Here is a 532,257-nt window from a genome sequence, read left to right as displayed (position 1 = left end):
CTGTGTAAGTTAATTCCCCAATGCTGCATAATCTGACCCAGAGAGAGTATGTAAACTAGGAACAAGATACTGTACTGGGCCCCAATACTGACCCCTGGGGGACACGGCAGGTCACTGGCTTGCTGATCTCTCGTCTTTGATCTTGTTTCTCCAGCAGAGACAAAATGTTGGCTGTTGGAAATATAGAAGGAAAACCATTTCAAAGCTGTGCCTTGCATTCTAGCATAGTCCTTCAATCTGCGCCAAACAATATCATGGCCAACTGTGTCTAAGTTTGCAAAGAGATCAGGTAGAACAAGAATGAGCAGAGACCCAGAGTCAGAGGTCATTTGTAGATTGTTAGAAACTCAAGTAATATATCCTCTTTCTGGGCCTGGAGGTGGCAAAGGTGTTGGTGGGAACTACACTACAGTGTTGTGCCAGGGTGCATCCAAACCTGTTCTGCGGGCATCAGTTTTTCCAGGGCCTGCAACATAGAGTCTCTGAGGGCATACACTTTCTTTGGACCTGATGGGGAAAAAGGCATTATCACAGGTAATGCATGGCTATGAAGAGAGATATAAGATGTGAAGAAGGGGTTAACTGATTCCTTTCTGCACAAGGACTGGACCTCTTGTGACACAACACATTTCAGGCTTAGAGTTCTGGCAGAAAAAGGGGATAACTGATAAGGATTCCAGATACCAGCTAGATTCCCCCAAGGAAGGAAACCTAAAACCTCCATTAAGAGTGGTCAAGTCTGGGAACTGTCCGGGCACCGTGACCTCTCTCCATTACCATGAAAGCAGCTGAAAAGTACTATATAAACTGGAAGTTTTATGCCTGTATTTCGAACAATACTTTGGTCTTATTGTTCCTTGCATGCAATAAAACTCAGTTGTTTAAACTTCTTCTCGGAATCCAGAACTTATTTGTCTGTTACAACAACTTTTGGCGTCACGAACAGGATTCTCCAGGAGGCGCAGGACTTCCCATCAGCAGGAGAGATGGTCAGCGCGCATACTACAAAGAACTCCTCTTTAATTAAAAGTCCCGACTCTCTTGTCTGACCGATTGGGAAGTTTTTTGCTCTCTGCGAGAATCGCCCGAGATGATGGACTAAATGCGAGTTTCTGGTTTCCTCTGGCCCGGGGAAGACGCCAGTGTATGTAATGGGTGGTTGGCTGTAAGCCCAGAATATAGTCTGGTGTACGAAACTGGTGTATGCGTTAATTGCGTGTGGAGTTTTTGAACGGATTTGGGCATTTATTGCGGAGCTCAGAACTGGTTTTGTGCCTTGATTGCGCACTGGGTCCTGAGCTGAGTTGTGTCTTGATTGTGCACGGTGTGGCGTGTTCTTTTTTTTTTAAAGGGAACAGGGAGGGAAGTAGATAATATATGTATATTTGTTAAGTGTTTTCCTTGTTTGTGAACATACACATATGCACAACACGCTAACATAAACACACCTCATAATAAAAGATTAAAGCAATCAGTAGCAGGATTTAAAGGATGTTGAGATCCGATAATAGCTCTGACTATGTGTGCGTAAGTCCACCTTGGGGCAAAAGCAGCGATGCTGCTTAGTAAGGTGAATTACTGATCCAAGAAGAGGGTTGATCGTGTTCTCGTTCCTTACCTGTGAACAGTGCGGTGTAAGTCCTGTCTAACAGAGAGGTAACAGACGCCCTTAGTTGCATAAGTGCAGCAATGCACAGGATTTCCAAGTAAAAGCATCCACCTATGAGCTGTTACCTCACACATGACACAGTAAAGCTTCAGAAACCAAACATGTGTGCTAACTGGGTGTTTGAGAAAGTGGTGGAGGTGTCTAATTATGTACCAGACATGTGTAAGTTGAAAGAAAAGGAGAAAAAATATAGGAAGAAGCTGAGTTTATCAGAGGGAGTTTGGGGCCAAGATGCCTGTAAGAAAGCATATGAGAAACAGAGTCTGAAGGAAGAATTAGTTCCTGGGCGCACTGCACTTGTTAATGTGTTGCAGCCGTTCACTAAATTATATCCTGCTCTCCCACAGGGGAACCAACAGGCAGGTAACGACAATGATTGGGATCAATTCCCACATTGGTCGTATGGAGACAGGGGGTCTGATTGGGATGAGTGTGATAAAGATGGATCAGGGTCTCCCCTATGAGAGGGAGGATGTCTGCAGGTCTGTACTCTCACCCGAAGTGGGAAAGGACTTAAGGTAGAAGGAGCCGCTGCTGCTGATGACAGCACTACCCAAATTCGCCCCACACTCTGCCGAGGGGTTCTACTCTCGCACCCTCCTTTCCTAACCCCCATACGATCGAATCCAAAACTGGAAGATATTGACCGGTGGGCTAAAGAAGTACCACACCCAAAATTAGGCATGCAGTGGACATTAAAAGACATTTATGGTATCACTCCCCCGACTGCCGATATGATCCTCTGAAGGACAGGGTAAAAGCGTGTTAGAGAAATTGTGCGAAGATAACGATGGGAGTGGGTTTGGCGATAACCTAAACAACATTACCCACCAAAAACATATTGGAAAAAGATATCTGCTTGTCTGGAGAAAGAAAGCGAGAATGTGACTGATTTCACTGACCGCTTCGTCACAGTCTGTATGGAATGCTCAGGACTTAGTGCCGCAGATGATGTGAATAGCGACGCCTCTGCTGTGATTAAACAGATTTATTTCAGCGGCCTCAAGCCTGATATAGCCAAAGCCCTTCGGTTGAAAGAGGCCGAAATAGGACAAGATACATACAAGCAGTTCAAGGAGATAGTTAAAATGGCATGACAAATCGAAAGGAATATGTAAGCTAAGGTGCGGGCAATACAACCAGGTTGGACAACCCCCATGCAGAAGGATGAAGCTGGCTCTAACACCTGACTTATTCCAAAAGAGGAAATGATTACAGGTCGGTGCCATTATTGTAAAAGTTTTGGACATTTTCAAAAAAATTGCAAAAAAATGAATGGCAGGGATGGAAAACATCGCGATCCCCCATTCAATCCCTCAAATCAAGAGGGACAAAAAAGCCTGCTTTCACGATTACAGGATCTGAGTGAAGCAGATGTAACGACAATATTTGTTAAAAAGACAGAATTAAGCGTTGCTATGCTTTCCTAAAGGCCTAGAGGCCCCATCTCACCGTCCATCTCTGTAGTGCAGCCACAGAGAAAGTATTCATGCAGACTGATTTAAGATGTTTTCTTTTGGGACAGCTCCCAGACGGGGATGCACTTAGCTAAGCCTGGCTATCATGATCAATGGTCAACCCTGGCACCTATCTGTCTAGGGAGTGCCAGAAGGACATCTGGACTGCATTCCTAAGTGTCAGGAGTAAGTGACTCATATCTCACCTTGATCAACCAATCAGGAACTGGTAGGGCATGGTAACACCACGTGGGTCTCCAATGCCCTCCAAACTCTCAACCAATCAGCACACATCTGTGTCTTGGTCAAAAAGGTAGCACACGCTCAAGTCGGGGCTCTCCTTGGCCATTTTTGTGCACCCTCAGAAAAAATCACGTGACAACCGCTGTTGTCTACACTGGGACTTGGACTTTGTTCTAAGCGCGAGACCAAGGATACTGTATATACTCAGAATTCTGCAACGACCAACGTGAATGCTCCGCTTGATCAACGGCAGCCTACAGTTGGATCCTCGTTGTCAACCTGAATAGCATATTCAGAAGCAGCGCTGGACCGGGAACGGACCAGTTTTCTTCCCATGCAAAAGAGTGACCGCGGTCACACTCTGTGCATAGAGACTTTCTACTAGTCAGCCGGTCTACTAGTAGACTCCTGGGAACAACGACTGCCCTGCGGGCCGCAGAAAGTTTCCTCTGCCCGTCCTATTCCGAGCTGCACCTCGAATGGTTGGCCGGTAGCCAGAGGACGCCGGGACAACGCCTATTGGACAACCGCTGGAATAGAGGTTGCAACAGAGCCTATCAGCTGGTTTGGCATTCGTGCCAGGAAATCCGAATCCATACACAGTGGATAAGTAAACCCCATGTTCTACATTGCATCTCGAGAATTTAATTGTTACCTCAACACAAGTTGTTATCAGTTTAATTCATGAGTAATGTATTTACTTCCGAGTCTAGTATAACAGTGGGTAATAACACTGATTAGCGATTTGGTATAGCCTGACGATATATGGAAAATATATTCTCTGTTGTGTATCTCTTTGTGTTTGCATCTCTTCGAGATTATATACCTTGTATATTGATAAAACTCACAGTAAGGTCTGCCGCCTGTATCCAGGCAGACTGGTTTATGTTTGGTGAACAGTTTATGTTTAATAAATGTATCTCGTGTGTTGAATCCGTGTGTGTGCGTTGCTAGTTGTTCTGACAATTGATTTTCTAAAAGCCATAATGAACCACCTCGTGATTACTGCTACAATTAATAATTGTCTCAGTAAAATCACAAAATAGATTAACCTTTCTAACTCTACGTAAGTGAAAAGAATGGATTCTGGAAAGCTGTACTAACTCAGGAACAAGGGGGGACAGTAGGTATCGCCTGGTAGGGTATTACTCGGGACCCTTGGACGAGGTTGCCAGGGGCTGGGGACCATGTCTACATGCCGTTCAGGCCACCTGTCTAGCAGTACTGGCAGTTAATAACATACAGATGCAGCCATTCAAAATGGGTGAGGTATTTCGCGGCATACCCCGGTGGGCGTGTCGCGGAATCACGCGGTATCACGCAGTTCACGTGTGTCACGTGACTAACTATCCGGCGTCGCCTTGTAAAACCGCCAGGGGGAGCTTAACCTCTCATGTACAGCATTTGAGCCTTTAATTTTGAACTGTGTATTACAGCATGTTAATCATCAGTCATTAAAATGTTGGTATATTTTATGAAAGCAAGATTGCTCAGTTGGACAAAAGTACACAACCTACCTTTATCAGAAATATTTATGCATCAAAGCCTTTACTGAAGATATTACTAATAGTATTAATAATGGATGACTTTGGACAAGCTGTATACTCAAAGTATAATTTCTTTAGCACATTTGTACAAGCACTTGGAATCTGTCCAAGCCATACTTTGTCAGGCATTTTGTTTTACTTCAACGGGCATAAAAACTCCCTTGCTTTTAACAGGGCGTTTCATAATTTCTAACTACGAAAATGATTTAAAATGCGACACCTATCATTCAACTAGAGCTTAAAATATCACAAGGAAAAATACACACCGGTATTCCATTTCTCCCTAAACATTGTAAGCTTCGAAGTCTTTAACTAACGTGATACCGGAGTCAACAAGCATAGTTTTAGAATTTGATTAAAAGGGAATATAATATGGAATCGCGTATCTAAAGAATTTAATAACGGTATGATTATATCCGTGTACTGCGACAGGGCTGTGTAGGGCTGTTTCACCTGCCTGTTCATGCGAGCTGTCTTGTAGCCTACTGGTCTAGGTCCGTGACTACCAACTGGCAGGTTGTGTGTTCAAATCCAGCTGGTGCTGGACTTTTCTTTTAACAAACATTTCTTCAAAAAAATAGGTAAGCGATATTATGGACAATCAATTGACTTTTATATTTCAAAATATCGCAACATGATCGATATTTGCGATATTTTGAACATATCTTCCCTTCTGACAGCGGTTCCTGCTTCTATTGTGTGTGTGTGCAACAGTAAATTTTTATAGAGAAATGGAGGCTGGACAGTATGCGTTACAATATAAACATTTATATTGATTTAAATCGCAAACGTGTGTTTAATTATGTGTGTTTTAATCATAATCAGGCTAATGCATTTCTACATTTTCTGTATGAACCAGCTTAGAGGTTCATACAGAAAGACAGCTTGTGTTTAAATTGAGTGTAAGGTAATTTATGCTTCTAAAGTCATGGTCAGTATTATTGTACTGTGCTGTACTGTGTCACATTATTTTATAGCGTTTTTATTGCGTTATTAAATCCGGTGGCGCTGTGTTAGTTTCCTGACTCACATTATTTAAACTGCGACACTGATCATTCATCTCTAAATAAACTTTATTTTATATAGCGTTTTAAGCGAATAGGTAATTAGATTGCTCATAAACCTAATCGCTTTTTCTAAATAAACACAGCGTGATTGCTCTCTGAAAATGCTTTTCCTTTATTTTTAAAGTAGGCTCAGATTTCAACTATAGATCGTATTATTATAAACTTTCTTGGAAGAATGTATTTTATGTAAACCATGTTTGCTATTAATTCATTTAGGGCTAAAATACGTTCATTGTCTTCCAATCGAGTTGAGTTGACATTGGAAGCCTGCCACACCTGGACTGTTAAACCAACGCATTAGCACATCAAAGCCCATTGAGCCAGTATGGGCTTTAGTATTCCCCCCTTCTCCCCTCAATTCAATTCAATTCAAGGTGTTTTATTTGCATGACAGATGGGTACAAGCAGTGTTGGGTATGTATATTGTAACGCTTACGGCAGACAGGCACTGTGTAGGAGCCGACGCACCAGAGCAGCGCACCAAGGGAGCGTCTGCATTTATAACTTAGTTTTTAAAATTAGTCAAGCAATACGAAGCATCTCCTTTTACTTAGTGCCTGAGCATACTGCAACGCGTGTGAAGCCCATAAACGATATTAATTTTGGAACTTAAACATACAGTATATGGCTGGTCTCGGTACTTTAAAGAAAACATACACACCAGTATTCCATTTCTCCCTAAACATTTTAAGCATCGAAAAGGGAATATAATATGGAATCACGTATCTCAAGAATTTAAAGACTAGACAATCGCAAACTCGTTTTCAATAAAATTATTTTATTCATTCAGCAGTTTGTGAGAGGGACATCCAGCAGGGAGAGACACGCACACCAGTTTTCATTGACAAAATAGTTTTTTTTCAATTCCTCTTGTCTAACAGGAATGTTTTGTTTGTGGACAGACTGTTAGACAAGAGGAAAAGACCGCCTCCTCCTACGAAGCATTTCGTTGATCCGATCACGAATTCTTTTCCAGTCGCACGAAGTAAGGGTTGAGAATCTCCGATTCACCATCATACTAATGGTTTCCCGGAGATTGCAAGGCAAGGCACTTTTGCCTCTGGACCCATCGAAATTTATAGACGTGGTTCACCCCCAGTAAATTTCAAAAGTCACAAGATTTCGAAACATGAGGGCGGCGTAGCGGTCGGCTCTTGCTTTCCCGTCTATGCCGATGCACTGCAAGTACAACCCCCCCTCCATCTCCTGGGTGATGGGTAGCAGTTGGACATCTGGGAGAATTATTCGTCCCACTGGCATCTGTGAATTCCGCTGTGCTTCCTGGGGGGAGATAGGCGGCGGGGACAGCATCAACAGATTCCTGGGCGGTGGTGAACTGAGAGGCCAGGATGGAGTGTCCTGAGGCGGTGTGTGCTCTGCGGGGGGCAGAGCTTCCGCCAGGCATTGCAGCCTGTGCGGCGGGGAGAGGCACTTTTCGGGAGACAGCTGCTCAACTGTTTGACTGCTGGAACATACTGTCTCCTTCCTCTGCATTTTCAGGAGTGTCTCTAGCCTCCCAATCCTCCCCAGTAATGCATCGTACTGCTCCCGCTGCTGCCGAAATGTCTCCATACAGGTGCTGCTTCTACAGGTTGGCACCCTGGCCAGTAGCCGAGAGCAGAGACCCACGGCCTGTGGCAAAATAACATAATTCATGTAAGAAATAAAGTCACACAGTAGTATTCATCAGTCGCGGAACAGAAGTCAAAATAAACTTTTCTTTTTTTCCGTCTTACCGCTTTCTTTTTTACTGTCCTGGTGGTAGATCGTTTCGCCCGTGCGGTGTTTTCTTGAAGAACAGGCTACGAAGAAATAATTATAATTGAATTTAAAATTCAAAACGGCAATAATACCTTGTAATATGCACTGTAATCGCGTATTTCAGATGAAGTCTGCTGTATTTGCTTACCCTTCGCTCTTTGGAAGCTGGGGCGGCAGAAGCACCCCATCTCTTCCCGTAAAACGCCTTGGTCTCCATACTGTACTATGGTCGCTGTAGTGCAGGTTCGCAGTTTTTTTTTTGTGATGGGAGCTCACCCAATCCCTTGGTGTCTTTTATGCGTCACACATACTGTATTTCAGCGCCATATATTTAATGGATATTATGGAATATAATGGATGGATATCTTAGTTATCTTTCTAGTTCACAGGTTTGCATGCATAATTTAATTTTGAAAGCCAATGAGACATCAGGTACTACTGTTGTATTTATGAAAAAGAAACAAAACAAAAAACAACTGTGCCATCCTACTCCTTAGTTAATACATTTTATTATTCATAAACAGTTAACATTGTTAGCAAAATATTTTGAATTATATTTAACCCTATTTTTTCTTTAGTTTTGTATTTAACTTATTATATGATAGTCAGACTTAATGTATATTTGAACAATGAAAATATATTTTTACAAGATTTTACATTAAGCACTTAAAATTAATATGGTTAATAATAGTAAACTGTAACATGCTGTAACAAGATCGGTTAAACTGCGAAGAAAATGCTTTCAGAGAAAATGCTTTCAGGTGTGAAGAACATAGATCTCCAATGCAATTTCAACCAAACCTGTTCCCACACACCCTGCCCCCACTACCATTAGAATATACACAAACATTTTAGCGTTTCATTCTGAGCAGAAGACCCTCACACCTGAAGAGTGCTGGGTGTGACAAATTAAACCGGTTTTACAGGTTTCAATCACAGACCATGTGACATGGGACTCGGTAAACTAAAACACAGCGCCACTGGATTTGATAATACCTAACCAAAATCCGCAATATGGAAACAGAACCTGTGTAATTGTTGATAGATGATGTACTCGTAACATTTTTTCAAGATGAACTACAACATTTAAAAAATGACTTGTATGTACTTGATATCTCTAATCAATCCACGGGTTCCAGCACAAAACGAAAGTAAAACGCATACCGTTTCGCGCTTCTTATTATTTGCTCAAAAGTAATTTGACCATATGAAATGCATAATATAAACCTAGAAACATATACGTGAGCAGTACTTAAGCACTGTAGTGTCGGTGTTAAGACATACCTCTCAAATACTGTAAATCAAGTTAAAAATATCTCAAGACCGATTCTGGTCGTAATGAAACCATGTTTCGTGTATGTTTTCTTTTTCATCTTGAAATAATTCATTTCTAAATACCTTTTTCACTGTTAACATCTTGCGGCAACTTTGCGACAAAATATACACTCTGACAGTTCATCCTGCTACCAACATTAAATAAAACAAATCTTAAGATTTCTATATTTATGTCTTTATTTAGTGGTTTCATTCGAAGCTTACAATGTTTAGGGAGAAATGGAATACTGGTGTGTATTTTTTTCTTTAAAGTACCGAGACCAGCCATATACCGTATGTTTATGTTAAGATTTCCCTTCAGTGGTAAACTTAGATATGAATATTCAATACTTAAATGGGAACAGTTAAGACATTAAATATTCATATACATATTGTATACAGTACGGTTTGCATACGGTAATATGTTTATGTTACTCTATTAAAAAATAAATAAATAAAACTGAAAGGTCCAGCACCAGCTGGATTCGAACACACAACCTGCTAGTTGGTAGTCACGCACCTAGACCAGTAGGCTACAAGACAGCTCGCATAAACAGGCAGGCGATTCCATATTATATTCCCTTTTAATCAAATTCTAAAAGTATGCTTGTTGACTCCGGTATCACGTTAGTTAAAGACTTCGAAGCTTACAATGTTTAGGGAGAAATGGAATACTGGTGTGTATTTTTTTCTTTAAAGTACCGAGACCAGCTATATACTGTATGTTTACGTTCCAAAATTAATATCGTTTATGGCCTTCACACGCGTTACAGTATGCTCCTATTCTTTTTATGCTCAGCTACTAAGATTTCCCTTCAGTGGTAAAATTCAATATCTACAACGGGCACAGTAAAGACGTTTACAGTAAGTCTTTCTACGACAGACCAACGGATCACGAGCGCCCCTGTCGGTTAACCAATCACTCACCGCGGTACCCCGTTTCATCTTACCTGCGGTACGTGTCTGTACCGCACACTTTGAATGGCTGCATCTGTAGTGCTAGACCAGCAACTAGTTGTTCGATGCCCACACATGGTACATGCCATCATGTAACCAGGTCAGCCAGGTTAACGCTGTTCGATGGAGCAAGTGGCAGGTCCTTTGAGAGGCTTTGAATATTGGTATTGAACGTGAAGGGGCTCTAAATCCGGCAACTTTGCTACCTTACCCCTCAGAAGCCTATTGTCACGCCCTCTGCAGCCAGAGGGTGCTCCTTCTCTGTCCTGTCCCTAGTTTCCGGTCTGCTGTCCTTCCTGTCCCTCTCTTTCTCTTGGGCTATATATTTCCGGGTCTTGCACTCTGTCCTCGCTCAGCATTGACGTTTGGATGTCCTGAGACCAGCCTAGCACCAGGGCGCCCCACGTCCGCTCCCTGAGGGCATAGGTTTCTATACGGCATTCCTGAACTCTTTGCACTAATGAGCCTGGGCCTTTTTCCCATCTTGCCGCTACGCATATGGGTCTTTTTCCGCTCTCCTACTCCCCACGGTTAGTCCCTTTGGACGTCCGTGAGACCTATCTGTTAGAACACAGCTGTGATGTTTGGACAACGGGAGAGGATGAGGGCATTAAAATAGCCGAGCAACCACTCGGGAATGAAGACCTCATCCCCTTCATCAATGGAACTTCATTTGTAGATTCCAATGGGGAAAGGAAAACGGGTTGGGCAGTCACTACTGAATATGATATCCAATGTGGAGGACGATTTGGGCTCAGCTGATGGTGGAAGTCTGTAAATTGGCAAAAGGCAAGACCACCACTATATACACAGACTCGCGATATGCATTTGGAGTATGCCATGACTTTGGAAGGTTGTGGAGTAATAAGGATTTATTTACTTCTGCTGGCAATCCGGTAAAGAACATTGATTTGGTGTCTGAGCTGCTTGAGGCTCTCCAACTTCCGAAGCAGGTAGCTGTAAGGGCCACAGCAAAGAGAACACTCCTGAAGCCAGGGGCAATAAGTTGGCAGACTGTACAGCACGTCAAGCCATCCTGGGGCAATGGAGGGAGTAGTTAATAGAAAGACCTTTACAAATTGTTTCAGTTGGCATGATGAATATCCAAGCATTCCGTGTGGAACAGCTCAGCGAAAGGACTGAGAAATGGACTTGGATGGAACGCAATGTGGGGCTGCAGAAGGATGGCACCTGGAGATGCCAGCGAACAGGCAGACCTGTCTGTCCCAGGCAATTAATGCCTTATCTGGTACAACAAATACACTCCACAGGTCACCAAGGAATCAGTCAAATGACTTGACACTTTGCTCAGAGCTGGGTGGGGGCAGGTTTCGCATCCTTTGCGGCTGATGTGGTGCAACGCTGTGGAGAATGCCAGAAAGCCTCCGGAGCGCTGTTGGTTCGGGCTCCTAACCTACGACGTCCTGTACCCGAGGGGCCCTTTATGCTCTGGCAAATAGACTATTGTTCAATGCCACCCTGTAAAGGGAAGATAGGCCTCCTGGTGATGGTGGACCAATTTTCTAGATAGGTGGAGGCTGTACGGGTCAAACTAGAGACTGCTCAGACAACTGCAAAATATCTTGTGACTGAAGTAATTCCCTGATGGGGACTCCCGTGCCACATAGACTCAGACAAGGGCACACATTTTACTGGAAAAGTGTGCCAGGTGGTGTGCCAGGTGGTGGCAGACCTACTGGGAATCAAATGGGACCTACATTGCCCTCATCACCCTCAGTCCTTCAGCATGGTGGAATGGGTGAACCAAACTTTGAAAGACAAATTGACAAAGTATCACCTGGGAGGAACCCCCCTGAGTGGATGCATTGCCCGCTGTTCTGTGTAGCATTCGTACGGGGACAACTCAAACCCTTTTGAGGTGATCATGGGGTGCCCCATGAGACTGAGTGACTCCCCAGGACATGACGGAGCAGGTCCTGGAGGCGTGAGCAGGTCCTGGAGGCCCACCTGAAGGAGGGCACGACCTCATCCCAGGAGAGTAGGCGTGGATCCAAAAATTTCCCTTACAGGTTCTCCAGCCAAGGTGGGATGGACCCTACCAGATCCTGTTGACGACCAATTCTGCAGTTCGAGTAGAAGGAAAAGATCGCTTGATCCATGCATCGCACTGTCGACGAGCCTCATCTTAGGCGCCAGACACAGGATGAAATCATTACTGTTGGTGATGTTAATGGGTTCTGTAGCGCTATGTCTTATGAGGATTAATGAACATCATTTCCACAAAGGGGAACATGGGGTTAAACTGCACTACATTGCAATATCTGCGTGAGCAAGGCCTAGAGCCCATGAGCTTCACAGGCTCTTAAGCTCCTTAATATAACAGAAGCCATACACTCCCATATACTGTATTACTCGAAATAATGAACGTGAGGGAAGAATATGTTTTCAGCACATCAATGGCCTGCACTTGGTGGGGTGGAGTCTTTGCGACCTTACGATTGTTGTAGACATCTCAACCTCTACCGTTCAAATTCCAGGATGGAACAGGCACACCCCAAATTTCAGTATAAACATCTTATTTTCAGAGGCATGGGGAGCGCCAAATGGAACATACTTTATTTGTGGAAAGCAAGCCTACCCATGATTACCAGCCCAGTGGTCTGGTTCATGTTATTTAGGATATGTAGTTCCTCATATCCATGTTCAGTTTACAGCCCCTTCGGACCTAACCACAGACCACAAAAGAAATTGGCTGATTGGGAGTATTATTTAAGTATAATATTTCCACAAGTCGACATTAGATTTCTAGGTCGAGAATTAATACAAATTAGCAAATTCTACCTCGTCTAGTCTGAAGGTTGTTAATGACGAGATGGTAGCCTCAAAACAGTAGCCATGCAGAACTGATTAGCCTTAGATTATGTACTGGCTGCCCAAGAAGGAACTTGTGCAGAAATAAGCACTGAATGTTGTACATATATTAATTCTGAGCACATCTCAGATCTGGCCCAGCACATTCACAATGAGGGACAAAAATATCATGACTACTACACCGAACTTGAGAATTGGGTCTTGGTTAAAGTCTGTGTTTGGTGCCTGGGGTGGAACTTTGTTACAATATTTATTTGTAGGGTTAGTATTGCTTATATGTATAATTGTAATCATCACTTGTACTAAGACATTAATCACATCTTGCTGTAGCTGTGGAACTCACAATGTCATGGTAATGCATGCCTATACACCTAAAAAGAAAAGATCTTCCCTGACATTGTTTGTGTAAAAAGAAATAGTACTGACGTATGCCATATTTTATAAGGGGGGAATGAAGAAAGATAAGATGTGAAGAAGGGGTTAACTGATTCCTTTCTGCACAAGGACTGGACTTCTTTTGATACAAGACATTCCAGGCTTAGAGTTATAGCAGGAAAAGGAGATAACTGATAAGGATTCGAAATGCCAGCTAGAAACCCCCGCCCTAAGAAAGGAAACCTATAACTGACCATTAAGAGTTTGGGAACTGTACTGACACCGTGACTCTCCCCATTACCATGGAAACGAACTACGTCAGAAGTGGTCGTTGTTAGTGTTATATAAAATGGAAGTTTCGTACCTGTATTTCGGACAATACTTCGGTCTTATTGTTCCTTGCAATAAAACTCAGTTGTTTAAACTTCATTTTGGGATCCAGAACTTAGCTACATCATAAGATAAATCTTAAAAGTATATAAACTGTAACTGAACAACAAACATATTCAATGAATAACAATGAACAATGAATAATGTAAAAGTTAAAAATTATAACGAACTGACTGACACCTGAAGAAGGTTCCACTGCCGAAACATTGTGTTCTCTTTCTTCTTTTTTTCAGCATGGAATAAACCTATTACTTGTTCCTTTGCAGCCTACGCATGCTGACGCAGCTACCCACCTGAATAACTAATGGGTAACTACATACAGTGCTGGAAACCAGCAATCAGAAGGCATGAGGAACATCAGCAGTTATATATAGAGGAGTAATGTCATATTGCTGGCTCCAGGGATCAGCCTTTTGACCTCCCTGGCGCATCAGCATCCATAGTCTTAAAGTTTTCAAATTAATTTACAGATATTTTAAGATGCTGGCTCCAGGGATTGGCTTTTCACCAGCCTTTCTGGTGCATCAGCATCAGCTTCAAGATGTTTTCCTGTTCATCTTCCTCAAAATTATCTGCATCTGACACACAGTGTAACATTAGCAACTGCCTGAAACTTAAGAAACCTAAGCAACAATCCTCACTTCATTATCATGTTAACATCTAACAATGGATATTCAATTATGGCACTTACTTCATCATCACCCTCCACTACATAATCCACAACAAACAAGTCTCCTGTTCTATTTACACGGACTACCCAGCCTCGCCACCAACATTCAATCCCATATTCACTTCTCACAAACATGTGCTCTATTTTCTTGTCTACAAAGTCCTCTGCACTAACAGGAAGCAATTCTAAATAACTATCCATATAATCTGTCCACAAAGCAAACCACCACATTTTTCTAAATCCATCACATTTTATTTATAAAATATACTCCAGGCCATCTAGTCTCATTTCAACAACTGTGCCTTGTACCTTGTGCCTTGAAGGTACCTTGAACCTTCCTACCTTTCTCATCAAAAGCATGTCTAACTCTCTTTCCTAACAAATGTTCTGGTGTAATTGACATAGAAATTCTAAATCTTCCAAAACCAACCTTTTTTCTACCTAGATCTCTAGCCTTAAAATGCTGCTTAACGGCCTCCTTTAAAATACCCAGTGGGCAGTGATTCATCAAATATACATATCACAGCGAAAATATGGCTATACGTATATATACATTGCCGAGATGTATAATCAACGTTGAATTGCAACCGTAAAATCGATAACATTAATAAACACATATATAGCATCGAAAACACATCTAACACAGTGCCTGAGGCTTTTTATATATCGTGTGTGCTGCAACTAGGAGCATGACGGCAATCTGCATCATGTAAGAAGTAAATTATTTTCGCAGTTATTTATTTACACAGCTTTGCATACAGGGGTTTTGCGGAGGGGGTCGTGCCACCTGCCTGAAAAAGCTTTGAATGCCTATTGATTTTCTATTTTTATTTTTATAGAAAAGTTGATAGCGTTTCCTCGGTACCCCACCCCCCATCAGTGGGTGGTGCCTGGGAAAAAATCTGTTGGGGGGCATCTGAAATTCTGAGGGGGGCAGTGATATTTCGGTTGAAACAGAGCCATACGTTGCAGCTACCCAAATGAAATCTCGCAACTATGCCATTGATTAGTGCTTCATGACAGAAGATAACAACTAGCAATCTGGTATTTGTGATGAAGTTCAGTTTCACATTTTACGGCACTCTCGCGGTTTGTATTGCCTGGAGCGACAAAGTACCACACGTGTTCATTTTCGCAGCTACATCGGCGGTAATGAGGTTCTGAATCGTTAAGAAAAAATAGTTGTGAAACCAACAGAAAGCGCAGACTGCTATAACTAGTCCTAGTTATATAACGATTTTAAGTATAAGGATAAACTACTGCAAGGAATCGGTCCACCTGAGCAAACATGATCGTAATGTTGACACCCAATAACGACACCGATATCTGACGTTCCTAGCCCTCCTGCACATCAAACAGTCTGAGTGACTGTTAGTGTCAATTAGTGTTATCTGATCATTGACAAAGTACAACATTTTTTTAGGGTGCAGGTTAAGTGAGAGAAAGTGTTCAAAAATCCTTTTACCAAGAACTGAGGGGGCGACACTCTTCCCTCCCCCCGTAACGCTAGGCCTGTCCCCATTCTATTCCATAATGTCATTATATATAATATCTTACAACAGGGACCATTTCCTTACTAACTGCATGCATTAAAGTTGCACATCAGCACACAGCAGGGGGCACATTGCCGCGATGTATTATCAATGTTAAACTGCAATTGTAATATCGACAACATTAATAAACGCATATATTATTGACATTGAAAACATATCTAACACAGTAGCTTTTCTGGTTATATACCACTGTAATCATAGCCACTCAGGGACGCCATAAATGTAACGTTGCCATAGCCAAAATGTAAATGTAGTGGCTCTCTGAAGGCACCAGTTCTGTAGGGTTTGGGCATTTACTGAGACAATTATTAATTGTAGAAGTAAATCACAAAGTTGATTCTTTTGATGGCTTTAGAATCCAACCATGCAATATAACTCAAACAACGCACACACACAGATACTAATACACGAGGATACATTTATTAATACATAGAATATGCATATAAACCTAACAGATCTTATCAAGAGGGTTATCAGAATACAAAAGGTATATATTCAATCAGTTACAAAGTGCTACACATATCAAGAGGACATACGTTCAGTATATCATTCATTAAGACCGTTTCATAAATGAACTTGGTTATAACTTCTACAATAGATACTCAAAACAAGTACATAAACCTTAGGAATTAAATTGATATCAACTGGTTGGGATAACAATTGAATTCTCGAGCTGTAATGCAGTTGAATACTCGTCCAATCTCTGGGGATTCAGATCTCCTGCGGGAACAAAGAAACAGTTGCAGGCTGCTGCTGTCCAATCCGCGCTCTCTGGCTCGGTGCCAGGTTGTGCTTTGCGGCTTGCGATGGTGCGCTGCTGATGCTCACTGTTGGCTTTAAGTCAATTGATTGTCCATAATATCGCTATTCTATTTTTTCGAAGAAATGTTTGTTAAAAGAAAAGTCCAGCACCAGCTGGATTCGAACACACAACCTGCTAGTTGGTAGTCACACACCTAGACCAGTAGGCTACAAGACAGCTGGCATGAACAGGCAGGCGAAACAGCCCTGCACAGCCCTGTCGCAGTACACGGATATAATCATACCGTTATTAAATTCTTTAGATACGTGATTCCATATTATATTCCCTTTTAATCAAATTCTAAAAGTGTGCTTCTTGACTCCGGTATCACGTTAGTTAAAGACTTCGAAGCTTAAAATGTTTAGGGAGAAATGGAATACTGGTGTGTATTTTTTTCTTTAAAGTACCAAGACCAGCTATATACTGTATGTTTATGTTCCAAAATTAATATCGTTTATGGCCTTCACACGCGTTACAGTATGCTCCTGTAGGGAAAACCGGTTCAGGGACGCCAAATATGTAATCATAGTGGCTCTCTGAAGGCACCAGTTCTGTAGGGTTTGGGCATTTACTGAGACAATTATTAATTGTAGCAGTAAATCACAAAGTTGATTCTTTTGATGGCTTTAGAATCCAACCATGCGACATAACTCAAACAACGCGCACACACAGGTACTAATACACGAGGATACATTTATTAATACATAGAATATGCATGTAAACCTAACAGATCTTATCGAGAGGGTTATCAGAATACAAAAGGTATATTCGGTCAGTTACAGAGAGTTACACATCAAGAGGACATACGTTCAGTATATCATTCATTAAGACCGTTTCGTAAATGAACTTGGTTACAACTTCTACATTAGATACTCAAACAAGTACATAACTCTTAGGAATTAAATTGATATCAACTGGTTGGATAACAATTGAATTCTCGAGCTGTAATGCATTGAAGTTGAATACTCATCCAATCTCTGGGGATTCAGATCTCCTGCGGGCACAAAGAAACAGTTGCAGGCTGTTGCTGTCCAATCCGCGCTCTCTGGCTCGGTGCCAGGCTGTGCTGTGTGGCTTGTGATGGTGCGCTGCTTATGCTCACTGTTGGCTTTAACTAGCAAAGTTTGTGCACAGGAGAAAAGATGACTGTGGGTCCCAGAAAGTCAGGAAGAGGACCGGTTCGTTCCTGATGAAGAGCTACACTCCTATTCTTTTTATGCTCAGCTACTAAGATTTCCCTTCAGTGGTAAAATTCAATATCTACAACGGGCACAGTAAAGACGTTTACAGTAAGTCTTTCTACGACAGACCAACGGACCACGAGTGCCCCTGTCGGTCAACCAATCACGCACCGCGGTACCCCGTGTCATCTTACGTCATGATACGCGACACCGCAGCCAATTACCTGCGGTACGTGTCTGTACCGCTCACTTTGAATGGCTGCATCTGTATGTAAAACGCTTTATTTTGGCATTAAAAGATAAGCAATATTATACATTATAAACTAAAAATAAGAAAGTATGCCAGAGATGGATCCTATAAATCAGATGTAGGCTGTCAAATTATGACCTCTGTAACCTAGAATACTAGTAGTGAATATTTTCTACACCACAGAGAGAATATAATATCATACCAGCAGCAAGGACTCGCTCGTGTGTACAGAACTCTTCCATTGTGCTCAGCCTCTTGATGTGGAATTGGGAGTCCAACGGTTCTGTACACCTTCCCACACTCCTCAATTCATCTCTGATCTCTATCAGGAGACTCAATACCCGCTTCTGAAACTCTGAAATCATCCACATTTTATATCAGCATTTGAAAGGAATTAGGTCAGGATTTTCTTACACTATTGTTATATTACCATTACTGTAGTGTTGCTTATGTGCTACATGCAATTTATAATCTAAAAAATTTAGAATTCCCACATTTGTAGTTGATTTTGTGTGATCTTCACCTTCACACTATTTTATGTGCCATTTATTGCTTTTTAACATACTATTTTTAATCAAAATAATATTAAGCAAGACCTGTATGTATTCAAATAGTATTATTATTTAGTTCAGGTGAGTAGCTGCGTCAGCATGCGTAGGCTGCAAAGGAACAAGTAATTGGTTTATTCCATGGTGAAAAAAAGAAGAAAGAAAACACTATTATTATTTATACTTACTCGTCAAAAGAGGATTGCTGAGATTTTTGCAGATTTCTTCTTCCTTGAAAAATGTGACAGTATTTAACCAAAATGGCTACTAACGAATATCAGCAATGCATTGTGGTGTAGCGGCGAGGCTTATTAATAAGAAAGAAGTGTTTCTGAGCTTTCCCAAATTAGGCCTCATTTTTCTGTTCATCTCTGTGGTGCAGCCACAGAGAAACTATTCATGCAGGCTGATTTATGGTTCCTTTGATAAGGACAGCTCCCAAAGGGGGATGCACTTAGCTAAGCCTGGCTATCATGGTCATCCATTGGCGCCTATCTGTCTAGGGAGTGCCAGATGGACATCTGGACTGCATTCCTAAATGTCAGGAGTAAGTGACTCATATCTCACCTTGATCAACCAATCAGGGACTGGTAGGGCCAAGTAACCCACGTGGGACTCTAATGCCCATGGAACTTTCAGCCAATCAATGAGCTGAAGCTCCTACAGGTAAAAACAGTCAACACAGAGAGCCTGAGAGATTCAGTAAGATTCAGAAGGGAGGATTCAGGAGAATTCTGTGGACTGTTCTAAAGGGAATTCAAAGGAGAATTCCAGGGCAGGACGGCCCAGGAGCAGAAGGCTCCCAAGGGCAGGACATTCTCGCAGCGCGCCTCCTGACCATCCTGAGACTCAGCCCGGACAACCACGGAATGGCCAGTGTGTCCGAGTGCCAGAACTTTCCTTTGTTCTAAGAGTCTAGAGCGGAGGTTGCCAGAGAGTAACCAGAGGATCCACCCGAGGTTAGCACCAGCACCAAGCCTTGTGAATAGGTGGGAACTGTGGACACCTGAATCACTATTCAGAACTAGCTCTTCATCAGGAACGAACCGGTCCTCTTCCTGACTTGCTGGGACCCACAGTCATCTTTTCTCCTGTGCACAAACTTTGCTACTTAAAGTAGGCTGGGCAAACGATTTTTAAAATTTTTTAAAAAGAAATAAAAAATGAGATATAATGATGTGTTCCGGCTTAACTTAGACATTGCACGACTTTAAAACCTATAAAAACAGGTTTCGAGAGTTAAAAACCACTTTTTATGCGCGAAAAATGGATGATTTTTCTTCCTCGTGATCAGCTCAGAATCTCTGTGTACGCTGTAAGGTTTTTACTTCTTAATTAAACGTTTAAAATACACGAATTTCATAAAGACACCACACGTTTCGAAGAGAAAAAATCCCATTCTTTTCTCTTCCTGTTGTGTGAAACTCATCAGCAGGTCTTTTTTTCCCCAATCAGAGGCTCTGAAAATAGCGTACCGCCCACTGTGCTCCGTCAGAGAGGGGCGCGGCACCGAGAGAGGGAGGAGGCGCGGAGCGCAGCAGCACAGAACGAACGTTCTGCTGCCTGGAGCGCTTATGGCAGCGATCGCGTCTGCATTTATAACTTAGTTTTTAAAATCAATCAAGCAATATGAAGCATCTCCTTTTACTTCTAAGTCCTTTACTTATCATTAAACAAACAGCTTTTCAACAAATTAGACGTATCACTTTATAACCGTTAGCATCTTATTGTACTTCCTAATTATATTACACGTGGAAAATAATACGTTTTTAATAATCTTTAATGATTTATACATTTTGGAAAGGTTTAATCTATACAAAACAGTGTTAGTATAAATTATAAATATAATAATTATCATACATAATATAAGGTATAAATGACAAATATAGCAGTAATAAAACTGTTGGAATTGTTGCACTTTTTTCCATGTCTTGTAAAACGTAATCATTTACAAGACTTTGGTCAAATGTGCATTTGATCTGACAAAATAAAAATATAAACAAATGAAAGTAAACAAAAAAGTAAATTATGAAATAAAATGTGGCACTAGTAAAATAAATCAAACTAAAGTTCTAAAATAATGAGAAATAAAATTTAAAATATACTGAAAAATGCTCCTTTTCCCATCTGCACTGAGATGAAGCCCATCAGCAGCAAAGGCCTGAGCAATGGGCTGCTTATTCTTCAGAAGCACTCTGTTGCTCCTGAGGAACTGCACATGGTCCATCTGAGAAGGGAGCTGTGAAAGAGCCCGGTTAGCTTCTTTCACAGCTCTAGCCGTAAATGAGTCATCACAGAGCCGTGGCAAAATTGAGCAAATGGCGAAATGTACCTTACAAGGAGATGCTCTCCTTACTGCCACAATCAGTTCTTTCATAGCTCTAAGGATGTCATAGGAGGAGTCACCCTGAGCTATGTTATTTGTCCCTATGTGAACGATCAGTAATATATCCTCTGTCAGGGCCTGGAGGTGGTACAGGTGCTGGTGGGCACTGCGCTGCAGTGTTGTGCCAGAGTGCAGCCACACCTGCTCTGCTGGCATCTGTTTTTCCAGGCCCCGCAACATAGAGTCACCGAGGACATACACTTTCTTTGGACCTGATGGGGAAAAGTTATTATCAAAGCTACATCATAAAAATAAATCTTAAAAGTTTATAAACTATAACTGAACAGCAAACATATTCAATAAATAACAATGAACAATGAATAACAATGTAAATGTTAAAAATTATAACCAACGAGTAACCAGCTATCAGAAGGCACGGGGAAGTTACATCAGCAGTTATGTACAGTATAGAGGATTAATTTCACGTTGCTGGCTCCAGGGATCAGCCTTTTGACCTCCCTGGCGCATCAGCATCCATAATCTGCATGTTTTCAAATTAATGTACTCCCTAGGTATCTACAAATACAGATATCTTAAGATGCTGGCTCCAGGGATCAGCTTTTCACCAGCCTCCCTGGCGCATCAGCATCGGCTACAAGATGTTCCTATTCGTATTCCTCAAAATTATCTGCATCTGACACACAGTGTAACATTAGCAATAGCCTGGAACTTAAGAAACCTAAGCAAGAATCCTCACCTCATTATTTATGTAATCATCTAACAATGGATACTCAATTATGCCACTAACTTCATCGTCACCCTCCTCTACATAATCCACAACAAACAAGTCACCTGTTCTATTTACATTTACTACCCTGCCTGGCCACCAACATTCTCTCCCATCTTCACTACTCACAAACATGTGCTCTACTTTCTTGCCTACGAAGTCCTCTGCACTAACAGTAGGCTGGGCAAACGATTTTTAAAATTTTTTAAAAAGAAATAAAAAATGAGATATAATGATGTGTTCCTGCTTAACTTAGACATTGCACGACTTTAAAACCTATAAAAATAGGTTTCGAGAGTTAAAAACCACTTTTTATGCACGAAAAATGGGTGATTTTTCTTCCTCGTGATCAGCTCAGAATCTCTGTGTACGCTGTAAGGTTTTTACTTCTTAATTAAACCTTTAAAATACAGGAATTTCATAAAGACAACACACGTTTCGAAGAGAAAAAACCCCATTCTTCTCTCTTCCTGTTGTGTGAAACTCATCAGCAGGTCTTTTTTTCCCAATCAGAGGCTCTGAAAATAGCGTACCGCCCACTGCGCTCCGTCAGAGAGGGGCGCGGCACCGAGAGAGGGAGGAGGCGTGGAGCGCATCAGTACAGAACGAACGTTCTACTGCCTGGAGCGCTTATGGCGGCGATCGCGTCTGCATTTATAACTTAGTTTTTAAAATTAATCAAGCAATATAAAGCATCTCTTTTTACTTTTAAGTGACTTAATTATCATTAAGCACAGCTTTCTCACCACCTAGACTACTTTTTGATACCATCCTTAGACAAAGCAGAAACTTCTTGTTCTGTCTAATGACATTACAATTTGAAAGATTACAGAATTTAATCGTCTTTAATTTTGTTACATTATACATTTTAGAAACGTTTCATCCATACAAACACCACAAAACTATTCTCGATTGTATTTCTGAATGGTATGTTACACTTAGTTCACTGTTTTAATTACACCTAATTAAGAAAGTTAGGTGTTAGCATAAACTATTAGCACTCAATATTAAATTTAGCACTGTAATAAGTTGTTGCACTTTCCCCCGCATCTTGTAAAAATATATTTTCATTGTTCAAATATACATTAAATATGACTATCATATAATAAGTTAAATACAAAACTAAAGAAGAAATAGGGTTAAATATAATTCAAAATATTTTGCTAACAATGTTAACTGTTTATAAATAATAAATTGTATTAACTAAAGAGTAGGATGGCACAGTTGTTAGTATGCTTTTTGTTTTGTTTCTTTTTCATAAATACAACAGTAGTACCTGATGTCTCAGCGCCTTTCAAAATTAAATTATGCATTCAAACTAGAAAGATAACTAAGGTATTCTTCCATTTATAATGGTGGCAAAGTGGTTAGCATTGCTATCTTGCAGCACTGGGGTCCTAGGTTCAATTCCTGCCATCCTGTGTGTGTGGGGTTTACATGTTCTCTCTGGGTTACATGGTTTTTCTCCATATGTGTGATATGACTCCCTCTCGCACTCCAAAACATACTGGTAAGTTAATTGGTTTATGGGAAAACTGGCCCTGGTGTGTGTGTGTTTGTGTCTGTCTATCCTGTGATGGACTGGCGCTATGTCCAGGGTGTATTCTGCCTTGTGTCCGTTGCTTACTGGGATAGGCTCCAAATCCTCTGTACTGGATAAAGAGATTAGAAATAGATGGAACTATACACAGTGTTAGAAACCCACTATAAAATGGCAGCATCTCACTGAGAATAAAATATTTTATAGTGCTGGCCTTTTCACCTCTCTTGCACATCAGTATCCATACCTAGTTATTTAAACAAATTACCTCTAATTATAAACATCTTAATATGCTGGCTCTGTGGATCCGCATCAGCTATGTTTGCCCATTCCTTCAATTCATGTGCATCCAACACACAGTTCAATACTAGTAACTGCACAAAATCTAAAATACAATCCTCATTTCAGTATCTATGTAAACATACAGTCTGTTAACTTCATCATCTTCATCAAAAGTATGCCTAACCCCATTAGGAAGTGTTCTTGTTATCAGTGTATTCCTTAGCTTTCCCAAAATTATCTTCTTCTTACCAACATCTCTAGTCTTTTATCCTGCAATAACTCAGCCAACACTTAAATCCCCAAAAGCTGCTTGTGTTAATTTCTTGAAATCACAAACATCATGTGTAAATACTGGCCATTTAATACTCTGCATTGTGGGATAATAGTTTATTTTAAAGGGAACTAGAGAAACTAAGAACTAGAGAAATTAAGAAAGGCTTTTTTTTTCCTAGAATTAATAAATGCACATCCTGTTCACTGGGGAAATTAAATCCACACTGAGCAATCTTCAATATGTTCAGACTATGACAGCGAGAATCCTATCAGGGATGCATTACACCTGTTTTCAAGTCCTTGCACTGGTTACCTATCAGGTTTCGAGTCAACTTCAAAATCCTCATCCTCATTCAGTACCTACAGTATATGGCTTATTATCTGTCTACTCCCCCACCTTTGTCCGTCTGACTCTGGTCTTCTAGCTGTCCTCAAGAACATCTACATTCTGTGGGTGACAGGGTCTTCTCCAGCTGCACCCCAGAGCTCTCAATTTGTATTCCCAGTGATATCAGTCACGTACCCTGAGTGCATTTAAATCTAACCTCAGAACCTTTCTTTTCAGAAGACTTAGTGTCTGTATCTGCTTCATTTTCTAATTTTGGTAGCACCTCTAACTGCTTGTCTTTCTTATATGTATTTACTTTGTAATCTGTGGTCCTTTTATCTGTTTTTACATCTACCTTATTGCTTTGAGATGCCACCTTTAATGGTAATATATAAAATAAAGTTTTTTTATTATTGTTATAGGGAAACATGATCAGATTTTCCCTGGTTCAGAAAAAAAGATCTAAAGTATACTAGTTTGTCACTCTTCTCATTCCCTTTGCTAAATGACTTTTCATACTAATCTGATCAATCTAACTGCCAGTTTTCTGTGCTTTCTCTATCCTGCTAGATTTGCAATTATTCTGAAAATTTTCATCTTGAAATAACTCATTTCTAAATACCCTTTTAACTGTTAACATCTTATAGCAACTCTGCGACAAAATATACACTTAGCTCAACCTGACAGTTCATCCTGCTACCAACATTAAATAAAACAAATCTTAAGATTTCTATATTTATGTCTTTATTTAGTGGTTTCATTAGTGACAAAGGCTAAACTTTCTTAGAAAAATGTATTTTATGTGTTGCAGAAAAAACTGACTTGCTTTAACAAAATATGTTTACAAGTCCTTTTACCTGGCAGTTTGCCTAAATGCCCAACTATCTGAGAAGCCCTCCATGAAACCATAGTTGCTATTAATTCATTTAGGGCTCAGACAGAATTGCTGTTCTTTATGCATGCTAATTTCTGATTCCTCACTCTGTTTCATGTTTATAGATAAGACTATTGATCGCGAAGGGAAATTGATGTACATGTTTACATGTTCTTTTGTAACATACACCTTTTTGTGATTTTTTTGTATATCTAAGCAAGTGTTCCTGCATCCCTCTTCTGCACTATAGGCATGGCTTTTATTCTGTTTGCTCCATTTCTAAAACTTTTTGCTCATGTGCATTTTTGTATTTTTTTACACCTTTAGCGTCCTGAATTTTCATTTGCCTTAATTTGTAGAATGAATTTGAGTTTTAGCCTTAAAAATCTTAAGTTTTCACTATCTTTTGTTTCTTGTCCTACAACTGTTATTATTGATCACCACGACTTCATTCAGCCTTTCCTGAACGTCTATGACAGGCAGAGAGTGTGCTGTTTCTGGTGCGATCTTTTGCAGCTGACATTTCACTGTTTTAAACGAACAAGAAATTAGATTGCTCATAAATCACTTATTCTATATAAATACAGCGTAATTGCCCTCCGAAAATCCTCTTTTTCTTGTTCGTTTTAGAGACCTTGATCGAAACTGATTTTAGATGTCAGAAAGGATTTATTTTCTCTGTATTTCCTACATTGCTTTGTCGAGATTTTAACTTTATATTTAGGCTCAGATTTCAACTATAAATCATACACTAATTAATAGCAGTAAATACTGATGTTTTGCTCCCTCTTACCACAAAAATATACATGTTTTGTAGCTGGGATGAACTTTATTTCGTACGCGTAGCTACTGCGATTTGGACACGAAGCGGTTAAAGATGGCGGCAAATCAGGCACCCAGAGAGGGGGGGGGGGGCGTCTTCTCGCCTCCATAACTAAAATGCCAAATAGGAGTGGCTTGAGCGACATACACAGTCGTGTAACTGACAGTTTGAGGTAGCCTATCGTGTAAATTTCGCTTTGTTGCTGATAGGTTAAGCTTTCAAAACTCTGCCCCAAAGTCATGTGACTGATTTATCGCCCTGTTTCGTTGGTTAAACGCAATGATCACAAGCACCACCATGGTTACTGGGATGTGTAGTTTTTAATTCCGTTTGAATTATAACTGTACGTACTGTCTTCATATTTGGCCAGGGCTTTAAAGAGAAGGCGCGCCAAAAAATTTCGGTGCCGTCGTCTCCGCTTTAAAAGTACCCCCGTGCTGGAAGAATTTGACCTTGGAACGTTTGCCCAGTGTACTTTTATATTTCAAAATATTGCAACATGATCGATATTTGCGATATTTTGAACATATCTTCCCTTCTGACAGCGGTTCCTGCTTCTATTGTGTGTGTGTGTGCAACAGAGTAAATTTTTAAAGAGAAATGGAGGCTGGACAGTATGCGTTACAATATAAACATTTATATTGATTTAAATCGTGTTCTGATTTAAATCACAAACGCGTGTTTAATTATGTGTTTTTTAATCATAATCAGGCTAATGCATTTCTACATTTTCTGTATGAACCAGCTTAGAGGTTCATACAGAAAGACAGCTTGTGTTTAAATTGAGTGTAAGGTAATTTATGCTTCTAAAGACATGGTCAGCATTTATTATTGTACTGTGCTGTAAATCTTTTCTGTGCCTAGTCACATTATTTTATAGCGTTTTTATTGCGTTATTAAATCTGGTGGTGCTGTGTGTTAGTTTCCTGACTCCCATGTCACATGGTCTGTGATTGAATCCCATGGATCTATGACTTTGTTTTTTAACAAACATTTCTTTGAAAAAATGAAACGTTTCCCTTGGTCAGAGATTAAATAAAACCTCACTCGCACCAAACAAATTTATATTTCTAAATATCACAAAATACGTTCATTGTCTTCCAATCAAGTCGAGTTGACATTGGAAGCCTGCCACACCCGGACTGTTAAACCAACGCATTAGCACATCAAAGCCCATTGAGGGTATTGAGCCAGTATTGGCTTTAGTATTCCCCCCCCTCTCCCCTCAATTCAATTCAATTCAAGGTGTTTTATTTGCATGACAGATGGGTACAAGCAGTGTTGGGTATTTGTATTGTAATGCTTATGGCAGACAGGCACTGTGTAAGAGCTGGCGCACCAGAGCAGCGCACCGAGGGAGAGTCTGCATTTATAACTTAGTTTTTAAAATTAGTCAAGCAATATGAAGCATCTCCTTTTACTTTTAAGTCCCTTAAATACATTGAGCACAGCTTTCTTACCACTTAAGATTGCTATTGATACCATCCTTACACAAAGCAGAAGGGAGATCTTAGTGCCTGAGCATAAAAAGAATAGGAGCATACTGCAACGGGTGTGAAGTCCATAAACAATATTAATTTTGGAACTTAAAGATACAGTATATGGCTGGTATCGGTACTTTAAAGAAAACATACACACCAGTATTCCATTTCTCCCTAAACATTTAAAGCATCGAAGTCTTTAACTAACGCGATACCGGAGTCAACAAGCATACTTTTAGAATTTGATTAAAAGGGAATATAATATGGAATCGCGTATCTCAAGAAATTACAAGAAATTAACAATATAATTAAATTCATGTTGCAAAAGAACTGCAACAGACATAAAAACTCCCTTGCTTTTAACAGAGCGTTCCATAATTTCTAACTACAAAAATGCCAGGTGAAAGGATTTGTAAACATTTTGTTAAAGCAAGTCAGTTTTTTCCGCAACACATAAAAGACATTTTCCCAAGAAAGTTTAGCCTTTGTCACTAATGAAACCACTAAATAAAGACATAAATATAGAAATCTTAAGATTTGTTTTATTTAATGTTGGTAGCAGGATGAACTATCAGAGTGTATATTTTGTCGCAGAGTTGCTGCAAGATGTTAACAGTGAAAAAGGTATTTAGAAATGAGTTATTTCAAGATTAAAATTTTCAGAATAATTGCAAATCTAGCAGGATAGAGAAAGCACAGAAAACTGGCAGTTAGATTGATCAGATTAGTATGAAAAGTCATTTAGCAAAGGGAATGAGAAGAGTGACAAACTAGTATACTTTAGATCTTTTTTTCTGAACCAGGGAAAATCTGATCATGTTTCCCTATAACAATAATAAAAAACTTTATTTGATATATCACCATTAAAGGTGGCATCTCAAAGCAATACAGTAGATGTAAAAACAGATAAAAGGACCACAGATTACAAAGTAAATGCATATAAGAAAGACAAGCAGTTAGAGGTGCTACCAAAATTAGAAAATGAAGCAGATACAGACACTAAGTCTTCTGCAAAGAAAGGTTCTGAGGTTAGATTTAAACTGGCCCTGGTGTGTGTGTGTTTGTGTCTGTCTGTCCTGTGATGGACTGGCGCTATGTCCAGGGTGTATTCTGCCTTGTGTCCGTCGCTTACTGGGATAGGCTCCAAATCCTCTGTACTGGATAAAGAGATTAGAAATGGATGGAAGTAAAGGCACTGTGTGGATGGAACTATACACAGTGTTAAAAAACCCACTATGAAATGGCAGCATCTCACTGAGAATAAAATATTTTATAGTGCTGGCTTAAGGAAACAGCCTTTCCACCTCTCTTGCACATCAGTATCCATACCTAGTTATTTAAACAAATTACCTCTAATTATAAACATCTTAATATGCTGGCTCTGTGGATCCGCATCAGCTATGTTTGCCCATTCCTTCAATTTATGTGCATCCAACACACAGTTCAACGCTAGCAACTACACAAAATCTAAAATATGAGCTCTACTTGCCACTTACAATACCAACAGTACCAGCTAACTTTAGTAGTGACATATTCATGGATCTTTTTAACAATAAAATTTACAACATCAGACTTCAGACACAATTAAACAGGCCTCAAAAAAGTCTGGTACAAACATTTTCAGCATGGAATAAACCGTTACTTTAATGGTATAAACCTTAAATGGATTCATATTCTCAATAAGATTTGGTGCTCAGTAACATGACTTAGAAAATGACAGAAGACATACGTATCATGCTTATCCTTCTATTTTTCATAATCGTAAACTCCTTAAGGCAGTTACATTTTCTCTGTTCTGACCTGGAGTTACAGAGAAATTTAAATTCTAATAAGAGATTTGTAATGAGGAAAGTCATACCAATCACTCATACAGAACCAGGATTTGCAATTACAATACAAATTCTTTCTGTATGTGTTTATTTTGCAGTTTGAGTCTATGGCATTCCTTTGGGGGTCTATACTCCAAGGCATGACTTTTTTATGGGAACATGACATTTTTTTAAAGTCTTTTAATGCAAGCTTCATATAAACCCTTAGCAGTGGTTAATGTCTGGAGCAGGTACTTGAATGGCACAGATTTATTGAAATGATTCAATTTCTTAATATTCAAAATATTTGGGATAATACATATGCCAGAAATCACAGCCGTTGAATTATCCAGAAATTAATTTCTCTCAGGGTGTATTTAACCCCTCATGGATGGCATTGTATGAAATGAGTTTGTAGTTCCCCATTTGCCTCTATTATGAGATGCTGTGGACACTATTTTATACATTTTAGGAGTGTCCATAGGAAGGTATGTTCTAGAAAGAGTGAACTTCTGTTTTGCCATTATTTTTAATAGGGACGTTACATGTTTACACTTGGTGCTCCTACTAGAGGAGAGGATATGCTTAATCTAGGCTTATCACAGAAACTGAAACACATCTGGTTGGTGAGTCTACTGTGGGTAAAATGTTACTGGTACCGCATGTTGTAAAGCTCGGTATTTTCTCTCTTGGCCTGACTTTTTTTAATGTCTGAGTGTTAGAATCCATGTTGTTGCTGGTAAGGGAACGGTAGGTGCTGTGATTGACACAGTGAAAGCCTTGTACAGAGATACCATTGTAGCTGTTTGACAGTATTTTAGATGCCCTTAGTTAAAAGCATGGGAGGAAGTACTGCCAAGGGGAGGGGGGGGAGCAAGGATTTTTTCTTTGAGTTTGTGAGGTTATTTTTTGTTATATTGTGTTTCAGAAAGCAAGAAAATAAAATGTACTGTATGATAAAAAGAGAAAGAGCTGGAGTAGATCCTCAGATCAGTTTGCTACCAGCAATCAAACAAAAAAAATGGAAAGAATTGTCTCCTCCTGATTGGAACCTTTCTTACTGTCTTATAATTTATCAGGCTACCTTTTAATTTCCACTGAGAGAAGGAAGTCACTTGTCATGCAGCTATTTTATTCTTCATTGCACAATATGCTCTAAGTTAGCAAATGAAACATGAACACTTATTGAAATAAATCAAGAATACGATTAACATGAATTATAAACATCCAAACTATACTTTATCACATTTAATTATTGTTTACATCTTCCGCCTGAGATCAGTCACCCGTTGCTACCCAACGCAGAAACACAGCCACTAACTAGCAAAGAGAGGACATTAGCTAGCCAATATGATAAAGAAATAAATGATTCATCTGAATCCCCAAAGATTGGATGAGTATTCAACTTCAATGCATTACAGCTCGAGAATTCAATTGTTATCCCAACCAGTTGATATCAATTTAATTCCTAAGAGTTATGTACTTGTTTGAGTATCTAATGTAGAAGTTGTAACCAAGTTCACTTTACGAAACGGTCTTAATGAATGATATACTGAACGTATGTCCTCTTGATATGTGTAACACTTTGTAACTGATTGAATATATACCTTTTGTATTCTGATAACCCTCTCGCTAAGATCTGTTAGGTTTATATGCATATTCTATGTATTAATAAATGTATCCTCGTGTATTAGTACCTGTGTGTGCGCGTTGTTTGAGTTATGTCGCATGGTTGGATTCTAAAGCCATCAAAAGAATCAACTTTGTGATTTACTGCTACAATTAATTGTCACAGTAAACGCCCAAACCCTACAGAACTGGTGCCTTCAGAGAGCCACTATGATTACATATTTGGCGTCCCTGAACCGGTTTTTTCTACACCTGGATACCTTTTTATTTAGAACTCACTAACACTGATTTTTAGTGTAGAAGGATTCAAGTAGGGTTTTAGATGAAAGGCAGCGACCTTAATCAAGCCCAAATCATAATTGAACCCATTCAGAGCCTACATTACATTTTAGCGTTTCATTCTGAGCAGAAGACCCTCACACCTGAAGAAGGGGGAGGTGTCTTTCGCTGGAAATCTCGCCTGCTTCTACTTTACAACCGGAGTGCTGGCTGTGACGAATTAAACCGGTTTCACAGGTTTCAATCACAGACCATGTGACATGGGAGTCAGGAAACTAACACACAGCGCCACCGGATTTGATAACGCTATAATGTGACTAGGCACAGAACAAGTTTACAGCACAGTACAATAATAAATGCTGACCATGACTTTAGAAGCATAAATTGCCTTACACTCAATTTAAACACAACCTGTCTTTAGCTCTCTAAGCTGGTTCATACAGAAATGTAGAGATCCAGGCTCAGAACACACAGCTTCATTAGCTAATACATATGCAGGACAACTAGAGAAGACGTTTTACAGAGGATGGATTTTTAGAAACATCCCATCATTGACATCACTGAAGTCAACTCCTAGGTACTGTAACTGTCGTGTGGGTAGTTTCACAAGAATCAGACAAAGGTTTAAGCATCGCTTGTTCTAGATAAAACTGCAAAAAAACAAAACAACAACCCATAATGTACTTCTTTGCGGCTCTGTTTGCCCAAATCATATATTCACAACGTGAAATCTAGAAAATAATATTACGTAACCAAAATCCGCAATTTGGAAACAGAACCTGTGTAATTGTTGATAGATGATCTACTCGTAACATTTTTTCAAGACGAACTACAACATTTAAAAAATGACTTGTATGTAATTGATATCTCTAATCAATACACGGGTCCCAGCACAAAACGCAACTAAAACGCATACCGTTTCACGCTTCTTATTAGTTGCTCAAAAGTAATTTGACCATATGAAATGCATAATATAAACCTAGAAACATATACGTGAGCAGTACTTAAGCACTGTAGTATCGGTGTTAAGACATACCTCTCAAATACTGTAAATCAAGTTCAAAATATCTCAAGACCGATTCTGGTCATAATGAAACCATGTTTCGTGTATGTTTTCTTTAAAGTACCGAGACCAGCCATATGCTGTATGTTTATGTTCCAAAATTAATATCGCTCAGCTACTAAGATTTCCCTTCAGTGGTAAAATTAGATATGAATATTGAATACTTAAACGGGCACAATTAAGACATTAAATATACATATACATACTGTATACAGTACAGTTTTCATATGGTAATATGTTTATGTTTCTAAATCAATCTCTTTTATGAGCATGTGAAAGGCATGGTGAATCGATTCTCAAAAATTACTGTACTTTGCATGATTGGAAACAAATGCGTGATTGCGAAATGCTGTGGTGTTACTTTTACAAAGACGGTCAATGAAAAAAAGAATGTTGACCAGGGCAATACTTTGAGTTTACACTTACAGCTTGTCCAAGGTCATTCATTATTAATACTATTAGTAATATCTTCGTTAAAGACTGATGGCCACAGCTCAAACATGAGAGGTTGAGCGTTATTAGCGCCACCTTGCGGAAATTCCGGATACTATTATTTTGCTTGTCGTATTATAGGAGAATTTACGGTAACTCGCGGTATTTACCGGTAGACTGCGTACAGCGTACCGCAAAATAATGCGGTATCGCCCGCGCATTTTGAATGGCTGCATCTGTAAAGTTCCATGTTCTATAAAGTTACTACAACTTTTGAACTTTGAAATATGGTCACTTTGTATTCTAAGACTTAGCAAATACTGCAGAAAAGTGCAGTTAATATATGAAAATGTGTTCGTTCCATTGAATGATCATGTTTAATGTGTATGTCTGATTAGTTGATTGATGAAGATCCAGTAGTAAAAATAGCTTCTAATATTATTTCTGTAGTGTGCTCTCATGAGGCACCAGTTCTGTAGGGGTTTGGGCATTTACTGGGACAATTATTAATTGTAGCAGCAAGTCACAAAATTGATTCTTTTAATGGCCTTACATGGCCACACAGGTACTAATACATGAGGATACATTTATTAATACATAGAATATGCATGTAAACCTAACAGATCTTATCGAGAGGGTTATCAGAATACAACAGATATATATTCAGTCAGTTACAAAGAGTTACATATATCAAGAGGACATACGTTCGGTATATCATTCATTTAGACCGTTTCGTAAATGAACTTGGTTATTGTTAGGAATCCCTGGTGAGAAGATACACGGATCCTGTGCAGACGCAGGCACGGGTGATAGATGAGGCAGGCGAACAAACCAGAACGAGAGGCAAGGTCGTAGTCAAAAGGCGAAAGGCAAGTCGTTATCCAGGAAGTTCACCGGTAGCAGACAGTCCGAGTCGAGAGGCGAGGAGCAAAGTCGAAAAGGCAGAAGGGGAATCCAAAAACCAGAATAAGCGAGGTACGGGGGAAAAACGCCAGGTAGAGCTCTCAAGGAGTAGACTCAATACCGAGCAGTGGGAAGCAGGTGCAGATGGTTTAAATAACAGTGCGCACCGCAATGAGTGTGCGCAGGTGGTTTAACTCGTGCGGCGGCGTTTGTTGATAATCACCCGCTGCTGGGTCTGATTAGCTCGCTTACGCTTTGTCTTTGACTGCCTGGTTGTCGTGACAGTACCCCCCCCTTCACGGGCGGCTCCCGACGCCCGAGACGGCCGATCGGGATAGTCCCTGTGGAAGTCACCGATTAGCGCAGGGTCCAAAATATCCCTCTCCGGAACCCAGGATCTTTCTTCAGGGCCATAACCCTCCCAGTCAACCAGATACTGAAGGGTACCGCGGTTCCATCTAGAGTCGAGGATCTTGTGGACTGTATATGCCTGGTGCCCCCGAATGCGACGCGGGGGTGGCGGGCGACGTTGGGGAGCCGCCAGAGGTGAGCGGTAGAAGGGTTTCAGGAGGGAGACGTGGAAAGACGGGTGGATTTTAAGGGTGGGGGGAAGTGCAAGACGGAAGGTAACTGGGGTGATCCGGGAGAGTATCCTGAAGGGGCCGATATACCTAGGCCCGAGCTTCTTGGAAGGCAGGTGTAGAGGTAGGTTCCTTGTTGAAAGCCAAACAAACTGGCCTCTGCGAAAACGGGGGGCTGGTCTGCGGTGTCGGTTTGCGAATTTGGCCTGGCGCTGGGATGACTTGGTGAGAGCTGTCCTCGCCATTCTCCAGGTCCTGCGCAGCTTGGAAATATATTGACGCACCGACGGCACCGCCGTGTCCGGAGGGTTGGTAGGAATGAGAGTGGGTTGATAACCTAGAGAGCAGAGGAAGGGAGAGAGACCTGTGGAGGAGGAGGTAAGAGAATTATGGGCATATTCTGCCCAGGGAAGTAGCGATGACCAGTCATCCTGCGAGTTGGAGGTGAAGGCTCTCAAAAAGGTAAGGAGGCTTTGGTTGGTCCGCTCCACCTGACCATTGGCCTCAGGATGATAACCCGAAGTCAGAGATACATGGGTCCCTAAAGCTTGGCAGAACGCTTTCCAAAAGGCCGAGACAAATTGAGGTCCCCTGTCTGAGACCACATCGTTGGGCAACCCATGTATCCGAACAACCTGTTGCACAAACAGTGATGCCATTTCCTGGGCTGTGGGCAATGCTGGGAGGGGGACGAAATGGGCTGCCTTGGAAAAACGATCAGATATCACCAAGATTACTGTATGGCCTTGACTGCAAGGAAGGTCCGTAATGAAGTCCACAGCTATGTGGGACCAAGGGCGGTGTGGGATCGGAAGAGGGTGAAGGAGACCGGTCTTCTTGGCACGCGGAGTCTTGATCCTGGCACAGACCGGGCAAGCTCGGACGTACTCTGCAACATCTGATCGCATGGAAGGCCACCAGAAATCTCTGGTGAGTAGGTCCAGAGTGCGTCTGCACCCGGGATGGCCTGCAAACCGAGAGTCATGCCCCCATTGCAGGACAGCAGAACGCAAGTTGTCCGGTACAAAAAGCTTATCCGGGGGGCAGCACACAGGAACTATAGCTCCCTTGAGGGCACGTCTGATCTGATCTTCAATAGAGCAGTGGATCGCCCCGAGGATTCTGTTAGGTGAAATGATTGGTTCCGGTGTGTAGTCCAGATCCTGGGGATCATGGAGCCGAGAGAGAGCATCAGCCCTCCCATTCTTCGAGCCAGGTGTATAGGTGATCACAAAATTAAATCGAGAAAAGAAAAGAGACCAACGGGCCTGACGGGAATTGAGGCGTTTGGCCGACTGAATGTAGGCCAGGTTCTTATGGTCCGTGATAATGACAAAGGGGTGATGAGCCCCCTCCAACCAGTGTCTCCATTCCTCCAGGGCCAGCTTGATAGCCAAGAGTTCACGATTACCAACATCATAATTAACCTCAGCAGGGGAGAGTTTCCTCGAAAAGAAGGCACAGGGATGTGGAATCTGCTTATCCCCGTGGCGCTGGGAGAGGACCGCCCCAACCCCATAGGCTGAGGCGTCCACCTCCACTATGAATGGCTGAGAGGGATCCGGGTGTCGTAGAAAAGGTGCCGAACTGAAGAGTTGTTTTAAGCGTAAAAATGCCTGGTTAGCCTCCGGGTTCCATTTACCCAAGCCTGGTCGATTGCGGGTTAGAGCGATGATAGGCGCCACGACGGAGCTAAAGTTCCGGATGAAACGTCTATAAAAGTTGGCAAAACCTAGAAAACGTTGAATTTGCTTTAAGTTACGAGGGGCTGGCCAGTCATTGATGGCCGCCACCTTAGCAGAGTCCATTTCTACACCAACTGAGGAAATGATGTAACCCAGGAAGTGAATTTTAGAAGCATGGAAAACGCACTTCTCAAGCTTGGCGTAGAGTTTGTTGTTAATGAGTCTAGTCAGGACCTCCTGGACGTGGTGGACATGATCCCTAGGGTTGGCAGAAAAGATGAGGATATCATCCAGGTAAACCAAAACAAAATTCCCAATAATGTCCCTAAAGATGTCATTCATGAATGACTGGAAGACAGCCGGGGCATTAACAAGACCAAAAGGCATCACCTGATATTCATAATGTCCATGGGTGGTCATAAAGGCCGTCTTCCACTCGTCCCCTTCCCGTATCCTGATTAGGTTGTAAGCCCCCCGTAGATCTAATTTCGAGAAGATGGAGGCTCCCCGTACGGACTCCAAAGCGGCTGGAATTAAAGGCAGGGGGTAACGATGTTTGACCGTAATGGAGTTCAGTCCTCTGTAATCAATACACGGTCGCAAGGAGCCGTCCTTCTTTCCAATAAAGAAAAAGCCCGCACAGGCTGGAGAAGAGGAGGGACGAATGAATCCTGACTCCAAAGCCTCCTTAATATAATCTTGTAAAGCCTGGTTCTCTGCCTGAGTGAGAGGGTAGATCCGTCCTTTGGGTGGAAGGGTTCCCGGAAGCAACTCTATAGCACAGTCACAGGTACGGTGAGGTGGAAGCGAAAGAGCCTTCTGCTTATCAAAGGCCTGTTTCAGATGCCTGTATTGGGGCGGGATGGTAGAGTGCTCCTCCATAAAGGTTACTGCAGCAGCAACCTTAACCGGCTGACGACAACAGTTGACATGACAGGAGTGGCTCCAGGCAATGAGCTCGTTCTTGTCCCAGGAGATGTGGGGATCGTGCTTCTTGAGCCAGGGAAGACCCAGGATTACCGGGTAGGCAGGCGAGTCCAGGAGAAGGAGTGAGATTTCTTCAACATGAGTTGCACCAACTGATAGAGAGAGAGGGACGGTCTGCCATGTAATCCGTCCAGGTGCAATCGGGGATCCATCCAGAGCTTGAATACAGATTGGGGGTGAGACCGGAGCCAGGGGAATATCCCACTTCTTAGCAAAAGTGACATCTATAAAGTTCCCCGCTGCCCCTGAGTCAACAAAAACCAAAAGGGGAAGTTGTGCGTCAGCCCAAGAAATTTCAGCTGGGAATAAAGGGCCTGATGAGGTTTGAGAAAAAACAGCACTACTGACTCTAACAGTAGGCTGTGGAAGGGTTCGAGAGGGATAAGGGGGTCTCAAGGGACAAGCAGAGAGAAGGTGATCAGGTGCAGAGCAATAGAGACACAGTCCCTCCCGACGGCGCCTTTCCTTTTCTTCCGAGGAAAGGGGTGCATGATGCCGAGTGGGCACCGTGGGGGTAGTACTTTCAGGACGGCCAGGACTGCTTCCATCATGACTCTCTGCTCTCCGCAGCCGAATGCGGGTGTCCAGTTCAACCACCTGAGCGATTGCCGATTCGAGAGAGCGGTTGCGAAGTGGCGAGAGCACCAGGTGGTCCTTTAGATCTTCAGAGAGACCCTTACAAAAAAGGCAAATCAGGGCTTCAGGGTTCCAGTCAGACTCCGTGGCGAGGGCTTGGAAGTCAGCCACATAATCATTCAGAGATCCACCACCCTGACGAAGCGAGGCGAGCCGGAGATGAGTCAGGTCCGGGTTGACTGGAGAAAAACGTGCCTGGAGCTGGTCAGCAAAAAGCTGGAAATCAGCAAACTGAAAGTCTCCCCTAGCAAGCAACACAGCTGCCCAGTCCAGAGCCTTGCCAGTGAGCAAGGAAAGGGCGAAACCGATCTGCTCCCGGGGAGAAAAAAAAAACTCAGGATGCAACTGGAAAGTCAAGGAGCATTGCGCAATAAAACCCCTACAGCCCGCGGTGTTGCCGTCATATCTTTCCGGGAGAACAAACGGTGAGGCTACGGGAGAGGTGGGCGGGGTTACAGGGATTGGAGCAGTGGTCTGTGCTGGAGGCGAAGGGACAGGGGAGGGCGGAAGGCTAGCGACGTGATTGGAGAGAATGTGAAGCGAAGATTGAAGCTGGGTGAGAGCTTGGGAATGGCGATTAAAAAGTGAGCCAAAAGCTTGTGCGTCCGCGGGATCCATCTTTTGGCTCGGTATTCTGTTAGGAATCCCTGGTGAGAAGATACACGGATCCTGTGCAGACGCAGGCACGGGTGATAGATGAGGCAGGCGAACAAACCAGAACGAGAGGCAAGGTCGTAGTCAAAAGGCGAAAGGCAAGTCGTTATCCAGGAAGTTCACCGGTAGCAGACAGTCCGAGTCGAGAGGCGAGGAGCAAAGTCGAAAAGGCAGAAGGGGAATCCAAAAACCAGAATAAGCGAGGTACGGGGGAAAAACGCCAGGTAGAGCTCTCAAGGAGTAGACTCAATACCGAGCAGTGGGAAGCAGGTGCAGATGGTTTAAATAACAGTGCGCACCGCAATGAGTGTGCGCAGGTGGTTTAACTCGTGCGGCGGCGTTTGTTGATAATCACCCGCTGCTGGGTCTGATTAGCTCGCTTACGCTTTGTCTTTGACTGCCTGGTTGTCGTGACAGTTATAACTTCTACACTAGATACTCGAAACAAGTACATAACTCTTAGGAATTAAATTGATATCAACTGTTTGGATAACAATTGAATTCTCGAGCTGTAATGCATTGAAGTTGAATACTCATCCAATCTCTGGGGATTCAGATCTCCTGCGGGCACAAAGAAACAGTTGCAGGCTGTTGCTGTCCAATCCGCGCTCTCTGGCTACGTGCCAGGCTGTGCTGTACGGCTTGCGACGGTGCGCTGCTGATGCTCACTGTTGGCTTTAACTAGCAAAGTTTGTGCACAGGAGAAAAGATGACTGTGGGTCCCAGCAAGTCAGGAAGAGGACCGGTTCGTTCCTGATGAAGCGCTAGTTCTGAATAATGATTCAGCTGTCCACAGTTCCGACCTGTTCACGAGGCTTGCCGCTGATGCTAACCTCAGGTGGATCCTCTGGTTACTCTCTGGCAACCTCCACTCTAGACTCTTAGAACAGAGGAAAGTTCTGGCACTCGGACACACTGGCCATTCCGTGGTTGTCCGGGCTGAGTCTCAGGATGGTCAGGAGGCGCGCTGCGAGAATGTGACCGCGGTCACTCTTTTGCATGGGAATAAAACTGGTTCATTCCCGGTCCAGCGCTGCTTCTGAATATGCTATTCAGGTTGACGACAAGGGTCCAACTGTAGGTTGCCGTTGATCAAGCGGAGCATTCACGTTGGTCATTGCAGAATTCTGAGTATATACGGGATCCTCGGCCTAGCGCTTAGAAGAAAGTCCAAGTCCCAGTGCAGACAACAGCGGTTGTCACGTGATTGTCTCTGAGGGTGCACAAAAATGGCCAAGGAGAGCCCCGACCTGAGCGTGTGCTACCTTTTTGACCAAGACACAGATGTGTGCTGATTGGTTGAGAGTTTGGAGGGCATTGGAGAGCCACGTGGTATTACCACACCCTACCAGTTCCTGATTGGTTGATCAAGGTGAGATATGAGTCACTTACTCCTGACCAGATGTCCAGATGTCCTTCTGGCACTCCCTAGACAGATAGGTGCCAGGGATGACCATTGATCATGATAGCCAGGCTTAGCTAAGTGAGTCCTCATTTGGGAGATGTCCCTCATCAAAAGAAACCTTAAATCAGCCTGCATGAATAGCTTCTCTGTGGCTGCACCACAGAGATGAAGAGAGAGATGGGGCCTCATTTGGGAAAGCACAGCAACATTTAATTCTGTCTTATTAACAAGCATTGCCGCTACATTTCTAATATAATATTATTTCCACATAAACCAACTTCGGAGAGTAGGTGGCAGGGATGTCAAAGTGTGTTCACAGTGTTGTCAAGGTATTGCTTATTGATTTTTTAAAATGTTTTTACATTACATTTTTAATTTGATCAAGTTAAAATATCCACAACATTTAACTGATAGATACCTATGTGTTAACCACTGAATTTGCAAGGTGTAAGTACATTCGATCCTAAATATTTGAGTAAATAAACATTGAGTGGAAACTCGCTTGAAAAATGTCTAAGCTCAGTGATAATTTGGTTTTCAGACTTAAGACAAATGAACTGATGGCACAAACCGGAAAGATCAACGACAAAAGAGGGGCCTGCGAGGCACAAATCTTTCTAGAGCAATTAAAGGTACTCTTATTCTATGTTGTACTTTCAAACTTTGGGTACTCTTTAATTAGGACAGACTTTATTGCTCAATTTCTATGATGCAAGCTAAACTTAATAAATTGATTAAGCTTTGTGCTTAGTAAACCTTAGTGGATCTTTTTTTAGATTATATTCAAGAAGAGATTAATCATCATTTATTTGAGTACAAATATTACAAAATTTTCTCCTAGCTGTGGTGCTAAAGTCCCACCCAACGGCAAAAGAAAAAGAAATAAAGGAGCACACAATGCATTATTTGAAGAATGCGTATGCAAGTCAGGGGGCCTGGAAGTCTAGACTCTGAAAATGATACGTTGCTGGTTCTAACTGTTAGGACAATTAGACAGGGCTTTGCAAATGAAGTGTTCATTTTGAAACTTATATTTGAATCAAAATGTGTTTTTGAGTTAAATATTAGCGTGTTCATGTAATTAGTTTGTGTTTGTCTTTATATATATTGCCATGTTACTAGAATTTGTAGCTGAAGTTCACTAGTTGTGTTTTTTTAGGATGATTAGCCATATACTGATTACAATATTGTATATAATGTATAATTTGAACTACATATTTTTCAGGTGTTAATGATTGTAAATTTTCAGAATAAATTTCTAAACCAAATCATTGGCTTGATTTACTAGTTTCTACACCTGTTAAACCTATCTTTGATGCTTAATAGACCATTAACCATATATGTATAATAGTCACCTAAATGTATCCGTATAATAGAACTCCAACCATTTATGTACAATGAACATATAATCATAGATGTATAATTGACGTATAACGATATGCGTATATTAGAATTTCATTCTAGACCAATTACGGACCACATTTATACATCTAAGGTATGCGTTTAATAGACGTATATTCTACATCTTTTTCCCACTGGGTATGTTCTGACAGTGCCATACAATAATCTTTGTCTTCTCTTGATGTATCTGGCACTTCTTCTGGCCTGCTGACAACACTTTTTAAATTTTCAACAGCTGTTCTAGACTAAGCCTTTTCCCCTCCTTTGAAAAACTGAAAACTTCATTTTCATTTTTCATTTCTAGCACAAATCTCCTAAACTTCAACTTTCTATCTTTTTTTCCTTCTTCTCTCTAAGTGTCTGCAACCTGGCATCTCTTATCCTTTGGATAAACTTTGAGCACTCCAATGTAACTGCTGGGGAAGAAAAAGCACATTTTTCAAAACGTGTTTTTCAGCCTAGATAAACACATTTTTGCAAACTTTGAAATCCCCCCAATGTAACTGCTTGGCTCAGAAGAGCACAATGAGTCAGTTCTTAGCCCCACTGTGCAGAAACCTTGCCCGAGCCAAAAACACCCCTCGGACCATCAACCCAATCAGGAACTCCCGCCGTAACAACCGCATTCCTTTGGTGCTTCCCCACCACCCTAACACACTTCCTATCCCCAGGACTATTAACGACAACTTTTCCATCCTACAGGATGATCCCTCCATTGGGGCCCTCTTTTCTGACCGCCCCATCATCTCATATCACCAATCACCTAATCTGCGCAACCTTCTTGTTCACAGCTCCCTTGACCACCCTCAGCAACCATCCAAACCAGGTACTTCCCCTTGCAACAGAGCTTGCTGTATCACCTGCAAGTACACATCCAACAACACACTCATTCAAAGCCCCTCAGGTAATTCCAGATCATCCAGATGGCATCTTGTACCTTCAGCAACCTTATTTACTGTATCTCTTGCAGTAAATGCCCAGTTTCTCTCTACATTGGAGAAACAGGAAGGAGACTTGGAGACCGCTTCGGAGAACACGTCAGGGCTGTGAAGATAAAAGATTAAAGGTTTCTCATTTCACCTCTGATGGCCACGACCACTCTAATCTCTCTGTCTGTGTTCTCAAAGATGGTTTTCCGAACTCATACATCAGAAAGACTACCGAAACCAAACTTATCCTGCAGCTAGGATCACACCTTCCCCATTCTCTTACCGACAGACTACTATTCTACTAAATTTTCTCCATTCATTGGAAGTTTCATTTCACTCCTTTACACACCTATCCCGACTTCACACCTCATGATTGGCCTCTCTTTCTGTCCCCTGCTCCCACGTCTAACCCCTCCTCCCTCCCAGCCTTTGTTCTCCCACTACATTTCCTTTGCCTACTTCCTCGTCTCTCTCACACCTGAAGAAGGCTCCACAGCCGAAACGTTGTGTTTTTTCTCTCTTCTTTTTTTCAGCATGGAATAAACCTATGACTTGTTCCTTTGCAGCCTACACATGCTGACGCAGCTACCCATCTGATCTCTTATCCTAGCCATCCTCTCACAAAACACAGCCCTCTGCTCTTTAATTGATACTCTAGCTTGAGATAAAACTTCTGCCTTCTTTTCAGAATCTAGTTTTTCAAGCCACTGCCAAGAACTGTTCTCCTTAAACATAATCATATCCTCAACAGCTATTGCTGTTGCTCTGGCCTTAACTTTAAGTAAATTGTCAAAGATTCCAAAATCCCTCTCACAGATTACATTTGTCTTAGGTGCTGATTCAAGCTTTCTATACACCTCCTCTGAAACCTCATGATATTTTCCATATTCTAAGTGATCTGCTACCATCCTGCAATACACCTTTACAAAACTAGCAAGGATCAGTTCCTGGCCTGTCTAGTCATGTCCTCAAATTCAAGGCTTCTCTGTTCTGTTAGCTTCTGCAGTAAACAAGCGTACCTCACCTCTAACATTACTCCTATCAGCCTGACATTCTTTCCGTTTGCATGCTACCTCCCTGTATCTTGTATTCATTTCTAAAACATACTCTTTTTTTTCCAGAACTTTCCACAAAGGCTCTGTTACTAATTTAGAAATAATTCCCAGTGCTCTGCATCCTGCAGTAAAGTGACCTACACTCAAATCCTCAAACACTGCTTCTATTAATTTGTTTTCATTACATATATCATGCATTAATTCCAGCAATTCAGCATGCAAAAAATAAACTCCTGCTGCGTTGTGGAACATTGCATTAATTCAGTTTCCTTTAAAGGGACATGATCAGATTTCCCTTGACTCAACAAAAAAGATCTAAACTGTACAGATTTGCCACTTTTCTCACAACCTCTTTCATGGACGGCTTTGCACACTGATCTAATCAATCTAGCTGTACCAGTCTCCCCTACTGTTCTATGCAACACAGAGAGCCTGAGAGATTCAGTGAGATTCTGGAGAGAATTCTGTGGACTTTTCTAAAGGGAATTCAAAGGAGAATTCCAGGGCAGGACGGCCCAGGAGCAGAAGGCTCCCAAGGGCAGGACATTCTCGCAGAGCGCCTCATGACCATCCTGAGACTCAGCCCGGACAACCACGGAACGGCCAGTGTGTCCGAGTGCCAGAACTTTCCTTTGTTCTAAGAGTCTAGAGCGGAGGTTGCCAGAGAGTAACCAGAGGATCCACCCGAGGTAAGCACCAGCAGCAGGCCTCGTGAACAGGTCGGAACTGTGGACAGCTGAATCACTATTCAGAACTAGCTCTTCATCAGGAACGAACCGGTCCTCTTCCTGACTTGCTGGGACCCACAGTCATCTTTTCTCCTGTGCATAAACAGTGCTAGTTAAAGCCAACACTAACTAGCCGGTCAGTGAGCAACAGCAGCGCACCGTCGCAAGCCGCACAGCACAGCCTGGCACCGAGCCAGAGAGCGCGGATTGGACAGCAACAAGCCTGCAACTGTTTCTTTGAGCCCGCAGGAGATCTGAATCCACAGAGATTGGATGAGTATTCAACTTCAATGCATTACAGCTCGAGAATTCAATTGTTATCCCAACCAGTTGATATTGTAGCGGCGAGGCTTAATAATAATGCAGAATTAAGTGTTTCTGAGCTTCCCAAATGAGGCCCCATTTCTCTGTTCATCTCTGTGGTGCAGCCACAGAGAAACCATTCATGCAAGATGTTTTCTTTTGATAAGGACAGCTCCCAAAGGGGGATGCACTTAGCTAAGCCTGGCTATCATGATCAATGGTCATCCATTGGCGCCTATCTGTCTAGGGAGTGCCAGTTGGACATCTGGAGTGCATTACTAAGTGTCAGGACTAAGTGACTCATATCTCACCTTGATCAACCAATCAGGGACTGGTAGGGCCGAGTAACCCACTTGGGACTCTGATGCCCATGGAACTTTCAGCCAATCAATGAGCTGAAGTTCCTCCAGGTAAAAACAGGCAACACAGAGAGCCTGAGAGATTCAACAAGATTCAGATTCAGATTCAACAATTCTAAAGGGAATTCAAAGGAGAATCCCAAGGGCAGGACATTCTCGCAGCGCGCCTCCTGACCATCCTGAGACTCAGCCCGGACAACCACGGAACGGCCAGTGTGTCCGAGTGCCAGAACTTTCCTTTGTTCTAAGAGTCTAGAGTGGAGGTTGCCAGAGAGTAACCAGCAGCAGGCCTCGTGAACAGGTCGGAACTGTGGACAGCTGAATTACTATTCAGAACTAGGTCTTCATCAGGAACGAACCGGTCCTCTTCCTGACTTGCTGGAACCCACAGTCATCTTTTCTCCTGTGCACAAACTTTGCTAGTTAAAGCCAACAGTGAGCATCAGCAGCGCACCGTCGCAAGCCGTACAGCACAGCCTGGCACGTAGCCAGAGAGCGCGGATTGGACAGCAACAGCCTGCAACTGTTTCTTTGTGCCCGCAGGAGATCTGAATCCCCAGAGATTGGATGAGTATTCAACTTCAATGCATTACAGCTCGAGAATTCAATTGTTATCCAAACAGTTGATATCAATTTAATTCCTAAGAGTTATGTACTTGTTTTGAGTATCTAATGTAGAAGTTATAACCAAGTTCATTTACGAAACGGTTTTAATGAATGATATACTGAACGTATGTCCTCTTGATATGTGTAACTCTTTGTAACTGACCGAATATACCTTTTGTATTCTGATAACCCTCTCGATAAGATCTGTTAGGTTTATATGCATATTCTATGTATTAATAAATGTATCCTCGTGTATTAGTACCTGTGTGTGCGCGTTGTTTGAGTTATGTCGCATGGTTGGATTCTAAAGCCACCAAAAGAATCAACTTTGTGATTTACTGCTACAATTAATAATTGTCTCAGTAAATGCCCAAAACCTACAGAACTGGTGCCTTCAGAGAGCCACTATGATTACATATTTGGCGTCCCTGAACCGGTTTTCCCTACAATATCAATTTAATTCCTAAGAGTTATGTACTTGTTTCGAGTATCTAGTGTAGAAGTTATATCCAAGTTTATTTATTAAACGGTCTAAATGAATGATATACTGAACGTATGTCCTCTTGATGTGTAACACTTCGTAACTGACTGAATATATACCTTTTGTATTCTGATAACCCTCTCGATAAGATCTATTAGGTTTATATGCATATTCTATGTATTAATAAATGTATCCTCGTGTATTAGTACCTGTGTGTGTGCGTTGAATTATGTCGCATGGTTGGATTCTAAAGCCATCAAAAGAATCAACTTTGTGATTTACTGCTACAATTAATAATTGTCCCAGTAAATGCCCAAACCCTACAGAACTGGTGCCTTCAGAGAGCACACTACATTACATTTTGGCTATGGCAACGTTACACCTGTCACCATTTAGATTTGTAATTTTACAGAAAATGTCCTTCTCAGAACTGTTGCATCCAAATCCCTGCTTCAACTATTAACAACATCTTGCACCATCTCTCTAACTGTGTCAAATATGCACTGAGCTGAACCTGATGCCTGAGTCCTATATGCATTCCGCTACCATCCTGAAAAGAAATCCCTGCAGTTCCATATTTATGACCATATTTAGTGGTCCCATCTGTGTCAAGGGTTAAATTACTTTCTTGCAACAGTTTTCCTTTCAGATGTTGCAAAGAAAGTTGCCTTGCTTCTAACACAAGATTTTTACAAAAACTTTCCCGTGGCAATCTATCAACCTGAATACCTACCAATTTATCCAAAACTATTCTGACTATCTGAGAAGCCTTTCGTGCACTTACACCCATGTTTGCTACTAAATCCATATAAGCCTCTCTTACAGCATCACTATACTTTCCTTTTTCATAATAATAATAATAATAATAATAATTGCTTACACTTATATAGTGCTTTTCTGGACACTCCACTCAAAGCGCTTTACACGTAATGGGGACTCCCCTCCACCACCACCAATGTGCAGCATCCACCTGGATGATGCGACGGCAGCCATAGTGCGCCAGAACGCTCACCACACATCAGCTATCAGTGGGGAGGAGAGCAGAGTGATGAAGCCAATTCATAGATGGGGATTATTAGGAGGCTATGATTGGTAAGGGCCAATGGGAAATTTGGCCAGGATGCCAGGGTTACACCCCTACTCTTTTCGAGAAACACCCTGGGATTTTTAATGACCACAGAGAGTCAGGACCTCGGTTTTACGTCTCATCCGAAGGACGGCGCCTGTTTACAGTATAGTGTCCCCGTCACTATACTGGGGCATTAGGACCCACATGGACCGCAGGGTGAGCGCCCCCTGTTGGCCCCACTAACATCTCTTCCAGCAGCAACCTTAGTTTTTCCCAGGAGGTCTCCCATCCAGGTTCTGACCAGGCTCACACCTGCTTAGCTTCAGTGGGTTTGAGTCGTGAGTTGCAGGATGATATGGCTGCTGGCTATGTGCTAATATTGTGACTCACTATTCTGTCTATCTCTGTTTTCAAGCCTTCATATTCTTCCTGCCAGAACTGTACCTCCTCATTCAGGTCCCTCACCCTATGTGCTAAATCTGCTTCAGAATCGCATTTCCTTTTGTAATACGCAACCTTCTGCAGTTTCTTTTTTTGTATATCTTTTGTATATTTGCAACTGTTCCTGCATTTCATCAATACTATTCTCTAGATGTGCCTTTTCCTTCTATGGCTCACTTTTGTCCTGTTCATTCAAAATGACTACCTGCTCACACTCCACAACTTTTTGGTTAAGTGTATTCTGTTATCTTGTGACAGGCTGTGGGTCTCTGCTCTCAGCCACTGTCCAGGGTGCCAGTCTGTAAAAAGAGCAAGAGCGCCTGTGTGGATACTTTTCGCCAGCAGCGGGAGCATTACGACTCATTGTTGGGAAGGACTTGGAGGTTGGAGACACTCCTAAAGATGCAGAAGCCGGAGACAACATGTTCCAACAGTCAAACGCTAGGTCAGCTGTCTCCGATCAGACCTTAGTCTCCCGAAAAGTGCCTTTCCCCACCGCATAGGTTGCTGTATCTGGCTGAATGCATATCTCCACACAGCCCTCTGCCCCCAGCAGAGCACACACTTCCTACTTGCACACCGCCTCAGGACACTCCATCCTCTCTGCTCACCACCGCCCAGGAATTGGCTGGTGCTGTCCCCACTGTCTCTGTCATCTCAGGAAGCACCATCTACACAGTCACAACAGAATTCACAGATGCCAATGCTACGTACAGTTCTCCCAGATATCCAACTTTTGCCCATCAGTCAGGAGAAGGAGAAGAGATGGTACATGCAGTGCATCGGCGAAGGCGGGAGAGCCAACTGTTACGCCGCTCTTTTGTTTAGTAAGTTTGTGACTTTTGAAATTTACTAGGGGTGGATCACATCCGTAAATTTTGATGGGTCCAGAGGCAAAAGGATTTGCAACCTTATAAGCATGGTGAATCGGAGATTCTTAAAACTTTCTTTGTATGATTGGAAATGAATACATGATCGGATAAGCGAATGCTTCAAAGAAAGAGATGCTGTTTTCCTCTGGTTTAACAGTCTGTGCAGCAACAAAAGAATCAGATTAAAGAGAGTGTGATGTTACTTTTTGTCAATGAAAAAAATAAAGTCTTCGTGTTGATTTAAGTGTCCTTCTTTAATTTTGATTGCATGATTAGCATGAAAAAACTTGGGGTTATTATTATGATTTCTCTATTATTATCGAATCCCTCAACTCATTCACTTCTGGTTATCTTGGAAACATTTTGACATGTTCGTTTTAACTATGTTGCTGTTTATACTATTGCAATAGACAATGAAACACTCAAAGTTTGTAATGTAGGGCGTTCTGAACGAGTTAAACTTTGATGCAGGACTAATAAATGTATTTCCCACAAGCTATACTGTAGTGGCTTTAAAACTGTACAACATCGCGCTGTATGTCTTTGTTCACGTTTTAAGAAAAAACGGGACATTTGATTGCTGGTTGCCTTATGTTAGAGAGCAATAATGACACCAGAGCATGCTACTGAAAATTCCTTCCCCTCCCCGAGCAGAACTGTCTAATCTACATAAACACAGCGGGGTGTAACGCTTAGCCTTTGTGAGAGGTACAGAGCTGCATTACATAAAGTAGCTGCAATGGAATATACTGTACAGTAGTAGGTAAAAGTTAATTTCAAGTTGAAAAGAAAAGACCCAACGTGTCTCCTCTATAAATCTTCAGTTTACAGACCATCCAATGTAATTTTATTATTAATAATATCTTCCGTATCGCATTAAAATCGGAACGTTTCTTACAAGTGTAAATCCAACTATTTCCTAATCTCTTTATCCAGGAAAGGTAACAGTTTCACTAATACTATTTGGTAACATTTTTTACGATTTTGTCAGACTTCAGAATGCTTCGACTGATGCTTAAAGATGTAACATAATGTGTACTGTGGTAAAAGAGCTATTGAGCAAAGAGCATCTTTCTGCCTGTGAAAAGATTTGCATATGTAGTTTATTCTTATCTGTGTGAAAGCAGGAAACACCAAGGGAGTTTCAGAAAATAAACAGAGGTCTGGAACACCCTGTCTCAAACATAGACATTTAATAAATTGAAGTTTGTGAAAACAGTGACAAATCACCCAGAACAAAATTCAATTTAAGAATAAAAGCAGTTTGAAATTATTAGTTGTTATTAATAAATCACTTAACTTTGAACATGTTGTGATATTTATGTTGTGAAATAGCAACTAATTCAGTATAGTGTTGATAATACTTACTGTTCTAGTTTTTCAAAGAAATGTTTATTTGTTAAAGGAAAACTCATGCCGGGAGCTGAGTTTAAACCACCAACCTCCAACATGCGTGTCACACGTCAAAGCCATTACACCAATGCGCCGCTTGACAAATTAAGTTATAGCTGAAAAGGGTAGGCAAAATGTTTTCAAGTAATCATGGGTGAATGAGTCAAATTGATGCGGATGTTTACAAAGAAAGTGGACTACGGTAATACTTTGAGCTTACAGCCCGTTCAGAGTCATTCATTATTCATAATATTAATAATATCTTCTGTATCGCATTAAAATTGGAACGTTTTTACAAGTGTCAAGTTACAAAGTGTCTCCTCTATAACTCTTCAGTGTACTTTTTAATCAGTTTAAATGATGTAATGTATACCTTGCGTGATGTAATACAAAGCTTAAAATTATTAAAAGTCTAAACAGAATACAACTTAAATTATGTAATTGGCAAAAGACTGTCCCTCAGCATCGATGGGGATTCAAAACTGAGCGTTTCCTGGCGACGGCCTAAATGCTGCACATGAGACGTTAAGCTTTCATACAGATGCACTCATTCAAAGTTCGCGTTACAAACCCATGCCACACGCATCTACTCACAAACCACCGCGGCGTACCGCGGTACGTGGTTGACTGGCCAAAATGAGTGACAGGGACACTCGTGTTGCATTGGTCGGTAGATTTAATAATTTAATCTCTTTACTGTGCACATTTTAATCCACTTAGTATTGAATATTGTAATACCCTTGCCCGGTGGTGAGGAGGAAGCACACCTAGGCGCTCATAGTACCGCAGAGCAGGCTGGGAGTTGTAGCTGGGGAGAGTCTGAGGGTCAGCTCGATGACCAGCAGCATATAGAAATAGTGTCATAGTAGTTTTAGTGTCCTGTGTAGCCTTATAAGTGTATAGCCTGTTGTTAAGCAATTACCACCCTAACGATGTGTACATGTTCTTGCAGTCTCCTCACGAGTGTATATCTTTTGTGTGGTTTCGATAAAGAATAAACAGTCGCTTGGTTAAGTTATCGTGTCTCCACTAGTCCTTTGTCCTGAAAGAACCTGAGTATGTTATAATATTTATATGGAATTTTACCACTAATGGGAAATTGTAGTAGTTGAGCATAAAAAGAATAGGAGCATAACGTAAGGTCATAAACAATATTAATTTAGGAACATAAACATATTATGTAAACTGTTTATTACTGGTATTGGTATTTTAAAGAAAAATACACACCAGTATTCCATTTCTCCCTCAACATTTTAAGCATCAAAGTCTTACATGCGATTATTTTAGAAATGTTTTTACGTGCTCCTTCTGACCATATTACTGTACTTTGTGAAAGTTGATCATTTTAACCTTTTCTGCAAATTCGCTCGTTATCGGATTAAACAAAAGCATAAAGCACAAAGCACTGAAATCTTTAGAGTAGATGATCAGGTGTTTACCGGAGTAAAGTTAGCTTGAAGTTTGAAAATGATTTTGGCACGTCTGTAGCTTTGTCGCGAAATCTTCTAGAGTTACGAAAACACTTGCTATGTGTACAAAGTACATTGTTACTGTTTTCACAGCCTGTTAAATAAACTCAGCCAAAATGAAATGCTTGGAGTTTGTAATGTAGGGCACTCTGAACGAGTTAAACTTTAATGCAGGAAAAATGTATTTCCCAGAACTGATTCTTATGGAAGCCCGATTCCGCCAGGGAGTAAAAAAAAAAAAACACGCTAGGGAGTAAAAAAAAACGCACTATGATATTCTCTACGATGCAGTGCAGTTAAAATATCTCTGATGCTGTTCCTAAATTAATATTGTTAATGACCATCAGACGCTTTATGCTCCTTTTCTTTTTTCTAATGGATTGAACAGGGAGAGGCATTTCATGATGTACTTTTCACTGATGAAACAACAGTGGCTCTGGAACAGTTTTCAACCATGACGTTTTATAAAAAGGGGAGATATGTGAACAAGCAAAACCCAAAACATCCACCGAAGGTTAGCCTCTTCTACTCCGAGAAGAGTAGAGGGGGTCGAATGTGCCCACGGTAATTTATTAGTATTAAAATTCGCACTGATTCCCTTGCGTAGATATGGACATAAGAATATTTGTGTGTGGTAAAAAAATGGCATAAAAACGACAAAGTGAAGGCTGTGCAAACATTCACAATTTACTTTATACACAAAGGAAGTGTTCTCACAACTCTAAGAGGTTTCGTGAAAATGCTACAGGCGTGCCAAAATTGTTTTTGAACTTAAAGCTAACTTTACCCCGGTACCTGTCCGCACACACCCTGCCCTTGTCTTCTCAGTATCTTAATAAACTTTCAGCATAGCTTTCTCCCCATTTAGATTTATTTTTCTTGGGATCTTGGGATCAAACGTGGAAAGATTAGATTGTAATCATTTTTTTTAAATACATTTTAGAAAAGTGTAATCTATACTAAAAAGCTGTATTTATTTAATACCACTTGATAGTAATATTAACAGAGATAAGAATTCAAGTTAATACTGTTTAGACTTTTAATTGTTTTAAATTGTATTACAGCATCATACACATTTAACAAAGCAGTATATTTTATAAAAGCAAGATTGTTCAGTTGGACAGTATAAAGCTAGTATGGTTTTAATGTTTGTAATTACCATTCTCTAACATTCCAAAGTTAATGCAACACTGAAGATGAGATCTAAAGGGATCCACACGGTACAGGTTCATGCTACTGCAGCGATTCAGAGGGAAAGATGGTGATGTCACCGCGTAGGCGAGCAGACACCCTCTAATGTCAGGCGTATGCGTTAAATATATTGTAACGCATATGGCCTCCATTGCTCATGAGAGCTGACCTGGCTTACCAGAGTGGTGATGTCACCACCCTCCCCCTAATAGGGGCCACAGCCGCTGGGATGAGGGGAGATCTCTCTTTAGCTCAACTGGCTGGGTCCCTGTTGAGTGACGCCGGAGACCTGGGTGTGAGTCCCCAACGGTGGGAGGCTGACCTGATGCGGCACTGGCAAAGGGCGCCCACAGGAACCCTGTAGCGTTACAATATTTAGATCTTTGAATTAATATTGTTATTGATTTCTTTAGCCTCACAGCATTGTCCAATAATACTCTTCTTGTGTCTAATTTTTAGTTAAGCAGGATTTGAGCTACAGACCATAAAAAAACAGGATTCACTTTTTTCACATATTGATGATAATGATATCAGTAGCAGTTTAAAATACTGATATCAGTATTAGTTTAATAAATCCATTGTTATTAATAAATGACTTAGATTCAAACATGATTTTTAGAAATAGAAAAAAGTCAATAGAGTGTCAATAATATTGCTATTTTGCTATTGCTATTTGCTATTGCTACTGTCTGAGTCTCTGTGTCTAAATTGTTTGTAGGGTGGCATAGCGGTCGGCTCTGGCTTTCCCATCTATGCCGATGCACTGTTTATGCAATAGTTTGTGAATCAAACTACTGTTTGGGGAGAAATGGAATACTGGTGTGTATTTTTTCTTTAAACTACCAAGACCAGCAATATACAGTTTGCATAATATGTTTATGTTCCTAAATTAATATTGTTTATGACCTTCAGATGTGTTATGGTCCTCTGCTTTTTATGCTCAGCTACTAAAATTTCCCTTTAGTGGTAAACTTCCATATAAATATTCAATACTAAGCGGATTAAAATGTGCACAGTAAAGTGAATAAATGATTAAATCTTTTCACTTAATGACCAATACATCACAAGCCCGAAAGCGCAACATTATTAATAATATCTTCCGTGTCGCATTAACATTGGAATGTTTTTTTTTACAAGTGTAAAAAGAGGAGATAAACAACGTGTCTCCTCTATAACTCTTCAGTTTACAGTGAAATTCCGCCAGAGCCTCACAACATTGTCCAATAATACTCTTCTTGTGTCTAATTTTTAGTTAAGCAGGATTTGAGCTACAGACCATAACAAAAAACAGAATCCATTTTTTTCTCTCTCTTCCTCTGCAATTCAGGTGTTAACAAAATGTGTTTAAAAAGAAAGTGGAATACAGTAATACTACCAGCTAAATAGATACATAGATTTAGATATTTAGATCCTTAAATTAATATCATTATTGATTTCTTTAGATACGTGATTCCATATTATATTTCCGATTATAGAACAGATAATTCCGGTCCTGAAATCTGATTGGCTGACACCCTTCTGAAGCCGTGCCATATTCTCTGGTATACATACACCCCAGGATTTTGACTTTTTTTACTGTTTGATAAAGAATTTTTAAAGACTACTTCTTAGTGTAGATAAAGCGAAGATTCTCAAGTATCTGATACACTTATCTTTTTCTGCTGTCTTTGTTGCGCTCTTGAGGATCTTTGTGATATTTTGAGCTCTCGTTGAATGATAAGTGTCGCATGGTTTAAATCATTTTCGTTGTTAGAAATTATGAAACGCTCTGTTAAAAGCAAGGGAGTTTTTATGTCTGTTACAGTAAAAGAAAATGCCTGACAAACTAGGGATTGGACAGTTTTTCAGTGCTTGTACAATCGATGGAAATGTTCAAATAAATGTGCTAAAGAAATAAACAAAAAAAGTCATTTATTCCTTTATCATATTGGCTAGCTAATGTCCTCTCTTTGCTAGTTACTTGTGGCTGTGTTTCTGCATTGCGTAGTAACGAGGGTCTATATTCTCAGGCAGAGGAATGTAAACAGCTTAATTTTCGTGTTAAATCAATTTTTTAAATTAAAATTCATTCTATACAGCAATCACATATTTGGGGACCGTTTTATAAAACTTTGATGCTTAAAATGTTTAAGGAGAAATGGAAGACTGGTGTGTATTTTTTTCTTTAAACTACTAAGACCAGCCATACACAGTACAATTTACATGCAGTAATGTTTATGTTCCTAAATTAATATAGTTTATGACCAAGTTGTAAAATTCCAAATAAATATTCAATTCTAACCGGATTAAAATGTGCACAGTAAAGACATTAAATGATTAAATCTTTCCAGGACTGACCAACGCACTACGAGTGCCCCTGTAGGTCATTTTGGCCAGCCAATCACTTACTACAGTATGACGTAGTGAGTTGCCTGCGGTACGGGTTTGTATGAATGGCTGCATCTGTAGTTTAAATAATTTTCATTCTTAGAAATTCTGAAATGCTCCTGCGGCGAAAAAGAAAATGCCTGACGAACTTGGGATTGGACAGTTTTTCAGTGCTTGCACGATCAATGGAAATGTTCAAATAAATATGATAAAGAAATAAACAAAAAACAAGTACTTTATTCATTTATCATATTGGCTAACTAATGTCCTGTCCTTGTTAGTTAGTTACTTGTGGCTGTGTTTATGCATTGTGTAGCAACAAGGGACTATATTCGCAGGCGGAGGAATGTAAACAGCTTAATTTTTGTGTTAAATAAATTGTTTAAATTAAAATTCATTCTCTACAGTAATCGCATATTTGGGGACCATTTTACAAAAGCAATAAGGCACTCAAGGCCTGTGCTATATCATGGATATAGTCACAGTTAAAAGGGTTGCCGGCCCTCTGCATCGCTTTGGGCCTAACAACACCTTTAAACTGTGACTATATCTACAATATACAGTAGCATGGCCTCTCGTGCCTTATTGCTTAAATAATTAGATTCTGAAAAGTATGAATTTCTTTTACTGTGATAACGAGCACAAATATTCATGGAAAATGGTAATCACTTAACTCACTTTGAACGTTTTGTGATATTTAGAAAAAACAACAAATTCAATATAGTGTCGATAATATTTAGTCAGTAATAATATCAGTAGCAGCTTGAAATTATTTGTTGTTATTAATAAATGACTTAGCTTCGAACTTGTTGTGATATTTAGAAATATAAAAAATGTCAATATACAGTAGTGTCCGTAATATTTGCTATTTTAGTTTTTCAAAGAAAAAATCAAATATTTCTGCATAATTAAAATGTTTATGATAAAGGTGGTAGGTTGTGTACTTTTGTCCAACTGAGCAATCTTGCTCTCATAAAATATACCAACTTTTTAATGTATAATGATTAACATGCTGTAATACACACTTTAAATTTAAAAGTCTAAAGAGTATGTAACTTAAATTCTTAATTGAATAAAGATTGTCTCTCAGCAGTGATCAGAATTCGAAACCAGGTGTTTTCTGGTGACAGATCAAATGCTGTACAGGAGAGGGTAAGCTTTATTAGCTCCACCTGCCAGTTTTACAAGGTAATTCTGGATACTATTAACATAATCTAATTTGCATACGGTACACGCCCACCACGTTGTACCGCAGCATACCCCGCTTGTTTTGAATGGCTGCATCTGTAGCTCCACCTGGCGGTTTTAAAAGATATTTATCCCTACTTCGTTACATCATGCGGTATCTTGCGGTATCCTACAGTTCTTTGTAGAACGAACACTGCGATTTACTGCAGCATACCTTTCATATTTTGAATGGCTGGATCTGTATATCCATAATTCAAAGAGAAGAATTAATAATGATCCCTGTTTTGAACAGATGGTTATTTACAGGCATGTTATTTGTTGTGTTGTTTGAGTTAAATCCATATATACCTTAAGTCTAGAACAAAGGAGATTAAGAGGTTTTTAGAATCCTTAGATTTTTATTTATATAATTATATATAATTTCACATAAGCTAGAATACAGCAGAATCACTGTGCACCTTTCGAGAATTTCTGTTCAACAGTGTGGTGTCTCCGGGGGAATAGTTTATGTAAACGAAGGTCGTACTTACACCACACTTTACTGTCCTCCGATCCGTGGCGTTTCTTCCAACAACTGTCTTCCTAATACAGTCCGTAATCCGTTCCCTTAGTCCTGATTCGTTCCGAGTTCCAAAAGTTCGTAATAAAGACAATCCGCGATGTATCCTAAATCAGTGTCCGTAATCCAAAATCATAAACCTTTCTCCTTGCAGTCGTTCGTTAGCCCAATCCTTAACATCCACCTCTTTCCATTCTTTTCCTCCAAAACGCATTCACCTTACCGGCTTCCGCGCTGTTCACTGCCTCCGGGCCACTTATATCCCGGTTCCTGATAAGTCTCAGCTGTGTCTCATTGGCTCTTAAGGTAGACCCTTTCCATCTACTGGTCAGCTGATTCTTTTTGTCTGCCATCTCGCTAAGGTCCATCTCTAGCATTTTCAGCGTTTCGTTTCGGAAGTACCTGTTAGAGATGACCCTTCCCCGTGTCCTCTTACAACAGGTATTTATGCAAAATACCTGCATATCACCAAACAAAGCAGAATTCCACAAACTCAAAATAGATCACATGCATCTTGTGTGAGTATTGGATTCAATTCAATATTTATTTGATTAAAGAAAAAACATTTATTTTCTGTTTTCAACTTCATGTCAACTACATGTGCTGTGGTGAAAAATCTATTGACTACAATAGCAACAAGCCTCGAGAGTGGCTCATTCTGCCGGACTCTGCCCCAGGAGTGATATTCAGCACCCCATCATGTATAAAGACCTATTACCTATCTGGTATAAAATAGCAAACTTTAATATATATATATATTATTACATAAACACACATTTTTAAATATGTAGATGTTTTTATTTCTTGTATTTATATCATTGTGTGTTGGATCAAGTATGTATGTGTAGGCTGGTTATTTTTATTGTCACTCTGGGTGCTGGTGGTAACTATATTTGTTGAAGTGTTTTTGGACGGCTGAAGCAATTTGATTAGATAACCAGCCCACAAACACAGCAACATCTAGCTAGATAACAGCTCCAGAGGAGAGGGGACTTGATTTTCTCTGGAAACTTTACATTTCAGTTCAGACAGTCTGAGTCCATTAAGCTGTTTCTTTTTTGCTCAATCCTTCTTTGGAGATTCTACCTCTGCCTCTTTGCATTGTAGCAGCAAGACATATTATTAAACTAAGAACAAAGTATTATTGAAGATTTGCAATAATTATTATCATTTAACAATCAACACCTTAACAGCTTAGGTCTCTTCATAAAGCATTAGAAATACAGCAGAAAGGGCCTCTCTGAAAAGCAGGTTATCCTGCATTTGTGACACAAGCCAGGACATCAATACATTGATACTTTCATTAATAGATCTCTTATTTCAGCATCTCTTAGTCTCCCAGTCTAAATAAGAGAGGCAATGTGGGTTGCAGTCTTGGGTCAGAGGTAAATCACCCAACATGCTGTTGGTGGGTGGGGAAAGACACTACACTTGATGACATCACAATCAATAACCAGCCATGATTACTGGGCTTTTCAATGTATTGTAAAGCTATAAGCTATAACTTTCACTTTCTCTGGTCTGGTCTCTCAATCTAAACCTGGATGAAGAATTAACAATATGACTGCAATCACCATTGTCTAATGTAGTTCAAGATCCCCGGCTGAAAAAAGCTAGTTTGTACAGGTATGTAAACAGAATTCTTCCCAAGATTCTATGTACAGTTTGAGAAATCTTGTATCTAGATAGCCAACTGTTATTTTTCTTGATTACCAGAATTAATATTGATTGCATTTTCAATAATACAGCTGAGTATACTGTACATTGCCAGAGGAACAGAACATATCTGTATTTTTGTACAGGTGGGTCTTAGGAAAATGGAGGCACTAACACAGTCATATAATACCCCATTATGTGGGCCAGTTTTGTGAGGAAAGAGCAAGCTATCCAGGGTTCAATTAGTATATGGCTGTACATGTAGTTCCCCTGAAAAGGGAAATTATTAAATAATCAGTCACTCAACTCGTTGTTTCCTCATCAGTGGCTCCTAATGCGAATGAGGAAAGGGAACAAGATCTCCCTCTCACTGTGTTTCACAGACATTTCTTACCCTTGTCCAACCTATATTCAACCATTAGAAATAAGGTGTAATTAACAGTAAGAACAGTCAAAAAGCACCAATACAAACTCCTCAGTGACGATCTCTTTTGACAAGAGTTCATAACAACCAGGGCTGTGCTGCTTCGAACAGTCCATCTTTCCCTGCCATAGTTTCCTGCGAGTGCTGTGCTGTAACAGTCAAAGAGCACTTGAGTGGACTCGACTGTAGCAACAGTTCATCCACTATACAGTCCATGATTCAAACAATCCATTCTGTTTAAGAGACATAAGAAGACTGGTGTAAATAGTGAGGCACAGGTATCCAAGGGTTAACAGGCAGTGTACAACTGTAGACCAAAGACTGGTACTAGGGCACAAGACTACGCCCTATGCTATCATTTACTGTGTCTGAAAAGCTGATCAACATATTTGTATTCTCTCGAATTGACTACTACAATGCTCTACTCGCTGGGGTATCTAAATCTCCTCTGAACAAACTGTAATATGTCCAAAATTCAGCAGCCAGAATCCTGACCAAGTCTAGTGCAAGCGTTCACATTACTACTATCCTGGAGTCCTTGCACTGGCTTCCGGTCAAATTCTGCGTAGACTTTAAAATCCTCATGCTCACCTATAAGGCTTTACATGGCTTGGCACCTCAATACCTGTCTGAACTTTTATCACCCTACTCCCTACCTTGCAATTGTCATGATATTAGTTCCCCCTCCTTAAGGGTGCTCCAGCCCTTTCACTAAGACTTTATTCTCTGCACCTGTTCCCTTTTCCCAGCCCACCTTAAAAGCCAGGCGCTGACGCTCATCCGGGCTCTGCAACTGATTTCCATATTGTGCAAGTCCGGGACCTGGAAGCGCCTGGTCCCGTTAAGGTTTTAACCTCTGTTCGCGTTCCTGTTCCCCGTCCGCTGGTTCCGACCCGGCCTTCGTGGTTTTAATTCCCTTGTTTTGATGGATCTCATGGTTTTGGACTTACTCATGTGTTTTTGGATACTCTAAGGATTACTCTTTGGGATTGTTCGCCTCGGCCACACCTCCCCCGTGCACCAGCGCACCTTGGACACGCCCCCCTGTCTTCAGCCCCGTATTCCTGCATGACGTTTCCCCAGTGTTTCCCCACTCCGTTGGATTGTGTCATCCGCATAGGGTCCGGAACGAACTGTTCGTTACAGCAACCTAATTCTGCCCTCTTTACTGTCCCCCAAGCCTGTCTACATTGTAAGGGTGACAGGGCCTTCTCCTGCTATGCCCCCAAGCTCTAGAACTCTTTGCCCAAGGATATCAGAGAGTCACCTTCTCTAAACTCCTTCAAATCCAGACTCAAAACCTTCTTCTTCAGAAAAGCCTTTACTTAACTGGTTCCATTCTTCACCCCTCTGCTCTTCTTAGTACCACCTTCCACGGTCTCCTCTATTGTTATTGTTGTATTGTTGTAATTGTAATTGTGTCTTATCTTGTGAAATCTTCTTATTTATTGTTGTAGTCTTCTTATTTATTGGAACAAGTAATAGGTTTATTCCATGCTGAAAAAAAGAAGAAAGAGAACACAACGTTTCAGCCGTGGAGCCTTCTTCAGGTGTGAGAGAGACAGGGCAGTAGGCAAAGGTAAAGTAGCGGGAGAACAAAGGTTGAGAGGGAGGAGGAGTGAGAGGCGGGAGCAGGGGACAGAAAGAGAGGCTAATCAAGAGGTGTGAAGTCAGAATGGGTGCAGAGAGGTGTGAAATGAAACTTCCAATGAATGGAGAAAATTTAAAAGAACAGTAATCTGTCGTTAAGGGAAGGGAGAATGTGTGATCCTAGCTGCAGAATAATTTTAGTTTCGGTGGTCTTTCTGATGTATGAGTTCGGAAAACCGTCTTTGAGAACAGAGATGGAGAGATTAGAGTGGTCGTGGCCGTCAGAGGTGAAATGAGAAACAATGGGCTTGGAGAGATCTTTAATCTTCACAGCCCTGACGTGTTCTCTGAAGCGGTCTCCGAGTCTCCTTCCTGTTTCCCCAATGTAGATGGCTGGGCATTTACTGCAAGAGATACAGTAAATAAGGTTGCTGGAGGTACAAGATGCTGTCTGGGTGATCTGGAATTGTCCTGAGGGGCCTTGAATGAGTGTGGTGGTGGCTGTGTACTTGCAGGTGATACAGCGAGCTCTTTTGCAAGGGAAAGTGCCTGGTGTGGATGGTTGCTGAGGGCGGTCAAGGGAGCTGTGAACAAGGAGGTTACGCAGATTAGGTGGTCGGCGATATGAGATGATAGGGTGATCAGAAAAGAGGGCCCCAATGGAGGGATCATCCTGTAGGATGGAAAAGTTCTGGTTAATGGTCCTGGGGATAGGAAGTGTGTTAGGGTGGTAAGGAAGCACCAAAGGAATGCGGTTGTTAAGGCGGGAGTTCCTGATCGGGTTGATGGTCCGGGGGGTGTTTTTGGCTCGGGCAAGGGCCCTGTCAATCACACTGCTGGGGTATCCTCTGTTGATGAAAAAGGAGTACATTTCGAGGGCTTGGTTTTCGAAGTCGATGTCGTCACTGCATAATCGTCGTAACCTAAGGAACTGTGAAAAAGGAAGAGAGTTTTTAGTGTGGTTGGGGTGAAATGAGCTGTACAGGAGGTAGCTGTGTGAATCCGTGGGTTTGTAATAAACTGAAGTGGACAGTCGGGGGTAGTTGATAGACAAGTGGATGTCTAGAAACGGAAGAGTGGTGGAAGATATGTTAACTGTATATTTGAGGGACGGGTGGAAGTTGGTGAAATGGTGCAGGAAGAATTCAAGCTGATCGTTGGAGCATGTGGCGGCACCGACGCAGTCATCAATATATCGTTTGTAGAGGTCAGGGACATAGCCAGTGTAGGAAGCGAAGAAGCGTTCTTCTACCCAGCCGACAAAAATGTTGGTATAGCTGGGTCCCATTCTGGTGCCCATGGCAACTCCACTGACCTGTTGGTAAAAAAGATTATTTAAAGAGAATGCGTTCAGTGTGAGGACCAATTCTGCAAGGCGTACCAGGGTGTGGGTGGGTGGATCAAGCTTATTTATTGTTATTTTCATCCTGTAAAGTGCTTTGAGAAGCCACCCTTAAAGGCGCTATATAAAATAAAGTTTATTATTATCATTATAGTGAGGTGATACATGCACTCTATAGCATGTAGGATTTCCTAAGTTGTCATAAGTAAAATGCCATGGCGGTCTTTTGATCTCTCATGGGAAACTGCAAATGCCCTTTGTACTGGTATGGCATCTGGTTCACGGGTAGGTACATCTTGCTCGCTGCTCAGTTGGGAACCAGGAACAGGACTGGATTCACACACAGGTAAGTCTGGCTTATCTTTTGAAGAAGGTAAAGCAGCTGGATTTACAGTAGGTCAGACAGAGGGAAGTCTGGAACATTGTTTGGAAAACGTCCTGGTAAGCTTGGTCATTGTGCCTGATCAGGTATCTGTTTTGGAAGAAATACAGGGTCTTTAACATCTTTCAGCTGCTTAGCAGGGCGGTGAGACAGTGACTAGAAGCTATTGTTGTAGTAGTAGTAGAACTCATTTTCACTCTCCGCAGTTGGTTCAATTTCTCTTGATGACTGGTTTCCATTCCTTTTCCTTTTTGAAGGTCACTGTGCTGGATTAGTGATTGGTTCTGTTTCAGTTTCTAAAGGGAGGTATTCAAACTGTAGTAGAACATTACGATGAAGTATTCTGGATCCTCCCTTGCGATTTTTAGGTTTTAATTAATAAATAGTTACATCTTTCCCAACTTGGCATACGACAACATGGATACTATCCTCCCAGTAGTTCTGCAGCTTTCCCGGACCTCCACGTGGAGACAAGTTCTATAACAGTACACGATTTCCAGGTTGTAATTCAGTGTATCTCACTTTGCTGTCATAGTTCCTCTTATTTCTGTCTAAAGTGTTTTTGGCATGATCTTTTGCAATTTTATAAGCCTCTTGCATTCTTTGTTTCCATCTTTCCAGATATTTACTTTGATTGGCAGAATCCATCTCAGTGTTGAGACCAAAGAGTATGTCGATGGGCAGTCTGGGAGACCTGTGAAACAAGAGATAAAAGGGAGAATATTCTGTCACTTCACACCTCATGCAATTGTAAGCATACAGTAGATCAGTTTGTTGAGAGACTCTTTCCAGTTTGATTTCTGCTTTTCTGTCAGTGCTTTCAACAGTGCAGCTGACAATGCAGCAATGTATGATTAAACCTTTCCACCTGCCAATTCCCTTACGGGTGGGTGTCACGGATGTCTGATGGGACAAACCGTGGAATGGCAGAAGAGCGATAAAGACCCTATGCATAGTGGTGAGACGGGGGTTAGCTAGGCTGTTCAGGAAATGCCAAATACAGATGCAGCCATTAAAAATGGGTGGGGTATTTCGCAGTATACCCCGGTGGGCATGTCGCGGTATCATGCAGTATCACGGGGATAATTGCATCATTTGACGTCATGCCGGAAAGTATCCAGCATCACCTTGTAAAACCGCCAGAGGGAGTTTAACCTCTCATGTACAGCATTTGGGCTTTTAAATTTGAACTGTGTATTATAGCATGTTAATCATCAGTCATTAAAATGTTGATATATTTTATGAAAGCAAGATTGCTATGTTGGACAAAAGTACACAACCTACCTTTATCAGAAATATTTATGCATCAAAGCCTTTACCGAAGATATTACTACTAGTATTAATAATGAATGACTTTGGACAAGCTGTATACTCAAAGTATAATTTCTTTAGCACATTTGTACAAGCACTTGGAATCTGTCCAAGCCCTACTTTGTCAGACATTTTCTTTTACTTCAACGGACATAAAAACTCCCTTGCTTTTAACAGGGCGTTTAATAATTTCTAACTATGACAATTATTTAAAATGCGACACTTATCATTCAACTAGAGCTAAAAATATCACAATGATCCTCAAGAGCACAGCAAAGACTGTATTAAAAGATACTTGTATCAGATACATGAGAATCCAAGCTTTTTTATCAACACTTTCCTTTCTGTATACCAGATATTATGGAATCACTTCAGAAGGGTGTCAGCCAGTCAGATTCCAGGAATTGGTACTTTAAAGAAAAAATACACACCGGTATTCCATTTCTCCCTAAACATTTTAAGCATCGAAGTATTTAACTAACATGTGAAATAGCAGGTGAAAAAGTGGTAGTTTTAAGCTTTTCTGCTAATATAATGTGGAATCGCATATCTAAAGAAATTAATAACGATATGATTATATTCTTGTACTGCGACAGGGCTGTGTAGGGCTGTTTCGCCTCTTTCTTCATGCGACTTCCCTTGTAACCCACTGGTCTATGTGCCTGATTACCAACTCACGGGTTGTGTGTTCAAGCCCAGCTGGCGCTGTGACTTTTCTTTTAACAAACATTTCTTCGAAAAAATAGAATAGCAATATTATGGACAATCAATTGACTTTTATATTTCAAAATATCACAACATGATCGAATCTAAGTCATTTTTGATAACAATGAATAGTCACCTTCTTCCCTTCTGACAACGGTCCCTGCTTCTGCTTCCTGCTTCTATTGTGTGTGTGTGTGGTGGGGGATCCCTTCAGATCTCCCTTCAGATTGAAAAGGTTATTAATCATATCTTCGGTGTTGCATCTTACCAGTGCAGCTGATCTAACATTTCTATTATCAACAAATTGTAAATTTGTAATAGAGTACATTTTTATAGAGAAATGGAGACTGGACAGTATGCGTTACAATATAAACATTTATATTGATTTAAATCGTGCAAAGGCGTGTTTAATTATATGTGTTTTTTTAATCATAATCAGACTAATGCAACATAAATTGATACAGTATCTTTGTCTTCTAAGTATCTTAAAAAACTTTCAGCATAGCTTTCTCCCTGTTTAGATTTATTTTTCTTGGGATTTTGGGATCAAACATGGAAGAATTAGATTGTAATCGTTTTTATTTTTCAAATACGTTTTAGAAAAATGTAATCTATACCTGCCCAGACTGTACGCCTTCCTAAACCCCGCCCTGACCACTTTCACTCCTGTCCTGCTCTTCCCCGCGCACCCCAGCTGGGCGCTATTCGGCCTCTGCCCGGGACGAATGTATATTTAGATATTTACACCCGGCGCGGCACCGAGGGAGCGTCTGCATTTATAACTTAGTTTTGAAAATCTCCTTTTACTTTTAAGTCCCTTAAATACATTGAGCACAGCTTTCTCACCACTTAGATTACTTTTTGATACCATCCTTACACAAAGCAGAAACTTCTTGTATTTTCCGATGACGTACAATACAAGTGGAAAGAGTACAGATTTTAATCGTCTTTAATTTTGTTACGTTATACGTTTTAGGAATGTTTCATCTATACAAACACCACAAAACTATTCTCGATTGTATTTCTGAATGTTATGTTACACCTACAGTAGTTCACTGCTTTAAATACATCGAATTAAGAAAGTTAGGTGTAAAACTTTAGATCTTTTTTTCTGAACCAGGGAAAATCTGATCATGTTTCTCTAAAACAATAATAAAAAACTTTATTTTACATATCACCTTTAAAAGTGGCATCTCAAAGCAATACAGTAGATGGAAAAACAGTTAAAAGGGACCAAAGTAAATACCAGACAAACGCAAACACGTTTTTAATAAAATGCTTTTATTCATTCAGCAGAGAGAGAGGGAGACATCCAGCAGAGAGAGCGGGAGACATCCAGCAGAGAGAGACACACACACAGGTTTTCATTGACAAAAAGTAATTGTTGTTTTTACATTCCTCTTGTTTAACAGGAATGTTTTGTTTGTGGACAGACTGTCCACAAACGTGAGACTGTCTTTCTCAGACTCACATTCCCGAATGTCCCCTGCCCCGGTCAACAATCCTAGGAAGAACACGAAACAGCCTGTTAATAAAATTGGTCAGTTCTTCCTCCCAGAATTTATAGATCGCATCGGTCAGTTCCTGCTTTGTGATGGGCTTAGCAGTTTTCCGAACGTAGTCTTTCAACGAATGCCAAACCATCTCTATTGGATTTAGATCTGGGGATTCGGCTGGAGTTTTCACCCAATTCACTCCTTCTGCTACAAGCCTCACCCTTGCTGCTGTGTGTTTCGGATGTCCTGGGCCCTTTTCTAGTTATACCCCCCCAGACGTGAACCTTCAGTGGATGTTTGGGCTTTGGCTTGTCCAAATATCTCCCCTTTTTGCAAAATGACATTGTTGAAAACTGTTCCAGAGCCACTGTTGTTTCATCGGTGAAAAGTACAAATTCTGAAATGCCTCCCCCTGTTCAATCCATTGGAGCGCTTATTTGAGTCTTTCCTCTTTGTTTTTTAGTCTTATCATGGGGCATGTGTTAGTTTTTCTGTATCTCCATTCAAGCCTCCTGCGTACTCTTCTTATCGATGTCGGTCGCACCGAGGTCAGCCCATTGCCGTCTTTGGACTTGCATCGCCAGTAGCTCATCATTTTCATCAGTCAGTTTGTCGATAGCTCGCACAATAGGGTTTGAAAAAAAAGAGATCAACAGTTAGTTTTAAAAATAATGTGCATGGTAGTATTTACATGCAAGAAAGGTATTTTTAGAAATTTATTTACCTTTGAATCGTCCTCAGTTTAGATTCTCTTTGCCTCCTCTCCCCTTTATAATGTTGTCTCACTGTGCTTTCAGAAACGAAGATGTCCATCGAAGCCAAATGCTGTACAATGTCCCGTGTTTACTTCCTGTTTCTTTTCATCTTCATTATTTGGTGTGAGAGAGTCTTCGTGATTTTGGCCATTGTCCGTCTCCTTACCAAAGCGATACAGTGGTGCAGCTTGAATTCTGTACCTATATACTTTATGGTATGGTACAGATAAAACTTACACCATACCGATGAGCTAATACCAGGGAAAGACACTCCTATTTTATTTAAAGCACAATACGCCAGGGAATGTGTCTGATGCATTAGCAAGTTAAAACAATTGCGTCGAAAACCTGGGCGTAACACCATTTCCTTTTTCTGATCACTCGCTTTCTGGATACACGTCTCACCTGTCCTGTTCTTTGTTTTCCTGGTTTGCTGATTATGCCTGCTGCGATCCACTCCTACCCTCACACCTAAAGAAGACTATTTTACATTTCTTGGCGTGGTTCATTGTGCAATTAACCCTTGTATGTGCTGTCCTTAAGGTGATATCACATAAAGGTGATATGTAAAATAATGTTTTTTATTATTGTTATAGAGAAACATGATCAGATTTTCCTCGGTTCAGAAAAAAAAGATCTAAAGTATACTAGTTTGTCACTAGTATACTTTTAATACAGTCTTTGCTGTGCTCTTGGGGATCCTTGTGATATTTCGAGCTCTGGTTGGATGATAAGTGTCGCAGTTTAAATAATTTTCGGTGTTGGAAATTATGAAACACTCTGTTAAAAGCAAGGGAGTTTTTGTGTCCGTTACAGTAAAAGAAAATGCCTGACAGAGTAGGGCTTGGACAGATTCCAAGTGCATTTTTGCAATCAGCCTTATTTATGGGTTGCAATTTAAAAAAAAGTAAAAAACCGTGCTCAAAATGCAATTTAGAGCTTTCTGGCAAGAGCAGACACCCAAATTAACAATGTAACATGCCACTGTTTGTGCATGAACAGGGTTATATTGCTATTCTCTTAGATACCCGATTAAAAAAAATATAAAAAAATGTTTGAATCCCCGACGGAACCGGGCATCCATATGAATCAAGTAACAGGTTTATTCCATGCTGAAAAAAAGAAGAAAAAAAACACATTCCATAAGAATTGACTGAGCTCCGCTCTGTACCACGCAATGATCCCCCCAGAGTCTTTGCCCCGGGTAATTTGTTTTTTTTGACAGAGGGTAAAAAACTCTTTCTCTCGCTTGCCCTCCCCCTTCCTGTGTATTGTCTGTTTTTTTGTGCTGTCCTTTGACAAAACAAGGCTTGCCAGCTAATGTGAATCAAAACCTGTTTTTCTAGCTTTTAAAGTCGTGCGATGTGTAAGCCACAATTAAAATAGAGAAAAAAGAGCTGACTGACAAGATTTAAGATGTGGCTGTCAATGCTGGATTAAAAAAAAAACCACATTGCCCCACGTTTGTTGCATTGCTTGAAAAATAACTTTATTTTGAGAGACTGGATAAGTAATTCAAGTGTTTTTTTTAACTTCCTGAAAAACAACTAATAATTTAACTATATGTGCAAACGTTTTATGATATGTCGCTGTTGTGAATGTCTGTGGACATGTGCTGGCTGGACAGGAGGCTCTACTGTACACAGAGAGGGGCGGGAGGAGGGGACAAGCCGATACATACTCTTAGAGTTTGATTAATAGGGAATATAATACAAAAATATAGTACTAAAAATAAGATACACTCTACAGACATTCACAACGGCGACTGTCAGAAGATAGGACACAGCAGCTCAGGCACCCGCTGAATGGAAAAGGGGTACTTTAATGTTCTCTATGGCTAATACTAAAGCCAATACTTCAATACTTTAATATTCTTTTCTGTATGTTTAACAATAGTGGGCACTGGCCTAATTCGTCCCTGCTCCCGTTCGTCCCTGCTAATGTGTTAATGTGTTGTTAAGTGTGAATTTGTACCTGTTTCCCTGAGGTCTGTCCAGATTGACTGTCAGCGCCCAGGTCTGACAGTGCTGCTTCAGCAGTGCCAGGTTCTGGTGCAGCCTCTGTTCTGTGGGCGACAGCAGGAGCAAGTCGTCTGCAAAGAGCAGGAACTCGATTTCCATAATTAATGCAGATGAGTAAATCAAGGGACAAAACAATTATTGTGCCCGGCTCCTCAATGGGCTTTGACGTGCTAATGCGTTGGTTTAACAGTCCGGGTGTGGCAAGCCTCTAATGTCTCCAGACTTCGGCAAAAGGAACCCGCCTTCCAGTGGAAGACAATGAACACATTATAGCCGTACATGTGAATATAGCATAAATACACCAAGGGATTGGGTGAGCTCCCATCACAAAAAAAAACTGCGAACCTGCACTACAGCGACCACAGTACAGTATGGAGACCAAGACCTTTTACGGGAAGAGACGGGGTGCTTCTTCAGCCCCAGCTTCCAAAGAGCGCAGGGTAAGCAAATACAGCAAACTTCATCTGAAATACGCGATTACAGCGCATATTACAAGGTATTTTTGCTTTAATTTAAATTAAATTATAATTATTTCTTCGTAGCCTGTTCTTCAAGAAAACACCGCACGGGCGAAACGATCTTCGAAATCTACCACCAGGACAGTAAAAAAGAAAGCGGCAAGACGGAAAAAAAGAAAAGTTTATTTTGACGTCTGTTCCGCGACTGATGAATACTACTGTGTGACTTTATTTCTTACATGAATTATGTTATTTTGCCACAGGCCGTGGGTCTCTGCTCTCGGCCACTGGCCAGGGTGCCAACCTGTAGAAGCACCACCTGTGTGGAGACTTTTTGGCAGCAGCGGGAGCAGTACGACGCATTACTGGGGAGGATTGGGAGGCTAGAGACACTCCTGAAAATGCAGAGGAAGGAGACAGTATGTTCCAGCAGTCCAACAGTTGAGCAGCTGTCTCCCAATAAGTGCCTCTCCCCGCCGCGCAGGTTGCAATGCCTGCCGGAAGCTCTGCCCCCCGCAGAGCACACACCGCCTCAGGACACTCCATCCCGGCCTCTCCGCTCACCACCGCGCAGGAATTGGTTGATGCTGTCCCCGCCGTCTATCTCCCCTCAGGAACCACCGTTTACAGAGCGGAATTCACAGACGCCAGTGGGACAAATAATTCTCCCAGATATCCAACTGTTACCCATCACTCAAGAGATGGAGGGGGGGTTGTACTTGCAGTGCATCGGCATAGACGGGAAAGCAAGAGCTGACCGCTACGCCGCCCTCGTGTTTCGAAATCTTGTGACTTTTGAAATTTACTGGGGGTGGACCACGTCTGTAAATTTCGATGGGTCCAGAGGCAAAAGTGCCTTACCTTGCAATCTCCGGGAAACCATTAGTAGCATGGTGAATCGGAGATTCTCAACCCTTACTTCGTGCGACTGGAAAAGAATTTGTGATCGGATCAACGAAATGCTTCGTAGAAGGAGGCGCTCTTTTCCTCTAGTCTAACAGTCTGTCCACAAACAAAACATTCCTGTTTTGGAGGAATGTAAAAAAACAATTACTTTTGTCAATGGAAACCGGTGTGTGTGTCCCTCTCTGCTGGATGTCCCTCTCACTCTCTGCTGAATGAATAAAAGCATTTTTTTGTCTGGTATTTACTTTGGTCCCTTTTAACTGTTTTTCCATCTTCTTTATTGCTTTGAGATGCCACTTTTAAAGGTGATATGTCAAATAATGTTTTTTTTTATTATTGTTATAGAGAAACATGATCAGATTTTCCCTGGTTCAGAAAAAAGACGATTAAAATCTGTAATCTTTCCACTTGTATGTCATTGGAAAATACAAGAAGTTTCTGCTTTGTGTAAGGATGGTATCAAAATGTAATCTAGGTGGTGAGAAAGCTGTGCTCCTCAAAGCCCGTTACAGGATAAAAACAATAACAACAATAGTGGCTGGGCAAATAATTTCTTTTAATAGAAATACAAAATGACATATAATGATGTGTTCCGGCTAAGACATTAACGAGTACAACCCCCCTCTCTGCGGGAGTGCTGGCTGTGACGAATTAAACCGGTTTCACAGGTTTTTTCAAAGTAGAAGGGGGCGAGATTTCCAGCTTAATTATCGTGGTAAATATTTTTTTTCAATTAAAATTCATTCTATACAGCAATTGCATATTTGGGTACTGTTTCATAAAACTTTCATGCTTAAAATATTTAGGGAGAAATGGAAGACTGATAATGGAATGGAATGAATGATAAGTGTCGCAGTTTAAATAATTTTCGTAGTTAGCAATTCTGAAACGCTCTGTTAAAAGCAAGGGAGTTTTTATGTCAATTGCAGTAAAAGAAAATGCCTGACAAAGTAAGGCTTGGACAGATTCCAAGTGCATTTTTGCAATTTACGTTGCATTGTCCATTGTGCTGCTGTAATACAGTTTAAAATAAGTCTAAACTGTATCAGCTTTATTTATGGGTTGCAATTTACAAAAAGTCAAAAACCGCACTCAAAATGCAATTTAAAGCTTTCTGGCAAGAGGAGACACCCAAATTAATAATGTAACATGCCACTGTTTGTGCATGAACAAAGTTATACTGCTATTTTCCTTAGATACGCGGTTAAAAAAACTTTTTTTTGATTCCCCGGCGGAACACATTCCATAAGAATCAGCGCTTTTATATACCGCCTTTAAACACATATATTTAAACACGCATTTACGATTTAAATCAAAACGCGATTCAAATCAATATAAATGTTTATTTTGTAACGGATAGGTGACTATTCATTGTTATTAAAATGACTTAAATTGGATCATGTTGTGATATTTAGAAATATAAATTTGTTTGGTGCGAGTGAGGTTTTATTTAATCTCTGACCAAGGGAAATGTTTCATTTTTTCAAAGAAATGTTGGTAAAAAAAAAAAGTCATGGTTCCAGTGGGATTCGATCACAGACCGTGTGACATGGTGAGTCAGGGACCTAACCCACAGCACCACCTGCAAGGTCACATACAGAGTGCTGAAAAAGCACTACAGAAACATTATCAACAGACAATGTACAGCGTGTACTATTCTTGTGTTGCGGTACATGAATATAATTATATCGTTATTGATTTCTTTAGATACGCGATTCCATATTATATTCCCTTTTAATCAAATTCTAAAAGTATGCTTGTTGACTCCGGTATCTCGTTAGTTAAAGACTTTGATGCTTAAAATGTTAAGGGAGAAATGGAATACTGGTGTGTATTTTTTCTTTAAAGTACCAGGACCAGCCATATACTGTATGTTTATGTTCCAGAATGAATATCGTTTATGGCCTTCACACGCGTTACAGTATGCTCCTATTCTTTTTATGCTCAGCTACTAAGATTTCCCTTCAGTGGTAAAATTCCATATGAATATTCAATACTACAACGGGCACAGTAAAGACGTTTACTGTAAATCTTTCTATGACAGACCAACGGACCAAGAGTGCCCCTGTTGGTCAACCAATCACGTACCGCGGTACCGCGCGTCATTGTGCGTCACAATGCGCGACGCCGTAGCCAATTACCTCCGGTACGTGTCTGTACCGGAGGTAATTGGTAATTTGAATGGCTGCATCTGTAGAAACCTATGCCTTCAGGCCACGGACAGGAGCGACCTGGTGCTAGTTGGGTCTCAGGACATCCGAACATCAATGCTGAGCGAGGAGCAGAGCAGAAACATGAAGTAAATAGGCTACACAACAAGACACACCAGAAAGACATGAATAATCACAGGGAAGTAGGAACAGGACAGAAGTAGAGCGCCCTCTAGGTGTGCTGGGCGTGACAGTGGTAGGGTGTGGTTCTTGATCCTGCAGTGCGGCTATATTTCCTAAGTCGCGTAAAGAGCTGTTTATCAAATTCACCCCCTTGGTCGTGTTGAATTTTAGATGGAAATCCAAACTTCATAGCAAAGTCATTGAGGAGACGGTCAGAGACAGTTTTTCCTGACTTAGAGGTTGTAGCATAAGCCTGAGCAAACCTTGGAAAATGGTCAACAATTACAAGAATGTATTCGTAACCACCCTTGCGTTTGTCTACGTGGAGGAAATCCAAATGGCTGTGATGTTACAAAACTCTTAAGTGGTGCTCTTGTCTCATGGCTCGGCTTCTTTTGTTTAAGATAGCTGCAAGTTCTGAGCATATGGTGTTCAATATCTCTCTGCATATAAGGCCAGAAAAAGTGGTCTTTTATCAGGTTTGCTGTTCTGTCGACACCTTGGTGCCCCACTTTATCATGGAGCTCTTTCAGAACTATGCTCTTAAACTTCTCGGGTAACACCAATTGTGTTCTCTGAGTGTTTTTTCTACAAAGGATACCATCCTCATCTTATCCCGGCTTATCCCATTCCCATTCTCTCAAGAGTCACTTGGTTAAGAGACTTTCTGTCTGTAACTCTTGAAAGAAAGGCTTTGATCCGGAACGGGTGTAGTCAATAACCACATTTATATTCCTGTCTTCTTTCTGAACTTGCATTATCTGATTTTGACAGTGGTGTAATGGATGTTTTCCCCTGAGTGAAATTTTCTGCTGCACACTGGACAGGTACTACCATAGACCAAGGTGTTTCAGAAGTCTGCTGTACTTCAATGGCTTGTACTGTTGTTCCCACAGAATTGGAAGATAACTCTTCTGTGAACTCTCTCATGGCTGTCTCTATGTCCACTGGCATCCTAGATAGGAATCCTAGATAGGATTCCTGACATGGGCGATAGTGGATGGTGAAATTGAAGTCTGCCAATTCAGCAACCCATTGGCATCCAGTGGCATTGAGGTTCGCAGATGACAAAACAGAGGTTAGGGGGTTATTGTCACTGAAGACCGTAAAAGTTGGAGCATAGTAAAGATAAACCCTAATTTTTTCAGTGATCGCCCACTTTAATGCCAGAAATTCCAGTTTTCCACTGTAGAGATGATAATTCTTCTCTGAAGTGGTCAAAGTTCTCAAGCTGTAGGCTATCACTCGCAACTTTCCATTTTGCTTTTGAGAGCTCCTAAACCTTGGTTAGAGGCGTCAGTGTGGAGAATGAATGGCTGAGAGAAATGGGGGAATCCCAGTATAAGTGGCTGAACCAGACAATTCATTAACCCCTCTAGTACTTGTTGATGCTCCTCCGTCCAAGTGATGGGTTAATGAGAGGGCACACTGTCTCTGTTTTTGCATGTTTTCCTTCTGCAATCTCTACTGGGTTGACTTGTCTCACTGTCAGGTGTACGCTTCAACAGGTCATATAGAGGAATGGCAATTTGAGATAAATCTTTAATATACTGCCGATAGTAGCTGAGTAGGCCCATGCTGTTTCTTAACTTGCCAACTGTAACAGATCTTTTCTTTTTCAGAGCAGTTACTGCTACCATGTCTGCCGGGTCAATTAGGCTCACCTTTGCAGATACAATTCTTTCCAAATAGAGAACCTGTACTGTACTTGTTCTCTATCCTGAATCTCTCTATCCTGAAGTTAAGGACAAATCAAATTGGCTGCACCTGTAAACCACCTGTGTGCCAAAGACATGCAGACCGCATGACATATAGGAGCTCTGTAGGCACAATGTCTTTTATCATGTGTAGCTTAGGAGCCATTTTTCTTATGTGAATTTGTTTTGCATAATAGTGTTTACAGGTTGTGTATAGTCTTTTTACAGTTTGTGTATATAGTATGCTGCACATAGTCTGTGTGTTAACCCTTTTGTTTTTATGTTTTCTGACTGAGAAAAACAGTGTAAGTTTCCAATACACTGTTTCTGCAAATTGTAATAAAGGTACTTGAACTTGAAAGAAGACGGTTATTTGGCAAACTGGCCAAACAAGTTCGATGAACTGAAGAGATTTTCAGGCATCATAACATTGGGGTGGTTCATTTGCTGTCTACTCTCCATTATAATATGGATTCCCTGCTACGCTGCCAATCAGAGTGGATCTATTACAGTGATCTCTGTGTAATTGTGCAAAAACACTCTTTAACAACATTAAACAACATTAACAAACATTAAAATAACCTTAAATTATAATTAAAACATTTTAGGAGGTGAATTATCAATAGCTCATTATTGACTTACTGAAAATGAGTTTACATACATACATATATGATTTATTTTGTAGCCCATTCCTTTAAACTATTTAATACAGACTATTGTATTTTTTATTATTTTATGTCAGCAGCAATGTCTTCAAAATGATAAACCAAATCCTAGATATACTTTTAGAAATATCATGGAACTTTGTTTTTTTTAAACTAGCTAACAAAATATTTTAACATTTACAAAAGTTACTGGAAAGGATGTCATTTTGTTATGTTAGACAAAAGTGTTATGGCAGCATTCTAGAATACCAGATTGAGACAGCAATATTGTGAAAAATGTTTTGGCAACGTCTCAGAATTGCACTGTCATAATATTTTAAAATGTTAAATGTTATTTTGTTATTTTTTTAAATTCATGTGTAATCTTGTTACATGTAAAGATAAGGTGAAATAAGAACTTGAAATACTGTAAATCTGAATTATGCTGTTTGCTTTTATGATCTAGTGTGTGCTCTTATACATGGGCAATATTAATTAATAATAATTGCTTACACTTATATAGCGCCTTTCTGGACACTCCACTCAAAGCGCTTTACAGGTTATGGGGACTCCCCTCCACCACCACCAATGTGCAGCATCCACCTGGATGACAATATTGTTAATGCAAACTGCTTACACTTAAAAAAGCAGCCAAAAAAGCAATGTAAATGCATGATTTACATTTGTCTCAGACAACTGAAAAAGAAACTACAGCACAGATGTGAAATTGACAAAACCACAGGGCACTTCCTTAGCCATAAGCTAGACAGCATGCAAAGTTGCATGACAGACAAATATTTTACTCTTTTACTTTAAGTGAACAAAAACACAACAATATAAAATGGTATCCATGCATACTTTATGTAAAACAGAATACTGTACATGAACACCTATAGCAACATACATAATACGAAGGTAAATGTGTATGGAAAACCTTTGTTTCTTTATCATAAGAAGGTCAAGTGTTCCTTTATGTTGAAACATTCTGAAAAAATAACCTTTTTTTAATAGACCATTTTTAAGAGCATGGTTTTATATATTAAACTCTGCAGAAAGAAAACTGAAGTGGTAATATAATTGATAGCAAAGCATTATTGCAGTTTTATAGACTTTTAAACTATTACTTAAACTAATTAGGTAGTAATGTCAGTGGATTAATTTTAATACTTGTTCAAAAGTACTACTTGTAGTAGTGTAAAAATGTACTACTCCTACCACTTCAGTTTGTTGTAAAAGTAAACAAAACCGCTTGTGGCCTATCAATTATAGTGACAGTTACAAAAATAAGCAAAGTTCACAAAAAATAAATTATTGTAATTTAAAATGTTAAAAGTTATTTTTACCAGAAAAACACATTCAATTTGTTGTCTTTAATTTAGGGGGTACATTACATGTTATATGTACGTAAGAGACAATTAAGTATGTATTAAGTAGTTATAAAAGAAAATGATCTTAGCTCTATTAAAAAAAAAACACACACAGTTAATTGTTAATAACAGTCACTTACTACCATGTATTAGAACTATTTAATGTTCATGTTATGCATTATAGGCTATAGGGAATTTAGACATGAACTGCACTTCCTAAACTGGGGATCCAAATACTGGTCCTAAAGGATCACACTTGTTTGTATTCCAGCCATGTTTAATTATTGGAGGTTTAACTGAACTAACAAGGTGTTTGACGGGAATATTTACAGGCATTTTTGCATTTTTGTGCAAATCTTTGAAATTTTATGTTACTTATTAAATACAATTATTAAAAGACAGTCTGTAACATGTTTAAGAGCTTAAACCAATCAAGTAGTTCAATTTAATCCTAATTTTGTAAGTGAGATCTTGGTTGGAACTGAAAGTATTAGAAAGTGTGTGGGCCTCCAGGACCAGGATTGGGAACCTTTTACATTTTCTGAAATGACACAAATAATGACAAAAAGACACAAATACTGAAACCATTAGGTGATGAACACGACTGTTGGAGTCATACTTCTGTATTGTTAAATTTTAAGCATTTAATAGACATTATTACCACTTAACAAATGCAAAGCAAGGAAGTTTAATATTAAAAAAATAAAAAGTCTGTCTCCTCACTGAGAGTCTATCTGCCATTTCTGTTTCCTACTGATATGAAATGGTGCTTTATCATTTTTGTGCTTTAATCGTATCTTTCAGTTTCTATACATAATGCTACCTGTCTACACGAAACATGCAAAAGCCTTTATGGTAAGATGGTTAGCAAAAAAGGTCTGTAACCTCTGCTATAATTCATGGGTGACCATTCTGACACACTAGTGTGCCTGGTCCTTAACCTTTTAGTTGCATTTCTTCTGTTCAGGTTTTCCTTTACCCAGGGGAGAAAATCACTTCACTTCTCCTGGTGTAGTGGCCAGGTAGAGTATGAGAAATGCCTGTTTCATTCTTCTGTCTGGCTTCTTGTATAACATCTGTATGGAACTCTTTCAACTTACTGAAACTTATATAGAGCTTTTAGTAAAGCTTTCTTCTAGTAGCCCCTTTTTCTGTGTCAGAGCCCTAATATATTCGTTCTGTACTACCACAGGGCCTCTTTCATGTAGAAGGCAGTTGCACACTCTTCTATATTGTAGCACTATAGAATGGCAGGGTACACTCCTCTTTTATTGCTCTGACCAGTTTGTGTGATGCTATCAGTATGGTACTCTCAATTCCCATTTATTTTTCATGGCCTTTTACTAGCCACCATTGACCACAACTCTTAGCTCCATTGGCTACAGCATCGCACATTGTGACGCACGATGACGCGCGGTACCACGGTACGTGATTGGTTGACCGACAGGGGCACTCGTGGTCCGTTGGTCTGTCGTAGAAAGATTTACAGTAAACGTCTTTACTGTGCCCGTTGTAGTATTGAATATTCATATGGAATTTTACCACTGAAGGGAAATCTTAGTACCTGAGCATAAAAAGAATAGGAGCATATTGTAATGCGTGTAAAGGCCATAAACGATATTAATTTTGGAACTTAAACATACAGTATACTGTATGGCTGGTCTCGGTACTTTAAAGAAAACATAAACACCAGTATTCCATTTCTCCCTAAACATTTTAAGCATCGAAGTCTTTAACTAAGATACCGGAGTCAACAAGTATACTTTTAGAATTTGATTAAAAGGGAATATAATATGGAATCGCGTATCTAAAGAAATTAATAATGATATAATTATATTCATGTACCGCAACACAAGAATAGTACACGCTGTACATTGTCTGTTGATAATGTTTCTGTAGTGCTTAGTGCACTCTGCATGCAACCTTGCCGGTGGCGCTGTGGGTTAGGTTCCTGACTCCCATGTCACACGGTCTGTGATCGAATCCCACTGGAACCATGACTTTTTTTTAACAAACATTTCAAACAAAATGAAACGTTTCCCTTGGTCAGAGATTAAATAAAACCTCACTCGCACCAAACAAATTTATATTTCTAAATATCACAACATGATCGAATTTAAGTCATTTTAATAACAATGAATAGTCACCTATGCGTTACAAAATAAACATCGCGTTTTGATTTAAATCGTTGTAGTGTGCTCTCTGAAGGCACCAGTTCTGTAGGGTTTGGGCATTTACTGGGACAATTATTAATTGGAGCAGTAAATCACAAAATGATTCTTTTGATGGCTTTAGAATCCAACCATGCGATATAACTCAAACAACGCACACACAGGGACTAATACACGAGGATACATTTATTAATACATAAAATATGCATATAAACCTAACAGATCTTATCGGGAGGGTTATCAGAATACAAAAAGTATATATTCAGTCAGTTACGAAGTGTTACACATATCAAGAGGACATACGTTCAGTATATCATTCATTTAGACCGTTTCATAAATGCACTTGGTTATAACTTCTACATTAGATACTCAAAACAAGTACATAACTCTTAGGAATTAAATTGATATCAACTGGTTGGGATAACAATTGAATTCTCGAGCAGTAATGCAGTGAAGTTGAATACTTATCCAATCTCTGGGGATTCAGATCTCCTGCTGGCACAAAGAAACAGTTTCAGGCTGTTGCTGTCCAATCCGCGCTCTCTGGCTCGGTACCAGGCTGTGCTGTGCAGCTTGCGACGGTTCGCTGCTGATGCTCACTGACAGGCTAGTTAGTGTTGGCTTTAACTAGCAAAGTTTGCGCACAGGAGAAAAGATGACTGTGGGTCCCAGCAAGTCAGGAAGAGGACCGGTTCATTCCTGATGAAGAGCTAGTTCTGAATAGTGATTCAGCTGTCCACAATTCTGACCTGTTCACGAGGCCTGCTGCTGGTGCTAACCTCGGGTGGATCCACTGGCCGTTCCGTGGTTGTCCGGGCTGAGTCTCAGGATGGTCAGGAGGGCAGAATGTCCTGCCCTTGGGAGCCTTTTGCTCCTGGGCCGTCCTGCCCTGGAATTCTCCTTTGAATTCCCTTTAGAAAAGTCCACAGAATTCTCAGAAATCCACTGAATCCTCCTGAATCTCTCAGGCTCTCTGTGTTGCCTGTTTTTACCTGGAGGAACTTCAGCTCGTTGATTGGCTGAAAGTTCCATGGGCATCAGAGTGGGCATATGAGTCACTTACTCCTGACACTTAGGAATGCAGTCCAGATGTCCATCTGGCACTCCCTAGACAGATAGGCGCCAATGGATGACCATGATAGCCAGGCTTAGCTAAGTGCATCCCCCTTTGGGAGCTGTCCCTTATCAAAAGAAAACATCTTTAAATCAGCCTGCATGAATAGTTTCTCTGTGGCTGCACCACAGAGATGAACAGAGAGATGAGGCCTCATTTGGGAAAGCACAGCAACACTTAATTCTGTCTTATTAACAAGCATCGCCGCTACATCGTAAACGCGTGTTTAAATATATGTGTTTAAAGGCGATATATAAAAGCGCTGATTCTTATGGAATGTGTTCAGCCGGGGATTAAAAAAAATAAAATTTTATCGCATATCTAAGGAAAATAGCAGTATAACTTTGTTCATGCACAAACAGTGGCATGTTACATTATAATTTTGGTGTCTCCTCTTGCCAGAAAGCTCTAAATTGCATTTTGAGTGCAGTTTTAGACTTGTAACCCATGAATAAAGCTGATACAGTTTAGACTTACTGTATTTTAGACTGTATTACAGCAGCACATTGGACAATGCAACGTAAATTGCAAAAATGCACTTGGAATCTGTCCAAGCCCTACTTTGTCAGGCATTTTCTTTTACTGCAACGGACATAAAAACTCTCTTGCTTTTAACAGAGCGTTTCATAATTGCCAACTACGAAATTTATTTAAAGTGTTTAGGGAAAAATGGTATGTATGTTTTCTTTAAAGTACCGAGACCAGCCATATACTGTATGTTTAAGTTCCAAAATTAATATTGTTTATGGCCTTCACACGCGTTGCAGTATGCTCCTATTCTTTTTATGCTCAGGCACTAAGATTTTCCTTCAGTGGTAAAATTCCATATAAATATTCAATACTTAAACGGGCACAGTTAAGACATTAAATATACATATACATACTGTATACAGTACAGTTTGCATACGGTAATATGTTTATGTTCCTAAATCAATCTCTTTTATGAGCATGTGAAAGGCATTGTGAATCGATTCTCGAAAATTACTGTACTTTGCATGATTGGAAACCAATGCGTGATTGCGAAATGCTGTGGTGTTACTTTTACAAAGACGGTCAATGAAAAAAAGAATGTGGACCAGGGCAATACTTTGAGTTTACACTTACAGCTTGTCCAAGGTCATTCATTATTAATACTATTAGTAATATCTTCGTTAAAGACTTTGATGGCGACAGCTCAAACATGAGAGGTTGAGCTTTATTAGCTCCACCTTGCGGAAATTCCAGGTACTATTATTTTGCTTGCGGTATTATAGGAGAATTTACGGTAACTAGCGGTATTTACGGGTAACTCGCGGTAGACTGCATACAGCGTACTGGAAAATAATGCGGTATCGCCCGCGCATTTATGGCAGAGTTTCCTGTTGAATTCATACTTCCTTTATTATGCCATCCAAATATAGGGACAAGCCCCAGGATTCCTGATATCAGCCAGCACACTGCAACCCCTAACCAAGACTGTTTCTGTGCAGCAATCCTTCTGTATCTCCAGAAAAACAGCACAATATAAAACCTAAAAAAATCAATGGCTGGAAATATGACAAAGCCATCTTGATCTTGTTTCTATCTTGGTGTCTGAAATATTACATTTCCTTTGTTTCCCACCCTATGATTTTTTTATGCACTGTATTTTAGTAGTAGATGCCAGGAGACACCTCAATGGTTCAGCTCAGAATAATGGCCAAACAATATGGAATTTATTGATTTGTTTCCAAAAATGGTATATAATCTTTCTGATGTAATTTTTGTTATATACATTTACATTATATCATAAATCTGTTTACCTGTAGTTAAACAGAAATGACATATATCTTACCTGAAGGGCATCTTAATGTGCAGATATCTGTCTACTGCAATGGCCAAAAGAGAAAGAATGGAACTTTCAGTCAGTATCATCACAATGCAGCAGATGAAGAGACAACCATGGAAAGAGGTCTCCACTTCAGAATTCACAAAGATGGCTGATGGAATAGCCACAGCTCCAACCAAGAAGTCTGCTACTGCCAAGGAGACAATGAAGCAGAACGTGGGCTCTCTGAGTGAGTGATTGAGTTTTACTGCCCAGATGACTAATGCATTGCCCAAACAGCATGTAAATGCAATCCAAATTTCAAAAGACATATAAATTAAATCCATGTAGTCAGCCATTGCAAGTGGAATCTTGATAGCCTTGGTGACCTTTTTTAATCTGTTGCAGTATAATTTTCAAGTCATTTGATGGAAGAATAATTTCTTCCTGAGAAGCATATTTGCCATTTTTAAATGAAAGATTAGTTGGTTAAGTATATCCAAATTGAGAGAAGCGCAGTCCACAAGCTGGATTTGCTGTCACAGATGACTGAATCATTCTGTCAGAAATACCTTTCATTCATTAGGATAATTTTAGCTTTGCTGGTGTTGATTTTTCTCTGTTCCACGTCTACAACAAATACATTGCACACATATGCATAATCAGATATACTGTATAAGCAATGTCACCACATGGGAGGAGCCTCAGTGTAAAACATCCCTGTTGATTGTTTGATTTATACAGCTTTCACATAACATATTAATAAAATGTTTATTAAATCATAAGGACACATCTTTCATTTTCAGTAACAATGCAATTACTTGAAGTAGTTCAAGTAGGTAGCTGTGTCAGCATGTGTAGGCTGCAAAGGAACAAGTAAAGGTTTATTCCATGTTGAAAAGAGATGTGTGTAAAGAAGCTGAAGAAGGCTCCACAGACAAAATGTTGTGCTTTTATCTTCTGTTTTCAGCATGGAATAAAACTTTACTTGTTCCTATGTAATTACTAGGCAAACTGTAAGCTTTGTAGACTTAAACATTTACTAATTCTGTGGATATTTTTCAAATTTTTAGATGTACTGTATGAATATTTTGTTAGAACCTTTTCATATCTATGAAAGCAAAAATATATATTATTTTATACAGTATATATACTTATAAATATAAGTTCATAAACCTTGAAAAGCATAAGTCTACTCAGTAGTTTTAAACAAAGATATTGTTACTCATAGAACCAGCTCTTAGGTTTCCTACTTGATTAGTAACATTGACCATTTTATAGGTCAGTTTATAAAATGTTTCCTATATATTGCCTGGTAAAGCTTGCACATGAGAATGATTTTAAAATACTGCAGACTCAGAATTCAGAATTACTAAATAATAGAAATAAATACTTATTATTTCTGAATAATACTTATGATAATTTTTTCAATTATATTCAACTCTCTATATTATCATACATAGTACATAATGATGTTATATAAACATTTTGAGCTACTAAAACTGTAAACGTTTCTTAAATGCTATGTATCAGTAGTAAACAGGGTAAAATGTACTTGTCTGTGTTACACGTAGTGTGGCAAGTACTCATCCATTCATCTATCTTTTTCTTCTTCATCCTAAGGATCGTCTCAGTGAGGGAAAGTATTTTTCTCTAAAAATCATATACATTTCCTCATTTTTTAATTATTTTTGTCATTTGTTTTTGTATGCCCTAAATCTTAATATACCAATATAAGTTTGCTATTTAAATCAAGCTCATCTTACCGCACATTCGGAAATATGAGATTGAAATCAACAGGAAATAACACTACTGCCTTGTTGGTCGCCTCTTTTTATGTTCCATTCTGTTGAACCAAGATGCCCCCTTGTGGTATTGCATTAGGACATCAGACACTTCATTATAAATGATTACGACACACTGCTATAAACAAATATTAAACTTTGGTCCCTGAGTTAACAGCAAATCGTATACTAAATATACCTTCAATTATAAACAATAATTTATTTTTATATGCTGTGTTAATTGTGCTAATATACATATGACAAAACCAATACATTTGACCACAATAATGAAATTGACTTGATGAGTACATTTTGGAAATATTTCCATGGTACATTACTTTTTTAAAATTGCATTTATTTTTATATTTTTAGCAAATCTAATGTACTTTGAAGTGAAAGAGCACTCTTGAAATATAGATATATTTATAAAGAGCTAAATGGAATTTGTTCTTGAAATGGCAATTACTTTTAGAAATCACCTATTTGGAAATTATTTACAGCAGAGTCACTATAGTGATTTATATTGAATGTCTTGTTTTTATTGAAAATCTATTGCCCCACTTGGCATGGTAATGCTGAAGATCCAATGGATGTTAACCCTGGTATCCTAGCTTATTTCTACCCTGGGCTTGCACAATATGTTCTCCCAGATGTTTACCCTTAATTCAACAAATAAAGCAATTTTTCTTACTCAAACTGATTTAATTTCTCAAGGACTTGAGGGTCATTAAAAGGTCTAGATTAAGTGTCCCCCCTCTCATGTTTGTGCTCTGGGATTCTTTGGGATAAAAACACCATACGATTGTAAGGAGGTGCTTACTATGTTAAATTTCCAAGCTACTGTTAAGCTAACACTGCTCAGAATGAAAAACAAATTCTGCTTCTTGACAGTCTACTGCCTGTTAAACTTATAGTCATGTTATGATTATGGTTCCTGTTGACTTGCCTTGTCAGTATTTTTTAAATACTTCACAGGAATCTTTACAGTTTTTATTTACTTTCAAACAAATATTTTAAGTGGGTCAAAATGTTATTTCATAAGAAAATTAAAATATAATTATTTGCTACTTTCTACAAATCACAAGATGTTGGCATGCTACAATTTAGTTTCTGATATTAATAATACATACAGTATGTAAATATGTATTAAATGTAATACAATATGTGAAATTTTCTTTTATTTCAATACAAAACGTGAACAAAAAATAGAAATATCACTTAAAAAACAGCTACCAACAAAAGATTTAAAGACCAAAATCTACGTTTCTATTAAATGATTACATTACAAAAATCTTTATAAATACAAAATCCTGTACATTTCTGTACTAACTTGAACTTATCCTCTACTTATAAAGTAGATTTTTGAAAGTTTTTATAATCCTCAGATTTACACAACAGTTTAAAGCCCATCAGCTTTCCTGTGTTTTTGTCTTCCTTTTTTTCTGATTGTTAAGATTGTTAACATTAAGATGCATTTAAATATTAAACTGCAGTATCAAACTAAATTTTCTATGCAATACACAAAATATATCATACAACAAATTATCATAATTTGAACTGAATTGCGATTGATTTTCAAAGCACATTTTCAAATTAAACAAACAAAAGCATTTTACATTGCAAATCAACATTGTGCAAATACTTAGTATTTATGTGTCTGGGTTCCAGTGTTGATTATCATCCAATGGTTCAACACTAACATTCCTCAGTTCTCTTGTTGTTGCTCTGTAACCCTTTCAAGACCCCTTCGTTGAACTGATAGGTGAGCTTCCTCTTAACCTTACAAATCTCCCCCGTGCGAGAATAATTCCTCAAAGCACGAGCCATCTTCTGGTAGGTCATGGTTTTGCGATTCCCTTTTCTTCGGCCCCACATCTCTGCCAGTTTCTCTTTGTTCTGGGAAGAGAACTGAAAGGTCCCACTACCAGACTGTACCCACCATATACAGCTCCGCATTGCAGGGTTCTGCAGCATTTCATACAAAAACTGGAAAAGACGCTCTTTCTTTTTACCTGCAAAAAGGCAAAAGGAAAGATTGGGTTAACTAAATAACTGTGCCCTGACAATCAATTACTTTTTAAAAATTTTTAAATTTTTAAAAATTTTAGACTTGCATATAACAGAATAAAACTAAAGAATCAATGGAATTGTTCACTTTGTAAATTCTGATGAAAATATGAAAACCCAGAAACAATGTGGAATTAGTCATCAAATCTCAATAAATAATCAGTAACTAAACAGGTAACTAGTGCATGTACATATAGGAACACTTTGACTTGACATCTTAAAAATAATGGCAATTTAATGAAGCATACCGACTTGGAAGAAGTACCAAATTAGATATTTCTCTCATTGCTCCATGTCTGTATTCAATATATGTAACCTCTAAAGGGCAGTATTCTACCTGTGGTTGATGTCAGAGGCAAACTGGAGTTCTTCTTTGTTCTTCTCTCCGCAGTTGGTGAAGGGGGAAAGTCATAGGAAACTGAGCCTGTGGATTGTGAGTCTGAGTCACTGCTTGGATTGGTATCACAAAGACACTGGTAGTGCACCTGAAATGCAGGATCTTGTTAGGGGACTTTGGACAGATCCAAGAGCTCTTAAAGAAAAGGTAAAGAAATGACTGAATGTCTTTACATGAAAAACTGAAATATTGCAATTTAATTTAATGTTTTAGCTAGGCAAATGTCTGTATTAGGGAATTTCAGTGCATTATTTGACAAGCTCTTTTTACTGATGGCAAAGGAAGAAGTCCTAACGTATTATACTTCAATCCTCATGAGTGTCAAGTGTTGGTCAGTCCTTGATACCCATTAAGAAATGGTTTAATGGATTTTTATCATTAAATCTGATCTGAAACTGAGCAAGATAATCCGCGTGGCCTCCTTCTGTTGTAACCTTTTCTTATAAAAAGATATGAGTCAATATCATTCAAGAGAACTTCAGAATTCTTTCATGACCTGTTGGTATTCATGTTCATGATGCATCCACAATTGCCCAACATGTGTGATTGGTTTTCTACTTCATATAGCAATATACATTACTACCATTATTACCTTATGTGTCTAAGTTGGAAACTGCATAGTTAAAATATACATGGTAAATTTACCCATTCACTGTTGGAAGATCCAAACCACAGAGGCTGGAGCTGCGGGCAATATTCTGAATCATTTTTTGGTGCTATGTTGTAGTGGTGCCACTGGTAAGGAAACCTTCCAGACCAACTGTTTTCTAGAAAAAAAAAACATCAAAGACATTTCTCACTTCAGGGGTCTCAACTGCATTTGGCACTCACTGCTCACTGTTTTTCTCAGATTCCATTCTTAACTAGGAATAACTATTGAGCAACAAAACAAAACTATAAATATCACAAAGGTACAGAATACTTAAACCTGAAGTGATCCTAATTTACATTCTGTTGTTAAAGGTTTTAATGTGTCCTTTTTTGTCTTTAAGTACTTGACAAGATGTTTTTATGATACATGTATTTTCAATTTGACATCCCTTGTGTTGATTATCTTACATGGCTACTTTCTTCCTCAGTCTGATAGATAACCTGTCAGAAGCTATCATGGTTGCATTGATTTTGTTTTTTTAATCAATCAAGCGAGCATGAGGAAAAAAGCTAAGAGATTGGGGAAATGTGACATTGCATAATTTGAATGTATAGAGGTTGAGTCAAAAAGCAAAGGTTTATAATTTTAGAACAAATACCAGAACTGAGGTAAAACGGAACAGGGTAGAAATAGAATCAGTACAAAATGAATGGCAGCAGTTAAAAGATATTTCCTTGAATCACAGGTTTTCTAAATTGTTCAATATTCTATAGAAAATGCAATGCAGATGTTCTTGTTCATTCAACTGTAGTTGTGGATTCAAACATCATCAAATATGGAATATTTAGATGATAAAAAAGCTGTCAATTAATGTCTTCATAGATGGTTAATTATCTTGGAAGTGCTAGACATTAAAAGTAAACTAATGCTTGCACCTGGATTAAAAATTAGGAAATAGACATGAAACCTAGGATGTAGACAAGATTTAAATGTTTTTTTTTTTAAAGTGGGGTGACATAATTAATATCATACATCAGGATTCTAGATTAAAAACACCTAATCATACCAATTTATATTACTGATCTAGATTTCACAGATGATTAACTAGGTCAATTAAATAATACTCTGTATGAAATAATTTTTAAAAATACAATGATTGAATACCTGGGAGATTTAATTGAATGAATAAACATTTAATTTTGACAAATGCAGGTGATATACACAGGTAGCAAAAAGATAAACTACACATATAAAATGTGAAACTCCAAGCTTGAAGAAGCAACTAAAATTTAGGTGTTTATCTAGGCACATCATTTTCATTTTCCAAAGACAGATGGGAGGCTATAAAAAAGCAAGTAATGATAATTAATGTTAAATTTACTAATAACTAATAAAATAATTAACTAATTAATATGCTAAAATAAAGTAATTAATGGTTAAAAGCATAGAGGTCAAGCAAAGGGATGTTATTTTAACATTGAACAATGTATTTAGTAAGTATGATCTGATTTTGAATACTGTGTATAATTCACATATAAAGATATTAATGCTGCTTGCCTGCAAATAGAGCAGTTAGAAAATGGGTGGATGGATGATGCTGCTCTGGATTCACTTTGATACGAGTAACCAGATAACATTCCAGGTTTAAAGAAAAGTTCTATACTGATTGGCTATGTTCTTATGTTCTTGAGAGTGTTTTGTTTGTGAGTATAGACACTGCTGATTGGAATGGTCTGAGACAAGCTCTGTTGCATTATTGGTTTGTGTTTCTGAATCAAATTAAAGGTCCTGGGTTCTCATCAGTCCATGGAGTTCTATTTAGCTGTATTCTCACAAGCAGCAATAGTGGCACTTCTCCAGCCCATTGAGATGTCACACAAAACAGTACATTAGAGGATAGTCTGGAGATTATCAGCTACTTGATTAGACCATTTATTTGTATTTGGATCTTGCACTTGCAGGTGACATTGGATTCCTTCACTAATGTCAACCAACGGTGTACAATGACTCCAAGGGTACAGGAAATGCTCAATATTCTCTAAAGTCTCCCCATGAATCCTAAATTTAACAGACCTGGACACTTCACCTGGTCTTGTTTGAACTACCATCCTCAAAAAACTGTAGTACAATGCACACCGCATGTGTGTAAAGAACATTTGGAAGAAATAATATCCACCTTTGCCTAGCCAAAAATATGTAAAAATATGTCAAGTTACATAGTTCTATAATTTATCTTAGATTTCTACATAATAGACACTAAATCAATAGAAGCCAACATTTGATCAATATGTGCCTGACCTAAAGCAAAAAGGGATCAGATGCCTCACACACAATAAGTTAACAGTAGTAGCAATCTTAATTGTGGTAGAATTTTCTTGTAGTACAAGAGGTTTCCAGAAATCTGAAAGGGTACTGTAGAAATCACTGACAAATTCTTTTGTAACCTCTGAATTTACTGAATTAATTTCTTATTGGAAAAAAGAAGAAACAGAGAACATAAACTGTATTTTATATTTGGATAATGACAGATGTATTAATTTATCAGAAATAGACTGTAAAGCTGTTAAAATCTCCTTAATGAGTTAATATGTAACACGCTGGGAAACATTGAATCTTAAATGAAACTAATAAAAAAGTTTAGCAGGCTTAACATAGACATCAACAAATCCAGTAAAGTAAATGCAGAAACAAAAGTCAAAAGTGTTTTGATTGTACGCACATGATTGGAATCATGCCATTCAGGAAATTCCCTTACCTATAATACTTGTTTCTTCCTCATTCTTAAACATTTTCCCTGTGTTTTGTTCAACCTCTGCTGAGTGTTCATTTAGATATTCTTCAATTACATCCAGATCCACCTCGGCAGGGTATAAGCTCCAGTCACGGGAACCGCAGTCTTGCAGGAAACGGATCTGAAAATGTACAAAATCCACCTCGAAATGTCATGGAATTGGAAAGACAATTCTACAGGAAATACCTTTTTTTAACGTTAGAGTACAAACAGGTGTCAAGAGAACAAAGTCAAGTATGTGCTTAGATAACAGTGAACCTTTCCAGGGTTTTTCATATCGTAGTAAATTTAGAAAAGGCTTACCATTGATTATCATTTTGGCAACTGCATGAACTAACTTTACTATACAGTACAATCCATAGTTACTTTGTCATAGGCAGTAGTATATACAGTATGTCACTATCCACTAAAGTTTAACATTTTACAGAAAAATAATAAAAAATGACTCACTGTTTCAAGTGTTGCCAACATATTAGATGATGATCTGTAAAAAAAATCAGACACAAAGGCAATAAAATCTATAAGTATCCAGTCTCTTTTGAATAAACTAGCCATTATTGAATTGCTAGCCATTATTTTACCTACAGTTCTATTTATATAGTTACATATATAGAGACCTTCACATTCTCCATATAAACTTAAAAATAATTTCGTTAAAAACTAACATAACACTGAAAGCAAGATTTTTGCTAATTGAAAATAAATACCTTAAGCAGGCACAAGAGGTAGAATCAGGTGTGGAGTCACAAGTACTATTAAAATAGCACAATAGCAGTTATATAAACATGTAACAGCTGTCAGGTGCTAAGCAAAGTGATCCAGAAGAGGGCTGTCTCACCTGTACTGAACTGCCTTTGTCAAGCACTGCCTTTTATATACAACACCCCCTGCTCTAAAATTCCCTCATGGGTTTGCCAATCTTTTAACCATCTTATTCTTATCATGTTATGCAAAGTTTCTCACAATGAAACTGTCACACAGAAGCTGAACAAGCAGAGTAACAGCTTTGCTTATCAGTACTTTTAAAATGTGTAAGGTTTCATTTTTCAAGTCAACTACTTTTCACTTATTATATTGTGTATATACTGCATACAGTATACCATTGGTTCTTATACAAATTGCATTATTCTAGCAAGCTAATTGTGACCATTTCAGTATCATCTTATAAAGCTTTACTGTGTGAAAGGTTTTTAGATGCATTATTAAAGGCTTTTAAAGTTGTTTCTCATTGACAAATACATAAATCCTTCTCTGACACATTTATCCCTTGATGAATAATTTGTCTTCTGTAATAATGTAACTATATTATTATGATGGGACAATTAAATTATGTAATTTAAAAGCTACAGCTAAAGTGATTAAATGAAAGTAGATTTACAACATTTTTACAAGAGGTACTGTTGATTCTGTTCACACACGTGGTCATTGAAAAGACTAAGGACATTTAACATCATGCCCCAACTTGTATGCTGACTGAAACACAAATGCCACTTAAAAAAAAGAATAACGCTGTATAAAGTATAAGGCATATATTCTAAGTTGCATGTTGTGTTTTTGCATAAATGCTGTTTACATTTTTCCTGCAACAGTCAGCTGCTTTTAGGAGCATGGTTTATGTATGTAAATAGACGAAGACTGTATCACAAGCACCCATACCTTAAAATAAAGCACCTCATCACTGTTGCACATTCATGATGTATACAAGAATGGATAAGTAGGTTAAAACATAAAGCAATATGTTTAAATACAACACATCATTTTGTTTCATAAATCTTTTCAAACTTTGCTTCTTGTTATAAACCCTTGTTGACTGAAAGATCTTCTTTTCTTCTTAGGGGATAAACATATTAGTGGAGTTATACAGAACACTAACCTTTTGAGTATAATGTTAATTATTTGTAATGCAGTGGGTTGTACAATAATCCCACAACCCTTCATTCAGAACAGTGTCATATAGTATGTAAATGCACTTCCACAGAATAGGCACTGGCTATTTTCATACCCCAATTTATATAGATTTGATTGGCAGGCTTAAAGCTGAATTTACACTGTTTCTGATGTGTGCAAGGTCTTCCCAAATATATTTTTATTTTTGGAGCTGGTTATCTATCCTGATTACATCTCAAAAGTAAATTCTGATATGGAATAGCATTACAGAAAGAATGTACCCTTGAAAACAAACACAGATTGAATTTATATGTTAAATGTTTAGAAATAAAAACCAAAGCCTACATTTACTGTTGTTTAAACATTTTTGCCTATACCTGACAATAAATATTGAAATGATTACTTTTGATATCATCCACTGCTTCTCTTGAAAATTCTGTTTTGAAAAATACTTTTGTGAGATAATGTTATCTGTTTTCCATCTCTTTTAGGGTTAAACCTGCTAGCTGGGCACAGTTGCTAAATTGCTTGTTAAGAGCAGTAACGTGGGGAAGCATCTCCTAAAGTGGCATCCATTGAATAGGACATGGTGCAGACATAATAATTCACCAAAAAATTCAGTTACATTTAAACTACAGTAAAACAGAAGAAATGAAAGACCAAGAGAGATCCAAAGGTAAAAGCAAAACAAATAGTAAATAAATAAGTAAATAAATCAAGTAAATAATTTCTTATATTGTACCTAAATGCTACTATAGGTATATCAGACATACAGTTACTGTATTTAGAGGTAGAATCTACAAAATTACCAGATGATTATGATGTTATTGGAATCACAGAAACCTGGCTATCTGAAAATAACAGAGATTAATGTAACATAGCAAATACATACTGTACTCGAGTATTGTACTACTACTGTTCTGTACGAGAGAGACAGAAAACAGTGTAAGGGAGGATGTTTCTATATACTGTATGTAAAAAAAGAGTATTCGGGTATAATAATGAAATTAAGAAATTATGTGCAATATAACACATGATTTCAATGTTCACAACATAAACTGGTAAAAGTTAATTTCATTGTTAATTATAGCTTTTAACCAAGTTTTTTAGAGTATCCACAACAGAAAATTGTTGTATTTAATCTTGTCTTTTCAAACAATCAAAACACAGTGATACAAAGGGAGGTGAGAGAACCATTAGGGAACTCTGATCATAATATGATGTATTTGGAAGTTTTAAAATTGTTTAGGTTGAGTGTTGCGTACATGGACTGAGATCCGTGTCAGATCTTGTAGTAGACCCTATGCGATGCGGTCAGAGCTGGAGAAAACAGGAGGCGTGGTAAAAAGGAAACACACAGGGGTTTAATAGTGCACAAAATAATAGTGACAATCCATGAGACAGTGAACAGGGAAGACATAGAACGGCATCCAAATCCAAACGGGTCCAAAGACAGGTCAGGGTACAGTTCGAGAGTCCATCAATGAGAAATCCATCCTGGGACGCAACAAGGTTAAAATCCCCGGGAGGGGGAACACACGGAGAGACAAGACATGGAGGTCCAAGGGTGATGGGACGAGATCATCCAGACCCCGGGCTCAGGAAGCGGGAGGTGTCGGGAATGAGGTCTATGCCCTCACGAGACGGACGTAGGGTTTTCTGGTGCTAGGCGGGCCTTGCGACATCTTTACCCTAATGATGAGCCCCGAGGACTGGAGGAGCTATTTTTTAAATAATACACCTAAGAGGGTACACCTGGGGAGCTTAATCACAAGGACAATAACGGGAGCAGTGGAGCACCCTCTAGGGAGGGATGTCGGGCGTGACATTGAGTTTAAACAAAAGTTTACAATTTCCAGAAAGACATTCTGAAGGAATTAAACGCAGTATAAGATAAATAAAATGGGATAGGACAAACGGAAATCAGTGGAAAATGGCAACAGTTGAAACTAATTTTACTTGAAGAAAAAACAAATGAACTCTAAAAGTGAGTAAATCAAATAATTTAACACATTCTTTAGGAAAACTATAACAGAAAAAATAAGTGCTTTAAGGAATTATATTAAAAAAACAATAGTCCAAATTTGTACAAAGCAACAAAAGTAAAATCTATTGCAAATGCAGGTATAAAAAAGATTATTAGAAAGACCAAAAGAGAAAATGAAAGTAATATCACAGTAGAGGTAGTAATAAATAATAAAAAATGATTTCAATGCTGCAACAGCAAAACAACTATCAAGGACGAAATAAAAGATATCAAATATGAGAAAAAATGGTAATCTTTTAAAAGTATACTGTACTTCTTGAAGCACTTTGCTCGGGCACTCACTAAGGAAGAAGTCAGCAACTTGCCACAAGCAGCAGATAGAAAGTATTAGCACAGAAGAGGGAGAAGTGTTTCAAATACTAGAAGCAGCCAAGATTAACAAATTCCCAGGTCCTGATGAAATCTTACCAATTTTACTCAATAAAGTGAGAAACGTTATTCAGAAGCCATTGACACAACACTCCCAACACTCCCTTAAGACATGGGTTATGCCCATTGACTGGAGAATTGCCAATGCAGTCTCCATCCATAAAAAAGTGTGAGAAAACTGAACCTAGTAATTACAGACAAATAAGTCTTCTGTTACATGTAAGGTAACTAGAGTTGCACTTATATGAAAATAATATCCCTAGAAAGAGTTTAGAATAGATTTAGAAGCTGGAGTTGCAAAACAAACTTGTTAGGGTTTTGTGAACAGTAATGGACACATGTAGGGCATATGATACGGTGGATTTAGATATTCAGAAGGCTTTTGATAACGTTTTACATACTGTAAAAAGACTAATTCTTAAATTGCATGAAGTAGTCATTCAAGGAAATACAAGTGTTTTGATTGAGGATTGGTTATTACATAGAAAACAGAATTTTCAGAATTTACACTACTAATTCCCATACAGTTAATAAACTAATTAAATTTTCAGAATATACCAAATTAGGAGGATTAACACAAATTTTAATAGCAGGAAATGAAATTCAAACAAATTTAAATAAAACTCATGAATGGTCAAACACATGATAGATATGATAGTTAACATTTAATGCAGACAAGTCCAAGGTATTGTTAAAACATTCAAGATGGCTTCATTTAGAATACTTTGTCCAATTTCTGTGTACACCTCATTATAGAAAATATATGGAAGCTTGCAGTCCATCAAGAGAGGAGAAACCAGATCCATTCTCGGGGTCCTATACTGAGAGACTAAAGGAAATTAACAGTTCTAGTCTTGAATAAAGAAGATTATGAAGTGATGTGATACACATATTCAAAAGCCTTGAAGACTCCAACAAAGTCAACCCTGCAGATATCTTCAGAATGAACAGTGAAACAGTAGCAGCAGGGCAGAAGTGGAAGTATGTGGAAATAATTTAAAACCTAGATTATGAGGTACATCTTAATGTAAAGGTTTGTTGTAATATGTAACCAGCCACCCAGCTAATACCCTAGTTTATTTCATGAAATGGCTCAATAAGATCCATGTGTCATGTAACAGTTAACTGCCAAACAGGCTAGATGGGGCTGTTTGGCAGTTAGTAGTTAAAATGGCCTAATTGCACTTCTGTTGTTTGCAACCTTTCCTTTGTTCTTATTTCCTTATATCTGGTCTGAAAAAACACTAACTTTTGTATTTCTACAGGTTTTTGTAACTGTGAGTTGGAGGGAGCAGATGATCAAATACGATGTCAATCACGTCGTTGTAAAAGAGTACATTTAATTAATTTCTGTAGGATTTATTGCACTAAAAGTTGTTAAAAATAAAAAGTAATTTGTTAAATAGTGTTTTGCTCAAAACTAATAATTTCCCTATATATTTAGGATTTTTTTCTGTATGATATTGATTGATATAAAAACACCTGTACAAATCCCAGCACATAAAAAATAATTATGCCATTCCTTTTACAACCAATCAAATGCCCTTCATTCAAAAAACAGATCTGCCTTTTTTATCTGATAATATGATTTACAAAGAATGCATTCAGTTACATTCTACTGATTGTTTTTATTACAGTCTTTATTTTTTATTATATTATCATATTTTGGTCAATTTGCTGAAGTTACATTCCATTTAGCCAGATTGATAACTTCACTATCAAGAAGACAATCACAGAGGTGTTTAAAACTTCTGCAAAAATACTAAACGAGAAGGGGATTTCACTTTGGTGTATTAACCTCAACTTAACTACATTAAGATAAACAGTAGGAAATGTTTAACAGAATATTTTGTCAAAGAAACTAAAGATAAATGCACCTGGAAAATAGTATTTTCACATCCTGTTTCATCCTGACTAGAAACAGAGGGTTCCTGGTCAGAGTTTTTAGCAAATCAGGCCAGTAAACTTCACTAGGTTTCACATCAGTTTTAAAACAAAATTAAGTTTGTTCTTTTTCTCTGATTTTTTTCTTTTAACTGCCTTAGTGATTTATAAAAGACAATAATTTTAATTTTATATCAAAACAGTCAAAAGCAAAACATATACTGTAGCAATTGAGAAAAGGAAACAGTGCTCAATTTCAGAATGCACAGGCATAAATCTAAAAGCCTTTATAAACATGACATTTAAGTAATTATAAATAATAAAATAAAATAATGTGTAGATTTAGCCAGTTATTTGGTGCTGGACTTTATTGCCAAATTACATAGCATTTTACATGAGTTACAGTAACTTCTATTATTGGCATGGAGTATGCTCTTCAGATACAGTACAAATGTTCTAGAATCACATTTTAGGTATGCTCTGTTAGAACCTACATACACCTGTCGCACCAAAGAGAAGCATAGTACAAGGCACGAAGGCAAAGATCTAACTCTAAATCGTGGTTATTATCAGCACCAAGCTGTAGCAACCTGAGCCACCTATCTAGTCTCATTCACATTATTTGTAACCAGTTATTATTCCACTTATCCTGGTATGTTCTGTATATTTTAGGCTATACAAATAAACCCTCAAAATATATCTTGAAACAAATAATAAATTTGCATCAGCAAAATATATTTTTTATACAACTTTTTAGTTGTGTTTCGGTTTTATGATTTGTTTTTCTACTTGCATATCTGCTGTATATATTGTGTGTATTTGTGTCATTATTACTTTCTGTATTAAGTGAAAAAAACTGCATTGTTCCCACTCATATTTCAATTTGTGTGTTGTTTTGTAAACATGAACATTTAAAACCATATTTTCCCCCAAAGTCTTCAAATGCCCTTAGCGTATATTCTACAGTTCTCAAAAATAAAAATAATGAAAGGATTTTCCCTGAAGCGCTGAACTCTGAATAACCTGTTTAACTGCTTGTCACTGGAACCGGGGATGAAGTGACCATATTGCTAAGTATAGTAGTTCTTCACTGAAATTAATATTGGCAATTTAATTTTGTTACCTAACAAATTGACAAATTTTTTCACCAGTATAAAAAAACACATATATCAATATATAAACTTATTTTATTGATCTATTTAATGAATTAATTATTATTTGTAAATCCTGTAATTTTAATTAACAGTTCTTTAATGTTAATTTTTTACATTAATTGTTTACATTAAAACAAATAGTATATTTTAAATTGTAAACTGCCCTCAGGATGAATAAAGTATTTTGAATTGAACTGAAATAAACTCCTAACCCTAACTGGTTACCTCCTTTACGTCTCCCCATGTGTACTCCTAATATAAAGCTGCATCAGAAACCCCATGTAGCAAGGCCTTGACTTGACTTGACAGCAGCAGCAACCTAATCTGCCACCAAGACAGAGCAGAAGAGTGAAGGTTTCCAATGCAGTACCAGAATTGCTTAAGTGCCCAAACAAGTATGTTTTTGGTCAGCTTAGAACAGTCATAATCAAGCAAGAATACCAAGTGAGGTAGAAACCTGTTTCGTAAACCTACTTGGAGATAACAAAATATAAGATTTTAATATATTGAAATCATAGTTGTTCAAAGCGCACAAATACAAAATTAAAGAATACAATGATTAATGTTATGACACCATCCCAATGCGAGATTTGAAATAAAATATCTACTAGATTTTTATTATATCCTTGTGCCAGGCGGTCATCCCCATGTGCTTCAAATTCACCACTATTATACCAGTGCCAAAGATGTCAGCCATGTCCTGCCTCAATGATTATCGCCCCGTGGAACTCACACCAATTATCATGAAGTGTTTCAAGAGACTAGTCATGAGCCACATAAAGTCCAGACTCCCCACCTCTCTGGACCCCCTTCAGTTTGCATACCGCCCCAGCCAATCTATTGATGATGCTATATCTCTTGCCCTTCACCCGGTCCTGTCCCACCTGGATAAGAATGACTCTTATGTAAGAATGATTTTCACTGACTTCAGTTCAACATTCAATACAATCATCCCCCAGAAGCTAACAGAAAAATTAAGCTTGCTGAACCTTAACATCTCACTTTGTAACTGGATTCTGGACTTTCAGACTGAGAGACCTCAGACAGTCCAGATCGGTAATAACATCTCCAGCACCATCACAATGAGCACTGGAACCCCCCAGGGCTGTGTGCACAGCCCACTGCTGTTCACATTGATGACTCATGACTGTACTGCTAAGCAATGTTCAAACTACATCATCAAGTTTGCCGATGACATGACAGTGGTGGGCCTCATTAGCAACAACGATGAGTCACAAACAAAAATCTCTAATGTAAACAAAACAAAAGAGACCATTGACAGTGGAGACAGTTAGAAGCACCAAGTTTCTTGGTGTACACATTACACATGACTTCACTTGGTCCCTCAATACCACCTCCCTAGCCAAGAAAGCACAGCAGCGTCTCTATTTCCTGCGGCGACTGAGGAGGGCAAACCTTCCCCCACCCATTCTTACCACTTTCTACAGAAGCACTACTGGGAGCACCTTGACTAGCTGTATCAATGTTTGTGAATTGCTACACTTCAGACTGCAAGACCCTGCAACGATTTGTGGAAACAGCTGAAAAGATCATTGGAGCCTCCCTCCCTTCCATTTCTGTCACCTATCACAAACACTGCTTACACAGAGCCTCCAGAATAGTGGTTGACCTCTCCCATACACTCTTCGCCCTCCTACCATCTGGGAAAAGATATCGCAGTGTACGGGCTAGCTCCACCAGACTCTGTAACAGCTTCTTTCCGCAGGCTGTCAGGCTCCTCAACACCTTGCACCCACTCCAATTCCAGAAACAGGGTTTAAATCCCCCCAGTGTGTTGTGTATATTTTATTAAGTGTTGCCTTGTAATTTGCACTCTTTGCACTTTGCACTATGTGTATTCTGTCTACAATATGTAAGTCAGTGTCCTGTCTGTATTTGCACCATGGACCAGGAGGAACAATCTTTTGTTCCACTGTATACTTGTACAGTATATGGCTTAAATGACAAATAGATGTAAACTTGAACTTGAACTAATAATGGTGGAAACACATGATTTGCATTAATCAGGGCTCATATTTGAATTAAACTGATGCCTATTATTTGGTTCCAAAGTCAGTTATAACAGGCTGTGAGTTCACACCCCTTGTGTTCTACTGTGGTTATACCCTTAAGCAGGGTATACAATAATACAATACATACAATACAATCAGTATAGTGAGGGGTGCACTAAAAGAGTTATTCACAGTCCAGGACACACAAAGAACAAACTAGAACAGAACAGTACGCAGAAAAATTGTATTGCACATATGAATATAAATCTAGATGTAAATATAGATATACTGTAAATATAAATATAAATGTACTGCACGGGTCCCTGGCATATATTGCACAAAAAATGGTTGTAAACGGGAAAAGAAAAAGAACAGATGTAGCAGTAGATGTGTTCAGTCCAGAAACAGGTCCCTGTCAATGTTGCCTCTGCCCAGATGCAAGGTGGATGCATTGTACAGTCTTATGGCAGAAGGCAAGAATGACCTCCTGTAGCGCTCCCTGTCACACCGTGGATGAATCATTCTATTGCTGAACGTGCTGTTCATTTCTACAAGCCTGTCATAGAGAGGGTGGGAGATATTATCCATGATGGCCTCTAGTTTGGACACCATTCTCCTCTCAGCCACTACCTCCAAGGGGTCCAGGTCAGACCCAGTGACAGAGCTTGCTCTCCTGATGAGCTTGTTCAGCCTTTTAGAATCCAAACTATGCATTTGTATAGTCTGTACATAGATAGAATGGCTCAATGACATCCTTGGGTGATATGAATTAGTCTGGATACAAACAAACAGTATAATTCTATCTATGTATACACAGTTAAAAGGTTCAATTGTGATGGCAATCAAAAACATGACAAAGGACAGTCCCACCTGGTGTAACTACAGAGCAAGAAATACTTGAATAGCATATTAGTAGTAGAAATTGAAGCTAGACAGCTGGATAAAAGCAATCATATCTTAAATATAAAATTAGAGCCACAGCCAGACTTCTTTGGTATAATGGAAAGTGTACTCCCACTCAGCAGAATAAAAGCCTTTTCTGTATTAAGGAAGATCAGAATTGCAAGAAGGCCCAGGATGGAGGCAATAAACGCCCTTTTTGCGAGAACTGAACTCCTGTCTCCTCAGCCAACTCTGTGCTGCCATCCAGCTGAGGTCTGTGCTGCCATCCAGAGTATAGGTCTGTTTGCTGCAATGTATTTAATTAACAACTTCTAAGGCCTAATTACAAGAATGACAAATTAAGAACTTAAGACTGGAAATGTAATGAAATTCAGAGGACACTAAAGCAATCAAACATTTAAAAGTCCACCCTGAGAACTCCAAACTAGTGTTTAACTATGTTGGAGAAACAGTCAGAAACCACAATCTATAACATATAGAGCGCAAACTTGTTGTTCTTACCATAGAACCAAATGTTCTATACCATTATAGACTTATGTGAATAGGGTAGGCAAGGAAGTTATTTTTACATTTTGGGGTATAAAAAATTGGTATTGATGAGTGTATTTCAAACCACAATGAAACTAACAAGTACATGGTAATGTGTAAAACCTACAAATACATAACAAAATAGATTAAATTTCCAGGGTTGCATAGTACCATATTGCTATCATTGTCTGTGTTTCTGAACAAAGCAACAAAACTGGTGATGTGAAGTGGTTCTATTTCAAAGATTAATTACATAAAACTTGTAAAAGAAGTACAAAGAGCTTAACGCCACAAGCAGTCATTCATACAACACTATCACAACAATATTATGGCCTGTATATATAAATAAATATATATATATATAAATTTCATCTGCTTCCGGTGCAGATTGTATAATTTTAATAAAGTATGTGACAGGAATATAATGGAATTGAAATGTAATTGCATTAATTAAAGGGTATAATAGGATTCAAAATGACTAAATACAGGATGTTGTTTAGATATGATTTTTTTTGGTATCTGTGCTATATTGTTTACAAAAAAGATACAATAACAAAGAAGTTAAGGAGCTTGTGTTATTTGCGCATTAGACAACAAATCAGAATACTGTATGCTTTGGAGATGCAATCAATGTATATTGTCAGCTACATTAAAAATGCTACGAGAGTGGAATGCAGACATGCTGAAAGTAGGGTAGCTTTGGCTTATGCCTGGTCATACAGTAAATTAAGATGTGAAAATAGCTACTGCCTACAGTATGCAACCTCTGACTTCACTGCACATTAGTGGTCACATTTTTGGTCACGTAAAACTATATTGATTCATCTTGTTACTGTTCTTCATACATTTGCTTCAGCCAGATGAATTTTAATCAATGTGAAAACACCAAACACATTAAATACCCTACCATACTAAACTATGCAATACCATTCTACACATTGCACAATCAAATGCAAATAAAAAACTAGAAAAATTGAAAGAGGTGAAAAAGTATATACTCTATACTGTACATGTTTTGCTGCATTATATAATGAAATACATGTACTGTATGTGTGTTCACTCTAAAATCAAGATGAAATCATTCAGGCTTTATTTGCTAATCTGGTTGAGATGTTTCTACAGCTGTTCACATGGTATAAAGTTTTATTGCGGGTAATATATGTTTTGATTTATAAATCCCTACAATAAATGGTAAAGCTGTTGGAAATTTGCTGAGAAATATCAACAAGAAAATTAATTATTCTCCTACTGTAATTGTGACTTTTGTCTTCTTCTGTCAGAATAATGTATAATTATGTGCGAATGACACCAATTGCGTCTGCTATTATAATTTAGTGTTTAAAATTAAACAACGTAAATAATTTTCTTTGCCTTCTACTGTAAGTCCCTTAATTATCATTAAGCACAGCTTTCTCACCACTTAGATTATTTTTTATATCATCATTAGACAAAGCAGGAACTTATTGTACTTTCTAATGACATTACACGTGGAAAGATTACAGATTTTAATCGTCTTTAATTTTGTTATACATTTTAGAAAAGTTTAATCTATACAAACACCACAAAACTATTCTTGACTGTATTTCTGAATCACAATTAGTTCATTGTTTTAAATCCATCTAAATAAGAAAGTTGGGTGTTAGCATAAACTTTTAGTAATCAATAATATAATATAAAATTTAGAACTGTAATAAATTGTTGCATTTTTCCCCACATCTCGTAAAAAATATTTTCATTGTTCAAATATACATTAAATCTGACTATCAGAAAATAAGTGGAATACAAAATTAAAGAAAAATTGGGTAAAATATGATTTAAAAAATGTTGCTAACAATGTTAACTGTTTATAAAAATAAAATAATTAACTAAGGATGGCACAGCTGTTAGCATGCTTTTTGTATGTTTTTTCATAAATACAACAGCAGTACCAGATGTGGCTTTCAAAATTAAATTATGCATACAGATCTGTTAACTAGAAAGATAACTAAGCTATCCATTCATGTGTTATGGTGGCAAAGTGGTTAGCATTGCTATCTTGCAGCACTGGGGCCCTAATTTCAATTCCTGCCATCCTGTGTGTGTGGAGTTTGAATGTTCTTTCTGAGTTCTGTGGGTTTTCTCCAAATGATTTCCGGGCCCTGGTGTGTGTGTGTTTGTGTGTATTTGTCTGCCCTGTGATGCACTGGCACTATGTCCAGGGTGTATTCTGCCTTGCATCCGTTACTTGCAGGGATAGGCTCCAAATCCTCTGTACTGGATAAAGAGATTAGAAAATGGATGGAAGTAAAAGTACTGTCTGGATGGAGATGGCAGCATCTCACTGAGGATAAATTATTTTATAGTGCTGGCATAAAGAAACAGCCTTTCCACCTCTCTTACACATCAGTATCCATACCTAGTTAGTTATTTAAACAAATTGCCTCTAAATATAAACATCTTAAGATGCTGGCTCTGTGGATGTCCAATCCTTCAATTCATGTGCAAACAATCCTCATTTCAGTATCTATGTAAACATATAATCTGTTAACTTCATCATCTTCCTCTGCAGTCTATAACATCTCCTGTCCATTTGTCGAAAGTATGCCTAACCCTTTTAGGAAGTGTTCTTGTTATCAGTGTATTCCTCAACTTTCCCAAAATTATCTTTTTCCTACCTACATCTCTAGTCTTGCACCCTGCAATAACTCAGCGTACAGTTAAATCCTCAATAACTGCTTGTGTTAATTTGTTTAAATCACAAATATCATATGTACTGTAAATACCGACCACATACTGTAGTACTCTGCATTGTGGAATATCACACTGATTTAGTTTCTTTTAAAGGGAACTAAAGAAATCAAGAAAGGGTTTTTTTCTAGAATTAATAAATCCACATCCTGTTCACTGGGGTAATTAAATCCACACTGAGCAATATGTTCAGAATTTGACAGCCAGAATCCTGATCGGGTTGCATTACACCTGTCTTCGAGTCTTTGCACTGGCTTCCTATCAGGTTTTGAGTCAACTTCAAAATCCTCATCCTCATTCAGTACCTATCTAGCTTATTATCTTTCTGCTCCCCACTTTGTAACCGTTGTCCTTCTGATTAGGGTCTTCCTCAAGTACATCTACATTCTCTTGGTGACAGGACCTTCTTTAGCTGCACCCCAGAGCTCTGGAGTTGTATCCCCAGTGATATCACAGTCACCTACCCTGAGTGCATTTAAATCTAACCTCAAAACCTTTCTTTTCAGAAGACTTATTTAGTGTCTGTATCAGCTTCATTTTCTAATTTCAATAGCACTTCTAACTGCTTGTCTTTCTTATATGTATTTACTTTGTAATCAGTGTTTTTTTTAACTTTGTAACTTTGTGGTAGGTGGTTACACCTACTGTATTGCTTTGAGATGCTACTTTTAAAGGTGCTATTTAAAATAAAGTTTTTTATTATTGTTATAGAGAAAGTTGATCAGATTTTCCCTGGTTCAGAAAAAAAGATCTAAAGTATACTGGTTCGTCAGTCTTCTCACAACGTCTTTCCTTAATGGCTTTGCATACTAATCTGATCAATCTAACTACCTATTTTCTGTGCTTTCGCTATCCTGCTAGATTTATAATTATTCTGAAAATCTTTTTGAGATGAGTCATCTATAAATACCTGTTTTCACTTTTAACATCTTGCAGCAACTCTGCAACAAAATATACACATAGCTCAATCTGACAGTTCATTATGCTACCAACATTGAATAAAAAATCTTTAGATTTCTATATTTATGTCTTTATTTAGTGATTTCATTAGTGAAAAAGGCTAAATTGCTTTCTTGGAAAAATGTATTTTATGTGTTGCAAAGACTGACTTGATTTAACGAAATATATTTTAAAATTATTTTGCCTTGCAATCTACCTGAATACCCAACTATTTGTGAAGCCCTCCATGAAACCATGTTTGCTATTAATTCATATAAGGCTCTCTGACAGAACTGCTGTTTTTATGTGTGCTAATTTTCTGACTTTCTATCCCATCAAACCTTCATACTCTCCCTGACAGAAATACACCTGATTATTCAAGCCCCTCACTCTCTGCCAAATCTATTTCATGTTTGCATGTTCTTTTGTAACACACACCTTTCTGTGATTTTTTTTGTAAATCTAAGCTTTTGCAAGTGTTCCTGCATCCCTCTTCTGCACTATGCCACAGATGGATATGTAGTGATAACCAGATGTGGAGTGGTGGCTCTGTGGCTCAGGATCTGTGCCTGTGGCTAGAAGGTTGCTGGTTCAAATCCCATGGCTGGCAGACCAGTCCTACTCCCTTGGGCTCCTGAGCAAGGCCCTTAACCTAGATGCTCAAGAGGTGCTGTATAATTGCCAACCCTGTTCTCTAATCCCAAGCTGTGTGTCTCATTAAGAGCAAGCTGGGGTATGTGAAAAGACAGATTCCTAATACAAGAAATGGTATATGGCTAATAAAGTGATCTTATCTTATGTCTAGTCATGGCTTTTTTCTGTTTGCTTATTTCAAAGTAACACCTGCTCCATTTCTATTTGCTCAAGGGCATTTTTGTATTTTTACATTTTTTACATCTTTATCTTTAATGTCCTAAAAAATCTTAAACGTCCTAAATTTTCATTTGCCTTAATTTGTAGACTGAATTTTAGTTTTAGCCTAAAAAAGCTTAAGTTTTCTCTATCATTTGTTCCTACAGACAATTGCTATTAAAGGTCACCGAATTAGTGCACTTGACATGACTTCTTCCATTCACCCTTTCCTGAACATCTATGACAAGCAGAGATAGTGCTGTTTAAATGAATAAGAAATTAGATTGCTCATAAATCTAATCACCTATTCTACATAAATACAACACAATTGCTCTCTGAAAATGTTATTTTTCTTGTTCGTTTTGGAGACCTTGATCAAAACTGATTTGAGATGTCAAAAATGATTTATTTTCTATGTGTATTTCTGTTGCAGAAAAAGTGCACATTTCCTACGTTTCTTTGTTTGTCGAGATTTTAACTTTATATTTAGGCTCAGATTTCTATTAATACTACACTAATTACTAGTAGTAAATACTGATGTTTTGCTCCCCCTTACAACAAAAATACAGTTGTATTGTAGCTGGTATTAACTTTTTTAACTTTCTCTTCCTACTGCTATTTAGACATGGAACAGTTAAAGATGGCGACAAGTCAAGCACCCAGAGGGAAGGGGAGAGGTTGTCTTCCCACCTCCATAACTAAAAAGCCAAACAGGAGTGGTTTAAGCAACATACACAGTCATGTAACTAACAGTTTGAGGTAGCCTATCATGTAAATTTCACTTTGTTGCTGAAAGGATATGTTTTCATATCTGGCCAGGGCTTTAAAGAGAGGTAGCGCCAAAAATTTTCGGTTCATTCGTCTCCGCTTTAAAAGTACCGCCCTTGTTGAAGAATTTGACCTTGAACGTTTGCCTAACGTATGAGATTAAAAAATGTTGTAATCACATCTCATTATCTAATCTATAACACATTCTGTTATATGACAGTTTTTGTTATAATTGTTTGGGGTTGTGAATACATCTGGAGAGTGCTATATGTATCCAAGCATTCAGCTAGTATTTGATAATTATTTCCCCACACTGTATTGATGGGGACTGTTACGGTTGGTTCAATCCAATAGGTATTGAGAGAACCTCGGTGCAAGCGAGAATCCAAAATCTTGTTAACAGTGTATGCGGGTAGTCCATCTATGTCTTTGAGGAGGAGGTCTAGGCTGAGGACATGAAAGAGCTGATCAGTGAAAAGGTTTGATTAAAGAGGTGTGGAAAGTGGGATGGACTCTGAGCATGGGTGGCAGGACCAGGTGGTAAGAGACTATAGTAATTTGATAATTTGTGATACTGAAAGATCTGATATAACGAGGTCCCAGTTTGTGACTGTCTAAGAGGGATGTTACGTGTAGACAGCCAAAAGAGTTGATCTCATCTCAGTTGAGGGAAAGCACGGTGTTGTCTATCTGCAGCTTTCTTCTGTCTGTCGGCAGTGAGTGTGAGAGATCTCCTGGCCTTTTCCCAGATCTTCTGAAGACTAGATATATATTCGTTGACTGCAGGTACAGATGCAGCCATTCAAAATGCGCGGGCGATACCGCATTCGTTTCCGGTGTGCTTTACGCAGTCTACTGCTAGTTACCGGTAAATACCGCTAGTTACCGTAAATTCTCCTATAATACCGCAAGCAAAATAATAGTATCTGGAATATCCGCAAGGTGGAGCTAATAAAGCTCAACCTCTCATGTTTGAGCTGTCGCCATCAAAGTCTTTAACGAAGATATTACTAATAGTATTAATAATGAATGACCTTGGACAAGCTGTAAACTCAAAGTATTGCCCTGGTCCACATTATTTTTTTCATTGACCATCTTTGTAAAAGTAACACCACAGCATTTCGCAATCACGCATTTGTTTCCAATCATGCAAAGTACAGTAATTTTTGAGAATCGATTCACCATGCCTTTCACATGCTGATAAAAGAGATTGATTTAGGAACATAAACATATTACCGTATGCAAACTGTACTGTATACAGTATGTATATGTATATTTAATGTCTTAACTGTGCCCATTTAAGTATTGAATATTTATATGGAATTATACCACTGAAGGAAAATCTTAGTACCTGAGCATAAAAAGAATAAGAGCATACTGTAACGCGTGTGAAGGCCATAAACAATATTAATTTTGGAACTTAAACATACGGTATATGGCTGGTATCGGTACATTAAAGAAAACATACACACCAGTATTCAATTTCTCCCTAAACATTTTAAGCATTGAAGTCTTTAACTAATGTGATACTGGAGTCAACAAGCATACTTTTAGAATTTGATTAAAAGGGAATATAATATGGAATCGCGTATCTAAAGAAATTAATAACGATATAATTATATTCATGTTGCAAAAAAAAATTCTTATGGAATGTGTTCCGCCGGGGATTCAAAAAAATTATTTTTTTTAATCACGTATCTAAGGAAATAGCAGTATAACTTTGATCATGCACAAACAGTGGCATGTTACATTATTCATTTGGGTGTCTCCTCTTGCCAGAAAGCTCTAAATTGCATTTTGAGTGCGGTTTTTGACTTTTTCTAAATTGCAACCCATAAATAAAGCTGATACAGTTTAGACTTATTTTAAACTGTATTACAGCAGCACAATGGACAATGCAACGTAAATTGCAAAAATGCACTTGGAATCTGTCCAAGCCCTACTTTGTCAGCCATTTTCTTTTACTGCAACGGACATAAAAACTCCCTTGCTTTTAACAGAGCGTTCCATAATTTCTGACTAGGCAAATTATTTAAACTGCGACACTTATCATTCAACCAGAGCTCAAAATATCACAAGGATCCTCTAGAGCACAGCAAAGATTGTATTAAAAGAATCGCATATCTAAAGAAATTATTTTATTCGTGTACTGCGACAGGGCTGTGTAGGGCTGTTTCACCTCTCCCTTCATGTGACTCTATTCAAAAGCCATTTAGCAAAGAGGGGATGAGAAGAGTGACAAACTAGTATACAGTACTTTAGATTTTTTTTTCTGAACCGGGGAAAATCCGATCATGTTTCTCTATAACAATAATAAAAAACCACACCCGGACTGTTAAACCAACGCATTAGCACGTCAAAGCCCATTTAGGAGCCGGGCGCAATAACTGTTTTGTCCCTTGATTTACTGATCTGCATTAATTACAGAAATCAAGTTCCTGCTCTTTGCAGACGACCTGGTCCTGCTGTCACCCACGGAACAGAGGCTGCGGCAGAACCTGGCACTGCTGGAGCAGCACTGTCAGACCTGAGCCCTGACAGTCAATCTGGACAAGACCAGAGTTATGGTTTTCCAGAAAAAAAGCCAGACCTCCATTAGTCTTCCTGAAATTGTTGGATTATGAACGAATAAAAGCATCTTATTAAAAACACGTTCGCGTTTGTTTGGGAGCTATATTATGTATTTTTCATATGTAAGATATAATGATGTGTTCCCGGTTACACATCGCACGACTTTAAAAGCTAGAAAAACAGGTTTCGATTCACATTATCTGGTGAGCCTTGTTTTGTCAAAGGACAGCACAAAAAAAACAGACAATACACAGCGGGGGAGGGCAAGCGAGAGGGAGAGTTTTTTACCCTCTGTCCAAAAAAAAACAAATCACCCGGGGCAGAGACTCTGGGGGGATCATTGTGTGGTACAGAACGGAGCTCAGTCAATTCAAACAAGTTCAGCGCTGATTCAGTTTAAAAAAAAACTGCAAAGGACATAAAAACTCCCTTGCTTTTAACAGAGCGTTTCATAATTTCCAACTATGAAATGTATTTAAACTGTGACATTTATCATTCAACCAGAGCTCAAAATATCACAAGGATCCTCTAGAGCACAGCAAAGACTGTATTAAAAGTATACTAGTGACAAACTAGTACTTTAGATCTTTTTTTCTGAACCGGGGAAAATCTGATCATGTTTCTCTATAACAATAATAAAAACATTATTTTACATATCACCTTTATGTGATATCACCTTAAGGACAGCACATACAAGGGTTAATTGCACAATAGAACGCGCAAAGAAATTTAAAATAGTCTTCTTTAGGTGTAAGGGTAAGAGTGGATCGCAGCAGGCATAATCGGCAAATTAGGAAAACAAAGAACAGTACAGGTGAGACGTTTATCCAGTGAGCGAGTGATCAGAAAAAGGAACAGCTGTTATGCCCAGGTTTTACGCTCTCTCTCTGCTGAATGAATAAAAGCATTTTATTAAAAAAAGCGTTTGTGTTTGTCTTTACTTTGTAATCTGTGGTTTACATCTACTGTATTGCTTTGAGATGCCACTTTAAGGTGATATGTAAAATAAAGTTTTTTATTATTGTTATAGAGAAACATGATCAGATTTTTCCTGGTTCAGAAAAAAGACGATTAAAATCTGTCATCTTTCCACTTGTATGTCATCGGAAAATACAAGAAGTTTCTGCTTTGTGTAAGGATGGTATCAAAAAGTAATCTAAGTGGTGAGAAAGCTGTGCTCCTCAAAGCGCTTTACAGGATAAAAACAACAATAATAGTGTTAAGCTGGGCAAACAATTTTTTTATAGAAATACAAAATGAGATATAATGATGTGTTCCGGCTAAGACATTAACGAGTACAACCCCCCTCTCTGCGGGAGTGCTGGCTGTGACGAATTAAACCGGTTTCACAGGTATTTTCAAAGTAGAAGGGGGCGAGATTTCCAGTGAAAGACACCTCCCCTCTCCAAAGCCAAGGAAGTACAGTACTTACTAGTTAAGAAAGCTAGGCTCCTCAATGAAACCGCTTTAACATGCTAATACGTTGGTGTAACAGTCCGGGTGTGGCAAGCTTCTAATGTCAACTCGACTCGATTGGAAGACAATGAACATATTCTAGCCCTAAATGAATTAATAGCAAACATGGTTTACATAAAATACATTTTTCCAAGAACGTTTATAATAATACGATCTATAGTTGAAATCTGAGCCTAAATAAAAAGAAAAAGCATTTTCAGAGAGCAATCATGCTGTGTTTATGTAGAAAAAGTGATTAGGTTTATGAGCAATCTAATTACTTACAGCAAAGAAATCATCTACCTGGTACAGTATGTATAGCAACCCAGCACCTCTTTTTTCTCCAATCAGAGGGGTTAGACGCTCGGTTAAAAGCAAAGGAGATTGTCTGTTATAGTGGACATGAAAACAAGAGTTCGCTAGCATATCCTAGAATACACAAATCGGCGTCAGACCAGGAGAATGCCTGCAGCGTAAAAGAAAATGCCTGATGAACTAGGGATTGGACAGTTTCCAAGTGCTTGTACAATCGATGGAAATGTTCAAATAAATGTGCAAAAGAAATAAAATAATCATTTATTTCTTTATCATATTGGCTAGCTAATGTCCTCTCTTTGCTAGTTAGTGGCTGTGTTTCTGCGTTGGGTAGCAACGGGTGACTGTTCTCAGGTGGAAGATGTAAACAGCTTAATTTTCCTGTTAATTTTTTAAAATTAAAATTCATTCCATACAGCAATCGCATATTTGGGTACCGTTTCATAAAACTTTAATGCTTAAAATGTTTAGGGAGAAATGGAAGACTGATAATGGAATGGAATGAATGCTAAGTGTTGCAGTTTAAATAATTTTCATAGTTAGAAATTATGAAACGCCCTGTTAAAAGCAAGGGAGTTTTTATGTCCGTTGCAGTAAAAGAAAATGCCTGACAAAGTAGGGCTTGGACAGATTCCAAGTGCATTTTTGCAATTTACGTTGCATTGTCCATTGTGCTGCTGTAATACAGTTTAAAATAAGTCTAAACTGTATCAGCTTTATTTATGGGTTGCAATTTAGAAAAAGTAAAAAACCGCACTCAAAATGCAATTTAGATCTTTCTGGCAAGACGAGACACCCAAATTAATAATGTAACATGCCACTGTTTGTGCATGATCAAAGTTATACTGCTATTTCCTTAGATACGCGATTAAAAAATATATTTTTTTTGAATCCCCGGCAGAACACATTCCATAAGAATCAGCATGTTTATATATCGCCTTTAAAGGTGGCTTCTCAAAAAGCTTTACAGGATAAAAACAACAATAACAGCAACACCAACAATATTGTATTTCATTGCACTTTGAAAACCAAGTAATAACTTAACTATATGTGCAAACGTTTTATGATATGTCACTGTTGTGAATGTCTCTGGAGTGTATCTTATTTGCCTGTTTGTCCTGGCTCTCTCGCTCGCCCTCCCCCCCTCTCTCCCTCAAATCAATTCAATTCAAGGTGCTTTATTAGCATGACAGATGGGTACAATCAGTGTTGGATATTTACTTTGCTTTGAGATTCCACTTTTAAAGGTGATATATAAATATATACAAATATATCAATTTATGTTGCATTTGTCTGATTGTGAATCAAAAAACACATATATTTAAACCTGCATTTGCGATTTAAATCAAAACACGATTTAAATCAATATAAATGTTTATATTGTAACGCCTAGGTGACTATTCATTGTTATTAAAATGACTTAAATTCGATCATGTTGTGATATTTAGAAATATAAATTTGTTTGGTGCGAGTGAGGTTTTATTTAATCTCTGACCAAGGGAAACGTGTCATTTTTTCAAAGAAATGTTTGTTAAAAAAGAAAGTCATGGTTCCACAGTGGGATTTGATCACAGACCATGTGCCATGGGAGTCAGGAACCTAACCCACAGCACCACCAGCAAGTCGCATGCAGGGTGCTGAAAAAGCACTACAGAAACATTATCAACAGACAATGTACAGCGTGTACTATTCTTGTGTTGCGGTACATGAATATAATTATATCGTTATTAATTTCTTTAGATACGCGATTCCATATTATATTCCCTTTTAATCAAATTCTAAAAGTATGCTTGTTGACTCCGGTATCTCGTTAGTTAAAGACTTCAATGCTTAAAATGTTTAGGGAGAAATGGAATACTGGTGTGTATGTTTTCTTTAAAGTACCGAGACCAGCCATATACTGTATGTTTATGTTCCAAAATTAATATCGTTTATGGCCTTCACACGCGTTACAGTATGCACCTATTCTTTTTATGCTCAGCTACTAAGACTTCCCTTCAGTTCTAAAATTCCATATAAATATTCAATACTACAACGGGCACAGTAAAGACGTTTACTGTAAATCTTTCTATGACAGACCGACGGACCACGAGTGCCCCTGTCGGTCAACCAATCACGTACCACGGTACTGCGCGGCTGCATCTGTATTGGAGCATCAGGGGGAGAATCTGTAAAGAAAAAGGGTTGAAAACCCAGGGTGCACTGAAAAGGGGATAACCCTGTGGCAGAAGTAATTAAAGAATTATGGGCGTACTCTGCCTAAGGAAGAAGAGAAGCCCAATTGTCTTGAGAGGAGGAAACGTAGGCTCTCAAGAAGATTTGTAGGTCCTGATTTAAGCGCTCAGTTTGTCCATTAGCTTGTGGATGATAGGCCAACGTCAGTGAGATAGAAGCTCCTAGAGATTTACAGAATGCATTCCAGAATGCGTGCTTTTTATTATATGTGTGTGCAATCATGGGTAGTACTTGGTCCAAAAAGTTTGAGAACCACTGCTCTATAAAGTTTTTACTTTGGTCTTTAACCTTTCATTGATGGACTTTCTGGAAGTCAAATGTATTCTAGAAATTTTAATATACTGTATTATGCCATATGTTCATGTGTCCTCTACTGTCCTTGTTGCATGTTCCAAGAATTTTAGTTTGTTAATTAAACAAGATGTTAACTTAAATGCTATTGTTAAAACAATAAGTATTCTGATTTTATTTTATCCAATTACCACTTCCATACCTTTAGTAGTGTAGGGGTATTGTGTATTTACTGGGACAATTATTAATTGTAGCAGTAAGTCACAAAATGATTATTTGATGGCTATTAGAAAACCGACCTTGCGGGATAACTCAGCAACGCACACACACAGATACTAATACACGACAATACATTTATTAATACATAAAATGTGCATATAAACATAACAGATCTTATAGTGAGGGTTAGCAGAATACAATATATATATATATTGTAGCGGCAATGCTTATTAATAAGACTTATTAATAAGTGTTGCTGTGCTTTCCCAAATGAGGCCCCATCTCCCTCTTCATCTCTGTGGTGCAGCCACAGAGAAACTATTCATGCAGGCTGATTTAAAGATGTTTTATTTTGATAACGGACAGCTCCCAAATGGGGATGCACTTAGCTAAGCCTGGCTATCATGATCAATGGTCATCCATTGGCGCCTATCTGTCTATGGAGTGCCAGATGGACATCTGGACTGCATTCCTAGGTGTCAGGAGTAAGTGACTCATATCTCACCTTGATCAACCAACCAGGGACTGGTAGGGCCGAGTAACCCACGTGGGACTCTGATGCCCATGGAACTTTCAGCCAATCAACGAGCTGAAATTCCTACAGGTAAAAACAGGCAACACAGAGGGCCTGAGAGGATTTTTCGGACAATTCTAAAGGGAATTCAAAGGAGAATTCCAGGGCAGGACGGCCGAGGAGCAAAAGGCTCCCAAGGGCAGGACATTCTCGCAGCGCGCCTCCTGACCATCCTGAGACTCAGCCCGGACAACCACCGAACAACCAGTGTGTCCGAGTGCCAGAACTTTCCTTTGTTCTAAGAGTCGTCTAGAGCGGAGGTTGCCAGAGAGTAACCAGAGGATCCACCCAAGGTTAGCATCAGCAGCAAGCCTCGTGAACAGGTTGGAACTGTGGACAGCTGCATCACTATTCAGAACTAGCGCTTCATCAGGAATGAACCAGTCCTCTTCCTGACTTGCTGGGACCCACAGTCATCTTTTCTCCTGAGCACAACTTTGCTAGTTAAAGCCAACACTAACTAGCCGGTCTTCAGTGAGCATCAGCAGTGCACCGTCGCAAGCAGCACAGCACAGCCTGGCACGGAGCCAGAGAGCCAGCAGGAGATCTGAATCCCTATAGATTGGATGAGTATTCAACTTTAATGCATTACAGCTCGAGAATTCAATTGTTATCCCAACCAGTTGATATCAATTTAATTCCTTAGAGTTATGTACTTGTTTTTAGTATCTAATGTAGAAGTTAAAACCAAGTTCATTTACGAAACGGTCTAAATGAATGATATACCTAAATGAATGAAGTATGTCCTCTTGATATGTGTAACACTTTGTAACTGACTGAATATATACCTTTTGTTTTCTGATAACCCTCTCGATAAGATCTGTTAGGCTTACATGCATATTCTATGTATTAATAAATGTATCCTCGTGTATTAGTATCTGTGTGTGTGCGTTGTTTGAGTTATATCGCATGGTTGGATTCTAAAGCCATCAAAAGAATCAATTTTGTGATTTACTGCTATAATTAATAATTGTCCCAGTAAATGCCCAAACTCTACAGAACTGGTGCCTTCAGGGAGCACACTACAATATTAAATCATGAAGAGTTACAAACCAAGAGGGACATTCAGTATACCATTCATTTAGACTGTTTCGTAAATGAACTTAGATTTATTTATTCATATGAGCTTAACATGCAGAGGTTACATAGTTATATTTTCATAGTCAGTTGCATCAGCCAGTCGCAGCTGGCATCATCCAAATAGGTAAAGTTGCCGGGGCATCTGAAGTGAGGGCAGGAGTATAGGATGTGGTCGGCCATGTTCTCCTTGTCATCGCCACATTCGCAAGTTGGGTCATCAGTGAGACCCCACTTGTGTAGGGTGGCCCGGAAACGGCCATGTCCGGCTCATAGTTGGTTCAGCTTGACGCAGGCTTGTCTAGGTAGGTCATTTCCAGCAGGTTTGTTGGATACTTTGTCAATAAATTGTTTCAGTCTGTGGTTGTTATTATTCCATGCGTCCTGCCACTTTTTGTTAGCCCAATTGGTGCCATTGTCATTGATTACTTCTTTCATAAGGAGCCTCATTGTGTTAGAAGGTGAGTGCCGGTTTTCTAGTCGGAGGATCATAGTGTTCCGGTTGCAGATGGCATTGTGCAGCAGGTGGTTGGATTCATCCGAGGCTTTCAGTGCAAAGTTGATGCAACATGCTTCTCTGCGAAGATTAGGTGGAGAGATGCCGCTGAGAATCGGTAGCAATTCAGTGGGCGTAGGTCTAATGTACCCGGTTATAATGCGCATGCTGTTGTTCAGGGCTGTGTCTATGTTCTTCGTGTGGCTGCTGTTGTGCCAGGCAGGAGAGCAGTACTCAGCTACCGAGAAGGCTAGAGAAAGCACAGAGGTGCGTAAGATGGTGAAATTTGCACCCCAGCTAGTGCCAGCTAGTCTTCGCAGGAGGTTGTTCCTTGCTTGGATTTTTGCTGCTGTTTGTTCGAGATCTTGTTTGAAGGTCAGTGAGCGGTCAAGGACAACTCCTAGATATTTCTTGCTTTTCTCAAATGGAATAGTTTTGTCTTCGCACTTGACGTTGATTGTAATTTTAGCAAGGCGATTGGCGAGGTGGATAATGCTGCTCACTGTCTTGGTGATGCTAAGTTATAACCTCCAGTCTTTGAAGTAGCAGTTCAGCTTGTTCAGGTCATCCAATAGTGTAGTTTCTATTGCTTTGATGTCTGTAGAGCAATGCATAATAGCGATGTCATCTGCGTATATGTACTTTTTGGCAGTTGTACATGGGGGTCAAGAAGAGCTACTTCCTCGTAGTGACCTCTGGGGAATGTCTCTGACGGCAAAAAGCTCTTCAAATCGAACTTACCATGTAATGAACTTAGATTACAACTTCTACACTAGATACTCGCAAGCAAGTAAGTCACTCAAAAGACATATATTCAATCACGAAGAGTTACAAATACCCAGAGACACATACATTCAGTATACCATTCATTTATACCATTTCGTTAATGAGCTTTGATTACAACTTCTACCCTAGATACTCAAAAGCAAGTACATCACCCATAGGAATTAAATTGATATCAACTGGGGTTGAGGTAACAATTGAATTCTCGAGCTGCAATGCAGAATGTTGAATACAATCGGCGTCCTCTGGCCCGGTGCCAGGCTGTACTGGTTCGGCTGAGGTGGGAGAGAAGGAGGGAAAGATTTCTGCTGTGGCGTGCTAGCAGTGAGCTCTCTGAAGACTGGCTAGTTAGTTCTAGCTGAAACTAGCAAGAGTTTGTGCTATCTGAGTTTTAAACTATGTTCTGCTAATAACAGACGCCATCTGGGAAATTGCATCAATTATTACCCTTATTCCAGCTTCTGTACAGTAACTAAATTGTTTTTCTTATAAATATAAGATATAAAGGCGAAGAAAGTTTGAGTTTTCATCTTGAAATTAAATGCTTAAACAATAGAAATATTATATTCAATTCCTCAATTGAATATAATAAAGAACAGCCAAAATCTTATCTTCCTTTGTCCTGAGCTTTAGCTTAAGATCAAGAGTCTCCTTTAGGATCATGCAAAAGGCCTTATTAAAGCAAACCTGTTCTTCAAGATTATTATCAAAAGACTTCCCTGAAATGATTAAGAGCCTTTCTGGAACTGTGCACATGTTTTCTCCTTTTTTATTACTGGTAAAGTAATTCCTGCTCTATAAATACCTTTTCTTTATCTGCCAGAAAACATATAGCATAAGAAAAATGAGTAATCTGTAATATTGAAACCAAATCCCTGTTTTACCTAAAACATTTTAACATGTTCTTAATAAATCAGGTGTGTAAGGAATTTTTAAACTATGCTTTTACGCCTGCTACATTTATTACACCATAAAACTGCATGTTACACATTTTACATAAAAAATTAGATATAACCAATTTTTTTATGATGAAAACATTTCCATTTTACTAATGATATACTTTTTAGGCTTTTGGAATTTAAATTTAAAATAACAGATTTTTGCAAAATCACATTGTCTGGAATTAAACTTCTCTCCAACATACATTTTTCATTATGAAGCAAAGACACAAAATCAAAATTCCATTTTATAAACATGCAAGGACAAAGAAAAATTCTAAAATACTAGACACTGTGACCAAAGGGTTTTCCCCTTTTGACAGAGTTTGACAGAGACAGACAAACTTTGACAGAGAGGACCATGCCATTCAATCTGTCTTTAAATGTGATAGTGGAAAGTACCTTCTGCTTGTTTTGCAATTAAGGATTTTAAATTTGGAAGCTCTTGGGTACTCTAAGTTGAAATACAATAAAGAACACCTGTTACAAAGTCACCTGCCCCGACTATTATGAAAACAGTTCATGCTTTGGACTGAACTCTAACAGAGGGAAATCCCAGGAGTGACATTGTTGTTTGGAAAATAAACCCATTTAAGAAAGATTCTGCATCTACCACTCTCAACCATTCAATTTGGCAACTTCGGATGCTTAGGTTTAGAACTCCAAGAGTGAACTGTATTTTGAAGAAAATATTCATGGTGTTAAATGTTGACAATGCAAAATCTAAAAACATTGAAGAAATAATATTTATTGGAAAAACACCAGATATACATTTCTCCCCTTTTCTCCTCAAAAATACTGCACTACTGTATTAAATAAGTAGTATTTGTAGCATTTAATTATCATAATGTAATTGCTATTATTTAATTACTCTCATTGATCAAGCTTTTATCATAATTTCTGTTTCTTACTGGAAAAAAAAACATTTTTTGTATGACACAGGCACTTCTTTGTTAGAATATTTTAGGAAGCAATTCCTTAGCAGGAGACCTGACAAACGTGTTTGGAATTACCCTAAATCCAGCCAGATTCTGACGGTTTGTATTACAATTTAGCTGCACCTGTATGCACAGTATTAATACTGGAAATTGCTTAACAATAAAGCAAAGTACTTTTTACACTTCACAAAAATCCCATTATCTGAGTTAAGACCATTTTTTTTAATATTGCAATTTCCCCATTCTCTTATCTAAATCTAAAATTTCTGGTAAGGATATATTTTAAATCAAAGAAAAGAGATAATAATGAAAAGGTATTATTTCACCTTCAGTGCTCCTTCTGTAAAGAGTTGAATGAAAGTTTTTTTTTACTTAACTGAATTAATTGCAATTTTTCTACTGTATGTTGACTCTATGTTTAAATTGATCACTGCAATGTCTCTTTAGATAACTAATGGTCACAGGTTAACAATATAGCCATAAGCTATCCATAGCCAATTATTTATTAAAATTTACTAAAACAATTGATTAATTTACTTAAATAATTAAAAATATTTATAAAAATAGAACATGTAGTTTATGTGAACAATATTACCTCTCAAAATTCTTAATTAACCATGTTATTGTTATCCACGATACGCATGAAAATAAAATGTTTTATTGTTTATCATTAATATATTCATAAAGATGCAATCAAATCATGCCTTCACTCAGTTATTGTTATAATTTTACAGTTTTAAGAAATTCCCCTGGAGAGACCAAAACCAACCACAGGCAAATCAGATAAATGTTTCAGGAAAGGGGATTTCCCTGTTACCATATGTACAATATAATAATAAATTTACCTGGAGATTATGCCAGAAATAACACAGGTTGACCAATCCAAACCCTAAATTCATGAATACTTCAAAATATTTTATCCCTTATCTAATTTATACTGAAGTAAAAGGTAAAGAGAAACTACTAATAGGAAATTTAACTAAAGAAACACTGAACTTATGGTAAAAAGCATAATCAGTGATATAGCACTTAAAAAACAAAAGTACCTTTCAATACTTAAAAAAAAAAGTTTACTCGGATTTCAGAGTCCACAGTTATAAATTAGAGCTAACAAATTTATTAGCCTATGACCTGATATATTGTAGATATACTGTTGGTTTTGACGTTAATTCTTGGTGAAAATGGGAGTGCTATATATTGTTTTTTTTCTAAAAATTATTATTTCCCTTATTTTAGCAGGATCATGCATGAGTGCTGACTTTCATCACTGTATATGATTTGCTGAGCTTGCTTTGCTTTGACCCTTCCTGTGCTTCAACTTTAATCTCCGCTTTCCTGGAGGAACACTTTTGGGCTTTCGTAATCCACTTCTTTTCTGCCTCTAGTTTTGTTATTTGTGGCGTTTTCCACCATGGTGGTTTTAGGAATGCTTCCTGCATCCAGAACACCATTACTATAAATGTTGTAAGGCCTGGTACAGTTCTCAACACTGGTAGTAACAACAGTGATGACCCAAAATGCACCAACAGAATCAACAGCAATTACTATCACAATTACTATACTAATGCTCATTACACAATTGTAATTACTCAGTAATAATAGGATGTGGAAGACAACAAAGTAAACTGGACTAGAAGACTCAAAACTCATCAAAAGATTTTGATTAAAGGAAATGTTGTACAAGGACAAACGGGCATAAAAAAACTTTCAAATAACCACGTTTTTAGATTCCCATATCTAAATACCAGGAACAAGAAACAAGATAATGTGCTGAAGCAAAAGTATTACAGAGAATCATGATACCTTACATATGTAACCTGGCATACAAGGGGTGATTTAAAATTACTTGATGCACAATGTTCAGAAAGGAGGGGAAAACTCTGGGATAGCAATTTACATTAAAATCACAATAAAAAATATTATTCTTATTCTCAATCTTTTTAGAATTATTGAGCAAACACAAAAATAAAGCTTTGGTAAGATCCTCAGGTGCCAAGACTTCTGACTAAGCTAGCACTTTTGATTTACTTCAAATTATCTCTCTTGGATTCCTAATCATAATACGATTTAGACATAATTAGACAACTACACCATTACTCCAACCTTAAAAATTACATTGTATTGCAGTTGTGTGCAGAGCTCTTAGTAACACCATTAGTTCATAATCAACCAACACTCTAGTGAACAAACACATACCCATTTATACTAAATAAACACTTGTGAGGATTCAAACATTTTAATTGATCAAACAGTATACGGTACATCTACAGGACCAACTGTTTACAAACTTACGTATTTCCTTAGACCTAAATGTCTTAAGAAAATTTTTTTTGGTGGCCCCTATTGGTTATCCCATTTTTACTGCAGTCAGGCTGTCACATATCCTTCTCAACTCAACAGGACAAGTGTAAAACCTCCACAAGACAATTAGACAATGCATCTGCATTCCTGTGTTTATCACCTGCTTGATGTGAGAGTTATCTAAACCTGATTCAAATTCCTTCTTAAGCAGGGAATTTATAATTTCGATGCACATTTAATCTCAGCGTATTTGTGAGTTATCCTTTGGTCATCATAGATGAATCACAAACATATGCTTACTTTAAAGTATTAACCTGCATGTTTTACTGTATTAAAAAAGGTATTAAACATTTAAGTACCAAATACAAATACTGTATGCATTCATCATTAAATGAGGAACATAAATACATCATTATATTTGTATAACTCCTCCCTGAAAGATGTGCAATGATGAATGGCAGATAAGTACTTAGAAAGCAATCATCCACTACCTTAGATACCTTTGTCTGATTAAATTGCAACTCATATTACAAAAAATGTGAAATAGCTTCAATAACTTTATAACTAATTTGACCTATATTTTGAGTGTGAATTAATGACAACACATATTGCAATATAACATGTATTACATGAGTTGTGGCACTGAGGGAAAAGCATAATGCATATAATAATTAAGGTGTGGTAATCACTACCGGTTATACAGTAAGCACAGGTGCATGCAATTAGACAATATACATTTTTTTAGAAATGAACGGTCTCATTCATTAAAACAGGCTTTAATTGTAAAACGAGCAATACAGTATATGTTGTCTAATACAATTTTAGGATGCTGATAGCCTGGGACAGCCTGGAATAGTCTGGCACAGCCCAGATTCAGATCAATCTGCTAAACGTCCCAGTGTCATGCATTTCAAGTTGTAAGTCTAGTTTATTAATGTGTTTATTTCCTGCTGTTTGGGTTAGTGTTAGGGTTAGGTTAACACACAAACAGGCTATGCACTAGTATTTGTGGTGACTAGAAAATTAAGAATGTAAAAAAGGTTACAAATAAAAGGAGGTCATTCAATCATCCGAACACCTACAACCTTTTGACAAAAGAAGTTCTTTGTATCCCTGGTCCAAAATCCACAAACTCAGAATTTCAATTTCTACCACCATATTCTAGTGTCATTATTAATCCACCACTACTGCAAAATTAAGACAATTTGTTAAATATCTAAAATTATTTTAGAAGTGGTAGTTTACTACTCTTCTTTCTGAATGTTTGATCAGTATTAAAAGGAAAAAAAATATTCCTATTGCTACTTCTCCTCACACACAGCACGTTTCTTGAACATCCAAAGATACCTATGAAATTTACCATGACAGTATGTCAAATATGTTTGCCATAATATTACAATATACAGATTTACAGAAAAACAGGAGCTGAAGTAACTGTTCACAGTATTAAATTTGAGTTACAATATTGAGTTTCATGCTAAAGAAAAACAGATCTTTTTTTGTCTTTTCTTTCTCAGATTTATCAGTTGTATTAAAGGATTAGCTTTCTTTTGCTTTTGCAATTTTAAAATATTATTTTCAGACAATTAACAAAGCATAAATGATAAGATGAGGAAAGTGTAATGTCTCTTGTCTGTAAAGAATACCCAAGCTACAATTTCTTGAATTCTAATTTTTAAGCAATTCTTTAATGATTTAACAAACCATTCACATTGATTGTATGCAGCTGGTGACTTCTTTAAGTAAATTGGTTGTGCTTTTGTCCACACAACACCAATGTCCGGTGCTTAAGATGACTAGATCATTAACAAGTCACTGAGAGGAGAAAACAGCTCAGTGTGTTTGTAGTGTTTGTTTTTAGAGCAAACTATGGAAGATCGTGATATAAGACCAGTTACTAGCATGTCAGGGTGCTTTTTGTGTGAAACAGTTTTTTGAAGAAGTGGCACGCCCAAATTAAAGGGATTTTTTTTCACGGCAGGTATAACCCTGCTTTTCTGCTTCAGTTAAAACAGAGTTCCTGGAAATTGACAATCTGCCAAGACTAACAATTTGTGCTGGCAAGACGAAAGGTTTAACCACAAAACTGCTGCCAGCCATACATAAACAAGTTGGTGTTTCTAAATGGTTATTAGAAACTAAGATGACTGTTACTTGCTTTTACAATCATTTAGCAATGGATTTGGAAGATGCAATTTAAGGGAAGATGATATTCTGTAATGCACAACTAAATAAACTAAATAGGTGTGTCCCGAAGAAGGCTGCACAGCTGAAATGTTGTGTTTCTTTTCTTCTCTTTTCAGCATTGAATAAACTTTTACTTGTTCCTTTGCAGCCTATGCATGCTGACATAGCTACCTACATGAACTACTACAACATAATTGAGATAATATTAATCCCTTGTTTTAGGAATGCTCATAAATTAATATGATTAAGGCTTAATTTTCTATTTAAAATATTTGAGAAATAACAGGTTACAATGATACAAATATTGTTGTTGCTCTTTAGTATTTTATGAATACTAAACACAGTCATTTTCATTTAATTTTAGCAACTTTTTATATGGTATTTTTGGTATTTTTTTATTTTCCAGATGCATTTGACTTTTGTTTGTTAATAATTGATTCTAATTACATTTAATACTGTATTTGGAAATTTTTGTAATAATTATTTCCAATTGAGAGTATGTAGGTGAGGAATTTCATTTTACAGATGCACCCATTCAAAGTGCGCGGCACAGACACGTACCGGAGGTAATTGGCTACGGCCTCGTGCGATGACGCAAAATACCGCGTTACATGATTGGTTGACCGACAGGGGCACTCGTGGCGGGTTGGTCGGTCGTAGAAAGATTTAAATGCCTTTACTGTGCCCGTTTTAGTATTGAATATTTATATGGAATTTTAGAACTGAAGGGAAGTCTTAGTAGCTGAGCATAAAAAGAATAGGTGCATACTGTAACGCGTGTGAAGGCCATAAACGATATTAATTTTGGAACATAAACATACAGTATATGGCTGGTCTCGGTACTTTAAAGAAAAAATACACACCAGTATTCCATTTCTCCCTAAACATTTTATGCATCCAAGTCTTTAACAAACGTGATACCGGAGTCAACAAGCATACTTTTAGAATTTGATTAAAAGGGAATATAATATGGAATCACGTATCTAAAGAAATGAATAACGATATAATTACATTCATGTACCGCAACAGAAGAATAGTACATGCTTTCCGATGTCTGTTGATAATGTTTCTGTAGGGCTTTTTCAACACTCCTCAAGTGACCTTGCCAGTGGCGCTGTGGGTTAGCTTCCTGACTCACACATCATACGTTGGGTGTTCAAATCCAGCCGGAGCCATGACTCCTTTTTTAACAAACATTTCTTTGAAAAAATAAAATGTTTATTAAATAAAACTTCACTCGCACCAAACAAATTTATATTTCTAAGTATCACAACATGATCAAATTTAATAACAATGAATAGTCACCTATGCATTACAATATAAACATTTATATTGATTTAAATCGCGATTTGATTTAAATCGCAAACGAGTGTTTAAATATATGTGTTTTTTGATTTACAATCAGACAAATGAAACATTAATTGATATCGTTGTCTTCTAAGTATCTTAATAAACTTTCAGCATAGCTTTCTCCCCATTTAGATTTATTTTTCTTGGGATCTTGGGATCAAACGTGGAAAGATTAGATTGTAATCATTTTTATTTTTTAAATACATTTTAGAAAAGTGTAATCTATACTAAAAAGCTGTACACCACCTGCTATAAAGATACATTCGGGTTCGGATAGGACGGACAAAAGAACTCAGACTTGCAGAGTTAAAGCAAGTTAAAGCCTTGATTTTATATATCACCTTGAAATGTGGCATCTCAAAGCAATACAGTAGATGTAAAAACAGATAAAAGGACCACAGATTACAAAGTAAATACCCAACACTGATTGTACCCATCTGTCATGCTAATAAAGCACCTTGAATTGAATTGAATTGAATTGAATTGAGAGAGGGGGCGAGCGAGAGAGAAATAAGATACACTCCACAGACATTCACAACAGCGACATATCATAAAACTTTTGCACATATTGTTAAATTATTACTTGTTTTTCAGGAAGTTAAAAAAACACTTGAGTTACTTATCCAGTCTCTCGAAATAAAAGCAATGCAACTAATGTCGGGCAACGTGTTTTTTTTAATCCAACATTGACAGCCACATCTTAAATCTTGTCAGTCAGCTCTTTTTTCTCTATTTGAATTGTGGCGATTCAAACAACGGGATAACAAGTGGTCTCACAGTCACTGAGCTCACAGAGCTTCAACAACAGATGACAATTTCCTTAGTCCTTCCTTAGTCTTCCTGAAATTGTCAGATTATGAGTGAATAAAAGCATTTTATTAAAAACACGCTTGTGTTTATTTGGGAGCTATATTATGTTTTTTTCATATGTAAGATATAATGATGTGTTCCTGCTTACACATCGCACGACTTTAAAAGCTAGAAAAACAGGTTTCGAATCACATTATCTGGCGAGCCTTGTTTTGTCAAAGGACAGCACACTCTCTCTCGCTTGCCCTAAACAGACAATACACAGGAGGGAGGGAGGCTGATATGTGAATATGATAATGTGAATTCCATCAAGTCAGGCACCTGTGAATTTGCAGTATTCCCAGAAAGAGCCACATCCCATCCACTGTTCCTCCAGAAAGCTTATGCAGAAGTGAAGGAATTAAATAATAATATAATAACATTACTTTATTAACCCTTTAGATAGATAGATACTTTATTGATCCCGTGAGGGAAATTGCAGTGCAACAGCAGCTTAACACACACAACACAGCCACAGTGTAATGAATTATATTATAATAGTACAATACATACAATACAATACAAGAGTTACTCACAGTCCGGACACACAAAGAACAAACTAGAACAGAACAGTACACAGAAAAATCGTATCACACATATGAATATAAATATAGATGTAAATATAGATATAAATATAAATGTATTGCACAGACCCCTGGCATATATTGCACAAAAAATGGTTGTAAATTGGAAAAAGAAAAAGAAAAAAGAAAGAGAACAGATGTAGCAGTAGATGTGTAGATGCGTTTAGTCCACAAACAGGTCACTGTCGATGTTGCCTCTGCCAAGACGAAGTTGTCCATGATGGCCTCTAGTTTGGACATCATTCTCCTCTCAGCCACTACCTCCAAGGGGTCCAGGTCAGACCCAATGACAGAGCTTGCTCTCCTGATGAGCTTGTTCAGCCTTTTAGAATCCACTGCTCTAATCCCAGAGCCCCAGCACACCACTGTGTAGAAATTGGCACTCGCTACCACTGACTGATAGAACATGTGTAGCATCTTACTACACACATTGAAGGACCTGAGCCTCCTCAAGAAGTAAAGTCGGCTCTGTCCCTTCTTATAGATGGCCTCGATGTTCTTAGACCATTCCAGTCTATCGTCGATGTGCACTCCCAGGTACTTGTACAAGTCCACCATCTCCACGCCACTCCCATGGATGTAGACAGGAGTAGGTTTGACCTTTTTCCTCCTGAAATCTACCACCAGTTCCTTTGTCTTTGTTACATTCAAGTATTGTGAGACATATTTGGGTTAACATGTTCAGTGTTCAGTGTGTGGTAATTTGTTTGGTGCGAGTGAAGTTTTATTTAATCTCTGACCCAGGGAAAAGTGTGGCATGGACGGCTGAGAAGAGAATGCAGGCTCGCGCTGTGTCCGTTATTCTTTTTGTCTTCTTCTGGCTGATAATCGGCCAGTGAAAGCTCTGTTGTCCTTCACATGAATGCCTGAAACATTTTACCCAGGATTTTACAGTATTTTTTCTTTAAAATACCAAAAACAGCAATATACAGTTTACATAATATGTTGATGTTCCAAAATGAATATTGTAGCGTTTGCAGGTTCTTTTCAGAACTAAAGAACAGTGGAGATGCGATTAACCCACCAAGCAGTAGCTTTATTTGTTAACAACCACACAAAACCAAACACAGGATCTACACACACATGAGGAGACTGACGGAACACGTACACATCTTAAGGGTGGTAATTACCTAACAACACACTATACTTTTACAGGACTACACAGGGCACTAGAACTACTAGGAAATTATTTACACAGATAGGGTCAGCCGCTGGTCATCGTGCTGACCCTCAGACTCTCCCCGGCTACCACTCCCAGCATGCCCAGCGGTACTACGAGCGCCTAGGGGCGCTTCCTCCTCACCACCAGGCGAGGGTGTTACACTGTCCCCACCTGAAGCGTCTGGTGTCTCGCTGAAATCGAACACCCCCCTCAGGCTGTACTCGTATTTGGCTAACTGCTGCGGAACCCTGCGTGAGCTGCCGCTGCGCCGCGGTGACGGCTGGCGACCCACGGACGCCCTTCTATCGGCCGGCTCCAGCCCCGGCTGCTCCTCTAGAGCCTCCCCACACGGCTCCTCTTCCTGGGCCCAGTAGGGGGCCAGGTGGTCTCGGTGCAGGACCACCACTCTCCCCTGTGTTCGCAACTGGACACGGTAGTAGACCTCGCCCACCACCCCGAGTACCTCAGCGGGCCCCTCCCACGACAGCGCCAGCTTAGGGCTGAGGCCTTTGCGGCGGCGCGGGTTGTACACCCAAACCGAGTCCCCGGGCTGGAAGGCAGGCCCCCTGCAGCGCAGGTCGTAGTACCGCTTCTGCCGGACCCAAGCCTGTGTCAGGTGGGTCCGTGCAAAGCTGTGCACCCGCTGCATCCGCTGTCGCAGGTCCCACTCGTAGTCCGGTCCAGCCGGCAGTGCCGACCCGTCTCCGGGCAGCGGGCCAAAGACCAGGTCCACCGGTGTTCGCATTTCCCGGCCCAGCATAAGCGAGGCCAGGGTGCACCCGGTGGATTCCTGGACCGTGGTCCTGTACGCCCAGAGCGCAAGGGGAGTAACACCCCTGAGTTACTCGCGTTGGTGTCGAGGACATACGGCAACTGCGGGTCGGGGTAGGCCAGCACGGGGGCCCCCAACAGAGCTTCACGCAACCGGCCGAAGGCAGTCTCAGAGCCCGAGTCCCAGTCGAAACGGTGGCCCTTGTCGGTGAGGCAGTGCAGCGGGGCAGCGATGCTGGCAAAGTCCCGGACGAACCTCCGGTAGTACGAGGCCAACCCCAGAAAGCTGTGGAGCTCCGCGACGGTGCGTGGAGTCGGCCAGCCCCTCACTGCGGCGACCTTACCTGGGTCCGTAGCCACCCCTCGCGGTCCAACAACATGTCCCAGGAAGGTCACCTCCCACCACAGGAGCTCGCACTTGCGGGGGTTGAGCCTCAGGCCAGCACGGCGGATGCAGGCCAGCACCGCCTGGAGGTTCGTCAAGGCCTGGTCGAAACCCCGGGCATGAACCAGCAGATCGTCCAGATACAACACACACTGGTTCCGATGGAAAAGGCCGTCTTCGGGCGAGCGTCGGGAGCAAGCAGTACCTGCCAGTAGCCGCAGCGGACGTCCAGGGAGCTGAACCAGGTCGACCCGGTGATGTAGTCCAGGGCGTCATCTATCCTCGGCAGGGGGTAGGAATCTTTCTGGGTGACCTTGTTCAGCTTGCGGTAGTTGACGCAGAACCTCCATGAGCCGTCTTTTTTTTTACCAGTACAGCTGGCGCCAACCATGGGCTCGCGGAGGGCTCAATCACCCCCGCTGCGGCCATCTCCCGGATCTTTTCCTCGGCGGCGGTCTGCTTGGCGTGAACCATGTGTCCCGGTGGGACGCGGATGGGCCGAGCGTCGCCGGTGTTGATTTAGTGTTGGACCAGGGCAGTGCGGGTGCAGTCCTCATCTCTCGCCGCAGAAAGGTCTTTGTTCTGGGCGAGTAGCTCCTGGAGCCGCTGCCACTGGTCCTGTTCGAGGCCCTCGCAGCTCCGCTGGAAGAGGTCCTCAACGGCACGCCTCGCTTCCACGCAACGCTCGGCCACCGCCTTGTCTGGCCCCCCGGCCGACTCGGGGGCAGGATCCGGCATGCTCGCTCCCCGGCTCGCAGGCCTGGTCTGCCCCGGCGACTGCTGCCGCAGCCGCCGCTGCCGCCTCTCTTCCTGCAGCGGTTGCAAATCAGCGTGCGGGGCTGTTCGGCGGGGGTCGCTGCACGGGCTGGCTCCCCTCGCTGGATTCCTCCGTCGCCGCCTCGGTCAGCCGGCAGGGAGCACTGCGTCTGCTGGCGCTTCCAGTCACCCCGAACACGGCCTCAGCCCATGTAGCAAGGGCCAAGGCCTGCTCCAGCGATGTTGGCCTGGCCAGCTGCACGTGGCGCCGCAGCTCCTCGGGTGAGAGGGCCTTGAGAAAGGCTTGGAGAGCCATCTCCCACTGCGCCTGGAAAGTTGGGTATCCTCGGCGGGCGAGGAACATGACATCCGCGGCGACCGGGCCCAGTCGCTCTCCTGGTCGGCGCCGCCGCAGGGCCAGCCTCTCCCGCATCAAGTCCGGCGCCTCCTCTACACCGAAGCGCAGCTGGAGGGCTGCTGCCAGCGCCATGTAGTCGCCTCTGTCCTCCTCCAGGACGTCCAGGAGCACCTGGCAGGCCGCTCCTTCTAGCGCCGCCGCCAGGTGGCCAGCCATCTCCACCCGGCTCCAGCCATTCGTCCGGGCCGCGACCTGGAACTGCGCCTCATAGGTTTCCCAAGGCGCTTCACCATCGTAGCGACCTGGTTGCACCTGCGCCGATGGGTGTAGGAATCGCTGATCGGCTCTGGCAGGGAGGGCATCCTCTCTTCGGGGCACCCGCCCCAATTCTACTGGCAGGACCACTACTGGGTAGCTCTGGTAAGGGCAGTGGCCACCTGTCACACCCAGGAGTTGCTCAGGCTCCCTATGTGCGCTGCCGATGGGTTCTGCTTCTTTCAGCGTCAGCCGGCGCTTAACAGAATTGGGTAGTGTCTGCCACGAGTTCTTCATTCTGCCCGCTTCTGACACCAATGTAGCATTTGCAGGTTCATTTCAGAACTAAAGAACAGTGGAGATTACCTAACAACACAACAACTTTACTTTTACAGGACTATACAGGGCACTAGAACTACTAGGACATTATTTACACAGGTAGGGTCAGCCGCTGGTCATCGTGCTGACCCTCAGACTCTCTCCGGCTACCACTCCCAGCATGCCCAGCGGTACTACGAGCGCCTAGGGGCGCTTCCTCCTCACCACCAAGCGAGGGTGTTACAATATTGTTTATGACCTTTATGACCTTCGTTATGCTCTTCATTAATGTCTAAGCTGGCACGCATCATTATATCTCATTTTGTATTTCTTTTTTAAAAAAAAAAAGATCGTTTGCCCAGCCTAATAGTATTGTTGTTAAAGTTCATTATTATTACTATTGTTAATTTGCTGGACAGAGAGGTGAACATTATTACGCAGAAGATAGCGATTTACGTTGCATTGTGCATTGTGCTGCTGTAATACAGTTTTAAATAATTAAAAGTCTAAACAGTAAAACCCACAGTTATTTATAGGTTGTAATTTAAAAAAGTAAAAAAACGCACTCAAAATGCAATTTAGAGCTTCTGGCAAGAGACACCCAAATTAATAATGTAACATGCCACTGTTTGTGCACGAATAAGGTTATACTGCTATTTCCTTAAATACGCGATTCCATGTTTTTTTTTTAATCCCCGGCAGAACCGGGCATCCATAAGAATCAAGTAATAGGTTTATTCCATGCTGAAAAAGAAGAAAGCAAACACATTCCATAAGAATCAGAGCTTTTATATATACCGCCTTTAAAGGTGGCTTCTCAAAACGCTTTACAGGATAAAAACAACAATAACAACAACAACAACAACAACAATATTGTATTTCATTCACTTTGACAGATCGTCCTTAAATCAATTGTTGATTTAGTTTGACAGTTACCCTAACACTAACCCTGTTTTATTTTTCCAAAGAAATCTTTGTTAAAAAAAAGTCATGGCTCTGGCTGGATTCAAACACCCAACATGTGATGTATGAGTCAGGAAGCTACCCCACAGCACCACTGGCAAGGTCACATGTGGAGTGTTGAAAAAGCCCTACAGAAACATTATCAACAGACATCATACAGCGTGTACTATTCTTGTGTTGTGGTACATGAATAAAATTATATCGTTATTAATTTCTTTAGATATGCGATTCCATATTATATTCCCTTTTAATCAAATTCTAAAAGTATGCTTGTTGACTTTATGTTCCAAAATTAATATCGTTTATGGCCTTCACACGCATTACAGTATGATACAGTATGAAGATTTCCCTTCAGTGGTAGAATTCCATATAAATATTCAATACTTAAACGGGCACAGTAAAGACATTAAATATACATATACATATTGTATACAGTACAGTTTGCATACAGTAATATGTTTATGTTCCTAAATCAATCTCTTTTATGAGCATGTGAAAGGCATGGTGAATCACTGTACTTTGCATGATTGGAAACAAATGTGTTATTGCAAAATGCTGTGGTGTTACTTTTACAAAGACGGTCAATGAAAAAAGAATGTGGACCAGGGCAATACTTTGAGTTTACAGCTTGTCCAAGGTCATTCATTATTAATACTATAAGTAATATCTTCGTTAAAGACTTTGATGGCGACAGCTCAAACATGAGAGGTTGAGCTTTATTAGCTCCACCTTGCGGAAATTCCGGATACTATTATTTTGCTTGAGGTACCACGTGGTATTATGAGGTACTATACGAGAATTTACGGTAACTCGATAATTTATGGGTTTCGCCCGCTTGTTTTGAATGGCTGCATCTGTACCTCATAAAACTGATGTAGGGTAGAATGTATGTATACTAATGAGTATGTTTTATAGTACTAATAAACATTAGTAGACATCTTTAAAATAAATGTAAAAAACAAATATTTTGTTAACAAAATAATGTAACTAAAATAAAAAATGAATAAATGGAAATATTTAAAATTCAGCTATCTTGTAACTTGTATTTGTATTTATAAATCTACACATAAAACTTCAAAGTGAAGTGAACATGAATTGTGACGATCTACAATTTAAAAAACTAAGTGTATACTACATTTTATTATGTATTGATTTGTTTTATTGTAAATGTGTACCTTATCTAGTGTGGATCTATGATTAAAGCAATAATCCCCTTTCCCATGTGGATTACATGATTATCATTATAATACAATCCTATAATTCTTTAATTATCTGTATCTTTCTTGTCAGACCTATCAACAAAAGATTTCCAGTAATGCATGTATGCAGAGAGTTGTAATTTGATTTATTAGTTATTTGGTCCATAAAAGCTTAGAGTAGGGAATGTTGCAGATAAAGAGTCCAAATAACAGCCTTGTAAAACAGATATCCCATGGGACCGACCTGCTTGACAGGGTATGGGCTCAATAAAGCTTTTTTTTTCCTTTATACAAACAAAAACTTTTTATCTCATCTACATAACACTTGGACAAGTAATATAAATCATTTGTTTTCCTAGTACAATACGATAAGATAAATGAGCCTCTAAATAAAGTCACTTACACAGAAGACTGTTATCAATTATGCAGAAAGTTTTGCAAACATGCAAGGTGTTTCTGAAATATGCCAAACCAATCATCACAAAAGTAACTTAAGCTTTGGTGTTTTTATATGCGTTTTGATTTATAGAGAATGCCATCTACATCTAGAAAATAAAATTGAATAGAAAAGACAGGAGAAGTCAATTTTGTACCACTGTTTCACTGAGTTACAGATCTGATGTCGCAAGGCATACGTCTAATAGTATTATAGTGAACAGCTGCTCACAGAGCTTTGCTCCCTATTCTCTCGACACAAATTATGATTGCAGTGATAAGTTCAAGGATATCCCAGTTTTGATAAGAGTCCAAAAGGTATCACCAGCTAGTTTTTACAAGGTTTTCTAAGTGTATATTTTTAAAGTACAATAACAGTGCCTTGCAAAAGCTTTCACTCCCTTCCAAAGTTGTTTTGTCAACACAAACTGTAGATAGTAAAATAGAACATTTTTACAATGAACTATATGCTAGTTTCAGAATGTGTTTATCATTGGTCAAATAAAAATATATATTTCCCACCTTGATAGCAACATATCTGATTCAGAATGTTAAAGTGTAAACGACATACTCTACCTACATTTTCCACAAATCTAAAATATAATGAAATCTCTGCACCTACAGAAAATCATCTAGTCCATGGGTCTGCCTGATTCTTTTCTGGTAGACCCATATATATTTTGATATATATTCTGAGGACATAGAACATATATGCACTTTCTGAAAGGCTTTTGTAACTCACAATTCACTTTTAACATATTTGTTTTTCTGCTCCTTATTTTTCTGATACTTCTCCTATAATTAGTAGTACTTACGTATCCAGATACATTTTATTATTAATAGTTATATGTCATGCAAAGTTTTTGTTTACATCTCTTTAAAAAAATACAAACTGATTATTTAAAAAACTATATTGTACGTAGATGGTTATTGAGCAGTTACTCACCCATGCGAGATTTCTCAGCTTTGACTCAGTATTACCTGTGCTTTGTTGTGATGACCTATTCTATTCATCTATGTTTCTCAGAGTAAAGAAATGTTATTTTTTTATTAATTGTCAATTAATAAAGAAGCAAGCTGAACTCAGAAGTGTGTTTAATGAGTTATTTCTCTTACATTTTTAAATCTTCTTAGCATCATTATAGTTCACACAAAAAAAAAATTAAACAACTCAAGATAAATTGGTGGTATACTTATTTTCTCCTACTCAGCTGCGTTAGAACAGACTAAAAAGCCAGGACAGTTTTGTCAGCTAAACCCTGTAGACAATTGTATGGAAAGTATTAATTTTTGGTAATGAAGCCCGTATATTCTAAGTTGATTCTGTCAGTGAGAAATGTGCTAACATCCAAATCAGTGTTGAATCCCTGACACATGCCTGTGTTGCATGTTAAGTGACAAGATGCGTGACAGTGGATAGATCTTAGTAATTTGCCTAGACGTCTTCATTCTCTAATGTGCTTTGGCTTAAAGGTCATAACAATGAGTCAAGGTATGAAAAAAACATATAATCACTGATTTTAAATAGGGGTTGGTATGTAGAAACATAACTGGCAATTCTAAATTTAAGCCAAGAACACCAACAAAGGAAGCATTAGAGCTGACTTGGATTACTTTAATATATAGCTTGTCCAAACAAATCAGTTGGGGTGATAGTTCACACAAACTGTATTGGTGTGTCATAAACAGGATTGTTTATAGGCAGGTCTAGCTAAAACATACAAGACAGCTGTATAGTAAAAATATAGTACTCTTTTATTTACAGATGCAACCACGCAGCCATACAGATTACACTGTAATTACTGCATTAAACTCATTACTGCATTAAAATTACTTCGCCATACCATGTCACACTGCCCAAGAATGTTCACTGGCCAAAAAAAGATTGATAAGTGGCACTTACATAGTGCATTAGATGCTAGTGAAAACATTATCTTAATTTAATCCTACTTATAAGTCCTACTTCTTTAAATCCATTTAATGTGGAGTATTAATATGGAATTGTTTAACTAAAGGGAAATTTGGTAGCTGAAAACAAAAATAATTTTCTGAAGGTCATTAACAATATTAATTTACTAATTTAAATATAAAATATTTATATACAGGTCCAGTCATTCAGAATACACAACAAATTACGTTTCATAATTCACCATACAAGTGGTGTTACACCACATTTTTTTAAAGATAAGCAGGAATGCACTACTTTGTAAAAACACCAGATGGAGCAGTGAATGGTTAACATGGAGTGTGGAAGTATTCTGGGTGTCACCTGAAATATCTGGTTTCAAATCCCGGTCAATGCTCAGCCCCATAGGGACAATCTTTATCCAGTTATAGAATTTCACTAGGAATAACAACACCAAATAATTAAGTGTCCTAAATGGATTATGGAGTATTTAGTCAAAATTTGGCGTAACCCACTTGGCTGTGGTCTAACCTCCTTGCCACAGGATGAGGAAGCTAGGACCCCAAAAAAGAATGAAGCAGCACCCCAAACCACCAATGCATAATTAAGGGAACAATAAAGAAGGTGAGAGCAATGCATGGCTTGAATTGTGGGTCATTGCACCAATTGGATAGAAAGCTGGAGGAATCTTGTCTAAGGATATCGGTAAGTTTATGCACAGATGCAGCCATTCAAAACGCGTGGGATACGCCACAGTACAACGCGGCGGGTCTGTCGCACCAAATGCGTTATGGTGGAGTATAATGCGGTATAACGCAATATTTGGCTACATATGAAATTTCCATATGCAAATGAGATTATGTTAATAGTATCCGGAATCACCTTGTTAAACCGCCAGGAAAGCCAATAAAGCTTAACCTTTCATGTACAGCATTTGAGCTTTTAAATTTAAACTGTGTATTACAGCAAGTTAATCATCATTCATAAAAAGTTGGTATATTTTATGAAAGCAAGATTGCTCAGCTGGGCAAAAGTACACAGCCTACACAGTACCTTTATCATAAATATTTTAATTATGCAGAAATATTTTATGCATCAAAGCCTTTACTGAAGATATTACTAATAGTATTAATAATGAATGACCTTGGACAACCTGTAAACTCAAAGTATTATCCTGGTCCACATTTGTAACAATATGATAAAGGAATAAATTACTTTTTTTGTTTATTTCTTTAGCACATTTATTTATATTTCCTTTTACTATAACAGACATAAAATCTTGCTTTTAACAGAGCATTTCATAATTTCTAATAATGAAAATGATTTAAATTGCGACACTTATCATTCAACGAGAGCTCAAAATATATCGAGGATCCTCAAGAGCGCAACAAAGACAAAAGAAAAAGATATGTGTATCAGATACATGAGAATCCAAGCTTTTTTATCTACGTTTTCTTATCTACGCTAAGAAGTAGTCTTTAAAATTACGTTATCACACAGTAAAAAGTCAAAATTATGGGGTGTGCGTATTATGGCACGGCTTCAGAAGGGTGTCAGCCAATCAGATTCCAGGACCAGAATTATCTGTTTTATAATAGGGAATATAATATGGAATCATGTATCTAAAGAAATTAATAATTATATTAATCTAAGGATCTAAATATCTAAATCTATGTATCTATATAGCTGGTAGTATTACTGTATTTCACTTTCTTTGTAAACACGTCTTGTTAACACCTGAATCGCAGGTGGATTCTGTTTTTTGTTATGGTCTGTAGCTCAAATCCTGCTTAACTAAAAATTAGACACAAGAAGAATATTATTGGACAATGTTGTGAGGCTCTGGCCGAATTTCTCTGTAAACTGAAGAGTTATAGAGGAGACATGTTGTGTATCGCTTCTTTTTACACTTGTAAAAAAAACATTCCAATGTTAATGCGACATGGAAGATATTGATAATGTTGTACTTTCGGGCTTGTGGTGTATTGGTGCACATTTAAATCCTCTTAGTATTAAATATTTATATGGAATTTTACCACTAAAGGGAAATTTTAGTAGCTGAGCATAAAAAGCAGAGGAGCATAATGCATCTGAAGGTCATAAACGATATTAATTTAGGAACATAAACATATTATGTAAACTGTATGTTGCCAGTATTGGTATTTTGAAGAAAAAATATACACCAATATTCAATTTCTCCCTAAACATTTTAAGCATCAAAGTCTTACATGTGGTTGACCTTCTGACCATATTACTCTATCTGTGTTGCTGTTTCAAAGTATGTCACATGACTTGCCTTGGTGACGTGACAGCTTAAGTAACTGATTTACAGTGTAAGCGTGAGGTCGGGTGCACAAATCCAGCAATCGCTATGAGTTTTCTTTGAAAAACTAAAATAGAACATATTATGGACACTACAGTATATTGACAATTTTTATATTTCAAAATAACACAACATGTTCGTACTGTATGTACACAGCAGTACCGCAGGTAGAACTGTAGGGCGCAAATCCACCTCAGCCCAAAAGCCCAACATAAATTGTGCATTCACCTGGCGCTCCGCTCTCTGTGGGAGTGCTGGCTGTGAGGAATTAAACCAGTTTCACCTGTATTTTCAAAGTAGAAGGGGGGCGAGTCTTCCAGCAAAAGACACCTCCCCCCCCGGAAACATGTTTTATTAGAAAAAGAGATTCACATCGCGAAGCTGTGTCAGTCTTCTGTGTAAAAAAAATGGTTTAAACACCATTGGTGCTGTTTTTAATAAGCTGCTGAGTATAAGCATGGGAATCTTCCTGCTGTCAGAAGTATTGTGTATATAAAATTTAAAAAAAACTTGCAGCTTACTCAAAGATTCTAAGATGATCACGAGGAAGTGTATTGCATGTCTAATGGTCTAACAAAAACTACTGTATGCTTAAGAGTTGTTAAACCGGTTTTTATTTTTCGGCACAGACAACTTTACCTGCTATAGCGCCAGAATTCACACTCAACCACATCAGATCAGTCCCTGTGTATGAGATTTTTCTGTTTGATCTTTGATCTGAGCTTTAATAGAGAGCTTATCTCTATTAATATAACTATCGAGTGGTATTAAATGCAACTTTCTTTGTATAAATGACACTTTTCTCAAATTTATTTAAGAAATAAAAATGATTACTTTAACCTTTCCACGTTTGATCCCACGAGGAAGGAGTATATGCTCCTGCTTTGTTCAACGATGGTGATGGCTAAATAGTGAGGAAACTATGCTTAAAGTGAATTAAGGGACTTAAAATGCAAAGATAATGATTTACATTGCGTTGTCAGATTGTGAACCAATACAGATGCAGCCTTTCAAAATGCACGGTACAAACCCGTACCGCGGGAAACTACCCACAAGCCACCGCAGTCTACTGCGGTAAGTGATTGGCTGGTTAAAATTACCGACAGGGGCACTCGTGGTTTATTAGTCAGAAATGAATAGATTTAATCATTTAATATCTTTACTGTGCACGTTTTAATCCACTTAGTATTTAATATTTATATGGAATTTTACCACTAAAGGGAAATTTTAGTAGCTGAGCATAAAAAGAAGAGGAGCATAATGCATCTGAAGGTTATAAACAATATTAATTTAGGAACATAAACATATTACTGTATGTAAACTGTACTGTATATGGCTGGTCTTGGTAGTTCAAAGAAAAAATACACACCAGTCTTTCATTTATTCCTAAACATTGTAAGCATCAAAGTTTTATGAAACGGTCCCCAAAAATGCGATTGCTGTATAGAATGAATTTTAATTTTAAAAAATTATTTAACACGAAAATTAAGCTGTTTACGTTCCTCCGCCTGAGAATATAGTCACTCGTTCCTACGCAACGCAGAAACACAGCCATGGGTAACTAGCAAAGAGAGGACATTAGCTAGCCAATATGATAAAGGAATAAATGATTTTTTTATTTCCGGACATTCTCCCAGTCTGTGTTTTCTAGGATGTAATGCTAGCAAATTGTGTTAAAATTGGGTTTCCAATAATGCCGCAGCAAACTCTTGTTTTTATGTCCACTATAACGTACAATCTCCCTTGCTTTTAACCGAGTGTTTCAAAATTTCATAAAATGAAAATGTGACAGAATTCTGGGGTGTCCCTATACCGGAGATTATGGTAGGCTTCAGAATGGTGATTGGCTGACACCATCTGACACTCCTCTGATTGGAGAAAAAAAAACTTGCTGATCTGTTCTACATAGCAGGAAGAAAACAGTGTAGCGGCAATGCTTGTTAATAAGACAGAATTAAGTGTTGCGGTGCTTTCCCAAATGAGGCCCCATCTCTGTTCATCTCTGTGGTGCAGCCACAGAGAAACTATTCATGCAGGCTGATTTAAGGTTTCTTTTGATAAGGGACAGCTCCCAAAGGGGGATGCACTTAGCTAAGCCTGGCTACCATGATCAATGGTCATCCATTGGCCATCCATTGGTCATCTGTCTAGGGAGTGCCAGATGGACATCTGGACTGCATTCCTAAGTGTCAGGAGTAAGTGACTCATATCTCACCTTGATCAACCAATCAGGGACTGGTAGGGCCGAGTAACCCACGTGGGACTCTGATGCCCATGGAACTTTCAGCCAATGAACAAGCTGAAGTTCCTCCAGGTAAAACCAGGCAACACAGAGAGCCTTAGAGATTCAGTGGAGAATTCTGTGGACTTTTCTAAAGGGAATTCAATGGAGAATTCCAGGGCAGGACGGCCCAGGAGCAGAAGGCTCCCAAGGGCAGGACATTCTCGCAGCGCGCCTCCTGACCATCCTGAGACTCAGCCCGGACAACCACGGAACGGCCAGTGTGTCCGAGTGCCAGAACTTTCCTTTGTTCTAAGAGTCGAGAGCGGAGGTTGCCAGAGAGTAACCAGAGGATCCACCCGAGGTTAGCACCAGCAGCAGGCCTCGTGAACAGGTCAGAACTGTGGACAGCTATTCAGAACTAGCTCTTAATCAGGAACGAACCGGTCCTCTTCCTGACCTGCTGGGATCCACAGTCATCTTTTCTCCTGTGCGCAAACTTTGCTAGTTAAAGCCAACACTAACTAGCCGGTCAGTGAGCATCTGCAGCGCACCGTCGCAAGCCGCACAGCACGGCCTGTCACCGAGCCAGAGAGCGCGGATTGGACAGCAACAATCCTGCAACTGCTTCTTTGAGTCCGCAGGAGATCTGAAACACCAGAGATTGGATGAGTATTCAACTTCACTGCAGTACTGCTCGAGAATTAAATTGTTATCCCAACCAGTTGATATCAATTTAATTCCTAAGAGTTATGTACTTGTTTTGAGTATCCAATGTACAGATGCAGCCATTCAAAATGCGCGGTAAAAACATGCGGTACAGTAACCTACCCACAAGCCACCGCAGGGCACCGGAGGGCACCGCGGTAAGTGATTGGCTGGCCAAAATGATTGACAGGGGCACTCGTGATGCATTGGTTGGTAGTGCAAAGATTTAATCATTTAATGTCTTTACTGTGCACATTTTAATCCGCTTAGTTTTGAATATTTATATGGATTTTACCACTAAAGGGAAATTTTAGTAGCTGAGCATAAAAAGAAGAGGAGCATAACGCATCTGGAGGTCATAAACGATATTAATTTAGGAACATAAACATTACTGTATGTATGTAAACTGTACTGTGTATGGCTGGTCTTGGTAGTTTAAAGAAAAAATACACACCAGTCTTCCATTTCTCCCTAAACATTTTAAGCATGAAAGTTTTATGAAACGGTACCCAAATATGCGATTGCTGTATAGAATGAATTTTAATTAAAAAAAATTATTTAACACGAACATTAAGCTGTTTACATCTTCTGCCTGAGAACAGTCACCGTTGCTACCCAATGCAGAAACACAGCCACTAACTAGCAAAGAGAGGACATTAGCTACCCAATATGATAAAGAAATAAATGATTATTTTGTTTATTTCTTTTGCACATTTATTTGAACATTTCCATCGATTGTACAAGCACTTGGAAACTGTCCAATCCCTAGTTCATCAGGCATTTTACCGGTCTGGGGCCGGTCTGTGTCTTCCATGATATAATGCCAGCGAACTCTTGTTTTTATGTCCACTATAACAGACAATCTCCTTTGCTTTTAACCGAGCGTTTAATAATTTCCTAAAATGAAAATGATTTACTTTATTTACCTCACGGGATCAATAAAAGTATCTATCATCTGTCTAAACTATGGGACAGAATTCTGGGGTCTCCCCATACCAGAGATTATGGTAGGGCTTCAGAATGGTGATTGGCTGACACCATCTGACACCCCTCTGATTGGAGAAAAAAGACGTGCTGGTTTGCTATACATACTGTACCAGGAAGAGGATTTCTTTCTATTCAAAACGTGTATTTTAAAAGTTTAAGAAGTAAAAACCTTACAGCGTACACAGATTTCTAAACTGATCAGGATCGTTATCTTTGTCTTATGCATAATAATGTTCACCGCTCTGTCCAGCAAATTAATAATAAACTTTATTTTATATAGCATTTTAAACAAATAAGTAATTAGATTGCTCATAAACCTAATCACTTGGTTTTTCTTTTTATTTAGGCTCAGATTTCAACTATAGATCGTATTATTAATAACCATAATAACAACCAACCAACAAAAACAACCATATAAACATAATACCAACCAAAAACATAGATAACAACCACAATACAAAATCAAATATATCAAACCATTTTACTCTCGCAAAGTCCTCCAATTATCATAATCCCGCCCCTTATGCAAAACCAAACCTTCCTCCCATCCCAGTTTATCCTGTTTATCATAAACAAAATCCACCTCAATTTTCAACATAAAGCATTACATAAAATCAATACCTCAACACTCCATACTCAACAACGATAATTCACAAACAGCCAGAACATGTAACTCCACATTCCCAAACATACCTCATTTCCATAGCCCCGCCCCTTATGGAAAACCAACATCCCTCCCCTGTTCTCTCTCTCCCCTGGCGGTTGTAATTGTTTTTATTTTCAAATAAATTTTAGCAAAGCCATGTATTTTAAAAATCTTAAGATTTTTATATTTATGTCTTTATTTAGTGGTTTCATTAGTGACAAAGGACTAAACTTTCTTGGAAAAATGTCTTTTATGTAAACCATGTTTGCTATTAATTCATTCAGGGCTAAAATATGTTCATTGTCTTCTAATGAAAGAAGGGTTCCTTTCGCCGTAGTCGGGTTGAAATTAGAAGCTTGCCACGCCCGGACTGTTACATCAACGCATTAGCATGTTAAAGCGATTTCATTGAGGAGCCTAGACTTTAACTAGTAAGTACTGTACTTACTGGGTTTTTGAGGGGGGGGAGGTGTCTTTCGCTGGAAATCTCGCCTCCTACTTTGAAAATACCCGTGAAACCGGTTCAATTCGTCACAGCCAGCACTCCTGCAGAGAGGGGGGTTGTACTTGCAGTGTATACAGTACACGCGTTATGCTCTTCCTTAATGCGTAAGCCGGAACATATCATTATATCTCATTTTGTATTTCTTAAAAAAAAATTGTTTTCCCAGCCTAACAGTATTGTTTTTAACCTGTAAAGCGCTTTGAGGAGCCACCTTTAAAGGCGCCATATACAATAAAGTTCATTATTATTACTATTGTAAATTTGCTGGACAGAGAGGTGAACATTATTACACAGAAGACAAAGATAGCGATTTACGTTGCATTGTGTATCGTGCTGTTTAAATAATTAAAAGTCTAAACAGTATCAGCTTTATTTATGGGTTTTAAATAAAGGTGATTTTAACACGATTTAAATCAATTTAAATGTTTATATTGTAACGCATAGGTGACTATTCATTGTTATTAAAATGACTTAAATTCGATCATGTTGTGATATTTAGAAATATACATTTGTTTGGTGCGAGTGAAGTTTTATTTAATCTCTGAGCCATACTGATTCTTCTGGAAGCCAGTTTCCGCCAGGGAGTAAAATAATAAAAACACACTATGGTATTCTCTCCAATGCAGTGCAGTTAAAAACATACCTCTGATGCTGCTCCTAAATGAATATCGTTTATGACCATCAGAAGCTTTATGCTCCTTTTCTTTTTTCCAGTGGATTGAACAGGGAGAGGCATTTCATGATGTACTTTTCACTGATGAAACAACAGTGGCTCTGGAACAGTTTTCAACCATGTCGTTTTATAAAAAGGGGAGATATGTACACGTTACTGAAGCTAAAAGTTTAGCCTTTGTCACTAATGTAACCACTAAATAAAGACATATAGAAATCCCTATATTACAGACTGTATATGGCTGGTATTGGTAGTTTAAAGAAAAAATACACACCAGTATTCCACTTTCTCCCTAAACATTTTAAGCAACAGAGTCTTACATGTGGTTATTTCGGAAACGTTTGTACGTGCTCCTTCTGACCATGTTACTGTTTACTGTTACTGACCATATTAAGTTTAAGTGCCTGTGGGCACTTTTCCTGTCCGTGGGGGGTGGACCGTCTTTCATTAGAAGGTTAGTCTGTTCTACTCTGAGAATGTAGAGGGGGTGGAAAGTGCCCGTGGTCATTTAATTAGTATTAAAATTCGCACTGATTCCCTTGCGAAGATACGGACATAGGAATATTCGTGCGTGGTCAAAAAATGGCATAAAAACGACAAAGTGAAGGCTGTGAAAACATTCACAATGTACTTTATACAAAAGCAAATATACCCCCCCCACTCTCTCAATTCAATTCAAGCTGCTTTATTAGCATGACAGATGGGTACAGATGGGTATTTACTTTGCTTTGAGATGCCACTTTTAAAGGTGATATATAAAATCAAGGCTTTAACTTGCTTTAACTCCGCAAGTCTGAGTTCTTGTGTCTGTCCTATCCGAACCCGAAAGTATTACAATATGTATCTTTATAGCAGGTGGTGTACAGCTTTTTAGTATAGATTACACTTTTCTAAAATGTATTTAAAAAATAAAAACAATTACAATCTAATCTTTCCACGTTTGATTCCAAAATAAATCTAAACGGGGAGAAAGCTATGCTGAAAGTTTATTAAGATACTTAGAAGACAAAGATATCAATTTATGTTGCATTTGTCTGATTGTGAATCAAAAAACACATATATTTAAACCCGCATTTGCGATTTAAATCAAAACGTTATTTAAATCAATATAAATGTTTATATTGTAACGCCTAGGTGACTATTCCTTGTTATTAAAATGACTTAAATTCGATCATGTTGTGATATTTAGAAATATAAATTTGCTTGGTGCGAGTGAGGTTTTATTTAATCTCTGACTCAATGATGGCCTGGCATGGTGAGGTGCGCTGGAAGCTATGTGGTGTTACGCAGTGGTGACCTGACACGGTGAGGTGCCCTGGCAGCTGTATGATGCAGTGGTGGCCTGGCACGGTGAGGTGCGCTTGGAGCTATGTGACGCAGTGGTGGCCTGGCTCGTTGAGGTGCGCTGGCAGCTGTGTGATGCAGTGGTGGTCGGGTATGTAGAGGTGCACTGGCAGCTGTGTGTTCTGACGCAGTGGTGGCCTGGCACGGTGAGGTTCGCTGGCATATAATGCGTATATTTCCATGGATATAATACAACTGTTATTATTGATCACCGAATTATTGTACTTGACATGACTTCATTCAGCCTTTCCTGAACGTCTATGACAGGCAGAGAGAGTGCTGTTTCTGGTGCGATCTTTTGCAGCTGACATTTCACTGTTTTAAACGAACAAGAAATTAGATTGCTCATAAATCACTTATTCTATATAAACACAGCGTAATTGCCCTCCGAAAATCCTCTTTTTCTTGTTCGTTTTAGAGACCTTGATCGAAACTGATTTTAGATGTCAGAAAGGATTTATTTTCTCTGTATTTCCTACATTGCTTTGTCGAGATTTTAACTTTATATCTAATTTTATATCTAGGCTCAGATTTCAACTATAAATCGTACAGTGATTAATAGCTGTAAATACTGATGTTTTGCGCCCTCCTACCACAAAAATATATGTTTAAAAAAATGTCATGTTCCCATAAAAAAGTCATGCCTTGGAGTATAGACCCCCAAAGGAATGCCATAGAATCAAACTGCAAAATAAACACATACAGAAAGAAAGTATTTGTATTGTAATTGCAAATTCTGGTACTGTATGAGTGATTGGTATGACTTTCCTCATTACAAATCTCTTATTAGAATTTAAATTTCTCTGTAACTCCAGGTCAGAACAGAGAAAATGTAACTGCCTTAAGGAGTTTACGATTATGAAAAATAGAAGGATAAGCATGATACGTATGTCTTCTGTCATTTTCTAAGTCATGTTACTGAGCACCAAATCATATTGAGAATATGAATCCATTTAAGGTTTATACCATTAAAGTAACGGTTTATTCCATGCTGAAAATGTTTGTACCAGACTTTTTTGAGGCCTGTTTAATTGTGTCTGAAGTCTGATGTTGTAAATTTTATTGTTAAAAAGATCCGTGAAAATGTCACTACTAAAGTTAGCTGGTACTGTTGGTATTGTAAGTGGCAAGTAGAGCTCATATTTTAGATTTTGTGTAGTTGCTAGCGTTGAACTGTGTGTTGGATGCACATCCAGCATATTAAGATGTTTATAATTAGAGGCAATTTGTTTAAATAACTAGGTATGGATACTGATGTGCAAGAGAGGTGGAAAGGCTGTTTCCTTAAGCCAGCACTATAAAATGTTTTATTCTCAGTGAGATGCTGCCATTTCATAGTGGGTTTCTAACACTGTGTATAGTTCCATCCACACAGTGCCTTTACTTCCATCCATTTCTAATCTCTTTATCCAGTACAGAGGATTTGGAGCCTATCCCAGTAAGCGACGGACACAAGGCAGAATACACCCTGGACATAGCGCCAGTCCATCACAGGACAGACAGACACAAACACACACACACCAGGGCCAGTTTAAATCTAATCTCAGAACCTTTCTTTTCAGAAGACTTAGTGTCTGTATCTGCTTCATTTTCTAATTTTGGTAGCACCTCTAACTGCTTGTCTTTCTTATATGCATTTACTTTGTAATCTGTGGTCCTTTTATCTGTTTTTACATCTACTGTATTGCTTTGAGATGCCACCTTTAATGGTGATATATCAAATAAAGTTTTTTATTATTGTTATAGGGAAACATGATCAGATTTTCCCTGGTTCAGAAAAAAAGATCTAAAGTATACTAGTTTGTCACTCTTCTCATTCCCTTTGCTAAATGACTTTTCATACTAATCTGATCAATCTAACTGCCAGATTTCTGTGCTTTCTCTATCCTGCTAGATTTGCAATTATTCTGAAAATTTTCATCTTGAAATAACTCATTTCTAAATACCTTTTTCACTGTTAACATCTTGCAGCAACTCTGCCACAAACTATACACTCTGATAGTTCATCCTGCTACCAACATTAAATAAAACAAATCTTAAGATTTCTATATTTATGTCTTTATTTAGTGGTTTCATTAGTGACAAAGGCTAAACTTTCTTGGAAAAATGTATTTTATGTGTTGCGGAAAAAACTGACTTGCTTTAACAAAATATGTTTACAAATCCTTTCACCTGGTATTTTCGTAGTTAGAAATTATAGAACGCTCTGTTAAAAGCAAGGGAGTTTTTATGTCCGTTGCAGTTCTTTTGCAACATGAATATAATTATATCGTTATTAATTTCTTGAGATACGCGATTCCATATTATATTCCCTTTTAATCAAATTCTAAAAGTATGCTTGTTGACTCCGGTATCGCGTTAGTTAAATACTTCGATGCTTTAAATGTTTAGGGAGAAATGGAATACTGGTGTGTATGTTTTCTTTAAAGTACCGAGACCAGCCATATACTGTATGTTTAAGTTCCAAAATTAATATAGTTTATGGACTTCACACGCGTTGCAGTATGCTCCTCTTCTTTTTATGCTCAGCTACTAAGATTTCCCTTCAGTGGTAAAATTAGATATGAATATTCAATACTTAAACGGGCACAGTTAAGACATTAAATATACATATACATACTGTATACAGTACAGTTTGCATACGGTAATATGTTTATGTTACGCGATTCAAAAATAAATAAATAAAAATTCCAGCACCAGCTGGATTCAAACACACAACCTGCCAGTTGGTAGTCACGCACCTAGACCAGTAGGCTACAAGACAGCTCGCATGAACAGGCAGGCAAAACAGCCCTACACAGCCCTGTCGCAGTAAACGGATATAATCATACCGTTATTAAATTCTTGAGATACGCGATTCCATATTATATTCCCTTTTAATCAAATTCTAAAAGTATGCTTGTTGACTCCGGTATCACGTTAGTTAAAGACTTCGAAGCTTACAATGTTTAGGGAGAAATGGAATACCGGTGTGTATTTTTCCTTTAAAGTGCCGATTCCTGGAATCTGACTCGCTGACACCCCTCTGAAGTGGTTCCATAAAATCTGGTATACGGAAAAGAAAGCGTTGATAAATACAAGTGTCTTTTAATACACTCTTTGCTGTGCTCTTGAGGATCCTTGTGATATTTTAAGCTCTAGTTGAATGATAGGTGTCGCATTTTAAATCATTTTCGTAGCTAGAAATTATGAAACGCCCTGTTAAAAGCAAGGAAGTTTTTATGCCAGTTGAAGTAAAACAAAATGCCTGACAAAGTATGGCTTGGACAGATTCCAAGTGCTTGTACAAATGTGCTAAAGAAATTATACTTTGAGTATACAGCTTGTCCAAAGTCATCCATTATTAATACTATTAGTAATATCTTCAGTAAAGGCTTTGATGCATAAATATTTCTGATAAAGGTAGGTTGTGTACTTTTGTCCAACTGAGCAATTTTGCTTTCATAAAATATACCAACATTTTAATGACTGATGATTAACATGCTGTAATACACAGTTCAAAATTAAAGCCTCAAATGCTGTAAATGAGAGGTTAAGCTCCCCCTGGCGGTTTTACAAGGCGACGCCGGATAGTTTCCGGCAGAGCGTCAAAAGATACGTGACACCACGTGATACCGCGTGACTCCGCGACACGCCCACCGGGGTATGCCGCGAAATACCTCACCCATTTTGAATGGCTGCATCTGTAGAAGTTATAACCAATTGCATTTACGAAACGGTCTAAATGAATGATATACTGAACGTATGTCCTCTTGAAATGTGTAACACTTTGTAACTGACTGAATATATACCTTTTGTATTCTGATAACCCTCTCGTTAAGATCTGTTAGGTTTATATGCATATTCTATGTATTAATAAATGTATCCTCGTGCATTAGCACCTGTGTGTGTGTGAGTTGTTTGAGTTATATCGCATGGTTGGATTCTAAAGCCATCAAAATAATCATTTTGTGATTTACTGCTACAATTAATAATTGTCCCAATAAATGCCCAAACCCTACAGAATTGGCCTTCAGAGAGCACACTACAACAGCATATGCTGCTTCTATTCGAAACGCGTATTTAAAAGTTTAATTATGAAGTAAAAACCTTACAGCATACACAGATTTCAAAACTGATCAGGAGGAAGAAAAATCAACCGTGTTTCGTACATAAAAGTGGTTATTAACTATCAAAACCTGTTTTATTTATTTTATTTTTATTTAGATTAAGGGTTCCCATCACCCCCATTTCCATTTAAATCGCAAACCCATGTTTAATTAAATATTTTTATTGATTCACAATCTGGCAATGCAACATAAATCGTTATCTTTGTCTTCTGCATAATAATGTTCACCTTTCTGTCCAGCAAATTAATAATAAACTCTATTTTCGTCGTCTCCACTTTAAAGGTGCCCCCGTCACGGAAGAATTTGCCCAGTGTAATATTGTATTTCATTGCACTTTGCCAGATTGTCTTTCAATCAATTGTTGTCAGAATATCCCCACCTCCAAACAAGAACAAAATTGCAACAATTTTATTAACTGGCTGTTTCAGTAACTTAAAGTATATATTTAAAGTAATAATTTAACAATATATGTAAATGTTTTAAGATATGTTTATGTTGTGAATGTCTGTAGATTGTATCTTATTTTTAGTTTTTGTTTTGTTTCACATTAATTTTATAAGGGAATCTTGATTAAAATACTTTTCACAATCTGGCAATTCACTTTCGCTGCAGCCAAATGGCCTTGCAGATCAGAAAATAAAGGAACAAAACAATTATCGTGCCCGGCTCCTCAATGGAATTGCTTTAACATGCTAATGCATTGGTGTAACACTCTGTGTCTACAGTACATTGTGAACAAACCGGTTTCACAGGTATTTTCAACCCCCAGTCATTGTTTCATCAGTTGTTATCCAGTAAGCTTTTAAATTTAAACTGTGTATTACAGCATTTAAAGGTTCTCCGAGTCCGACATCATCGGCCGTTCACTGTCCATCCTCCAGGTTCTGACACCAATGTAATTAATTTGGGTTCGTTGAGGACGAACACAGAGACTCAGACTTGTTAAAAACCGCACTTTATTCCTTCTCCGTCACCACCCACCAGCAGCACTCCCCCACCCAGACGAGAGAGAGACACAAGTTGCGGAAGCAGGGAACTATTTTCAGGCAATCTTTTCAGACTGTACGCCCATTTCACTGTTACCTGGATACCTCTTGGGGGATATCCTCTATATCCTCTTGGGGGGAATATCCTCTTGGGGGATATTCTAACAACAAGTGATTATAAGAAGATCTGTCAAAGTGCCATGAAATACAATATGCTGGACAGTATGCTTCTCAAAGTGCTTTACGGGATAACAACAATAACAACAATTTTACAAGTCCTGGGAGGAAGAATATCATCAATACTAATAATAATAATAAACTTTATTTTATATAGCTGGCTATATAGCTAGCTTTTTAAAAATTTTTTTTTTTTTACATGCATTTGCATTTGCACACAGAGCACTGTTTACGTGAACATGGAGTTGCCATACTGAATAATTCCTGCACACAACCATTGCAGCGAAATTTGCATCGTTTGGCAGGGCTATGATTCATACAAGTGGTGGTGGATTTGGAGACAAAATGTATTTATATATTGGATTGCTGTTAGTAGAGCCTAATAACCCCAAAGCTCTACTTATTATTTTACAAGAGAATGCACCTGACAAGCTGGACAGTATGCTTCTCAAAGCGCTTTACAGGATAACAACAACAATAACAACAACAATTCACAAGTTCTGGGAGGAAAAATATTATCAATATCAATAATAATAATAATAATAAACTTTATTTTATATAGCACCTTTAAATGCTGTAATACACAGTTTAAATTTAAAAGCTTAAATGCTGTACATGAGAGGTTAAGCTTTAAATACAGGATAACACAAACAAACAAAAGTACAAGAAGACATAACATAAACCAACAAAGCCAAAACTATATGGAAACACACACGAAGCGAAACGAACAAAAGCAGAGAAGCGTAGCTGAAGCAACACAAAAGCTAAATGAAGCTGAGCCGAGCAGAATTGAATTTAAGCAAAAGCCTCCTTCATTCTGAGTTAGAAGTTAGATGAATTAATGAACCAATGGGGAGGGAGAACAACCAAAGTCAGGAAGTGTGGTACATTGCAACAAAAACACACATGGACCACACACTGGGACCACACACTGGGACGAGTCTGAATTTTTCAGGATAATTTAGCCCAAGGAAGAAGCCGAGATGCCCAGTCATCATGAAATGCTGGCACATGGCATCACTGGTATGTCTGTAAGTCCTGTTAGGGTGGTATCCTTAAGAGATACAAATTCCTAATTTCTAACAGAAAACCCACCAGAACCTGGAGATAAATTAAGGACCTCTGTTAGGGACTCTGTTGGGAAACCGTGAAACCAGAACACTTCTTTAGTAAAAAGATCTGTCAGGATCACTGATTGGCCGTGAAAGCTGGGAAGGCAAGTGATAAAATTGACTGAGAGGTGTTGCCACAGATGGTCAGGAATCAGCAGGAACTAGAGTAAAATGGTTGGTGCTATGCGGGAATTGAGAAAAACAGATACAGACTGAGAAAAATACTGTTACAACTTAAGGTGACTACGAAGTGTCTCTTATATTTTAGATAAAGTTTGTGACACTGGGAAAAGTAAACACTTCAAACTTCAAAGTAGAGAGGATGTTTGCTGAGATCTGGGGGGTCCCTTGAGCAAAAACAATTGTAAAGTTTATCTTGGTAAGTTGTGGATTAATGATTGGCAGGGAGAAGTACAGAAACACAATATAAGATCACATGAGGAGAAGGGAGGAAGAAGAAAGAGGAAGAGGAGAAGCAGGGAGAAAAGAAACAAGTCCAGAGGAGTTGGGACTTGAAGCTTGTGCTAGGCAAGATCCCTACTTCATGATTATCCAAACAAAAGCCAGCAGCCATATCACTCTGGAACTCACAACTGGTAACCCACTAAGGTTGTTGCTGGAAGAGGTGTTAGTGGAGCCAGCAGGGGGCGCTCACCCTGCGGTCCATGTGGGTCCTAATGCCCCAGTATAGTGATGGGGACACTATAATGTAAACAGGTGCTGTCCTTCGGATGAGATGTAAAACCGAGGTCCTGACTCTCTGTGGTCATTAAAAATCCCAGGGTGTTTCTCGAAAAGAGTAGGGAAGTTACCCCGGTGTCCTGGCCAAATTTCCCATTGGTCCTTACCAGTCATGGCCTCCTAATAATCCCCATCTATGAATTGGCTCCATTACTCTGCTCTCCTCCCCACTGATAGCTGATGTGTGGTGAGCGTTCTGGCACACTATGGCTGCCGTCGCATCATCCAGGTGGATGCTGCACATTGGTGGGGGTGGGAGGGGAGTCCCCATTACCTGTAAAGAGCTTTGAGTGGAGTGTCCAGAAAAGCACTATATAAGTGTAAGCTACTATTATTATTATTATAAAACCTGACTGATGCTAAGCATTTGAACCTTGTTAGAGAGTCTGTGCTTTTTTTGTGTTTTTAGGGAACTTGGGTTTCCTGGTAAAAGATACCCGAGTTAGAAACATCTTTCCTGCTTAGGGTGCATTTTTATGGATAAGGATATAGGCTCCCATTTATTTTTTGTCATCCGTGGTGTAGAGAGAGAGATTTAACTGCAGGTTGCTTTATATTTATTTAGAAAGCCGTTAATTTATTGTGTGGCCTCTGCAGGCATATTAAGAGTTTAATTTTTAGTAGCAGTTTGTGGTTTCTGGGTGACTGGAATGTTGGGCCTCAAATGCCTTGTTTGTAAATACTGTACACAAAGTAACTTGTGTGTTGTATGTTGTGTGTAGTGTAGGTCCATGCAAAATTACATATGCAACAAGAGAGAGAAGGGGATCACATACAGTATTTCTACTGTTCTAGATGTCGAAAGTGAGAAGCTGAGTCTGATTGAACTTGGCTGTTGTCATCCCTCCTGAATTCTGTTATAAACTCCATTTAAGTTGTATACTATTTCAACTTTTATTAATTGTATACTGAAAATTGCATAATGTTAAAGATCAAACAAATGTTAAATATGAAAGTAGGGCTGTTTTACAAAGCAAAATGTATAAAAATTGTTTATTATTATTGCTTGTTGTGAATGCAATGTGCTTTTTTCAAGATTACATCCATGTTAAAATAATCTATATTTTGTCTTATTGCTGATGTCAGCAACAAGTACTTAGGAAGTAATTTTACTTTAGATTTTGATAATGAAAAATATATTTCACACATACTGTACTGTCGTACAGATGCAGCCATTCAAAATGCACGGTACAAACCCGCAGTATGGTAAACTACCCACAAGCCACCGCAGGGCACTGCGGTAAGTGATTGGCTGGCTAAAATGACCGACAGGGGCACTCATGGTGCATTGGTCGGTACTGAAAAGATTTAATCATTGAATCTCTTTACTGTGCACATTTTAATCCACTTAGTATTGAATATTTATATGGAATTTTACAACTAAAGGGAATTTTTGTAGCTGAGCATAGAAAGAAGAGGAGCATAATGGATCTGAAAGTCATAAACTATATTAATTTAGCAACATAAACATATTTATGTAAACTGTATATTGCTGGTATTGATAGTTTAAAGAAAAAATACACACCAGTATTCCATTTCTCCCTTAACATTTTAAGTATCAGAGTCTTACATGTGGTTATTTCTGAAACGTTTTTAGGTGCTCCTTCTGACCATATTACTGTACATTTATATAAGGTTAATCGTTTTAACCTTTTCTGTGAATACGCTCATTATCGGAGTAAACAAAAGCATACTTTTAGAATTTGATTAATAGGGAATATAATATGGAATCACATATCTAAAGACATTAATAACGATATAATTATATTCAGGTACTGTAGCACAAACAGTAGTATAAAACTTTCCATTGATATGTGTATTGCTGTTTCAGTGCTTGTCATATGACTGGATCGGTGGCGTGATAGCATAAGTGACTGACTTATAAGTGTGAGGTTGGGTGTTGAAATATAGCAATCCTTATGAGTTTTCTTTTAACAAATAAATATTTCTTTGAAAAACTAAAATAGCAAATATTATGGACACTACAGTATATTGACATTTTTTATATTTATAATATAATATAACATATTCATACTGTATGTACACAGCGGTACCGCAGGGTGTAGGGCGCAAACCCACAAGCCCTACATTAATGTTGCTCATTCGCCTGGTGCTGTGGCCGAAGAGTGCCTGGCTGGAGAACATGGCAAGGGGCAGGGCGAGGATTAGGAAAGCCACTGACCAGTGCAGCTGACCCTCTTTGAAGCGGGCATACAATCTAGGGAGATCGCCCGGTTTTTGCACCCCTGTGTCTGGTCTGCTCTGCTCTGCTCTCTCTCTCTCCTGAATATAATTATATCATTATTAATTTCTTTAGATACGTTATTCCATATTATATTCCCTATTAATCAAATTCTAAAAGTATGCTTTTGTTTACTCCGATAACGAGCATATTTGCAGAAAAGGTTAAAATGATCAATTTTCACAAATTATATAAACATACAGTAATATGGTCAGAAGGAGCAAATAAAAATGTTTCTGAAATAACCACATGTAAGACTGTGATGCTTAAAATGTTTAGGGAGAAATGAAATACTGGTGTGTAATTTTTCATTTAACTACCAATAACAGCCATATACAGTACAGTTTACATACAGTAATATGTTTATGTTCCTAAATTTATATCTTTTATGAGCATGTGAAAGGCATATGAATGGAAACAAATGCGTGATCGGATCAACGAAATGCTGTGGTGTTACTTTTTGTCAATGAAAAAATAAAGTATTTCGTTTACAAAGACAGTTACAAAGAATGTGGACCAGGGTAATACTTTGAGTTTACAGCTTGTCCAAGGTCATTCATTATTAATACTGTTAGTAATATCTTCGGTAAAGACTTTAATGCATAAAATATTTAGGCATAATGAAATTAATTATTAAGAAGGTGGAAGGTTTTGTACATTTGTCCAACTGAGCAATCTAGCTTTTATAAAAGGATTGGTGTTTGCATAATTGTAAAAACTTTCCAATTCAAACACAACATGGAAGACATTATCTTCAAATGTTTTTTAAAAGTGTAGCCCACATCCAGTTTCCTATCCCTGCAATGCGAAGATATAGCTATGAAAGCACTTTATCATGTTGGTGAAGCCAAATGATTACACATTTTAAATGATATAAAATGATTATATTGCTTAAAGAATTTAGAAAAATGTCTTCTGCCTGTCTGAGTATGGTAACTTATCTGAATAAGCAAAAAGAGCATTTTGAGGTTTATTTAGGTTCAAGTCTTCTGCCATTGGTTGTTTATACCGATCACAATCCTTTCACTTTCTCCATGATATTGTAAAACATTCGCCTGGCACTGCAGCTGAAGAGTGCCTGGCTGGTGTACGCAGCAATGGGCAAGGCGGGAGTCGCAGTGGTCAGCACAGGGACTAGGGAAGTTGCTGACCAGTACAGCTGACCCATTTCAAAATGGGCGTACAGTTTGGTGAGATCACCCGGATTCTTGTACATAGTTCCCTAGTTTGGCACCAGGTTGGTGTTGGCTTGCATCTGGCCAGGTTGAGGCTCAACCCTGGAAAATGCAAGCTCCTGCAGCAGGAGGCCACTTTCCTGGGGCACGTGGTTGGGCCGCGAGGGGTGGCCACGGACCCGGGGAAAATCACCACGTTGCAGGGGTTCTGCAGTTTCCTGGGGTTTTTTGTGTGAGACGCGGACTGTGAGGTGGCCTTCCGGGGGCTGCGGGAGGCACTGATGAGGGCTCCCGTCCTGGCCTTCCCAGATCCGACACTGCCCTATGTGCTAGATCCATAGCCAGTAATACGGGAGTGGGTGCAGTGCTAGTACAGGAGGGGCCAGACGAGGAAAGGGTTGTCGCGTACTTCAGCCGGGCGCTCAATAAGGCCGACAGAAACTATTGCTTCACGGAGGGAGTTGCTGGCTGTAGTCTTGCCGGTCCGCCACATCAAGCCCCATCTGTTCGGGACCCAGTTTAAACTGCGGATGGACCATGCATCCCTCACCTGGCTGCTCAATTTCAAGGAGCCGGAGGGTCAAATGCTGAGGAGGATTGAGATCCTACAGGAGTACGACTTCATGGTCGTGCACCGTGGAGGGTCTCACCACCGAAACACAGATGCTCTCTCACGGAGGCCCTGCGAGGCAGCGGACTGCCGGTATTGTGCCCGACTGGAGCAGCGTGAGGAGGCTGCCCGCGGCGAGGGGGAAGTGAGCACTGCGGCCATCTCCCCGAGTGGACCATTTGGTGTTGGCCTGGTGGACCTGGTGCAGTAGCAGGAGGCAGACATCTGGCCGGTGCTCCGCTGAAAGGCAGCGGGGAACTGGCCTGCGCGGGAGGAGCTCGCCCCTCACCCCAAGTCCGTGCAGGCTCTCTGCGCACTGTGGGAGCCCTTGGAGGTGAGGAACGGAGTGCTGCGCCGGGGGTGGCGGGTATCCTCCAGCATCGAGGTCAGGTGGCAGCTTGTGGTGCCGTGGGGCGGTTCTCCAAGCGGCGCATGACCAGCCAGGTGCTCACGGGGACCCCTCCAACAACATCAGGTGGGGGCACCCGTGGAGCAAGTGGGGGTGGACGTGCTGGGCCCGTTTCAGTGCACCAAGGCAGGCAGATTTCATTGGACCAGGGGGATCTGAGTTGGCGGACCGCCAGACTCCACCTCGATGCAGCAGGAAAACGCAACGGGTGCTGCAGAGGCTGCAGGATTGTGTGCTGGACCTAGTCAGGCTATACGATGCTGGCGGGACGCCAGACGTCTCAGGTGGGGGCAGTGTAGTGCATTCGCCTGGTGCTGTGGCTGAAGAGCGCCCAGCTAGGGTATGCGGCGATGGGCAGAGCAGGAGTCAAAGTGGCCAGGGCGGGGACTAGGAAAGCCGCTGATTAGTGCAGCTGACCCATTGCAAAATGGGCATACAGTTTGGTGAGATCGCATGGTTTCTTGTACATAGTTCCCTGGTTTCGCACCCCTGTTATACTTGTACCCAATTGTCACAACTTTCTCCCTGTGTAACTACCCGAATAGACCCCAGTGTCTTGCTCTCTCTCTCTTGCTCTCTCTGGCACTTGTTCGTTCTTTCTCTCACTCTCACTCTTTCTCTCTCTCTGCTGGCACGGGCACGGGGGTGCTGTGCTGGCTGTGCCAAAAAATAAAGCGCCAATGAGTCAACGAGTGTCTGAGTCACTGTGTCCGTCCTCGCTGAACCCGAAAATACTACAATATGTATAACCATAATCAATAACTTGTGCACTGGTCGCTTACATTACAGAGTTACTCCCTGGAAAGAAGACACAAGAAGGGCACAAAGAATGTTGTAACTGATGCATTATCACGTGCTTAGCTTTGGGGGAATGTTTCTGTAAGATGAAGAGTTTATAGTGGAGTTTATCTTGTGAACTGCTTACTTTGTTTTGACAGACATTGTTATTAAGGGTGGGGTTGTTATATCCCATGTTTGTTAATTGGAATAGGCAGTCTTGTATAGGTTGTGGGTGTTTTTCCTCTGTAGACCTGTCTGTGAGCAGTGTGGTGACTAGGTCATTGCTTTGTAACATTGCGTTGTGATGTCAAACAACTAGAGATTGTTGGTCTGATCTGGCCGGTAGAACTGTATTCACACTTTGCTCATTCACACCTGAAGAAGGCTCCACAGCCTCTTTTTCTTTCAGCATAGAATAAACCTTTACTTCTTCCTCTGTAGCCTACACATGCTGATGCAACTCCCTACTCAAACTTTGTTTGCTCATTCCTATTCATTCATGTATAATTAATGTTATTTTTGTATTTACTGTACATATAAGTATTGTGATATACTGTAAATATAATTTATAAAGTTGGCAAAAAAAAATCTATGCATATTTTTCTATTTAAATATACAGAAAGTATTTATTTCTTCAAAGTAAATTACAACATTGGCAGGGAAGCAAGCCCAGAACCTTCTAGCTCAGATTCAACAATGATACCACTGAACCTAATCGTCACACTGTTTGAACGACTCCACTGGAAATTGATTCCTTTAATGTCTTTTTCTTGGAGTATACATGCAAATAAGCATTTCATTGCACTTGTGCATATGACAAATAAACTGAAATGAACTGGACAAACTTTTCATTTTGTATTACAACAATCACAACCAAAAATGTGATAAATACATCAAAACATTTCCAAAATAACCATCAGTAACTGAGTTCAAGAATTAGATGTAGGTGTTTATGACAAAACTAGAATTACCTACCATAGTCAACTAAATAAATGTATTCATAATCATAAATTAATATTGCTAATAATGTTCATTAACCTTAGAATTAACCTTAATTCTTAGCTATTATCAACATTTCCCTTTAGTTATGTAATATGGACTAATAGTCCATATTAAATGGATTTAAAAAAGTAGTACTTGGATACCCAGATGATATGACAGCAGCCATAGTGTACACAGTATGCTAACCACACATCAGCTATCAGTGGGGAGGAGAACAAAGTGATGAAGTCAATTCATAGGTGGGGAATTACCCCAGGGTTACACCCCTCCTCTTTTTGAGAATCACCCTGGGATTTTAAATGACCACGGAGAGTAGGAACTCATTTTTACATCTCATCCAATGGTAGGCACCCTTTTGCAGTAGAGTGTCCCTGTCAGTATACTGCTGCATTAGGATCCAAACAGACCACAGTGTGAGTGCCCCCTACTGGCCCCACTAACACCTCTTCCAGCAACAACCTCAGTTTTTCCCAGAAGGTCTACCATCCAGGTACTGACCAGGCTCACACCTGCTTAGCTTCAGTGGGTTGCCCATTGTTAGCTGCTCCGGTGATAATATTTAATAGCCAATTTGATGAGATGTGTATAATTGAATATGACTGTGGTTGGTTCAGCATTTGTGAACCTTTCTGCACTGTTGATGTGGACATCATTGTGATTACAGTCAGAGACAATGAAAAAGTTCAATTAGGTGCCAGCGTTTGAATGATGATGTATAGGTACAGTGCCTACCAGAATTATTGGCACCCTTGGTAAAAATTAGCAAAAAAGGCTATGAAACCTTTTTTCATTTCATTTTTGTATTCTCTGTTCTTCCCCATGTTGATGGATGACTAAGGGTGTTTAGCCTGCATTGTCACCTCATATTTATACCCCAGTGAAACAGGAAGTCATCGATGACCACTTAAGAGTTCGTAAAGACTCAGGTGTGCTTAAAAAGGGTAAAATATGAATGGGAATATATGTCAATTAGATTTTGTTCATAGGAATTTCTAGGGTTACCAATAATTGTGACACCTATGTTTTTGAGAAAAATATATATTTTTTATAAGGATTTTTTTTTTCTTTTAATAATTTTACCTCACTGAAAGGTTAGATTTCTCTCCTATTTTCAGTGTAAGATCAAGCTTTAAACAACAAATACATTTTTTTTGCTCATCTTTACCAAGGGTGCCAATAAATATGGAGGGCACTGTAGGTGTAAAATGTATTGCTAAGTATGGTCTTATATTCTATGCCTTTGGTAAGATGCTTTTGCAATGGTTTTACTCTAGTTCTAGCACCGAGCTCTAGGCTCAAAGTAAACAAAGACTGTTCTCATTCTGTTGTTTTATTTGAAATGGAAAGTCATGATTCAAGGAAAACTTGAGGGAAATCATAAAGATGATGTTATGCTGCAGCTGTTGTTTAAAAAAAAAACTGCAGAATTATGCTTGGGTGAAGCCCAGATACAGATCTCAGGGCACTTCTTCAGCAATAGGGAGAGAGAGCCATAGGGTGTTACAGGAGAGAGAAGGGAAAAAAGAAAAGGGAATGCAGTTTCTATATCAATAAACTTGCCGTCCACACTGGTGTCTATAAAGTCCTCTTCCTGCCAGTCTCCTGATCCCCAGTAGAGCTTTGCTGTAAGATGATAAGCATGTTGATAAGATTTGGTTGCCAGACACAGAAGACATTCCTCCCCATCTACTGATTGGGGACATTTTCATGGGAGATTAGGGCAGCTGGTTATCTTATCTTAGATTATCTGGTTATCTTCCTGACCACAGTTGGCACAGAGGCCTTCTCATTTGCTTTTTCGTCCTGCAATGGGCAGCCCTGTCCTGCCAAGCTGCACAGGCTCACCAGTTTTGCATATATTATGTTACATAATATTATTTTGTTACTGAACAGACCTAGGCTCCTTGCTTAGAGGAGTTGGCACTGGTAGGAGAGTTTGAGAGCTTTTTGTCTGTGTTTTCCTCTACACAGGTGGAAGAGAGGATGTCTGGAGTCAATGGAGCAGACAGGGCAATATTTGCATGCATCATTTCCCTCAACTAAATGAAATGAACTCAGTATCAAGCATCATATTACTCAGATGTTTTTTTATTGGCTCTGTCATTCTATTATGTTATTCTGTTATTCTCCCCTAGGAAAAGGGCAACACTGAAGGGTACAGATTCAAGAATGTAAGTGTGACAGACCATGGGAAATGGCCCACTCACTGTATCTTGGGCAAGACGGGCTGGCAAACTGTCCTTTTGTATGTTGCCAGTCCACAGACCAGAGGCTGGGAGCAACCTCAGCCTGGGTGTCAATCTCTTCTACCTAGGAGTGGATTCCTTTGCCAGGCTCCTGGGGAGAGGAGGCCGCATGGTAGTGTGAGACAGCCTGTTAGAGTTGCCAGTGGTGTAGGCAGGAGGATTGGCAGGCTGAAGCAAAGGAAGGGGTACTGCAGGGAAAACAAGTGGAGGATGGGTATTCGCCACTGAAGTCCAGAGCTGTGCTTATTCCGGAGGGAACACAGCACTGAGGCATTTGACTGTGTCTGGCTGTTCAAGAAACTCCAGTTCAGGGCAGTCCAAAAAAAGGGAATCAAGAGCTGGACATGTTTGGTTTCAGGTCAGTAATGTTGATATTTCTGGAGTTATCAGGCCATAAAGCATTGCATCATGTTCTGGCCAATCATTGTTTCGACTATCCAAGAATTGTCCAACATTTCAGATCATTAATATTTTTACTGTCTTATGTGTCTTTTGAGTACAGAAGGTGATCACTTTGGATGTGATTATACATTCCAGAGTGAATTAACTAACTATCCAAAAGGGGAAAGCATAGCAAAGCCTTACAAGGATTGCTCAGTTGCACTTGACAGCAGTCAAAATGCACTTGACAATTCTCCTATACTAGCCACATCTGTGCCAGGCCAGAGCTAGAAGCTTTCAAATATTACAGCCCTGCTACTATGTAAATGGAAATGTATTATTTCAATTGGCATTTTGGAATTTTTCCTAAAGTAGCTGTTTAATTATAAAATCAAGATGTACACAAAACTGAGAAAATAAATAAAAATGAATGATCTGTTCTTTAACCAGAAAATCTTTATGATCTAAGATATTTTCTGTTTCAAATCAACACAAAGCTCATAGTGTTGTAGTAGATGTTTTTTTTGTGATCCTTTCCTGGGACAAGGCTCAGGAGTCTCTTTCTGCTTTTGTTGTGCCGAGGAAAACTTCTTAGATTCTGGACTCTCCACCTCCTGAAACATTCACCCTAGATGGCTCCCCTTTGTCTCCTGGGCTGGTTGAATGGAAGACTATACCCTTCACTCTCCACGTCGGCACCACCCACCTGGAGGTTATTAAATTCCTACTAATCCAATCACCTCCTCACCCATTCGTTCTTGGTTATCCCTGGTTACAGAAGCATGATCCATGCATTTCCTGGCCTAAGAATGAATTCAGTGCTTGGGGATCTCGCTGCCTCGCTCATTTTTGCCAATCCCCCCACGGACTCACAGTTGCTTCAATTTCTCAAGACGACTTCTCTGCAATTCCCCCACTGTACTCCGATCGTCTTCCAAGCAGAAGGTTCTCTCCCTCCCTCCATATCACCCTTACAATTGTGCCATTGTACCCCCCACAGTACTGCTTTCCAATTTGGACTTCGGTAATAGAACACGCACTCTCTCTCACTCCTACCCTGCACAGGGTCCTAAACTATGCATTGTGACAATAACGCTGTGTTTGTGAACAGAAGACTTCTTCTATTTCAGTAAGAATGTATCAGACAGAATTCTATACTTTACTTATTCACTCTCTCGGCTTGGTGTCTTGAAGAAAATTTAAAGTCTGCTTGCAGTCACTTGGTTGTAAAAGTCAGTTTACCAGTATCTGTGGAGATAAATTTCATGTCAGTGGTAAACTGGTGAAAAATGACTTTAGTTTAGGGTTTTATAGTATGCTCTTATAGGTTGGTGATTGAATGAAATGCCATCATATACAGTTAATTGCACTTGTTACCTCATTATCCAATCATGTCCCTTTTTTCACTATTTAAGCTCCATATCCCTACACTTCCTTGTTTGGTATTTTGAGTCACAGGCTATACAGTTTGCTGCTTGCTTTCTTAATCTCACCGCATGCTTTTCCTGAATGATTTCACAGATTTTGACCTCTCCTTTCAACCCTTGGATTTTGCTCTTTTGGACTATGCCTCACAGACTTGTTTGCCATTTAGGACACTCGCTACACTTGGGGTTCAGCTCGTTTATTGATGCTCCAACGTAACAAAGACAAACTCAGCTACCTTACTTTCTCACATCCAAAGGCCACTTTGTCGTTCTGCTGCTGGGATCACAAAGAGGTGAGCTCTTAAGCTACATTCCTGTGGCATCCACAGACTTTACCAGGCTACATGTTTAAGGCACACAAAAGTATTAGAAAATTTAATAACACATAATTCTAAGTTAAATAATAGGCCTTGTCACTACAATGTTTCATTCTTCACAGAACCATATTTTAGACCCAGCTTTATTTTCTTGCCCGACACTAAGTATTTTGCCAGATTTATCATAAAATTATTATTATAATTTTAAGACATCAGATAATTGTTGCTTAATCAAGTTCATGTTTATTTGTCATTTCAGCCATATAGAAGAAATATCATTCCTCCTGGTCCATGGTGCAAATACAGACAGGACAGACAGGACACTGATACAGACATTGCATACAGGATACACAAAGTGCAGATCGTGCAACTTACAACGCAAATACATAATACAATATACACAACACACAGGGGGGATTTAAATCCTGTTTCTGGAATTGGAAAGGGTGCAAGTAGATTCCACGGTGTTGAGGAGCCTGTGGGAAGAGTCTAGTGGAGCTAGCCCGTACACTGCAATATCTTTTCCCAGATGGTAGGAGGGCAAAGAGTTTATGGGAGGGGTGGGAGGACTCATCTACTATACTGGATGCTCTGTATAAGGTTAATGTTAATATTCTTAGAATATCATATAAATATTAATAATGGTGATTGTATATTATTAATCGAAAAGTCCTGTTCAGCTGCTGAAGTGCTATAATCAGTTTTGAGGCAACTGTTTTGAGGGCTTCATTTAGAATTTACAGAACATTCAAAGAAGCACAGGGTTATAAAATGCTTATTTTGCAAAGAGAACCATACAAATACAACCTTGCTTACATAACCAGGGAATTACAGTTTCAAAAGCTCACATGTGCCAGGGCCAATTAACTGAGGTTCAGAAGCTAGTTGACTGAGGCACTTGTACTTAATTGGGAAAACTGTGTAAGAATATATCAATTAAACCTGTGAGCTGGAGGAAATGAATGAGGTTCTGCAGGCTAAAGAACAACAGAACCCAACAACCTTGGGTCCAATGTGGTCACCTGTGAGAAACAAATCAGCCAACTGTCAGGCTGAGAGAAAACACTCACCTCTAAATCAAATAAAGGAGGTGGGTAATGTAAGGGTTTTATGAATTTACTGGGACAATTTGTTAATTGTAGCAGGAATCATGGGGTGGTTCGTTATGGCTTTTAGAAAAGCAATCGGTTAGCGATGCATGTACACACAGATTCAATAAACGAGATACATTTATTAATACATAAATTGTGCATAAACGTTTAACAGTCTGCCTGGATACAGGTGGCAGATCTTACTGTGAGGGTTATCAAAGTGCAAGGTATATAATCACGATGAGATGCAAAACACAAAGAGATACAAAGAATATGCTTCAGTATACTGTTCGGCTATACTATTGTAGGGGTTTTGTGCATTTACTGGGACAATTATTAACTATAGCAGTAAGTCACAAAATGATTCTTTGATGGCTATTAGAAAACCGACCTTGTGGAATAACTCAGTAACACACACACGGATACTATGTCATGGAAACTTTTACGGTTAGAATAAAGGAGCCACAGAAAGTATACTCAATTACTTAGTAAGGTCTTTATTCATATTGCAATATGGGAAAAAGCCATCACCCATCTGTGCAGAGAAGTGAAAGCTGACTCAAAAGCAAGCAGGGAGAGCCCTTGTTTTATACAGATGCAGCCATTCAAAATGTGCGGGCGATACCGCATTATTTTCCGGTACGCTGTACGCAGTTTACCGCAAGCTACCGGTAAATACCGCGAGTTACCGGTAAATACCGCTAGTTACCGTAAATTCTCCTATAATACGACAAGCAAAATAATAGATTCCGGAATTTCCACAAGGTGGAGCTAATAAAGCTCAACCTCTCATGTTTGAGCTGTGGCCATCAGTCTTTAACGAAGATATTACTAATAGTATTAATAATGAATGATCTTGGACAAGCTGTAAGTGTAAACTCAAAGTATTGCCCTGGTCCACATTCCTTTTTTCATTGACCGTCTTTGTAAAAGTAACACCACAGCATTTCGCAATCACGCATTTGTTTCCAATCATGCAAAGTACAGTGATTCACCATGCCTTTCACATGCTCATAAAAGAGATTGATTTAGGAACATAAACATATTACCGTATGCAAACTGTACTGTATACAGTATGTATATGTATATTTAATGTCTTAACTGTGCCCGTTTAAGTATTGAATATTCATATCTAATTTTACCACTGAAGGGAAATCTTAGTAGCTGAGCATAAAAAGAATAGGAGCATACTGCAACGCGTGTGAAGGCCATAAACTATATTAATTTTGGAACATAAACATACAGTATATAGCTGGTCTTGGTACTTTAAAGAAAAAAATACACACCAGTCTTCCATTTCTCCCTTAACATTTTAAGCATGAAAGTTTTATGAAACGGTACCCAAATATGCGATTGCTGTATAGAATGAATTTTAATTTAAAAAAATTATTTAACACGAACATTAAGCTGTTTACATCTTCCGCCTGAGAACAGTCACCCGTTGCTACCCAACGCAGAATGGTGATTGGCTGACACCATCTGACACCCCTCTGATTGGAGAAAAAAGACGTGCTGGTCTGCTACACATACTGTACCAGGAAAAGAATTTCTTTCTATTCAAAACGTGTATTTTTAAGTTTGTAAATTTAAGAAGTAAAAACCTTACAGCGTACACAGATTTCTAAACTGATCAGGATCGTTATCTTTGTCTTATGCATAATAATGTTCACCGCTCTGTCCAGCAAATTAATAATAAACTTTATTTTATATAGCTTTTTAAACGAATAAGTAATTAGATTGCTCATAAACCTAATCACTTGGTTTTTCTTTTTATTTAGGCTCAGATTTCAACTATAGATCGTATTATTAATAACCATAATAACAACCAACCAACAAAAACAACCATATAAACATAATACCAACCAAAAACATAGATAACAACCACAATACAAAATCAAATAATCAAACCATTTTACTCTCGCAAAGTCCTCCAATTATCATAATCCCGCCCCTTATGCAAAACCAAACCTTGAAAATACCCGTGAAACCGGTTCAATTCGTCACAGCCAGCACTCCTGCAGAGAGTTGGGTTGTACTTGCAGTGTATACAGTACACGCGTTATGCTCTTCGTTAATGTCTGTGAAGTTTTATTTAATCTCTGAGCCATACTGATTCTTCTGGAAGCCAGTTTCCGCCAGGGAGTAAAAAAAAAAAAACACACTATGGTATTCTCTCCAATGCAGTGCAGTTAAAAACATACCTCTGATGCTGCTCCTAAATGAATATCGTTTATGACCATCAGAAGCTTTATGCTCCTTTTCTTTTTTCCAGTGGATTGAACAGGGAGAGGCATTTCATGATGTACTTTTCACTGATGAAACAACAGTGGCTCTGGAACAGTTTTCAACCAAGTCGTTTTAAAAAAAGGGGAGATATGTACACGTTACTGAAGCTAAAAGTTTAGCCTTTGTCACTAATGTAAACACTAAATAAAGACATATAGAAATCCCTACGTTACAGACTGTATATGGCTGGTATTGGTAGTTTAAACGTTTGTACGTGCTCCTTCTTACCATGTTACTGTTTACTGTTACTGACCATATTAAGTTTAAGTGCCTGTGGGCACTTTTCCTGTCCGTGGGGGGTGGACCGTCTTTCATTAGAAGGTTAGTCTGTTCTACTCTGAGAATGTAGAGGGGGTGGAAAGTGCCCGCGGTCATTTAATTAGTATTAAAATCTTAGTTATCTTTCTAGTTCACAGGTTTGCATGCATAATTTAATTTTGAAAGCCACTGAGACATCAGGTACTACTGTTGTATTTATGAAAAAGAAACAAAACAAAAAATATACTAACAACTGTGCCATCCTACTCCTTAGTTAATACATTTTATTATTCATAAACAGTTAACATTGTTAGCAAAATATTTTGAATTATATTTAACCCTATTTTTTCTTTAGTTTTGTATTTAACTTAATATATGATAGTCAGACTTAATGTATATTAATGTATATTTGAACAATGAAAATATATTTTTACAAGATTTTACATTAAGCACTTAAAATTAATATGGTTAATAATAGTAAACTGTAACATGCTGTAAACAAGATCGGTTAAACTGCGAAGAAAATCCTTTCAAAGAAAATGTTTCAGGTGTATGTTTTCTTTTTCATCTTGAAATAACTCATTTCTAAATACCTTTTTCACTGTGAACATCTTGCAGCAACTTTGCGACAAAATATACACTCTGACAGTTCATCCTGCTACCAACATTAAATAAAACAAATCTTAAGATTTCTACATTTATGTCTTTATTTAGTGGTTTCATTTGAAGCTTACAATGTTTAGGGAGAAATGGAATACTGGTGTGTATTTTTTTCTTTAAAGTACCGAGACCAGCCATATACCGTATGTTTATGTTAAGATTTCCCTTCAGTGGTAAAATTAGATATGAATATTCAATACTTAAGCGGGCACAGTTAAGACATTAAATATACATATACATATTGTATACAGTACAGTTTGCATACGGTAATATGTTTATGTTACGCGATTAAAAAATAAATAAATAAAACTGAAAGGTCCAGCACCAGCTGGATTTGAACACACAACCTGCCAGTTGGTAGTCACGCACCTAGACCAGTAGGCTACAAGACTGCTCGCATAAGCAGTACCGTTATTAAATACTTGAGATATGCTTGTTGACTCCGGTATCACGTTAGTTAAAGACTTCGAAGCTTACAATGTTTAGGGAGAAATGGAATACTGGTGTGTATTTTTTTCTTTTCATGATAGGTGTCGCATTTTAAATCATTTTCGTAGTTAAAAATTATGAAACGCCCTGTTAAAAGCAAGGACGTTTTTATGCCCGTTGAAGTAAAACAAAATACCTGACAAAGTATGGCTTGGACAGATTCCAAGTGCTTGTACAAATGTGCTAAAGAAATTATACTTTGAGTATACAGCTTGTCCAAAGACTGTTGGTTATACATTTTAGAAAAGTTTCATCTATGCATACACCACAAAACTATTTTCGATTGTATTTCTGAATGCTATGTATAAAAAAAACTTGCAGCGAGGGTGAATTGCATGTCTTAAAAAGTACAATAAGTTCCTGCTTTGTCTAACGATGGTATTGTTGTAACAGAAGAAATAAGGTTCTTGATGCCGAGATGAAGTAAAACAGATGAGTTTATTGCATGCAAGGAACAATAAAGCCAAAGTCTTGTTTCCCGCAAGAAACAACAAAACCGAAGTATTGTTCAACGTACTGTTACAAACTTTTGGGTTATATAGTGTTTTCTTCTCCGTTTCTGACGTCACTCGGTGTGATGGTAAAGAGGGGGGTTCATGGTATTTGGCCAGTTTACGATGTTCTGGACAAAATGTCAGTTTAACATTACACCCAGGGGGGTTCCTAGCTTGCATCTGCAATCCTTATCAGTTAACCCCCTATCCTGCCATAAACCCCAGCTTGTGACTTAGAAGTCTAAACCCCCTACAGAAAGGATTAAATTCAAACCCCCGTCTTCACATCTTTCTTCATTCCCCCCTTATAAAATATGGCATACGTCAGTGTAGCCTATTTTTATACATACAATGTCAGGGCAGATATTTCCTTTCTTGGCGAACAGGTATGTATTGCCATGTCATTGTACGTTCCACGGTTATAGCAAGATGTGATACATGTTTTTGTGAACGTGATGATTACAATTATACATATAAACAATACTATTCCTACAGATAAACACTATAAAAAGGTTCCACCCCAGGCCCCAAACACAGACTTTACCCAAGACCCAGTTCCCCAATTTTCATTATAATAGTCCTGATATTTCTGTCCCTCATTGTAAATGTGTTGGGCCAGATCTGAGATGTGCTCAGAATTATCAGGAATATATGTGCAGCATTCAGTGCCAATTACTGCACAAGTTCCTCCTTGGGCCGCCAGTACATAATCTAAAGCTAGTCGGTTCTGTCGTGGCCACTGTTCTGAGGGCTACCATCTCATCATTAACAGCCTTCAGACTAGATGAGGTAGTATTTGCTAATTCTTCTAAAGTCGAGGCCATTTGAATTAACTCTCGACTCAGAAAGTTCATGCCGGCTTGTGGAAATATTATACCTAAATAATATTCCCAATCAGCCAATTTTCTGTGTGGTCTGTGGTTAGGTCCGAAGGGGCTGTGGATTTGAACATGGATATGAGGAACCACATATCCTAAATAACATGAGCCAGACCACTGGGCTGGCAACCATGGGTAGGCTCGTTTTCCACAAATGAAAGATGTTCCGTTTGGCGCTCCCCATGCCTCTGAAAATAAGAAACTTATACCGAATTGTGGGGTGTGCCGATCCCATCCTGGAATTTGGAAGGTAGAGGTGGATATATTTGCAGCGATGGTAAGGTTGCAACGACTCCATCCAACCAAGTGCAGACCATTAGTGTGCTGAAAACATATGTGTCACGATCGCTAACCCCTCCTCTTAAGGGAGCTCCAGCCCTTCCTCGTTCCTTCCCATTCTCTGCACCTGTTCCCTATTCCCGTTCCCCTTTAAAAGCCAGACGCTGACCTCACTCCTGGCTTCTCATTGATTTCCGTGTCGTGAGAGCCCGGGGTCCTGCTGCGTCTGGCTCCGTTATGGTTTTAGTTTCATGTTCCTGATTCCTTGTCCCGCCGGTCCCGACCCGGTTCTGGTTTTTAACTACGGATGGATCCCCTGGTCTTGGACTTAACCTCTCGTCTTGGATTCCTCCTCTGGATTTACCCTTGGATTGTTCGCCCTGGATTCACTCCCCCCGGACACTAGCACTGCATGGACACGCCCCCCTGTCTCCTGACCGACTCCTGCATGATATTTTTCCCCTTGTGTCTTCACTATTCTGGATCGCGTCGTCCGCATAGGGCCCGGAAAGAACTGTTCATGACAATATGTTTCCCTCACGTTCCTTATTGAGAGTCAGGTATGGTGGTGTATGGCTTCTGTTATATTTAGGAGCGTAAGAGCCTGTGAAACTCGTGGGCTCTAAGCCTCGCTCCTGTAGATATTGTAATGTTGTGCAGGTTAAAGTCGTGTTATGGCAACCCCCCATAGTTTGTCATATTAAAATCTCCTAAATTATCCCTCCAAATGATCATGCCTATGACTTCCTCGAGACGCCAAGGAATGGCTCCCATAGGAAGTCCTCCCTGTACATATTTGGGTAATGCGGCACACACCCAGCAGGCACTTTGGTTGGTTTTCTTAGCTGTCAGATAGGAGAGGCCTAAAAAAGAATTAATTCCATGTTCTCCTTTGTGGGAGAGATGATCATTAATTCCTGCGGAACATAGTCCTACAGCAACAATTATTGTTATTAACAGAAATGATTTCATTCTGAGTCTGTAAATGGGGATGAGGCTCGTCGGCAGTGTGGCGCGTGGATCCAGCGATCTTTTCCTTCCACTCGAACCGCAGACTCGGTTGTCAACAGGATCTGGTAGGGTCCGTCCCACCTGGGCTGGAGAACCTGTGAAGGAAATTTCCTGATCCACACCCACTCTCCTGGGATGAGGTTGTGCCCTCCTTCAGGTGGTGGTCCCCACGCCTCCAGGACCTGCTCGCGGGCTCCTTGGGTGGCCTCTGTCAGCAACTTGCAATAATACAAAGGAATGGTTAATCCATCTGAGGAAACCCCAGTCTCAGCACCTGTAAGAGAGCTTGTTTCAAATTATTACAGGTGGCTTTTGCTGCAGGAACCAAGGCAATCTTGTCCTTGTACTGCACTCCCCCTTTAAGCAGATCTGTTAAGAGTTGTGCTCACCCTGTAAAAACATTGCACCCAGGCCTTGTTAAAATTTCACAATGCTAGACACAAAAGGGCTGTATCATAACTTCTTCTATTAGACGCTCTAAAGCTGAAGCAACTCAGACTTGTGGGTTTCCTCGTCAGGGGAAGCACTCAGAATACCATCAACATACTGAGTGATCACAGCCAGTTGAAGCCACGTGATACCCTGTTCTGGATAGTCATTCTTTGTAATGCATAATATTCCAACCCAATAGATCTGGAATAAAACCACCCATTAAAATCTGGTACTCGGCAAGTAAAACTTGCTGTCCCAATACTCCTGTGGCCTCCTGCCGTCTTCCCATATACATTAATCTATAGCACACTGTCGAACAGAGGAGTGAAACAAGCATGACAGTAGTGCTCCAGTATCCCCTAACAGAGAAACCAACACTCCATTAACAGTACATTTTTAACCACTGGACTGGGACGGACTTAGGGAGGCTACAAGGGATTTACAGGATCTAATCGTTAGGTAAACAGATTTTCTCATAAGACGTTATTCTCCCCAGTCTCGATTCTAAACCTACAGCGTTTCAGCATGTCTGGTTTCGAGACATTCGAATAAAACCAAATTGTTTCCATTATTGCAATCGTTATAAAAATACAAAAACTGTTTAACTACTTTTACGTCCACCTGTACTGTACTTATACGTTTCAGACGCTCTTATATTTTCCAATCTCCTTAAGTTGATTTTCGTCAAGTCTCTTTAGTTACATCTCTAGCCAGTCCCGCTGGCTAAACACACTCACACCATCATTTAGTATACCAAAACTCACAGTTACACACATACATGCCGGCACACAAATTCCTAAAACACACATACATATATTTTTCTCTTCGTAATACAATGTGCTGTATTCTTGTTTTACTTCTACATGAATCCTTTTAATTCCTGAAGCACACTCCAGGTTCGCTGCATTTCTAATTTCGGGTGCGGAACTTTAGCCCACCGGTCAATATCTTATGGTTTTGGATTTGATCGTATGGGGGAAATCAGGGAAGGTAGGTGCGATTGCAGACCCCCTCGACGGGGTGCGAGACAGTGTTAGAGTGGCGCTGTCATCAACGGCGCCAGCCCCTGCTACATCAAGTACTTTCCCACTTCGAGTGAGAGTACAGATCTGCAGGCGCCCTCCCTCTAACAGGGGAGACCCTGATCCGTCTTTATCACACTCATACCAAGTGTTATCCCAATCAGACCCCCCTTCTCCATATGGCCACTGTGGGAATTGATCCCAATTATTTTCGTTTCCTGCCTGTTTGTTCCCCTGTGGGAGAGCAGGATATAACTTAGTCGCCGGCTGTAGCACATTAACCAGTGCAGCGTGACCAGGAGTTAATTCCTTCTTTAGTTTCTCATTCTCCTGTACTGCCCCTACAGAAAGGATTAAATTCAAACCCCCGTCTTCACATCTTTCTTCAGTATCAAAAAAGAAACCTGTGCTTAATGATAATTAAGGGTCAAAGAAAATTATGCACATTGTTTAATCGTAAACACTAAGTTATGAACGAAATTGGTGCTTTACAGCAATTGTACATTACTGAGCTCTGCGCTTCCTCCTTCCCAGTGCTACTTCCCCCTCTGACACAGCACAGTGGGCAGCACACTGTTTTCAGAGCCTCTGATTGGGGAAAAAAGACCTGCTGATCTGTTCTACATCCCAGGAAGACAACAGAATGTGATTTTTTTCTATTCGAAATGTGTTGTTTTTATGAAATTTGTGTATTTTAAATGTTAAATTAAGAAGTAAAAACCTTACAGCCTAGACAGAGATTCTAAGCTGATCACGAGGAAGAAAAATCACCTGTTTTTTGCACATAAAAAGTGGTTATTCACTATCGAAACCTGTTTTTATAGCTTTTAAAGTTGTGCAATGTCTAAGTAGTGTAAGGGGACCAGAGGAAGGGTCATCCAGGACAGGTATTTTAGGAAAGATCTGCTCACTATACTTGACTTAGACCTGACCAAGATGGCCGCTAAGAGAAACGAGCTGACCCGCAGATGGAAAGGGCTCAGTCTGAAAGACAACGAGATGCAGGTTGTCTCATCAGGAAACAAAATATATATGCCCCGGAAACAGTGAACCGGCGTGGAAGCCAGTAGGTGAATGCGTTTTGGAGGAGATAGTGGAGTTTGGTTGGTGTGGATAAAGATTTAAGGACAACGGATTTGCGGAATAAATAAAGGATAACGGCATACGGTTCGTGATTTGGACTTGGCGCGGATTTGTGGGATTTTACGGATTGCGGACTGGTTTGGAAGACGGACGGACGGACGAACGAAAGAAAAGGCGAAAACTTCACGAAAATAAAAGAAGAGTGTGTGGTGTGAGTACTTTCGTACTTATTACATAAACCTATTCCCCCAGAGGCACCACAATTGGTGGAATTGAGGGTAACCCGCTGATCGGGACTAAGACTTGTGGAAATAAAAAGTTGACTTTTTTCTTTCTCTCTCTCTCAGTTTGGGTGTGAACTCTCGCTAAGAACAATGGAACAATCGATACAACAATTGTCCCAAGCCACCCTAACCCAGTTCCAGGCTTTAAAGGGACAACAAGAAGCCATACAGGCACAGCAGGAGGCTAATAAAATTCAAATGGCGATGAATCAACGAATTATAGAAGAGCAGAATTTGGTGAGAGAGGAATTGCAAAGATTAGAAGAAGAAATTAGACGGTCCTCAGAAACAGGGAGAGAACCCAGTAAGATGGAAGAAATTGGGCTTCAAAAGATGACAGAGCTCGATGATGTGGAAGCATATTTAACCACTTTTGAGAGAACAGCTGCCAGGAATGCATGGCCCAGAGAGCAATGGGCAGGAAGAGTAGTGCCTTATTTAATTGGGGAAGCCCAAAAGCTTATTATGATTTAAAAGAAGAGGATGCTGAGAACTATGAAACTCTAAAAAAGGAGATTTTGGCGAGATTAGGGGTAACCACGGCGATACAAGCAGTCAGGTTCCATAGCTAGAAGTATCAAATAGACAAGCCCACTAGATCTCAGATGTTTGACCTGGTACATCTGGCGAAGAAATGGCTTCAGCCAGAAGAACTAAACTAGGGGTAAGTGGTAGAAAGAGTAGTATTGGACCACTTTGTGAGGTGTCCGCCTGTTCACTTAAAAAGAAAAGTGAGTGATGGGGATCCCCAGACCTTAGACCAGGTGGTTGAGTTAGTGGACCAACATCATGCCACGGAAGCCTTGATTAAGGAAGAGAGAGGGAAATTTCGTAAAGAGGAGAGGAGGAAACCCGAGAGTTCAGGGAGTGGAATGAAGTTTCAGTCACTAAAGTACAGGGACCATCGAGGTCCTCCACAATTTAAGACATCTTCTCAGGAAAGTTCGGTTCAAAGGCCCCGACCATGGAATGAGTACCATTGATGTTTTAAGTGTCATGAACAGGGACATTTGACCAGTAATTGTCCCAAATGGGGTGAACCTATGCAAGTGGATACCAGAGAGGAAGCCAAGTGCAACTACCTCAGGGCAAGCGTCCCATCCTGTGAGGCTCCCCACATTGCTAAAATCAAGATAGGGGAAAAGCCTGTCGAGGCCCTGTTAGACTCTGGAAGTATGGTGACCCTGGTGACCTCTACAGCACTACCTGAAGGAACCAAGGTCAGGCAAGCGGAGGGGATACCTATTACGTGCATTCATGGGGAAACTAAGGTGTATCCATCTGTGAAAGTTTCCATTACTACAGAAATGGGAATGTATAGTTCGACTGTAGGGGTGGTTGAACAATTGCCTTACCCTGTGGTATGGGACGTGACTGTCCCCACTTTCTCCAAATTTTGAGTACTGTCCAGTTGGCTAGGCAAGATCCACTCCCCTGTCCAGGAGATTCGGACAATAACACAGATTCCCCTGGAGAGGCGGACCAACCAGGAGAAGTTCTCGGAACTTGGAGATGAGTTCTTAAATATGGATTTACCGGACTGGGAGCCACCCGAACATCGAGGTAGGTTCGGAACGGCCCAGTAGGAAGATGGGAATTTAAGACATGCATGGGGACATGTGAGAAAAATTAAGGGGGAGTTGTGTAATAATAATAGTACCCTGAATTACCCTTATTTTATGGTAAAAGAAAATCTCCTCTATCAGGTGCAGCAGAGGGGACAAGAAGAAGTGGAACAACTCCTCATTCCCCGAGCCTACCAGTCGAAACTCCTCAACTTGGCCCATAGCCACCTCTTGGGAGGACACCTGGGCGTGAAGAAAACTGCTGAAAGACTACTTTCTTGATTTTTTCTGGCCTGGAATATACAAGGCCATCAAGAGATATTTTCGGGAATGCCCAGCATGTCAGAAAACTGCCCCACAACCTTATTATAAAAACCCTCTGATTCCCCTCCCAATAATAGATACTCCTATTGAGCGGATTGGGATGGACTTAGTGGGACCCCTGATTAAAACTACAAAGGGACATCAGTATATACTGGTAATAGTGGATTATGCCACGAGGTACCCCGAAGCCATTCCTCTGAGGGCAGCCATTACAGACTGTCATTGAACATGTGGAACAAATGAGGGAAAGAATAAACATTGTTGTTCCCATTGTGAAGGAAAATCTGCAGAAGGCCCAAGCGCAGCAACAGCAGATTTATGATAGGGGAGCTATAGTGCGAGAATTTCAGCCAGGGGGAAAGTATTGCTATTGGTTCCGACCCCGGAATGTAAATTCCTGGCCTCCTGGCAGGGGCCTTATGAGGTGGTGGGAAAAAATGGGTCCGGTCACTTATAAAGTTAAGCAACCTGACAAATGACGACAGCATCAAATCTACCATGTGAATTTACTAAAGAGATGGCATGGTGCAGAAGTTCTGCTCACCCACTTCTCCCCTGACCCTTTGGAAGAAGAAACGGGTGCCGGCGCTGTGTGGGACCTGGCTCCGGCACAGAAGCAAGAATTGCAAGAGTTCCTGTCGCAAAACAAATATGTTTTTTTCCAAAGTCCTGGACGAACCCACCTTGTTCAACATAAGATTATCACGGAACCAGGAAAAAGGGTAAGGCTGGCCCCCTATCGAGTACCTGAAGCCAAAAGGAAACTAATTAAGGGGTAGAAAAAATGTTAAGAATGGGAATAATAGAAGAATCCCATAGTGAGTGGGCTAGTAATATAGTACTGACACCCAAGGCAGACGGAACTATTAGGTTCTGTAATAATTTTAAAAGATTAAAAGATCTCGCTGTTTGACGCATACTCTATGCCTCGTATAGATGAGCTAATCGAGCGATTAGGTAACGCCCAATATATCAGTACGCTAGACCTTACGAAGGGATATTGACCCCTAGCCGAAGAAGCTAAAGCCAAAACCGCATTTGCCACCCCGGAGGGGCTATACCAGTATCGGGTCCTTCTGTTTGGTTTACACTGCGCTCCTGCTACGTTTCAGCGATTAATGGACTGAATACTCAGACCTCATCGAGATTTTGCGGCTGCCAACCTAGATGACGTCGTAATTCATAGCACGACTTGGGAATAACACCTACTACACTTTGGAGTGGTAACGGGAGCTTTGTGAGAAGCAGGATTAACCGCTAATCCAAACAAAGGATCCAACCCAGGAAGCCAATTATCTCGGTTGTATGATTGGGGGGGGGATGATCTTGCCATAAGAACAGAAGGTGCAGTTAATTAGAAACTGGCCTAAACCTTCTACAAAGAAGCAAATAAGAACGTTTTCGGGATCAGCAAGTTACTATCGTCGGTTCATTTCAGGATTTGTCTCCATTGCCGCCCCATTGCACGACCTAACAAAGACGAGTTGCCCTGAAAAAATAAAATGGAAAGATAGGGAAGAGAGGGCCTTTCAAGAACTAAAAAGGACTTTATCATCTCAACTGGTCTTACAGGTACCTAATTTTAACAAAACATTCATGGTACAGACTGATGAATCTGACACTGGGATTGGAGCCATACTGTCTCAAGAAGTTGAAGGATTGGAGCACCCCATTTTGTATATTAGCCGTAAGTTAAGCCCTGCAGAGAAACATTATTCCACAATCGAAAAAGAATGTCTTGCGATAAAATGGGCCCTGGATTATTTAAGATATTATTTATTGGGAAGACGATTTATCTTGCATACTGACCATGCGTCACTAACCTGGTTGTTAAGGAACATGGACAAAAATGATCGGATTACGCGATGGGGCCTTAGTCTCCAGAGGTTTCGGTTCCAAACGGTTTATAGACCGGGAAGAAAACAAGGTAATGTCGATGCCCTCTCGCGAATGCATTGTTTCTTTTCCAGACAGCCCGAGGACAGGGCTGATCTCAGGGGGAAGGTATGTAAGAGGACCAGAGGAAGGGTCATCCAGGACAGGTATTTTAGAAAAGATCTGCTCACTATACTTGACTTAGACCTGACCATGATGGCCGCTAAGAGAAACCAGCTGACCCGCAGATGGAAAGGGCTCAGTCTGAAAGACAATGAGATGCAGGTGGGTCTCATCAGGAAACAAAATGTATATGTCCCGGAAACATTGAACCGGCGCAGAAGCCAGTAGGTGAATGCGTTTTGGAAGAGATAGTGGAGTTTGGTCGGTGTGGATAAAGATTTAAGGACAACAGATTTATGGAACTGAGTAAGGATAGAGAAAACGGATTGCGGACTGGTTTGGAAGATGGACGAATGAAAGAAAAGGTGAAAACTTCATGAAAATAAAAGAAGAGTGTGTGGTGTGAGTACTTTCGTACTTTCGGCTAGTTAGTGTTGGCTTTAACAAGCACAGTTTGTGCACAGGAGAAAAGATAACTGTGGGTCCCAGCAAGTCAGGAAGAGGACGGGTTCGTTCCTGATGAAGAGCTAGTTCTGAATAGTGATTCAACTGTCCACAGTCCCAACCTGTTCATGAGGCTTGCTGCTGGTACTAACCTCGGGTGGATCCTCGGGTTACTCTCTGGCAACCTCCGCTCTAGACTCTTAGAACAGAGGAAAGTTCTGGCACTCGGACACACTGGCCGTTCCGTGGTTGTCCGGGCTGAGTCTCAGGATGGTCAGGAGGCGTGCTGTGAGAATGTCCTGCCCTTGGGAGCCTTTCTGCTCCTGGGCCGTCCTGCCCTGGAATTGTCCTTTGAGATTCTCCTTTTCAGAAAAGTCCACTACAGGCTCTCTGTGTTGCCTATTTTTACCTGAAGGAACTTCAGCTCGTTCATTGGCTGAAAGTTTCCTGGGCATCAGAGCCCCACGTGGGTTACTTGGCCCTACCAGTCCCTGATTGGTTGATCAAGGTGAGATATGAGTCACTTACATTTGACACTTAGGAATCCAGTCCAGATGTCCATCTGGCACTCCCTAGACAGATAGGCACCAATGGATGACCATTGATCATGATAGCCAGGCTTAGCTAAGTGCATCCCCATTTGGGAGCTGTCCTTTATCAAAAGAAAACATCTTTAAATCAGCCTGCATGAATAGCTTCTCTGTGGCTGCACCACAGAGATGAAGAGAGAGATGGGGCTTCATTTGGGAAAGCACAGCAACACTTAATTCTTTCTTATTAACAAGCATTGCCGCTACAATGCAAAAAAGGTTAAAACGATCAATTTTTCACAAAGTATATAAACGTACAGTAATATGGTCAGGAGGAACACGTAAAAATGTTTCAAAATAACCACATGTACTGTAAGACTTTGATGCTTAAAATGTTTAGGGAGAAATGGAATACTGGTGTGTATTTTTTCGTTAAAATACAAAGACCAGCCATATACAGTACAGTTTACATACAGTAATATGTTTATGTTCCTAAATTAATATAGTCTATGACCTTTATATGCATTATGCTCCTATTCTCCTATGCTCGGCTACTAAAATTTCCCTTTAGTGGTAAAATTCCATATAAATATTCAATACTAAGTGGATTAAAATGTGCACAGTAAAGAGATTAAATGATTAAATGTTTTTACTACTGACCAATGCACCACTAGTGCCCCTGTCAGTCATTCTGGCCAGCCAATCACGTAGTGCGGTACGATGCGGTGGCGCACGCGTAGATGCCCGCGGTACGGGTTTGTACCGTGCATTTTGAATGGCTGTATCTGTACTAAATACAGTAGGAGCAGAGGGGTAAAGAATTAAACCAGTTTCACTAGGAATGACAACGCCCAAGATCGAAGTGTAATGAACTATTATGAAGCTGATATTTGGCTTAACCCACTTGGCTGAGGGCCAACCTCCTGGCCATAGGATGAGGAGGCCAGAACCCCTAAAGGACCAAGCAGGACCCCAAGCCACCAATTCAGAATTTGGAGGAACCTGAAGAAGGTGTGGTTTGTGACGCATGGATTGTTGCGGCAGTAGGGCGGTTGGAGTGCCTGTCTGCGTTTTGTATAGGTTTACTGTAGGGAAGTCAGCTTCTGTTGGCATAGGTGAGCTGTTTATTATAGGTTCGTGTTGAGGTGTTGATGGAAGGGAATTCAAACGAACACGGGGTCTAAATGATGAGAAGCCATTTAGGCTCTTTGTATGTGGGAAAGTAAACTGCTGCTATTATTCGATTGGGTTAGTGGTGCCAGTGTTATCTGGATGGATATGGGCCCATGTTTGCGACTGAGTCCCCCAAAAACAGCAATGGAAATTGGAGACTCCTGCACTTGATTCGCATGGTGATATGGAGGAGAGATGGAGGTAGACAGTAGTGACTTGGCCTTTCATAGCTTTTATAACTTTGATTAGGGTTTCCTGGATGGATGGAGTGGCCGACTCGAAGGAAATGTGGAGGCTTGTAGACCTTATGGCAGGTAACACCTTTGCTATCTGACAATAAATTAAGTGTGAGGAACTAACTGCTGGGACTCTTATGGACTCTGGAACTGGATAGTGAGCATTCATGGTCTAATGACAGATCCATGTGGTCACTGTGGAGAGGAAAACAAAAACTCCCATTGGGAGAAAATAAACCTCTGGGGGTCCCAGCCCAATGGATGCCCCCCCTCCGGGCAGCTAGGCATTTTTTGGATAGTTCCAGACTCTGGGTGTAGTACTGTAGCTCATGGAATTTACATGTGTGGATATTATATGAAGTGAGAGCAGTATTGGATCCAAGGAGTGGGTGTACAAGGGCCTGCGAGGCGTGCGAGGGCCTGTGGGGACGGCGGGGACGGCAGAGATGGCGGAGACGGCAGAGACGCGGCACGGGGGTACTAGAGTTTAGAGGGGAGGCTGGGTATAGAGTGCAGGCCCAGTTGGCATTCTCCCAGTGTTCGCCCTAGAGAAGGGAATGGTGGTGGCTGTCGAGAATGACGAGCAGGGCTCCCTGGAGAAGCTGTGTAAGATGGAGGCCAAGGGCGGCAGCAAGGCAGGAGACAATGAGTTGGAGAGCCTCTCCCTGGATTTGAATGCTGCTGACGACAGACCCGAAGAGGATGGCTATCCCAGGGTGGGCTTGGATTTGGGCACTGTTGACGGCAAGTTTGCTGGATCAGACTGCCGTTGCTGTGCGGATGACATCAGCAGAGGGCACCGTAAAAATTGGAAGCGTATCTTTAAAATGGACTGTGGCAAGCCTTCGGATCACAGCATGAGGTCTGTAATCGTGGGAGACGATCCAGGGAAAGGAGGAGCAGATATGCGCGACTGCGGTGGGGACGTTTACGTGTGAGGCAGGGACTACTTGGAGAATTCACTGCCGAGGAAGGAGAGCTGGATTGGAGGTGAGGTGGGGATGATAATTGGGGATGATAAAAGAATTTGAACTTCAGCAAGGAGTTGAATCTTGAGAGAGCTGGCCAGAGATGAGCGCTGCTGGTAGGAAGGCAAGGGATGGAGGTGACAGGGTGCTGGAATGAAAAGCAGGAGGGACGGTCAAGGAGTGTAGGGGAATCCTCTGTGCTGCAAAAGGTTCTTTGCCAAAGCATAAAATTTAGAGGTCCAAAAGCGAAATACAAGAGAAAATAGCACAGGCTTGTGCAAAGCGAAAGACTCACTCGAACATGGAAAAGTCGCATGCAAGGGAGAGAGGTATCGCGTTGGTATTTTAGCGTTTGGTGGAGGAAGGGTGAAGGGAGTGATTGCTGATTACTGACAGCTGGGAACGATTGAGCGTGGTTGTTGTCATCCCTCCCGAACTTTTGTCATATAAACTCCATTAAGTAAAATCTCTTCTAAAGAAGATGGTTTTGAGCCTGGATTTGAAGGAGTATAAAGGTGAGTCTCTGATATCCTTGGGGAGAGAGTTCCAGAGCATAGGGGCATAACAGGAGAATGCCCTGTCACCCATAGAGTGAAGGGCTTGGAGGACAGTTAGGAGACTGCACTTAGAGGATCAAGGGTTGCGAGATGGGGAGTAGGGCGATAATAGATCATACAGATACTGAGGTGCGAAGCCATGCAGAGCCTTATAGATGAGCATGAGGATTTTGAAGTCAACACGGAACTTGAAAGGAAACCATTGCAAGGACTCCAGGATAAGAGTAATGTGATCACTTGCACTAGACCTGGTCAGGATTCTGTGTGCCGAGTATTGGACATACTGGAGTTTGTTAAATGTGGATTTAGATATCCCAGTGAGTAGTGCATTATAGTAGTCAATTCGGGAGCAGACAAATGTGTTGGTCAGCTTTTCAGCAACAGTTAGTGATAACAAAGGGCGTAGTCTAGCAATGTTTCTGAGGTCAAAGAAAGATATTTTAACAATATGCTGCACATGTGGGTCGAATGGTAAGCCTGAATCAAATATCACCACAATGTTTTTCAATTTAGACTGAAGCTCAAGTACACTACCATCCACAGACAGGGTTACAGGACTGGCTTTACAAAGTTGATAGAGGGTGCTAATAAGCATGACTTCAGTCTTGTCACAGTTAAGATGAAGGAAACTTTGAGTCATCCATATTTTTATGTCAGAGATGCAATCAGAATAGAGACAGCCACATCAGTGTCAGGTTTGGTATGGATGTATATTTGAGTATCATCAGCATAGAAATGATAGTTGTGGCCATGTGATCTTAAAACCTGACCAAGTGGAAACATGTTAATGCTGAAAAGTAGGGGACCCAGTATCAAACCCTGAGGAACACCAGGCTTAACTAACCGTTTTCAGACCTATACCCATTAAGAGAGACAAAGTGACAGGGATAAGTGAGGTAAGACTTGAACCATCAGGAACTCCAAACATTGTCTCAAGATGAGAAAGTAAGATGTCATGGTTAACAGTGTTGAAAGCAGCACTGAGATCAAGAAGAACGAAGATAGAGAGAAAACCAGAATCAAAAGCTATTAAAAGATCATTAGTAACTGACCGGGGCAGTTTCTGTGCTGTGAAGTATACTGAAGCCAGATTGGAGGGGTTTGAAAAGGTTATTTAAAATAAGGTGGTTATGCAATTGCATGTTCTAGAATTTTTGCATGAAAGGGTAGGTTGGAGATGAGGCGAAAATTGTTTGGACTGTCTAGAGCTATGTTAGGCTTTTTTGGCATGGGGGAATGGCAGCAGTTTTGAGGACCATTGGTACAAAACCAGTGCTCAAGGATTAATGTATTATATCGAGCACAATGGGGCAGAGAGAAGTGAAACAGGACTGAAATAAAGTGGTGGAAATGGTATCTAATATAGAGATGGTGGATTTCATGTGTGAAACTAGTTTACTGAGGGATGCAGAGTCAAGAAGAGAGAAGTTGGAGAGAAGGGAATTAGAAAAGTCTGAAAAGCAGGGAGGAATGATGTGGTGTGGGAATGATGTGAGTTATGGAGAGAATGTGATGCTGGATGTTGCTGAACTTGGAGCTAAAGAAATAAAAAAATAGGTAGTTCAAATATTCCAAAAGGGACAAATCCCAAGATTTTCAATGTAGAATTCCAGAGAAAATAAAGAGGTAATTCTTATTAAATTGACAATGTTATTTAAATATAAAGCACATTTTACAAGATAACTTCATGTGAACCCATTCTCAGCCATACAGCCTGGACATGTCATTACTCACTTAGTATCTGAATATAAATTAAGATCAGGCATTTCAACCTGAAGTTTCATCATGTGCAAAAGCCTTATCAACAATAATATTGATTTCCTGCAAGTAGCAAGTTCTATTAAGAGATTCCCTGCTTGTGTAATCAAGTAAAACAAACAAAATCTGCTAATATGTCTTTTTTTGACCATGAAAAATCAAAGACCACACTTCCATAATCAAAATTTACAGCTTTATAAAGCCAGAAAATGAACTATCTATTTGATGATGTTACATCATAAAAAAGATATCTTTGTGCCAATTTTATTTCTGAGCAGTACACATCAGTCTGATGTAGCAGACATTGCACATGCTAATCAATAAACAGCTCCAGCTACTTTATTAAAGCAGCACAGCCTGTTTAAGTTTTAAAATGTTCTGAACCTAAGAAACAGCTAGATGTATTGCTCTTTGGATATTTGCAGTAAGCTGTATGCTCCTCCTATTCAAATAGGAGACTTTTTTTCTTCACTGGGAGCTAACTGAGAGCGAGAGCAAGCAACCAACTTATATAAGCTAACTCCACACTCCACACGAGGATGCGACGGACAGAAGTGGATTAAAAATTCTCTCTCATATCAACGCATCAATGTTCAGTGATAATCCAAGCATTTCATTGAGTGGGAATTTAGAGACTTCAGCAGTACTGAATCAAAGGCAATACATTCATACAAGGGTGCAACTTGAGAAATTGAATGGTGTCAACTGCAAGTAAGAAAAAATATGAAGTAAAGGAAACTGCATTTCTTAAGTGTGGGAGAGGAAAACGACTGGGAGATTTTAGAGGTGATTTAGGTGGTGGTTAAAATCTGTCGACTTTCTACCATGCCAGGAATCACTATAAGGGAACATGTGGATGTTTTATACATTTCCATCGAGATGGCGATTGCATTGGCATCAGTGCTGGGTAATGTTTTAGTGGTCATTGTGGTGAGAATAAACCGGGCTCTGAGGGACACAACGTTTTGCTTCATTGTGTCGCTAGCATTGGCTGATATTGCTGTAGGTGCCCTGGTAATCCCTTTGGCCATCATTATAAGCCTGGGGATGAAAACGCAGTTCTACACCTGCTTGTTTTTAGCCTGCTTGTTGCTTATCATCACCCAGAGCTCTATTCTTTCTCTCCTGGCTATAGCCTTTGACAGATATTTGAGAGTTAAAATTCCAACAAGGTAAGATGATCTCAACAACTAAATGTCTGTGCAGCTGACCTCACTATTTATTTTCCATGGTTATAAATATTTAGTTATTCACTTTATTTGTCAACTGGTTTTCTTTGGCAAGAGATATATTAATTCTATAAAGATGTTTCATTAAAAGTGTTTTATTCTGGTTAGCATTTTGTGCAACATATGATGTTCTGGAGAAACATTTGATTAATAGTGTTCCTCTTCTTTACCTAGCAAGGAAAAAGACAGATGATTACTCTTCAACTTATGATTATGTAAAATTAACAGAAAAATCTTAGAAAATATATGAACAAACAAGAAATTCCAGTTATTTTACAACTAAATGATGATGATGATAATAATAAGAATAATATAATAAAGTAGGTTAAAATATGTAGACACGTAGTTCTGTAAATACTACTGGTATGGTATAATTACTAAGCCCATCACTTCCATTTGTCTTGCAGCTAGCAAACCACATAGTTCTTCCTAGTTTAAAGTAAATCAATGCACTTGACAGCAAAAGCTCTTAAGAAAATTAAAATGCTCCTGTCTCCTTTCAGAAGTCACTTAGAAAAAGTGGTTTATGTTGCATTTTTGGCACAACCATCTTCATGCCTGTTATATTCTTTGTGTTAGCTAATTGAAAGACATTGGGACAGTAAAAGCCTATTCATTTCAAGAAATGTAAAACCAAACTTTTTCACAAAATCTCAAATATATGTATAGTACATTACATTGTAAATCTGTATTGGATTAAGTGGTAATGGAAAATTGATTTATGAAGTTTAATACAATTCTGTAATTGCTTTAGTGAATCTGCTTTTGACTCACACTTCCTGACATGGCAAACACTATTTTTGATGTTAAAGATGAAAATCTGTTAATGCTTTTAGAAATGTCTTCATAAAATCAGAAGTCAAACTTAAATGTTTTCATATATTGTTTCTTTTAAAAATTGAATATTATCAAAAATATGCTTTAAACATTTAAAATATGTATTTGTTGTTTTCAGAGGATCTCTGTGAATTTACCTCCATAACATATTTAACATAATTAGTCAGTTCCAAACCATATACTTCTATTCCCGAGAACACATCTCCTATTTTCAGTCCTCAGTACATCTACACTAAAATTCATAGGTATATCTATACAGATCAGTATAAAGATTGCTGTTCTTCCTAAGTTAAATCAGTGAACTACAGTGAAAATAAATACTGAAATGGTATTATTTACCAAATGTGCAGATCATTGATGATGTACATTATAACATAGCATCTGGAATGTAGTTTATGTTTGAAATTCGCTGGCTTCTCATAATTCTAACGTTTTAGCACAATCTACAATGCTTAATCACTTACAATTTATTACAGATTGAATCTGTAATAAAGTAATACGATTAAAGACCAGTGTTTCCCAGTCCTGGCCCTGGAGTACCCTTGTGTCTTCTGGTTTTCATACCAACTGAACTATGATAATTTGGCTCAATAGGACCTAAAACGTAATGGTTGGATTGTAGTTTTAAAACCTTTTCAGTACCTAAATAGTAGAATCAGTTTAGAAATTAGCATGAAACTTGTGTGAGATGTCCATATTTAATTGTGTGAGCTAAAACATAAACAACATTATTAAAGCAGAAGGCACAACACTGACTCACTGAGGGAGGGTCTGATACAATGTAATTTCCACCTCTGTATATTCATCCATTGGTCTCCTTTTAAGAGGTTTTTAGTCAGAAATAAAGGGACACATTCTTAATAAGCAAATTAAGAATTAACTGCTTAAAGCACTGCATATAGAGTTTATTAAATATAACGCACATGAATTCAAGCATTTTTTAAACCAAGGTCTTAGTGCAGAAGAATGTCTAAAGCAGCAAGCATATAGAGTAAGTTCAAAATAGCACTGGTGATGAAGGGTCATATGGGAACAAAAATCACCAGACACAGGGTTATTCAAGGACTAAGACTAAGACCCACTGACCTGTGTTTATTGTTTCAATTGGTTGAATTTTATCAACACAGCACTAAGAATGTTTATTATAAGACTATTTGACTGTGTCATTCTGATGTTCACTTGCATATCATCAACTGATAAAATTTAAAAGCTGTCAACTAATTTGAAAGACATCCTTTTTTGCATAAGGCATATACAGTATAATTATGGAAGTGCATTGCTACCATCAAAGAAAAAATATTTATCTTGTAATTATGAGTACACTCTCATGTACTTTATTTGATTATCATGAGGTAGCACAATCATCATACAGTAATTATCTAGAATTATCATTAGTTAACATTCAGTTTTAAACAGAGGAATTATTAAAATTATTTGCACGGCACACTTGTTTTTGTATAAGGATACATGTGAGTGTCCTTTTGGTTATGATTATGTTTACATTAAGTACAAATTGTAACATTTCATTATTTTACAGTTTGGCAGCTCTGTCACAAACACTAAACCAGAGTTTCACTTGCACAATGCAATAGGTTGTTCATACACTAAAAATGATCATTGCTATTTCATAACTACAAGATAATATTCTCGTAATTACAGGATAACACTTGATTTTATTTTCTTGTTGGCAGAATAATGCTTCCATACAAAAACAAAAGTAATTTGGGAAACTTTGTCCCGGAAGCACAGAATAAAACAAAAATCAATCAATTGGGTCATTTTCTGGTGGTGATAAGCTTCATTGATTAAGTACTCAGTTGCGATGAAAACTACAAAACATAGGTGTACTGTACTTCAGGACCATAACTCGGACAATCTGTCCTGGTTATTATTTCAATACTATTTTAATCAAGTGATTGCTATTCAATATATACTGTTAAAACGAAATTGATCACTTCTGCAGCTATCAACAGAAGAACCTTGCAATAATCTGGGCTGTGATGAAGCTTTACATTTACTTGTATACAGTATAATGTATTCTTACACCATAACATTTATCACTGTAATTATACCATATGCATAACAGCATAACTGCAGAAATGTACAGTGATTTTGTATTAATTTTATCCATATACTGTATAAATAGAAGTTTAAATCTAAAATAAAACATAATTCTTTAAATTAAATATTGAATTAAACTTATATAAGTATAACTACCAGAATCAATATTCCTCTGTGTTCTTCTAATATTTGTAAAATGTGATGTCACCCTGCTATATACAGTACAAAATCACACACACAGTACATAATCAGCTTCAGAGGCTCACAGAAATGGAGTTCCGAAGAAGAGTACTCAGATACTAACAGGAACTGAATTCTTGGTGTTGAACAGAAAAGATTAAGAAGGAGCTTAATATAAGTATTCAAAATCCTCAAAGGCATTCACAAAGCTAACTCGGGAAACATATTGAAATGAACAGTAAAACAAGTGGAAACAAGAGGATACAAGTGAAAACTGTAGAATTGCATTTAAAACCAAAAACAGGGGATATTTCATTACTCAAATGCTGCTGGGAATATGAAACAGCCTTTTTACTTTTATGTTGTTAAAGCTAATACAGCACTTATTTAAAGAAAGAACCCTGCCAATTCAGTACTAAATACCAAACTTGCTATATGAGCTAAATAGCCTTGTCTTGTTTGTAATCTTTCTTCTGTTCTTATATTTTTATGTTATTGACCTGGTATCTGTGTCATGAATTATACAGGTTGCAAATAAGATGAGTCCATTCTGCTTCTTTAGTAGATCAATAGCTAAGCAATCCTAAACAAAATAATTAAAAATTAATTTACCTCTCATAACGTTAGAATTATTTTGCCGTATTTCTGCTATGATACTTTCTAAGTATCTTTGTATTTCCCTTTATTTTTTCCTCTGTTTTTCTACCAACTGCATATTTAACTATTTTTTTAAATATATCAGAACATACTTTATTGCTATAGAAAGAGCTACAGGCCAAAAAGAGATCATTCCAGTACTCTTTTATGCCCTTTAACATGAAGAGCTGTTTTCTGTTTGTTACCCAGCTGCTGATTCATGTGCATACATTACCTTGGAATCCTGTGGTATTTAATTTAAGAATCTACTTGCTATCAAAAGCTTCTTTGAAGTTTATATATATTATGTTTTATGCTTTACTTTTACAGTACATCCTGTCCTTGATTTATGAATATTTCTAGCAAGTTGGTTTAATCTGAGTATTAAAGTATGATAGTGTGTGACATTGCAATGAGAAATACTAAATTTCATTTGCTACATGTTATATTAAATTAGAAACAGATCCAAAATGCATCCCTCTGCACACCACGTCTTTCTACTGCCCAATTAGAGGTTGAGCCCATTAAGATGATTCACAGGTCCCTGCTTATTAATTTGCTCTTTATTCATATAATGTATTACCTTAGATTCTGATGGCTTTCAATTTCAAAATCAACCTTTTATGAGGGTCCTTATTAAATGCTTTCCAAGAAAAATATATCTTGGTTGATAAACTCTAGCAAGTTGATGAAACAGGATCTTCACTTTCTAAATCCATATGTACTGCCTCTTGAAATGCTAGTGTTTGCTAAATATTCTAGTTTATCTCTAGTTTATTCTTTACGCATTTAAATTTAGGGTAACTAATTGCAATTACATACAAGTAGTAAGAATGCATTAATAAATAATGTAATGTAATATATTACATTATGAACAGAAAGTGAGTGGAACTGAACTTGGAAAAATATATTATAATAAAATATTTAAGTGATTTTAGGAACTCTAAGATCACATCCAGACAATATGGTGAAGTTATAGAAAGGGTGAAGCAATCTTATGATGCATTGTAAAATGTACAGAATTCAAACCAAAAGAAGTTAAAGTAATTGTTAAGACATCATTTAGAATATTCTGTATTATTTTGTTCATTATATTATTTTGGTGCTCTTTGAATTCAATCCAAAGAATGAATAAGAGTTAAAATTCCTGCCCTTGCAGCTATGCCTGACACTGATAGTATTTAGTTCCTTAAGGATACTAACAAAATCAAATAACATACGTTCTTAAAGATAAACAGTGAAACACAAACCTATTAATTGTATTGTTGAAAATGATATCTAGGCTCCCTTCAATAAATGGCTAGCATTTAATTATATATGGGCAACATGGCCTCTTAATTCTCATCTTTTTTGTTCTAACTTTTAGTTCAGTATTTAACTTTGACTTGAAAATCCTTTTTGACTGCTTCTAATTTTAATTGTCTTTTTACTTTGTTCCCCAGGTACAGTATAATAGTCACTCAGCAGAGGGCCTGGGTAGCTGTCTGCATGTGCTGGCTTATGTCTACATTAACTGGTCTAGTGCCAATGTTTGGATGGCATAACAGGGACAAGCTACAGGAGTCTGATAGAAACTCAACATCAGAGAACATTGTGTGCCAGTTCACTGCTGTCATGAGAATGGATTACATGGTATACTTCAACTTCTTTGGGTGGGTTGTACTACCTTTGACCATTATGATTGGACTGTATGCTGAAATCTTCTACGTGATTCGAAAACAGCTGAACAAGCGAGCCGAAGCCACTAGCAACTCCAGCAAATACTATGACAAGGAGCTGAAGCTGGCAAAATCCTTAGCCCTCGTGGTCTTCCTATTTGCCATGTGTTGGCTGCCCCTCCATATAATGAACTGTGTTAGTTACTTCTGTCCAAAATGTTACGTGCCCAAGGAGGCCATGTACATTGGTATATTCATGTCGCATGTAAATTCTGCTGTTAACCCACTGGTGTATGCTTTCCGGATCAACCGTTTTCGAGCCACTCTCATTCAGATCTGGAGAGGCTGGATTTTGTGCAAAGGCAGTGAGCAAAGTCCTTGCAATGCTAGCCCCCCAGCTTGTACTGAAAAGTAAAAAAAAACAGTAGCGTTTTATTATACATGCATATAGGAACTGTTTTTAACACACAAAGACATATGTTTCTAAAAGTCAACATACAATTTCAGGCAAAGTTCAGCTAGAATTTTCAAATCTATTCAATCCAGATTGGTATTGGGAAAAATGTGTGTGGCCCATACTCAGACAATGAGAAGGATGAAACTATGAACTATGGTAAAACAGGTGTATTAATAAATCCAAAAATATTTTTTTATTATTATGTATACTGTAGCTATTTTCATCCCAGTGATCATAAGCACTTTACAGCTAGGAGGAGAGTCATTTACCAGCGACCCCTGACACCATATAATCGGGGGGATTGATGAGCTGATCAATCAGATGAACTATGCAGGAAAATGGGAGAGCATTTAGGCAGGCCAAGCATGTGTTCAAATTTGTTTTCAGCTGTTAAAAGGTGGTACCACCTGGGATCAGGATTGGGAGCACTGCATTAGAGGTCTTTATTTCAGGGCTGACCAAGCTTAGCTTCCTATATCTGGAGATGTAAGATTTTGAGGTAATGTTACAGCTGGAAATGATTCAATTTACTTTTTGTGCCTCATACATAGCTCTGTGCCAGGAAGTCTTACTCATACATACATTTCCAGATTTAAAGCTTTGAGCATGCCTGTACAAATAGTTTTAGAAAATTTGACTGCAAAGAGCAATATTCTACAGATGAGAATGTTAACATACATACTGTATGTACAGTACCTTGCAGAAGTATTAACCCTCTTCCAATGATGTCTCATTTTGTTGAATTACAAATGATGTATATACATTTTAATGTGAATATTATTTTTAAAATTTCAATGTTTAAACCAAACACTTTTATTAGAGAAAAAAGTTAAATTATAGCAAAAACAGCAAAGAAAAAATAAAAACTAAAATGTGCTGAATACATACAGTGTCTATAAAAAGTGAACTCTCCCTTTTATAATTGTCACCTCTGTTGCCTGGTAGCCTGGAATTAAAATGCATTAAAATTATTATTATCATTTACCTACACGCTCTACCCCAATAACTTCCAAGTGAAAAATATTTGAGATATATTTAAAAAAAAAACTAAAATTAACAATGAAATAGCTTGGCTGGATAAGTCTTTCCCTGTAAAACTAATTCTAAATTAGCTTAGGTATAGCCAATCACCTTCAAAATCACACACCACATTAACAGGTCACCACCTGTTTTAAATAGTAGTGATTCATATGATTTTGGGATACATTCCACAGTTCCTACCTTATCGTTCTGTTATTATTTTATTTCAAAGCAAAGACACAACCATTAGTACAAAATAACTTTTAAAAGAAACCTGGGACAAAATTATAGAAAGACACAGATCTGGGAATGTGACACAGTAACATGTACATGAGTGATTAAATTACTCACATTCATCTGGGAATCTCAGAACACACTCAGGTCATTTATCAATTCATTCCTTGTTTTTCCCATCAATCATCCAATCAAATCCCTGATTAAACACCCCTTTATAATTCACGAGCTGCTGCTGGGACAGTGCAATGACATTGAGATACTTCTGAGTAGTACAGTACAAGTCCAGGACCATCCTTAGAAACACATCAGCCTAAAACCAGAAACACAAATCCTGACCAGGAACCAGACTACCTGAACCCGGACTTCTCCCAGGAGCACCAAAGCGACTCCAGCATTGGAATCTCCTTTTCCTATTCCCCTGTCTGCAGGTAGCAGATACAGTACCTTCTACAGAGCCTGAACCCCTTCTGCCATTTCTCCAGCTGATCTCTGCTCTCACTCAGTCAATTAAAAAAAAAAAAAACTTTTGCAAAACATGTCTGGGCTGGGCAGGTATGATTAAAAACATATCTCACAATCCATTAAAAACTCTAACCTACAGAATGATGCTTTGTACCTAGAACATTATTTTGACACTACTTCCTGACTGCATAAAAAGACTTCATTATGTGTTTCAATAGTTTCATAAACTGTGGAACCATTTAGCCACTTGATATAGTTGGACCTCACCACTACAGTGCAGCCACATCCAGAGTGAGCTCTTTTTGCCATATTATCCTTCATTTGTACTGGAAGCTCCAATCATTGTTAAGGATTGCCATACACAAAATCTACAACAAACAAGATTGCATTAAGGCAATTAAATGGTTATTTTATTATTTTTTAATAATAAATTAATCTTCAGTTATTTTGTTTTTTTAATAGAATTGGTGTTTAAAACCAATCTTTTGTGCTTCTGCTTACTTCATCTATGTTTTTTTTTCTTCATTTTGGTCTGATCTTTTTCACAAGCAAGGTTACTCCCCAACAAACACTGCCCATATTGTGTTCATGTAAATTCCTTCTCAGTCACTTGCTGGCTTTAGTATTTAAGAATTTTCCTCTTAAAATTTCCCTGTTTGAGTTCCTGTGAATATACCTTGTTCTCTGATTCAGTCTTTCCCAATTTCATCTTACTCTTGAGTCACTTTAAGTAAACAGAACTTTCAAGTCTTCATTTACTACTGCACTTTATTATAGATTTTTAGATGAAAACTTCAAATGAAGAAAAAAAATAATCTTATTAAACCAGAATGAGTAAAAATCCCTGATCTATTTATTGTTGTTCTGTACTTATCAACATAAAGTACTGTAAATGACTATTTGAGATATCCTGTTTATGTACTTTTTATAAACTCTGTAAATTATACTTAATTGGGTGCTTTTATTTACTTTATATAGTTACAAAGGGGGGGTTACAAAACTGGTGAAAATCAGGAATTGGCCAAGAGGTTTAGTCAATAAGTAAAATAATTATTCATAACGCCCAACTTGTAAGTGATTCATTGCAATATACCCTAGAAGTTGTTAAAATCAGAGGCACATTAATTCTTTGTTCTCTGGCACAGCTTTTTTGAGAGGAGTAACAATCCAGGCAGACTTGGTTAAACAAATATTTATTACAATGACAAGACTCAAACTACACTACACACAACATACAACACACAAGTTACTTTATGTACTTTACTTTATGTACAGAGGCCCAACATTCTGGTCACCCAGAAAACCCCAGACCGCTACTAAGCATTAAACTCTTAATACAGTATGCCTATAGAGGCCACACAAGAGATTAGCTGCCTTCTAACTAAATACAATGCAACCTACAGTTAAGAAAAGATAAGATTACTTTGTTGGCCATATACAATTTATTGTACTAGGAATTTGTCTTTTCACATACCCCAACTTGCTCTCCATGAGACACACAGACAGGGAAAGAAGCTTGAGGTCAGAGTGCAGGGTCAGGTTTATACAGCACCCCTATGGGGTTTTTGCCTGGCACAAGTTTCAAGTCCCTACCCCTCCAGACTTCTCTCTCTTCTTCCTGCTTCTCCTCTTCTTGTTTCCTCTTCTTTTTTCTTCCTCCCTTCTCCTCATGTGATCTTATATTGTGTGTCTGTGCTGCTCCTTGCCAATCATTAATCCACAACTTACCTAGGTACTGTATACTAAGGTAAACTTTACAATTGTTCCTGCTCAAGGGATCCCCCACACCTCAGCAAAAGTGAAGTGTTTACTCTTTCTAATCTGATCTAATCTCCAACTTTAGTCTTGTGATTAGTATGCATTTATTGTCCCAAACTTACATTGAAAGTCACAATTCAGACAGAAAACAGTAAGGCTTCAAATGGCTTACATCTCATTTACATTAGATATTGTGACAGTGGTGCACACCTCCAACTGCACTCCCTATTCCGTGACACGTGGGAATGTGCAGCCACCCCACCTGACGCTACCTGATGGAGTCTGTTCAATAAGATTGAAGCCAGGAAAATCAACTAACCTGCTTCTTCTGTTGATCCCATATGTGGTTTTTAGATTGTTCTTGACAAAATCTGTGCTGGCTCTCTCTATATCAAGACACTGTCTCAAATGGCTCTCTATTGTTTTGTTAAAACAATTTTAATCAGAATTAGTCTGCATATCATCTGATGTACACTCACAATGACTACATTTACAAAGAGCAAAACCTGCATAACCTACTTAAAACCTGCAAATTCATGTTGAGCCAATGTATCCCCACAAAGAGAAACCACTGCCCCTATACATAATAATTTCACCAACCACTGTTTGGATTTTAACATCATGGTACAAGATATCTAAATCTTTTTGGATTCTATTTAAAATGACATCCACACCATGCTGAGACAGCTGCAATGGCTAGAAATCTAATTGCTGACAGCTTTGACCTTCAGTTTACTTTGGATCTGTATTTCCTGAAGTGTAATATACCATTAACAGTTTGTTCTTAGTTGCATATGATCCAAGAGGATTACATATTTGAATTTCATCTGTGTACACAATCAACTGCAAAGCAGAATGTCTGATGGAGAAGAGTGGGTGGGATCTAAGTCTGCCATCAACAATGTCATACAAAAATCCCTCTTTACACCTCTTAGGTATGGAGCTGATCATTGTAAATATCGTGGTATCAGAAAATAGCTCCTCAATGATCTTGAATAATGGCACATAAAATATTCTAGTATTAATTGTAAGAGCTCTTGAGTTACCACTCTTAACCCTACATGCAGTACATGAATACCTCCTTAGGCTCAATTGGGTTAAAACATTTCTGAATACTACTGCTCTGTAGATGTGTAGATGAGACTTTCAAGAAGGGGTCTTTAAAATAATCAAATACTGCTAGGGATGCCATTTGTAGGTCCTCCTTACTTCCAGCACGAGTGTCAAAAACATTCTTGATCTGTTCCCTTAGGTAATCTAGAAGGTAGGCTTAGTACTGTTTCACATCTGCCACAACATTATTGACATTCCCCTGAAAGCAAAAGACAAGTGTATGTGTAAGAAAATGCATTATCCATCTACTTCTTGGGCAAAAGTTACATCTTTCAGTAAGGATTTTATAGTTGACCTTAAAAAGTGTATTTACATGGAGTATACAGTATATTAAAAGAGAATAAGAATTGTTTTGTGTAATACCCGATATAGGTAACATCTCTCACAGATATTAAGAGCAACTGAATGCTGGAGCATTCTGGGTCAGAATATCAACAGGAGCCTCTCCCTAGTGACATGAGTATGTCCAGTGCATCCTGCACTGATGGTGCCACCTGCTCATCATCCAGGGTAACGTTAACATAGCTGAAAAAGATCGGGATGTCGTCATTTTCTTTCCCAAGCCTAGTTGGATCCCCATATGGAAAGGTAAAGTGTCTTGGTGGGTGACCACTGGCAAAAAAAAAATATGTTTGCATTTTAGATGGTAGAAAAAAGAGTTGTAAACTCTATAATCTGTGGTATAGCCATCTATCCTACAGGTAATGTGAAAATTCGGGCTTCGACCATGTACACAACTAATGTGTCCCAGAAGTGTTCTCAAAGTCAAAGCCACAAATACTGGGCATATAACACAGGGCCAACCCATAAGTCTTACCAATTATGTCAGTAGATGACTGGCAGGCTAACAGAAAGTGTAGATGATTATCCTATGTGGTTAATTTGGCACCTGAAGTTAGAGAAAATTGTTAACGGGCAATACCATTACATCACACAGTTACACTTAATATGCTTATTATCATTATTATTATTATTATTATTATATTATAATATAAAACACTAGCATAAAATAATATCAGCCCTGTTTAAAATGTATTACATATGTATTAACAGTATTATCAGTATTCAATATGACATTTTATGTTTTGTTTTCAAACGCAAATTGTATGGAGTAGAAATTTTTACTTCCTTCCCCTAGCTTGTTTGCATTTTCCGTTGCAAGCGCGAACCACTAAAATAACATTTTAGGCAGGTTTTGGTGGAGCCTGTTAGCTAGCCTACCATAGAATTAACCTTCGGCAGCAATTGAGAGGACTGAACAACTTAAGGTTATTTATCACAGTAGTTTAAACGTTAGTTACATGGGATAGATGCCGGGTAAAAAAAAATTAATTGGTTTTATAAAATATATCTCATTCATTACAACCCAACAAGTTTTGTTAACTGGTCAGTAAGTTACAGTAGCTAACATTACCATTCAAATGGGGTAGGATAAAACATGCCTCGGGTAAATTTGCTGGCCGTGGGACTATGATACACAACAACTGATGTTAACATTAGACGTTTTTTTGGTATTTGGCAGTTTTATTGGTTAAAAGCTAGCTAGCTAACAGGGTCCTTCCAGCCAGGTTGCGCTGATGAGCAGTAGTGCAGGTCGGGGAAAAGGACACAATAGCTAGCTAGTGATGTACAGTAGTTGCAGCATTCAACAATTTTCTGTGAGGTCCGTTTTTTGTTAATGTAACTATTTTGAGTTAGTTTTGAAAACATTGGTCATCTTTTACACTCCAGATTGCTTTGTCCTGGTAAAATGGGGAAATTAGATGAGACTGTGTCAATTTTAGAAGGTAGGTAAATCAAGTGAATATCTTTTGACATCATTGATGATTCACCAGTGTGAGCTCCTTACGAATGAAATTTTGATTAGAGCTTTCTTTACTAGTTGCACTCACAGTAATTTAATTTACAATAATAAAAAATGATCAGGGCAACACAATATCACTGATTTTAGAAACATGCTTTTGGTAAATGCTCCGCTCTCTTACGTTACAGCTGAAAATATTACTGATGAGCTGTTATGAAGATTTGAGGGACCTTCTCCCAGGGCCAGAGAACTTCCTGAGATGAAAGTCCATTTTGGAAGCAGTGTATCCAGAGTCAGAGGTAATAATTTGTTTCTGAATTAATGAATGAGGTGTATTGGGGGGAAAAAACTCAAAGTCAATGATAACTTCATCTGAAAATGCATACTTTAAGAGTAGCAATAATGAAAATGCACTTGGATAGCCAAATGTTCTAACAATTTAATACATTCTATAAAATTGTAAATAATATTGTGGTGACATGAATCATATTGAAGCTTGCATAATGCTGTGAAAATGTTTGTACACTTAGTTTTTTGTACAATTGTTGTGGTTCAAAATGATTTTAAAATTACATTATTTTAATGTTTAGTCCTGTGCAATGCTATCTATTATGCTAAAGTAATAAGACAGTTATTTATTTTTATGAAATCATAAAATCCAAATAAATGAAAAATCGGTTTTGCAAAAGTACATGTTTCATCAGGGATTGACACTGACAAATACTCAATCAACATTTCTTATGCTGCTCAGATCACATATTCAGATTGCACAGGTTGTTGAACATTATTTACCGTTCAGATATTTAGAAATTACTAGTAAAAACTATATCAAAATGATTCTTGGACATGGCATTCTTGCTGTTTTTGTGCAGGAGCTGTCCTCAACTTCAGAAGTTGCTGTAAAGCCTGCAGGGAAATGGATAAGCCAGCCCTGGACATCTACACCACAAAATAAGACTCCACGGAAAAAAATAAAAATAAGAAGTCCAGACTATGTTGTTTATACTGATATAGAGCTGGAGCAAGTCAGCAAATATTGATTTGAGCTGCAACGTTGTGGCAGGGAACACGAGTGTAGTATGTCCAAAGAGCTCAGATGCCACTTAGTCAGAAACACCATGACAAGCATGATTTCAATCCTTCGAGCTAATGAAATGCAGGACAGGGGAGAGTCAAAGTATCCCACTCGTGAAAAGCTGTCTGCTATGGCCAGAAGGTTGATTGATTACTATCAATGCTGAGGTTTGGGTAATTGGCTCATCTCTTGACATTGACTTTACATATGTGCAATACAATTGTATGTAATGTCAGAACTTTTTGCTCAGGTATTGTAAATGAAGTTGTTCTATTTAAAATTGTGAATATACACGTCTTTGACATCTAGAACTAATCAGTCCTAATGTTCATTTTATGCCACAGGAAACAACCGTCCCAGTCAAAAGACTGCAGAATGTCAAGACACTGCAGAAGTCGAATCAGAGACTGTTCGTCCAAGGAACCGTCATCTAGAGTTTAAACCAAGTGACCAAGAATGTGGTGACTCAAGTGCATCGGCTATGATCTATGATCCCTCAGAGGAAACCACCCCAGAGCAGGATAGTGATAGCAGCACAAGTAAGTTGGGAAGTTCTCCCTGCTTTTGTGTGAATGTTTCTGTTGTTTATCCAGTGCCTGGTCATGACTCCTGGAAAGTGCAAGCCAGGCACTATAAAACCCTTAAGGAGATGTGGAAGAAACCTAGACCAAACCAGGATGACTTGGCTGATCTCTTGGATCTCAAGTTTGAGTCAAGGAGAGCTTTTATACACTCACGTTCACTCAAAGAAGAAGAAAAAAAAAAGATTGTGAAGATTGTTGAACCATATCCCTACTTCAGAGACCAGGCGCATGTGTTACTAATTCTTACATTGACTTTATAATTGATGTCTGCTCATTCTGTCAGAGTAATTGAACAACATTTCAGAACAATCTAGCTTTTTGGCCACTATTAAAGCAACTCTGCCACTAAGCAAAACAGGTCCCCTAAATAGATATATCAAGTGTTTCCCCTCATGCACACAAGGACACACGATTAAGTGTAAGAGCACAGAAGTACACTGGGATCAGAGCATTCACCAGCTTCTGATTAGTCCATACTGCACTTTTTGCCTGCTTGTCCAGACTTTAAGTCAAATTGGTGTCTGAAAGTGTTTGCAGGTTTCATCGTATTAAAAGATCTCTTGATTTTTAACGCTCAGATTATGGATGAACTGCAACGAATACTAGAGGCAGACAATAAGAACTTCTTTGACCAAATCAAAGTCAGATGGGAAAGCTTTCGCCAAAATACCCTGTTCTATGGACTGTGGAACAAGTCTCTGAAGCCACCATTGATTCTGGATTAAGGTAAACATAATGCACATTTAGAGTTTGGACTAAACTGAAATTTTAAGTTTCACTTTTGTTTGTTTTTTTTCTTTCATTTTCAAAATGGCAGTCCATGAGTCACTGGTGCAGAGCTACCACTACAACATAAGGTTGATGTGACAGAGGGATCTCTGTCACCGTCCGCAGACAGTACAGTACACGACACTTATTATCCATCTTAAGTTACACATGTTCTTACTTACACTTTCCTGTCAGCTAGCTAGCTCATGAGGGTGCACACTCGGGGCTTGGCTAGCAGTTTCCTATTTCGTACACGCAATACATTACCACCTCTTATTTCAAATTCAATTCCTGCTTTGCATCCATATCCCTCCAAGATATAAAATAAGCTACTCCCATTACCTTATGGTATTGCAAACAAAGACTGCATAACGCTTCCAGTCAATGTTAACGCTCCTGTATAAGCAGTAAGGTACTGTGAGACTTGGCCTTCATGGCCCTCACTACCCCATACTCTGGGTTTTAAAGCAGATATTACAATTTGTAATAAGAAATTGAAAAAAAAATTGTTATAAAGGGTGCAAACCTTTGCCATGAGCTGGATGTTTCTTTTGTGTTACAACTCATGACCTGGGGTGATATCTGCTTTAGGTTTTGTATGTTCTCCCCAGGTTTGCATGGTTTTCCTTCAGGTGTTCCAATATTTTCCCACTGTCCAAAGACATACTAGTAAGTTAATTGGTTTCTGCAAAAATCAGGCCTAGTGTGAGTGTATGTAATATAACAGAATGAACTTCTAATTGGATAATGTCTTGAAAAATCTTTAAATGTTTTACAGTAATTGTCACAAGGTCACTTTATTCACAGCTCTGAGTATTCCTTATAATGGAAGCCTTAGAAACCTCTGAAGGTTTTCTGTTTCCCTGGTGTTAAAAGAAAGTAATACATTGAAAACATGAAGTAGTATTACGCATCATCTTGATTAAGACCAGAAAGCAGCTTGATGATTGCAGGCAAATGATCATTATCCTCCATAAGAAAAAAAAAAGATACGACTCCAATTTACCACAGTATGTTTGAATAATATTGGGAATTGTCATATGAAATGAAAATGGATGTGCAATATTCCTTGAAGCTTATGTTGAGAACATTTTTAGCTCACTGTTTTCATTGATTCAGCTTGTACAACAAATGTTTTGGGGTTGTTTTGCATCTACAGTTGAAGATGCTTATCCAGAACTGCATTTTAAGAGACACTGATAATATTTATACTATACAGTATTTGGGATTTTTTATCATCTCCTGTCCAACAGAATAGAATTGGGTGGAAACAAGGAGGGAAACAACTGCCACTAAGTTTCCCACATTTACGTATTATCCCTCAATGACTGCTGACAGAGTTTTGTTAAAGATTTAGGAATAACATATTGTTTCCTGAAGCACAATCATAACAACACCCTCAGGACCTAATTTTTGTTTTGTCTTTCTGGTACCTGTATGACTTTTAAATGCTAATATTCATTAATACATACAGAACCACAGATCTTTGTCTTTACTTAGTCTGAGACACATTGGCTGTTACTTTCTTCATACAAAAAATAGTGAAATATTAATTTAATTACATGTATATTCATCCAGAGTCATTATATATCTAAGGTTTGCATCTAAGTTTGTATCTGAAAGCCCCAATATGTGTAACAATGGCAGTGAGATCTCTGCTGGACAGCTTTTCTTTAAATCCGCTGTACTAATGTTGTGTTCACGCTCAATCATAGCACATGCAAATATTTTTTTCAATAATGACGAGATATAAAATCCAAGTGAATGTATTGATGGGATCAACGATGTTATCCTTTAAGAGAATAGTAGTTCAGCAGTGACCTATTCATGAAGAGAGAGAGGCTCTGTCCGCAGATGATAAATGGTGGTTCAATTAGCGCCAATTGAGATCTGTGCACAGAACAAATGCACCCTACTCTGTCAGACAACACAGAAGATACTTTATGCATTGCCAGTAGGTTATGATCTTTAGAGTATTTGTGTAACAGGAATCTGACAATCAGAAGTTCAAACTATGAATACTGAAAACCTGTACGTAAAACAGTAAAATATTAAAGTGTAAAAAGGAAAAATGAATTTACAAGACCAAAAAAGGTTTCCTTTTTATTTATACCTTTATATTAATTTGTGAGTCTAACTCTACTGGTGTTTTACTGCTGTTAGATATGGCATATTAAAGCTACTGAATGTGAGGGACTACAAAAACGACATGTTTTGCATGTATGTTCAACAAAAGCTTACATTTTGCTAAATAATTAAAAATCTGATTACAGTTGACTACTAACCTGCTGTATGTGCACCTATTTTTTTTCTTTTCAGATAAAAAGAAGGGGACAAATCTTGAGTAAAAATCATTCCTTCCTCCTGCAGATGACCAGAAAAATATTACATGAGCAAAGCTAATGTATTTTGTCATTAAAATTGAAAGAAAAAATACGAACCCAATATATTTTATGATTAACACTCTTCACTTCCAAATATTTTTCTTAATACCAGAAATACACCATGGGCATGAAACACAAAAGCAATAATAAAATAATAGAAGCTTTCCACTGTTTTTTTTATTATGCTCTCCTTTTCCTTAGAGATGTGTATTTTAGTGATCAAACAAAACAATTATACAACATCTCCCTCTAGTGGTAGATTAAATATGGTGAATGCCTTAACTTTTTCTTTGGCTCCACTACTACCTGTCCAAATGATTTCTTTCAAATGTTCTGTAATAGTTATTGACACACTATCAGTAGTATTATTACAGTGTTTTTAACTTTGCAAATTAATTTTTGGAGGGTCTGTAAAAACAACAACTACGACTACTACTAATAATAATAATACATTTTATACAGTACCGTATGTAAACAAATAGCACAGAAACATTAAAGAAATAGAAACTTATAAACATTTAGAATTGTTTGTATTAAATACTTTTAAAAACATTAGATTTTTCTTGTTAATCAGAAATTGTTTTTTATACTTTGTATTTAGTTTTTTACAAAATAATTGAACTTTGTGTGACTGCTGTGATAAAAAATACTGTCCATAATGTATACAAAATATATATATTGATATTCATATTGAAATCTTTAAAATTGAAGTCAGTTTGAAGGTGTATGTTTTCTGAGTAATCAAAATATTTGGAATACTGTTAAACATTGAAACACATTCCAATTTCAACTATTTTTGTTATGAAAAATTCAAGGTCATCTTGCCCATTAGCAACAACATCTAAATAATGAGTAGCAATTAACGATTGTCTAGAGAGTCAGGAGAATAGTCTCTGTTCCATCTGGCTGAATGGAATGTCCCTTGTTTGGAGCCATGAACAAATGCCAGGTCATTTTTTGATGTCCAGCCTACAAGAACCTCACCATCGCTTTCTGGTGCTGACTATCCCCAGTTTGGATCTTGACATTTAAAGTCTCCCACCTAGATAGCTGGGACACCTGCTGTTCCTATATTGTACCAAGAGGTTTATAGATTTTATCTAAGCTGAATCAACCAACCTGTCAGGATACTGTATATGGTTGTTGCCAGATTGTTTGCTTGAGAAATGTTGGTTCAGGAATTAGTGGTGCTGCTATGTTTTGCAAGTGAGTAATAGCATAAGTGGTCATAACCTTTCATAGAGACTTGGCTTGCCTCCTCTGTTCCAAAATGGGTTTCCTGCAGGCAGATAGTATCAGTGGTGTGTTGTGCTGCAAGAACTTTGATGAGGCTCTGCTTGGCTGCTAACAGGCCCTCAAGTTTAGTTGAAGTATTAAGAGAACTTGTCAGGCTCTGATGTACTTTTCATTTATCTTGTTGGCTTTGGGATTCTTTTAGGCTCCTCTCCTGCAGCTTTTCTTCAAATTCAGTCTTCTAGTCAGATTATTAGCTTTCCCAGGTATACCGGTAACTGATTGTGGAATCACTTGAAAACTGATCCATTGCTCCCCTTGCACCAGCTTAAGTAATATAGGGTTGATTGGTACAGTGGGTATAGAAAGTCACCACCACCTTTCAAAATGTTCACCTTTTGTTGCCCTAAAGCCCCACAAAAAGACAAATAAAATCAGACTTTTTCCAGTTTTGTTTACAAAGTGTACCTTCCAACATCCAAGTGAAAAAAGAAAGCAACACTTCTGAAAAAAAAATAATTAAAAAGTAGAATAAATGTATTGGATAAGAGAACACACCCCTGAGTAAATACTTGGTGGAAGCACCTTTTTGTTGAATTATAGCCTTGAATCTGTTTGGATACATCTCTACCAACTTTTCACACCAAGAGGGAGGAATATTTGCCCATTCCTTCTTAAACAATTGTTCAAGCTCAGTCAAACTGTGTAGTGACCGTTGATGGACTACCCTCTTCAAGTCATTCCAAAGATTTTTCAATGGGATATAGATTGGGGCTCTGACTAGGCCACTCAAGGACATTCACCTTCCTGTCCTACAGCCACTGGACAGTTTCTTTGGCTGTGTGCTTTGGGTCATTGTCATGTTGAAAGGTGAACCATCTTCCCATTTTCAATTTCCTGGCTAAGGGCTGCAGGTTGTCTTCAAGAATTTGCCAGTATTTTGCACCATCCATCTTCCCTTCTATCCTGACAAATGCCCCTATTCCAGCTGAAGAGAACACAAAGCAGGATGCAGCCATCACCGTGTTTTTCTGTAGGAATGGTGTTCTTTGGATGGTAAGATGTATTGGGTTTTCGCCAGAAAAAAACGTTTTGCATTCTGTCCAAAAAGTTCTATTTTGTTCTCCTCTGACCACAGCAGCTTTAAGGGTGCTTTTAAGCAAAACATAAATGAGACTTGATGTGGCTTTTTTTAAAGAGTGACTTTTTCTTGCCACCTTCCCATACAGGCCAGGGTTGTGGAGTGCTTGTGATATTGTTGTCATATGCACACAATGACCAATTATTTGCCATAAAGACCTGTAGCCTCTTTAAGGTTGCCATTGGCCTCTTGGTAGCCTCTCTGATCTCCTTCTTGCTCAGCCTTCCAGTTTGGAGGGACGACCTGATGTAGGCATGGTCTGGGTGCTACCATATACCTTCCACTTCTTAATGATGGTCTTAACTGTGCTGGGATACTTAAAGCCTTTGAAATCTTTTTATACTCATCTCCTGACTTGTACCTTTCCACAACTTTATCTCAAAGTTCTTTTGAAAGCACCTTTCCACCCGTAGTGGTTTCTTTGCTATGAAATGCACTTCCAAGCAGTGGAGTCCTTTAGAAACAGGTTTTATTTTAAACTAATCAAAATCACCACAGTTGATCAAAGGTGGGAGCCAATACATTTCTTATGTGAACTGTAAGGTGATTGGTTATACCTGAGAAAGTTTACAAATGCAATTGTACGGAGAGTGTTCACTTATCTAATAAGGTATTTTACTGTTGTAATATTAATTAATTTTCAGATTGTTTTAGAATTGTATTTTCACTTGGCTAATATGGGTTACTGTGTGTAAATAAAAATGGAACAAGCCTAATTTAATTTGTTTTTATTTTCATATAATAAAAGGTACCAATATTGAAAGGGGGTGGTGACTTTACCCACTGTATGGACTAAAGCATAATATTACATCAAAAGGAAGTCTTTCACTCATTAGTTGCCTGTCTGAGTGAACTGCATAAAACTGCATTTATAACATAATAAAGCGTGTAATTAATTTTTCAATGTCATGTAATAAATATGAAAAATGGAAAAAGACACAGAAACACACTGTAAATTATGATCATCCCCCTATAAACATATACAATAAATAGCAGCTGTTATATCATGTAAACTCCATTATTTAATGATTTTCATATATACCCTAATACAAAAATACAACGATTTAATTTAATTATGCAAAAATATTTTCTTCTCATTTTTCTTTACTTTCTACAAGATTTCTATTAAATTTCATTTAGTATAATACCACACACCTTAAGTACTAAGAACTCCAACTTCAAAATCAAACCTTTTGTAGTAGCACTTTAGAATGTGATATTAAGTGTTTATAAATGTTCTAATAATAATGAACTAACAGAGATTCATAGTTTATTGAAAATGAACAAAGTATTAATTAAGGGTTAACAAAGGTATTGTTAGACCTGTATTAACTGTAATTTTCATACTTGTACTTTGTAAATGTTTTCTTAAAATGGATTTAACACAAACTTATAGTTTATAGAGCGTGAACAACACATTAACAGAAACATGAATTCTATGATCTGTAGAAGAGCAACACAAGCTGTCTCTGGTGCACCTAAGTGCTTCATAGAACAGCCTTTGAAGAGATTCACTGCGTACTCATCTACAAAATCACAATTGAAGGTATACTAGATATATTTTCAAACAAATTTCAAACTGTTTCCAATCCATCCACTTGTGATACTTCAGCTGCTTAGTTACAGGATTCCATAATAAAATAATTATCAACTGATGTTATTTACAATAAAAGCAAGTGGTGTTCTTACTATGTATTCTTAGAAAAAGATAAAACGTTATAACCTTTTATGAAGTACAGAATATAAGATTAATAATGTTAGAACAAGCACGTTAAAAACAGAACCCATGTAAGTTACCAAGTTAATGACTTTGATGCATAAAATATTTATGCATAATTAAAACATTTATGATAAAGTTGGAAGGTTGTGTACTTTTGTCCAACTTTATTAGCTCAACCTGGTGGTTTTACAAGGTGCTTCTGGATACTTTTATCATATTTCACCTAACATGCGGTAGGATGCAATATACTGTACCACGTCCACCACGTTTTAACACAGCGTACCTCTTCTTTTTGAATGGCTGGATCTGTAAATGCAAAGTTTTTTAAAGCCACTACTATTTTTTTATGATTAAAATCTTAAATTAATAAACTCATTTCTAACAATATAACCGAATTAATATGTATACTATATTGATGTTTTTATTAATTTTATCACAGTATGTTAAAAATTCACTTTATATTTATGATCTATCAAGGTCATAGCGGCTATTACTGTAGGGTCTAGTGACATCAGATAAAAAAACTAATGAAGATCGTTTACCCCCTGGAGAGACCGATAAAACAATTTGGCGTTAGCTATGCAGTCATTGAAAAGGGTGCAGTGTTGCAGAGATAGGCATATTTGCTAGATAATGCAAGGGTATAAAATATGTAAGTATTTTAGGCTACGCCTAAACGTCCTGGTGTTACAAGAAAAAAATTAAAATTTTAACTCCTAATTAGGACAAAGGAATAATTATTTTTATTAAATGTCATAACAAACAACAAATAACATAACTGTAACAAATTATGTCAAGTTTCACTGAAATAACTTTTCTAAAAAATTAAGCTTCATAACTTTTGAAGTATTCATTGTCTCATTAATATATTTTTCTTAAATTACTTTAGTTTTAAACCAAAGTCATGGGGCTCATAATATAATAATTTAGGAATGTCACACACACACCCAAAAAATGCTAATTAAGGCTAAAATTGCAGCTCTTGGTTTTTTGGAGAAAGATTTGTTTTACTGTTCATACAAATGCACAGGAACATATATAAAGCTTACAGTATATACAAAGTTATAACTAAATTTTACTAAAGTTACAAAAATTTTACAAAAAGTTACTTTGGTCCTCATTAAATGTTTACACCGTCAGTAATCAAAACACAACACCTGCTGTGCACACCACAATCTCACAAGCAGGTGTGAAATACAGTAGGATTAATAACTTCTGTTTTAAAAGATTTCAGATTTGCTTCAACATTTTTATCTGTTAACTGTTAATATTGTTAACTTAATGATGAATAATGGTGATTGTTTCTCACCTAATATTCTGAGTCATGCACCTATGTTGTTGGTTCAGTGTACACTATTACTCAGAGGGTCAGTCTTCAGTTGAAAAAAATATACATATGCTGTGTTGATATTAGTGGTTTTATAATAGAATTCACATTTGTATTAATTCATGGCAGAATTTGTCTTACATATTGTTAAATCACATGTAGGACTTTTTTCTCCCAATCAGGATTTTGTCTCCTAATTAGAACTTCATAAACTGCAGTATGTAGGACTTTTGATACTACTCTCGTATTGGATAGGCTTCATCAAGCACATATTTGTAAGTAGCATAAACCTTTGTGTGGCAAACGGTTACTTTCCAAAGTATTTTGCATACAAACACAAAATAACGACAATTTCAATGAATAACTGTATGTCAAGCATATAGTTTGGTATAGTCTAATCCGCATGAATTTTGTCATATCAGGCTCCAAATGAAAAAAGGCAGTATATTTGTTAGAAGTAGAACTTGCACATTGAGTGGAATTGAACTGTAAATTTTCCGAATGGCAGACCAAGAATTCTACCACTGAACCACCAATCTGTCATTCTGCTTCAATGAACTAAATCCACATGCTGCTTTTTCCATTACACTACAAAGAAGTATAAGTATATAAAAATGACAAATAATTAAAACTACCAAATAAATAATTGCTTACAGAGGAAGTCAAACCAAAGGGACATATTTCGAAAAGAAACAATATGACTAAACAACTGAATTACTGTGATAAACACTAAAAACATCCTCTTATCAATCAAAATTTTGTCATCATTATTGCAGTGTTATTGTGGCAAACGTGTAGTTTCCCTAAAGAAAAAACATTTATATAGTGCAGATTTGTACAGTATCAGCTCCAGCACAAGCGGTACTGTACAGTATATAATAGGTAAGTCATTCTATCCCCACTATAAATTCTTCTTTTTAAAATGCTTTTAGATATGATATGTTTTGACACTATTATAATATATATATATATTAATATATTTTATTATCAAAACATAAAAATGTTTTCTAATTTATACACAAATACTAATATTTGTTAATTTTCCTAGTTAAAAAATTCTGTTGTGTTACTGTACAGTATAATTAGCTCAGATAAGCACTAATGGGTTAATCCACATTTCATTTGTATTGTTAAAATAAGATTAACTGTACATTGTAGACCATGTTAAGCATTCACTGTGCCACCTGGCAGTTTTACAAAGTAGTGCAGTCAGATTATTTAAAAAAATAAAAAGGTGTAACATGTTACCATGCAGTAAAAAGTGGTGTGGCGCATTATGCCTCGAGCATTCTGAATGTCTGCATCTGTATGTACAAGTCAGGGGTAGAATAAATAAATAATAAATTGGTGCTTCCAAGTCTACTGGACAGCCTCTGGGACAACTTATCTAGTTTCTCCACACCCACTATGGAAAACATTGGTCCTAAGACAGCCATGCAGTGTGGCTCAGGATCTCCACATACTCTGTTTAGGCATAAAATCCATCCAGTAAACACTGTGTGCCCTAACTCCCATACAGGGACAGTCCACAACACATTGGTTCTGAGGATTAATGCTGTCCCCCTCCCAAAAAAGAAGTTGACAGAACTCTGCCAAGACACATGGATCTGTTACCTTCTGGGGTACTACAAGGGAGAAGATCATGATCGGATATTAGCACATAAACACATGTAAAATGGACACTTGTCAGAATCAACCAAATTTACATTTGTGTTGTTTCAGGGGATTAAAGCTTTGAAAACTGATAACAGAGTAAGACATTCTCAACTCCTTGCCTTTTGGTAACAATCACTTTGATATATATGAAACTTTCTAATTTTTTAATATACATGTGTCATTAAAGAAATTGGTGGGAAGATGGGTAGTGTCTGTAAAAACAGTGCCATTTAATCCAAAAATGTATTTCCTTCAAATGTTTCAAACTACAGTGCCTTCTGAAAGTAATTCAGACCCCTCCACTTTTTCCACATTTTGTCTTTTTTGCCATCAATCAACAACCAATACCCAATAATGACAAAGTGAAAACAAGTTTTTAGATTTTTTGCAAATTTATTAAAAATAAAAAACTGAAATCTCCCATTTACAAAAGTATTCAGACCCTTTATTATGACACTCTAATTTGAGCTCAGATGCATCCTATTTCTTTTGATCATCTTTGAGATGTCTCTAGAATTTGATTGTAATCCACCTGTGGCAAATTCACTTGATTAGACATGATTTAGAAAGGCATATTCCTGTCTTATAAGGTCCCACAGTTTACAATACATGGCAGAGTAAAAACCAAGCCATGAAATCCAAGGTGTCACGGGTGACCCGCTGAGTAGACCGGAAGATGAACCCTATGTGGTACCTTAGGAGGGCTAGAGATGAGGGTATAGTTCCTGGAGGGAATGAGGGCTAGGCTAGAGGCGAGGTCCGAGTTGAGTTCCAAGTTGAGTACCGAGTTTAGTAACAAAAGGTAGGTTAGTAGGTTTCCAATCCAGAAGAGGGCAAGGCAGAAGTTGTAGTCAAAAGGCAGTTCCGAGATTCAAAAGGTGTAGGTCAACGAGAAGGCTTCCAATCCAAAAGGGCAAGATAGTAGGTTGAAGGAAGGTTCCGAGGTTCGTTATGAAGAGAGAGTAGGATGCAGAAACAAAGGCAAGGTAGAAAGTCTGAAGAACGACCAATACTGGGTGAAGAACAGAGGCTTCTGGAGGGTTTAAGTGTTGTGCGAGGGAGAAAGTGCGCTGATTGATGGAGTGTCGTGGTTGGCTGATTGGCAGGAGCAGTGTTGTTTACCAGAATTTCTCTAGGCTGGAGTGTGGTTAGCGCGAGTGTGGTTAGTGCGAGTGTGCTTTCGTGTGAGAATGTGGTGGGATGAAGGCGTGACACACAGAACTCTCCGTAGACCTCCGATATAGGAATGTGTCAATATGTCAATCTGGAAAAGGGTATAAGAAAATTGGCAATGCATTGAAGGTTCCCAGGAGCACAGTGGCCTCCATCATTGTCAAATGGAAGAAGTTTGGAACCACCAAGACTCTTACTAGAGCGGGCCGTCCGGCCAAATTGGGTATTTGGGCAAGTAGGAACTTGGTCAGGGAGTTGACCAAGAACCCAATGGCCACTCTAACAGAGCTTCAGAGTTCCAGCGTAAAGATGGGCGAACCTGCCGGAAGGACAACCATTTCTGCAGCACTCCATCAATAAGGTCTCCATGGTAGAGTTTGGACAAGGATGAAGATTCACCTTTCAGCAAGACAACGATCCAAAACGCACCGCCAAGTCAACGCTGGAGTGGCTTCAGAACAAGTATCTGAATGTCCTTGAGTGGCCCAGCCAAGCCCAAACTTGAATCTCATAGAAAATCTGTGGAGAGACCTGAAGATTGCAGTTCACCGACATTCTGCATCCAATCTGACAGAGTCTGAGAGGATCTGCAAGGAAGAATGGAACTGCCCAAATCCAAGTGTGCAAAGCTGGTAGAAGCATACCCAAAAGGACTCACAGCTGTAATCACTGCTAAAGGTGGTTCTACAAAGTACTGAATAAAGGGTCTGAATACTTATGAAAATGGTATATTTCAGTTTGTAATTTTTAATAAATTTGCAAAATTCCTAAAAATGTGTTTTCACTTTGTCATTATGGGGTATTGTGTGTCGATTGATGATAAAAAAGAATCAATTTATCCATTTTGAAATACGTCTACAACACAACAAAGTTTGGAAAAAGCGGAGGGGTCTGAATACTTTCTGAAGGCATTGTATGTGTGAGGCAGTTAAAGATCATTATAAATAGATGTACAGTGGTAATATAGATGATTATTTTGAGAGTTGCATTCATAATCCGAAATTAAATGCAATTATATTTTCTTCCATATACAGTATCTTCCATATATCTTAACTATCTGATGGCTATTTGACATAAGTCATCAGATAGTAAAGACAAAAATAACAATTATTCAAACTATTGTTAATTAACGTACTGTACATGACATTTAGCACCTCATTTAAAACCAAAATATCAAAGCTTTTTTTAGTTTTAGTGACTTTCTCAAGCTAAACCCCTTGTACAATTTAAAGCATACCATTTTAAAACCTTTGTGCAAAGCATACTATTTTAAAATTGTTTGTAACTATAAGATTAGAATTTTGAACAGTTTTAAAATGGTATGCTTTGCGAGATGTACAGCTTGAGAAACCCCATAGGATAATATAACAGTTGTCTAAACAAGTGTTTGGGCACCAAGAAACCAGCTCAAAACCTTCACTTTACCACTTGAATATTTTTCTCTAAGTATTGCACGGAATTTTTTAAATCACTTTCCTGTTCAGCAAATCATATGTTGAATAGTTTTGGAGCTGAAATATTCAAAAACTTGTTTCATTGTATTTATGTCTTTAAGTCTCTTTGTCTTTTTGACTGTAAGTTTTATAGTCTTATTAGGTAAATTCTCAGTTTAGTCGGTCTTTCATTTAATTTCAGATTTTCCCTATTTCAGCAAAGATTTTTTAACTTGAAATCTCCACATCATGCCAGATTTTCAAAGATATATCTTTAAAGTTTCTATGGGTGTGGAGATCTGTTATGAAGCTGAACATCAAACTAAGTGCAAGTCATAAAACAATCAGACTTGCACATCCAAACATTTAGTAAGTTTTCTAGTTGGTTTCCTCATGGTTCACACACTTTTGTTTGATTTTTTTAAGCATTTAATTATCTGAATTTCAAGATGTACAGTGTCTATGAAAGACTATTCCCCCGTGGACTTTTTCACATTTTATTGTGTTACAGTATGGAACCATGATGTATTTACTGTAACTGATCATTTTTGCCATTCATCAACACAAAGTACTCTATAATGTCAAAGTGAAAAAAATCCAGGCATTTTACTTAATTAAAAATAAAAAAACAGAAAATAATCGAATGCATAAATATTCATCCTACCCAGAGTTAATACTTGGTAGGACCACATTTGGTAGCAATTATCTCTTTGGGTAAGTCTCTATCGGGGTTGCACATCTTGACACTGGAATGTTTGCCCATTCTTCTTGGCAAAATTGCTCAAGCTCCATGAAGTTGGTTGGGGACCTTTCGTGAACAGCAATTTTTCAGTCATTCCACAGATGCTTAATTGGATTGAGGTCTGGGCTTTGACAGGGCCATTCCAAGACATTAACCTTTTTGGTTTTAAGCCACTCCAGTGTGGCTTTGCTTTATTTTTTGGGTCACTGTCCTGTTGGAAGATTAACTGACTTCCAAGTCCCAATGCTCTTGCGGATAGCAGCACGTTTTCCTCCAGAAGTTTTATGCACTTAGCTCCATACATTTTTCCTTCTACCTTTGAGTTTTCCCTTTCCTGCCCCAGAGAAACATCCCCAAAGCATGATGCTGCCACCACCATGCTTCACTGTAGTGATGGTGTTCTAAGTGTGATGTGCTGTTAGGTTTGCACCAAACACAAAGTTCAATTTTGGTCTCCTCAGACCATAGAATCTTCCTCCAAATTGTTGAGTCTCTCACATGCCTTTGGGCAAACTCCAGCTGAGATGTGATATGAGTTTTTTTCAACAAAGGGTTTTATCTTGCCCTCTTTACGTACAAGCCAGATTTATGAAGTGTGCTTGCTTTTGTTGTCTCATGCAGAGTTTCTCCCATCTCTGTCATGGAGGGCTGTAAATCCTTTAGAGTTGCTGTAGGCCTCTTGGTGGCCTCCTTTACTACTGTTCCTCTTGCCCAGACAAGGATGACCAGTTCTAGGCAGATTCACAGTTTTTCCATATTTTCTTACCTTTTTAATGATGGATTTAGTATAGTGATTAGACATCGCAAGACAACAGAACGAGAGAGAAGAAGGCGGGAATATATGGCGTAAGGGTGTAGTTCATAAAACAGCCAAAAGAATATAAGAATGGCTCTTTATTAAGATACACAACATTTGTGGCGATGAGAGATGAGTACTTGAACTCAAAATGAGCAGAACACTGCAGATTTTAGTTCTATTGCTGGTGGAACTGAACTTTTAAATTTTCGGACTGTTCATTTAGCTTGCGCCATTGCCCAGCTTTCTCCACCGCTTCCACTGAACTTCGGAGCTCAGGATTTGTATATGGAATACAAGATACAGTATGAATTGAGTCCTACAGATTTTTTTAAATAGCCAGTGGATCTACAGAAGCTCTAGATGCCGTGAGATGTGCTACATTACTGCACTGTATGCAATGGCTGTGCATCAGATTTCTACCAACCTCCCTGGAGAAAAAGGTACATATGAACATACTGTAGCTGCCTTAGACACTTACTTTACACCATGGAGAAACGTGGTTTTAGAACGGCATAAATTTAGACAGAGATCTCAGTCTCAGGACGAATCTGTTGACGCTTTCGTGAATGCACTAAGAGAACTGGCTAAATCGTGTGACTTTGAAGTATTGGAAGCTGACATATTAAGAGATCACCTTGTGAAAAAATGTGCACATAAGAGACTGCGTGATAAATTGTTGCAGGAGGAAAGACTGACTTTAGAAAAATCCCTTATAGTTGCTAAAATTTATGAAGCAGCTCAAGCAGAATCAGAAATGCTTTCTGACCACAGTGACAAAGCGAGAGAGAATCATGTTTACTTCACAAGAAACACTGAAAGGGTCGCTCGCTCAAACTTTAGAAACAAAAGCCGAGCAGCAGGACACAGTCAAGCTACAGACATGGAAGAACAGGGGACTGCTGACATTAGATGTTACAAGTGCAGACTAATAACGCACAAAGCAGACAAATGTGGGGAGTGAACAGCAAAATGTCTACGCCGTAAGAAAACAGGGCATTATGCACGAGTGTGTAGAAAGAAAGACAGGCAAAGAAAGTTAATACAAATAAGGAAGGGACAAAGCTTAAAACAACTGATAAACCAGTGAAAGCATTAAACCTTCTTCAAACTTAGATGAATTTGTTTATTCCATTGACCCTGAAAGTAAAGAAACTGTTCAAATAAATGGCCAAGAGATAAAAATGGTGATAGATACAGGAAGTGGAAGAAACTTCATTGGAGTAGAACTTTTCACACAGAACTAAACTTAAGCAGACTACTAAGAGATTGTATGCCTATGCACAAATTAGTCCACTTCAGTGTACTGGCTACTTTAAGGCACAGCTGAAATGGCAGAAAAATGTAATAAAGGACAAAGTCTATGTAATTGAAGGAAAGGTAGAAGCATTGTTGGGAAGAAAAGCATGTTTTGATCTGAAGATTCTGAATGTAGGAGACACTGTCATTGCGGGTGACCAGTCTTCAGAGAGGTTTAAGAGTTTAGCACAGAATATGAGTCACTCTTTAAAGGTTTATGACAGATCAGGGGTTACAGTCACAAGGTTACAGTAGATAAGAAAGTTTTGTCAGTAGCTCAAAGTCTGAGACGAGTACCCTATCCGATGATAGAAGCTGTTAATCAGGAGTTAGATAAAATGCTGGATGATGGAATTATTAGAGACGTGGTGCAGAATGTATCTCAAATATTCTGATAATACCTAAAAAAGACACCAAGGATGTGAGACTGTGTGTTGATCTGCAAGAAGTGAATAAAGCAGTTATCAGAGAGAGACATACAGTACCAACGGTTGACAGCATATTGCAAGCTGTGCAAGAAGCCAAAGTTTTTGCAAAGTTAGATGCTCAAAAAAGGTTCTGCCAAGTTGATTTGACCCCAGAATCAAGACACCTGACTACCTTCATCACACAAAGGGGTTGTTACCATTTCAGAAAAGTTCTTTTTGGCTTGTTTAGTGCCCCAGAGACCTATCAGAAGGCTATGGACTTGATGTTGTGAGCAATGCCAGGTGTTGTATGGTATATGGATGATGTTGTAATACATGTACATGTAGAACATGTGGAAGTGTACATGTGGTAAATAAAGAACAACTAGAACAGAGGCTCAGGCAAGTATTCCAAAGATTCCAAGACAGAGGCTTAACTTTAAATAAAGATAAGTGTATTTTTGGCCTAAAAGAGATCGAGATACTGGGATATTTGGTCACTGCAGAAGGAATACAATTGCAGAAATAAAACTTCACCGAGACCTGAGAATGTTGCACTTTTGCGCTCGTTCTTAGGCACTGTAGATTCTTGATTAAATTATGCAGATATATCAGAACCCCTTAGAAAACTAAGGAGAAAAGGACAGAAGCCTTTGTTGAGTTGAAAAGAGTACTTTTAACTGAACCATGTCTGGCAAACTTCAAGCTAGATGCGCCAACAGTAGTGATCAGTGACACGAGTCCTGTAGAATTTGGAGCAGAACTGCTACTAAGTCAAGAAGATGGACAGAACAAGCCAGTGGGATAGGCAAGTCGCTCACTTAGCCCAACAGAAAGGCGTTACTCTCAAATAGTGTGAAGCCTTGGGTTGTGTTTGGGCAGTGGATAATTTTAGGACATGGGGAGGCAAGTTCACACTTCAAGTGGATCATAAACCATCCCCAATCCCAAAAAGGCAACATTTTTACCAGCCAGGATACAAAGATTTGGATTGAGATTACAGCCGTATGATTACAAAATTGAACACATAATAGGGAAAACCAATATTGCAGACTCATTGTCACATCTTCCTTTACCAGACACAGTAGACAATGGTTATGTAGAAACCTAATGTATGTTGATAGAGTGCTTTCAATCAGCATTTATGAACTGCATGCACTGACACTTGAGGAACTTAAGAAATCAACAAATGAAGATGACACATTGAAATTGTTGATGTCTATAGTGGAAAAAGGACTCTGGCCTAATCCAATTCTAGAAGAACTGCAGCCAGTTGGAGTTATCTACATATGATGAACTGCTTTTGAGAGGATAGAGGATTGTGTAACTGAAAACAAAAGCTGAAAATAGCACATGAGACACATCAATTTGTGTTCTTACAAAACAGTACCTGAGAAGCAACTTTTACTGGCCCAACATGAACAGTGATGTTGAAAGACTAGTCAGGAATTGTTCCACTTGTTTGTTGAATCAGCCATTGCAGGAGGATCAACCTCTCCAACCATTTGAATTACCACCAAGGCCTTGGATACAATTGGGCATTGACCTGGTAGGTCCCATTCAGAATGAGTATATATTGACTATTATACTTCATATCCTGAGGCTATTGCTGTATCAGACATATCTTCAGCCACAGTTATTAGAGAGCTGATGAACATCTTCGCACAATTTGGTTATCCACACACTAGAGGTAGTAATAGATAATGGAAGACAATTCGTAGGACAGTAGGTTGAATAATTTCTGACTAATTGTGGAACTAAACACATTCATGCATCACCTTACTATCTGAGAAGTAATGGCAAAATTGAAAGATTTCACAGATACCTGAAAAAGGCCTTAAGAGCAACTGCAACGGAATGAAAAACAATGGAGAAAGGGCTCCCTAAGATTCGTCTGGCATATCGATCAACACCTCACAGGACATCTGGTGAAATCCCAGCTAATCTTATCTTTGGACATGATATCCAAACTAAACTACCAAATGTGGAAAAGAAAGAAGAAGGGCAGATGGACATTCAAAAGTCAAAAGATATAGACATCATGAGGAGTACACACACAAAATGAAATTGTGTGCAGACCAGACACATCGAGCAAGGGATCACAACTTCAAGGTTGGTGATGTAGTGTTTTTGGCTGGCCTAGACAATGGTAAATTAGATGTAAGACACAGACACAGAGAGAAGCTTGGGGTCAGAGTGTAGGGTCAACCATTGTATAGCACCCCTAGTGCAGCTGGGGTTAAGGGCCTTGCTCAGGGGCCCAACAGACTATCCTCTGCTTGCCGTGGGATTTGAACCAGCAACTTTCCAGCCACAGGTGCAGATCCTTAGCCACAGTGCCACAACTCTGCCCCTTGGATGCCAAGTTCAAAGACACTTGCTATATGTTATTGAGGAACACCTCTTGTAACTCTTTTGAGTTAGTGAGTGTGGAAGATGGCTCAAAAATAATGAGAAATGTGAAACATCTTCGACACGCTCCTCCAATGGATCTTGATGTTGAATCTACAGGAACGGAAAATGCTGAGAATACTGGACTTTCTGACGTGCAGGAAATGCAGAATCCTCAGACAGTGGAGAGTACATCCTTAGGAGAGCCAATAACTTAACCCAGAAGTGAAGTACTGTAACAACCAGAAGTGGCAGGGTTATCAGGAAACCGACTCGTTACAGAGACACTTACAAATATAAGACTTGCATAGCTCTCCAAATGTTAATGTTGCCCTTTTTTGTTTTTGTTATCTATTTTGAAGTTACCTAGACTTTTAGAAATGAGTTGATATTTAGAAGTGATTTAAGTAGAAATTGAACTAAAATTTGAGTTGTTACCCATAGAAATTGTTGTAAAAAAAGAGGGTTGAATGTGTTGAATAGAAATGGAAGGATTTACAAACATTTTGTTGTAATAGATAATAATGGTTTCCTGTGTGTTGATACAGAATTGTTACAATTGTATGGTAGAGTTATGGACTTTAAAAATAACAAAGGAGGGGATGTACTGTAGTATAGTGAGTAGACATCGTGAGATAACTATGGAAGCCCATTTCCACAAGGGAGTAAAAAAAAAACACGCTATGGTAACTCAGAATTCCGACATAGTATCTCAGAATTGCGACTTAGGAACTCAGAATTCCAACTTAGTATCTCAGAATTGCAACTTAGTAAGTCAGAATTCCGATTAAGTATCTCAGAATTGTGACTTAGCAACTCAGAATTGCGACTTATTCATAAATAGTACAAGATCTAAAGCCATGAAGACTTGTATTGTCAAGTGCCCTGATAAAAATCAAATTAATGCAGGTCTACAATAGTTTTGCTCATTATAATCCCTACACGGTTTGCAAGATGGACACCATTATAGATGACACCATTATAGATGACTCATGCGCAAAATCACCTGAGACACCGGTAGTATTACAGCCGCGGACCAAACAATGTGTGGCATATTGATGGGTATGACAAATTAAAACCTTACGGGATATGCATCAACGGGTGCATTGATGGCTTCTTGAGAAAAATGATCTGGTTAGAAGCATACAAAACCAATAATGACCCACTAATTATTGCGGGTTATTTTATAGACGCCGTCTATAAAAACAACGGTCTTCCACAAAGAGTACGGCTTGATCATGGAACCGAAAACACCCACGTTGCTGTAATGCAAAGGTTTTTGCGCGAAATGAATGAGGATAGCACAGAATCTGTCACTCTTGGCCCAAGCACTGGGAATCAGAGAATTGAACGCTGGTGGGCTACACTAAGTGCACAGTGCAGTCAGTTTTGGATGGACAATTTTGAACAGCTAAGAGAAGATGGGCATTTTGTTGACACCTTCATCGACAAATCACTCATTCAGTTTTGCTTCCAAAACACCATACAGGTAAATGTAACATACCTGTCATTACAGATTTTGATATGAATAGTAAAACATAAAATTCTACTATGTTTTATACTATTATACTTATTAAAGATCTCTTCTTTGAGTTCCATAAAGTGATTTAACAAACCTTATTTTAAAACAATTGATTTCTATTGTGTAGGAGGAGCTCAATGAAGTGCTGACTGCCTGGAATAATCACAGAATAAGGCCAACCCACAACCCTCGCGCTCCCAGTGGACGACCTTCAGTGATGTATGCTGCCCCCAGTTTATATGGTGCACAGAACTATTTGCAGGCAGTTGACCAAATCAAAGTTGATATCTGTCGAGAAGACTGTTGTGTAAAGGACTACCCCTGTGATGAGGATGTCTTCCATCTTTGTGTTGAACTTATGGCTCAACAGAACTTTGCAATGCCAGATGATGTGTTTGAAATCACTGACCTTTACTTAAGACTATGTGAAATGGTCCTCAGTGGGCTGGACCTTGAGTAGGAATAGGAGAATAGGGGACTTTGCACTCTCTGGATAAGATGAACTGCTTACAAATGTGGGATGTAGGTATAAGGGTGTTTTGTTTTTCTCAAATGCCACAGCATTTGATGTTACACATTAAAAGTGGTAAAGATGTTACCACTTTTAATGTGTTGTCTTTAGATCTGATTTAACATTGAGTGTGAAATAGGATGAAACAAGGAACAAATGAAAGTAAATGTGCCAAAAGATTCAAACAGTGAAAACAATCTTTAATGGACTATAGATAATGTTCACACATAAAAGCAACCCAACTTTGATTTGACAATAACATTATCTAACATTATATGAAATGTTTGACAATAACATTACCTCATCTCTCTCATTTTCTTTCACCAAATGCAATGAAAATATAGTACAAATAATATTCACTAAACGCAAGGCATTTGAACTTATTGAATTTGAACTCATCTGCAATCTTGACGTTTCATAAAAATGTCGGACAAAATCCACAAATAGCCAAACTAGTCAAAATCAGATTCTGCAAAGTTACCGCTACCCCAAGAAACATCTAACCGAAGAGTTATTGACAAAGATTCATTCTAAATCAAGTGCTGACCAAAGTGAGCACTTAGAATTCATCTTTGCCATGAACTGTCCAGTTGTTGTGCAAATACACTCTGCTGCCATATTGTGACTAAATTACATACAACGCAAAAGTTGTAACATTATTAGACACTACATGGCAGCAGAGTTCATTGGCACAAAAGTGCTTGGTAGCTTAGAGAATGCACATGGCTCAAAAAAGAACTTTTATTAAACTGCATCACCATATTTTTTTTAAGGTGAAAAAACATCCATTAATTTCTCACTCAATATACTGTATGAACCATCAGTCTAAAATAAATTATTGTACCAAAATGACAAAAATAAAAGTGCAATTTAACCTGATACTCTTTAATTTCTTAAGTGAAATTATGAACATTTTATCATAAGTACACTCAAAACTCAGTATATCTTATATGCTTATGTGTAAAGGTATAAAGGTACAGACTTGGTCAGATGGCCTTTAAATGCATACTGTGAATAAGTATACTTTACCAAAAGTTTTGAATGGTGAAAGATGCACATATTTCTAATCTGTGTAGTCTGTAGGTCGACAGACTAAAATACTAAACTATGTCCATTACCCATATATTACTTTCCAAAATTTTGTTCATTTCACACCTGAAGTCAGGATAGCTATCATAATGAATAGACACTCACAAATAACAGCCACATGTATGTGCCATAGGTCTTCTCTCAAATCCTTGCAAATCCTTATCCGTGAAGTCAACAGTTACAGTCTTGCCAAGAAAAAGATCTGAGCCTGTGCAGAACCTCAGGAACAGGGACTGTTTCCTTCCATCACACTCTCGCAGGTATGTTGTAATATGCTTTGTTCGATAACTGTTCGATAACATAAGCAGGCTCTTGAATAAGGGTTTTGTGAGCCAGTTCTTGCAGAATTTGTTCAATGTTGTGTGCATTTGGCATTCTTTGGCAGCTGTAGTTGTCCAAGATTTCCAGTAATTCATCTTGGTCAGAACTGTTGAAGTCTCTGTGACAACATTCCAAGGTATAACGGTCAGATTCTGAGACATACTTTGGAAAATTGTCAACAAGATCACTTTTCACATATCCAAGAGCTGCCTGTTCCAAGATTACAGGAGCAAGCTTGATGGGCAAATACTTCTCTTTCTGCCAACCAAAAGAAATAATTTTACCTATACTCTGCCACTTTTTTTTGCCATAGTCATGTCGGAGAAATGGTATCTTAAAAGTGTTGATTGTTGTATATTGTTCATAGAATTCATGCCAGAATTCAGAGAGGCAATCTCTGAGAACGCCTCCATCATCATATCCATTCTCATACTGCCCATTTGGTAGTAGAAGCTTTACTTGAATTTCTGATTGAGTATATGAAAGGCGTTCATCAGTGAAATGTTCAATAAGCTCAGATAGTATCTGGCTGCGATGGACAACAAGGATTTTTTTGTCTGGTTCCCTGAGCTCTTGTGCCAGAGGCAAAGTGTCTTCTAGACTTTCTTCTCCCACCTCAGAGAGGTCTCCATTGAAAATTGTAATGATATTGCTATCCTCCACATTTTCCCCAGTAAACATGGTAGAACTTTGCTGAGCTAAACTGTAATTGTCTGTGACATCTGCAGGATAAAATTGTGCCATGTCATCACTGCCTAAGTTCAAATCATTTTCAGTATTTCCAACATAGATGACATCTAATGTTTCTAATTCCAATGGTGGATCAATTTGTGAGTCTGTAGAGGGAAAATCCTGTGTGTTTTCCTGTGAGTGATCTGCAGTGTTCCACCACCCTTTTTGGTTCTCACCTGGATAAAGCCTCCTTTTCCTTCATCATACAGCGTCCAGCCCAACTCCACTTTCCTCTGTGTGTTCACCTCTTGATGATGAGTGATATTTTCTGGATGCTTACACGTTTTTCTTTTATTCAGTTTTGACTTCAGTTTTTGACTTCAAATCAAAAAGCTTTGATTTCCTACTGTTGGGCTCTTTTCCGTGTCTCCTACAATATCCCATCACTGCCAATCTGTTCATCTGTCATTAACATCAGGACACTGGCATCAATCTAAAAATGAATAGTGTATTATCAATTTTCAGTTTCAAAATACCATACTTAAAGCATCATTTTATGTGGATCAATATGCTGATACTGGTTTAAGGAAAAAGTCCATTCCGGATTGTGGAGGTACTGTATGAAGTGAAAATATCTACTATACATGAAAATATCAATATACTGTACAGTACTTTGCAGAAGTCAGAGACCACCCTTGCATTTATTTAATTTCCAGTTCAAACAGCCATTCAGTGCAAATTATTTAGTTTTTGATGTCAAAAACTGAGATACTAAGTCGCAATTCTGAGATACTTCGTCGGAATTCTGAGTTGCTAAGTCGCAATTCTGAGTTGCTAAGTCGCAATTCTGAGATACCATAGCATATTTTTTTTTACTCCCTAGCGGAAACGGGCTTCCATAGATAACAGAACGAGAGAGTAGAATGCAGGAATATATGGCCTAAGGGTGTGATTTTTGTAGTTAATAAAACAGTCAAAAGAATATAAGAATGGCTCTAAGATACACAACCATGGACTTCACTGTACTTCAAGGTATATTCAGTACCTTGGACATTTTCTTATATTCTTGCCCTGACTGGTATTTTTCAAGACCCTTGTCTCAGATCCTTGGTCTTCATGGTGTAGTGTTTCCTTGGAAATGCACTAGCTAAGTGGGGAAGTGCCCAGACACAGGTGTATTTAGTCTGAAATCATGTGGAACATCTCAACTGCACACAGGTGGACTCCAGTCAAGTAATTACTGTATGTGACTTGGGAAAGAGAGTTGGTTACTTTAGAGGTAATTTAGGTGTATCAAAGCAAGGGGATGAATACTTATGCATTCAATTTTTTTTCTGTTTTTTATTTTTAGTTAATTTAGTAAAATGTCTGGATTTTTGTTTTACTTTGGCATTATAGAGTACTTTGTGTTGATGAGTGGCAAAAAGTCTCAGTTAAATACATCATGATTCTATGCTGTAACACAATAAAATGTGAAAAAGTCCAAGGGGGGTGTAGACTTTCTATAAGCACTGTAAATAATAATAATAATAATAATAATAATAATAATTGCTTACACTTATATAGCGCTTTTCTGGACACTCCACTCAAAGCGCTTTACATGCAATGGGGACTACCCTCCACCAATGTGCAGCACCCACCTGGATGATGCGACGGCAGCCATAGTGCACCAGAACAATCACCACACATCAGCTATCAGTGGGGAGGAGAACTGAGTAATGAAGCCAATTCATACAAGGGTATTATTAGGAGCCTTAAAATGATTAGTAAGGGCTAATGGGAAATTTGCCCAGGATGCTGGAGTTACACCCCTACTCTTTTCAAGAATGACCACAGAGAGTCAGGACCTGGTTTTATGTCTCATCCTAAGGACTGCACCTTTTTACAGTATAGTGTCCCCATCACTATACTGGGGGATTAGGACCCACATAGACTGCAGGGTGAGCACCCCCTGTTGGCCTCACTAACACCACTTCCAGCAGCAACCTTAGTTTAGGTCTCCCATACAGGTACTGACCAGGCTCACACCTGCTTAGCTTCAGTGGGTTCCTAGTTGTTAGTTGCAGGGTGATATGGCTGCTGGCAAAGCCATGAAATCATTAGATGTTTCACATTTTACCCTTGTAAATACAGTTCTGTGTGAAGAAACTTTGGATACACAAAATAATTATATAACATCCTTGGTGATATGTCATTAACCAAGCATTTACCAATTATCTTCCATTTGATGGGAATCAGCAAAGGACTAACCAGTCTAAGCTTATTCAGTTTTGTATAATTAATTCTGTGTCTCCGGCCTACTCAACTGAAAGGGAAAATGTTTGCTCCATTCACAGCAGTAACTTATATAAAGTTCCAATTAAACATAACTATCATAACATATTTCCTTTACATAGCTTGTTTAGACTTTTTATAATATTTGTAGACAATTCGTTTACCTTTCTGGAGTTAAGTATGATTTCAGAATTACTGATGAAGTTTACTTTTATACCTATATTAAATTTGTCTGAAACTGTACGTATACTGTATATTCTTGTTCTTTTCTTTCCTCTGTCTCAAAGCCATAGTCTCACTGCTGAAAGGTGAATGCTTTTTGGGCCCAATGAACTGGTGTACTGTACACTGCCAAGAAAAGTATTACTGTAGATATTCATAATCAGGTGTATGGTGAGGCTTCACAGTTCTGAAGAATTAAAATAGAAAATACTTTTCTTTCACATTTATAATAAAATCTTTCATCCTAGTGTCTGTCCTGATAAAGTCCTGCCAGCAGTTCTTCTGACTTTAAGGTAATTCATTTATCAGTGGTCCTGGTTGGTTACATCTAAATGGAGACAGTAAAATATTATCAGTCTGTGTTAACATTCCACCTAATCAAGGTTTGCATGCTAGATATAATCACATTCAACTATACATTATTACAGATGCTGTGAGTACAAGGAGAAGCCCAGAGAGTTTCAAAAGCAAGACTGATTTTATACTGAAATGCAGAAGGCTTATAAAAGGAAGTTTCAAGAAAGCATTTCCTGCTTGCATCTGTTGGGGTAAAACAGTTTTAAATACACGATAAAATAAAACACTATAAAAATACACTACTAATTATTTAGTCATTAAAGATCCCATTGGCATTCTTTGTTGGAGTAGTGGTATTAACAAAATTCTGCTCTAAACTTGAACAATCAGGCCCCCATAAAATTCCCTCCTAATTCACTTGGTGAAGTACAGTAATTTGTCACTTCGCCACTTGATCTGCTGTATAGTGCAGTGGCTGGTACAGAATGGCTGCTGTACATCACAGCAATGATGACTAAAGTTGCCCTCTAAATACTTTATTAGCTTTAAACATGGAATCATAACACATTCACATGGAAACTGTGAAAGTAAAAATGAACTTTAAATTTTTTTAAACAATTTCCCTCATTTTCTATTGTCATTGCCAATTAAGAAAAAACTAAAATAGAATATTTGTAGGAATTAGCAATTTTTCAAAATGCCAAGTGCATTTTTATAACTTTTACAATTCCAGTACATTTCTTAGGTTGAAGCCCTGACATTACAAGGTAATAAAGGTGTGGGATGAGAATGAAGGCATTTTTTGTATCACTCTATATCTCTCATCTATTATTCCTGCTTTATGATTATTCTTAATCAAGAACCTTTTGTGGATTTTTGGCTCATGTGAAAAGTATATACAGTATATGTGGTGTATACTGGGAACTATTTCCTGTAAAATATCATTTAACACTTTGTCTGCACTAAAACAGTTCCCCCAATTGTTGCTTGCACTCTCCTTATTAGTGGGAAGCAACAAAACCTTTATGTCTTTTCTTTTTTAGTCAATTGAATTGAGTTCCTGCTTGAAGGAGCTCAAATAGCCTTTCGTGAATTAGAGTTTAGGTGAGTCTCAGGTACTGGTGTGTCCATTGTGTCTTTAAGATTGCTGTTGCTTGTTTAAAGGGGCATTTAAGGTAGCATGGGAGGAGGGGAGTGGACAGCCTTTGATCAGAGTTTCAGGGGAGCCTTTTCAACAGGACCATGTAGTTGCAACAGAACTCGAAACCCAACACTTCAGCATTGCTGGAAAACAGGTGCCCCGGTTGGTATTTTTCAACTTTTTGTGACAGCACTGAAATCTGCCTTTGTTCTCATATGGCCTTCCAATCACCTAATTCTCCCATTTTAAATTGATTTACATTCTGCAATCCTTCAAAGCTAAAGCTAAGGGCTTCTGGCACCTTTAGCTTTATTCGTTTTTTCTTGCTTACTTTTTTAAGAAAGAACCACACATGCTTCTTTTGTACATTTATTTTCTGGGGAATAGACAATTACAAAGTATTTAACTGAGATTAAAATGCATAAGAGAAGATGGTATAATTGAAGGTGTTGGTGCGAATAGTTAAAGAAAGGGACTGTTTATATAAGCATTATTTGTCAGTTCATGATGCATACATCTACTGAACAGTATATACTGTAATATAGACATTGAGTCCTGTCTGAAAACAATGAAAGGAAAAGCATGACAACTCTTTTCATAAATTCTCAAAAGCACATAGAAATATGTTCCATAATGTCACCATGGGAGGAGCAACAGATAAGACTAAATACTTTGGGGTGAAAATGCTACCTGTTACTCTTTGCAATATATAATAAAAATATTCAGCTATAATCTAATACAAAATTACTTTAGGACAGCAATAAAGACTCTAACTGGAAGTATAAAATCTTTAAAATAGTACTGTTTATGTATTACATTAGCAGGCACAGGGGAACAGCGACTCCTGTAGTGTATGGATTTTGCAAAGAGTGATTCCTAATTTATTTCATAAGAAAATAATGGATTAGAACTGAATTTAATTTAATAAATAATCCATTATAAGGGACTGAAAAAGCATGGCAACTATTAAGTATGCAGGATGGGGTGACAGGAATTAAAAAGAGGTTGTGACTTTCCACAATAAACAAATAACCATATTATTTTCATGTGTACTCTTCTTTATAGATCAAAATGAAATTTTCTCATTGGTAAACAATAAATGGATGACCATTTTATTAAGAAAGTATTTGCTAGTATGAAACAGTATACACATTGAGTAAATGTATTTCATCTTGAGTATCTTCACATTGTGGCTGTAAATTATGCCTGCTACAAGTCAACTAGCTGGAATATAGCACATAAAAGCATACTTTACATCAGCTCTCAGTGTACTGAGTACAGCCTCTCTCTCTCTCACTCTTAGTCCTTTCACTTCTGAATGATTATCTTTTGCTCCTGAACAGACTGTGTAAAGGCTGACTCCTCCCTTTGGCCCATCCCAATCTGTGCTATCCAATGAGAAGCGGGTCTCTTCCAACACATAGGCTTCCACTACAATAGGTAAAGGTCTGTAAAGTTAGGACAAAAAGGCAGACAGACTGAAGGAGGGAGGCTGGCATGAGTAGGAACTCTGAAATCCTTCAGCCTGACTGACTCATGGGATCTCCCAACTGATAGCTACAAAAAAGAAAGAAAAAAGAGTGCCTGAAAGAGATATTATACATTCTTAAAACTCAGTGCTAAGGAAAGCAAAATGTTGCTGATTTGCCTGATTCTCCAGATTGCCAGCAGCACCACTGTCAGTGGACAACAGGAGCATGCCCTTACAATGTCCACTCTGTGTCCACATCAGTGCCAGTGTGAAGAAGATGGCATCATGGTAATTGTGGATTGTTCAGAGCTCGGACTCTCTGCAGTGCCCAGAAGCCTTAGCTCCTTTACCTCCTACCTGTGAGTACACTCCCATTCCTCCAGATGTTACGTTTCTTTAAGTGAACATTTCATTTACAATACCCCAGGAGAAATTAGACTGCTGTTTACCACTGTAAACATGATTTAGGTTGGTTTACTGACAGATCAGATAGTTTAGGTAAAACCTAACAGCAGAATGTATAAAATCAATAGTACTCAGTGGATTAAAATGTACCAACATTTCCAATTCTATTCAATAGCATTTCTTATTAGTATATATAATGTTGATTTCAAGCATGACTAGGTTTTGAGAAAAACTATACATTTTGTTCTTCTTATATGTTTAGATTTTTTAAGTGGTTCTAAAAATAGATTTTATTTTTATTATTTACATATCAATAATCCTTTGACACTCTTAATTTAGAATTGCACATACAGTATTAAGCATATAAACAAAGATTAAACTTTGTAATACCTTTGTAGATGTGCATATATAAACTCCTTTACCTCCTTTAAAATAATTATATATGGAAATATGATAAATGCTGGATAAAATCAAAACAATAAAGCATAGCTAAGACAACCTACAATTTCAAAGTATATTTTGTGTTAAGATGAATTTCTTATTAATTAGAAAATTGGAAGAAGATGTCAGAAAAAGAAGCTTTATAAACTGATTGTAAGGATTCTGATTTGCATTTTGCATATTGTATATGACTTACAAAATGACATACTGTAGCTTTTAACTAACACTGTTATGAAAATCTACAGAAACACTGATTGGTTTTGGTTCATGCTCATTTTAAGTTCATGTTTACAAAACAGAATTGCATAGACATTAGATCACTGACAATTTATTTTGAATTTGTGGCATTTATTGTAATAAAAAATATCAAATAATTTCTACATGCCAATGAGTGAATATCCATTAATGTTTATTTGTTTAGGATTTTAACTGAATACCCATATAACTGAATGAATGCAGAAATAATCTTTTTGAAGACAATGAAAGTAATTCAATGCATTCTGATTGCATTTTATGGTGTAGTGTGAAAAGGTTATTACCACAGCAGGTGAGATTGCAAACAAAAACAAGCGGTCTTTTTTGTTGTGTGTGAATACATTTCTTTTGTGAATAAAACTGAATGCTACCACTTTTCATCAATATTGTTTCATTTTTAAAGAGTCAAAGTTGTATTCTGCAAATCAAATAGCTATATTATTATCAGAACTATAAAAATAGCATAATTAAGTTAATAAATATGCTTATACAGAGAAATTGTTTTTTGGTGTATGCCACATACAGAATCAAAAACAATTTAAATTTTGTCCCCATTATATAATACAAACTGTACTGCAATGCATGTATATAATCTGTAGTTCTTGAATGAGAAGATGCTTAATTAAGATGACTGATGAATAAGTAATTTTAATAAACCTTAATAAATTCATTTCACAGAACCATACACGTGTTGAAAGAAAGCAATTAATGAAACTATGTTTTAGCATATGTCTGTATAATCTTTAGGAATATGTAGAAGGTATTGCTATAAACTCTTACATCACGATTACTTACCTAATCAAGTGTATTTTCACCTATATTGAATTTCATGATGTCTAGTTCAAAGCATACTAAAAACGTATTTGCCTTTATTTGCTATAAGCATTAACAACTTTAGTTAATTTTGTGTTATGTTAAATAACATAAACAAAGATTGTTAAGCAAAGACAGCTGCTTAACTGCTGCTTTTTATTCTATTTCCTAAAACCTTCACTGGCACAACTCCTGCAAGGTGTGCAATGACACTACCAAAATGTAAGAAACAGTTTCCAATGGAAACTAGACTGTTCTTTTTCTGGGACTCAGTATAAATACCATTCTAGTCCACTAAAGTCTTAAAGCAGAAGGATAGTGGATCGTTCCACCAGCAAGAATGATGACTAAAGATATGGAGAAGAAGAATAGTGGGTCAGTCCACAAGCAGATATAAGACATTGTTGCATCATTTCCCCAGATGTACACAGATGTTTGTGGAGACATGGAATAAATCAGCAATCTTCCGACAAGACAAAAAATATGCTGGCTTTCTTTTTGGTTCATCAGCATCAGAACTTCATTATATTGATATTTTTTCTCACCCAGCTCCTACCTGTACACCCTGGGGCTGGCATTTTATGTGTCATTTTCAGTGATAAAACATGGTTTTGGACATGTGGACTACAAATTAATCTTCTACTGTTTTGTAAACAAAACCCAAATGTTTTATAAACTATGCTACAAAATATAATTGGAAATGAGTACAGCGTGAATGTACATTCAGATAAAAAATAGCTCTATGAAGAAACTTATTCTGGCTTTTTTCAATATGACCTATTTGCTAACAAAACTGTTATTTTCATTCTATTTAGAATCAGTCTATCACATGAAACATTCAAGCATTGTTAGATATATAGTGATGTGAAAAAGAAAGTACACACATTCACCTACTGTAGTCCTCACCAAGTCCTAAGAGTAGATACATTTAACCTCATGTGACAAATTACACAGATTTTATTTTGCCATTGTTATTAAAAAGATTAATAAGTCAATATTCAGAAGCCTTGTCTGAAATGGTAAAATGGTTGAAAAAAGGAAAGAATCAGGATCTTGAAATGGTCAAGTCAAAGTCCAGATCTTTGGACCTAAAGGAAGTTGTGCATAAATGAATGCCCTCAAACACCACCATTTGTAAGAAGGAGTGGGCAAGAATTTTTCCTAGGTAATGTGAGAGACAGTTAAACCCTTACATGAATAATTTACTTTAAGTTATTAGGTTATTAAGTTAAGCCAGGGTTCCAAGCATTACTGAATCATGGGGTGCACTTTTTCACACGAGGGTAGTGAATGCTGGATGTTTTTTTGTTTAATAAATAATGCATAAAGTAAAATTAAAATAATTTAAAATGGTCACATAAGGTTATATTTATCTACTTTTAGGATTTGGAGAGGACTACATGAAAGTCAGATACTGTATGTCTAAATATGTAAAATCATAGAATCTTAAGAGTGTGTACATCTTTTTCAAGTATACCAGCTTGTACTGTATGTGTTCCAGTTATTCCATCAGTGATGTTTTAGCACTCATATATTATATACTAAACTACTACATTTCACCCTGAGAATGCAGAAGCACAAGTCAGCAAGTTGCAACATACTGTACTTCAATAAAGCAAATTACATAAGATATGACAGATGTAAAGAGAAAGAAAAATCATGAATACATATAAATTCACTGTAATTTACCTAATGATTTAGTGCTTACTGAAACTGTTTGCCATTGTGTGATTAGCTTTTGAAGTCTAGCTACAAATTAGGTTCGAGTGAGATGTGAAAAGATAATACATGTTTGGTGAACTTGTTATGGGAGGATGAGAATTTAAATGCATTATTTTCAAAAGTGAAGGAATGATCCTGTATGCATTAGGAATACTGTTACACATAAACCATTTGAGGAAATGAACACAATGTCACAATTAGCTAAATCTATGTAGAAACATATGCAAATGTGTACTGTCTGAACAGCACTAACCTGTTAATACTGAAATGTCTCTCCCTCCAACCCTTCAGCAAGACAAAAAGCTATCAGGTAGTAAGTATAAAAATATATATAAGATGAAAATCTGTACTTCTAAAGTCTGTACTTAGGGTGGCATGGTGGCTCTGTGGCTAAGGATCTGTACCTGTGGCTAGAAGGTTGCTGGTTTAAATCCCGTGGCCGGCAGAGGAATTCTACCCTATTGGGCTCCTAAACAGCCCTTAACCCCAGCTGCTCCAGGGGTGCTGTACAATGTTTAACCCAGTTCTTTGACCCCAAGCTTCTCTCCCTGTCTATGTGTCTCATGGAGAGCAAGTGGGGTATACGAAAAGACAAATTCTTAATGCAAGCAATTGTACAGATGCAGCCAGTCAAAGTGCGCGGTACAGACACGTACCGGAGGTAATTGGCTACGGCGTCGTGCATCGTGACGCGCGATGACGCAAAATACCACGGTGTGTGATTGGTTGACCGACAGGGGCACTCGTGGTCCGTTGGTCTGTCGTAGAAAGACTTACTGTAAACGTCTTTACTGTGCCCGTTGTAGATATTGAATTTTACCACTGAAGGGAAATCTTAGTAGCTGAGCATAAAAAGAATAGGAGCATTCTGTAACGCGTGTGAAGGCCATAAACGATATTAATTTTGGAACATAAACATACAGTATATAGCTGGTCCTGGTACTTTAAAGAAAAAAATACATACCAGTATTCCATTTCTCCCTAAACATTGTAAGCTTCGAAGTCTTTAACTAACGTGATACCGGAGTCAACAAGCATACTTTTAGAATTTGATTAAAAGGGAATATAATATGGAATCGCGTATCTCAAGAATTTAAAGACCAGACAATCGCAAACTCGTTTTCAATAAAATTATTTTATTCATTCAGCAGTTTGTGAGAGGGACATCCAGCAGGGAGAGACACACACACCGGTTTTCATTGACAAAATTGTTTTTTTTCAATTCCTCTTGTCTAACAGGAATGTTTTGTTTGTGGACAGACTGTTAGACAAGAGGAAAAGACCGCCTCCTCCTACGAAGCATTTCGTTGATCCGATCACAAATTCTTTTCCAGTCGTACGCAGCAAGGGTTGAGAATCTCCGATTCACCATCGTACTAATGGTTTTCCGGAGATTGCAAGGCACTTTTGCCTCTGGACCCATCGAAATTTACAGACGTGGTCCACCCCCAGTAAATTTCAAAAGTCACAAGATTTCGAAACACGAGGGCGGCATAGCGGTCGGCTCTTGCTTTCCCGTCTATGCCGATGCACTGCAAGTACAACCCCCCCTTACAACCCCCCGATTAAAAAATAAATAAAAATTTGAATCTCCTGCAGAACACATTCCATAAGAATCAGCGGTTCTACAACATATATCGCCTTTAAAGGTGGCTTCTCAAAACGCTTTACGGGATAAAAACAACCAGAACAGCAGCAACAACAATATTGTATTTCATTGCACTTTGAGAACCAAGTAATAACTTAACTCAGTACGTGCAAACGTTTTGTATGTTGCTGTCGTGAATGCCTGCGTACCCATAAGTATCTTGTTTGCCTTGAGTCCTGTCTACAGTATATTTGTCCCCCTATCTCCCTCAATTAAATTCAGTTCAAGGTGTTTTATTTGCATGACAGATGGGTACAATTCTTGTTGGGAATGTATACTTTGATATTTACACCCGGCGTGGCACCGAGGGAGTGTCTGCATTTATAACTTAGTTTTTAAAATTAGTCAAGCAATATGTAGCATCTCCTTTAACTTTTAAGTCCCTTACTGTATTTTTGTATTATATTCCCTATTAATCAAACTCTAAGAGTATGTATCGGCTTGTCAGTCAGGTCTTTTTTTCTTTATTTCAATTATCGTTTACACATGCACGACTTTAAAAGCTAGCAAGACAGGTTTCGATTCACATTAGCTGGCGAGCCTTGTTAAAAAAAACAATGATAATGTAACATGTCACTGTTTGTTCATGAACAAAGTTATACTGAGATTTCCTTAGATACGCGATTAAAAAATAAATAAAAATTTGAATCTCCTGCGGAACACATTCCATAAGAATCAGCGGTTCTACAACATATATCGCCTTTAAAGGTGGCTTCTCAAAACGCTTTACGGGATAAAAACAACCAGAACAGCAGCAACAACAAAATTGTATTTCATTGCACTTTGAAAATTGCATTTGAGCACGGTTTTTGACTTTTCTTAAATTGCATTTTGGGCGCGGACAGCACATACAAGGGTTAATGAACTGCGCACCTCACCGTGCCAGGCCACCACTGCGTCACAACACACAGCTGCCAGCGCACTTCACCGTGCCAGGCCACCACTGCGTCACACCACACAGCTGCCAGCGCACCTCATGGTGCCAGGCCACCACTGCATAACCCACCTGCCAGCGCACTTCACCGTGCCAGGCCACCACTGCATCACACAGCTGCCAGCGCACTTCACCGTGCCAGGCCACATCTGCGCCACACCACACAGCTGTCAGCGCACCTCACCGTGCCAGGCCACCACTGCATCACACAGCTTCCAGCGCACCTCACCGTGCCAGGCCACCACTGCGTCACAACACACAACTGCCAGTGCACCTCTACATACCCGACCACCACTGCATCACACAGCTGCCAGCGCACCTCACTGTGCCAGGCCACCACTGCGTCACATAGCTGCAAGCGCACCTCACCGTGCCAGGCCACCACTGCATCATACAGCTGCCAGGGCACCTCACCGTGTCAGGCCACCACTGCTTCACACATATTTCAGCGCCATATATTTCATGGATATTATGGAATATAATGGATGGATATCTTAGTTATCTTTCTAGTTCACAGGTTTGCATGCATAATTTAATTTTGAAAGCCACTGAGACATCAGGTACTACTGTTGTATTTATGAAAAAGAAACAAAACAAAAAACATACTAACAACTGTGCCATCCTACTCCTTAGCTATTACATTTTATTATTCATAAACAGTTAACATTGTTAGCAAAATATTTTGAATTATATTTAACCCTATTTTTTCTTTAGTTTTATATTTAACTTATTATATGATAGTCAGACTTAATGTATATTTGAACAATGAAAATATATTTTTACAAGATGTTACGTTAAGCACTTAAAATTAATATGGTTAATAATAGTAAACTGTAACATGCTGTAACAAGATTGGTTAAACTGCGAAGAAAATGCTTTCAGAGGAAATGTTTCAGGTGTGAAGAACATAGATCTCCAATGCAATTTCAACCAAACCTGTTCCCACACACCCTGCCCCCATTACCATTAGAATATACACAAACATTTTAGCGTTTCATTCTGAGCAGAAGACCCTCACACCTGAAGAGTGCTGGCTGTGACGAATTTAACCGGTTTTACAGGTTTCAATCACAGACCATGTGACATGAGAGTCAGTAAACTAACACACAGTGCCACCGTATTTGATAACGCTATAAAAACGCTATAAAATAATGTGACTTGGCACAGAACAAGTTTACAGCACAGTACAAAAATAAATGCTGACCATGACTTTAGAAGCATAAATTGCCTTACACTCAATTTAAACACAAGATGTCTTTAGCCCTCTAAGCTGGTTCATACAGAAATGTAGAGATCCAGGCTCAGAACACACAGCTTCATTAGCGAATACATATGCAGGACAACTAGAGAAGACGTTTTACAGAGGATGGATTTTTTTAAACATCCCATCAGTGACATCACTGAAGTCAACTCCTAGGTACTGTGACTGTCGTGTGGATAGTTTCACAAGAATCAGACAAAGGTTTAAGCATCGCTTGTTCTAGATAAAACTGCAAAAAAACAACAACAACCCATAATGTACTTCTTTGCGGCTCTGTTTGCCCAAATCATATATTCACAACGTGAAATCTAGAAAATAATATTACGTAACCAAAATCCGCAATATGGAAACAGAACCTGTGTAATTGTTGATAGATGATGTACTCGTAACATTTTTTCAAGATGAACTACAACATTTAAAAAATGACTTGTATGTACTTGATATCTCTAATCAATCCACGGGTCCCAGCACAAAACGAAACTAAAAGGCATACCGTTTTGCGCCTCTTATTAGTTGCTCAAAAGTAATTTGACCGTATGAAATGCATAATATAAACCTAGAAACATATACGTGAGCAGTACTTAAGCACTGTACCTCTCAAATACTATAAATCAAGTTAAAAATATCTCAAGACCGATTCTGGTCATAATGAAACCATGTTTCGTGTATGTTTTCTTTTTCATCTTGAATTAACTCATTTCTAAATACCTTTTTCACTGTTAACATCTTGCAGCAACTCTGCCACAAAATATACACTCTGACAGTTCATCCTGCTACCAACATTAAATAAAACAAATCTTAAGATTTCTATATGTATGTCTTTATTTAGTGGTTTCATTAGTGACAAAGGCTAAACTTTCTTGGAAAAATGTATTTTATGTATTGCGGAAAAAACTGACTTGCTTTAACAAAATATGTTTACAAATCCTTTCACCTGGCATTTTCGTAGTTAGAAATTATGGGACGTTCTGTTAAAAGCAAGGGAGTTTTTATGTCCGTTGCAGTTCTTTTGCAACATGAATATAATTATATCGTTATTAATTTCTTGAGATACGCGATTCCATATTATATTCCCTTTTAATCAAATTCTAAAAGTATGCTTGTTGACTCCGGTATCACGTTAGTTAAAGACTTCGAAGCTTACAATGTTTAGGGAGAAATGGAATACTGGTGTGTATTTTTTTCTTTAAAGTACCGAGACCAGCCATATACTGTATGTTTATGTTCCAAAATTAATATCGTTTATGGCCTTCACACGCGTTACAGTATGCTCCTATTTTTTTATGCTCAGCTACTAAGGTTTCCCTTCAGTGGCAAAATTAGATATGAATATTCAATACTTAAACGGGCACAGTTAAGACATTAAATATACATATACATACTGTATACAGTACAGTTTGCATACGGTAATATATTTATTTTACGTGATTAAAAAATAAATAAATAAAAATGAGAAGTCCAGCACCAGCTGGATTCGAACACACAACCTGCCAGTTGAGAGTCAAGCACCTAGACCAGTAGGCTACAAGACAGCGCACACAAACAGGTAGGCGAAACAGCCCTACACAGCCTTGTCGCAGCATACGAATTCTTTAGATACGCGATTCCATATTATATTAGCAGAAAAGCTTAAAACTACCACTTTTTCACACGCTATTTCACATGCTAGTTAAATACTTTGATGCTTAAAATCGTTAGGGAGAAATGGAATACCGGTGTGTATTTTTCCTTTAAAGTGCCGATTCCTGGAATCTGACAGGCTGACACCCCTCTAAAGTGGTTCCATAAAATCTGGTATACAGAAAAGAAAGCGTTGATAAATACAAGTTTCTTTTAATACACTCTTTGCTGTGCTCTTGAGGATCCTTGTGATATTTTAAGCTCTAGTTGAATGATAGATGTCGCAATTTAAATCATTTTTGTAGTCAGAAATTATGAAACGCCCTGTTAAAAGCAAGTTAGTTTTTATGCCCGTTGAAGTAAAACAAAATGCCTGACAAAGTATGGCTTGGACAGATTCCAAGTGCTTGTACAAATGTGCTAAAGAAATTATACTTTGAGTATACAGCTTGTCCAAAGTCATCCATTATTAATACTTTTAGTAATATCTTCAGTAAAGGCTTTGATGCATAAATATTTCTGATAAAGGTAGGTTGTGTACTTTTGTCCAACTGAGCAATCTTGCTTTCATAAAATATACCAACATTTTAATGACTGATGATTAACATGCTGTAATACACAGTTCAAAATTAAAGGCTCAAATGCTGTACATGAGAGGTTAAGCTCCCCCTGGCGGTTTTACAAGGCGACGCCGGATAGTTAGTCACGTGACACACGTGAACTGCGTGATACCCCGGTGGGCGTGTCGCGGTATGCCGCGAAATACCTCACCCATTTTGAATGGCTGCATCTGTATATGGCTAATAAAGTGATCTTATAATATATTTCAAATTCTTAATAGTTGTTAAGGGCTTAGATGTGTTTCTTTCTTTTTTAGGACAGCATGCATGTATGCATTTTCTGTGTAATGTGAATTACACATACATTTTACAAACTGAGAGATAATCCTGCTTTTCAAAATAAATGGTAATTGGAGGTCACAGAGTTTTCAGCATTTTTCATGTGGCACTGCCCTTTCTTTGCTTCATCTTGCATGCGGCAGACCTTTCTTTTTTACAATATTCTGCAGGTTCTTTTGGTAATGGTTGAGAAAATCACTTTTTCTATTTAGCACATCATTTAGTACAACTAAGAAAAAGGTAAACAAAAGATATAACTCTTGTGAAGAGTTATATCATCTATCCATTTCTAACCTCTTCATCCAAAACAGTGTTCCGGAACTGCTGGAGCATACTTTAACAAGCACAAGGCAGGATACAACCTGGATGGGATGACAGTCCTTTGCAGCACAAACAGACACAGACATGCATTCACATCAGGGCCACATTACCCAAAGCCAGATAACCTACCACTATCTTTTTGGACTGCAGGTGAAAACCAAAACACCCATGGGAAACCCACCATAACACAGGGAGAACATACAAACTCCTTGCAGATAGCACTCCAGAAATTGAACACAAGGAAATGCTTGCCACCATGCCCCTGGTCACAACTTCAATCATTTATTCAATTTTACAATTTTGTAAATGTTTCTAAGACACTGTATATAAAACACAGATAAGAAAATGAAATAGCAAATGTCTCAATACACTTAACATAAAATAAGATAGACAAACATAAATTGTCCATTCAGTTCTGTGTCACTTCATATTGACAATTTTTGTTATTATTATTCAATCAAGAAAAAGCAACTAGATAGATAAATACTTTATTGATCCCGTGAGGGAAGTTGCAGTGCAAAAGCAGCTTAACACAGTCAACACAGCACAGTGTAACAAAATAATACAATAATACAATACATACAATACAATCAGTACAGTCAGTGAGAAGTGCACTAAGAAGAGTTACTCACAGTCCAGAATATACAAAGAACAAACCAGAACAGTACACAAAAAGTTGTATTGCACAATATAAATATAAATGTATTGCACAAGTCCCTGGCATGTATTGCACAAAAATGGTTATAAACAGGAAAGCTAGATGTAGCAGATGTTTACTGTTTAGTCCAAAACAGGTCAGTGTCAATGTAGCCATGTGTTGTACAGTCTTATGGCAGAAAACAAGAATTACCTCCTGTAGTGCTCCCTGTCGCACCGTGGTTGGATCAGCCTATTGCTGAACTTGCTCTTCATTTTCACAACCATGTCATAGAGGGGATGGGAGACTTTGTACATGATGGCCTCCAGTTTGGACACTATTCTCCTCTCTGCCACTACCTCCAGTGGGTCCAGGTCAGAACCAATAACAGAGCTTGCTCTTCTGATGAGATTGTTCAGCCTGTTAACATCCCCTGCTCTAATCCCAGAGCCCCAGCATACCACCATCCAAAAAATGGCACTCGCCACAACCGACAGATAGAACATATGTAGCATCTTTCCACACAAATTGAAGGACCTGAGCCTCCTCAAGAAGTAAAGTCGGCTCTCACCCTTCTTGTAGATGGCCTCTGTGTTCTTAGACCATTCCAGTGTATTGTTGATGTGCACTCCCAGGTACTTGTACGAGTCTACTACTGTACTACTGTATATTAAGGAACAAGTAATAGGTTTAGTCCATGTTGTCCATGTTCAGATAGGCCCTTGTGTTTTCTTTCTTCTCTTTTCAGCATGGAATAAACCTATTACTTGTTCCTTTGCAGCCTATGCATGCTGACCCAGCTACCTATTTAAACTATGATAATATTAACCTTGTTGCTCTGCATAAAACTGGAATTATACTATAATAATATGAGTAGCACTAACGAAATATGAGATGAGTATATGAAATACATCATTGAAATACATTTGCAAATCATAGCAAAATATTTAAAGAAACTGATTATTAACTGATATTTAATATATTAACTGATATTAAAACATTTCCTTTCTTTTTCCATTTCTAGAAATTTTCAGAATATAAATTCATTTTAAATGTGAAATGTTAGAACAATACTGCAATAATAACTCTTCCAAAAAGGATTTTCAATAAAACCTTTCAGATTTCAACACAATATGGCACTTTCCACTAGGTCAAGTGTAATCCTTATGAATTCCCTGTGAATAGTATTATTGCTTCAACTCCATCAAATTTTAAAATGTAATATTATTTGCTGATTACATCGTGTGATAAATAAAGTACATCTGACAGTGTAGACATCCTGGTGCCAAGAATAATATCCTCTACTCATTCAAAACCAGCCTGAGGTGACAGAAGGTTCAGAGAGGGACTGTAGCAAGGAATCAATTGGAGACTCACTAAGGCATGTACTGTAGGAATCAAAGAGATATCCTTCTAGATGGGTTTTTAATCTTTAAAATTCGATATTACTTTTTCTGTATTCTTTTCTGAAAATATAATTTTATTTTCCTTAATGAATATTTCACCTTTACTTAAGCATTCTGAGAAATCCATTAACATTTTCTATGAGAAGATACACCACTGTTCATACTAAAAACCTTAACTTAAGAATGTACATAGAACTTATATATTATAACAATAATATTATTGTGAAAAATAATTTTATTTTGAGTCATAGTAGACAGAAATGATTACATTGGATGCGTTTTCAGAGAACTCCTTATACAGTACGTAAGGAAAATACTGTCCTTTGATACAAAAGGTCTGATAGACTAAAGTGCCTGTCCCCCATGATGTGGAAGCTGTCATCCTCCAAATAAGTCATTAAACAGAGATCTTGACTGCTTAGGCATTAAAGATTCTATAACAGGTACAGTATACTGTTTATAGGAATAGTAATGTTAACCCTAAGATCCTGGCTAAATTCCACTGTAGAATTTACTGGTTCATAATCACTGCTATGCATTACTCACGTATGTGCTGCAATGTTGTTTCAAAGAACTTCTGGTTCTCTTTTAATAAAATGTGCTATGTAATTGCAATTATTTTTTACTGTTATCTGGTATCTCCTATTACCTATCTTCACACCTTTGTTGTAAATGTTTTCTTGTCATTGAATAGGAACATGCTCCTCTCAATGGCTGTTCTCAGGTTAAAAGTCAAAGACCACTGTATTGGGTGACAGAGGGAGAAATCAACAACACTTTTTGTCTTTTGAGTCAGTAAAGGCCTTGAGGCAGTGCTTTTAATGTGAAGTACTTGTACGTAGGGCCTAGCCATAAATCTTAATGGGACCTCCCACTGAAAAATAAAGATATTGCCTCAGAGTTCTCTTGGGGAAGTGTGGTAATTTTCTAAATAAACACAAATTAATGTTGAGTTAGCCTGAGAATTGCAGGCACATGTTTTCAGTTACTGTACGGCCCCGATTTCCGCAGCCTGGGGCCAGGAACCTGTTATCAAAGCATTTAGAGAAATGCCATAGATTGTTTTTGAAGTCGGGATTGACACTGATTTCTGTGTTATTTGTTGGAGAGCAGACAGCAATATACAGTATCTACTTTGGAGTCTTCTGTTGGACTGCTAAAATCCCTGCATGCTGTTGCTTTGGGCAAGATTTGGAAAGTCAAACAGTTATAGATTCATATCTTAAACAATGTATCTTATGAATGCAATACTACTACAAAGTACTGTCTTGAAAAGGAAAAATCAATTGTTTTTCCTCAAGGTACCATGCTTTCAAATCATGTTTGAATGTACTTGTATTTAATAAACCCAAATTAAAAGTCTGGCTGAATTATGGAGTTTAAATTGTGAATTTTAGTTACAGATTATAACCAAAAGTTCCATTACTCAATGACCATCTGAAGTTAAAGACCGGTCTCAATTAAAAAAACAAATGGTGATAAATTTGGTAATACTTTATCATTTAATCTTAAACCACAGTGTTGTTTTTTAATATGAAAGGTATATATATACCCATGAATTGATAAACTTTAACATTATCTCCTTGCTGAGGACTGGTAACCATTAGATGTTTTTTTGTTCTCAAAGAGCCTGTTTTTATGTGGTGGCTCCCTCAGGGGAAGTAAAGATCGCAACGTTTGCAAAGTTCTAAATACCAAAAGTGCTTCGGAAATTCAGCACACATATATGCAATGTAGTGACAGGGTGATGTATTTAGCAGAGGCCTGGAACATACTTTTCAAACACACACATACACTCACACAAACACAAGTACACATTTGCAAACGTACATGCACACAGACACTCATACATACACACACAGGCATGCTTAAATATGGGGACAGCCCCAACTAAATGTTAATAATGATTCTTTGCTCCAGGCAGCTCAACTGTACTGTGCCAGAAGAGAAAACTAAACAAAAGACAATGAATACACCCTATGGCTAATTCTCAAAGGATGGTTTGTGGTAAATGGGTGGTGCGGTTGCTCTGTGATCTGTGCCTGTGGTTGAAAGATTGCCGGTTTGTATCCCGCGGCCGGCAGAGGAATCCTACTCCGTTGGGCCCCTGAGCAAGGCCCCTAATCCCAACTGCTCCAGGGGCGCTGTATAACCCTGTCCCTGCATTCTGACCCCAAGCCTCTCTCATGGAGAGCAAGTTGGGGTATGTAAAAAGACAGATTCCTAATACAAGAAATTGTTTATGGTCAATAAAGTGATCAAATGTATATTTATTTGTATATTGTCTGGAAATAATCTTGGTTAATAAAAGCAAGAACCTGGTTCTGAAGGTGCAACAAGGATCTTGAACTCTTTATGACTGATAATGTTTCTAGGGTTAGCATTACCTTTAAATTAGAAAGCTCCTTTCTTTGTTTAAGTGAGAGAACTTTGTGTGATTATATGCAATAACCAGTCAAAAACATGCTATTTCAAGAGTATATTTATGTGAGTTTGATACAGTGTGATTAAAAAGAAAGTAACCCCTTACAATTTTATGGTTTCAAATGTTTAGACATGTTTGACCTTCACCTAGTCTTCACTAAATCTTAATAGTAGATAAAGGTAAACTTGTTTGATAAATTCCAATGTGCAGCAATATGTTTTTTGGAAAGCAGGGGCTTCTTTCTGGCTATCTTTCAATGAAAACCATTCTTATTCAATGTCTTCCTGAAGGTGGACTCATGACCTCTGACATTTACCATAGCGAGAGACACCTGTAGATCCCTGGATATAACCTTGAGGTTACTTGGACTTCTAGGACCATTGTTAGATGTTGGAGGGAATTTAGTAGAACAGTCACTCCTGGGTAGATCAGCAATGGTCTTGAATTTTCTCCATTTGTAGATTATCTTTCTTACCTTGACATAATGGACTTTAACCCTCCCCAGACAGAACAGGAGTAACAGATTAATTATCTAAGACTGTTACAGTTTTCTTTTGACCTGGGCATGATGTGTTTCCATCAACCTGAGTGACAAAGTTTCTCATATCATATGTATTCGGAATTAGGAGGTTAGGTAATTCTACTGTTAGAACTTTGTGAAAACTAGGTCAAATATGACTAAATATGTTTAACCATGACATTTTGAGGGGTTGTACTTTTCCACCACACTGTATATAAGTTATCCATATATAAAATTATATAATAGCTATAGGTTTGTGTTTTCCTTATTTTACAAGCTAATGGAAAATAAAGACACATAGTCTTGTGTTATAGTAGTTCAGGTGGGTAGCTGAGTCAGCATACATAGGCTGCAAAGGAACAAGTAATAGGTTTATTCCATGCTGAAAGGAGAAGAAAGAAAACACAACGTTTTGGTTGTGGAGCCTTCTCGGGTGTGAAAAAGACAGGGCAGCAGCAAAGATTAAATAGCACAGAAGAACAAAAGCTAGGACAGTGGAGGAGGCAGAAGCAGGGGAGAGGCCACTCAGATGGTGCAAAGTGCAGAGAGGTGAAGAAAGGGGTGAAGTCAAAACCTGGATGTGAATAGAGAAGGTTACACGAAAACATTGAGAGAAGGGGGAAGGTGTGAACCAAGTTTCAGGATAAATTTTGTTTCTTCTGTCTTTCTGATGTCACAGCAGTCAAGGAAACTCTGAACAATCCAGTTCAAACCAGTTCTGAGTGTCCACCTTAGAAAATATTGCATCTTCTGCAAGAAAAGTGTGTACACTGTTCAGAGACCCTCTCAATAGTATCTATTAAGTGGCCCAGTGGCAAGTACTGCTGCCTTGCAGTATTGGTGCCCTGGGTTCAGTTCCAGGCATTGGGTGCTATCTGCATTGAATTTGTATGTTCTTCACATATTTGCACGGGTTTCCTCCCACAATCCAAAGATATACTGGTAGGTTAAATTACTTCTGGGAAAATTGGCCCTGAGTATGAGTGTGTGCAGTCTGTGTCTTTTTGTCCTGCTATGGACTGGCGTTCCGTCAAGGGTGTACCCACCTTGTGGTCATTACTTGCTCTGCTCCCCTTAAACCTAAGTTGGATGAAGCATTTGAAAACGGATGGATGGTTCTGAGCATCTTCAGTACAAAACCAGATCTGTTCATCCAGAAAATTAACACATGCAGTAGATAAGTCCAGACCTGTTCTTGATATTTTCCTGTAATTTATTGTTTTTCTTCTTTTTCTGACTGTTACATCTTTTACAGGGAGTTATGTGCTAAAAGCTGTTTGATTAGTAAGAGAATTACATATTCAAAAACATCAAAATATTTTATTTTTAGTTAAAAAGTTGTCCATTGAAGAATAGAAACTGGTAAGATATGTTTTTCTGACTTGATATTGATGCAAACTATTTTCCTATGGAGACAATAAATTAATATTTGGACACATTTCTATATATTCTATCTGGAATTTTGAAAAAAAAAACTTTGTAATGTAATGACTATAAGCTAAAAATATGGCCCAAGGACTTAAGAATTAAGGATTGTAAGGCTTATCATACATACTGATGGAAAAAAGAAACCTGATGCCACTGCTGACTAGTCCATCGCAGCCTCCGTCTGGCGCAAGCCAGTCGGGTGTGATGTCTAGGAGGTATGAGCAGAGTGCCTCTGACAGGTCCTATGGCTCTAAGGCCAGCAGCATGGAGCCTCACTGTCCTGTTACAGATGAGGACATAGTGTCTGCCGGCACTTTCAGCAGCAGTACGTGTGGCAGATTTGAAATGATCTCTCAGATGGACCAGTCTGATATGTTGGTCACTCTGGTGTGGTCACTCGAGGGAGACTGGATCTTGAACGGTCATCTGTCCTGCCGGTCTGCTGAAACTTTCTCTGCAGTCAGGAAACACTGGAGCAGCTTACTCCATAGTGTCTGGCAATGCTGGCACATGACATGCCTGCATGCAGCATGCCAATGGCCCTCTACCTTGCTTCTGATGACATTTGAGGCATTATGCAATGCACAGAAAACTGACTAAGTGTTGCCTTTTTTCTTGCAGTGACCTAAGCTTTGAATTAAGGCCTTTTTAAAGGTGACCTGATCAGGCATTGTTTCAGCTGGACATTGTTGGGTAAAAGTGCACCTAACAAGCTTTCGTGTGATTGGCAAGTTGCAAAGCCTCACTGTACATGCTGTATTGCGTGTCAGAGGGCTTAAAACAAATTAACAACTTTTTGTGAAACTAACTATAGTATTCTCATTCCAGAAAATGTTGCATTTCTTTTTTCCTTCAGCATACTTTTAAAAGCAAAAAGTTTAAATTAATTGCTTTATGCTGTAAAATGGTGCAAGCTGATTAAGCATGAATCTAATCTAATCTCAAATTTTATTGTTTAACTGCATGATAGTTCTTTTGCAGGTTCTTCTTACTGGACAGAAATCGTTAAATTTTATTTTAAATATACAGTATAATTTTAGATGTCAACTCATTCTTCCTGTGTAGCTACAGTACAGCAAGCTTGTAAAACCTTTACAGTTGTGGTTTTTCTCCTGTTGATAGCAATTGTGAGTTAATACCGTAGATGTTGGACTCAGGGCATGATAAAAGCAATGTACAGTATAGCAATAACTTGAAATTGTTCCCTTGAAGATGTTTAATCCCAGCTCTGTAAACATTACTTGAAGCAATTTCAGCACAGTGGTATTGACATGCCCTGCAGGAAAAAATACACCAGATGGTTCAGGGATTTCATCAATGCATCAATAAAAAGTTAGGATGTCCTCAATCTAGATGAATGTTTTTTGTGTTTAAGGAAATTCATCCTCACATCATTGTTTTTCCATCTCCCCAATTTTTAACCTGAAGAATATTAAAGTTACAGTAACATTCGCAAAGACATTGTCTCCACTCAGGTCTGTCAAGGGCAAAATGGTAGCCATGGGTGAATGAAATCCTCCACCACTCTCTCTGCTGCTACTTCTGATATTCTCTGGCCCCCAGAAAAGCAATTTGATATCTGACAATATGTTATCCTTGAAAGCTACAAGCATGTACAGTAGATGGCAAACAGAGGTCATTTTCTGATGCTTTATGTTGTGGTCTTAGATGAAAACATTACATTTTTTAATTTTAATCGAATACTTATAAACATTCAAATATAGGGAAGATTAATTTGACTATTAACTAGCGAGTTATAGTTTCCTCGCATTTTGCTTTTGTTATTGTCGTGATATAATTCCCATGTTTTAGGAAATCTTAATGGTTGCTTTTGGAATGACAATGTGGAATGATAAGTGCACAGATTTGTAAATTACATGGCCATGATTGTCTCTGTCAAGAGTAAAAAAATAATTTAAGAAATATAGGAGTACTTGTCCATTTCATTTAGTGAGCTAACTGGGAAACAAGAACAATTAGAAACAAGCATGCAGTCTCTTCATGTTCAGACATTATAAGATTATCAGATTCTTATCCACAGTTAAGAATCAGTGATGCAAGGTTTCACCCTTTATAGGAAATACTGGATAACTGTAGGATTAATATGTTGCCACTCCATTTCCCATTTCTCTCATATATTTGAAATTTCAGGCTTATCTTTTTGATCCAGAAGATTTCTTAAATGCATTCTGCTTTATGTGTGCCATGTGATGAAATGATTGAGATATTCCAACATTAAAATAACATTTACCAAAGAATGCTTACAAAAATTTAAAGATCTTTATCCTTAAAAAACAATGAAATTTTAAAAGACAAAATCTGAATTTCTGATGCTGATAATTAAAATTTTGTGACAATGTCTATTGTTAAAATAATTCACGGTCTTTTCTCAGTCTTTCCAATTAAATTGTTTTGTTTGTCTTTAAAGTAATCCATAGGCAAAAACACCTTAAGCACCAATAGCCATAAATTAACCCTAGGCAATACTTTAACATGTTTGACTTCAGGAGTTAGCAGACTCTCAACCTGTGATTAAGTCATAGATGGAATCTCAGAACCCTTTGAAAATCTCAGATGCTGTCAAACACGTAATAGGTTGTCATTCCTTTTAGCAAATATACGTATCACAGGGTTGTATACAAAATTAAATTTTTAAACACTGTTTCTTAAACACTGTAATGTATCTGATTTATACATAATTATTTCATATTGTTACTTGTTAGGAAAATGGAATTATATTTTGTATCTTGAGATTGAAATGAAGTAATTTTACTTTTGGTTTGGTAACGTTCTCACAGAAGGGAGTACTGGACTATTCTTTCATTATTTGCAAGCTTTTAGATTTCATATTTTCTAGCAGTTTTATTTCTCCCTGATTAGGCTATACAGTACTTTAAAAAGTCACTGATCTAAGGCTTTAAACATTACTTAGGTTCCAATAACTAGTTGAGGAAATGTATGAAATAGTTCTAACATGTACAAAACCTGTTTTCTCCTGGCAAGATAACATTCCCAATTACTAATTGATTTATTTTATTTATATATATTTTTAAATAAGGCTTTAAAACTCATTTTAGCATTAGATGATAATCAGTCATTTTTAGTACTTCACGGCCAAAAAAGATTAATGTATGTTCAAAATATGATGATAGGATATATGAGTCTTGGCACTGCAAGGAAATATGCTATTTGTGGAAGAAGGTGTAAATGGTGAATAAAGTGCAAATAAGGCCTGTGTCTAGACTTACCAACTGCTTGAAACCAAAAAAAAAAAAACAGCCATATGTGCCTCTGATCTAGTACAATCAGTCAGCTGCCAAGACACACTCTAGCACAAGACCATAATTGTCTCTATAGCAGTAAAGTGTCAGAATTCTTTAGGTTTCTGTATCTGCTGCATATGCCTTTAGCTGGAAAATTAAAGTGGGTTTTTATGTACAAATTGTTTCTGATATATTGAAATATTTTTATTTTATGAAACAAGTGTAACAGATCAGAAGGATTCAGGGAAATTATAAGATATGATTTCAAATGGGTGAACAGTTTAAATTTATGCTCTGTCTATTGATCCTCAGTCACCCTAATGGCTAGTTTATATACATATATTTGCATATATTTAAATACAGAGAAGTATTCAAGTATTCAAAGTCATCAAAGGTATTGAAAAATTCAATTCACTAAACTTCAGAATCAACAATTAAACTCCATCCTGAGCAAGTACATTGAAACTGAAAGGAATGATGTTTAAAACTAAAAACATTAAGTATTTTTACATTTAACACTTCACCAGCTCTACATAACAAAGTGCTTTATGCAAGAATACAACACAAGAAAAAAATAGAGAAGAATAAGAAAAACAATAAAAGCATTAAAAATGTGCAAGGTTGATGCACTATTAAGATAAACAGTTGAGACTAAGAGTTGTGATTCAAGACAACAAAACCCTATGCCAGATATGGATGCTATGATTCTTAATATTATCCACAGGTACTGTATTTGATAACCTACAAATAAAAATATATATATATTAAAATCAAGTACATATAGAATGTTTTTAAAAGAGATTTAAAAGAATAAATCATAATTAGGTGGAATAATATTTGAGGGAAGACTAGGGTCACCGATAGAGAAATCCCGATCACCCTTTGTCAGGCAGACCTTGTGAGCGGATCTCAGTGACCTCTGAGGTTGAAAGGGTTTTAAAAGTTCCCTCAGATAGACAAGTGCCAGTTCTTTTAGAGTTTTATATGTAAATCAGTAAAATATTAGAATAAATTAAATCTCACTGACAATCAGTGTAACGAAGCCAACTGTGCAATGTTCTTGCCAGATCTAGATTTCTGAGGCAAGAGTAAAGGGTATTGCAGTAGTCCAAATGTGATGAGATTAGAAATATGGGGTAAGAGCATCTATCAGGGAATGAACCTGATTCGGGACATGCTCAGACCCTGTGATCACAATGTCTGATTTATTGTCATTGAGTTAGAGAAAATTTTGGACATCCAAATTTAAATGTCTGACAGACAGTCAAGTAGGACAACCAATCTGCTAAAATAATTTGGACAGATTGAAAGATACCGCTATCTTTAGCATAACAGTGGAAGGAAATATTATATTTACTAATAATGTGGCCAGAGGAAGCATATAAATATAGAATACAATGGGTCCCAGAATTGATCCCTGCAGGACACCACACATAATCTGCGCATGAGGAGACAGAAGCATCTCCAAAAGAAACGTAGAACCTCTTATGTGATAAATAACATAAAAAACAATTTCAACCCTATACCATGGATGCCTACTCACTCTTTGATCTGCATTTACCAAAATCATTTTCAATTTTAAGCAGGGCTGTTTCAGTACTGTGATAAGGCCTGGAAACCATACTTACAATTTCCATACAGGTTATTACAGTAGAGCACTACCAAAAGTTGGTTCACCACCATCTTTTTCATAATCTAAAGAAATAAAAAGGTAGCTTTCAAATAGGTCTTTAATAATTCAACTTAGTCATATCTAGATTTTTTATTCAAGAGATAAGAGGGAGGTTTCTTCAAGGGAGGCTGCACAAAAGAACACTTGAAATAAGGCAGAACCACTCCTGATGCAATAGAGCTCGTAATAATATCAAGCTGGTCTGGATCATCTACTTCAATAACCTCTTTTAGGAGTTTAAGGGGGATTGCATCTAAGGGACAGGTGGGAGATTTCAATAGACCCACATTCTGAAAGATCCACTCCAGTAAGATAGGGTGGAAAGAGTTCAGAGACAGGCTGCACAAGCACAACATCATAAGATGGATTCAGATTTAGAGCACATAAAGACTATTTTAACTACAAAAAGTTGTTAACAGAAACAAGTGTCAGTGGATAATTTACAGTTAATAGTAATCAAATTTTCAAACTTGCACCAGTGGGAGGTTACCTATGCTTTCTGTGAACATAATAGGAATTTTCTTTTTAGCAGGGGAGAGTACACAGGGGTGAGAAGTGTCACGAATATCGTCCCTCCTCCTTAAGGGTGCTCCAGCCCTTTCACTTCAGACTTAATTCTGTGCACCTGACCTTTTCCCAGCCCACCTTAAAAGCCAGGCGCTGACGTTCAGCCTGGCTCTGCATCTGGTTTCCGCACCGTGCGAGTCCGGGACCTGGAAGCGCCTGGTTCCATTAAGGTTTTAACCTCTGTTCCTGTTCCTTGTCCGCCGGTTCCGACCCAGTTCGTGTTTTTAATTCCTTGTTTGGATGGATCACCTGGCTATGGACTTTCTTGTGTTTTTGGATTCCCTCTATGGATTACTTTTGGATTTTTTGCCTTGGCCACACCTTCCCCGTGCACCAGCACACTTTGAACACACCCCCCCTGTTTTCAGCCCCGTATCCCTGCATGACTTTTTCCTAGTGTTTCCCCACTTCTTCGGATTGTGTTGTCCGCATAGGGTCCAGAAAGAACTGTTTGTTACAAGAAGCTATTTGGATACATTTACACACTTCTTCTAAATTCTTTGACAGCATTCTTTCATGAAAAATCTCAGATTTTACAATTTTTAATAAAGTGCAATCCTTGCACAGTATGAATGTCCATCAATAAATTATGGAGATTGTGAAATCTGCTAATTTTCTCACATCCACAAATAAAAACTGGAATAGGACCCGACAGAATGCAGTTCGTTCCCAACTGTTTCAGTCTGTAACACATATTCAGGAAATGCTGCTTCAATATTTTTGATTTCCTCAATATAGTATTATTTTGTGCCACATTGAATAATAATTGTTGATATGTTACATTCTACAAGCATATTGTCTAATTGTTATTTAATATCTTTCACTCTGGCAACAGGAAAACATTCCACTGGTACTTGCTAAAGATATTTGACTTTAATGTCTCTTATGATAGGATCACCAATAATTAAAAGCAAAGAGGATCAGTTCAGACACTGCGAAAACTGCAGATGAGAAATTATCAGGCACATCAGCAAGGGTGGCAAATCATTTTAAATTCTGCAGTCCTGCAGAGACTGGGCGCAAGCAATGGTGTGTTTGTTTTCTCCTCTTAGTAATCCAGCTATCCGCCAGGGGAGTGCATGGTGTAGAGCATGACAACCAACACTCTAGCTAAAAGAGGGACACAGCTTTAATAACACACTTTAGTTCTTTTTCTGACTATTTAATATCTCATAATGCTTTTATCCTCTTGTCTAACATATAGTGTAGAATTTGTTGCAGACTAGTAAGTACCTTGAATGAATATTCCAGCTACAGTATGTTGGTGAAGCTTACTGTATATATAAGTTTCTTTTAAAAACAATATTAAATCATTTGATGAAATATACTGTTATACCACCTTTACAGATTAACATTGTAACATTACTTTCTGTAAGAATTTCCTTAGATTTTGCTTCGAATTTGCAGAAGAGCAGTTTGGTAAAATGCAATACTGTTATAGAGCAAGACATCTGAAAGCATGTGTGTTACGTCCCAGTGTGTGTTCTGTGTGTGTTTTTTCTGTTATGTCCACACTGCTGACCCTTGATTGTTCTCCCTTCCCCGTTGGCCCACCATTACACCACATTTTCAGTATGACGTCATCATCAATTAGCTCTCAGCCGATCAGAACACATCTTATTCAGCATATAACATGGAAGTTTTCAGCAAGGAGAGGCCTTTCGTTTGACTTCGGTCCCGTTTGGTTTTGGTTATCGCTTCGCTTCGCTTCTGGTTATTGCTTCGGCTTCGTTTGTTGGTTTGTTTTGCTTTGTGTGTGTGTATTTTCGTATAGCTTAGGCTTTGTTGTTTTGTTGTTTTTTTGTTAGTTTCTTTGTGTGTTCATCCTTGTTTTGCCATTACCTTGACACGCAACGTGTTATATGTTCAACATTTGTGTTCTTTGTACCCTGCTCCTGTTGATTACTCTTGTTCTTCCTTATTTGTATTCCTGGTTCACTTGTGTTTTTGTGTGAACTTTTGTATATAAGGTTAGTTTAGGTTGTTGGGTACACTTTACACACTTAGTTGATTTGGTATTAGTACACTAGTTTAGTACGGTGAGTGTCATTTGTCTTGTCTGGTTTTGGGTAGTCAGTGCAGGTTAGCTAGAGTGTTGAAGACGCTGAAGACCGTGTGTTTCGGGTTTTCTTATGTAGTCAGATTAGCTTTCCCTCACTGTCCTAGCCAGCTCCATTTTGTTTGTTATTTTCTTTCCTTTGGGACCACTCTAATTCCTTACCCTTGTTATCACACTTCTTAGTCCCTCACCAAAACCCAGCTGCTTCCAAAATAATTATCCTAAATGTTACACCCCTTCACCCCTAGACACTTGGGGTCATAACAATGTGCCCCAAGACACTTTCAACTATAAGAAAGTGTGCTCCAGCAGAATGTAAAGCCTTGCTTGGTGTATGGGGAATAATGTTAATTATTGCAGAGATTCAGAATTTAGGGCCTTAAAAGATAAAAAAAATAAAATAACTGAATCCACTGAGTGATAACATCTACACCACTGTGTCACCCCATATTTGTTAATAACATATTTGCTATATAGCAAATATATTTGCTAATAGACATTTTTATATATCTCTTAGTGTTAATTTAAGTAAAATGCAGCTATGTCATCCTGCAACTCACAACTGGCAACCCACTGAAATTAAGCAGGTGTGAGCTGCACTAGGGTCCACGTGAAGTTTGTAGGTTCTCACTGTGTTCACATGGGTTTCCTGTGGGTGTTCCAGTGTACAGTACTCCAGCACTCCAAAGACGCTGGTAGGTTAATTTATTTCTGGAAATATTGACCTTGGTGTGAGTGTGTGCTTATTCATGTCTATGTGTGTCCTGTGATGGACAGATGTCCCTTTCAGGGTGTATCCTGTCTTGCATCATTTGCTTGTTGTGATAGGATCCAGCTCGACTGTGACTGTCACGATTGTAGTCCCTCCTCCTTAAGGGCGCTCCGGCTCTTTTCACTTTGGACTTATTCTGTGCACCTGCCCCTTGTTCCAGCCTTCTTCCCATTACTCAGTCAGTTCCGGGCTCTGCATCTGATTTCCATATCGTGCGAGCCCGGGTCCTGATGAATGGTTTTAGATCTTTGTTCCTGTTCCCCTTGCCAGTTCCGACCCAGTTCTTGATTTAATCTCCTGTTTCGGATGGATCGCCTGGCCATGGACTCTAGCTTGTTTTTGGATTCCCTGCCAGGATTATTTTTGGATCGTTTGCCTTGGCCACACCTCACCCGTGCACCAGCGCACTGGACACGCCCCGCTGCTTTAATCCCCGTATTCCTGCATGACTTTTTCCCCAGTGTTTCCTCACTATTTCGGATTGTGTCGCCTGCATAGGGTCAGAAAGAAGTGATCGTTACAGTGACCCTGTATTAGATGAAGCTGTTAGAAAAATAACTTTTACTGAGCTTAGGTGTGTGTGAAATGAAACCAAGTGTATTGTTTATTAATCACTGAGTCACACTGCTATTCAAAACTGAGATTGAGAAAAACTACACATGAGCAGCCAATATTGAGTGTACTAGCAGATTCATCACATTCCCAATCAAATATGACTCATTGTTCCTCATTGTTCCAATGTCAAGAACATCAATGTTTTTCTACACAACCATGAAAATAAAAGTACTCTATTTTTGTACTTCAAAACTTCAAAAATGCAGATCAATAGTATCAAAATTAAATGTGCCTTAAAACAAAATAGTAGAGGATCAATTCAGAATAGTGTCTCTGTATTTCTTTCACATTCAGAAATCATGTGTTGTATCATCCTTGTGTTCTTCCCTATAACCGCAGTGAAATGGATTCAGCCAGTGACTGGCTGCACTTTTGTGGAAAGGAGGGAGTTGCCAAACTCTTATGTTAAACCTGCAGCTTTTATTACCATCTGCCACTGGGGACACATAACAATTTATTGGAAATAATCTTTTCTCTAGGCAACACATTAAATATGTTTAGTTCTTTGAACAGCTTTAGACTCTTTCCCTTTGATAGTTGATTAGAGAGGAGATAGGGAATGTGATTAAATTCACGGTTCGTGGCATGTGGCTGTTGTGTGTTTTTGGGTGAGTATTCAAAGCAGTACTGAGCTGTCAAAAGCATGAACCAAAGTCTCCATTATAATATGTAGTTTTTGCTCTGTATAAGGGAATGCGATGGAGTCAGGCCAATTCAAGTCTGCTTACTTTTTAAAGAAAGATTATTGAAACTTGCTGAAAGAAAGAAAATGTTTAGGAGGTGTTTGTGTGTGAAACCATATTTAAAACACAAACTAAGAACTAAAATTCGTTTTAACATTTTTTTTATCATAAAAGGACATAAAGATAAATATTATTTTAAATGGAAAACATCAGCTGTATGTCATCGGCTGTTGTCAAATAACAATAATATAATCATGGAAATCAGCTCTACTGGCTCCAAATATCTAAAATGGAGCATCTAACGGAGACGGAATAGCAATGTTTCCACATAAGAAGACTGTCAGATGGGCTGAAGCTAGAAAGAAAAATCATCATTCTGTCTGTAGTCAGCCTCCTGTGTAGTTAAAAGGTTTTGTGCACACACAGCAACTGCTCTGATCAGCTCACTTGTCCTCATATCTCAGCTTGTCACCAAGTCTTTCAAGGCTTGTCTTCATGTCTGCTTTGTGTGACCTGGGATTAGTCATGCTATTTAACTTAACTCCAATGTTATGATAGTGCCAAATTCTAAAGAAGGCTGTGTTATGCAAGCCTGTCACCAGATTATTTGGTCCTTTTTAAAACATTTAAAATTTGCAACAAAGTATTTCAGGTGCTTCAGTTTTTATCTTTTCATCATTTTATAGATGTTCTGCACTATAAATCCACTGAAATTGACTGATTTCATTTTCATTCAACTATAAAAACTGGCAAATCATTTTACATCAATTATTTAAATGACTGAAGATGGCATATCATAATTTCCCACAGATTTCTTAGGAATGTAGTTACAACAAGATCCATCTTTTTTAACCTAGCACATTCTCACAAGAATCTTGACAGATGTTTAAAAACCATATAACTGAGGCTTTTAGGGTTGTACATTTCTGCTGTCTGGAGACAAAGGACAGATCCTCTGTTATTCAATAAAATTGTGATATGATTACCCAGTTTTAGAAACATTTCACTCATCGGGGAATTGTGGTTGAAACAAAGAAACTGAATTATTTGTAAAAATCCTTGATGTTTATTTTTTTAAATTATTACATCGTTTAGTAGTTTTGAGCATGTCTTGTGTGATGAAATCTGCTTCAGCTTTTTTTCTGCGAAAATAACTTTATAAAGCCAATACTGTAGGCAGCCTTTCTTACAAAATGATAGCTCCACACCTATACAATAGATTTATGTACTTTATTACACTTTGAAAAAATACCAAAAAGACCCCTAGGAAACCTGATCAAAGAAATCTACTATAAATATCTTGTTTTCTTTACACACTATCAACAAAAAATGCCATGTCACATTTTTCAGAGATGCGATATTTGGTACATCTACTGTTCCCCTATGTCTCCACATTTGAACATTTACATCACTTTGGCAATGGTTTATCTTGGTATTATCTGCCCATAAAACTTTTCCAAAACTCCCTAGGCTCATTTTGTTCTTCTGAGCAAAAATTATGCAGAATGACCAAATTATAAACATGTTTCTGAAGTATGCTGGAGGTAATGTCATGGCCTGGGCATGCAGGGCTGGAAGAGGCCCAGTTGTCTTTGGTGATGAATTAACTAATAATATCCACAATAGAATGAATTCTGAAGTATGCAGAAACATTTTTTTTCTGCCTCTTTAGAAGAAACTGCTTCCATACTTATTGCACAGCACATCATTAAGCAGCATGACAATGATTCAAAACATATGGCAAATGCAATCAAGGAATTTATTAGAAGAGCAAAACCAGAAAATTCAATTGAGCATGCATTTTATATGCTAAAGAAAAAAAAAATGAAACCAAAACATTCTAAGAACAGGCAAGGACTCAAATTAGCAGCAGCAAAGTATTTCCCAAATTACCAAAAGGGTTTGGTGAACTTTTAAGTCTTTACATTGTTACTTCTTAATGTGATAATAATAAATATAACATTTAGAATCACTTGAAATAACTTGATTGAACAAAAGGCATATTTATGTTTTAATATAATCACATTTGCATTTGCAAAACAAAGTGCATATTATATTGTACTTAAAATTCATATGAATCATATGATAACAATTGCAAATTGATTGACTGAAATATACAGTACTGAATAGCTGTCTTGGCCTTGCTGTCCCAAAATGTTTGGAGTGTACTATATACCTTTGATTGCCTTAATCAAATAATGTATCAAACAAATTAAATTATTGATAAATCTAATACCACAGCATACACCATGTACCTAAGAGGAGCGTTCAGGACTGTGATGTGCTATATGGTTGAAAGATTATACACTTTTGATTGGACAGGAAATACAGCCTTGATGTTGATTAATGGAGTGAGTGATTTGTTCAATTAAGTACTTTAGAGATAATCCATCCATCCATTTTTCAACCTTTTAGGACTGTGGGAGGAAACCGAAACACCTGGCGAAAACCCAGGAAAAGAGGAGAACATACAAACTCCACACAGATAGCACCCCAGATCCTAAAGCCTCAAAGCTGCAAGGCAGCAATACTAACCACTGTGGCACTGTAGCCTCCTTCTTTAGACATCATGAAAATACCAACATCCTGTGGCTGTCCAGTACCAGGCTTTGTTATACTCCTGATATACAACTGACCATCATAAGTCTCCCACCCAGGGAGAGGTAGCTTACTCATTATTTGAGTCCCCTGCTTTGAAGCCATGTATTGAATTTTGACATTACTGTAAATTAATAAACATTTTATTTCAAATAATAAACTAAAACAGCCTATATATTGATAAAAGCATTCATGTACAATGCAGCTATATCTTCCTTTGTATTTCTACACCTACTCTTTATGTTGCCCCTTTGACAATTTATTGTGTTTTCCTGAAAGACAAGTTTATCACTAAAGTCACTATCTCACATGTTCCGTGAAGGTTCATTAAGTCCCCTAAGTATCATTGCATATAGCATATGAAAGTTACTGTATATGTTTTAAAAAATCCAATTAAGGGAAATTCTGGTATGGGGAAATATAAGCATGAATATAAACTTTAAAATTTCCAATTTCTATAGTGACTCAAATCTTTTAGATTACCTTAAAGATTATCTGTATTATAGGTGAGTGATGTTACTCAGCAAAAATCAGGGTCAGAATGTCACATACAGTAAACAGTTATCTCTAAAAAGATGTGGATCTGTTATACAGTATTATAAGGGTATGTGCTTCAGAGTGTGATATAAGGTTTTTCTAGTAAAGATCTTGATTGTCAACTTGTAAAACCAGGCAGCCTACAGAAGAGTTTGTCTTGCTTTCTTTAATTATTTTAACTGAAAGGCATTAACTGAAAAGCAAAAACACTATTGTTTTTAAACAATTAGTCCTTTATTGTCAGGTGGTACAGCTGCCACTAGTAAACGAAGCTGCTTGAAAAGAAAATCATAACAATGCAGGGGTGTTACATTGGTGAAATTATTTTTCATTCAGTTTTTGTTTATTCTTTTGGTGTGATCAGTTTTAAAGCATGATAAAAATCATGACATAAATGTATCACACTGAGACTAAACCCGAGAATCAATATCTCATATTGTTTATTTTATAAGATGAAAATTGAAGTTTTATTATGTTAGACTGTCTTTTATACTGCTAGTCACTAAGTTCCAGGGAAACTTGGGATCCCTTGGTTATACACTGTAACAGAAATGCAAAGCATTATAGTTATTTCAAGGGAGATATGGTGACTAGTGTGATTATTTCAGGAGCAAGTGCGGTCTAAGAATAAATGCCACCTAAACTGTATTTTTAATAATCCATACATCTATTCATTTTCTAAACCTCAGGGTTGCAGAGGGAGCTGGAACCTGTATGAGATACCAATACATTGCAGTGCACACATACCATAGACATAGATGTATATGCTCACACCAGGGCCAATTTTACAGGACCCAGTTAAACTATCAGTATATCTTAGGACTGTGGTCTGTAAACAGAGCATCTAAGGGAAACCCATATGAACACAGGAAGAACATACAAACTCCATGCAGATAGTACCACAGGAATTGAACTCAGGGCCCCGATGCTGCAAGACAGAAATGTACAACAAACCACTGTGCCACTCTGCTACCCTCAATTATAAAGTCCATTGGAACAAAATGGAGTTTATGTATCTCAGTTCATTATTATTGAACCATAAGTTTGCTCATCCTGTACGAGACAAGGTATCTGGGGCTGCGAAAAAAGTCTAGCTTAAAAGCTACCAGAGATTTGTAAGAGACTTGTTAACTAAAATAAATGGAGACATACTTAGATGGAGATGTTTACCTATTTCCATATGGGGTAGAATTAATGTAGTTAAGATGTCAATACTACCTAAAGTAAATTATACATTGAGAATGCTACCTGTAGAGATTGACAAGAAATGGTTTGAGGAGCTGCATAAAACGGTTATATCTTTGGTCTAGAAAGGGAAAAAAGCTTGTTGCTCTTTTGAAAGACTTAGTGCAGCAAAAAATAAAGGTGGGTTAGACCTACCAAATTTTTATCATCATTGTTTGGCATTTGGCTTAGTTTAACCAAAGGAGTGGGTTAAAGCAGAAATAGAAAAAGATTGGGTACAAATTGAGCATGATACAGCATTGGAGCTAGGCATCGCCTTAGAAAGTTTGTATTATAACAAGGTATATCCAAAATCTTTATTTGAAATGCCAATTGGCTCTTCTTTTAAAAAATTAAAAGGCTGCAATAGAATGTTATCTTTATGATGCCTCATTATGTGTACATCAATCATTATTTAGATTGCCAAGACTAATTATACTGTTAAGACCAATTAATTGGCCAGTATAAATCCAAGTAGTTGTTAGTAAATTGGGTCATATGATTAGAGATAAGAAATTGTTGCTTTTTCTGAATTATCTCATCAAACATCTCTTCCAGCAAACACATTTTTAAATTACACAAAACTTAAAAATTTACTGTCTAAAATCTTTCCTTTAAGTGAACTAAACCAGCAACCGGATAATTATCATTACATTACAATTAACTATTGCAGACTAACATACAAGTGAAGGCTCGGACATTTTACGATCTTCTTAATGTAAGGTCAGACAAGTCTTTTGATAGTTGTGCATCTCAGTGGACAGCCAATCTCTGTGTAGGGTCAGAGGACCAAGTAATAAGTTTATTCCATGCTGAAAAGAGAAGAAAGAAAACACAACGTTTCGGCCGTGGAGCGTTCTTCAGGTGTGTTTCGGCCGTTTATTTCCAGCATGGAATAAACCTATACTTTTAGTTATCCATTTAGAGCTATATATGACAAACTGCTTCAGTACAAAATTTTAAATATACCTTATTATACCCCAGAAAGATTAAATGGCATTATACAGGAATGTGTTCAAAATGTAACACACATAAAGGATCACTATTGCACTTATTACGGTATTGTCAGCACATACTGTACAGTCATTCTGGACCTCCACAGCGGGGAAAGCTCTCAGGTACCTAAAAATCTCAATTCCACGTACTCCCATTACATGTATCCTTGGTGATTTATCAAAGGTTAAAGCAGCAATTAAATACAAAAATACTTTCTTGACTCTCTGTAATATCGATAAAAAAATAATATTGCAAAAAAACGGTGGACAGTACAGGACCATTGTACAAAGAATGGATTAAAGAGACTGTATCAAAAGTTCAATTTGAAAAAAATTCATATAATTTACAGGAGAAACTTAATGAGTATAGGAATGTTTGGGGCCTGTTAGAGACATACTTGAATGGCACTGGATATTAAGAATATCAGTAGGAAGTTTTTGAATTAATCTTTTTTTCTTGTTGTTGTGTTTTAATTATATTTTGTGAATGTAAGATTTCTTTTGTCTATTAAGAAATAAAAAAAATTGAGAGAGTGAGAAAAAGAGGAAGAAAACATAATTAAAATAAAATAAAGAAGTCCTCCAAAGTTAGGGGGGTGGAGGTCGGTTTAGAAAAAAAAGAAAAATGTTTTTATAGTGCCTTTCAATCTAGGGCATTCTCAAGGTACTTTACATAAATTATACAAATAAAAAATACAGTAAATAGTACAGAAAAAAGGATTAATGAAAAAAATAAATAGGTCAAGATTTAAAGGACATGGAAACAAGTATGGCAATTTTTAAAAACATCATCAGAGGGTGTGTTTTTTAATATGATCAAGAAAAGTATTCCAAATACTTGGATGCTACCACTGAAAATGCTACCACCGAGGAGCCTAGCACCAATAGAACAAACTGTGGGAAATAGGACTCTTGAAGGTACACAGGAGAAACAGTTTTTTTACAGTGGAAAAGCCACCTCTTCTATGTACCTTCCAGGTAGTCATCTAAATCTTGATGATTTAAGCATGAACACTGACATTAACCACAGTGAAATAGGACTGCAAATCCTTAGATCTTACTTTGCGGTTCATTATGACTTACCGGATGAAATTCCTGGCCCCTTTTGGGAAGTTGATCTTTCCTAGATAGAGTCACCATGGTTTTAATAGTCTTTCTAATTTGTAAACAGCCTATCTGATAATGGATAGATGATGCCTCAAATATTTTAGAAAACATTGATTAGCATCAACTAGACTACATATTCACAAAGTTTGTACAGTAACTGTCATATACTGTATGACAGGGCTGCCCAAACTCAGTTCTTGTTTACTTGAACCCAGTTACTTAACCACTCCCAATTGCCATCTCTAAAACAGCTCCTACTTACACTTTATATACTCAAAAGACAGGATAGCTTGGTCCAGGAGTAACAATAATGGTCTTAATAGGGACCTTATGGACTGAGCAGCACCTTCCCAAGGAGCTGGAGACTCACATAGTAAAACTGTGGTATTTCACATGAGAATTTAAGATGAACACTCACAGAAAATGGGATACTAAAAATAATAGGATATACTGTAATAGCAAATTACAATCCTATTGGGGAGGTTTATCTCATCAGTAGTTGAGTGAGAAGTTAGCTGGCTGAAAAAAGCGATTACATCAGTGAAGTGTAAATCCTTCAGTGTCAAAAGACTAAAAGCAGTGATTATATTTATATTTTCATGTAGAAATAAGACTTTAACAAAAGGTCCAGGTAATGTGAACCCTTAACTTATACCATGCTTAGATTATTGATGCTGTATGAAACTTACATATTTATTTGAAGGTGAAGTCCATCTATTTCTTCTTCTGGATAAAGATCTCCATGACTGAATTGTAGATATCTTCTGTCATGCTCAAAAATTCTAAATGTCTCTGAACTGAGATCAGCACCAGCCTGAAAAGTTGTGTTAATCAATAAGGTACTGACTCAACACATTTTACACTTAAAGTTTTACTGTCAGGCATGCATTTGGAATGAGAGGTGCTGTGTAGTCAAATATGCAGATTTCTCACATCACTAAAAACATCACAAGAAAGATGTTAAGCCACAAATAAATAGGTAACAATGCAAAAACATAGTGGAAATTATTCCAGATAATTTGCCATACAGTATACAGTACCAAGTCACATGTACTGTAAATCACCAAATGGTGTAAATATTCTGAGACAAAACTAGGCAAATCCAAGATTGTCCATCACGGTTCAGCCGTAAGCAATTTCACTTTATTACCTCATCAAGAAGCTTGGTTCATTTAAAAAATAGGACAAACATATCTATAGTATTGAAGAAAATTTCATATTTTGGGATTATTGTTTCCAAATAAGAAAGTACTGGATTCACCTTGTATATAACAATGTGTAAATGTAGCTTCTTGGATATTTCAACCAGAACTCCTTTTTATTCTTATGATTCAAAAGGATCCAAGACATCTCAGTGTTAAACACAACAAAGAGTACAACAAAATCATAAAGGCTTTGCCGTTGTTGTGTATGCCAGTCAACTCATTAACATGATGCAGCCACAACTGTGCTTTACAGTAGGGATGGTGTTTGGTGATGTGCTGTGTTTTGTTTTTTCAACAATCTTAATGCTTTGATCTAAAGCCAAAGATTTCTATTTTAGTTTCCTCAGATTTCCTCAGATTTCCTCAGTTTCCTCAGATGTAGTGGCTCTCTGAAGCCACCAGTTCTGTAGGGTTTGGGCATTTACTGGGACAATTATTAATTGTAACAGTAAATCACAAAATTGATTCTTTTGATGGCTTTAGAATCCAACCATGCGACATAACTCAAACAACGCACACACACAGGTACTAATACATGAGGATACATTTATTAATACATAAAATATGCATATAAACCTAACAGATCTTATCAAGAGGGTTATCAGAATACAAAAGGTATATATTCAGTCAGTTACAAAGAGTTACACATCAAGAGGACATACGTTCAGTATATCATTCATTTAGACCGTTTCATAAATTAACTTGGTTATAACTTCTACATTAGATACTCAAAACAAGTACATAACTCTTAGGAATTAAATTGATATAAACTGGTTGGGATAACAATTGAATTCTCGAGCTATAATGCATTGAAGTTGAATACTCATCCAATCTCTGGGGATTCAGATCTCCTGCGGGCACAAAGAAACAGTTGCAGGCTGTTGCTGTCCCATCTGCGCTCTCTGGCTCGGTGCCAGGCTGTGCTGTGCGGCTTGCGACGGTGCGCTGCTGATGCTCACTGACCGGCTAGTTAGTGTTGGCTTTAACTAGCAAAGTTTGTGCACAGGAGAAAAGATGACTGTGGGTCCCAGCAGGTCAGGAAGAGGACAGGTTCGTTCCTGATGAAGAGCTAGTTCTGAATAGTGATTCAGCTGTCCACAGTTCCGACCTGTTCACGAGGCCTGCTGCTGGTGCTAATCTCGGGTGGATCCTCTAGTTATTCTCTGGCAACCTCCACTCTAGACTCTTAGAACAAAGGAAAGTTCTGGCGCTCGGACACACTGGCCGTTCCGTGGTTGTCGGGGCTGAGTCTCAGGATGGTTAGGAGGCACGCTGCGAGAATGTCCTCCCCTTGGGAGCCTTCTGCTCCTGGGCCGTCCTGCCCTGGAATTCTCCTTTGAATTCCCTTTAGAAAAGTCTCAGAATTCTCCTGAATCTTACTGAATCTTACTGAATCTCCCAGGCTCTCTGTGTTGCCTGTTTTTACCTAGAGGAACTTCAGCTCATTGATTGGCTGAAAGTTCCATGGGCATCAGAGTCCCACATGGGTTACTCAGTCCTACCAGTCCCTGATTGGTTGATCAAGGTGAGATATGAGTCACTTATTCCTGACACTTAGGAATGCAGTCCAGATGTCCATCTGGCACTCCCTAGACAGATAGGGGCCAATGGATAACCATTGATCATGATAGCCAGGCTTAGCTAAGTGCCCCCTTTGGGAGCTGTCCTAGGAAACCTTAAATCAGCCTGCATGAATAGTTTCTCTGTGGCTGCACCACGGAGATGAACAGAGAAATGGGGCCTCATTTGGGAAGGCTCAGAACACTTAATTCTTTCTTATTAATAAGCCTCGCCGCTACAACACTATGACTTTTTGTGTTGCTATTTTTCTCAGTAATGACTTCCTTCTTGCCATTCTGCCATACAGGTCAGATTTGTGGACTGTTCAAGATAGTGTTGTCATACTGTATAGAATGTATGACAACACTATCTCAAGCACTTTGACAGTTCTTATCCAAAAAAACTTTTGGCTCTTTCAAAGTTGTCATTAGCCTGTTAGTAGCCTTTCTGATCAAGCTCTTTCTTGCTCAGTCATCCAATTTAGAGGGATGGCTTGTTATAAGTAGGTTCTTGGTGCTGCTATACACCTTCCACTTCTCAATAATTGATTTGATCATGCTCCAAGGGATATTCAAGGCTTTTGATTTTTGAAGTTGAGTGTTTTCTTTGAAATGCATAACCCAGCAGAGGGAATCAATATTTACAGCTGAATTGAACCTAAAAACATGTGAATCAATACCAATCAACAGAGGTTAAATACCTTGGGTTGTGATTTGTAATAGGTTACACCTGAGATAATTTAGGATTACATAAATTTTACATAAATTAGCTTTCTATCTGAGGGACTTTAAACTGACAGATTAATTTATTCTGAAATTGTGTGAACTATTATTATCATTATTCCACACAGACAGAAGCAACTCAGTTTTTCACTGGAGTTTTAGCCTAAAGCAGACTTGATAAAAGTATGGCAAGATATGGACTATTTTAAAAACAAATGTACAGATGCAGTACTATCACAATTCAATGCAAGTAAACGCAAACATTTAAGGCCATATGAACAATACTAATATTATTATCTGTAATCCTGTCATCTGGATTTATAGTTTAAAAACTTACAAAACACATTTCCTGCCATTTGATTCCTATGTTTAAATACCAATTACAAATCTGAAAGGAATATTTTGTTGCACACAGACATCCTATAATTTCCAGATTTTCCCCCTGAGAATCCTTCACAAAGGATTTCATTCCTTATACCTTCTCATCCATATTTGCATGGAGATTCCAATGGTTAAATAAACACTGCATTTGTTTACCTACTGCCACAGAAATTAGTAAAATAAAAACCTCTGATTGTAAGGGATATTTCTCTAGGAATATAATTTTAAGTATAGATAAATTTCTTTATTGTGGGAGAAGAATTAGGTTAAACATATAATACAAATAAGGTTTTTCATTAAGAAAAGCTTTCAAGTATAGATTCAGGATCTTTAGATTATTTTGTCCTCCATTTTTAGAATGTGTTTCACTTTACATTTGTCAGTAAGAAGGTATGAATAAGAAGAAAGAAGAAGGTGCTATCTTCTCTGAGCATTATAATGAAGTTGTTTAGTCACTGAACCTTTCTGAAAGCACATTCCTGCACGTTTCGAAACTTTGTTGGCACTAAGTGTCGCTGTGATTGCTGCTTTATTACTGTTCACTGCATTCTATACAAACTCCTTTCTGTGCCCTGTAATCCCTTCTATAGAGAAGCATTATCGTGGGCTCTTTAACATCTTTGATGCTACTGAAGGGATTTTCGGAGGCATTAAGTATCATTAATGCTCAGCCATTAATCACCTGCCTGCCAGGGGAGTCTGGCTTTTGCCAGCTAGCACATTAAACTACCTGCTATGCTTGGCTGGAGATCTGAGTGAAGTAGTGAGAAGCTAGAATGTTCCAGTAAAGCAGCTCCACACCCAGATCTGTGCACAGTGCAATGCACCACACTATAGTGTGATAATGTACAGAATCATAAGTGTACAAACAAACTAAAAAGTTTTAAGAATTAAAATTGAAATTAATTTTATGTAATACCTTCAGTTCCACCTAGGTGAGGATTGTAAAATTATTAAAACATGAAAAAATACCTATTCTGTATTAAAAAGATAATGTCCACAGCTAAGCTTGATTTAAACCAGCCAAGAGAGCATGTGACTACCCTGGATAGGACAGTGGGACCTTAAACCCACATTTTGTTGCAAGTCCAAGACTTACCTACTACACAACTGTATGCTGATCTCAAGTGCTACAGTATGTAATTGCAAGAAATTAGTTAAATAAAATCCCATCTTACTCTCTACACAACCAAAAATCTAAAAAGCTACTTCTCTTAAAGTAAAGTGGCTAAAATTACAGTAGACAATCACTATAGAATTCTGTTTTAGCATAAAGAAGGGAAAGAGTGGAAATAGGCTGGCAACACAAAAAGTCTAAGACTTTTGCACAGTAGTGCAAATATTCTGACTATGTGCCTATGTTTCTCACAGAAAAAGTATGCTAGCTCATACTACTTCCCTACTGAGGTACAAACAAAATAATGATATTAACAACTACAAAGATTTGTATGGGAAAAGCAATGATTGAAATGATATTGTCAGTTAAATTAATTGCTTATAAAGTACAGCTTCTGAAATTGCTCTTTTAACAAAACTTCGTCAGATTAAAGCACTGTAAATTTCCACTGTAAATTGCTCATTAAGTTCAGAAGGAATATTTTTAAAAGACAGTGGCTTGTACTGTAGAAATAACATGAACTGTTTCAAATAAAAAACAAGCTTTTCCCTGACATGTAAGATCCTGGTGCAATCTTGTTTTGGAATGAAATCCTTTGATCATTCGGTACTAAGGAAGGGATAAGCCTTATACAATTTTAAACAAAGCTGTGTGATTTTGTACTGAAGATGTCGGAGAGCACCTCTTACTTTATTATATTGATGAAAACATAAAAGAGAAAATTATGTACCTACTGTATACTCCCTCCTCCACACATTCATCAACCCAATAATTAATTAGCCTTTATGAACAATGTATTGATGCAGTAGAAAAAAAGATGTACTAACTGTATATTTTTCCATGTACTGTGTGAGCAATATTGTTCAGTTATACTAACTGTACCAGTCAGAAATTAAATATGTAAAAAAAAATACAAGTAGGTCAGAAATATAGCATATAGAATTGATGGAATAAATTCTTATTAAAGCAATCATTTCGGCTTTTAATTTCTTTTGATTAACCCTTCAAGCACAAAAAGGCACTAATTATGTTCTTTTCTGAACCTGTCTCACAGTTCTCATGGGACTTATTTAGCCAAACTGGATTAATCTGAAGATAATTTAACTGAACATACTGCAGACAATGCAGCCATTGTGGTATATGAGAAACAAGGCCACTTGCTGGCCAACACTTGTGATTCCCAGGGTCAGGAAGGAATCAACACAATGTGTACATGCCCTTTCAACTAAGACATGCCTGCCACAGGCAGCTCTAAAGCCAAGGCCAAACCGTACAGCACAGCCCTGCACTATCATCTATTAAAAAAAAACTTCACATAGTCAAATTAATTGTTGGGGAATTTGAGTATAAAGCTGTTAATCAACTTTTTTGTTTCTGTGGAGGTAACCTAAATATTGGAAAATAATATGTATGTCTTGTGAAAAAAAGACTTTGCAGGTATATGGCTGAATGACATTTTATTCCATGCTGAATGAAATATTAATTTGTGCTTATCTTAATAAAAGCCTTTAGGACAAAATAACATGCAATTTACAGGTCAGAGACTGATGACACATTCTGGAATATAGTCAATTCCTTTAAATTAGTTTTATTGTTTAGTATTATAAGGAGAAAGGCTGCTTGGTCTGTATTCACAGAAGTCAATAACCAGATTAAACACATACTGTAGCACAAAGGAATAAAATATTGGATTATTTGAGAAAATTATCCAAACGTATGCATGTATACAGTATTATATATATATATCTTCATGTGAAATAGAATGCGAACCCTTTAGTTCAGAGACTGATGGCACCTTTTTGAGCAACAATGACTTTAATTACTGTATATGTTTCCTGAACCTATTTAGAAATCTCTGGTATCAGCTCTGAGGAAATTTGATCCATTCTTGCTTACAGAACTGCTTCAAGTAGATGACGTTTGTGAGTTCCCTTGTATGAACAGCCTGCATTAGGTCCTGCAATGACAGTTCCAGGGGGTTTGGATCCAGATTTGGTTTCTGCCAATTTAAAATGCTAAATTTATGGTTCCGTTAAGGGAGGAACGCTGTTTAGATCAGAGGCAGCAAAACAGCCAAACTATGATATTCCTATCAGCACGCTTATTGGATGGAAGATGCTTTTTAGAGAGGAATGGTTTCTTTCTTGATATCTTCCCATTAAAACCATTCCCATTCAGTCTTTTCCTGATGGTTGAGGGAAGAACATCGGCATTAGCTGGTGATAGAGTCCTACAGATTCTTAAATGTGTCTCTGGGGTTCTTTGTTATTGCTTTGTTGTGAGTCTTGGCAGGACTACAGGTACTGAGTAGTGTCACTGTTGTCTTTAATATTTTCAATTTGTGGACTGCTAGATAGCAGTATGATAGAGCCCCAAAGCTTTATATATATATAGATGTTTTTATAACCAGATTGATGAAAATCAACTTCCAATCAAAAATCAATCAAATTTCAAGTTCCTCTGAAATCTTCATTGATCGGGACATAATTCTGCTAACCATGGTGAAGACCAACTCTTAAAGTTTCTGACCATTATTGAGCTTCCCAAACTCAGTCCTTGTTTACTAATTATTTCAAAATTCTAATTTTAATTACATCTTAATTGTGCAAAGTAAACTTGCACTGATGTTTCACAAACATTTTCTAAATCACTGCATTTTTAGTAATGTTTCTTTAAATTAACCCCATGAAAGAAAACTACAATCAAGAGCCCTTTCCCTTTTACTTTTTTACTGTCATTCCATCAAAATGGTTTTCCTGAAATACTTTTTAGGCAGGCCCCCAAACATAATGTATTGTTTAGCATGGAATCTTTCTGTTAAGATGCTTGTAGTGTAATGGGTACAGTCATTTAAACAAACCAATGTTTTCTATACTCTTAAGGACAATCTGATTGAAAATGAATGGATGTTATCAAAAAAGTTTCAAGCCTTTACTTTGTGACAATATCTATGCATGGTACATGATAGTTAGTAGTTGTTAATGTATGTTTGTAACTCTAGAATTATACTGTATTATATTATTTCAGTCTATATACTGAAACATCTGTATAAGACAGGCTAAATCACACATTTAAAGTGTCACAGGTTGGTTAACTGGACAAAATATTAAAAATAGCTTTCATTAAAAGGAGTGAGAATAGTAGCAAAAGTAGAGAATTTAAAAGTCATGTTCACAGACGGTCCAAAAATTGGCATTCACATAAACAAAACAGCTCCTTCATATAGGTGAAAGCTATTTCACACTCATGTATCCGGACCTGCTCCACATCTCTGAGTTTTTCCTGACAGTCTCCTGTCCTCTGCATCCACATCTGCTTTTATTTTAGCTAGCTTAACCAGTTAATTCACAGGTGGTGGGTTGTTAACTCATTAATGTGTTAAAATTAGTTGCATATTTTTTTTTTAAAATAAACACACATTAAAATACATAGCCCACACCATATACTAAGCAAAATAATAGAAAATTAGTAATAAGCACTTTAAAGACCATACAATAAGTGTTTTCATTAATTACCATAGATATAGTATCCCTGTATTATGATGCTAATTCAGTCCTTTTACGTAGAAACCAGACATGGTTGCCACATGGGCCAGGTCACAATCAGGCACAGTATCATAGGTGGGCCCCTGACCACAGACGCCGCCAAACACAAGTCTTAAGGTAAAAAACAGTTTATTTATTTATGTGTGTGAATACACCATCCACTTTGAAGAAACAACAAACTTAAAAGAAAACCTAGCCCTTTGCTGGGTGCCTAGGTTGTACTTTATATTCTGTCTCTAGCTAATAATAAGCTGGGCACATAAACTGTTAAATAGCTTCTATACAAATAGCTCCATCTCTACCAGTCTTCCAGTATATGAGATGGATAAGTCATGCAGTGACCTCACAGCTTCACGGCACAGTGGCTTGTATCACAGAACAATGGCTTGGATTCCATCACAACAGCTTGTGTCTCAGCAAATGGGTTTGTAGGTATTTGTCTCCTACAAAGACAAATACGTGATTATTAGTAATATCTTCTTCATTCCAGAGAGCACAGCTGTTTCTTGCTTCAGTGACTGCCAGTGTCTGGCAATTTATGACTGGCATCTTTAATTGGCCATCATTATAAGGGGAAAGAGCTTACAGTCTACCTTCTCTAATCACTTCCTTGTGAGTACTTTGCCATTTACCACACATTCACAAATTAAGTTTTTGCCTTATAGAAATTTAGTACGGAGTCAGACCCGTGCAGTATTTTAACTAGTACTTCTAAACTACCTACATAAACTTCATTTAGATGACTCACGATAGAGCACTCCTGTCTGATGCTGTTGAACTGTATTAATACAATGTAATATTGTAATGTACTGTATAACATTAAAAATGAGGTGCCATTTATGCCATTGAAGTTAACTCAGGAGGATAGAGAGTTGTCCAATTATGATAATAATATGATAAAAATATTTCCCCTCATAAGTGTTGAGTATGGCATGTAGATGAGAGAAAATTATAATATAAATCATTATATAATTTAAATGAAACTGATTCAACCAAACATTGAAAAACCTTCAAGAGGGTGTAGATTTCCTAGAGGCACACTACATTATGTGATACTGCAGGCATATGGCAAAAAGGTTTTGTGGTCAGGCAAGAACACAATTGTAACTTTTTAGTTTAAATGCCAAGTGTTAAATTTGGCACAGTCAGGACAACACAGTTTCCAGTCAGCAGCATCCAGCAAAATCATATTATGGTCATCCTTCTCCTTAGCAGAGAACGGAAAAATGGATGGAGCAAAGTAAAGGTAAATACTAGAAACAAATCCGTTTCAGTTTGCTAAAGTCTTTAAACTAGGACAAAAATTAAACCTTTAAAAACAAGGACAATGATCCAAAGCAGGTCAAAACTACACTGGAGTCGCATATGAATAAGAAATTGAAAGTCCCTGAGTGGCCCAGTCAACATCCTGACTTGAATCCTATTCAGAATCTGTGGAAAGGGTTGAAAACTTCAGTGCATTAGGGATCCTCAAGCTTTTTAAGTGAGATTGAGCATATCTGCTAAGAAAATGGGCAAAAATTGCACCAAGCCAGTGTACAAATTTGGTAGAGATATATCTCGAAAAGAAACCAACAGCTGCCATTGTTTGCCAATTATTTGCAAACTTTAATTTTGATTTTAAAGTATTGCTTAAAAATATTCAGTTTAAAATTCAAGAAAATGGCACATTATTGTAAGGTGTCACCCACAAAAAATAGGTAATTATTGTTAATGTCCAGGGGTGTAAAAGTCTTCAAATATGTTATTTGAATAAAAGTACTCTTACTTCTGAAAATATGTAAGTTTAATTCTAACTGCTTTACTTTTTTCTTTGGTAAAACTACAAATATTATAATTTTCTAAGAATATTGAAGTATTAAAAAGTAGCTAAAATGTGTCCTTACCCTGCATTTTACAGTAGTTATATTTATCAACATCTCCTGTTACATTTAATTTCAAATCAAGAATTTAAGTTATTTAAATAACTTCAATCAAATCCAGAACTCATTCTCTGGAAACAGGTACAAGTGCACATGTTAAAAGTTCAATCGACCACATCAATGACAAACGACATAATGACAGAGTTTAATATTCCACAGTGACATATAGAAAAAGGTGTAATTTATTCATTTATAATGAATAACACTTATATTAATACATATAGTCCTCTACATAAACAGTTTTCAGCGATCAAAGAGTCGCTTGATTTAACCTACAAAACCAGTACCATCTTGTTTTGCAAAGAAATAAACACAACAAAAAAATACAATTCACATATTGATTTTTAGGGGTTGTAGTGAAATGCCTGATGGTATCCTCTCCCTATACTTTTAGTATGTGCAAATACATAATTATCTGCAACTTCCGTTCTCCTTTGATGATTTCAGCTGTACAACTTGATACTCTGGTTTGTAAAGTAAAAAGTCTTGTCTTTTTTTAAACAAACATATTTGTGCAAAAGTTAAAGTATCCCCCAGATTATGTACTTAAGAACAGATATCAAGAAATAGTACTTAATGTGATTAAGTATTTCTACTTTGATAATAATCATAATTGCTTACACTTATATAGCACTTTTCTGGACACTCCACTCAAAGCGCTTTAAAGGTAATGGGGACTCCCCTTCACCACCACCAATGTGCAGCATCCACCTGGATGACGCGACGGCAGCCATAGTGCACCAGAACACTCACCACACATCAGCTATCAGTGGGGAGGAGAGCAGAGTAATGAAGCCAATTCATAGATGGGGATTATTAGGAGGCCATGATTGATAAGGGCCAATGGCAAATTTGGCCAGGATGCCAAGGTTACAACCCTACTCTTTTCATGAAACGCACTGGGATTTTTAATGACCACAGAGAGTCAGGACCACAGTTTTACATCTCATCCGAAGGATGGCACCTGTTTACAGTATAGCGCCCCCATCACTATACTGGGGCATTAGGCCCCAAATGGACTGCTGGGTGAGTGCCCCCTGCTGGCCCCACTAACATCTATTCCACCAGAAACCTTAGTTTTTTCCCAGGAGGTCTCTCATCCAGGTACTGACCAGGCTCACACCTGCTTAGCTTCAGTTGTGAGTTGCAGGGTGATATGGCTGTTGACTAACTTTATACCCCTGTAAATGTTAAATGCTGACTGACAATTTTAATTACTAGTTTTTCTTAGAAACTTAGTTGTGGAAATACTTTGTCTACAATTATAAGTAATGTTTGTCTAAAATGAATGTACAATAAATCCTCTGTATTTGCAAGTACAGGACTTTGAAGTCTCCATGAATGGTGACTTCACAAATGTGTGACTTAGTACCTTCTAAGGGAAAAAAAGGCATGGCTCTTCGGCTTGTGAAACAAGCATTCTACTGTAATATTTCTGTTCTGTTAACTATTTCAGAAATATTGTTAGTATTTTAATAAAATTGGCCACATCAATGCTAGTATTTTGTTAGTATTATAATTTGAATAATATTAATGTTAGTAAATTATTTTTAGTATTTTAATAAAACAAAGCACTGTACTTACTCTTCACACTCAACCAACATACTCTCCTGCTCCTGTGGTTTGTCTAATTTTCTTTCTTCTGTTATCCTTTTACATGAAACACACAAGAACTATGACTATGATACTTTAACCTTTCTTTTGTTTAGCATTACAACACTTACATACAGTACAGGCATTATTCTGATAAGAGTTCTATACACATTGTACATTTAAAGCTTTCCTGATAGAAACTGAATAAGTAAAGCATAACCCATGATACACTTTTATATAATCACGTTAAATCATTGTTAAGAATCTTATACCTTTACTAGAGACAGATTAAAGTTTATCTGAAAGATTTAGATGTGCAGATGGGTGTTTGCATTTATGCACCTACAGGACAGCACACAACATTTGGTTTGTGAATGGAAATAAAATGGTCACTAATATTTTTGCTCTAATAGGTGAAATTGTGAATAGAGAGCTCATGAATACAAAGGTTTTACTTTACTTCAAAAGCATTCTATATAATGCTGTAACAATCAATGATATACTGAGAAATTATTTTGTCGTAACAGGAGCTGACACAGCAGCATGAAAGTGAGCATTGCTGCCTTGCAGTTCTTGGGCACTGGCTTTGATTCCAGACAGGACTGCCTTCTGTGTGAAATGTCCATGTTCTCGGGTGTTATTGTTACCTCCCACCTCCCAATGACACACATGTAAGGTTTGAGTGTCTGCTCTAAACATGTCCAGCAAGGATTTATTTTCTGTCCGCATTTGCTGACCAAATATAGTGTGATGTATAATTTCCTGGTCATGCATAGAAATAACAAAAAGGTACAGATGCAGCCATTCAAAATGCACGGGCGATACCGCATTATTTTCCGGTATGCTGTACGCAGTCTACCGCGAGTTACCGGTAAATACCGCTAGTTACCGTAAATTCTCCTATAATACCGCAAGCAAAATAATAGTATATGGAATTTCCGCAAGGTGGAGCTAATAAAGCTCAACCTCTCATGTTTGAGCTGTCGCCATCAAAGTCTTTAACGAAGATATTACTAATAGTATTAATAATGAATGACCTTGGACAAGCTGTAAGTGTAAACTCAAAGTATTGCCCTGGTCCACATTCTTTTTTTCATTGACCGTCTTTTTTAAAAGTAACACCACAGCATTTCGCAATCAGGCATTTGTTTCCAATCATGCAAAGTACAGTAATTTTTGAGAATCGATTCACCATGCCTTTGTAAGAAAACCGGCTCAGGGACGCCAAATATGTAATCATAGCCAAAATGTAAATGTAGTGGCTCTCTGAAGGCACCAGTTCTGTAGGGTTTGGGTATTTACTGAGACAATTATAAATTGTAGCAGTAAATCACAAAGTTGATTCTTTTGATGGCTTTAGAATCCAACCATGCGACATAACTCAAACAACGCACACACACAGGTACTAATACACAAGGATACATTTATTAATACATAGAATATGCATGTAAAACTAACAGATCTTATCGAGAGGGTTATCAGAATACAAAAGGTATATATTCAGTCAGTTACAAAGTGTTACACATATCAAGAGGACATACGTTCAGTATATCATTCATTAAGACTGTTTCATAAATGAACTTGGTTATAACTTCTACATTAGATACTCAAAACAAGTACATAACTCTTAGGAATTAAATTGATATCAACTGGTTGGGATAACAATTGAATTCTTGAGCTGTAATGCATTGAAGTTGAATACTCATCCAATCTCTGGGGATTCAGATCTCTTGCGGGCACAAAGAAACAGTTGCAGGCTTGTTGCTGTCCAATCCGCGCTCTCTGGCTCCGTGCCAGGCTGTGCTGTGCGGCTTGCGACGGTGCGCTGCTGATGCTCACTGTTGGCTTTAACTAGCAAAGTTTGTGCACAGGAGAAAAGATGACTGTGGGTCCCAGCAAGTCAGGAAGAGGACAGGTTCGTTCCTGATGAAGAGCTAGTTCTGAATAGTGATTCAGCTGTCCACAGTTCCGACCTGTTCACGAGGCCTGCTGCTGGTGCTAATCTCGGGTGGATCCTCTAGTTATTCTCTGGCAACCTCCACTCTAGACTCTTAGAACAAAGGAAAGTTCTGGCACTCGGACACACTGGCTGTTCCGTGGTTGTCCGGGCTGAGTCTCAGGATGGTCAGGAGGTGCGCTGCGAGAATGTCCTGCCCTTGGGACTTCTGCTCCTGGGCCGTCCTGCCCTGGAATTCTCCTTTGAATTCCCTTTAGAACAGTCCACAGAATCCTCTCCAGAATCTTACTGAATCTTACTGAATCTCTCAGGCTCTCTGTGTTGCCTGTTTTTACCTGGAGGAGCTTCAGCTCATTGATTGGCTGAAGGTTCCATGGGCATCAGAGTCCCACGTGGGTTACTCGGCCCTACCAGTCCCTGATTGGTTGATCAAGGTGAGATATGAGTCACTTACTCCTGACACTTAGGAATGCAGTCCAGATGTCCAACTGGCACTCCCTAGACAGATAGGCACCAATGGATGACCATTGATCATGATAGCCAGGCTTAGCTAAGTGCATCCCCCTTTGGGAGCTGTCCTTATCAGGAACCTTAAATCAGCCTGCATGAATAGTTTCTCTGTGGCTGCACCACAGAGATGAATAGAGAAATGGGGCCTTATTTGGGAAAGCCCAGAACACTTAATTCTTTCTTATTATTAAGCCTCGCCGCTACACCTTTCACATGCTCATAAAAGAGATTGATTTAGGAACATAAACATATTACTGTATGCAAACTGTATTGTATACAGTATGTACTGTATATGTATATTTAATGTCTTAACTGTGCCCGTTTAAGTATTGAATATTTATATGGAATTTTACCACTGAAGGAAAATCTTAGTGCCTGAGCATAAAAAGAATAGGAGCATACTGCAAAGCGTGTGAAGGCCATAAACAATATTAATTTTGGAACTTAAACATACAGTATATGGCTGGTCTCGGTACTTTAAAGAAAACATACACGAAACATGGTTTCATTATGACCAGAATCGGTCTTGAGATATTTTTAACTTGATTTACAGTATTTGAGAGGTATGACTTGACACCGATACTATGTAAATACTGCTCACGTATATGTTTCTAGGTTTATATATGCATTTCATACGGTCAAATTACTTTTGAGCAACTGATAAGAAGCGCGAAACGGTATGCCCAGGGCGTTCTAGTTTTCGTTTTGTTTTAATGCAGTGCAGTGGATTGATTAGAGATATCAAGTACATACAAGTCATTTTTTAAATGTTGCAGTTCGTCTTGTAAAAATGTTACGAGTACATCATCTGTCAACAATTACACAGGTTCTGTTTCCATATTGCGGATTTTGGTTACGTAATATTATTTTCTAATTTCACTTTGTGAATATATGAATTGGGCAAACAAAGCCGCAAAGAAGTACATTATGGGTTGTTTTTTTTTTGCGGTTTTATCTAGAACAAGCGATGCTTAAACCTTTGTCTGATTCTTGTGAAACTATCCACACGACAGTTACAGTACCTAGAAGTTGACTTCAGTGATATCACTGATGGGATGTTTCTAAAAATCCATCCTCTGTAAAATGTCTTTTCTAGTTGTCCTGGATATGTATTCGCTAATGAAGCTGTGTGTTCTGAGCCTGGATCTCTACATTTCTGTATGAACCAGATTAGAGGGCTAAAGATAGCTTGTGTTTAAATTGAGTGTAAGGTCATTTATGCTTCTAAAGTCATGGTCAGCATTTATTATTGTACTGTGCTGTAAACTTGTTCTGTGCCTAGTTACATTATTTGATAGCTTTATCAAATCTGTACATTGTCTGTCGATAATGTTTCTGTAGTGCTTTTTCAGCCCTCAGCATGTGACCGCGCTGGTGGCGCTGTGTGTTAGGTTCCTGACTCCCATGTCACACGGTCTGTGATTGAATCCCATGGAACTGTGACTTTTAACAAACATTTCTTTGAAAAAATGAAACGTTTCCCTTGGTCAGAGATTAAATAAAACCTCACTCGCACCAAACAAATGAATATTTCTAAATATCACAACATGATCAAATTTAGTCTTTTTAATAACAATGAATAGTCACCTATGCGTTACAAAATAAACATTTATATTGATTTGAATCGTGTTTTGATTTAAATCGTAAACGCATGTTTAAATATATGTGTTTAAAGGCGATATACTGTATAAAAGCGCTGATTCTTATGGAATGTGTTCCGCCGGGGATTCAAAAATTTTTTTTTTAATCACGTATCTTAGGAAAATAGCAGTATAACTTTGTTCATGCACAAACAGTGGCATGTTACATTATAATTTGGGTGTTTCCTCTTGCCAGAAAGCTCTAAATTACATTTTGAGTGCGGTTTTTTACTTTTTCTAAATTGCAACCCATAAATAAAGCTGATACAGTTTAGACTTACTGTATTCTAAACTGTATTACAGCAGCACATTGGACAATGCAACGTAAATTGCAAAAAAGCACTTGGAATCTGTCCAAGCCCTCCTACGAAAATTATTTAAACTGCGACACTTATCATTCATCTCTAAATAAACTTTATTTAATATAGCGTTTTAAGCGAATAGGTAATTAGATTGCTCATAAACCTAATCGCTTTTTCTACATAAACACAGCGTGATTGCTCTCTGAAAATGCTTTTCCTTTATATTTAGGCTCAGATTTCAACTATAGATCGTATTATTATAAACTTTCTTGGAAAAATGTCTTTTATGTAAACCATGTTTGCTATTAATTCATTTAGGGCTAAAATACGTTCATTGTCTTCCAATCGAGTCGAGTTGACATTGGAAGCTTGCCACTCCCGGACTGTTACACCAACGCATAAGCATGTTAAAGCGATTTCATTGAGGAGCCTAGCTACCAGTTAACACTGTACTTTTTACTTTGAAAATACCTGTGAAACCGGTTTAATTCGTCACAGCCAGCACTCCGTCAGAGAGGGTGTTGTACTCGTTAATGTCTGTTGACATACAAGTGGGAAGATTACAGATTTTAATCGTCTTTTTTCTGAACCAGGGAAAATCTGATCATGTTTCTCTATAACAATAATAAAAAACTTTATTTTACATTATTTTACATATCCCGCTTACACATCACACGACTTTAATACATCTATTCTTTATTAATACTAAATAAATAATACTAAAGATACTACAGCAAAGAGGTCACTTGAATTTTGGAATAATTCCAAATAGCACAATGATCCACTGGCATCCCTGAAGTCTGTTTAGTCCATAATCTTCCAAATACAATCACTAAGCAATTATAAGAATTATACCATCCTATTTCTTTGTGATGTCCTGTGAATACTAAACCTATTTTTATAAGGCTTTTACTCAAAAGATTTCCAAACACACAAAGCATTTGTGAAGTACTATAGTATTTCTAAAGGTTACTGGGACAACATCAATCATTAAAGCTTAACAATAAAGTTAAGATTGCTGACTATGGACTAACTACATTAACTAACTGCAATGCAACAATAGACATTTTACAAGTAAGAATATCTGGTTGAATTCTTGCATTTGTAGCCAATTTAATGCGAGAGACTTTAAGTTTTCCAATGCAGTTCACTATCATTATACACAAAAGCCAAACCATAAACTTTGAAGCTAGCAGACTTCAAGAAAACACCTGTTGGTGTTAAATGGTGAGGTTTTATTATAATCTAAGGTATGAAAACAAACTAGCTGTGAAAGTGCTTTACAGTAAAAACCTTGTGTAAATGGTTAAAAGCAATGATCCAGGGACCAAACTGAAGCTGACCTAACAACCATCCCCTTTTCTGCAAAACTGATGTGCTGAAACAGTACAATTAAACACGCTCTGCAGAAAAGGGGATGGTTGTTAGGTCAGCTTCAGTTTTACACGTGCAGTACACATTTGATTTCATTAAAATTATGATGTACCCTGTATCTGCAGGACTCAAGAGGCTCTCAGTCATGTCACTTTGCAGTTGATGTCTCCTAGAGGTTCCTAGATTCTTATTGTAAATAAAAGGAACAGCATACAGTGGAACTTTTTCAAAAACGGGGAACAAATTTCAACATCCGACTGCACCGAGCACACAAATATTGGTTCTAGGCTCCTGAATCACCTTTGGTCCCTGGATCATTGCTTTTAACCATTTACACAAGGTTTTTACTGTAAAGCACTTTCGCAGCTCAACATAAATGAACCTTCTGGGGCACAGGCTTTAAAGGAGCTTTTTAAAAAAAACAGACTTTGCCTTTCCTGTTATAAGCTATTCTTTTAGCATATGACAAACATGCCCTTATTATGGCGATATTTTCCTAAACATTGGAGAAATAACTCTAGAAGTTCAATTAAAACAGAAATGCTTCAAATCACTTGGGATACAACAAAAAAGTGGTGTATTATAAAGTGTGTTAAAAATGTAGCTAGTTTGTTTTCATACCTTAGATTATAATAAAACCTCACCATTTAACACCAACAGGTGTTTTCTTGAAGTCTGCTAGCTTCAAAGTTTGTGGTTTGGCTTTTGTGTATAATGATAGAGAACTGCATTGGAAATTTAGGAAAGAAAGCATTAATAAGCAGGAAAATTAAACCAAGAAACACCTAAAGTACTGGACTATATTGCAGATAAACTACCGATCTACCTTTTAAGCCTGTACAACCTGCAGAACTCCAGCTTTAATTGATTGGACTCAACAGCCTAAGTTTTAAGGTTATCCTTACAAGTGTGGAAAATCAAGGGCGTAATATTGCAGCCTTCACTGTTGTTTTAGAAGTTGTTTTTTCCAGCTGTACGTGAACATTTCTGTCTTGAGTCTTTCTTAACAATATGGTGTAAACAGTGTCTGGTTTCTACTGTGATCATTATTTCATTACTGAAGTAGCCTTTTGATATTTGCACAGTATTTTTTGTTGCTATGGCTGTTTTCATATTCGTAGTTTTCTTCTGTTAAAACTTAAAATCTCTCACATTAAATTGGCTACAAATGCAAGAATTCAACCAGATATTCTTACTTGTAAAATGTCTACTGTTGCATTGCAGTTAGTTAATGTAGTTAGTCCATAGTCAGCAATCTAAACTTTATTGTTAAGCTTTAATGATTGATGTTGTACCAGTAACCTTTAGAAGTACTATAGTACTTCACAAATGCTTTGTGTGTTTGGAAATCTTTTGAGTAAAAGCCTTATAAAAATAGGTTTAGTTTTTACAGGACATCACAAAGAAATAGGATGGTATAATTCTTATAATTGCTTAGTGATTGTATTTGGAAGATTATGGACTAAACAGACTTCAGGGATGCCAGTGGATCATTGTGCTATTTGGAATTATTCCAAAATTCAAGTGACCTCTTTGCTGTAGTATCTTTAATATTATTTATTTAGTATTAATAAAGAATAGATTTATTAAAGTCGTGTGATGTGTAAGCGGGATATGTAAAATAATGTAAAATAAAGTTTTTTATTATTGTTATAGAGAAACATGATCAGATTTTCCCTGGTTCAGAAAAAAGACGATATAAATCTGTAATCTTTCCACTTGTATGTTATCGGACATTAACGAGTACAACCCCCCTCTCTGCCGGAGTGCTGGCTGTGACGAATTAAACCGGTTTCACAGGTGTTTTCAAAGTAGGAAGAACAGTGTTAATCCATCGAGCAGCACTATTTAAACCATCCTAACCCGCTGCTTGGTATTGAGTTAACTCCCTGAGAGCTCTACCTGGCGATTCCTAAACCTTGTGTCACTCTGGATTTTGGACTACCCCTTTTGCCTTTTGACTTCGTACCTCGCCTCTCGATTCGGATTGTTTGCCACCTGTGTCTGTCCTGGATTTCAACCTACCTTCCTCTCATTGACAACGATCTCGCCTTTCGATTTGGATTGTTTGCCTCCGGTGTCTGTCTTGGATTTCGACCTTCCTTCCTCTCTTAAACAGAGTTTTTCATAAGTAACCCCTTTTAGCTCAGTGTTTCCCAATTTGTATGAGGAAGGCATAAAATTATGTTCCTGCATTCAATACCCTACACTTGTCTAAATTAAATGTTTGCCCAGTCATGACTTTTATCTAATTATTTTTTAATTGCATTTGCTTCTTCTACATCATTTGCTAATCCTCCTAATTTTGTAACATCTGCAATCTTGATTATTTTACTAACTATTCTATAATCTAGATCATTGATATAAATTTAGAAGAACAGTGGTGCTAGTACAGATCCTTCTAATTACATCTTCACAATTTAAGTGTTCACTCCTTCACATCTCTGCAATTTGAGAATTAGAATTTTATCAAACGTGTATAAAAGCCTGAAAGTCTAAATGCAAAAATCTACCATATGCTCTATGTACATGCCCTATGTATGACTGCTGTTGTTTGTTCACAAAGCTGTAAGAAGTTGGTTAGACAACACATTCATTCTTCAATTTTCTAATCTCTTCCTCAGGATTAGGTTAGCGGTGGAGCCAGAGTCTATCCCGGCAAGCAATGGGTGCAAGGCAGGGGTTAGGCAAGACTTACCTTTTCTAAATCCAGTGTGAGCATATCTTAGGTGATTAGCTCCATGTAAGTGATCCTCTAGTCCAGTTCTAACAATTGATTGTTTCCATTACTTTATATGTCATAGAAGTCAGATTTATTGGTCTATAACTACTTGGTTTACTTTCATCACCCTTTTTATGGATGAGTACAACCTTCATAATTGTTCAGTCCCTTGGTACAATCTCTGTCTTAGAAAACCTGTAAGAGTTGTAACAATGGCTTCTGATTAAAATCTCTCATTTCCTTGAGAACAATTGGTGAAATATTATCGGGCTCTGGAGATTTATTAATCTTGACAACTTTTAGTACCCAAAACACACCTACCTCTTGCAAGCCAAGACTATTCAATACAGAATGTTATCCTTCCTCTGAGGCATATTGATGCTTTTTAATTAGTGAATGCCTGAATTAAATGCTTGTTTTTCAATGCTTGAAACTCTTTTTCATTGAGGGTTCTTTTGTGTCACGATCGCTACTCCTCCTCTTAAGGGTGCTGCAGCCCTTCCTTGTTCTGCCCCATTACCTGCACCTGTTTCTGATTTCCGTTCTCCCTTAAAAGCCAGACGCAGACGTCACCCGAGGTTCCTCATTGAATCCCGTTTTGTGAGAACCCGGGGTCCTGCTGTGTCTGGCTCCGTTATGCTTTTAACCTGTTCCTGATTCCCCTCCCTTTGTCGGTCCCAACCTGGTTCATGGTTTTAATCCTCTGGATGGATCTCCTGGCCTGGGACTTTGCTTCTGTCTTGGATTACCCGTTTGGATTTTCTCTTGGATCGTCCCCCCCGAACTCACTCCCCCTGTCTCCATACCCTCTCCTGCATGACTTTTTCCCCAGTGTTTCCTCACAATTCTGGATCGTGTCGTCTGCATAGGGCCCGTAAAGAACTGTTCGTGACATTTTGCTGTTGTAGTACCAGAAATAACTTATTTATTTTAGTCTTCATTGCAATATTCCTACCAATTTCCATATGTGGTTGCAATCATTGTACCCCTTTTCTTCCACTAGACTATATTGTTTTTTTTTTACTAATTGCATAAAGTGCTTTGTTTTCACCCATTTCATATCTGTCCCTAAACATTTGACATCTCTTAAACTGTCTCTAATGTAATAAAGTTTTGCATTGGACTCAATCCGAATAGTTTCAAAATATACTTTAAAGCCCAATTAGGGATCACAGTTCTTTAATTGTTCTTTTACCTCTGTTTGCCTCATTCCATCTTCTTTGAAAAATCAAGATCTACTATATACAACCATTACATTTACATGCTCTGACAGAATAACTAGGTGAGAAAGCTGTCATTAACCATTTACTAGTCTATTTTGAGTAAATTAAAGTCTCCCACAAAAACAACTTTTTTGCACTAAAATGCCTAATTTCAGATAGCAAAATTACCCCAAAAAAGATTTGTGGAGCTTTTTAAATGTCTGCCCGAGTTACCTTTTTATTGTATCATTTTAATTTAAGACTGCATATTAATCAATTTCTTCACTGTATGGATATAAACCATGTGCATCCTTGTGTCCCTGAAAACAAAATGATGTTAGTACATACAGGATGTGTAGCTCGGAAAACTTGTGGTTGAAGTTTTTTTTTAACTTCACATAAAGAACTATATTACTTACTACTGGCAGGACTAGATAAAAATGTAAACATAAAAGTTATGTTGGTAAATTTCTTGCAGAATAAAATACTGATCTGTCAGAATCAGACATTACTTCATGTAATGTCATAAACCTCAGGGTCCATCCAAGGATATTGTAAACTAAAACTTGATATAGCTAAAAGGGGTAGTAATTCAGGATACAGGGCAGGGTATCTCTTTTTGTCCCCTGGGGTTATAGTCAACTGTAATAAAGAAAATATTTTATATTGTCTCCTCAGTTATCATCAGAACCCAATTTATCTCTATGAACTTGACAAAAAAAGTAATGAAAAGCACAATACAAGGAGGATGGCAAAGTAAAATAAAATGTAGACAGCTTTTCTCTTTTTCTTTTTTTGAAGTTCTCTTTGGGTGAAACAGTGTCCTTATTTTATTGTACACCAAAGAAAAGGGGTCTGCTTTAGGCTACAAAGAAGGAATATCAGGCTCAGGAAGTTTAACATTTATAAAAGAAAAACTAGTATTGTTTCCCTCTTCCTGTGCAATTGTGTGCTTTGTGAGCAGCATACTAAGTTTTAAAGCCTTTTCAGATGCTACAGCAGAACTGCAAACATTCTTTCTTTTCTTTACTTCTAATGTTTAAAGTATTGCATAGGTGTAGCTGGCTGTCGGCTTCATTTTTCATGCTATAAACACACCTTTTTTTCAGGATGGTATTAACACTTCATAAGCTGATCATTATTTCTGTTTCAGACAGTTTTCATACAAGACTTACAAAATGCAGCCTTGTACAATATTGACAAGATGCTATTTGCTTAGATGCTTAGATAGAACAGACTGGGTAGAGATTGTTGAAGTTTGTGCCTAAAGGTTTTTCTGAAGTCATTGTAAACTCTTGTTTGTTCACATGCAATGCATGAAACAAGAATCTACTGTATGCATTCAAGCTATACATGGACCTTTAAGATTTTAAAACACCTGCAACAAAATAATTTGAACCTCAATTCCATTTAAAATTGGGGTGTCAATACAAGTGTAGACATGATTGAACTGAGTCTAGCTGCACCTTTGGCATACTGGGCAGCCTAACTGTCCTATATTGGTCATTTCTATTTGAGAATTACAGGATTTTCACAATTCTAAACCACAGCCATTTACATACATTTTTAACTTGGCTTCAAAGTTAAAAATAGAAGCAACAGAGATTATCCTTTAAAATCAAAGCTAACTTTGACTAGTAAGATATGCTTATAAAATAAAGTAATTGTATTAATATGTGATTAACCTTAAGCAGTAAACTATATGTTTTTAACCAGCATAGTAGGACCAAATCTTTAAGGTTCATTAATGTCCTTTAAAAAATCCAAATGAATAATGTAACAGAATGTCCAGTTGAATTATATGGCAGAATAACTATAAGGACATAAACAAAAAAATGATAAATATTAGCCAGTTAGCATGGGTAAAGCTAAAAAATTGGATAACAAGAGCAATGTTGTTATTTGTTGGTCTTTTCACATATTGTGTCTTCGGACACAGAAGGTTCCCTATTAAAGTCCATCAGGGCTGCCAGAATAAAGGAAAAAGAGCCTGCAGTTGTCATGTCTGCTCCAGTAGCTGTCTGAATTAATCTGCCTAATGAGATAATTTGTGTATGAGGTTATTATCTAGGGACCCTTGAAATGGATCCTGCACTTGGAAGAGGCTGAAAGCACCTAAAGACTGTATTTGTCTTGTGGGTTTAGGAGGTGAATCAGGATTCATAACCCTGTGTAATGTTTATCCAAACATGTCAGATTAAACATCTGGGAAGTGATGAAGTGTGTTTTACTAACAGATGGTTGTGGCCTTAATTTCCCTTCTGATCAAGTGAATGTGACTGATGATCCTATTGACTTTCAAGAGTTGGAAACATGTATGCAGAGTAATTGCCACGTTATAATGCTGATACAGATTGATAAAGAATAAAGATAATGTGTATATACATTTTGAAGTTAATAATAAATGTTCTTATTGGGGTGTGCAAGTACATAACTGTGCTGAACTGAAAAAGATATAAGGAAGAATGGGAAGATTTCGGAGTTGTCATAAAATGTCATTGTCTGCCCTTAAATGTTAAAGGAAATTAGTGCATTGAGGTTAGTAGAGGTAGTCAATTTATTTGTGGAGATTTGTAATGTTTATTTCCTTTGAACATCTGAATATCACACATAATAATATGTTTACTACAGCAGTTTAATGTTAATAGCAAACAAGATAAAACTCAAAATATACTTTAAGGTGTAAATATAGTTAACTGAATAAAGTATTTAAGTGAATTCATTAAATATGCCCAAGTTCCTGAGAGTTTTTCTAACTCTGGTCAGAAATAGAGATTACAGCAAAATTTGAAAGGGGTAACAGCAGCCCACCTCAGCTGTCCTTAATCAGAACCATTTGTGATTTCCTTAAGTTAAACAAACTATAAATACTATACATAAGTCCTTTCTCTCCTTTGCATTCAACTTTAATATTCCTCCTTCACCCTATCTCCACTTTTTCAGCTACCCCTTTATCACTCCTCACTCTGCATGGGTGTCCCGGCCTCCTCATACTATAGGCAGGAGGTTAGCCCTCAGACAAGTGGATTAACCCAAATTTACTATGATTAAAACACTTAATAAACATTTACAATACACTTAATTCATGGGTGTTGTTATTCCTAGTAAAGCTGTAATGCTCTTAGAGTTCTTTTTGTGAAAATAGTTTGGATTTTGTGTATGCAGTTTAATATTTTAAAACAATTTTTGAGGTGGACATTAAAGCAAGGTTGCCATTGATGTAAACTCCTTTCTTTGTGAACATAGAAACCGGTCTGTGAAGAAAGGGTGAGGAAAACAAAATACTAAAAAATCCGGCCACCGTGGCCTAATTTGAATTTTTTAGCTTCTAAATGAAATTGATTGGACTTTTCACAACAACATTTAACTTTTTTCTGGTGCTGCTCTACATTCGGAATAGTTTAACTGTCTTTGTTTCCTGCAATATTTGCCTTCCAACATGATTTCAGCATACAAATACACTTTTAGATGAGAGCCAACTGCTCAGTTCCTGTTACAGCTAAATGTGTTTTAGGTCTCACCCAAGATAGAAACTGAAGCAGCAGTCTGTTGTGGTTTAATTCACTAAATCAATCTCCATTGTATTTGTGTATTTAGAAAGACTCTTATACACATGTTAAGCAAGGATATAACAAGGATCTCAATGCACCTTTATGCTTCTCATTTTTTTGAATGATGCTTCAAATAACTTTTCTAAATATTTCTTTAAGATGTTCACTAAAATTAAAATTATTTTTTTTTCTTAACAAAGAATTTATGTATGGAACATCCTGTTAAAAATAATAATGAATCTGTAATGCTCTTCTGGTAATATTCTAAAACCTCTAAAAATCTCTTTCATTGATTACTTCCATTCCATTTTTTTAAACCTTGTTTTAATTAATTTAATTGGGGTTGGCAGTGCTAACAAAGCACACTCTTCAGCTTTAAGAAGCCACCAACACTCCAGAAAAAATAAGCTGTACAGAACCTTGTTTGTTGCATTAAAATGTTCTTAAACACTGTAAAATATATTTTAAGAGACTCATAATTAGTACCAAATGTATTCATATAACTTTTTTGTATAGCTACCATGTGTCGTGAATCCTGCAACCCATCAAAATGAATTTTAATTAAGAGTGTAAGGTCAAGAAAATTCAGTAATTTATTTATTACTGTTAAATTTTAGCAGGAATTAACAATTGATATGATTGATAAATCATGCCACCATCCCATACAACAAATGCAACATTTTACATGCCTTATCATAATAATATCTGCGGTAACGTTTCCCATTCTGGAACATTTTCTTGTATTAATCAGGATTCTGTCTTTTCAGAAATGAGTTTCATTTGAAATGCCAGTGCTTCACAACTCTGCCAAGTTTGCCAATCTCACCTCCTGACCTTGTTGGCAATGAGGCCTCCTCTACCTCTTGAAATTTGAAATTAAAGGATTGTTCCATCTAAATACAGTGGGCCCATCTAGAGCTACTGTTTCATAACCATGGTTGTTGGTGTATGTTTCTTCCCTCATTCTCTTCTTGCTGTGTACTATATTTGTCTGGGTAATGTGTTTTGGCACAAGACTCACACGTGCTCCCACCCGTTTTCAGTCCAGAACTGCCTGAGGCTAAGAGCCTTCTTCCCTTAAAGCTGCTCCCCTCCCCACCTCTCTAGCTTTGATGATGAAACAGCAGCCAAAGATTAAAGCATACCTTTGCCAGGAATCATAGGAAGGACAAGGATCTTGACATCTACTTCAAAGTTGCTATATTGTACAGTGTCTTCTCCTGGCCTTGCCTCAACTTGATCAGGGCAGAGTCTAGTCTTGTTTCTTTTGTGGATTTATTGAATCTGAATGATAAGTTCTAGCTTTGCTCACTTTTTAATTTTTAACCAACAGTGGAGTGGTTGGTTTAGGGTGTTTATCCTAGTATGAATCTGGATTGTAAAATGGAATTTATTTTTGTTTTCTATTGCACACTCTATTTTCAGTATTATGGGTGCAAATGTTTGTCTCTCCTTTTCAAACACGCTCAAGGCCTATAGTGGGGGTGGAAAGGATTTACATAAATCCATTTTTGACAAAGCAGCCCAAAGCATTTTACAGACATTCATTGAAAAAAAAAAGTATGTTCTGTAAGATTTACCAAAGCATACGTTCCTGTTTGTGCTTTATCCTCACAGCTTGTTTTGGGTTCTGGGTTTGATTCTGGCCTGATTCACCTTCTGTGTGGATTTTGCATATTCTCCCTGGGGTCATGTGTTTTTTTTTTTTGGGGGGGGGGGTCACCACTTTCCTCCTGCTGTCCAAAGACCTAAGGAAAGGTGGGCAAACTTTTTTGTCCCAAGGGCTACATAAAATGTTGAAACTGTAAAGCGGGCCACTTCAGGCTGCTGTTACAGAAAGCCTATGCCCTATACAAGTTTAGAATCCAACATAGAATTATCAGTTCAAGATTAATGATAACCTGAGAGAACAAAAATAATATTTTAAATATTAAAAAATAAAACTTTACTTTCAACTCGCAAGCCCAGTCTTCATCGATTATCTCGACCCGACGGGTAAGTGTTCTGTGTGATAAACTTATTTGCTCTTGCACTCTGGACAAAGAATATTTGCAGTTTCTATCATACACTCCTTCAAAAGCTCCCCTTCAGAGAGCGGCTTGCTTTGTTTAGTAATTATATATGAGTCAGGTAACTTGCCTTTGTGCTGGCCTCTTGGATAGTAGAGGGGCAGAATAATACATTTTGATGAGCCTGTAAACTAGCGGCTAGTTTGGAAGCTCTATCAGCCCACTCCTCGCATGACAGATTGGTAGAACAGTTAGCATGTTCGGCAGAAAAATGCCAACTGAGATTGTAGGCCGTAGTTTGCCCACAGGTGACCTAAGGTTAAATTCAGTAGTTCTAACACAAGGTTCCAATATACTTCTGCATCTGCTGGTTTTAGTTTCAGCAGGGTCCTTAATCACCTGTGCTAATTGATGCCTGTAACTTACTGCACTTGGTGCTTTATATATTTTTAAAATTATTTCCAATAACTTCAACATACAAAAAATGTATGAAATCTCTTAAATTTGCATAGGTGATGCATTAATGAGCACTAAACAAAGGTGAGGATTGCACTGCATTAGATAACTCCCCCAGTGCCAGGAGTCCCAGTCCCATTTATTACATTTTAGCTAGATACATCCTAAAACTCACTAATTAGTACAGGGTTTATAATTGCAAATCTTATTCAGATTTTTAAGAACTGAATGCAAATTTATAAAATAGTAACAAATAGAATTACAAAATAATTTAGCCCGTGATAAAGAAATGGGGTGGAACAGAACCAGAAGACAGAGGGGTTACTCATGACTAACATTCAAAACCACTGTACTAGGGTATATTTGAAACCAAACAAGCATATCAATTACTTGTAGCAATTAACACTGGGAATTTAAGGCAAATCAGCAGACACAAGAGATTGATAACCACTGGTCTATGGTAATTGACATCTTTAAAATCCCCCCATGTGCTTCCAATTCAAGGTATCTGCTGACTTGCACTGTCTTCTAGTTTAGGTTTCAACTTGCCATAACCCAGTATTATACTAAGTATTTATTGAAAATGAACAAATGAATAATGGACTAAAATTATTCCAATAAGATTATGCCTTGTTATAAACATGCTTCAATGGGGGTTAAGTGTTTCATAGTCTGGGGCATTATTACAAAAGGCAACCTTTCATGTGTTTTTGTGATTCACCCTTGGAGTACAAAGTAAGCCAGAATTAGAATATTAATGTACTGTATATTCAGGAGATTAAAAGTGAACATTTGCATTACATATTAGGTGCCAGACCAACACAGTAATTTAAATACAGCTGAAGAAAATTTTAATATATCAATTACATAATGCACTGGCAATCTATGCAGTGATGCCAAGGTGTCCTTTTTTACCTTTTGTTAATATCCTTGCTGCTGCATTCTGGATAAACTGCATGCAAGATAATGGATTATTTTACTTAAACCAGACAAAAGCAGTAATACTGTAGAAGCCTTATCTACATGCAATAATGGCATGTATTATTTTCTTAGCATTAGAAAAAAAGGAATGATATAAATATATCAATATAGCTGTATTGTTACAGTATGTCTGAGAAAAGAAGAACAAGTGATTCATAATGTGTAATTCAAATTTAAATAATAGATTACTCCCAGATTCCTCACCTCGGATTTAAGAGCTAGAAGAAATGTAATTTCTATTTTATACACATGATCTCAATGCCTTAAAGTTTCAGTGGATTTAAAAAAACTTTACGTAAGCTAAACTGAATTATTGATGTAGAAATTTGTGAATAAACAATATCTCATTTGAATTTAGGTAACTCACTTCTCTCCAATAAAATACTGTATTTTACATTTTTAATGAAAACCTACAGTTAGGACAGCACATATTTATTTTTTGCATACCTTTTCCAGCTTCCTATAAATGCATTTCATTTTAATGTTCCTTCCCATTTAGGTCTATGAAGGTTCAAAGCCTTCATACTGTAAGTTTAAATAAGAGGCCTTAACACTTACTTGCAACAGAACTTGCAAAACATACTGTAGTAGTGGAGATCCGAGCAAAAAGTTAATATTTACAGCATAGGTGAAGGGACCATTTGAAAACCTGTCAGTCTCACTATTATGGCACATGTCTTTTTTAAATTTTAAATACTTATAGAAATGTAATGAAGACATTTTATACTGACCCCCATTCTTGTATGTGGTGAGGTTATTTTCTGTAGGCCTTTTTCTGACCTAGGATATAAAGTATATTAAAGTCTGTTCTATTGTTTATACTTAAGTAATTCTTGTGTGCTTTCTGAAATCCTGTTTGCTTCAAAACTATCTTTGCTGGTCATTGTAATTCTGACATACAGTACCTTATAACACAAAGCTACAGTATAAATCACATAATTGATACAGATTTTTTGTGAAGGCATGTCTCATGATATGCTTAACCTGAATTTCACCTTTTACTACAAGAAAACCTGTTCGTTCTTAAATGATGAAATCTAGGAAAATGTAAAGAAAATAAAATCTCTTTGTTCTTCTTAATCTTTTCCATTAGTTTTGTGCTATTGTAACAATGAATCATCAACTTTGTATCTGCATAAGGACATATCTAAAACAATACTATTCTTACATTTTTTTTAATAACATGCTAATAATTTTCTTGTTATTTGTTCTCTACATGTGGAACAAAGCAAAATATTTTTTTCATATTGCAGTATCTCTGAATTAAAATTCAAGTAAAGGTATGCTGATCATAAATATATTTACTTGGATGTTACTAATATACACTATTATATTGTAGGGTTTGCAGGTTCTTTTCAGAACTAAAGAACAGTGGAGACGCGATTAACCAACCAAGCACTAGCTTTATTTAACAACCACACAAAACCAAAACACAGGATCTACACACACATGAGGAGACTGACGGAACACGTACACATATTTAGGGTGGTAATTCCCTAACAACACACTATACTTTTACAGGACTACACAGGGCACTAGAATTACTAGGACATTATTTAAACAGGTAGGGTCAGCCGCTGGGCATTGTGCTGACCCTCAGACTCTCCCCGGCTACCACTCCCAGCATGCCCAGCGGTACTACAAGCGCCTAGGGGCGCTTCCTCCTCACCACCAGGCGAGGGCGTTACACTGCCCCCACCTGAAGCGTCTGGCTTCTCGCCGACGTCGAACACCCCCCTCAGGCTGTACTCGTATTCGGCCAACTGCTGCGGAACCCTGCGTGAGCGGCCGCTGTGCCGCAGTGACGGCTGGCGACCCACGGACACCCCACTATCGGCCAGCTCCAGCCCCGGCTGCTCCTCTAGAGCCTCCCCACATGGCTCCTCCTCCCGGGCCCAGTAGGGTGCCAGGCGGTCTCGGTGCAGGACCACCACTCTCCTCTGTGTTCGCAACTGGACACGGTAGCAGACCTCGCCCACCACCCCGAGTACCTCAGCGGGCCCCTCCCACGACGGCGCCAGCTTAGGGCTGAGGCCTTTGCGGCGGCGCGGGTTGTACACCCAAACCGAGTCCCTGGGCTGGAAGGCAGGCCCCCTGCAGCGCAGGTCATAGTTCCGCTTCTGCCGGACCCCCGCCTGTGTCAGGTGGGTCTGTGCAAAGCTGTGCACCCGCTGCATCCACTGCCGCAGGTCCCACTCGTAGTCCGGTCCAGCCGGCAGTGCCGACCCGTTTCCGGGCAGCGGGCCGAAGACCAGGTCCACCGGTGTTCGCATTTCCCGGCCCAGCATAAGCGAGGCCGGGGTGCACCCGGTGGATTCCTGGACCGCGGTCCTGTATGCCCAGAGCGCAAGGGGGAGATGGCGGTCCCAGTCCCGTTGGTGCCGGGACACCAGGGTGGCCAGCTGGGTGGCGAGCGTCCGATTAAACCGCTCCACCAACCCGTCGCTCTGGGGATGCAGCGGTGTGGTCCGCGTCTTAGTGATCCCTAGGCGCTGGCACATTCTGGCGAAGACCTGGGACTTGAAGTTACGCCCCTGGTCACTGTGTAACTCCTCCGGCACCCCCAGCCTGGCAAACATCCCCTCCAGCAGTGCATCGGCCACCGTGGGGGCACTCTGGTCTGGGAGGGCCTACGCCTCCGGCCACTTCGTAAAATAATCCATGGCCACCAAGACGTAGCGGTTCCTGGCCTCGGTGCGCGGAAACGGGCCCAAAACGTCCACCCCCACCCGCTCCATAGGAGCCCCCACCTGGTGTTGTTGGAGGTGGGCCCGAGAGCACTCGGGGGGACCCTTCTGCGCCACGCACACCGCACACGTTCGGCAGTACCGCTGCACTTCCCGGTGGCTCGCTGACCACGGGCTCGCTGAGGGCTCAATCACCCCCCCTGCGGCCATCTCCTAGTCCTAGTCTTCTAACCTTTGTAGTTAAATTCATTTGAATAAATGTGAGGATTAAAAGGGGTGAGTTTTATTTCCAATACTTATTCCCAAGAGGGAATAAAAAGTACATGGAGGTGTTTCTTTAGACTGTGATCGTTCAGGTGAGCACATATTTGTCATGGGAATGGGTCAGACTCCTGTGAAATGCTTTGTTAAAGACCCTTGGCCAGACGATATAATCCAGATGTGTCTGGAGAATGACGTCAGGGGAGGCACAGCGAGGTAAGGTCGGGATGACAGACAGGGGGCAGTGACTGAGGTGATCTGGTGCATGGGGGGATCACAGGCGAACGAGTCCAAAGGAAGTCCAAAGGGATATTTAGTGTTCAATATCCAGATGCCGGGAGATCCATCCAAGACATAGACGATTAAAAACAGGAACAGGGAACTGGGACCAGGAACACTCAGAGGTCAGGCTGCTGTGATAAAGCCTATGCCCTCGGGCTACACCTGAGCCAGGTGATAGGTGGTCTTTCGGGCTTCTGTCTTCCAAAGCTTAGCCCGGAACTACGGAGACACCAGGCTTAAATAAGGGGAAGGAAATGAAAAACAGCTGACACTAATTAAACTAGGAACAATACGGGAAAGATAGGAGCGACCTCTAGGGGAGGGATGACGACTGTGATAATATTGTGCAGGTTTTCCCTTACAAAATACTTTGTGTACCCTGCTTTTCACTGTATCTATATAAACATGCTTTAAACTTTACAATGTGTACTGTATGTTATCACTCTGATTGGAAAACTGAATGTGTGGGACACATTTAGTGCCACAAGACTAATTAAAAACTACAAGCATTGGTTAGTGATGGGTTTATTTCATAGGAGATCCTACATATTAATATTTTTTGTTTCCTCGTTACATCAGGGTAGTGCAGTAGTAGGGACTGCAAAATGAAATATGAAATAGAAATCTCTTAATAAGCAATGGACTAGATGAGTCTACTGCTATTATTAACACACAATACTCAAATTAGCCAGATAACTTTCATGAAAAGGCTGAAAAAATAGGATCAGAAAACAAGAGTTATCCTAATCAATGTACACATATTGCTGTTTCCATTGATTTCAATATATAAAATAAAATTCCTTATATAAACGTAAACTAATGTACTACAGCTCTTTTCTGGTTATATTTGATTTCTGTGCCACCATAAGTTTGTCAATAAAACATTGCTGCAGTATTTCTCATTTTCTCAGCTTCTAAAAATAAATCATAGAAAATAAATCGAGTTGGGCCATGGCATGTAATCCCCCTTTTTAGAAAAAAAAACGTACAGTTTTGTTTCAAGAAATTAGATTGACTAAGAAAAAAATATTAAATCAAAATACCATTTACCAGTAACATCTAACACAACACAAGTACCACCTATAGTATAGCTCATTGAAAGTGATATGCTTAGTATGCAGTATCTGTATTAGTTTGCAGAATATGACTGAGAAAATGATTTTGTATTTGAACAGAATTATAGTATACCACAATGTGATTTCTGCTGGTGCAAATTTCGAAGCATATTTTACATGGCTGGCTCTGTACAAAACTCCTAAACACAAGATATGGATTCATCTGATTAAGGAGGTAGAAACAAGCTTTAGTTGGCACTAAAGGCAAAATGTATTTTTATCTGGAATGGTTTACACTTTCTTAAAGATTTCTGCAGTTTACTTAATATAAATATAGACACAATTATATTTTTAGGGAAAACTAAACAATGGTAAATCTACCAAAGTTATTTTAGCCCTCACTCCCAGTACACATCATTCTGTATAGTACACATCCTTTTGCTAATAGTGAGAGAGTGAAAATGTCTAGTGCCAAAAAAAAAAACAAAGCACTGTGTTAGCTTTAACTCTGTAGTTTAACAAGGCCCTTAAGTAACACAATGCAGGAGCATGGTATGCTGGCAATAAAAGACTGCTTCATCTTGTGAGGTAGTGAGCAGTGGTTTTGTGAAAAAGCCACCTACAGAATTAAGCACAGCTAGTCTGAGTGAGTAGCACTCAGATGAAGTGAACTTCCATGAAAGAGAAAGGAGCTATCAGGATTGGCTCTGTGTGGCTCTAGCCCACCTCTGGTCTAATTAAGAGGCTCATAAGAACAGATAGGAGGAATAAGGGTTTCAGTCTCTGTTTATAGTACAGCATGGAAGAAGAGTGAGAGATCCAGAGAAGAGGTGTCATTAGTAATTGGATTGATTTAAAGGCCTGTGGGACTCTTTAAGCAAGAGAATCTTGAGAAAAAAACATCTTATATCATACTGAGGGGCAGTTCAAGATTCTGATAATTGACCTGTATTGTAGTATGTTTACCAAGCTCAATGGAGTTGACATACACTGCTGAGGAACAAGGTAGTTTAGAGAAAACACCGTAACTGGCTGCTGCTGTATCAGACATGCAAGTGTTTGTTGCAGAGAGGTGTCCCTGGCCAAGTAAAATCAGCTAGGAAAATAAGAGTAAAGAAGAATTACAACTTAACTCTTACTCTTCAATAGGCATCAAATTAATGACTATTGTTACGCTGGGCAAAGGTTCCGAGGTCAAATTCTTCCAGCACGGGGGTACCTTTATAGCTGAGACGACGGCACCGAAATTTTTTGGCGCGCCTTCTCTTTAAAGCCCTGGCCAAATATGAAGACAGTACGTACAGTTATAATTCAAACGGAATTAAAAACTACACATCCCAGTTACCATGGTGGTGCTTGTGATCATTGCGTTTCACCAACGAAACAGGGCGAAAAATCAGTCACATGACTTTGGGGCAGAGTTTCGAAAGCTTAACCTATCAGTAATAAAGCGAAATTTACACGATCGGCTACCTGAAACTGTCAGTTACACGACTGTGTATGTCACTTAAGCCACTCCTATTTGGCATTTTAGTTATGGAGGCGAGAAGACGCACCCCCCCCCCCTCTCTGGGTGTCTGATTTGCCGCCATGTTTAACCGTCCGTGTCCGAATCGCAGTAGCTACGCGTACGAAATAAAGTTCATCCCAGCTACAAAACATATATATTTTTGTGGTAAGAGGGAGCAAAACATCAGTATTGACTGCTATTAATTACTCTACGATTTATAGTTGAAATCTGAGCCTAGATATAAAGTTAGATATAAAGTGAAAATCTCGACAAAGCAATGCAGGAAATACAGAGAAAATAAATCCTTTCTGACATCTAAAATCAGTTTCGATCAAGGTCTCTAAAACGAACAAGAAAAAGAGGATTTTCGGAGGGCAATTACGCTGTGTTTATATAGAATAACTGATTTATTATCTAATTTCTTGTTAGTTTAAAACAGTGAAATGTCAGCTGCAAAAGATCGCACCGGAAACAGCACTCTCTCTGCCTGTCATAGACGTTCAGGAAAGGCTGAATGAAGTCATGTCAAGAACAATAATTCGGTGATCAATAATAACAGTTGTAGGACAAGAAACAAAAGATAATGAAAACTTAAGCTTTTTTAGGCTAAAACTCAAGTTCATTCTACAAATTAAGGCAAATGAAAATTCAGGATGTTAAAGTGCTAGAGGTGTAAAAAATACAAAAATCCACATGAGTAAAAAGTTTTAGAAATGGAGCAGGTGTTGCTTTGAAATAAGCAAACAGAAAAAAGCCATGACTATAGTGCAGAAGAGGGATGCGGGAACACTTGCTTAGATATACAAAAAAATCACAAAAAGGTGTATGTTACAAAATAACATGCAAACATGTTCATCATGGACATGAACATGTACATCAATTTCCCTTCACGATCAATAAAGTCTTACAGTGCCTTGCGAAAGTATTCGCCCCCCTTGAACTTTTCAACCTTTTGCCACATTTCAGGCTTCAAACATAAAGATATACATTTTTTATTTTATGTGAAGAATCACCAACAAGTGGGACACAATTGCGAAGTGGAACGAAATCTATTGGATTTTTGAAACTTTTTTAACTAATAAAAAAATGAAAAGTGGGGCGTGCAAAATTATTCGGCCCCTTTACTTTCAGTGCAGCAAACTCACTCCAGAAGTTCAGCGAGGATCTCTGAATGATCCAATGTTGTCCTAAATGACTGATGGTGATAAATAGAATCCACCTGTGTGTAATCAAGTCTCTGTATAAATGCACCTGCTCTGTGATAGTCTCAAGGTTCTGTTGAAAGCGCAGAGAGCATCATGAAGACCAAGGAACACACCAGGCAGGTCCGTAATACTGTTGTGGAGAAGTTTAAAGCCAGATTTGGATACAAAAAGATTTCCCAAGCTTCAAAAATCCCAAGGAGCACTGTGCAAGCGATCATCTTGAAATGGAAGGAGTATCAGACCACTGCAAATCTACCAAGACCTGGCCGTCCCTCTAAACTTTCAGCTCAGACAAGGAGAAGACTGATCAGAGATGCAGCCAAGAGGCCCATGATCACTCTGGATGAACTGCAGAGAACTACAGCTGAGGTGGGAGAGTCTGTCCATAGGACAACAATCAGTCTTACACTGCACAAATCTGGCCTTTATGGAAGAGTGGCAAGAAGAAAGCCATTTCTCAAAGATATCCATAAAAAGTCTCGTCTAAAGTTTGCCACAAGCCACCTGGGAGACACCCCAAACATGTGGAAGAAGGTGCTATGGTCAGATGAAACCAAAATCGAACTTTTTGGCCACAATGCAAAACGATATGTTTGGCGTAAAAGCAACACAGCTCATCACCCTCAACACACCATCCCCACTGTCAAACATGGTGGTGGCAGCATCATGGTTTGGGCCTGCTTTTCTTCAGCAGGGACAGGGAAGATGGTTAAAATTGAGGGGAAGATGGATGCAGCCAAATACAGGACCATTCTGGATGAAAACCTGTTGGAGTCTGCAAAAGACCTGAAACTGGGACGGAGATTTATCTTCCAACAAGACAATGATCCCAAACATACAGCAAAATCTACAAAGGAATGGTTCACAAATAAACGTATCCAGGTGTTTGAATGGCCAAGTCAAAGTCCAGACCTGAATCCAATCGAGAATCTGTGGAAAGAGCTGAAAACTGCTGTTCACAAACGCTCTCCATCCAACCTCACTGAGCTCGAGCTGTTTTGCAAGGAAGAATGGGCAAGAATTTCAGTCTCTCGATGTGCAAAACTGATAGAGACATACCCCAAGCGACTTGCAGCTGTAATCGCAGCAAAAGGTGGCTCTACAAAGTATTAACGCAAGGGGGCCGAATAATTTTGCACGCCCCACTTTTCATTTTTTAATTAGTTAAAAAAGTTTCAAAAATCCAATAGATTTCGTTCCACTTCACAATTGTGTCCCACTTGTTGGTGATTCTTCACATAAAATAAAAAATGTATATCTTTATGTTTGAAGCCTGAAATGTGGCAAAAGGTTGAAAAGTTCAAGGGGGCCGAATACTTTCGCAAGGCACTGTATCTATAAAATCTAAAAATTAGCATGCATAAAAAACAGCAATTCTGTCAATGAGCCCTAAATGAATTAATAGCAACCATGGTTTCATGGAGGGCTTCTCAGATAGTTGGGCATTCAGGTAGATTGCCAGGTGAAAGGATTTGTAAACATACTTTGTTAAAGCAAGTCAGTTTTTTCCGCAACACATAAAAAACATTTTTCCAAGAAAGTTTAGCCTTTGTCACTAATGAAACCACTAAATAAAGACATAAATATAGAAATCTTAAGATTTTTTTTATTCAATGTTGGTAGCAGGATGAACTGTGCTAAGTGTATATTTTGTTGCAGAGTTGCTGCAAGATGTTAACAGTGAAAAAAGGTATTTAGAAATGAGTTATTTCAAGAAGAAAATTTTCAGAATAATTGCAAATCTAGCAGGATAGAGAAAGCACAGAAAACAGGCAGTTAGATTAATCAGATTAGTATGAAAAGTTATTTAGCAAAGGGAATGAGAAGAGTGACAAACTAGTATACTTTAGATTTTTTTTATCTGAACCAGGGAAAACTGATCATGTTTCTCTATAAAAATAATAAAAAACTTTATTTTATATATCACCTTTAAAAGTGGCATCTCAAAGCAATACAGTAGATATAAAAACAGATAAAAGGACCACAGATTACAAAGTAAATACATATAAGAAAGACAAGCAGTTAGAGGTGCTACCAAAATTAGAAAATGAAGCAGATACAGACACTAAGTGTTCTTAAAAGAAAGGTTCTGAGGTTAGATTTAAATGCACTCAGGGTACGTGACTGATATCACTGGGAATACAAATTGAGAGCTCTGGGGTGCAGCTAGAGAAGACCCTGTCACCCACAGAATGTAGATGTTCTTGAGGACAGCTAGAAGACCAGAGTCAGACGGACAAAGGTGGGGAGTAGACAGATAATAAGCCATATACTGTAGGTACTGAATGAGGATGAGGATTTTGAAGTTGACTCGAAACCTGATAGGGAACCAATGCAAGGACTTGAAAACAGGTGTAATGCATCCCTGATAGGATTCTCGCTGTCATATTCTGAACATATTGAAGATTGCTCAGTGTGGATTTAATTTCCCCAGTGAACAGGATGTGCATTTATTAATTCTAGAAAAAAAAGCCTTTCTTGATTTCTCTAGTTCTTAGTTTCTCTAGTTCCCTTTAAAATAAACTATTATTCAACAATGCAGAGTATTACATGGACAGTATTTACACATGATATTTGTGATTTAAAGAAATGAACACAAGCAGCTTTTGGAGATTTAAGTGGCTGAGTTGGCTGAGTTATTGCAGGATAAAAAACTAGAGATGTTGGTAAGAAGAAGATAATTTGGGGATAGCTGAGGAATACACTGATAACAAGAACACTTCCTAATGGGGTTAGGCATACTTTTGATGAAGATGATGAAGTTAACAGACTGTATGTTTACATAGATACTGAAATGAGGATTGTATTTTAGATTTTGTGTAGTTTGAATTGAAGAAATGGGCAAACATAGCTGATGCGGATCCACAGAGCCAGCATATTAAGATGTTTATAATAAGAGGCAATTTATTTAAATTACTAGGTATGGATACTGATGTGCAAGAGAGGTGGAAAGGCTGTTTCCTTAAGCCAGCACTATAAAATATTTTATTCTCAGTGAGATGCTGCCATTTCATAGTGGGTTTCTTACACTGTGTATAGTTCCATCCACACAGTGCCTTTACTTCCATCCATTTCTAATCTCTTTATCCAGTACAGAGGATTTGGAGCCTATCCCAGTAAGCAATGGACACAAGGCAGAATATACCATGGACATAGCGCCAGTCCATCACAGGACAGACAGACACAAATACACACACACCAGGGCCAGTTTTCCCATAAACCAATTAACTTACCAGTATGTTTTGGAGTGCGAGAGGGAGTCATATCACACATATGGAGAAAAACCATGTAACCCAGAGAGAACATGCAAACCCCACACACACAGGATGGCAGGAATTGAACCTAGGACCCCAGTGCTGCAAGATAGCAATGCTAACCACTTTGCCACCATTATAAATGGATGGATATCTTAGTTATCTTTCTAGTTCACAGGTTTGCATGCATAATTTAATTTTGAAAGCCACTGAGACATCAGGTACTACTGTTGTATTTATGAAAAAGAAACAAAACAAAAAGCATACTAACAACTGTGCCATCCTACTCTTTAGTTAATACAATTTTTTATAAACAGTTAACATTGTTAGCAAAATATTTTGAATTATATTTAACCCTATTTTTTCTTTAGTTTTGTATTTAACTTATTATATGATAGTCAGATTGAATGTATATTTGAACAATGAAAATATATTTTTACAAGATGCGGGGGAAAGTGCAACAAATTATTAATATTGATTGCTAATAGTTTATGCGAACACCTAACTTTCTTAATTAGATGTATTTAAAACAGTGAACTAAGTGTAACATACCATTCAGAAATACAATCGAGAATAGTTTTGTGGTGTTCGTATGGATGAAACGTTTCTAAAATGTATAACGTAACAAAATTAAAGACGATTAAAATCTGTACTCTTTCCACTTGTAATGTCATTAGACAGAACAAGAAGTTTCTGCTTTGTCTAAGGATGGTATCAAAAAGTAGTCTAAGCGGTGAGAAAGCTGTGCTTAATGATAGTTAAGGGACTTAAAAGTAAAAAGAGATGCTTCATATTGCTTGATTAATTTTAAAAACTAAGTTATAAATGCAGACGCGATCGCTGCCATAAGCGCTCCAGGCAGCAGAACGTTCGTTCTGTACTGCTGAGCTCCGCGCCTCCTCCCTCTCTCAGTGCCGCGCCCCTCTCTGACGGAGCGCAGTGGGCGGTACGCTGGTTTCAGAGCCTCTGATTGGGAAAAAAAGACCTGCTGATGAGTTTCACACAACAGGAAGAGAAAAGAATGGGATTTTTTCTCTTCGAAACGTGTGTTGTCTTTAAGAAATTCGTGTATTTTAAACGTTTAATTAAGAAGTAAAAACCTTACAGCGTACACAAAGATTCTGAGCTGATCACAAGGAAGAAAAATCACCCATTTTTCGCGCATAAAAAGTGTTTTTTAACTCTCGAAACCTGTTTTTATATGTTTAAAAGTCATGCAATGTCTAAGTTAAGCAGGAACACATCATTATATCTCATTTTTTATTTATTTTTTAAAAATGTAAAAAATCGTTTGCCCAGCCTACTATTGTAGTATTTGGTAAATATCACAATTTGGTGACAGTGTGGTTGAGTTAAATACTCTATTGCCTGGTGACAATTGAAAACAAAGGAAAGAATTATCCTTAATTGTCATCCTTAAGATAAGATAAGGTCCACATTATAATAATTATTGCTTATACTTATATAGCGCTTTTCAGGACACTCCACTCAAAGCACTTTACAGGTAATGGGGACTCCACCACCACCAATGTGCAGCATCCACCTGAATGATGCGACGGCAGCCATAGTGCGCCAGAACGCTCACTAAACATCAGCTATCAGTGGGGAGGAGAGCAGACTAATGAAGCCAATTCATAGATGGGGATTATTAGGAGGCCATGACTGATAAGGGCCAATGGGAAATTTGGCCAGGACGTCAGGGTTACCCCTACTCTTTTCGAGAAACACCCTGGGATTTTTAATGACCACAGAGAGTGAGGACCTCAGTTTTACATCTCATCTGAAGGACTGCACCAGTTTACAGTATAGTGTCCCCGTCGCTATACAGGGGCATTAGGACCCACAAAGACAGCAGGTTGAGCGCCCCCTGCTGGCCCCACTAACACCTGTTCCAGCAGCAACCTTAGTTTTTCCCAGGAGGTCTCCCATCCAGGTACTGACCAGGCTTGCACCTGCTTAGCTTCAGTGGGTTGCCAGTTGTGAGTTGCAGGGTGATATGGCTGCTGGCTTGTATACAACCTTATGCTGTACATATGCAGCCATTCAAACACATGGGGTACGCCACGGTACAATGCAGAGGGCGTATCGCATCAAAACGTGGTATGAGGTGGTGTAACGCGTCATTTGACGTCATACTGGAAAGTTTCCGGAATCACCTTGTAAAACCGCCAGGAGGAGCCAATAAAGCTTAACCTCTCATGTACAGCATTTGAGCTTTTAAATTTAAACTGTGTATTACAGCATGTTAATCATCAGTCTTTAAAAAGTTGGTATATTTTATGAAAGCAAGATTGCTCAGTTGGGCAAAAGTACACAACCTACCTTTATCATAAATATTTTAATTATGCAGAAATATTTTATGCATCAAAGCCTTTACCGAAGATATTACTAATAGAATTAATAATGTAAGGTCAGACAAGTCTTTTGATAGTCTCAGTGGACAGCCAATCTCTGTGTAGGGTCAGAGGAGATAGACTGGGATATTGTGTGGCATAATGTTAGTTAGTTCAGGTGGTTAGCCGTGTCAGCATGCGTAGGCTGCAAAGGAACAAGTAATAGGTTTATTCCATGCTGAAAAAAAGAAGAAAGAAAACATTGTAAAATACATTAAAAAATGAGAATTTGTAAAGATCTGAGCTTGGTATTTTTAATAAGAAAGTATGTTTCACATTTGTTTAAAAGGATTGACTTCTTATTGTGTAGAGATAGACTTTTCCAGGGATCATCCAGGGCAAAGTAACATTAATCCTACCTTGTTAAGCACACTGACACAACAAATACACAGCATTGCATTGAAGTAAAAGTGTTTACACTAACAATGAATATTTTCTGAGATTTTGGTTTACTTTTTCCGACTGGGTGGTCTTATTTTATAAGTAATTAACCTTTCCTTTGACACATAAAAAATAAAAGAAAGAAAAATGAATGAAATAAATATGTATTTCTATTTTCCCTGTTATTAGAGAGAAACAATGAGCATACTGTTGCACCTAACATTAACAGCATACCTAAATTCAGAAATATAATATTTTCTTGAAATTATCACTAATGTTTTTTCTTATTAATTTTGTTTTAATATTTGAACTGTTAGATTTTTAATGCTGAAAATGGAGTAGTGTAGAAAAAAGAAAAGCATTTTCACAGTCCTCACTTTAAATCTAAGCATAAAAGGACACATAAAAGTTTCAGAAGTCATCATAACCAGTCCATTCTTCACTAGTTAGTTTAGATAATTTACCTGAGAGGCTTTCTGCCCATTTAGGAATTACTGTGTGCCTTATATGATGTTTGCGGTTTAGAAAGCAGAAATGAAAGATACAAATCATTCTCCTTAAAAAGTCCTCTCTCACTGGATCAAAATCAAGAGGAACCTCTTATAATTAAATAATAATATAATTGAAATTTCAAATAGTATTATACAATTATTTTTGGTATATCCACCAAGGGAAACTGGAAGACAGAACTGAATATTTCATTATTGCTCTTTATTTCTGTGTATAAACAAATATACACAAATGAACATGTTTGAACTAGATATTTGAATGACTGCAAATAATCAAAGACAAAAGAAAATTATAAATAGTAATTTTCAGGAAAAAAACATCTATTTTGAAACTCTGTATGTGGATAATTGGAGTTCAAGAACTGTGGCAGAATTCTAATGCTCATAAATGGCTTTTAGACAAAACCTGAACTGAAGTCTCCACTGAATTGCCAAAAGTAAACTAGTTCAGATGGACCTTTCAGTAAAGAATTAAACTTAAAAAGAATGAAGTATATCAACCAGAATAAATTAGCAACTCGGCTGAAATAATTATGAAGGCATTGGTATGCAGAATAGGACAGAGAAAATTGCATCTTTGTGTTCATTAATATGTATTTTACCTACTGTAGAGTCATTAAGAATTCAGAATATCTGCAAAATATTTAGTTACATAATACTATTTTTGAAAGCTGGTAAAGAAGTGACAGCACACAGGCAGCAAGTGTGTTACAGTGCAACAGAGCTGTTATAAGTTTTGTTACAGAACCTGACTTTTACACAGCACAAGTCTCCAGCTGACAGCACAGCAGGAGCTTCACGTGTATCTTTGGATTCAGGCTCATTTGTCTCAGAGTATTCAGTCTCGCTCAGCTTCATGATTCCTGTTTCATGATTATAAAAACCTGGGGGTGATATTTGATTCTGACTTGACATTTAACCCATATATGCATTACATTGTCAAACCATCTTGCTTTCACCTCAGAAATATCGTTAGACTATGTCTTATGATATTACTAACTGTGGCTGAAAAGCCGATCATCACATTTGTCTTCTCCCAAATTGACTACTCTAACACTCTACTCGCTGGTGTTTCTAAATCCACATTGAACAAACTCCAGTATGTTCAAAATTCAGTAGCCAAAATCCTGACCAGGTCTCGTGGAAGTGATCACATCACTCCTATCCAGGAGTCCTTGCACTGGATTCTTGTCAAGTTTCGTGTCAACTTTAAAATCCTCATGCTCACGTATAAGGCTCTGTATGGTTTGGCACCTCAGTTTCTGTCTGATCTATTATCGCCCTACTCCCCATCTCGCAACCTTCGATCCTGTAAGTCTGGTCTCCTAACTGTCCCCCAAGCCCATCTACGCTCTATGGGTGACAGAACCTTCTCCTGTTATGCCCCAAGGCTCTGAAACTCTATCCCCAAGGATATCAGAGAGTCACTGTCTCTAAACTCCTTCAAATCTAGTCTCAAAACCTTATTTAGTAGAGCCTTTCCTTAACTGGTTCTGTTCTTTACTCCTCTGTTCATACTGAATTCAGTATTCCCATCTACTGTCTTCTTTCATTGTGTGTTCTCATTGTGCCTATTTTGTATATTTATATTGTTGTGGTTCTGTAAAGCAATTTGAAAAACCACCTTTAAAAGTGCTATACAAAATAAAATGTATTATTATTATATAGGAACAAGTAAAGTTTCATTATATGCTGGAAAGAGAAGAAAAGAAACACAATATTTTGGCTGTGGAGCTTTCTTCTGAAAATCGGCAGTTGATAAAGCATTGGAGAACAAAATCTGGGAGTGGAGAGGAGGCCGGAGAAGGAGAGAAGTAGAGTGGTCACTCAGGTGGTGTGATGTAAAGAGAGGTGAAGAGAGGTCACCTGCAAATGTTCAGAAAGGATTAGAAGGAAACGAGTCCGTCATTGAGAGAAGGATGTCTTTCTGCAATAGAAGTTCTGAAACCCCTCTTTGAGAACGCAGACAGAGAGATCAGTATGATCATGGCCGTTAGAGGTGAAATGGGAAACTATGGGCTGGGAGTAATCTTTGATTCTCACAACCCTGACATGGTCCCTGAAACGGTCTCTCTGTCTCCTTCCTGTTTCACCGATGTAGATAGCTGGGCATTTTCTACTAGATATGTAGTAAATAAGGTCCCTGGAGTTACAAGATGTCATCTGAGTGATCCAGAATGGTCCAGTTGGGCCTTGAGTGATGGGGTATTATATATATATATATTTATATAATTACAGGTAATGCAGCGTGTTCTGGTGTGGATGATTGCTGAGGGCAGTCAAGTGAGCTGTGAACAAGAAGGTTAGGCAAATTAGGTTGTCAGAGATGTGAGATGATGGGGCAGTCAGAAAAAAAGTGTACCAGTGTAGGGAACATCCTTTAAGATGGAGAAGTTGTTGTTAATGGTCCTGGGGATAGAAAGGGTGTTAGGATGGTAGGAAAGCACCAAGGGTATGTGGTTGTGAGGCCGGGAGATCCTAATTGAGTTGATGATCCAAGGGCTGTTTTTGGCTCTGGAGAGGGCCCTGTCAGTAACATAGGTGGGGTAATATCCTCTGTTAATGAAAAAAGAGTGCATTTTGAGAGCCTGGTTTTGAAAATCCATGTCATCACTGCAAAGTCGTTGGAGTCAGAGAAACTGTGAAAATGGAGAGAATTTTTAGTATGTGTGGGGTGAAATGAACTGTACAGGAGATAGCTGTGTAAATCTGTGGGTTTATAAGATACAAAAGCAGAGAGTAGTGGACTGTTAATGCATAGGTTTATGTATAGAAACAGAAGAGTAGTGGAAGATATGTTGACTCTTTACTTGAGGGATGGATGGAAGATGGTGAAGTGATGCAGGAAATGCTGTAGCTGGTCATTGGAGTATGTGGCAGCACCATGAACTAACAGTACTTGAACTAAAATTTAGGGTGTATGTACATTGCAAACTTAAAGGTAAAAAGTGTGAAAAAGTCAGTCCTGACATGATTTTGTATAGCAAGCAAATGTATGATATTTAAATAATAAAATACCTGACTATTCATAGAATAATGAGTGTAGTCACACATTTTGATCCTTGGCACAAACTCCAACATCATTCTCAAGAGGTACAAATTCTGTAACCAAAATGTAAAGTAATTCTTATACAAAAACATCTCAAATGCCTAGATTTTTGTTCCCCAAGGTGAAGGTGCTAGAAACTTGGCCTATAAATGATGACACCCATGGGTCAGAGAAATGGCAGTTCCTCTGCTGGCTGGTGATTGCATTATGATATTAATGTATTTTTTTCCACACACGTACCTTGTACCCAAGTTTGGGCTAGTTTAGGGTTTTGTTTTTGATGATCTGGCAGCCTTCCAGGGTAACCTGACCTACTGCTAATGTAGACATCTTAGAGTCAAGCTCAGCATGTGGGCTGTTGTACTACCAATTCCCATTCCCTATGTCTAGGTTTGAGTACTGTCAGGACCGCCATCTAGCAAAGACCAACTCTTAAGCGATCTAATCAGCACCAGCAGCAGGTTATTATTAACAAACGCCGCCGCACGAGTTAACCCGCTGCTCGGTAATGAGTCTACTCCTTGAGAGCTCTACCTGGCGTTTTTCACGTACCTCGTTTATTCTGGATTTTGCACTCCCCTTCTGCCTTTTCGACTTTGGACCTCACCTCTCGCCTCGGACTGTTTGCCACCTGTGTTCTCCCTGGATTATGACTTACCTTACACCTGTTGACCACGACCTTGCCTCTTGCTTCGGATTGTTCACTTCTAACGCTCTTCCTGTTTAGTAAAACACCCTTCTCCTTTGGACCACGTACTCGCTTTCTTTTAACAAGTAAATACGAGAATCACAAAATAGAAAACTTTACATTAAAATATATATACTGTATACCCAAAACTTTACTGTATTTACAGTATGAACACATATTGTTAAGGTTAAAAAAGGAAACAGTTACGTAACAATAATTATTTTTATTCAGGTGCATTTCTTCACATGTCATCTTGAATCACTTCCAAATAAGACAAGTACCATTTTTTTATTTATATGATAATCAATTTCATAGGTTTTTGAGATTCAGTCTTAGAAATTGCAGGGCATGTGTCAGAGAATGGGATATCCAGCTTGGGTCTGATACCCCACACTCTGAACATCTCCTTACCTACCCAATGCCTAGTACCCAATAAGTCCAGGTACGTTGTTTAGGTGCTGTCACACAAGGCCTCTCAATACAGAGGCCAGGAAAATGCACAGCAACTTTGTAGCAATATCTGGGACAGACTTCCCCCCCTCAGGGGTAGTGGCCTGTACATTATTTCCCTCCTGAGTCTTTCCTGGTCCTTCCATTGCATCAGTTTTCTGTTAAGGATTGGCAGTTTGTTCTACCAATGCACAATTTCCATCCCTTTTTTTGTCCCGGGCTCTACGTCAGGCTTTTAAGGTGGAACTAAAGAGGGGCTGGAATAAGGAACAGGTGTGGGGAATGAGGTAGAACAAGGAAGGGCTGGAGCACCCTTAAGAGGAGGAGTAGCGATTGTGACAGTGGAAACATGTAAATAGTGAGGCCCAGTATCGAGCCCTGAGGATCACCAGACTTATCAAGTCCAACTTCAGACCTAAATCTGCCAACAGACAAAGTGACAGTGATCAGTGAGATGTGACTTAAACCATTTAAGAGCAGAGTCAGACATTCCAAACATAGTCTCTAGACTATGAAAGTAAGAAAGTAAGATATCATGGTTAACAGTGTCGAACGCAGCACTGAGATCAAGAAGAATGAGGATAGAAAGAGAACCAGAATCAGAAGCAATAAGAAGATTGTTAGTGTCTTTGATCTGGGCTGTTTCTGTGCTGTGAAGTTTTCAGAAGGTGGAGTGAAGGGGTTCAAAAGGTTATTTACAAAGAGGTGGTTATTTAAATGAATTGTAACAGCAGGTTCTAGAATTTTTGCAAGAAAAATTGAGGACAATGGGGCAGAGATAAGTGAAACAGGATGAAATAAAGTGATGGGAATGGGATCTAAAAGGTAGTTGGTGGATTTCACATGCAAAACCAGTTTACTGATGGACCAAAAAGAAATTGGAGAGAAGGGAACCAGTAAAGCTGGTAAGCAGGGTGGAGGTGTGGACATGCATTGTAGAGAGAATATGCTGGATATTGTTGATTTCTGAGCTAAAGAAATTTAAAGATGTGGTGGAAAGTTGCAATTAGGCAGGTTATATGTTAGGGCTGTTTGGCTTTAGCAATCTGTTGATTGTGGAGAAAGGTGTCTAGGCTTGTGTCACGGATGTCGGAAAGGGCAACCACGGAATGGCAGGAGAGCAAAAAAGACCAAATGCGTAGTGGCAAAATGGGGGTTAGCCTGGGCTCAGGAGGTCAGAAGATGTCGGGAAGAAACTTATGCCCTCAGGCCACAGAGAAGACGATCTGGTGCTAGGCGGGTCTCAAGACATACGAACCCTCAATGCTGAGCGAGGAGGAAAGTGTGACCCGGAAACATATAGCCTCAAACAAAGACACAGCGGAAGGACAAGCAAAGCACAGGGAAACTAGGAACAGGACAGAGTAGATAGACAGATAATACTTTATTAATCCCGTAGGGAAATTGATGATTTCAATTTAGTAGGAAGCGTCCTCTAGCTGTAGAAGGCGTGACAGCTTGTTATGGTTATTTTCACTGATGTGAGAGAAGTAGCTGGATCTAGCAGACTCTATCATATCATTTTATTCAGTAATCTTTCCAAGCCTGATAATACATGTTTATGCCAGAAAGACAACTCCTACGTTCAAGTTTCAGGGAGACTGCCTTCACTGATCGCAGATGGTCAGTGTATAAGGGGGCAGTGTGAGAAAAAGAGATGGTTCGAGTTTTAAGTTTTAAATAAAAGAACACTTTTAAAGCAAATATATTTCATCCTCTAGATGATCAGAGGTAGAGAAACAAGCTAAGGAGAATAACATGGAATTCGTGAACCCAGGCTGATCAACTTATTGCCAGTTGTGAAAACCTATGGAGTATGAGGGTGAATATTGTATTAAAATCCAAATTCTATTTAAATGTGTTATTAGGGGCACATTTATGTTGTCTTATTGTAACACTGGGATAAATTATTGATAATGAGGTATATAAGAAGGAACAAGAGTTAATTTAATTGAAAGTACTTAAATAATATGGCCAAAAATAGAAAAGAGCAGTAGAAATTCAGCCTTTGGTTTAATTTAGCATCTTTAAAACTATTTTACAGAAGTGTGCAGAATCTAAACTAACCTTTAAACTAGAGGACCTCAAAACATAGAGGAAATTACAGATGCAGAAAAAAGATTCAATGGAATTTAGTTCCCTGATGGATGGTAAAATTGCAGGTGTGGAGTGGCTTTGATATCAGAAACCTTATGTTTCACTTAAATGTCTTGGACAGTAACCACAGAGACCTGCTTTATGAATTTCTCATCTGGAAGCAGTGATATTACACGAATCATAGTGTATGTACTTAGAGATGCCTCTAATCAAAACCTGGATAAGATTGGCACTACCAATAATCCAGGGCATGAAATTTAAGCTTTACTGCTTTTCATCAAAGAAGGGTAATAATGTCCTGGATCCTTCATCTTATTCTATCTCTCTCCTCTCCACTGCTTCCTGTCTAACTTTGTCTTATAAAATTGTACAGTAAAGAAAAATACAAAAAAAAAACAGTTTCTGTGGTGTAGGCTATACAGATGCAGCCATTCAAAATGGGTGAGGTATTTCGCGGCATACCCCGGTGGGCGTGTCACGGTATCACGCAGTGTCACGCAATTAATCGCGCGTCATTTGACTCTCTGCCGGAAACTATCCAGCGTCACCTTGTAAAACCGCCAGGGGGAGCTTAACCTCTCATGTACAGCATTTGAGCCTTTAATTTTGAACTGTGTATTACAGCATGTTAATCATCAGTCATAAAAATGTTGGTATATTTTATGAAAGCAAGATTGCTCAGTTGGACAAAAGTACACAACCTACCTTTATCAGAAATATTTATGCATCAAAGCCTTTACCGAAGATATTACTAATAGTATTAATAATGGATGACTTTGGACAAGCTGTATACTCAAAGTATAATTTCTTTAGCACATTTGTACAAGCACTTGGAATCTGTCCAAGCCATACTTTGTCAGGCATTTTGTTTTACTTCAACAGGCATAAAAACTTCCTTGCTTTTAACAGGGCGTTTCATAATTTCTAACTACGAAAATGATTTAAAATGTGACACTTATCATTCAACTAGAGCTCAAAATATCACAAGGATCCTCAAGAGCACAGCAAAGAGTGTATTAAAAGACACTTGTATTTATCAACGCTTTCTTTTCCGTATACCAGATTTTATGGAACCACTTCAGAAGGGTGTCAGCCAGTCAGATTCCAGGAATCGGTACTTTAAAGGAAAAATATACACCGTTATTCCATTTCTCCCTAACGATTTTAAGCATCGAAGTATTTAACTAGCATGTGAAATAGCGTGTGAAAAAGTGGTAGTTTTAAGCTTTTCTGCCAATATAATATGGAATCACGTATCTAAAGAATTTAATAACGGGATGATTATATTCGTGTACTGCGACAGGGCTGTGTAGGGCTGTTTCACCTCCCTGTTCGTGCGAGTTGTCTTGTAGCCTACTGGTCTACGTGCCTGACTAACAACTGGCAGGTTGTGTGTTCGAATCTAGCTGGTGTTGGACTTTTCTTTTAACAAGCATTTCTTCGAAAAAATAGAATAGCGATATTATGGACAATCAATTGACTTTTATATTTCAAAATATCGCAACATGATCGATTCTAAGTCATTTTTGATAACAATGAATAGTCACTTCTTCCCTTCTGACAACGGTCCCTGCTTCTGCTTCCTGCTTCTATTGTGTGTGTGCAACAGAGTAAATTTTTATAGAGAAATGGAGGCTGGACAGTATGCGTTACAATATAAACATTTATAGTGATTTAAATCGTGTTCTGATTTAAATCGCAAACACGTGTTTAATTATATGTGTTTTTTAATCATAATCAGGCTAATGCAACATAAATTGATACAGTTTCTTTGTCTTCTAAGTATCTTAATAAACTTTCAGCATAGCTTTCTACCCATCAAGATTTATATTTCTTGGGATTTGGGGATCAAACGTGGAAGGATTAGATTGTAATCGTTTTTATTTGTCAAATACGTGATTGTATTTCTGAATGTTATGTGACACCTACAGTAGTTCACTGCGTTAAATACATTGAATTAAGAAAGTTATGTGTAGCACTTTAGATCTTTTTTTCTGAACCAGGGAAAATCTGATCATGTTTCTCTATAACAATAATAAAAAACTTTATTTTACATATCGCCTTTAAAAGTGGCATCTCAAAGCAATACAGTAGATCGAAAAACTGTTAAAAGGGACCAAATTAAATACCAGACAATTGCAAACGCGTTTTCATTAAAATTATTTTATTCATTCAGCAGAGAGTGACAGGGACATCCAGCAGAGAGAGACACACACACCGGTTTTCATTGACAAAATTGTTTTTTTTCAATTCCTCTTGTCTAACAGGAATGTTTTGTTTGTGGACAGACTGTTAGACTAGAGGAAAAGAGCGCCTCCACCTATGAAGCACTTTGTTGATCCGATCACAAATTCTTTTCCAGTCGCACGCAGCAAGGGTTGAGAATCTCCGATTCACCATCGTACTAATGGCTTCCCGGAGATTGCAAGGCAAGGCACTTTTGCCTCTGGACCCATCGAAATTTACAGACGTGGTCCACCCCCAGTAAATTTCAAAAGTCACAAGATTTCGAAACACGATGGCGGTGTAGCGGTCGGCTCTTGCTTTCCCGTCTATGCCGATGCACTGCAAGTACAACCCCCCCTCCATCTCCTGGGTGATGGGTAGCAGTTGGACATCTGGGAGAATTATTCGTCCCACTGGCGTCTGTGAATTCCGCTGTGCTTCCTGGGGGGAGATGGACGGCGGGGACGGCATCAACAGATTCCTGCGCGGTGATGAACGGAGAGGCCGGGATGGAGTGTCCTGAGGCGGTGTGTGCTCTGCCGGGGGCAGAGCTTCCGCCAGGCATTGCAACCTGCGCGGCGGGGAGAGGCACTTTTCGGGAGACAGCTGCTCAACTGTTTGACTGCTGGAACATACTGTCTCCTTCCTCTGCATTTTCAGGAGTGTCTCTAGCCTCCCAATCCTCCCCAGTAATGCATCGTACTGTTCCCGCTGCTGCCGAAATGTCTCCATACAGGTGCTGCTTCTACAGGTTGGCACCCTGGCCAGTGGCCGAGAACAGAGACCCACGGCCTGTGGCAAAATAACATAATTCATGTAAGAAATAAAGTCACAAAGTAGTATTCATCAGTCGCGGAACAGAAGTCAAAATAAACTTTTCTTTTTTTCCGTCTTACCGCTTTCTTTTTTACTGTCCTGGTGGTAGATTTCGAAGATCGTTTCGCCCGTGCAGTGTTTTCTTGAAGAACAGGGTACGAAGAAATAATTATAATTGAATTTAAAATTCAAAACGGCAATAATACCTTGTAATATGCGCTGTAATCGCGTATTTCAGATGAAGTCTGCTGTATTTGCTTACCCTTCGCTCTTTGGAAGCTGGGGCGGCAGAAGCACCCCGTCTCTTCCCGTAAAAGGTCTTGGTCTCCATACTGTACTATGGTCGCTGTTGTGCAGGTTCGCAGTTTTTTTTTGTGATGGGAGCTCACCCAATCCCTTGGTGTATTTATGCTATATTCACATGTATGGCTAGAGTGTGTTCATTGTCTTCCAATGAAAGGCGGGTGCCTTTTGCCGAAGTCGGGAGACATAAGAGGCTTGCCACACCCGGACTGTTAAACCAATGCATTAGCACATCAAAGCCCATTGACGACCCGGGCACAATAGTTGTTTTGTCCCTTGATTTACTGATCTGCATTAATTAAATCTTGTCAGTCAGGTCTTTTTTTCTCTATTTGAATTGTCGTTTAATCCTCGCACGACTTTAAAAGCTAGCAAGACAGGTTTCGATTCACATTAGCTGGCGAGCCTTGTTAACAAAAAAACTAATAATAATGTAACATGTCACTGTTTGTTCATGAACAAAGTTATACTGAGTTTTCCTTAGATACGCGATTAAAAAATAAATAAATTAATTTGAATCCCCTGCAGAACACATTCCATAAGAATCAGCGGTTTTACAGTATATATTAAAGGTGGCTTCTCAAAACGCTTTACAGGATAAAAACAACCAGAACAGCAGCAACAACAATATTGTATTTCATTGCACTTTGAAAACCAAGTAATAACTTAACTATACAGTACGTGCAAACGTTTCATATGCTGCTGTCGTGAATGCCTGTGTACCCATAAGTATCTTATTTGCCTTGAGTCCTGGCTATGTCTCTCTCCCTCCCTCCCTCTCTCCCTCAATTCAATTCAATTCAAGGTGTTTTATTTGCATGACAGTTGGGTACAATTAGTGTTGGGAATGTATATTTTGATATTTACACCCGGCGCGGCACCGAGGGAGCGTCTGCATTTATAACTTAGTTTTTAAAATTAGTCAAGCAATATGAAGCATCTCCTTTTACTTTTAAGTCCCTTAAATACATTGAACACAGCTTTCTCACCACTTAAGATTGCTTTTCGATACCATCCTTACACAAAGCAGAAACTTTCCGATGACTCACAGTACAAGTGGAAAGATTACAGATTTTAATCGTCTTTAATTTTGTTACGTTATATGTTTTAGGAACGTGTCATCTAAACAAACACCACAAAACTATTCTCGATTGTATTTCTGAATGTTATGTTACACCTGCAGTAGTTCACTGTTTTAAATACATCGAATTAAGAAAGTTATGTGTAGCACTTTAGATCTTTTTTTCTGAACCAGGGAAAATCTGATCATGTTTCTCTATAACAATAATAAAAAACTTTATTTTACATATCACCTTTAAAAGTGGTAGTACCTTTTTTAGTACTATATTTTTGTATTACATTCCCTATTAATCAAACTCTAAGAGTATGTATCGGCTTGTCAGTCAGGTCTTTTTTCTCTATTTCAATTGTCGTTTACACCTTGCACGACTTTAAAAGCTATCAAGACAGGTTTCGATTCACATTAGCTGGCGAGCCTTGTTAACAAAAAAACTAATAATAATGTAACATGCCACTGTTTGTTCATGAACAAAGTTATACTGAGATTTCCTTAGATACGCGATTAAAAAATAAATAAAAATTTGAATCCCCTGCGGAACACATTCCATAAGAATCAGCGGTTTTACAGTATATATCGCCTTTAAAGGTGGCTTCTCAAAACGCTTTACAGGATAAAAACAATCAGAACAGCAGCAACAACAATATTGTATTTCATTGCACTTTGAAAACCAAGTAATAACTTAACTATACAGTACGTGCAAAATACTGAGATTTCCTTAAATACGTGATTAAAAAATAAACGTTTCATATGTTGCTGTTGTGAATGCCTGTGGAGTGTATCTTATTAAGCTCTAAATTGCATTTTGAGCGCGGTTTTTGACTTTTTTTAAATTGTATTTTGGGCGCAGACAGCACATACAAGGGTTAATGAACTGCTCCAAGAAATTTAAAATAGTATTCTTTAGGTGTGAGGGTAGGAGCAGGCATAATCAGCAAACCAGGAAAACAAAGAACAGGACAGGTGAGATGTGTATCCAGAAAGCGAGTGATCAGAAAAAGGAAATGGTGTTACGCACAGGTTTTCGACCCAATTGTTTTAACTTGCTAATGCATCAGACACATTTCCTGGCGTATTGTGTTTTAAATAAAATAGGAGTGTCTTTCCCTGGCATTAGCTCATCGGTATGGTGTAAGTTTTATCTGTACCATACCATACAGTATATAGGTACAGAATTCAAGCTCCACCACTGTATCGCTTTGGTAAGGGGACGGACAATGACTAAAATCACGAAGACTCTCTCACACCAAATAATGAAGATGAAAAGAAACGGGAAGTAAACACGGGACATTGTACAGCAGTTGGCTTCGATGGACATCTTCGTTTCTGAAAGCACAGTGAGACGGCATTATAAAGGGGAGAGGAGGCAAAGAGAATCTAAGCCGAGGACGATTCAAAAGTAAATAAATTTCTAAAATCACCTTTCTTGCATGTAAATACAACTACGCACATTATTTTTAAAACTAACTGCTGATCTCTTTTTTTTCAAGTCCTATTATGCGAGCTATCGACAAACTGACTGATGAAAATGATGAGCTACCGGCGATGCAAGTCCAAAGACGGCTATGGACTGACCTCGGTGCGAATATTAGCCCAACATCGATAAGAAGAGTATGCAGGAGGCTTGGATGGAGATACAGAAAAACCAACACATGCCCCATGATAAGGCTAAAAAACAAAGAGGAAAGACTCAAGCAAGCGCTCCAATGGATTGAACAGGGGGAGGCATTTCAGGATGTACTTTTTACCGACGAAACAACAGTGGCTCTGGAACAGTTTTCAACAATGGCATTTTGCAAAAAGGGGAGACATGTGGACAAGCCAAAGCCCAAACATCCACTGAAGGTTCACGTCTGGGGGGGTATATCTAGAAGAGGCCCGGGACCACTTCTTATTTTCGAAGGAATTATGGACCGTGTATTCTTCGAGGAAGTCGTGGTCACACACCATATATCAGGGAGTAGTTTGGATCAAGGCACAGTCTCTTTCAAGACAACGATCCGAAACACACAGAAGCAAGGGCGAGGCTTATAGCAGAAGGAGTGAACTGGGTGAAAACTCCAGCCGAATCCCCAGATCTAAATCCGATAGAGATGGTTTGGCATTCCTTGAAAGACTACGTTCGGAAAACCGCTAAGCCCGTCACAAAGCAGGAACTAATCGATGCGATCTATAAATTCTGGGAGGAAGAACTGACCGAACAAAATTGTAACAATTTTATTAACAGGCTGTTTCGTGTTCTTCCTAGGATTGTTGACGGGGGCAGGGGACATTCGGGAATGTAAGTCTGAGAAAGACAGTCTCACGTTTGTGGACAGTCTGTCCACAAAAAAAAATGTAAAAAAATGTAAAAAAAAAACAATTACTTTTTGTCAATGAAAACAGGTGTGTGTCTCTCTCTGCTGGATGTCCCTCTCACTCTCTGCTGAATGAATAAAATAATTTTATTGAAAACGCGTTTGCGATTGTCTGGTATTTACCTTGGTCCCTTTTAACTGTTTTTACGGTCTACAGTTTTGCTTTGAGATGCCACTTTTAAAGGCGATATGTAAAATAAGTTTTATATTATTGTTATAGAGAAACATGATCAGATTTTCCCTGGTTCAGAAAAAAGACGATTAAAATCTGTAATCTTTGCACTTGTATGTTATCGGAAAATCCAATCAGTTTCTGCTTTGTGTAAGGATGGTGTGGCGCTCCTCAAAGCGCTTTACAGGATAAAAACAATAACAACAATAGTGGCTGGGCAAATGATTTTTTTATCGAAATACAAAATGAGATACTGTATAATGATGTGCATGAACAAAGGTATACTGCAATTTTCCTTAGATACGCAATTAATGCTTCGTAGGAGGAGGCGCTCTTTTCCTCTACTCTAACAGTCTGTCCACAAACAAAACATTCCTGTTAGACAAGAGGAATTGAAAAAAAAACAATTTTGTCAATGAAAACCGGTGTGTGTCTCTCTCTCTGCTGGATGTCCCTGTCACTCTCTGCTGAATGAATAAAAGAATTTTATTGAAAATGCGTTTGCGATTGTCTGGTATTTAATTTGGTCCCTTTTAACTGTTTTTCGATCAACTGTATTGCTTTGAGATGCCAGTTTAAAAGGCGATATGTAAAATAACGTTTTTTATTATTGTTATAGAGAAACATGATCAGATTTTCCCTGGTTCAGAAAAAAGATCTAAAGTGCTACACATAACTTTCTTAATTCGATGTATTTAAAGCAGTGAACTACTGTAAGTGTCACATAACATTCAGAAATACAATCACGTATTTGACAAATAAAAAAGATTACAATCTAATCCTTCCACGTTTGATCCCAAAATCCCAAGAAATATAAATCTTGACGGGTACAAAGCCTGATTATGATTAAAAAACACATATAATTAAACACGCGTTTGCGATTTAAATCAGAACACGATTTAAATCACTATAAATGTTTATATTGTAACGCATACTGTCCAGCCTCCATTTCTCTATAAAAATTTACTGTTGCACACACACACAATAGAAGCAGGAAGCAGAAGCAGGGACCGTTGTCAGAAGGGAAGAAGTGACTATTCATTGTTATCAAAAATGACTTAGAATCGATCATGTTGCGATATTTTGAAATATAAAAGTCAATTGATTGTCCATAATATCGCTATTCTATTTTTTCGAAGAAATGTTTGTTAAAAGAAAAGTCCAGCACCAGCTGGATTCAAACACACAACTTGCCAGTTGTTAGTCAGGCACGTAGACCAGTAGGCTACAAGACAGTTCACATGAACAGGGAGGCGAAACAGCCCTATACAGCCCTGTCGCAGTACACGAATATAATCATACCGTTATTAAATTCTTTAGATATGCGATTCCATATTATATTAGCAGAAAAGCTTAAAACTACCACTTTTTCACACGCTATTTCACGCGTGTTAAATTGAATTTATTTATATATTATATATTTATATCTCTGACAAAGGGAAACGTCTCATTTTTTCAAAGAAATGTTTGTTTGTTGATTGTTATCAAAAATTACTTAGAATCGATCATGTTGTGATATTTTGAAATATAAAAGTCAATTGATTGTCCATAATATCGCTATTCTATTTTTTCGAAGAAATGTTTGTTAAAAGGAGAGTCCAGCACCAGCTGGATTTGAACACACAACCTGCCAGTTGTTAGTCAGGCACGTAGACCAGTAGGCTACAAGACAACTCGCACGAACAGGGAGGCGAAACAGCCCTGTCACAGTACATGAATATAATCATACCGTTATTAAATTCTTTAGATACGCGATTCCATATTATATTCCCTTTTAATCAAATTCTAAAAGTATGCTTGTTGACTCCGGTATCACGTTAGTTAAAGACTTAGAAGCTTAAAATGTTTATGGAGAAATGGAATACTGGTGTGTATTTGTTTCTTTAAAGTACCAAGACCAGCTATATACTGTATGTTTATGTTCCAAAATTAATATCGTTTATGGCCTTCACACCCGTTACAGTATGCTCCTATTCTTTTTATACTCAGCTACTAAGATTTCCCTTCAGTGGTAAAATTCAATATCTACAATGGCCACAGTAAAGACGTTAACTGTACAGTAAGTCTTTCTACGACAGACCAACAGACCACAAGTGCCCCTGTCGGTCAACCAATCATGTACCGCGGTACCCCGCGTCATCTTACGTCATGATTCGCGACACCGCAGCCAATTACCTGCGGTACGTGTCTGTACCGCTCACTTTGAATGGCTGCATCTGTATATATATTTATTTATTAATTTTACTGCATTTTTTTAAACTATGAAGGACAGTGTACAGTGTAGTAATTCCAACTGAAAATGAAGGATTTTACAGCAAGGTCAGGATACTAAATATGAATACCACACACACTGTAATCTTTTGTATAAAATTAGAATAAAATTTCAGAAATTTTGATTTTTCTTGTTATGAAAGATTAATATCTTCTCTGACAGTATGTCCATCTTCTGGGTTAAAAAGATATCTGGTCTGTTAGATTTTCTCTTTAGCTCATTTCCCTGCTTTTACAGCTATTTTGTGGGTATGAGACTTATGTTTTCCGCAATTTAAATGCATTTTGGTTAATCTAAAGCCATGATATAAAGGTATGATACATAGAACTGAAGGAATGAAAATGCAAGAGTATAAGTGTGGCAACAATAACTCATTTGGCACATGTATAATTTTATTTCTGTTTAATAATATACTTGGTTTAAACATTACTGAGCTTGAGTGATATGATGTCAGTCAGAGAGGACTTATTCCCAGTCTCAGCACTGTCTATTTGAGAGCTTAATATTAGAGATTCAGTAATAAAACAAGATATATGTCAAAGGGAAAAGTCTCATTAACCCATTATATACAGTATACTGTATACAATGTAAAAAAAGACAAATGCACTTAGTGTCCCAGTGGTGAGTTTTTTAACATGTCCACTTAAAACCAAATGGATGTTCTAATAAGAAAACAGAGGTGTCTTATTAGCTCTCAGAAAATGTTGTCGTTGTACAAAGTACCTCCAGACAGGTGTCCTAAGGTAGGTTAGATTTGTCTGCATCCAGCCTCCTTTGCTGGCAAATACCAATTCACTTTCATGCTCTTACTTTCCAAAACAATCAATCACTTCCTGCTTCCAAAACTTGTTTACTCTCCCCTTTTGTCTCATTACTCCCTATTTTTATGAATGCACCCACCTGGATTTTAAGAGCCTTAAAGGCAATTAATTGACGACTACAAAATCATAACACCACCCACTCACTTTATAGCTTTTGATCTTTCAAAACACACAGTACCTTGATAAAGTTCTGGGACTGATGAGGTGTTAACAGCCTAATGACAATTATTGTCTCCTCCACTTTGTAACCTTTCACATTTTAGTAAAAAAATGTCAACTTCATACAATAGCAATTTCATTGTGTAGTTAATTGTGATTGTATTTTACTCTAAATTGAATATGTTATGATTAACAACATACTTCAGTTTCCAGTTTTTTTGCAGCATAACTCTTTTTGTCTCATTTTTTTGTTCATAGGGATCTCAGTATGAACAACATCAGTATGCTGCAGCCGAATGCATTCCATTATCTTCACTTTTTAGCGGAGCTGTAAGTATCGAAAAGCGGATTTGCATCATCCAGAAATATTTCTCACAAGTTTCTATTAATCTACCGCATTTGACCTGCTATCCTAAAACTTAAATTATTTGCATTCTTTACTGGATTTTAAAGAGATTCAAAAATATGTTTTTCTATTTGTTATTATAGCTTTCTATTTGTTTATGTCCATGTAAATCTTTTAAAATGAAGCACTAAGCCCATTTTGTCATTGACTTTCTTGTGCTATTAAAACGTACACTTCTGCAAAACATATAATTCTATAAATCTAAAAGCATATTGATGTCTATGCCTACATTAAAGTTTCCTTAATAAAAGTTAATAACTTAAAAAGAACCTCAAAGAATATTGTTTTTGGGAGTACATGTACAGTACAGTATTTTATAGCTCTAATCTTTTCAATGCAAAATGCTTTAATTTATTCTAGTGTTATAATCTTAAGAGTGTTAAAATAATGAATATTTATTACACACACAAAACACTTTTCAGCACCTACAGTTTATATATCTTATCCTAAAGTTGAAAAATAATGTGCCAAAGCAAATTCCTTCCAGACATGAGTGTTTTTCATTTTCATTTTTACTTCCACAGCTTAATAATTATTTGATGTTGGTGTTATACAAAGGGTGATGGAAAGGATGTTCAAACTCTATTACAGATCTGTGTAAGGTGCTCCTAGGACCTCCCACCCTCCCCATAATGAAGGCACTAAACATACTGTATATACTCCTCAGGAGCTGCTGCTAGCAATTTTCTTAATCTCCACATTTATGCATTTTTATAAACAAGGTACATGATAATAAAAAGTGATGTGGTCACTGGACTTGAAACCTTCACAAAGTGTATGAATGTTAATGGTATAGAAGGCCATTCTATACCATTCTATACAAGGATACAACTACACCATCATTTTAACTCACTTAAGTCTAAAATCTAAACATGTCTTTAATGTTTCTCAACAGGATATCTTTTGGATATCTTTATACCTGTTACTGAAAACAGCTGTTTGTAAGTTGTTTGAAGAGTGCCTTTTTTCTAGTGCCATTTAGCATCTATACTAGTATTATTAAAATTCATATTGCATAGGCTTTATATAGAACAAAACACACTCTTCACAAGATGGTAAGACTAATGTGACAAATAACAGAGCCTGGAAAGAATTTCTCCAATTAGTAATAATAGGTCTTTAGAGGAACTATGTAGCACAAAGAGTATCACAACTGATATAAGGTGTCAGATTAAGTATGATGTAGTAAACACTCCAAATGACATGATCCATAAAGGCATAAAGGATTTGCAATCAATGGAACAGAAAACTGTTTTTTTTTTAAATGACATGAAAAATAAAAATTAGCAAATTAAATTATGTTAAACAGAACAAAAATACAAACTGAAAAATTCTCCAGGCTCTTTCATCATAAAAATCTGCCATGAGGAAAGGTTAAATGAGATGAAGTAGATGAAAATGACAAAAATACAAAAATGTATAACATTTAAACCAGAAACAAAATGGGATTAAAAGCTATAATCAGGAAAGCGGTATACAGATGCAGCCATTCAAAGTGAGCGGTACAGACACGTACCGCAGGTAATTGGCTGCGGTGTCGCGAATCATGACGTAAGATGACGCGGTGCGTGATTGGTTGACCGACAGCGGCACTCGTGGTCCGTTGGTCTGTCGTAGAAAGACTTACTGTAAACGTCTTTACTTTGCCCGTTGTAGATATTGAATTTTACCACTGAAGGGAAATCTTACTAGCTGAGCATAAAAAGAATAGGAGCATACTGTAACGCGTGTGAAGGCCATAAACGATATTAATTTTGGAACATAAACATACAGTATATACAGATGCAGCCATTCAAACTGGGTGAGGTATTTCGCGGCATACCCCGGTGGGCGTGTCGCGGTGTCATGCGGTATCACGTGGTGTCACGTATCATTTGACGCTCTGCCGGAAACTATCCGGCGTCGCCTTGTAAAACCGCCAGGGGGAGCTTAACCTCTCATTTACAGCATTTGAGCCTTTAATTTTGAACTGTGTATTACAGCATGTTAATCATCAGTCATTAAAATGTTGGTATATTTTATGAAAGCAAGATTGCTCAGTTGGACAAAAGTACACAACCTACCTTTATCAGAAATATTTATGCATCAAAGCCTTTACTGAAGATATTACTAATAGTATTAATAATGGATGACTTTGGACAAGCTGTATACTCAAAGTATAATTTCTTTAGCACATTTGTACAAGCACTTGGAATCTGTCCAAGCCATAAAAACTTCCTTGCTTTTAACAGGGCGTTTCATAATTTCTAGCTACGAAAATGATTTAAAATGCGACACCTATCATTCAACTAGAGCTTAAAATATCACAAGGATCCTCAAGAGCACAGCAAAGAGTGTATTAAAAGAAACTTGTATTTATCAACGCTTTCTTTTCTGTATACCAGATTTTATGGAACCACTTCAGAGGGGTGTTCCAGGAATCGGCACTTTAAAGAAAAAATACACACCGGTATTCCATTTCTCCCTAAACATTGTAAGCTTCGAAGTCTTTAACTAACGTGATACCGGAGTCAACAAGCATACTTTTAGAATTTGATTAAAATGGGAATATAATATGGAATCGCGTATCTCAAGAATTTAATAACGGTATGATTATATCCGTGTACTGCGACAGGGCTGTGTAGGGCTGTTTCGCCTGCCTGTTCATGCGAGTTGTCTTGTAGCCTATTGGTCTAGGTGCGTGACTACCAACTGGCAGGTTGTGTGTTTGAATCCAGCTAGTGCTGGACTTTTCATTTTTATTTATTTTTTAATCGCGTAACATAAACATATTACCGTATGCAAACTGTACTGTATATAGTATGTATATGTATATTTAATGTCTTAACTGTGCCCGTTTAAGTATTGAATATTCATATCTAATTTTACCACTGAAGGGAAATCTTAGTAGCTGAGCATAAAAAGAAGAGGAGCATATTGTAACGCGTGTGAAGGCCATAAAAGATATTAATTTTGGAACATAAACATACAGTATATGGCTGGTCTTGGTACTTTAAAGAAAAAAATACACACCAGTATTCCATTTCTCCCTAAACATTGTAAGCTTCGAAGTCTTTAACTAACGTGATACCGGAGTCAACAAGCATACTTTTAGAATTTGATTAAAAGGGAATATAATATGGAATCGCGTATCTCAAGAAATTAATAACGATATAATTATATTCATGTTGCAAAAGAACTGCAACGGACATAAAAACTCCCTTGCTTTTAACAGAGCATTCCATAATTTCTAACTACGAAAAAGCCAGGTGAAAGGATTTGTAAACATATTTTGTTAAAGCAAGTCAGTTTTTTCCGCAACACATAAAATACATTTTTCCAAGAGAGTTTAGCCTTTGTCACTAATGAAACCACTAAATAAAGACATAAATATAGAAATCTTAAGATTTGTTTTATTTAATGTTGGTAGCAGGATGAACTGTCAGAGTGTATATTTTGTGGCAGAGTTGCTGCAAGATGTTAACAGTGAAAAAGGTATTTAGAAATGAGTTATTTCAAGATGAAAAAGAAAACATACACGAAACATGGTTTCATTATGACCAGAATCGGTCTTGAGATATTTTTAACTTGATTTACAGTATTTGAGAGGTATGTCTTAACACCGATACTACAGTGCTTAAGTACTGCTCACGTATATGTTTCTAGGTTTATATTATGCATTTCATACGGTCAAATTACTTTTGAGCAACTAATAAGAAGTGCGAAACGGTATGCGTTTTAGTTTCGTTTTGTGCTGGGACCCGTGGATTGATTAGAGATATCAAGTACATACAAGTCATTTTTTAAATGTTGTAGTTCGTCTTGAAAAAATGTTACGAGTACATCATCTACCAACAATTACACAGGTTCTGTTTCCATATTGCGGATTTTGGTTACGTAATATTATTTTCTAGATTTCACGTTGTGAATATATGATTTGGGCAAACAGAGCCGCAAAGAAGTACATTGTTGGTTGTTGGTTTTTTTTTTGCAGTTTTATCTAGAACAAGCGATGCTTAAACCTTTGTCTGATTCTTGTGAAACTACCCACACGACAGTTACAGTACCTAGGAGTTGACTTCAGTGATGTCACTGACGGGATGTTTCTAAAAATCCATCCTCTGTAAAACGTCTTCTCTAGTTGTCCTGCATATGTATTCGCTAATGAAGCTGTGTGTTCTGAGCCTGGATCTCTACATTTCTGTATGAACCAGCTTAGAGGGCTAAAGACAGCTTGTGTTTAAATTGAGTGTAAGTTATTTTTGTACTGTGCTGTAAACTTGTTCTGTGCCAAGTCACATTATTTTATAGCGTTTTTATAGCGTTATCAAATCCGGTGGCGCTGTGTGTTAGTTTACTGACTCCCATGTCACATGGTCTGTGATTGAAACCTGTAAAACCGGTTTAATTCGTCACAGCCAGCACTCTTCAGGTGTGAGGGTCTTCTGCTCAGAATGAAACGCTAAAATGTTTGTGTATATTCTAATGGTAGTGGGGGCAGGGTGTGTGGGAACAGGTTTGGTTGAAATTGCATTGGAGATCTATGTTCTTCACACCTGAAACATTTTCTCTGAAAGCATTTTCTCTGAAAGCATTTTCTTCGCAGTTTAACCGATCTTGTTACAGCATGTTACAGTTTACTATTATTAACCATATTAATTTTAAGTGCTTAATGTAAAATCTTGTAAAAATATATTTTCATTGTTCAAATATACATTAAGTCTGACTATCATATAATAAGTTAAATACAAAACTAAAGAAAAAATAGGAAATATAATTCAAAATATTTTGCTAACAATGTTAACTGTTTATGAATAATAAAATGTATTAACTAAGGAGTAGGATGGCACAGTTGTTAGTATGTTTTTTGTTTTGTTTCTTTTTCATAAATACAACAGTAGTACCTGATGTCTCAGTGGCTTTCAAAATTAAATTATGCATGCAAACCTGTGAACTAGAAAGATAACTAAGATATCCATCCATTTATAATGTCGGCAAAGTGGTTAGCATTGCTATCTTGCAGCACTGGGGTCCTAGGTTCAATTCCTGCCATCCGGTGTGTGTGGGGTTTACATGTTCTCTCTGGGTTACATGGTTTTTCTCCATATGTGTGATATGACTCCCTCTCGCACTCCAAAACATACTGGTAAGTTAATTGGTTTATGGGAAAACTCGCCCTGGTGTGTGTGTTTGTGTCTGTCTGTCCTGTGATGGACTGGCGCTATGTCCAGGGTGTATTCTGCCTTGTGTCCGTTGCTTACTGGGATAGGCTCCAAATCCTCTGTACTGGATAAAGAGATTAGAAATGGAAGTAAAGCCACTGTGCGGATGGAACTATACACAGTGTTAGAAACCCACTATGAAATGGCAGCATCTCACTGAGAATAAAATATTTTATAGTGCTGGCTTAAGGAAACAGCCTTTCCACCTCTCTTGCACATCAGTATCCATACCTAGTTATTTAAACAAATTGCCTCTAATTATAAACATCTTAATATGCTGGCTCTGTGGATCCGCATCAGCTATGTTTGCCCATTCCTTCAATTCATGTGCATCCAACACACAGTTCAACGCTAGCAACTAAACAAAATCTAAAATTTGCGCTCTACTTGCCACTTTCAATACCAACAGTACCAGCTAACTTTAGTAGTGACATTTTCATGGATCTTTTTAACGATAAAATTTACAACATCAGACTTCAGACACAATTAAACAGGCCTCAAAAAAGTCTGGTACAAACATTATCAGCATGGAATAAACCGTTACTTTAATGGTATAAACCTTAAATGGATTCATATTCTCAATAAGATTTGGTGCTCAGTAACATGATAAATGACAGAAGACATACGTATCATGCTTATCCTTCTATTTTTCATAATCGTAAACTCCTTAAGGCAGTTACATTTTCTCTGTTCTGACCTGGAGTTACAGAGAAATTTAAACTCTAATAAGAGATTTGTAATGAGGAAAGTCATACCAATCACTCATACAGTACCAGGATTTGCAATAACAATACAAATACTTTCTTTCTGTATGTGTTTATTTTGCAGTTTGAGTCTATGGCATTCCTTTGGGGGTCTATACTCCAAGGCATGACTTTTTTATGGGAACATGACATTTTTTTAAACATATATTTTTGTGGTAGGAGGGCGCAAAACATCAGTATTTACTGCTATTAATCACTGTACGATTTATAGTTGAAATCTGAGCCTAGATATAAAGTTAGATATAAAGTTAAAATCTCGACAAAGCAATGTAGGAAATACAGAGAAAATAAATCCTTTCTGACATCTAAAATCAGTTTCGATCAAAGTCTCTAAAACGAACAAGAAAAAGAGGATTTTCGGAGGGCAATTACGCTGTGTTTATATAGAATAACTGATTTATAATCTACTTTCTTGTTCGTTTAAAACAGTGAAATGTCAGCTGCAAAAGATCGCACCAGAAACAGCACTCTCTCTGCCTGTCATAGACGTTCAGGAAAGGCTGAATGAAGTCATGTCAAGTACAATAATTCGGTGATCAATAATAACAGTTGTATTATATCCATGGAAATATATTCATTATATGCCAGCGAACCTCACCGTGCAAGGCCACCACTGCGTCACAACACACAGCTGCCAGTGCACCTCTACATATCCGACCACCACTGCATCATACAGCTGCCAGGGCACCTCACCGTGTCAGGCCACCACTGCGTAACACCACATAGCTGCCAGCGCACCTCACCATGCCAGGCCATCACTGAGTCAGAGATTAAATAAAACCTCACTCACACCAAACAAATTTATATTTCTAAATATCACAACATGATCGAATTTAAGTCATTTTAATAACAATGAATAGTCACCTAGGCGTTACAATATAAACATTTATATTGATTTAAATAACGTTTTGATTTAAATCGCAAATGCGGGTTCAAATATATGTGTTTTTTGATTCACAATCAGACAAATGCAACATAAATTGATATCTTTGTCTTCTAAGTATCTTAATAAACTTTCAGCATAGCTTTCTCCCCGTTTAGATTTATTTTGGGATCAAATGTGGAAAGATTAGATTGTAATCGTTTTTATTTTTTAAATACATTTTAGAAAAGTGTAATCTATACTAAAAAGCTGTACACCACCTGCTATAAAGATACATATTGTAATACTTTCGGGTTCGGATAGGACAGACACAAGAACTCAGACTTGCGGAGTTAAAGCAAGTTAAAGCCTTGATTTTATATATCACCTTTAAAAGTGGCATCTCAAAGCAAAGTAAATACCCATCTGTACCCATCTGTCATGCTAATAAAGCAGCTTGAATTGAATTGAGAGAGTGGGGGGGGTATATTTGCTTTTGTATAAAGTACATTGTGAATGTTTTCACAGCCTTCACTTTGTCGTTTTTATGCCATTTTTTGACCACGCACGAATATTCCTATGTCCGTATCTTCGCAAGGGAATCAGTGCGAATTTTAATACTAATTAAATGACCACAGGCACTTTCCACCCCCTCTACATTCTCAGAGTAGAACAGACTAACCTTCTAATGAAAGACGGTCCACCCCCCATGGACAGGAAAAGTGCCCACAGGCACTTAAACTTAATATGGTCAGTAACAGTAAACAGTAACATGGTCAGAAGGAGCACGTACAAACATTTCCGAAATAACCACATGTAAGACTCTGATGCTTAAAATGTTTAGGGAGAAAGTGGAATACTGGTGTGTATTTTTTCTTTAAACTACCAATACCAGCCATATACAGTCTGTAATGTAGGGATTTCTATATGTCTTTATTTAGTGGTTACATTAGTGACAAAGGCTAAACTTTTAGCTTCAGTAACGTGTACATATCTCCCCTTTTTATAAAACGACATGGTTGAAAACTGTTCCAGAGCCACTGTTGTTTCATCAGTGAAAAGTACATCATGAAATGCCTCTCCCTGTTCAATCCACTGGAAAAAAGAAAAGGAGCATAAAGCTTCTGATGGTCATAAACGATATTCATTTAGGAGCAGCATCAGAGGTTTGTTTTTAACTGCACTGCATTGGAGAGAATACCATAGTGTGTTTTTTTTTTTTTTTTACTCCCTGGCGGAAACTGGCTTCCAGAAGAATCAGTATGGCTCAGAGATTAAATAAAACTTCACTCGCACCAAACAAATGTATATTTCTAAATATCACAACATGATCGAATTTAAGTCATTTTAATAACAATGAATAGTCACCTATGCGTTACAATATAAACATTTATATTTATTTAAATCGCGTTTAAATCACCTTTATTTAAAACTCATAAATAAAGCTGATACTGTTTAGACTTTTAATTATTCAAAACTGTATTAAAGCAGCACGATACACAATGCAACGTAAATCGCTATCTTTGTCTTCTGTGTAATAATGTTCACCTCTCTGTCCAGCAAATTTACAATAGTAATAATAATGAACTTTATTGTATATGGCGCCTTTAAAGGTGGCTCCTCAAAGCGCTTTACAGGTTAAAAACAATACTGTTAGGCTGGGAAAACGATTTTTTAAAAAGAAATACAAAATGAGATATGAGGCTTAAACATTAACGAAGAGCATAATGCGTGTACTGTATACACTGCAAGTATAACCCCCCTCTCTGCAGGAGTGCTGGCTGTGACAAATTGAACTGGTTTCATGGGTATTTTCAAAGTAGGAGGCAAGATTTCCAGCGAAAGACACCTCTTTTAAACATTAACATGCTAATGCGTTGGTGTAACAGTCCGGGCGTGGCAAGCTTCTAATTTCAACCCGACTACGGCAAAAGGAACCCTTCTTTCATTAGAAGACAATGAACATATTTTAGCCCTGAATGAATTAATAGCAAACATGGTTTACATAAAAGACATTTTTCCAAGAAAGTTTAGCCTTTGTCACTAATGAAACCACTAAATAAAGACATAAATATAAAAATCTTAAGATTTTTAAAATACATGACTTTGCTAAAATTTATTTGAAAATAAAAACAATTACAACCGCCAGGGGAGAGAGAGAACAGGGGAGGGATATTGGTTTTGCATAAGGGGCGGGGCTATGGAATTTAGGTCTGTTTGGGAATGTGTAGTTACATGTTCTGGCTGTTTGTGAATTATCGTTGTTGAGTATGCAGTGTTGAGGTATTGATTTTGTGTAATGCTTTATGTTGAAAATTGAGGTGGATTTTGTTTATGATAAACAGGATAAACTGGGATGGGAGGAAGGTTTGGTTTTGCATAAGGGGCGGGATTATGATAATTGGAGGACTTTGCGAGAGTAAAATGGTTTGATATATTTGATTGTGTATTGTGGTTGTTATCTATGTTTTTGGTTGGTATTATCTTTATATGGTTGTTTTTGTTGGTTGGTTGTTATTATGGTTATTAATAATACGATCTATAGTTGAAATCTGAGCCTAAATAAAAAGAAAAAGCAAGTGATTAGGTTTATGAGCAATCTAATTACTTATTCGTTTAAAACGCTATATAAAATAAAGTTTATTATTAATTTGCTGGACAGAGCGGTGAACATTATTATGCATAAGACAAAGATAATGATCCTGATCAGTTTAGAAATCTGTGTACGCTGTAGGGTTTTTACTTCTTAAACTTTTAAAATACACATTTTGAATAGAAAGAAATCCTCTTCCTGGTACAGTATGTATAGCAAACCAGCACGTCTTTTTTCTCCAATCAGAGGGGTGTCAGATGGTGTCAGCCAATCACCATTCTGAAGCCCTACCATAATCTCTGGTATGGGGAGACCCCAGAATTCTGTCCCATAGTTTAGACAGATGATAGATACTTTTATTGATCCCGTGAGGGAAATAAAGTAAATCATTTTCATTTTAGGAAATTATTAAACGCTCGGTTAAAAGCAAAGGAGATTGTCTGTTATAGTGGACATAAAAACAAGAGTTCGCTGGCATTATATCATGGAAGACACAGACCGGCCCCAGACCGGTAAAATGCCTGATGAACTAGGGATTGGACAGTTTCCAAGTGCTTGTACAATCGATGGAAATGTTCAAATAAATGTGCAAAAGAAATAAACAAAATAATAATTTATTTCTTTATCATATTGGGTAGCTAATGTCCTCTCTTTGCTAGTTAGTGGCTGTGTTTCTGCGTTGGGTAGCAACGGGTGACTGTTCTCAGGCGGAAGATGTAAACAGCTTAATGTTCGTGTTAAATCATTTTTTTTAATTAAAATTCATTCTATACAGCAATCGCATATTTGGGTACCGTTTCATAAAACTTTCATGCTTAAAATGTTTAGGGAGAAATGGAAGACTGGTATGTATTTTTTCTTTAAACTACCACGACCAGCCATACACAGTACAGTTTACATACATACAGTAATGTTTATGTTCCTAAATTAATATCGTTTATGACCTTCAGATGCGTTATGCTCCTCTTCTTTTTATGCTCAGCTACTAAAATTTCCCTTTAGTGGTAAAATCCATATAAATATTCAAAACTAAGCGGATTAAAATGTGCACAGTAAAGACATTAAATGATTAAATCTTTGCACTACCAACCAATGCACCACGAGTGCCCCTGTCGGTCATTTTGGCCAGCCAATCACTTACCGCGGTGCCCTGCGGTGGCTTGTGGGTAGGTTACTGTACCGCGGGTTTTTACCGTGCATTTTGAATGGCTGCATCTGTAGCTGGTCTTGGTACTTTAAAGAAAAAAATACACACCAGTATTCCATTTCTCCCTAAACATTTTAAGCTTCGAAGTCCTTAACTAACGTGATACCGGAGTCAACAAGCATACTTTTAGAATTTGATTAAAAGGGAATATAATATGGAATCGCGTATCTAAAGAATTTAATAACGGTATGATTATATTCGTGTACTGCGACAGGGCTGTGTAGGGCTGTTTCGCCTGCCTGTTCATGCGAGCTGTCTTGTAGCCTACTGGTCTAGGTGCGTAACTACCAACTGGCAGGTTGTGTGTTCAAATCCAGCTGGTGCTGGACTTTTCTCTTAACAAACATTTCTTCGAAAAAATAGAATAGCGATATTATGGACAATCAATTGACTTTTAGATTTCACAATATCGCAACATGATCGATATTTGCGATATTTTGAACATATATTCCCTTCTGACAGCGGTTCCTGCTTCTATTGTGTGTGTGTGCAACAGAGTAAATTTTTATAGAGAAATGGAGGCTGGACAGTATGCGTTACAATATAAACATTTATATTGATTTAAATTGTGTTCTGATTTAAATCGCAAACGTATGTTTAATTATGTGTTTTTTAATCATAATCAGACTAATGCATTTCTACAGGTGAAAGGATTTGTAAACATATTTTGTTAAAGCAAGTCAGTTTTTTCCGCAACACATAAAATACATTTTTCCAAGAAAGTTTAGCCTTTGTCACTAATGAAACCACTAAATAAAGACATAAATATAGAAATCTTAAGATTTGTTTTATTTAATGTTGGTAGCAGGATGAACTGTCAGAGTGTATATTTTGTGGCAGAGTTGCTGCAAGATGTTAACAGTGAAAAAGGTATTTAGAAATGAGTTATTTCAAGATAAAAATTTTCAGAATAATTGCAAATCTAGCAGGATAGAGAAAGCACAGAAAACTGGCAGTTAGATTGATCAGATTAGTATGAAAAGTCATTTAGCAAAGGGAATGAGAAGAGTGACAAACTAGTATACTTTAGATCTTTTTTTCTGAACCAGGGAAAATCTGATCATGTTTCCCTATAACAATAATAAAAAAAACTTTATTTGATATATCAGCATTAAAGGTGGCATCTCAAAGCAATACAGTAGATGTAAAAACAAATAAAAGGACCACAGATTACAAAGTAAATGCATATAAGAAAGACAAGCAGTTAGAGGTGCTACCAAAATTAGAAAATGAAGCAGATACAGACACTAAGCCTTCTGAAAAGAAAGGTTCTGAGGTTAGATTTAAACTGGCCCTGGTGTGTGTGTGTTTGTGTCTGTCTGTCCTGTGATGGACTGGCGCTATGTCCAGGGTGTATTCTGCCTTGTGTCCGTCGCTTCCTGGGATAGGCTCCAAATCCTCTGTACTGGATAAAGAGATTAGAAATGGATGGAAGTAAAGGCACTGTGTGGATGGAACTATACACAGTGTTAGAAACCCACTATGAAATGGCAGCATCTCACTGAGAATAAAACATTTTATAGTGCTGGCTTCAGGAAACAGCCTTTCCACCTCTCTCGCACACCAGTATCCATACCTAGTTATTTAAACAAATTGCCTCTAATTATAAACATCTTAATATGCTGGCTCTGTGGATCCGCATCAGCTATGTTTGCCCATTCCTTCAATTCATGTGCATCCAACACACATTTCAACGCTAGCAACTACACAAAATCTAAAATATGAGCTCTACTTGCCACTTACAATACCAACAGTACCAGCTAACTTTAGTAGTGACATTTTCATGGATCTTTTTAACAATAAAATTTACAACATCAGACTTCAGACACAATTAAACAGGCCTCAAAAAAGTCTGGTACAAACATTTTCAGCATGGAATAAACCTTTACTTTAATGGTATAAACCTTAAATGGATTCATATTCTCAATAAGATTTGGTGCTCAGTAACATGACTTAGAAAATGACAGAAGACATACGTATCATGCTTATCCTTCTATTTTTCATATTCGTAAACTCCTTAAGGCAACATTTTCTCTGTTCTGACCTGGAGTTACAGAGAAATTTAAATTCTAATAAGAGATTTGTAATGAGGAAAGTCATACCAATCACCCATACCATGATTTGCAATTACAATACAAATACTTTCTTTCTGTATGTGTTTATTTTGCAGTTTGAGTCTATGGCATTCCTTTGGGGGTCTATACTCCAAGGCATGACTTTTTTATGGGAACATGACATTTTTTTTAAGTCTTTTAATGCAAGCTTCATATAAACCTTTAGCAGTGGTTACTGTCTGGAGCAGGTACTTGAATGGCACAGATTCATTGAAATGATTCAATTTATTTTGAAAATATTTGGGATAATACATATTCCAGAAATCACAGCCGTTTAATTATCCAGAAATTAATTTCTCTCAGGGTGTATTTAACCCCTCATGGATGGCATTGTATGAAATTAGTTTGTAGTTCCCCATTTCCCTCTATTATGAGATGCTGTGGACACTATTTTATACATTTTAGGAGTGTCCATAGGAAGGTATGTTCTAGAAAGAGTGAACTTCTGTTTTGCCATTATTTTTAATAGGGACGTTACATGTTTACACTTGGTGCTCCTACTAGAGGAGAGGATATGATTAATCTAGGCTTATCACAGAAACTGAAACACATCTGGTGGGTGAGTCTACTGTGGGTAAAATGTTACTGGTACCGCATGTTGTAAAGCTCGGTATTTTCTCTCTTGGCCTGACTTTTTTTAATGTCTGAGTGTTAAAATCCATGTTGTTGCTGGTAAGGGAACGGTAGGTGCTGTGATTGACACAGTCAAAGCCTTGTACAGAGATGCCATTGTAGCTGTTTGACAGTATTTTAGATGCCCTTAGTTAAAAGCATGGGAGGAAGTACTGCCAAGGGGAGGGGGGGGGGAGCAAGGATTTTTTCTTTGAGTTTGTGAGGTTATTTTTTGTTATATTGTGTTTCAGAAAGAAAGAAAATAAAATTTACTGTATGATAAAAAGAGAAAGAGCTGGAGTAGATCCTCAGATCAGTTTGCTACCAGCAATCAAACAAAAAAAAATGGAAAGAATTGTCTCCTCCTGATTGGAACCTTTCTTACTGTCTTATTATTTATCAGGGTACCTTTTAATTTCCACTGAGAGAAGGAAGTCACTTGTCATGCAGCTATTTTATTCTTCATTGCACAATATGCTCTAAGTTAGCAAATGAAACATGAACACTTATTGAAATAAATCAAGAATACGATTAACATGAATGTATAAACATCCAAACTATACTTTATCACATTTAATTATTGGGTTAGCTTTTTATTGAGCCAAAATGTTATAAATGTGTGAACGTCTGTAAAATGGAAATATTTATATTTTTCTCTTTTCTGTTACCTGCCTGACAGCATTTTGTATCCCATTCTGTATATTACTGGAAAATATTAGACCCAACCTAAAGAATTCATGGGGGTAGTGGGACACAGTACTGCAAAGAGTCTCCTAAAGGGACAGAGCTATTAGTACTTATGTGTTTGAGTCTGGAGAATATAATAAACTCTAAACATTAAGGGAATGCATGGAATCGGAAAATATAAATTGCAAAGTACACAAGACTTAACTGGTTTTATTCTAGGAAAGCAGACAAGACTGAGTCATGGGACTCAGAGGATCCAAGGCTAGACTGAGTATAATAGGCTTCGGGCTTCTATTGTGACATCTACTGTAAATTACAGAAATGTTAAAAGTAAACAAAATAAAGTAACTAAAATGTGGTCTGAAATCACCCCTTGAGACACCCCTTTTACTTCACTGGTGTCAGATATGAAAGGAAATAGTCTCCCGTTCTGTCTGCTGTGTGTTGCAGCAGAGGGACTCCCTGCAGCTGAAAGGGGCAGAGTAACTTGCATGCCCTCTAGTGCAGTTTACACATGCACGACTTTAAAAGCTAGCAAGACAGGTTTCGATTCACATTAGCTGGCGAGCCTTGTTAAAAAAACGAATGATAATGTAACATGCCACTGTTCATGAACAAAGTTATACTGAGATTTCCTAAGATACGCGATTAAAAAATAAATAAATAAAAATTTGAATCTCCTGCGGAACACATTCCATAAGAATCAGCAGTTTTACAGTATATATCGCCTTTAAAGGTGGCTTCTCAAAACGCTTTACGGGATAAAAACAACCAGAACAGCAGCAACAACAATATTGTATTTCGTTGCACTTTGAAAACCAAGTAATAACTTAACTATACTGTACGTGCAAACGTTTCGTATGTTGCTGCCGTGAATGCCTGCGTACCCATAAGTATCTTATTTGCCTTGAGTCTGTCTACAGTATCTCTGTCCCACTACCCCCATCTCTCCCTCAATTCAATTCAATTCAATTCGAGGTGTTTTATTTGCATGACAGATGGGTACAATTCTTGTTGGGAATGTATACTTTGATATTTACACCCAGCGCGGCACCGAGGGAGCGTCTGCATTTATAACTTGGTTTTTAAAATTAGTCAAGCAATATGAAGCATCTCCTTTTACTTTTAAGTCCCTTAAATACATTGAGCAGAGCTTTCTCACCATCCTTACACAAAGCAGAAACTGTCCGATGACTCACAGTACAAGTGGAAAGATTACAGATTTTAATCGTCTTTAATTTTGCCTGTGGAGTGTATCTTATTAAGCTCTAAATTGCATTTTGAGTGCGGTTTTTGACTTTTTTTTAATTGCATTTTGGGCGCGGACAGCACATACCAGGGTTACTGAACTGCGCCAAGAAATTTAAAATAGTATTCTTTAGGTGTGAGGGTAGGAGTGGACCGCAGCAGGCAAAATCAGCAAACCAGGAAAACAAAGAACAGGACAGGTGAGATGTGTATCCAGAAAGCGAGTGATCAGAGAAAGGAAATGGAAAACGCAGAAAAAGGAAACGCTTTAAAGGATAAAAACAATAACAACAGTAGTGGCTGGGCAAACGATTTTTTTTATCGAAATACAAAATGAGATACTGTATAATGATGTGCATGAACAAAGGTATACTGCAATTTTCCTTAGATACGCGATTAATGCTTCGTAAGAGGAGGCGGTCTTTTCCTCTTGTCTAACAGTCTGTCCACAAACAAGACATTCCTGTTAGACAAGAGGAATTGAAAAAAAAAACAATTTTGTCAATGAAAACTGGTGTGTGTGTCTCTCTCTGCTGGATGTCCCTCTCACAAACTGCTGAATGAATAAAATAATTTTATTGAAAACGCGTTTGCGATTGTTTGGTATTAAATTTGGTCCCTTTTAACTGTTTTTACGGTCTACAGTATTGCTTTGAGACGCCACTTTTAAAGGTGATATGTAAAATAAAGTTTTTTATTATTGTTATAGAGAAACATGATCAGATTTTCCCTGGTTCAGAAAAAAGATCTAAAGTGCTACACATAACTTTCTTAATTCGATGTTTTTAAAGCAGTGAACTACTGTAGGTGTCACATAACATTCAGAAATACAATCACGTATTTGACAAATAAAAACGATTATAATCTAATCCTTCCACGTTTGATCCCAAAATCCCAAGAAATATAAATCTTGACGGGTAGAAAGCTATGCTGAAAGTTTATTAAGATACTTAGAAGACAAAGATACTGTATCAATTTATGTTGCATTAGCCTGATTATGATTAAAAAACACATATAATTAAACACGTGTTTGCGATTTAAATCAGAACACGATTTAAATCAATATAAATGTTTATATTGTAACGCATACTGTCCAGCCTCCATTTCTCTATAAAAATGTACTCTGTTGAACACACACACACACAATAGAAGCAGGAACCGCTGTCAGAAGGGAAGATATGTTCAAAATATTGCAAATATCGATCATGTTGCGATATTTTGAAATCTAAAAGTCAATTGATTGTCCATAATATCGCTATTCTATTTTTTCGAAGAAATGTTTGTTAAAAGAAAAGTCCAGCACCAGCTGGATTCAAACACACAACCTGCTAGCTGGCAGTCACGCACCTAGACCAGTAGGCTACAAGACAGCTCACATGAACAGGCAGGCGAAACAGCCCTACACAGCCCTGTCGCAGCACATCAATACCGTTATTAAATTCTTTAGATACGCGATTCCATATTATATTAGCAGAAAAGCTTAAAACTACCACTTTTTCACACGCTATTTCACATGCTAGTTAAATACTTCGATGCTTAAAATCATTAGGGAGAAATGGAATACCAGTGTGTATTTTTCCTTTAAAGTGCCAATTCCTGGAATCTGACTGGCTGACACCCCTCTGAAATGGTTCCATAAAATCTGGTATACGGAAAAGAAAGCATTGATAAATACAAGTGTCTTTTAATACACTCTTTGCTGTGCTCTTGAGGATCCTTGTGATATTTTAAGCTCTAGTTGAATGATAAGTGTCGCATTTTAAATCATTTTCGTAGCTAGAAATTATGAAACGCCCTGTTAAAAGCAAGGAAGTTTTTATGCCCGTTGAAGTAAAACAAAATCCCTGACAAAGTATGGCTTGGACAGATTCCAAGTGCTTGTACAAATGTGCTAAAGAAATTATACTTTGAGTATACAGCTTGTCCAAAGTCATCCATTATTAATACTATTAGTAATATCTTCAGTAAAGGCTTTGATGCATAAATATTTCTGATAAAGGTAGGTTGTGTACTTTTGTCCAACTGAGCAATCTTGCTTTCATAAGATATACCAACATTTTAATGACTGATGATTAACATGCTGTAATACACAGTTCAAAATCAAAGGCTCAAATGCTGTACATGAGAGGTTAAGGTCCCCCTGGCGGTTTTACAAGGCGACGCCGGATAGTTAACCACGTGACACACGTGAACTGCGTGATACTGCGACACGCCCACCGGGGTATGCCGCGAAATACCTCACCCATTTTGAATGGCTGCATCTGTACATTTATCAATTATTGGGAAAACATTTGGCTTCTGTTACTCATTTGGGTGCAGTTTGATGCGGACCTTTATTTCTACAACTAATTAAACAAAAAATGAAAATCATTCACAACATAATTGCATGCACATCAGATGATTCTGAAGCCAGGCTAAAAGAAAGACCTACTGTATCAACCTCATATGATACTTCACAGAATGTACAGAAATTGAAATCAGAAATGTACAGAAATTGTCTCATAATGAAGTTTAACATGAACAGCAGTGAATGTGGTGCTGGTGTTGCCAAACAAAAAAAGCTCAATCTATAAACAGCAAAACAAGGTTTTGGAATTAACCAGTAGTGAGAAGGTAATAATTTGGGCTACATGAGGCATTGATGATTATACAGTCCCCAACTGTATGAATAGATTCCACAAAATAGGAACTCAGAACCCATACTGTCCTCATTCCACATGGGGCAATTTGTTTAACTGAAACCCATTCTTAGGGATGTGGAAAGTATCAAATGTTAAATTGAAAGCACCTGGTCAGTGGCTTCCACTGAGGGACAGAAGTTAGTACTAGAGAACAGCTGTAGGGTGCAATACATCAAAAATACATTTTTCTAAGTTTTAAGAATGAAAAAACTTGGCACTGAAACTAGCTGTTGTGAATGGAATGCACTTGTAAACTGGAGAAAGCCCAAGCAAAAATAATCATTTGAAGCATTCAATTTTTTTCCTTGAAAAAATAATAAGATACTTATTCTCATTCTTCTAATTAGTAAGTAACACTGGTTATTTTTTTTTTTTACACTGGTGTCCAGCTCAGGTTTTTTCAGCACAAAAAATGTTCTTTTTTTTTTTTTGGTCAACACTCAAGCAGCACAGCCCTGGACATATTGTAGTTTCTGGAGTAATTTCTTAGATGATCCAGCTAGCAACACATTGGGGTAGTCTAATATTGAGGAGATAAAAGCATTAACTTATTTTTGGCATCAGCAAAAGAATTAGCTTTTTTTTACTGATTTAAAAATTAATAATTAATAATTTTGCTCAGATTCTATGTCTATCTCCTTTGAATTAAGAAACTATTTGTTGATATTTTTTTTCTGTGTGGAGTACCATAGGACACGTTATCAAATTACTTTTAAAAAGAGAAAGTACTGTTTTAATTGAGAAATCTCATACTACATTGTCATTGATTAATCTCGTACAAAAGTAGGTACAGGGCAGGTCACTTGGCTAATCTATCAATGTGTACATCTTTGCAGCTACCAGAATAATTTACAACGAAGGGTGTAGAACATTTTAAGCTCTAAATCTAAAGATATCACTGTTAAGTGAAAATACAATTAACAGACATAAGCAAACCCTTGAACAAATTCTACACCAATAAAAGATTTCTCACAATAAAATAACACATTTGGCAGATGTCCATGAGGCAGATGTTAAAGACAGGATTAGTGCAAGAGTGTATGATAACTGTATAAAGCCTTACTCATTTTCAGTTATTTAGAGAGACCCCACTGTCCCTCCAAATCTGACAATCCTGTTATTTGTTTATTATGTACTGTTGACCTGTCACAGGCACTTCCTGTCAGTTATTATTAGTCTTTTCTGCAAGTATCATTCCATGAGCACATTCACTCTTTCTTTCAAAGTCCTCAATGCAATCGAAATGTATTTAATAACGTCACACCTCAATTTGTCAAGAGCACACATAGCCTCATTGCCAGGGGTTTGATTCTTTCCACAGAACATGTGTGACAGTGTATTTGAGCTGTGATGCTTAGAATTTTGCATGTGAATACAGTTAAAATCTGTGGTCAGACCACAATTTGGAAATTAAGTTGAACATTTTAAGGGCAATCAATATGTGAACTGGACATCAGAATAATTTATCACACTATTTGTTGTATCATAGCCGCCGCTTACCACTGTCTCAATATAATTTTTCATACTAGTGATTAGTGGTTTTTCTGTAACCACTATTTTGAACTGTTACGAGTTCTGTGACCTAGGTGAACTAGGTATGTTCTTACACTGTCCTGTGATCATGTAACTCTGGTGAGATCGTAACCTAATATCTCCAATGCTTTTGCAGAGCATGTGTACTCCAGGGCCAGATATCCAGCTTCCCATTAGCTTTATGTTTAACCAATTTCAGAACCTTGTGTTAGTTTTGGAAAAACTAATCTTCTCTGAGATTATTTTCCACGTTCTCATGTTATACTCTTTAGGATTCTTATGATACTAGCCCAGTCTCAAACTCTATCTGTAGTTTGTTACTGTTTTGGTGTAATTACTACCCCTTCTAAGGTATTAGTGTGAAGTGCCAGTCCTATGTTCTAGGTCTGTTCCCCTAGAGAGCTACTGCTCTTTCTTATTGGCTAGACCATAGCTCTTAACTGTTGTAGCTAACCTTGGATAGACCTAACATTTGCTCTTCCCCCTACCAATTCTAACTTCCTCCAGAGCCAACCAGCTACCCTCCTTCCTGGATATTTTCTAACCCAGACTGTCTACCTCTGTAACTGAGGCATAATAATCTCACTCATCTCAACCACATTATTCCAGACCCTACCTGATTACTGCAAAGTCCGCTGGAGTTTGCAACCTTATATTCTTACTATTCCCCTACTGGGAAACCTTTTATATCCCCTCTGGTATTTATAACTGGCTGTTTTTATAAACTTTGCACCTTTTTGAGATTGCTAGGGAGAGAACCTTAACTCATCTTTGAGTAGCAGTGTAACTCACTACTCTGTATAAGTCTAACAGGTGACCCTAAAAAGACAGGCCAGCTCTTCTGAGGTGACCCCAGTGGTTTTGCCTGAACTAACCCAGTTTTTTGAATAGCTGACATATAAAGATAATTGGTTACAAGTCTAATTATTTTCTCCAGGTTCTCTGACCTAACCTGATCTGATTTTACCCATCCCAGAACTTTTACACTGTTTGTATACCTCTTCTTATACCCAGTTTGTAAGAGTAGTTTGTACTCACTCACACACATTTCCACTGTCCCTCTAACAATCAGATTTCCTAGTTATTCTTTCACATACTGTATCTCTTGATAAATCTCAGTTTCACCTGTGCAGAAAAAAGTTGCTTGGCTCTTAGATGACAAAATCATAAATCAGATGTCCAATTGTGGATAAATGTATAGGAGGTTTGATACTTGTTTTATTTTAGTTGTTTACTTCATTATTTTTCAACTGAAAGTTCACAATGAGCTATTTCTAACCAGGCCAAATACAGTCCTTCAATAATAGGCTACAATCTTTAAAAAAACAAATCACAACACACTGCCTAGATCATAAAATCAACATGCTCCATCTTCATGAATATGTTTGCACTGTAATCTCTACTGCAACAGAAAGGCCAGGCCCTACAAGTAATTAAGAGCAATTGCAATTGCATTTTGCTGCATTGACCAAATCTTACACGCTCACTTGCTGCCCTTCTACCAAGCCCATCCAAACATGACAATATTTCAGCAAGGCAACAAGTATCCCCAGGATACAGTTATAACATTAGCTTTCTTCAGGGACAAGAATGTGATAGGTATGCTGGGAATGTCCTAGTTTGCAGAGCAGAGCCACATTGAACACTTGTAGGATAAACTGGGACAATGTGGCATTTAGGGCTAAGAGACCAGTGAACAGGAACATACTGGTCCAGAGCCATATGGTAGGAATGGGATAGAATCCCATAAAATAAACCTACTGCAAAGCATGCATCTCAGAAAAACAGCTTTTATTACTTGCTTGTGTGCTGGGTACATACGCTACTTTCCTGTGACTTTACCTGTGGATTAGACATACAATGTCAATGCACGTGCTACAGACAAATAGTAATTTTCTCTACCTATCACTATTACTCTTCTCTCAATGGATTTGGTTTTGTCAGGGATGCTTCCCTATTAAAGCACATCCTGGCAGCACTTTATCCCAGACAAAGCAGTAGCTGTTCTGCCATTTTCTTTGCTTTCAATCTATTTTCATCACTTGTCATGGGTAGGTGACCCCTAAATACAAGACTTATTCTTGCTTTGTGCAACACTACACCACCTAGCAATTGTAATGGGTGCTAGGACCTATTTTCCTGCTAAAGGTTTGTTTATCTCTCAGAATCACCTGTGGCTATCAGACTATTTAAGTACCCATTTTATTTTCTAAATATCTCAGCTACACAAATGCTCAGCATCCACAACACAAAAAATAACTCCAAGGTACACACTTGATTCCAGAGGGTCAACAGTGCATTTAGGTAATGAGAAAAGGGCAGCAGAACGTCCTTACTGCCCTATGCAGCATGATTACATTCTTACAAAAGAAAATGCAATAGTTTCTAAGAACAGCCAGAAAGAAGAAGGATGCCACCCAGTCCAATTTCCCCAGCATCTGCAATGACCAGGATGTATTGGAAATACTTCTGCAGGCTGCATTCTGTTGTACTCTGTTCAGTGTCTGCTCTCCCAGCCTGATTCTTTGACCTCAGGAAATCAAAATCCTAGCACTGTACCCTACGTCTACTGACAATGTCTATTTTATTCTGTGGTTTCCATTCCAATTGTTCCTCACTCCTTCAGTCTGGCAGAAAGCGACTTCCATCACTTGTCCATCTTGCGTCGAAGGGCTCATGGAAGGAAGATAGAACACCCATCTGTTCAGGCCACAATCCCTCCCAGAGGGGGTTTTCCATTGTCTCTGTTGATAACCAAGAGGAAGCCTGGGTCGTTTGAGAACTATAAAAATGCAGATCTCCAGGTGTCATGGAGCCCTATCACTTCTTTGTTTCCTTTCCTGCTGCCCTGCTCTGTCCACGGTCTAGTTCAAACTGGCTCAGTACCCCCTCCATGTAAGGTGTGGTAATCATGTGATGTCTGAAAAACCAGTGTGCTCTTCAATTCTTGCTCATTGTTTCCCTTTCTACTGTCTGCATTATACGACTTTGAAGTTGAAGACTTTGGGGAAGGAAAAAACACAGGAAAAGGACAGATGTGCACACATTGCAAAAACCTGACCACTAAATGCAAACTTAATTATAGTCTATTTCTTCTTCAACTGTTGGCATACTGTGACACATTCATCTGAGAGACTTCAATCTTGGACCAGCAACCTAACCCAACCCTGTACCTCAGCAGAACACTCTTTCGCTTCAGCACAATACTTTCCCAAGGCCTGTGATGCACTTTAGTTGTCTATTTTCTGCACCTTCTCTAAGCAGTGGGGCCCTCACTGGTTAACTTTTCCTGGCTGAAACCCAGACACAACCTGAATGCCTTTCCTCCAAGCAGACGTTGAAGGAAAGAGACACAATTTAAGTAAGATAACACGAATGGATAGAAATGTAATCTGTGTAAAATGGTCTCGTAAAATGTATCCCAATAGTACATAAATTAAAAGCTAAAAACAAAGGTTGACAAATGGTTCAGCAATTAGAAAAATATATAAGGGAAAAGTGAGTGCTTTAGAGTTTAAACAATTATTAAAAACCAACATGAATCAAACAAAGAAAAAGAGAAAAATGAATTACAAGCACAAGTGAAAAATGATATTAGAAAGCCCAAGAAAAAATCAAAAGAAATATTGCAATTGAAGGGAAAATAAATAAAAAAATGTCCACAACAGCAAAATAACATGGAAGAAGGAATATATATCTAAAACAAAGAAAGGGAAATGACTTATGCACTAAACAAATGTTCCACTTGGATGAGTACAAAGCAAGAATGCAAAAATATGTCTTAGACAATGGAAGGACAAGACTCTGTATTAAATAGTATTAATAAAGAAGAATTAAAATAAAGAAGTTTTTTGTGTACTAGAAGCGCTCGGTATTAATAAATCCCCCTCCTCTCAGTGAAACAGGCGATGGTATAAAGAAATCATTGCAAAAACTTAACATGACCACTTAGCATAGGGGTAGTACCAAAATATTGGAGAATAACCAATGTAGTACCCATTCCAAAAAGAAAAAAGCTGAATTTATATATACTTGTATTCATTTTAATAATTATAGAGCACTTAATCTAACTTCTATGACATGTAGGGTTATTGTTACAGTAATAAGAACCAAACAAGAGGATCATATAAATGACATCAGATACATTTTGGAATTTAAATAAATATTATTCACTGACAGACTAATACTATTCCTTTCACTAGAGCTGTGAATGATAGCCCTGGTGCTGTCAAGGAAGCATCTGGTTCTACCAACAATTGCATTCCCCTTTATTTCTAGAAAGCTATTCCATCCCCAGGATGTCTGCTACAATATTTTCATTGTTTCAATTTTTCATTATTTATGCTATTTTAAAGACTGTTGAAATGCTTTATTATAATATTCTATAAGCTTGACATATATTTTTCAAATGGCAATGATTTATTTGCCATGGATTGTTTTAGTATTGCTTTTCAGTGATGTCCAGCAGTACAAAAGGACTACAAAGATGCATTATGTTTGGTTTCCGACATACTGTACCCTTTAACTATACTCGTCCTTCTCTGTTAGCACTAACAGATGCTATGTATATCTTAAAATGTGACAGAAGCAAAATAAAGGTGCTTAGGCCAGTGAATTATATGAAATATATGAATTTGTTCAGGTGAGATAACATGAGATATAATAAGAGAAATAATGTTGTGTATACGAAGCCCCCTGTCTTCTGCCTTTGCCTTGTTTCCAAAATGTAGCAATAATATGCCATTTTTCCTCACATTGGTTTATTTTCCACATAGCTCAAGCTGTTATTTGTATACAGCAAGTAACAGTAAATACTGTACATTACTGTAAAAATAAACACAAAAACAGTCCATTGCATCAAGTAATCCTTTCTCTGCAGAGGTAGTGCATGATTCTCTGCTGAGCATTTTAATGACTTTCAGCTGCCAGTTGCAAAGTATGAGTGTATGAGCCCTCAATGATAAGATAAACAAAAGCATCTGAACTTTCTGTGTTGATTTATTATGTGTGTTGATCTGCAGCTATGAGATGATGAAAGTACAGTATTTCCAGTCTGTCGTCCTCTCTGTAATTGCTGATGGGAATTAATGGGCCTTGTATTGCCCCATTTGATAACCCCATTTGGTTACCTCTATGTTTATCTTCTGTCACTTCCTTTACTGAAATTTCTTGGATTGGTCCACACACTACGTCTGCCTCCACTAGGTTCTCCCTCTCATTTTCTACATTTAACAGACTTTTTAAGTACACCAGCCATCTTTGCTTGATCTGTTCTTCGTTAATCAAGACTCTGCCTTCTCCATCCTTGAGTACTGCCACCCGGATAATAGTCTCGCTCTATGTTTAGCAGTTTTGTAGATTTAGTCCTCTCCTTTCAAGTTTACACTTCTTTTTGTTACCTTCTTTAGTCTCTTATATTCTTGTAATTCTCCAGTACCATCTTTCAGTGCCTTGTATGCTTTTTTCTTTTCCTTCAGTGTTTCCTGAACTTCCATATCCCACCACCACTCTTCATTTTCCCTCAATCTGCCTCCTCTTGTCTTTCCACACACCCTGGTAGCAGCCTCTTTTAGGATGTGGCTCATCTCAGTCCACTCTTCTTCAACTGAAGGCTCCTCTGTTTCCTCTGTGTTGTTTTTCATTTCTCTCACCAGCCTGTTGAAATCTATTTTGTTTTCTCTCAGTTTCCACACTTTTGTTCGTGCTGGGTGTTTTCTCTGCTTTGTTCTTCGCTCCTTCAATATTGTGATGCCCATCACCAGTAGCCTGTGTTGTCTGGTAACAGCCTCATAAGGCAGGACTTTAGTATCTTGGACTTTCACTCTATCAATTCTTCTCACTAATATGTAGTCTATTTGGGTATCATGGCCTCCACTCCTGTATATCACCTTTTGCTCATAATTCTTTGTGAACCCTGTGTTCACTGCAAACAATTCAATTGGAGTTTTTCTAGTAGCCTTCCTCCTTCTTCATTTCTCTCTCCTAGCCCTCTCTGACCATGTTCATCTGGATAATCTGGGCATTTCTCTCCTAAATGTGCATTGAAGTCTCCTCCAATTAACACCATTTCATTTCCTGGGATTCTGCTAACCACTTCTTTGAGATCTTCCAAGAAGCTATCATTTTCCTCCTGTGGTCTTCCTACCTGTGGTGCATATACAGAGATGATATTACAAAACCTGCTCTCAAAAGCCACCTGTACATTGATAACCCTGTCTGAGTGTCTAACCATCCTCACTATCTTGTCTGCTAGGTCTTTGCACACTATCACACCCACTCCATTCATTTTTGTACTCTTTCCAGCGTATAGAATCTTGTATCCCTCTCCTAGGTGTCTTGAGCTGTTTCCTTTCCACTTGGTTTCTTGCACACACAAGATCTCCACTTTTCTCCTTGCCATAGTTTCAACCAATTCTCTCCCTCTCCCTGTCATGGTACCAACATTCCAACTCCCCACTCTCATTGACTTAACATTCCTTCCGGGCCCCTTCACCTTGTTTCTTTTCTGTAGCCCCCTCTCTACAGTTTTCCCCACTGTAGCATAATTTCCATTAGTACCCTGTTGGGACACAGCACTAATGGTGGCCGTTGTTAACCCAGGCCCCGACCTAACCTGTATTTGCTTTGTGTTCTTTGCAACCATGGTTTTGGCAAAATGGTTTTACGTCGGATGCCCTTCCTGACACAACACTTTTAGTCGCCTCTTACGACAGGCAGAGATACCCAGGAGGTATTCTGATCCCCCTCCCAAGGGAGTACTCACCCTGCTGTCTGTGTGGGTCCTAATTCCCCAGTATAGTGAAAGAAAAACTATACTGTAATAAAGCACCATTCCTGACTCTGTATGGTCCTAAAAATCCCAGGGCATTTTTCAACAAGAGTAGGGGTGTTACCCCAGCATCCTGGCCAAACATCCCATTGACCTTTTCCAATCATGGCCTCCTGATAATCCCCATCAATGAATTGGCTTCATTACTCTGTTCTCCTCTCCACTGATAGTTGATGTGTAGTGCACTATGGCTGCCAAAAAGCGCTATAAAAGTGTAAGCAATTTTTAGATTATAAGTGATTAAACATTATTTATGAAACTGGATAGCTAAAGGGAGCCTCAAACATGTTTAAGAAGTGGAAACTGTAAACAAGAACTGTAACAATAAATAAATTCCAAATTGATTGGCCATGAATATAAATAGTAGATTTAATACCAACTTACACATTTAGTAATCCAATAAATTAAACAAAAGGATACTTTATTAATCTAATAATTTGTATAAATATTGTGAATTGAATTTGATCCAGGCAAAATAATCAAATTATTGCTGTTCCTCTTTGACTGTATTATAGGTATTTACAAGTCAAATTCTTGAAGATGAAAATTACAAATATAACTATAGTTGCATTTTGCAGTCATATAACTCACTGGCATCCCATCCAAGTTGTATCCAGCCTGCTGCAATAGGCTCTGTCTCCCCATTGACCCTGAGTTGGATGAAGTGGTTAGAAAATGGATGGATGAGTAATTCAACATATTATATAAACAGCAAAGAAACAAGTAATAGGTTTATTCCATGCTAAAAAGAGTAGAGAAAACACAATGTTTTGGCTGTGAAGTCTTCTTCAGGTGTGAGAAAGACAGGGCAGACATCAAAGATTAAATAACACAGAAGAACAAAAGCTGGGAAGGAGAGGCAGAGAGGCCAGGCAGGAAGTGGAGAGGGGTGAAGAAAGGTGTGAATTCAAAACTGGCATATAAACTATTATATAAACTGACAGAGGCATTGATTGGTAATATACCAAAATCAATAATATTTGGCAATTCTTTGGTTATAATAATAGAAAAGGGAAAACATGAGGAAAGAGGATAAACAATGCCATATTTTACTGAATAAAGGTTTTTTAAATGCAACATACTTTACAAGGTTTCAGTGTAGTCATACATGACATGTATGTCATACATCAGTGTAGTCATACATGACATGTTACAGACGATTGCTTTGAGCTCATTTCTTTAAAAGAAGATCGTAATGCTTCACTAATCAAAGTAGATACTCTTTGGACGAAGAGGAACATTTCATCTCAGTAAAATCTTCACTGTGAATTACTTAGCTCCACATGCTTTTTATTCTCTTTTTATCAATATCTCCACTATTTACATCAGTCATCTGTCTGTCTCTGTTTGACAGTCTTGCCAGATTTTCCAACCCATCAAGACCTTCTATTTACATTATGTAGGGTATGGTAGTTATAGGAAGCTCTACATGTATAAGTGATATAAAGGTTTCAAAATTCAAAACATTTACTAAGTTCAAGTAGGTAGCTGCATCAGCATGCGTAGGCTGCAAAGGAACAGGTAACAGGTTTATTCTATGCTGAAAAGAACAGAAAAGGAAAACAACGTTTCGGCCATGGAACCTTCTTCAGGTGTGAGCTGAATTGTTACAGTTTGGGTAATTGCCATTTGATATATATTGTATAAGGGAATTCTTGAGGATTGCACAAAAAAATACCAACCCAAGATTCAGTTATGTCTTTTTGTTGTTGTAGCCCTGTATGCATTCTGAAACAGAATATAACACAGAATGGGACTCATATGGTCTCTCTTTAACGCAGTTGGTTTTATTAGACGAGTCCATTTATTCTCCCTGAATCTAGAGACATCCTACGGAGTTATAAACTATCATTGTTAGCAACCTTAAAATCTTAGCAGTAATTTAATTTGGGTCCACTGCTGGCTATAATTAATATAGCTCTTTGAAGTCTTTGCCAAGTTGGTTGCTATAACTCTCCAGCACAATACTGTGTACCACAGGCCCTTTTCTGGGCTAGGCTCCGGTTTCTGTCACACTGATAGGTGCAGAGGGTTATCTAGCCTTTGAGTACATTCCCTTGAAAAGAATAGACATATTTATAATAGAGGAAATTATTTTCTGAACCAATCCCATTCTTTAGTAATTTATTTATGTTCCTCATCTTTCTTGCATTATGAAGAGATACAGTATCTCTAAATAAAGAGTCAATATCTCTAAATCTTCATTCCGTCTCTTGTTGCATTGAAATCATCTGCCTTGATTCTTTTTGCTTTTTTAATAATATATAATACAATTTTATTAGATCAGCTTCTTGCAGTCTGGCCCTCACCAATCTTGAATATACCTGCACTGCCCCCAAAATAAAACATATTTGGAAATGTTTCTGGTGAAAAAAGAAGATTCAATATTAAAGTAATTTGGAAAGGGGGTGTTGTACCTGTTTTACCTGGCAAAATATTTTAATGAAAGAGTGAACTGCTTTTTGATCAATCGAGTTTGATTGGCATCATAATTCTGCTACAGTTTTATGAGCTTGTCTGCACAAATAGCTGAAATCAAAGATATTGCAAATTTGTGAGCTGTCTAAAACACAAATACCTCGATTATCTTTCAAATCAAATGTTTGTACAGTTAGATCTTCCAGTCACCTGCTTCAGGATATTTTGAACATCACAGACAGTGTTCAAAACCATAATTGCTCAGTATTTATCTCACATGAAAATTCGACAGCTTGAAAGACTAATCTTAAATTATTTTGTTTTTTCCTGTGTTGCTTGCTTTTCTTTTAATCTAATGGTATGAGTTTAGTAGCATAAATAAACCTAAACACATAAATGATATATAATTGCCAGCTGCATACCTTTTTCCAGGATGACTACTGTATAGTGTTAAAATGTGACATAAATAGATATCAAGTTCTTATTAGAAAATTCCAGCTATGAATACAATTATTGAAAAGTTATTTCATAACTTAATGACTAAATCCATCTGCTCCTGAAGATTGAAAACAAAAATCAACTTTATAGGGAGTAAAAATCTTAATGTATTTTGTGGCAAAGAACTCTAACACACAGGTATTATCTGCGATCCTTTCTCTGTTGCATTCCTTTCAGACAATCTACACTTGCATTTGCACAGTACTTGTGTACAGCAACTCTCCTGTTGCTTATTACTGTTTTCTTCTAATTTTACACGCAACCCATTCAAGCAACCCATGTCTAAACCCATTGCAAACAACTACTGTATATACACACACTGAAATAAGAGAAATTGAGAATTAGTTACTCCCACTGATATCAGCCCTTTTTTCATTATTTATATCCATTGCCTACTTAATTCACAGAAAATATTTTATTTAAATCCATGCACAATTTCGATCTGCACTTATCAGCTGCATGACTAAATAAACAAATGTCCTGTATAAAGAAAGCATTCTGATTTGAATATGAAAGACTGAAGTACAGTATAGTTCACTTACATGAAATAAAAACATATTGCATTCATTTGTATTTGAATTTGTATCAGTTCATTTGTTTCTGCTGGTGATTTGCTGATGCTGTGTCAGTCCCTGACATAAATTCTGAACCTATAAGCTCATGTACCCCACCTTTGTTTTTCTGGAGATCATAAATTGTCCCCTGAACTACACACATCACCTCATTAGCCTATACAACAAGAATTCTACCCAGAAACCTTGCATGATTAAAATGGCAAATTCTAACAATTCATTATTATTCCAACAGCTCAGTGTACATAATTCAAAGTAACACAATATTGACAATCAATAATAACAGACCAAAGTTTATGAATTACAAAGTCAACACATAACAACAGTCAGCACAGTGTAAGTACATTGATTGTACTACATAAATCTCACAATGCAGTCGTTCAAATTCAAAGCCATACAAGATCAGTACCAGATTAACCATCCATCAGCAAAAGACAGCAATAAAAGAATAGGATTATTCACAATCTTCACTGCTTTGTTGTGTGTCAGATCCTGAATTTTGAAAGGAAGCATAATGGGCAAACATCCATCCATGTTTTAATGGATGTAGGATTGATTGATAATATACAATATGTTTTGCTAATGTCAAATATAATTTAAGTGATGAATGAAAAGAAATGAAAGAGAATGTTCATAAAAAGGAATTTTACAATGATTTAACTAAAAAGTGCATTATTCAGTTAAAACAATTACTAGCATCCTATCCAGGGTGTACTGACTTGCCCATTGATTTCTGGGATAGGCTCTGGCTACTCTGAGACCCTGTATTGAATAAAGGAGTAAGAAAAACCACAAATAATTGCAACACCTATGTTTTGATTTAATCTAATCATGTTAGGCATAGATATCAAACAAAATCACCAAGTGAACAAAAATACAAATCAAGTTGTTTTGATAAGTTTTTCATATGAAATTTGAGTCATTGTCAGAGTGAAAATATTGCAAAATTAGTAAATATTAATACAATTCAGGCAGCATTGACACCTGAAACTGATTAGCTTTTGTAAGGCCCTTTGGAGCTTTCAGCATGTTAAATGATAAAGTAGAGTACATTTGCCATTACAAGCCATTGCCTATTTGTTCCTCAAACATCATTACAATAAGTAAAAAACAAGAACAAGAAAGTTCTTGATCATAACACTAAAAAATGTAATGTATTTATGGAATTATTTTAAAATAATTCGTTCAATTAATCCATTATCTGATACACAGTTTTTCAGGTGATGGTCTGACAAAATAATTCATTCTTTTTGTATAAAAAATATGAATATTTCAGAACACTGCGCAGTATTTCAGGAGGGATTCTTAAATTAAATTGAATCTTAAATTGAAGCAAACTCTGAAATTGTTGTTTTTCTAGAATAGCCATTGTCCCATTATGTAATTTCAAAAAAGAAAACATTTAATAAGTAATATTTAAGATAAAATACTTTATTTAAACACAACCACCCACATCTTAAATGGAATTTTTAAGTTTCTGTTGGAGTAAATATCATCAATGAGTAAACTGGACAGTAGTTTTACAGTATGCTGAGTGTCCATAGTAAGTTACTGTATGCGTTGCCATAATATTAGTTTCACAAACTTCAGAAACTAAACTAAATCAAGTTATTTAAGTTCAATAGCCACTAATTTAAAGCAGTCTTTCGTTAGTAAACTATAATCATAATTTGCACTTACTCTCCAGAAAAAATGCAACAGAAACTCTAAACAGCTTGTTACAAAAAAGCAATATTGTTAATAAGTAATATCAAGAAATGTAAATATACTGTAAAACTAAATACGAATAAAAGAGTACTTATTTTAAAGTCATGATTATGAGGTGATTAACATTGAATTTAGCACGTGTAGTGGTAACTGTTTTCAAGCAGCCATGAAGGACAGAGATGTTGTAGTTTAGGGTTAGGCTTGGACTAGGATTTGAGTAGGTTTTTATGTATGTACATAGAAATAATAATTTTAGCAACCTCAAACGTTATTTTTTTATTTTTTCTCCGCTCCTATTTAAAAAGGAATTTCTGCTTTGACATAAACATTTGGAAAATAACACATTTTATGAGAAGCAAACAAAATCTTAAATTTGTCATTTATTTTATGGTTTAATGGTTCCTACAGATGCAGCCATTCAAAATGGTGAGGTATTTCACGGCATACCGCGACGCGCCCACCGGGGTATCACGCAGTTCACGTGTGTCACGTGACTAACTATCCGGCATCACCTTGTAAAACCGCCAGGGGGAGCTTAACCTCTCATTTACAGCATTTGAGCCTTTAATTTTGAACTGTGTATTACAGCATGTTAATCATCAGTCATTAAAATGTTGGTATATTTTATGAAAGCAAGATTGCTCAGTTGGACAAAAGTACACAACCTACCTTTATCAGAAATATTTATGCATCAAAGCCTTTACTGAAGATATTACTAATAGTATTAATAATGGATGACTTTGGACAAGCTGTATACTCAAGGTATAATTTCTTTAGCACATTTGTACAAGCACTTGGAATCTGTCCAAGCCATACTTTGTCAGGCATTTTGTTTTACTTCAACGGGCATAAAAACTTTAACAGGGCGTTTCATAATTTCTAGCTACGAAAATGATTTAAAATGCGACACTTATCATTCAACTAGAGCTTAAAATATCACAAGGATCCTCAAGAGCACAGCAAAGAGTGTATTAAAAGAAACTTGTATTTATCAACGCTTTCTTTTCCGTATACCAGATTTTATGGAACCACTTCAGAGGGGTGTTCCAGGAATCGGCACTTTAAAGAAAAAATACACACCGGTATTCCATTTCTCCCTAAACATTGTAAGCTTCGAAGTCTTTAACTAACGTGATACCGGAGTCAACAAGCATACTTTTAGAATTTGATTAAAAGGGAATATAATATGGAATCGCGTATCTCAAGAATTTAATAACGGTATGATTATATCCGTGTACTGCGACAGGGCTGTGTAGGGCTGTTTCGCCTGCCTGTTCATGCGAGTTGTCTTGTAGCCTATTGGTCTAGGTGCGTGACTACCAACTGGCAGGTTGTGTGTTTGAATCCAGCTAGTGCTGGACTTTTCATTTTTATTTATTTATTTTTTAATCGCGTAACATAAACATATTACCGTATGCAAACTGTACTGTATACAGTATGTATATGTATATTTAATGTCTTAACTGTGCCCGTTTAAGTATTGAATATTCATATCTAATTTTACCACTGAAGGGAAATCTTAGTAGCTGAGCATAAAAAGAAGAGGATCATACTGTAACGCGTGTGAAGGCCATAAAAGATATTAATTTTGGAACATAAACATACAGTATATGGCTGGTCTCGGTACTTTAAAGAAAAAAATACACACCAGTATTCCATTTCTCCCTAAACATTGTAAGCTTCGAAGTCTTTAACTAACGTGATACCGGAGTCAACAAGCATACTTTTAGAATTTGATTAAAAGGGAATATAATATGGAATCGCGTATCTCAAGAAATTAATAACGATATAATTATATTCATGTTGCAAAAGAACTGCAACGGACATAAAAACTCCCTTGCTTTTAACAGAGCGTTCCATAATTTCTAACTACGAAAATGCCAGGTGAAAGGATTTGTAAACATATTTTGTTAAAGCAAGTCAGTTTTTTCCGCAACACATAAAATACATTTTTCCAAGAAAGTTTAGCCTTTGTCACTAATGAAACCACTAAATAAAGACATAAATATAGAAATCTTAAGATTTGTTTTATTTAATGTTGGTAGCAGGATGAACTGTCAGAGTGTATATTTTGTGGCAGAGTTGCTGCAAGATGTTAACAGTGAAAAAGGTATTTAGAAATGAGTTATTTCAAGATGAAAAAGAAAACATACACGAAACATGGTTTCATTATGACCAAAATCGGTCTTGAGGTATTTTTAACTTGATTTACAGTATTTGAGAGGTATGTCTTAACACCGATACTACAGTGCTTAAGTACTGCTCACCTATATGTTTCTAGGTTTATATTATGCATTTCATACGGTCAAATTACTTTTGAGCAACTAATAAGAAGTGCGAAACGGTATGCGTTTTAGTTTCGTTTTGTGCTGGGACCCGTGGATTGATTAGAGATATCAAGTACATACAAGCCATTTTTTAAATGTTGTAGTTCGTCTTGAAAAAATGTTACGAGTACATCATCTATCAACAATTACACAGGTTCTGTTTCCATATTGCGGATTTTGGTTGTGTGTTACTGTAGTTTCCTGACTCCCATGTCACACGGTCTGTGATTGAAACCTGTAAAACCGGTTTAATTCGTCACAGCCAGCACTCTTCAGGTGTGAGGGTCTTCTGCTCAGAACGAAACGCTAAAATGTTTGTGTATATTCTAATGGTAGTGGGGGTGGGGTGTGTGGGAACAGGTTTGGTTGAAACATTTTCTCTGAAAGCATTTTCTTCGCAGTTTAACCGATCTTGTTACAGCATGTTACAGTTTACTATTATTAACCATATTAATTTTAAGTGCTTAATGTAAAATCTTGTAAAAATATATTTTCATTGTTCAAATATACATTAAGTCTGACTATCATATAATAAGTTAAATACAAAACTAAAGAAAAAATAGGGTTAAATATAATTCAAAATATTTTGCTAACAATGTTAACTGTTTATGAATAATAAAATGTATTAACTAAGGAGTAGGATGGCACAGTTGTTAGTATGTTTTTTGTTTTGTTTCTTTTTCATAAATACAACAGTAGTACCTGATGTCTCAGTGGCTTTCAAAATTAAATTATGCATGCAAACCTGTGAACTAGAAAGATAACTAAGATATCCATCCATTTATAATGGTGGCAAAGTGGTTAGCATTGCTATCTTGCAGCACTGGGGTCCTAGGTTCAATTCCTGCCATCCTGTGTGTGTGGGGTTTACATGTTCTCTCTGGGTTACATGGTTTTTCTCCATATGTGTGATATGACTCCCTCTCGCACTCCAAAACATACTGGTAAGTTAATTGGTTTATGGGAAAACTGACCCTGGTGTGTGTGTGTTTGTGTCTGTCTGTCCTGTGATGGACTGGCGCTATGTCCAGGGTGTATTCTGCCTTGTGTCCGTTGCTTACTGGGATAGGCTCCAAATCCTCTGTACTGGATAAAGAGATTAGAAATGGAAGTAAAGGCACTGTGCGGATGGAACTATACACGGTGTTAGAAACCCACTCAGCGTACCAGGCCACCACTGCATCACACAGCTGCCAGCGCACCTCACCGTGCCAGGCCACCACAGCGTCACACCACACAGCTGCCAGCGCACCTCGCCGTACCAGGCACCCACTGCGTCACACCACACAGCTGCCAGCGCACTTCACCGTGCCAGGCCACCACTGCGTCACACCACACAGCTGCCAGCGCACTTCACCGTGCCAGGCCACCACTGCGTCACAACACACAGCTGCCAGCGCACCTCACGGTGCCAGGCCACCACTGCATCACCCACCTGCCAGCGCACCTCACCGTGCCAGGCCACCACTGCATCATACAGCTGCCAGGGCACCTCACCGAATGAATATAATTTTAATTATAATTAATAGTTAATATAATATTTATCATTTGTATTAGTTTTGAATCACTGTGATTCAAAGCTAATACAAATTGTTGTGTCAGAAAAATTTAATTTGTTTTGATCTGTGTTTGTGCAATTGACACAGACATTAATATATCTTTCTTAAGTAAGAACTAAAAAAAAAAAGTCTTAAAAGATATGCATTGATGTGTAATACTAGAAAAGACAATATAACATCTGTTTAGAGGATTCTGTAAAATATTTCCATTGGCCAGTTACATAGCTAGAATTGTACTTTTGTGATCATCAGTGTCTTTCCGCACATTCGAGTTTTTAGGATGAACTCACAAATTCACAAATGATTTTTACTCACTATGTCTGCCCAGTACCCATGGAAAGTCACTCTAACTAAATAAATGCCCTCTGCTTTTGATATCTAACAAAACCTTATATTGCTACTTTATCACAAAAGACTATGAACTATTATCTGGGAGCATTAGCAGTATCTAGTACAGTATCTAATTTTGCTTGACTGCATAATTATTTTTTCTTCTGAGGTTCCAGGCACTTCTCATTGGAGCTACTTTCATCTTTGTGGCAATGCTCTTTTGCTTTGACCAGAGCTGTCATAGCCAGCATGTCTCCCCAAACCAATTAGAAGGCCTAAAATAAACTGTTCAATTCGCAAAGTTTTTTGAGCATTTAGAGAAATTAAGAAACATTTTGACAACTTTCATGTCGATGATATATGTTTGCATAAGAGCAGAAGGAGAATAATGTGTTCTTCAGCAATGGTGGTCTTCATTTAGGCCATATAACACTAGCCAAAAAACAGTTCCTGCCCCTCAGATTAGTGAAAATGGGTTATTGGAGAAATGTTAGATTTAGTTTTATCCATCTCCCTCCAAAATCGTAGTCTTGCAATTGGAACTGTCAGAACTGCTCAGTGAGATACAGAACAAACCTTGGCTGTAAGGCAAAGATTTAGCAATGTTAAAACACTACTTTGAAACAGAGCAGTGGTGTCCTGGATAAGCTCCTTGCACTCTAACAAATGTATAAAAAAAAACTTTGATTCCCTTGTATATATACAGTACCTAGAAGTACAAAGAAAATGAAATAGAAGCATGGAATCAGTCCTTCTATGACTATCAACAATTACAGAGCACCAGCAATGAGCTTTTTCAGCAATGAGTTTTTAATTAAGATTCTAACCTCCTTCAGTATGTTAGCTTGTGTGTGTAACAGCTCTAGTTCAGAAAGGGTGAATCTCTGCAAGGATAAAAGTGTCCTTTGTCCTCATGGAGTAGTTATTGTTATTTTGTTTCCTCAGTATTCCTTTTGCTTTATAATGCTTAGCTTTATGCCTGGTGAAAGCTTCTAAGCAGGCATAAGAGCAAAAAAACATGCACTGTACCACACCATTTCTTTAAGAAAAGGAGGAAAATGTGGTGTTGAACTCTGGGGAACTTCTTTCATCACCTTCCTTTCAATCCAAAAACAACATTTATCGGCCGCAGAGCTGCAAGAGGAACGAGAGTTATTGAAAACCAATTTAAAAGAGGATATGCATCTCTGGAAAACAAACAGACTAGTGGATAGAAAATTAACTTTTTGTGGGTAAAACTCCTAATCAATGACTCAGCACCTCATCATATTTTTATCTCTCTTACAGGCGACTGTCTGGTAATAACCTGAGGCACATCCCTGGAAAGGTCTTCACAGGCCTCTTCAACTTAAAAGTCTTGTATGTATTTCCTTTTTTTGCAAAACACAAACATGGATAAGGCATTGCTCAATCATTCATCATGTTATCAGAAGTTCTTTTGATATACAATTTTAAGTATCTCTTCCATGTGTTTTTCACCTATCTTTTCAATCACCTCTAAACAAGTCTCATACCATACTTTATCACTTGCACAAAGCACATTATGAATGCACAGTAACTTTACATATAGTTCAAAAGCATTAAGCACAAACAAGAATGAAAGTGGAGATGACTAATGCTTTTTCAGTATCACACCTTAAATGTCAAATAGATAATAGAGTGTAAAAGAGAGTATGAATTTGTTGTCAATAGATAAGTCAATTAGAAGTGGGAATTTCTGACAATGGTTCAAATTGCCACTTGGGATTATATAATCAATAAATATATCTATTTATTGTATAAATACATATATATATAGGAATATCTATTTCTTATTTAATACACAGTCTTACAAAATTTAATTCCTTCCTATATTTACTGACATTCTGAATGAAAAATCATGCTGTAAACTTCTTCTTACTGTTTTAGTGAAGCTGAAGTGATTGAGATTTCTGCATCATCTTCACATATATAACATCACAGTCACATTTCCATAAGGTTGAATATCAGATTCATCTTTTTAAAATTATATTAGCGCTGTTTTAATTATTCTTAGTTATTATGATAACAGTTTCTTATAATGCAACTTCTTGAATTCATTTTTCAATATTATAAAATTCAAATACATTACAATTGCAGACTTACTGTAGATAAAACAGCAAGTCTCCATATAAGTAAGGGCTCAAGAGTAGAGAAAGGTTCATCAAAGCTGAGTAGCAGACATGACTTATTTAACACATTTGGGGGAAAATGAATCACAAACAAAAACTATAAAAAAGTACAAGAAACTAAAAACATATTTATTAGGGATGAATAGAAGAATTCCTTTATGAGAGGTAAGAAAAAAAGCCACTGATTATAATTATAATAATTGCTTACATGTATATTGCGCTTTTCTGGACATTCCACTCAAAACACTTTACAGGTAATGGGGACTCCCCTCCACCACCACCAATGTGCAGCATCCACCTGGATGATGGGACAGCAGCCATAGTGCGCCATAACACTCACCACACATCATCTATTGGTGGGGAGGAGAGCAGAGTGATTAAGCCAATTCATTGATGGGGATTATTAGGAGGCAATGATTGGTAAGGGCCAATGGGAAATTTGGCCAGGACGCCGGGGTTACACCCCTACTCTTTATGAAAAACGCGCTGGGATTTTTAATGACCAAAGAGAGTCAGGACTTCAGTTTGACTGAAGGACGGTGCCTGTTTACAGTATAGTGTCCATGTCACTATACTGGAGCATTAGGACCCACGTGGACTGCAGGGTGAGCGCCCCCTGCTGGCCCCACTAACACCTCTTCCAGCAGTAACCTTAGATTTCCCCAGGAGGTCTCCTATCCAGGTACTGACCAGGCTCACACCTGCTTAGCTTCAATAGGTTGTCAGTTGTGAGTTGCAGGGTGATATGGCTGCTGGATAATCACAAATCACACTGATCTAAGTCTGTGTGATTTGTACCATAAAATTTTCTTTTCAGATTTGGATAGCAACTTAATTGTGCAAGTTCTTCCTAGTGGAAATTTAATTACTCAAGTGATAAGATACTAAACCACCCATTTCACAGAACAGTTTTGTCTTGAGCCATCTATATCTATATAGACATATATATATTCTATTTAAAAATGGCAATCAGGTCAGACAGACACAGTAGCACTGCAAAAGGAAGACATATTCGGGTTAAAATCATTCTTCGATCTTTAATATAAAAATAAGGATATCTGATCTCACCTGTCTTTACTTCTGACCTGGAGAAGGAATGTCCTGGGGCTTAAATCCTATCATCCAATTCATCATGCTGAGGCTGTCAGTTAACCCAACAGGAGTATCACAACTAATGTAGTATCTCTTTACGACCTTTGTAGTGGATGTTTCCAGACCAGGCAGGAACAAAAAGAACAAAACCACACAAGAAAAGAAAGTTCTCTGGTGGTTTAAAGCCTTTTATCTGAGTAACAGAGAAGAAAGCAGCAAATATAAACTTTCAAACATCTTGGTGCCATACTGTGTTGAGTAAAACACCTTTGTTGAAACATAGTTTGGGGGATTAAAGTTAACCATAGCCCAACCAGTTTTGTGTTATTTAACGTTGCAACTTTACCTATTCATTTTTATGTAATCTGGTAAGAGCTCAGTGTAATTGCAATCTGGGAATTTGCACGTATAGTAGTATTTCAAATGTATGCTACTGTACAGTACATTGGCATATTCAAGAAATACATAGCCTGAAAAAAACAAAGGTTAGGGTGACCCCTCTAACAAGAATTATTCCTGTCTAGTGTAAGAGTATGCCACTTAGCTATTATAAAGGGTCCCAGGCCCCTATTTAACTTGCCACATGTTCTTTTCATTTCTCAGAATCACCACTACATCCATATATCAAACAATTATCATTCATAATGTCCCATTTATTTCAGTCTATGATTACAGAAAACACAGTTCATTCACCAAACCAGGTAACCAGTTCCACAGCATTTTTCTTGGAAACCAGCTCCAGTCAGGCCACCCTGCTACCTTGATATCAAATCCAATGTGTGGTGGGGGGGCAATGATGCTGGAGCCTTCCTCAGCTGCCCACTCTAAAATTCATGGTGTCGGCATCCTTTCCTCCTCCAAAAAACTCTTCTCCTAAAAGATCCCCTATCTATCCTGACTTTGGGTTTTAATCCCCTTGTAACAAAGGACTCCTTGCTCTTCCCTCAGGGGGAGGAAGCTTTGGTCTTTTCTCCAGGGAGTTGCTGCCCAAACCCAAATAAGACAAGGGTGCTGATGTATTGTTTGATGAGTTCCTGTACTCAGGTCTTACTTTCAATCACAAGATGACCGGTCCCGTCAAACCAGTTTGCCAACCCCACACATTGTCCATTCCATAGTATAATAATTGCTTACACCCAAAGAAGGCTTTACAGCCGAAACGCTGTGTTTTCTTTCTACTCTTTTCAACGTGGAATAAACTTACTGTATTACTTGTTCCTTTGCAGCCTACGCATGCTGAAGCAGCTACCCACCTGAACTAGTATTATAATTGTCTAGTGTCTGTGTTAAGAGGGCTTTTGATCAGGGCAGGAACTCCAAGAATAGGGCATCAAATTGAATCAACAACAAGGTGTCACTGGCCCATCAAGGCACTTCACATCCATACAGCTCTTGACACCTGGTGTCACACACCTTTCCAGTCTGTGACACTAATATTTTGATTATTTAGTAATAACAAAAAGTTTACAAAAATACAAAAGAAAAATAATTTTAAAATACATAAATCTCGAATGCAACAGGATTTAAACAGCATTTAAACTAAAAAAATGATCATTCATCCATTTGAGAGATAATTGTTAATTTTACTTGATGTTGCAATCCATATTCTACATATGGAGATTGAAGAACTGTGAGCATACCCCTTCAAAACATGTGCCTGTTAGAATGATTGATCATCTGAAAACACTGAGAACTCTACAGCACCTTACAGGAGTCAGCACCTATTGGACCCTCACAATAAAACCTAGGAGAATACTGCAAGCCAAGCACGTCCTGCCAAATTTAAGACCACCCAATACTAGCTGGGCAAGCAGTAAAAGCGGTATAAACGGTCCAAGCATCTCTCAGCAGCAGTGCACAATTTGCCAATCCTAACTGGCAAGTTGTGCACCTCTGCTCGGAGAATCCAGGTCATTGTTGGCTAATGACAACAGTAAGGGAGTACATTCTGTTTGTACTGGATTATATCTATGAGCCATTATTGTTGGCTGCAGCTGGCCTCAATTAACCCCTCATTATCCAATTTCCCTTCCTTCCTTTCCTTATCCAATTATACACTTCCCTTCCTTCTCTGGGACTTTCATCGGGCCTTCCCAGACCGTCCATCATGGGCTTCAGGATCTGCCCGTACTGGGTGGGGGGTACTGTTATGGCTGCAGCTGGCCTCAATTAACCTCTCATTATCCAATTTCCCTTACAGACCCCTTCTTTCACTATATAAACCCTCAGTTCACCCTGTAACATCGCTTGGTATTAGGATCTCTTCTGCCTCCTGAGCTCACCTCGCCCTTTCTTCCTAAAAACCTTTAATACCTCATTTGGACTCCTTCAACATCAACTTGGTTTTGGATTTCACTCTCTTGTCTCACCCCTATTGGATTTGTTTGCCTCTCTTTGTGCCTATTTCCTGGACTTGACCCTGCCTGGAATAACCGACATCTCTACCTAGTAACCAGCCTTGGATACCTCAGCTTTCAGACCTCGCCTGGAGACCTGCACAGAGTTCGTAAATAACACCGTTCTTACAGAATACTGAGCCTGAAACATGAACCCTGCAGGTCAAAATGATTCTTTCACCATATTCCGGTAACACTCCCAAAACGCTAGGGGATTTAACAGCGGCTGTCCAACAACTAGTCACCCATGTTACCCATCACCCAGCTTCCCAGCCGACCACATCCACCATACCACCTCAAGCCACTGTGGCACCAGTCAGTTCTCTACCCCTCCCCACTTTGGATAAATCTGATGGTGACTCCACCAAGTGTCCTGACCCAGTATTGGATGGCCTTCCAACTCCCCACTGACTGCTTCCCCTCTGACCATGAAAGAATTGGGTATATGGTTTCTTACCTCTCTGGTTGAGCCCTGGACTGGGCCACTGCTCTCCTCATCCGGAATGCCCCCGAGATGGCAGATTCCAGGCCGCATTACAAGCCGCCTTTGGTCAGCTCTACCCTTGCTGCTCACCGCCTTTCCATCCTCACACAGGGAAACCGCCCCCTGCAGGAGTATGTTGCTGAATTCTGCTCCTTGGCTCCCAAATGTCCTGGGATCTGGAATATCTCATTCACCAGTTCCATCGAGGATTGTCCGAGGAATTAAAAGATCACTCTAAAAGATCATGCTCTAAGACACCTTGTTCTAGTAAGCTCGGCCTCCTTTACCCCCTCCCTGTTCACATATCTCCATGGATTTCATCACTGGCCTCCCAGCCAAGGTAACATCGTCATTATGTCTGTAACTGTTACAAAGCAGTTAATTGTATTCCCCTACCCACCCTACCAATTTCTAAGGAAATGGCCAATATCTTTGTCTCCCCCATTTTCAAGATCCACAGTATTCCCAGAGATATTGTCTCTGACCAGGGGCCCTAGTTCATCTCTAATTTATGGAGGGCCTTTTGCAGATCACTGAGGATGTTGGTCTCTTCAACTTCTGGATATCACCCTGAGGCTAATGGGCAAGCCGAATGAACCAATCAAAAGCTCCACACATTCTTGAGGGCCTATACCTCAGCCTAACAAGACAACTGGGCTTCACTCCTTCCCTGGGCGGAATATGCAATTAACTCTTTTTCATACTCACCCACTGGTATGTCACCATTTCTCATCTCACTCGGATATCAACACACCCTCCTCCCAGATGACTGTCCTTCAACAGCTGTCCCCGTGGTGCAGGAGTATATTACCAACATAAGGAAGATTTGGTGAACTGCCAGGAGATCCCTTCTCAAGTCCTCACAACGCCAGATCTCTGCAGCCAACCACCGGAAACCTGCCCTTATGACAAACGTCACGTAAACTTGGACCCCACTTCATTGGACCTTTTAGAATCCTCTCTTGGATCACAGCTATTTCTTTTCGCCTGGCTCTCCCCCTACTCTCAAGATCCACCCCACTTTTCATGTTTTGGCTCTTAAACCTTTATTTCAATCCCCTCTATCTCCACCAAGAAATCTCCCCCACACATCGATGGTCACCCCACTGTAATGTTGTGTGCTCTCTGAAGGCACCAGTTCTGTATGGTTTGGGCATTTACTGGGACAATTATAAAATGTAGCAGTAAATCACAAAATGACTCTTTTGATGGTTTTAGAATCCAACCATGCGATATAACTCAAACAACACACAGACACAGGTACTAATACACAAGGATACATTTATTAATACATAGAATATGCATATAAACCTAACAAATCTTATCGAGAGGGTTATCAGAATACAAAAGGTATATATTCAGTCAGTTACAAAGAGTTACATATATCAAGAGGACATACGTTCAGTATATCATTCATTAAGACTGTTTCGTAAATGAACTTGGTTATAACTTCTACATTAGATACTCAAAACAAGTACATAACTCTTAGGAATTAAATTGATATCAACTGGTTGGGATAACAATTGAATTCTCGAGCAGTAATACAGTGAAGTTGAATACTCATCCAATCTCTGGGGATTCAGATCTCCTGCGGGCACAAAGAAACAGTTGCAGGCTGTTGCTGTCCAATCTGCGCTCTCTGGCTAGGTGCCAGGCTGTGCTGTGCGGTTTGCGACGGTGCGCTGCAGATGCTCACTGACCGGCTAGCTAATGTTGGCTTTAACTAGCACAGTTTGTGCACAGGAGAAAAGATGATTGTGGGTCCCAGCAAGTCAGGAAGAGGACTGGTTCGTTCCTGATGAAGAGCTAGTTCTGAATAGTGATTCAGCTGTCCACAGTTCTGACCTGTTCATGAGGCTTGCTGCTGGTGCTAACCTCAGGTGGATCCTCTGGTTACTCTCTGGCAACCTCCGCTCTAGACTCTTAGAACAAAGGAAAGTTCTGGCACTCGGACACACTGACCGTTCCGTGGTTGTCCGGGCTGAGTCTCAGGATGGTCAGGAGGCGCGCTGCGAGAACGTCCTGCCCTTGGGAGCCTTCTGCTCCTGGGCCGTCCTTCCCTGGAATTCTCCTTTGAATTCCCTTTAGAAAAGTCTACAGAATTCTCAGAATTCCACTGAATCCTCCTGAATCTCTCAGGCTCTCTGTGTTGCCTGTTTTTACCTGGAGGAACTTCAGCTCGTTGATTGGCTGAAAGTTCCATGGGCATCAGAGTCCTACGTGGGTTACTCGGCCCTACCAGTCCCTGATTGGTTGATGAAGGTGAGATATGAGTCACTTACTCCTGACACTTAGGAATGCAGTCCAGATGTCCATCTGGCACTCCCTAGACAGATAGGCGCCAATGGATGACCATTGATCATGATAGCCAGGCTTAGCTAAGTGCATCCCCCTTTGGGAGCTGTCCTAGGAAACCTTATCAAAAGAAACCTTAAATCAGCCTGCATGAATAGTTTCTCTGTGGCTGCACCACAGAGATGAACAGAGAAATGGGGCCTCATTTGGGAAGGCTCAGAACACTTAATTCTTTCTTATTAATAAGCCTCGCCGCTACACCACTTACACAGTATACAGTTCTTGGATTCTCGTGGTTTGTGGCGCCTTACAATATCTCGGGAGGGCTGTGGCCCTGAAGAAAGATCCTGGATCCTGGAAAGGCACATCCTCGACCATTAACTTCTCTGGGACTTCCATTGGGCCTTCCAAGACTGTCCATCACGCACTTCAAGAGCTGCCCGTACAGGGGGGGTACTGTTATGGCTGCAGGGTCAATCAACCCCTCATTATCCAGTTTCCCTTACACACCCCTTCCTTCACTGTATAAATCCTACATTCACTCTGTAACATTGCTCGGGATTAGGATCTCTTCTGCCTTCTGAGCTCACCTTGCCCTTTCTTCCTAAAAACCTTTTCTACCTTGTCAGGACTTCTTCAATGTCAACTCTTTGGTTTTGAATTTCTTACTCTTGTCTCGCCCCTATCGTATTTGTTTGCCTCTCTTTGTGCCTATTTCCTGGACTCGACCCTGTCTGGAATAACCGACCACTCTATTTCGTCGCCCGACTTGGATACCTCAGCTTTCGGACCTCGCCTGGAGACCTGCACAGAGTTCGTAAATAACACTGTTCTTACAATGATGGTATAAAAAATAATGCAGCACCTTTTTAGATACAACGTTTACATAGCTGTGGTTTATATATTCTGAACTTTAATTCCAGTCCATACAGTGGTTCATATAAATAAGATTTTTTTTGACACAAGATTGGATTGTTGTCATAAAGAGAAGTTTAACATTTCTTGCAATCATGTAGGCTTCCATTAAAAGAATCCTGGAATTCAGCCTAGAAATCTTAAGTTCTGATGCAGTACCACTTACTGCTATGGTTAAATATTTCTTATCTGAGGAGCTTGGATGTGAATCTGGCTCACTGGCAGAATGTATAACCTGCTTATCACTGAGTTCAAATGATTCCTCATCTGATAGTAAAACTAATTTTAACACAATTCTTCTGTTATTTTCTGCTTAAAGCAATCATTGTAATGTACCCTTTCTCACTGATATGAAAGGAATAATATCACTCTATTGTTGTCTGTAATACAGAAGGATGAGCTACCTGTTCCATGGCCCTGCAGCTTTACAAAATAAGGATAAGTTTACTCTTCCCTGACTAAATGTTAAGGCTTAATTATATACAGAATTTCAGAAACGATTACATATTAAAGTCTAATAACATCAATATCCCAAATTGTATTAAAACAATTCATTGTTCTTTTGGACATACAGTACTGGTAGGTCTCAAGATTATTTTTCTAAAAACAATAAATAAATTCAAATTGCAAATCACTATAAATATTTTTTGGATTAGGTAGACTACATCACTTCGGCTGTCTATCATCAATACATGGGTATGAGTCCTATGACTAACATGGAGGAAAGTGTATTTTATCTTTTAGATAAAAAACATGCAAACAAAACTTTCCCCTAAGGTATAAATGACTGTTGTTGTGTTCATTAGCTGTATTTCCAGAAACTGTGTTCTACACAATGGCTAATTTAAAAACACAAAAAAGCGATATACCATATGATAGATTTCTATGTTGTGTCCACCCTACAGAGCAGTGGGGAGAGCTAGCATTTGTCACAATCAACCATAGTCCCTGCACTGGTTTCTGCAGAAACCAATTAACAGGAGACTTGAATTACTAGGAGACAGTTTACATCCACACTCATTCCAGGTGTTTCCTCAACAGTAGTACTCAGATCTGACAAAGCTCAGAGCTCTTTCATTGTATGTTGACTCTGAGCCCCTTGAGTCTTGTTCCTGAGTTTTGTCTCTGAGTCTTTTAAGTTTCTTAGTTTATTCTTTGTCCCTGTGTTTCACAGTTGTGTGAAATACTGACCTCTGCTTGCGTTGTACCATGTCTCTTGCACCACTCTGCAGCTTTGTTTGTCTACAGTGTATATCTTGGCTTGGACCCTGTCGTGCTCTGACCTTGCCTCCCCACACTTCCCCTTGGTATTTTGGACCCTGGTTAGCTTGGTCTCATTGGCTTTGACCCACACCAACTTGACTACAATCTTGGACTGTGCTCTTACCATAGCATGGCACCTGTCTGCACACACAGCAGCACTTCCTTGTGTCTTGAACTGAAAAGAGCAGCACACAGGATCCTTCCATTCCAGCCCCAAACTGTTCTCCCTCCGTACTATTAAAGCATGGACCTTAACAGTTAATTCAAAGACTCAGACTCAATGCATGTCTGCACTATACACTTTTTGAATGGTCTACCATGTTTTTTTTGCTAAGTACTACATATTTATTGTTCTGTTGTTATTATTTATTATGTTTGTAATGTACTGTCTACAATGTGTGGTGTTATCTTTTAAACTGTGTCGTGTGCTTTCCTGTGTATATCCTGAGAGATCAGTGCGAATAAGAATTCAATGTTCATGTACATATGGCAAAAACTCCTCTACTCTCCACTCTACAGTGTACTGCCTGCAGGTTTTGATGACTTAAGTGTCTCTCACCCAGCACTTGTGTTCTTTCTACATCCCAAGATCAGTTTCTAGTTCAATCTCAGTAGCACAACATTACAGTCTGCCTTAAGAAAGGCTTTAAAAAACATCCACAGAGTTTTCCTCTAAGTGCAAATTTACAATATGTCATATTTTAAAAAGGGAATCAAAAGCTATCAGTGTCATTGTCTGGATTTGCCAGATGACTTACTATACTAACTCAAACCAAAATTTGATTAAGCATAAGAATGTTTGCAAAAAAGGGGAGACCAAATAAGCCATCAAATGTGCTTGGTGTTTAATACTTAATTGATTCAACAAACACATCTAGTTATAGTATTTCATGGAAAACAAAGTATCAGCTTTAGCAACATAGTTGGGTAGCTTGTTCAGGATTCCCACAACCTTTTTTTGTAAAGAAATGTTTCCTGTTCTTAGTTCTAAATCACTTCCATATTGTTCCAGACTCCTACAACCCTTTCTTTAAAGTAATGTCTCATATTTTCTATCTTACGTACACTTATTCTTGGTTTCCAATTTTGTCATCCGATTTTTGTTTTCAGATTTATACTGTATCCTCTCTTATACTCCTAACCTCATATTTTAGAATTAATTTATTGATTCTTTTCCAGTTCCCTCCATCGTACTCTTGGGAGAACTTGTCACTATGTCAGAAAAAAAAGAGTTAATTGTAAACTCACATATTATACAGTTACTGATGAAGGCATCTATTTTTAAATAAAAAGACATGCATCAGTATTGTTTTCCTTTCATTGTAAATCACTGGAATTTTTACAGCATTTTTCTCCCCAGATTACTTTTTAATGTTTCATTCCTACATTTTCATGAAGTATGAAAATAATCAAACTGAAGACAAACTCCATCTGCAAAATGAGCATAAAATGAATGTTTTTTCACTTATATACAGTATGGGAATTAAATTATTTCTATATTTCTATTTTGTAAAATTTTGTAATTTAGTCTATATTGAGTAGGTTGCTTGGAAAGCCATCTCATTTAGTTTTCTGTATTATTCTGTATAAAATAATTATGCTTGTATTTTGGGAGCAAAAGAAAAACCTGAGTAGCGCTGAATGTACTATAATGACTCACAATACTAAAATTTTAAATTCCTATCTACAGCATTTATTTTACCCCTGTTATTATACAATTAAAATCCTCTGCCTAAGACCCTTTTCTTTGTTTTTGGTGTTAAAGTACCAGAAGCTACATTTGATTGGGTTAATTACCTCCTGACATCTACAGTATGACTGTAAAGTCTCAAATTTTAATTGTTTGCACTCTTCAAAGATTCAAGGTTTATTGTGTATATTGTACTCCTTTTTTCATTTAGCATTTTTTTTCTACTTCTATAACTACAACATCAGCAGACCACCCAAAGACTCCTTTTTTTTCTCCCTCATTGAAATAAACTTTGTAAGCCAAATGAAATGACATCTCTTGGCTGATTAAAGTTTGGAACAAAGATTGTGGTTCTCCCTCCAGTATAAACAACAACGTCTCCAAATTGTTTCACGAAACAAGACACCTCAGAACATAGGATCCTGCTTTGCTCGCATTCTTTGCTTACAGGCAAGCTTGCTTTAATTAGTGCCTCGCTGGAATTTAAGCTGTTTCAAGTTAAAAGTTGGAGGAATGCATTAGAAAGATACAAAGATGCTGAACTAAAAAAAAAATTAGTAGGAATAGCAAGAAAATACTATTAGAAACAACAGTATTCCAGTACCGGCCAATGTTTTTTAATGCCACCAACATTTACACATGAGGCTGAATATGATGAGTTCATCTTTCTTAGCTTATAGGTTCAGCTTTCCCAGGAAATGAAGGACAACAAGTAAGATCATTTCAGTTATTTCCATGACACAGAATCATGTACATGCTGCACACCAATGACTGTGTAAACATGCTCAAAATAAAATAATGACTGTTACTTCAAGTTAAGGCTAAAAGAATATTTATTTATTTCTGAGTTAGCCTTGACATGCTACTACATTCTTTTACTGAAATAATACTGTATATTTAGAATTTGCAGTTGGAAAGAAACAATTATAAGAAAGGAGTTATACAGAATTAGTGTTATAAACTAAGTAAGAACATATGTTTGTTTATGAATATTTAGAAACAAGATGAGGGTATTTGGTAACTAATTGATCAGAAACCAATGTCTTAAACTAATGTGGCTCACGTGTTTTCTTTGTAATCTCTCCCTTCAAGGATGTTACAGAACAACCAGCTTCAGCATCTTCCCAGTGATGAACTATGGGATTTGCCAAACTTACTGTCCCTGTAAGTAATGATAATGTAATTAAATGTTTTTTATGTATTGGAGAGCCTTTTGACATTATCTTTATTGATTGTCGTAAACAAAAAGTTTGAAGAGCCAAAAATTGAAAGAGGCCATTTGTTTAGTATAAATAATTACAGTCAAATACAATATAAATACAATATTTAAAATGAGAGCACATAAGGACAAACCATAATACAAAAATTCATTTCCTATCGTGAAAGAAAACCATGAATCACAAAGTAACACAATAACACATTGTGCACCCTAATATCAAATTTAATAATATAAGGGAAGGATAAGATTGCCTATTAGTTAAATCCACAAGTGAGGTAATTCTTGGCCGGCTTCTTTAACAAAGTCGAGTCAAAAAAGGTGGGTAATTTATCTGCCTTTTAGGGCCTTTAAGACTTTTATTATGTTTCTTCCACTTGGGAGCATTGGGTTTAAAATTAATGACATGCAGGGTGATAAAACAGGTGTTACATGGTAAAACAATGATCAAGCATGGAACTCTGATCAGCTTTTTCTCTTTGGGAGACATTAGCTTCACCATTCCTCTCATTGGTTGTCAAACATTTTGGACCAACCACCCCTGATCAAACCAAAGCATTCAAGTACCACCTACAAGTCATCTTCTCATAGGAACCCCAGAAAATCTCAATGATCAACATGAGCGCCCGCACACACTCACATACACAGCACTGATCACTTACCATTTATTTCAGTGAGAGGGGTGAGCCTTTTTAGTCGAGCAAAGCAGATGTGAATTCATTGGTTGAGCCTTGATACAATTCACAACTTTGACAGCAGAGTCTAACAGACTTTAAATCCTCCGGAGTTTTCTTGACTGCCATCACGGTGGATGCTCCAGTGTGTCCACTTCATATCTGGAACAACCTACACAACTACACCGCTGTGTCTGCCTGTAATTGCTCTGGCACTGTCTGTACAAACTGCAAAGCACTTTTTCCAGTCAATGCTATTCTCTTCGATAAGTTCATTTGGAAGCTAAAATATGTGCTCTCCTGTAGTTTTTGTTGTTAGTGGCTTACAGAACAGAACGTCATCATGGGACATGCCCTCAAACTTATATCTAACGTAAACTAGCAAATTGGCCAAATCAATGGCATCTATAGACTCATCTAATTGCAGTGAAAAGCATCTGCTCAACTTAACGTGCTCTATCAGCGTACTTTTGATATTCTGTGATATCAATAATTCTCAGAGTGACTGTGTCATTCAAAAGGGGCAGCAGGTCAAGCTGTTTAGTAGCTTTTTCTCCACACATAATACGTGTCAGCTGTTGCCAACAGTAAACAAAGTTCTTCAAAAATAGTGTGGGGTTTTCCTACTTTAGCAATCCGCAATCTTGCATTTCCCCCCGTTTCCGTTTCATGAGTTCGTCTCAGAAGATAAAATACGTTTTTTTTAATGTGCATGGGAGCAAAACACAGAGAACAGTCCTCAAATATTTTTCTGTTATCTATCATGCTTTCCTGTGCTCACAAGATTGGCATTTTTCCCAAATCACGCACATTCTCATGCCTCCCTATTTGCTGAAGGTAACTTTTTTTAAATACAATTGGTCACTTCCGTTCATAGCACACATTACTATACAATGGTATAGAATTACATAGTACAGTAGCTTGTGTCCACTCAAGTATTAGTGCACACTGTATTGTAGTATGTAGGCTGCGTATTTGACACATAAAATAGAAAATATGAAAACCCGTCACAATTTTTAAGCGTACACAACAAATTTCCAGGGTCATCTGGCGTACCACTTGGGGGCACTCCGCGCACCAGCAGTGGTATGCGAACCATAGTTCTAGAACCATAGAACTATACATGAGATACTCAAAACCACCAAAATTCCTTTCCTATAACATCATAACAATGTACATTATGTAGAATTATCTCCCAACAAACTTTTTGAGCTGAGTCTCTATTTATTATTTTCAGGTATTAATGATGTATGAATTTAAACCTGGGGGAAATGCTTGACCTTTATTGTTAATGACATTCATGCCACAGTGTTTTCATTCATGAGTTTGGGTGTTAACTGGGCAAATACAGCAGATTCTGATATGTCAGTGATTGAACAGGTCTGGAGAGCTGAAAGTCTCTTTTTAATTGTTAATATTATGAACAAAAATAATGCTTAACAGAAACAAACTATGGAAAGACTAGAGAGAGAGCATGAGGTATTACTGCCATAAGACAGGGAAGGATTTTGTATTTATACCAGTTCCACTGCTAGTTATGTAGGGATCATGACATAGTGAGATTTATTTAGATGCCCTTAGGTGTCTGATTAGGTGGAGGAAGCTATCCTTTTCAGTAACAGGAAACAGTTTAATAATAAACACTCCCAAGGTTCAGAGAGCAGAACCCTTTGGATAGAATACTTGATAAAAAAGTTTCTATCTTTAAGGAGAGTTGTGCAGTAATTGTTTTACTAAACATCATCCCCTGTGATGGGTAGTGTATTCAAACATAAATGTACTGCATCCTGACTGAATTGTATTGAGACCCAGGTGAATGTGTTACAATGAGTGCTGTGTCACAGGCCTGAAGCTTGTACAAAGTAGACTGGGACAGAAGAGAGTAAAGTCAGGGACGTGTTTAAGTCAGAGAATCACAGTACCATGGAAATGGCCAAGACAATGCCATAAACCTCTTTGTGAAGAATGCCAACCCTGAGCCATAACACGTAACCCCACTTGACCAAATTAGGAGTGTGTGTTTTGGTGATCTGCCACTGTTGGCTTGTGGAATCCATCTAGACTCTTAAGATGTGCAAGTGGTCCCTTTTCTGAGAAGCCTTCTCAGTCCCAAAAAACAGTTCTTCACAGAGGTATTACTCCCAAAACGTCTTCAGCTCTTCTTCTCACATGAAAGAACTCTTCAGTCTTCTATTCCACTAAAAGAGCTGGAACAAACACACCCAAATCCCATGGAACCTCTGGCACACTCAACCAGGCTCTCACATCCTTGGCCTGTCTTCCCTTTCCCAGGAAGAAACCTGTCCCATTCCTACTCTGGGACCCCTGGCACACTCAACCGGGTTCACCCTTCCACAGCCTTCCTTTCACTGGAAGATTGTTCCTATTCATGTTCTTAGTCTCCTCCAATATATACTGGTGCGTCTCACCCACTGGTGCCCAGTTTCTTACTATAAACACTAGTCTACTACTCTGTAGAGACTCTGGAGAAATCTGATTAATCTAGGAATACAGTACACATTAAAAATAAAGCTAAACTCTCTGTGGATCCATCTTTCTTTACTACATTATTCCACAACAAAATCATTGTAAGCCTTTAGCATTGCTTTCTAACTTTTGAAGCCTAAACTGGTTAGGACCACCAGCTGGCTGCTAATATTTAATCACAGGAGTTGAATACACACTCCTCTACTACTTAAACTCTCTGCAATTCCAGAATCCTTTACCACTCTCCCTTCCTGAACTGTAGGAGCTGAGACACAGCTCCCCAACCTCTCCACCTAACTGCTGTGACTCCTGATGAATGTCGAATTATGCACATGGCCAATCATTTGATCCCTTTTCTGTCTCTGGAATTACATTCTACGGAAGTCCAACCATTCAATAAAGTTATGGGTGTCCAATTTATTTCAGTAAAGGAAGGGTTTTGACTAAGCCTTAGCTTGCTCCATCACACTCTTAAATGCTCCAATCAAAAGTATGCCCAAGAGAATCACAGTTTGAAAAGATAGGGAATATAAATATGTAGACAGCTCAGAAAAACAATGATAAGACACTGTGCAGATTCCAACCGAAAAGTCCAAAACCAGGTAAGCAATCCAAGGAAGAAAAACAAAACACATGGAGCAGGGAACAAAAAACAAGGAAAATGCAAGAAATTATAAGGTTACAATAAAAAAGAAGAAAAACAATGAATGAGGAAGAAAATACCAGAAAAAACCTCAAGAAGTCAGGATCTGAAGCTCAACACAGAGGTAAACAAAACTGAGCACTGCAAGGAAAGTATACATAGGCTTGAAGAGGGAAGTCTTGTAATTCTAGTTACACTAGACAATCAGAGATTTGCTACAGACATCTACTTGGTCTGCGACTCTCCTGCGCAGCTGGAGCGGCAACAAGAACTTGGGGAGTCCTTTGGCGGAAAGATTTTGGAACCGTAACAGGGTCAGCAGTGCAACACTCTGGGACAGGAAGCTCGAGGATCTCCTAGGATGCCACTTCTGAGGTATAAACCTTAGCACAATGCAGGGTCCCTCATAGCACAGTTAGTCACCAGTACCCAAGGGAATCAAACACCTTCTCAGAAGGATGTCTTTAGGGAGAGCATATCATTATAGTAAAACTCCCTCCTCAAAGGAGGGTGAAGAGAAGCCTCTGATGCTTGGTGGGACAGAAAGGAAGATTTGTGTCTTCTTCTGTGTCTGGTGCTGTAAAAGCAGAACTTACTGTCAACCCTCAGTATGGAGGAATATTAGAGCCATGGCAAGTGTGGCATCAGACAAGCATCCTCTATAGCACTTCTCGTGTCCAGACAGAGAAAAGAACTGGGAACACAACTCTCAGCATCTCCACAATGGAGAAATAAGAGATGCTGGGTTATTGAGGCAACAAAATAGAGAGACCAGGGTTTGGATACGTGGCAGCCAAAAATACCTTAATTGTACCAGCAACATCTGATCCACCACATGATGGATTTGTCATACTTGGCTTTGGTGCTGAAAGGTAGTTAGAGGATACAAAAAGTTTCATCTTTTAATGCATAGCTTATGTATTCATAGCCCAGGAATGTGGCACACAGGTTATAGCCATTATCTGGGTGAAGCTTCTGTTCACAATGCAATCTCCAGTAAAACCAGCAGCAATTGCTACTATGCCCTAACACTGTACTTCTCCTTACTTACGTCATCCTTCTTTCTGTTTTTTTTTATCGATAGTGAAAGGTAATAAATATCTAGACAGCAGTCAGTGGGCTATCAAGTATGCAGTGCACAGAGTAGTGGGTGACCATTGACACTGAAGTGCAGAAGACATCTTTACTTTATTTCAGTTTAGAGAGGTAATGAAATAAGAACTATTCATATAGCAAATAACACCAGGTAGGTGCATGGAATAACTGAGCTGCACAGATGGACATAATGTAAAAGGTCCATGTATTGAAGTACTGGAACAGAGGCACCAAGGAAGCTTACATTGAGGCACAGTTACACGTGCAGGTGCACAGAGCATTCAAGGAGGTAAAACATTCATGAAGGCAAATGACAACAGAGGCATGGACTGTACATGGGGTCACAGAGACAGAGAGGTGCATAGGAACAGCAGAACAGATGCTAGCACAGATCACAAAGGCAAAATCACATAGAGTTCATGTACTGTATGTGGTGCCAACTGGTAGTGCTATAGGCAGTATGCATACAGTATGGTGGCAAGAAATAAGTTTAAACCAAGCACACAAACCCAGACTTACTATGCCTTCATCTCCTATTTCACATTGTCATGCTCCTGCTTAGCCTAACCTGAAAGAAGAAAATGGCAAGGAGGAAGACAATGGTAGTGCAGGCCTATGGAATGACAAAGACATAAATGAAGAACACGTTCATTCTTGGAAAACAGTAGAGAGAATAAACCTTCTCATTATTTTTCAGATCAAAGAAAAATAATAATAAACAGTGTCCAATCAACCAAAACTTAATATGTAGACAAACAATAAAGCAGCATTTGGGAAGACAGACACATGTTCAGCTCTTACCAGAAGTCATATAATTATATTTCACCTTTTACATAAATACTGAAGTGCCAAAGAAACAACCAAACCAGATTATGAAAATGGAATGATAAACCTCAAACCTACACTTAAGGTTAGCTTTCCTGGCTCGCAGCGCTGGGGCCCTGAGTTCAGTTCCTGGAGTGCTATCTGCATGTTGTTTGTATGTTGTCCCCACTGTTTGTGTGGATTTCCTCACAGTCCAAAGACATACTGGTAGGTTAATTGGCTTCTGGGAAAATTGTCCCTAGTCTGAGTGTGTGCATGTTTGTGTTTGTGTGTGCCCTGTGACGAGCTGGCATCCTATCCACAGTGTATCTTGTGTTTTGTCCATGTGCCTGAATTGCATAACAGAATCTTCCAAAAATGCTTCATAAGAAACCTGACAGTAATCCACAAAAAATTCCACCTCCCTAAGAAAAGATCGAATAAAGACTTTTTGACTTTCTGATTGCAGCCAGTAATTTTCTATGGTCCTGCTGAACAGTCCTTGTAGCAACAGAATTCTTTTCTGATTTGAATAAAAGCTTTAGTCCCAAACAGGAGTATACACAGACACCACCTATAAATAAAATAAATTGTTGAAATATACTTGAATGTGTGATTCACTTCTTGTTTAAAACGTTTTTGCTTATGCTCATGGCCTCCTAATAATCCCCCTCTATGAATTGGCTACATTACTCTGCTCTCCTCCCCACTGATAGCTGATGTGTGGTGAGCGTTCTGGCGCACTATGGCTGCCGTCGCATCATCCAGGTGGATGCTGCACATTGGTGGTGGTGGAGGGGAGTCCCCATTACCTGTAAAGCGCTTTGAGTGGAGTGTCCAGAAAAGCGCTATATAAGTGTAAGCAATTATTATTATTATTAATTATTATGTCTGTGTGGGACACATTGTACATTACAACTGTGTACAATACTTGCGAATGGTAAATTATAGACATTTAAATATGAAAGTCAAAGTGTCTGATATATTCTACATATGTTTAAATTAAAAGTACCAATTCTAAACCAAATGGAGACATCCAAAAACCTTAATAAACTGAGCTTCACTGCTTTTGTACTTTACTGACTCACACTGTTGGCCTGGCTTCTTGGAGAAAAATGTAAGACCTGACTTGGACTGTTTGCAGTCAAGTCCTTGTAAAAGTCAGTGTGCCAGTTTAGATTGAGAGAGATTAGATGTCAGTGGGTAACTGGTAAAAATGAACTGGGCTCCAGTTTATATGGGGAAACATTTAAAGTTGGTGATTGGCTGTGATGATTTACCATGAGTTGTTGAGATGGCTGATATACCAGTTTGGTTCTGGTATCCAATCTCCAGATCCCCAATTGATGGATCTTCCTTTGTGTGATGGATAGTGAGTGACATTTGACCTGTAGTTTCTGGAAATAAACCAGCTTGGGGACCAGACTAGCCGGAGCCCATTTGCACTTTATATCATTTCATTGATACAGCTTGATACAGCTTTACGATGTATCTTATCAGAAGGGCCTATTTAGCCACTTTCTTTATTCTAAGTGAAACAATAGGCCTTGTTCCTACAGCTTTAAGTGGTGCAAAAATTTCCAAACAAAAAAAAAATTGAAAAGCTTTAGTTTCAAACATAAAATATAATTGCATAAGTATTCACCCCTCCAGAGCCAATACTTGATTGAAGCACCTTTCGCACAAAGGACATCTTTTCTAGTCCACTACTTTTGCATACTGGGTAAATTTCCAACCATTTTCTCTGCAAACGTGCTAAAACTATTTTATGTTGGTTGAAGATAATTGATGTACAGCAATTTTCAAGTCTTGCCACAGATTCAATTCAGACACCCAGTGTAGCTTTACAATGTGTTTAGGTTTTAGGTCTTTGGACTGATGAACTTTGAATTTCTGTCCTTTAGAAGATTGAAGCAGGTTTGCCAGGTTTGCTCTAACCATTCTATTTTCATCAGCTTTCATAAGCATACCAGTCCCTACTGATGCAAAGCCCCATAACATAATGCTGTGATGCTGACCATACCTATGATGATCACTGAGTGATGCATAAGACTTAACATTTTGCAATTAGACCAAAAAGTCAGATTTTGTCTCATCTGACCACAAAACTTTGTCATATGCTTGAGGCATCACTTAATTGCTTTGTTGCATTTTCTATAATTGTTTCCTTAATGTCATTTTCACATTCAGGCAAGATTCTAGGGAAATTATTGACTAATGACAATTTAATCCCATCTCAGCAATGAGCTCTGCAGATCTTTCAAGGTCACTGTTGATACCAGAGTATCAATCCCAGCATCCTCATTGTTTGGCTGCTAAGTATAGATGGGTAACCTGATCTAGGCAATATCTGGACCAGGGACAGAACCTGATGATTGTGGGCCCAGGTTTAAATAATATAATGCCTCCCCTACTCCTCTGACATAACACACTAGCAGCATAGTAATAAAACAAAGTCACTGATTTTAAATCTGTTCTCTGAGCCTTATACTCTACAAAGTTATCTATAATCCTTCCATTGAGACTTCTTATACAATATACCACTTTACCATTTATTTTCATGAAAATATCTTATATCTGGCCTGCAAATATCAAATATCTGTTGGACGGATAAACTTCACCTGACTACAGTTCACTTCCAATAGAGTTACAATAGAGTTACAATAGAGTTACCAATAGAGTTCCCTCATCACCCTTTGTTAAACCATTTTCTCCTCACTTCTCACAAGAGCTCTGCATAGTGTGTTGCTAGCAAGTGGTGAGCCACAGTTAACATGTTCTTCATTGTAGTTAATTGATTTCATGATACATGATACATGTATATATATTAAATATTGCAAAATACATTTAAAAGTCTGCCAGGTGGCTGTACTTATTTTTCTAGGCTGGGGTTCTGCAGGGGTTACCTGGATGTTATATTGTTTTGGCGCTGTGGCAACTGGCATTACTTCAATACAGAGTTAATTGTTCCATACCAGCCTCATTCTTTGGATTTATGTAAAGATACAACATTCATGATCAACATTTTCATTGGTTTCCACACTAAAAAAATGTCTCTATTTTATTTTTTTATTTTATTTCACACTTTTTTGCTATGTGTAACATAACATGACTTTTATCAATTTTGACAATAATTTTAATTTTAAAAATTGTAATTTTAAAAATGTTAATTTTGATTTTAAAAATTGCCTTTTTGCTTTACTTTTTTATGAAACTTTACTTAGTAATTATTATATTTAAATATCAGAATCATAATATTTTATAAAGATCTTTATGTCATCACTCATTAATGTTGTCAATAAAAGTATAATTATTAATTTATTTGATTTTTTAATACCTTTCTAACATTTTAATTCTGAATCCATGTGCACTTCTGATATTGCACGCAGAGGCCATTCAAATATTTATGATTTGTTTCCGTGGAATAATTTAGATTTGCCATAGCAAAGGTGGTGAATATGATTAACATATTTTAGCTGTTGATTTTTCTTTGCAGTCCTTACAGGTATTTTACTTCTTCTACACATAAATGTGTTTGAACATTCAGCTTTTGTCTAAAATATTAACTTTTAAAAATGTGCTAATGCATAATTTTTAATTTTCAATGAAAGCAGCTGTAATTGGAAGTAGGTGATGTAAGATGACCAGGGGTATGGTCATTCATGACAGGTATTTCCGGAACGATATGCTTAATATACTCTATATAAACCTGAGCAAAATGGGCACCAAGAAGAACCAGTTGACCCACTTTTGGAAAGGGCCTATTCAACGAAACAACGAGACACAGGTGAACCGTATCAGGAAACATAATATTTTATGGAAAACGGAAAACGGAAACGGTGAGTGGGTGTGGAAGCCAATAAGGTGAATTTAGTTTGGAGGAGAAAGAAGAACTAGGGGTGTGTTTATGAAAGGATTAAAGAATAACTAAGTAACAAAAGGAAAAAGGACTACGGTTTACGGATTGTGGCTTGGTTATGGCGTGGATTTGTGTTGATTCACGGACTTTGGAATTTGAATAGTTTAAGGATGGGGAAAATGGATTATGGACTGGAGGAAATTAGACAAACCCCAGTAACAGGGAGAGACACTTGTAATCTTGAACAAATTGGGTTTCAAAAGATGATGTGGAAGCTTATTTAACAACTTCTGAAAGAACAGCCACTAGGAATGTATGGCCCAGAGAGCAATGCGCCTTATTTAATTGGAGAAGCCCAAAAAGTGTATTATGATATAAAAGAAAAGGATGCAGAGAATTACGAGACTCTAAAAAAGGAGATCTTGGCGAGATTAGGGGTTACAATGGGAATACGCGCGGTCTGGTTTCAGAACTGGAGATATCAAATGGACAAGCTCACGAGGTCTCAAATCTTTAACCTGGTACAAATGGCTCCAGCCAGAAGAACTAAACTCAGGAAAAGTCCTAGAAAGAGTGGTGTTGGATCACTTTGTGAGAAGTCTGCCTCTTTACTTGAAAAGGAATGTGATAGGGATCCCCAGACACTAGACCAGGCAGTTGACTTAGTGGACAGACAGGATGCCACTGAAGCCTTGATTAGGGAAGAAATGGTAATTTCGAAAAGAGGAGAGGAGAAACCAAAAGAGTTTTGAAACTGAAATGAAATATTGGTCGGTAAAGTGATTATTGAGGTGCTCCTCAATTTAAGAACTCCCGTAAGGAAAGATCGGATCAAAGGCCCCGACCATGGAAAGAAACTGATAGATTCTTTAATTGTCATGAAGAGGGCATTTGACCAGCCATTGTCCCAGCCAGTCTGAACCCATGCAAGTAGACACCAGAGATGAAGCAAGGTGTAACTACCTCACGGCAAGCATCCCGACCTGTGAGGATCCCCACATTACTAAAATCAAAGTAGGGGAAGAACATGTCAAGGCCTTGTTGGACTCTGGAAGTATGGTGAACCTGGTGACCCCTATAATACTACCCGAAGAAACTGAGATCAGGGAAACGGAGGGGATCCCTATTACATGTATTCATGGGGACACGAAGGTATATCCATCAGCATAAAATAACATTTCTACAGAAAAGGGAACATACAGTTCGACTGTAGGAGTGGTTGAGCAGTTGCCTTACCCTGTGGTGTTGGGATGAGACTGTCCCCACTTTCTCCAAATTTGGAACACTGTCCAGTCAGCTAGGCGAAGGCCACTCCACTGTCCTGAAGACATGGGTGACAACACAGTAGATTCCCCTGAAGGGGTGGACCAACAGGAATAAGGCTCCGAACTTGGAGATGAATTCATAAATATGAATTTACCAAACTGGGAGCCCCTTGAACATCAAGGTAAGTTCGGGACAGCCCAGTTGTTGGAAGATGGAAAATTGAGACATGCATGGGGACATATAAGAAAAATCGATGAAAAGTTGTGTAATAATAATAGTGCCCTGAGTTACCCTGAGTTGGATTTGGAGGGACCCCTGATCAAAACCACAAAGGGGCATCAGTATATACTACTAATATGGGCTATGCCATGAGGTACCGCAAAGCCATTCCTTTGAGAGCCGTCACAGCCAAAAACATAGCTAAGGAGCTAGTACAACTTTTCTCTAGAGTGGGGATTCCTAAAGATATCTTAACAGATCAAGTCACGATCACTACTCCTCCTCTTAAGGGCGCTCCAACCCTTCCTAGTTCTGGCACATTCCCCACACCTGTTCCTTATACCAGCCCCTCTTCAGTTCCCCCTTAAAAGCCAGACACAGACGTCATTTGAGGCTCTTCATTGAATTCTGTTTTGTGAGAGCTCGGGTCCTGCTGCATCTGGCTCCTTTTTGGTTTTAACTTTCTGTTCCTGATCTCCCCCGCCGGTCCCAACCAAGTCCATGGTTTTTAATCCCCTGGATTGATCGCCTGGCCATGGACTTATGGTTCTGTTTTGGTTTCCCGTTTGGACTTTGTCTTGGATTGTTCACCCCCAACTCACTTCCCCTGGACACCTGCACACCTAGGACACGCCCCCCTGTCTCTATACCCGTCTCTTGCATGACTTTTTCCTAGCGTTTCCTCACAATTCCGGATTGTGTCATCTGCATAGCACCTGGAAAGAACTGTTCGTGACATCAAGGAACTCCTTTTATGTCAAAAGTCATGCGGAACATATGTAAGCTTTTGGGTATTCATCAAATCAGACAAATCACCCTCAAACAGACAGTCTAGTGGAACGTTTTAATAAGACCCTGAAAGGCATTCTGAGGAAGGCCATGCAAAAAGATGGAAGAAATTAGGATCAGCTGCTCCCTTATCTCATGTTTGCGATTCGAGAAGTACCGCAGGCCTCGACCGGGATTTCTCCCTTTGAGTTACAATACTCTCAGAAACCACAGATCTTATTAGATTTAGTTGAAGAATCTTGGGAGCATCAACTTTCACCTTTACAGCATTGAACATGTAGAACAAATGAGAGAAAGAATAAACGCCATTGTTCCCATTGTGAAGGAAAACCTGGAGAAAGGCCAGGCCCAACAAAAGCAAATTTATAATAGGGGAGCTATTGCAAGAGAATTTCAGACTGGGGATAAAGTACTGGTATTAGTTCCAAACCTATAATGTACATTCTTGGCTTCCTGGCAGAGGCCTTATGAGGTGGTGGAAAAGGTGGTTCCAGTCAACTATTATGTCAAGCAACATGACAAATGACGTCAGCATCAAATCTACCATGTCAATTTATTAAATAAATGGCATGGTGCAGACGTTCTGCTTACCCACTTCTCCCCTGACCCTTTGGAATAAGAAAGAGGTGCTGTAGCTATGGGGGAGCTGGCTCAGGCTCAGAAGCAGGAATTGCAAGAATTCCTATCACAAAGCAAAGATGTTTTTTCCCAGACACCTGGTCAAAATCATCTTATCCAACATAGGATTATCATGGAACCAGGGAAAAGGGTAAGACTGCCCCCCCTTCCGAATACCTGAAGCCAAAAGGAAATGATTTAAAGAAGAGGTAGAAAAAATGTTAGTAATGGGAATAATAGAGGAATCCCATAGCGAGTGGGCTAGTCCGATAGTATTGAAACCAGAACTATTTGGTTCTGTAATAATTTCAAAAAGTTAAATGGGATCTCTCTGTTTGATGCATACCCTATGCCCCATATAGATAAGCTAATCGAGCGATATATCAGTACCCTAGATCTTACTAATGAATATTGGCAAGTGCTGCTGGCCGAAGAAGCTAAAGCCGACTGCTTTTGCCACACCTGAAGGGCTATACCAGTGTCAGGTCCTTCCATTTGGTTTACATGGGGTTCCAGCTACATTTCAAAGATTAATTGACCGAATACTGACCGAATTATGCAGCTGCCTACTTGGATGATGTCGTAATTCATAGTATGACATAGGAACAATGCCTACAACATCTGGAAGCAGTGACTGGAGCTTTGCAAGAAGCAGGATTAACACCCGATCCAAATAAATGTTGTCTAGGGGCCTGGGAAGCCAATTATCTTGGTTATATGATTGGGAGAGGAATGATCATACCACAAGATCGGAAGGTGCAGTTAATTAAAACCTGGCCTAAACCTTACAAAGAAGCAAATACAAATGTTTTGGGGACCTGCGAGTTATTATCGCCATTTCATTCCAGGATTAGACTCCATTGCTACCCCTTTGCCCAACTAAACAATAAAGGAGTACTTGCAGAATGAGATTTTTAGATGCTATGAGTGTGACTTAGGCTTCAAGAAACAGATAAAACACTTTAAAATGCGTCAAAAATTTTCAGCATTATTATCTCTTTTCTTGTTAATGTTATTTACGAAAGTGAGTTACAAATTCTTTTTATAACTCAGATCCTTTGATGTGAGTGTGGAAATAGCTTTATTGAATTCCTTGGAATACATACCTTCTCAGAGTATGAAAGGTTTTGAATTAGCTCAGAGGCATGATGATTTTTCTTATTACATACAATAAATGCATTTTTGTGGTGAGGCCCAGGCCTTTGATTCTTTAGTGTTTTCTCAAGGATGAAAAGATATTAACTTCAGAGGGCTGAGGGACAGTGAGAACTCTGCCCTGGCTGGTATTTGCACTAAAATGCAGCACCTCTCAACAGGAGAGATATTCAGATTCAACAGAGGAATTATGATATTAAACACTTCAAATGAAAATTAAATTTGCCCTATGTGACCTTATGTAAACTTTTCAAAAGTTAATTATAGTCATCCAAACTTTAACTGCCAGAGAATTATTGTCAGTACAAATGCTTTGTTGAAAGCTCTAAAACAGTACATAAAAGTAAATCTAACAGTAAACATATAGAACTGTGTGTGATAAAAGTTTATTGATTTTCATTTAATAACATTTTTAATAATATTTAACTATACATTTGTAGGGAAAACCGGCTCAGGGACGTCAAATAATGTAGGGAAAACCGGGTCAGGGACGCCAAATATGTAATCATAGTGGCTCTCTGAAGGCACCAGTTCTGTAGGGTTTGGGCATTTACTGAGACAATTATTAATTGTAGCAGTAAATCACAAAGTTGATTCTTTTGATGGCTTTAGAGTCCAACCATGCGACATAACTCAAACAACGCGCACACACAGGTACTAATACACGAGGATACATTTATTAATACATGGAATATGCATATAAACCTAACAGATCTTATCGAGAGGGTTACCAGAATACAAAAGGTATATTCGGTCAGTTACAAAGAGTTACATATATCAAGAGGACATACGTTCAGTATATCATTCATTAAGACCGTTTCGTAAATGAACTTGGTTACAACGTCTACATTAGATACTCAAAACGAGTACATAACTCTTAGGAATTAAATTGATATCAACTGGTTGGGATAACAATTGAATTCTCGAGCTGTAATGCATTGAACTTGAATACTCATCCAATCTCTGGGGATTCAGATCTCCTGCGGGCACAAAGAAACCGTTGCAGGCTGTTGTTGTCCAATCCGCGCTCTCTGGCTAGGTGCCAGGCTGTGCTGTGCGGCTTGCGACGGTGCGCTGCTGATGCTCATTGTTGGCTTTAACTAGCAAAGTTTGTGCACAGGAGAAAAGATGACTGTGGGTCCCAGCAAGTCAGGAAGTTCGTTCCTGATGAAGAGCTAGTTCTGAATAGTAATTCAGCTGTCCACAGTTCCGACCGGTTCACAAGGCCTGCTGCTGGTTACTCTCTGGCAACCTCCACTCTAGACTCTTAGAACAAAGGAAAGTTCTGGCACTCGGACACACTGGCCGTTCCGTGGTTGTCCGGGCTGAGTCTCAGGATGGTCAGGAGGCGCGCTGCGAGAATGTCCTGCCCTTGGGAGCCTTCTGCTCCTGGGCCGTCCTGACCTGGAATTCTCCTTTGAATTCCCTTTAGAATCTTACTGAATCTTGTTGAATCTGAATCTGAATCTGAATCTGAATCTGAATCTGAATCTCTCAGGCTCTCTGTGTTGCCTGTTTTTACCTGGAGGAACTTCAGCTCATTGATTGGCTGAAAGTTCCATGGGCATCAGAGTCCCACGTGGGTTAGTCGGCCCTACCAGTCCCTGATTGGTTGATCAAGGTGAGATATGAGTCGCTTACTCCTGACACTTAGTAATGCAGTCCAGATGTCCAACTGGCACTCCCTAGACAGATAGGCGCCAATGGATGACCATTGATCATGATAGCCAGGCTTAGCTAAGTGCATCCCCCTTTGGGAGCTGTCCTTATCAAAAGAAAACATCTTGCATGAATGGTTTCTCTGTGGCTGCACCACAGAGATGAACAGAGAAATGGGGCCTCATTTGGGAAGGCTCAGAACACTTAATTCTGCCTTATTATTAAGCCTCACCGCTACACATTTAATGTGGCCAGCAGCTATATCACCCTGCAACTCTCAACTGGCTACCCACTAAAGCTAAGCAGAGTTGAGCCTGGTCAGTACCTGGATAAGAGACCTCCTGGTTAAACCGAGGTCCTGACTCTCAGTGGTAGTTAAAGATCCCTGGGCATTTCTTGATAAGAATAGGGAGTTATCCTGGTGTCTGAGCCAAATTTTCCCCCTTGGCCTTTACTGTGGCATCCAAATTGTCCCCATGTATGACTGGCTTGCACTTACCCTGTGCTGGACTGATGCCCCATCTAGGGTGTACCCTGCTTTGCACTCGTTGCTTGCCGGGTAGGCTCCAGCTGCCTGCGACACCGTATGGTATAAAGTGGTTTGGGAAATGACATGACATTTAATGTGTACAAAAGCTATTTATATATAATGATTATAGAAATATAGAAAATTCTTTATCCCAGAGAGTGTGCATCCTGTTGTGTTATGAAGTGAAGACATAGACAACTGTCAGCACTGTTACCTGCCAAAAAGAGCCATGTCTCTCAATATCAATGTGACTTTATTTTTGAACCACTAAAGTAAGAATAACAGTAACACTTGCTTTTAGTATTACTAATATAACTTTAATTTAATAATCAATATTATTGCTGTTATTGAGAGAGAACTTTGCTCTAGTTCATATATAATGAATCACAATACATTCCATTTCTTAATTTGAGAAAGGTTAAATAAGCTCCTATTGGACTGACTTGCACGATTTAGTAGTTTACCCTGAATGTCAGATACAAAGAGTTACTAGTGTCTACATTCTTTCCTGGAAATCAAAAGTATTAAGGATAGTTGGTTGTTGATCCTATACAGTAAAGGGTACATCCTGTTTCCTTGTATGTGTGAGAAAGATTTACTGTTAATGATCAGAGTGTATAACATTGAATATACAAATATTCAGTTCAGTAGATAGAAAGGATGACATTTTACACTCAGATATTCCAGAGAGTGTTGAGAGCAAAATCGCTTCAGAATTAACGCCAGGAGTTGTTTATCATAAGACATACATCACTACCTTTTTTCTTACCAGCTGATCCAGACCAATCTATATCTGGTGGATAATCTGTCAAGCTGAACGGCTGAGTCAGGTGTATTGGAGTTCGGTCATGTCTCAGTTTTTGATCATATAGAACACTGTTCAACAATAGCTGCTCACAGTAGCAATATAACAATGTAGTATTAGGGTATAGAGTCCTACTACTTCTTCAGAAGCTTAACAAACATGTGGGCCTCTTTGAAAAAAGGAAATGACAGAGTCCTTTCACCTAACCCCTCATTATTAGGATACTCAACACTGTGATCTGCTTCCATCACTGTAAATACATCCTCTTAGCAAAGCTGAAACTGTGAATGAAAAGTTTACAGCTGTGTAAAAAATGGTCAATGACCTTTTTAGCCCTTTCTCTTGTTTTTTGGTTCCTTTATCATTCAGGAAGTCAGAAGGATGCCAACTAATAAATGTGAATTATAGCCCTAACTCTGTATTTAATGTTATGGATTATTTTAGGAGCTACAATTATGGTGTCACGAGATGTGACACCACAGCTCACATTTGTAAAATCAAAATTGTTGCTTGTTAGGCTAAGAGGACTATTCATCCTAATTGTGGAAATGCAATTCCTGGTCTTTTAAATTTGACCACGAAGAGAGAAAAAGATTCTGACTGACCTGTGAAAGAAATTATTTTCAATTTTTTAACAAATATTTCAGGACACCACTGATTTTATTGCTTTTAACTTTGTAGTTTTTCAATTAAAAAAAAACACGATGCCTTCTCCATCATGTAGGGTTTACCCAGCACCACCATTCTCACCCCAGTACACTAGATCCATTTCTGCATTTGTGCTTTTACCATAAGGAGGAGGAGGCTAATTTTGAATAAGATTAAATTAAAATGTCTTTTGGATATTACAGAAGAGAAGATAATAATAAGAATGATAATTTCACTAATAAATCCCCAGAGACTCATTTTGTATAGATTCCTAATTGGAAGAGAGAGGCTTTGAGTGCTTTTTGAAACATTGCATAGTGGAGGATAATTGAAATTTATTTGAAAGTTTTTATTATATTATTTAAAAGATCTTTATTAAATCAATCCACAATTCAGGTAATTGGCAAGCACTGCATTTGTATAGTAGAATGCAGAGTAGAACACCTGCAGATATGCAAGTGTGACTGCTCTAAAGCATAACAAAACCTGCAGTAAGATGTGTAACAGTTCCTGGGTGCTTTGAGCCATACTATGAAGAAGGAAAAAAAAAAGTGATATAATTACTGGTGAACCAATGCCAAACGTTTCAGTCAGACAACTAAAATAGACACATTCTGAAGAATACACTTTCTATGTACCGGTTACCCTTTTTTCCTGTTTTCCATTATTTTTCTATTAAGTAAATGCTCATTCCATGCTTGTCAAAAGAGTGATTTTGTCCCTATAATGGGGACTTAAAGCTTCATTCAGTCTCAAACCTACTAATGTAGTCATCAACACAAGGCTTTGTATGACAGAGACCTTAAAAAAATAAAAAGATGTACAGAAGCAGTGAACTGTAAACAAAATTTTAAAAAGAATAATACAAGAACCAGTGATTGCCATAAACTATATTTCTTCCTTTTTTTAAGTAACAAAATACAATAATAAGAAAAATCAGCTTGTATTTAACATAATTATTAAACATTATCATTATTCATTTACAATATATCTTTACTTGAGTATTAATAAAATGTATTTTAATTCACACTGTAAAATTAAAGAATTAAAATATCAGAAAATAAACTTTTTAATTAGCTTTATTTTTGTAAAAGAAAAACATGTATGATTTGTTTTTGGATTAGAAAACTAAAATATGAATGCATGAGTTAGGGTTAGGGTGACAGTTAATGACAGGATGACAGTGAGATTAAAATTGAGAATGATTTTCCATAACAGTAAAAAGCTTTTGAATTTCCATATTTTTTCTAGCCGCTTGGATGCAAATCTAATTTCTGAGGTACCAGAGCAGACATTCACAGGGCTGCAGTCACTCCGGCACCTATGGCTAGATGACAATGAACTGACAGAGATCCCTGTGGGTGCCCTCAATAGTCTTCCTGCCCTGCAGGCCATGACTCTGGCACTGAACCGCATTAGCCACATTCCGGATGGAGCCTTCCGTAACCTGTCCAACCTTGTAGTGCTGTAAGTATTGACTCTTCATCAGGTGGATCCAAATGCTGTACAATACTGTACAATATAAGGCAGCATACAGTCAATACCCAGGTACACAGTGTAGTGAATCTACAGTAGTAGATATGCAAATATTTCTCATGGAAAGTCATTGTGTCTTTATAAGTGACTTTCAATTAGAATTCGCAGAGACCTAGAAATATGTACATTTGTAATTAAGCATATAACTATTCCAGCTTAAGTCATACAGTTTAGCTAGATTCAAAACCAAAGGGCATTCTGTGTTTCCTAGGTCAAAGCTTATATTTGTAAAATAAACATAAATGAGTCACTCTGTTTCTATGTTCTAAATTTAAATTGCTCAAAATAATCACATTTATATAGTGCCTTTTTAAAAGTATTTTCTCAAAGCACTTTACTTAAAAGTAAAACAAATACACAGTTAAAACAAATATATAATATAAGATCACTTTATTGGCCATACATAATTCCTTGCATTGGGAATTTGTTTTTCACATACCCCAACTTGCTTTCTATGAAACACACAGACAGAAGCTTGGGGTCAGAGCACAGGGTCAGACATTCACCCCTGGAGCAGTTGGGGTTAAAGGTTTTGCTCAGGGGCCCAACGGAGTAAGATTCCACTGCCGGTTTACAAACTGGTAACCTTCCAGCCACAGGTGCAGATCCTTAGCCACAGGGCCACCACACTGCCACATTTTAACATTCTTTTCAGCTTGGTGGACAAACAGAGCAAAATCAGACAAAAGAAGTCTGGGTGGGGAGTAGGAAGATAAGTCGGATAGGTACTGAAGTATTAAGCCTTGTAGAGGCATAAAGGTGAGCATGAGGATTTTCAACATGAAACCTGATAGGAAACCCGTGCAAAACTCCAGCCATAAAAATTGTTGTCTGCTCATTAATCAAAGGTTTCTGAAAGAAGGTTGATGATGTAGATAAAGGAAAATATGCAGTAAACAGATTTTTCATCTGGTTGCAAGAAATAACTACAGTATAAGTTTTGAATCTAAACAAGCTGAAGATCCATCCATTTCTTTTCTATTAAATTTTCTTATCCAGCAACAGGTCACAGGGAGAGTCGAAGCCTAACCCCGCAAGCAACGGGTATAAGGTGGCATTAATCCTGGACAGAATGCCAGTCCGTCACAGTACACAAACAGAAATAAACACCCACATACTCACACCAGTGCCAAGTTTTTTTTTACAGAAGCTAATTTAGCTACCAGTATGTCTTGGACTGTGTGAGGAAATTGGTACAAACCCACTCAAACAAAAGGAGAGGTTACAAACTCCATACAGATATCACCCTAGGAATTGCCACTGTGCTTCTCCAACTCTGAACATCAAAAAGTAAAAAAAAAGGGCTAAAAGTGACAGTATATAGAACAGGAACATTGGAACACTTCAGTTTTCAGTCAGTTCAGCTGAAGTTCTTTTATTTATTATTAATTGATTAATTTATATATGTGTATATTATTGCTATAATTTAGGAGGAATTTACTGGTCTACAGAGATCTGCATGGAGTACTAACACACAGAAGACATGTTGGCTGAATGGATTAATCATTTCCTTTTTTAAATTATATAATGTTTAATGTTAGCATGCCCAAAGGGGTTGGGCAATCAGTTGACCTTGGGCCCGTAGAGGTTTTTTCTCTTCTTACTAAGGAGTTTTTGGTTCTTCTCCTTTGTTGTCTTCTGGTCTTCTGTTCTGTATTGACAAAATGTATTGTTAAGCTCCTTGGGGCAACCTTGTTGTGAAAGGCGCTTTATAAAAATAAATTGAATTGTATATTAAACAATATTAACCAAGAGACATACAGTAGAATGAACTAAAAGGTCAGCTTTTATTCTGCTCCTTAATTTAGAAAACACTGCAACAGTTTTGGCAAGATGAAGAAGTTAATGAAGTGTAATGGAGCAGCTGTTGCTCTTAACAGGCTTTGTCATTTCATGTTACAGAATTGTGGCTTTAAGGTTGAGGTTAGAGCCATTTTAAGTGAAGTATGTGCAGATATTTGCATGCAGGTTAAGTGCACGCATTCACACAATGGTACAATGATGCAATAAAATTTCTCATCCTCAGTTATGGCAGACATGATGTTGACCAGCATGTTTTGTAAGTCACTTTAACTTGCCAGGTTTTTAAGAGTAAGTAACGTTTTTCTTTTACAGTCATCTTCATAACAACAGAATCCAGGCTCTAGGAGAGAACTGCTTTCAAGGGCTGCACAGCTTAGAGACCCTGTGAGTATCCCCAGATTTTAGTAATGCTGATTCTAACAAGGTCAGATCCCTTTTTGGCCATAGCAGAAGCAGCATATGTGTACTTTCATTCAGGCTGTTTTATCCAGTTCAGAAAAAAAAATAGTTACAAATATTTGGCAGTGTAATGGCATTTTATTGAATAGTAAAGTTAATGCAGAGGTCCAACAACACAGCTGTAAAGGAAACTATATATAGGTTTTGGAAAGAAATAGTGTTGAATAGCCAAAGGAATTATTCTGAATCAATCAATCAAAGCAAAATAACTTTTTTCCCCATATTTTCAATATCTTACTCTTTTACTCCACTGTAGAACAGATCTTAAGTAAAATAAATAATTTAATGTATGTTGGATAATCTTTTGCACTTATAATGTGCAATGTACACTTTCTTTTTTTAATTTTAGACTAACAATTATACAGAGGGACATTTGAAACACAGCAAATGCAAGTTTCTAGCAGGTTTTTAAGGCCTTCCTTTTTTAGTTTTTCTAATACTCCATTTTGCTTTGGTCACACTATTAAAGTAAATTAAAGCAACAGAAGAGCTGTTTTCCATGAGGGAATTTGGTAGTTTAATAAATGGTTTGTCTCATCAGAAGCTCAACAATTTGCTGACACATGCTTGCTACTTACATATACTATACATTTCAGCAAGGCTATCCAGATGTTTTGTGGGAACAATATTCTGTTGAAATATGAAAGGTATACATATATATCACGAGTTTGCTTATGAATAAAAATATTAAAAGAAAAAAAAATTAAACTTACAGAAGTTAAGTAAAACTTTACTCTTCAATAAAGGCATAGGAATGCTTTGAAACATTTTAATGTAAAATTGCCATATCACCCTGCAACTCACAACTGGCAACCCACTGAAGCTAAGCAGGTGTGAGCCTGGTCAGTAGCTGGATGGGAGACCTTCTGGGAAAAACTAAGGTTGCTGCTGGAAGAAGCATGAGTGGGGCCAATAAGGGGTGCTCACCCTGTGGTTCACGTGGGTCCTAATGCCCCAGTATAGTGATGGGGACACTATACTGTAAACAGGTGCTGTCCTTCGGATGAGATGTAAAGCTGAGGTCCTGACTCTCTATGGTCATTAAAAATCCCAGGGCATTTCTTGAAAAGAGTATGGGTGTAACCCTGGCATCCTGGCCAAATTTCCCATTGGCCCTTACCAATCATGGCCTCCTAATAATCCCCATCTATGAATTGGCTTCATCACTCTGCTTTCCTCCCCACTGATAGCTGATGAGTGGTAAGTGTTGTGGTGCACTATGGCTGCCGTCGCATCATCTAAGTGGATGCTGGACATTGGTGGTGGTGGAGGGGAGTCCCCATTACCTGTAAAGCGCTTTGAGTGGAGTGTTCAGAAAAGCGCTATATAAGTGTAAGCAATTATTATCATGAAAAGTCTTACAGTAACAATCTAAAATTACTTAATCTTTTAGGGAAGAATATGAGAGGACTTTAATGCAGTGGACATCTTCATAATAAACCATGATACATGAACCAGAGAACATGTGGTTCATGTATCATGAAATGAATTTAAAACTGAAATGGATTTAAAACTGAGAATAGAAAGCACTTCTCTACATAAAGGGTAGTGGAAGTGTGGAACATGTTGCTCAGCCATGTTGTTGAAGCTCTTACTTGCTTTGGTATTCTTTTATTTCTCTCTTGGCCTACCTCATTTTTCCTTCTATTTTTCCTGTTTGTTATTTAGTAGTAATATAGTGTCTTGAAAAAGTATGCACACGTACAGTGGTTTGAAAAAGTGTTTGCCTCCTTCCTTATTTCTTATTTTTTTGCATGTTTGTCACACTGAAATGTTTCAGATTATCAAACAAATTGAAATATTAGACAAAGATAACACAAGTAAACACAAAATGCAGTTTTTAAATGAAGGTTTTTATTATTAAGGAAAAAAAATCCAAACCTACATGGCCCTGTGTGATTGCCCCCTAAATCTAATAACTGGTTGGCCACCCTTAGCAGCAACAACTGCAATCAAGCGTTTGAGATAACTGGCAATGAGTCTTTTACAGCACTGTGGAGGAATTTTGGCCCACTCATCTTTGCAGAATTGTTGTAATTCAGCCACATTGGAGGGTTTTCGAGCCTTAACCGCTTTTTTAAGGTCATGCCACATCATCTCAATCGGATTCAGGTCAGGACTTTGACTAGGCCACTCCAAAGTCTTCATTTTGTTTTTCTTAAGCCATTCAGAGGTGGACTTGCTGGTGTGTTTTGGATCATTATCCTGCTGCAGAATCCAAGTGCGCTTCAGCTTGAGGTCACGAACAGATGGCCGGACATTCTCCTTCAGGATTTTTTGGTAGACAGCAGAATTCATGGTTCCATTTACCACAGCAAGTCTTCCAGGTCCTGAAGCAGCAAAACAGCCCCAGACCATCACACTACCACCTCCATATTTTATTGTTGGTATGATGTTCCTTTTCTGAAATGCTGTGTTACTTTTACACCAGATGTAATGGAACACACACCTTCCAAAAAGTTCAACTTTTGTCTAGTCAGTCCACAGAGTATTTTCCCAAAAGTCTTGGGGATCATCAAGATGTTTTCTGGCAAAACTGAGACGAGCCTTTATGTTCTTTTTGCTCAGCAGTGGTTTTCATCTTGGAACTCTGCCATGCAGGCCATTTTTGCCCAGTCTCTTTCTTATGGTAGAGTCATGAACACTGACCTTAACTGAGCCAAGTGAAGCCTGCAGTTCTTTAGATGTTGTTGTGGGTTTTTTTGTGACCTCTTGGATGAGTCGTTGCTGCGCTCTTGGGGTAATTTTGGTCGGCCGGCCACTCCTGGGAAGGTTCACCACTGTTCCATGTTTTCGCCATTTGTGGATAATGGCTCTCACTGTGGTTCGCTGGAGTCCCAAAGCTTTAGATATGGCTTTATAACCTTTTCCAGACTGATTAATCTCAATTACTCTGTTTCTCATTTGTTCCTGAATTTCTTTGGATCGCAGCATGATGTCTAGCTTTTGAGGATCTTTTGGTCTACTACACTTTGTCATGCAGGTCCTATTTAAGTGATTTCTTGATTGAGAACAGGTGTGGCAGTAATCAGGCCTGGGAGTGGCTAGAGAAATTGAACTCAGCTTTCCAAAGATGTGATAAACCATAGTTGATTTATGTTTTAACAGGGGCGGCAATCACTTTTTCACACAGGGCCATGTAGGTTTGGATTTTTTTTTTCCTTAATAATAAAAACCTTCATTTAAAAACTGCTTTTTGTGTTTACTTGTGTTATCTTTGTCTAATATTTCAATTTGTTTGATGATCTGAAACATTTCAGTGTGACAAACATGCAAAAAAATAAGAAATAAGGAAGGAGGCAAACACTTTTTCACACCACTGTATGTGCAGAATTCACATATTGTTGCTTTAAAGCTTGCTTTAATGGCAATTTGAGGTGAGCTCCCATTTGTTGTCTACTGATTCCATATCTATTCTCTCCCCTTTTACTTATTTTTAGCTTTGCCTTTTTCCTTCAAAGGCTACATTCCTTAAACTATGTAACTTTTGTTTCTAACTCCACCTCCAATGCCTCAGAAAGCATGCATTACCCATGTTAACAGCTTCACTTTCAGGTTTTGACATCCCTATGTTTTTTTTTTGAAGCCTCTCGGAAAACAAAACTGCTCCACATCAAACACATTTTCTTTATATTTAAGTTCTTGATTCCATTATTATAGTCGGCAATATGATTTTTTCTTTACCTTTGCTAATATTTTATTATTTTATTTTAATTTAATTCTTGAGTTAAGTTTTAATTTGAATTTGTTCTTAGTGATTGTACTCCCTGGGTATCTCCCTCTTAAAAATATTCTTTAGATTTTTCTCTGTTCCATTCTTATTTAAATGCTTTAGATTTTTGTAGAATCTTGCCTGAACTTGACTGGTACCCCTTATTTAGATATTACTCATCATATCAATACAGACTTTGCAACTAGAGTTGGGTCTCTAGTGTCTGTGAATGTTGAATCCTTCGTCGGTTCAACCATGTGTTTGGTGTACTGGATAGCAAGTCCAGTTGCTATTTGGTCAGTCTCTTCATTTCGTTTCCAAAGTTTATTAATTTATTTCTGTGGAGAGAACATGATTAATGTCAAGGGTTTTTGTCCAAACTTGAACAACACCAACTTGGACTTCACCTGCATTTGCTAGGAGCACTTAACACTTTATTCTTCAGCTGCAAATCTACAAAACATTCATGTCTCATTTTGTATTTTTGGTACAGGTTTCTGGGTTCTAGAGTAAGGAAAGGTTTTTGGGAATGTGATGTTGGAACACAGTGTTAAAATGAGCTGATATAGTACCAGCTTCTTTGTGCTGTTATGCTGATGAGTGCATATTCTATGAAATGCAAAATTTGCCCTTTCCTCAAGATAATGGAATCATGAGTGCATTTACTCTTTCAAGGAGGAGCTGGATATGACTGTTGGAACTCTTTTAGGATGTTCCAATCTGCAGAAGGACTATTTATGAAGTGGATATTTTATAAACATTCTACACATTTTGAGTAGTCATCTTTCCTTTTTTGTAAGACAAGAAACAGATGTTACTCTACAGCTTCTTAAATATAACAGCATTTGTAAAAAACACACTTTATAAAATCCACGTGACACACAAGTCTTGAAAACACTAACAATCATTGAGCACAACTTGGGAAGTCACTGCTGCTGTCTCCACTCTCAAGCTTTTGCCAAAGTTCAGAAAGTTTGCCAATTTTGGACAGTCAAATTCTTTTAGTTGGGCATGAATGGGGATTTAAGTACAACTTCCTATATCTATACTTTTTAAATACAAAATGAGTGACCATGATTGCTAGTGCATAAGGGACAATGTACACTTTTTTCATGTTTGGTTGAAAAAATAATGTTTACAAACACAGTACAAGAAAATAAGCTTGTTTTCATAACCACAAAAATAAACCAAGTTAATCATTTCATTTTTTCAAGTCAAAATACATGGTAATGTACAAGATACACAATTTTAAAGATGCTAGTATCCTTCTCCTCTCACAGGTTGTCAAATCCTCAAGAGCCACTGGCACACCCACTGACCAACATAGTGTGTTGTGTAAACTATATATTTTCAATTTGTATTGTTCTAGCAGCCAAAGTCCCAAAGCAAATTCCAGAAGCACCACTCATTTAAATCAGATCTAGGGGGTAACCTGACAAAAAAAATAGGAAAAGAATTACAAGACAGAAAAGATGACAGAGACACACACTTTTTATAGCACTTCCAATTGCATAGATGAGACTGAATGTATATAAAAGGCTGCCATGCCTTAAGAAACTTAACTGATGTGAAACTGCTTAAGAGACAGCCTGGTTTCAGACCAGAAAAATTAAATCATAAAGATACTGTCTCCAGTTGCCTCTAGTTACTTTAGACACAATGACTGGAAGTTGCTGAAAGTATGTAATTCACTCCTGAATCATCAAGTGATATCACATCCCAGATATACAGCCTAGTGTGAATACAATGTAATGAATTAAATGTTTTAAACAAACATTTTTACACTTCTTCCTATTTTTCCCCTCCACAGCCTCCCTCCCTATCTTATATCTGGATCACTACTAGACCTTTTCTTTATTGGGAATAAATTTGGGGGGTGGCTCAGCCCCCATCTCTCCACTCCCAGGTGTCATCCCAGTCATCTCTATGAGGTTGTGGGTCACCAGTGGTCCCTAGGCCACCCTGCTAATTCTGGCAGTAAATACTGTAGCTTTGATCATCATCTGGGGTTCTTCTAAATGATTGTAGGCTGGGGTACAATGCAGTACCTTTTAAAGTTTTGCATTTGCAAGATTTCAATTGCTCTTTTAATTTTTCGATCTCCTGAGTTAGCTTGGCTAATTTCTTTTTATCTCTGGTTTCTATTGCTGTAATTTGTCCTTAAAATCGTTTAGCTCTTTTAGTTTCTCTGTCATATCCTTTTTTCTTTATCAGTGGCAGTTAATTTTATTTTTTCTTCCCTGCCTCACAATTGCATGCCAAAATAACTCCTACTTAATATTTCTATTAAATATTAATATTTCTCCTACTTCTATTTTCTAATTGCCAGACATCTTTTGCCATTCTTCAAAAACTGCTTTAATATCCCCTCCTGACCACATGCCCTCACCAAATGTAAATTTGTCTTTCAATTTCTAATCTCTCTTTTCCAACTTCAACTTATTTGATATCCAGTCTGAGACTTCCTGCAGCATCGGCTGCAAGCCTATTCATCCTGGGCTAGTCATTTATCCTATAAAAACCCATTGCCCTGGGGCATCCCCTGAAACGTGCCGTCTTAGGACCCCTGCCTAAGGAAATCCAACTTCACTTGTGCTTCTCTCATTCTGAGAGGTGAAATCCATTTGCTCACCTGGCTCACCTTGGATTCTTCTAGGAGCACCGAGAGTTTTTCCATGGCAAATGAAAGACTGTGGGACTTTTTAGAAAGAGTAGTCCTTACCTCCTCTTAGTGGCGCTTTTCTCCACCTCTCTCACCGTAGGAAAAGTCTCACCGCTCGCTGGGAATCCAAATTGTGGAAATGACTCAATGATCAGGTTCTTGAGGTGAGCAGGAAAGCAGATCTTTATTTTATGCATACAGGAGCACAGTATGGAATACAGTTCTGTATGTAGCTCAAATTGAAATACAGCAGTTTTTCCCTTTTTATACAGTGAGAGTCACACTAATTAAGTCATACAAGAGGAATCCAGAAAAATAGCAGACATTCCAGCAGGAAAATGTTTACAAGACAGTTTTAGTTGGTTGCGTACCAAGAGAACATTTAGTTTCATGACAGGATGTCTATTACCTATTATCTGGTTTATTACCAGATACGAGTCTTGAACGATTGCCGCTGTCAGCCAACTACTCCCCAAAGCTAAGGATAGTTATGAGAACATAGCCCATAATTCCTTTCTCAGAGCACAAAATTCTTAACCAAGGCCAACAATATAACCTCCAAAAAGCCACCACTGTGAACCAGGAGGGACTTTCATCATAGCTAATTGGATTGCCAGAACTGGGAAGCCACAACACGTTAGTTGAGACTTTTTTCTTACCGCGCACTAAGGAAATGGTTTCAATCATGTGTGGGAAAATCACTGCAGAGCAACTAACAGTATTAACAGTGTCAAATGATACCATGTCTAACCGCATTGGGCGTATGGCAAGTGACGTGGAAGAGCAGGTGATCGCTAAGATAAAATCTAGTATTTTTTTTTACAACTTTACGAGACCACTGATGTCTCCAGAGATGCACAAATGCTTGTTTACGGCAGATTTGTTGAAGAGGGAGAAATTAATGAGGATTTTTTGTTCTGTCGTCCTCTTACCGAGCGTGCCACTGGTGATCAACTTTTCATTTTGCTGGACACATATGTATGTGAGCATGAAATTGACTGGGACAAGTGTGTGGAAATCCGCTCAAATGGTGCACAAGCTATGACTGACAAAGACAGAGGGCTAGTCATGAATGTACAGGTCATTTCTCCATTTGCTTTTTGGACGGATCATATAATTCATATTGCGGCTCAGAAAATGCCCTCAAAACTCAAACAAGTAATGGATGAAGCTATTCATACTGTAAATTCCATTAAGGCCAGTGCAACAAGTGCACAACTTTTCAAAATTCTCTGTCAAGAGTTGGGAGCAGAACATCATCAGCTTTTGTACCACAGTAAAGTACGATGTACTGAGTCACCTTTACGAGCTCAAAGTGAGAGCATTTCTATGGAGAAAAACTCCCTGCTAGGCACTGACATTTTCAAACGTCACAACGAGTTGAATGCGGGACAAGGGAAAAACGCATCTGTCTTCTCTCCAACAAAGGTGAAAGTTTGTGTCAGAAAGCTATGCTTATTGCAAACTCAGCTGGACAACAAGAACTTTGAGGCTTTCCATTAACTAGAGGAGTGTTTAAATGACAGCACTGTTTTAAAGCTGACCTTTTTGATTCAGGCGTATTTTCCAGTAAATGGGGCAGTGTCTGCAACAGATGAATGGATAAGGAATCCTTTCTCTGCAAAGCCAATAGGGATTGCTCTTGAAATAGAGGAGTCGTTGATTGATCTGACCACTGATATGGCCCTGAAGCAGAGGTTAATGGAGAGGCCTCTGACTGACTTCTGGATTTCAGTACAAACTGAATCTCCATGACTGAGTACTTTGGCACTGAAAAAACCTGTCCCCTTCGGATCAACATTTCTATGTGAGTGTGGATTTTCTGTACTTACTTACCTCAAAAAAAGATACAGAGCCCGTCTCAGGGTAGAAGATGATTTGCGACTTCCTGAGCCCTACTAAGCTGCATCTGGAACATGTCTGTGTATCAATGCAGGCCCAACCATCCCATTAAGTGAGTGGGCTTACAATTTATACAATGTGTCAATATTTAAATATGTGTGTGTATGTGGAGGGGGAAATATTTTTAACCCCAAAAAAGAGTGGCACTCTTAAAAAGGTTAAGAACCCCTGCTCTAGAACAATCAGCACACCAACAGAACAGCATAGACATGTAAGCTATGTTATTGCAATTTTTATTCTTTGATCAACCCAAGTCCCAAAACAAAATCCAACACCACCACTCTCCTGAATCAGTATTAATTGCCTATAGCACATAGGACTTCTTTAGTCCAGACAGTCCCAAATATAGATTTCCCTTATATTCCCACTACCCTACTGTCTACATCAAATACAGAATAGAGGTGTGATGAATGCTAAAGAAGAAGAGTCTGTCCCCCACCAGGCCTCCACCTACTGAGGCTTATATATTCTCTTTCTAGCCAGAACTCCAGGTTTAGAATGAGGAGCAGGAATATCTGGGTGATCACAGGGAGTAGGAAAACATACACAAGTAGGGGCTACTTAAGGGACCAGTTGTATGAACAGATGAACAGGTGTCACAGAGCGTTGTCCTTCTTCCCTGTGTCCTTTTTTCTTTCCTCTGTGTCCCTCTGTTCCAACCTTCTGTGCACCCCCACACATTCAATGTATGACCTTTGTGTGTTGATTGATGGGTGTCTAAGCAAACAGTATGTCATTCAATTTGATGATGATTTTCACCTGCCATACAATATGTGCTACAGAGCACAAAAAACGCAAATGGAGAGGAAATCAGAAACAAAAAAGAAGAAAAATACACTGGCCATTATATGCAATAATACAGTATGCTATTGTGAACATAAGCCACTGTCCAACTCCCATTTTTGTGATGGAAATATACCCTCAGTCTGAACAGCCTGAATGGTTACTTTGGAAGTAGCAAAGAATCCTGTCTGCACTGCTGGGTCTTCCATTCAATTTCCCCATCTCAGTATATCACTAATCCTGTGGTTATTTACTGCCCTCAAACATGAATTAGATTTGAGGGTTATTTGGTCTGTCATCACTCTAAACACAAATTCCAACTAAATTAAATCACATATTTCCTCCCTTCCAAATGAACATTTTAACATTTGCTGACTTAAATACTTAAAGACCCCATTGATTCACCTCAATTGAGTTTTCATTCCTTATCTGTACTCACTGTTTTCTCCTAACTATATCTCAATATAAATATAACATTGCCAACCTCCTGTAATTTGAGAATTAATCCTTTATGAGGAACTGTCAAAATCCTTCTGAAAAACCACATTTTCTTTATATTATGCTTGGTGTGTCTCCATTATTTTAGGTACTTGTTCAAAGAACTCTAACGTTGATAAAGCAAGACATAACTTTCCAGATCAATGTTGACTCAAGTATCTGATTCCCATATTCTGTAAGTAATCCTTGAATTTAAGTCTAACAGTTATTTCCATAACCACAGACAAAAGTAATAGAATTCAGAATTATTGTTCTGTAATTAGTTGGTTCAGTTTTTTAATCTATCTTATGGATGGGCTCTACATTAGCAACATTACATTCATTATATTTTTATTAACTGCATCCTGACTACACCTAGCATAGGTAAATATTCAGTCAGTTACAGATGTAACTGTTTGCAACGCAACAGTATTTCTATTGTACAGGGAGGCATTGATCTTTTTAGTCTCTTTCTAATTTATCATTTCAGTACATCTCAGAGGTTTTAAAAAATTCAAGGGGAATGTCCATGTGCATACCTTTTGTAGAATGGTCATTGAAATAGTGAAACGCTGTGAACATTGTGACATGTTATTGAGTTTGGAGGAGTATGACTCCTCATCATAAACATTCATCTATCTTGGCACCATTTTCTTGTCTGAAATGGCACCATACACATTACCGGTGTGGGTATTCTTCATAAATAAATACAATAGCCCAATGATCCTGATATCACAACCTGATCTTCACAACCTGAAGAGGTAGGACAATGAATCAAGGATCAGAGTTTTCCCTGGTCTGGTACCACATACAGATTGTCACATCAAAAGTAAAACTGTGTGATGAGACTCAGCTCTTTCAAGAATCTGTTCAACTATTCTATACTCATCTTTTCACAACTACTGTAGCTGTCTGTCATTTCACATACTCCATCTTTGTCTTAAGATTGGCTGCTCTCTCATAAAATACATGTGCATGCAAATCATTAATAAAATAGGAACATACCATATATATAACAAAATAAGTAATGAACTTGAATATGTGTCTTGCTTTTCTAGAATAATATTATTCTACAACAGTACAGCATTGCACAGAACATAGTTCTGCCAAATAATTGAATTCCAGGAACCACAGTGCCACATCTGTTCAAACCAAAGTATTTCTTTAAATAACATCCAAGAAAAACAAATATGCAATAGCATTATGCTTGTGAGAAGCACAATTAAAACCTTTGGAACTACTATAGAGGTCTCTGAATTTATCCAGTTTTCCTGGGGTATAAAAGGAGATAACACACAGAATGGATCTATATGTATATGTATATGTATGTGTATGGCTCTTATTATTATTGTTTTTAGACTTTTTAAAACAAATTATCTGATTCTTATTTTTTATGGTACTGGAAATGTTTTGAGTGGGAGATGTTGTTCAATGTTGTTGGTTTTATATTATCATTGTATGAGTTACATTATTGGGACAATAGATGTTCATAAATTCAACTCAATAATACAATTTCTTTTAGACGAGAGACATTATTCAACCCATAAAACTGTAATATGATGTTTTATGTTCCTGTTTCATCGGGGCTACTGTATGTGATCATACATCTCCCAGGTGATGGATTTTAATTATTATTTTATGCAAGTTTGTTTTAATAAATTTGCAACTGTCGCGCTCTCACATAGTCAGTCACATAATTCAGATAAATGCCGGCACATTCCCACGACCCCTTTCAATCAGACACCAGCACAATCCAATTCCCGAGAACAACAACGCAAAAGCTAATCATCCTACAGTATCACGTCTCTCACTTCTCACCACACCTGATATTTAAACCTCTTCAACTTTCACTTCATCACTTGGTATTAAACAGTCTACTGTTTTTCTGAGCTCTTCACCTCCGAAACCTTTATGATCCCTTTCTTCAAGTCTCGTGGAAACTACACTGATTGCCTACCCGACTCTGTCTTCGTCTCTCCCTCTGGATTTGTTTGCACCCTCTCAATGCCTCCCTGGATAACGACACTGCCTGCCAATCTGACTCGGTCTTTGTCTCGTCATTTTGGACTTGTTCACACCCTCTTAACAGCCTCCTGAATAACGACACTGCCTGCATACCTGATTTCGATTTTGCCTTGCCCTACTGGACTACTAGAATAGCTACCTGACCTCCAAAAAGTTCTTCACAAGGCTTGTTACAGCCATACTATTATTTACACTTGTTCCATGGTTATGCCATGCTTGCCTGTGAACCTAACATGTTTTCACCATGGGATGAAGCCACAATGAAGGTAATTAAAGAATGTGAAATACAGCACAACTTGTTGTTTTATACAGCAGGTAGGGAGTGTTTTCCATGATTTGTTTCTGTAAAGTGTGTAATTTTGTACAGTTCCAAAATTAATGGAAAATTGTTGATATGGCCAAGGATTCAATATGCTCACCAACTCACTATGCAATTATGCAGTTAGATACAATGTGTCTAATTTGAAAAATGTATGCTGTTTTTTCTCCAATTTTGTAATTTGTCCAATGTTGTCATTTTGTTTTTTTAAATAGTCATAAAAGATGGTTTCTCAAAATGTATGATGTATTTGCTTGAACAGGTAAAGGGATAGTAAATACATGATGCAAAGGAACAGTTAACGGGTTACTAAACATGATATTAAATTACAAGTAAATTCAATGTAAATGGTGAATTTACGGAAGCTAACTGCTGCCACCAAGGGAAACCCCCTTATCTCGTAATTAAGAGATATGTACCTCATAATTATGACATAACGAACTATCTTCTAATTCGAAATAGCAATGCTTATGTTACATTGTGCACTTAAAGCATGTAGAAGCTACGGTGAACTTGGCTGGCATTTTTGGTTTAATGATTGTGTCCAGCTCTGCAGAATGTGTACAGAGTTTGACTGGGGTTTAGTCATAATGAAATCTTGCAACTTTGAACAAATATGAACAGAATCATTATAAGCATGAGTACCAGTTTTGTGGGATTTAGAGATCAAAGCAATGATGATTCCGTTATGATCAGTTACACATGCAATCACTTCCACTGCTTTAAACTGTAAGTCCGCATGTAGCGACATAGGTATTGTAATGGATATGGACGACATCACAAGTTGTGCGAGCTGGTTGCCAGAGCGGCGATGTCACTGCCCTTTCCTGTGAATGGCAGGGACCTCAGCGCCTGGGTTGAGGGGAGATCTCCCTTTAGCTCAACTGGCTGGTTCCATGTTAAGTAACACCGGAGGTCTGCGTTCAAGCCCCAGTGGTGGAAGGTCAACCTGTGGCGGGGGTGGCAAGGGTGCAAACCCATGAGAACCTGATAGTGCTACAGTATTAAAGGAATAAGTTAAAGGTTTATTCCATGCTGAGAAGAAAAGAAACGTTTTGGCTGTGAGGGCTATAATTTTTCCTCTTTTCAGCACGGAATAAACTTTTAATATGTTCCTTTGAAGCCTATGTATGTTGACGTAGCTACCTGCTTGATATACTGTAGGTATTATATAACAATTGTGCTATCGCGTGAGTGCATAAAGTATGCGAGAATTACTAAGTCATAATTGCAAGATAATTTTCCCGTAATTACGAGTTAATTGGCTATCTCATAATTACGAGAGAATTCTCGTAATTATGAAATATGTTCCCTGTAATTACAAGATAAGGGTGAGGATTTGTTTTTCCTTAGTGGCAGCAATGTGCTTCCGTATTAATTTAAGCAGATGTAAGAAGAAGAAAAAAAAGAACATGTAACTTAAATTGGAAATCGTATACCATTTGATATAAAGGAGAGAAGAAAATAGAAGAACTGAAGTAGGCTCTAATTTTTCCAAAACTATCTAACTAACTATCTAAAGGTAGATGAATAAGTTTAATATAGAGGTTGTTCTTTTGACCCCAGTTTTACTAGAAATAACCACATATATTTTTTACTTATTATTTTAGATATTGTATCAAACTATCATGTAGCACATTTTTATAGAAAGTATCACAATTTTACGAATATCTAAGGATTGCCGCTTGTGGCTAAAATAGTTTTCAAAAGCAAAATGGGCATACTATACAGACACAGCCATTCAAAATGAGCGGGGTACTCTGGGGTGCAACGTGGTGGGTGCGTTGCATTAAAACACGTCATTTAATGTCATACCGTGCCTTACCATATGCAAATTAGATTATGTTAGTAGTATCCGGAATCACCTTATAAAACTGCCAGGTGGAACTAATAAAGCTTAACCTCTCACATACAACATTTGAGCTGTCACTAGAAAACACCCAGTTTCAAATCCTGATCACTGCTGAGGGACAATCTTTATTCAATTAAGAATTTAAGTTGTATACTCTTTAGACTTTTAAATTTAAACTTTGTGTTACAGCATGTTAATCATTGTACATTAAAAAAGTTGGTATATTTTATGAAAGCAAGATTGCTCAGTTGGACAAAAGTACACAGCCTACCACCTTTATCATAAATATTTTAATTACGCAGGAATATTTTATGCATCAAAGTCTTTACCGAAGATATTACTAATAGTATTAATAATGAATGACCTTGAACAAGCTGTAAACTCAAAGTATTACCCTGGTCCACATGTAACGGTAACTTTGTAACCGTCTTTGTAAACAAAAAGACTTTAATTTTTCATTGACAAAAAGTAACACCACAGCACTTCATTGATCAGATCACATATTCGTTTCCAATCATATAAAGTACTGTAAGTCTTGAGAATCTCTGATTCACCATGCCTTTCACATGCTCATAAACAAAATTAATTTAGGAACATAAACATATTATGTAAACTGTACTGTATATGGCTGGTCTTGATAATATAAAGAAAAAATACACACCAGTATTCCATTTCTTCCTAAACATTTTAAGCATTAAAGTCTTACATGTGGTTATTTCAGAAACGTTTTTATGTGCTTCTTCTGACCATATTACTGTACGTTTATATACATTGTGAAAATTTATCATTTTAACCTTTTCTGCGAATATGTTCGTTATCCGAGTAAACAAAAGCATACTTTTAGAATTTGATTAATAGGGAATATAATATGGAATCGCGTATCTAAAGAAATTAATAATTATATAATTATATTCATGTACTGTTGCACAAACAGTAGTATAAGACTTTCTATTGATATGTGTATGACTGTTTCAGCACTATACTACCTCACTGCATCTGTGGTGTGATGGCTTAAGTGACTGATTTATAAGTGTGAGGTTGGGTGTTCAAATACAGCAACATTTCTTTGAAAAACTAAAATGCAAATATTATGGACACTTTATTGACATTTTTTATATTTCTAAATATCACGACATGTTCGAAGCTAAGTCATTTATTAATGACAACGAATAATTTCAAACTGCTTCTGATATTATTACTGACAATAAATATTATCGACACTATATTGAATTTGTTGGTCTTTCTAAATATCACAAAACATTCAAAGTTATGTGATTACCATTTTCCATGAATACTTGCGCTTGTTATCACAGTAAAAGTAACTCATACTTTTCAGAATTTAATTATTATTTTGGAAACATTTTTATGTGTTCCTTCTGACCATATTGTTTTTATACTTTGTGAGAAAAGTAATAGTTTTAACCTTTTCTGGGAATACGCTCGCTATTGGAGTAAACAAACGCATACTTTTAGAATTTGATTAATAGGGAATATAATATGGAATCGTGTAATCTAAAGAGCATGCTTGCAGGCGCGGTGACATCACTGCCTTTCCTTCTGAATAGCTAATCAAATAATAGGCAGTGAAAACATCCGTGGGGGGTAGAGGGACTGTCTTTCATTGGAAGGTACGCCTATTCTACTCTGAGATGTAGGGGGGAAGGAAAAGTGCCCTTTTCACTGATAAATTTGTTAACAAAAACTACAGAATGCTTAGTAGCTACAGTAAGAGTTGTTAAACCGGTTTTTATTTATTTTTCGGAACAGCCAGCCGGCCTGAACCACACAGTAACCAACTAGCCTGCTAGAGAGACAAAATTCACACTCAACCACATCACAGATCATAGATCAGTCACAGTGTGTGAGATATTGCTGTTTGATCTTTGATCTGAGCTTTAATAGAGAGCTTATCTCTATTAATATAACTATCGAGTGGTATTAAATGCAGCCTTTTTGTATAGATGTCACTTTTCTAAAATGTATTAAAAAATAAAAACGATTACCAGCTAATCTTCCCAAATCGTATCCCATGAGGAAATACTATACACTCCTGCTATGAAAAATAAATCTAAATGGTATGAAAGCTATGCTTAAAGTTAATTAAGGGACTTAGAAGGCAAAGATAACGATTTACATTGCATTGTCAGATTGTGAATCAGTAAAGGCATTTAAACACGCATTTGAGATTTTAATCAAAATGGGGTTAGACAATTACAGGTTAAAACTATCATTTTTCTCACAAAAAATAACACTTTACATCCATGGTTTATATTAGAATTTTATTATGTTTTCACTTTGTATTTATTATTTTTAAATATTTCCAAGGTACAGCTTCTCCAATATTTAGGTTTGTTATACTAAACACTATCGATTTTGTCAGCTGAAACAAAGATTGATTAAGGATTTAACATTTATAATTTATAATTATTAATATGAATACATTCAGCATTCTTTTTTATAATTTTATTCACAGATAAGTGTAAGGAAATACAAAAACATATGACATTAAGAACACGAAGGTATAACTTTGAGAACATTGTGAATTCTGGTATATTTTGCAATGATGCCTGAAAAAAAAAGTACCACCTAAACCCACACTAACTCAACTGGAGAAAACATCCCTCAATAGATGTGATATCTAAGCATCTGGCAAGTGGATAGAAGAAATGAAGCTCTACAAATTAGCCATAAGTGCTAAACCCTAATAGAAATGAGTAATTTACCAGACAGCAAATTTGTAACCCACCTAGGCTCACCTCCAAGACAGGTTTCATCTAATTCTCTGCCTTATTTCAAGAGGAGTGGCAGTGTGCCAGAAACCTTTACAGAAATACATTTAGACTGTTTTGAAGGCTTATACATAACATGAAGGATAAGACTTATAATTATTTGGATAATGAAGCGTATTCAACAGTGTATTTTGATAGCCTATAGAGAAGTCATTCTGACAACTGTGCTCAACCTCTCAGGAGAGACCAGAGACAAAATAAAGGTCTACTTGTATGGCTTTTCTTGTTTATTGCACTTTTTATAAATTCCACTTACAGCATTTATGAACAAAGAGCTATTTTAACAATGATGACTTCAGATGAAGGATTTTGTTGTAATTGTTCCCTTTAACTTGTGGGGAAGATGGAGAGTGGAAGACATTCCTGCAGAAGATGAAAAGAGAGATATAAATCACTGATTTAGGAGTGGTGCAAAACATATCATGCCCAGTGTTGTAGCGCATTTTGAGAATGCTTCCATAAACATGGTAAATGCTTTCTATGTTTAAACACTTGTTTGGATTTGATTTAATGTATTGACTTATCTTATTCTTGCTAAGCAATTAAGCGATGAAAAATATTGTACAATATAAACTTTACTTGAAGTGATTACCAAAGTAACAAACATTCATGAATGGATTTTTAGGTCACCAAAGTCTGTCTCACCTATCCTTCACCCACCCTTTCATGCATTGTTTTTTGTATGAAAGAATCTATTTTACAGAGATAATGTGTTTGAGTTGCAAGTTACAATATGCCAAAATCTGCTGTATATAAACACAGAAAATGTACTTTAGGATGTTACAATATTGTAAAAAGGGGTATATTTTAGGTCTGTATCAGAACAAATTACAAATCTTTCTTGCACTTTTGTCTTATTAATATTTCAGTTGTCTTTTTTAATCAAAATTGCTTTAAATTATCTTATTTGTCTGTTGTTATTTATTGCAGTGATCTGAACTACAACAACCTTCAGGAGTTTCCTGTGGCCATTAGAACACTTACTAAACTCCAAGAACTGTGAGTGATCTCTTTTCTTTCCTCTCTCCTGCCTGTAGTCTATTGGTACTGAGAACACACTAGTCCAGCTTTGGTTTGCTGTCAGTTATTTTTTGTCCAAAGTCCTACAGGAAAAGCATTATTTCCCCAAGTGTCCAAATTAAAAAATACAATGTACTCTATAACTTGTTTCCATACTCTGAAAGTCAATACTTTTTCTTACCGAGTTCTGCTGTTTCTTAGTGCATTTGAAAACATAAGTGGTTTAACCCAGTATTGCTTTCCTGCCCTAATATAATATTGTACATATTGTTTCCTATCATACTGTGTTATATTGTATCACATTGTACAGTAAAATTAACTGGATTTTTTCATTTTTGTTAATGAAATACAGTATTTATTAGAATTATTAGTAATTGCATATCAATAGTAATTAGAAAACATAATTTTATTTTAGGTGTTGATTGTAAAATATATTATACTTAGTGGCATTAAAAGTATATTGTATTAAGCAAATAAAACATAAAAACAAAAACTACTCAGTAGTATTGAATAACTCAAAGAATGACTTATGGTCATATCCTGTAACCTCAAAAGTGTCAAGGTAATAGATCATTTTATTTTAGATTTGGATTATAAAACATATATCTTTGGTGGCTTTAACCAGAGAGTAACATACAGTAATTAAAAGCAAATAAACATGTACAGGACAGTAAAAAAAGCCAAACACAGTTCAGTCCTGTGCCGCTGTAGTAGCAACCAAGCACATTGCTAACACTAAGTAAATAAATTACTTAACTTAACATTTCCTATAACTCTTAATTATTTCCTGCATCTGTATTGAATATTTTAGCCTATTGTTTACATAAATGGTTTAACTTGGTGGTGTTTAAAGACTGTGAATTAGAATCTCCTGTAGCCTCCCAGAAGCAACATTCAGAATAAGAAATTAAATAAGAAAAACCTGTAGGTAAATTTGTGCCATTAATTATTAGTCTAGAAAAAAAGATTAATCTAATCCACATTAGACAGATTACTGGAAAAAATTTGAAATTAATGCTTTGTTGAGTTTTTTTATTGCTTTCAATATCAATTTGGTCAAAGCTTGACTAAGTTAGCAACAATATCTAAGGAGGGTGGGGCCATGGATAGGTCAATAATAATAAAAACGTTATTTTATATAGTGCCCTTGAAGTTGGCTGCTCAAAGTGCTTTGCAGAACACAACAACAATAAAAATACACAAGATATGCACAATGAGAATACACAGTGAGAGGAGACAGTAGATGTGGGCACTGAATACAGTAGGAGCAGAAGAGTAAAAACAGAACCAGTTAAGTAAAGACCCTTCTAAAGAAGGAGGTTTTGAGTGTAGATGTGAAGGATATCCTAAGGGGTAGAGCTCCACAACTTTGGAGCATAACAGGAGAGGGCCCTGTAACCCATAGAGTGTAGATATCAAGGCTGAATCAAATATCACCCCCAGGTTTTTCAATTTAGACTGACGTTCAAGTACAGTACCATCCACAGATAGGGTTACAGCACTGGCTTTACAAAGTTGATGCGGGTGCTAATAAGCATGACTTCAGTCTTGTCACAGTTTAGATTAGGGAAGTTTTGAGTCATTCATATTTTTATCTGTGTCAGGGGTGGTATAAATGTAGATTTGAGAATTGTCAGCATAGAGATGATAATTGAAGCAATGTGATCTTAAATCTGAGCCCTGAGGAACACCAGACTTAACAAATCCAATTTCAGACCTAAACCTTTGAACCAAGACAAACATAGTGACAGCAGTTAGTGAGGTAAGACTTCTACCATTTAAGAGCAGTGTCAGAAACCCCAAACATAGTCTCAAGGCGAGAAAGTAAGATATCATGGTTAACAGTGTTGAAAGCAGCACTGAGATCAAGAAGAATGAAGATAGAAAGAGAACCAGAATCAGAAGCTATCAGAAGATCATTAGTAACATTGACCAGGGCAGTTTCTGTGCTGTGAAGTTGTCGGAAGATGGATTGGAGGGATTTGAATAGGTTATTTGCAAAGAGGTGGTTATTTAACTGAATTGTAACAGCACATTTTAGAATTTTTGCAAGAAAAGGTAAGTTGGAGAAGGGGTCAAAATTATTTAAGGTTGTCCAGAGCCATGTTTTGCCTTTTTGGCATGGGGATAATGGCGGCTATTTTAAGGACTGTTTGTACAACACCAATGCTCAAGGATTCATTCATGAGGATAATGGGGCAGAGAAAAGTTAAAGTTTTTAGAGGAATGGAGGTTTCAAAGGTAGATAAAAGAGTGCTACTAAGAAAATGTATTTTGTCCTCTAGAGCAGGGATTTTTAACCTTTTTGTGAGTGCGACCTTTTTTGGGGTTAAAATTATTTCGCGACCCCCTCCTCCACACACACACAGATTTAAAAATCATCACATTGTATAAATTGTAAGCCCTACTCACTCATTTTTATTTATATACCACCTTTCACATAATTTTTTGCAACTCAAAGTGCTTGTTACAAAAAAGTTAGTTACAAAAAACTTTAAGCAACTTAAAATAAGCAACAATGACAAATTAAAAGAACTATGCACAAACAACATAAATAGCACTGAAATTATATAAGAAAAATTATGTAAAAGCAAGAGTCATAAAATAAGTTTTGAGCTGCCATTTAAAAATATTCACAGAGCCAGCCTCTCTAATATTTTAAGGAATACTATTCCACAGTTCGGGTGCGTAACAGCAAAAGCTTGCCTCTCCAGTAATCCTACACTAAATTTTTGAATACACTTTTAAAGTTGTGCGCTTGTTTCACTGGCCTACTTTTAAAATCATGTGCTTGTTTCACTTGCCTTGATAGATTTTACAGTTCGAATAGCTTCATCCATTACTTGTTTGAGTTCGGGGGACATTTTTTTAGCAGAGAGGGCTTGTCTATGAATCATACAATGTGTCCAGAAAGCAAACGTAGCAACGGCCTGTACTTTGGTGACTAGTCCATTGTGTTTGCCAGTCATTGCTCGTGCACCGTCTGAGCAGATTCCCACACACTTGTCCCAGTCAATTTCATACTCACGTATATATGTGTCCAGCAAAACCAAAAGTTGATCGCCAGTGGCGATCCTCATTAATTTCTCCCACTTCAACAAATCTGCTGTAAACAAGCATTTGTGCATCTCCGGAGACATCAGTGGTCTCACCAAGTTGTAAAGAAAAATAAACACTAAATTTATCTTTGCAGTCACCTGCTCTTCCATATGCCCAATGCGGTAAGACACGGTATAATTTGACACTTGTATCAATATTAGCTAATTCCTTAGCTCACGGTGAGAAAAAAGTCTGGCTTCCCAGTTTTGGCAATCAAGTTAGCTATGACGAAAGACACCTGAAGTGCCTTCTGGTTCACAGTGGTGGCTCTTTGGAGGGTAGATTGTTGGCTTCTTAGCTCCTGTAGCTTTAGTTAAAAAAAAATCAACACGTTTATACTGCAATGTTGAGTGTCTGGTCTTCAAGTGGCGTAGCAGTTTGTAGGGCTGGAGACTTTCCTAAGACAACACTTCGCCACAAACCACAGATAGCGGTTCTTAATCCTCTCCATCACTTATCTGTGTAAATCCATACTTTAGGTACTTTTCGTTGTATTTTCTCAATTCGTTAATTTTTTTTTTCTGTTCAGAGTTTTCTGCTGTGCATTTCTCCGCATTATCTTTACCTCTCATTCTTCAAGTGCCACCTATTAAAAAACACTCCATTGCTAAGCTAATCATGACTACCTAGTTCTCTTGCCGGGTGCACCGCAGAGCAGGCTGGGAGTTGTATCCAGGGGATGGTCTGTGGGCTTGCAGACTGACCACTAAGTCGCCCTGCTAATGTAAATAATTTAACTGTGCAGGTTAATTGTTTACCTCTGTTATTGTCCTTTGATGTGTAACCACCCTGAACCAGCGTACATGTCCCTATTATCGCCCTAGTGTGTCTGTTAACCTTTGGTTAATTCTGTCTCTGTTGCCTATTGCGCGACCCTGGTCATGACCCCCAGGTTAAGAACCCCAGCTCTAGAGGATCAGAGGTAGAGAAACAAAATATGGAGGATAGAAAAGAATTTGTAAGCCTAGGCCAATCTTAAACTTATACAGTGTGAAGTGGAAGTGTTAGAAACAGGTAATTTAAAAGAATAGTTAAGTGGTCAGCAAGGCCTAGTTTGAGGAAAGTGAAGTGAAAAACAAAAAAGTAATTTTGTAATGTGTTGGGCTAAGAACAAACTGTAGATCAAAGCATCCCAACAGAGCTAGAAAATACTTAGTTAAACTGAAAGACCAAAAGTCAATATGTATATTAAAGTTCCCAAGAATACAGATACTCTTAAATCTGAAGCATAAAAATGAAAGTAAATCAGCAAACACACCTAAAAAGGCTTATTAGGTTTGGGTGGTCTATATATCATGGGAATTATGGTAGAGTGTAAAACAATACACTCAAAAGAAGAGATAGGCTCTACAGTAACAGGACTTTAACTGTAAAGAAGATTATCTGCCTGAAAGATGAGGGTGTTATGTAAACTGTATATGGCTAGTATTGGTAGTTTAAAAAAATACACACCAGTATTCCATTTTCTTCCTAAACATTTTAAGCATCAAAGTTTTATTCTGTTACATACTGTGTTATTTTGGAATAGTTTTTAAGTGCTCCTTCTGACAATATTAAGTTTATATACTTCATAAAAAGTTACAATGTTTTAACATTTTCTATGAATATTTGTGCTCGTTATTTTTTCGTAAAAAAATGCATACGTTTTAGAATTTGATTAATAGGGAATATAATATGGAATCGCATATCTAAAGAAATTGATAATGATATATTTATATTCATATAGCTCAAATTATCACAGTAGTACACTTTCTTTGTAAGTGACCTAAGTGACCAATTGTATTAAAATAAATTATCTTTAGCAAATAGGGAGGTAGGAGAATGTGCGTGATTTTGGAGCATTGCCAATTTTGTAAGCACAGGAAAGTGTGATAGATAACAGAAAGATATTTAAGGACTGTTCAAGGTTAATTTGAGAAAAATATTTCAAGAATCTCTATGCTTCACTCCCATGCGCATGAAATAAAAACTTCTTTTAACTTCTGAAATGGATTCCTGAATGTCTTTTAAGGGGAAACAGGGGAAAATGTAAGCTTGTGGATTGCTAAAGCAGGGAAGCTCCACACTATTGGTGAAGAACTTTGTTTACTGTTGGCAAAAGGGCTGACAAGTACTATGTGTATATTTCATCTTCTGAATGAATTTATTCTAATAGAATGGCATTGACTAGAAAAAATGCGTTGGAGTTTGTACAGACAGTGCTAGAGCGATGGAAAACCGACATAGTGATGTTGTCATGAAAATGCCGGACGATTTAAAATCTGTGTTAGACTCTGCTGTCAAATTTGTGAATTGTATTAAGGCTTGACCAATAAATTCATGTCTGTTCAGTGTGCTTTGTAATGAAATGGGCAGCAAACGTGCAGCTTTTGCTACATACTGAAGTGAGATGGTTATCAAGAGGCAAAATGCTCATGGGGCTCTTTCAACTGCACTCTGAGGTACAGATGTTTTTGCATGACCAGCACTCTCCCTTGGCAAGCCTATTTGATGATCCAGTGTGGCTGGTAAAATCTCACATTTAATGAGCTGAAAATTGGACTTCAGGGGCTCTCTTCGACAATTTTTGACATGTCTGACAAGATCACTGCTATGAAGAAAAAGCTGCAGCTTTTTGTTAATAAAATCAACCCAAGTGATGTCTCTGCTTTCCCAACGTTGGAGAACTATCTGCACACGTAATGTGTGGCACCTGTTGCTGCTGTTCGCGATGTGATTGCAGTGCACCTCTTGTCGTTGTAAGAACAGTTCTCAGAGTATTTTCCAGTTGAGGCCACACCAGAGTGGATCAGGAACCCTTTTACTGTTGATGTTGTAGGAATACTCAAGCATCTGACCTGTGCTGAACATGAGAAGTTGCATCAGCTGTGACTTTGATGTCAGTATTGAAATGACAGTCACTGTTGGATTTCTGGATCCAAAGACAGAGTGAATACCCAGCCCTTTCATTAAAGGCTGTGTAGTTTTTGATGCCTTTTGCTACTACCTACCTTTGTGAGAAAAACGTCTCTGCTCTCACTGCAATCAAGACAAAGTACTGCAACAAAATGGATGCTGAGCAAGATCTGCATTTGAAGCTCACTGCTCTCGTCCCTGACATTGCAAGGCTTTGCTTAACTAAACAGGCTCACCCCTCTCACTGAAATGGTAAGTGCTCAGTGCTATTTTTATTGTATGTGTGTGTGTGTGTAAACATGCTTATGCTGGTCATTGGGATTTTCTGTTGTTCCTATGAGAAGATAACTTGTAGGTGGTACTTGATGCTTTGGTTTTTAATGAAAGAAGAAGAATGATTTCTGAAGATTCCAGATTTTATTAATTTATGTAGAAATGGTATATCCATTTTTTTTGCATCAAATCCCTCTACAGCATGACACACCCAAAACACACAGCCAGTACAACCAAGAAGATTATTAGAGAAAAAAGTTAAATCTTAGACTAAGTCTAAGAAATAGAATTAGACTTAATCTATCTCCAGATCTTCTATGAACCTAAATTTCATAGTAGGTTGGAAAAGCATCTCAAATTATTATACAAAGTTTAGTGAGCTGCATGGATGTATTTCCTCAAATTAATATGTATCCAAATAATGTTTCACTATGCAATTTATTTAAAAATGATTCCCACTACTTATGGTCCCTTGAAATCACTAAGTTAAAAACAAAGTACATTTTTGTTCTAATATATAAAAGTACATATATTATTATCTAAAAACAAAACCTATGTAATACTGAAAATATAATTCATATTAATATCATGATCAAAAATACAAAGCCATTTCGATCACGTTATAGGGGCTGCACTATGCTTTGTTATAGTTCAGGTATAGTTCAGCTGTGTAATTAACTTGCCAAAGATAATTGATAGGTGGCATTAGTGGTGCATTGGATGTTACTGAAAACATTAGCTTCCTAAAACAAAAATGTATAACTTTTTTAAATCTACTTAATTTGGAATATTAGTATGGAATCATGTGACTAAAGAGACATTTTGGTAACTGAAAAAATAAGTTTATATTATTTATATAACTTTATAAAATATATGTTTATTGTCATTAACAATGTTAATTTATGAATATAAATATACAGTATGTATTTAGTTGGTTATGGGTTTAGGGTAAAGGTATATTTTGCATTCATCCTAAACCTTGTCCAGACAATGTGTACAAACTGAGTGACGAGTAGTAGCATTGTTGCCTAAGAGTTAGAAGATCCTTGGTTTGCTTCCCAACCAATGTGCTGATTGTACTTTAAGGAAATCAAGTATTTCTGTAATATTTAAATCTGATAATATGTATATAATATATTTTACATCTGTATTAAATATATACTGTATATCACAATATTTTTATTTACATATGAAAAATGTTAATAATACATGAATGAACATGCATGAGCAAACAAAGTGCTGTGTCAGCATATGTAGCCTGCTTATTCCATGCTAAAAGAAAAAGAGGTTGTGGAGTCTTTTTCAGGTGTGAATGAGCAAAAGTGTGAATGGCGGGTCATTGACAATGGGGGAAGTAAAGCATAGTTCTACTGGCTAGACCAGACTAACAATTTCCAATTGTTTAATGCCACAACATTTTGACAAGAACTGACTTTAAAAAGATAATAAACAACAAACACTTAAAATTAGTTATATTACAAAATCAAATTAAATGTGTTTGCATCTCCCTTGAATGCTGGAAAGCACATAAAAACATACACTAGCACATAAAACATCCCTTAAACATGCACCACTGCCTTATAACCAAGAAGTTAATAAAATTCTCAGCAGACCACAACCTCCTCTTCTCTTGCATCTAGCTGGATCGTTTAAACTTACAGATATCATTGATGAATTGCAGATTACAGAACAACGTAATTTAACAATTTGCCAGTCGGTCACCACTCCAGTCCCAGACAGATCTAAAAAGGGAAAACACCCACATCCCAAACAGGACTGCCAATTCCAATTAACAGACACAGTGGGACACAGAACCCGCACCCTAAATAACAAACAATGTTTGTTAAAACTAAGTAAGCAGTTCGCAATATAAACTCCACTACAATTCTTCAGTTTACAAAATAAATTCCCCCAAAGCTAAGAAGGTGCATCAGCTATAATGTTCTCTGTGCCCTTCTTGTGTCTAATTTCCAGGAAGTAACCCTGTAACATAAGTGACCAGCACATCAGTCATTGACTATGTTTATACATAGGATGAAAAAAAAAGTCAAAGAATTGTGATAATTAAAAACAACCAGTGTCAGAATATTTGAGCCTGAATAAACCTCAAAATGCTTTTTCTTCTCATTCAAATAAGTTACAATATGGCCGGGCACTGAGTAATCTTGCATTGTGGAGCAGCCCTAATTTTATTTTTAATATTAACTTAATACTTAACATACTGTGTTTTATATACTGTATAAACACACAAAATTAAAAAAATAGTGTGTAGCGACGATGCTTAAGGCAGAATTAAGCGTTGCTGTGTTTTCCTAAATGAGGCCCCATCTCTCTACCTCATCTCTGTGGTGTAGCCATAGAGAAGCTATTCTTGCATTTCTGATTTAAAGGGTTTTCTCTCCGATGGCCATTCTCGGCGTATATCTGTCTGTGAGATTCTTGGAAACATCTGGATAGCAGTCCTAGATGTCAGAGGACATTGTTACGCTTCTCTCACCTTGATCAACCAATCAGAACCTGCAGGGCGTGGTAACCCCACGTGGGTCTCAAATACCCGCCAAACTCTCAACCAATCATCACCTGTCTTTGCAGCCCACTGCAGGGCTCAGAACTTTGCTTCACCGGCCATTTTCAAACCCTTAGAGACAATCACCTGAAGGCCAGTGTTGTCTGTATAGGGACTAGAACCTTGTTTTAGCAAAGTGTCGGCTCGGGGAATGCCGGTACTTAAATCGCTAGACAACGCCAACATGGACGGTTCGTTTGATCACCAAAGTATAAGTTTGGACTCTTGTAGACAATCTGAATAAGATTTTATTCAGCAGCAGCACTACACCGGAAACAAACCAAGTTTCTTCCCCCTAAAGAGTGACTTGCTCAGACCCGCGGTCACCTACTACTAGTAGGTACTTGAGAGAGACACTGTTGGGTGTGTCACCACAACAGAAATATCTCCCCATTTTCACTAGTTTTACCTTGCACATACACGTAAAACACTCCTTCATAGTATGAACATGAAAGACAAAACTGTTAGTGCATTTTAGGTGTATGTGAGAGGTAAAACTAATGAATGTGAGAGCATTTTATGTGTGTAAGCGAGAGGAAAAATGGAGAGTGTGAGAGCATTTTACGTGTGTGAGAGGTGAATTATGGCCCAATGTACAGTAGGTGATCCATATAAACGGCCCAATGTGATTGGTTGAGAAAATTTATCAACAAGCTTTCTCATTTTCTGCTGTGCTCTGAGATAAGAAATCAACCTCACCGCAACAAGCACTCAGCTAAGCTATAGCTTTAATCATCTTAGTCACACCAGAAGCAATGGCTTCATTGTCATCGGGTACGATGCCTGCGATAAGCGTTCTTCCGTCAATGCAGCCTGCAACTACAGAAGCCGAGATAAGTACTTTATTTCAACGTAATTTCTTGGGTTTCGTATCGTACAGACTGTCTCCAAGCTGATACTCGTGATAATGTTCCCGTCCCAGCTTTGGCACCACCACCATTACATCAAAATAAAGTACTTATTTTGGCTTCGTTAGTTGCATGTTCAGACCCCGGTGCCACTGGGGGGGGCAAAAGGGGGTGTCGCCCCCTCAACTGAACTGTCAAGCCCCCTCAGTTTTGGACAAATGGATATTTGAACACTTTCGCTTACTTAACCTGCACCCTAAAAAATAGTTGTACTTTGTCAATGGTCAGATAACTACACTAACCCCGAATTCACAGTTACTAGAGTGGACTCTTTGCTGTGCGGGAGGACTATCCTTCCAGGAACGGCACATATTCCATAGTGTCTACGATATTGGATGTCAACATTATTATGATCTTGTTTGCTCAGGTGGACCGATTCCTTGCAGTAGTTTATCCTTATACTTACAATCGTTATAGACGTTTATGCTTCCTCTCACATGAAATGCACTCACATTCACTAGTTTTACCTCTCACATACATGTAAAACAATCCTTCACAATATGAACGTGAGAGACAAAACTAGTGAATGTGAGAGCATTTTATGTGTGTATGAGAGATAAACTGGAGAGTGAGAGAGCATTTTATATGAATGTGAGAGAAAAAATGGATAGTGTGAGAATATTTTGTGTGTAAGTGAGAGGAATTGTGTGTGTATGAGAGGCAAAGTTTGAATAAAATATGCCTAAATGGCACTTCATAGAATGGTGTTCTGAAGTATATTCTTTGTTTTGTATCTGTTTGTGTTTTGTATCTCTTATATCTTGCTATAAGGTATGTGCCTATTATATACCTTGCATTTTAATAACCCTCACAGTAAAATCTGCCATCTGTATCCAGGCACACTGCTATATGTTTTATATGTACAATTTATGTATTAATAAATGTATCTCATGTATTGAATCCATGTGTGTTCGTTGCTGATCGATTGATTTTCTAATAGCCATTGACCTGATTTCAGACTCTTCCTTACTAACAGCTTTCAATGAAGTGCAGTTGGCAGAGTTTTGTGCAGCACCAAAAACAAATATCCAGTATTAGTATCCAGTTCTTCTCCTGTTTGTGACCACCTATCTGTGTGAAACTGGATTTTCTTCGTACATGTCCACAAAAATGATGTATCGCAACAGATTGGATGCAGAGTTGAACATGAGGCTGCAACATGCATCCATAACTCCAAATATTAAAAAAATGTATAAGTAAGAGGAAAACTCACTCATCACACTGAGATTGTTCTGTTTCTGTTGGTTTGAAGTAAATTTAGAATAAAAATTTTTAGTTCTCTTTTTAAAATACCTCATGTATTGTTGTCTCACTGTTTTACTTACTCATTTTGCTACCAACATTTCCTATTTGCGACCGTTTAGACCACATAAAGTGTTGCCTGGTTCTATAAATCCCTTCTGGTTTTCTTCTAACTTGGTTTAACCGGTGGTTAGAACTTTGATTCTTTTATTCTTAACAAGTATTTCAGTGATAAAGCATTATTGAACTGTAAGGGTGCTAATCGTAGATATCATGCGATTGATCCATCCATTTTTATTTCCGCCTTTCCTGGTGAGTGTCACTGTGAAGCTGGAATATACTCGGTAGGCAGGGTATCCCCTGGACAGGGTGCCACTCCATCGCAGGGCAAGTGCAAGTTCATCATACACATGGGGACAATTTGGAGGCCACACTAAGGGCTGAGGGGGGAAATTTGGCTCAGACACTGGGATACCTCCCTACTCTTCTCAAGAAATGCCTGGGGACCTTTAATGACCACTGAGACTCAGGACCTTGGTTTAACGTCTCATCCCAAAGACAGCAGTGGGCAGAGGGTAGTGGGGTGAAGACCTCATGCCCAGGGTGGTGACTGTTCTCTGTGATGGTCAGAATTCTACCACGGAAGCAGTCCTCATAGAGATGTTTAATCTCTGTGAGACCACAGCCAATGATCTTCTGGGCCACATTCATCATTCTCTGCAGTGCCTTTCTCTCTCGAGAAGAGGTCTTGCCATACCACACAGTGATCCCGTGACAGAGAAAGGTGTATTAAATCTAAATTATTTGAAGCAGTATTATTGCACAGGGATGACAAAAAACTGTGTGGCTTGTTTTGTGCACCTAAATCAATTCAGATTTGCCACAGAAAAACAATCATGATTTTGAAATTGTAGCGGCAATGCTGAATTGTTTCGCAAGGTCAATTTTCTAATAGCCATCTAGGGATCATTTTGTGATTTACTGCTACAATTAATAATTGTCCCAGTAAATGCACAAAAGCCCTACACCATCTTTCATGTTATCAATCTATTTACATCTAATTTGTATATAACAAATACTGATTACTAAATCAATATGTCACAACTGTAAGCTTTATAGAATCATAATGTGAAAACTATGCAAGGGTCTGAATACTTTTTCAAGGCACTGTACATAGTCTTCTTGTTTTTTTACAGGGGGTTTCATAACAACAATATTAAAGCTATTCCCGAGAGAGCATTTGTGGGGAACCCACTTCTACAGACCATGTGAGTGTCTCTGTGGATGAGTAAATTCATATTAGAACAACATCTGTACCTGCAAATTATGCAAACTCACTAACTGTACTGATTTTATTAGCCCTCTAACTATTTGTTTTGTCTTGCCCATTCTTTTCGTAAGATTTGCGAAATGATTGTTTTTATTAATTTATTATTGATTTAACACTTCATCTTGCTTCACCAAGGTGAGTAAAGGAGATGTTTGGAGTTTTAAGAGGAGCTAAGAATAGTGAATAGAGTGTAAAGAATAGTGAAGAGAAAGCTATTAAACACATATATCAAACCTGGTCAACAGAACACCAGTTGAAAAAACATGAGCATGAGATAGTGTATATATTAAATACCTTAACAAAAATATTTCTGTGTTTCTGTGTTAGGGCATTAGCTCATTAGTATGTTTTTGAGTTTAGATTTTTAATCTTTTTCAGATTCTTTCCATAGCAATCAAGAAGATACTTACTGTAGTTTTGGAAATGTACCACACTCAATATGTCACATCTATTCATATTCTTTTAAAATTATTCTGCACTGTAAAATTCTAATTTTAAATTACTGTTCTAGGGATATGTTAAAATAATCATTAGAAGTAAAACAGACTTTGTTTATACCTCCACACTGAGATCACATTATTTTTTTTCAGCCATTTTTATGAGAATCCAATACAGTTTGTTGGGAGATCTGCATTCCAATACCTGCCTAAGCTACACACTCTGTAAGTAATTAAGGAAACTCGGTGGAAAAAAGTTAACATGTCAATGCTATAACAAAAGGATTTGTTTTCCATTGTTTCTAACCTTTCCTTGTATGGGACAATATAATCAACCTTTTATGTTCTTAATCTGTTCTGTCAAAATCTATTATTTCCCTTTGGTTCTGAATGCTTAAAAATGTAGCTTTGATACCACTGGGGTGTACAATCAAAACAAAAGGTACAATTGACATATAAACTGTATTGACTTACAGCATGAACAGCAAATGTAAACAAAATGTTTGTGGTAGCTATTTCGGTAACAACCTGAAAAGTTTTGTTGTAGAAATTGTTTCACTTTCCTTATTGACTAATGTTTATTTTATTTATCTGTAGTTACTTTAAGAACTTTACATTTCTGCCACTGTTAAATTTTTTAGGCATTATGTAAAGAAATGATTTGTTCACATAAGTGGTATTAGTTTGATACATTTTGTGTTGTTCAACTCTTCAAGAATAATTAAGGTTCTGTTGAAAATAAATTGTTGTAAAAATAAATATAGATGCCAAATGTTTTGCTGTACAATGTAGTTCTGTTGATTTTAGAAAGGGCTGAGAAAAGATTAATTCTTGGTAATGCAAAATGAGCTGCTGCTAGTTATTTTGTCTCTGTGGTTTTGTGTAAGGAACAATAGCTGTATGACACTTGTCTGTTTACTAGTTAGCCTTTTTCATATTAACACAATAGACATAAGAGTTACTAAAGAGTATTCGTTGCCCATTTTAGATCCTTGAATGGAGCCACAGAAATAAAAGAATTCCCTGACCTAAAAGGAACCACTAGTCTGGAAATTTTGTAAGTTTGTCTTTTAAATATTATTTTAATTAAACTTTTTTCCAAACATACAATTAATAAAATAATAAAGATTTTCTTGAGATTGGCTAGATGTATGCAAATCTCAAAGAAACAAATGACTCTTTGAAGCTCTGATTTTTACAAAGCAATGAATTCTGATCATTTTAATTAATTTTGCAAATAACATACAATGACATAATCTATGACATAATCATAATCAAATCCCCCAAAACAGAAAAATACAAGAAAATATGCTTTTTTGTACAAAAAATGGTGTCTTTACCCATGGTCTATCCCCAAAACAGTGTTGTCTGGGATAGGACTACAGTATTTATATTATGAGATTCAAAGTTAACACCTGACATTTACCAGTCCTCTGAAATTTAAAGTATGTTTATTTGATAAAATATACATTACAAGAATATGTTTCAAGTTTTCCATATTTTATGTAACTCAGATGTATTTGATTAAATTTATTTTTACATTTCTATATTAGGCAAGTTCTGTTATTCTGAAAAAGAAAAGATTAACATTTTTAAAGGATGGAGATAGAAATCATTTGCTGTTTGTCCTTATACAAAATACTCAATCACATTGACATAATTACAAAAGCTGCATTCTTGATAATATTATTTTAACAAGATCATAAATTAATAACTAGTTTAAAAGGATTAACCAGTTACTCAGTAGGAATCTACAGTAGTTAAGTCTCCAGTGCTTTTTTTACTTTTGTTTAGTCATTGTAATCTTCCTTCAGCTGACTGCTATTTGTGTGGACTGTTAAATAAATATAGTGTTAGCTGCTGTGTGCAAACAAAGGTGGTGAGCAGAACACAGAACTGGTAAACAGTTCTTTTCATTCAACAAGTATAATTATCTGTTGGCAGAAATGATGTTCCAAGCAGGAAACACTTGCTCACCCAACTGTTCCAGGACTCTTCAGTTTAACTCCATTTATTATATGTCCCTGATTGTTAGTGTCATCTCAGTGAAAATTCTTGCTTCTCTGGTCCTGGACAATGAGCAGTGGCTCATCCTGACTGTTCTCTGGCCCATCTCTTTTAGGACCCTAACAAGGGCTGGACTTACCTCTCTTCCCCAGAGCCTGTGCCAGCAGCTGCCAAGCCTGCAAGTGCTGTGAGTCTGTTCAGGTTAATTTATTGTAAGCCTGTCCTGTTGTCAGAAAAGAACAAAAGGGCTCTATAATTTTTCATACAATGTTACAAATTGGACAGTTTCAAGGCATTCTGCTCTTATTCTTGTAGTTCCAAATCCAACTTTAAGACACATATTTAAGTATAAATTTAGTTTATAGAATACATTTTTTCACACCAACCTATGATTTTGCTAAATGTACACCTTTGATATTCTCAAAGATCAATGTGTTACAAATCCAAGAATACTTTGTATAGCACTGATGCATAAGTCCCAGCACAATCACTGGATTAAAAAAAGTATTTTTACAAGCGTGGTTAAAAATAAGACGCCAACACAAGTTACAAAGACCCTGCACCACAGTGCTCTTATTTTAAAATAAAAAAAACAAAACTCCTCATCAAACTATAGAAGTTTTCAGCTTCCTAGCTGCTTCAAAAGTTGGCTTGTCTTTCCTTATTCATTTCTGCAGCTCTTTTCCCTTCTCATCAGTTCCTGGATGCTGGTTTGTCTGTCTGTGTTGGCTCCCTCACAGAGTTCCAGTGTGTTCTTTCCTTCTCACTCAACCTTCACATACAGTACCTACTAAAGAGAACTCCAATTAAATATAGAGAAGAACACAGATGAAACAGAGTGAATTACTAGATGACAGTCTGTGAAATTAAAAAAAATGGTTCTTCAACCCATTTGGATCTTTGTCCAAGGAGGGTAATCAAGACGTCTCAGTATCCCAGCATCTCAGTTCATGCTTACACATCTCTTGCACTTCACACTGTTCTCATGTATATATGGCAACTGGATCAACCCCAGCTCTGGCCTGAAGCCTGTTCATTTACACAGGTTTTCAACCATCTCACAAGTAAAATAACACACAATACAAGACTCATGCACACTCCACTCTCTGTATCTCTAACATCCTACTGATGGGGCTAGGTTCCTGAGTAATCTTGAAGTAATCGGTCTTCACATTTTCCTTCAGATTGGCAGTGCACACATCCATTTCCAGTAAGGCCTGGAAACAGACATTGCAATCTTCACTGAGTTATCTTACCCTTTCTTGTCTGAAGCCTCCTCCCTTCACCTTTGTAGTATGAATGCAGTCTGTCCACAGTGCTACTAGTGCATGCAGCTCTGCTAAATCTTTGTTACAGTAGAGGTCAGCATTACAGCTGGATTCAAGGTGCTCAGCCAGCTGACAGCTTTTACAGATAACATTTTCTTTGACATTTTTATTGAGAAAGTCAATCGTCCCACAAACAAAACCCTGAAGTGGCCTCATATTGTGTATTTCTACTTTCTTTGCAACAATTTAAATATAGAGGTCATGAGAAAAACAGAAATGAACATGAATTGGATAAATACTAATTAAACCTATACGTAAAGGAAGAGAAATCATGAAATAGACAAAAATAAAAAAGCATACATTTTCAAGACAAAAAGAGAATTTCTTATAAGTTATAATGTTTATTTATAACCATACATGATGTAAAAGAAAGCATTAAGAACCTTGAGTTTACACAACACCTATTAAGTCACTGAAAATCTAATTGTCTAATTTCTAATTGTCTGCTTGTTGATCATGAAAATGATGTTCCGGAAGGGGAAACAATTTCGATCCTTACCTTACCAATTTTTAATTAAAATGTTTATCTTACCTTTAAACTTGTCATACTGTAGCTCTCAACTGGTTACTCACTAAAGCAAGGTTTAATCTGGTCAGTACCTGGATGGGAGACCTCCTGGGAAGCTATGGTTGCTGCTGAGACCAGCGGGGGGTGCCCACCCTGTGATCTGTGTGGGTCCAACTGCCTTGGTATAGTGGCAGGGACACTATACTGTAGTGGGTGCCGTCTTTCAGATGAGATGTAAAACTGAGGTCCTGACTCTCAGTGGTCATTAAAGATCCCCAGGCATTTCTTGATGAGAGTAGGGAGTTCGGGCCCCTTTGACCTTATCATTCCCCCCTTGGTCCTTACCGTGGCCTCCAAATTGTCCCCATGTATAATTAGCTTGAACTCGCCCTGCGATGGACTGGCACCCCATCCAGGGTGTACCCCGCCTTGTGCTCGTTGCTTGCCGGGTACGCTTCCCTAGACACTGTATGCTATAAAGCAGTTTGGTAAATGACATGACATGACTTGTCACATTCTGAACTACTGTATATTTTGTTATTTCAGAAAAAGCATGTCCAATGACAGAGATTGTAAGCATCTCAACATATGGGTTTTTGTCTTTAAGAATTGTATTACTGAATGAAAAACATGGACACTGAGTTGTTGTTCCTAATATTATGTATTCACAAAATTCAGTATTTCTTCCATTTCTTAGTTTTAGAAAGAAGTCTGATAAACTGTACATACAGTATTTTGCCATTGTGTTTTACAGGGAACTGTCTAATAATCAGATACAGGAGCTGCCCAGTTTTTACCGCTGTCACCGCCTTGAGGAAATGTAAGTGTGCATCTTTTTTGTAGAATAAAAAATATTGTAGGGTGGCGCGTTCAGCGAGGATGAACGACAGGCACTCAAGCTCTTTTAGTTGACAGCACAAGTGCTTTTATTGTGAGATACACATATATCAGCACAGCAGCAGAAAGAAGGGAGAAAACGCAATAGAAACAGCAAAAGCCATTTAGCAAAGAGGGGATGAGAAGAGTGACAAACTAGTATACAGTTCTTTAAAACATTAATAAAATAATAATAATAATAAAAACAATAATAAAAAACATTGCCACACCCGGACCGTTAAACCAACGCATTAGCACGTCAAAGCCCATTGAGGAGCCGGGCGCAATAACTGTTTTTTCCCTTGATTTACTGATCTGCATTAATTACAGAAATCGAGTTCCTGCTCTTTGCAGACGACGTGGTCCTGCTGTCGCCCACAAAACAGAGGCTGCGGCAGAACCTGGCGCTGCTGGAGCAGCACTGTCAGATCTGAGCGCTGACAGTCAATCTGGCCAAGACCAGAGTTATGGTTTTCCAGAAAAAAAGCCAGACCTCCAATAGTCTTTCTGAAATCGTCGGATTATGAACGAATAAAAGCATCTTATAAAAAACACGTCTGCATTTGTTTGGGAGCTATATTATGTATTTTTCATATGTAAGATATAATGTTCCCGCTTACACATCGCACGACTTTAAAAGCTAGAAAAACAGGTTTTGATTCCCATTATCTGGTGAGCCTTGTTTTGTCAAAGGACAGCACAAAAAAAACAGACATTTTTTTGTAGAATAAAAAATATTGTAGGGTGGCGCGTTCAGCGAGGATGAACGACAGGCACTCAAGCTCTTTTAGTTGACAGCACAAGTGCTTTTATTGTGAGATACACATATATCAGCACAGCAGCAGAAAGAAGGGAGAAAACGCAATAGAAACAGGGTACAACACACTAGGGTCATTTTGGGCACACATACGTACAGATGCAGCCATGCAAAATGCGCAGGCGATACCGCATTATTTTCCGGTGCGCTGTACGCAGTCTACCGCGAGTTACCGGGAAATACCGCTAGTTACCGTAAATTCTCCTATAATACCGCAAGCAAAATAATAGTATCCGGAATTTCCGCAAAGGTGGAGCTAATAAAGCTCAACCTCTCATGTTTGAGCTGTCGCCATCAAAGTCTTTAACGAAGATATTACTAATAGTATTAATAATGAATGACCTCGGACAAGCTGTAACAAAGTATTGCCCTGGTCCACATTCTTTTTTTCATTGACCGTCTTTGTAAAAGTAACACCACAGCATTTCGCAATCACGCATTTGTTTCCAATCATGCAAAGTACAGTAATTTTTGAGAATCGATTCACCATGCCTTTCACATGCTCATAAAAGAGATTGATTTAGGAACATAAACATATTACCGTATGCAAACTGTACTGTATACAGTATGTATATGTATATTTAATGTCTTAACTGTGCCCGTTTAAGTATTGAATATTCATATCTAATTTTACCACTGAAGGGAAATCTTAATGCCTGAGCATAAAAAGAATAGGAGCATACTGCAACGCGTGTGAAGGTCAAAAACGATATTAATTTTGGAACTTAAACATACAGTATATGGCTGGTCTTGGTACTTTAAAGAAAACATACACACCAGTATTCTATTTCTCCCTAAAGATTTTAAGCATCGAAGTCTTTAACTAACGTGATACCGGAGTCAACAAGCATACTTTTAGAATTTGATTAAAAGGGAATATAATATGGAATCGCGTATCTAAAGAAATTAATAACAATATAATTATATTCATGTTGCAAAAAAACTGCAGCGGACATAAAAACTCCCTTGCTTTTAACAGAGCGTTCCATAATTTCTAACTACGGAAATTATTTAAACTGCGACACTTATCATTCAACCAGAGCTCGAAATATCACAAGGATCCTCTAGAGCACAGCAAAGACTGTATTAAAAGAATCGCGTATCTAAAGAAATTAATAAGATATAATTATATTCGTGTACTGCGACAGGGCTGTGTAGGGCTGTTTCACCTCTCTCTTCATGTGACTCTATTCAAAAGCCATTTAGCAAAGAGGGGATGAGAAGAGTGACAAACTAGTATACAGTTCTTTAAAACATTAATAAAATAATAATAATAAAAACAATAATAAAAAACATTGCCACACCCAGACCGTTAAACCAACGCATTAGCACGTCAAAGCCCATTGAGGAGCCAGGCGCAATAACTGTTTTGTCCCTTGATTTACTGATCTGCATTAATTACAGAAATCGAGTTCCTGCTCTTTGCAGACGACGTGGTCCTGCTGTCGCCCACAAAACAGAGGCTGCGGCAGAACCTGGCGCTGCTGGAGCAGCACTGTCAGACCTGAGCGCTGACAGTCAATCTGGACAAGACCAGAGTTATGGTTTTCCAGAAAAAAAGCCAGACCTCCAATAGTCTTCCTGAAATCGTCGGATTATGAACGAATAAAAGCATCTTATTAAAAACACGTTTGCGTTTGTTTGGGAGCTATATTATGTATTTTTCATATGTAAGATATAATGTTCCCGCTTACACATCGCACGACTTTAAAAGCTAGAAAAACAGGTTTCGATTCCCATTATCTGGTGAGCCTTGTTTTGTCAAAGGACAGCACAAAAAAAAACAGACATTGTGTGGTACAGAACGGAGCTCAGTCAATTCAAACAAGTTCAGTTTAAAAAAAACTGCAACGGACATAAAAACTCAGTTGCTTTTAACAGAGCGTTTCATAATTGCCAACTACGAAATTTATTTAAACTGTGACACTTATCATTCAACCAGAGCTCGAAATATCACAAGGATCCTCTAGAGCACAGCAAAGACTGTATTAAAAGTATACTAGTGACAAACTTTTTATCTGAACCGGGGAAAATCTGATCATGTTTCTCTATAACAATAATAAAAACATTATTTTACATATCACCTTTATGTGATATCACCTTAAGGACAGCACATACAAGGGTTAATTGCACAATGGACCACGCAAAGAAATTTAATATAGTCTTCTTTAGATGTGAGGGCAGGAGTGGATCGCAGCAGGCATAATCAGCAAATTAGGAAAACAAAGAACAGGACAGGTGAGACGTTTATCCAGAGAGCGAGTGATCAGAAAAAAGAATAGCTGTTACGCCCAGGTTTTAGCTCTCTCTCTGCTGAATGAATAAAAGCATTTTATTAAAAACGCGTTTGCGTTTGTCTGGATATTTACTTTGTAATCTGTGGTTTACATCTACTGTATTGCTTTGAGATGCCACTTTAAGGTGATATGTAAAATAAAGTTTTTTATTATTGTTATAGAGAAACATGATCAGATTTTTCCTGGTTCAGAAAAAAGACGATTAAAATCTGTAATCTTTCCACTTGTATGTCATCGGAAAATACAAGAAGTTTCTGCTTTGTGTAAGGATGGTATCAAAAAGTAATCTAAGTGGTGAGAAAGCTGTGCTCCTCAAAGTGCTGTACAGGATAAAAACAACAGCAATAGTGTTAAGCTGGGCAAATGATTTTTTTTATAGAAATACAAAATGAGATATAATGATGTGTTCCGGCTAAGACATTAACGAGTACAACCCCCCTCTCTGCGGGAGTGCTGGCTGTGACGAATTAAACCGGTTTCACAGGTATTTTCAAGTAAGTAGTACAGTACTTACTATTTAAGAAAGCTAGGCTCCTCAATGAAATCGCTTTAACATGCTAATGCGTTGGTGTAACAGTCCAGGTGTGGCAAGCTTCTAATGTCAACTCGACTCGATTGGAAGACAATTAACATATTCTAGCCCTAAATGAATTAATAGCAAACATGGTTTACATAAAAGACATTTTTCCAAGAAAGTTTATAATAATACGATCTATAGTTGAAATCTGAGCCTAAATATAAAGAAAAAGCATTTTCAGAGAGCAATCACGCTGTGTTTATGTAGAAAAAGCAATTAGGTTTATGAGCAATCTAATTACTTATTCATTTAAAACGCTATATAAAATAAAGTTTATTTAAAGTTGAATGATAAGTGTTGCAATTTAAATAAATTTCATAGTTGGCAATTATGAAACGCTCTGTTAAAAGCAAGGGAGTTTTTATGTCCGTTGCAGTTTTTTTGAAACTGAACTTGTTTGAATTGACTGAGCTCCGTTCTGTACCACACAATGTCTGTTTTTTTTTTGTGCTGTCCTTTGACAAAACAAGGCTCACCAGATAATGGGAATCAAAACCTGTTTTTCTAGCTTTTAAAGTCGTGCGATGTGTAAGCGGGAACACATCATTATATCTTACATATGAAAAATACATAATATAGCTCCCAAACAAACGCAAACGTGTTTTTTATAAGATGCTTTTATTCGTTCATAATCCGACGATTTCAGGAAGACTATTGGAGGTCTGGCTTTTTTTCTGGAAAACCATAACTGGTCTTGTCCAGATTGACTGTCAGCGCTCAGGTCTGACAGTGCTGCTCCAGCAGCGCCAGGTTCTGCCGCAGCCTCTGTTTTGTGGGCGACAGCAGGACCACGTCGTCTGCAAAGAGCAGGAACTCGATTTCTGTAATTAATGCAGATCAGTAAATCAAGGGACAAAACAGTTATTGCGCCTGGCTCCTCAATGGGCTTTGACGTGCTAATGCGTTGGTTTAACGGTCTGGGTGTGGCAATGTTTTTTATTATTGTTTTTATTATTATTATTTTATTAATGTTTTAAAGAACTGTATACTAGTTTGTCACTCTTCTCATCCCCTCTTTGCTAAATGGCTTTTGAATAGAGTCACATGAAGAGAGAGGTGAAACAGCCCTACACAGCCCTGTCGCAGTACACGAATATAATTATATCTTATTAATTTCTTTAGATACGCGATTCTTTTAATACAGTCTTTGCTGTGCTCTAGAGGATCCTTGTGATATTTCGAGCTCTGGTTGAATGATAAGTATCGCAGTTTAAATAATTTTCGTAGTTAGAAATTATGGAACGCTCTGTTAAAAGCAAGGGAGTTTTTATGTCCGTTGCAGTTTTTTTGCAACATGAATATAATTATATCTTTATTAATTTCTTTAGATACGCGATTCCATATTATATTCCCTTTTAATCAAATTCTAAAAGTATGCTTGTTGACTCCGGTATCACGTTAGTTAAAGACTTCGATGCTTAAAATCTTTAGGGAGAAATAGAATACTGGTGTGTATGTTTTCTTTAAAGTACCAAGACCAGCCATATACTGTATGTTTAAGTTCCAAAATTAATATCGTTTATGGCCTTCACACGCGTTGCAGTATGCTCCTATTCTTTTTATGCTCAGGCACTAAGATTTCCCTTCAGTGGTAAAATTCCATATAAATATTCAATACTACAACGGGCACAGTAAAGACATTTAAATCTTTCTACGACCGACCAACGCACCACGAGTGCCCCAGTTGGTCAACCAATCACGTACCGCGGTACCGCGTGACATCGTGCGTCACAATGCGCGACGCCGTAGCCAATTACCTCTGGTACGTGTGTGTACCGCGCACTTTGAATGGCTGCATCTGTAGGTATCGGGTGGTAAGTGGGCTCAGGTATAAAAGGGGGTGCCAAACTGGGGAAATTATTTATGTAACTATTACAATTGTGTACACCCATTCCACAATTGGTGAGCAGCCTTGGCCAGAGGTTCCCCTTAGTCTGCGCCCTGGCCCCTACTACTTTCATCCTGCCCTTCACCGCACACACTAGCTGAGCACTCTTCTACCGCAATGCCAGGAAAGGGTGCCACAATATTATTAAAAAAGTACGATTTTTTTAATTTTTTTGTACCGTTATGTTGAAGCAAATATAACAGCCAGCAGAAGTTAACATTTGAATATCATCTGTATTTAAATATTATGCAAACTGAAAAGGAAAATATACACTGCAGTCCATGGTATTCCACTCAGCTTCTAAATTATACCTTATCTTCAAATGCTGGACCCAGATTTGCCTTTGTCATAACACAGAAGTTCTCTGAGGAAACAGCCTTTAAGAAAAGCTGCAAGAGCTCATTTTCACTTGTTGCTTGTTACAGTTCTAAATATGTTGTATGCCTGTTTTTAGATTGTTCACTAGTTTTACAGGTTACTCTGAAAATACAATGAACACAGTGCAAAATGCAAGATTCAAAATCCATCCAAAATATTGTTTTTAAAATACCATGCAGGGTTTATCTTGCCTTTAAATATTCAGTGGACTTTAGCATAACATACTGGAAGAACGTGCATGCATGTATGGATTTCAGAGGTTGGAGTAAATGCATCGCCCCAAGGGTAATATCGAGTGAGGCACCATTAGAATAAATCTGCGGAGGTATTAAAAAATTAAGTTCTGAAGATCTTGTTTGATCCTTCATGATGCTTTTAAACTTGTATGAATCCCACGAAATTAGTATTCTATTTTTGATGATAAAAGACACCTAATTTGGAAATTCATGACTTACTTCCCACTACACTTAACACTGAATTGGTATAGTCACATTACAGTGTTAACCAATTAATTGTACTTTTAATTGCAAGAATGGTCTGCTAATAAAACCGTCAAATACATAGTTTGGATGTATTTTAGCTCTGTAAACGTCTTTCACTTAAAAATACTACAGGGCAATTAGAGGCAATATGAATAGTTATCTGTAAAATGCACACTCGCATCTATCTTAATGTTATTCATAAATTCCAAAACTTAGAATTTGTTTACAGGAGAAATTTTAGAACCTCTTCGTGCTTAACTCTGCTACAAGCAAACAACTGTACTGCCGCTTGCGTTCCAGAAACACTTGTATTCGGGAAGCCAGGCTGTACTCCTTAAACCCAAGATGCCTCTAACATCTCATGTGTCTTATTTGTTACATGGCTGTGTAGGGGAAACCGGTTCAGGGACGCCAAATATGTAATCATAGTGGCTCTCTGAAGGCACCAGTTCTGTAGGGTTTGGGCATTTACTGAGACAATTATTAATTGTAGCAGTAAATCACAAAGTTGATTCTTTTGATGGCTTTAGAATCCAACCATGCGATATAACTCAAACAACGCTCACACACAGGTACTAATACACGAGGATACATTTATTAATACATAGAATATGCATATAAAACTAACAGATCTTATCGAGAGGGTTATCAGAATACAAAAGGTATATATTCAATCAGTTACGAAGTGTTACACATATCAAGAGGACATACGTTCAGTATATCATTCATTAAGACCGTTTCATAAATGAACTTGGTTATAACTTCTACATTAGATACTCAAACAAGTACATAACTCTTAGGAATTAAATTGATATCAACTGGTTGGGATAACAATTGAATTCTCAAGCTGTAATGCATTGAAGTTGAATACTCATCCAATCTTTGGGGATTCAGATCTCCTGCGGCCACAAAGAAACAGTTGCAGGCTTGTTGCTGTCCAATCCGCGCTCTCTGGCTCGGTGCCAGGCTGTGCTGTGCGGCTTGCGACGGTGCGCTGCTGATGCTCACTGTTGGCTTTAACTAGCAAAGTTTGTGCACAGGAGAAAAGATGACTTTGGGTCCCAGCAAGTCAGGAAGAGGACCGGTTCGTTCCTGATGAAGAGCTAGTTCTGAATAGTAATTCAGCTGTCCACAGTTCCGACCTGTTCACGAGGCCTGCTGCTGGTTACTCTCTGGCAACCTCCACTCTAGACTATTAGAACAAAGGAAAGTTCTGGCACTCAGACACACTGGCCATTCCGTGGTTGTCCGGGCTCAGTCTCAGGATGGTCAGGAGGCGCGCTGCGAGAATGTCCTGCCCTTGGGATTCTCCTTTGAATTCCCTTTAGAATTGTTGAATCTGAATCTCTCAGGCTCTCTGTGTTGCCTGTTTTTACCTGGAGGAACTTCAGCTCATTGATTGGCTGAAAGTTCCATGGGCATCAGAGTCCCACGTGGGTTACTCGGCCCTACCAGTCCCTGATTGGTTGATCAAGGTGAGATATGAGTCACTTACTCCTGACACTTAGTAATGCAGTCCAGATGTCCAACTGGCACTCCCTAAACAGATAGGCGCCAATGGATGACCATTGATCATGATAGCCAGGCTTAGCTAAGTGCATCCCCCTTTGGGAGCTGTCCTTATCAAAAGAAAACATCTTACATGAATGGTTTCTCTGTGGCTGCACCACAGAGATGAACAGAGAAATGGGGCCTCATTTGGGAAGCTCAGAAACACTTAATTTTGCATTATTATTAAGCCTCACCGCTACAGCTGGTCTCGTCATCTACACACTGCGTTATGAAAAACATAAATGCATTTGTTTTGCCATGTTGGCTAATAAACCAAAAACCTAGGGCTAGATAGCTCTAAGAGTGTCTGATGACAACGAAAGCCATTTAGGCTACGGTTACACATGCACCGTAATTTTCTTATTGGTCACAAAAGATACAGCAAATAGCAAATTGCATACGATGAAAAAATCAAACACTTAACACTAAAAAGCTAATCATGTAACACAAACAAGGAAAAAAAAATCTTAAATTGCTTTGGACTGATTGGGTAGGCCTAGGATCAATCAGGGTGGGTCTTGGCCCACCCAGGCCCACCTGTAACTATGCCCCTGGTTACAAATAAAAGAAGAATCACATCTAGTGAATTATTGAAAGAAGTGATTTTCAATTGACAATATGGATGGGTGCCTTGTTCCAGGCTCCCACTAAGTTTTGTTTAGAAAAGTATCTTCTTATTTTTTTTAGTTTTCAGAGCACATGCCCTAAGTTTCCACTTGTGTCTTTGATTTGTGTTTTACTGTTGAGTCCATTGAAGTCCATTGTGTTAACTTTATCAGTGCCTTTGAGAATTGTGCGTACTTGAATCAGGTCCCATCTTTTATTTTAAAACTAAAATGCAGTTCTTTAGATTGTCAGTGTAGGACCAGGAACTCTATGCAATTTGAACATAACATCAGTACAATATAATTGAAATGTGGATTTTATCATTTACTTTGTTTTTTGATTGCTTCCGTTCATTGTCTAGAAGATGTAAAAATGTTTCAACATAAAAGCCAAAGTCCCAGGTTTTCCATTTTCCTTCTTATATTTAAAACTTTTTTTCTCCTTCCTGCAGCTAGCACAATGCACTTGTCTACCTATAATCTGCCAAGTGTTTGCCTGGTCATTTATTTTAGAATGATGTATTAGTCGGTTTGAAAATTTGTATCTTCTATAATGTTTCCTTCTGTTTTGGTGTCATCTACAGAATTCAATAGTTTGATAAATAACAGAATCTAAATCATTTATATAAATCATGAAATACTGTGGTGCTAACGCAGATCCTATTAATCAGATTTCAGTCTAAATGTGGATTTTCCTGAATGGATACAGCCTATAATTTGAGAATTTATCTTTTTAGTAACTAATAAATTAATAATACTTTTATCAATATTACTATCAAAAGTCTTATGGATGGGAAACCCTATCATATCCCCATTCATTAGTGATGTACCTTTTCATACTGACTGTCCTTAGAATTCTTTTGCCAAACCAATGATGCTCTGATAAGATAAGATATAAGATAATAATTACTTATTCACACCCGAAGAAGGCTCCATAGTCAAAATGTTGTTGTTTTTTATTCTCTTTTCAGCATGTAATAAGTCTTTACTTGTTCCTAATAATTAATCGGTTTTATCAACCTTTTTAGGGATGCTATATTAGTGCTACATTAGCAAGTTTCTTGTCAATGGATATTATCTCAATTATGTTTGACTGTTTCATTAAGGGTCTAAAAATACATTTTTTTGTTTCTTAAGTACAATTAAGTACAATTGGTAGAATTCCATTAGGCCTGCAAGATTTGTTTATCTAAAGTACCTGTAACATTTATGTCCCAGTTCTGCTAATATAATTAATTTGGAATATTGTCTTTTGTTAGCTTGAGGCATATTTTCACACCTGATTGAAAATATTTTGTTCAATAGATCAGCTATTCTATTTTCAGTTAAGAACACTGACTCATTGCTTTTAAAGTTGAGATTAGGATGCGTACGACTAATCATGGAGCAAGGTACCACTGATTTGAAAATGGAAGGATGGTTCAACTGTTGAACTAATCAAAAACCTGTAGTAGCACTGTTTACATTTCCACTGTGTGTAAACAAAACCTTAATAATTAATAGTGTCAGAAAATCATCATATATCTACATGATCAAGTTAAATTAAAAGAACAGATGGGGTGCTTTTTTCATTAGGTTAATATGGCAAATTTGTGTGCTATGCAGATACAGTGCCTTGCGAAAGTATTCGGCCCCCTTGAACTTTTCAACCTTTTGCCACATTTCAGGCTTCAAACATAAAGATATAATTTTTTTATTTTATGTGAAGAATCACCAACAAGTGGGACACAATTGTGAAGTGGAACGAAATCTATTGGATTTTTGAAACTTTTTTAACTAATAAAAAAATGAAAAGTGGGGCGTGCAAAATTATTCGGCCCCCTTGCGTTAATACTTTGTAGAGCCACCTTTTGCTGCGATTACAGCTGCAAGTCGCTTGGGGTATGTCTCTATCAGTTTTGCACATCGAGAGACTGAAATTCTTGCCCATTCTTCCTTGCAAAACAGCTCGAGCTCAGTGAGGTTGGATGGAGAGCGTTTGTGAACAGCAGTTTTCAGCTCTTTCCAAAGATTCTCGATTGGATTCAGGTCTGGACTTTGACTTGGCCATTCAAACACCTGGATACGTTTATTTGTGAACCATTTTTTCTACATTTTGCTGTATGTTTGGGATCATTGTCTTGTTGGAAGATAAATCTCCGTCCCAGTTTCAGGTCTTTTGCAGACTCCAACAGGTTTTCATCCAGAATGGTCCTGTATTTGGCTGCATCCATCTTCCCCTCAATTTTAACCATCTTCCCTGTCCCTGCTGAAGAAAAGCAGGCCCAAACCATGATGCTGCCACCACCATGTTTGACAGTGGGGATGGTGTGTTGAGGGTGATGAGCTGTGTTGCTTTTACGCCAAACATATCGATTTCGCATTGTGGCCAAAAAGTTCGATTTTGGTTTCATCTGACCAGAGCACCTTCTTCCACATGTTCGGGGTGTCTCCCAGGTGGCTTGTGGCAAACTTTAGACGAGACTTTTTATGGATATCTTTGAGAAATGGCTTTCTTCTTGCCACTCTTCCATAAAGGCCAGATTTGTGCAGTGTAAGACTGATTGTTGTCCTATGGACAGACTCTCCCACCTCAGCTGTAGTTCTCTGCAGTTCATCCGGAGTGATCATGGGCCTCTTGGCTGCATCTCTGATCAGTCTTCTCCTTGTCTGAGCTGAAAGTTTAGAGGGACGGCCAGGTCTTGGTAGATTTGCAGTGGTCTGATACTCCTTCCATTTCAAGATGATCGCTTGCACAGTGCTCCTTGGGATGTTTGAAGCTTGGGAAATCTTTTTGTATCCAAATCCGGCTTTAAACTTCTCCACAACAGTATTACGGACCTGCCTGGTGTGTTCCTTGGTCTTCATGATGCTCTCTGCGCTTTCAACAGAACCTTGAGACTATCACAGAGCAGGTGCATTTATACAGAGACTTGATTACACACAGGTGGATTCTATTTATCACCATCAGTCATTTAGGACAACATTGGATCATTCAGAGATCCTCGCTGAACTTCTGGAGTGAGTTTGCTGCACTGAAAGTAAAGGGGCCGAATAATTTTGCACGCCCCACTTTTCATTTTTTTATTAGTTAAAAAAGTTTCAAAACTCCAATAGATTTCGTTCCACTTCACAATTGTGTCCCACTTGTTGGTGATTCTTCACATAAAATAAAAAATTTATATCTTTATGTTTGAAGCCTGAAATGTGGCAAAAGGTTGAAAAGTTCAAAGGGGCCGAATACTTTCGCAAGGCACTGTAGATCTGCCCTCAGATTGTTTTTATATAATCAGTTTCTTTGACAATGTGCTTTCTTATTATTTAATTACAGTTATTACATATTGCTTTTTTATTCATTTTACATCACCTGTACTTAAGTGAAAATTTCTACTTAAGTATTGGCTTTGACCACTTAAAACACAGGAAAATAAAAGTAAATAAAAATAATTTATTGTCTCTCAAGCTTAAAGCTTGTAGCTTAAACCAACATGTCTCTGTGCTGTTCCAAAACCAGTGGCATGATGAATAAACTCAGAAAATGGACTTTTATTGTTCAAATATGAGGAAAATCCAATACGTTCAGCTTCACCTAAACCTACTGTATGTATAAAAAAGCTGGGTGGAAGGTACTTTTTTCCAGTATTGAAAATGTATGGACTTTTTTGCTGACAAAGGTCATCAATAAGACCATGTCTTTTTTTATTATGAAGTGTCAATTCTTGGCACACAGTGCTCCATATATGTTTCATTTTGTGTGATTCCATTTGACACTCATTCTCGCAAATGTTGATCTCAGCTGCACAGCTCCCTGTCGCTCCCTTGTTCTTTCACCTTTTCAAAGAAAACTCCAGGTCACTAAACCCCCAAGCATCTTCACTGCAGTTGCAGTCAGAGTTGAGACCAGTCTGCTCTCAACTTTTTCAGCAGCAGAATCCATCTCAAATCTATCTTTTAGAACAGATCAGTTTTTTATTGTGTCACTGTAGGACTTCTTCAGAATTAACAGACATGAACCAGAGGACACAAGTGGAAACTACATGAAAGTGCATTCAAAAGAGTGAATACAGGGCACTTCTTTACCTAAAGGGTTGTGGTAGCATGGAACAAGCTACTCAGCCTTATTAAAGTCGATATCATCGTTTATTTCAAGACGTGGCTGGATGTGATCCTTGGATGAATTAAATAAAAACTACCAAACATCCTAGATGGCCCGTGGCCTCCCTTCATTTGCAACATTGCTTATGTTCTTAACCCAGAGGTATAATTCCACCTGATATACAAGGTTTCTGTGTGCAGGCAGGGACTCAAACATGGAAAACAGAGTTGTCATCCTTATCCCAGATGTCTGATCACATGGACCTTGCCTTGCCAAAAGTAATGAGCAACTGTTGAATAATCATTAAAGCTAAAAAACAGCTAAAAAATGTCAATGAAAGCTTCAGTGCTCATGAAATAATATGCACAAAAGAACTTTAAATGAAAACAGATAACAGTGTTGTAAGTATATAGTCTGTATTTCACCATCCAACTTGAATCTCCATCAGCTTTAGCAATTCTTATCTTCTAGTACACGCAATGATAGAAAACACATCATATACTGTAGCAAGGTTACTATTAAAGATAGATAGTTTATTGATCCCGTGAGGGAAATTGCAGAATTATTCCTTCTCTCACATTTTCAGTAATCACAATATTTGAAAACAGATCAACAAAATTAACTGTCACACATTATGGGAATATTTAATCTCCTTTTTTGTGTCTTGGCTGGGTGCGTGACCATGTTTCATAATTTAAAATGTAATACATTTACAATCAGGTGAAAAGCAATAGCACTATGCAGCCATTGCTGTGTGCAGAACTGGGCCCTGTTCCGCAAAACTGAAAGGCAGCATTGCTAACCATTGGGCCAGTCTTATAATTCTTAGATTCCCTTCAATACTGTATGTCTCAATGTCTTTTGTTTTATTAAGAATTTGTACATACTATTTAAAAAATCTGACTTAAAAACCAATAGAGGTTCAACATTGTTTTTCCTAAAAAAATATTATCACAAAAATGTTCATATCATACCAAAATCTTACTACTGTTAGTATTTCTAAAAATTATTTGAAATACAGTGTTTTTTTGTCTCATTGCTTAATTTTCAGAGGTCTCCAGCACAATCAAATCAAAGAGATTAGTACAGCTACATTCCAGCAGCTTACCTCTCTGCGCTCAATGTGAGTACCAGTTTTAACTGCCTCTAGTGGTAACAAATTATTTGTCCACTCGTGCAATGGAGAATTTGATGTGCTTTGGTTTAAATGTTTAAAACTTTATCAAAGATATTAGTAATAGCACTCTCTCTTCATTCTGCATGTTGTGAAGTGTGAGTATCATTAGTTGTTCTTTTTTATATTTTGTTCCATGTAAACCTGTGATAAGGGTTCATACTCTATATATTGTCTTTTTTATTTAATAAATAGACTGTATATTTTAAATAATAGATGATTTAGCAGTATTCTCTGTTTTTTTAGGAACAGGAGTAGTTAGAATAATGTTTGCAAAAAACTTTTCTCCTAGTACAAAATGGACAAGATGTAAACTGAGCTTCATTGAGCAATCCTCTTATACAAGGACCCATCATACACCAATGTGTTAATAAAACATTTCTTTTTGGCAAATGTATATATAGAAATATTATATTTTGACAATCTATATTGAGGAGAGACAAAAGATATTTATTCCACTAGATAACTTAATTGAGAACAAATTGTCAATGAAAATGACAACATTAAGACATTATCTGGCCAGAAGTAAAGTATCCTTTTATTTTCTAACAGCTTCATCCAATTCAGGATAGCGAGGGAGCCAGAACTTGGCAAGCAACAGGTTATAGACAGGGTACACTTTGGATGGGACACTAGTGGGGTTGAAAAACACGAATACAGACACACACTCGTACACTGACAACAGGGCCAATTTTCCCAGAAGCCAACCTACTGTACCAATATGTCTTTGGACTATAGGAAGAAATCAGCAGAGGGAACCCACACAAAAAACATGGAAAACAGACAAACTCCACATAGATCACTCCTGGTTTGGAATTAAACCCAGGGTCCCAGAGTTGCAAGCCAGAAATGCTTATCACTGCACCACTGTGCTGCCCGTCCAATGACCTTCCATTTGTTTTAATAATATAAGCAACCTGCAACATAAAACAGTCCGTAATCCACAATCCACACAGTACCCTGTCCTATTTATTTAAATATAAATTATTTTTTAAAGTGTTTAAGGTCTTGGAATCATAATAGACCCCAAACATTAAAACACATTCTATTTAAATACTATTCTTGACATTAGTCATTTTTATTTTTATAACTCCCCTCAAAAAAAGTATGTTTAAAAATTAATATACAAACCCCAATCCTGTACTAAGAACGCCATCTCCTCCATGCCCCCGTTTCTCCCAAACATTTTGATTTGATTTATTATTTTTAACAAGAGAATTCTACCCTCATGTAAGAAAATGCCAATCCCTACAACATGGCCCCTCATAACCTTCCTTTCCTGATTCTTATAATTCTTTAATACAATAACTTTAGCCTGAAGAAAATTAGCCATTTGTATAGTACCTAACACATATGTCTGTTGTCAGAATTTTAACCAAGTGTAAAAGCATTAAATACAACTGGATCTTCAGATCTACAGTATGAACAAATCTTTTAAGAAACTAAACAGAGGTTGCTGTCTGGAACAATGTACTGTAAGTTACAATGAAAATAGTTTCACAATTACTAAATAAAGCTTTCCTTAACCAGAAGCTCCATGCTGAATCACAGAAAGAAAAGGGCTTGTAGCTAAAACATTGTATAATACCCTGCACTGTAAATCTTCATAATGTTTCTGCAGTGGTGGCTTATACAGAGACAAACAGGCTCAACTTACTTCTTTATCCATCCTTTATCCATCAATCATGTGATGGCCAGTATTGTCTGTATAGGGTCTGGAACCTTGTTTGAGCAAAGTGTCGACCAGGGGAATGCTTGTACGTAAATCGCTACCCAACGCCAATGTGGACGCTTCGCTTGATCCTTAACTCTTAAAAGCTTATTTATAAGCCAACACTAGTTCTGCAACCTACCTCATACCAGTTTCATGTGCATATCTTTTTGGCTTAACTACCTCCTCTTTATCAAAAAAACATGCCCAGGGAGCATCATCTGACAAGCAATTAAACATAGGAAAATGAAAGTTAAACCTGTCACCAAGATTTAATTCACTAAAAACCCTTAACAATCCTTTGACTGAAGATTGGGAGGATGTCAACATCTTAACTTGCACTCTCTGGAGTCTAGTTACTTTTTCACCTCTCCTGAAACAAGCAGGTCTTCAGCCTTCATTTCCCCATGGAAAACAACTGCTCTCTTCCTCTCCCATGTTGTTTTCTCTTATTTCACTTCTCCCCATGTAATCAACACTCCCTGGAACTTTCTCCCAGTTCTCTCTGTTCCAAATCCTTCTTACAATATCCCATCCCTTCCTCTCTACCATTATGCTTGAGAGTCCACCCCACTGCATCTATAGCCCATACCTATATTAGATGTTTCATGTCTGTCCTTTCCCCACTCCTCACTTTTCTCTGGACCCGTCAGTGCTCCTGGTCAATGACACTCACTTTGCCCTGAGAGTGCAGCACATGGCATCACAGTCCTTGCTGTCCATGGTGACCATGGCCCTGGTTGCGACAGTAATGAATACCCTACCCACCCACCATTTAGCCCCTTCTCTTGGTGTTGGCATCTAGATGGTCAACTGATACCCTTTTGAACCTCTTCTCATTCCCATTCCTAAGGCTCCACCTGCAAATGGTGCTGATAATTCTTCTTCTTGGTTGGGTTCTGCTTCAAATCCCTCCTCTTCCATTCAGTGCTAACAAATTTCAGCAAGCAGTAGCTCACTACCCATTCTTTTCTTATTACCATGTCTGTACTGTTCATCTCAGACTACTAATTCTGGGTCACTGCAGTGTCTTCTGCCTCCCACCACAGAGCTCCGAGCTCTGAGATCCTAGATCCGAGATCCAAGATCCAAGGATTTGGTGGCTGCACTGCTATTTGTTGACTTGTTCCATTCTATTTCATCACCTTCACCTGCATACAGTACATGTTTTTCATTAATCCATTCTCCAATTGGCTCCTGTGAAACTTTCCAGCTGAAGCGACTTTCTCTTAGATTTGAGTACAACAAAGTGTTAGTGTTTTGGAGGTTGGGGATTTCTTTGCCAGGTGATTGAACACCAAAGTATCAAGCATGGTATCTCTTATATTCTTTGCCTTGTATCATCATGTTTAGAATTTCATTAAGCTAAGAGATTCTTTAATCACTTATTTTCTTTTGCAGCAATCAAAAAGCAGTCCTCTTTCTGAGGAAATATTACATTGAAAATATATAGAGAAACAGAAAAACAAATAAAGTGAAAAGCAAACAGGAAGAAAGCGTTTTTAATCACTGTTTCTTCAGTCTAAGGAACTGTTTTGATAAGTACCCTAAGTGAACATTTTTCTTCAAGTCCTAAAATTAACATATTATAATGCTTAGAAATGACACCTGAAACTGCTCCTCCTTTTGTCACAAACTCTAAATTAAAATCTTACATCCTTCTCCTGTCTATTGTCTAACTCAGGGATCACACCTGCATTAAATTCTTGTCACGGCTGACCTTTTTACAGTCACCGTAACTATCACAGATCAAAATTAAAGCTAGAGTTGCTTTACTTAGTTTGCAGCTTAAAACCATTTATAATTTAAATAACTTTTACTCCTTTCCACTCATGCTTCCCTGGACTCTTTCTACCCATTCCTGTCCTTTTTGTGGACCTTGATAAGTACTTTCTCTCAGTACTCATCTGCCCCATCATCAACCTGTTCATTGTTAGCCCTCTGTTTGATATCTACAGATCTACAATATTCTAAGTTTTTTTTTCCTCAGATTTATCTTTTGCATTTTGCTCTAAGTGGAGTTTTGCCAGACAGCAATCTTTTTTCATGTCACTCTCCACAGCAGCATTGTCAGTTATAATTTTCCCAAATCCTCAACACCTGAAGTGTCACAATCATAAACCCCTCCTCTTAAGGATGCTCCAGCCCTTCCTTGTTTTATTCATAATCTCCTGCACCTGCCTTCGGTTCCTGCCCCTGTGCTATAAAAGCCAGATGTTATTGCCAATCTGAGCTCAGCTTTGGAAGATGGATGCCAGGAAGCTTGCCTACCTGTGAGTCCAGGAGCAACTTGACGGCACAGGCTTCACAATGGCGTCCTGACCATCTGGGTCCACGCCCCCTGTTCTTCTTCCAGCCTCTAACCTAGTCTTTTGCCCCATGTTTTCTCACTCCCTTCCGGATTGTGCTATCTGCATAGGGTCCTGAAAAATGCTTCGTGACATGAACCACTCTTTTATAACATCAACCATTTCTCTTTCATTGTCCAGAGTTTTTTCATTTTTGTTATGGATACATATTTCTTATTTTTTGTGTATTTTGCTATTGTATTATTGAAAGAAACTTTTATAGTGGTTCTCAAATGTTTTCTCCAAGTACCACCCCTGATCAATCCAAAGCATCAAAGTACCACCTACAAGTCATCTTCTCATAGGAACCAAAGAAAATCTCAATGACCAACATAAGTATGTGCACACGCACACTCCACTCACACATATAATAAAAATAGCACTGAGCACAGCATTTCAGTGAGAGAGGTGAGCCTGTACCTGAGCAAAGCCTTGCAATGTCAGGGACGAGGGCAGTGAGTTTCAAATGCAGATCTGGCTCAGCATCCATTTTGTTTCGGTGCTATGTCTTGATTGCAGTGAGAGAAGTGAAGCCTTTCTCACAAAGGTAGGTAGTAGCAAAAGGCATAAAAAAAACGCACAGCCTTTAATGAGAGGGCTGGGTATTTACTCTGTCTTTGGATCCTGAAATCCAACAGTGACTGTCTTTTCAATTCTGACATCAATGTCGCAGCTGATGATAACTCGAGCAACTTCTCTTGTTCAGCACAGTTCAGATGCCTGGGTATTCTTACAACATCAACAGTAAAGGGGTTCCTGATCCACTCTGGTGTGGTCTCAACTGGAAACAAATCTGAGAACTGTTCTTCCAATGACAAGAGGTGCACTGCAATCATATCACGAATAGCAGCATCAAGTGCCACACCATATTTGTGCAGATATTTCTCCAAAGTTGGGAAAGCAGAGACTTCACTTGTGTTGATTTTATTAACAAAAAGCTGCAGCTTTTACTTCATAACAGTGATCTTGTCAGACACTTCAAAAATTATTAAAGAGAGCCCCCGCAGTCCCATATTCAGTTCATTCAAATGTGAGAATATATCAACCAGGTAGGCTAATTTGGATTATCAAATAGACTTGCCAAAGGAGAGGGCTGGTCAAGCAAAAACATCTGTACCTCAGAGTGCAGTTCAAAGAGCCTTGTGAGCACTTTGCCTCTTGATAACAATCTCACTTCAGTATGTAGCAAAAGCTGCACATGTTCGCTACCCATTTCATTACAAAGCACACTGAACAGACTTGAATTCATTGATCGAGCATTGATATAATTTGCAACTTTGACGGTAGAGTCTAAAACAGATTTTAAATCCTCAGGCATTTCCTTGACGGCCAAGTCCTTGTGGTGGATGCTGCGGTGTGTTTACTTCAAATCTCGAGCAACCTCTCTAATTTGTGCAACTGCACCGCTATGTCGGCTTGCCATCACTCTATCACCGTCTGTACAAACTGCAATTAATTTTTTCCAGTCAATGCCATTCTCTTCGATGAATTCATTCAGAAGATGAAATATGTGCTCTCCTGTAGTTCTTGTTGGGTGCAGTTTACAGAACAGAAAGTCCTCATGGGACATGCCCTCAAACTCGTATCTAATGTTAACAAGCAAATTGGGCAAATCAACAACATCTACAGACTCATCTAATTGCAGCTAAAATCGACTGCTGATCTTAATACGATCTGTCAGCGTACATTTGACATCATCTGTCTTTTCATTAATTCTACGAGTGACTGTGTAATTTGAAAGGGGCAGCAGGTCGAGCTGTTTAGCAGCTTTTTCTTCACACATAATACATGTCAGATTTTTTGCCAATGGTAAACAAAGTTCTTCACCAATAGTGTGGGGCTTACCTGCTTTAGCAATCCACAAACTTGTATTTTTCCCCGTTTCCCCTTAAAAGACATTAGGGAGCACGTCTCAGAAGTTAAAATAAGTTTTTATTTCATGCGCATGGAAACTAAACACTGAGATGCTCAGTGTATTTTTCTCAAATTAACCTTGAACAGTCCTTAAATATCTTTCTGTTATGTACAGATGCAGCCTTTCAAACTGCGCGGTACACACACGTACCGGAGGTAATTGGCTACGGCGTCGCGCATTGTGACGCACAATGACGCGCGGTACGTGATTGGTTGAACGACAGGGGCACTGGTGGTCCGTTGGTCTGTCGTAGAAAGATTTACAGTAAACGTCTTTACTGTGTCCGTTTAAGTATTGAATATTTATATTGAATTTTACCACTGAAGGGAAATCTTAGTGCCTGAGCATAAAAAGAATAGGAGCATACTGTAACGCGTGTGAAGGCCATAAACTATATTAATTTTGGAACTTAAACATACAGTATATGGCTGGTCTCAGTACTTTAAAGAAAACATACACACCAGTATTCCATTTCTCCCTAAACATTTTAAGCATTGAAGTCTTTAACTAACGTGATACCGGAGTCAACAAGCATACTTTTAGAATGTGATTAAAAGGGAATATAATATGGAATCGCATATCTTAAGAAATTAATAACGATATAATTATATTCATGTACCGCAACACAAGAATAGTACACTCTGTACATTGTCTGTTGATAATGTTTCTGTAGTGCTTTTTCAGCACTCTGCATGTGACCTTGCCGGTGGCGCTGTGGGTTAGGTTCCTGACTCCCATGTCACACGGTCTGTGATCGAATCGCACTGTGGAACCATGACCTTTTTTTTAACAAACATTTCTTTGAAAAAATGAAACGTTTCCCTTGGTCAGAGATTAAATAAAACCTCACTCGCACCAAACAAATTTATATTTCTAAATATCACAACATGATCGAATTTAAGTCATTTTAATAACAATGAATAGTCACCTATGCGTTACAAAATAAACATTTATATTGATTTGAATCGAGTTTTGATTTAAATCGTAAATGCGTGTTTAAATATATGTGTTTTTTGATTCACAATCAGACAAATGCAACATAAATTGATATCTTTGTCTTCTAAGTATCTTAATAAACTTTCAGCATAACTTTCTCCCTGTTTAGATTTATTTTTCTTGGGATCAAACGTGGAAAGATTAGATTGTAATCATTTTTATTTTTTACATTGTGGAGTTAAAGCATGTTAAAGCCTTGATTTTATATATCACCTTTAAAAGTGAAATCTCAAAGCAAAGTAAATACCCAACACCGATTGTACCCCTCTGTCATGCTAATAAAGCACCTTGAATTGAATTGAATTGAGGGATAGACATGCAAATAAGATACACTCCACAGACATTCACAACAGCGACATATCATAAAACGTTTGCACATATAGTTAAGTTATTACTTGGTTTTCAAAGTGCAATGAAATACAATATTGTTGTTGTTGCTGTTACTGTTGTTTATCCTGTAAAGAGTTTTGAGAAGCCACCTTTAAAGGTGATATATAAAAATGTGTTCCATAAGAACTTTTTGAAACGTCTTGTATTTTCCGATGACATACAAGTGGAAAGATTACAGATTTTAATTGTCTTTTTTCTGAACCAGGGAAAATCTGATCATGTTTCTCTATAACAATAATAAAAAAACTTTATTTTACATATCACCTTTAAAAGTGGCATCTCAAAGCAATACAGTAGATGTAAACACGGATTACAAAGTAAATACCCAGAGAAACGCAAACGCGTTCTTAATAAAATGCTTTTATTCATTCAGCAGAGAGAGAGCTAAAACCTGAGCGTAACAGCTGTTCCTTTTTCTGATCACTCGCTCTCTGGATAAACGTCTCGCCTGTCCTGTTCTTTGTTTTCCTAATTTGCCGATTATGCCTGCTGCGATCCACTCCTACCCTCACACCTAAAGAAGACTATTTTACATTTCTTTGCGCGGTCCATTGTGCAATTAACCCTTGTATGTGCTGTCCTTAAGGTGATATCACATAAAGGTGATATGTAAAATAATGTTTTTATTATTGTTATAGAGAAACATGATCAGATTTTCCCCGGTTCAGAAAAAAATATCTAAAGTATACTAGTTTGTCACTAGTATACTTTTAATACAGTCTTTGCTGTGGTCTAGAGGATCCTTGTGATATTTCGAGCTCTGGTTGAATGATAAGTGTCGCAGTTTAAATAAATTTCGTAGTTGGAAATTATGAAACGCTCTGTTAAAAGCAAGGGAGTTTTTATGTCTGTTGCAGTTTTTTTGAAACTGAACTTGTTTGAATTGACTGAGCTCCGTTCTGTACCACACAATGTCTGTTTTTTTGTACTGTCCTTTGACAAAACAAGGCTCACCAGATAATGTGAATCGAAACCTGTTTTTCTAGCTTTTAAAGTCGTGCGATGTGTAAGCGGGAACACATCATTATATCTTACATATGAAAAATACATAATATAGCTCCCAAACAAACGCAAACGTGTTTTTAATAAGATGCTTTTATTCGTTCATAATCCGACGATTTCAGGAAGACTATTGGAGGTCTGGCTTTTTTTCTGGAAAACCATAACTCTGGTCTTGTCCAGATTGACTGTCAGCGCTCAGGTCTGACAGTGCTGCTTCAGCAGTGCCAGGTTCTGCCGCAGCCTCTGTTTTGTGGGCGACAGCAGGACCACGTCATCTGCAAAGAGCAGGAACTCGATTTCTGTAATTAATGCTGATCAGTAAATCAAGGGACAAAACAGTTATTGCGCCCGGCTCCTCAATGGGCTTTGACATGCTAATGCCTTGGTTTAACGGTCCGGGTGTGGCAGTGTTTTTTATTATTGTTTTTATTATTATTATTTTATTAATGTTTTAAAAAACTGTATACTAAATTGTAATTCTTCTCATCCCCTCTTTGCTAAATGGCTTTTGAATAGAGTCACATGAAGAGAGAGGTGAAACAGCCCTACACAGCCCTGTCGCAGTACACGAATATATAATTATATCTTATTAATTTCTTTAGATACGCGATTCTTTTAATACAGTGTTTGCTGTGCTCTAGAGGATCCTTGTGATATTTCGAGCTCTGGTTGAATGATAAGTGTCGCAGTTTAAATAATTTTCGTAGTTAGAAATTATGGAACGCTCTGTTAAAAGCAAGGGAGTTTTTATGTCCGTTGCAATTTTTTTGCAACATGAATATAATTATATCGTTATTAATTTCTTTAGATACGCGATTCCATATTATATTCCCTTTTAATCAAATTCTAAAAGTATGCTTGTTGACTCAGGTATCACATTAGTTAAAGACTTCGATGCTTAAAATGTTTAGGGAGAAATGGAATACTGGTGTGTATGTTTTCTTTAAAGTACCGAGACCAGCCATATACTGTATGTTTAAGTTCCAAAATTAATATCGTTTATGGCCTTCACACGCGTTGCAGTATGCTCCTATTCTTTTTATGCTCAGGCATTAAGATTTCCCTTCAGTGGTAAAATTCCATATAAATATTCAATACTTAAACGGACACAGTTAAGACATAAAATATACATATACATACTGTATACAGTACAGTTTGCATACGGTAATATGTTTATGTTCCTAAATCAATCTCTTTTATGAGCATGTGAAAGGCATGGTGAATCGATTCTCAAAAATTACTGTATTTTGCATGATTGGAAACAAATGCGTGATTGCGAAATGCTGTGGTGTTACTTTTACAAAGACAATACTTTGAGCTTGTCCAAGGTCATTCATTATTAATACTATTAGTAATATCTTCGTTAAAGACTTTGATGGCGACAGCTCAAACATGAGAGGTTGAGCTTTATTAGCTCCACCTTGCGGAAATTCCGGATACTATTATTTTGCTTGCGGTATTATAGGAGAATTTATGGTAACTAGCGGTATTTACCAGTAACTCGCGGTAGACTGCGTAGAGCGCACCGGAATATAATGCGGTATCGCCCGTGCATTTTGAATGGCTGCATCTATCACACTTTCCTGTGCTTACAAGATTGGCAATGTTCCAAAATCACGCACATTTTCCTACCTCCTTATTTGCTAAAGATAATTTATTTTAATACTATTTGTTACTTAGGTTCGTAGCACACATTCCTATACAATGGTATGGAATTACATAGTAGCTCTTGTTTCCACTCAAGTATTAGCATGCTCTGTATCGACGTAGCTAAGTACGTAGGCTGTGTATTTGACACAAAAAATAATTTTATTAAAATAGAAAATATGAAAACCCTACCCAATTTTTCAGTGCACACAACACACTTCCAGGGTCATCTGGTGTTCCACCTGGGGGCGCTCTACGTACCACCAGTGGTTTGCGTACCAGAGTTTGAGAAGCACAGTTTAATTACTATTACAATATATTTTTCTACTCTCTTGGGCTTTCCAGTTTGCTTGCTATTCATTCTATCCTTTTTGTTTGATTAGACACCATTTTTATTAATTTTAACATATTTTTGCTTATTTATTTTTTACAATATTTAAATTGTGTTTCATTCCTTAAAAGTACAATTTCCTTACAGTGAAACTGTAAAGTCTTGATTTGGATACTTCAAATCACTCCATATCATGGCTCTTGTATTGTTGAAACAGCGAGATCAATACAAGCATTTTGTTACATAGATATTACAGTAAACTGACTAATAAAGAGGTAATAATGTCTACTACTTTGCTTTCTGCTGCTGACACTAATTTAGTTGAAGCTCTTCTGTGTAGAGAAAACCGGTTCAGGGACGCCAAATATGTAATCATAGTGGCTCTCTGAAGGCACCAGTTCTGTAGGGTTTGGGCATTTACTGAGACAATTATTAACTGTAGCAGTAAATCACAAAGTTGATTCTTTTGGTGGCTTTAGAATCCAACCATGCGACATAACTCAAACAACGCGCACACACAGGTACTAGTACACGAGGATACATTTATTAATACATAGAATATGCATATAAACCTAACAGATCTTATCGAGAGGGTTATCAGAATACAAAAGATATATATTCAATCAGTTACAAAGTGTTACACATCAAGAGGACATACGTTCAGTATATCATTCATTAAGACCGTTTCGTAAAGTGAACTTGGTTACAACTTCTACATTAGATACTCAAACAAGTACATAACTCTTAGGAATTAAATTGATATCAACTGGTTGGGATAACAATTGAATTCTCGAGCTGTAATGCATTGAAGTTGAATACTCATCCAATCTCTGGGGATTCAGATCTCCTGCGGGCACAAAGAAACAGTTGCAGGCTGTTGCTGTCCAATCCGCGCTCTCTGGCTCCGTGCCAGGCTGTGCTGTGCGGCTTGCGACGGTGCGCTGCTGATGCTCACTGTTGGCATTAACTAGCAAAGTTTGTGCACAGGAGAAAAGATGACTGTGGGTCCCAGCAAGTCAGGAAGAGGACCAGTTCGTTTATGATGAAGAGCTAGTTCTGAATAGTGATTCAGCTGTCCACAGTTCCGACCTGTTCACGAGGCCTGCTGCTGGTTACTCTCTGGCAACCTCCACTCTAGACTCTTAGAACAAAGGAAAGTTCTGGCACTCGGACACACTGGCCGTTCCGTGGTTGTCCGGGCTGAGTCTCAGGATGGTCAGGAGGCGCGCTGCGAGAATGTCCTGCCCTTGGGAGCCTTCTGCTCCTGGGCCGTCCTGCCCTGGAATTCTCCTTTGAATTCCCTTTAGAATCTTGTCTGAATCTTGTTGAATCTCCCAGGCTCTCTGTGTTGCCTGTTTTTACCTGGAGGAACTTCAGCTCATTGATTGGTTGAAAGTTCCATGGGCATCAGAGTCCCACGTGGGTTACTCGGCCCTACCAGTCCCTGATTGGTTGATCAAGGTGAGATATGAGTCACTTAGTCCTGACACTTAGGAATGCAATCCAGATGTCCAACTCGCACTCCCTAGACAGATAGGCGCCAATGGGTGACCATTGATCATGATAGCCAGGCTTAGCTAAGTGCATCCCCCTTTGGGAGCTGTCCTTGGACCTTAAATCACCTTGCATGAATGGTTTCTCTGTGGCTGCACCACAGAGATGAACAGAGAAATGAGGCCTAATTTGGGAAAGCTCAGAAACACTTAATTCTGCCTTATTATTAAGCCTCGCCGCTACATCTGTAAAAGGTGCTGCATCTTTTGCACATAAATTATATAGTGTAGAATTACAATCACCATTTGGTGGTTCATAGCATACACTATGTTTTTAGAATTGTTGTCTAAAATGACCCAAGTTGTTTGAATCTCTCTTGTTTCCTCTAGATTTAGCTCTTGAACCTGGATTCTCTTTTCTTAATAAAGTTCTACACCTCCTATATTACACATCTCTCCAACAGAGATGTCTTTACCAATTTTGCAATCGCCCCCATCACTTTCAGTTAGCCCCATTTCTATACTTCGTGAAACATCTCCTCCCTATGTCCATTCCATGTTCTATGTACTATATATAGATGATTATATATGACAATTCCCTAAAACCAGAAATCATTCTTGTTGTTCATTTCTAAACGTTTTCTAAGGATGACTGAATGCAAGGAGTGCTTTTAAAAGTTAGCTTTGTAGCTGACTATGCAGATTAGCAAGTTAAAATGGTGCTAGGATCCCTTTTTCTCCACAACACATTCCTTCCTATCTCTCAGAACCACCAGTGTACCCACAGATCAGGCAAGACAGTCACCCTTCATAATATTCAATTTTATTAGTCTGTCAATCTACTCATTACACAGTATCCTCATAACACAACAATTTCTATAATTTCCCCAGACACATAGAACACATTATCCCCATAAACAACAAGTTTACCAAAACTTAAATGTCTTAAAGGAGTAGTCCAGCATCTCCATTCTCTAAAACCAGCTATCGGAGACCTGACATGCCTTTTTCCTCCACAGCGAAGAAACTCTGCGTAGTATTAGGCACACATCTCATTCCTGGCTATCCTGAACAATGTGGTCCTTTATCCCCCTTACCCTGGTTTTCCCCAAATCCAGCTTCAGATAAGGGGGTACTGGAGCCCATCTCTGCTCCATGAAGTTGACCCCCCTACAAACAGCACAAACAATGAAACAATGAAACACAAATGTAACACTTCATTTGTTAGTGTTACATTTGTGCCGATTTGTGCTTCTGAAAGTAGATTCCAAGCTGCTTTCTTTTCCGAGATATAGTGCCAGAAAACTATCGGAAGACAGCTAACCCTTGTTTCTCCCTTGCTTGACTTCCTTTGCTGGGCCTACCAGCTCCTAAGAGATAGAGTTCTGAATCTTGCCTGTTTTAAACCTAGCTGTTCTTAACTGAGACACTCACAGTCTTTCTAATAACAAGAACAAACACAGGTAGCTACCGGCCTTCCCCAGTTGATTGTGAAATTGAGTGTTCTCCTTTCAGATGTTCTAACCTCAGATGTTTATAACCTCTCATGTTCTAAACTCCCACAATCTCCAAATTAGGACTTCATAATCTCCCACATAGGACTTTTTTTGTGCTACATAGGAATTTTAATATTTAACATATTGAATTTAACATCCCCTTGCATATGGCAGGTTTTCATTAAAGCTTTCATTATTTGCCAAGCCCAGTAAATAGCATAAATAGTGTTGTGGCAAGAGGTTACTTTCCAAAAGTATTCAGTATACAAATACAATTGCCACAATTCTTAACAATTAATTGTAATATTGACGTTTTCAATGTAAAATGTCAGCACATAGCTTAGAATAATGTAACCCACTTTAATTTTACCATGTTATCTCCAAATAAGATAAAATGGTGTATCTCTTAAAGAGAAATATTTTACATATTAAGTTAATTCCCCTGGTTTTCAGCAGTGAAACATTTTGAGACCGCTGAAAGGGGTATCAGAAATACATTAGTAAGGGAGCACGTGTGTCAGAATACGATATGCCACGTTCTTGGCAGGTGGCTGCAAAGATCTGTGCTCAAGTTGCTTTATAAAATAGGAACAACCTCATCATTAATTAATTGTCTTTTTAATGCTTGCAACAGTATTTTATGCTTGTGTTCCTGCTGTTATGGCGCATACAGCGTTTGCTTATGTTTATGACACTGTTGCACTTCTGTTTTGGGTTACTGCATTACGGCACCTACTGTAGGTGCCTTACCGGGTTTTTGCCTTTCTCTGGCAGTTCTATGTCATGTACAATAAAGAGCAAATGGCTGTAGAACCTGTCTGCCTCAGTCCCTGGTGTTCTGTGTTGTAACACCTGCCACCCTAAATATAAAATCCTATTGAACATCCTTCAAGTCACCCAATGGCCCTTTAGAAGAATCTATCTAGTTATCTGGCTAACTGAGTAATCTGTTTTTTTTTTAAAACAGCTTCCTGGTGCTCATTGTATCTTAACATCCTCAGTAATCCAGACACAACATCCACTGAAAATTGATATGATTAATTTTATATTAAAATACATTTGCATTTTTTCATGGCAGAATTTGTGTTACATATTTTAAGTTACCTTACGAGAATATACACTACCCAACCAAATATTTTTTGAAGTAATAATTAGAGCAAAGAACTTCTAAAGAACTTAACTAAGCCGTTTCCCAGCTCAGTGAATTGTTTCACACTATTGTGTGTCACCATTTATGTTGTGGATTTACTGTTTTAGCTATTACACTGAGAAGAATATGAAGCAAAATAATTCATACCACAGCATTTCTATTATTAGCTCAGCTCTTCAATAGTGATATTCACACTAATGAAGACATCACTGTTCTAAAGTTTATGGAACAAATACTTCCTGCAAACAAAAGAACACAAATTTGAACTTTAAACTGGGACCTTTGTATCCTTTTGCAATAAACATTTTATTCTGACATGATCTCATCAATAGTAGTTTGATCAAACAGTTAGTAAGGGTACAGCAAATTTCAGACAGAAGGGAAACTTGAGAATTCTCCAGAACCCACAGTGAATTTTGTGTTTGTGTGTCACGTAGGCTAGCTGAGCATGAGAGAGAGACACTGGCAGCTTGTTAAAGTGTTGGACATAGTTGCTGGAAGCTACAAGAGCGTTTTTTCGTGAGTTTGCCAGAGACACCAGTGGCTTGTTAACTGGGAGCTAGCAGCTGGAGGACTGCTTAGCTGCAAGGAAAAAGCAGCACAGTGTTTGTTATGAGAAGAGCGTTTGGTTGTGTGCAAGTGCAGCAATAGTGGTTGCCTTTGAGTACCATGGAGTTATATGAAATACACCAGGAATGCAATCCTTACTATCCATCGGGGCTTTCAGAGAGAGTCCAAGATGGAAGCAGTAGAAGGTGCTAGATGCTGTGGCAAAGTTTGGCAGTGGAGTTGCTGTGGACTGATGAAAAACATGTAAGGTTGTATGTGTACTGGGGAGACACTGGAGAAGAGGTTTGACCTGGATGGCTTAGGAGCTGTTGATCACATTTGAGCATGGTGCGCAGGAAAACAGCAACAATGCAGCCTTCCCTGCCAGGAGAATAATATGTGCGATCTAGGAGCCCAGAGTGGTGCCTGGAGCTGGAAGTGTAGTTCCAACAGAAAAGAGCTTTCATACTGCAATACTGCAGAGCTCTTCTCTGTCTTTTCATGCCCAAGTGTATGAAATGTGGATGAGAGAAAATATGGTAAAGTGAAACAGTATAAAATACTTTTTGTTTGTAAATTTCTGAATGGCAACCACTGAGTTGGAAGGGCCACCTACGAGGAAGTTAGTAAACCTGGAGCTGGAAGACAGTGGATTGTTTGTATAGCTGGCTGATCAGAGAGCAGGAAGTGTAGTCGGAAGGATGTTTCACAAAAGTAGCAGAGGTGGACTGGCTCTCTGATAACAGGTGACGTCTGTCATGTGTCCACTTCAGGGACAGAGAAGGACCTTGGGCAGGGGTGAGTACACTCCAGAACATGAGCTGCTGTGTGTGTTGATTGAAGTGAAAAAATAAATTGGTGAGTTAATGGTTTGGGGGCTGTGCTGTGTGAAATGTTATAGGGTAAATGAATGAACAAAAAGAAATAGAGTAGATTAATAGTGGGTAGAAGTCAGTGTACAGACAATTCTGTCACCCAGTTCACCCAGTCTTTTAAAATCTCTTAGGTTTAGCCTTAAATACAATAGAAAAATATGTTATTTAGACGCTATTAATCCTGATGAAAAATGTTTCATTTGTGCTTCTGTCCTAGAGACCTTAGTTGGAATCAAATTAAGACCATTCACCGTGATACCTTTGCTTCTCTACAGTCCCTGGTCAAACTGTAAGTATATACAGTATATTTCATGATTTATAGAGAAAATAAGATTGTTTCTGTAAGAGTCTTTAAGCAAGTTGAACTTATTCAGCAGCCTGCTAAAGAAATTAAATATCAAGTTTACCATGACTGTTTTTTCAATACTCAGACCCTTTTCTGTTGTTCTGACAGAGATCTGGCATACAATCAGTTAACAAATCTTCCACTAGATGGCCTCAGTGGATTGACTCATCTCAAACTAAAAGGCAATCTGGAGCTGTCTGAGCTATTCAGAATGGAGGACTTTCCGAAAATGAGGTAGTAGAGAGTAAATTAATTAGATTAAATTAACAATATGGTTGCGATTAAATCATCGTCTGTGTCATTCTCTGGTTTAAGTCTGAACTAATGTATCATTAGTGTTACGAATGGTGGTCTTTGACCATTTTAAGACCCGATGCGTGATGGCAGGAATGGATTGCAGACACTGGAGGCAGATGTCAGGGAAGACACACGAGGGTTTATTAATACAAACTAGGTGAAAAGTGATTTTATGTGCAGGCATGACTATGTGACACAAAGGGTTAGATTGGGAGTCGGAGCGCTCCCTGGAGGTGGGATTTCTACCGTGACAATTAGGGAGGCATCCTATGGCCCTCCCCAGGATGAGGTGGCTATGGATAATAGACAGATATTCTAAGGAAACACTTAATAAGCACCAAAGGAAGAAGGAATATAAGACTTAAAATACTACAATGATGTGATGCTTGAAAATAAATTAGAACATTAAATTGCTTTTACGGCTATTAGTAATTAATAATAAAGTATGTAATTAAAAATATGTAATTTAAGTAATTAAAAATAAAAAGAAATATCTGCACATGGATTCAATGTATACAATATACAATTGTAATGATACAACAACAAAATTTGGAAATAAATAATAGTAATAATATGTGTAAATCATTTTAGAAATGGCTAGCAGCCAAATCACCCTGCAGCTCTCAACTGGCTACCCACTTAAACTAAGCAGGGTTGAGCCTGGTCAGTACCTGGATAGGAGACCTCTTGGGAAGCTATGGTTTCTGCTGGAAGTGTGTTAGTGGGACCAGCGGGGGGCGCCCACCCTATAGTCTGCATGGGTCCTAATGCCCCGGTATAGTGGTGGGGACACTATACTGTAAAAGGAGCTGTCCTTCGGATGAGATGTTAAATGGAGGTCCTGGTAATTAAATATCCCTGGGCATTTCACAATAAGAGTAGGGAGTTATCCCAGTGTCCAGGCCAAATTTCCCCCCTCAACCTTTACCGTGGCATCCAAACTTTCCCCATGTATGATTGGCTTGCATTTGCCCTGTGATGAACTAGTGCCCTCTCCAGGGTGTTCCCTGCCTTGCACTCGTTGCTTGCTGGGTAGGCTCTGGCTTCCCGTGACACTGTATGGTACAAAGTGGTTTGGCAAATGACATGACATTTTACAAGTGGCTGATGATGAACTGAGTGATTAAAGAGATATAAATAACATTATTTTTAGGTTTGAAATTCTTTACCAAAGTCAATTCTAGAATAGTTAAATTCACCTTGAGATCGCACCCTGAAGCAAAAGGATCCCACTTAGATTTTATCTCAAGTAGCTTTCCAATAGTTTGTGCACAGGGTCTTACTGGGTTCCTGCACAAATGTGGGACGAAAGTAAGAAAAATTCAGCTTACTCCAGGATGTAGCTGTTATCACTGAATGTATTATTATTGCATTAGACATTTTGATATTCAGGCTTGTCAAATAAAACCCACCTGTATTTATTTGTTCAGTCAAAATTACAATTGGCTTACTAGGTGCAAGACTTCTCCTGTTGCAAATAAAGTCTTCTGTTTATGTCAGTCTCTTTCTCTGGTTGTTAGGGGTCACTGCGTTCCTACATCACGGAATAAATTTGGATTATGGCTCATAGGGGTTCACTGAAATACCAGCCCTCAATAGCTTAGAATTTGCAGCACCTTTCCCCTAGCATGTGACCCTGCTAACGATGTCCTGCTAGAATCATGCTAATAAAATGACATGCATGTGCTTCAGGTCATACTGCTTTCACTCTACATACATTCTACTGAAAGATTAAAAAGGATGCACTATAGAATGTTTACTACTGCAATGATATTCTCTCAGTTAGCTAATCACCTGTTATGAACACAGACTGAGATCTGTGTCAGGTCTTGTAGAAGATCTTATGCGATGCGGTAAGAGCTGGAGAAAACAGGAGGCGTGGTAAAAGGAAAACACACAGAACAAAAGAATAGTGACAGTCCGTGAGACAGTGAACGGGGGAGACAAAGAATGGCATTAAAATCCAAACAGGTCCAAAGGCAGGTCAGGACACAGTCCGGGAGTCCAGACACGAGTAATCAATCCTGGGACGCGACAAGGTTAAAATCCTCGTGAAAGGGGAAAACACGAACAGACAAAACATGGAGGTCCAAGGGTGACGGGGCGAGATCCTTCAGACCCTGGGCTCAGGAAGCGGGGGGTGTCGGGGATGAGGCCTATGCCCTCAGGAGACGGACGTAGGGTTTCCTGATGCTAGGCGGGCCTCGCTACATCCTTACCCTAATGATGAGCCCCAAGGACAGGAGGAGCTAGTCTTTAAATAATACACCTAAGAAGGTACACCTGGGGAGCTTAGCAACAATCACAGGAACGATAACGGGAGTAGTGGAGCGCCATCTAGGGAGGGATGTCAGGCGTGACATCACCCAACTACTTTTATTCAATAAACTAAATAGGTTAATGCAAAACATTCATTCTGACAAAACATTCATTATGAAGCTGACACACTCATTTTAACTCTCTCATTTTAGACACAAAGACATAAAACTTGTAATTCCCTAATATACATATGCAAAATATGGATTATGTTTGACTAGTTTTTTAGTTTTTAGTAATTTATTGACTAATTACAATGTAAAGTAATTTAATGCCTTTTCAATGCAGAGATTTCAGCCATTTCAGAAGGTGCTTTAAATCTGCTGTATTCTTTCAGCTCATAATGTAGCCAAATTCTGTTTCTTGTTATTCAAGTAAGATTTAACAAGGGCTTTTGTTAATTTGGTCATGGTATGTAAAGTATTTTGTCATTGTATGTGAAGGATTCCAGATCTTTTTCTTCCAACTGAAAACATGGTTGACTCACAGAGACCAGTGCTAAAGATTTAACAGTCTAATCTGTTTGATTATTCTTTCAACAAGCCCTCAATAGCAAGGTAGATACTAGAGATAAACAGTATAATAATAAGTTAGAATATAATATCTTATATAAGTGATCAAGAAATAGCCCTACACAACTGAAGTGCTATAGCAATTTTAAAGGTACTAGGGCTTTTTTCCCTTAGCAATAGGTTCTTTCTATCCCCCAGAACCAGGACAATACATATTTTCCCTTTTTATTACATTACATCAGGCTACCTATCACATAGGTCCCATGACACAACAATTTCTAAAACTGACTAGCTAACACAGAACACATAACACAACTTATTCACAACAGAAATGTACTCAGAGTACATATAAGAGCCCCACTGACCAAGTTACCAAAACCAATGTCCCACAGCAGCATTATTCTACCACATCCAGCTGCAACCAGTGACCTGGTGTATCTCCTTTCACCTCACCAGAGGAAGGGCTGAAAGTCCGTGTAGTCCTTCAGTGGTTCTTATGCATTTTCTTAGTCCCTGTCATCCTAAACAATGTGGTCTCTTATGCCTCTTCCCCCCCCCCATCCTGTTTTCCTCCAAGTCCAGTTTTCCATTTTGACTTTTGACTCCTTTTTGACTTTGTCATCTCCTGGGTGCTGTAGTGCAAACTGTAATGCATAATTTGGATTGGTAATAATACCACTTTCCACTACAATGCATTTGCTATGTTTGTGTCTTTGTACTTCTGTTGTCTCTTACTTCCAGAAAGCCAAATCATTGTCTGCCTTTGTTCCCTGATGGTTTTTTTTAATTTTTGTTATTGTTTTTATCTCTGCAGAATGATAGAAATGCCATATGCTTATCAATGTTGTGTGTATGGAGCCTGCAACAAGAACAACAAACCTTCTGGTCACTGGGAAGCTGATCAAATGGGAAGTGAGGATGATGATATACATAAAAGGACCGTGGCTATGTTCCCAAGGCACATTGATAGTAACTGTAAGTAAATTTGTGTTTTGTTTTGTTAAATATTCCCAGTTTTTCTATATTCAGAACAAAGGCTGGCAATAAACACTTACAGTATCTTAGGTTACAGTGTGCACTGATATAGATTGCTTGGGTGATAGGGCTCATTCAAGCCTATTACAATTATGTAATTCTGTGGAAACCTGGACTGCATAGAATTTTCCTGCTACAGAGTACCCATCTAGCTGGAATAGTGGAGCTAGATGGTGGAAGTGGACATTTTCTGGCAGAACATGGTTCACGAGGAATGACAGCAGCCGAAGATTGAAAGAAGGTAGAAATGTTTATTGAGTTGCAAAAACATGGCCCTCAGCCAAGCAGGTTAAGCCAACCTCCCGGCCATTGGACGGGAAGGATAGGATCCCCCAAAGCACCAAGTGGAACCCTCAATCACCAGTGCAGAAAAACAATGGTCATTGACCTAAATTCATCAGAGGAGAGTAAATGCTTGTTTGAGGATATCAGGGTTGGTTTTAATATATGCATGATAGGCCTTTGAGGACCAACAGCCGAGTTGTTTGATAAGATAATCTGGGATGCATTGTCGAGCTGCAGAGGAAGCGGCACCTTTTCTGAAAGAATGGCCAGAGACTTGTTCAGGAGGAAATCCAGCAGTTAGGAGAACATTGTGAAGGTGAGAGAGAAACCAGCCACGGGTCAGAATAAGCCCTTTCTCATTTACAAAGAAGATGAGGAAGTTGCATGTGTTTGGATAGAGGCTCATATGGGCTGATATGAGCCCCATATGAGTAAGAATGGATTTTGTAATAATATATACAGATGCAGCCATTCAAAGTGAGCGGTACAGACACGTACCAGAGGTAATTGGCTGCGGCGTCGCACATCATGACGCAAGATGACGCGGGGTACCGCGGTACGAGATTGGTTGACCGACAGGGGCACTCGTTGGTCTGTCGTAGAAAGATTTAAAGTACAGTAAACATCTTTACTGTGCCCATTGTAGTATTGAATTTTACCACTGAAGGGAAATCTTAGTAGCTGAGTATAAAAAGCATAGGAGCATACTGTAACGTGTGTGAAGGCCATAAACGATATTAATTTTGGAACATAAACATACAGTACTGTATATGGCTGGTCTTGGTACTTTAAAGTAAAAAATACACACCAGTATTCCATTTCTCCCTAAACATTTTAAGCATCGAAGTCTTTAACTAAAGAGATACCGGAGTCAACAAGCATACTTTTAGAATTTGATTAATAGGGAATATAATATGGAATCGCGTATCTAAAGAATTTAATAACAATATGATTATATTCGTGTACTGCGACAGGGCTGTGTAGGGCTGTTTCGCCTCTCTCTTCATGCGACTGTACCAGGAAGAGGATTTCTTTCGATTCGAAACGTGTATTTTAAAAGTTTAAGAAGTAAAAACCTTACAGCGTACACAGATTTCTAAACTGATCAGGATCATTATCTTTGTCTTATGCATAATAATGTTCACCGCTCTGTCCAGCAAATAAATAATAAACTTTATTTTATATAGCGTTTTAAACAAATAAATTAGATTGCTCATAAACCTAATAACTTGCTTTTTCTTTTTATTTAGGCTCAGATTTCAACTATAGATTGTATTATTAATAACCATAATAACAACCAACCAACAAAAACAACCATATAAACATAATACCAACCAAAAACATAGATAACGACCACAATACAAAATCAAATATATCAGACCATTTCTCCAATTATCATAATCCCGCCCCTTATGCAAACACAAACCCTCCTCCCGTCCCAGTTTATCCTCTTTATCATAAACAAAATCCACCTCAATTTTCAACATAAAGCATTACTGCTTACTGGGTTTTTGAGGGGGGGGGGGGGGGGGGTGTCTTTCCTGGAAAATCTCTCCTGCTTCTACTTTAGGAGTACAACCCCCTATCTGCCGGAGTGCTGGCTGTGACGAATTAAACCGGTTTCACAGGTATTTTCAAAGTAGGAAGTACAGTGTTAACTGGTAGCTGGGCTACTCAATGAAATCGCTTTAACATGCTAATGCATTGGTTTAACAGTCCGGGAGTGGCAAGCTTCCAATGTCAACTCGACTCGATTGGAAGACATTGAACGTATTTTAGCCCTAAATGAATTAATAGCAAACATGGTTTACATAAAATACATTTTTCCAGGAAAGTTTATAATAATACGATCTATAGTTGAAATCTGAGCCTAAATATAAAGAAAAAGCATTTTCGAGAGCAATCACACTGTGTTTATGTAGAAAAAGCGATTAGGGTTTATGAGCAATCTAATTACCTATTCACTTAAAACGCTATATAAAATAAAGTTTATTTAGAGATGAATGATCAGTGTCACAGTTTAAATAATTTTTGTAGGAGGGCTTGGACAGATTCCAAGTGCATTTTTGCAATTTACGTTGCATTGTCCAATGTGCTGTTGTAATACAGTTAGTCTAAGCTTTATCAGCTTTATTTATGGGTTGCAATTTAGAAAAAGTCAAAAACCGCACTCAAAATGCAATTTAGAGCTTTCTGGCAAGAGGAGACACCCAAATTATAATGTAACATGCCACTGTTTGTGCATGAACAAAGTTATACTGTAATTTTTTTGAATCCCCGGCGGAACACACTCCATAAGAATCAGCACTTTTATACAGTATATCGCCTTTTAACACATATATTTAAACACACGTTTACGATTTAAATCAAAACACGATTCAAATCAATATAAATGTTTATTTTGTAACGCATAGGTGACTATTCATTGTTATTAAAAAGACTTAAATTCGATCATGTTGTGATATTTAGAAATATAAATTTGTTTGGTGCGAGTGAGGTTTTATTTAAAAGGGAAACGTTTCATTTTTTCAAAGAAATGTTTGTTAATAAATAAAGTCATAGTTCCATGGGATTCAATCACAGACCATGTGACATGGGAGTCAGGAACCTAACACACAGCGCCACCAGCGCGGTCACATGACGAGGGCTGGAAAAAGCACTACAGAAACATTATCGACAGACAATGTACAGATTTGATAAAGCTATCAAATAATGTAACTAGGCACAGAACAAGTTTACAGCACAGTACAATAATAAATGCTGACCATGACTTTAGAAGCATAAATTACCTTACACTCAATTTAAACACAAGCTGTCTTTAGCCCTCTAAGCTGGTTCATACAGAAATGTAGAAATGCATTAGCCTGATTATGATTAAAAAACACATATAATTAAACACGCGTTTGCGATTTAAATCAGAACACGATTTAAATCAATATAAATGTTTATATTGTAATGCATACTGTCCAGCCTCCATTTCTCTATAAAAATATACTCTATTACACACACACACAATAGAAGCAGGAAGCAGAAGCAGGGACCGTTGTCAGAAGGGAAGAAGGTGACTATTCATTGTTATCAAAAATGACTTAGAATCGATCATGTTGTGATATTTTGAAATATAAAAGTCAATTGATTGTCCATAATATCGCTATTCTATTTTTTCGAAGAAATGTTTCTAAAAGAAAAGTCCAGCACCAGCTGGATTTGAACACACAACCCGTGAGTTGATAATCGGGCACGTAGACCAGTGGGCTACAAGGGAAGTCGCATGAAGAGAGAGGCGAAACAGCCCTACACAGCCCTGTCGCAGTACACGAATATAATCATATCGTTATTAAATTCTTTAGATACGCGATTCCATATTATATTAGCAGAAAAGCTTAAAACTACCACTTTTTCACACGCTGTTTCACATGCTAGTTAAATACTTCAATGCTTAAAATCGTTAGGGAGAAATGGAATACCGGTGTGAATTTTTCCTTTAAAGTACCGATTCCTGGAATCTGACTGGCTGACACCCTTCTGAAGTGGTTCCATAAAATCTGGTATACGGAAAAGAAAGCGTTGATAAATACAAGTGTCTTTTAATACACTCTTTGCTGTGCTCTTGAGGATCTTTGTGATATTTTGAGCTCTAGTTGAATGATAAGTGTCGCATTTTAAATCATTTTCGTAGTTAGAAATTATGAAACACTCTGTTAAAAGCAAGGAAGTTTTTATGCCCGTTGAAGTAAAACAAAATGCCTGACAAAGTATGGCTTGGACAGATTCCAAGTGCTTGTACAAATGTGCTAAAGAAATTATACTTTGAGTATACAGCTTGTCCAAAGTCATCCATTATTAATACTATTAGTAATATCTTCGGTAAAAGCTTTGATGCATAAATATTTCTGATAAAGGTAGGTTGTGCACTTTTATCCAACTGAGCAATCTTGCTTTCAGAAAATATACCAACATTTTAATGACTGATGATTAACATGCTGTAATACATAGTTCAAAATTAAAAGCTCAAATGCTGTACATGAGAGGTTAAGCTCCCCCTGGCGGTTTTACAAGGTGACACCGGATAGTTTTCGCCATGACGTCAAATGACGCGCGATTAACCACGTGATACTGCGTGATAACGTGTGACACCGTGTGACACCGTGACACGCTCACCAGGGAATGGCGCAAAATACCCCACCCATTTTGAATGGCTGCATCTGTATGGGTGCCGGACCTGAACTGATTGGTATTGCTTTTCTTGAGATAGAAGGTTAAATTATCGGGAGATAAGATATTTATGTCAGATAAGCAAGGTTGGGAAGAAGGATTGAAGGATGCTGAAGTAGCGGTAAATACAGAGCATATCAGGAAGCCAAAGAATGCCAGCAGGAATAGATATTCAAGTGTGCAGTCAACCCAGGGTGAGTGGTATCCAGATCTGAGAACATGAATGCAGGATTCCAAGATGTCCGAGGTGAGTGGTGTGCGTTGATTCAGAAGGGGTTTCTCAGATCACTTGATGCCTTTTAGAAGGAGAGTGATTTGAGGATGAAAAATTAGTTTGTGGAAGAACTAGATGCCTTAGTAGTGGAAACCCGCACTTTGAGTGAGTTTTTACAATAGCAGATAAAAGATGATATGGTGAGAATATCTAAAGATGGGGACTTTATATTTTTCCAGGCAGTCCAGTAAGAACAGAGAGTGCGAGGAGCAATCCCTGACAGGATAGTTTGCTGGGCCAGCTAGAGATAGCGATGGAAAGGATGATTAAGAGGAATGTGAGTTCTGAATAAGGATGTATTGTGCAAGGTTTCAAGCTTGCATCTGGTGCCGAGATCCTGAACATCTAATATTGAAAGCAAGAGAGAGAATCGCCTATCTCGTTTACGTGGCCTGGAATATGAGCTGCAACGAGAATGAATTAATTTGTGAGTGAAATCCATTTAAGGCAGCGCAGGAATTTTATTATAGATTGGGACGGTGACCTTCCTTTGTTGATTATATGAACTAGTGAAATGTTATCCAAATAAATAAGAACAGATTTTTGTTTACAATTGTGGTCCCAAAGAGAAGCAGCAACGACAACTTGGAATATTTCAAATAAGGCCGATGAGCGCTCGGCAGGAGCAATGGAGAATTCAGGAGGCCAAGGGGCCGCGAACCACTGGCCTTGGTAGTAGCCTCCAAAGCCAATAGAGGGGGCTGCATCAGTAAAAATGCTGGGGGGCATGAGGAAAATCTATGGTGAGGAAATCATCAAGAAGATGGATAAGGGGAGATTGTAGTCATTTAAGAGGATCTAGCAGAGGGCTTCAGCTAAGGTGTCAAAATATTTTGGGTTACTCTTGCAGCAGAAACTTAGGCGAACTGCAAAAAAGAACTTATTTTGCCAACAAATTCCAAAGAGATGCCAGAAGTCAGGGTCAAGAGGCATCACCTTTAAGGCCCTGGAGATGTCAGCCTTAGCAAGCCAGGCACCCGGACCTGCCATTTTGATGAGTGAAATGGCATGGTCAACTGTGGCATAATGCGGGGAGAAGTTGGAGCTGGGAATAAGACTATTGATGCTTGGCACATGGAGCTGACAGGTCAATTATGAGGTGTTTTTTACTGGAGTAATTTACGGACCCCTATACCAATAGGGTTGATACAGTATATAGGAAATGGAGGAGAATCAAATGGGCCAATTATGAAACCTTTTTTAACTTCTAATGGCAGCAAGGAATCAATGAATTTAGGTTCAGCAGTAGCAGATTGCAGGTTCCTGCAGAGGAAGAAGGAAGTGTGCACAAGCCTGGTGCACAAAGAGCGTACTGCAGTCGACTGTTCTAGTGTAGGAGTTGTAAGTGGAGGACGAGAGAAGTTGAGCTAGATTGACATCTCCACCTTGTAAAATTTGCTGCCAGAGTGAGAAAGGACCTGGAGTAGGACTAAACACAAGTGTATTAGGAGAAGCTGGAAGAGGAACAGCTGTTCGGAGAGAAAAGTCCCTGTTAAGGGGGGATGAGGCAGGAGAGATGGGAGCGGGAGCCTGACCAGCAGGTAGTGAATGATAGGATGGATGAAGTAGAAGGTAGGGGTTGAACAGTTGGAGCCGCCCCGGAGCTATGTTGGACACCAGGGGATAGGAGAGACAAAAGATTTAGTAGGGTGCCCGCAGGCTGGGCCTGAGGTAGGAAGCCAAGCATACCTGGGGCAGAGGCACCAGCGGTAGAGTGGGCAGAGAGATTTGCATCCAGGGCTGAATGCATGAGATGACTGATGCTAGGTTGGACGCTGGGGACAGGGGAAGATAAGGACGAAAAAAGAGTAGAAAGCAGATTGTGGAAGGAGGCATTAAATAGACCTGGGGCCTGAAGCTCAGTGGCTTTAGGGATAGAAGTCGAAGGATGTTGTGGAGGAACTGGAAATTGCTGATTGGAAAAAGCAGAGGATGAAGCCGACCAGAGGATGGTGGTAAGAGAAGCAGGAGGAACGAGCTGGTCAAGGAGCGTAGGGGAATTCTCTGTGCTGCCGAAAAGTTCTTCGTCGGAGCAGGAGATTTGCAGATCCACGGATAATCGAATATGAAAGTTAGTAGAGCAGGGCAGAACCATACTTGTGCGATGCGCAAAATGAGCGAGGAAGAAGAGAGTGGTGACATTTGGTATATATGGAGTCTGAGTGCTTACGTCAGAATTAGTGACAAGGCTGAAGTTGGCTTCTTATTCTCCAGCTCTTTAAATGCTGCTGCTGTGATGTTATGTCACCCTTTGCCTGTAGATGGCTCTCTACAGTATTTTTTAAATGTACTAATCTGGATGGATTACTGTACATATCCTCATTAAAGGGAAATATGTTAGTAAATAGTGACTGTCCAAATTGCATTTTTGTATGAAACACATTTCAGAAAATCGAAAACCAATTTTCCAAATTCACAATAACACAAACTGGCATGTTAGAAAACAATTAAATAAGACAAAGGCAAAACGTCAATTCATTGGCACTTTGATGATCATTAAAAGTCTCAAAATCTTGCATTTTACAAGACATTTTAATATAGCAGTATTAAATGGGACATTTAGAACATGGCATATGAGAATATATGATTAACCAGGGATGAGCAAAGGGTAATGGCACTTTCTGCTGTATTGCTGTGGCCCTCCCTTCTGATTATAAAATCTCACAATTCTTTCACTGAGGTGTGAGAGACAATATTACAGTCTCTCAAAATCCTGAACTTCAGGAACTTTTACTGTACCATTTTTTAAAATATGACCCTCTGAACATGGCATGAGAGAATACATTGGCAAATGTTGATGGCACTTTCTGCTGTTTTGCTGTGGCCCTCCCTCCTGATTATAAAATCATCTCACAATTATGACACCAAGGTGTGAGAGACAATGTAGCAGACTATCAAAAGAAAGCAGTTTCTCTCTCTTTCTAACTATCTTTATCACTTTTGTTAATTATTCTTCATGGTAAAAATAATGGGGTCAAAGTCCTAGACATTTCTAGATATTTGAAAATTACCCCCGGACGGAGATATAAGGATCAAAATAGAGGACATGGCCTGGAAAATCCAGATGTATGGTAACTCTACTAGACACAGACACTAGCTCTTCTGCTGAACCTGACACAGGCAGCACTGCTAGTGTTAGCAAGTGTCGGAAAACGGGTACAAGGCGGTACAATCCAAATTATCTAAATCACTGTTTCTCAAACTTTTGGACCAAGTACCACCCCTGATCGAACCAAAGCATCCAAGTATCACCTACAAGTCATCTTCTCAAAGGAACCACAGAAAATCTCAATGACCAACATGATCGCTCGCGCACATACACTTATAATAAATATAATAATAATAAAAAAAACTTTCTTTGAAATAGCGCCTTTAAAGGTGGGTTCTCAAAGCGCTTTAAAGAATGACAACAGGAACAACAACAATTAAAAATAAATAAAAAAGCACCATTTCAGTGAGAGGGGTGAGCCTGTTTACTCAAGAAAAGTAGATGTGAATTCATTGGTCGAGCCTTGATACAATTCACAACAGAGTATAACAGATTTTAAATCCTCAGGCATTTTCTTGATGGCAAAGGCCTCGTGATGGATGCTGCAGTGCGTCTACAGTACTTCATATCTGGAGGAAACTCTAATTCATGTAATTACACCGGTGTGTCTACCTGTAGTCGCTCTAGCACCGTCTGTACAAATTCCGCCACATTTCATCCAGTCGATGTCATTCTCTTCAATTAATTCATTCAGAAGATGAAATATGTACTCTCCTGTAGTTTTTGTTGAATGTCAGGAACAGAACAGAAAGTCCTCATGGGACATACCCTCAAATTCGTATCTAACATTAATGAGCATATTGGCTAAATCAAAGGCATCTACAGACTCATCAAATTGCAGTGAAAAACATCTGCTCACCTCAGCTTACTTTTGACATCATCTGCCATATCAATAATGAGTGACTGTGTCTTTCGAAGAAGGCAGCAGGTCGAGCTGTTCAGCAGCTTTTTTTCCACACATAATATGTCAGCTCTTTTGCCAATGGTGTGGGGCTTACCTGTTTTAGCAATCCACAAGCTTGCATTTTTCCCCATTTCCGTTTCAGGAGTCTGTGTCAGAAGTTAAAAGAATTTTTTTATTTCATACGCATGGGAGCGAAACACAGAGATGCTCGGTGTATTTTTCACAAATTAACCTAGATCAGTCCTTAAATATTTTTTCTGATATCTATCACGCTTTCCTGTGCTTACAAAATTGGCATTGTTCCAAAATCACGGACATTCTCCTGCCTCCCTATTTGCTGGAGATAACTTTTTTTAAATACAATTGGTCACGTTCGTAGTACGCATTCCTATACAAGCGTGTAGAATTACATAGTAGCTGTGTCCACTCATGTATTAGTACGTGCTGTATCGTAGTATGTAGGCTGCGTATTTGACACAAACTAATTTATTCAAATAGAAAATATGAAAACCCAGCCCAATTTTTCAGTTTCCCACAACAAATTTCCAGGGTCATCTGGCTTACCACCTGGGGGCGCTCCGAGTACCATAGTTTGAAAACCACGGATCTAAGTGCTCAGTGTTATTTTTATTATATGTGTGTGCGCACATGCTCATGCTGGTCATTGAGATTTTCTGTGGTTCCTTTGAGAAGATGACTTGTATTGGTACTTGGATGCTTCGGTTTGGTCAGGGGTGGTACTTGGTCCAAAAAGTTCAAGAACCACTGTACTAAGCAAATTAGTCGCATATTAAGTACAACTCTGGATCACATGACAAAGTTCCAAAGTATTGTAGCTTCTTGCTATTGAAATAATACTGCCACAATTTAAGAATATAAGTGTCCATCTTATGTTTCTTCAGGTTCCACAGCCAAAACATTGTGATTAATTTCTTTCTAGCATGGGATAAACCCTTACTTGTTCCTTTGCAGTCTACAAATGCTGGCGTAGCTACCTACTTGAACTGTCATCAATATTACAGCTATATTAATGCATTAAGACTTTGTTCTGATATTTATATAAGATAAATATTATATGAAAAGAAGCAAGCTTAAATTAAGAATACATATAAGAAACATGGGATATAACTCTTAAATGTTTTCATACACATCTGGGTGTCACTTCAGTCTATTTGTTATTTTTGTGATGTGACTTCACACTGGTGATTCAGGGAATCAGGGATATGTTAAATATAAGAGTGCATTAAAGAAATTATCCTTATCCAAGACTTTTCAGAAGTTATTATTTATGACAGTTCTTTTGAACGCTACCCCTTCTTCTCTTTCCTGTAGTTGTATTCCCATAGTGTCACAACAGCTTTCCAGGTTCCAATAGCTTGGTCTTTGGTAAGTCAAGGTAATGATTCAACAAACAGTAGAGGCCTAACTACCCTGAACATTCAAGATCCGCAGACATCAATTAGAAATTAGAAATTGCATAACACTTACCTTTATAGTATTGCATACATATAAATAGCCCATTAAAAATACCTTTATAATCTTTTACACATACGCTAAAGTGTCTTTGTATATAACTGTATTATTTATCAATGAGCTATGAAAGTTACACCACATAATCAAATTCAAACAATTGATAAGGGTATTGCATATGTAGTTATGTGCCCTCATCTGTAGTATTTTAGCAAACACATTTTTAAAATTAAAATTCAACATTAAATTATAACTGACATTCAGCTATATATGAACACATTACATGATATAATGTTTATATAATCTCAGTTTATATATTAGCTGACTGGTCCTAATAAATCAAATGTTTTGATTTAGAGCTCCATTTAGTTCTTGCTTAGTAGAATAACAGTAATAACAATAAGCAATAGCAATAACAGGGGCCCTGGATTCAATTCTGAACTGGGGTGCTACCTATTTTTGTGTTTTGTATAGTTTTGTATGTTCTCCCCATGTTTACATCTCTGGATGACCCGGTTCCTTCTACAGTCCAAAGACATACTGTTAGATTTAGTGGATTCTGCAATATTTGACCCTAGTGTGAGTGTATGTCTATGACTGTTTTTGCGTGCCTTTTAATGGACTGGCATCCTATGGTGCATTTCCTCACCTTGCTCTCGTTGCTTGCTGGGTTAGGCTCTGCCCTCCTCCAACCCTGAATTGGATGATTTTCTAAAAAAAAATGGGTGGATGGATGTGTAATTTAAAACTAAAAGCAAAAAAAGAAGTCTCTGGAGAGAACTGTTTTCAGCATGGTGTTTGTAGTACAGTATCTCTCACACTCTCACTGATACATTAACACTCCCATTGCCAATCTTTCCACAGATTATATTTAAGAATTGCCTTGTAATCTTTATGTAACTCATTTGATAACAATTTAGAATACAGACAGGAAGCTTGAACCATGATATGGCAATAAGTTATGACAGGTACATGATGAAACATACCTGTACAATAAGTAAAATTGGCTAAAGAACTTTGTTATACTGTAGTTAAAAAAATAAAATACAGCTAGTTATTCATCAAAACATGTATTACATACAACAGTAAATGTATTGCAACAATTTCTGGAGCTAGCAACAGCACAAAACTCAGAAAGAGGTGACTCAAAATATTGCCCATTATAAAGCCAAGCAGCTAGTGAGTCATATCTACAGTATTTCATTTTAAGACACAGATAACAACACAGCATTACAGGGAGAAAGACACTGATACAACACTCACACACACATACAACAAATTATGACAAGACTTTGGATCAACCAGAGGTAAAACAAATACATAATAAAAAGGATTACCTTATTTACAATCATATTCATCAGTGTTGTACATTCTCATGAGTGCATATCAGTTTCATTGCATGTGAAGTAAGAAATGAAAGGCTAAAAAGAGCACTATGAGCTTCAGAGCATATATATGCACAGACATCCAACAGCCTCTACAATGGCTGTGTACACATCTTAATTCTAAACTGCTCTCCACTTCATGCTAGAGGTATCTATATTTCCTTTCTAATTCTGCATCTCTATGGAAAAATGGCATGTTAATATCATTATAAAGGGTTGTATAGAACAGTACTGGCACACCTCTCCATCTTAAATTTTTCTACCAAAGTCAAAATGACCAGTACTGATGTCTCCCACCAATTCAAACTCAATTTAATTGCTAGGCATGTTAATATTTTAATAAGGTCAGCATTTACCATTGCTGGCTACAGACATAATTGATGTCCTTGCCTGTGTTTGATCTAATTCTAGCATTTTGTTTCAGATGACGTAGAGGTGGAAGAATTCCAGTTGGAAGTTGATGAAGACAGACTACAACCCAGCGTTCAATGTACTCCCGCTCCAGGTAATTAAAATTTAATAAATGAATGAACAAATGAATTAAAACATAGACAAGCACTGAACCTCATGCAAAATAAAATGTCTTTTTGAATTGACAACTTTCCTGATGATCTTTTTTTAACCTTTTTTTAGGCCCATTCAAGCCATGTGAATACCTGTTTGACAGCTGGGTAATTCGGTTGGGTGTGTGGGCTATTGCTCTGGTCTCTCTTATTTGTAACACCCTGTTAATTGTCACAGTCCTTGTCTCACCCAGTTACCTTTCCCCTGTCAAGTTTGTCATTGGTTTTATTGGTGGAGCCAACCTGCTGACTGGGCTATGCACAGGTACTCTGGCGCTGGTGGACACACTGACCTTTGGGGAGTTCTCCCAGCATGGAGCTCAATGGGAGACAGGCCTGGGCTGCCAGGTCGGTGGCTTCTTCTCCATCTTTGCCTCTGAAGCATCCATCCTCTTCTTGACATTAGCAGCAGTGCAGTGCAGCATTTCTGTGTCCTGTGTTAGGGCCTATGGCAAGTCCCCCTCCTTCAGCAGTGTCAAAGCAGCTGCACTGTGCTGTGTGGGGCTGTCCCTGGCAGCAGCAGCACTGCCCATCTTCAAAGTGGGAGAATATGGATCTTCACCTCTTTGCCTCCCCTACCCGCTCCCAGTAGGGCATTCTTCCACTCTAGGCTTCATGGTGGCCCTCATCATGATGAACACCCTATGCTTCTTGGTGATCACTGGCACCTACATCAAGCTTTATTGGGATCTGATGACAGGAGAGTTTAACAGCGTCTGGGACTGTGCAATGATTAAGCATGTGGCCTGGCTTATCTTTACCAATTGCTTGCTCTACTGTCCTGTGGCCGTTCTCACCTTTTCTTCCCTTCTCAGTCTTTTCCCCATTAGTGAGGAGGTGATAAAGTCTGTCTTGCTCATTCTTTTTCCCCTCCCAGCTAGCCTGAACCCTCTTCTCTATCTCTTGTTCAACCCCCACTTCAAGGAGGACTTCCATCTTCTCTGCAGGAAGTCCAAGTCCCCACAGGAGGAAACCTTGAATTCATTTGTTTCTGAGGAAACTGAAAAGAGCTCCTATGACTCCACACAGGCTCTTGTCTCCTTCTCTGATGTGGATATGTTCTTTGAGGGCAGTATCCTGCCTACACGAGAGCCAATCCATTACCCTCCATCCTCCTCAGTTCCTCTAATCCTCTGCCAACAGCAAACAACCCCCAGGAAAGACTGTACAACTTTCTCTGGCACAGGGCCCTCTCTAATGGATGAAGAACAACCTCCTGAAAAGCAGCAGTAGTTCCTGTAATGGAATTTACTCTTCCTCACCATTTCCATTTCATTAATAATTTAGTATTTTTTTAAAATATACTGAATTTAGTATCATTAGAAGCCATGCAACACTTTCCAAAGGACAGTAGGTAGCAAATCAATTGCTTAAACAATCATCACTCAAGAAGGGACCATTATGCTTAAGTAACTGTATATTGATTAATTTTAACTCCTACCTTCATGAGCAGTTTTAAAATTGGCATAGTGCTATGTCTGTAGCTAACTGTTGTTTCAAAAGTAGTTCTTGAACATGCACAGCACCCAACAAATTGTTTTAATAAAAAAATATTTTATTAGTAGCAAAATGCTATTACTGTCATATTATGCAGGTTTTGTTTTAATTATTATACTTGTTAAAGTTCAAATAGAAGTACTATCATAGGGTTCAATTTGCAGTCATGAACATAGAAGATTTACTGAGTTCAACTTGTGATTCTCTTATGCAAAGCCTGACCTTTGAGCTTTGAAAGTCATTTAAGACCTGAAAGACCTGACCTTTGAAAGTCAGTTTTTTTATTTACATTCACAAATTACTGTATGTTTAGTCATACACACTTGATATGGAACTGTCGATAATGCTTTTTCACATTTCAGTATACACAGCTACAAACTCTGTGACCACACAAAAGAGAATGATGAAGGTGCATCCACCTTTGAGCCATTTGTATATTAACGTGTCACAGGCAATACAGCCCTGTACCAGAGCTTCAGCGCCTTCTGGAGGAGAGCCATGTCCCTCACTGACATTACTGCATACCTGCCTTCAAATGTCGCTGTTGTGCTTAGAGCCAAGGTAACCCTGGCCACCTGCTCTCTACCTGTTCAGCCTGTTGTGTATCACTGACTGGACAGTTCTGGTCAATGTCAGCAGCTAGCTCAAATCTGTAGTCATAGAGATTAGAGCTTCATAGAGAGAGCTTCTAACCAAGTGAGTATCTTTACCAGAAAAGCCACTTGGAATGGTGATTAATTCTGAAATGGAATATAACTACCCTGAAAGAACAGTCTTAGCATATGGTAAAATGCACCCCACTGCAAACCTTTATCTTCAACTGTATAAATCTAAAGCTTGTAATTTTGTTTGTTTGATGTTTACAAAATTGCAAGTAATCACCTCCACAACATTCAACCTTGCTTTAGATTAAGCTAGGTTTCTTTTGTTAGGGTGATCAACTATACATCATTAATAATGATATCCAGAGAATATATAAATAATTTTCTATGGTACATATAAAATAGGAAAATACACTTTTAACAAAATCGCATTAAAAGCTTGTTATATTCTCTATTTCTAAAGAACTTACTATATCCTTTACTTCTTTTGATCTGTTAGTGCATGTATACAGTTGTTACAGTGCTCCCGGTACTTAGAGATCTAAGAAAAGCTGTTTCTTATGTATAGGGTAATTTATTAACATTAGTGACCACTGTTGAGGAAACTTACTTTTTAAAATGTACAGTATCTGTTACAATGTACACATGTAAGTGCTTTATAAAAAGAACAAAAGTTGAGAGAAACAGTTTAAAATGGTAATGTATTACTTTAAATTGTGGCACACTAAAAAAACCTAGGGTTACAAAAGAGAGGAGGCCAGTTGGCCCATTTTAGTAGTTTATTGATCCAAGGACCTTATCCATTCATTGGTAGCTTCTTCCATGGTCCACAACCCTTTGAGTAAAGAAATGCCTCCTAGTAGCAGTTTTAAAACACAACTTAGATTTTCACCTGACATCTTCAAAATTAATTCCTTACTCAAGTAACATCTACTTGTAATTAATTTATAAAAGCAAAGCAACTTTCCCCATCATTTTCAGCAGCATAGTTAGGTAATCAAATCTACTGAGTTGGAAGATGTGCAACATTCACAGCTGTAGTACACATTGTTTTCTATGAAAATACAGTAATTACCATGCTGTTGGACAAAACTACAGTAGCATTACAACCTGGGGCATCTGTACTTTCAAGATTGGAAAGTATAAATCCAAGGTGGCTAACATTATTGTTTAAATTACAACTGAAAACAAATTTGTTACATTGATTGTTTATTCAGAATTTTAGGATGAATATTAGCTTTTTGATATTTTGTTTGAAAGGAACATAATCTTTCTTCTGTTTCTGTGCACAAGTACTTCCCCTTTTCTCCTATATTGGCCTAAAGGACAATGAAAACCCTCTAAAGACTTGACGCACAGATCTTTAAATTTTACCAGAATTCATTTATTTTTACATACGCCCCTCTTGATATAATTACAGTCATTTAAAGATATTCCTCTTAATCAAAAATATTGTATTTATTGAAAAGCATACAGATGCAACTGACTTCTGATTTTTATAACTTTTGTTCAATTTTGCTTTTAAAGTAGGAAGCTATACAGCTGACAGCTATACAGTGTAACTACCTCTGAACTAGAAGGCTATTTTTCCATTATACCTTAATATTTTGTCTTTCTGTTTTATATACATATACGTTTTTATATTGGAAACAAGGAATAAAGTTTGATTTTGTTGTACAAAACAAATAAACTATTCTGGATGTACATATGTTCAAAACTTATGTTAATGAACCACAAAATGTATATTAAAATAAATGTTTCCTATAAATATGTCAAGTGTTTTGTGTTTTCTTAATAAATAATTATTTTACAGGATATGAGCTCATTGGAGAAAAAGCAATTATATATGAAACAGAGTCATCAAAGGAAAACAGTTTTAATTAAAATCTAAAATGATAAAGAATCAAACTGACAGAAACAGAATTAAATATGCAGTACCTTTCTCTTGAAATGGAAAACATTTAACAAAATTGCTGATTGTGCAGATTCAATTGCTTGACATGATTCAAGTGCTTCAGCAAATTGCTGAAAAGTCATTTTCTTTCACACATGAAACAAGTTAAACTGTTTTTACCTCAGCAGACATCCAAAAGTGGTTAGTTACAGCACAGTACTATCTACTGTATATTAATAACAGTTGAACCACAAAATTCTACTTCTTCAAAATTACAACATTAGTTAAAACAAAGAAGGGGGGTTCTTGAACTGCACTTCTACTGTATAATGATGCAGCTCTGGCACACAATCCTACTTCTATTTTGGATGTCCTGCAAGTCTGCAACTAAAATCAATGCAACGCATTATCCTTTAGAAATTAAATAATCAACATTTTTAGTCAAATTCCAATAACAGAAAGTCAGTGATCAGTAGGGGGTGCTCACCCTGTGGTCCCTGTGGCTCCTAAGGCCCCAGTATAGTGATGGGGACACTATATTGTAAAAGTATTGTGAACATTTTGACTGTGCTACATTATATAAGTATATATAATGTATATAAGTATATATAGTTTGTGAAGTTTATAGTTTGACCATGAAATAAGAAGGATAATGCACAGCAAATCATGAGCAATAGAATAAATGAAGAGGAATATAAATTAAACAATAAGAAGAATAGAGGAGAAATACTGATCAAGCTCACAGCCATCATGAACAATGCCTCTCTGCCACTTCATGGGACTGTTATTGGACAGTGGAGCACTTTTAGCAACAGACTGCTCCAGTTACGGTGTTCAAGGGAACATTTCCACAGGTCTTTCCTCCCGGCGGCTGCCAGGGTGTATAACGCTGCCCTAGGCTAGGACTGTTAGCCCTTCATTTACTCGTCGATGGTCAGCATGTTGCTCCATTGTACTTTTTTTTGGACACTCAATTTGTATATACCTATGCACATTTTGCACATATTGTATTGTTTTAACAGTTACTATGAGCATATTTTGCACACACCTATGTATTTATTTTATATTTATTTTGTATTACTGTATGTATTAAAATGTTTTGTCTATTCTGATGTCTGTTTTTTGCTTGTCTTGGGCTGGACTGCTGTAACACATCAACTTCCTTCGGGATCAATAAAGTCTTATCTATCTATCTATAAAAATCATAACCTTTATTATACTGATGTGATAGACTTCAGGATCTAAGACAAAAATTAATATTTTGGAAAACTGCTGTCCCTGTTCTTTTAACCTGTTTTCCACAAGGTCTTGATATCTGATCCCTCACAACTTTTTATTAATTTGAAATACTGTAAATGTATAAATAACCACACAGTGGAGAAATAAGAATTAGTGCTGAGTTGGTCTCAGTGTCTTTGGCTTGTGAATACGTGAAGAACGTTGTTTACTCTGGAACCCATAAACCATGACCACATACATCTACCCGGGACCAGACTTGAGCTAATAATGTATCAATAGGTGATGATATCATTATATGCATTACTAAACAACTAGTCTATAAACAAAAAATCAGTTTACATCTTCAACCTTCAATTGGCTCTCACAGGAAGTTCACATAATGGAAAAGAGCTGTTTAGATAGACTGCATGGAATTAGCCACTCCTCTGGGCTAATAATAAGGCTTATAAGACCAGCTTGTTAATGAAAACAAAGGTAAAGATCTGTTGCTCGGTAAAGGCAAAGAGTTAAGTTGAAGTGATTATTTTACTAAAGACTGAGAATTGGGCAACAGAGTTGAGCTAATGAAATATGCCAGTGCCTGGTTGTATTAAAGGAAATAGTAATTAGTTCATTGAAAAATGAGAATTGGGTGACAAAGTAAATTGGGTTGAGTACTCTGCAGGGGAGTCGGAACCTATCCTGGTAAATAAGCTGGGATACACTCTGGATGGGGCGCCAGTCCATCACAGGGCTCACACAGACATCCACAGACTCACACAATGGGCAACCTAGGGCCCCAGCAACCTAGGCAGCACCACCATGTTTTTGCCTCACAATGAAGCTATACAGGTAGAATCTGAAACAAAGATTTCAGGAAAAGCAGACACTAATGGAATACTTTAAGAAAAGTGGAATGTAGCAAAGTAGATATTTAATCAGTAAAAAATTGGTGACAATCATTTTTTAATGTAAGAAAAGTTACAGAACATATTAAGCAATTAGGCAATATTCTAACACATCTGGCTTACTAGTATTTAGAAAAAATATAAGCTTTTCTTAAGATATTTTGCTCCTAGTCCAGAACAGCTTGAGAAAGAAAATCAAAGGCTAGCTAGAACACCGTGTCCCAAATGGTTGAATAAATCAGCTAACAAAAATATATGGATAAAAAAAGCCCATTATTGTTATGGTTCTTGGAAGTGATTGTTGACATGTCTCAAAAATCTAGGGACAAATCAAGCATCTAACCAAGCGCTTCAATCCAAAACAAGGAACCGAGGTGTTTGCTGCGTTGGCTCAGGGTCTGAGACACAATGAAAATGCAGAGGCAGAACAGTCCTCAGTAAACCCTCCTATTGCACAAAAGCAGAAAGTTACCCACTAATGCCTTGCACCGGCTTCCTATATGGTTTTTTGTATCTAAATCAAAATCCATGTGCTCACCTTTAAAGCTCTACATGGCTTGGCACCTCAGTACCTGACTATATTCCTATTTCCCACCTTGCAACCTTTCTTCTTCTAACTCTAGTCTCTTGCTAGTTGCCCAACCCTTCTCTACATACATCAGGTGTGTCACACCCGAAGACGTCTCCACAGCTGAAACATTGTGATTTAATTAAAATCAATAAGCACCTTCCTGCATTAAAAGATCATTATTGTACTATTTTATGCAAAGAAAATGCATTAGCGTGGTAAAGTACCAGGAAAATGGATTATGTTTTGTTGAGTACACTCTATACTCTGTTCTTTAGTCTCTCTATGACAGGATTCTCACACTTGCTAGCTAGATTATGATGCTTAAAAAGACCCAGGACCCAAAAGGGTAGAATACAGACATTAACTGAACAGACTTCAGTATTTACTCACTGACCTGTTGTCAATTAGTAAAACACAACAATGGGTCAATTTACATGATAAAAAGCCTCTCACGTGGCTTTCCACCACCTGCTGGAAACATTTTGGAGTGGGATCAGGGAAATGAATGCCAATGCTCTCGAATATCATGGATATTCCCTTGACCCATTTGTTTTAATATAAAGAGAGTCTTTTAAACATTGTATTAAATATGAAATAACAAAAAAATGCAGTACTACATTTTTATCAAGCCAGCAGCCACATCACCCTACAACTGGCTACCCACTTAAGCTAAGCTGTGTGGGTCCCAATGCCCGATATAGTGGCAGGGATGCTGTGTACTGTAGTGGGTGCTGTGTTTCGGATGAGACATTAAACCAAGGTCCCGACTCTCAGTGGTCATTAAAGATCCCCGGGCATTTCTTGACAAGAGTAGGGTTATCCCGGTGTGCGGGCCAAATTCCCCCCCCTTTGGCCTTTACCTTGGCCTCCATGTCCCCATGTATGATTGGCTTGCACTTACTCTGGGACTGACTGGTGCCCCATCCAGGGTGTACCCTGCCTTGCTCTCATTGTTTGCCGGGTAGGCTTCGGCTTCCCGCAACGCTGTATGGTATAAAGCGGTTTGGTAAACATTTTTATTAAAAAAGTCACATTTAAATGAAAATGTTAATTTGAGTAAATTAGATAATTTTCCTCTTTGTGTGTAATACAAATCAAAATAGATGTAATTAAAATACTACTTATTAAAGGCAAATACATTTATAAGTACCATAATTAACATGAAGGTAAGTTGCCAACAGTAATATGTAATTTCAAATTAATATAATTACATTTAAAATGTGCAAAAAAAACATTTTCATATTTAAGGGGATATATGTAATTGATGAATCAGAGTAGGAACAGATCATTTCAAAATAAAAAAGGGGAAAGTGGAGTAGAAGGTTGATTGGAAATAATCACAATATATGGAAACAACATTCATATTCATAAACTAATATTGTGAATAATGTTTTTGGAAAGTTATTATACTTCGGCTATTTTTTTATTTCAGCTTCCAAAATTCCATTTTAGTTACATAATTCCACATTAATACTCTATAAGTGGATTTAAAGAAGTATTAAAACAGATGAGGCTATACAGTATGTAATGCACTGCAAGAGTCATCTATTGATTTTGTCAAGAGCTAAATTCAGAATGCCGAAACAGCACAGGATACTGCAATTTGCTTACCTCTAACATGAGTTTTGACACACATTCTTGATAGTTGCATCTACCACAAGAGATTATTGTAACTCAAAAAGAAACACCAGCGTGTAGAGAATGAATGTTTAATGTCTTCTTCTAATACTAATCCTGAAACATACTGATGAATTCAGAGGAACAAAAAGATTATAGATGTGTAGCAGCAAGGCTTATTAAAATACAATAATTCAGTTTTCTGCTCCCTTGCCAGTAGAGCCCCTTCTCTCTCTTCATCTCTGTGGTGCAACCACAGAGAAGCTATTCATGCAGGCTGATTTAAGGTTTCTTTTGATGAGGGACATCTCCCAAATGGGGATGCACTTAGCTAAGCCTGGCTATCATGATCAATGGTCATCCATTGGCGCCTATCTGTCTAGGGAGTGCCAGGTGGACATCTGGACTGCATTCCTAAGTGTCAAGAGTAAGTGACTCATATCTCACCTTAATCAACCAATCAGGGACTGGTAGGGCCGAATAACCCACGTGGGTCCCTGATGCCCATGAAATCAGGCAACACAGAGCTCCTGGAAGAATTCCAGGGGTGCGAGACAATTCCAGGGCAGGACGGCCCGCAGGCCAGAACAGTTGGGAAGCGCAGGACATTCTCGCAGCGTGCCTCCTGACCATCCAGAGACTCCACATAACGGCCAGTGTGTCCGAGTGCCAGAACTTTGCTTTGTTCTAAGAGTCGAGAGTGGAGGTTGCCAGCCTAACCAAGGGATCCACCCAAGGTTAGCATCAGCAGCAAGCCTCACAGGTCAGAATTGTGGACAGCTGAATCAGTATTCAGAACTAGCTTCATCAGGAAAGAACCGGTGCTCTTCCTGACCTGCTGGGACCCACAGACTTTTCTCCTGTGCACAAACTTTGCTAGTTAAAGCCAACACTAACTAGCCGGTCTTCAGAGAGCATCAGCAGTGCACCGTCGCAAGCCGCACAGCATGGCCTGGCACCGAGCCAGAGAGCGCGGATTGGACAGCAACAAGCCTGTGACTGTTTCTTTGTGCCTGCAGGAGATCTGAATCCCCAGAGATTGGATGAGTATTCAACTTCACTGCATTACAGCTTGAGAATTCAGTTATCCCAACCAGTTGATATCAATTTAATTCCTAAGAGTTATGTACTTGTTTTGAGTATCTAATGCAGAAGTTGTAACAAGTTAATTTTTGAAAAGGTCTAAATAAATGATATACTGAATGTATGTCCTCTTCGTAACTGAATGAATATATATCTTTTGTATTCTGCTAACCCTCACGATAAGATCTGTTATGTTTACATGCACATTTTATGTATTAATAAATGTATCGTCGTGTATTAGTACCTGTGTGTGTGCGTTGTTTTATACCGCATGGTTGGATTCTAAGGTCATTAAAAGAATAATTTCGTGATTTACTGCCACAATTAATAATTGTCCCAGTAAATGCCCAAACCCCTACAGAACTGGTGCCTCGAGAGAGCATACACATGGCTGAGCGTTTTTCTTAGTTGAAAGGAAATTCTCCCCCCTACTGAACTGTCCAAGTTATTGCCTGCCTGTCTGTGTCCCCTGTTAACAGGACAACGTGGCATTCCACCTCTCTTACCTTCCCTGGAAAGGACAGCCACCCCAGATTCAATGTGGCACCCAAATCAAATCAAAGTTTATATATCAAATGCACACCAACACAGTGTACAGCAGTAGTTGCTGGCAATGAAATCTCTTTTCTGCGGGCTCACAAAAATCACAAAATTGAGGTTATGAAAATAAGGTTACATAATAATAGATGTAATAGAAATTTAATAAACTCAATATGAGTAGAGCTGCTATGTGTCCATGGTGTATACAATATATACAAGTAGTGCGGTTATGCTGAATACAGTGAAAACTGTGTGTCCATGTAGCCATTACAGGTGATTTGCTAAAGGAGCTGCAGGTTGGCTATTTAGCAGTCTTATTGCCTGGAGGTAGAAGCTGTTCCGTAGTCTGTTGGACTTGGACCGAATGCTTCGGTACCGTTTACCGGAGAGAAAACAGTTTGTGACTGGGATTGCCTGGGGTCCTTGAGAATGGACCTGGCCTCTTAATTAACTGTTCCGGGGTGAGTTTCCCTGAAAATGATGAATCTTAGAGATTAACATGCAACTTTATGATGTATACACAACATATGTGCCACTTTTACGTGCGTTTCACAAAACCCTTCTTAATCGGCAATTTTACAAGTGAGTATAAAGTACTTCTTTGTTAACCCTGCCCCTGAAGTCGCTTAACAAAAAGCATCACAAGTTGATTGAAAAATAATCGATTGACAATACTTTCATTATATGGTGTCGGTTTTGGTCCTTCAGTGGGATGAAATAAACTTGTGAAAAGGAATATGAAGTAAACATGACATCATTAACCAATTAAACAAAAGTGTATAGAAAGGCACAAAATGAGACACCATTTGTTTCTAAGAGAAAATAAAATAAATAATTGACATGCCGTAAAAGAAAACCAAGACTGACTGTGGACAGCGTATGCATACTGCACGGCGTCTTTAATTTAAAGCAATAATTTTTTGGCATGCTGCCATTGTTAAGAATCAGTGTTTCATGAGAAAATACTGTTATTTATAGTTATTGGGTGTATTGGAACTACATTTTAATTGGTCTTATTAACATGACATCTGAAAAAACTACTAAGCTTGGCATGTGTCACTCAACAAATACAGGACCTATAATCAAATTTAAAAACAAGCAGGTCTAAGCTTTACTGTCAACAATCACGACAGAACATAAAATGGTATTCGAACTTTAAATATAAATATAAGGCCCAATGATTTAACTTAAATAATGCATTACTGCATTTCATCATAAAAATCATATTATCTAGTCAAGTATAAAACTTAGCATTTTTTATTTTTTTTAATTAAATGTATTCCAACGGATTGGGGTTCTCTGGGCATGTGCTCTCGTCGCTCCCACCCCAGTTCATCCCACCACCGCATGGGATCGAACCTGGGTCTCCTGCTTCATGCAACAGGGAACTTGCCAGCCGAGCAAAAGCAGAACTCTTTCGGCCTGGGCTGCCAAGCTTCCTGTTATACACAGGGGTGTATTTGTTACAATATAACAAATTTACAAATACAAGTAGAGGAGAAAATACAGATAAAAGAAAGAAAACAAACAGAACAAAAAAACAATGAACTGCCAGCAGCAATGAGGTAAATATTTATGTAACCAAGTTATATGTTTACATATATCAAATGTTTTCCTTGCTTTAGTATTTTTTAGTCTTTATGGAATTTAAGTTAAATTTCAGCTCCACCTCAAAAGTATAAAAAGGTGTATTATTGGACCATTTGACTTATGAATATGAAATTTTCCCAGTATAACTAATAAATAACTGTATAAATAAATGTTTTTTCCCCAATTTCCTCTTACATAGTACAACAAAATATCACAATCCTTAATATACAATCTTATTATTCTAATTTTTCAGAGAATTGTCATGACGTGACTTGGATGTGCTCTGTCTGGCGATCTCTGTCACTAAGGTTGGTGCAAGAGGTAGCCAGTTTAAGAAGCACTTAGTGATTAACGAGTGGGTCAGGGAGCACATAGATCACGAAGGATTTAACGTGCTATTTTAGATATGATGGTTTAGATATGATGGGAAACACTTGTACATTAACAATACATCTTAAGATCAAGTTTACGATGTCCTCAGCGCTACAATGCTTTCGGGAAACTCACCCCCAATTTCAAATGGTTCCAGTAAATGTAAACTATCACTCTTCAGCCCATCTTTTTTTCAAATCTTCAGGTGTGATGTTGCAAGTTGGAACTCCATGAAGACATTTTTAGCCCAGTCCTAGGAAGTGCAATGTATAATTTTCAGATAACAATGAAGAAGTAAATTATGAGGAAAAATTACCAGTGGTTATCCGTGAAAATGCATGGATCAGCAGATTAACAAGAGTTCTTCTATGACACAACAGAAAAGGATAGAAACTCCATAGAAAACAGTGTGACATGTATTCATTCCCCAGATTATTTTAAATAAAATCTTATTTCTGACATGTCTGAAATTATGACAAATGACTTTGTTCCGTGCAATGCTATTATGAATACAGTGTAAATTAAGAATTTATTAAGTATTTTTGTTTCCGTCATCTCAAGTATAAATAATTTTGAAGGACACCCAGACAACAGATATATAATCCTGGGTGCCTTATTATAAACTGTTCAGGTGGGTAGCTGCGACAGCATGCATAGACTGCAAAGGAACAAGTAATAGGTTTATTCCATGCTGAAAAGAGAAGAAAACAACATTTGGCTGTGGAGTCATCTTTCTTACACCTGAAGAAAAATCCACAGCCAAAACATTGTTTTCTTTCTTCTCTTTTCAGCATGGAATAAACATAGTACTTTACCATAAATTAGTTTTCAGAATAAAATCCAACTTCAGTCCCTGTAGTGTATGTGCTCTATTTAGATGAAAAACTACAGGGCTAGCCAGCACCATCACTTGTCAGTGCTCTGTGGGTACCTTGAAACAGGCTTTTATAGCCTGTTCTACTGATGTTATACTTAACATATGGAATAAAAAGGCATACAAAAAAAAATCTAAAGATAGCATTTGTTCCAAAGATGAAATGAAAACAATATAATATTTGGTAAGACAATTACGCATGAGGATGACTACTCACTCAGATTGTTTTGAAATTCAGGTCCCTTCTACAAAATAGGAAGTAGAAAATAAGAATAAACAACTTATGTTTATTAGTTGATGTTGACATATTACAAAAATCTATAAGCATTTCATTCCACTTGCAAAATATTACTAGAACGGTCTTTAATATAAATTGTCAAAACATATTATGGCAAGTGAATATTATCACAGCAACAAGCATCTTATGAAATTCTCCATAAATTGATTTTTTTGGACAAAGTTATCCATAAAGTTGTCAAATATATTTTAGATTCAAAATTGAACTGGATGATAATTGCATGATTTTTAACCCGCATAAAAAACTGTATTACCTTTATATTCATAACAAATTTTGGAGGTGCTTTGGAATTGCTATGAGCATTTTCATTAATCTTAAATATTATCACATAATGGGATTAATACATTGTTCTATTTCACATGTTCAAAAATCATAATCAAATATATGAATGCTCTCAAACCATTTGCTTATTTAAAGTTCAATTTTTTTAAAAAAAAGGGCTGCATTGGAAATTAAAAATCTATTTTATTTCATCCCATATAATAAGTTAAATATTTTATTCCTTAATGAAATAATTTGAAAAAAAAACTTTATTCAGAGTAAAGAGAAAAATTATAAAATGTCAACAAAGAACTGCGTAAAATGCGCACATGCAGTCTTTTTTATAAGGAAGGCTTTTTAGATTTTTCTGCTTCTTCTGCTGGACAGACCGCCTCTCTCTTGTAGGACACTTCTGCTCCTTTGCATAGGTCATCTACCGATACAAAGTCTTCGGCATCATCAACAACCTTAAGGAATAAATTTCTGGTTAGCAATCTAAAACCTACCACTTACTCCACCAGCACTGATTAGTTACTAAAAAAATCACTGTTTATCAGTGTCTAAAAACTTCTATAAACATTTATACCAGTGCAAAGTGCTATGATCTTCATATTGTCCATTTCTTTCAAAAACATTTTGGGCAACATATTCAATTTACAATATTAGAGGAACCATGTGTCTTGTGCAGCTTGATGATGTGCTTTGAATTTGAAGGGGAAACTGTTGAACACTATTGTGTTAATAAATATTTTTCCACGTACATTTTAATACTTCAAAGTATTTTCTACATCAATCAATAGTACCCCTCCTCTCAGCCACCAAAAGACCCCAAATGCACTTGAGTGTTTTCTAAGATTAAAGTATTTGGCAAAACGACAAAATGATTAAATCTGGGGAATTTGAGCACCAATTAACTTATTTCTGTACACTTGCTTATCTACCACAATCTATCTTATTTACGTGTATGTATATTGACATACGTTTAGACATTTTCTTGTTACCTGTCACAAATGAACATTTTAAGAGCTGCGAAGGTTATATAAATCAGTCAAATGTAACATTGATAGCCGATTGTACTACACAGTGATAGTGATTCAAAATGTGTGGGGTATTTCGCGGCATACGCGTGTCGCAGTATTACGCAGTATCACGCAGTTAATCTCGTCATTTGACGTCATGCCGGAAACTGGAAACTATCCGGCGTCACCTTGTAAAACCGCCAGGAGGAGCTTAACCTCTCATGTACAGCATTTGAGCTTTTAATTTTGAACTGTGTATTACAGCATGTTAATCATCAGTCATTAAAATGTTGGTATATTTTATGAAAGCAAGATTGCTCAGTTGGACAAAAGTACACAACCTACCTTTATCAGAAATATTTATGCATCAAAGCCTTTACCGAAGATATTACTAATAGTATTAATAATGAATTACTTTGGACAAGCTGCATACTCAAAAGTATAATTTCTTTAGCACATTTGTACAAGCACTTGGAATCTGTCCAAGCAATACTTTGTCAGGCATTTTGTTTTACTTCAACAGGCATAAAAACTCCCTTGCTTTTAACAGGGCGTTTCATAATTTCTAACTACGAAAATGATTTAAAATGCGACACTTATCATTCAACTAGAGCTCAAAATATCACAAGGATCCTCAAGAGCACAGCAAAGACTGTATTAAAAGATACTTGTATGAGATACATGAGAATCCAGGCTTTTTTATCAACGCTTTCTTTTCCGTATACCAGATTTTATGGACCCACTTCAGAAGGGTGTCAGCCAGTCAGATTCCAGGAATCGGTACTTTAAAGGAAAAATACACACCGGTATTCCATTTCTCCCTAACGATTTTAAGCATCGAAGTATTAAACTAGCATGTGAAATAGCGTGTGAAAAAATGGCAGATTTAAGCTTTTCTGCTAATATAATATGGAATCGCGTATCTAAAGAATTTAATAACAATATGATTATATTCGTGTACTGCGACAGGGCTGTGTAGGGCTGTTTCGCCTCTCTCTTCATGCGACTTCCCTTGTAGCCCACTGGTCTACGTGCCCAATTATCAACTCACAGGTTGTATGTTCAAATCCAGCTGGTGCTAGACTTTTCTCTTAAACATTTCTTCGAAAAATAGAATAGCGATATTATGGACAATCAATTGACTTTTATATTATAAAATATCACAACATGATTGAATCTAAGTCATTTTTGATAACAATGAATAGTCACCTTCTTCCCTTCTGACAATGGTCCCTGCTTCTGGTTCCTGCTTCTATTGTGTGTGTGTGTAATATTTTTATAGAGAAATGGAGGCTGGACAGTATGCGTTACAATATAAACATTTATATTGATTTAAATCGTGTTCTGATTTAAATCACAAACGCGTGTTTAATTATGTGTGTTTTTTTAATCATAGTCAGGCTAATGCAACATAAATTGATACAGTATCTTTGTCTTCTAAGTATCTTAAACTTTCAGCATAGCTTTCTACCCGTTTAGATTTATATTTCTTGGGATTTTGGGATCAAACACGGAAGGATTAGATTGTAATCGTTTTTATTTTTCAAATACGTTTTAGAAAAGAGTAATCTATACCTCCCCAGACTGTACGCATTCCTAAACCCCGCCTTTCACTCCTGTCCTGCTCTTCACCGCGCACCCCAGCCGAATGTTTATTTTGATATTTACACCCGGCGCGGCACCGAGGGATTTATAACTGCATTTATAACTTAGTTTTTAAAATTAGTCAAGCAATATGAAGCATCTCCTTTTACTTTTAAGTCCCTTAAATACATTGAGCACAGCTTTCTCACCACTTAAGATTACTTTTTGATACCATCCTTACACAAAGCAGAAACTTTCCGATGACATACCGTACAAGTGGAAAGATTACAGATTTTAATCGTCTTTAATTTTGTTATACGTTTTAGGAACGTTTCATCTAAAGAAACACCACAAAACTATTGTCGATTGTATTTCTGAATGTTATGTTACAACTACAGTAGTTCACTGCTTTAAATACATCGAATTAAGAAAGTTAGGTGTAGCACTTTAGATCTTTTTTTCTGAACCAGGGAAAATCTGATCATGTTTCTCTATAACAATAATAAAAAACTTTATTTTACATATCACCTTTAAAAGTGGCATCTCAAAGCAATACAGTAGATGGGAAAAACAGTTAAAGGTTAAACATTAGAGGCTTGCCACACACGGACTGTTAAACCAATGCATTAGCACGTCAAAGCCCATTGAGGACCCGGGCGCAATAGTTGTTTTGTCCCTTGATTTACTGATCTGCATTAATTATGGAAATCTAGTTCCTGCTCTTTGCAGAAGACCTGGTCCCGCTGTCGCCCACAGAACAGAGGCTGCGCCAGAACCTGGCACTGCTGGAGCAGCACTGTCAGACCTGGGCGCCGACAGTCAATTTGGACAAGACCAGAGTTATGGTTTTCCAGAAAAAAAGCCAGACCTCAGGGAAACAGGTACAAATTCACACTTAACAACACATTAACACCTAACAACGGGAGCAGGGACGAATTAGGCCAGTACCCACTATTGTTAAACATACAGAAAAGAATATTAAAGTATTGAATACTAGTATTGGCTTTTGTATTAGCCATACAGAACATTAAAGTGCCCCTTTTCCATTCAGCGGGTGCCTGGGCCGCTGGGTCCTATCTTCTGACAGTCGCCGTTGTGAATGTCTGTAGAGTGTATCTTATTTTTAGTACTATAGTTTTGTATTATATTCCCTATTAATCAAACTCTAAGAGTATGTATCGGCTTGTCCCCTTCTCCCGCCCCTCTCTGTGTACAGTAGAGCCTCCTGTCCAGCCAGCACATGTCCACAGACATTCACAACAGCGACATATCATAAAACGTTTGCACATATACTTAAATTATAAGTTGTTTTTCAGGAAGTTAAAAAAAACACTTGAATTACTTATCCAGTCTCTCGAAATAAAGTTATTTTTCAAGCAATGCAACAAACGTCGGGCAATGTGTTTTTTTTAATCCAACATTGACAGCCACATCTTAAATCTTGTCAGTCAGCTCTTTTTTCTCTACAGCTTTTACAGTATATATCACATTTAAAGGTGGCTTCTCAAAACGCTTTACAGGATAAAAACAACAAGAACAGCAACAACAACAATATTGTATTTCATTGCACTTTGAAAACCAAGTAATAACTTAACTATATGTGCAAACGTTTCATATGTTGCTGTTGTGAATGCCTGTGGAGTGTATCTTATTTGCCTTGCGTTCTGGTTATCTTGCTCGCCCTCCCCCCCTCTCTCCCTCAATTCAATTCAATTCAATTCAAGGTGTTTTATTAGCATGACAGATGGGTACAATCAGTGTTGGTTATTTACTTTGTTTTGAGATTCCACTTTTAAAGGTGATATATAAAATTTTGACTAAAATAAATAAATATCTTTGTCTTCTAAGTATCTTAATAAACTTTCAGCATAGCTTTCTCCCCGTTTAGATTTATTTTCCTTAACTAGTATACTTTAGATCTTGTTTTCTGAACCGGGGAAAATCTGATCATGTTTCTCTGTAACAACAATAAAAAAACATTATTTTACATATCACCTTTATGTGATATCACCTTAAGGATGCGCAAAAAAATGTAAAATAGTCTTCTTTAGGTGTGAGGGTAGGAGTGGATCGCAGCAGGCATAATCGGCAAATTAGGAAAACAAAGAACAGGACAGGCGAGACGTTTATCCAGAGAGCGAGTGATCAGAAAAAGGAACAGCTGTAACACCCAGGTTTTACGCTCTCTCTCTGTTGAATGAATGAGAAGCCATTTTATTAAAGACGCATTTGCGTTTGTCTGGGTATTTGCTTTGTAATCTGTGGTTTACATCTACTGTATTGTTTTGAGATGCCACTTTTAAAGGTGATATGTAAAATAAAGTTTTTTATTATTGTTATAGAGAAACATGATCAGATTTTCCCTGGTTCAGAAAAAAGACGATTAAAATCTGTAATCTTTGCACTTGTATGTAATCGGAAAATACAATCAGTTTCTGCTTTGTGTAAGGATGATGTCAAAAAGTAATCTAAGTGGTGAGAAAGCTGTGCGCCTCAAAGCGCTTTACAGGATAAAAACAATAACAACAAAAGTGGCTGGGCAAACAATTTTTTTTAATAGAAATATAAAATGAGATACTGTATAATGATGTGCGTGAACAAAGTTATACTGCAATTTTCCTTAAATACGCGATTAAAAAAAAATTTTTTTTGAATCCCCGGCGGAACACATTCCATAAGAATCAGCGCTTTTATACAGTATATCGCCTTTAAAGACATATATTTAAACACGCGTTTATGATTTAAATCAAAACACGATTCAAATCAATATAAATGTTTATTTTGTAACGCATAGGTGACTTTTCATTGTTATTAAAAAGACTTAAATTCGATCATGTTGTGATATTTAGAAATATAAATTTGTTTGGTGCGAGTGAGGTTTTATTTAATCTCTGACCAAGGGAAACGTTTCATTTTTTCAAAGAAATGTTTGTTAAAAAATAAAGTCATAGTTCCATGGGATTCCATCACAGACCGTGTGACATGGAAGTCAGGAACCTAACCCACAGCGCCACCGGCGCAGTCACATGCTGAGTGCTGAAAAAGCACTACAGAAACATTATCGACAGACAATGTACAGATTTGATAAAGCTATAAAATAATGTAATTAGGCACAGAACAAGTTTACAGCACAGTACAATAATAAATGACTTTAGAAGCATAAATTACCTTACACTCAATTTAAACAGAAGCTGTCTTTAGCCCTCTAAGCTGGTTCATACAGAAATGTAGAGAACCAGGCTCAGAACACACAGCTTCATTAGTGAAAACATATGCAGGACAAGTGGAGAAGACGTTTTACAGTGGATGGATTTTTAGAAACATCCCATCAGTGACATCACTGAAGTCAACTCCTAGGTAACTGTCGTGTGGATAGTTTCACAAGAATCAGACAAAGGTTTAAGCATCGCTTGTTCTAGATAAAACTGCAAAAAAAAACAACAACCCATAATGTACTTCTTTGCGGCTCTGTTTGCCCAAATCATATATTCACAACGTGAAATTAGAAAATAATATTACGTAACCAAAATCCGCAATATGGAAACAGAACTTGTGTAATTGTTGACAGATGATGTACTCGTAACATTTTTACAAGACGAACTACAACATTTAAAAAATGACTTGTATGTACTTGATATCTCTAATCAATCCACTGCACTGCATTAAAACAAAACGAAAACTAAAACGCCCTAGGCATACTGTTTTGCGCTTCTTATCAGTTGCTCAAAAGTAATTTGACCGTATGAAATGCATAATATAAACCTAGAAACATATACGTGAGCAGTATTTACGTAGTATCAGTGTCAAGACATACCTCTCAAATACTGTGAAATCAAGTTAAAAATATCTCAAGACCGATACTGGTCATAATGATACCATAGTTCAGGTGGGAAGCTGCGTCAGCATGCGTAGGCTGCAAAGGAACAATAGGTTTATTCCATGCTGAAAAAAAGAAGAAAGAGAACACAACGTTTCGGCTGTGGAGCCTTCTTCAGGTGTGATAATGATACCATGTTTCGTGTATGTTTTCTTTAAAGTACCGAGACCAGCCATATACTGTATGTTTATGTTCCAAAATTAATATCGTTTATGGCCTTCACACGCGTTACAGTATGCTCCTATTCTTTTTATGCTCAGGCACTAAGATTTTCCTTCAGTGGTAAAATTCCATATGAATATTCAATACTACAACGGGCACAGTAAAGACGTTTACTGTAAATCTTTCTACGACAGACCAACGGACCACGAGTGCCTCTGTCGGTCAACCAATCACGTACCGCGGTACCCCGCGTCATCTTGCGTCACGATGCGCGACGCCGTACCCAATTACCTCCGGTACGTGTCTGTACCGCGCACTTTGAATGGCTGCATCTGTATATTGTTATACTATTTCTCAAAAAAATATATACACTACTTAAATTTGCTACAAAGTGTATGAGAAAGAATCAGTGGGCAAGTTCAGAGATTCTGGAAGATAAAGTAAAAGTTCTTTATTAGATGCAAGAAGGTCAAAGCAATAGTGTTGTTGGTGCATTTAATATTAATGAATCCATGATTCCCATAATAAAAATGAAGTTTCTATCAAAGGGAAAGGCTACCCATTGTCATCTTCTCTGAGTTCTGTACTTCAAAGTGTTAAAAGTGAAAGCTACAGTATGTACTCAAAAAGATGTACACATTTTATCAAACCTCACTTTGATAGACTTTTCTAGTTACTGAGTGGATTATTACTGAGAACAAAAAAAAACACGATTGAGAACTTTTATAAATATAAAACAACTCAAACAGAGAATCACAATAATAAAAAAATTGTGAAGCACTCATGATTATCAAGAGTATCTTAGATGCTTAAAAACTAACTGTACTCAATCAAACATAACCCCCTTTTAAGCTAACCAGTTCAGTACACAAAGTACCCTAAAATTATACAGTTATTTTCACTATTGAAACTATTTCTTGCAGGAAATCTACAAGAACATTATCTTCTTAGAACAGTGAATTCTTTCAATTACTTTAACTGTGTTATTCCCATTTTATTGTTTATTCTTTTCTTTTATGCTTATTCTCTTTCTCACCTGGTCAGATGACTACAGTAGAGCTTAATAAGAGACCATGTAAAAAAAGCAGCTCACCTTGTTCCTTTGCATGGCATGTTTCCATGTCCACCTCTTTGCTTTCTCCACATAAACTTGCTTGTTATACTTGTATTCTGATGACTGAAAATAATTAAAAAAAAACTCTATATAATACCCTCCATATCACCTTGTCTTCATTGGTGCTTTTCCAATGAAGTAGAGAATCTTTATTTTACGTCAGTAAAAACAGTTTTCATGTGAAGATTGTATTGCATAGGTAACACTCTTTCCTTTCAGATGGGAGTCTAGACACAGACTAGCTTTTATTCTATTTTATTATTGATATGTTAATTAGCACAGAGGAGTTGGCAATTTTATGCAGAACCAATCCTGACCACTCCTTTCCCTCACGTGGAATTTTGCTACATTTGGGGGCTCATTCAGACAGGCTGTCTCTCATTCTACAGAAACTTTCAATTAACCAACCTGGCCATCCTGGTTCAAGGCTCAACCACTGGCATGAGATCTGAACCAAGAATATGGCTTTTGCACACAACCATGTCACACATGGCTGGTGGAAACCTCTGAACATAAAACTTCTTTATAGACAATTTTCCACTTTCCACACAATGAAAGCTTTATAGAAGGTTTTTTCTAATAAGGGCTATGGCCTGATCGACGAGATTACACTTGAGCCTACAGCAGCCTCTCTATATTAGTCCTTGAACCTAACTATGCTATTAAATTATCTCTATATGTAAGTCTTCACAGGGCTTTCTCAACCTTATCCTTTGGTTGAGATCATTTTGGCCACCAAGGAGCTCCCTTTGACTTTATCGAATAATCAAACTGGCTCCTCAGAGGGCAAGCTCTCTCACAAAAATCTCTTATCCTTAACATACGGAATACAAAAAAGTAAACCGTCTTTAAGCGGAGAAACTGATGCCTACAAAAGAACAGCCAGGCAACTCTGTAATTGAGAAGCAATCTCTTGTAAAACATGACTCAACCTAAATGTAGTTTCTCAGAAAGACCCCCAATCCATTCATGCTTACTACATATATAGTGACATTTCATTAAACATGGTTGCAGTGCACTCTACTGATTACCCAGAACCTTATGGGAAACCTTTGTCTACTCCATGCTGAAAAAAAGAAATGTTCTTGTTCAGCTACTAGTTGCTTTGCAGCCTATGCATGCTGAAGCAGCTACTTACTTGAACTGCATTTAATTGTCTCTTTTTAGGGTTTCTGGAAGGTTTTTTCCTTCCAGAAGTAAATTCAGCCACCTTCTCATAGCATAAACAGTATCTACAGGTATTTTGGCAGACTGCCATGTTATAAATCACAGGCAGGGGAGAAATACAGAATGTACTAGAGAAATGTACTTTAAGGCAGCTCATTTTTAATTTCAGTGTTTTCACACTACTTGCTGAAATACTATTTCAGTATTGGTTCCAACTTCAAACTCAGCTACTTGGAAGCCAATTTTACACTTACACCAGCGATGTTTAAATTATCAATATGTGAATACACTACCAAGAGACCTAGGAACTGGAGATCCTGATATCTTCCTAAAATAAGATTGATACCTCATTTCATTAAGCTAGGGAGTATGAAATTTGCAGTTCACATCTTACTGATCTACTCAAGACCTAAAAAGGATGTCTTGGGTAATAGGTGGAATTTGAGGTGGTTGTCTAAATGTCTACTGCTTAGAGGCAGATAGACTTATGATCAAGGGCAGATTTTGGGTAAATTATGCAGGAATGTAACATACACATTTATTGACCAACAGTAAGTGTGGACATTTCTCTTTGGTATCACCATACAAACCTACAAAAAACAACACTCAACATAAAATAAATACAAATTAAAAACAAACATATACATGCGCATCTCACTCTGCTCATATTACACCACCATTATAAGTCGATAGCTTCAAACAGGAAACATTCACTTAGTTGTGTTTAATACTGTATACAGATTAAACACAGAGAACAAATGATTTCTCACACAAATTTTACTTAGCCATAGACATTCCAAAACACCTCCCTGAAGGTGACGCCAAAAGCACACATTTCTCATTCTGTATCCTACTGCATACATTACTGCTGGTGGTTACTCACAATGTCAGCCATCAGGGGATCATCAGGATTTGGTTCAGCCATCAGCAACTGGATTGAAGTGAGAACAGTAGAAATGTTGAGAGAAGGCTTCCAAGCACCCTGAAAATGAAGCAAACATCTGGAATGTGATTACTAATGTATATTAGAACAGAGTAATAAATGCAGGTAGTAAAATCATGACCTTTACAGTGGATATAAAAAGTCTCCACACCCTTATTGAAAGGTTTTTGTGATGTAAAGCCAGAAATCAAGATAAATCATGTCAGACATTTTTCCATCTTTAATGTAACCTTGCAACCAACAAAATTCAAGAGAACAAAATAGAATAGAAAACAAATAGATAATTATTAGGAAAAATAATTGAAATGAAAAAACCTACAACACCCTGGTTGATAAAGTGTACACCCCCCACTAATTAATACTTTGTGGAAGCACCTTCTCCATATATTAAAGCAATAAGTCTTCGTGAATAAGTCTCTATCAACTTTGCACACCTGGACTTTGCAATGTTATCCCACTCTTCCTTGCAGAAAAATTCAATATCCTTCAAATTGCCAGGGGATCTCCTGTGCATAGCCCTCTTTAGGTCATTCCACACATTTTCTATGCGATAGAGGTCTGGGCTCTGACTGGGCCATTCCAAGACTGATCTTCCTTTTCTGAAGCCATTCCTTGATCGACTTAAATGTGTGTTTTGGGTTGTTATCATATTTGAAGGTGAAATTCCTTTTCATCTTCAGCTTTCTGAGCAGGTCTTGTGCCAAAATATCTTGATATTTGGAGCTAGTTATTATCCCATCTATCTTGACTAGAGCCCCTGTTCCAGCTGAAGAGAAGCAGCCCCAAAGGATGATACTGCCACCACCATGCTTCACAGTAGGTATGGTTTTCTTTGGATGATGAGCTGTGTTGTCTTTGCGCCAAACATATCTTTTAGAAGTAAGGCCAAAGTTCAACTTTTGTCTCATCAGACCTTAAGATGGTGTGGGGTGATTGAATTATTTTTTTGCAAAGTTTAGACAGGTTTGGATGTTCTATTTTGTGAGAAATGGCTTCCGTCTTGCCACACTACCCCATAGCCCAGTAGTGCAGAATACTGGAGGTTGTCACATAAAAGGAGTGACCAGTACCTACCAGAAATTCCTGCAGCTTCTTTAATGTTTCTGTAGGCATCTTGGGAGCCTCCCTGATAATCTTTCTCCTTGTCCCGTCATCAAATTTGGAGGGTCGTCCAGAACTTGGACTTAGATTTTAACTTTATTAGCCATGTACAATTTCTTGCATTAGGAATTTGTCTTTTCGCATACCCCAGCTTGCTCTCCATGAGGCACATGGGCACACTGACAGGGAAAGAGAAGCTTGGGGTCAGAGCGCAGGGTGAACCATTTATTCAGTGCCCCTGGAGCAGTTGGGGTTAAGGGCCTTGCTCAGAGGCCCAACAGAGTAGGATTCCTCTGCCGGCCGCGGGATATGAACCGTCAACTTTCCAGCCACAGGCACTGATCCTTAGCCACAGTGCCACCACTATGTCCCTGTGGTACCACATTTTTTCCACTTATTGATGACAGTCTTCACAGTTCTCCATGCCTTTGATATTCTTTTATACCCCTCTCCTGATCAGTACCATTCAACAATAAGATCCCGTAGATGTTTTGTCAGCTCCTTGCGGTCCATGGCTATCCAAGTAGGATGCAACCACGAAAGACTTAAGGAAATCCTACAGGAACAGCCGATTTTTATTTGGGGTTAATCAGAATAATTTTCAATCATGGCATGTGTAGTTCAGGTGGGTAGCTGCGTCAGCATGCGTAGGCTGCAAAGGAACAAGTAATAGGTTTATTCCATGCTGAAAAAAAGAAGAAAGAGAACACAACGTTTCGGCCGTGGAGCCTTCTTCAGGTGTGTATGCCACTTCGGACATGATTTTGAATGTAATTAGTTAACTCTGAACACAGCTACAGCCCCCATTATAAAATGGTGTGCACACTTATGCAACCAGAGTGTTGTCGTTTTTTTTTTAATTTTAGTTATTTTTCCTAATAATTATCTATTTGTTTTCTATTCTATTTTGTTCTCTTGAATTTTGTTGGTTGCAAGGTTACATTAAAGATGGAAAAATATCTGACATGATTTATCTTGATTTCTGGCTTTACATCACAAAAACCTGCAATTTCAATAAGTGTGTGTAGAATTTTTATATCCACTGTATATAAGCATGGGTACCTCAGACCTTAGAGAGTATACTAATGAAAATGCCTTTGGTAATGTTCATAGTTACATTTTGTAAACAATGTGCGAAAGCAATGAAGAGACGGAAAGGATATACATTTAAAATCGGAGAATTTAAATTCAAGGTATAACACCTCAATATGGATATTGTATACAGTTTTGGTCATAATACCAATAGATTTAGAATCTCACCCAGTGTTTAAGCTCCCTGGAGTAGACTCTAGCTCACTGCTTGCTCTAGAAATAAAGCAGTTACTAAAAAACTTATGGTTGGATAGGAACCTTGTTTTACCACAAGAGGTCGCTAGAAGCCTAGAAGCAGTATTCCATAACCTCTAATGAATACTCCATCAAGTACATAAAGTTGGCTCTATTACATGCCTCTAACAAGAATAAAATAAAAAAAAATCAATTAAATGTTAGAATTGGTTACAGCTGCAATTTGGGAACTAGGAAAGCCTCTCAGACACTGATCTCCATGGAATAATTCAAGGTCGAATGCAAATGCCCATCCGAGGCATTTTGATGTAACATTGCTTTTGCCCCTCTTTAGCCTTTCCCTTTCCAGCTCTTTTCCATCTACGTTTAAGAAAACCACATTATAAACCCATACTTACAAAAAAAAACTTCCCTGGATTCTATACCTACTGAAAGTATGGGTCTTATTTCACTTCTCCCCTTTTCTCTCAAAAAATCACAATCAAGCTGTCCCTTGCCAGTTTCGCCGCTTCTAAGAATTTTCTACTAAGTGAAAACTCAGAATCCAAGTATCAATTGAGTATCATGTAAAAATTTGACCATTATCAAATACTGCTGTTATTAGGAAGTAGTCAATGTGAAGGTACTCCACCTTGGGAGGCAGTTTCAACGCATCCAGGCAAATTCGTCCAGCAGTGTCAATATTAGGATGGTAAATTGGCGTCAGAAATCGCATTTTTGGAGGCTCAAAAGGGTACCTATGGAAGAGAAAATACAGGAGGCTGCAGTACAAAACAAAGAGGTGCAGTTATATGCAGGTGTGTGAACAGTGTACTTGCACAGTATAATAAATGGGTCCAAGTTTGGAATTTCCATGGAATCATAAAATGGCTCCTAAGTCTTAGTATATTTATAACAGTATTCATGTGTTAATTCTGTAATCCATTAGATTAGTTGTAGTGAAAAAACAAAAGATTCAGACTGTGGCAGCACCTGAGTGTCTCTTAAGGAAACTGAACTTCTTTTACTTAGTACTGTACACAAATCCTACTCTACAATAAGGGGCAAACTGACTACAACATGTAATCAAGCAAATTATGAATACTAACCTTCCAATTAATTTAAAAGAACCTTTCAAAGCCTTCCCATTATTTAAAAGTAAAACAATCCTGTGTGCCAATCCATAATTATTTAAAAGCAGGGCACTTAATCAAGGCTAAATGGCTATAGGCAAACGATGTATAATCACATTTTAAACAGAATTTCATGTACTATATATTCACTGTAAATTCTTGAATATTTTTCTGAAAAATATTCAGATTTTCATAACTCAGAACATGGATTTTCAATTGATTCTGTTTCATGGAACAAAAGACTCCTAATTGTGTTCTACCACCACTGGGTTTACTCACTTATCACAGTATTCACAAAATAATAGTAAACTGACAAACACTGACTCCTTGTAGTGGATCTAGACAGATCCCACATACTTCGAAAGGCTAGGTCTGCTCAGCCCCAGAAGGAAGACCTCTAAAAAGAAAAAAACATGGTGCTTCTAGAAGTGGTGTTCATGAACAAGTATGAAGCAATCTTCTATCCAGATCAAAATTTCTAAACCAATGTCAAAAAAGTGACCCAAAGTATTTTAAAGTAAGAGATGCCAAATAATTATAATGAGCCAGGAAAACAATACACTGAAATAAAGCTTTATTTGCTAATCCAAATTAAAATCATTTTAAATAATTATTTAAATATATAAAATGCCTTCCAGGAATATTATAGTGGTTAATAAAGTCATTTATATAGTGTTTTTCATCCACAAAGCCATTACATTTAATGGGGGATCCACTTTATCTATCACTGCAGCAAGTAAAATAGCAGTAGCAGTAGCACTGCAGCAGATAGTATGCATTCTCATAATAAATATCAAGTAATAACCATAACATTTTGAAACTGTTGTCAAGACTCACAATTCTGACAATTAACCAATGCAGTTTTTGCACATGAATAAAAAAAAACCAATATTATGCAATCCGAATTTTCAACAGAAAATTTTATGCATTAGGGTTTTGGACCCTTGAGATCTAGGTTAGAAAGATGCAGAAAAAAAATGTAGGGTTTCCTAGCAGATAATTCACTGGGTAACAGACAAATACTATTAGCACAATGCTAATTTCCTGGCAGATCAGACCTTGGTAATGGTAGGAAAAGCGGTCTTCTCCCTGCTTGGACTACAGACCAATGCTGTCCAGTTTCATCTTTCCAGTGGGAAGCCTAAACACTTTTGTTCTGTTCACAATAGTAAATACAGTATATATTAACTGCTATCTACGAGGTCAACTTTAACAAGTTCTAGTAAATTCTCTTCTCAGCTAAATTTTCTGTCTTGTCTACATGTGATGGGTGAACAACCCACAGATACTACATAAAACAGTGGAGCTACAGTTCCTTCTCTGGTCAGAGCCTGGTTCAGAGGCTCTCTAGAAGTATCTCCTCCAGGGAAGTATACAGCCAATTATTTTAAAATGGCTCATTGCTGCTACTTGCTAAATTCCAAAGTTTTTACGCTATGGTTGCTTAGCAACACATGCCTTTATTTGGAAAAGGCTCCACCTCCCTGACAATCATATCTCATACACCTATCCCTCACTATCCAGAAATTCGTGTTAAAGGACACCATTAATTTATACCCAAAATTCATAAGGATGAATTCCTGTTTTAACAGACAATCCACTACGGATGCGATGGACCAATAACTGTTTTTGAGGAATACTTCTCGGAAAATAGCAGATGAAATGCAGCGGAGGAATATACAGCATCCCAGTCCATCACCTTTGTTTGAAATTGTGTGGAATCAACTAGCCTTTGTGGTGTTATTTTATCTGAGATTTCTGTGCTTTTTTATCTGTAATCATGTGTTGTTAAAGCAAAATAGCTAAAGTAGTGTCTGGTGGTGTTACTAAGGCAAAAGGGAAATAAAATCAGTACTCTTAAGTGGGAAATTAGAAGTTTTAAGAAGAACTGATAAAAGATATTCAACCTTGATGAGACAGGGCTATTCTGTAAGAGAATACCCTCATCTGTATTTAATTCAAGAGGAAACCAAGGTCAGAAGGCATAAGGCATCGAAGGTTGGACTGACTTTGCCAAGAGGAGGCAACCCCGAGGGCAACGTAAAACACAGGCTTCTTCTTGTTTATCATTCCGAGAATCTGAGAGCTCTGCAAGTCATTGCTCCCAGTTATTTAGCATTCAAACCCTAAGGCCTGGATAAGACGGACAATGTTCACCAACACATCTTTCACCCTTTATTAAGGAATATCGCCAGAAGAATAACCTTGATAAAGTCTTTACTATTCCCAACAATCCACCTGGCCACCCCAAAGAAGATGAAAATAGCGATACGTTTTATGCTGACTATTACAACATCGCTACTGCAGCCGATTGACCAAGGGGCGAGTTCAACATTTAAGAAACATTTTCTGTAGCTTCATATGGAACACTCCGTCGATAAGGGAGACGCTGATGAGGACAAGACACTGCAGCAATTGTGGAAGGAATATGACATTTGGATTGCTCTTCAGAACACAGGAAATACTTGGGAATAGAATAGATTCCGCAGATGATGATGAAAAGTGTAAAAAACTTTACCCTGAATTTGTTCATGACCAGGGCTTGAAATTCATTTTTGAAAATGAGGGGGAATTCCCCCTTTACATGAAGCTCATGGGGAGATTTCAGCATCTTGGAGGGGAATAATGGTAAATAATTACTACACAACATGATCTTCATAAGTTCATTGTAAATACTGTCCAACCTTGTTGTCAATCTGTCCTTTATTGCCAACCTCCTCTCCACTGCAGGTACAAGAACATAACAGGAGAAGGATGATAAGTTTTTTTTTTTCTCTTCCTCATTAAACCCACGTATCAGCTTTGCATGTTGTCAAAGGATGGCTTTTGTGTATGACAAACAGTTTGTCTCCTTTAAAGTTTTTCCTTGAAGGGAACTGAAAAAGTCCTGCTCTGAAGGACCAGGATGGACTAATACCTCTCTCAGTGCCTCTTTAGCTGAACCATAGGTCGGACTGTGGAGAAGTCTGTATTCCCTTTTAAAATGCTTTGAGAGAAGAACTAAATGCACAAGTACATCTTTCATCAAGTGACAGAGGGTCTCAAAGCTGAATTGTCTGTTAGCAATAAGACAACCTTTGGCTTTATCAGAGTCCTGAGTGCTGGAAGCAGCACATTTCTCAGGGATTTTAAAGATCTGTGAGAACTGACACTGAGCTTTGAATTAACAACCACCTCACTGTATGTGTTAAACTTCAGTGTTGGCTCCTCTAGTTGTTTCTGCATCTCATGAAGCTTGTTGCTTCTTACTTCTTACTTGCCCTCAAGCCTTGCTGGAACTGTTTTACTTGTTCAACAGATATACAAACGCCAGGGGAGAGAGAGAACAGGGGAGGGATGTTGGTTTTGCATAAGGGGCAGGGCTATGGAAATTAGGTCTGTTTGGGAATGTGGAGTTACATGTTCTGGCTGTTTGTGAATTATCGTTGTTGAGTATGGAGTGTTGAGGTATTGATTTTGTGTAATGCTTTATGTTGAAAATTGAGGTGGATTTTGTTTATGATAAACAGGATAAACTGGGATGGGAGGAGGGTTTGGTTTTGGGGCGGGATTATGATAATTGAAGGAATTTGCGAGAGTATAATGGTTTGATATATTTGATTTTGTATTGTGGTTGTTATCTATGTTTTTGGTTGGTATTATGTTTATATGGTTGTTTTTGTTGGTTGGTTGTTATTATGGTTATTAATAATACAATCTATAGTTGAAATCTGAGCCTAAATAAAAAGAAAAAGCAAGTGATTAGGTTTATAAGCAATCTAATTACTTATTCGTTTAAAACGCTATATAAAATAAAGTTTATTATTAATTTGCTGGACAGAACGGTGAACATTATTATGCATAAGACAAAGATAACGATCCTGATCAGTTTAGAAATCTGTGTATGCTGTAAGGTTTTTACTTCTTAAACTTTTAAAATACACGTTTCGAACAGAAAGAAATCCTCTTCCTGGTACAGTACTGTATGTATAGCAAACCAGCACGTCTTTTTTCTCCAATCAGAGGCGCGTCAGATGGTGTCATAATCTCTGGTATGGGGAGACCCCAGAATTCTGTCCCATAGTTTAGACAGATGATAGATACTTTTATTGATCCCGTGAGGGAAATAAAGTAAATCATTTTCATTTTAGGAAATTATTAAACGCTCGGTTAAAAGCAAAGGAGATTGTCTGTTATAGTGGACATAAAAACAAGAGTTCGCTGGCATTATATCCTAGAAGACACAGACCGGTAAAATGCCTGATGAACTAGGGATTGGACGGTTTCCAAGTGCTTGTACAATCAATGAAAATGTTCAAATAAATGTGCAAAAGAAATAAACAAAACAATCATTTATTTCTTTATCATATTGGCTAGCTAATGTCCTCTCTTTGCTAGTTAATGGCTGTGTTTCTGCGTTGGGTAGCAACGGGTGACTGTTCTCAGGCAGAACAGTCACGAAAGCTTAATTTTCGTGTTAAATTTAAAAAATTAAAATTAATTCTATATAGCAATAGCATATTTGGGTACCGTTTCATAAAACTTTCATGCTTAAAATGTTTAGGGAGAAATGGAAGACTGGTGTGTATTTTTTCTTTAAACTATCAAGACCAGCCATACACAGTACAGTTTATGTACATACAGTAATGTTTATGTTCCTAAATTAATATCGTTTATGACCTTCAGATGAGTTATGCTCCTCTTCTTTTTATGCTCAGCTACTAAAATTTCTCTTTCGTGGTAAAATTCCATATAAATATTCAAAACTAAGCGGATTAAAATGTGCACAGTAAAGACATTAAATGATTAAATCTTTTCACTACCAACCAATGCACCATGAGTGCACCTGTCGGACATTTTGGCCAGCCAATCACTTACTGCGGTGCCCTCCGGTGCCCTGCAGTGGCTTGTGGGTAGGTTACTGTACCACGGGTTTTTACCGCACATTTGTACAGATGCAGCCATTCAAAATGCATGGTACAACCCCATACTGCGCGTAATTACCCACAGTTCATTGCGTCGTACCGCGGTACGTGATTTGGCTGGCCAAAATGACTGACAGGGGCACTCGTGGTGCATTGGTTGTTAGTGAAATTATCTAATCATTTAATCTCTTTATCGTGCATGTTTTAATCAGCTTACTATTGAATATTTATATAGAGTTTAACAACTAAAGGGAAATTTTAGTAGCTGAGCATAAAAAGAAGAGGAGCATTCAGCGTCTGAAGATCATAAATTATATTAATTGAGGAACATAAACATATTATGTAAACTGTATATGACTGGTATTGGTAGTTTAAATAAAAAATACACACCAGTATTCCAATTTCTTCCTAAACATTTTAAGCATCAAAGTATTTCATTCGGTTACCTACTGTGGTTATTTTTTAAAAGATTTTATGTGCTCCTTCTGACTATATTAAGTTTATATACTTCATAAAAAGTTATGTTTTAACCTTTTCTGCAAATAGTTACGCTCGTTATCGCAGTAAAAAACGCATACTTTTTAGAATTTGATTAATAGGGAATATAATATGGAATCTCGTATCTGAAGAAATTAATAACGATATACAGTGCCTTGCGAAAGTATTCGGCCCCCTTGAACTTTTCAACCTTTTGCCACATTTCAGGCTTCAAACATAAAGATATAAATTTTTTATTTTATGTGAAGAATCACCAACAAGTGGGACACAATTGTGAAGTGGAACGAAATCTATTGGATTTTTGAAACTTTTTTAACTAATAAAAAAATGAAAAGTGCGGCGTGCAAAATTATTCGGCCCCTTTACTTTCAGTGCAGCAAACTCACTCCAGAAGTTCAGCGAGGATCTCTGAATGATCCAATGTTGTCCTAAATGACTGATGGTGATAAATAGAATCCACCTGTGTGTAATCAAGTCTCTGTATAAATGCACCTGCTCTGTGATAGTCTCAAGGTTCTGTTGAAAGCGCAGAGAGCATCATGAAGACCAAGGAACACACCAGGCAGGTCCGTAATACTGTTGTGGAGAAGTTTAAAGCCGGATTTGGATACAAAAAGATTTCCCAAGCTTCAAACATCCCAAGAAGCACTGTGCAAGCGATCATCTTGAAATGGAAGGAGTATCAGACCACTGCAAATCTACCAAGACCTGGCCGTCCCTCTAAACTTTCAGCTCAGACAAGGAGAAGACTGATCAGAGATGCAGCCAAGAGGCCCATGATCACTCCGGATGAACTGCAGAGAACTACAGCTGAGGTGGGAGAGTCTGTCCATAGGACAACAATCAGTCTTACACTGCACAAATCTGGCCTTTATGGAAGAGTGGCAAGAAGAAAGCCATTTCTCAAAGATATCCATAAAAAGTCTCGTCTAAAGTTTGCCACAAGCCACCTGGGAGACACCCCAAACATGTGGAAGAAGGTGCTCTGGTCAGATGAAACCAAAATCGAACTTTTTGGCCACAATGCAAAACGATATGTTTGGCGTAAAAGCAACACAGCTCATCACCCTCAACACACCATCCCCACTGTCAAACATGGTGGTGGCAGAATCATGGTTTGGGCCTGCTTTTCTTCAGCAGGGACAGGGAAGATGGTTAAAATTGAGGGGAAGATGGATGCAGCCAAATACAGGACCATTCTGGATGAAAACCTGTTGGAGTCTGCAAAAGACCTGAAACTGGGACGGAGATTTATCTTCCAACAAGACAATGATCCCAAACATACAGCAAAATCTACAAAGGAATGGTTCACAAATAAACGTATCCAGGTGTTTGAATGGCCAAGTCAAAGTCCAAACCTGAATCCAATCGAGAATCTGTGGAAAGAGCTGAAAACTGCTGTTCACAAACGCTCTCCATCCAACCTCACTGAGCTCGAGCTGTTTTGCAAGGAAGAATGGGCAAGAATTTCAGTCTCTCGATGTGCAAAACTGATAGAGACATACCCCAAGCGACTTGCAGCTGTAATCGCAGCAAAAGGTGGCTCTACAAAGTATTAGCGCAAGGGGGCCGAATAATTTTGCACGCCCCACTTTTCATTTTTTTATTAGTTAAAAAAGTTTCAAAAATCCAATAGATTTCGTTCCACTTCACAATTGTGTCCCACTTGTTGGTGATTCTTCACATAAAATAAAAAATTTATATCTTTATGTTTGAAGCCTGAAATGTGGCAAAAGGTTGAAAAGTTCAAGGGGGCCGAATACTTTCGCAAGGCACTGTAATTATATTCATATACTGTAGCTCAAGTTATCACAGTAGTACACTTTCTTTGAAAATGTCTGCATCAGTTTAACTCACTCCCACATGATTACGTGTGTGGCGTAATGGCTTAAGCGTGTGCCTTGCATGCCTGAGGTCGGGCGCTCAAGCCCAGCTGTCACCATGAGATTTCTTTTAACAAAAATGTATCTGAAAAACTAAAATAGCAAATATTATGGACACTATATCAGCATTTTTTATATTTCTAAATATCAAAACATGTTCGAAGCCAAGTGATTTATTAATAACTAATAATTTCAAACTGCCATTATTACTGATCATAAATATTATCGACACTATATTGAATTTGTTGGTATTTCTAAATATCATACAAAGTTCACATCCTTGCGAAACAATCATTACGTTCTCATCCAATCTAAGGTTTGATGTTTTTTTTATTTTGAAACCGTGATTTTGACAAACTCATTTAGAGCGCCCTACATTACAAACTTTCTTCGCGAAATTCTTTAAGTTAAACAAATGAACAAAGAAGGGTTATTTTTACAATTGGCACTTCAAGATTCTGATTTAATTCCCCTCATTTAGCTGAAACAGACAAAGAAATCATGCAGTAGTTACAGTAAGGCAACAAGTAATAGGTTTATTCCATGCTGAAAAGAGAAGAGATGAAACAATGTTTTGGCTGTGAAGCCCTCTTCAGATATCAGCTCATCAGTATAGTACATGTTTATCTCTACCATTTGTCGGGACAGACAACTTACTGCATGATAGCTTTGGTAAGGAGACGGACTGTGGCCAAAAGAACTCTCTCACACCAAATAACGAAGATGAAAAGAAACGGGAAGTCAACAAGAGACAGCTTGTGAAAAATCTAGCTGAATCCCTAGATTTAAATCCAATAGAGATGGTTTGGCCTTCCCGACTCAAACGAGTGTTTTACTTGGGTAATGTCATCCCCATTAAGCAATGTGCTTATCGCGCAAATCCTGCTAACAATTAGACACAAGAAGAGTGTTATTGGGCAATGTTGTGAGGTCCTGGCGGAATTTCTCTGTAAATTGAAGAGTTATAGAGGAGACACGTTGTGTATCGCCTCTTTTTACACCAATGTTGATGCGATTATGCATTATTAATAATGTAGCATTTTGTCTTTGTCTGTCAATGAAAAAAAGGACCACGGGCTCTTTTCCTTCCCCCGGTGCAAGGTGACAATGCAGAAAACTTTTTTTTTTATTTTTCTGGGAGTGTGATCATTGAGTGAGCACTGGGGCGTTCATTGAGACTAAGACAGTGAGATTATCAAGATGGATAGTTTTAGCAAATATGTTGACAAATATCTGAATTTTTGCAAGATAAAACTGTATCCAACTGTGAATCAGCTACGTGATCTTGCCCCCGTGAAATTGTGGAAAAGAGGTTTAGTGGGCAGCATTACTCACAGTGTACCATAATTTGTTTTAATACACTGTACAGTATAACAGTATAAAGCAAGTATGTTTTTTAATGTTTGTAATCTTGTAATCATTATTCTTGTGGGTACATTTTGTATTCAGTTTGGTTCTGTGTGTAAGCTGGTGGGCAAATGTCGAGGTGAAAATTCTTCCACAAGGAATGTTCCTTTAAAGCAGAGAAAACCGTACCAAACATTTTCGGCTCTGTATGTTGCTCAAGCCAGTTCTCTTTGACACTTTCTTTAGGCATAGAGGTGGGAAAACGCCTCCTCCCTCCCCGCCTCACCTGTTTCCATTTTTAACCATTGTGTCTGAATCGCAGCAGGTGAGAGAATAGGGAGAGTGCAGTGACATCACTATGCTGGCAAGCCGGCAATCTGGCTCGCACAACCTGCAATTACAATAACCTTTTTAAATTGCGTACCTATGGTCATATGCAGGTTGTTCACACGAACTCGTATTGAGCGTGGCACTGTAGCCAATCTCCCTGGACATGGCCACAAGAGAAAACTTGATCAAAGATCAAAGATTGCAGAGAAGGATTGTTCGAATGGCAGAGAAAGCACCATGATCAACTGCCACAAAGATTCAGGCTGACCTTCAGTGTACGACAGTCTCAACTCGCACAATCCATCGCCAACTCATTGAAATGGGCTTATATGGTAGGAGACCCAGGAGGACCCCACTGCTGAGAGAGACACAAGTAAGCCCGACGTGAATTTGCCCAAACACACCTGAACATGCCAAAATCCTTCTTGGAGAATGTCCTGCGGATAGATGAGACCTAATTAGATTTTCTTGGGTAAAGCACACCATCCCTATGTTTACAGAAAACCAAATGAAGCCCTCAAAGAAAAGAACACAGCCCTACAGTGAAACATGGAGGAGATTCAGTGATGTTTTGGGGTTGCTTTCCTGCCACTGGCACTGGATGCCTTGAACAAGCGTGTGGAGAATACCAAGGCAGTTTGGAGCACAACATCACACCCAGTGTCAGAAATCTGGGTCTCCGACGAAGGTCATGGGTCTCCCAGCACAACAATGACCCCCAAACACACTTCAAAAAGCACCCAAGACAAAGTTCAAGACAAAACGCTGGACTGCTCTGAAGTGGCCAGCAATGAGTCCAGATCTAAATCCCACTGAAAACCTGTGGAGAGCTCTGAAAACAGTAGTTGGGAGAAGACACCCTTCAACTCCGGGAGAAGTGGAGCAAACTGCCAGTACAGAGGTGCAGGAAGCTCATTGATGGCTATAGGAAGCACTTGATTGCAGTTATTTTGACCAAAGGCTGTGCTACCAAATACTGAGTCTGGGGTGTCAATTTTGTCAATGCCATTTCTTTTTATTTTTTTATTTATAAGGATATATTAAATTCTAAATCAAAAACAAAGGTCCTGTAATATTAACAGTGACAAAGAATTGTGGAGACCAAATACTTTGGTCAATGTCAACTTATTTTAGAGGCAATTGTGAGTTATTTACAAAAAGTGCAAGGGTGCCAATATTTTTGGCCAAGAGTGTAGACCTCACATATGTCAGTAACCTGTTCCACTCGATACATACCAATAAGATAACTTAAGTTACAGGAGGCTGACCACCTCAAAATCCATAAAAACAATAAGATAATGCAGGTGTCAGAGCTTTTATTTAACAGGTTTCAAAAACCAAAGAAATAACAACCACACCATGTTAAAGATGCCCCATCTATTTCAAGCAGACTAAAGACTCATCTCTTGAACACTTCAGTTCCTGATTAGTTATAAATATAACAGTCAATGATGTCCAAAATATGAGGAGGCAAAATTAGACCTTATGACTTAAAGCAGATTAGTGCAAGAGACTAGCAGTTTTTCCTGCCTTTTTTTTTCCACGCTTCTCCCTTCACCATGGTCTCTTCAGCTAGCACTGAGCCCAGTCATTCATGAGAAAGATGGACTAAACCTTTCCTCCGATAGCACCTGCCCCACCTGATGTAAAACCCTGACTTGTCCGTGACATTCTACTATAAGATTAGGGAAAGGAAAAACACCCACTCCCTTTCACACTCTGCTTTCACACAGCAACCACAACAAAATTCACAACTCTCTGCCACCATATCTCACACATCATTCAAATAATACACACATACTGCAACAGGACACATAGCTAGTGCCTGTACGGATAGAAAACCATCGGACCATACTCCAGAGGTTAATTACGGAGTCTGCTTTTTCCCTCCTCTATGCCTAACTGCATAGAGTACATTGCATGCACTTGCACAAACTGCCTTTTGGTATTTTATAATCCTGACTGTAAATAAGCATATTGTGACAACTTGTTGCTGATAGCACCATAAAAAATAAAACTGAAATGACTCTTACTTGCAAAGCCACATTCATTTATAATCCCAATACTTGATCAAACACTTGTTAAAACTGGAAATAAAGCGCGATTAAGAACACAGCTTTGTTGAAACAGACACGAACTTATGTTTCTTTCACTTTATTTGTCTAAAGTACATTAACAAAAATGAAGCCTGTAGATCACGAAGTCTCAAAGAATTTTATTATTTGGGTTATTTGGAATCATGTCCACTCAGTCTTCTCTATTTAAACCCAAAAGGATTCTTATACTATCAGAGTATGTCAGTCCTTTGAAAATACAAATGTATCTGGTCACTTAAAACAATTCTAGAACAGCAATCTTTTTTTAAAAGTCTTGCTTAACTTGCTTTCTTTTAAACATGCTACAGCAGTAATATACAGAGTATATAACGATGTGTAACATGCAGCAGACTTTGATAAAACTTCCACATAAGAGCAATTTTCAAATTGCAGGTAGTAAGCATTCAAGCTAATGTTTGCCTTTGGGCCTTTGGATTGAGAACAGGTTAATGCATATCAAACAACCACATACAGATTAAGTATGAATGCTCAAATTGGGGATGATTTAATTAGTGGAGTACCACAGAAATCAGGATTAGGACAAGGTCACTTCTTCATTTTTTTCAATGATTTAACTTAACCTTTAATCTTAACCTTTAAACAGGTTAGCAGAAGATGGCAAAATCTTTTGAGTTTCAGATCACGGACAGACGCCCTGCCATTCTGCTGTAGAATTTCCTTGTACAACTTGGAATTCATTGGTGCCTCAATGATTACAAGCCATCCAGGCCCTGATGCACCGAAGCAGCCCCACACCATTATACTTCCTCCACCATGCTTCACAGTTGGTATGAGGTTTTGGTGTTGGTATGCAGTGTTTTGTTTTCTCCAAACATAACGCTGTGTACATTTACCAAAAAGTTAAATTTTTGTCTTGTCTGTCCACAGAACATTATTCTAGTAGTTCTGTGGAAATCCAGGTGGTCTTTAGCACACTTGAGACAGACAGCAATGTTTTTTTTGGAGAGCAGTGGTTTCCTACGTGGTAATCTCCCATGAACACCACTCTTGTTCAGTGCTTTTCTTATGGTAGACTCAAGAACACAGATTATTATTATCAAGTGCAAGAGATGCCTGCAGATCCTTAGCTGTTACCCTAGGGTTCTTTGTCACCTGTTTGAAGATTTTATGGTGTGCCCTTGTACTGATCTTTGTAGGATGCCCACTCCTAGGGAGAGTAGCACCGATGATTAATTTCTTACATTTGTAAACTATCTGCCTGACTGTGGACTGTAGGAGGCCCAAGTCTTTAGAAATCCTTTTGTAACTCTTTCCAGTCTTATGGGCTTCAACAACTCTACTTCTGAAGTCATCTGAAATTTCTTTTGATCGGGCAACAAAATTCAGTTGTGAAGAGCAGGTGACCAAAATTGTGTGATTTTTTTATTTAGCCGGCAAGGCAGGTCAAACCCACACTTCAATTGATTGTAATACCTGAGCCCAATTACCCTCTTTTCAAGATCTCATTATCCTAGAGGTTCACATACTTTTTCCATCAGTGACCTTGTTTAAGCCATTTGTTAAAAAAAGATATGGCAATGTAAAATGTATGTGTTGTTTGTTAAATAAGACTGTCTATTTATTATTATGACTTAGATGAATGGCTTCTTAAGTGTGATCTAATCTTCATGCAGAAATCCAGATAGTTTGTGAACCCTTTGGAATTTTCTCACAACTGTATACATTATATACGGTGCGTATATATATCTAGTGAAAATGTATCATAACTGTAGTGCAAGACAATATGAAACATGAAAAGTCAATACATTTTGGCAGTGTATATTTATTCAAATAAAGTAAGCACCAGTTTTGTTCCTAATAAAATATTAAACAATAAGTTACTTAACTTGGAACATGTATTCACTTCAGGGGGGTATTTCTTTCCCAGCATACGCATATAGCATATATATTTCCATACAGAAAAGGTTGGTGCACAAAAAGTTTTTAAAGTAACAATAATACATTATATTTCATTCAAAAAATATGCTATTTAAGTTGAGAATTAATAGGTTAAAGATAAGGGAGAAAATCAAATACTAAAACCTGCATTTGAAAATGAATATGTGCAAAATAATTTGCCAACATTTCTGCATGCTCATAAATTACGAATTTAGTCCCAGCTCTTTAAAGATACACTATGAAGAAAGACTTGAGACGCCTCCATTTTAAATCTGTACACTTAAAATGAGAATTAAGAACTACACTAAGGTTAACGCACTATATAACAAAATTTAAGTGTTCCCCTTAATAATTTTTGTCTAAAGCCAGCTCTTCAAAGAATTCCAGAAATAAGTATGAGCAGCAGCCTACTGCAATATTAAAACAAAAAAAGAAATGTTTACAATATGAAATTGAAATCGACTTAATCTGTCATTGTCATCTGTCATTGCTTTCATTATCTGCGATTCAGAACGAGGCAATAAAACTTCTGGTTCTGGTGAGACAAATGGGGCCCTATTACATTTTGAAACCATCAATTATTTTGTTAATGAGATTTAATAACTGATCTGAAGAATTGGGACTGCAATTAACTTTCATGATCAAAGTGCACCAGAAAGCAATATTCTGAAAAACATTCCAGGGAGGCATACCATATGACCTTCCAGCTATGTAAGCACCAGCAGTTCTTAAATTACCACCTTATAAATTTAAAGATACTGTGTTAAAAGGTGTAAACAACATGACATGGACATCTGAATAGCACCAAACTGCAGGAGTGGATGGCTCACTTGGTGTTGATGCATGACTTATGATGCGTAGTGAATGAATACAGTAAAGTCTCGAGATATTCAAATTTAACATTCACAAATTTGCTTATTTACAATTCGGTCCTACCAATGGGGTCTTGGGTGGACGAACAGCAGAGACAGATGAAAACAAGCCAAACCAAAGGATGTTAAGCGCAACTTTTAAACCAGCAGGACAATAAATTAGGATCAAGAGATGAATCTAGCAAACCAGTAAATGGGCCTCTCCTTGCCCCCGGCCCAATATCCAGATCTCAATCATAGCATTGTAATCAAGCAGTGTGGGGACTGACAGCCTGGAGACAACTTTAAAGGCTCAACTAAAGTTTGGGGCAGAGGCAGAGGGAGAAAGTGCTAACTCGATGCAGAGGAGGGTTTTGTTTTATTTTGAGATTTTTTTTATTTTGAGTAAAATTTTAATTTTAAAAAGTGACTAAGTTTGCAATTACTGTTGTTTAGGTGCAGAAATGATATTTTAACTTAAAGCCAATACATCAGTAGTTTAATTATTACATGAAAGAGGGTTATTCATGTTTTTAATCATACATACAATATGTAGTACATTATGTGACAGTATATGGTAAACCTTTTTAATGCAATTTAAATTCTCATTTTGTAGTTGTTTGTTTTACATCTCTAATGTATCAGCAACAATGCAATAATTTTATATACCATATCTCTATATATATATTAAATACCCTATGTATATCTAAATAAGTTTTTTTTAGCCCAAAAATAAAAATAATAAGATTTTCTTTGAATTCTTAATATTACAAACAGCAAATATGAAACAGACTATTCAGCCCCCCCAGAAAGCATGGAATATCTGTTTTTTTGCCTGGGCAAAAATAAAGCTGAGTGAAAAACATTCCTTTTTGAATATGGTCATCCTTACCTTTCAGGAATCTTTATCTCCAATGAAAATACTCCTCCTTCGAAAGGAGTGTTCACACCACCCACAATCTCTGAAAAAAAATTTTTTGCATTTTTGGACTGCAGAAAAAATAATTTCTGCAATCATTTTATTTTTTTTTCTACTAGATACTTTTTAATATAAAACGGCAGACCACTGAATTCCATAGTGATAACAACTATCATGTAAACCTTTGTAGCAACTTCTCACCAAGAAAATCCAGATGAAGACCACGATAGATAAAACCAATAAAATAACTAATTGAAAACAGAGGTTATAAAATGAAGCTTTACTTTTTAAAGTTAAATTTGACGCTTTTGTAAAAAAAAGTTTGCGCTGCAGAGATAAATTTGAAGTTCAAACACTTCCAATACATAGAAAACATAGTTGAAAGTTAACTCCAATTAAAAAAAAAAATCAATAACAAATATGCTAGATTTGTCAATAAGTATCAAGAATGTCGGCAAAATCCAAAAGCACTTTCGACATATTAAACAAAGCAAACAAACAATGTATGCCTAAATAAGCGATGTTGGCGTGAAGCACAGATACACTTACGAGCCCTCAGGTCATCCATCTGACCACCGTTTTGCCAGCAGGATATGCCCGGTGGTGGTTCTGTGCTGATGAACTGCAGTTCACGCTTCAGCCTTAATGATCTCTGCATTTTTTCTTCACGTCGATGAAAACAAATATTAACAATAGGCCAGGCAATATAGTGTACAACGATAAACTTTCGAATCCAGAATGCCACGATATTCAAACAATTTCCTAGGAATTTTCCTATGAACTAAAAACGTTATTCTTTATCTAGTTAGAGTGCTGCATTTCGCATTAATTACGGACGAAATGCAGTACTTTTACTTCTAAATTAGGTTAACTGCTGAAATATACAGGAGTTTTCTAAACAGTACGTAGAGGCCCAGCTCAAGTTCTGCACACTACATTTTAAGTTACGATTCAAGCCGAAGTAGTCGGTTAACCGCTCGTCAACTATTATGTCTATTATTACAAAGTCTTCTAAAATGACGTATCTTAAGACTAATGAGATCTTAAAAACGAGGTAATTACCGCTGTAGAAACTTTTAATCTATATTCTCAGCAACAAAATTCAAGAAATGCTCTGGACTCTCCCTCTTCTTTTCGAAAGATGAATACGTCACAAATGTAAGATCACGTTTCCGAGTTGCATACTGGGAAGTGAAGTCTACTTTTCCTGCCGTACTTTCCTGGGTAGTAGAGCGAAGCGACCTATATTAAGCGACGCGAAAGATCCGGAAGTGTATGTAATGTAGCTTGCATCACGCTACTCTTCACCGTCTCTCTAGGATACCCAAAACAACAAGCAAATATAAATGTTGCCTCCATCTAACAAAAAGTAAACCATGATATATAAATTATTTATTACTTGTATACATTCTGTTTGCTCTCAATACAAAATAAACCAAACATATCAAGATCAATACTTTTTACATGTGCAGGGTTAAAAGATAATTACCATCCTACTATTGTTATTATACACTTTTTAATTTTTTAACATTTTATGTTACAGCATGTCACCCAAATTATGTGGTGAGCGTGTTATACTAATTATTTTTATTAAAATGCATCTGATTGCCTTTTTTCAAACATTTGAACTAATTGGATTAACATACATTATGCAAAGTTTCCAATTAGCTTATGAGCTTTTTTTTCTTGCAGAAAAAGCCCATTTTGGTCTAGACAGCTAAAATTACTTAAAAATGCTTAATTCGCAAAATGGCATACCCTTGTTAACACCACTTCAGGTGGCTTATTAAAGATCTACATTTAATATTATTTTTACTTCATTTGGCAATGTGCCATATCTTTTCATTGACATTCAAATGCATTTGCTTATCTGGACTTGAAACAGAAAGTCTCACGTAATGTACTGTAAACCTCTACACTATGTATTACATTTTTTTTTCAGTTCCTTTAGTATTAATATAGAAATGCAAGTATTGTGAGTCACACATTCTGCTTCTGACTAGCACACAAGAATAAAGATCCGCTACAGAACTATTTTGGAATAATACTGTGAAAGTAGACCTCTTCATTGTACAGGTATAGTGTTTTCTGTAACACAAAACATGCTTGTAAATACATATTTTATGAGCTTTTACTTTCATTACAACCAGATAACCTAGAAACCTTTCTACAGCTATTTTTTCTGGAAATAGAAGTTCCCTAATAAGAGGCAGTTTCAACTACATAATGATTTGATATGAATATTTTAATTTAATACATGTTTCACAAACTTGCAGTGATACCCTTAAAAAGACTTATTGTAGCCTTCATAAGGAAATGCAGATGTAGCCCAAAGAGGTCTCAAGTCCAGTGATGTGGTAAACCAGTAGTTAAGAAAGGCTATTTAGTTTTACACATTCCACACACGTCTCTGTCCCCTCTCGCATTCCCACATGCACTGTGTTTATCAAATACTCACGCTGCAAGTAATGTACCTATCACCGTTCACTCCCATCATTATTTTAGTTCCCCTCTTTCCTCACTTCCCCGCTCACTATTGTAGATTCTCGTTGAGCTCCCAAGTGCGCGTTATTTCTTTACTAGTCTACATTCAGTATTTGATCTTCTAGCCTGCCCCTCATTTTGAAATGTTGCTCTCTGGTTGTCTTTTTTCAATTTCTGACCTTCTTGCTTGCTTCCTGGTATACGTTTTGCTTTGCGATTTGGATTGGTATTCTCTCTCTCCTGAGGCTTGTACAGGATCCATACTTCCTACCTGCCCGCTCATACATTTAGTTTTAAAAGACTTACAAATTTCTTCTTTAATAATATGCATTTCAAAGTGTATTGAAAATATTTATAGTTTGTAGATTTGCTTTTGTGTGTGGATTAAATAAAGCTATGCATCTTTTTGTTTTTTACTGTGCCTGAGAAAAACATGCTAAGTTGTAACGTTGTATCATCTACGTTACAGTATGCCATATTCTGGGGCATTATTTGTAGTTCATTTGGAATGGCTGGATCTGTAGTTTCATATAACTAAATATATTTTATGTTCTCCAACACAAGTAAATATCCATTTAGTATCATGAACTAAACATGAACATTTGATCTAATTGCTCAACTCACAAGAATTGCAATGTGAATAATGAAGGTTTCTACACAAAGTCCCATTTTCCAAATGTCTTTGGTGAGTTAAAACTCTGCTGGTAAAATGGAGCTGGTCTGGAATTGTTCATGGCAACTTCTCTGTGCTGGGAGGGTCCTGGTACAGACAGAGGAGAGAGAGAAAGAGCTTTTGCCAGGTATTGCCTAGCAGCTTGCATTGTAAAGTAACATTTTGCTGACTTTGGTGTTTAAAATGGTCTGTGCACTGTTTGCCTTCTTGAGGTCTGGTTACAAGGTAGACAAGGGAACTCAGTACATTTCAGCTATGGCCTTTGTTCAGATTATTCTTGGATAGTCCAGATGTCAACAAAACCAAAGAGACCAACTGTCTTATTTTTTTGTATAAATACATATAAAGACTCACTTAATGTACTGATGGAGCATTAAATTGGGGTTACCATACTGGTATGTTAGTTGGCTACTGGTAAAACTGTCCCTGGTATGAGTATGTTCTTGTTTGTGTCCTTGTGTGCCCTGCAATGCATTAGTGTCCCATCCAGGGTGTATCCTGTCTCTTGCTCTTTGCTTGTCAGGATAGGCTTAGGTTTGCCTGCAACCCTGAATTGGATGAAGCAGTTAGAAAATGGATGGATAAAAAGTGGGTAATAGGGAGGAGAGGCATATTTGTACCAGTGTCTATAAAATCACAGGACCCATTAAAACCCAGAATGCAGACAATCACGAAATAGATTTGAGCATTTTCATATACTGTCCTATTTTAAAACATTTCTTTACTGTTTCTTTAAAAACAATAACTAAACATATAGGAGAAAGAAATCACCACATTGATCAATATGGAGTTTAAAGTTACAAGGGCTTTACTCCTGTATTTAAAATCACTGCACCAAAATATTTTTTTTTCTTATAGGTTCCACACCACACTATTATATATAGAAACAGAAGGACTAAATAAGATCAAATATGTAAACCTGCTCACAAATGCACAAAGCCTGTCCACCTTCACTATATAACTAATATCAATACCAGCAGCCCCACTACACAGCAGATCACGTGGAAACAGGATCACCAGCTGGGTTAAGAGGGAAATTTCAGTCATCCAGATAATATGAGCACAGAGTAGTATTTAAGAATTATATCGGCATTAACACTAATACAGGCTAAAGATAACAAGATATCTTGTTATCAAGAGGACATATCAAGAGGACATACGTTCAGTTTATCAAGACCGTTTCGTAAATGAACTTGGTTACAACTTCTACATTAGATACTCAAAACCAGTACATAACTCTTAGGAATTAAATTGATATCAACTGGTTGGGACAACAATTGAATTCTCGAGCTGTAATGCATTGAAGTTGAATACTCATCCAATTTCTGGGGATTCAGATCTCCTGCGGGCACAAAGAAACAGTTGCAGTCTGTTGCTGTCCGATCCGCGCTCTCTGGCTCGGTGCCAGGCTGTGCTGTGCGGCTTGCGACGGTGCGCTGCTGATGCTCACTGACCGGCTAGTTAGTGTTGGCTTTAACTAGCAAAGTTTGTGCACAGGAGAAAAGATGACTGTGGGTCCCAGCAAGTCAGGAAGAGGACCGGTTCGTTCCTGATGAAGAGCTAGTTCTGAATAGTAATTCAGCTGTCCACAGTTCCGACCTGTTCACGAGGCCTGCTGCTGGTTACTCTCTGGCAACCTCCACTCTAGACTCTTAGAACAAAGGAAAGTTCTGGCACTCGGACACACTGGCTGTTCCGTGGTTGTCCGGGCTGAGTCTCAGGATGGTCAGGAGGCGCGCTGCGAGAATGTCCTGCCCTTGGGATTCTCCTTTGAATTCACTTTAGAATTGTTGAATCTGAATCTGAATCTGAATCTGAATCTCGCAGGCTCTCTGTGTTGCGTGTTTTTACCTGGAGGAACTTCAGCTCATTGATTGGCTGAAAGTTCCATGGGCATCAGAGTCCCACGTGGGTTACTCGGCCCTACCAGTCCCTGATTGGTTGATCAAGGTGAGATATGAGTCACTTACTCCTGACACTTAGTAATGCAGTCCAGATGTCCAACTGGCACTCCCTAAACAGATAGGCGCCAATGGATGACCATTGATCATGATAGCCAGGCTTAGCTAAGTGCATCCCCCTGTGGGAGCTGTCCTTATGAAAAGAAAACATCTTGCATGAATAGTTTCTCTGTGGCTGCACCACAGAGATGAACAGAGAAATGGGGCCTCATTTGGGAAGCTCAGAAACACTTAATTCTGCATTATTATTAAGCCTCGCCGCTACATATCCCCCCTTTTTGAAGGCCACGAGGTCCCGAGGCATTGTTGCCTTCAAAACAAAACAGAGTTAAGTGATGTCCCTTGCCATTAGAACATTAACCTTAAATGTCCACATTACTCCTCGAGAATTCATACCGGAACCAGCATTGGATACAAACAGGATGAATAACATCTGGAGTATGTACAGTATAAACACGGTAGGAGACATTATCTCAGTCTAGGAATTACACATCAGGAAGTTCACTGTCAATATCTGATACCTCTGTAGTAGATATTTGGGGAGAAGTCACTTCCTTTCTTTTGACATGCTACCTTTGACTCATTTGTGCTACCCAGAGTACATCTTGATGCAAGAGTACAGCATTCAGAGTACACTGTCAGTCATGATCCAGCTACCCGGCAGTTGTGTTACAATAACAACAGTTCCTGTTCCCAGCCCCCGATAAACCACAACACCTGTGTTGGGAATCTGCTAGGGTGGTTTGGAGGTTTGTTCCATTAAGGCAAACTAAACTACCTGTACCTCTTCAGGGCTTACTGTTTCTTGGATTTCTATCCAATTCAATAGTGTGGCACCTGAAGGCATCCATGACCTCAAGTTTGGTCTTATGTTGTCTGGTTCCAGACCGTACAGTGTTAAGTTACCATGCTGTACTATGGCCTCCTCGGGAACTTACAGGAAAACTATTGGTTAGGTAGCTGCATTGTGGTAGCTGTATCATACCTGCCACAAGTCACAGTGTCTGTTAAATGTGGTGAGCCTGCGAGATTCAGCCATTTACTTCCCACCTGCTCTTCATGGGGTTCATTAACCTCCCTCTGCTCGTTAGTAGCTTTACACCCTTCATTGGTGAATCGTTTAGACACAGCCAATGGATAGCTTTGGTAGCCATACCTATCTCAAGATTTGGAACTGAATTCAATCTTGGATTGCCTTCTGGGTGAGCTATGAGCGATGGGGTTAATGTCACACACTCCTCTACTGAGAAGAGTGGAATCAAGTGGGTTGGGATTTGTGCCGTGGTTAGACTGGCTACAGTGGCACTAAACTCCCTTAACAGGTCTTGTGTCAACATTCTGGCCTGTTGCACACAAGCATAAACCCACTGTATAACACCAACAATCATGTCCACTGTTTGGGGAATAAGGTTTAACCCTGTTGCATAGGAAGTTGCCTGTAGGGTTTCCCCTAAGCTTTCCAACTTTTGCTGCTGTTGATACAGTCTGTCACTACACTCTGGCATCTCTGACAACTGCCTTCTTGGGGCAGTCAGGGTGAGAGTGCCAGTAGCACACAAACCTACCAGAAAAAGCAAACGTGCGACAGTGGCGGCAGCAATCAGTCCTCCCAAAAGTCTTTTCGGGTGGCTGATCCCAGTCATCTCCTTCTGAGTGACTGTTGCCTTTCTAAGCTGGTGCAGCATGTACATGGTGTCTTCCTCAGTATGCCCTGTGGCATCTTGGGCACCAACATCCTGGAAATCTGGGGAGATCTGACACAGCTGCTGATGCTGCTCCTCCTTTTCCAGGGCATCTGCTTTTTCGATTTGTTCATGCCTGTGCTCTAGGAACCCTGCAGGGGGTGGTGCAGCAGTGGAGCATGCCTGACCCTCGGCTGAGTGGTCATCTGGAGCACCTGAGTGATCTGGGATTGTTACCATATTCTCACTGTTCAGGTCCACCCTGCACACGTCCTGATTGAGGAATCCTTCTATCGGCATGTTTACAATCGTTCGCTGGGCGTGGGTGTAGGACACCTGCTCGCTCCCCCCTTCCCTCGCTAGGGGTTCAGGGAGCTGCCCCAGCACTGGGATACTTAGTTCACTATCTTTGAACTCACTATCACTCACCAGGCCCATGTCAGTGCAGGCGGAGATTCTGACACCTCTCTTTGCGATGTCCTGCACTGGCAGGCGGGTGGCTTGACCATCCAGCTCCAGTCTGGCTGAACCACTGTTGGTCAGACTCAGACTGACAGACTGAGCTGGTGGCTGTAAGAAAACCGGCTCGGCTTTCATTCCCTGTTCCTTCTGGGGGACTGGGTGTGTAGGCAACCCTGCCGTTGAGGCAGGAACAATCAGGTCAGTCTCACTCAGTACCTGGTAGTTGTGAGAAATAATGTTACCTGACTGCAGGTTCCCTGGGTCACAGCAGAGGGAATCGGCATCTGTGATCAGGTGTGTCCACAGCGCAGTAGTCTCAGCGTCCAGCTGGACCTCCTGTCTAACCTGTGAATGTTGCACCAGGGGCACCTGGTGGTGGCCCTGTGACAGCTGCTCAAGCAGATCCTCACTAATAGAGGACCTCTCAGGGCTAAGGGTGAGGGCTACATCACCAACCTGCTCTCCTGCCATCTGGATCCCTTCCACCACTGCGGGGTGGTGGTCCTGACCCCTCTTGAGTGCCAGGGTGCACAGGGAAAGCTCCTTTTCATCGCCAGGTGGGGAGATCTGCTCCTCTTTAGGGACGTAAAAGGTGTGTGCTTTACCTGGTGGATCTGGTGGCTGCTTGGAGCACCGCTCCTGTGGCATGGAGGCTGTTGGGACCTCAGCCGGGACACGTCTTCCCTGTATATCCGGGGAACAAGGAAATATTTTTATTTCTTGTCCAGAGGGAACAGAAGGAATCTCCGCATAGGCTTCTGTGTTCGGTGGGCACTGTGTGAGCACAGTCTGCCTCTTGGCCCCCCTTTCCTTCTGTACAGAAGGCTTAGGAGCCTTGACCTGTTTCCACACTTTGCCTTTCTGGTGATCCACCAAAGGTTCCTCTCTGAGTCGCATGCCCTTTTCTTTTTCTACCCGTTTGAGCTTGCCGTGTGACATCAAACACCTCTCAACCTCAGTGTCAATCAGTGTCTCACTGTGTAAGACATCTCCCATGGCAGCCTTGAGGTAAAAGCTTCCTGCTTTTCCTCTGTGTTTTACTGCCTGCTCTGTGACTTCAGGGGTGGAGTCAGCACTCACTTGGGAGTGGCTGAATTCATCCAGGCAGGAACCCTTCCGCTCAATCAGATAGACTGAGGGAGGGAGAGGGGGCGGGTCTCCGCCTCCTCCAGTGGAGAGTATCAGCTCATTCACGCTTCCGGCAGCCTTGGGGAGCGGTTGTCCCTGTCCTAATAAAGCTTGTTCAAGCCTGGCCAGGCGGGCGGCTACTGAATCCTTTTGTTCAGCTTTTTCTAGCCCTTTCCCTCCCCCGGTGTTCTCATGGCACTTAGGACGCTGGGTGCGGTCCTGTGTGAGTGCTTTGGAACGGGGCTTAGCCAGCTCAGGAGCCTGTGCTCCTTCGAGCAGGAGGGAATTAACCCTGCTGGCTCTGACGGCGGACACAGTCGCTTTAGCAGCTTTTTGCTCAGACCGACTTTGGACATCATACTCCCAGGCTTTCTGCACGAATCTCTTAATATCAGTCATTTTCATGGTCTGTGCATCTGTATGCATTAAGATCATCTTTCTGACTGATGGATGGAGATTTGCAATGAATAAACCCTTGAAATGTGTGTTCTCTTCGCAACCCTCATCATTTCGCCCTGCAAAATAAGTTCGTCTAAGTCTCTCGTAATATTCGTGAGGGGACTCTGCTCTCTCGTGCTTAATGTTAAGTGCGGCGGCTATCGCGGCAGTCGGGTCAATAAACGCCCTGTATTCTTTGATAAGTGCTTGACATAGCTGCTCAAAGTCATTACAGACTTCTTTCATCTGACTAGCCATCCACTCATGTACAGCTCTGCTGGTAGTTTTTCTAACCAGAAACACTTTCTCCTGTTCTGTGGCGTTTGGCAGGCACTGCAGGTTATACCTGAGGTCCTGATTATAACTCTCGATATTATTCTCTGACACTGCGGGGTCAAATCTCTCTATGTCCTTCGCTAGCTCTCTCAGAGAATGGAGATTTATTCTAGCTTCTCCGCTGACGGAGATATGGAAGAGATCGTGGTCAGACTTGTCGTTGCTAGAGAGAGTGCTTAATAGCGACTCGAATTCAGACCTTTTAGCAACCATCGTTAAACTTAAAGAGTATTGCTTTTAAGTACGAAATCACAGTTTTACCACAGAAAACCACAAGATCAAGTATGCAATCATCCCCGGTAGATCGCAAAAGATCACAAAACAATCAAGCACTGCCTAAAGAGCAAGGGGAACTTTTTCTTTCGGCTTTCAGCTCACTGTATTGTCGTGTATGAAACCCGCGGCGTTTTATATTGAATTATTCCGCTTGGTTGACTCATTTCAGTCTTGCCACGCCCACCCAGAGACGCCAAATAATGTAGGGAAAACCGGTTCAGGGACGCCAAATATGTAATCATAGTGGCTCTCTGAAGGCACCAGTTCTGTAGGGTTTGGGCATTTACTGAGACAATTATTAATTGTAGCAGTAAATCACAAAGTTGATTCTTTTGATGGCTTTTGGACTTTTTTGAGTCCAACCATGCGACATAACTCAAACAACACGCACACACAGGTACTAATACACGAGGATACATTTATTAATACATAGAATATGCATATAAACCTAACAGATCTTATCGAGAGGGTTATCAGAATACAAAAGGTATATTCGGTCAGTTACAAAGAGTTACACATATCAAGAGGACATACGTTCAGTATATCATTCATTAACACCGTTTCGTAAATGAACTTGGTTACAACTTCTACATTAGATACTCAAAACCAGTACATAACTCTTAGGAATTAAATTGATATCAACTGGTTGGGATAACAATTGAATTCTCGAGCTGTAATGCATTGAAGTTGAATACTCATCCAATTTCTGGGGATTCAGATCTCCTGCGGGCACAAAGAAACAGTTGCAGACTGTTGCTGTCCAATCCGCGCTCTCTGGCTCAGTGCCAGGCTGTGCTTTGCGGCTTGCGACGGTGCGCTGCTGATGCTCACTGACCGGCTAGTTAGTGTTGGCTTTAACTAGCAAAGTTTGTGCACAGGAGAAAAGATGACTGTGGGTCCCAGCAAGTCAGGAAGAGGACCGGTTCGTTCCTGATGAAGAGCTAGTTCTGAATAGTAATTCAGCTGTCCACAGTTCCGACCTGTTCACGAGGCCTGCTGCTGGTTACTCTCTGGCAACCTCCACTCTAGACTCTTAGAACAAAGGAAAGTTCTGGCACTCAGACACACTGGCTGTTCCGTGGTTGTCCGGGCTGAGTCTCAGGATGGTCAGGAGGCGCGCTGCGAGAATGTCCTGCCCTTGGGATTCTCCTTTGAATTCCCTTTAGAATTGTTGAATCTGAATCTGAATCTGAATCTGAATCTGAATCTCGCAGGCTTTCTGTGTTGCCTGTTTTTACCTGGAGGAACTTCAGCTCATTGATTGGCTGAAAGTTCCATGGGCATCAGAGTCCCACGTGGGTTACTCGGCCCTACCAGTCCCTGATTGGTTGATCAAGGTGAGATACTTACTTACTCCTGACACTTAGTAATGCAGTCCAGATGTCCAACTGGCACTCCCTAAACAGATAGGCGCCAATGGATGACCATTGATCATGATAGCCAGGCTTAGCTAAGTGCATCCCCCTGTGGGAGCTGTCCTTATGAAAAGAAAACATCTTGCATGAATAGTTTCTCTGTGGCTGCACCACAGAGATGAACAGAGAAATGGGGCCTCATTTGGGAAGCTCAGAAACACTTAATTCTGCATTATTATTAAGCCTCGCCGCTACAGTATGAGAATGCTTTTTTTCTACTGAACTCATTGCACTTTGGTACCTCTTTTTATGAAATAATCTAAAGCAAGCAAAAGGAAGTTATAGTCAAATGAACACCTTGGTTTATGCAGGAAATGCATATTTAGGATATGATATACATATTATTTAGCCAATAATTTAAACTTCTATAACAAAAAAATAAACCATTCTTTTATTTTCAGACACACAGTGCATAAACTCCTTTTCCTTAGTGTAGGCATCCTCTCCCGAGGCAACCGTAAATGTAGGGGTTTTGTGTTTAACTGGGACAATTATTAATTGTAGCTGTAAGTCACAAAATGATTCTTTTGGTGGTATTAGAATCCAACTTTGAGGGATAACTCAACGCACACACATGGGTACTAATACATGGAAATACATTTATTAATACATATAATGTGCATATTAACATCACAGATCTTATCGTGAGAGTTAGCAGAATACAACAGGTATATATTCAGTAACGAAGAGCTTCAAATACCAAGAGGGACATATGTTCAGTATATCATTCGTTTAGACCGTTTCGTAAATGAACTTGGTTGCAACTTCTATACTAGATACTCAAAACAATTAAATCACTCATAGGAATTAAATTGATATCAGCTGGTTGAGATAACAATTGAATTCTCGAGCTGTAATGCAGAATGTTGAATACTCATAAATCGGTGTGGATTCATATCTCCTGTAGACACAAAGAAGCAGTGGCAGGCTTGTTGCTGTCCAATCGGTGCTCTCTGGCTCCGTGCCAGGCAGTGCTCGATGCCGCTTGCGACGTGGTGGAAGAGATTCCGGCTGCGATGCACTGCTGATGTTCAGCAGCTAGTTAGTGTTGGCTGAAACTAGCAAAGTTTGTGCACAGGAGAAAAGTGACTGCGGGTCCCAGCATTTCAGGTTCTTTAGGCAGGAAGAAAACCGGTTCGTTCCTGATGAAGCACTAGTTCTAAATACTTATATTCAGATTGGGTTTACGAGGCTTGCTGCTGGCTAACCTCGGATGGATCCTTTGGTTACGCGCTGGCAACCTCCGTTCTCGACTTTTAGAACACAGGAAGGTCCTGCACTTTACAAGAACATTTTAGGCAGGTCTGAACTTCAACTAAAGGTCCTAGTTTTGGTCTCAAATAAAATGTTTGTATTCTAAAATACCTGCCAAACCTCACAATTCTTACCCACTAAGTTTGTATTTCCCTAGCCTACAGAACAGTGTCAAGGGAATTGTCTAATTAAAAGGGGTCTCCAAGCATTTCAGGGATTCTGTCGGAACACTTCAGCTGGGAGAAAGAGCTGAAAGTCTCCTTGATTTGATGTCATGGCAGTTTAGCCCACTGTCATTGTTGATCACTGCACAAACACTGTAACTGACAGTGATTAGAACACTTTTTTGCACATTGGTGTGTTTACCTTGTTTCTGGAAAACCCCACTGAAGCTGTTCCCCAAGTAGGGTAAGTTATCTTTGGCTATACTAACAGTAGTGCACTGTACATGTGGCTGTTGGTACTGTACAGTATGTTAAGAATACTTTGTTCTCCATTTGGTATTTTTCACAATCCTAGAACAGAACAGATATTTCTACCTTTTCAAAGCACACTCTGTTGTATCCACTGTAGCTTATGTGTTTTAACTTTAATCTTTTTGGGTTTTGATGTATATTTCTTAATGGGCGCGGAAGCTAAGCCTTTTAATAATAAATGAGAAATTTGAGAAAATACTGCCACTACTACTACTACTACTTATGATAATAATAACATTTCCTGTATAAAGTGCCTTTCCAAACTCAAGGATGCTGTACATAGTGATAACAAAAAATACATCAAAAGCATTATAAACAGTAAAAGAACATAAAGGATAGAATATAGGGCAATCAGAAATAGGACCTTGTAAAGAGTTTAGAGCTTGGATATGAAGAGAGTTATTTTTTTTTTCTCTTGAAGTGTCGAGGAAGGGCATTTCATTACAAAGCAGCAGTGACAGAAAAAGCACTGACACCAAAGGTCTGAGCAAAAGGGCGAGCCTCCACTGAACAGAACCTACGGGAGGGATTGTAAACATGGAAGAGCTTAGAGATGTATGACAGAGAGAGATTATTTAAAGCTTTAAAAGTCAAACAATCTTGTATTGGGTAAAGGACTTTCTAGGCAACTAATGTTGCTGCCAAGGTGAGTAAGAAGTCTAACTGCAGAGTTTTTGACATACTGCAACTTACTGAGAAGATCATTAGGGAGCCCATAGAATAAAGAGTTGCAGAAATCAAGCCCTGATGTTAAACAGTAAATGCATGAATCAAACACTCTGCATCAGACATTGATAGAAATTGCCTAAAGTGGGAAATATTTCTAAGGTGTAAAAAAACATAATAAGATTTTCTTACACTTATAAAGCACTTTTCTGGACAATCCACCCAAAGTGCTGTACAGGTAATAGGGACTCGGTTTTACATCTCATCCAAAGGACAGCACCTTTTTACAGAATAGTGTCCCCATCTCTATACTGGGGCATTAGAACCCACACGTAAAGCAGGGTAAGGACCCCCTACTGGCCCCACTAACACCACTTTCACCAGCCACCTTAGATTTCCCAGATATATGTAAGTTTTATTATTATAAAAAATAGAAGTGCAAGCAACTTTTCCTTTCCTTTCTTTGATTTTAAAGGTTTTTATTACAGTGCAACAGACTTTCAAACTAGCAAATTCCAAGATATTTTAAATAACTTGAAAACTAGAGAACATTTCAACTAATTTGATAAGTGGAATACAAAAGAGTGGAAACTATGTTGAGGATTTAAAGCCAATGACAAGACACATTCTTTAAGGAAAGGATTTTGTAATTCTGCAATATCCTATACACTTTAAAGAAAATCTTCATTACATCCTGAGAACCAATCAGCTAATAGAAACTAAACAAACTTGACAGTTCAAATAGCCTACATTCTTATGTTTACATCTGTAATACACGCCCATAAGCAAGGGCTGCATGTTTTTGCTATTCAAATAAAATAATTTCAATAACTGGAAGAAATTTTTAGGTGTAGGTTTTTCCAATTCTAAAATTCCTCCCAAATTGAGAGGTGTTCAACCACTACATTTGTACTATGTCTCTTGACCTGTAGGACAGTGCCTAGGATGTTTGTCCAATCAAAGGAGGTCCAATCAATACAGTGAGAGGTGTGGTACACAGGAACAAAAAGGAAACAAACACAGAGGAAGAAAAGACAAAACTCCATGACACCTAGAAATCTGCATACTGACGTAGTTCACAGACTGCCACCAGGTCTTTAACATTTGCTTAACACCCCGTGGTGCCCCAGATGTTCACTCGTCAATTTCTCATAATAAAGCACAGTTGAGTGCAGGTGTGTCTCCCTAGTGTAGGATGCTAGGGAGCCAGCCAATTGACTTTATGTCAAATTTTGACAAATTTTGACTTTAAAGTTGAGGAAGTACTTGTGGGGAGCACAGAGATTAGACTTCTAAGCAACAGGAGTTTATGGCAGGAAAGGGAGAACTGATAAAGATTCCAGATGCGAGCTAGGAGAGCTAGGGAACCCCCTGGGGACTTAATCCCTGACCATTTGGCCATAAAGCTGTAAACTGGCCAAACACGTGACCTCCCCCCTTTACCACAATAATGAATTACATCAGAAGCAGCAAGGAAGGACTATATAAACCTAAAGTTTGTACCGGCACCTTGAACAATATTTCTGTTTTGTTGTTTCTTGCGGGAAACAAGACTTCGGCTTTATTGTTCCTTGCATGCAATAAACTAATCTGTTTAACTTCATCTCGGGATCCAGAACCTTATTTTTTCTGTTACAACAGTTAGTTAGTGTTTTTCTTTCATATCGTTGCCGGCAACTAGATTTGCGATCACAACATGATGGATACAAGCGAGCTAAGATACTTTTTCTTGTTTTTTCTACTACTTGGACCTCTGTTTTCTTCGGGTTGCAATGCCGATATCTACAGAGGCATTGTTTACATGCGTGACCAGCTGATCGCACTAGCACATCCGGCTCTACTAACTGGATAGGAGCCATTAGAGGAGTTGAGGAGGAAAAGCCGAGGCTGTAGGTCTGGTGTGACGTGAAAGGCGAAGAGAAGGAGATTTAAACCCCATCTTCCTTGGATCATTATGGGAAATGTGAGGTCCGCTAAGAACAAGACGGACGAGCTGGGAGCATTGGTGAGGAGTCAGAGGGAGTATAGAGAATGCAGTATCGTGTGTTTCACCAAGTCGTGGCTGCAGGAACTTATTCCACACTCGAATGTTACCATCGGCGGCTTTCGGTGCTTGTTAACAACAAATGGTGTAATCCTGGACATATTCATGTTAAGGAGAACTTCTGTACTCTGGACATTGAACTGATTGCCATCGGACTGCGTCCACACTATCTGCCGCGGGAGTTTACATGCACCATCTTTGTTGTTGTTTACATTCCACCTACGGCAAACGCAGAGGCAGCATGTGACATCATACACACAGTCGCAGCCAGGCTACAAACAAAACACCCTAGTGCTTTTATGGCTATTTCAGGGGACTTTAATCACGTTTCTATTTCCACCACTTTGCCTGCTTTCCACCAGTTTGTTAAGTGCCCGACCAGAGAAAACAAAACACTGGATTTATTATATACCAATGCTAAGGACGCATATAGTTCCACAGCCCTTCCTCCCTTGGGAGATCAGATCACAGCCTTGGCCTGCTTACACCACTATACAAGCCTTTTGTCCAGCACCAACTTGCGACCATGAGGACTGTGAGGAGATGGTCTCAGGAGGCTATGGAGAATTTATGTGGTGCTTTGGAGGCTATCAACTGGGATGTGCTGTGCGAGTCACATGGGGACAACATAGACAACATGGTGGACTGTGTCACTGACAACATTAGCTTCTGCGTTGACAACACCATTCCCACCAAAGATGTACACTGCTTTCCCAATAACAAACCCTGGGTTACCAGCGACCTGAAGGCTCTTCTGAATGACAATAAGAGAGCCTTTAGGAGGGGAGACAAGGAAGAGGTTAAGTATGTACAGAGGGAACGAAAGCAGAAGTTAAGAGAGAGCAAGGACGCATACAGGAGGAAGGTAGAAGACAAGCTGCAAAGGAATAGGATGAGGGACGTATGGAGCAGCATGAGAGAGATCACTGACTTCAGACAGGCTGGGGGTGTAACAGAGGGGAACCTGGAGATGACCAATGAGCTGAACCAGTTTTTTAACAGGTTTGATCAGGGACCTTTGTGGCTCACCACCCATCCCCTCACAGCCACACGTTCCCTGAGCCCTCACAGCTGTGACTGCCGTACACCTCCACCATCCCCCAACACCCACGGCCGCCTAAAGCTACAACCACCAAGGGAGTGTTTGGAGTAGACCGGGCTTCTTGAGACAGGAGGATTTGGACATATCACAGATGGAACACGCCTGCACGTACCCAGAGACATCAATCCTCATAGAAGGCCACCAGAAATGTCTCAAGATGAATTCCAAGGTATGTTTGACACCGGGGTGACCTGCAAAAAGTGAATCATGACCCCAATGAAGAACAGTAGAGCGTATGGCATCCGGAACAAAGAGTCTGTCTGGAGGACATTGGGGGTGGGGAGACAGTTTGGTTGTGAAGGGCACGTCTGATCTTGTTTTCCAAGTCCCATCTAATAGCAGCCACAATTCTCTCAGGGGGTATAATAGGTTCAGGAGGGTCCAAAAAGCCAGGAGGGTCATGGAGGTGAGATAGGGCATCAGCCTCTACATTCTTGGATCCCGGTGTATAGGTAATGAAGAAATGGAACCTAGAAAAGAAAAGCGACCAGCGAGCCTGGCGTGGATTCAAGCATTTGGCAGTCTGTAAGTAGGAGAGATTTTCATGATCCGTAAGAATGGTAAAAGGGTGTAGGGCCCCCTCCAACCAGTGTCTCCATTCCTACAGGGCGAGTTTGATAGCCAGGAGTTCTTGGTCTCCAACATCATAATTGGTCTCGGCCCGAGACAACCTTTTGGAGAAAAAGGCGCAGGGGTGGAGGATACCCTTCTCTCCATGACGTTGAGATAAGATGGCGCCGATTCCGTTTGCTGAGGCATACACTTCCAGAACAAATGGAAGGTTGGGGTCTGGGTGATGGAGGAGGGGAGCTGTAGTGAACAGTCTCTTGAGATGAAGGAAAGTTTGGTCTGCCTCAGGGTTCCATTTACCTTGATCGTTACTCTTTCGGGTCAGGGCGGTAATAGGGGAGACGACAGCTGAAATTCCTTATAAAACGGCGGTAAAAATTGGCAAACCCCAGGAACCGTTTAATTTGTTTTAAATTCTGGGGAGTCGGCCAGTTCTGAACGGAGTCAGTTTTGGCAGGGTCAATTTCAATGCCCAGGAGAGAGAGGATATAACCAAGGAAGTGGATTCTGGAAACATGGAAAGTACACTTTTCCAGTTTGGCATAGAGTTTGTTCTGTATCTGTCGGTGAAGCACTTCACGCACATGAGAGACATGCTCCTGGAGACTGCGGGAGAAAATCAGAATATCACCCAGGTATACCAGAACATATTTGTGCAAGACATCCCTAAAGATGTCATTCATGAATCCCTGAAAGACAGCAGGAGCATTAACCAGTCCAAATGACATTACTTGGTATTCATAATGACCATGGATAGTAATGAATGCCGTCTTCTATTCATCACCCTCCCGAATGCGGATCAGATTATAAGCACCACGGAGATCCAATTTAGAAAAAATAGTGGCACCCCGGAGTGATTCCAAAGCCGGGGACAAAGAAGGGGATAACTGTTCTTAATAGTTATATTGTTCAGACTGCGATAATCAATGCAGGGTCTGAGAGAGCTGTCTTTCTTTTTAACAAAGAAGAAACCAGCACAGGAGGAAGAGGGGTGGATGAAACCAGATTCCAAGGATTCCTGAATATAGTCCTCCATTGCCTGAGTTTCATCATTGGAGAGTGAATAGACATGGCCCTTAGGGGGGAAGCACCCCTGGAATTAGGTCTATGGGACAATCAGACGGGCGATGAGGAGGGTGGGATAGAGCCTTCTGTTTACTGAAGGCTAGGTGTAGATCTGAGAAGTGGAAAGGAATTTTGGAGAGGTTATCTTGAGAAATACAGGAGATGGAAACTTTCCAAGGGAGCTGACAATGCTAAAGGCAGTGGGATCCCCAGGCTGTGAGTTCCCTTTGTGACCAGGAAATGTGTGGGTTGTGCATCTGTAACCAAGGGAAACCAAGAACCAGTGGATGAGAAGGGGATTGGATGAGAAGGGACTGAATGACTTCCTGGTGGGTGGCACCGATGCAAAAAGTGAGGGGGGGAGTCTGCCACTTCACCAGAGCAGGGGAGAGAGGGGAACCATCAAGAGTGAGGATCCAAATGGGAGGGGTGACCGGCAACCGGGGAATGTTCCAGGACGAAGGGAGTCCACAGTCTAGGAAGTTCTCTTCAGAGCCTGAATCAACAAAAGCAGAAAGAGATCTGTCCTGTAGTCAATGAAAGGGTGGCTGGGAGAAAGAGTCCGGACCTGGGAGAGGGAGAAGTGACACTGACCATAGCACTGAGTGGATAGGAGAGAGGAGGGCGACTGGGGCAGGAGGCTCGGAGGTGATCAGGGGAACCGCAGTAAAGACAGCGCCCCTCGCGAAGTCGGCAATCTCTCTCCTCAGAGGTCAGTCTATGGAAGGAAGGCAGTTGGGAGGATGTGGGAGTGGTTTGATTGTCGGACCGCCACTGTTGAAGCCTGATCTCTAGTTCAAATACTCGAGAAATTAAGGCTTCAAGTGATGGGAAGTCCAGGGGAAGGTGCACCATGTGATCCTTGAGTTCATCAGATAATCCAAGTTTTTCCAGGAGGGGAGGGGGTAGAAGATTAATTTGTGTTTGAAGCGGGGGTACAGGGATGGGAGCTGCAGGTTGGGGAGGCAGTGGAAATGCAACGTGGTCAGCTAGTTGCTGGACTGCCGTAGTTAGCAGGTCCAGGTGCCAGGAGTGTTCTTGGATCCACTTTAATATGCGTCACTATTCTGCCAAGGAACCTATTGGTCGAATAGAAGGATCCTTGTGCGTTACCGTGAATCCCACAGAACGCAGAGTAGCAAAGGGACAATCCAAAAGACAAGATCCAGAGGCTTGGTTGAAAAAGGGAGGCAAAGGGTCCCATAACGAAATAAATCCAAAAGGCGTGGTCAAAAGGCGGGAGCAAAGAGTTAGTAATGGGAGATCAGTCAAAAGGCTTGGAAACACACACAGGAGAATACTACAAGAGGCTTCTCAATAGTGAGCAAGGGATGGTGTGAGAGGGAACCTTAAATACTGAAAGGAAAGGGATGTGGTTGGATAATTGGTTTTGGAGTGAGAATTTGTGGAATCTGGTGCATGTGGGAAAGTGATGGGTTCAATTAGGAATGAGATTGTGAAACAGTGGGTTTGGGAATGCAATGCCATTTGCGAGGGAGAATGTGGGGCGTGACAATAAGTCAGTGACTCATTTTTTAATTTAAGTTTTAGAAGTTATTGTTAATTAAAGCCTCTTATAAAATCAAAATAGACAAAAGCAATGAACAGGTTTCTATCAATTGGACAGTAATTATATTTAGTTAAACTTTATATTTAAATATCAAAATCTAATTACCAGTAATTCATCCATGTTAAACAAGATACAGACAAGTTCAAACAAGTTATGACAATACTGTACTCACAGGACATGTTTTATTGACAGAAGGTGGTTTACCTCAGCCTGCAGGAAAGACTCGATTTTTCCAAAATACTTGAAACATTTCTCTCCAATTTTGTTCCAGTGCTCATACCCAGTAACACTGCAACGGGGAGGCTGATGTTCTCTACAAAGTGCTGGGAGACCTGTAACCCCAACACACAGGAAAAATGAGAACTTAATCTACGTATTTTTCAAAGTCTTGGTCCGTTGGTCAGAAATTGTGAACAGGTTAAATCATATATTTTTGAGGTTGTTGGACTGCCAGCTCAAACTATACAGTAATAAACAAATCTGATTATTATGTAAAAAGAAATATCCATCCATTTTCTATCCATTTCATTTAATTCATGGATTGGAAATTCACAGGGGAGCCAGGGCCTAACCAGACTTAAGGATGTTGTTAAAACATTGCTACCATAACTACAGATGCAGCCATTCAAAACAAGTGGAGTATGCTGCAGTATAACATGGTGGGTGTGTCGCAGTATACCGCATCATACCGTATGAAAATTAGATTATGTTCATAGTATCCGGAATCACCTTGTAAAAAAGCCAGGTGGAGCTAATAAAGGTTAACCTCTCCTGTACAGCATTTGAGCTGTCACCAGAAAACGTCGGTTTCGAATCCCGATCATTGCTGAGGGACAATCTTTATTCAATTAAGAATTTAAGTTGTATACTCTTTAGACTTTTAAATTTAAACAGTGTATTACAGCATGTTAATCATTAAACATTAAAAAGGCAGTATATTTTATAAAAGCAAGATTGTTCTGTTGGACAAAAGTACACAACCTACCACCTTTATCATAAATATTTTAATTATGCAGGAATATTCAAAGTCTTTACCGAAGATATTACTAATAGTATTATTAATGAATGACCTTGGACAAGCTGTAAGCTCAAAGTATTACCCTGGTCCACATTCTTTGTAACCATCTTTGTAAACGAAAATACTTTATTTTTTCATTGACTAAAAGTAACACCACAGCATTTAGTTGATCCGATCACGCATTCATTTCCAATTATACAAAGTAATTCTTGAGAATCTCTGATTCACCATGCCTTTCACATCCTCATAAATGATTTTAATTTCGGAACATAAACATATTACTGTATGTAAACTGTACTGTATATTGCTGGTCTTGGTATTTTACAGAAAAAATACACACCAGGATTCCATTTCTCCCTAAACATTTTAAGCATCAAAGTCTTACATGTTGTTATTTGGGAAACGTTTTTACGTGCTCCTTCTGACCATTAGGATTATATACTTTGTGAAAAGTGATAGTCTTTTAACCTTTTCTGTGAATTTGCTTGTTATCTAACAAATGCATACTTTTATTCATGTTCTGTCTGGTGGAATAAACTGAAGAGGTTAGTTAATACGACACGGAATTATTAAGTATGACCACCTCTTTTTACATTTGAGAACAAATGAGAACATTCCACTCAGTGGGCGGTGTATTGTTATCTCAATCACCTGCTAATTCGTTTTACACCACTGGACGACAGGAGAATGTGACTGTACTGTATCTGTACAGAATGTATGTTTCAATCAATACAGTAATTGATTAAAATCGCAATCGCGTGTTTAATTAAATGCCTTTTTTGATTCACAATCTGAAAATGAAAACCTCGGTAAAGTCACCTTGAATTAAAAAAAAACGATTTTGGCATGCCTGTAGCATTTTCTCGAAACCTCCTAGAGTTGTGAGAACACTTGCTTTGTGTATAAAGTACATAGTGAATGTTTTCACAGCCTTCACTTTGTCGTTTTTATGCCATTTTTTTTTACCACGCACGAATATTCCTATGTCCGTATCTTCGCAAGGGAACCAGTGCGAATTTTAATACTAAAATTATTACTTTCCACCCCCTCTACATTCTCAGTAGAAAAGACTAACCTTCTAATGAAAGACGGTCCACCCCCTGGCACGGACAGGAAAAGTGCCCACAGGCACTTAAACTTAATATGGTCGGTAACAGTAAACAGTAACATGGTCAGAAGGGGCACGTACAAACGTTTCCGAAATAACCACATGTAAGACTCTGATGCTTCAAATGTTTAGGGAGAAAGTGGAATACTGGTGTGTATTTTTTCTTTAAACTACCAATACCAGCCATATACAGTCTGTAACATAGGGATTTCTATATGTCTTTATTTAGTGGTTACATTAGTGACAAAGGCTAAACTTTTAGCTTCAGTGACGCGTACGCCGTATGGCATACATGTTTGTTTTGGGCTTTGCCTGTTCACATATCTCCCCCTTTTATAAAACAACATGGTTGAAAACTGTTCCAGAGCCACTGTTGTTTCATCAGTGAAAAGTACATCATGAAATGCCTCTCCCTGTTCAATCCACTGGAAAAAAAGAAAAGGAGCATAAAGCGTCTGATGGTCATAAACGATATTCATTTAGGAACAGCATCAGAGATATGTTTTTAACTGCACTGCATCGGAGAGAATACCATAGTGTGTTTTTTTTTTACTCCCTGGCGGAAGCTGGCTTCCATAAGAATCAGTATGGCTCAGAGATTAAATAAAACTTCACTCGCACCAAACAAATGTATATTTCTAAATATCACAACATGATCGAATTTAAGTCATTTTAATAACAATGAATAGTCACCTATGCATTACAATATAAACATTTATATTGATTTAAATCACGTTTAAATTACCTTTAGTTAAAACCCATAAATAAACCTGATACTATTTAGATTTTTAATTATTTAAAACTGTATTACAGCAGCACAATGCACAATGCAACGTAAATCACTATCTTTGTCTTCTGTGCAATAATGTTCACCTCTCTGTCCAGCAGCAAATTAACAACAGTAATAATAATGAACTTTATTGTATCGGCTCTGGCTACTGTATACTGATGCACTGCAAATACAACCCCCCTCTCTGCGGGAGTGCTGGCTGTGATGAATTAAACCGGTTTCACAGGTATTTTCAAAGTAGAAGGGGGCGAGATTTCCAGCGAAAGACACCTCCCCCCTCAAAAACCCAGTAAGTACAGTACTTACTAGTTAAGAAAGCTAGGCTCCTCAATGAAATCGCTTTTACATGCTAATGTGTTGCTGTAACAGTCCAGGCGTTGCAAGCTTCTAATGTCAACTCGACTACGGCGAAAGGAACCCTTCTTTCATTGGAAGACAATGAACATATTCTAGCCCTAAATGAATTAATAGCAAACATGGTTTACATAAAATACATTTTTCCAAGAAAGTTTAGCCTTTGTCACTAATGAAACCACTAAATATAGACATAAATATAGAAATCTTAAGATTTTTAAAATACATGACTTTGCTAAAATTTATTTAAAAATAAAAACAATTACAAACGCCAGCGGAGAGAGAGAACAGGGGAGGGATGTTGGTTTTGCATAAGGGGTGGGGCGTTATACATTTAGTGTGTTATACCGCAGTACGTCATTGGCTAGCCAAAATGACTAATAGGGGGCACTCGTGGTGCATTGGTTGTTAGTGCAACAATTTAATCTCTTTACTGTGCATGTTTTAATCCACTTAATACTGAATATTAATATGGCATTTTACAACTAAAGGGAAATTTTAGTAGCTGAGCATAAAAAGAGGAGCAAAATGCGTCTTAAGGTCATAAACTATATACATTTAGGAATATAAATGTATTATGTAAACTGTATATGGCTGGTATTGGTAGTTTAAATAAAAAATACACACCAGTATTCCACTTTCCTCATAAACATTTTAAAAATTAAAGTCTTTCATTCAGTTGCATACTGTGGTTTTTTTGGAAACGTTTTTACGTGTTCCTTCTGACTATATTTATATAGTTTATATACTTTATAAAAAGTTATAATGTTTTAACCTTTTCTCTGAATACTCACAATCATTATTGCATACTTTTTAGAAGTTGATTAATAAGGAATATAATATGAAATTGTGTATCTAAATTAATAATGATATAATTATATTCATATAGCTCAAATTATTACAGTAGTACACTTTCTTTGTAAACATCTGCATCAACTTGACTCATTCACCTGTGATTACTTGAAAACATTTTGCCTACCCTTTTCAGCTATGACATAAAATGTCAAGTGGCACTTTGGTGTAATGGTTTAGGCATGCTGGAGGTTGGTGGTCCAAACCCAGCTGTTGCCATGAGTTTTCATTTAACAAATAAACATTTCTTTGAAAAACTAAAATAGTAAATATAATCGACACTATATTGAATTTGTTGGTATTTCTAAATATCACAACACATTCCAAGTTAAGTGATTTATTTATAACAACTAATCATTTCAAACTGCCTGTATTTTAAAATTGTATTTTTTTCAGGGTGATTTGTCACTGTTTTCACAAATTTCAATTTATTAAATGTGTTTTTTTTAGATCAGGTGTTCCACACCTCTGTTTAATTTCTGAAACTCCCTCTGTATTCTGTTTAAACCTTTCCTATGAATACTTGCACTTGTTATCGCAGTAAAAAACATCATACTTTTTAGAATCCTCTAAATAGGGAATATGGAACTGGCACTTCCACAGCTTGTGAAAACAAATTTGCAAGACTGTGTTCAAACATATGTTAAATCTCACTATCAAAAAACCTGGGTTCACTTTTTTTCCGACTCCCTACTCTCTCTCATCCGCTGAGATTTGGACAGAGAATGGTTAAAAATGGGAACAGGTCAGGCAGGCAGAAGGAAGGGGGAGGGATGAAAGTGTTACCTGTCCTGGATAAAGCAGTTAGAAAATAGGTGGATTTACGCTTGTGAAACATGTTCCAATTTCAATGCGATATGGACGATTATATTCATAATAAATGACCTTGGATGGTCTGTAAACTGAAGATTTATAGAGGAGACATGTTGTGACTTTTCTTTTCCATTGCAGCCACTTTATGTAATGCAGCTCCGTAATTCTCATAAAGGCTAGGAGTGTTAACACCCAGCTGTGTAATGTTATGTAGAAAAGACAGTTCTAGGGGGTGGGATGGAATTTTCAGTAGCATGCAACCAGCAATCAAATGTCCTGTTTTTTCTTAACACTCGTTTTTCCATACTGTAGTTTTAAAACTTGAACAAAGATGTGCCACATGCAAACAGCACAATGTTGTATAGTTTTAAAACCACAACAATATAGTTAGTGGGAAAACCATTTATTTAGGAATAAGTAATAGGTTTATTCCATGCTGAAAAGAGAAGAAAGAAAACGCAACGTTTCGGCCATGGAGCCTTCTTCAGGTGTGAGGCCTCACACCTGAAGAAGGCTCCATGGCTGAAACGTGATTTCTTTCTTCTCTTTTCAGCATGGAATAAACCTATTACTTATTCCTTTGCAGCCTACACATGCTAATGCAGCTACACACCTGAACTAATACAGTTATTTATACTGCATCAAAGCTTAACTCGTTCAGAGCGCCAGACATTACAAACTCAGAGTTAAAAGGAACTAATTTCCAGGGAGTAACCCTGTTATAAATGGGAACAGAGCATCGGTCCTTGACTATGGTTAAACAACACATACAATGTCTGGTGGAGTTTCAGCATTCACTTTTCTGTAATCTGTACAGAACTGTGATGTTTCATTAAGGTTTGATACCAATAAACAGGGGGGCTTCCTTCTTTGAACTGAACTGCACTCAAGTAAATAATGTACAGTTTATCACCTTCTGCAATGCTTCTAATTTAGCAGGATTTGCGCAATAAGTACAATGATTAATGTGGATAACATTATGTACGTCTATATAACTGTACGACACAGGTTTGAGTAAGTGTCTTCCAATACATATAACCGCTTCATGATTTCTTTATCCATTTCAGCTAAATGAGGGGAATTATATCAGTCAGAATCATGGAGTGCCAATTGTAAAAATAACCCTTCTCCTTTACTTAACTTAAAGAAGTTATCTCACTGTGTTAGTCTCATTGTACGCCCCAGTGCTCAATCAATGTTCACATTCGCAGTAAAATAAAAA

The 532,257-nt window shown here is 38.2% G+C and overlaps 5 protein-coding genes across 16 annotated transcripts; 2 read left to right on the top strand and 3 right to left on the bottom strand.

Moving 5' to 3' along the window:
- Positions 1 to 55,621: 55,621 nt before the first annotated feature.
- LOC107076769 (uncharacterized) lies at positions 55,622 to 80,076 on the bottom strand. 3 transcript variants are annotated; one of them, XR_011189640.1, is made up of 3 exons: positions 79,988 to 80,076; positions 58,637 to 61,890; positions 55,622 to 58,115 (listed from the first exon to the last, which is right to left on the bottom strand). XR_011189640.1 is itself a non-coding variant. In XM_015342072.2 (2 exons), the coding sequence occupies exon 2, from the start codon at positions 60,896 to 60,898 to the stop codon at positions 59,606 to 59,608; it is 1,293 nt and encodes a 430-aa protein (XP_015197558.2). In that variant the 5' UTR covers positions 60,899 to 61,890; positions 79,988 to 80,076; the 3' UTR covers positions 55,622 to 59,605. The 3 variants fall into 3 exon arrangements, 1 of the variants encoding a protein (XP_015197558.2); XR_011189641.1 differs by having other exon boundaries at positions 59,213 to 61,890; XM_015342072.2 differs by having other exon boundaries at positions 55,622 to 61,890.
- Positions 80,077 to 82,944: 2,868 nt separating this feature from the next.
- Positions 82,945 to 88,421, bottom strand: LOC107076768 (transcription factor Spi-B). Of its 2 annotated transcripts, XM_015342070.2 has the most exons (6): positions 88,299 to 88,421; positions 88,042 to 88,075; positions 87,556 to 87,712; positions 84,854 to 84,975; positions 84,149 to 84,296; positions 82,945 to 83,756 (listed from the first exon to the last, which is right to left on the bottom strand). In XM_015342070.2, exons 2-6 carry the CDS (start codon positions 88,060 to 88,062, stop codon positions 83,440 to 83,442), a joined length of 765 nt encoding a protein of 254 aa, XP_015197556.2. In that variant the 5' UTR covers positions 88,063 to 88,075; positions 88,299 to 88,421; the 3' UTR covers positions 82,945 to 83,439. The 2 variants fall into 2 exon arrangements, with proteins under 2 accessions (XP_015197556.2, XP_069046328.1); XM_069190227.1 differs by lacking the exons at positions 88,042 to 88,075; positions 88,299 to 88,421 and adding an exon at positions 87,895 to 87,968.
- An 84,539-nt stretch (positions 88,422 to 172,960) lies between these two features.
- Positions 172,961 to 185,488, top strand: LOC102694730 (adenosine receptor A1). The gene is made up of 3 exons (XM_069189765.1): positions 172,961 to 172,972; positions 179,069 to 179,445; positions 184,659 to 185,488. The coding sequence occupies exons 1-3, from the start codon at positions 172,961 to 172,963 to the stop codon at positions 185,287 to 185,289; spliced, it is 1,020 nt and encodes a 339-aa protein (XP_069045866.1). The 3' UTR covers positions 185,290 to 185,488.
- A 35,906-nt stretch (positions 185,489 to 221,394) lies between these two features.
- Positions 221,395 to 468,896, top strand: LOC102694532 (leucine-rich repeat-containing G-protein coupled receptor 6). Of its 4 annotated transcripts, XM_006628323.3 has the most exons (18): positions 221,395 to 221,733; positions 313,234 to 313,305; positions 350,411 to 350,482; positions 362,501 to 362,572; positions 381,126 to 381,341; positions 383,526 to 383,597; positions 401,124 to 401,192; positions 413,393 to 413,464; positions 414,117 to 414,188; positions 414,952 to 415,020; positions 416,086 to 416,157; positions 418,561 to 418,626; positions 432,404 to 432,475; positions 448,647 to 448,718; positions 448,884 to 449,009; positions 452,715 to 452,875; positions 464,942 to 465,022; positions 465,151 to 468,896. In XM_006628323.3, the coding sequence occupies exons 1-18, from the start codon at positions 221,537 to 221,539 to the stop codon at positions 466,311 to 466,313; spliced, it is 2,796 nt and encodes a 931-aa protein (XP_006628386.2). In that variant the 5' UTR covers positions 221,395 to 221,536; the 3' UTR covers positions 466,314 to 468,896. The 4 variants fall into 4 exon arrangements, with proteins under 4 accessions (XP_006628386.2, XP_015197578.2, XP_015197577.2 ...); XM_015342092.2 differs by lacking the exon at positions 313,234 to 313,305; XM_015342091.2 differs by lacking the exon at positions 414,952 to 415,020.
- A 9,217-nt stretch (positions 468,897 to 478,113) lies between these two features.
- ube2t (ubiquitin-conjugating enzyme E2T (putative)) lies at positions 478,114 to 507,688 on the bottom strand. Of its 6 annotated transcripts, none has more exons than XR_011189639.1 (8): positions 507,561 to 507,684; positions 507,048 to 507,161; positions 506,472 to 506,541; positions 491,291 to 491,396; positions 488,212 to 488,310; positions 486,141 to 486,224; positions 484,823 to 484,950; positions 478,785 to 478,872 (listed from the first exon to the last, which is right to left on the bottom strand). XR_011189639.1 is itself a non-coding variant. In XM_069190226.1 (8 exons), the coding sequence occupies exons 2-7, from the start codon at positions 507,154 to 507,156 to the stop codon at positions 484,841 to 484,843; spliced, it is 549 nt and encodes a 182-aa protein (XP_069046327.1). In that variant the 5' UTR covers positions 507,157 to 507,161; positions 507,561 to 507,685; the 3' UTR covers positions 478,785 to 478,872; positions 484,823 to 484,840. The 6 variants fall into 6 exon arrangements, 5 of the variants coding, with proteins under 5 accessions (XP_015197582.1, XP_015197581.1, XP_015197584.1 ...); XM_069190226.1 differs by having other exon boundaries at positions 484,823 to 484,921; positions 507,561 to 507,685; XM_015342096.2 differs by lacking the exon at positions 484,823 to 484,950 and having other exon boundaries at positions 478,114 to 478,872; positions 488,212 to 488,259; positions 507,561 to 507,686.
- Between the last annotated feature and the right edge of the window lie 24,569 nt (positions 507,689 to 532,257).

Source organism: Lepisosteus oculatus, chromosome 5 (genome assembly GCF_040954835.1).
Source record: "Lepisosteus oculatus isolate fLepOcu1 chromosome 5, fLepOcu1.hap2, whole genome shotgun sequence".
Lineage (NCBI taxonomy): Eukaryota > Metazoa > Chordata > Actinopteri > Semionotiformes > Lepisosteidae > Lepisosteus > Lepisosteus oculatus.
The sequence above is the reverse complement of the archived record's forward strand: the minus strand, read 5'-3'. Positions and strand labels throughout refer to the sequence as shown.

What these genes read in the sequence shown, in the direction of transcription:
- LOC107076769 (XM_015342072.2), bottom strand. Translation starts at nt 60,898, where the DNA reads ATGAAAATAACAATAAATAAGCTTGATCCACCCACCCACACCCTGGTA.
- LOC107076768 (XM_015342070.2), bottom strand. Translation starts at nt 88,062, where the DNA reads ATGTTGGCAACACTTGAAACA. An exon ending in GGAAGAAACAAGTATTATAG is followed by an intron (nt 84,976 to 87,555) that starts GTAAGGGAATTT and finishes TTTTTTTTCTAG; the next exon opens with AAAACAGTTGGTCTGGAAGG. An exon ending in GATCTTCCAACAGTGAATGG is followed by an intron (nt 84,297 to 84,853) that starts GTAAATTTACCA and finishes CCTGCATTTCAG; the next exon opens with GTGCACTACCAGTGTCTTTG.
- LOC102694730 (XM_069189765.1), top strand. An exon ending in AGAGTTAAAATTCCAACAAG is followed by an intron (nt 179,446 to 184,658) that starts GTAAGATGATCT and finishes TTTGTTCCCCAG; the next exon opens with GTACAGTATAATAGTCACTC.
- LOC102694532 (XM_006628323.3), top strand. Translation starts at nt 221,537, where the DNA reads ATGTTGCTGATTTGCCTGATTCTCCAGATTGCCAGCAGCACCACTGTC. An exon ending in AACCCACTTCTACAGACCAT is followed by an intron (nt 413,465 to 414,116) that starts GTGAGTGTCTCT and finishes ATTTTTTTTCAG; the next exon opens with CCATTTTTATGAGAATCCAA. An exon ending in ACCACTAGTCTGGAAATTTT is followed by an intron (nt 415,021 to 416,085) that starts GTAAGTTTGTCT and finishes CATCTCTTTTAG; the next exon opens with GACCCTAACAAGGGCTGGAC.
- ube2t (XM_015342095.2), bottom strand. Translation starts at nt 507,156, where the DNA reads ATGCAGAGATCATTAAGGCTGAAGCGTGAACTGCAGTTCATCAGCACA. An exon ending in GAGATAAAGATTCCTGAAAG is followed by an intron (nt 491,397 to 506,471) that starts GTAAGGATGACC and finishes TCTCTTCCATAG; the next exon opens with GTACCCTTTTGAGCCTCCAA. An exon ending in ATGCCATGCAAAGGAACAAG is followed by an intron (nt 478,873 to 486,140) that starts GTGAGCTGCTTT and finishes TTATTCCTTAAG; the next exon opens with GTTGTTGATGATGCCGAAGA.